Consider the following 576,716-nt stretch of genomic DNA (forward strand, 5'->3'; position numbering starts at 1 on the left):
TTGGGGGTATTGGTTGTAAGCACGAAAACAGATATTGACTGTTGAAGGAAAAATACGAGGTCAGGAGTTCAAGACCAGCTTGGCCAATATGGTGAAACCCTGTCTTACTCAAAATAGAAAAATTAGCTGGGCCTGGTGGCACGCACCTGTAGTCCCAGCTACTTGGGAGGCTGAGGCAGAAGAATCGCTTGAACCCGGGAGGCGGAGGTTGCAGTGAGCCGAGATCGCGCCACTGCACTCCACCCTGGGCAACAGAGCGAGACTCCGTCTCAAAAAAAAAAAAAAAAAAAGTATTTGAAGATAGGGGTGGCTTATAGAATTCCCAGGACACCCGATGGAGTAGGCTTGCAAAATACAACATGTGGCAACTCCAGTGGGAAACGAGGCAGGAAGCACTCGTTTCCTGCAGGAAACAACAATTTGGGCTTCAATACCCTTGCTAGAACACGGGGCAGTGAACCTGAGCAGCATCAGTACCCCACGCTTGGATGAGCCCTGAACCCCCATTTTTATTCACGGACTTCTTCCAAAATTGGTGTCTCTTAAATATATCTGGGAGGCAGCAGCTGGTGTCTCCCCCTTCAGCTTCCATAGTGGCAGTCAGGGTACAACTTACTTTCCAAACAGAACACACTGCCACATTCCCTCCAGGCTCACCGAAGAACTTCAACCGACAAATGTCCCTACTCGACTAGATGATAGTTTTCTTAAAGGCAGGGTTTAATATACCCTTTTATAAATGTTTCAAGGCCCTGTGTAATACCTGAGTTTATTCCAGATGTACCTAAATATATCCAAGATTGTTTTAAAATAAATTGCTGAAAAAACAAATAAATACAGTTAGTGTCTATATCAATTGGCAGTTTTGCAATAATGGCCAATAGTTCATTTTTAGTAACACTATTGACATTGCATTTGGATATTAGGGTTTACTAATCATCCGCATGTATACATTGCGTATTTTTCTAGACTTTATTTAAATCTATTGAGTTTTAAACCTGCAACTTATGTCTAGACACAGGTATACCTTTACAAAAACTACCATTTTTTTTTTTTTTTGGTAACATACTACCTCCAAAATTTCAAGTAAGAAGTTGCTTTTTGTCCATTTTTAAATGGAAAAGTGCTAATCAAAATGCCACAAAATTATACTGCGTATCATTTGACCTATAGAAACCAATATTATTAGAGGAAGAAAGCAGAGCCAATCTTCTACCTGTGGTCAAATAAGTGGAGGCTTTTTCTAGATTCAGTTCTCATGAATTTAAAATACCAAGCATGAGTTCTTCAAATTCCTGAAAAGGAAGCCTTGTGTTGTAGTGCTCAGCCATATTTGTAAGACATAAAAATAAAACTTGAGAAGAAGCTATGATAACTGACTTTCTTCATTCTTCAAAATTTACATAATCTCAACTGATTTTATGTTTTTATGAAAATGCATTCTTAAGATATATCCTTATTTAATCATGTATTCATTACATCCTTTCTGCCAGGTATCCAAAAGTACTTACAGTGACTAAGACCATTATTCTTTGATCAGCTACCTGAGTAAGACTTTGAGCTCTCCAATATACTCTCAGTGGTACTAAGTTTTCTGAGTAACAGCTTTGGATGTGGCTTCAGTTGAGCTGATTTATGCCACACTTTATTTTTATCGTATAATGGTCCTCAAGCAAATTTTGATTTCTTTTTAGCTCACATAAAAAATGTACAAAGAAATGTAATGGCTCAGTAGCTTCCAGAGATATAGATTACTCTTCTAACCTTTCTGTAATTTTGTATGTCTATTTTATAATTCTTTCAATGGCTAATGAATAGCTATCTTTTTCTGAGACGGAGTCTCGCCCTGTCGCCCAGGCTGGAGTGCAGTGGCTGCATCTCAGCTCACTACAAGCTCCGCCTCCTGGGTTCACGCCGTTCTCCTGCCTCACCCTCCGGAGTAGCTGGGACTACAGGCGCCCACCACCACGCCCAGCTAAGTTTTTGTATTTTTGGTAGAGACGGGGTTTCACCGTGTTAGCCAGGATGGTCTCGATCTCCTGACCTCGCGATCCGCCCATCTCGGCCTCCCAAAGTGCTGGGGTTACAGGCATGAGCCACCGCGCCCTGCCTCTTTAGTTTCTTAAGGTGGAAGCCTAGATTATTGATTTTATATGTTGTTTTATTTTCCAATAGTGGCACTTAATGCTATAAATTTCACTTTGTTCCACAAGTCTTGGTAAGCTCTATTTTTATTTTCATTTTAAAATATTTTAAAATTTCTTTCGATATTTCTTCTTTGAGCCATGAATTATTTACAATGTGTTGTTTAATCTCTATATATTTTGGGACTTTTCTACTTTATATCTCTTACAGATTTCTAACTTAATTTCATCATGTTTTTAAAACATTCTTTGTATAATTTCGATTCTTTTAAATTTTTCAGGTTTATTTTCTGGCCCAGAATATGGTCTGTCTCGTAGAATGTTTCATGTGACCTTAAGAAGAACGTTCATTCTGCTGTTGAGTGTAATTTCCTACAAATGTCCGTCCATTGGATCAAATTCATTGATCGCACTGTTCAGATTATCTATATCCTTTCTGATTTTCCCTCTTCTTGGTCTATCACATACTGACAGATCAAGTGATCCGGTCTCGTTAAAGACTGCAAGCATAATAGTGGATTTTTCTATTTCTCCTTGCAGTTTTGTTAGTTTCTGTCTCATGTATCTTGATACTCTTGTTAGTACATATACTTTCAGAATCGTTAGGTTTTCTTGGAGAATTGACCCCTTTACCGCACGTAATGTCCCTTTTATTCTTGATAATATTTCTTGTTCTGTCTTTTTCTGATATTAACATAACTTTCAGTTTTTTAAAAAATTAACAGCATCTCACATCTTTATCCTTTTAATTTTAAATTATCTAAATATTTGTATTTAATGTGCCTTTCTTATAGACAATGTATTGTTGCGTCTATTTATAAATTCACCACTTTTTTACTTAAAAATGTTATTGAAATATAATAGTTGTATATATTTGGGGGGTACATGTGATGTTTTGATACCTGTATACAATATATAATGATCATATTGGGTAATCGTGGTATCTATCACCTCTAACATTCATCTTTTTTGTGTGTTTAAATCCACCACTTCTAATTGGTACATTTAGGTTATTCAAATTTAAGTGATTATTGACATAGTTGGATTAATATTTATTATGTTTGTAAGTTTTCTATTCTTGCACTTGTTTTTTCTTTTTTATCCTCACTTCTTTTTCTGTGTTCTCTGATTTTAACTGGGGTTTTTATATGATTTAATTTTCTCTCTCGGCATATCTTTCACTGGTCAACCTAGGTTTCTCTCCTTTTCCCCTCTTTTTTGGGGGTATTTATTCTATTTAGTGTTATCTGAGCCACCTGAGTTGGTGTCTATCACTAATTTTGGCAAGTTCCCAGACGTTATCACTTCTAACATTCTTTTGCTCCATTCTTTCTTCTTCTTCAATTTTTCCATAGTCTTGAATGTTCTGGGTTTTTCCCACTCTTTGAATTTTAGTTTGAAAAGTTTCTATTGGCCTAGCTTCAAAGTCATTGATTCTTCCTTCAGGGGTTCCAAGTCAACTGATAATTGCATCAAAGATATCCTTCCTTTCTGTTACTATGTTTTTTATTGCTAGCATTTCTTTTTTATTCCTTCTGAGCGTTTCCATCTTTCTTCTTACATTATCCATCTGTTGTCTTTTTTTTTTTTCTTGAGAGCTCCTAACATATTAATGATAAATTCCATGTCCGATAATTCTGACACATGTGTCATGTCTCTATCTGGTCCCAATAATTGCTTTGTCTCTTCAGACCATGACTTTTCTTGCCTTTTGATGTTCTTTGAATTTTTTTTTTTTTGAATTTTTTTGTTGCAAGCCAGATCTGGTGTGTTATGTAATAGGAACTGAGGTAAATAGGTCTTTAGCTTGCAGACTTATCTTAATCTGACTAACTATTAGACCGTGTTTAAAGTCTGTTATAACCGTAGCTGCTAAATTTCTTCAAATTCCTCTAGTGTCTTTGTTTTGTTTGTTTATGTGTTTTTCCCCTTCTTGATTTCAGGCTCCCCTAAGTGCTCCTCTTCAGAGAGACTTTCTGTCCTGCAGCTCTTTCCTCTGCAATTCACTGTTACTGTACTGCAGCCCTGTTGGTGTAGTGCTAAGCTGTGGGAAAGGAGAGTGCTCTATAATCTTACAGTGAAATCTCAGTCTTGTAGTGGGTCTGGTCTGGGACATTCACAGAGCTGCTCCAGTGGTATTGCTTCCTCATCCTCAACTCCCTTTCCTGGCTGCAGCATTCCCAATGTATTTCTTTGAAGGCCTGCCCCCTGTTGACTGTTATTTTCCCTCTTTCCTTAAGTGGGACAGGGACACTTCAGGGGCTGCGACGAGGTTTGGGACTTGTGCTTGGCAGAGTCCTTTCCATCTTTGTTACCAAGAAGGTTCATGGCTTATTTCACAATGGATGTCCCTCTCTATCTGTTGCCAGAGCCACGAGGAAATTTTTCTTGGATCCTCATAATGAGAACCTTGGAGTTTCCTACTGGAAAAGCCCTTGAATGTGTGGAGTGCCTCAAGAGCACAGCCCCCATGGGTTTCTTGCTCACACTAGTCCACAAACAGATGCCAGAAATTCACCCAACTTACCATATAAAGGCTCATATTAGTTTATGGCTCCAGTGCTTTGACTCCAGATAAATGGCTAGTGGTTGCTGTATCTCTCTGGATGTATCTGTATCTCCAGATTTTGGGGTGGCAGTTTGCTCAGGACCTTGGTTCTCTAATAGGTCTAAGAAAAGTCAGTGATTTTCAGCTTTCCAGCTTTGTCTTGTTATAAGCATGGCAGCAACATCTTCCATGCTCTTAACATGATGACACTGAAGGCAGAAGTCAATCTCCATGTATAAACATTTTAACACATATGTTTTGTGTTATCTCGGTTTCTGACCTGTCTCTTTGCCCTGACTTTCTGAGACTGCACTAGGGTTCCTGTTGCTGGACTCCGTTCCACATGACTTGCTCTTGTCTAGGCTGCTCTTCGGCTCACCTTTCTAAATCACGATCCAGCTGACAAAATACTTAAATGAAAATGAAGCACATATTTATTTTTTAAATAAATATGAAATAAAGTATAGACATCAATCTGAAGATGAGTAGGAGATCATACTGAGTTTCACTGTTTATGCTTGGATCAACATCAGGCATTATACAAATATTCAAGTCCAGAGGCAAAAGGTAATAAGAAAAATTGTATCACAAGCCACAAGGAGATAACATGTCAAGTCTACACAATTGGAAACAAACTAAAGATGAACTGCTGGGGATTCTCACTCATCACAGAGCTCAGTCTAAAGCACCAGATGTCATAAGCTTTTTTGGGGGGAAATTCTGTTAAAATAAAATGAAATATGAGCCACACAGTGGTGTTTCACTCATCATATGTGTTCAATATTAATTCATTTTAAGGTTTAGTTGCACAAAAGGTAAATGAGAATTAGAAGACTCCATGGGTAAGAGGAGCCACAGAAGTAAAGCATTGTCAAGGGTTCTATGTCTGTATATTTAAATATTAGGCTTCTGAGAAAAAAACACAACAGGAAGGAAGATGAACACAACAGAGGGCAGAAGGTCTATACGTCCTGAGGCCTTTTATGCAATGTTTGTTAGTGGAATTTTTTTAAGAATATGTGAGAGAGTCATTTTAATGTGAAATAAAGACCTAAGTCTACAGACTTGCCTCATAGTTTGTTCACTCCATATGGTCATATGTAAATAGTGCAAAGCTTTTATAGATAGATCATTTAATAATTTCTTAAAGCTGAACCCCTTTTCTCTCTACACGTTAGTGGAAGTAGTGTTGAATACTTTCTATTAGTATAGATAAACAAATGAACAAAGAAACCCAATACTGCCCAAAACATGTTACTATCTTTTCCAGGTTAAGAAAAAGCTTAAATAATAACTGACCAGTAAGAATCACATGGCATTTAAGCTTCAGGAAGAATATTGTGTCTAGATAGAAACAAAAACAGTCAAATGCGATCTCTTTTACTAAATAGTCAACAGAAATGATCTGAACTACATGAGAGATCATAGTGTTCTTATATATTAAAAATAATGTCCCAAACCCCACCCATAAGCTTAAGTTAAACACATGGTTAAATATACCATGAAAATGTTATCGTTTACAAGGTAAAACACCATAATGTAACATCTCTTGGCGTATAGTGTCTCTTAGATACCTATGTGTTTAACATCTCTATTAAAGAGTTGGACACTACAAATGTCACATGAAGGATGGAGTTATGTTTTGTTCATGAATTTAGAGAACATTTGGTACTACATGTAATGTTGATTTTACCTAACATATCAATTGTCACCCCAAATCAGTCTAAGTTGTGCATAATCTTAAAAGTGCAATGGATATTATCTCCCATTAAATGCCTACTCATCCCATTTACAAATTCTAAACTTAGAACAATTCCATTTTAGTTACATTTCCTAGTCAGATCTCTTGATGATCCATGCATTTTAGAATTTAGAATGCCATCCCTTTTCACTATTGAGGAAAAGGGTCAGATATGAGGAGGGAGAGGAAGAGAGGGAGGAGAGGAGAGCTGAGTAGAACATTTTAAATCTATTTCTTGTAACATTTTTCTTTAGATTATTCTGATGAGAGTAAAGTGACTAGTTACAGTAAGTAAAATGGGTTATTTATGAGTAGTGGTCTTAATTTATTTTTTTGGGGGGAGCATGAATTTCTAGCTCTATATTTGGCTCTCTGAAATGTACTTAGATTTGTTAAAACCTCAAAAACAGCAGGTTACCTAAAAACAGCAGGTTATCTGTAACTTTTAATAGATATTGGAACAAGGAAGGAATTTCTTAAGTCAAATGATACTCAAAGGACAGTCATTAAACAAGATTAGACTGAGTATACCTGCCTCATGGCTTGAGGTATACACTTCTCCGGATGGTGAGCCAAATTTTACAGAAGGGACCAAATCTTACCCATTTTTGAATTCCCAGTAATTAGAACATTCAGCTCATACTTTTAAAATTGAATTTCGGAATAACATTTTCCCCCTTTGGCTTTCTCATAACCAAAGTTTGCAAATATTCAGAGAGTATTGAATATTTAGAACGGATCTCTGTAATTCACACATGAATAGAAAGTAACAATGAGGCCAGGAGTGGTGGCTCATGCCTGTAATCCCAGCACTTTGGGAGGCCGAGGTGGGAGGATCACTTGAGGTCAGGAGTTCGAGACCAGCCCGACAACACGGTGAGACCCCGTCTCTCCTAAAAATACAAAAATATTAGCCGGTTGTGGTGGCCCTTGCCTGTAGTCCTAGCTACTTGGGAGGCTGAGGCAGGAGAATCGCTTGAACCTGGGAGGTGGAAGTTGCAGTAAGCCAAGATTGTGCCCTGCACTCTAGCCTGGGAGACTGCGTCTCAAAAAAAAAAAAATGACAATGAGTGTATATTTGTCTTATATACAAGTTTGTGTCAAGAGAGGAAGAAACAGAGGATTTTTTTAAAATGAGGTTTTTTTTTTTGTTTTTTGTTTTTTCCGAGACGGAGTCTCGCTCTGTTGCCCAGGCTGGAGTGCAGTGGCGCAATCTCGGCTCACTGCAAGCTCCGCCTCCCGGGTTCACGCCATTCTCCTGCCTCAGCCTCTCCGAGTAGCTGGGACTACAGGCGCCCGCCACCACGCCCGGCTAATTTTTTGTATTTTTAGTAGAGACAGGGTTTCACTGTGGTCTCGATCTCCTGACCTCGTGATCCGCCCGCCTCGGCCTCCCAAAGTGCTGGGATTACAAGCGTGAGCCACCGCGCCCGGCCTTAAATGAGGTTTTAAAATGTATAGAACTCAAGTAGCAACAGATACATCTGGAGTTATGTTAGATTATGGTATCTAATAAATTTTTTCTTTTTTTAAAAAAGGAGGCTTTAAAACATACAATTCAAATAACAAGAGACAGTTTTGAGTTAGGTTAGATTGTGTGTCTAATAATTTTTTTGTGATTAAAATGCAGCCTATTTGTGGGGTAGGTGGCCGGCGGGGAAGAGAAAGAGAAGGAGGAGGAGGAAGAAGGAAAGAGAAGTTCAGACATAGCTTTGAGAAGGGAATTTAGGGAGCTAGTGAGGATGGTCTCTCTTGCCTTCCTTCTTTCCTTACTTCTATCCATTTTCATGTCTCCTACAGAAAGCCATGTACATATTTGCTGTCACAGCTCCACACTGTCATTGATGCATATCAAATGGAATTAAAAGGAGGCAAGAACAAAGATCAGGTGATATTGTTTGTCCTCCACTCAGGTTTTGGAGGTAGCAATTACTCAAAAAGTAGTGATTGACTGGCCTTTGAGATCAGATGAAATCAGCAGGCTAATATCCTAAAGATACCTACATATTAGTGTAATTCATACTTCCATGAATGTTTTGATATTCTATCCAGCTCTTACTCAAACATTTATTTTAATAATTCACCATGTGGATGATAAAATTAGATAAATCTTTTAAAAATATATTTCTTGACTAAACTGGAAGGAAAAAGAGTTGATGTTCTTTGTACATTACAAAAATAGCAGCATAATTGCTATTGAGCTGTGCCTCTTGACATATATTTATTAAATACTTCTTTGATGTTAGCTCTAAGCTTATATAAACCTTTACATTATTTCTAAATACATTTTCCCAAGTAAATATAGTCTCCATGATTTTAATAGTGACAAAAAGGGAAAGAAAATTCATCAAGTTCATACAACCAATTTGTTACGAAAATGTGTCACTAAAAATTCATATTCAGAATAAGCTGTATTTCATTCAATATTGACAATGAATGGGTGATTTCATCATCATTGCCACCCCTGAACATTTTTCAAACTTCTATTGGCCGCATAAAATGGAAAGGTCTCATACATTTTTCATTGTTTTCTTCAATTCATGAATTTGGCCCAGACTTACCCATTGAAGGGCATTTTTAACAGTACTGACTGCTTGATTCCTTTTCTCTCACCTAGTTTGATTTCTCTGATATTATTGGAGCTTCATACTCTCTTTAAAAGCATTATTCTCTAAAAGGAAAAATACTCATAACAAATTAATCTAGTAAGCCCATAAGAAATGCCCAGCTAATATTTAAAGGTTAAGTTTGAAAAACAGATTCTGTAAGTGTCTTTCTAGACAGGTCTAAATCTGAGTGACAAAGGCTACTTAATCATGGGCTGAAAAATAAAAGAAGCCATTGATAACATAACAGCATGATAGTCACAGCTGCACGCATTTCACTTTTGAAGTTAAATCTTTATCTACCAAATGATGTTTATTTTCAATTTTTTTTTTTGGCTATTAGAAAGTGAGCAGAGTTCTGTAGGAAAAGCCATTGTCCAGCTGTGCAACATTATGCAAGCCAGTTAAGCTCTCTGGATTTTTTTTTCTTCTTTGAGACCGAGTCCCACTCTGTCACCCAGGCTGGAGTACAGTGGCACGATCTCAGCTCACTGCAACCTCCGCCTCCCAGGTTCAAGTGATTCTCGTGCCTCACCCTCCTGAGTAGCTGGGATTACAGGCGCCTGCCACCATGCCCAGCTAATTTTTGTATTTTTAGTAGAGACGGGGTTTCACCATGTTAGCCAGGCTGGTCTTGAACTCCTGACCTCAAGTGATCCACCTGCCTCAGCCTCCCAAAGTGTTGGGATTACAGGTGTGAGCCACCGCGCCTGGCCTGGGTATCTAAAAGTGTTAATTTCTAGTGTCATTTTCCATATTAAATTCTATAATTCCTTCAAACCAGAGTCAACCTAATAAAAATTCAATTATATTAAAAGATGGAGTTAGGAAAACATTGGAAATACATAATAAATTATCGGTAACCTTTCATTTAATAAAGGGCCTTCTTTCACTTTATTTTCAAAATAGCAAGCTAATAAGTGAAGGAATAAGTAACATTTTAAACATTAGCAGAATATGATTGTCAGAATTTTGTTTAATTACATAGTTACATTTCATCACATGATAACAAAAATATAAGAAAACCAAGTAATATTACAGTGTTAGCTTTATTAAATAACTTGTGGGTAAAACCATCAATTTAGTTGTTCAAAATCTCAGTCATGCAAAGTTGTGATGTAAAGTAGTATTTTTGAACTGCTTTACCTTTAAGTGATGGAGCAAACTTTAATAGTGCACAACCTCATAGCAATATCATTTGTAAATTTTTTAGAATTATGAATAAGATGTTGTTAGCAATAGATTAGGTTTATTTATTGATGGTTAAGATAAAAACTATGACTTCAGAAGAAGGTAATTTTTCAATTATGTATTTCATGTATTTTTACCAAGGGGAAAAATCACACAGACAGATTTAAAAATAATTTAATTTCCTAATTTTATTATTGCCTCATTATTATAATATTTTCTGTTCTGCCAGAAATTCACATTTCAGTTCCAGGGACAGCTGTTGCTTTGCATCTCATCCCAAAACGTAGTTCAGCTAGTTTTTAAGTACAGATGTCCCCAAATTATCATTTATCTAGAATAGATTGTTACTAAAAATGAAGTATGCCAAATCATGTATTTTCCAACAGAAGCAAATTTATAATGGGTGTTTTATTTCTTAACAAGGGCCTAATGTCCAAAGTTATTTCTTATCAAAATGATCATAAACATTATATTGAACCAACCACAGGTGACATCGCTTTATGATGTACAGTATAAGACTTCACAAAGTATATATAAATTAATTAAATAAAGATTTACAAAAAGCAAATATATAACACATTATTTAATATATTTTAGAGATTCATAGGGATAAGGATTTTGCAGGATGGGGTAATTCTGTGTGAATCTAGTAAGGAAAAGATAACTTCAGTGGAACACACAGAGTGGGTCAAAAGCCAAAAATGTGTGTGTGTGTGTATGTGTGAGTGTGTGTGTGTGTATGTGTGAGTGTGTGTGTGTGTGTGTGTGTGTGTGAGCATGCACTAAGGTTGGGGTGGAGGGGGCCTCTGCAGGTCTTGGAAAGTCTCCTGTCATCTGCAGTAAAGATGGAACTGGCTTTTATGTCAGGGAGCAGCCTGAGTTGTTGATGTCATTTATGCACTGCTTGATATAACTAAAGTAATACAGTATCTTATAACTGGAAAGAATCATACTGTTATCAGTTTCACAACAAAGTTGGAGCTGCCCCACTCTACCCACTGATATATATATATACATTTTTTTTTACAAGAGTAAGCATTATTTCTTGAACTATGCACTATACATGTGAATCTGAATTTGATTTCAAATTATTTCATGTTGACTTACATTTTGTTCATTTCTGATAGATATTTAATATCAAGATACTACTATCATTTTGTTCTTTATTTTCCCTGGCTTTCAGTCCCTCTGTAAAATAGTTAATGATCTGGAACTACTTTCTCAACCATTTTCAGATGTTTTCTTTGAGAGAAATCCTGCAGTGACTTAAAAAAATTAAATCATCATCTCAGTTTCCTTATTTGCCTGACTTTGGGTTTCTGAATTTGGGACATCTGATAATAAGCAACTCTTTTGAGGCTGTGGGTCTCTTGAGGGAATTAATATAACAATTCAATCCCAACATTAGCACAGCTACAGGCTGAGAGTGTAGACCTTGCTCCATTCGATGTTCAATTCTGTGCTGACAGAAAGGGTTGATTTTATGCTCACAGTCTAAAATCATCCTAAAAGCAGGAAAGAGTGAGGAACTTAATTGTTTCAACTGCTAACATGGGCCCAAAATAATGATTAGAAAATTTAAATCCGTTCATTCTTCTGACACCTGGAATGTGGAGTTCAGACTAGGGAAACAGGCATGGAAGATAACTTAAAAAAAATAGTTAAACAGAATTGTTGGAGGGAATATTTCTACTACAAATGTATTTTTCCTCTCTCCTTCAAATATTAATATTTACAAGATGTTAAAATCTTAAGGTAGGAGAAAAGTGTCTGAAAATTAGAAGTACAATGTGGTTTTCATATTATTTAGTAATTTTAACATATTTCTTACTTAAACTTCAATTAATTTAAATCATTGTCTACTGAAGGTTATCAGGAAAAACCTAATGTATAAGGTATTATAATGTAAAAAGTCATTTCCCTAATTCTTGTTGATAATGGAAGCTTGAGGCTCACATGAATAAAATGTAGCCCTGATGTTATCAATTATGCAACAAAGTTGTTACAAATGCCATAAATAATGACACCATAAAGTGCTAGAAAGTGATAAAGATTCTAAAAATTATAATCACAATTACTATGTGATTGTGATAAATTAGTAGGACTACTAAACACAAACACCTACTTAATGTTTTTTAGTTTGACTACCACTTTAGGATAAGATTGAATTTCAAAGAACTGGATGACAATGTACAAGTAAATAAAGCTTATACCAACCATTCATGACCTACCAGAAATCTAATGAATCGCCCCATAACGCCTCTCTAGTGATATAGCTGGTGATGAGTTCAGCAAGAGTAGAGGTATCTGAAAATCTTGGAAAACACTTAAATGTACAAGGGTTTATTTATTTTGAGGCCACATGGCATTTCTCAGCTCCCACTATGTCAAACTGGGAGATGCCATGGAGCCAAGGAAACATTCCTAGATCGGGAGCCTGGAACTACGAGAAAGGATTCTTGGCTCTTTCTTTGCCTTTAAACAAATTACAACATCCATGGGTTTCAGTTTTCTCCCGAGGGAAACATAAAGTGGGACCTTGATTCTACGTGACCTTTAAGGGTGCTTCTAGATCTAGCTAGCATTCCACCTGCCTGGGAAATGTGCCCAACTGCCATGAGTCTGTAAACTGTCTAGTGCCTCCTCTGCTGGCATAATTGCACGAATGCTACAAGATTCACATTCTTGAGTAAGAAGGTAAGGATTTGTGGCAGGTCCACAGAGAAAATGTGGGCAATCTTCCAAATGTGTTTATAGAGAATGCACACGAGAGTGTTGATCTTGTCTCACAGATCCAGCCCCGCACACCAGTCTCACCGATAACTTATGTTCATGATAAAATTCAAATGAGGTTGGCTATATAAAAGTGATTCTCATGTTCCTGAAGACACATTTTACTGTGGGGACTTGGTTACACATTCTTTCTTGTTAAATATTTTTCACTAAGCCGAAAGACGCATCTTTGTTGGGAATGTAGTGACTTCCTCTAGTGACCTTAAGACACAAAGCAACAGATGTCCTCTGTAAATTGCATACTTAGTATGAGGCGACAGGGAAGAAAGCCAAGTCCATGACACCGGCCTTGGGTTAGAATGTTAGAAAGGTAGAGACCAAGTGTTACTCCGGACATTTCATTGTATTCTTTATCATTTAACGTAAATTGTCGGGTTCATGACTAGTTGCCATCCTTCCTCTCTATTCTCTCCATGGGAAACTGCACTTCATAAATTTCATAGTCTACAAACACACATTCCATAAATTTCATAAGCTGAATTTGTGTGGCATGTCACCCATTGTTATAGCTATTAATGCATATTCAGTGGCAAATTTTTATCGATTTTGAGAAGGCTGTGTTTGGGAGATCATATGGTTAATGACTGATGAAGTAACTTTAAATTGCAAAGTATTTACAGACACGATCACAGGATTGGAGAAACATGTACAATTTTCACTTTGTGCAGTCTTCAATATAATATTTTAAAATAAAACATGAATTGTTAAAGCCTTAAATCTTAGTTCCATTAGATGTATACTGCCCATTTATCGTGCTGCGTTATAATAATCAAAACTGGAATATAACTTTTTAGGAGAATATCATTTCCTTAGCTTGTTTTCACTGTATCACTAATGGCCAATTTTAGTAAATGGCTCAAATAATCTAGGGAGTAGGGTCCCCATGCTTTTTTACAAAGTTTTCTGAGATACTGGCCAAACAAGGAGGGGCACACATCAATTTTTATGATGTTTTAAATATCTACAATAAAGATACAACATGCAATAAACTGGATCTGTAGAAACTACTACCAACAATGTGAAGTTATTTATCAGTCCACTGTTTCTATACTGAATAGAAGGTACAAGAGGCTTACCATTTTATAGGTGATGAAAGAATTTCAAACATAATTTCCCAATGAAGACAGAGAAGAATTATGCAAGACACTAGGACTAGTTCTCTAGTTACTATTTGGTGAAAAAGGTGAGGTTTATGTTTAATAAATACGTTTCCATCGATTTCACATGCTCTATCAAACAGCATCTTCCCTCATATATAAATATATATTTCGTATTTTATTGATTTCAAATTGTGGCAGTGGCTAGAACCTATTGCTTCATACATATTTGCAACCTGCATAAACAAATTAGTTCTGAGTGCTTACTGTTTGTTCAGTAAGTAAGTGAAAGATGTATTTTCTTTTCCGCCTCTGCCCCCACCCCCCAGAATAGGAAACTATTGGACCAAGGTTGTTTTGTACTTTCCTGCATTTTAAGTGTAATATCATGTGTCAATAATGTGCACATTGATTAATATTATCAGAAGAAAAAATTGGGAACATAAAAAATAAGTCCCCTCGTGTAATCTTTCAGTGAAATGGATACCTCCTCTAGGCTTTGTCTGTTTTCAGAACTGCTGTTCCTTACGTTGGGTTCCTTTATCATTGGTCTCTTCCAACCTGATGCAGAAATGGTGACCATCTATTTATCTGTACAAATCTGAATGGAATTCAAACTGAGTCACTTTCAGAAGGAGCCAAAAGATATCTTTGGTTCGTAGTAATTCCTCCCTCACATTGAAAAATACACATATATTAAAGATATAATACAATTTTTGAAGGGAGAAATGACCTGCAAAGTGTAGACGCATCCCCAGTCCAAAACCTACGAGCTCAAGGGAGTGGTATACATGTCCATGACCCTTCTGGTTGCTCCAGTGAAATTGATTTTATGAAGTTCCAGGACACTGGTACAGCGACTTTCCATCTTTAGCTTTGGTAGAAGAGTTATCTGTTTGTCATTTTTACTACAATGAACACTGCTTCATGTCAAGTGTATGAGTCTAATGTAAGTTCTCCTATCTGTTCATTTAGCAGTCTTGACTCAGCTACAACTGTGAGTGTACTTGGAGGAGTGTGCTAGAATTAAGCTCCAAAAATGTACCATGAGATAGATTATAGCATTCTTCTCATGGTGATGAGATCTGGTTAAAAACTTGGGAAGTAGATTTCTCTCACACATACTCTTTTTACGATATCATTTTCAGAATGAACTGGCCCGAGGTTATGCCTGATCTTTGGTGCTCCTTCAGTTATATTCATTGGTAATGATCAGAACCAAATGGAATTCTTGAAGCAATTACATACAGGTATTTGTCTCCCAAGAAAGAGACACAAGAGCAGACTCATCTAATTAGCAGAATCCCTCCCTGGACTCGCTGTTTGTGCTTCCAGCACATGAATAAAGCTGAGATGTGAACCAGGACCCCTGAGGGCCGTTCCCCATAAGTCCCTTGTAGAAACTTGTGGTGTCTAAGCAACAGCTCAACTGAGTGAGCCGGCGAGAGGCTTGCTCTGAATGTGGCCCCACTAGGAACTGTGCTCAAATGGTCTCAGCTGGGAGTTGCTCTGGTGTATTTGACTAAAGGCATTTCAAAAGCAAATGCCATGGCAAAAGAAATTCACAAGTATTTAACCCCCAAAGCTATGATTTCAAGGAAGGCTGTACAGTTGTAGGAATCAGTCATCTGCTGCTCTGCTGTGTCAGCAAAATTCACAGTGCAGAGAACTTGGGTAATTTTCTTTTTATCCCTGAAAGCTTAGGATAATTATTTTTTGCAGCCACATTAACTCTGATGATTAGTATCTTGATGGGGTTTTCATACCTAGTGGAGTGATTTGGAAAGCCTAGGTAGTTGCTGTTAAGTGCACATTTATCTAGGAGGGACCCGGAACCACTTTTATTCGGTAGTAATTCACTGAAATGAATGGTCAATCTGCACTCAAGCTACAGACAGGGATGAAAAGACAACTCATCAGAGATCAGCAAAAAAGGTACCCTTTCAACAGACTAATTTGGATAGTTTAAAAAATTTTCCTATTAAGAAAAAAAAAAAATGTGGGTTTTCATCTTGCGTGACCTGAGCTCACTGTTCTTTAAACCCACCCTAGAGTATTTGAGACATAACCATCTTGGGCACAAAGCATCAGATGATTCAGGCAGGATAATTTTTATTTTTACTTAACTCCAAAATTAAGGGCAAATATATCTTTGTTGACCTGAATTAGCCAAACTCTTTCAGTTTCCATGGAAATCACTACCTCCCTTTAAACACTGTAGGTTTGTAATCAGTGTCAGGGATGATGAAAATTATCGATCTATTTTATTTCTTATAATCTCAGACAACCTGTGTCCAGTAAAAGAAAAAATAAAGCCCTGCAAGTTCTGGTTACACAGTAAATTACAAGCCCCCAGTGGTTTTCTGAGAACAGCATCTACATTTTAAATATTGATATCCACCTGTGCCCATTTTGTTCTTCTCTTTATTGCAAAACAGCTGAGTTTTTTATAGGTGTATTATTTCTTTCTTAAAGAATTTTTCATTTAGAACCTCTCTTTTCTCTCAAGGTTAAATGGAAGCTGATCAGTGTTCACATGGAATCCTCCTCACGTAGCTCAGACGGATGGCCAAAGGGAGCAACATTGTCAACAACAAGGAAACACTCACCAGAAAGACAGGGTATGACATGACGTGTAGGACAGCTAGACTGGTTCTTTTGCTTCTGAATGTTCCCCTTCTCACATTTTTGCTTACACTTGTTAGGAACAGACTGGATTACATATACTTTTGCTAATAAGAAGCCTTTTTTTTTACAGCACTATTTTAAAAATAGCTATTCAACACAACAATCTTAATTTTAATGCACCAAATTATGGTTTTCAACAATTTAAGTGAGCATATCCTGTCACCCTCAGCACATGTTTGATATATACTTGTTATATATAGATGGATATAGCAATATCCATTTGTCTACACACACACACGCACACACACACACACACACACACAAGTAGAGCTACAGGTCCCTGCTTAATAGTGTGTTCTGAATTTCATGTTCCTTTAATTGTCACTGGGTTTATTTATATGCAGCTATGAAGTCATTTGTAGAGCTTATGGTATTTGTCCCTGTCAAAACTTTAAAAGCCACAGAGCTTGTGGAGGGTCACCATTATGTCTAAGGACAGACCCTGTGCTCAGTTGGGAGGACTGCGCTGTGAGGTCAGTGAGAGGTGCCCACCACCCAGGCATACCCCAGCGTGGGCAACTTTTCCCAGTGCTGAGGTTTCTGTTACTGTCAGACCCAAAGAATTTTGCTTATTTAAATAACTGTTCATACGATTTGGATTCTATTTATGTAAAACATAGATTCCCCCAAAGAAATTCAATAAATAAAGGACTTAGCCACTGAATCAAGGAAGCAGAACTCCAGTTTTTAACCTTCCAATGGGACTGGGGCTAGAGCCGACCCATTTCAATTTGTACTGCAATTGGTCTTCCAGGAGGCAGAGGGTGCAATGACCCCACAGACGGGTCCAGGACAGACTGTCTCTCTAGTCAACAGCGGCTCTCTGTGTGTCATTGGATGAGGCTGGAGCTGTAGCTGAATCCATAGCTGCTGGACCGCGACAATGGCTGCTGGGCCTCTTCACTCTGTTCTGGGGCATAGCTGGGAAATGTCTGTGCACGAGACATCTTTGACGAACCAAACCCATGACCTAGAGAGGAAGAAAGGAGAGCTCCACTGAGAAACAGATTCAGAAGCACAGAAGATAGACTATCTATCTATCTATCTATCTATCTATCTATCTATCTATCTATCATCTATCTATCTATCATCTATCATCTATTTATATTTTTAAGAACAATAAACAAGGCAGCAGCTTTCATATCCTCAATACTGAGCTCAAGTAAGTTGGTAAAAATTGAGCATTTTGTTGTCTTGATCCTTGATGAGTTAAAATGTATTCAGAGCTCAATATTTCCTCCAAATGTACTTTGCCAAAAATTCTGGATGCCAGAGAGCTAGGTAGATTTTCTAGGGAATCTGAAACTTCTACTGTTCTTCAACTTTTGAAATAAAAGCAGAAAAGCTTTTCCCCAGAAAAAGCTGTTTTTGATGGAGAGCCTATAAGCTGCTTTCTTTTCCTTTATGCTCAATTTCAGCATATAAAAGCAAATTACACACTTTCTTGAAATCTCTGGGAACAGGCAAGCTGTGCTTTACCCTAACCAGTAACCATCAATTATCAGGAAAAAAGCTTTTACAATGATAGAGGTAGAGATTCTGACATATCCTAGCCGGTGTGTGAGTCACCGTCACTAAACTCATTTCACGATATGGTTAACCCAAACAATTAAGCTCGATGGTTACCAAAATGGCCTAAAAGTTAAATTCCATACAAAATACATTTAAAGACATTTCTGTCTATGCTTTTGGTTGTTCAGCTGCACCCCTGCCATGAGAAATAGTCTATTGCAAACCAAAGACAGAAGTGATTACCGAAAACTTTTCAGAATGCTAACAATGTACAGAGAAATGCATGCATGCTAAGTAAGGCTTCTGATGAACTTTCCAGTCGTTTGCTCATCTTTGTTTATTTGTTTTTTCCCCCTCATCCTTTTTAAGCCAGCAATTATTCTTCATACTTGAGAATGACTTGTATCTAATGGATGAGCTTAGAGGGAGAAGAAAAATAGATGTAGTAAGTCATGCTCTTTCAGAGCTTCTATTTTACCCAAAGGAGGGGCTGCGCTGAGTCTGATTTGTGTGTTATCTGATCGCTTGGGCGAGGAACACAGAGAAGACAATCTGTTAATGCCGAGCACCGACCATCTCTGTGTCAGGCTCCGCAGGTGGCTCTGTCCTTGGCAATGTCACTCGCTTTCAGCCTGTTTTATTGCCAGGTGTGTTTGGCGACGTGGAAAATACTCTCTCAGTGTGGGAAGCTTGGGATGCAGGGAGGAAACTCAAACGAACTGGGTGGTAAAAGGCTAATTAAAACGGAACCACTTAACCACTTAGTGGTAGAACCACTTAAATGTCAAAATACTGAGAGAAAAATCTTGCATTAAAAAAAAAGTTATTTTAGATTCACTATGTCCTGGATTCTGTTGCTGTCCACGTCAAGGAAAGTGCACTAGGCTCACCAAGAGTGGATCAAAGAGAAGAGGGGCTTCTCCCTCGCACCTCCTGCCCCACGCCCCTGGCTCTGCCGGCACCAGTCCTCTGAGCTTCCAGAACTTTCTGCCCCACGGCGCCTGGAGGCTCTACTAGTCCCTCCCTTCCCTCTCTCCCAGGGTCCTGCCCTGCTCTCCTCGCCCGGCCCGCAGGCCTGAGGGTAGTGATGCTTCCTGCTGTTGCGCATGTCCGCATTTTCTCATCGGTTCCCTCAGCTCTTTAAGCAGCCTCCTCATCAAATTCTTTTCATCTCAGCTGAGTGCATCTTCTTTCCTGCAAGACCCTGATGATATAATGAAGGAAAAATGAAGCAGGGCAGAGGAGGGGAGCAGTTAGGAGAGTTAAAGGATGGGTTAAGGTAGTGATTACCAAAGAAGCTAGGAGAGGAGTTAGGGGCGGGACCAGGGGAGGAGCTAGGGAAGGAGTTAGGGGAGGGGCTAGGGAGAGACTAGGGAAGGAGGTTATGGGATAGACTAGGGGAGGGGCTAGGGGAGGAGTTATGGGAGGAGCTAGGGAGAGACTGGGGCAGGACCAGGGGAAGTGCTAGGGGAGGAGTTAGGGGAGGGGTTAAGGAGGACTAGGGAGGACTAGGGGAGGAGTTGGGGGAGACTAGGGGAGGAGCTAAGGAGATGAGGCTCAGGGGAGAAGCTAGGGGAGGAGTTAGGGAGAGACTGGGGAAGAGCTAGGGAGAGACTAGGCGAGGTACCAGGGGAGAGACACGGGAGGGGATGGGGAGGAGCTAGAGGAGGAGTTAGGGAGAGACTAGGAGTGGAGCTAGGGGAGGAGTTAGGAGAAAATCTAGGGGAGGAGTTAGGGGAGGATCTAGGGGTGAGGCTTAGGGAGGAGTTCGAGGGATTAGGGAGGGAGCTAAGATAGGGGCTAGGGCAAGAGGAGCTAATGGAGGGGCTAGGGAAAGAAGTAGTCATGAAAGGAACTAGGGGAGGGGCTGCAGGAAGAATTAGGGGAGGAACTAGGGGAGGAGCTAGGGAAAGGATTAGGGAAGGGGGAGGAGCTGGGGGAGGCTCTAGGGGAGGGGCTAGGGGAGATTTTAACGGAGTGGTTAGAGGTTAGAAGTAGGATCTCTGGAGTTAGAACACCAGGTATGTATGTTGCCTCTGCTACTTCCTAACTTGTAACCCATCTTAAGAGAATTACTTCATCTCTGGGTTTGTTTCCCTATCTAAAAATTCTGGACGGTATAGTGGCACTTAGCTTATATGATCCTTTTGAGTATTAAATCAATGAGTTAATCCATGCTAAGTGCTGCCACCATGTCATGGTAGTCGCCAAATAGGATTGGTAACTAGGGAGGTCAGCAAAGGCCTCCCTAAGGAGGTAGCATTTTGGCATGATGAAATGACAAAGTTCTGATACACTAAGCTGATATGGGAAAAAGCACTTAAAAGTTTTGATGATTTTGTCTCATCTTACCATTGACTGTAGATGATAATTCATAGTTTCTGTAATTGGGGATACTGGCATTTATCAGCATGAGATAGCTAGAAAGTATAATATTAAGATAATGCTCCTGGCCTTGGTTTTATCCTTTTTTTTTTTTTTAAAGTTTTAGACATATCTGAAAGAGAACAAATGCTGAGGCATCTTTAATTCACACTACTTGTGGGCTGAGAACTGAAGCTTAAGTTATAATAAAAAAATTAAAGAAAATTCAAAATAGACTTTACTAATTAACACGGTTTTTTAAATCCTAGAATCTTAGATGTAAAAAGTCAATCATGCGATTAATGTTAACCATCGTCTATTAAAAATTCAAGGCTCCACAGGAAAGACAAAGTGTGAAAGTATGACTTTTAGAGTCCACATGCTGTTCTGAGTGATAGTCAAAGACAGACAACAGTAAACATCAAATCAAGAGTCCATACAGCCAGTGCTATACAGGGTCATAGAGGAAAGCCAATAGGGCTTAGAAGAGCATGTTATAAAACTGTACATGTCACTTCAATAATCACAAATAACTTCCCCTGCACGGTGTGCAAACCCCTCCACTACCATCGGCTTTTGAAACAGACAGACTTGAGTTCTTCCATGCCTTTTGGAGCCTCATTTTTTCTGCATGGAGAGAATATAGTTTCCCGAGGTATTTTCAGGATTTAAATGAAACAACATACAGGAGACACCTAGTATGATAGATATGCAATAAATGTTAATTTTCTTTTTTCTGCACTAAAGGGGTGATATTCTTGACTTTTTTTTTTTTTTTTTTTTTTTTTTTTTTTTTTTTTTTTTGCTTAACACCTATGCTTTCTCCACCATCTCAATATGCTGTCTCTCACTGGTATGGTTCAAATTTGTCCTCCAAAGTTAATGTGTTGAGAGCTTAATTTTCAATGCAACAGTATTGGGCAGTGGGGCCTAATAAGAGGTAATTAGGTCATGAGGGCTCCGTCATCATGAATAGGTTAATTTCATTGCCACAGAAGTGGGTTAATTATGACAGAAGTGGCTTTGCTATAAAAGTGAATTCCGCTCCTTCTTGCTGTCTCATCCTGTCTTGCCCCTCAGCCTTCCACCATAGGATGATGCAAGAAGAAGGACCTCACTAGATGTGGGCCCCTCAATATTGGACTTCCCGGTCTCGAGAACTGTAATAAATACATTCTTTTCTTATTAATTACCTAGTCTGTGATATTCCGTTATAGCAACACAAAAAAGACTAAGACATTCACTATGACATACTTATTTTCCCCCTCAAGGTCAGCATCGCTTTCTTCACCTCCTCTGTGAAGAATTTCTAGTCTAATTAGAAATTAAATTATGATTTTTCTTACTGCAACCATTTCTTTACAGATAATTCACAAATGATGCTATTTAATACATATTACAAAAATAGCATACCTCAATCGGTACTCTATATATGAAGGTTTTGTAAATGATGTCTGATTTTGGCAACAATGAGTATGAGAATAAAAGAGAAATAATTAAGCATTTTTTCAATGTTCATTTGAATTATGCCCCTAGACAGTGTTGATGGAAGCAAAACAAAATAAAAATCAACTTTGTGGCTTAAATTAAAAACCCGATGCAATAGACTTGCTCATCACACTACACAAGGACTCTAGTTAAATGCTTCCTAAACTTTTCCTCCAGATCACCCACTAAAGACAAATAAGGCAAATACGTACATTTGGAATCTAAGGGATGCTGCAATTTAAAAGCAATAAAATTGTTAATGGTTATTGGTTTATTTTAAAAGTCCTCTTACCTTTTCTAAGCTATTGTGTATTCATGTTTGTTTTAATAGAAAATACTATTTTCTTTTTTTTTTTTTTTTTTTTTTTTGAGATGGAGTCTCGCTCTGTCGCCCAGGCTGGAGTGCAGTGGTGCAATCTCGGCTCACTGCAAGCTCCGCCTCCCGGGTTCACGCCATTCTCCTGCCTCAGCCTCTCTGAGTAGCTGGGACTACAGGCGCCCACCACCACGCCCGGCTAATTTTTTTGTATTTTTAGTAGAGACGGGGTTTCACCGTGGTCTCGATCTCCTGACTTCGTGATCCGCCCGCCTCGGCCTCCCAAAGTGCTGGGATTACAAGCGTGAGCCACCGCGCCCGGCCTATTTTCTACTCATATATCTAGGTAATGTTGACAATCTGGGGGAAAAAAAAAATTATATCACATTTATCTCGTAGTTCAAGTATACTCTGAAATGACACTCATACCACCACTACCTGCCAGCTTCTCACTAGGGTATGTATACATGCCCTAGAAATGTAGTCCCATTCCATAAATAAGAAAATATATTGGCTACAGAGGCATTTTAAACATTTGCTTTATTCTGCCAAAATTATATGACCCTCTCTCTAATTCCAGGAACTCAAGAGTATCACACAATAAAAGCAAAACCACTCTAGCCTTAAAAAGAAGCTTCCCTGCTGTATCATAAAAAATCCAAACCAGTAATGAACTAGAAGGACCACAAATTCAGTAGAAAATAACAATCAAATTGAAATGCAAGACCAGAGATGCACATTATGAATGGAAGAAAAAGTGGAGACTGACAGCACATTGTGAATATCCTCTCTTTCCCGAGGACTTAAGAAATGCATTGTTGCTGACACAGAATGACCAACCAGGGTTCCCTTTTGGCTAGTCTCTGAATTTTTATCTTAATAACACTGATTTTATTCTTGATATACACTATGAAGGAAATTGTTTTTGTAGAAAGTCAGAAAGATCCCAAGGCATAAAACTTGTAGTATTAATTGGTAAAAGACAATGGGCCTGGTAAAGCTATTTAATAGTTTGTATTGATGTGTTTTATTACTTTGTTAGAATCTGGGGGAGATAAAAGGGTATTGTCCCTATAAATAACAAAGAAAACAACAAACAATGTGAAAATAAATAACAAAGTCATCTGATGAAGACACAAGCAGCCCAGAGTCAAAGCATTAACAGTTGGGCCTAGATAGACACAGAGGAGACGCTGTCATCCTTTAACAAGTAGCTTCTAGCCGTTAGAGGAAAACGGAGCAGGCAGGCTGCAGATGTAAGCATGGATGGATGGTGGAGGACAGAATGGAAGGAAGGACCTGCGTACAGAAGAGAGCCCATTTATTTCACAGGCTCTTACTGCAATGAACTGGGGGCCAGAAGCTTTTTTTTTCTATTTTTTTTTTTGAGACGGAGTCTTGCTCTGTTGCCCAGGCTGGAGTGCAGTGGTGCGATTTCGGCTCACTGCAAGCTCTGCCTCCCGGGTTCACGCCATTCTCCTGCCTCAGCCTCCCAGTAGCTGGTACTACAGGCGCCTGCCACCACACCCAGCTAATTTTTTTTGTATTTTTTAATAGAGACGGGGTTTCAGCGTGTTAGCCAGGATGGTCTCCATCTCCTGACCTCGTGATCCACCCGCCTTGGCCTCCCAAAGTGCTGGGATTAAGGTGTGAGCCACCACGTCCCGGCCCAGAAGCTTCTTATGGTGATATGGTTAGGCTTTATGTCCTCACCCAAATCTCATCTTGAATTGTAATCCCCAAGTGTTGAGGGAGAGACCTGATGGGAGGTGACTGGATTATGGGGTTGGTTTCCCCCATGCTGTTCTTGTGATAGTGGGTGAGTTCTCACGAGATCTAATGGTTTTATAAGTGTTTGGCAAGTTCCTGTTTTGCTCATTTGCTCTCTCTTGCCTGTGGCCAAGGAAGATGTGACTCTTCCCCTTCCACCATGATTGTAACTTTCCTGAGGCCTCCCCAGCCATGCAAAACTGTGAGTCAATTAAATGTCTTCTCTCTATAACTTACCCAGTCTTGGGTATGTCTTTATAGCAGTGTGAAAACGGACTACTACATACAGAGTATCTAATAATTGGGCAGTTAAGTAAATGTGAAAACCAGACTGGAAGTAGAAGCAACCCAGGGCTCTCTAGAGTATCTTCTAATAAATAAACTTATTATTTAAATGTATGTTTGTATATTTTTATTAATATCTTACAGTTGCATATATTTTGAGAGAACACATGATGTTCTGGAACATGTATAGAATGCGTAATGATCAAGTCAGGGTAATTGGGATATTCATCATCTCAAGCATTTGTCTCTTTTTGTGTGTTGGACATATTGGAGTTCTTCTTTTCTAGCTAATTTGAAAAATACAATAAATTATTGTTAACTATAATTTATCTACTATACTATGGAATACTGAAACTTATTCCTTCTATCTAACTGTATTTTTGTTTCCATTAACCAACTTCACTTCATCTCCTTCTTCCACTTTCCCTTCCCAGCCTCTGGAAACCACCATTCTACCCTCTATCTCCATGAGATCCACTTTTTCAGCTCTCACATACGAGTGAGAACGTGTAATATTTGTCTTTTTGTGCCTGGCTTATTTCACTTAACATAATGACCCTAGTTCCATCCATGTCACTGCAAATGACAGGATCTCATTCTTTCTTATGGATGAATAGCATTCCATTGTTTATATGTACCACATTTTCTTTATCCATTCATCTGTTTATGGAAATAGGTTGATTCTATATCTTGGCTATTGTAAATGGTGCTGCAATAAACATGGGAATGCAAATATCTCCTTGACAAACTAATTTCCTTTCTTTTGGAGATGTACCTAGAAGTGGGATTGCTAGTTTTTCTGAGAAATCTCCATTTTATTTTCCATAATAGCTGTACTACTTAACATTCCCACCAACACTATGTGAGCATTCCCCTTTTCCACATCCTTGACACCATTTGTTATTGTTTGTCTTTTTGATAACAGTCTAAGTGGGGTGAGATGATATCCCACTGTAGTTGTGATCTGCATTTGTCTAATGATTGCCACTTGTATATCTTATTTTGAGAAATGTCTGTTCAGGAGTTTGCTTACTTTTACATTTTGCTATTTTTTTGCTACTGAGTTGTTTGAGTTATTTATATATTCTGGTTATTAATCCCTAGTCAAATCAATAGTTTAGGAATATCTTCTCCCATTCTTTAGGTCATCTCATTGATTTGTTAGTTTTTTTTCCTTTGCTGTGCAGAAGCTTTTTAGCATGATATAATACTATTTGTCTATTTTGCTTTTGTTTCCTGTGCTTTTGTGGTCTTACTCCCCAAAATCTTTGTCCAGACCAATGTCCTGTAGCATTTCCCCAATATTTTCTTTTAATAGTCTCAAGTTTTAGGTATTACATTTAAATCTTTACTCCATTTTGAGTTTATTTTTATATGTGGTGAAAGATGGGAATTTAGTTTAATTCTGTGTATAAATAACCAGTTTTCTCGGCACCATTTATTAAGCAGACTGTCCTTTCTTTAAGGTATGCTCTCAGCATCTTTGTTAAAAATGAGTTGGCTGTAAGCACATGGATTTATGTCTGGGTCCTCAACTCTTTCCATTGTTCTGTGTTTCTATTTTTTTGCCAGTACCATGCTGTTTTTGTTACTATACCATTGTAGTTTAATTTGAAATTGGATAATGTGATGTCTCCAGCTTTGTTCTTTTTGCTCAGGATAGCTTTAGTTATTTGGGGTCTTTTGTGGTACCATGTGAATTTTAGAATTGTCTTTTCTACTTCTGTGAAGAATGCTACTGGTATTTTGATGGGGATTGCATCGAATCTGTAGATTGCTTTGGGTAGTATGGACATTTTAACAACATTTATTCTTCCAATCCATGAACCTGGAATATCTTTCCATTTGTTTGTATTCTTCAATTTCTTTCATCAGTATTTTATAGTGTTCCTTGTTGTAAAGATGTTTCACTTCTTTGGTTAAATTTATTCTTAGGTATTATATTTGTATTAATAGCTATTATAAATGAAATTGTTTTCTTTATATTTTGTAGCCATTGTAAATGAAATTGCTGTCTTTATTTTTTTTCAGATTGTTTGCTGTTAGCGTATAGAAACACTCCTGACAGGCCATAATGAATAATGAGATTGAAGGAGTAATAAAAGTCTTCCACCAAAGAAAAGCCCAGGACCTAGTGGAATCACTGCTAACCTTTGCCTAACATGTAAAGAAGTAATACCAGTTTTACTCAAACTATTTCAAAAAATTGAAGAGGAGATAATACTTCCAAACCTACTCCATGAGGCAAGTATGACTCTGATACTAAAACCAGAAAAAGATAGAAAAAAAGAGAAAACTACAGGCCAATATCTCTGATGAACATAGATTCAAAAATTCTCAACAAAATAGTAGCAAATAGAATTAACACATTAAAGGGATCATTCACCTTAATCAAGTGGGATTCATCTTCAGGATACACAGATGGTTTAACAATCAATAGACATGATACATTACATCAAGAAAATCAAGGACTAAAACTAAAACTAGATGATCATTTTAATAGATGCTATAGAAGCACTTGATAAAATTCTACATCGCTTCATTATAAAAACCCTCAACGAACGGGGTAATTGTAATTTTATAATATCTCAACCAAATAAGGGCTATTTTTGACAAACCCACAGCCAATATCATACTGAATGGGGAAAAATTGAAAGCCTTTTCACTAAGAACTGGAACAAAACAAGAATGCCCACTTTTACCACTTTTATTCAACATAGTACTAGAAGCCCTAGTCAGAGCAATTACGCAAAAGAAAGAAAGGGCATCCAAGTTGTAAAAGAAGTCAAATTATCCTTGTTTGAAGTCATTATGATATTATATTTAGAAAAATCTGAAGACTACACTAAAAAACTCTTAGAGGTAGTACACAAATTTACTGAAGTTGCAGGATACAAAATCAATATACCATGTATTAATTATGCTTAGCAATATTAGGACTTACTGCCAACATCTTTTCTATAAACTGTATCTGAATTTTACTTAATTTGTTTTAATTATAAGTCAAACCAGACTGGTATGGTTATGATTTGATCATTGTGCTCTCCTAGAGTGCTTCTGGAATTCCTTTGGAGATCTCAGGGTCTCAATAGCTTTGTGATCTTAAGTAGATTTGTTGGGGGTGTCCAGGCTCATGTTCAGCACATTTGAGAAATGGGGAATGAAGATCAATGGCTTCAATCCATAAAGACAGTGATGTGGAAAAGCCATAATATAATAACCACTGTTCGTTGAGCATATATTTCCATGTAGATCCAGTGCTAAGTACCTTAGAAATCATATTTTTAAAAATCCTCATATCAACTCTGTACAGTGAGATTGCATATTGTGATGGCTTTTATGTGTCAACAGGAATGGGTTAAAGAATGCCCAGATAGCTGGTGAAACATTATTTCTGAGTGTGTCTGTGTAGGTATTTGAGGGGAGGTTAGCATCTGAATCAGTAGACTAAGTAAAGAAAATCTGCCCTCACCAATATGGGCGGGCATCATCCAGTCCATTTGGATAGTACAGAAAGAGGAGGAATGGCACATTTTCTCACTGTTTGAGCTGGGACATCCATCTTCTTCTGCCCTCAGACATCAGAGCTCCAGGCCTTTGGACTATGGGACTTACACCATTGGCTTTCCTGGTTCTCAAGCCTTCAGACTTGGACCGTGTCTCACTTCTGGCTCTTTTGGGTCTCCAGCTTGCAGATGGCAGATCATGGAACTTCTTGGCCTCCATAATAAGGTGAGCCAATTCCCATAATAGATCTCCTCTTATACATCTATATGTATCCCACTGGTTCTATTTCTCTGGAAAACCCTTACTCATACACATATCTTCGTTTTACATGTGGAAAAAAAAAATAGAAGCCGAGAGGTATTTAACAACTCGCCAAGCTGGATAGTGCAGAAGTCAGACCTAGGTTTCCTGGAAACAGAAGCCAAAGCATTGCCCTTAACATGCTCTACTTTTCCTTATAGAAGCTCTTTAAACACGTGGGTCACTTTGGGATACAGCATAGCTTCAGAGAAGAAGTAATGTCAATTTTCACAACTCAGTGCCTTAAGACTTGATTCACGTACCTTCAAAATGGTGAAGTGTGTTGCTGAAGAACAAAAAACAATTCAAACAAGTAAAGCTATGTCTTAGTCTGCTGGGGCTGCCATAATAAAATGCTACAGACTGGGTAGCTTCAGCCACATTTATTTTCTTAAAGTTTTATCGGCTGGAAGTTCAAGATCAAGGTGTTGACAGGGTTGCTTTCTTCTGAGGCCTCTTTCCTTGGTTTGCAGATGGCCGTCTTTGTGCTGTGTCCTCACATGGCCTTTCCTCTGTGTGTGAGTATGTCAGTGTCCTAATCTCCTTTTCTTATAAGAATACCAGTTGTATCAGATGAGGTTCTACCCATATGATCTCATTTTACCTTACTTATCTCTTTAAACATCTTATCTTTAAATACAGTTGTATGTGGGTTTGGGGAGTCAACCTATGTATTTTTGGGGGGATAAAGTCAGTCTATAACAAGCTATAAAAATCAAAATGAATCAGGAGACATTAATTCATGACATCTTTTCTTTTTCTAGGGATTTTTTTTCTTCCAGCGTCATTGAGGTATAATTGGTAACAAAAACTGAACATAATTAATGTACATAATTTAGTGGGTATGGACGTTGGAACAATTATTTTCTTGGCCTTTTCTCTGGGAGGTATTTGCACTTGTTTGTGAAATTATATAATTTGGCTTAAAATTACATGCAATGATTAAATATGGCATGTAATTTCTGATTCTTCAAATTGTCAAAAAAATTATTTTTTAATTTAATGGCTGTTATATGTCACTAGGTTTCTGATATAAACTGTCAAATTGCATTGCACTAATTTACATTCCCACCTAACGGATATAAAAGTACTTTCTTTCTTAACATTAGATAGATATGAATATTATTAGATTTTAAAAAATCTTTTTTCCAAGTTGAATACAAAAAATTGCATCTCATTGTTTAGTTAATTTCCTTTTTTTTTCCTACAGGAAGTATTTAATTTTTTGTGGTCAAATCTGTCTTTGTGTTTTCTGGGTTTTGTGTCTTGATAACAAGTCTTTCTTCAATGCAGTAATATTAAAATATTTTCTCCTACTTTCTTCTTAATACTTTCATAAATTTCTTCTAACTTTAGCTCTTTAATTCATTGGGAATTTATCTTGGTTCTCACCCTAAATTAAGGATTCCTATATTGTGTAATGGTTAATAGTATAAACTCTAAAAGAAGACTACTTGGTTTGACTTCCAGCTCCACTACTTACTAGCTGGGTGACATCCAGAAAATTCTTTACTCTTTCCCTCAAGTTCCTCAGCTGTACAATGGCAATCATAATAGTTTCTACTAATAGAATCATGTATTAAATGAGTTAGTACATAATGGTCCAGGATAATATTATATAACAATAGTGTTAGTTTTTGTCCTGTTTAGAATTTTTAGAAACGTCTCTTTGTTTCCAGGGTTTTAAGCTTCAGGATGAAAAGCTGTATTTTTTTTTTTTTAATTAAGGAACCAAAGTCTCTCATTTCCAAGAAATATTTAGAATTATTAAAATAATTTCCTGTTAATTATTTCCTTCCATTTCTCTGTTTTCTCTCCCTCTTTTCCACCTCTGTTCTCTTTTTCTGGATCATTTCTTAATTATATGTTCAAGTGCTGTACTGATCTGGCACTTTTCTAATCTTGTCTATTTTCACTCTCCTTTTTGCCGCTTTACTATGTGGGAGATTTGTGATTTCCTTAACCTCATCTTTGAGATTTACAGAATTAAAAAACATTCTATTACCCAACTGTTAATTTATAAAGGCTTTTATTCCCCTTCTCCCTTCACTCTCTCCCTCTCCTTTCTCTAACGTACATACATTTTATATATATATGTGTGTATATATATATATATAAAATACATAAACGTATTGCTATTAATAATGGGACTTACATCTCAAAGCTGTGGTTCTTTTTTGTTTATCTCATAAGTGGACATGCAACTATTCTTCACTGATATCTTTAAAACTTAGATAGACATATTTGAATGGGAAAACTGCCTGTCATTTAATTTTATGTAGTGCTCAGCCCACAGTTATAAAAAGACTGGCAGGTTAACAACACTAAAATATAGTGAATATAATGTAGTTTATAATAATTTGATTTGTCTTGAAGACGGTTTGATTCAAATAGAATTATATTTTCATAGCTATTTTATAAATTTTCCATAATAAAAATAGTCTTATATCTCTTATTTTAGTCAATGTAGCATTCATTTGTTTCTGTTGCTTGCATTTAATTTCTCTTGTATTTTAATTATTGTAATTACCTAGTGAGATATTAATTTTCTACAACTGCGATCTCTGCAAAGCTTAGAGGAATTCTTTACCATTAGCAAATAGATAATTCATTTGAATAATTATGAAGTTTATAAGCAATCTGTGACAGCCAGTAAAATGGTAAATGTTAAAATGGCATAATCTAAGTGAAAACATTATATAAAGACTGGAGAATACATGAAATAAAAATTCACTAATGTTAATTAACAAGAGGAATGGGAAAATATTTCATAATGAAAAATTCAGGTATTTAATTTTTAAACTATAAATATTTCATTGCTATTTTCAGAGGCTCAGTTATAAAGAATATTATATTAAAGTATCTTTGTTTAAATTTCGGAACATATTATTAGAGAGTTTTAATAATCAAGGAGCTATTCAGGATGATGAGGTACAGTATTCCCCGTTTACATAGAGATCTGAACTATAAAGTGAGCTATTTAAAGAAATTTACTGAAACACCACATTAATGTCCTACAAATCAATAACAAGAATAATACTTATAAGTTTATAGTTCTTAAAATGATATATTAAGAAAAAACTTGAAAATTTTGCTACAATTCTTTTCTAAAAATTTAAATGAATGCAAGAAAACACATTTTCATGAGAATGAGACTTCTCTGAACGATATATTTACAAAAGAAATAGTATAGACAAAATTATTGAATGTTGCGTACATTTACAGAGGAGTCAGTATGCAGAAAGTTCAGGCTACATATGAGAAACATCACGAAATTATTTAAAATTTACTATCTGGCATTCATATAATGTAGCACAATTTTATTCTGTGGTGGATATAAGGTTAAGCTTGCATTTAGTCCAAGGACTTCTGAAATGACTTTGACGATATGTGTTGAAAAAATTTGCTTAACTCGATAAAGATCTGAATTTTCATCTTACTTTCTAGAAGTTTGATATGTAATTATCAAAATGAATTACCAAAGAAGAAGTTTGCCTAGGGCTTTTCTTTCTGATAACTGATTAGATTAATTTTTCAGAGATCTGGGAAGCATTCTGATGATCAGGAACAAAATTTTGACTTTTATATTTGTAAATATTCCCTTCGTCACTCTTTTTTTTTTTTTTTTTTTTTTTTTTGAGACGGAGTCTCACTCTTTCGCCCAGGCCAGACTGCAGTGGCACTATCTCGGCTCACTGCAAGCCCTGTCACTCTTATAAGGCTACAATGTCCAAATGGTCATGGCTTTAAAACTTTTTATGTTTCACCATTATGAATTAGACCCAAATCCAAATGGCAAGTAGTAGCAGATGAGACTGGGAATGGAGAGGGAATCAGTCATGGAAAGTTTGTTATACTCTACCAAACAGATTGGATAATTTTTTCTAATAGGTGATAGGAAGGTTTGAATGATTTTAAGAAAGTGAGTGATTGGATCAGATTTATGGTTCGGAAGCTCATTCAATGGGACTACCAAGTAGCTGTTTTCAACTCTGTTTCCACTATACTATATCTGATGAGTAACAATTTATCCCTAGATCAAACAATTTTTTTTATGCAAGACTAGTACAGAGATTAAAAAGAAGCTTCTGGTTTTATTTGCATTTCTCAGGGTTTGGTAACAATTCCCATTTTCTGCAGCAAATTGTAATCCTCTGGCATCCAATAGGAGAGCTGAGAATTGTGGACATAGATCTATATAAGAATGGAACCAGAAGGGGTGGGTATGATAGGGAATTGAGAAAGTTTATTCTTACTGAGAAAAATCTCTAATTATTTATTACAGTTAAGTTCATGATTCTAACGTCTGAATTATACAATGAATAAACCATGCAATAATTTCAGATCCTAGAAATCTGAAATCTAAATAATTTTCTAGTTAGTAACACCTACTGGACTGGATATTGCAATATGTTTCTACTAGTATTGTAACCATCCCAATAGAAAGTAAGAGATCTGAGATTCATGAAAATGGAGTCAAGATTGTAGGAGAAAGAAGGAATTTTCTTGACATTCCTCATGTTTTAGGAGAACACTTTTCTAGGTGGGTTTAGCAACTCTTATTAGCCATGATGCCACTCTGCCAGCGGGCAGCAATAAAAAGTGTCATCTTAACCCCTTATTATTCTTTAATTTTTAATTAATTGGAAGAACATATTTGAGATATATTTTTATGAATTATTGTTCATATTAAATACTAATGTTTTTGGCTAATCAGAGTAACTGCTACTTTACAATATTCTGGTCCATGTTCTGATGGAACTGAAAACCTGCAGGACAGGGAAAAGGCTGAGAGTACAGATGCCAAGGCCAGTCCTAGCACTTACCAGCTTACTTTGGGTCAAACATAATCACATATCAAGTAGCAGAGTGCTAGGCTCATGATAATACTGAAAGCTTAGTGAGCACTAACAGTGTCAGACATCCCATTTATGTCAATTTACTTAATATACCTGATAGGCCTACAGGAGAGGTGCTCTCATCCTCATTCTTAGATGAGGACACTGAAGTACACAGACAGTAATGGTGGAACTCAGGCTACCAGCTCAAAACTCTTCACTGACCTCCAAAATGTTAACACTGCCATACAGCACAGTGATTGGGGAAAAGGACAATATTTTGCAACTAAAAACATATTTTACAGGCAAAGGTGCAAGGCAAGCGTCATGCTTTTTTTTTTTAATGCCACACAGTTACAAGATTTTCAAAAGAGCACAGCGTAATCTGAATTATTTGTATTTTGTATGTACTTGAGTATGAGAATATTTTTTCCCAAACATTTGTTATCTCTTTATGTTTTACTTTCATTTCATAATTGTGAAAGTCAGAAACATTAGTGTTTCTGTTTTGTTTTATGAGTAATAATCATTTAATAGAATAGAAAGTTAAATCTTGAATAGAAGTTATGATTGATCGAGACCATCCTGGCTAACACGGTGAAACCCTGTCTCTACTAAAAAATACACAAAAGTTAGCTGGGCGTGGTGGTGGGCACCTGTAGTCCCAGCTACTCAGGAGGCTGAGGCAGGAGAATGGCGTGAACCCAGGGGGCAGAGGTTGCAGTGAGCCGAGATTGCGCTACTGCATTCCAGCCTGGGTGACAGAGCAAGACTCCGTCTCAAAAAAAAAAAAAAAAGAAGTTATGATTGATAAACGATTTGCAATGTTCTTGGATTACATTGATGACAATGGGTTGGCTAATGTTCCTAAATTCACTCTGTGCTCTCACTACTGCAGTAGAAGATAAGAGTATTTTAATGTAAACCATTTATGTTTACATAATTAATAACATTGACTTAATGCAAATTGGTAAGTCACATAAATTAAGTTTTTCTAAATCTTACTAAATCAAAGACAGAAACAGTTTATGTTTGTTGGAGTCTTTTTGTCTCTAAGCCTGCACACAAGACTCTGTACCTCTATCAAATCTGAAAAAAACTTCCGGTACTGGGAAATTTGGGTAGCTCTTTGGAGAAACATAATAGTTTATGTTCTCTGTCTACATTATAGATGAAAAGAAATTACAAAGACCTTGAGAAATAAGGAAATAGATAAGCATTAAGTAACACTAGAAAGAAATTTAGAAAAATAGTTTGAATTGTGAGATTTTTCTAAGTACAAAAGCAGCTGAAGTTGAAATGAATGGTCATTTGTAATTTTTCAAGACTAAGACTAAAAGAATCATACCCTGGATATAACTCCTCTCAGTCTTAACTTCATTCAGTCCTGCGGAGCCTCAATTTAAAGTGGCTTTCTCAGGACAGGGCGGTACCAATCTCCTTTAATAACTACCATTTGGGTGTTCATTAACACTTCAGCCTGGATTCGCAAGGGGTCATGACAGTGAATGGGTTTGAAGTGGTTTGTAAACGATTTTTGTTAAAAATTTAAAGGACACTGGGAGCAGTGGCTAACACCTATGATCCTAGCACTTTGGGAGGCCAAGGTGGGAGGATCACTTGAGCTTAGGAGTTTGAAACCAGCCTGGGCAACATGGTGAGACCTCATCTCTACAAAAAAATACAAAAATTAGTTGGCATGGTGGCACGTGCCTTGGTTTCAGCTACTTGGGAAGCTCAGGCAGGAGGGCTGCTTGAGCCCAGGAGGAGGTTGAGGCTGCAGTGAGCTGAGATCACACCACTGCACTCCAGCCTGGGCAACAGAGTGAGACCCTGTCTCAAAAAAAAAATTTTTTTTTTAAAAACCATCATTCTCAGCAAACTACCGCAAGGACAAAAAACCAAACACCACATGTTCTCACTCATAGGTGGGAATTGAACAATGAGAACACATGGACACAGGAAGGGGAACATCACACACTGGGGACTGTTGTGGGGTGGGGAGAGGGGGAGGGATAGCATTAGGAGATACACCTAATGCTAAATGACGAGTTAATGGGTGCAGCACACCAACATGGCACATGTATACATATGTAACAAACCTGCACGCTGTGTACATGTACCCTAAAACTTAAAGTATAATTAAAAAAAAAAAAGAAAAATAACTACTATAACAAGGCTGTTTGATGTAAGTTTCTGTTTGCTTTTTTTGGAACACATACCACACACAGGTCAGCTTGGTAGCACTATCATCTAATGATTATAACTTTTGATCTTCAAACACGTAAGTTTCTGACTTGTGCAAATGAAATACAAATTGTATTTTTAGAGTAAATGCTATTTTTTTTGTAGACAGTTCTTTCTAAATATAAATCCTATGAAATGATCATAGAAGAACCTTGGTAGAGACGAGTGAAGCAACTCAAATGCATCTCAGGGGAGCTAAAAGTACAGAGTCATAGAAGGAAGGCACCAGGAAGATGCTGATATAAGAGAATGGAGAATACCCCTGCTTCACAATTAATTCCTTTGTCTTTAAAATACACACACACACACACACACACACACACACACACACACACACACACACATCTTCTCCTAAGGACTCTTTGTGGTTTGAAATGTGCTTCTCCAGCCTCAGCCTTCCAGTATCATCCTGACACCCTCTGCTCTAATGGGCCTCTTAGAAACTACACATAGTTTCCAGAAAAAGCAGGCTCTCTGAGCTGTGGCATGGGCTTCTTTCTTTACTAGGAATGTTCGCCCTCACACTCATTTGAACTTCAACTCCTACCATGCTAATTACCATTTTTGCTTTAAGAATTTATCTAGGAAGACCTTACACGCTCTTCCCCACCATCCTGCCCAGCCTGAGTTGGAAGCCACTTCACTGTGTCTGTTAGCATCCTCTGCATACCTCTATGTCTTCTCTCATCTCCTTGCTTTTGTGTCTCCTCTATAAGATTATACTGAGTTGAGAAGAGGAAGCTTATTTACTTTTGTGTCTTTGGAGCCTTGTGAAATGCCAGGCACACAGCAGGCACTCAATAAATATTAATGAGTAAAATTATGAAAAATGGATGCAGCAGCTCACTCCTGTGTACACAGATAGAGTGGAACACAAAATGAAGTACAGATGTCTCATCTTGCCCTGCACATTTTTGATTGTTAATCATTACCTGTTGAATTAAAGTACTTTAATTATTTAGCCTGGTCCTGACATGGGGAAATGACAATCCTTTATAAAATAAAAATGTAAAAATACTATAAAGCTAAATGTGATTGTCAATGTATGCTATAGGTATAAGTGTGAGAATAAGGAAATTACCATTTCTTTTTTTAAAAAACTTTTATAACTTCATTGTAACACACTGGTCCCAACAACTATAACAATTTAAAGTATTTTTTAAAAACGTAAACAGATGCAGATGTAGTGAGAAAATGAAGAATGTTTATTGATAGACTGTTCTCCATGAGTCTTTTGAATTTCTGCATGTTTTGTGAGCAAAGGCAATGACTGCCTTGTTCTAGATTATCTTTTTGAGGATATGTCAAGAAACATAGGCCTTCAAAGGTCTTCCTCTGAAGCCAAAGGAAGATTTGTTTATTCCTGTACAAAAAAGATAATGTCTCTTTCCGGGGGAAATGTCAGGCTGGATTATTGCCTATTATAAAACACTGGGGTTCCCCAAACTTGTAGTTTCCCTCCTGTGATACAACCTACTTCATGTGCAGGTGCCACCTGAACCTTTTTACATCATCTTTTGGGAATTGGGATTCAGGAGACCATCAAAAAAGCTAATACCCTCGTTAATGCAATTGCTGTGAGTAATAAACTGCCCATTGTCTCTGACCCAGCAGTCTCATGTCTTCTGCCATCATCCGTGAAACTGTGGCAGGCTAATTTGTTAGCTTACAAGTAGGGTAAAATTTCAGGCCTTTCACAGTTCTTGACAATGTCAATAAGTAGTGATATTTAACAATTCCCACGCTAAAGGTGGAGCCTTCAAAATTTTGCTGGATTTGACATTTACCCATTATTTAGTAAGACTCTGCTAAGTTTCAGTGCCATCATTCCTTGATATGAAATGCATATCAAGTCTTAATGAGATAATTTATGTAATAGTGACCAACTGGATAGTTTCACAGGGAGAGCTGAATAATCTTGTGATATATGAGAAAGAAAGAATGAATACAGACAATGTTTTCTTCACTAGAGAAAAGAAAATTAGGTAAGTGGCCCTCTTTTTTTATTATTATTATTATACTTTAAGTTTTAGGGCACATGTGCACAACGTGCAGGTTTGTTACATATGTATCCATGTGCCATGTTGGTGTGCTGCACCCATTAACTCGTCATTTAGCATTAGGTATATCTCCTCATGCTATTCCTCCCCCCTCCCCCCACCCAACAATAGTCCCCAGTGTGTGATGTTCCCCTTCCTGTGTCCATGTGTTCTTATTGTTCAATTCCCGCCTGTGAGTGAGAACATGTGGTGTTTGGTTTTTGTCCTTGTGATAGTTTGCTGAGAATGATGGTTTGTAGCTTCATCCATGTCCCTACAAAGGACATGAACTCATCATTTTTTATGGCTGCATAGTATTCCACAGTGCATATGTGCCACATTTTCTTAATCCAGTCTAACACTGTTGGACATTTGGGTTGGTTCCAAGTCTTTGCTATTGTGAATAGTGCCGCAATAAACATACCTGTGCATGTGTCTTTATAGCAGCATGATTTATAATCCTTTGGGTATATACCCAGTAATGGGATGGCTGAGTTAAATGGTATTTCTAGTTCTAGATCTCTGAGGAATCGCCACACCGACTTCCACAATGGCTGGACTAGTTTACAGTCCCACCAACAGTGTAAAAGTGTTCCTATTTCTCCACATCCTCTCCAGCACCTGTTGTTTCCTGATTTTTTAATGATGGCCATTCTAATTGGTGTGAGATGGTATCTCACTGTGGTTTTGATTTGCATTTCTCTGATGGCCAGTGATGATGAGCATTTTTTTTCATGTGCCTTTTGGCTGCATAAATGTCTTCTTTTGAGAAGTGTCTGTTCATATCCTTCGCCCACTTGTTGATGGGGCTGTTTGTTTTTTTATTGTAAATTTGTTTGAGTTCATTGTAGATTCTGGATATTAGCCCTTTGCCAGATGAGTAGTTTGCAAAAATTTTCTCCCATTCTGTAGGTTGCTTGTTCACTCTGATGGTGGTTTCTTTTGCTGTGCAGAAGCTCTTTAGTTTAATTAGATCCCATTTGTCAATTTTGGCTTTTGTTGCCATTGCTTTTGGTGTTTTAGACATGAAGTACTTGCCCATGCCTATGTCCTGAATGGTAGTGCCTAGGTTTTCTTCTAGGGTTTTTATGGTTTTAGGTCTAACATTTAAGTCTTTAATGCATCTTGAATTAATTTTTGTATAAGGTGTAAGGAAGGGATCCAATTGCCTTACACCTTATAAGTGGCCCTCTTACCAATAAAATTCACAGGACCGAATTAAACTATTAATCACAATTAATTTCCAGTAAAGATAGTTCAGTTACCTGAGAAGCGTTGTTTAAATTATTTCTCATAAGATACATAGAGTTTTGTTGTTGCTATTGTTTTGATGGCAAGAGTCTTCAAAGGATTTTTTTAAAAAAACCATAGCATGCTATCAACATAAATATGAAATGGAAAAAAATCAGAGCACTCATGTGATTTTCACAGGGGAAAAATTATTTTAGGACAGACACAAAGAAGAGAAAATGAATGACTCCTGTGGTTTTAGAATCAAGCTTTTATCCTGTTAGAGCCATTGTTAAAAAGAGTGAAGCACGTTTTAATTCTGAATATAGAAAATTGTTCTCAAAGATTTGCTGCCCCATAAAATTGCTCTAAGAGACTACTGCTATACCACAATAGGGTACTTTTAGAGATGGAAAATAAAGAGATTACAGGGTAAATAGCCTATAAACTGTGATGGTTAACATTCAGAGGATGATTCACTAGAGAATATATCTCTTATCAGAATTCTTTTGTTAAGAAAGCTTCTTTTTATTCCCTTCACTGCCGCCCCCCAACAGACAGTTGAACTGAACCTAAAAGATGCAGACATAATTTATTTTAGGGAAATCTGTTACTGGCTGTTAGAATGTGCAATAGAAAGCAGAGAAATGTGGGTCCACATAGGAAGTGTGATGCAGGGAGTATGAGCAGCAAGTCGAGACTCAGACATGTATGTCCTATTGGTAACTTTCAATTATTGACTTTTCTCAGGATTCCAGAACATTTTAACCAATATAGATATATAATTATCATAGCATGGTTCACATGATTGTATTAACAAAAATATGATAATGTAATCAATGAATGTCCCATGAATATTTTTTAAAAATTTAATTTTTATTTTAAGTTCAGGGGTTCATGTGCAGGTTTGTTACATAGGTAAACTTTTGTCATGGGGAGGTTTGTTGTACAGATTATTTCGTCACCCAGGTATAAAGCCTAGTACCCATTAGTTATTCTTCCTGATCCCCTCCCTTCTCCCACCCTCTATCCTTCTATAGGCCCCAGTGCCTGTTGTTTCCCTCTATGTGTCCATGTGTTCCCATCATTTAGCTCTCACTTATAAGTGAGAACATGCGGTATTTGGTTTTCTGTTCCTGCCAAAGTTTGCTAAGGATAATGGCCTCCAGCCCCATCCATGTTCCTGCAGAGGATATGATCTCACTCTTTTTGATGGCTGCATAGTATTCCATGGTGTATAGAGTATGTTTTGATATTTAGAAACTGTTGAGTGAATTAGCTTTTTTAGTTTAATAACAATACATTCTGATGATATTTTCTTACTGCTTCTGTATGTTTAAATTTATATGTTAATACTGCTTTAAGTTTCTGGATGAGAAGATACACGATATAAAAATAGCAAGTGTAAGGCCAAATGTCTCTGTTACTTTTCATTCTTAGTATTAATCTACGCACCCTATGGAGATAATCCCATGCACAGAGGCAGCTTGATTCTTGCTTGAAGTCCACTGGTGTGTATTACTAGGAAAAATTTGGGATTCTGCTTTTTGCTTTCTTCTGACAATTGCTGTTTTACAGAGATCAATTAAGTTTGCATGTATAAAAAGCTATGTAGCAGAAAATATAAGCATAATAATTTTTGTTCATTAAAATATTTGTGATTGAGGTATTAGTGTAAGTATTAGTATAGGATACTAGGTAGTGGTAAGATCATGGCCTAAACATTATTCACAATAGCTAAGATATGGAAACAACCTAATTGTCTGTTGACTGATGAATGAATAAAGAAAATATAGTATACACACACACACTATATGTATATATACACAAAATGGAATATTACTCAGCCTTGAAAAAGGAGGAAATCTTGCCATTTGCTAAAACAAGCCTGTCTAACCTGCAGCCCAGGACAGCTACGAATGTGGCCCAACACAAATTCATAAACTTTTTTAAACATTATGGGATTTTTTTTGCAATTTTTGTAACACTCATTAGTTATCGTTAGTGTTAGTGTATTTTATGTGTCACCCAAAACAATTCTTCTTCTTCCAATGTGGCCTAGGGAAGCCAAAATATTGGACACCCCCTGTGGACACAAATGAATCTGGAGGACATTATAATAAGTGAAATAAACCTGACACAGAAGGACAAATACAGCATCATTTCACTTATATGAGGTATCTAAAATCATCCAACTCATAGAAACAGGGTAAAATGATGCTTTTCAAGGTCTACGGGGAGGAGGAAGTGGGAAGTTGCTGTTCGACAGGTCTAAAGTTTCAGTTATGCAAGATGAATAAGTTCTAGAGGTTTGCCGTATAACATTGTCCTTTTAGCACTGTATTGTTCACCTAAAAATTTCTCAAGAAGGCGGATCTCATGTTAAGTGTTCTTACCACAGTTAGAAAGCAAAAAGATGGCCTGAAATCCTATTAAATTTCTGGGATTGTACATGCTGGAATGAAAATGAATCCTGGGCAAGTTGCATGAGTTCCCCCAGGAGAGATCTTCACATATTCTTACAGCCAGGATAGCAGAATTGTGAGGAGCTGCTTGCTTGTTTGATGAGCAGCAAAACATTTTGGGTTTAAAAATGTGCATTAATGACATATTTTACTCTGGATTTTTTTTCTTGATTGTATGCATACTCTTCATCCATTGAGAGAAATACATGCTAAAAGAGATGGCTACTATCCTACGATTAAGATACTGATATGGATTCGATTGAGCGATACTGGTTAAAAGTAAGAAATATATGGAACTCCACAATAGAAAAAGAGTTTACTCTTATGGAGATGATACTGCCTAATACCCTTGTGTACTTGTGAGGATATTCCTAGGTTCTAGATGGAAAGTGAACATTCTCTGATAGCAAAAAATAACAATAGTAAAAACAGCATTCCTTTATATGTATGTAAAACTTTGGTTTTCACCGTATTTTAAAAAATTTCTTCCACTTAACCCTTACAATAGCCTGCTGACAGCAAGCCCAATGGGAAGTATCCTTCAGGTTTTGCTGGTGATGGTGGGAGGCTTGTGTGACTATTGGCGGTTGTGCCAAATCCCAGGGCTATGACTGTGGCTTTCCTCGTTACTTCTCAGGATCTAACTAGGGGGCCTTTATCATCTCTACGTGGCTCCAGTTTTTGGCTTGGGGCCTGGTAGCCTTCAGCAGTGTCACAGGACTGTATACAGGCTGTGGTGGTCTTTGGATGTGTAAATTTAGCTAGGCTACAGCCCCAGTTATTCAATCAAATGCTCATGTAGGTGTTGTCCTGAAGGTATTTTGTAGGTGATTAAGGTCCATTATGAAGACAATTATCCTAGGTCATTTGGGCGAGCCTGATTCTGTCAGTCGAAAGTCCTGAAAAGTAGGCTGAGGATTTCCTGGTGAAGGAGAAATCCTTCAGGTGGACAGCAACTTCAGGCCATATCCTGGAGTCCCAGCTTACGCCTGCTGGAGGCCTGGTCCCTGGACTTCAGATTTGCCTAGTGTTACCCCACAATCACATATGCCAGTTCTTTGAAATAAGCCTCTTAATATTTATCTTCTATTGGTTGTGCTTCTTTGCCTGAACCCTGACTGACGCACAGGGGTGTCCACTGCGAACAAACTCAGCCATCTCAGAGCACATCCCTCTCACCACTCCCTCCTGGTTGAGATGTCCCAAGATGTGAAGGAACCACATTGGAATGGGACGTGCAAAGGAGAATGATTCTGGGAGAGCCCCTGCTGCCAAAATGCCCCCTGCTCGCAGGCCAGGGATGCTTTGTATCTTGGGGAAGTGTCAGGAGTCCGGTGGTTTTATAAGGTACTCAAAGTTCATGGGTTCTAAACTTGAAGGGGGATCCTTCCTTCCATAGGTATTTGTAAGAGAAGGAGGTGTACAGTGTATGTTTTGTTTGGAGTCCCACCGAATCTTCCTGAGTTTCTCAGTTCTCTAAGGAAGTCCAAACCTCAGAATTTTGATTTTTGGCAAGCTTTCTTAGTTTAACTGGACCTTTGCTTTAGTCTAGAAATAAAATCCATAATTGGATTAAGTGTAGCCAGGCAGTTTCTCTGAGATGTTGCAGCTGGTGGTGAACTGGTCTCTGGATGCTCATGTTGCATCTAGCGTGTGACTACTGGCATCTTGGACTACACTCCGTTGTTAGAGGATGACTCTGGACCGAATCACGTTCCTTCCAAAATGCATATGTTGAAGCCTTCACTCACAATGTGACTGTACTTGAAGACAGGACTTTTATGAAGTAATTAAGGTTAAATGAGGTCACAAGGGTGGGACCTAAGGCTATAGAAGCGATGGCTTTATAAGAAGCAGAGAAAGACAGAGAGAGCGAATGCAGTTCTCTCTCTCCTCTCTCCCTCCATGACACACACAAAGGAGTGGCCCTGTAGGACACAGTGAGAATGCGGCTGTCTGCAAGCCAGGAAGAGAGCCCTCAGACTTTCAGCTTTCAGAACTGTGAGAAAATAAATCTCTGTTGTTTACACCACCCAGTCTGTGGTATTTTGTTATGACAACATGAGTAGAGCAAGACAAAGACTGACTTTGGTAAATGTTGGAGATACCTCTTTTAGGGTCAAATAACCTTAAGGATTATTTTTATTATTTTCATTTTTTTTAAGTAAGAAGAAAAATGGACTTCTTTCACTAAATAAAGTTGAAACATATCTGAAATGATCAATGGTACTGATCACAAATGAAGAGTCAGTTCAAGACGTAAACATTTACTGAACAGCTGCCATAGTTGTATAAAATGTTTGATGAAAGAGTATGAACGAAATGGATGAATTGGGCTCCATACCCAAGGAACTAAAGCTTACTCTTCAAGAATAGTCAAAAGATAACACCTCTAGCAGTTTAATTTGCCCATCCTTTGCTGTTTATTGAAGGTATGTGTCTACTTACTACTTATATGGGCAAAAAGAAATGTGTGAGAATGCTGCTCTCCTCTTCACATGAAGCACCAAACACACAATGTTTTCCTTTTGGGGTTTTCTTCAGGTTCCTACTGGTAGATATTGCTGCAATTTTTGCTAAGACCCTGTTGAAGTTTTTGCTATTAAAATTTGCTATGGTTTTGACCTCCTCTTCTCCTCCTATGTCTCATTTGCTTTGCATTCAATGGTCACGAACAGTTCCACCACCAGCGGCTCTGAAGTTAACCTCCAAGTCAAAGTCGAAGATAGAGTACAGGGTTCCCATGCAGACTGATCTGCTTTAAACCCTAATTTGCCTTTAATGAGAAGTCACTGAAAGGCTCCAGGTTTTGTGTTTTTAAAACAGGGGATAATAATACCTACTTCATGGCTTAGGCTAAGTAAAATGTATAGTATTTATTTACTCCCGTAAATGCTCCATACACAATATTTATGTTTATCGTGGAGGAAGATATAATACTCCAAAGTAACAAATCTCCAAACTTTGGTCTGAAAACATAGTCTCTTTACTGCTAATCTGTTTTAAGGCTGTATGGTTAATTCACTAATTTGCTCATAGGGACTGTGGTCTGTGTATAATGAGATGTGTGGTCACAACTGTCATTATGCACAGTTCCTATTATTTCGAAGAGGAACATATTGCACAAGAGACATAAAAGGGTAAAGTCTACTGGCAGAGAAGAATATAGGAGCAGCTGCTGTCGTTTCAATGTCCAGTAGATCAGGAGATTTGGAAAGGGGCCTGGCAATGCTGTAGGCCTTTCGTGTCTGGAATTTGATTCTTCAGTAACCCAAAATAGGAGCAGTGGGAGTGCAGAGGGCCTCCTAATGGATTCATGAGCCTATTTTATGTTTTGAAAATATCACTACATAGAGGATGAATTGCTATGTTTGGTCTTTTTCTAACATCGTCATTATTATCAATATATTTGGCTCTGCTCCATTTCTCCTCTTAAGTCACAGTGTGTTATTTTTGGAAAACATAATCATGTCCACAGAAACTTGTGTTTTCCATAAATCCTAGAAGACATAAAATGTGGATAGAAAGTGCAAGTGGATAAGCATATAACTGGCGGGATTATCTTTACGTAAATATACTTAATGAAACAGAAAGTAGGACCAAAACAATTTTAAGCAAATATTAAAAGCCTCAAATGACACATATATGTTTGTATATATACGTATATATGTGCGTGTATGTTTGTATGTATGTATCTACTATCTATATCTACCCATCAGGCTATCTAGATAAAAAGATAAAATTGAATCCTATGAAATTACAGTAGATCACACCTCTTCTGTAAAATATAAGTAATTTCACACAGTTCAACTTAAAATACATAGATGGAATGAAGAATTAGGTGGTTATTATAAGACTTTCTCTTGTCATTTCATTTGCTTTTATTTAAATTATTTTTTCCTGCAGCTTCATTCTTATGTGAAAGCAGGATCTTAATATAAACAGAGTTGCAGCACTAATCACGTTGACATTGCAGATGTGTCTAACCTTATTCGTAGTCCCAAGTAATTGCCACAATGCAAATTTTAGCACGTATCTCTATCGTGTATTACTGCTTTGTATTTAACATTTTTCCTCTGATGAGTTCCAAATCACAGAAGGAATGCACATTTGTCGCAACAAGTGAGATAATACAATATAAAGGTGAACAAAGGCAAAGTGAATCTTCCCTCCTTGCCCTCCCTTCCTTCTCTGTCACCCCTGAAGTATCTCTACATCTCTATTTAGTTTTCCCTTAGGGGAATCCTATCTCACAGGAGGATGTGTGGCCCGCCTCCCTCCCTTCTTTCTTCCTTGTTCTGTCTTTCATTTCCCATTAACCGTTGCCTTGCTTTTCTCGGTGCAGTGTGTTGACTCCCCTGATTTACTGCATTGCAAGTTATTGTTCTGGGGGTAGGAATTAAGGGGAACAGAGCAGGCAGCTCATTCCCCTTTCATTCCTATGGGTGTCAGATTTGACCACAATGACCTCAGAAAAAAAATATCAGAGAAGAGGGATTACCTTGCCACCTCTCCATCTTACCTTTTTTTTTTTTTTATCTGGACACTCAAACCCTGCTAGTGGCATGACACCTGATATGGTTTGGCTCCGTGTACTCACCCAAATCTCATCTTGAATTGTAATCTCCATGTGTTGGGGGAGGGTCCTGGTGGAAAGTGCCCGAATCATGGGGGTGGGCTTTCCCCTTGCTGTTCTCATAATAGTGAGTTCTCATGAGACCTAGTGGTTTAAAAGTGCGTGACACTTTCCCCTTGCGCTCTGTCTCCTTCCTGCCACCATGAGAAGACATGCCTTGCTTCCTCCCCACCTTCCGCCATGATTGTAAATTTCCCGAGGACTCCCAGTCATGCTTCCTGTTAATCCTGTGGAACTGTGAGTCAACTAAACCTCTTTTCTTCATAAATTATCCAGTCTCGGATAGTTCTTTATAGCAGTGTGAGAATGGACTAAGACAAGCATGAACCCTATTGTGAACTGTGCAGGGGAGGGATCCAGATTGTGTGCTCCTTATGAGAATCTAATGCCTGATGATCTGTCACTGTCTCCCATCACCTCCAGATGGGACCATCTATCCACCTGAAGGGGCCTTTGCCTCAAATGACACAGCAACACACTTTGCCTCCCTCACCTCGCTCAGGGCCAACATAGCCTGAAAACTGCACATACACTTTGGCTGCACTGCAGATTTCTGATCAGGAATATCCGTTCTAGGCTACCTTTTTCATTTCTCTTTCCAGCTGGCTCTTGCTGCTGACTACTGGCCTCTGTATTTTTCCTTGGATTTTCTTTTATTGATTTCTCAAGGTCACACACTCCAGGCCATGGGCTTTCTTTCTGACCTCCTCCCTGGGTGTCTCTCCCATCCCTACTCCGCTACCAGAGCTCTCCCTGGGTCAAACACCTGCCACTCCTGGCCTTCTTCTTCTGCTGGTGGCTCCTCCCTTTGGCACTACATCCTCTTGGTGGCAGGTCACATGCTTAACTGAGGTAGTAACCTGTATGTATATTGCTTTTAAGTGTCATAATATTTTCACATATAATTACTTCATTTAATTCTGAAAATAGCATTGAGAATTGAGAGTAAGACTTGTTCCTACTTAGCACTCGGAAAAACTGAACCTGGAGGAGTTTGCATGATTTTGCTAATGCCTTTGCTAGGATTGTTAGATTACAGTGAGGTCTAAAACCCAGATTGCCCAATTCCTAGTTTGTGTATTTGCTCCTGTGTACCATGCTCTAGATGTCCTCTGTGCTGTGCTTTGTAGCTTCTGAAACACCATGATCCTTTTAAAGACAAGGCTTTCCTTAGGTTCCCCTATCCCATCACTTAACCCCCAAGATGAAACCCAGCTTGCTTATTAAAAAAATGCAATCTCTAGAAATTCTTTAATTTCCACCTAAAGAAAATGCCCATCAAGGTTAGAGGGTTTCCTTTTCTCCTAATTTATTTATTTCTTGTTTTTGGCATAAACCATGCTTCTATTTGGGACTTTCCAATCATACTGCACTGGGTCAGTAAGCATAGAAACATTAGGGGCAACTTTTTTATACTCCCAGGGCACAGCAGGACAACGATCTAGCCTTCTCACAGCCTTTCATTAAATACTATTTTGAACATCCCTATAAGGACATATGTTAAACCTGGAAACTCCCACACAGTGACAACTTTCAATTAATTACATGTATATTTTTCCCTCGGTATGATCCTTTTTCATTACTACATAAAACAATGGCTGATAAGGGCACCTCAAACTTTGGAACTTCACAAGTCACTTAATGTCTCTTGGGCTTGAGTTTCCTCATCTGTAAAATAAAGTAGTGCCCTTGTCAGGTGCAAGTTTGGAGGTCAGGTAGGCATGAAGTAGTCTTGACACTGTCTATCTGCGTTAAGATGAAGCTACTGTGTTCTAGTAATCAGGTGAAACATGCTTGATGCTATACTAGTATCTTGCAATTTATTTTTTTATGTGTCACAGTCATATGGTTAGGCTTTGTGTCCCCACTCAAATCTCATCTTGAATTGTAATCTCCATAATCCCCACCTAGGAGAGACCAGGTGTAGGTAATTGAATCATGGGGGCATTCTCCCCCATGCTGTTCTCATGAAATCTGAAGGTTTTGTCAGGGTCTCCTCCCACTTCGCTCAGCACTTCTCCTTCCTGATGCCCTTGTGAAGAAGGTGCCTTGATTCCCCTTCACCTTCCACCATAATTTTAAGTCTCCTGAGGCCTCTCCAGCCATGCAGAACTGTGGGTCAATTAAACCTCTTTTTTTAAATAAATTACCCAGTCTCAGGTTTTTAGCAGTGTGAGAATGAAGAATGTAGAATGCTTTGACTCATCAAGTCAGGATTATTCAAACCAGGTAGTGTTGTCCTTCAACTGTGCATCCCCTCAAGAGGTAGGTTCTGGTAAGGAGCTGTCCATCACAGGACATCTGCAATTTGCCTTCAGGTCCTCAGGAGCTGACAGCAGCCCATTTGTTGCCACTGACAACTGTCTGATCTAGGAGATGTGACCATTCCTCAGTTTTGCATGACAATTTGTTCTTAAAGATTTTTCAAAAATATACTAAAAATGATATAATTTATCATCACAAAAAAGGGTGTTGGATGGTGGAGACCGTACAGTATTATCACTATATTCCCTATTCACTGGAACACACAGTACAGGGTAAAAGTATCTTGCAATTGAATTGAGTTAACCAAGATACAGGCTGAGAGTATGTAACTCTGGAACAACAAACATGAAATTACCTTTACAGAGAGGGTCTCTCTGACAACGCTAAGTTTCCACCCTCTGTGGTTAATTTTCCCTTCACTCTGCTTTATTTGTCTTTATGGCATGAGCACCCTTTAGCATTCTACTAAATATATTCTTGTGTGTATATATATATATTTATTAAATATATTCGAGTATGTATGTATTTGTTAAATATATGGTAGTCTCCATATTTTTTGTTTGTTGCCTGCCTCCTCTTTGCAAATGTATCTCCATGAAGGCAGACTTTGTATATCATACATATCACATAGAAGATGTTCACTAAACATTTATTTTGTCTTGAAGCATAACAAAGTCAAGGTAACTTAAATGGCAGTGGGATATTCTTAGGGAAATCAGGAGATCTGAGGTTCCTTCTGACTTTGCTGTCCAGTACCTCTGCATTTTTCTCACAAAACTGGAAAAAGTGAATAGTGTTGTCTGGAATTTAAGCATATATCAGAATCACCCAAAGATTTGCAAAACACAGATTCTTGGGGTTTACCCAGAGAACTTCTGGCTCAGGAGGTCTGGGGTGGCACTTACATTTCTTTTTATAAATTAATTTATTTTTAATTAACCAAAATGGTGTATATTGATTGTGTACAACATTGTGTTTTGAAATAGATATATATATATAAAATGGAATGGTTAAATCAAGCTAATTAGTATATGCATTACCTCACATACTTAACATTTTTTTATAGAGACAGAACTTAAAATCCACTCTCTTAGCAATTTTCAAGAATACATTTTTATTAACTATAGTTATCATGTTGTATAATAGATCTCTTGAACTTGTTCCTCCTATGTAACTGAAATTTGGTATATTTTGACTAACCTCTCCCCAGTCCCTCAGCTCCCCACCAGCCTCTAGTAACCACCAGTGGACTCTATGCTTCTGTGGGTTCAACTTTTTAAGATTCCATATGTAAGTGAGATTACATGGTATTTTTTTCTGCTCTGTGTCTGGCTTGTTTCACTTAACATAATATTGTCCAGGTTCATCCATGTTGTAATACATGATGGATTTCCTTCTTTTTAGAGGCTGAATACTACTCTACTCGTTTGTGTGTATGTACCACATTTTCTTTATCCGTTCATCTCTTGATGGACACTTAGGTTGATTCCTTATCTTAGCTACTGTGAATAATGCTACGGTAAGCATGACAGTATAGATATATCTTTGATATACTGATTTCATTTCCTTTGGCTAAATAACCAATACTGGGATTGCTGGACCCTATGGTAGTTTTATTTTTAATTTTTTGAAGGACCTCCATACTGTTTTCTATAATGGTTTTACTAATTTACATTTCCATTAGCAGTTGTGCAAGGGGTTCCTTTTCTACATATCCTCACTAACACTTATTAATTTTTGTCTTTTTGACAATAACCATTGTGATATCTCATTGAGGCTTTTATTTGTTTTTCCTTGATAATTAGTGATGTTGAGCATTTTTCATGTACCTGTTGGCCATTCTTCTTTTGAGAAGTGTCTATTCAGGTCCTTTGACCATTAAAAAAAACAGGTTATTTGTTTTCTTGCTTTTTAGTTGTTTGAGTTCCTTATATACTTTAGATATTAACTCCTTATAAGATGGATGGTTGTAAATATCTTCTACCATTCTGTAGGTTGTCTCTCCACACTGTTGATTGTTTCCTTTGCTGTACAGAAGCTTTTTAGTTTGATGTAATCCCATTTGCCTATTTTCATTTTCATTTCCTGTGGTTTTCAGGTCATATAATATCAGAAGAATCATTGCATAGGCCAATATCATGGAGCTCTTCCTCTATGTGTTCTTGTAGTAGTTTTACAGTTCTAGGTCTTACATTTAATTCTTTAATCCATTGTTAGTTGATTTTTGTATATTATGTGAGATGTGTCTAAATTCATTCTTCTGCATATGGATATACAGTTTTCCCAACACCATTTATTGAAGAAACTGTTCTCGGCACTTTTGTCAAAAATCAATTGACCATAAATGTGTGGATTTATTTCTGAGCTCTCTATTCTATTCCATTGGTCTATGTGTCTGTTTTTACAATAGTGCCATATTGTTTTGATTACTTAGCTTTGTAGTATATTTTGAAGTCAGGTAGTGTGATGCTTCCAGCTTTGTTCCTTTTGTTCAACATTACTTTGGCTATTCAGGATCTTTTGTGATTCCATCAGAATTTTAGAATTGTTTTTTCAATTTTATAAAAAATGTCATTGGAATTTCGATAGATATGGCATTGAGTCTGTAGATAGCTTTGAATGGCACTGACACTTTAATAATATTAATTCCTCCAATCCATAAACACAGGATATCTTTTCATTTATTTGTGTCTTATTCAATTTCTTTCATCAATGTTATGTGGTTTTCTGTGTACAGGTCTTTCACCTCCTTGGTTGAATTTATTTCTAAGTATTTGATTTATTTAATTTTCTGTAGCCCTTATAAATAGGATTATTTGGTTGATTTATTTTTTTGTTAGTGTATGAAAACACTACTGACTTTTGATTTTGTATCCTGCAACTTTACCGAATTCATTAGTTTTAACAGTTTTGTCTGTTTTGTGTGTGTGTGTGTGTGTGAAGTCTTAGGGTTTTCTATATATAAGATCATGTTGTCTGCAAACAGGGACTATTTAACTTCTTCCTTTTCAATTTGATGCCCTTTATTTCTTTTTTGTTCCTGCTTACTTTGGCTAGGCTTTTCCAGTACTATGTTACATAGAAGTGGGGCATCCTTGTCTTGTTCTGTATCTTAGAGAAAAATTTTCAACTTTTCACTCTTGAGTATGCTGTTAACTGTGGGTTTGTCATAGATGGCCTTTCCTGTGTTGAGGTATGTTCTTTCTATACCTAATTTATTGAGGTTTTTCTTATTATGAAAGGATGTTGAATTTTGTCCAATGCTTTTTCTGCATTCTGAGATGATTATATAATTTTTGTCCTTCGTTCTGTTAATGTGGTACGTTACATTTGCATATGTTGTGAGTATAAGATTTGCCTATGTTGAATGACCCTTGAATCCCTAGGATAAATCCCACTTGATCATGGTGAATGATCCTTTTAGTGTCTTGTTGAATTCTGTTTGCTAGTTTTCCGTTGAGGATTTTTGTATCTATGTTTATCAAAGATAAGGGCTTGTAATTTACTTGTAGGTCTTTGGTTTTGATATCATGGTAATGCTGGCCTTGTAAAATAAGTTTGCAAGTATTTTCTCTTCTTCGATGTTTTGGAAGAGTGACGAGAGTTTGGGAATGACTGGTGTTCCCTATTTTTTAAATGTTTGGCTGAGTTCAGTTGTGAAGGCATCAGGTCCTAGGCTTTTCACTGATGGGGGACTTTTATTACTGATTCAATCTTTGTACTTGTTATTGTTGTGTTCACATTTTCTATTTCTTCATGATTCAGTCTGGATAGATTGTATGTGTTTAGGAATTTTGCCATTTCTTCTAGGTTATCCAATTTGTTGGTGTATAATTGTTATAGCAGTGTCTTACGATCCTTTGCATTACTGTGGTGGTAATGTCATCAGTTGTGATGTCTCCTCTTTCAGTTCTCATTTTATTTACTTGAGTCTCTTCTCTGTTTTTCTTAGTCTAGGTAAAAGTTTGTTGATTTTGTTTATCTTTCAAAAAAAACCCAACTTTTAGTTCTGTTGCTCTTTTCTATTGTTTTTCTTGTCTCTAATTCATTTACTTTGAGTCTGATCTTTAATAGTCCTTCCTTCTGCTAACTTTAGGGTTATTTTGTTGTTCTTTTTGTAGTTTTTTGAGGTGTGACATTAGGTCGTTTGAAACATTTCTTCTTTTTTGGTGTAGGCGTTTATTGGTATTAGCTAACCTTTGAACTGCTTTTGCTGCTCCTCATAAATTTTGGTATGCTGTGTCCCTTATTCGTCTCAAGGTATTTTTAAATTTCTCTGTTAATTTCTTCACTGGTCCATTTGTTTTTCAAAAGCATGCTGCTTAATTTCCATGTATTTGTGAATTTTCTAAAATTCCTCTTATTATTAATTTATAGTTTTATACCATTGTGGTCAGAAAAGAGACTTGACAGGATTTCAATCCTCTTAAATTTGTTCATACTTGTATTGTGGCCTAACATGTGATCTAACATGGAATGGTCCATGCGTGCTTAGAAAAATGTATATTCTGCTGCTATTGTATGGAATGCTTTGTATATGTCTGTTAAATCCATTTAGTCTAAGGTATAGTTTAAGTCCAATGTTTCCTTATTGATTTTTTTTTCTCTGGATGATCTATCCATTGCCAAAAGTAAGATATTGAAGTCTCTTATTATTATTGTTTTAGAGTCTATCTCTCCCTTCAAGAATTTATTAATATTTGCTTTATTTTTTTAGGTGCTCCAATTTGGGGTGCACATATGTTTATAATTGTATTCTCTTGATGAATTTACTCCATTGTCATTATATAATGATCTTATTTGTTTCATTTTACAGTTTTAGACTTAAAGTCTATTTTATATGATACATGTATAGCTACCCCTGTTCTCTTTTGGTTTCTATTTGCATGGAATATGTTTTTCTATCATTTTACTTTCAGTCTATGTGTGTCCTTAAAAATGAAGTGAGTCTCTTATACGCAGCTTATAGTTGTGTCTTTAGTTTTAATACCTTCAGCTATTCCATGTTTTTGATTGACAATTTTAGTCTTTTTTCATCCAAAGTAATTATTGATAAGCAAGGATTTACTACTGCTATTTTGCTAATTGTGTTTTGGTTGTTTTGTAGATCATTTGCTTCATTCTTCATCTCTTATGGTCTTCCTTTGTGATGAAACGATTCTCTCCAGTGACATACTTTGATTTCTTACTTTCTGTTTTCTGTGTATCTACTATAGGAGTTTTTGCTTTATGGTTACTGTGAGGCTTATATAAAACATCTTACAGTTATAACAGGTTATTTTAAGCTGATAACAGCTTAACTTTGATTGCATTAAAAAAACCCTCCACAATGAGGACTTGCATTTCTAACAAGGTCCCAGGTGATGCTAATGATGCTAACTTGGGGCCCACACTCTAAGAACTACTGACCTAGAACATTTCTAAATTTCTATAGGCTTTGACATTTTGTGATTGAGAGTAACAAATAGTGGTCACTATCAATAAACTGACAATAAAACTATGTAACTTGACATTTTAGATAATAAGCAACTAAGATATAGTTTGCCCATGATATATTCATCAGCATCTCCTGACAAGGTCTGTATAAAACTTGATATAAGTCCAATATTGATTCTACTTTCCATTTGAATACACGATGTACTTGATTGAATCGTGTTTACATTTTAGAAATTTGTAGACATAACAGTCATTTTGCATGCAATCTGATTGCTAAATGAGCTTGTCATTTAACATAATGATATTATATTATAACCTGCCCAGTGGTGTGAGTCTCTGATTACCTAACCTTCCTTGTAAAATATTGATCCCTAAGGCTGATGACAATGGAACTATAGTGATGAATAAATGAGATTTATACTGTACTTCTGTATCTTAGAAAATTAAATCAAAATGCATTTAATGGACCATCTAGTTTGTTTCTAGTCAGGACAGAAGTTGCAAAATTTATTTTTCTTATCTATTATTCTGCTATGTTCATGAGTTCTGAGGGAAATAATCCTATTTTCCTGCTTAATACATACAGGGTAAGCTCATTAATTACACTGAGATTAATGTGGCATTTAGTGTAGATACTCTAAAATACATTTGCATTGAGTGTTTGACCTTTTACATTATTAAAAGTTAGAAAGTGCCAAAATTTAACATACAGCACAAACCCAAAAATAGAATTAGCATGCTTCTGAACATTTTTATATTTTGTTCAACTATCTTCCAATAAGAATTTCTTGGCAGCAAAACCATCTAAGAAAACATAAGTAAAACTAATTTTCTAAGCTATGTGGATACCATTAATGACATCATTTATTATACTAATTATAATAGAACAAGTAATTCTCTATGGCTGGGGCTCTACAAGGCTAGAAGACTAAAGATGATCCCAGAAAAGAAAGAGATTTAAATGGGTACAATAAAAATTTCAGTTTAAAACTTCAAAATGTGTACAAGAAACTTTGAAGAAAAAACAAGAAAGCAAAAAACCTATACTTTTTCAAGCAGAAATTTAAGTACACACATGTACTTCCCATATGCATACACAATCTTAGTTCCAAAAACCACATAATTAATAATTAAGATAAATTATTATAATAGACTTTACCTTCATAATAAAGTAAAAAACGGATTTGAAACGATAGGCACCATTCATATTACTTTTCTTAAAGGCTTATTTATATACTCATACCCCAAGAAGTTTCAGTTAAGCTTATAAACTTTCAGCCAGTATTTCAGGAAAACGTGTATTGCTTGTTAATTGACAGTTCTCAAACATTATCATATATATGCTTTACATTAGATTAGGATTTTTTGGTGAGAAATCTATTTGGAAATATTATGGTCTATTTGGTTTGTTTGTTTCCCCACATGTGCATGAGAGGGCTCTTAACAGTGTTATGGTTTTATGGAATATCAAGTGAAGAACATCAAACTGTAGAAACAGGTTCAATCAAAATTATAGCACCACCTACTTTGCAGTGTAATTGTTTTATTTTTTGTTACTTTTAACACATCCAGAATACAGAAATATGTATTTTAAGAAGGATTACGTGTATTTTATTTTGCATAGACTATTTAATCAGTATATCTCAGGCCATTATTTCTCATTACTCATTTCTTTCATAAAACCTCACAAGGCCTTCAAGAGCACCTTCACACCCTGTCCCCCATCTCCACCCTCTATAAAAGGACACAACATCTGAAATGAAACCAACCTATACATGCTCATGAACTTTTACCCTTTGAGATAAAAATACTTTCTTCATGATGAGTTTACTGTCTCAACAGTATGTTTGTCTCTGTTAGAGAATAAACCATAAATGCAGGAGCTGTATCTCTTTATGTGCTGTGCAGGTTCCTGATGTATTGATAGCTCTTAATCATAATAATCACTAAGCGAGTGGGTTTCGAATCTCTCCTTCATAAGCCTCTGTTTTAGCCGTGAAATTATTTAAATGTAGCTTTCTGGGAATTACTGCCTTTGCTTCCATGGTACAAGGACTCCACCGTACTCTCTGAGCAGAAATTTATTTTGACCTTTCCCCTGTTCATATTCCTTCATACATTATTTATCCAACAGGGCATATACTCCCTTTGGTAGATACTCATCACCAAAGTCAAAGTCAGAGAAAATTTGACTACACAACACCAGTGCCAATTGGTAGTCTGTGCCAATAACTGAGGCTGCAGAACAAGCATATGTGTTAATATGAAAACATTTGACTTAAGATTTTCTGAGGAAGCTTAAGTAGTTTGGTTGAAGGTTGAACTGGTTTGGTCCTGAATCTCATCCTCTATGGCATAATTCTGGCCATAGATTGAAGATAGAAATAACAATCACAAAAATCATTGTCCCAAATGTGTTAATGTGTTCATCCATAAACACAGATAAATAACAATTTTGTTAGAACATGCCACTGATTTTCTAGCCTACAGACTTAGAAAACATGGAGAGTTCATATAATGTGTATAATTTATCATAGTATCTCCTTAAAAAGTATCTGTTTCTAATTAAAATCAGAGTTAAAAGGCATAATTGACAATTGAATATATGTATATATTCTATTCTTACAGATTATGAAAACTCTGTCATCACATAGTAAATTGAAGAATTAAACCATTTGTCAATATAATTGAAAGGAGATTTTCTAAACCTCAACAGCACACAATGTCTTCGTTTTTCTGAGCAACTGACCTTCTTAGAAATCATAAGCCCACTTTGGGATAATGAATTATAAAGTTAAAAGTCTTGTTTTTTCATTGTCTCAGTGAAAACTTTTCAATGAGACTCCTCAAGTCAACTGAACCTAAATCTTTATTCACCAAGTTAAAACAACAGACAAACAGGGTCTCCCCCAGGTCATTTTTCTCTTTGTATTGCTCTCTTCTGGGAACCCAGACATTAACCGCAAAAATTTTGTTTAGGGAAAATCAATCCTCTTTCTGACATTTCAAGTTTGAATTACCTCTGTTTTCATTTGGCTGAATTGTTTTTGGTTTATATTTAACCAAAACTCATGTGAAATAGAGAAATAAGGTAGAGCTTTTGGTAATTTAAACCAAAGTGACTTTCTATTTCTTCCTTCAACTTTTCTGCACTATACTTCTACAGTGTGGGTCATAGCTATATATATATTTTTCTGAGACGGAGTCTTGCTCTGTGCCCAGGCTGGAGTGCAGTGGCGTGATCTTGGCTCACTGCAACCTCTGCCTCCTGGGTTCAAGTGATTCTCCTGCCTCAGCCTCCCGAGTAGCTGGGACTACAGGCATCCACCACCACATCCGGCTTTTTTGTATTTTTAGTAGAGATGGGGTTTCACCATGTTGGCCGGGATGGTCTCGATCTCTTGACCTCGTGATCCACCCGCCTCGGCCTCCCAAAGTGCTGGAATTATAGGCGTAAGCCACCTGGTCATAGCTATTTTTTAAAAATAAATCTCTGTTTCTCACTAAATCTTCCCTTTGGAATTTCTTTCATTAGATTTATCAAGAGTAAATGAATTCGATAAAACTGTGAGTCATCTTATTTCCTGCTTGGTGTATTTTTATACAGTTTTCTTGCATTTGACATATTAACCTCTTATTGAAGGTGGTTTTGCATCTTATTTAAGAAGAATTTTCTCAATGTTGTACAAAATGGATTTTCCTTTTTTCTTGCCTTACTGTGTAGTGATTGGGAAACCATTATCAAATGTCTGTGATATTGCTAGGAATTATAATATTAACAAAAGAGCATTTCATAAATTGTTATTATAATTACCAGATTAACATAAAAATGTTTAGAAATTTTAATTCAACAACATAATTGCTTTTACATTCAATAATTATTTAATAATATAGTAAAATGCTTCTGCAAAGTGTTAGGTGAAAATGGAGGCTTTATAATCAGATAAATCAATACAAAAATAGTATATGTAACATCATAAAATCAACCAAATTTTTAATAATGGACTTTCAATCTATCCTTCATATATCTTTTAATAGCTACTAATTATCATTTTTTCCTTTTTTAATGTTATTACAAGTAAGAGCTAAAGGAGATAGTTTCTTATATCAATTCCCGCTTTCTTTGGCTTAAATTTTTATAGAAAAATATTGTGATTTATCTTTTGTGTTGGTCAGTTTTCTGTTGCTATAAAGAATACCTAGGACTAGGGTAATTTATTTAAAAAAAAGAAGAGGTTTAGTTGGCTCACATTTCTGCAGGCTGTACAAGCATGGTGTCAGCATCTGTTTGGCTTCTGGTGAGACCTCAGGAAGCTTTTAATCATAGCAGAAGGCCAAGGGAGAGCCAGCATATCACATGGTGAGAAAGAGAGAGCAAGACAGGGAGGCCATGACAGACTCTTTTAAATAACTTGATTTTGTGTGAACTCACAGAGTGAGAACTCACTCATTACGGTGATGACAGCACCAGGACACTCATGAAGGATCCGCCCCCATGATCCAAATATCTCCCACTAGACCCTCCTTCAACACTGGAGCTTGCATTTCAACACGAGATTTGGAGGGGACAAAACATCCAAATCATAATATCTTGCATTTTAATTTTAATAAGAAAGACATAATTCTTTTTAGAAATTTGAGATAAGATTTATTTCCGTAACAAGTACTGATGCTCCATGACTTACTATGGGGTAACTTCTGGAAAAGTCTGAGGATGTAACTCCATCATCAGTCAAGGAGCCTACCGAATGCATGTGGCTTTCTTGCCATCAAGAAGCTGAAAAATCGTTAAGTTGAACCATGGTAAATCGGACACTATGTATATTTATTTGTTGTGGGCACTCTTTACCAGGAGAAAAAAGACACCATTTCTGTTCTCAGGGAGCTTGTGATCTACTGTGGAAAGAGATGATTGCACTGTTAAACATGTATTCATATAAAACATTATGTGCCTTATCATGGGAGGGTGGGGTTCAGATGATATGAAAGAACCCTTGGCATGGGTGGGCCATGGAGTGCATAGGGTGGAGGAAAAAGGGTTCCCAGAACTAGAGCATCATAAAAGGCCTCTGAAAGTGATGGTGTTAAAGAAGAGGAGTGAAATTTGAATTTTTCCTCCTTCCTTTGCCAATGTTATTTATAATATGTATTGACAATAGCTAATAGAAATTGTTTCCTATATAAGCCCTACTTTCTTTTACTCAACACTCTGCAAGAACAATTCTGATTATTTTTACTTAAAGCAGGGATAAGGAGCCTGAGTTAGGTTGCCCAGGCAAGGGAAAAGCACATAAAATGGTTTTAATCTGAGAGAAAGAACAGTAACTTTTGGTAATTAAAACATCAGTATGGCTGACTTGGCGGCCCAGGTGGACTGTGTGAAGAGGTGGGACAAAGGGGATGGAGAAAAAATACAGCCCCCAGTGTAAAGGGCCTTAGAAGTCCTGGAAAGCAGTTTAGACTTTAACACAATGACCAAAGGGAGTCATTACAATGGGACCACAGCAGTCATTTCTACTAAGATCATGCTTGCTGCAAGGCAACGGATGGATTGCAGCAGGCTGTACAGGAGGAGACGAGTTTGGGAAACCACTTATGTGGCTGTTTTAATAGTTTACATAATCTTCTGATATTTGGTGGCCTTGAAATTATCATTTAAAACTAGAACTATTCATTAAAAATTAATTAATGAATTTTAATTTTGGCACTTAATAGCAGAAGCAAGCAAACAAAAGATCAAGAAACAACCTAGATGCCTGACAATGAGTGTTGGTTATATTAATTATGCTACAGACATATGGACTAGAATACTATATAGCCATTATAAATGATGTTGTTTAAGAACATTCATGATTGGGGAAAATGCCCAAGACGTGTTGTTAAGGAAAAGGCTGATTAAAAAGTAGTCTTAAAGCCATGAGTCACTGAAACAAAACAAAACAAAACAAAACAAAAATACCCCATCAAACTGAAGAAAAGGCTGGGCATATGTTTATACCCAAATACCAATACAATTGTCTCTGGGAGATATGAATCAATTTTAAAATAAAAAAATCATTTTATCCTTGGTGCTCTTTTCTTTTTCCAAATTTTCTTTGGTGGCCATGCATCATTTTACTCAGAAGTACATGTACTTTAAAATAAACTTGTTTGTTATAACAAGAAAAATCATTAAAGAAATATTTCAAAAGTCATGTATCACATTATCTGAAAAGAATGTAATGTAAAATCACACACTTCTTGAAGAATAAAATTCATCAAAATGATAGTGATAACATTTCTAATCTGTGCAGTGTCCCAACTGCTCAGTGGTTGATTCAGAGAGACCAGGTTAAATAAGGGCACATGATATGAACCACTGTAAAAATGATGTCCCATGCTTTTCAGAGGTCACTTTCATAAATAAGAAAAACAATCTATCTTTCTGAAACTATTATAGAACTGAAATAGAAAAAGTCTGAAGAAGACAAAATATCACATGAACCTTTTTCCCCCCAAATAACCAATTCTGACAAAATAAACTAACAAAGCTTTTTGTGCTAAAGCAATTGTATTACACCTGTATACAGATAAAGTACATTGGATGAATCATGTTTAATAATAGCACTTAATATCTTTTCCAGAAGCATAATGGGTAATTTCTCTAGCATAAGTGATTTATGAAAAGAAGACTAAAAAGAAACAAAATAAATGCAGGATGATTTAACTTCTTGTTATAAGCAATTTGAAAATATAATGGGGAAGAGAAGAAACTAACTGTAATACAGGAAAATTTTAAAATCCCACTTAATGAGAAGCCATTTGGTAAGCAGAGTATCTAAAGGAAAATATTAAAATGCTCTGAAATTAGGTAAATCCATAGATTAGTGGCTTTATATTTCATTTACTGTTTCAATGCAATAGAAAAATAAGCCAAATTGAATGGCTCCATTTTTGTGTGTGTGTTTTTTTAATGGAACATAGAGAAATAAAGAAAAACTAAAAATAGTAAAAATAACTCCATAAAAATAAGCTGAACTGCAAATGTTTCTTTCCTGCTGATTTCAATTTGTTGCCTTAAAATTGTACATGCTGGGAACCGATTCCCACCCCTTGAAAGACAGCTATTACAATTAATTTTATTTGCTTTTATATTAAAGTCAAATGGCTTGGAGAATCAAGTTGTGTGGTTAAGTTTAGAGGTTGCTCAGCTGATATCTGAGACTGGAGCCACTGAAGTGTGAGATAACCGTCATAAAACGCCTCGGTCATTGAGGGCACCCTAAAACTGATTGATTCTTGGAATAGAACCACACCTCAGATTTATTATGCTGTATCTTCCACAAATGGCTGAAGCAGTCTGATAACTTAAGACATTGATGCTGCATGATAAAGCTATTACATTTATAAGCCATGGCCAAAACTTGTAGTGGGAGTAGTTTTCTTTATAGAGTTTACTGACTTGCTAGGGGCATTTTATGATCTTGAATGCTTGTCAGGAAAATATTGGAGATAGGCAATGCTGAAGAACTACATGCACCTTTCTTTTTATACGGAGTTAATGAAGACACATTTTATGCTTTTTTTCCCTTTTTTCCAAGAATGGACAATTTTAGTGATTTCAGAATGATAGGTGCTTTTCATAGTTGATTCTGTTAGTTTTTAGGTTAAAGACGAGTCAAGATTAATAATCTCATTTACAAAATGAGGTTAGGTGTTCCTAAATTTCAAATATTTAATCTTTTTTAGTAGTCTTCAGCATATTGCTGCTGCTGATAAACTTCTTAAAGAATAGGAATTTCTAATTTTGAAACATCTTAATGGATTATAGAAAATCTGAAAACATTTAAAATGTCAAATGAAGAAGTATTTCCTTTTGGCTCATGACTCCATTTTTTTTTCTTATAGGTCAGTATACTAGTAATAATAGTAATACCTGGTAATAATAATAGCAAAAATGATGACAGTTAACGCTGAATGTAAGTTTACTATGTACTAGGGTCCATGTTTTCAATAATTATATTAAATTCTGTTTACAATCCAGTGACTTGCTAAAATGATTTTTAGTTCTATTTTGTACATTAAGAAACAGAGACAAAATAGTTGTTAAGTGTCCTGCCTGCAGTTGTATTGCTAGTACTTGACAGAGGATTCCAGTGAAGTTGGTCTCATCTCAAAACCATCTTCTCTGCTATGAAGGATAACAATAGGAATAAGTTGAAGCTAAAGAACAGATCATGAAGTGAAACTGCTTGTCTCTATAACATAAAAACTTGTAAATGGTAATATGCAGAACATTTATTTCTAAATATATAATAATAATTTTAAAATAACATATGATACAATTGATTTAATTTATTTAAGAGATTCCAAAATAACATAAAACAGAAAACAAAAACCTTTTTTATTTCTCCCCAAATCTGGTAAGATTAACTTCTGGCATTTCAGATAACCTAAACTTTCACAGAGATTTGAAAACATGATCTAATGCACAAATGCTATACAATAAACACAGCTGATTAAAATTAAAAAAAAATTTAACAGTAGATAAACTGTTGTATGTATACTTTGGTATTACACATACAAGAGTTTAACCATTTTATTTAAAATAAGACACAGATACAGAAAACCACATTAAATGATAGCTTAATGAATTATCTTAAGCGTTTGTAACTCTTACAACCCTTTAGCCTATACAACCATCGTTCACAATAAGTCATGGAACTTTGCCCTCCTACCCAGAAGCCATTCAATAGGTCCATCCTTATCATAGACTTCTTCCCTCCAAAATAACTATTGTGTTGACCTTTATGGTAATCACTTCCTCGCACTTCTCCATTGTTTTACCACCTAAGTGTGCATCCCTAGACCCATTTATATGTCTTATATGTCTCTTTTAATCTACAGGTTCCCTCTTCATCCCTTTATTTTCCTCGCAATTTATCTGTTAAAGATCCCAGACTGACTGACCCGCGGACATGTCCACAGACTAGATTTGCTGTTGCACACTTTTGCTGCCTATATTCCATTCTCCTCTCTATATTCCTGAAAATCAGTAGCAGATGAGAGTTGATTAGATTTGGCTTTGAATCTTTGTCAAGGCTATTGGTAGTTCTAGATTCTTTCACCTGGGACACACAGTCTGGTTTTCACTCCTTTTCTTTGATATTAACAATTGCTATTTAGAGAAAATTACAAAGCAGCAACAATCACTTTTTTTAGTGCACTACTGCCTGCCTTAATATTTGATAAAAGAATGAATAGTAAGAAGAAATGAATACAATATAAGGCTTAGTGTTAGCACTGTGAGGAAGTAAGAAAACATTACAACCTAAGAACTAGGGAGAATAAGCTCTATGCAATGTTATCTGTAACACCAAATAGAAAACAGTAAGTGCCAAATAAGAAAAGAAGGAAAAAAATGTTATGGCAATTCAAAAGAGGAAAAATTACATCTCATTGGGAAAACAGTGATAAAGTCTTAATAAAATAAGAAGACATCTGATTTGCAATAATACTTATGTAAAATTTATTCTGTATATTATTTTAAAAATTAGAGGACTAAAAACTGGGCTATTATTTTTCCTAGTGCTAGCAAAATAGAGGATTACTGCCTCTACTTCTGTTTATATTCTGCCTTAATGTATGAGAGTATTCTGTAAAGGTTAATATAATCTCAAGATGTTAACTTCGTGAGGCAACACTAACAGCTTTACAACTTTATATTTTTCACATTTAATATGCGTTTTCAGTGGGTAAAATTATCCGACTACAGTGATGGTGGCATTTCATTCCCATAAAAGAGATATAACTCTTCTCAAAGAATCTTAGTCGAGTTATATCTGAGCAATGCCAACACATAGTTAAATTTAGAATCATTTATATTCTTCCTTTCAGTTGGTGAGAAGCCCTATCATTTGGGGCAGGTTTTGTGCAGGTGTAAAGTATTGCTTTCTAATTATTTCCTGATAAATACAGGCAATTTCATCTATCAGGAGGTAAGTTAGTAATTGGAAGTAATCGATTAATTTCAAAGAAATTACTAGATTGACAGATACAATTTCCAGAAAGAGTTATCACTATAGTCCAGCTTAGTCAGTTCATCAAATATAAGCTCTTTTCAAGAATCTTACTAAAGAAAAACATTGAGTCAGACTCAGGATTTATTTAATCCAAACTTTACCCTCTTTTCAAGACATCAGCCTTAGGAGGAGTTGTGTAACATCAAATAACTTCCATATTCTAGGCTACTCAAGAAACAAGCATATGAGAATTACAAGCCCATGCCTCACAGAGTGCTGCAGCTGGCTTCACAGTTGTGGAGATTCTGACTGTGCCTCTTTTCTGAACATGTGTACTTTGTCTAGTATTTGTACACATGAGCTAATTTGACAGGTACACTTTCTAAATTCATTCATGTTGGGGAATTGCCAGTGACTTTAATCTTTCCATAAACTTTATTTCATGAGAAAGACTGGTCTTTTTTTGAGATTGATGTGTGCTGTGTTTTGTACACAGCACACTCCATTTTTAAGGATAGGTGTGTTTAATACCTATTAGAACTCTTACTGACAAAGTACCATCAAAGATGGTGTAGTCTTATGTTCTTAGAAGGCTGGCAAACAGGTGAAAGTGAATAGAAATTGCTGTCTTGTGGCCAGCATGTATTAGGCTTATGTATATTAATAAGAAGTTAATTAGAATGGAAGGAATGGGCAAGGAGGGCACTCTGCTATCATCATTGCAGACAGATCCTCGGTAACAGTTTCTCATTATGTGGAATGGCAGAACTGGGGATTAGATCCCAAAGCCTTCCTACAAAAGCAAGCCAGGCTCGTTTGTGAGTTTCCAGGACCCTTCTTTGGAATTTTCATCCTTTCCATCACGCTGTTACTGAGCTCATCTTGAAGCAACAGGAGTTGCTGGGATCCATCTCTGCCTAATCCAGTAATTGGGACTCTGGCCACAGCCAGCTTTCCCTGCACTGCTGCTGCCCAGATAATTGCCGTGACATTTCATTTCTCTCTTCTCTGAAAGAAACACTCAGGCAGAAAACTCATTCTTCTAGAAAGTGCCTCAGGCCCTCTGTTACAGGATGAGCACGGATCACAGTTCAGCGGCTGGCTCTTTCCCCACGTGGTCAAAGCTGCTTCCACAGTTTGATTACTCAGAGGAAAAATAAACCTGAGCAGACACATAGAGTTGTTTCTCTCTTCTTTCCCACTTGTTAGGAGGTGGTTAAAAGCAAATAAAACTTCTCCTTAAAGACCTTTACTTTGAGTGCTGCAAGACATTCCATTTATCCTGCCTGCCAAATGGAGAAAATTCCTGAACAGGCTGTCGTTAAATCAATCAGTGTGTATAATGAATGAACTTTGTTATAAAGAAGGCCTGGCCCTTTGCCTAGCACACAGTTGGTGCTTAGTAAACATTTGTTAAATGAATACAGGCGTTAGAGAACTGGAACCTTGTTCTCACATTAAACAATGTTGTTCCAAGATCTTTGTCTTGATTTCTGCTTTCTCTGGCAACTGGGTTATGCTGTCTTTCAATATATTACTATTAAGTTTTGTAAGATGTTCCTACACACTGTTTCATAATTCAAAATATAAATATATTTTTAGCTCTCTAGAAATAGTCTCATATCCTTCATCACATGTTTTTAAAGACTGAAAGATTTCTATGCCCATTGTAAAACATATTCTGAATGAAAAAAATGGAAGGGCTAAGCATTTTAAAACTTAAACTGCCTTTGCCATCATCTGGTGTGTATCTTATATGAGAACTGTACAGCTCAGAGATGATCATCCACTTGTATTGGTTGTTTAAGAGGTTAGTGACCAAATTGGGTTGAAAACCCAGGTGTCCTAACTCCAAGAATAATGGAGTTACTGTAAATGAAGTTATATCAGACGTCCACAACATTTTAGCACCAGGGACCAGTTTCATGGAAGACAATTTTTCCATGGATCAGGGTGGGGGATGGTTTCAGGATTATTCCAGTGCATTAAATTTATTTTTCACTTTATTTCTATTATTACATTGTAATATATAATGAAATTGTTATACAACTCTCCATATTATGGAATCAGTGGGAGCCCTGAGCTTGTTTTCCTGCAACTAGACAGTTCCATTTGGGGGTGATGGGAGACAGTGACAGATCATCAGGCATTAGATTCTCATAAGGAGCACAGAGCCTAAATCTCTCACATGCGCAGTTCACAACAGGGTTCATGCTCCTTTGAGAATCTCATGCCACTGATCTGACAGGAGGTAGAGCTCCAGTGGGAATGCGAGTGATGGGGAGCGGCTGCAAATACAAATGAAGCTTCACTAGCTTGCCCGCTGCTCACCTGCTCTGTGGCCTGGTTTCTAACAGGCCATAAACCAGTATTGGTCCTTGGCCTGGTGGTTGGGACCCCTGCTTTGCATCCTATCTGGAAGTAGAATATGATGAGTACGGTGATGGAGTGGAATCTTACTCAACTTACTTGGCATATCTGTTCTGAAATCCCATTGTGTGAAATAAGAGACATTGTCAATGTTCCCACTGCCAGTATTCCTAAGGCAAAGTACTACCTCATTTAATGAAACAGAAACAATGGATATTATAGCTGAAAAATCATAATGGTTAAAAAAACATATTTTGGTGGAATTGAAAATAGGCATTCATTTTCCATTTAATTACTTTCTCCTTTCACTAATGACATCAATGCAGACCTCTGGCAGGGTGCTTACCCTAGAACAGTGCAAAAGGCAGATACTTCTGTAGAAAGCTAGCTAAAAGGAATTTGAGTATTTGATAGAATTATGTATAAATGAACAGTACTGGGGATGCTTGGGAGGGAAGACGTGAAGATGGGTTCCTAGTGACATGGAAAGTAGGCAGGATCCAAGTGATGACCACCATAAGACACATAACAGGATTATTTCATAAATTTACTGAGCAAAATGAAAAATTTCCATTCAGGGTGTTGGGAGAGCGGTCTGCCATTTATCACTCTGAGTATTCATCTGAAGCTTCATAATTCTGTCAGGGATGTTAAATAAAAATAAATAGCAAGAGGAGTATTTGGCTAAACTTAATGTCTATGATATCACAGCATCTCAACAAAACAAGAGAGGAGTCCTCAGTTTCATTGAGTGTGGCTTTTACTTTAATATCCCATTGGGCTTTTGTCCTATAATTCTTGGTGTAAGGTTATTTGTCTTCAAGCAACAATGAAAATACCATTTATTTTTTCCCATAGTGCTTATTTCTTTCTCTCCAGATGTGCAAAAGATGTTGGGAAAGTGCTATCTCTTCTAAGAAATCTTTTCTCTCCAGTAGTGAAAAGAACTCTGAAAACTTGGGTTTAAATTCTGGCTCTGTCACGTTCCAGTTATATGATTTAATTCAATGTTTCCTAAAAGTAAGAAAATTTTTACATTGAACCCTTTCCTCAGATCCCTAGGAGTCTTAAGTTCCCCTGTTTAAAAAAGATTGTATTTAAAATAAAACATTATTTTGTGATTGTGATATAGGTGTCAATGCAACCATAATTACACAGGTAAAGAGGCACTGGAGTTGTGTGGAACTAAAGCATTGTCACTTGATGAAACTCTGGTGCAGTGATCAACTAGCTGGCCTTTCTGTCAACACCTTGATCTCACCATTAGCCAACACTTTCTTTATGTTTGGACCATCAGTTGGACACAAATTCCTTGGAGATAGGTAAAAATAGTATATGCCTAGGACAGTGCCTTGTATTTGTAGATAACTATTTGTGGATGCTATTCTAAATTAAATGGATATGTCTGTTTTTGTTACTGTTTCAAAAATTCTATAACCTGAAAATCATGGTCGAAGTCTGAAAACTCATCAGAAAACTATAAGTCAATCTATTGAGTTACTGGTCTCAGCTTTCAGCCTGTGAAGCAGTATACAAAGGATACAGTTTATTGATCCTCTGGTACTATTTATTAAAAGTAGGAAATTTAATACAATAAAAGTAAAATTCTGCTGTAAATAATTGTTTCTAATATGGATATTTATCTATTTCTTAGAAGATGACTGGCTATAAATTTGAATGCATTTTGTCACCAAGTTATTCTTCATTTTCAATGTCAGTCTTTGTTTCAATAGATCATTACTAATTTTCAATGAAGACTATTATTTCTTGTTTTTCTATAATTTGCATCACTTTTTATTATTTCCTGAAGGATGATTTAGCAAATTGATCAAGGACAGCAAAACCTGGAAAAGCATGTAATATGTTGTAATTACAAGGTTCAAAGGACTTATTGTTCTTATTTTTGATGGGTGAGATTCTCTTACATACTGGAATTTGGGTTACAGTAGCAATGCACCTAGTTAGAGCAATCAGACAAGAGAAGGAAATAAAGAGCAGCCAAATTCAAAAGGAATAAGTTAAATTATCCTTGTTTGCAGATGATATAATCTAATATTTGGATAAAACTAAGGACTCCACCAAAAAACTATTAAAATTGATTTAAAAATGTAATAAAGTTGCAGGATACAAAATCAACATATGAAAATCAGTAGCATTTCTATATGTCAGCAGCAAACAATCTGAAAAAGGAATTAAACAAGTAGTGATAAGATCTCTACAAAAAAAACTGTAAAACACTGATGCAAGAAATTGAAGAGGACACCAAAAAATGGAAGGATATTCCATGTTCATGGATCGGAATAATCCATATTGTTAAAATTTCCATATTACCTAGCAATCTACAGATTCAGTGCAATTCCTATCAAAATACCAATAACATTCTTCACAGAAACAGAAAAGACAATTCTATTAAAACTACAAAAGATACAGAATAGCCAAAGCTATCCTGAGCAAAAAGAACAAAACTGGAAGAATCACATTACTCAACTTCACATTATAGTACAGAGCTATAGTAACCAAAACAGCATGGTAATGGCATAAAAACAGACACCTAGACCAATGGGAGAGTATAGGGGACCCATAAATAAATTCATACATCTACAGTGAATTCATTTTTGACAAAGTCACCAGGAACATGCATTGGGGAAAGGACCATCTCTTCAATAAATGGTGCTGGGAAAACCGAATATCTATATGTAGAAGAATGAAACTAGATCCTTATCTCTCACCATATACAAAAACCAAATGAAAATGGATTAAAGACTTAAATCTAAGACCTGAAACTATGCAACTCTTAAAACAAAACATTGGAGACACAATCCAGGACATTGGACTGGGCAAATATTTCTTGAGTAATACCCCACAAACACAGGCAACCCAAGCAAAAATGGACAAATGGGATCACATCAAGTTAAAAAGCTTCTACAGCAAAGGAAACAATCAACAAAGTAAAGAGGCAATTCATAGAACGAGAGAAAATATCTGCAAACTCCCCATCCAATAAGGGATAATAACCAGAATATATAAGGAGCTCAAAGAACTCTATAGGAAAAAATCTAGTAATCTGATTTTAAAATGGGCAAAAGATCCGGATAGACATTTCTTGAAAGAAGACATACAAATGGCAAACAGGTATATGAAAAGCTGCTCAGCATCACTGATTTTCAGAGAAATGCAAATTAAAACTACATTGCGGTATCATCTCACCCCAGTTAAAATGGCTTTTATTCAAAGGACAGACGATAACAAATGCTGGTGAGGATGTGGAGAGAAGGGAATCCTCACACACTGTTGGTGGGAATGTAAGTTAGTATAACCACTATGGAGAATAGTTTGGAGGTTCCTCAAAGAACCAAAAGTAGAGCTACCACATGATCCAGCAATCCCACCACTAGGTATATTCCCAAAAGAAAAGAAATCAGTGTATTGAAGAGATAGCTGAACTTCCATGTTCATTGAAGCGCTATTGACAATAACCCAGATTTAGAAGCAACCTAAGTATCCATTAACAGGCAAATGGATAAAGACATATTCAGCTATGAAAAAGAATGAGATCCTGTCATTGGTAACAACATGGATAGAATTTGAGGTCATGATTTAAACTGAAATAAACCAGGCACAGAAAAACAAACTTTGCATGTTCTCACTTAGTTGTGGGAACTAAAAATTAAAACAATTGACCTCACGGAGATAGAGAGTAGAATGGTGGTTACTAGAGAATGGGAAGGGTGGGGGTGGGGTGGGATGGTTAATGGGTACAGAAAAATAGTTAGATGGAATAAATAAGATCTAGTATTTGATAGCACAACACGATGGCCACAGTCAACAAAAATTTGTTGAACATTTAAAAATAACTAGAAGAGTATATTTGGATTGTTTGTAACATGAAGAAAAGATAAATGTTTCAGATGATAAATACCCCATTTACCCTGATGTGATTGTTATGCATTGTATGCCCATATAAAAATAGCTTATGTATCCCATAAATATATATACCTATGTACCTACAAAAATAAAACAAAATTTCTAAAAAGAAAAAAGCCCAATAGCAATGCAACCCTGCATTACTGCACATATTACTAAATATAGAAAACCAAGATCTTAATATTGTCCATATAGTATTTTAAGAATATAAAAATTCTTATTTAGTGTACGCTTCAGGTTGCATAATTAATTATAAACACATTCTAGACTTTATAATTTAATGGTTCTCAGAAACACAGCAATTTTTTAAAAATTATACTTTAAGTTCTGGGATACATGTGCAGAACCTGCAGGTCTGTTACAAAGGTATACATGTTCCATGATGGTTTGCTGCACCCAACAACCCATCATAGGTTTTAAGCCCTGCATGCATTAGGCATTTCTCCTGATGTTATCCCTGCCCTTGCCCCCCACCCCCCGACAGGCCCCAGTGTGTGATGTTCCCCTCCCTGTGTCCATGTGTTCTTATTGTTCAACTCCCACTTATGAGTGAAACGTGGTGAAACACAGCAATTTTTTAAATTGCACAGGTGCCTGGTGCTTCTCCTGATGGATTAAGAGACATCCTCTCCTTTGACAAAATCTCTGGTCACAGATAATAGAGGACTTGGGGTTTAGTCTGTACCTCTTGTTCAACCCTGAGGACCTTGATCTTTTTACTCCATTTTAGCAACAAAGGGAAGTCAATAATGCCTATTCAATGATATGCTTGTGAAGTCATAGGGGATGAAAAGTGTCTGTGTTTCAGAAATAGTGGAATATCACCACAGACTCACGCTGCAGCCTCCCCTAATGTGCTTACTGTTGTGTGGAGGACTTAGTGGCAGAAAACTTGCTGGATAATCAAGTAAAGAAGAAAAAGTGTTTACAAATTTATTCTGAAGATGATATTCAAACAGTTCCAGCTGATATCTTAATGGTTAGCCATGGACAGGTTTGGAAAAAACTAGGTTTAATATATTTAATCTGTTTGATGTAATTAATAAATTGATACAAATTTTGGCAAAAGAAATACTGCCAAGAATGTTTGTAAAAAGTTTCTGTTTAATGTCATCTTTGGGAACATAAACAATCTCAGGTTCCCAGTTGCTTACCACCCCAATATAAAAAGGAGTGCAGTGAACAGGAGTTTCTTGTGTTATTATAAAATATAGAGATAATAATTTTAGTTTTATTTGTTGAATTTCTTTTTTATTTTACTTACACACACACACACGCACACACACAAACACACATGCATACACACACCTGACCCAATATAATGGGTCATCCACTTTATTTATAGTTGAGTTGGGAACATTTAGGGAGATTTACCAATATAATGCAAGCATTAATTTTTAGTTTGGAAAGAACAAACTGAATGAAATAAGAGTAAAAGGTCCTATAAGAAGTATTTAGTTTACTTGTAAAGCCAGATTTTATATGCATATATACCATATATTATTTTATTTAACAAATATTTAATAATTTCCATTAAGCCTATGAATAAGTACTAATCTGTGGAAGAAGAAATTCAGAATCAGGGAGAGAAAATTGTACTAGCATCATTTTTCACAGTTGTCACTTTGAATCATGGTCATGTTTGTAACTCAAATATATGGTCGTGGTTATTATTATTGGAAAGAATTTCTTAAAAAGTAATAACAAAACATCATTTATCTTTAAAAAACTTCCATAAATGCCCACTAATTTTCTGCTTTAAGGAACTGTTTATTGGGAATACCATCCTTGTTAAAATGAGTTGAAGTCATATACGCTATTGTATTTTAATGAGTTGCATTATTTCTGTTCTTTGGTTATTTACGGGAAAACATTTCCATTATTTCATGAGATAGCGTTGCTGAAAGTGAAAGTACAGGGCAGCTGGACCAATTTTTTATGCTCCTAATTTACAGATTGGGACATAATAAAAAGTAACTGAGATAGCTCTTTCTCACCAAGTAGTCTGTCTTCATTACCTGGTAGCAATTCTGTTACTGACATGGGGACATTTAAGAGGCATTACGATTACAATTTACACATTCTGATTACACTAACGCATATTGTTTTATGCTGAACACTTTTGCCAGTCTTCCAAATGATCAGTTAGGACGCGTTGGATAGCTTTGCTCTCTGTTTGTTAAGTGCCAAGTTTAAATAGATCATATGCTTAACATTACCTTAATGTTGGAATCTCCGCCTACTCCTTAATTTTTATGTGTTACATATCATTGAAAACTTCCATTCTACACAATGAAAATGGAACAGAACCCTGTAATTCTCATTACAAAGAGCCCATTTATGCTTACAAATTGTGGCTGCATTCTGCAGGAAGTTAGTCATCTCTCCGTGTTTGTGAACTATACAGTTGTTTAAGTGAGTGAGAAGACGACTTAGGAGATTTCTAGATTCCTAAAGACATTAACACACACAACTAATAATGTGCCAGTTCTAGTACCTTGTTGGGTGTGTATCCTGCTTTGTGAGGAGAACTTTAGGGCACTCAGTTTAATCCAGAAGAGACCTAGATTACCCCTGGCTATTTAATAATCCTTTAGGCACTTGGGAGTTGACTTCTAGACAAAGTACAGATGTTTGGAGACTTGAGGATTCCACGCAAGAGTTCTCTGCCATTTAAAACCCTTGTCCCCCAAGCGGTTCCAGAAGGGCATTGGAGGATTTCATAATATCTTAGAGCTGCTGGTGACTGAGCAACTTCTGCAGAAATACACTTACAAGTGGTAGCACCTGTTGGGTATGGACACCCTCAAAAGTAAGCTAATTGCCAAGGCTGAATATATTTAGTCTAAAGTGCATGCAGGTAGACCATGGAGGAGAAAGCAGATTAATTACAATCTTTTAAGTATGACAATAGTTTATCTTTTTGGGAACTCATCTGGGTCTTCTCCCAGGCTCTAGAGAAGCACATATTCCTTCCCTTCATGTATCTGTCTTAGCTAAAAAGTTTGAAAACAGGTACTGTATCATACTAGAACCACTTTTCACTTTGAGGTTGTTTAGCAGTGTGCCCTAGATTTCTGTTTCTGGTCATAATGGAATATCTAGGAAAGAGCTGGCTTTACCTTTTGGTTGTAAACAATTAAAACTGTATCAACACATAAAACAATTGATTTCACACACTGGACAACAGGCAGCACAAGACTGTGACTCTTGACAGAAGAAAAACAAATAAAATGACTTTCATGATTCTTCCTTATAATGTATTGATTCCATTTTCTCTTCCACTGTCAGAGAGATGGACCCAAGGTGAGAATCTGAATGGAGGTCCACATGCCACCTGTCTAAATACGTATGTTACAAATAAAGCTAGCACACTGTAAAAGGAAATATGTTATATTGTCCTCTTTTGACAAAGACACATAATTATGACCAAAAAAGTGTACTGGATCTTGATGCTAGTTATAAAAATATTTTCAGTTTGAGAAGATTCATCAAGTTTTGTTTTGTTTTGTTTTTTGAGACCAAGTCTCACTCTGTTGCCCAGGCTGGAATGCAGGGGCGTGATCTCAGCTCACTGCAACCTCTGCCTCCTGGGTTCAAGCGATTCTCCTGCCTCAGCCTCCCAACTAGCTGGGTTTACAGGCATGCACCACCATGCCTGGCTAATTTTTGTATTTTTGATAGAGATGGAGTTTCACCATGTTGGCCAGGCTGGTCTCAAACTCCTGACCTCAAGTGATCCGCCTGCCTCAGCCACCCAAAGTGCTGGGATTACAGGTGTGAGCCACCAAGCCCAGCCATCAAATTGTACACTTGGGATCTGTGCATTTTTGAATTAGGTCAATCTGAAATTGCTGGTATTTAATCACTTTTGACTATTAGGAATCACATGGTTCAACATAATGTACCCATATGTATGAATTTTATATGACAAAATGTCTGCAAAGTGTTAAAGTTTACTGTATTTAATTATTGTGCATGTCTCACTGTTTTACTGATGACAGTGCAAAATGTTCCTTAGGTGCCTTTTGCAACTGTTGCAAGCTTTGTGCTAATGCACTAACTTCTGAGTATTTTTGAAACTATGTGTTGCATGTCAAAGCCAGAAAATGAACACTTGCTACTGGTAGGAAATAACACTTCATTATGCAAGATTCTCTTGTGTTTAAGTTCTGAGGAAAATTAATTGATTTCACCACTCAAAATTTCCCCACCACTTTCTGTAATATAACATTACCGTTATTTCAACTCTACATCAATCTCTTTTTTCCATAAGGCTGACTCTTTATATTAAAGATTATATTCAGAATATGAATTAGGTGAAGCCACAAGTGACTCATTCATTGAAAGCTCAGACTTCTAAAATAAAGGGAAGCAGTCTAACATATGAAATATGCTTGTATCAAAATACAATTTTTAAGATCAACACATATTTCAAAAATCAAATATAAGATTTTTTTTGCTAGATTATCATGTGCTTTGGTTGTTTTCTGAGAATACAGGCCTCAGATTTTATATTAAGCATAAGTCAATGAATTTTTAGATGGTCTCCATGTCAAGTTTTGATTTATTTTTTCAAGCATGTGGAAACCATTAAGAAATAAATATAGGTGTTTTTTCCCCTTCCTCATAAGAGTATTTTAAATATCAAACACATACAACGGGAAAGCATAACTGATAAACAAAACCAAACATGCAAAAGTCTTTTACTTAGTATAACTTCCCCAATTCTATAATCCTGAAGATATTTTAATTGGCATTAAGACTAGCTGAGTACGTATGACTTAATTTGAAGGTCTAACTCTGAGAGAGCATTACCTTTCTAACAAAGAGAGCTAGAAGAGCATTTTAATCATATTTGATTAGCATTCACATTTAATAACTATATACCAAGACTTTCCACAAAGTATTATGGTAACTTATAGCATAAATCATAAGAAAGGAAGCAACTGAGAAATGAATAATGTAATGGACAATGTAATGTCAGGAATGAGGAGAGAAACATCAGAAATATGGCAACAAAGCACATTGAGATAAAAAGGCAGTGACTGAGCTTCAAATCTGGCAACGGAACAAAAAGAATTCTTGAGGTTTCTAGATCTGCATACCCATGGACTAATGGCAAATCTATTCCTAAAAGAAGATTCCCAATAACTGGTACAATTTAGGGGAAAAAAACCTGCTTTGATTTAATGTCTTGATGCTCTTCGATATTTTTCATGTTAATATCCCTTTTTATTGTTAAACCACCATGGCCTTGGCTGCAGAACGAGGGTCACAGGTTTTTATTAGAATTGAAACGGAGGCCACCATAGTTATATAGTTTGAGGAGATAATTATAGATGTCTGGGCAAAACAGGATGAACAGAATTTCAAGACCCATCCAGTATATAAAAATATTTTGCTGAACCAAATGCGTAATTGCAAACCTACATCTTAGAATTAAATTCTAGATTTGATGAATAAGATACTCAGTGAGACATCATCCAAATAATCTTTTTAGTGTCCAGCTCCAAACCGACAATCTTATCTTCTTTACTATATCAACAGAACATTGCTGATGTTGGGCTGTCATTACACACATAAAAGTTCTGAGAAATGGAAGCATTTGCTGAATTATGTGCCCTATATGACAGCAATAATGGGAAAAGCAAGTCACCACAGACCGTCATTTGCCATCCCATCAAAAGGACACCGAGTGTACTTTAATTATAGCCTGTAACATGAGATTATGCTTCTCAGTTTAAAGTGTTGCCTTAGTGTTTATGGAATCAGGTTTTGAATTGCATTTTCAGCACCAGCATGGGTGACAAACAGTCTCTATGACTTTGAGATTTATAATTATAAAAAACATAGTAAAGTCAATTTTACCTGCATTTCTTTAAGGTTAATGATCCATGACCAAGAAAATGGAAAATCTGATGAATCTCTCATTAACTTTTCAAAAACGCAGTGTGAAAATCTTATATAAAAACAAGAATTATCTATCTTGTGGAAATACAGATTTTTTTCTCCCTATGGAATAACTACATTGCCATATTTGATAAGTGCTAAGGAATATCTTAGGAATTAAACGTAACGAATTTTTTTGGATGGAATAAAATGTAGTCCAACATAAAGTGATGATGGATAGCCATTTTCAACTTAATTGTATGCAATTTTTAAAGAAATTAATCACAATTTTACTTGCCTAATAAATTACAAATGCATCATATTTTATATTAAATTATATTATCAGTCCAACATGTTATCAATATAAAAATTATGAGATACATTTATTTCATGCTAAATCTTCAAATCTGGTGTGTATATCTCTCTTACAGTATATCTCAATTTGGACTAATCATATCTCAAGCGTTCAACAGCCACATGTGGCAATGGTTACTGTACTGGATGCACAGTGCTAGTGTTGGCTTCACTGTCGTGTGGCCGCTCTTTTGGAAGGAGGTTGGCCACAGCCACAGTAGGAGCTGTCTGCTCTCTCAGTTAAGCCTGGTGGGTGAGAAGTACTTTTGAACAAAAGGCCCAGATGCAAGTCTCTTTCATTGCCTGGGCCATGTCTATCCCTGAATCAATGGCTGTGATCAAGCAAACAAAATATACCAATTAAGCTCACCAGCGTGGCCACACCTGGAATTGAGGTTCATGGGCTACAGGGCACACACATGCTGGCTACTGAAAGGAGAATCTGGAACCCACAGAGAGGTAAAAAGAGGTCGGATCACACTTCAGAGAGGATAGTAGGAGTGAATAGCAAGCTTGTGTTTTAAATCACATGTGACCTGTTTTGATAATGTTTTTAAAATAGGAATTTTCTTGCAAGTTTTTTATTTTTATTTTTTAAGATGGAGTCTCACTCTGTTGCCCAGGCTGGAGTGCAGTGGTGCGATCTCAGCTCACTACAACCTCCGCTTCCTGGGTTCAAGCGATTCTCCTGCCTCAGCCTCCCAAAGTGCTGGGATTACAGGTGCGAGCCACCGCGCCTGTCTTCCAAGAGTTTAATGAAACACAACTTGCTCTCTTGTCTTTGTGGAGCTAACTTCTAAGATAGTTTCTTCAGGAAGATGCATGAAGCTTTAGAAAATCTTAGAACACGGCCGGGTGCAGTGGCTCACGCCTGTAATCCCAGCACTTTGGGAGGCCGAGGTGGGGGGATCACGAGGTCAGGAGATCGAGACCATCCTGGCTAACACAGTGAAACCCAGTCTCTTCTAAAAATACAAAAAATTGGCCGGGCGTGGTGGCAGGCGCCTGTAGTCCCAGCTACTCTGCTCGGGAGGCTGACGCAGGAGAATGGCGAGAACCTGGGAGGCGGAGCTTGCAGTGAGCCGAGATTGCGCCACTGCACTCCAGCCTGGGTGACAGAGCGAGACACCGTCTCAAAAAAAAAAAAAAAACTTAGAACACATAAGATTTCCAGTTAGTTCTGGATTTAAAAAACTCTGGTCACTGACAGAAAAAAAAGGAACTTACTTTTCAAAACATCTACTCTTTCTGTAGTCTCTATAGCTAATCTTCCTATAATCTTTCCACTTTTTTCACAGTAATTATTTTATTAACCATGGGCTGTAATAGAACTGCTATATTTTTCATTCTTATTTCTTAGTTGCCCTAAGCTAATTCTATATTACAAATGTGAATTATGAACTGCCCAATTCCAGAAGTAATTATTTTTCTTTAATGAAATCTCTCTTTTGCTAGAAAATATAGAATTTTACTTGTTTATAACCATAACAAAGTTTTCTTTCAAAGGTAAATATGAAGTCAAGGTAGTCATCTGGATGAAAAGATCACTTTTACCTTGATAAATTTTTATTTAACAGGAAAAACTTCACAATTTTAGAAATTAAACTTCCAAATGATGTTATTTGCATAAAATGTTAAATGATTTCAATATATGAAAATGTTAATTAAAATAACAAATATTATATAATCCTGCATAACACCATTTTAAATCTACTTTGAAACCTAGCTTTTCCATCTGTAGCTGAGACAATTACTCCTAGAATATACAAATTTCCATGCAGATACGGTAGTAATAGAGTACTTTTCATAAGCTTTACCCACTATAATTTCACTTACTTGGCATATTCATATGTTTAGGTGGTAAGTCATGTCATAAATAAATCATGGTATCACTAACATTTATTTCTGATTACAGATAATGTATTTACAATTAACACTGATGATAAAACTAGAGCTGGTTTATTCCAAGGCATGTACAATTTTGCATGTAGAAGTATCCATGAACAGATGGTGAGTGATGCCATACATAACCAAGGGTGCATTTTCTTCAAGAAATCTAGGAATGTCATGGGAGAAAACATCAGTCAGGCTTACCAACTAGACACTCTTCACTCTTCCTTTGGCAAAACCTTCTTATTTTTATAGCACTATAGAAAAAAATCCTCTTTTATTTAAGAGTGCAGATGAAGTCTAGAAAAAACTGTCTTCTGACAGTTTCCTCTGAAAAACTTAAAGGGAGACAAGCAGATGATCAGTTGAATTTTGGAATCTATTTTCAGAGTGTTTTCTCTTAGTAGCTGAAATTGTTTGTGGGGATTGCAAAGACACAGTGTACACCATAATATTTCCGACAAATGGCCTTCTGTCATCCAGTGAACAGAGAAATCAGTGGAGATCTACAGGCTAAATTAAGAAATCCCATAGCTACTACACATGGCTCTACCATAGACAGCCCATAAATATCCACCTCTTGATGTCCATTGAAAAACAAAGAGAACAGAAACACAGAACTTTCTTCATCCTGTATACCTTCAGACACATATAACATGGTCACATGATTTTCACTTAAAATCTCAGCTCAGTTTTGTAACTTGCCAATACCAAGGTCTCAATTGAACAATGAATATACTCGCATACATAGCAGAAGATATTGATTGTTTAATGTTGTATTCCATATAGAAAGAGAGATTGTGTCCATGAAAGCTTTATATTCTATATTACTGAAACATCATCTTCAATGTTTCAATGTTTCTTTTTGTTTGTTTGGCTTCTGAGACAGAGGCTTGGTCTGTCGCCCAGGCTGGAGTGCAGTGGCACGATCTCTGCTCACTACAACCTCCATCTCCTGGGTTCAAGTGACTCTCCTGCCTCAGCCTCCTGAGTAGCCGGGACTACAGGCACACACCACCACGCACGGCTAATTTTCGTATTTTCAGTACAGACAGGGTTTCGCCATGTTGGCCAGGCTGGTCTTGAACTCCTGACCTCAAGTGATCTTCCCACTTCAGCCTCCCAAAGTGCTGGGATTACAGGCATGAGCCACCGCGCCTAGCCAGTGTTTCAAATAGGAAAATATATGGCTATTTGGGGCAGGTAAATCTTGGGCATCAGATTTACTGAGGGAGACAATGCTGGAAAGAGCCTTTTCAACAGCACAAAAATGAGGTCAGAATAAGAAGCACCAAAAATATGAAGAAAAATCCGAAATTATCTTGATGGCAGTGAGCATCTAATGCTTTTATTCCTTTGTATTTTAGAATTGTTTTTTAAACAATCATATTTTCAGAAATTGTTGTTTTCTCAAATGTGAAGGTAGGACCATATTTTCATGTTCTATTATTTATATAATTATAGTTATTTGTACAATTCTAAATAAAATCTTTTCTTTTTCCAGTAATAACACAATAAATAGGATACTATGATTGAATTTGAGTTATTTTTTCATGAAACTGTGGAAACATGAAAAGTATGGCAAATATTTATTCACAGTATAGAAAAGGGTAAGCCCAGGTTTGAAGGGCATCAGAGGTGTTGCATGATCAATAGTATCTTCTGCCAAGAAAACCAATTAAAAGCCCCCTGCACACGAAGTCAAATGGACTATGATACAGTGGCAGATTAAGAACACACAAATACAAACACACACACACCCACACACACACGGGGCAGGGAGACCTCTCCTATTGTTACAGCTAAATTATCTTTTAAGCACTCATAATATTTTTTAATTTTTCCCTTACAAATCAAAAGAGTAGTAACTTGGGATACATATTCTCTCTATTTACAATTTCTATTACAAGGCAACATAATCACAATAATTTAATAAATAGCAAGCATAACAACACTGACATTTCTTGCCGGAAACATACTGTTTTGTGTGTGTGTCTGTAGACTGTGTGTGTGCCATAAAGCTGTGTAGGCCACTATGCTCAGTAGGTACTGGAGGAGGTGGGGATAGTCTGTGCTTTGATATCTAGTGAGCGTGCAGGGACATATATGCAGTAGGGTAAAATTAATCTGCTGTTATCTGGACATCTAAGTACGTTTAGCCACATCACAAGCAGGGATTGTGAAAAAGGCATTGAGTGAAAGCAATGGTATAAAAGGAGGGTAAAAGTGGGAAAGTACATGACCATTTGGGACAGTTAAGTCCTGGGCAACAAATTTATTGAGGGAGATAGTGCTGGAAAGAGCCCTTTCAACAGCATGAAGATGAGGTCAGAATATGAAGCACCATAAATATCAAGAAAAATCTATAAATTATCTTGATGGCAATAAGCATCTAATGCTCTTTTTGTATTTTGTATATTATAATTGTTTTCTAAATTACAAACGATAACTTGATTTTTGTAAAAGATTCAAATAGAGCAGAAGTGAGCCAGTAAAATTCTTCTAACCACTCTGCTCCTTCCATCCCCATTCCACTCACTAGGGGGCTGGAGTTTGAGTTCCATGTCTAAAAACAAACAAGGCAAACATACTAACAACGGCAGTACTATGCTACATTTTCAGAAGTTAGCAGTCAAAATCCTTTAGGCTATCTCTTCAGATATTGACCTTCATATTCTTAAATGAAAATGGTTTTAAAAGCTCGGTTTTGATTTTTCATTTTTAGACGTTATAGATTTTCTTCCTGCTATGGAATATGATGATTTAGTGGTCTGAACCACTCCCTTCCTTCCTCACACACACTTTCCCTCCTTTCATGCTCAGAATAAGTACATTTCAAAAGCAGTATTTAGCGTTTGCATCAGTATCACCAATCCAATTATGATTTATAAGCCAGCCATGTAGTTTACAGTGGTTTCATGTCTGTTTTTCTCAAACATCTGAGTTAACTTCTGAGTGAATTGTTTATTGCCTTGTTTGTAAGCCTGCTTGTGTGCATGGTTTTATTCTGCTTTCTGCACTGCCTCGGTCTCTTCAAGGTTCCTTTTTACGCAATTTATTTGCTTTGGCCTCTGTTTTTTATTTCACACTTTCCTCAAATATCTGGTGACCCCAACTGGCTAACTCTCGTGCATCTCAACCCATCTCGGCATCTGCTTCTCGGAGGATCTGAGTTAAGCCATAAGTCTTCCTTTATTTCAGCAAAGACTTTTATATACATCCTGTATTTATTCTCTATTTCAGGAAAACCCGTATGTTCAATTCCATTATTTGACTTGTGCACATACCCATATATTTTCCCTCTCTCTGACTGAATTTCTTTCTTTGTTACTTTATTAATGCCTATTATTTTCTGAAGCTACTATAGTCTCTTTTCAGCTACAATTATTGGATTTCTAGGTGCTTATAAAAATTGTTTTATTTGTGTGAAGCATTTATCATTATTTTCAATTTACTTTGATGAGCACTTTAGTCTGCTTTATATCCTTTCCATTGTCTTATCTGTTCTTGGATTTCTTGCAACTCTTTCAGCCTGTTAAATCGGAGTGTCGATTTTCGTGATTTCCTGGATGTATAGAGAAATATTTTTTAAATTTTGTTTCTTCTTCATTTTTCCCTTTGTTGATTTTCTCTTTTAAAATATTTTTTATCATCCACAAACAGATATCATGTTGAATCCTTTCTCCTTTTTTTTTTTTTTCGTCAGTGAAAGGGACAGTCCTGTCTAGACCTAATACTTGTTGTGAAGTGTAGGGGCTGAGGAGAGAGAAGAGGTGGGAGATTGGGAAGGAGGCCATTTTGAATTAAATATATCATCTCAGAACTCTCTGGCCAAACTGGGTAGTCCTTTGTGATAGGTCTGTTAATGTGTATTGATAGAACTGAGGCAATTGTTGGGGTAAGAAAAAAACTAAGGATGGCTGTCATTTTGCAGGCCTGGATAAAAGAGAGGTTGGTGGTGATGTCAGGAACATTGTTAAGGAGTTACAAGTGAAAGTGAAAAAGTTCTTTGCTAAGTACTTTATGTATAAAGCCAAAGGATATTTTTAGCATAAATAATAGGACTTATTGAGAATATCATACCTCTAATATAATTCATCAAAATTTTATTTCTATTAAATAAATCTGAAACTTTAAGAATAATTTATTTAAAGAAAATCTCCATTAATACGGTAAGATATTTTTCTTAATATTAATGAAAATAATTATCTTCAGGAAAATTTGTTTACAAAAAACTCAATATGTAAGTGATGGAATGCTGAGGCTTTGAAGAAGTTAGTTTTAATTTTTTTATCCTGTCTTTTTAAAGAACTATGATAATTAAAGTAGAAGTGAAGGAAGCTGATGTCATGTCTAATACAGATTTCATATGTCTACATTTCCTTAGAATATATTGATACCTCTTGATGAATACTGAATTTTATCAAATATTTTTCTGTACATACAGAGATCATCTCATAATTTTAGCTTCCATTTCCTAATATAAAATCACTGATTGATATTTGTTAAAGTAGCCTTACTTTCTGGACTGTATACAATTAGGTTGTAATGATGTCTTTAGTATTGATGTTTGTGAGATTAGTGGATTTTATCCTATTTTTGTATTGTCCTCATCTAACCTACAAAGTTGAGTGCTTAGCTTATTAATTTTCCATCCCTATTTTCTTCTAAATATGTGTATTTAAGTCTATAAAATTTTCTCTACCAACTTAGCCACATCTCATAAATTTTGATGTAGTGTTTTCATTATCGTGTAGTTCCAATATTTAAGAAGTTCCCTTATTGTGCTGTCTTTTATTAAAGATCTTATAGATGTGTTATTAAATTTAAAAAGTATAGGCTTTTTGGCTTTTATTTGTATTGCATTATGATCTGAAAACATGAGCCCATGTTCTATAGGCTCTTGATTATTTCATACATGTTAAGATGTGTTTGTGGCATCTTATATTGTCAAATTTTGTTAATGTTCCAAGAATGTTTAAAAACAATGTATAGTCTCTGATTTTTGTTTTGGCTTAAGCTTGTTTTATGCTGTTTAATTTTCTATTTCCTTAGAAACTTTTTTCATGCAGTCTAATATTTATAAGATGTACGTTTTTAAAAGTCTCATTATAATTGTCATGTTTTCAATTTTTTTGGTTGAATCATACGAAATGGTTGTTATTTAACAGTACTGACCTACAATTATGGTAGTTTCAATTGGTTCCACCCAATAATTCTGTCCATTTTTATGTATGTGTACAATCTTAAAATATACTCAAGGGAATATTTTATCAAGATTTCAGATATATTGCATCTTGCTGATGAATCATTATTTTATAATGACAAAATGTAATGACCCTCTTTTTCCAAAACTTTGTGTTTTGCCTTGCCTTCAGTTTACTTCCAACATTCCTGTATCTTAAACTTTAGATGTTTTCTGTTAGAAACAGCACAAAGTTGGGCTTTTAAAACTCAATCTAAAGTTTTCTTCCTTCTCTTTTATAACAGACAAATGTAATCATTTTTGTTTCTTTTGATTCCACATATTTATATTTTCTCTCTTATTTTATAGTGTCTGTTATAATATTTATTTACTTTTTTCTTTCTATATTTTCTCTACTTCTAATTACATTAATTTTAAAATTTCCTCTTTTCTCCTATTTACTTGTTTAGATGTATTTATAATCTTTTAGTAGTTTACTTAATGTGCCTGCTTGACCAAAAAGTAAAATCAAATGTAAAATATAAACGTATCCATACTTCTCTTTTTATTACCTTCCATTTCTTGTTACTGCTATCAACTATTTTAATTCTACCTTTTTTTTAAAACATCTAAAACTTACTCTTTATAACCATTACTGTTATTAAAGTTAATGTATATTAGGTTTGGTCACATTTAACAGTATCTTTACTTCTTGTACTCCAGTCCTTCTTTGTGAGTTCAAATTCATTTTCCATTAAGTACATCCATTATTTATTTTCTTTAGGGAATTTTTGTTTGGTAAACTCAGCATTTTCCAAAGATGAATCAATTTAGTCTTTATTCTTGCATATTTCAGTTGGTGATAGAGTTTTTAGTTATTTGAAGACGGTTTTCATTATTTTCTGGCTTTTATTGCATCTGGCCTCATTTCTTGAATGGTTATAAAATTCTTGGCCAACTAGAGATTTCATTTCATCACTTCCTATTCTATCTCATTGCTATTGAGACATCTGATGTCAATCTGGTTTGCTGTTCTTTTGTAGGTTATCTGTCTTATCTCTCTGATTTTAAAACTTCCTTTTGCATTTAGAATTGGGCAATTTTACTCTCGTGTTTCAAAGTATGAATTGCTTTTTATTTTTTTCACGCTGGAACTCAATGTACTTCTTCAATCTGCCAAGTCATACCATTTGTCTAGTCTGTAGAATTACCAGTTATTATATATTTACCTCATCCCCATTTGCTGTATCATCTGCTTTAGGAATGATTATTAAATCTGTGTTCAATATTCATACTCTATTCTGTATGTCTAAAGATATTTTATATTTCCCATCTCCTTAATCTCTCTCTGTTGCATGCTGAATGATTTCCTCCTATCCTACAACTTGCTCATTTTCTCTGCACTTGTGACTAAGTTACCACTTTCACAATTCAGTTTTTAATGTTAAATTAATTTAACTGTGGTAAGAATACTTAACATGAGATCTACCCTCTTAACACATTTTTTTTTAAAAAATTTATTTCCCTAGGTTATTGGGGAACGAGTGTTTGGTTACATGAGTAAGTTCTTTAGTGGTGATCTGTGAGATTTAGGTGCACTCATCACCTGAGCAGTATACACTGAACCCAATTTGTAGTCCTTTATCCCTCACCCCCTTCCCGCCCTTTCCCCCTGAGTCCCCAAAGTCCACTGTGTCATTCTTAGGCCTTTGCATCCTCATAGCTTAGCTCCCACTTATGAGTGAGAACATATGATGTTTGGTTTTCCATTCCTGAGTTACTTCACTTAGAATAGTAGTCTCCAATCTCATCCGGGTTGCTGCAAATGCCATTAATTCATTCCTATTATGGCTGAGTAGTATTACATTATATATATCTCACAATTTCTTTATCTACTCATTGATTGATGGGCATTTGTGTTAGTTCCACATTCAATTGTAAATTGTGCTGCTAAAAACATACATGTGCAAATATCTTTTTTTTTTGTATAATGACTTCTTTTCCTCTGGGTAGGTACCCAGTAGTAGGACTGCCGTATCAAATGGTAGTTCTACTTTTGGTTCTTTAAGGAGTCTCCAGACTGTTTTCCATAGTGGTTGTTTTAGTTTACATTCCCACCAGCAGTCTTAACACATTTTTAAGTGTACAACACAGTACTGTTAACTAAGCACAGATCTGTAAAATGTGTGCATCTTGCATAACTGAAACTTTATACCTGTTGAACAGCAACTCCTCATTTCTCCCTCTTCCAGCCCCTGGAAAGCACATTCTGTTCTCTGCTTCTGTGAATTTGACTATTTCATATACTCCACATAAATTGAATTGTGTAATATTTGTCCTTCTGTGAATGGCATATTTTACTTAGCATAACGTCCTCAAGACTCATCCATGATGTAGCATATGGCAGGATTTCTATCTTTTTTGAGGCTGAATAATATTCAATTATATGTTTATACCACATTTTCTTTCTTCGTTAATCCATCAACGAATGTTTTGTTTCCATATCTTGGCTATTGTGAATACTACTGCAATGAACATGAAAGTGCTAATATCGCTTCGAGATCCTACTTTCATATTTTTTTGATAAATACCCGTAGGTGGAGTTGTGGATTTTATGTATTTCTATTTTTAATTGTTTTGGGAATCTTCATACTGTTTTCCATGGCGGCTGTACCATTTTGCATTCCCATCAGTGGTGTACAAGAGTTCCAATTTCTCCATATCCTCACCAATGCTTTGTTTTTTGTTTTTTAGATAATTAGCCATCCTAACAAGTATGAAGGGATATCTCATTGTGATTTTGATTTGCATTTCCCTGCTGATTAGTGATGCTGAGTATCTTTTCATGTACTTATTGGCCATTTGTATATCTTTGGAGAAATGTTTGTTCAACTCCTTTGCTGTTTTAAAAATTAAGTTATTAGTGTAGGTGTTTTTTTTGCTATTGAGTTGCAGGAGTTCCTTATGTGTTTTAGAAATTAGTTCCTTATCAGATATACAGTTTGCAAATATTTTCTTCCATTCTGTAGGTTGACTGCTTCCTCTGTTTATTGTTTTCTTTACTGTGCAGTTGATTTTTAGTTTGATATAATCCCACTTACCTACTTACGCTTTTGTTGCCTGTGCTTTTGGTGGCAGATTCGTAAAACCATTGCCAGAACCACTGCCTGAAGCTTATTCTTCTAGGCGTTTTATGGTTTCAGGCCTAAACCTTTGTCTTTAAACCGTTTTGAGTTGACTTTTGTGCATGGTGTAAGATAGGGGTCCAATTTCATTCTTTTGCATGTCGATATCCAGTTTTCCCAGCAAGAGACTATCCTTTCCCCATTGTGTATTTCTGGCACTCTTGCTGAAGGTCAGTTGGCTTTATAATGCTGCAATTTGTTTCTGGGCTATTATGTTCCATTACTCTATATGTCTATCTTTATGTTTTATTGTTTTAGGCATATTGCTTTAATTATTGGAGCTTTGTAATATACTTTAAAATCAGTGAGTGTGATCCTTCTAGCGCTGTTCTTTCTCAAGATTGTTGAGGCTATTTGAGGTCTTTTGTGGTGACACATGAATTTGCAAATTGTTTCTATTCCCGTGAAAAATACCTTGGGATTTTGTTAGGGATTGCATTGACTCTATGGATCCTTTAGAGTAGTATAGACATTTTAACAATATTAACTCTTTCAACCCGTGAATACAAGAGATGTCTTTCCACTTATTTGTATCTATTTTACTTTCTTTCCTCAATATTTGTTTTATTTATTTTATTTTTTAGAGATGGGGTCTCATTCTGTCACCCAGAGTCGAGTGCAATGGCACAATCATAGCTCACTGTAGTCTGGAACTCCGGGGCTCAAGTGATCCTCCCACCTCAGCTTCCTGAGTATCTGGGACTACAGGTGTTCACCTAAAAACCATTCTTTTTTTTTTTTACTGAGGTCTTAGTGTGTTGCCTAGAATGTTCTATGTTTTCAGTGTACCAGTCTTTCATATCCTTAAATTTATTCCTAAATGTTCCTTTATCTTTGTCATCATTTTGATATATTTTCTTTATAACATTCATGAAGGTCTGAAATTATCCCATATATTATTTTCTTTACTTAATTTTTTTGGTATTCACTTTCATGTAAAATACCTAATTTCTTTTCTTCATCTGTCTGTCTCCAGCTATCTAGAAATAGCACATAAAGCAATTCAATGCATAGGTGGTAAATGGATAAATAAATGAACAAATTAATAAATCTGCTGTAGTTAGCTATGTGCCTTTTTAAAAAATAAGATTGTAATGTACATAGAGATGGTGACCACAATGGTTTTGTGCTCTGTAAATGAGATACATCCCCAGGATCTGACACAGCCCCATAAATTTTGATTGAAAAAAAAAAATCAATTCTACTCCTAGAAATGTTATTATAAACATTATACACATATAATGTGTATAATGTATAAAAGATTATATACACATGTGCTTATTGAAACATTGTTTATAGTAGTAAAAAGCAAAGGATAAGGTACAGCATGCTAAACAATAGAGCAATGGTTAAATAAGCTAGAGTTTGCAGTAGAATATTGTGCAGCCCTTAATTGCCACTTAGACTTTGTTTCACTTCTACCAGAATGCAAAAACATAGCAAATAAGTGCATATGTGGTATGATCTTAATTTTATAAATACATATATGAATTTTATCTTGACCTATACTTTTATCTATCTATACTCATATTTAAAAATGTTAATATATGGTAGTGATGATTTTTACCTTTTTATTCACATAAAATTTATTCACATTTACCTTTATTCTTCACGTCTTGAGTTTTCTCAACTAGGCTATATTTATTTTGCAATTATAAATTTGACTATTAATTTCAGTTAAATTTAATGTATTTATATCTTGGAATTCCATCAGATTTTCAGAAATCATACTGCCTTAACTTAAAAAGTTACTTTTCAATTGGAAGGTACAGAAATTGTTTACGGGAAATAAAGCTTGTCTAAGAAGACATTTACACTTTTGTTACGGAAGTCACATGAACCAACAACAGAGAATAACAATAGGGAGGCTCCATATGTCAGCATTAATGCCTAAAGAAAAGAAAAGGAAATATTTAGGAGAGTGGAAAGTGTAAGAAATAGAAGGGATTTACAACAGGAAAAGTGATTCTGAAATCTCCAAAATAAGACACTTTTAAAGAAGTTGAAATGAGGGAGGAACACATTTAAATGTGCTATAAAGCTTAGTTAAAAAGCTTAAAAAGCAATAATGAAAAGTAATGGCAACCCTCATGAGTTAAACCCATTAATTTACATATACGGTGTGCTTTAAATTGTTCCACAAAAAGAGCAAGGCTGTTATACGGGATTTTTAAAAGCAGAGCCCAAACTGTATACAAGTCATCTTTGGACACCACGGACTTTACACAAATTGCTTAGATGGCTTCCATCTGGGTTGTCTCATTTAAAGCACATTTGAGAAGAGCTGTTGCTTGCTTTTCAGAAGAATCATTCTCGTAAACCTTGATTATAGTTCAAAGAGAATGTCCCTGGGCAGAAGGGTAGAGATTATACATGTTTTCTTTCTCTCTGCTTAAACTCTATTGCCTCAAGGTAGTTATGTAACTTTCCTATCTGAGTGAAAAATCTAGCTAGAAAGTCAAGACTGCCTGCATTGATAATCCCACACTTTGTCCTTTGGCAAGTTATTTTATCTTTCTGTGCCTCAGTTTTCTTATTTGTAAAATGGGGACAATAATAGCCCCTACCCTGGAGAGTTGTTGGGAAGATTAAATATCATGAGACTGTCAAGTGCTGAGTAAATATGAGCCAAGCTGACAATGACACCACCTCTCTCCATTTATAAAAACGCCACTCCTAACGATCTACCCTTGTGGTTTACATGAAATTATATTTGTGATAACACCTAGCATAATATCTTGTTCATAGAAGGTTGCTCAATAAAATACCCTTCTTCTTCCTACAAAAATTTTCAAACATGTTACACCTCCTCTCTTGCTATTGAGACCATGCAATCTGTTTGAAATCTGGTAAGTGGTTCACTCCCACCCATTTACTGATTGGAAAAGTTAAATGAACATTGAATGGCTGTTAAATTCTGAACCGGGGTGAGATCCCTGGCTTCCTGACTCTTAGTGCCTCATTGCTTTCAGAAGGATGAATTCAGTGCTGAGATCCAGGAAATAAGTAGTAGATTAGGAAATTAACTATTGGGATTTTTAATTTTACATACATCAGTTTATTAGACATGCCTCTAAAGAAGCTGGGACATTAATGTAGAGACATCCTCAAACAGTAAAACTGATTATACTCTACAATTTGCTTTTTTTTGGTGTTTTTGCACAAAATGTGGGTTTTTGGTAAATGTAAGAACAATGCTAAATTATACTATCAAAAGTTTTGTCAATTTTAAAAATCTTCAAAAAGACATTTATAAATGGTAAATCATTCTCAAAGAAAAGTTTCAACTCATCAGGTTGGTGTTTATTAGAGTTACAGATACAAGCACAGGATGTTTCTTAGACAACATCTTTTCTGAGCACATACAGAATCCTAAACTGGAAACGATAGAGCCGTAGACAATGGCTATTCTTCAAATGTATACTAGAGAGAAAACTTTCCATGTTCATCTGGAAGAATGAACTTTCATGATGAATAAAAAACTAAGTACAGCTTTTGTCTTAGAGTTGTAATTGTCAGTAAGAAATTTTGTTCTAAAATAATTTTACATATATGTAAAAGACATTGATAATGTTTATCATTAATCATATATGTAAATGATGTACTATGTCACTGAGAGTTTCATATCAAACTCCTCTTTCTAATATTATGAATAATAAAACAAAAAATAACACAAAAGTTCTAAACTCCTTACCAAACCAACATAATATAGCAATGGCAACCAAAAATTTCTAAGAGCACTCCCAAACTACATTCTTCTTCCTAAATTAAATACAGGCATTCCACACACACACACACACACACGTGCTTCAAATCTCAGCATAAATTCATCTTATATAAACATATAACCATGCTCCTGAGTTTCAAAATATTGGGTGGTTCGAAGTTCGAAGCAACAAATTTCCAATTAGTGTCTATTAATTGTTGGACAGCTGGCAGGTGCTAGAACTTTCAAAGAGGTTCTTCACACCTGCCCACCACTGTGCTAGATGTGAAGGACATATCCAGGCTTAAATCAACATGAACTCTGCAGTTTATTTTCTGGCAAGTATAATTTTAAGGATGTTAATTTCCTGATGTTTCTCATCTTTTATTATCTTTCAATCATTATCAAGTCTCTGCCGTATTCTGCTTGGCAGGCAGAGGAAAATAAAGGAAAACTTGTTTAAAATACATGTATTGAACCTATAATTCAGGATGGGGAACATTTAGTTGAAGGGCCAGAGACAGAGATGACATTAAGAAAAATCAAACAAGAAATAGAGACCAAGGAGAAAAAAGGCAACTGAACATTTTTCCCTCTAGGGTCTTCTTTGTAGTTTACAATTTGTGAAGCTTAACCTAATACATACAGGTTTGAGGGAAACAATATGAGAAGCCATATATGGTGAACCAGATGCTCCTCTCTTTCTCTGTGTATATATGTGTTTGTGTGTGTATATACATATACATAACAAAGACAGCTGGGCATCCATTTGTGTTAAAATCTGTCTGTATTAACATTTGTCTGTATTAATCTGGTTGTATTGACATTTCCCCGAACTAATATTATGTACTGTTTATTCCCTTCTGAATAAAATCGAATATATATATGTATAATTTATTTGACATGCCTTTAATATATATTCCCCACAAAATTTGATTAATATAGAACTCAATATGTTACTTCTTTTATTTAAAAAATTCAGTAGGGGAAGCTTGATGGAGAAAAATATAGAAACTGAACAGATATCTTAATTTCCACCAAATTTGAATGAAAGAGAGTGAAGCAATTCGTTTTAATAAAACCATTGGTGGATTATACTAATCCAGTGTAACATCTGGAAACTCTTAATCTTTTATCTTTTAGTAATTACTTGTACATATCTGGTAAAAAGTGATTAAATGGCTGATTTGGTATATTTTACACTGAATCCTCTTCGGATTTTAATTTGGGTGATGCAGAAGAATTCAATTAGTAATGTAAATCTTGTTGCTCGCCTCTAGTCCAGCCAGCAGAATGCACTGTAAGAGAGAATCAGTGTAGTATTAACTGGCTCGAGAAAGCTAGTCCACATTAGGAAAGAGGCTGGGGCCTCATGGAGGAAGAAAGGTCTCTGAAAGGCTTCTGGGCAGTTAGGGTAAGCTAATTAGTAAGAACTGATTTGGGGCGGGAGGGTAAGTAGTAGGGTGGTTATGGATGAGTATGTTTGGGTAGGGGCATCTCCTCTGCACTGGGCTGAGCTAAATACAGTCCTTCCATGAGTTCTGCAAACCTTGGGTTGGAAAAGAGGCTCTAGTTTGCCTTAGGCTACCTGGACTGAGCAATATAAGGCATGGGAGAAGTGGTTTATCTGTTTAAGGTGGCATGGCTTGTTTACACTCACTGATGAGAAGAAAAAACTTAAATGAAGACTTCAGATTGAATTTTTTTTCCTTGTATTAAAAACTTAGAGTGAGAGTTAAGCCGAGATTTAGTTTTTCTAAAAACTTAAAAACTAGAAACCATTTATTAAAGCTAGATTTTTTTTTTCTTTTGAGATAGACTTTCTCACTCTGTCGCCCAGGCTGGAGTGCAATGGTGCAATCTTGGCTCACTGCAACCTCCGCCTCCCGGGTTCAAACTATTCTTGTGCCTCAGCCTCCTGAGTAGCTGGAATTACAGGTGTGAGCCACCATGCCTGGCTAATTTTTTTTGGTATTTTTAGTAGAGACAGGGTTTTGCCATGTTGGCCAGGCTGGTCTCGAACTCCAGGCCTCAAGTGATCTGCCTGCCTCAGCCTCCCAAAGTGTGGGAATTACAGGAGTGAGCCACCACGCCTGGCCTAAAGCTAGATTTTCATAGTCCTTAGAACCAAACAAATTTCCCCAAGCACAGTAAGAACTCTAATAATATTTCCAAGTCAACACTGGAATAAATAGGAGTAGGACAGCCTATCTGCCTCTGCCAGAAAAAAGAAACTTCATAGTGAGAGTTTGGTTTACAGCAGACTCTTAAACAACACAGTATGGACTGCATGGGTTCATTTATATGTGGATTTTCTTCCATCTCTGCCACTCCTGAGACAGCAAGACCAGCCTCTCCTCTTCCTCCTCCTCCTCAACCTACTCAATTTAATGATTCACCTCCACTTAATGAATAGTAAACATATATTCTCCTCTTTATGATTTTCTTAATAACATTTTCTTTTCTTTAGCTTACTTCTTTATTGTAAGAATACAGTATATAATACGTGTAAACCAAAATATGCATTAATTGATTATATTGTCAGAAAGGTTTCTGGTCAACAGCAGACTATTAGTAGTTAAGTTTGGGGGTGTCAAAAGTTGTACATTGATTTTATTTTTTAAATAAATAATTTCGACTTTTCTTTTAGATCAGTGGGTACATGTGCAGGGTTGTTAGCTGGGTATATTGCATGATGCTGAGGTTATGGTTACGACTGATCCCATCACCCAGGTGGTGAGCATAGTACCCAATAGTTAGTTTTCAACCCTTGCCCTCCTCCTTCTTCAGTGTCTACTATGGCCGTACTTATGTCCATGTGTAACCAATGTTTAGCTCCCACTCATGAGTGAGAATGTGCGGTATTTGGTTTTCTTTTCAATTTGCTTAGGCTAATAGCCTCCAGCTACATCCATGTTGCTACAAAGGACCTGCTTTCATTCTTTTTTTATGGCTATGTAGTATTCCATGGTGTATATGTACCACAATTTCTTTATCCAATCCACTGTTGATGGGCGCCTAGGTTGATTTCATGTCTTTGCTATTGTATACACTGGTTTTAGCTGTGCAGGGGTGGGGTAGGCACCTCAACCCCCATGTTGTTCAAGGGTCAACTGTACTTTAATATATTAATAATAGTTAATAATTATTGAATGTTGACATCTTATGTTGATCTCATTTAATGAGATCATGAGAGGTAATACTATTTTCTTTTAGATATCAAGGAATAAGCTCAGAAAGGTTGAGTAAATTGCTCACAAATCACATCAGTTAGTATTGGTAAAGTTAATATTCAAACTCAGGTCTATTTGACTCCAAAACTCAAGATTTTAACCTCTATGGGTAACATCTTCAAGATAATTGAGCCCCAAAATTTGTTTGATAAAATCTTTCACAAAATTACTGCCTCACAATCCAGTGGAATAAGCAGGTTTGTAAACAAACACATTCATTTAATAAAGTTATACACAAATGTCTCTGGGAGCATGGAAAAGGAGGCAATTAATTAAGACTGCAGGATTTGAGGATCATTTCACAGTGGGAATATTTCGTGCATTTTTATGATGTCTGCTTTAGGGAATAACCGATTCATTTATCTCTAAAAACTGACATCCAGGGATACATTTCCTGCCTTTGACTTACCTTTCTTAAGGTATGGGCATGCAATAAATGTTTATAAATAAGGTTTAATAGAAGTGTTGCTTCTAGAAAGTGGCTCATGTTTTAAGGGCTGTTGCCAAATGGCTACCAGGCTTCATTTTACTTCTGTTGCAAATTTCTGTGTTTTTTAAAACTGGCTATCAGAGGCTTTTATTAGCTTTGAACTTGAAAAACAAAATAGAAAATCTCAATAGAAGCAATTTATATACAATGCAGTTTGAATGGACAGTAGAGAAGGACAGGAGGTCATTGCTGAGCAAAGAGGAAACAAAATCTTTGATTTACCTCCTTAATCTATGGCAGAACTCTATTTACCATTTTCTGAAGGTTATCTCTAATTCTAATTACCTATTTCCATCCTGTCCTTCTGAGAAATTGAAGCCACAGGCACCCTTTCCGTGAGCATCAAATGCCTTCTGGTGATTAGGTATGCTTCTGTGCTGACATTGGTGGTCTGTAGCTTAATTACGGATATATAGGGCCAAAGCTGGCCTGTGGATATTAATCAGTGTTACTGAAAGCAGAACTCCTAAAGCTACCACCTTTACAAATGGTATATCCAATCATTCTTGATTCAAAGAGTGTAGTTGTTCAAACTGTTTAAAAAAAGGAGTCAAAGTATATTCCACATTATTTTGTGTGAAAATAAGGGATTATCATATGTATTAGTCCGTTCTCATGCTGCTATTACGAAATACCTGAAACTGAGTAATTTATAAAGAAAAGAGGTTTAATTGGCTCACAGTTCTGCATGGCTGGGAAGGCCTCAGGAAACTTACAATCCTGGTGGAAGGGGAGGCAAACACGTCCTTCTTCACATGGTGGCAGGAGAGAGAATTGGAGCTGAAGGGGAAAAAGCCCCTTATAAAACCATCAGATCTCATGAGAACTCACTCACTATCACAAGAACAGCATGGGGGAACTGCCCCCATTACCTAATAACCTTCCATGAGGCCCCTCCCCCAACATGTGGGGATTACAATTCAGATTACAATTCAAGATGAGATTTGGGTGGGGACGCAGAGCCAGATCATATCATCATACATCAGAGAACGTTTAGTCATCACGTGCAGTCCCATAAACCTGCTCATTGGGCAGTGTTCAACTCATATTCTTGGCCCTCGTTCTCACTATTAGTTTATAAAGGAAGAACATGAACTAACCTGAAGAAAGCAGCAGGTGTAGAGAGACAGATTTTCAGCCATCATGTTAAAGGGACAGATCTAGCATTTCACAGTCCTCCCTGTGTTCATGAAAATAAAGACTAGTAGTAGCAAGTATCTGTGCTCAGTCAAACTGATCCTAAAGCAAAAAGCAGAAATGCCAACAAACCCCTCACCCTGCGCAAGAAGAGCATGGGGCTCACATGTGGGACTAGACACGATTCCTTGACAGAGAAGAGAATTTTTCTCAGGTCCACCCTCACAGAGGAGGATGTGGTCCTGATGTCACCTATCTCCATGTATGCTTTAGAATGCATTGCTAATTCACTTTAGAATTCAATAGGCTTTACTGGTACCGTCAATGGCTTTTACTGGTTTGATTTGTCATTTTCAATAAATGCTTTTGTCATCTTCACAAATGCTGACTTAAAAACCCTGCTGTATAGCCTGTTATCTAACTATGTCTAATGGTGATGAAAAGTCAAGGTGAGAGCCCTAAAGTAAGAAAAACTCAGTAATCTGATTTCCTTTTTTTTTCTTTTTCTTTCTTTTTACCCTTTCCTGTGCTCCCCTCCTCAACTTCTCTATATTTCTTTCTTTCTCTTTTTTTAATGATTGTTCCTCAGGGCTTTCAAAACATTTCCTACTACCTTTCCCAATGCCATGGAAATACAGTTGTATGAATATTAAAACAAATAGTATGTATTCACTTCAGAGTTGCGAGTTTAAAATCATGTTCTCCCCTTTACGGTTTAGGTTTCCCTCAGTCTAGAGACAACATCTCTAGTATGAGTGTGATATAAACATTTTTCATAAGCACAGAGGAAGTTAGAGAAGTATAAATAAAAAATTACTTTCTAATACAAATCAACCATCCTTATGATAATCTGGCAAAAAAGAAAAGTAATGTCTGTTTACCACTTCTGCAAGAAGAGGTGGCATAACTCAACCTGCTGCAAACCACTTAGGGACAGAGATTTTTAAACAGTAGCTGCCAAGTACTTAGTACAACATGTCTTTGTTAGAAGCGAATTATTCCCTTTTTCACTCTTTTGATTCCAGACTACTAGAATACAATGGGGAAATCATATCCACTTATTCTTTGAGAGCACCCTTCTGGGAGTAGCATGGAAAGATTAGGCAGATTGTATTGGAGATTCTTATTCTCCAAAGATGAAGGCAGATGCAGGATCTCTGTCCTGATGTGTCAATCTTTACGTGTATATCTAGCAATGGATGAGAGAAATGAATACAGCAAAACTAATTCAAAGCTTTGAGGCTGACAGGCAACTGAAGTTATAGGTAAGTCTTACTATAGAATGAATTTGTTTTCACGCCATGCATTTAAAAAAATTTGAGTACATGTGCTGCTTATTAATGAATCTTGATCTCTTAAACTTTAAATATATGAAAGTTTTCTGCTTTTGTTTTCTGAATGAGGTCTGCTAAATTTAATTCATATTGATCTCAGCTTCACCTAAAAAATATTTGAAAATTCTAAAGATATATTTTTATTCCTCAGTGCTACCTGCGGTTTACTTGACAATGATATATTCCCACATTGCCAGACTTTTACTTCGATTTGGTAAAATCAGTGATGACACATGGCTGACGTTATTCTCCTTTTTGTAAAGAAGAGGTGATGCCACTTCAAGGAGCACAGATGAAAAAGTGAGATTCAAAATAACTAGACTTTTTAAAAATTATTTTTTTAAGATAGGGTCTTGCTGTTTAGCCCAGGCTACAGTGCAGTGGTGTGATCATGGCTCACTGCACCCTCAACTTCCCAGGCTCAGTGACCTCCCATCTCATCCTCCAGAGTAGCTAGGACTACAGGTGTGTGCCATCATACCCTGCAATATTTATTTATTTATGCAGAGATGGAATCTCACTATATTGCCCAGACTGGTCTCAACTCCTGGGCTCAAGCAATCCTTCTGCCAAGTTGCCAGCTTGGCCCTCTTCTAAGTTGAACTTTCCTTCTTTTCTTTTCTTCTTTTCCTTACTGTTCTAAAGCTTTTTAATACATGCTCACTTCTGCTCTGAAACTTGCCTAGGTCTCTCTATCTGCCTTATGCCCCTCAGTAGTATTCTTTCTTCGGAGGAGGCAAGAACTGAGGTTGCTGTGGACCTGTATGGATTCACCGCTGGTAACTTGGGTAACTCGGACATCTGCCACTGCTAACATATTTGGTCCACATGACTCAGATACCTTCCTAGTGGCCACTGAGCTCCAGACAATCCTCAATGAGGAAAACCATCCTCACAATATTCAAGAGTCACCCTTGTAGAGAGGATCTCTGCACTGCCCATCAGTGCGACAAGACAGTGGTGAAATCTTGCCCCTGTCTCCCTTGGACCTGGCTGGATACCACTTTCACCAACTGATGCACGCAACTCAGCCCTGACGGGTAGCAAGGAGCCAAGATCCACCCAACCATGACCACCCCTCTGTCAGCAGGAAGCAGTTACAGAAGACAGACGTCATCCATTTTGGATGACAGACCTTCATCCAAAGATTTGAGGTTCTGGACTCTTGAGGTGAGAAATGTTACAGCAGGTAGCTAGTCATGTATAAGCAGGGCAAGAGAGAGAAGCCCCCCCTCCCAACACACACCAGGAGTGTTGGGCAACAATCAGCTGATGGTCAGGCGGTTGTTAACTGTTTTGGTAAAGTAATCATTGGTGGCAGCCGGCCCCAGGGAAAGGCAGGCTCTTAATAGATAGAAAACGCCTGAAACTGATCAGCAGCTTCCCAGTGAGATTTCAGGAGTAGTAATAATTGGTCACAGGCGGCCCCCGGGAAAGGGCGGCTCCTACTAGATAGAAAACACCTGAAACTGATCAGCAGCTTCCCAGTAAGATTTCAGGAGTAGTAATAACCGGTCACAGCCGGCCCCCGGGAAAGGGCGGCTCCTACTAGATAGAAAACACCTGAAACTGATCAGCAGCTTCCCAGTAAGATTTCGGGAGTAGTAATAATTGGTCACAGGCGGCCCCCGGGAAAGGGCGGCTCCTACTAGATAGAAAACACCTGAAACTGATCAGCAGCTTCCCAGTAAGATTTCAGGAGTAGTAATAACCGGTCACAGCCGGCCCTCGGGAAAGGGCGGCTCCTACTAGATAGAAAACACCTGAAATTGATCAGCAGCTGCCCAGTAAGATTTCAGGAGTAGGGAGAAGTAATGCAAGATCCCGGAAGTATGACAACCCGAAGTATAAAACCCGAAGTCAAGAGGTCAAGCTGCGCGTTTGGTTTCTCAAGGCGCCTGCTTTGCTCTCTCTCAAGGTGAACTTTCCTTCTTTTCTTTCCGTTTTCCTTGCTGTTCTAAAGCTTTTTAATAAGCTCTCACTTCTGCTCTGGAAAAAAAAAACTCTCAAAGTGCTGGGATTACAGGGGATAACTAGACTTCTCAGTGTAGTTTTGTGAAAAACGTACGCATTCGTGGAAGGGTGCTGAGGTTCTGAATTTCTTTTTATTTCTTCTTTTCAATAGTTTCTTTCTACCCTGATTCCATTAGGGACTAGCACCTAGTAAAAAAACTACTGAGGCTCCTTGCTCTCTGCTTGTTTTGACTATCACAACAGAACGAAGGAAGAATAAAATACTTGACTATTATCAAAGTATAACTTAACAACTTTATATCTGTTTATTCATCTCTGTTACATGCCTGCCTACTGTCTACTATCAACCATCTCTATCCCCTTATCTGGATACTTAAATTCTTATATCTATATAACACTGAAGGGTATACAGGGTGGTAAAATGTATTGCTCTAAGAAGCACACTACAAAAAGTAAACCCACAGTATAGTGAAATGTAATTTCTGTTGAATATATTTTATAAATATTTGACTTAAGTAATTACCTTAGTCAATGCATATTTTTTAATCACCACCAACCAACCAGAGAGAAGCATGAAATACTGAGATTATGTAAATAAATTGTAATTGAAAAGGCATGTCAAGGCCTTAACTTTGCTGGAAGTTAACATCAGTGAGATAAGTGTTTCAATCAGTTATATCTATACAATATATAAATCAACATCTTCAAGAAGTCTCTGGCAATGTTTTAGGATATTCCAGTGCATTCTAGTTTTTTATCGGATGCAAAGCAAATTATTGCAGAAATTGTGTATCAGTCTAAATCTTAGCTCTGTCCTCAGAAAACGTTTCCTTCATACTACCATGAAAACGAGAGTTCTTATTTTCTGGAATTATAGGCCAAACCCTTGACAAAAACTAGAGTTGACATTATACTACTTCTGACCTGTTCCCACATTTTTTGTATTAAGAGCATTAATCTCACTTTTATTGCTTAGAAATTTGATAGTTTTTTCATTTAAACATTTTATAGTTTGTTTTCAAGTGAATATCAATATTTACACGTTTAAATAAAAATCTTATATTACAAGCATATTTTCAAATTATTTTTCATTCCAGAAATAGGCAAGGTTAATTTTGCATGATCATGACTCAGGCAGTTTGAGTGTGTGGCTGCTGTCATTTGAACAGGGAAATAAAAGCATGAGCTACTCGTCTTCTCTTTCCGATTCTTGAAATTGCCAAACCAGTCCCCACTCCTCGCTTTTCTTAACCCTCTAATTCTTATTATATTAAATATTTTCTCATACAAAGAACAAAGGTAATAACTCTTAAATACAGGCAGTCAAGTTGGTCATAAGAATCCCTTTAAAATGTAAAATGTAATTGCCTTCAGTAATTGACTAAAACCATTCCAACTGCTTTGCCTCGTAGAACATATCTTTAACCATTAATTTCCATGATCTCTAACTCCATTAGTCTAGTTTGGAAACCCTGGCAAGCAAATACTACTATAAAGACACATTACTTCAGTTTGCTTGCAACAGAAATATTTCTTGTCAAAACTTACAGCATTGTGAATAGTGAGCAAAAGCTAACGTGTGAAAGAAAAACAGTCTGAATGCCTAACTGCCAGAGGGTCATAATTGGTCATTCTTTCCCCAGATATTTTTTGGATGCTTATTACATTCAAGCCTGTGGTGCTCAATGTTTGTTGGATGAGTAAATGCTCTCGGCTGTGTGTGTTTCAGCCTTATTTTCTTAGTTTCTTGCTTCCTCCAGTGTTGGCTAGCTGTTGGTCAGTTGCTTGTAGTCAGTCAAATATTTTATTTGAAGGGTAAGATTATTCAGTTTAAAACAAAAGGGAAGGAACAGGAATACGACTGCTGAAGCTGGGTTGTTTGCTGCTGTTAGTCAAAAATCTGCTAGCTATTAATTTGATTCATCTGGCAAGCTATTCCTATGCTAGCTAATTGACCATTTATCATTCGAAAAAGTACAAAGGCAAAGTATCTACACGTGGCCCCTTCTACCCTGCACCCTCTCCAAATGGTTTCTGTATTAAGGCTTTGACTAAACTTTAAGACTTTCATGGGTAGGTTTATGTACCAGTTTATGGCAGAGCCTTAAAGCCTGAAGTCAGCCTCCTGAACTGATATTGAATCCTTTCAAGGACAAAAAGATGGGGAAAAAAGAAATCCTTCATAAAACACAGCATGAAGCAGACCTCAGCATTAGCTTTTAGCTTTTGATAATGTGCTTGGTATAATGTTTTAGTCAAATTCTTGTGCCAAATTGGGTCCTTAGCCCTCACAGTAATTTTTGAAATATTTTTTACCATGAGTGTATGAAATGATAGCTTTTAAAAAAGCCACTGTAAATCTCAGCTCTCACTGCGGCCAGTGACAGCTGATAAATGGGAATGGGAGGAAAAAGCAAGCAATGCAAATACAAAGCAATTTGCATGACTTAGTCCACCTGGAGGAAGCTAATGGAGGCGCTGCTTTCTTACTTTAAAGTGACTTGCCTTGCAAACTGTAGATTTCACCAACGCTGTTCTGACGAGTGATGTGATGCCAGTACGCGCTGCGAGGAAGAGATATTGATTTGGATAATGTCATTGGTTCAGTCAAGCTTGTCTGAAGCTAAAAGAGAAAAGAAAATGTGTTTTAGGCCTTGTTTAAAATATTAAACTGAAATCTGCTCTTTTAAATGTTCAGGGTTAAATGTGAGTGACAGATGATAGAATCTGCTATAAATACCTGCATGATCCCCGGTGTAAGGATAACTCTTAAAAAGGTAAAATCATTACTTAAAAATACGAATGAAAGGAATACTTGTAAACAATTTCATCTAACTCATTAATTAAGAAGAGAACATTAAGATGGTACAAACGATTCCAATGACTGGTAGCAATGGGGAATGCTGGCAAACACTCAGGGCATGATCAGTTGTACTCACTCCACCGACAAAGTTATTTACATTTCTATGGACAAGAATTATTTACATTACTCTCAGCTTTCTACAACTTACGGAGTTGTAAAATAACTCAGAAAATAAAGGTGCCAGCCCCTTCAGCAGCAGAGACCCATGAAAGGTTTACAGAATACCTGTTATTTTTTTTTTTACCCATTTCAATCTCTAAAAATTGTTCCTTACACTTCCTCCCAACCTTACACAATAGATATTTTCTCCAATAGGCCTTTTTCCTTACCCCTGTGATAGAATCTTGTACATATTAAAAAGGGTATTCTCTGAGAAACACTGTGATAAAATTGTGGCATGTTTGTTTATTCGAAACATACATTTTAAGGATTGCTGAGAAGATTCACACAATACACTGATTCTCACAATTACAGTGCATTTTCAAGAAATAGCTTTATTTTTATTAATGCAGAAGTTTCAAGAAACATGCAGAAATGTTTTATTTCGTCTTGCACACGTCTCTGACCCAACCTGAGGAAATGTTTACTTTTTGACAGACAATGAGCAATCCTCTAATGAATAAAATCTCACATTTTCTCTTTATTTAATGCCTGACCCCTGGCAAAACAGAGTTGCAAAGATCATCTCTGTCAAATCTCGGCTTTGCATGCCTTTCTGCTACTGTGGTGTGTACCTCCCATGGTGCACCTGCACACTCCGTGCCCGGCCCTCGATGCTTGGATGGGTCACATACTTCTGCATCCAGCATTGGATTTGACTCTTACCACTCTTCATAGAAGATGCTAACAGGAAAGTAGTACCTGATATGACACACCAGGTCTTTCAAGGCTACATAAAACTAAGGTTCTTACATTTTAATAGAAAGCGGAATTAAAGAGCTTGAACATACTTATTTCATTTTACTTTCTTAGTAGTAAGGCATTTCTGGAGCTGCTATGTCTTGTCACAGAAGTGCCATACTCAGTCTATTTAAGAGTCTGGCACTGTTGAGGTATATTTCTTCTTTTAAAGATGGCTCCAAATGGTAACTTTGCTGCCATTCTTTGTTATTCAAAATTTGGTAGACTTCAAAGTTTTCCTGCTTATTACATAAACAGGTGAACTATCCACATCCACATCCTGTGGTTGGTGTTTATAGGGGTGGGGTTCTAAGGAGACAAGTTTCTGGGTTATCATAGAGCGGTGCTTTCAGAATCTTTGGTTTGGTAACAATAACAGCAGGAGAAGGCCAAATGCCTAGGCAGATAAGAAAGGGTCCCCGGGGAACCTCTGACCCACCCAGGTCATTGTGCATAGGGCACTTGTCTAAACAAAAGCCCACGTAAAAAAAATTCCGTCTCAACACGTTTACAGTAAAGGAAATGAATGAATGTGGGGTGGCTCAGACTAAGGGCCCACATGTGCACTGGAAAAAATGGGGCAGAGCCACCAGGAAATCACACCTGATGCAGGGGAAGAGCCTGGCCCCTTCAGCTCCTGTGCAGTGGCCTTGTGTTCAATCTGTGAAGTGGGAGCTGGCTGGCGGGGGGACCCCTCTCTTTGCTGAGAGCTCCCCTTTCGCTTAATAAACTCCGCTTTCCTCACCCGTCAATGTGTTCGCATGCCCAATTTTTCCTGGTTGTGAGACAAGAACCTGGATTTAGCTGAACTAAGGAGCAAAAAAATCAGCATCAACAATGGAGGTTTCCAGTTTTACCCCGGACCTAACACTGGGGGACTCTGTGGGTAGGGCTATGCACGTTAATTTTATGAAAGCATTATTGGGAGAAAAGATAGGACTTTCATCTTTAAAGCCACTTTCCCATATGGGGCATAAACTTAATTAAACACATAAATCTTCAATTCATGTCAGCAATGCCCATTAATAACATCCATAGATTCAATCTCATATTAATCACGGTTCTGTCTACTGTCTACTCTATGTATTATAATTTTTTTCTAATGTATTATAATTTATTACTCAGCATACAGTAGATCATTGATGGTAAATCTTTCCAAAATGTGATGAAAGTGCTTTTTCTTTTTATTCTGGGAGACATTTTTCTTCCCAAATGGTCAGTTTTAAGCATCAGGGAAAATAGAGTAAGCATTTTTGTTTGCTGGAAATACAACGGGAAGCCACTGGATAATAATTCTTCCACATGATTTCTGAATCACCCTGTATTGTTTCACACCTCATGTTTCTCTACTCTTCCCTCTTCATTGTTTTCATGTTCTAGGATGCTTTTAGTGATATTCTATTTCTTGTTCCTTAGGTTTCTCTTTTCTACTTCCATAATTTATTGCTGAAAAATGGAAAATTTGTATTTAAAAAATCGATCATGGATTTTCTTGGGATCTTTGCCAGGGATACAAATCTAGTCCCCCATTTCTCAGATGTCTAAATGTTCCCTGGACTTTAGAGTCCATTCCCCATGTGTACCTATGTATCGAGTACCTGCTGTGGACTGAACTGTGTTCCCCCACAAATTCATATGTTAAAGCACTATCCCCCAAATGACTATATTTGAAGACGAGGCTTATTAAAGAGGTTAATGAAGGTTAAAGGAAGACATAAGTGTGGGGACCCTAATCAAACAGGACTTGTGCCCTTAGATGAAGACGAAGAGACACAGGGATAAATATTCACAGAGGAGAGGCTATTAAGGACACAGCAAGGAAGCTCCCATCTAAAAGTCAAGAGAGACCTCATGAGAAACCAACCCTGCAGGTATCTTGGTTTTTGCACTTCCAGCCTCCAGAACTGAGAAAATAAATTTCTGTTGTTTAACCCATCCAGTTTGTGGTATTTTGTTATAGCAGGCTGAGCAAACTAATATGAGTACTCTGTCATGGGGAATCTAAGAGGTGTAGAATCTGTCTGATTTAACCAGCAATTTTTAACTTTGTTATGAACTTAAAGCAATGTATTAGAAATTGACCTGTTTGATTTGTGCAGTGACTAAGACAGTATTTCAAGCACTCTTGATAAAACTATTTTTTTTTTTGAGATACGGTCTCACTCTGTTGCCCAGGCTGGAGTGTGGTGCAATCTTGGCTCACTGCAACCTCTGCCTCCCAAGCTCAAGAAATTCTGCCACCTCAGCCTCCCGAGTAGCCTGGATTACAGGTGTAAAACTTCTTTTGATGACAGGCTTCAACAAGAGGACACACATCCTCAACTATTTAATTAAAACTCATCCTTAACTATTTTCCTATTATAATGCTTCAATTAAAAGCATTAAAAAACAAAACTTAAAATGCTATAGTAATTTCTTAATTGAAAAAGCAATGCATCAATTTGACCAGGAGAATTTTTAGGATCATAAAAGTATGTATATCAACAAAATATATGACAACTTATATTGCAAATAAATATTTATATAAAAAATCGTGAGACTATTTCTAAACAATGTATTTTAAGAAATTAAACAAGATGGATACATGTTTGAAGTTCTTTCGTTCCTTCTCTGCAAGGGTCTGCTGTATTGATTCTTTCAGTGGACTTAGTAAAAAAAATTTCTCAAACAGCTATACAAATTCTGCAATCTTTGTGCCAGAATTTCTTTAGTATTTATAAGACTATTTCCTGTAGACGATGCTTCTCCTTCTTGCATAGGATCAGGATTTAGAAAGGATGCTCTAGCATACATGCAGAAATCAACTGGATTAGGAGGCATTGATTCGGTTCTTGATACACTTGCCATCACTTTTTGCCATTTTTGGTTCTAACTCCCTCTTCCTTCTATTCTTTTGAAACAGTAGTCAGTTTTCTAGGATATGAGCAATGAATCAGGAGTTACTTATTTAGCGTCTAGAAAGAGTAGAGATCACAGCTCAAGTAAGCCTGAAGAGTAGTTAAAATATTCGTGCTTTATTTGAGAGGGACAACTGACACATCTCATCACAAAGCCAACAGTCTAAGAAAACTTAATCCCAAAGTGTGCCATATGGAGACTGCATTGGTACCTTTGTTTGAATATAACACAGATGAGAGTTATGCTGCCCTCAAGTTGATGAGAATAGACCCTTCTCCCCAAGCAGAAGAGTTTAGATTTAGAGGGCTGTCGTAAAGACAGAAGGGTGGATTCCTTGTGTTTTTCCCATTTAGGCAATATATAAATAAATACACTTTTATTTGTAAATATTTGAGATTCATAGATATCAAAGAGATTCCAACCCTCATCTCTCTCTCCTCCCCTAAACTTTGGAAGATTCTTTTGAACACATTTCATTGAAAAGGTCACTTTTAGGAAACAATGTGTCCTGTGTCACTCTGGCTTTGCACTTTTGTTACTTACCATCTTTTCAAGTATGTTTGTACAGCAAACAGCCTCAGAAGATAGAAATGTCTTCCTCCAGGCAGAGGGCAGATTTGTTTCCTGACCAGGACAGTACAGATCCTATCTTCCACCAAGGCGAAGGCTCGGCAGGGTTGCTAGCAGCCCCCTGATAAGATGGGGAGTTGCTAACTCAGATCCCTTGGCTGTGGTAATATGCAGCACCATCCACCCTGGCTGCTCCACATGACCCCGTGGGACCGGGGGACCAGGGAAACCTATGGAAGCGTGAAACTCACGATGCTCACTGTGCCTCAGGAATCAAGTCCTCTGTCTCCGACTCGGGAGTTTTTTGTGTTTTCTGCCAACATGCATGAAACTAATAGGCAAGGGAAGCAAGGCTGGTAGCATCTTTCCTGCTTTTGCTAATTTTTGATTGTCTCTACTCTTCCTATCTCTTGAATCTAAATTACTGTATTAAATTTCCTTCATTGAACTATCACAGGCTCCATTTACTTAAGTGGACCCTGAATAATACAAAGGACTACCTTGCTAGGCCCCAACTTTATCACTATATCCACACTGAAAAGGCATTAAGTTATTTCTGCTCTTTTGGAACTAAAACTAAAAAAGCTCAATACTAAAAAATTTTGAGAAAAATTTTAAACATTTAGGTTAGTATGCCATCCAGGGACTTTAGCTTATGTATGTATAAGTAGAATTATGACTGTTCCCCCAAAAGTCATCAATTCTCCTAAGGTTATTTGGTGTTTACATTTTAATACAAAACCATCAAATTCTTGTAGGATTTTTTAAAAGTGCATGTTTTTATAAGTCCTTTCATATGTTGAATTTATATATTTGGGTTTTACTTTGGATAATGTTTCTATATCTTTTAGAGAGACTTGTGTTTTCATTTATGTAAATTTATATTTTTCAGTTTTTCTTATATTTTGTTCTAATTAATTTCCACCTGCTATTTTTCTTAGGTTATCTTTTTGATCTTTTATTTGTTTAATACAACATTTGCTTCTGAAGTAGAATAGAAAGTATTCTCTCCTAAAATTATATAATTGTAAATTGTAGCTTTATTTCCTTTTTTACATAAAGTATTGCTTGTGTATATTTTCTTAAGGTAATGATTTTTTGTGCACTTTTTTTTTTTTCCTTTTTGTAGACAAAGACGAGATCTCATTATGTTGCCCAGGCTGGTCTGGAACCCTGGCCTCAAGTAATTCTCCCACCTCAGTCTCCCAAAGCACTGCCATTAGAGGTGTGAGCCACTGCACCCGGCCGTTTGTGCAAATTTTATTTTTTTATTTAATGTTTTGTAATAGAGAACATGCACTGAGTAGTTTCCGTATATTAAAATTTATTTTTCATTTTTAACGAACATATGGCCAATTTCTGTACATCTTATAAGTACTTGAAAAGATACACACACTGATGTAGAATCTCTCTACCTACACTCAAATATTACATATAATAAACACTATTCACTCTGCATTTTCTGCTCTATATATTTAATTTTTAATCTGTATCAAGATATGAAAGTGTTAATTTCAAATGACTGATTAGCATGTTTCTACCCATTTCCTCATGTGTCTTTAAGTACTTTTTAACTGTACTATAAATTGATAATTTATATATATTTGTGGGGCACACGATATAATTTATGAATACAAGTGAAATAAATCAATCTAACATAACCATTATTCAAATACTTATCTTTTTTGTGATAAGAACACTTGAAATTTACTCTTAGTAATTTTGAAATGTACGATACAGCATTACTAACTACATTTGCCACAATAGAACCCTCAAAATCAAAATAAAACATACTCCTCCTGCCTTAGACTTGTACCCTTTGACCATCATCTCCCTGTTGCCCCCGTGCCCTTAGCCTTTGTAGCCACATTTCTACTTTCTACTTTTATGAGTTGATTTAGATTCCATTTATAGGTGAGAATACATGGTATTTGTCTCTTTGTGTCCAGCTTATTTAACTTAGCATAATGTTCTCCAATTCCATCTATGTTGCTGCAAATAACTTTTTTTTTTTAGGCTATGTTGCTGCAAGTGAGTTTTTCTTTTTAAGGCTCAATACTATTCCAGTGTGTATGTATTCCACATTTTTAATCCATTTGTTGATAAGTTTATGCAATCAGTGTAAGTGTTTACTATTGTGAAACGTGCTGCAGTGAATATAGGAGAATTGAATCTCTTTGACACTGATTCAAATCATTTGGGTAAATACCTAGACATAGAATTGCTGGCCTATGTGGTAGTTTTATTTTTAAATGTTTGAGGAACCTCCATGCTGTTTTCTACAATGGTTGTACTAATTTGCATTCCCAGCAACAGTGTTCAGGGTTCTGTTCCCCTTTTCTCCATGTCCTCACCAGCACTTGTTACCTTTCATCTTTTTATAATAGCCATTCTGACACGTGTGAGAAGATATCTCATTGTGGTTTTATTTGCATTTCCCTAATGAATAGCAATGTACAGCATTTTTTTATGAACCTTTGTAGCCTTTTTTATGAACCTTTGTAGCCATTTTTATGTCTTTTGAAAAATATATACTCGTGTTCTTCACTCATTTTTTAAGTACTATTTTTATACATGAAAATGGTGTTTCATTTAATTCACAAAGCTTTCTGACTGTTCTATGGTTCTATAACTTTCCCCTTCCTTAGCTATTTTATTAAACTCTCCTTTAAAAGTTGGGCCCAGGCCTAATGTTCAACCTCACCTCCATCTTTTAGCCCCTACCCTTCCAAATGAATAAGAATCTCCTCTATTTTCTCCTAGGAAGTCTGGGCTTTCCTTTCAAGAAACAGTGTTGTTCATCATCCATTAATATCTTGTTTCATCTGCACTTGGTCTAGTAGAAATTGAGCATTTTTAACACACACACACACACACACACACACACACACACACACACACACACACGTATATATATAATGCCTTTTCCTTGTTTTCAGCCAAATTCAAGTATTCTACACTTTTATATCCCTTTAGTCATTTTACCTGGCATTTGACCCAGAACTTTTTTTTTTTTTTTTTTGATGCAGTCTTGCTCTGTCGCCAGGCAGGAGTACAGTGGTGCGATCTTGGTGGCTCACTGCAACCTCTGCCTCCCAGGTTCAAGCGATTCTCCTGCCTCAGCCTCCCAAGTAGCTGCACTACAGGTGTGCACCATCACGCCCAGCTAATTTTTTTTGTATTTTTAGAAGAGACAGGGTTTCACCATGTTGGCCAGGATGGTCTCAATCTCTTGACCTCATGATCTACCTGCCTCAGCCTCCCTAAGTGCTGGGATTACAGGCATGAGCCACGACGCCTGGCCAACTCATTGATTTTATCTACTTAAATCCTCATAAAATTTCTGTAAGATAGGAAATGGATGAAGTATCCCTCTTTAAAATGAGAGGATGCTGAAGCTTTGAGATATTGATATTCCTAAGACCATATATCCTGTGGAAGCAAAACTGGAATCATGATTCTGCTCTATGCTTTTGTCCTTTTTTTCACCATCAAGAGATTCTGTATGTGTTTCCTCATACTCTTGCATCATAAATAGTATTAAATATTGCATTATTTTGTGAAAGACTGAAGATGGCTGCAAATTCGTTTAAAAGCTGGCATTCAGAAATAGCCTATGTTCCTTCCTTTTTTTAAATTTTCATTTTTAAGTTCTGGGGGTACAGGTGCAGGATGTGCAGGTTTGTTATATAGGTAAACGTGTGCCATGGTGATTTGCTGCACCTATCAACCCATCACCTAGGTATTAAGCCTAGCTATTTTTCCTAATGCTCTCCCTCTCCCCACCCCAACCCCCAGCAGGCCCCAGTGTGTGTTGTTCCCCTCCCTGTGTCCATGTGTTCTCATTGTTCAGTTCCCACTTGCAAGTGAGAACATGTGGTATTTGGTTTTCTGTTCCTGCATTAGTTTGCTGGGGATATAATGGCTTTCCAGCTCATCCATGTCCATGAAAAGGACATAATCTTGTTCCTTTTTATGGCTGCATAGTATTTCATGGTATGTATGTACCACATTTTCCTTATCCAGTCTATCATTGGGCATTTGGGTTGATTCCATGTATTTGCTATTGTGAACAGTGCTTCAGTGAACATATGCATGCATGTATCTTTGTAATAGAATGATTTCTATTCCTTTGGGGATACATCCAGTATGGGATGACTGGTCAAATGATTTCTGGTTCTAGATCTTTGAGGAATTGCCACACCATCTTCCACAATGGTTGAACTAATTTACATCCCACCAACAGTGTAAAAGTGTTCCTATTACTCCACAACCTTGCCAGCATCTGTTGTTTGATTTCTGCCTTGATTTCATTATTTACCCAGAAATCATTCGGGGGCAGGTTGTTCAATTTCCATGCAGTTGTGTGGTTTTGAGTGAGTTTCTTAATCTTGAGTTCTAATTTGATTGCACTGTGGTCTGAGAGACTGTTAGGATTTCAGTTCTTTTGCATCTGCTGAGGAGTGATTTACTTTTAATTATGGGATAAATTTTAGAGTAAGTGCCATATGGTGCCAAGAAGAATGCATATTCTGTTGTTTTGGGGTGGGTTTATCAGGTCCACTTGATCCAGAGCTGAGTTCAAGTCCTGAATATCTTAAGTTTCTGTCTCAGTGATCTGTCTAATATTGACAGTGGGGTGTTAAATTCTCCCACTATTATTGCGTGAGAATCTAAGTCTCTTTATAGGTCTCTAAGAACTGGTTTTATGAATCTGGGTGCTCTTGTATTGGGTGCGTACATATTTAGAATAGTTAGCTCTTCTTGTTAAATTGACCCCTTTACCATTATGTAATGACCTTCTTTGTCTTTTTTGAACTTTGTTGGTTTAAAGTCTGTTTTGTCAGAAACTAGGATTGCAACCCCTGCTTTTTTGTTTTCAATTTGCTTGGTAAATTTTCCTCCACCCTTTTATTTTGAGTCTATGTGTGTCTTTGCATGTAAGATTGTTCCCTCCCTTTAACTGGGCTTCTTGGTGATTGTTTTGACTAGTATAACACATGGTAGGTGTGACATTATGTCTGCTGTGGACATGACTTCTAAGACCCTTATGACAGCTCCTCTTCCTCTCACTTCTTCTGAGTCACCATGTAAGGCTGCATACATGTAAGACTGCTATGGAGTGAGGAAGCTTCAAGTAACTATGTGGACAAGTCATGCAATTCAAGGTTTAAATCCTTCTTAGAAAACCTAGGAATTTTCTTACGATGGGAAATCAACATGCAGAAAAATTCAAGAATTTGCTCAGGGTAAAGTCTCAACTACAGAGCTCCCAATAGAAAACAGTTCTCTAGTCTCTGAGCCCATTGCTCTTTAGACTTTGATGCTGATATCTTCTGGGGGGAAAAAAGAACTTCCTCCCTAATATATTGCAATGTGGACATTCCACCCTTATCCTTTGAGAAGACCTAAGTTACTGGGAAGGTGGGGCTGACAAATGTTGGGAATTTTATGAAGGTATTGGCAACCCACACCTCTTCATGCTTTTACCAAAAATACGACCTAGGTAATCTTACTGTCTCTGAAATTTTTTCCTTTGTTGATTTGAGGATTTTCTTCCCCCTGTGATGAACACTGATGCTAATTTGTGTTCATTTACATAAAATTCATTTGTATAAAAAAAGTGTTAACTGACTTTCCTTTTGTTCTTTATCTCTCTAGTGATTGCCTAAAAATTAAAAAATTGGATTAGCAGTTGAGACAAATCTATATACAACTGAGAGAGAAGAAATTCAGCATTTATAAATTGACATTTATGAGCCATTCTCTATGTGCCTGGCAATGTGCAAATTGGTTTCATGTTATACTACTGAATATTCACATAAATTGTCAACAAATATGCCATCTGAACTTTACAGACAAGGACAATGAGGTGCAGAGGGATAATATAATTTGTTCATGGTGACACAGCTAATGAGTGATGGCTCTGAGGTTTGAGTCTTGGTATTCTTCCCTCTTCCCCATGACTCACTGTAAAATAAATTACTGGATCTCTCTTCTCCAGGATACAGATAAGATGAGAATTACACCAACTGGGTAAATTTCACAAAACCAGAGCAGGAATGCGAGTGCCTGTTTCTCATGTTCAAGACAGAATACCACAGTATGCATGGCAGAATCAGAAGGTAGTTAAGCACATGAGCTTTGCTTTGCACCAACCTGTTATCAAATATCAACTCCATGACTGCCTCCTAATTGGACCTCAGGAAGGCATATACATATATATTTTTAAGATTCAGTTTTTCCTTATCTCTAAATTGGAGTCAATGTAATCTATCTTAAGTGTTGTTATAAGTATTATATAAGATATACTTTGGGATTGAAAAGCATAGTGTTTGTCACATGTTAAGTGACTGGTAAAGATTGCTGCATTGGAGTTTCTACTCCTGCATGGAAGAAGTGGCATAGACCAGAGGGGTCTACATGTGTATATGTGGTCAAGACACAAAAACTTGTCCAAATTGAGGTATTAAAAGAATGACAAGTAAGACAGACATATATTTTGATCTAAGCCTAATTACCAAATAGAAATAAAACCCCTCAAATGAATATGAGGAATAGCTCAATAATACGAGCAGACGGGGAAAAGTGGAAGAGATGAGACAAGTGAGACAATAGTAGCAGAATGTGTGTTTATGTGTATGCATGTGTGCATTGTATGTGTGTGTGCATTGTAAGCTGGGAAGGGATAGCTGTAGCTTTCTCTGTATGATGAAGAGTTAAAAAATGCCTCTAGGTGCATATGCCAACATGTTCCCTGGTATGACTGACACAAGAGGGACTGGGTGAAAAAATATCTGAAGAAATATTGCAAAGGTACAAGTGGCCAGAAAATATGTGAAGTGACATGTGAAATGTATGTCAATTGTGAAAAGAACTGTTATACTGCTGAATCAGAAAATGCTGCATACAAGTGCTCTTTCAGTTGAGAACATTGAGCTTTATTCTTGGAAAAGACTCATGAAATCTGAAAACCGTATGAGAATAGAGATGCCGGAGACCTTAAGCCAGCCGTGCTTGGCACTCTCTGCACTCGTTAAAACAGTCCTCTGAAGTTTGAAGGTTTATGGGCAATTGGCTTATCACAGACTTGGCTTAATTTTCAATAAGGGATCCCTCACCCTTAATCTTCCATTTTATTCAAGATAAATGGAAAGGAATTAGAAGATACCGTGCTAAGTCTGTACCAGAATGACAAATAAAAGGTAATATTTACATGGTTATTGAATGAAAGTTGATGTCATTGAATTGAACTTTGTAGGATATTGTTTTCATTAAACCTGAAAAAATCAGTGTTACTGTATATTTCAAATCATGTATTGGCCGGGTGCGGTGGCTCATGCCTGTAATCCTAGCACTTTGGAAGGCCGAACTGGGCAGATTGCCTGAGCTCAGGAGTTCGAGACCAGCCTGGGAAACATGGCAAATGCTCTCTCTACTAAAATACAAAAAAATGAGCCGGGCCTGGTGGCATGTGCCTATAATTCCAGCTACTGGGGAGGCTGAGGCACGAGAATCGCTTGAAACCAGGACGTAGAGGTTGCAGTGAGCCAAGATCCTGTCACTGCACTCCACCCTGGGCAACAGAGTGAGACTCAAATGAATGAATAAATAAATAATTAAATAAAACCATGTATTGGACCAAAATACTTTCAGGAAGTCTGAAAATAAGCTGAGTGTGGGAATAACAGCAGAAACTGTCATTCACTTTCAACATCATTTCCGACTGCAATCAGTAATGCATTTAACAACATGTATATTCTTAATCTCTCTATTATCTCTATTTCTGTTTATCTATTTGTAAGATACATTTACAGAGCTGCTCTTTGAATATAAGGAACATGATAAATACACATAAAACGTTAAATTTCTTAGTGATTTAAAATCAAATTTTGGGCTCTTTTTAAATTAAAAAAATGTAAATATCTAGAGGCTATTGTTAAGTTCATAAAATTAATTTCCAATATCTGCACGTAATGAAAGCTGGGATGAATTTTTAGTGATGGTTAAAACAGTTTTTCCCACTTAAAGCTAAATTTTCTTGTTAGCCATTTTATGAATTAGCTCGTAATTGCTGAGCTCTTACTAAAGACCAGGTGGTGTTCTAACACTGTGAGGTACATATTATATCATTGTGCCTCACTCAACGCCTTTTAAGTACAGGTAACTGAAGCACAGAGAATGTAACTTGCCCAAGGTCACATAGCTCTGTTGCAGTCTTTCCCTGGAATCAATCTCCGAAATCCTACTGTGTTCCTTTTACAAACTGCATCTGTGTTCACTGAACATACCCCACAAACTGACACTTCTGCTCACATTCACTGGATGTGGCCTTCATTATCCTCCCAGGCAATGGCAATGCTTATATCAACTCCTTAGATTTTCATGGCCTACATTTAAAAAATACTTCTATTTCATAGCATTGTTCCAAAGAAAAGATAGTCTGAACCATTGGGTTGTATGTGTGTATGTTGTCATAATGTCTGTATGTTGGGTCATTTTGATGAACCTTTTGAAATCTGTTATTTTCATTTAAGAAAACTATCCTTGTGCATCTTGCTTTATATTGTTCAGTTCCAGCAAAGCAAAGAAACAAAATTGTATTTTCTTAAACACAGAAATTGCAATCTTTTGTGTTAGGCAATGATTTTTCTTATACAGAATCAACTCTGATCTATTTGATCACATTTGAGAAGTACAATACATATATATACATACATACATGAAATGCATTTTCTGAAGTGACATCTAAAGTATCGATTTTAAGGAAACAATAAATTTTAGGAGAAAAGAACATGATAGTCTAATTTTTACTCATATCATGCAAGAACACCACTGGTTAGATAAATTACACATTGCTTTCTCACTATCCTCCACCTCCTTTGTGTCCTTATGCAGAGATACATGTTTCTCCTTGGGCGTGTGTATGTGGGTTTTTTTGTTTTGTTTTGTTTTTTTAGATGGAGTTTCACTATTGTTGCCCAGGCTGGAGTACAATGGCGTGATCTCTGCTCACTGCAACCTCTGCCTCCCAGGTTCAAGTGATTCTCCTGCCTCAGCCTCCTGAGTAGCTGGGATTATAGGCACCCATCACCACGCCCAGCTAACTTTCTGTATTTTTAGTAGAGACAGGATTTCACCATGTTGGCCAGGCTGGTCTTGAACTCCTGACCTCAAGTGATCCATCTCGGCCTCCCAAAGTGCAGGGATTACAGGCGTGAGCCACCCCGCCCAGCCAAGTGAGGTTTTTTTTGTTGTTGTTGTTGTTTAGACTAAATTTTCTTTAGTGTTCTGAAACTGAACAATAGTAAGTGAATTGATTGGGATCACAGATCCATTTTCATATTTTCATTATCGACCATAATAATTTGTTCTAATTCAGCTTGTGTTGTTTCATCACAATCCATGACTATCAGTAAAAAAAAAACATATATATATGCAAATGTGATCACTGTCAGCAATCATAAAAGCCCTAATCTTATAATCAATATTTATAATATTGAGTGATAAAATCATGAATAGAACTCTGAATAATAACTTTATTTGCAGTTATTCTTTTTTTTTTGATATGGAGTCCTGTTCTGTTGCCCAGGCTGGAATGCAATGGCACGATCTCGGCTCACTGCAAGCGCCACCTCCCGGGTTCAAGCAATTCTCCTGCCTCAGCCTTCTGAGTAGCTGGGACTACAGGCCCCCACCACCACACCCAGCTAATTCTTGTATTTTTTGTATTTTTAGTAGAGACAGGGTTTCACTATGTTGGCCAGGCTGGTCTTGAACTCCTGACCTCAGGTGATCTGCCCGCCTTGGCCTCCCAATGTTCTTTTTCTGTCCACCAGTGCTTAGGAAAATCACAGGATTGACGGCTTTTGAGGGCAGTCCATTTGACAAGTCCCACTGATGATGTTTTTAAGGCATTAGACAGTCTTGATATCTTCCTGGCGTTTCAACAGCTCTCATGCTATTTGTCCTTACACTGTGTACAGAGCTTTTCTGGTGAGCAGGAGATGAGGACTGCAGAAGAGGAGCATCCTAAATGCTTATTTTTTATACACTGAAATTCTCATTTTGTGAGGGTGTTTGTATACAAATGTTTTTAAATTACTTGCAATGTTAGAAATTACTGACAATCCCCCCCTCCCCCGACTTCTTTTTGCTTACTTATTTTGGATATAGCAGAAAAAATCTGTTTTTTTCTCATTCTTGTCTTCTCAACTGCTCTTTACATGTGAGCATTTTTTAATAAATTGCTTTAGAACATAAAAGGCACATTTTAAAAGAAAGCACCTTTCCTTTAATGTGCGTGTGTGTGTGTGTAAAGCAGATCCATGAAAATCTAAAATTATTTCAATCCAGTTGAGGCCTTGTCCATGATAATTTAAGCATGTACTCAACCTTAACAGGCTAAGTCACATGGATGCATTTGTGATAGTTTCTGATGAGTGGCTTGTATCACAAAGAATGTCAAAACTTTCTTTGATAATGTTGCACATGCATGTCAAACCATCTACAGATACTTTTGGCAATGGAATCCAAAGAACTCTGCTAGCTCTAAGAACAAGAATGATCTCTGTGAAATGGAAACACTTCTAGAGATGAACATATTCTGTTCAAATGTCTAGCTTTAATCATTTTCTCAAATATTTGAAACATATTCCTCAAAAATAGTTCCAGTTTAAAATATGTATTACCCTAGCTTAATTATCCCATGTATCTTAAAACTCTTTTACAATGAGGCTGGTTTGTAGTTTGAAAATGAAGAAGGTATAGAGACTCCTTAAGATTGCTGTCTCCTTTTCTGCCAAGACCACTTTCTGATTCTCACTTGGAGGCAGGAATGAGAAGCTGTTGCTATACATCTGAATGCAAAACGGCAAGCATGTCATCTTCTAATACAGAGATCATTCTATGGAGGGCTGACTACAATAAGTTGATTATCCAAATAATCTGTCGGGTTCTACTGCCATGACAATATGAACAAGCTCAAATGGTGTATCTATTATTGTGTAGCAAAATTCGGTGATGGTGATGTCTTACCCTTACATACATTAAGGTATGGAAAACTTTTGATATTTCAAGGAGTCAAAGGACATGCAGTCCAAGGACATGCAGTAATCTTGTTCTTGGCAGTACAAATTATTTGATTCCACACAATTCTGGGCTACTTGAGAAGGAACTAACTTTCTTGCTCTTTTGTATTTCCCTATACCACTGTGCAGGGTACTTAGCATAGTGCAAGCACTTTATAATCTTGTGAATTAGGTTAATAAACCGATAACCTCTCCTTAATATGTTAATTGTCAGTTAATATTAATTTTTTATTCTTCTCAGTGAGGGAAATCAAGACATTCACTTTTAATTATCTTACCAATTTAGTGGTTCTTTTGTCCAGTTACTGTTGAGTGGCAAATGCAATGTTTTCTCACAATGTTGATAAATTTTTAAAATTTTTCTTTTTCTTTTTTTTTTTTTTTTTGAGATGGAGTTTCACTCTTGTTGCCCAGGCTAGAGTGCAATGGCATGATCTCGGCTCACTGCAACCTCTGCCTCCTGGGTTCAAGCGATTCTCCTGCCTCAGCCTCCCGAGTAGCTAGGATTACAGACATGTGCCACCATGCCTGGCTAATTTTGTATTTTTAGTAGAGACAGGGTTTCTCCATGTTGGTTGGGCTGGTCTCAAACTCCTGACCTCAGGTGATCCGCCTGCCATGGCCTCCCAAAGTGCTGGGATTACAGGCATGAGCCACCGTGCCCGGCCAATGCTGAGAAATTTTTCTAAACATCAAATTCTTCAAGCAAGAATAGAAATGTCCTAATTCAGACTATGGATATATGTCAAATATGTTTATTCATGTGGCCCCCCAAAGAAAGAAGGTTATAAACAAGGGCAAAATAAGGTCTTATATGATGTGAAAAGATCATATTGAATTCTTTTATAGTAAGAAACTGTTGTTGAGACTATTTCTCATTTGAGTTTGTTTATCCAACTTTCAAGTTACAATTTTGTTATTTTAAATAGCTAATGAAGAGTTAAAGAGTATTTAAACATCCTTTCATACTTGTTGGAAATTTTTATAAGAGTTTTCTGTGGCCAGGCATGGTGGTCACATCTGTATTCCTAGCACTTTGAGAGACCAAGGAAGTTGGAGCGCTTGAACCCAGGAGTTCAACACCAGCCTGGGCAGCACAGTAAGACCTCGTCTCCATAAAAAATTCAAAAATTGGCTGGGAATAGTGGTGCAGGCCTGTGGTACCAGCTAGTTGGGGGCTGAGGCTGGAGGATCACTTGAGCCAGGACATTGAGGCTGCAGTGAGCTGTGTTCACACCATTGCACTCTGGATGGGGTGACAGAGCGAGACCCTGTCTCAAAAAACAACAGCAACAAAGAAAAGTTTTGTGCATGTTGAGGTATCTGTAAACAAATTGTATCTGGGAGAACTGGAAAACTTCACATTTGGTTGTAGTATTTTGGAAATTTAGGCATTTATCAACTTGAGGCAGCTTGCGTTTGGAAAAGGATTAGTTCAGTTTACTCTGAAGAACAAATTAGCCATGGAGTAGTTCTTACTAGCATTAACCTGCAGAGAAAAGCATAGTTGTGAAATTATTTCTGAATTAAACCAAATACTCTATTGACATGTATGGGCCAAGTGATGGAGTCTCTGATTTTGTAATTTCTGGAAACATTTTGTTTCTCTGTTGAGCCTTGCTGAGCCTGCTGTTTAAACATTTGTTGCACTCTCTCTGTCTCAGCACTGATATTGGCACCCACGCCTGTGGTGTACACCCTAGTTTTAGACTGCCTGTGGTTACAGTGACTGGATCCATTATCTCATCTCTGAGCCATTAAAAGCAATTACTTGGCTCCATTCCTTTGACTTGCTTCTTAGTGGCACAGGACACGAGAACATGCAACAACATCAACAACAAAAGCGAATTAAGTTTTGTTTAGCAAATATTTTGGCACAACATTGTTAGAAATACTTGAAACATTGTGAAGGATATTATGTAGCCATAATAGCAACTCTTACAACTATTCAACGTCACTCCGACATCACCCTCATCCATAATGAACGCTTTCATGGTACTTCTATGTGCTTGGTCTGATTCTCAGCACTTTATATAGATGAATGCACAGAAACCTCATAACAACCAAATGAGTAGAATTATTACATGCCCTTGTTACAGATAAAGGAAAACCAGAGTTAAATAACTTGCCCAAGATTACACAGCCAGTAAGTGGTGGTGTTGGGATGCAAGCCCAGAGCACCAATGGGGTACTCTTCTTTATGTAAGATAATTGCAGTATGTGAAAGAGCTCTTTGAATTTCCAGCATTCAAACATTTAAATCACTCTATGAGCTTTTGCTTGTTTAAAACAACTATAAGTAAAGAAGTACAGAGGCTAACTAATAGCAAGTGACATCATGGTTAGCCCCATGGTAAATTTTGGTTGAAAACAAGCACCAGCAGATTGAAAATATGGGCTGATGATCAATATGCATGACTCTGAAATAATTTGAAATTTGATAGTTATATTTTTCCACTTGATTTTAATCACTAGAAAAACATCACATTGATTAGAAAATGGTTACAATGGTTTAAAGTTAACCCAAATCTTTCTAGAAGATTAAGTTTTACCAGCCCTCTCTAATTGATGATTCTTCAGTCAATCCCACAGTCTCATCTTAATCATCCTACAACTGCTGAAGCTACTCTTTCATTTCCATGGGGATTCCAATGTCCTGTGTTGCCCTTTCCCTCCTGAGGTTTTAGGAAGGCTCTTTTTTTAACCATACCCCAGATGGAGAGATAAATATAGTATTGAGAAAATTAGAAGTACATTAAGAATAAAATATGATCATTTAAGCTACTTCTGTTTTCTTTCTTTTAAAAATATTTTATACTTCGAAATATTTCATAGAATTTTAGAGATAAAAACTAAAATAGTAATATAAAACTTCATTGTCTTAAACTAGAATAGACTTATTGATGTTTCACAAAGAGAATTACAGATGCTTCCCAAACACCACCTGTCCTTCTATAGATGAACTCTGATGCATCTTTATAAATCCTAGAGAAAAAATAATACTCATCTCTTAAGATTATAATAATAGTCATTTCATTGTTTGCCTTTCAAGCAAATTAGTAATAAAGCTTATTATTTTTCAGCTTGTCATATTAATAAAATTTACTACTTTAGATTCTTTACTAGATTATTTTTTAGCTTGATCCTAAAACTGGACTACAGTTCCAGGACAAGACGATAGACAAATTATTCTATTGTCAACCAGCATAAGCTCCTTCTGCAAACATTTTATTACATATAAAGAAAGAGCTAGAAGTTTTAGAGCACCTAGGATAAACATAAAGATTTAAAAAAAAAAAGTGGAACCCTTTCTGGTGAGAACTTAATTTTCCTAGTTATTTTGAGCCCATATTTAAATCTGATTGTCCAACTGTATGTGGGGACATGCAGACAGCATTGCTTCTTATTTCATGCAATCTATTCTCTCTGACATCCAAGGCAACAGGTCTTACATAGGTAGATGCCAGAAGTGCAGGGCTCACAGTTGGTGGCCACAAATAACTTCTTTTGTGACACATTGAGTAGGATATTAGAGAGATGAGAGGGTAGGGTAAACCCTCAGGATCAGGGCAGGGTGGACACCCAGGTGCTGACATGAATGGCCCCACACATACACGGTGTACGTCAGATCCCAGTGACATTCATTTCCAAGCTGATAGGTTACCAAGGAAGGGGCCTTACCCGGGCCTTCTGCTCCATTTCTAGCATTAATCTTTCATGTTGCTCAGCTATGGCCAGTGTCGCAGAATGAACCTTCTGATAGATCATTTCTCCTTCCCTTGTTTGAAAAGTGAATAGTCCTTCTCCTGTGTCACACATTCTGTGAGAATAGAGATAGGGAAAGAGATGGGTCTCCATGTGTTCAAGTGTGTAACAGTTTTCCACGTAGACAAAGCCCTTGCCCTTGTGCCTCCTCCTGATCTCCACAGGAGTCAGTGAGGCTGATTCAGCTGTAACCAAACCAACCAAAATATGCATCTTTTAATGGTACATGAAAATGGAACTAAAAATAAAAATCCATGTATATTTGGATGTTTAAAAAGGAGGCATTCACAACAGTGTAAAGGAACAGAAAAAAAAAAGGTGACTTAGGCAATGACAGTGGATGCTTTCCAATATTTAAATGAATTACAGTATTTTTAACTGCCATTATGACAGACTATTATGATACAATATTGTGGGCAAACTGTTATGCAGTTATCACTGTCATTTCTGAGGGCATATAATACTAAAATTCTTATGTCAATTCAGGGAAAAATCAGAATGCAAATTCTTTTTTCAACTATCTAATTAGAATTACTTTTTAAAAACATTTTTTATTGGGAAAACTCCACTGACAAATTGTTATTCAATAGGATTATAGGTAAGTGTTATTAACAAAGGCTAACTCTAAAATGGAAAATATTTTAATATTTTAAGCTAGCTTTTAAGAAAGTTTTCAGAAAGACCCACCCAATATCAATATGTTAATATTCAGATATTGGACATTAACTGGATTTCTGTGTTGTTGATTTTTCAGGTTACAATATCAAGCGATTTTCAAGTTATAACATAAAAATATTCACGAGGAAAACTATTTCTTTAAGCACCAAAAAGATTTTAGATTCTTCTCTATGATTCTCCAAGGAGTTTTCAATAGAAAAGAAATATCTCAAGAGGCTTCCAACATTACAGAGGCTGCAACTGTGATCCCTTAGGGCCCTATAGAAACCAGCACTTAGCTTCTCTGAAAGAGATCTTAATAAAATTCACACAGCGTGAAATGGAAAGTCTGGGGGGGGAAATGAAGAGTTTTCACAAAGTGAAACAAATGAGCTTTGTTGATTCAGAGGAGTAAGGAGCAGCAGCAACAAAACCATTGATAAGTAGCGAGTGCATCTTGTTTGAGGTTGAGCTTTGTTCATAGTCATCTGAAAAACAGTGCTTATTAGCCTTTGGAAATGAGATAATGAAGACACAAGTTATTTCACACTCAGTCATTGAGATGTAAAGGTTGAGTGCTTGTCCACTTTCTGGGATTTGACTCTGCCCCGCGCAAGAGCTTGCATGCTTGCAGGAGGGATTTTTGTCTCTGAAGTAAAAACTACTGTAAACTTCATCCTTTGATCAGGAAATAAGGTGTTTAAAACAGCATAAAAAGCAAAGAAACTTTAGGTAGAAGATGCTGTTTCTTCAGTGTTTGTGCCTAAGCCTAGATGAAAGTCATATTTGTGATTTTTGTCAGCCATGTTGGAATAAATGGGCTAGGTGATATGGTTTGGCTCTGTGTCCCCACCCAAATCTCATCCCAAATTGTAATCCCCATTTGTCCAGGGAGGGACCTGTAATCCCCACATGTGGAGGGAGGGAGGTGAGTGGATCAGGGGGCGGTTTCTCCCATGCTGCTCTCCTGATATTGAGTGAGTTCTTGTGAGATGTGATGGTTTTGTAAGTGTTTGGAAGTTCCTCCATTGCTCTTCTCTCTCCTGCCACCATGGGAAGAAGGTCCCTGCTTCCTTTTTGCCTTCTGCCATGATGGTAAGTTTCCTGAGGCCTCCACAGCCATGTGCAACTAAGTCAATTAAACCTCTTTCCTTTGTAAATTACCCAGTCTTGGGTATTTACAGGAGTGTATAAATGCACTAATACTCTAGGTTTCCCTTATTATTGTTTAAAATGTGTTCTTTTGGGGCTATTAGGGAACAGATAGACTGTTTCATATCTGTCTAAACAGTCTTGTGGTAACAAGCCAATACTAGAGAATAGGAGAAAGAGGAAATAATTTAGATGGCATTTGACTTGCTCCTCAAAGCATGGTCCATGGATCAGTAGCATCTGCCTCCCTGGGAGCTTGTCCAGACCGTCAAATCTAAATCTGCATTTAACACACCCCCAGGAGACTCACATGCACATTATATTTGATAATGACTGGACCCCAGAACCTTCTCCACAGGTCACCATTTCATCAAAGAAGAGTGGGAGATGACACATGAGACCCACAGGAGGACATATTAGAAGATGTATTTGCACAACTTTTTAAAGACTGATCTATAAAACTAATATTAGAAATATGTCAAAAAGGGCAAATGAACCCAAAGAATTATTTCCTTAACTTGGGAAAAGCTAAAACAGGTGTTACATTTGAACCCCCAACTCCCTTGCCAACAAAATGCACATTCCTCAATTGCATTTATTTTGTGAAACAGGGAAAATATGGATGATGTGTTTGTCCTGACTTCAAACAAGAATTCTATTGGTATTTGTAGACAATTGCAAATGTAATCTCTTTATATCTAACAATGTCTGTACAAAATGAATGTTTTTTCTTATCTAAAATAGAATGTTGGATAATATAATCTCTAAGGTTTCTTTCAGCTCTGAGGAATATTCTAGGGCCTCATAAAAATTCTAAGAGGTAAAGAGAACTGGTACACTTGTTTCCAGAATATTCTGTTTTTGTTTTTTTTTTGACATTGTGATATAGGGAAATTATAACAATATAGGATTCAAAAGATTTAGGGCACCGATTTCAACCACAATGCTCCAGCCTGTCATATAAATTTATCATACAATTTTCAAGTAGCTACTATAACCTAAGCACTGTTTTGGGCCTGGGAACTGAATAGGAGGGAAAAATATATATGGCCTATTGCTTCTGAGGCTTTTGAGTAGTGGGGAAAGGCCAGCAAGAATCACAAACTTACTGTGGTATGTGCTACCAGGGAGAAGTATAGGGCCATGAGGAGGACAATTGGGGATCATTCTGAGCCAGTTATTTTACCTGTTAACTTCTCATCTATAAAATTGGCAACAAGAATTTATCAGTTTTTTTTAAATGAAGTAATGTATGTGATAGTGGGCAGGAAAGGGTTAATTTAGCAGGTCCCAGTTGGTTATTCAAACCCTGCACATTCTCCATTCCTATTTTTAGGATGGGCCTATGGCTGGCTTCTGGGATATGATTTCTGGGGCCTTTGGAATATTCTGCCTGTTTCTGTAAGTCTGAGACCTTGGGCCATGCTATACCCATTTGACCAGATACATTAATCCCAACAAGGGACAGCCTAGCAGGTATGCCTGTTTCTACTCTGATGCAGCCTGAAGTCTGAGTAGCTGAGTCAGTCCTGGGGGTGCTGCATGCCCACATGACTGATCCCCAATAAAACCCTTGGACATCAAGGCTCAGGGGAGCGTCTCTGGTTTATGGCACTGTGTGTGTTGTCACTTGTCATTTCTGGGAGAATTAAGGGTGTCCCCATGCAACCCGACTGGGAGGGGCCTTGGAAGCTTTTGCCTGGTCTCTCCTGGCCTTTATCCCTTGTGACTTTTCCCTTTGCTGATTTTAATCTTATTTCTTACTGTGGTGATATAAACTGTGAGCAAAATGCTTTCCTGAGTCTTGTGAGTCTTCTAGAGGAGTATTGAGCTGGAGAGTGGCCTTGGGAACCCTTCCATCTGACACTGACAGCATGTGGTAAGGAGTCAATATATTTTAATGCAGTAAGAATGTAAAATTCCCAGTCTTTTCCCTAAATGTCTGTTTGTCAAATTACATTCCTCCGTGGAATCTAAGAGAATATCCTCTTTATCCAGCCTCACCACTCGCATCCAGAATCACTTGAAATAACAGTACTGTCAGACTTCTCTGTTATGTTCTAACAAATAAAAAATAACCAGGGATCATGTGGATGTATATATTTGAAGGAAACCGAACTCCAAAGGAAGTGCTCCACTATTCATGGTTATCTTAGTTGCCTTCAAGGGCAGAATCAGCCCTAACATGGTGCGTGGAGGAATTTTCTGGAGAAAATATTCCTAGCATTGAACTACTAGACCACGCCCTCTTTTTCTTGTCTGTAACTCTCAAACTTGGCTCTCTATGAAGGCGTGACTTTGAAATGCCACTCTTTCTTCCCACATGATGTGTGAAAGAAATTTACCAAGTCAAAAATTATGGAGACATTTTACTTTAAAAAGTGTAGATACTTTAAGATAATTTTTTGTGGGTCTATAGATAAAACTTTGCTACAGATGAATTAGTTGACATCTGGCAATTTTGTCCATCTTCACAGCTGTATAATTTCATTCTCACTAAGTTTTGCAATATTGTGTACATATTTATTAACCAAATATTTAGTTTCTGTGAACACGGAAATTTTAAACTCTCAGTAATGGGGTAGAGTAGGAGCATGTTCCTAAAAACCCAGTGGTATTTCTATTTAGTATTTAAAATTTAATGTTTAATTATAGAACATAATGAAATTCTTCAAAGCACAGCTTTTCCACAGAGCAGTTAAAACCAATTAACACTTTTATTCTGTTAACAGTTTAATCTTTATTGTCATTTAACGATGCTAGAATTTCTTTTTTTTTTTTTTTTTTTTGCTGCTATGAAAAGATTGGTTATTCTGAGTCAGACTTTAATCTAAGAAACTCTAGGCAAAATGGACAGACAGTTTGTGAAAAACAACAGTACGGAAAAGTCAGTAAAGCAATAGTACAGAAAGTCAAGAAATAGACCCAGTTCATATAATAGTTAAGCATATGGTCCAAGTAGAGTCTCAAGTCAGTTAGGGAAAGCTGACCTCTTCAACAAACTGTTGAATGGTAGCCATTTGGAAAAAAAAAATTTGAATCCATGTCTCTTCCTCCATTGATATAAATTTCAGAGAAAGCAAGTGGGGGAAAAAAACGCTACAAGAAAATATTGAAGAATTTCTACATAAACTCAGAAAGGAGAAGGAATTTCAAGCGAGGATTCAAATAAAGTCACAGAAGAAAAGATAAATGAATCTGCATGTGAAAATAGTTTTTAAAAATAATAGATATCATAAGATATCATAAGACAAAAACAAGAAAAAGATTGAAACTCAAAACACCAATTTCTCTTGTTTCATCTAGCAACATATTTTAGAAATTCAACTACTGAAGACTACTACTTTTCAGTAGTCGTCGTAATAATAGTATACAGTGAAGAATGATAAGTTACAGGGTTTTAGGGTTTACACACATTAATTTTTTAATGCTCAAAGAACTATGAAAAAATTATGAAAAGTTACTATTTTTCAGGTGAAAGTAATATGTAGAGCATGCTAATGTTTGTGTAAAAAAGATGTGTGGGACAAAATTTCAGTTAAATAGGAATAAGTTCAAGAGATCTATTGTCCAACATGGTGACTATAGTTAATAAAAATATATACTAAAAAATGTAAAGTGGGTGGATAAGTGTTCTCACCACAGAAAATGGTGACTATGTGAGGTGATGCATATGTTAACTAGCTAGATTTAATCATTCCACATGTTTGTATACTTCAAAATATCAGGTTGTACACAATAAATACAATTTTATGTCACTGTAAAAAATGTGCATGGGAAGAATTTATATGCATCTTTGCATGTATGTACATTAAACTCTGGAAGAATGTACAAAACCTACTGTTATTTATTGGGGGTGAAGTGAAACAGATGGGGTTTAAGGATAGAAGGAACATTTTCACTAATCTTTACATAAATGATAAAATAAGGAAATGTTATAGATTTAAAGTAATTTTTTTTCCATAGAGACAAGGTCTCACTCTCACCCAGGCTGGAGCGCAAAGGCATGATTATAGCTCAATGCAGGCTTCAACTCCTGGGCTCAAGTAATCTGCCCACCTCAGCCTCCTGAGTAGCTGTTGGTACAGGCTTACACTGCCGTGCCTCTCTCTCTCTCTCTCCCCTGCTCCACCATGGTAAGACATGCCTACTTCCCCTTCTGCCACGATTGTAAGCTTCCAGAGGCCTCCCAGCTATGTTTCCTGTTAAGCCTGTTAAAAATTGTGGGTCAAGTAAACCTCTTTTCATAAATTACCCAGTCTCGGATAATTCTTCATAGCGGTGTGAGAACGGACTAATACACATGCCTACAAGGAAATCTTGGTTTTAGTCTGGGCTCTGCTGCCAACTAGCTTTGTGAAATGCCATTTAACTCTCTCTAAAATTCAGCTTTTAAATGAAAGAGTGAACATAAACCATATCTAAGATACACATTTGTACCCAAACTCTACAATTCTTCCACCTGTGTACTCAGTGATGGCACAATTATAGTCACATTAGTTAAAATCTATCTTTTCACATCTTTTCAAAGTTTTCATTTTACCCTATTCATTTTTTCTTTCTTTTTCTTTTATTTTCTTTCTTTTAACTCAATAAGATGACTAATTGAGTCTCCCTGAACACTCTGGAGTTTGGCTTTAGTAAATCTTTGAAAATATATACATATAAGATACTCTTCTATTTATCTTACTTTATGCCTCAAAAATTCAGAATCAAAAAAACCCACCATGTGAAGATGTGATGTAAGTCATAAGACTTGAATTACCTCAATATATGATCACAAATTACCATTATCCTTATTATTATATGGTTACATGTTAATGAGGGTTTAATGGGAAAAAAATTTTAAAAGATTGACAGATGATTTTATATTCGCCCTGTGTACATATCTCCTGGAGATTTTATTGTAAACATATCAGATATTCCCTGACAATTAGGAATTTTAACATTTTTACCTCCCAATGTTAATCACAAAAAGCACCTCGTGTACTCCTTAAATGTTGACCCAAGCGAATGAAAATTATCAATATAATGGCTAAATAAAAAGTATTGATTTTCTAGTTTCTGACAGGAAAAAGAAGCAAAACAAATCATAAAAGAAACATTGTTTTTGAAGAATGGTGCCTTGGTGCTAGTGTGCTCTTCCAAATAGAGTAGATGAAACAGTTAAATACAGAGAAGTGATACGTTCTTATCCTGGGTGGAAGACTTGCTCTACTTTAAACTTGTTTGAGGGCATCTGTGTGTATCACATGGAACAGCTACTGATCTATACTCACACCTATTTTTGTGGTGAAGAGCTAATAACAAAAGAAGACAAGCAGAAACTTGAATTCTGTTATTTATGAAGTATACTTTCCTTTTAACGTGAATTTAACTGCCATGTTACGATTGGGACAGTTTTTAGTTTGTCCCAAATTTTAATAGTATTTAGTCTCTGCATTAGAGAAGAGTTATGCTTTTTTCACCATTTTGAGGAGAACCTCACAATAAGAATATTTCTTCAGTACAAAAAGAGCATGTGTAATCATGTGTAATCCGGGTTTAAAATTATATTCGTATTCCTCTTTTGCTTTAATTGTAGTTAAGATAACTTTTTAATTATGTGAAAGATCCTTTCAGCATTTCAACTGACTATAGAAGAAAGACAAAGTATCATAGCCAAATAGAAAATAAATATAAGACTGGATTTGATTTGACTAAGGATTGACTTTTCTTCTCAGGTTATATTTATTCATTTGTCAACATATTTTTGGGCACTACCCATTTGTCTACTTGTCAGGCACTGTATTAGATTTTAGATTTTCAGAGATAACCATATTTTTTCAGTGGAAGATGTAATATTTTTTAAAATCGGATTTTTAAAAACATAAGTAATTACCATTATTTTATGAATTATATTTGTTCTCATATATGCATTTAACTTTTTATTTAAAAACTCAGTGAGTAAGAACTTCTGAATTTATTACCTCGTGTTAGTTTCCTCTAGAGATTTTCAGTTGACAGATCACTGATAATCCCAACTAAAAAAATATAGTACTTTATCAAAACAAGCTACCCAGTAAAACAACAAAACACAAATCATTCTAAGATACTCAGAGCAAATACTGACTGGTCTTATAAAAGATGTAGGCATATGTTTGATCTACTGAATTTTTTTAATTTTTAAGATTTTATTTTCATATATTTATTTATTGTAGAGCTAGGGTCTTTCTTGCTCAGGCTGGCCTCAAACTCCTGGGCTCAGCAGATTCTCTTGCCTCGGCCTCCCAAAGTGCTGATATTACAGGTGTTAGCCATCACATCTTGCCTAAATCATGAACAAAACGAATCTATGTAAGTTTTAAACATTAAAGAATTTCAAATGCAATCACCTAGATGTTTTATAATTTCAAATATCAAATGTTCATTTCAGCTTAGTGGATTTTCAACCTTATAAATTGTATTTCTTAAAATAATCTTCACTGCAAATGTTAGTGAATAGATAGCTTGAATCACCTTCAATGTAGAAGCTAAGAAGTGGAGTAAATATCTCCCTATCAAAAATAAAAGTATCAATCAGTTTGTATTGTTCCTTGATATCTTTGATCTTCTTAGCTATACAATGTTAGTCTCATCATAGTTCATACGAATGAATTCTAGTTTAGGAATGGACCAATCACGTCTGTTTCTCCTGCTGAATTAAGTATAAATCTGTATTATAGTACTTCTAATACCTCATTATCTTTATTTGTACATGATGTTTTCCCAACTAGACTTATCCCCTGAAAACACAAGTAGATAGGGAGGAAAATAAAACTTAGAATAAAACCTATAGTGGCTGGCAATTCTCAGTCCACGAAAGGGGATGTTTGTGTTTGAGACAGGGTGGTGGGTTTCCACCCGGGATCCTGTAGATGTCAGAGCCGGCTGCTTGGTGGCTGGAAAAACGGGAGCATTCCTAATTGTTGGCTTGACTCCAGTTGTTTTAGCTTTTTCCTTGGCTGTATCTCTTACGTATATCTTCCCTATTGATTATCTTCCCTCTTTTCCTTCCGTATTGATTTATCCTTTCTCTAAGCTTTCTGAAAAACCTTGTCATATTTGTCCTTCCCATCATCTTAATATATGTTTATTTTGTTCTTATTTCTTCCTATGATTTCCTTCTTTGACCTTTAAAGATCTTCTTTTTGAAAGCCTTTATTAGATTTTACAATAAAACTTCTGGAGCCACTCCATATTCTTAAATTTGAGAATGATGTCTTTTTTACCTATCTGATGTGTTTGCTTCCTAAATCCCATTTTTACATTTTTATCTGCCCTCACATTTGGGGGCATATATCCAGATTTGGTATTTGAACAGATTGTGTGTGGGAATTTCCCTCGGCGGGGTGTATTTTCACTTCGGTGACAGCCAATTCCTATTCTTCGGTTGGTTGGAGTCTCAACCAACATGCACAGAGTTGCTCCGAATCCTCGTTTCTTACTGGGGCCCATCTACCTCATTTTGGGAATGGAATTGAGATAGTTCCCTACCTCCTGTTAGACTTCATGATTCTAACTGTGAAAGGAAAAAAAAATAGTAAAGTCTGGTCAAGCTGATTTCAATTAATGTTTTGAAAATAAAACCTTCACTTTTTGCTAAAAAGACAAACATGTTGGTAGAAAAGAACAATTGGGACAGATATAATGAAAGAAAAATAATTTCTTAATTGACGCTAATTCAGGTAATGGTAAAAAAGCAGAAACAATACAAAACTTGAGTCCTTTAATAGAATAAAGAAAAATGAAATAACAGAGCCAGGTTTAACTCACAGAATACAGAATCTTTGGTTGAAGTGAATTGACCTGTATTTAGTATTCGTATGTTGTATGTATGTGTATGTGTGTATCTGTGCATATATGAATGTGTACATGTATATATGTGTTTTATATATGTATATGTGTATGTGTGTATAACATATGTATATGTATATTATTTTGGTCTGTTTCTCTAGAGGCTTCCTAAGTAACACAGCTTGTAGATCTTTGTCTTCTGACTCTTCTCTAGCCCTCTGCTGAGCCCATGGAAATCTGATCCTGACTCTGGGGAGTTCAGGTGAGGGGTGAGTAGGATGAGTGGGATGCACTGCAGGAGCATGTCACAAAAATCATGGTGGTTCTTGAGATATCAAAGAACAAAGAAAAATTGTATTGTAAATGAAGAAGTTTCTCCTGTTTTTGTGTTTGCATCACTATAGACATTGCTCTTCAAGTTATCTTTCTCCTGAGATCCAGGTAGACTTTCACTCTCTGAACCAGCTTGTAGTTGAGAAGGTAAGAAAAATGCTGCCCAGCAGATCCAAGGGGACCTTTTCTCTTCCACAAACAGCTGCAGACACAGCAGAACTTGGGTAAAGGGGAGCAGGAAGTTACTGTAGTGCAATGGCTTTACTTTTTTTTCAGTATACTAAGGACTTTTCTCCACTGAGAAATTACTGTGGACATTTTCCCCTAATCTACCAAGGACTTTTATTTGCCATGGAAAGTATTATTACAGCAAAAGAAATAGGAAGTCAACATTTCACTTCTGAGATTCGGAGTAAGATTTGAGTCACTAGCCAGGCAGACTTTGATGAATTTGTAAAAGCCAAATCGAGATGATTAAGTCAGCTTTGCTATAAATCAGAGCTAGAGGGAGATTAGAACATGATTTAAGAGGAAACTGTGTTCCATCTGGACCTGGGTGACTGAGGAAAAAAGTAAGAAAGCATTGAGTGAGACTTTTATATATCCCGATGTCTCTTATCTGAGTGAAACTTCTAGAGAATGCAGGAATGTGAAATAAATTGGTCTCTAGATAGGTGAGCTAAAGGCTACACTCCTGACTCCCCAGTGCCTACATCTGGCTGCAGGGCATCCAAAAATTCCAGTGTGGAGGACTGGAGTAAAAGAGCAGGGTGTGAGAAATCTAGGATCGAGGAAACTGGTCAGGATCAGGGGTTTCAGTGGAGCGTGACAGTGCATCCCTGCAAAGCCCAAATCAGTTCAGTTCTATTTATTACAGCAGATGCCGGCCTGGAACAGACCAGACCAGACGAGGCTTGAATCTGGGGTTCCTTTTATTCCATAAGGGCATGTAAGATTTTTGTGTGTTTTAAACATCAAACTACATAAAACTGGGAAGAAGGGGCAGAAAATAGTATCATACCAAGGTGAGTCATTTGAAAGGGGTGATTTGAAATGGCAAGCTATAATTATCCCCTTCCCAGTGAGAAGGGGTTCCTGAGAAATATTCAATAAGAAACAAAGAATTTACACTTTCTTAACTGAATGAGGTCGTGTTAAATTCTTGAACCTGCTGCAGTTGTAAAGCATCTGCAATTTCAAATAGCAAAACTTTCACTCCCTTGTCTATGAAAATTAATTGGCAAAGGGTTTCATTTATTGTGGTCTCACGTTTATATAGTCATCAGGCCAGATTTACAGTCTCTCCCTAAATTTGGGGAAAAATATTTTTTCTAAGTTTTCTGTCCACACATCTTTCTAATTCTTCCACTACTTCATTCCTGCCTTCTACAATCACTTGGGGGTATGGAATGAACTGAATACATTTTATTTTGATTCACATTGTCACTAAAGAGGCTCTTTTCATGGTCAAAGCCACACACAAAAAAACGTATTCTTAAATGTTGAGCATGTAGAATGATATGTGCTAGAATGAACTGTTGAGCATGTAGAATGACTTAGATTTCAGCCACTTCACAAAACAGCCTGCTATGGTCTGAATGTTTGTGTTCCCCCAAACTCATGTGTTGAAATCCTATTCTTGATGTGATGGTAGTGAGAGGCGCGGCCTTCGGGAGGTAATCAGGTCATGAGGGCAGAGCTCTCATGAAAGGGATTAGTGTCCTTATAAAAGAGACCCAGGCCTGGTGCAGTGGCTCATGCCTGTTTAACCAAGCACTCTGGGAGGCCAAGGCAGGAGGATTGCTTGAGCCCAGTAGTTTAAGATCAGTCTGGACAATGTAGTAGGACCCTGTTGCTACAAAGAAATAAAAAAAACATAGCCAGGCATGGCAGCATCCACCTATAGCCCCAGTTACTTGGGAGGCTGAAGTGGGAGGATCACTTGAGGCCAAGAGGTCAAGGCTGCAGTGAGCTATGATGGTGCCACTACACTCCAGCCTGGGTGACAGAGTGAGGCTCTGTCTCATTTTTTTTTTTTTAAGGATCACAAAACAAAAAGGCCCAAAGGAGCTTGTTTGCCCGTCCACCATGTGAAGACACAGCTATAGGCCACCCCGTTTATGGTATTTCATTATAGCAGTCCAAATGGACTAAGAGTCCAACAATAAAGCGAGGTCACTAGGGCAAGGCATACTTAGGCACTGGGCTCCTTTCTGCTGTGGTCATTCACACGCGACATTAAGAGAGTTTGAATTTGGAGGCTAACAATATTCTCCCCGGTGAGATTAATGCTTAGCCAGAAACTGGAGGAATGGTATGGGGTGAGAAAGAGAGAGTAGCAAATAAACAAAATATTAAAGAACAAAAAGATGAATGGGAAAGGTCAGTAGTCAAATGGTGATAAAAATCAACAAGGATTGAGTCCAGAGTGATGATTCAAACAAGAGCGTTATTCAGTGAACTAGCTGGTTATAATCTGAAGACAGAAAAAGGCCAAAGAAGCGAGAAAGAGGGGAGTGAAGATCTGAACTAGCAGAGGAAACAAAGTTAAATTTATAAAACTTATTTTCAAAGTCTCATCCTCATGGGATATTCTAGACATCCCTCTCTCCATGCTGCCCACACTTCTGGCTGGGTGTACTGACTTCATTTCCCTGATAACTTAAGCTGCTGGCTGGTGTGACAAACAAATTCTCCCCGCTGAGTGACTTCATCTACAAGACACAGGAGTAACCACCAGTGAGAGAAGTTCAGATGTGAAAGAGAAGCAAAGGAAGATGATGGGTCCTTAGCCGAGGGTACACAGCCCCTTCCTCCATTGTTAGCTCTCCATTCCGTTTTGCCTGATGCAAGGCACACTTTGTTTCACATATTTAGATTCCACAGCTTTCTGATAATGGGGACTGAGTATTTTAAATACACTTCAGGGGTGGGCGGGGTGGCTCATGCCTGTAATCCCGGCACTTTGGGAGGCCAAGGTGGGCGATCACCTGAGGTCAGGAGTTCGAGACCAGCTTGGCCACCATGGTGAAACTCTGTCTCTACTAAAAATACAAAAATTGGCTGGATGTGGTGGCTCACACCTGTAGTCCCACCTACTCGGGAGGCTGAGGCAGGAGAATCGCTTGAACCCGGGAGGCAGAGGCTGCAGTGAGCCGAGATCGTGCCACTGCACTCCAGCCAGGGTGACAGAGCAAGACTGTCTCAATAAATAAATACATATTTAAAAATCAATAAAAAATGAACACACTTTAGGTGATTTCTTCATATTTGTTTCAAACTACTACTTTTAGAGCAAGCCCAGGGTAGTTTCCTGTTCTTTCGAACATGAGGAAAGAACCAAGGGATGCAGAAAGCCTCCTTACAGGACCCGAGTCTCATTAGCTTGTTCTCATTCAACAAACACTTATCCGTCCCTCATTGCATGCAAGGCGCTCTGCCCAGCCAAGTATGTGACTGCAGGCTGACAGGTGGTGATCGGGAAAGCTGCCCGAATGAGTAAGATTCTGATGCTTCTTTGGAGTAGTTTATCCTCTGTCTACCACCTCCAGATCACCACATCTCCATGACTGGACCCAAATAAAGTTATTTCATATTTCCAAAAATACTTTCAGTTATTAACACCTTCAGGAGAATTCAGGGGCTCATGGTAGAAATGAATGAATCATGTACATAACTGAGAAGTATTTATACAGAAAGAGTTTTGATTTTCTGGAAAGGGTAATTTCAGATATTTAGAAGTAAGAGCCATTATAATGTTGGTTTTACAAGGCACTGGGCTTTATAACAACATCAGAGTCCTGGTGGGTCAGGAGAAAAGGAGACAGCACTCGTCAGTAGCAGACAAGAGCAACTTAGCATTCCATATAATCTTGGAGAGAGCTGGTCTAAGTGCCTCGGGTAAGTATTTTAACAACTGGATCCTCTCTGGACTCCAAACACCTGCTTCTTGAGCAGTGATGTAAGACGGGGGAGAAGATGGAATGAGCTGGCTGCCTCGCTCGCTCTCTAGCTGTTGTCCCAGCTTGAGATGAAATTCTGTGGAAGAGTAAAGAAGGTGGGAGCTTACTGGAATCTCTTCTACTTTTCTCAACCCAGCACTAACTGTTATAAAGAACGGGATAAAAATGCTATAAGGAAAGTTGTTGAGAGAAATTTACTCTTTTACCCTTGAGACCTAATGGGAATTCAAGCACTATATATTTTATTTTATTTTCCTTAATGGTCAAAGCCCTTGGCTGCGTATTGTAAATACCTATCATGGATCAAAGCAATCTTAGTGAAAAATACTTCTTTCAGCTTTGTTAGTTGTTAAAGCTCCATGAAATGTTCATTTTCAATGCTATCTTCTCTATGAACAAAAGACTGTCTGCTCCTAAGCAATATCTAAAGTAATATCTGCAGGGTTTCATTTCTCCTTGTATGTAAGGATGAATTATAGAAACTCCATCATATAAAGTTTTGTATTGCTCTGTTTATGATTTTAAGTACTTGAGCTATTAAAATTACATAATTCCCACTATTTTTTCCATCCAGGGATTGATTACACATTTCAGTTCCCAATGATAATCTCTCTTGCTGTTTTCATTAAGCATTCCTACAAATTGAAGGGGAGACGGAATTAGCAAGGTAGAAAATGAGAGAATTAAAAAGCAAATCTCCTGTGTTTCTTTTCAATTAATATGTCAAGAAAAAAGTAAAGGTTTTGAGACCAGGCTTACAAGGTTGCGGTGCACTAGGATGCACAGAGCAATGGCAAGGATACCCTGCAAAGTTCACACGCTGCCTTCTGAAGGCAGCTGACATCCTAGGGAAACACACTGATGAGGAATTGAAGGCCCTGGGCTCAGCTTGGATGCCTTGGAAAAGTCACCTGACCTCCAAGTCTGTGGCTGCCCATCTCTAAAACTACTTGCCTTTCGCACCTTAGAGGGTTGCTATGAGGCTCAAAATATGAACACATTTTGAACACCATCAGGCACTGTTTTGAAATAAAAGATACTATCAGTGTGATTATGAGCAATGGTTTCACAGGAGCACTACACTGCCTAGAGAGCTAAAACGTCCTCCTTTGCAAATATTTTTCTGCTGTGCCTTAGAATATCATTGGCCTCTGCCACCTTCCCCAATGGTGTTGCATTTTCTATGTTTAGAGATGGTGTTTCCTGTTCCTAGACTGTGACCCACAATACCCCTGGACAGGCCCAATCACACCCCAGCGTGTGTTCTATCAAACTAGCAATTGTCCCCATCAGAGAGTTTGCCTGTGAAAAACTGCCTCCCCTGGTAAAGTGGCAGCTTTCCATGGAGGAAATCTGCCTGTGCTTTCACCAACACAGACAACATTGGAGAAGGGAACAAAAAACACTTTGCTATTTCACTAGCTCATGCAAAGGTCATTTCTCAACCTGTTTCTTGTGCAGTGGAAGGTGCTGATTATACAGCTCTAGTAATGTTGCCTTTTTGTATTTATTCTTGTTCTCAGGGGCTGTGCTATCTTCCATCTAGACCAAGTTTCATTACATTTAGTGCAGCAGAGCATGCAGATGATGTAGTGTTAGAATTGCAGGCAAAATAACCCGTTCCTATACCTATTGTCAGCTTTCGGCATATTTAATAGAAATGCAGTATAAAAAATATTTATAGTTGATTAGGATTGGAATAAATAAGGCTTAGTTTCTGATTTTGGATTTGGCTCACTTTATGTATTCTTCCCTGGGGCTCTTTTTGAAACATTAATTTTCCTTAGCACAAAGAGTAAGAAAACATAATTTCTTTTAGAGAATATTTCTAATTTCTCTAGTATTTTTGAATTATTGCAGGGTTCATTTTAAACCAGTCTTACTAGTAGATAAAGGAATGCTATCTATTCCCTCAGGATCCTGGGCGTTATTTTTGATTTTGGTGCTGATTATTTGTTAATATTTTAAATTAACATAAATGTGACTGAATTTAACTTTAGAGATATGAAGTATTTTGCTGTTAATGCAAACACATGACAAAGAAAATCTAATTTACGATTTAAATTTCAGAGTTGAACAAAAGCATACTAGATTCAGTTTCCATAGATAGAGGTTTATATTCAGGGTTGTGTGAATAAGGACTTACATGACCTTGACTGTGCCCTGATATCTATTCTCTGTCCTTCCTTGTCTTCTCTGTCTGGTGCTTTGCCCTGGGAAGCTGACTTCTACAAGCGTCTCTGAGACAGCCACCAAAGCGATGGGCATTTTGAGGAGAGGATATAGTAGCTGTCTCTAAAGCTTGGTCATTAATGTCCTTCTAGTTCTAGATCAAAGGAAAAACATGTCCAGGCTAAAACAGTAGGCTTACACTTAATGAGGATGTCCCCCACACTAATGAGGAGTTGCTAGGCTGTTCGAAAGCACTCATTTGAAGATAAGAGTAATGACTTACTGGGATAATACCCTCTCTTATAAATATGAACTAAAAGTTCAAAGGTGTAAATGTGCATAGTATTAGCATCCTTTTCCTTCCTGAAGAATTTATTAAGAATATCAAAGCTCTTCAAACAGTGATCAAAAGTGACACATAGACCCAAACATATGATTTCATTTTATAATATGGAATTAAGATTTCCATTGAAAACAGTTGGAAATAACACCACATCTTTTTTGAGGGAGGTTTCAGTTTCCCGTGAGTTATCATAATATTCCAAATCCATATGAACTTTGGAAGTGACCCTTTGCAGTCTAAATTTTCTCTTATTAATTAAGGCTTTTCGTTTAAAGACAGATCAAACAGGTTTTATATGGTATATTCACAGTTTGCCTTACAGAGAAGAAACTTTCAATGATCCTTTAGCTTCATTCTATTTAAGAAGACAGCACTGTTTAAATTTTTTTTTTAGATTGTCTTTTGTAACTGGAAGAAAAATAATTCTTTAGTGGTAAGTTTCTATAATTTTTGTTCTCATTAATAAATGTATGAAATATACTTTAAGTAAATTCATAATAGTGCTTCTATTGCATTTTAAAAATTCCTTCCAAGGGAGACAGCTTATGAAAGAACTAATATAATTAGCATTTTTTGATGGATGACTAGTGTCAAGACACAGAGAGGAAAATGCTTATTGCAGTTAAAGAATGCACCTGAATATGTACTGCAAACAATAGCACAATGCGATTGAAGAAAATAAATTAAACTTATATTTTTGTTTTCGACAACCAAAACATGATTGTTCCTATTTTTATAATTTATATTGTCATAAGCATATTTTTATGGAAAATTTGATGTTTATTTTTTGTTAAAGATCTATAGCCAGTTGCCTTGGAACCTCTGCTGAGTACTTCATCAAGCACCTGCTGTTTGAAGAGGGAATAAGCCAGAATAAAGATTCTCACTATTCAGGTGTAAATAGTTAGCTTAGGCTATGCATGTCTTCAAATAATTAGGCAAATATTTCTTGGGGGCCTATTATGTGCCAGGAACACATATGCTAGTAGGAGAAAGGAACTTTTAGAGAAGGACGTTAGGTATATATTCTATAACATTTTATTGCAGGGAGCTCCTGACAATAATACAAAAAGGAAACTTTTAATCTAACATTTGTATATAATCATGGGTATGTGAGGATAGCTACTTCTTTTTTATGAACTGAAGAAAGCAAGACTTGGAATTTTTATGTAATCTTTGTGCTAGTGAACACAAATAACATTAATAATAAAAATGATAAAGTCAAGATTTAACCTACAAATATCCTTTTTGGGTGGGCTGTATATAAGGCATTTTAGTACAAAAGAAAAAACATTCCCTCCATTCTGGTTGTATTTAGTCTTCTGTATAGGAATCCATATATTTCATCTCTTTAGATTTTAAAGTAGCTACATTTGATGAAAATGATCACTTTTGAGCTGCCTTACAGAAAATTTTTTCGTTTTATTTTGATAAAAATAAAACTTGTCTATCTGGCACTGTGCCCTGGGAAGCTGACTTATTAAAAGAAATAAGTATTTTAAGGGGACAAAATTATACAATCACTATGCTAAGCATATTGCAAAACCAAAAAATAACCAAACTTTAGTGACTATTTGATTAAAGGATTGATTCAGCATTATATCCATGTAAATCGTGGCAAAAAGTTTGATGGAAGACTTTCAACTATATGAATTCATATCTGAGTAGCCCTTTAGGAGATCGGTCAACTTTGAAGTTTTGCGACAATAACAACTTAAATTTAAATGATCTGCATTTTGGATTAAGATATTCTATTCATTACCTGAGCAATTTTTTGAAAATTTCTTCATTGTCTTAGGCGTATTTAAATATGGAATTAGCATATAGGATCAAAAGGGGAATGCAAACATGAATGAAAACATACATTCCCTGATGGTGATCACTTGCTATAATTTCATTGCCTAGCATTTTCCTTTTAATTTAGACATTGGGAGGTAAAGGTAATGAGTTGAAAGTTGGCCTAAACATCATCAATGCAAGTCTTGTGTTAGTTAGATTATGGTTTCATGCTTTTTTAAAAAAAGAGTCAGAGCCTCCCTCTGTTGCCCAGGCTGGAGTGCAGTGGCAGAATCTTGGCTCACTGCAACCTCTGCCTCCCAGGTTCAAGCGATTCTCATGCCTCAGCCTCCTGAGTGACTGGGACTACAAGCGTGTGCCACCACACCTGGCTAATTTTTGTATTTTTAGTAGAGACGGGGTTTTACCATGTAGCCCAGACTGGTCTTGAACTCTTGACCTCAGGAGATCTGCCTGCCTCGGCTTCCCAAAGTGCATGATTCATTTTCGATGCCTGTTTTGTTGGTGAGCATTAGTGGTAATATAAATGAATCCTCAACCACATGGGGCCTCGGACTTCTAGGTATTGATTATGAAACTGCCTTTGTAAAATTATGAGTCAGAAAAATCTAACATAGCTGACACCATATTTGCTTCTAACCTCATAAGATAACTGTCCTTGCTCATGCCTGGGAATAGGCCAAACTAACTATGGGAGCAGTTTAGTTTATAGTTTAACTTTAAAGCATGGATGATAACAGTCCCTTCCCCAAACTGACCCCTTCTTTGTTTGAGGACTAAAAGTGCCTTTTTAAAATGAATGAAAGGCCCAAGGTTAGAATTATGGTAGGGGCCTGAAATCTGCTAAGATGCAGGCATAGTTAAGTGATAACCAGCCATTGTTCCCTAGTTTGCTTTTCTATAATTGCTTACTGCTCAGGAGTCATGTAGCCAAAGGTCACAAGATCTGTAACTTCCCTAGTTGTTCCAACAGATAATATCACTATTGTAAAACCTAAGTCTTTGATATATTTTTCAGACTTTGCATTAGGACAGACCAACTGATTCCACTCGACCTGTGACTCATACCAAGGAACTTGCTCAACCAGTCCTGTGACCTCTCACCCAGAAACTGACTCAGTGCATGAAGACAGTTTCAGCACTCCTATGATTTTATCCCCAACCAATCAGCAGCAGCTATTCCCTAGCCCCCTGCCCTCCAAATTTTCTCTAAAAACCCTAACTTCAGAACTCTTGGAGAGGCAGATTTGAGAAACATCTCCCATCCTTGCATTCAGCTGATTTGCAATAATGAAACTTTCTCTGTTGCAACACCACTCTCAGTGTATTGGCATTTCTGTGCCATGCGCAAGAACCCATTGGGCTGTAACAATTACATTTTTTTTCAACAAGTTTAGCTCCATTCTTTCTACTTCTAAGGTCATAGACTTATTGAGATCCAGAATATATTAAACCATTATATTATACTACCAAATTCTTAGCTTTTATTTAGATTTAGAGCACAGATTCCAGTTTTCCTTTTTGTTAGAATCTAGTATACTCATATTAATTTGCATGGTCATCTTGATTCTCTTTTCCAGTATTTATCCAGGTCAGTGGTTTTGTTGGTTCCATTAAAAAAACTAGGGGCAAATAGAGATCCAACAGATTGGGATGAAGTAGGTGTTCATAGTGAATGTTGTTGGCTTATTTTAGTAGTAGAAATCATGACTAGTATAAAACATGAGGCAAGTTCTCTTCTGTTCATGAGAGGTAAAGCTATGAACATAATAGACAGTGATTACTCTTTGAGAATGGCATAATATCCTTTCTTTTTTAAGCTAAATAGGGGCCTCATCATAATGGTAGAGAAACAATTTCTGTTTTATTAACTTGTTATTTCCAACTGCTTCCTCATAATTCCTTTCATGATAAAATGTGCCCTATTTTTATTTTCAACTCACATAAGAGTTTACTGCTTTCTGAATCAAGAATTAAATTTCTCAATGTTACTTCTTGCTGCATGGAAACTGTATGTTTCCCCCATCTTTCAGTCAACTGCTGTGTGTTCTCACCCCAACTCTCAGCTTCTTTTGGGGGGTTGGGGGCTTAGGATCAGAGTTTAGTAGGCAACAGAAAGAGAAAGGAGAATAGCTCTCTCTCCTGTGAGAGAGGGAGGTTCCCGAATGGGTCTTCCCAACTCTCCCCTTCTACCCACTCAAAATTACTTTGGTTGCTTAGGGAATTTCAAATGCAAGAATAGGCGAATCCACCCCTTAACGTCTCTAAGACTCAATGTGGATTCCACAGATTGTCTGTTGCTGTCCTCATCAGCTGCTGGATGTGGGATCCTGCCACAGAAGATTAAACAAGGCAACTTTCTAACTTATATTAAAAGGGTATTAACCCAATTTAAGTAAGAGTTATGCTCCTTAAAGGAACATACTTAGAAAACACATTACTCTATTAATATTTTTTTATTTTCTATATTCCGATTCTTTGACATCTAAGGCCTCGATGCCACTGGAAGGACTGCCCCTACCACAGTTAGCCAAGTCCTAGAGATAGTAAATAACTTGCCTGAAGGTGGGCTTTTCAAATGCAAACCAACCGATAAGGAGCCCACACCCACCACCACCTCCTTCATCAGACTCTAACTCTGAGTGACTGTCACTCTGCCCTGATCACGCCAGGGCCAAGCATCAGCTTCTATGCTCCAGAGCCTGCTGAAATTTCCAAAATAAGGAATCCTAACCTGCTTACTTTGGCTTGCCAGTTACACAGTGAAGGCTCTTAGCCAGTTTCCCTCTTTCTCCGTCTGTGACCAACCCCAGTACTTCTCTTTGTGGTCCCCCGGAGCCATGGCATGCTCCCTCCTCTTGGGAACAGAGTCACAAACTAAATTTTCAAAGAAAATGATGTCCTTATCTATTGACCTCATCATGCCTAAATAATAATAAAACCTATTAAAACAATTACCCATGCACTCTAAGCAACTTTTTGTTTATAAGCACTTATTAGGTGCAATATAAAATATATTTTCTCATTTTCTATCATTTTCATATTTTTAAAAGTTTTTCAAAGATTGTGTTTTACCCACTGAGAGATATAAATAGGCTTAATGAATACTTTTATACATTAATGTTTATACTACAAAAGTTTTTGTCAAAAAATAACATGTATAGAGATTAAAATCCAGAAATATATCTACATTGGGTTTTAGGAGTTTATGGAATAAAACAAGTCAATCTCTCCACCTATGCTGCAGGAAGGGTGTGACAGAATTATTCTTTAGACCGGAGTTCATGAGTTTATATAAAGCAATCAACTAAAATATGTTTAAAATTCTCAACTGGTGAGTGGGTAAAGGAATTATAGTATATTCATATGACAATAAAAAAGAATAAACTCCTATATGTGAAATACCATGGAAGAATCTAAAAAGCATTACACTTGGTGAAAGTGGCCAGACATGCATTTAAATGACATTCTAGTACAAAGCAAGACTATAGGGATAGAAATAAAGTCAGTGTTACTCAGGTGCTGGGTGGAGTGGATGGCTTTGATCACTTGGGTACCCATTTGGAAATTAGAAATAATTAAGAAATTACTTTTAGGAAAAGGGGCAGAATTTGAAACACCACTTCAGGGCACAAGAACAATTTTTTTAAAAAGCCAGTTCCTGGTTATACGTAACTAGGAGACTTTTTTTTTTTTTTTTTTTTTTTAGTCAATTCTGCAGAGAAGGATCTGTTATCTAAAACAACTATGAGCAACTACAGACACAGTCTGAGAATTTTCTTTAAATGGCAATAAGGGTTCTGAAACAAGGGGACATTTTGAGGCAGATTAGCATAGGAAAAGCAGTGTGTACATGGTATAGAATTAAGAGAACCTGTACAAATAAAGACACAAGACAAAATAAAACTCTAGCTATTTCAGGGGTTAAGGTTTTCATCATTTCCAAAGTGAAGAGGAAATGGAAACACTCGTATTAGAACATCATTGCAACATTTTTATAGTTTGCCACTTATAATTATACTTAAAATAGTTGCATATTAAATTGCCTCATAGTTCGCATTGCATGGTGACATTCTCAACTAAATTTTTCCTGTTGATGCCTCAAAGTATGGCTTTACAGAATAACATGGATTAAATGAGCCTCAAATTACAAATTCCCTCAATAATCCAGTAGGTAGAACTGTCTCACTGTGGCCCTGCTTTATCTGGGAGGGTTCGATGCTGCTCTCTGACCTCCACAAGGAGATATGTATCAGTATCTTAGCCTGCTTAGCACGATTGGAGAAAATATCAATGACTTGATTTGAATAGATCGGGGATGCAGCTGCTAAAGTGATGTTGCTAAAGCATTCCTTTTTCTTTTGATTAGACTTTATGTTTACAAAAAAATTAATTCCAGCAGAATAATGAATGGTTTTGTTTTCTAGCTCTCTGCTGAATGAACAGTTTTGCCAATTATCTTAATAGAGTAGTGATATAATAAATGCAACCTCAAATGCAAACCAACCAATCCACAGTCCATACCCCAATCACTTCCTTCATCAGCCTCAAAAATCACTAAGTGCACCAGCAGAATGGTTTCGGAGCAGTAATAGGAAAGCAAATAGAAAGTCAGGGGGGACTTTCAACGCCAACAAGACCAATTCAGATCCTGATCTGACTTGTTTCAAATACAATCTCTTTATAGAGTAATGGAGCATGAGTCTGCCACACAGAACTTTAGAGAGAGTCCTTTATTTCAAAGACTGTAAAGTTGGAAGAATTCATTCATCCGCAAAGTCAAATGTCAAAAGTTGTGCTTCCCACTCCTCATCAGGTCTGTGGTTAACAATGCACTCGACTGACAGCTCTGTCATGCAACAGGGTGCGTGAGATCGCGAGAGCTGATGCCTCTACAGTCTGAAAAGTTGCCAGACCATATGCTACTTAGTTTTTAGCCTGTATGCATCCTCCCTGGGACCTGATTTCTACTTTATCTTTAAAAATATAAAACCCTGGTGCCCTTTATGTTCTGTTACTGTCTTAACGTTTTAAGGAAGACATCAGTGGGTCCAATTAATAATAAATGTGGCTTCCATTTACGGTGTGCTTACGTTTTGCCAGGCATGTCATCATTTCTTTATGTGTGCATCATCTCACTTAATTCTAAAAACAACTGCGTGGCCTGGGCAAAATTAATCTCCAGTTTTTAGATTAGGAAACTAATCCCCAAAGAAATGAAGTATCTCTCAGAATCTAGACCGATTTGGCTTGTAGATTTTATACTCTTGTTCAAAGCACTTCCTTACATGGCCTTAATGTGAGACATGTATAAAGTAATAGTGCCACATTTAGTCATATATAAAGGATTTTTCATTCTAGAGCTTTTCCCTAGGTAATGTCTCATATTGTATTTATTACCAAAAAAAACCACATTAAATAAATATACAAAGAAATTTCTATGGTATGATTTGATTTCTGCATATATGTATTGTTCATACCAAATCTTCCTTGATTCATGTATTATTGGAGTAATTCTATGAGTCAATGAAAGCATAATCCAACTTACCTAAATTTATATAAATACACTCATCACATTTTGCACTGCATAGATGAAAAATACTTATATGAAAATATTGCTAAATATTTAATGATCAAGGTGAATTGCCTTGCAAAATTTCCTTCTCAGTTCTTTTTATTCAACTTCTGCGGTATATTGGTATTTAAAAAAATCTCTTTGCAATGTTTATTAGTTTTTTTTCTTCTGAGGCAGATATATTGCTAAAAAATATTTATTTTTATGGCTTATTCATTTATAAAAGAACATTAACAGAGCATAACTTCTGTTCTAAATTTATTTTACTTATTCCATATAAACCATTTTTGAGCATATTGGTGCATGAGCCAATAAAAAGGATGAAATTATCAAGAGAATTTTCTAAATATCAAGTTACCGATATTTAGAAACAATCTAAATATAGAAACACTGACAGAAACAATCAGAAGGCCCAGGACAAAGCAGGAGAGGTCTGGGTTGTCCAGGCAGCTCCCAAGGCCCCGCTTCTGCCTTCGGGTGTGCACTGTCTGGCTCAGATTACACGAGGTCTACACTAGTGCCCCCAGCAAGGAGTGTGTGAGTTAGGAAATCTCTCTATTTTATATCCCAACTGTTTAGTTTGTCATTCTCCAGAAAGCTCTGCCTCCTAAATCCGGAAGCTATAGGTGTGTTTACCATAGGCAATCCTAAACTAGAAGCGTCCTGCTAAGAGCAGTCTGTGTATAGGGAGTCTCTTTTCAGTAAAGATCAGTAGTCTATTTACCAAAAGTTTACTCACCAGCACGTTTACAAGGAGATGAGACTGCATCACCTCCTGTTCCGCTGGAGGTCCCTTTAGTGGTACTCGAGACAGAAATGACCATAGACGAGGTATGTACCTTCCTCCACCATAGTGGGGACACATCCATGATTCTATAATTTATTTTCACCACTTTGCTGGGAGTACTGATGAGGTTAGAGCCAAGACTGGGAGCTTAATCCTATGTGATTCAGCAGCATCACATTTCATGGTGATATACCATAACACCAATGCAGATCTACCATCCTGGGAATTTCACAGGTTCCACTTGAAAAGGAGGAGGTGTAAAAAAGGTATGATAATAGTTATAGAAATCCAGCACCCCTTTGAGTAAGATAATTAAACAGATATAAGAGAAGGTACAGATGCAAGTTTTGTGAGGCTGAAAGCTTATACAATTTTAGAGGCCATTTTACTTTAAAGAACAGAAAAATAATGGTCATGTACAAAATGACAAAAATACATGATCGCATGTGAACAGGGTGCAAGGTCACCTTTAACAGAGGGGTCCTGAAGCCATAGCTCATTCATATCTCAGCAAATTCTGCCTGTGCATAAGTATATTTGTGTTAAGAGAGTTGCACTCAGTTGTTAGGAACCTCTGGAATACACATAAATAAAAGGGATTTGGTATGCAGGAAGCTTATTCCACATTCCATGCTACCTCCCACGGTATTAGTTCTCTAATGCTATTTTGGTATAATGATGACAGAAATAAACATAACTGACTTTTTAGCTACCTGCATACTTCTAAATCTTTTCTTCCCTAATTCAGCAAAAATCTTCATGAATTTCAGATCTCGTTGAATAATTGTCAAAGGTTCTACCTTTCATTTCTTTGTGCTTTTCCCACAGCTTCTACCTTTCATTTCTTTGTGCTTTTCCCACAACTGGATTAATCGTGATTTTAAAACAATAAATAATAGCTTTCTCACTCAACTGGCTAGGGATAGGCTGTGATCTGGGCATCCTGAATATCTCTCAAATAATAGGAACTCAGTGATCATTTGTGAGAGAGTAACTGATACCGTTTAGATAATCTGGCATGCAAAAAATCTCCGAGTTTCTAAATTGTAGCTGTAATTTCAAGGTCAATCTCGTATATCTTGAAAGCAATATTTTCAAGCATCTTTTCCACCTATGTAATCAAATCAGGAAAGATACAATTTTATATTTAGCACTTCATTTATTGGGGATTTTGGAGAAGTGAGCTTCCAATGCACATTTTCTTGTTGTTGAAACAGTCTCACTCTGTCGCCCAGGCTGGAATGCAGTAGTGTGATCTTGGCTCACTGCAACCTCTGCCTCCCGGCTTCAAGAAATTCTCCTGCCTCAGCCTCCTGAGTAGCTGGGACTACAGGTGCACACCCCCACTCCTGGCTAACTTACATATTTTTAGTAGAGATGGGGGGTTTTGCCATGTTGGCCAGGCTGGTCTCAAATTCCTGGCCTCAAGTGATCTGCCTGCCTCAGCCTCCCAAAGTGCTGGGATTACAGGTATGAGCCACCTCGCCAGGCCCCAGTGTGTATTAATAGAAAGATAATTGGCATGCCCAGAGAGTTTGGTGGATTATATACATTTATACACTATCTGTCTAGGTGTTCTTTCATCTGAAAATCAGTATTTTCCTATTTTATTCTGAGTTGTAAATTGCACCCTTCAAAATAAACACAATAATGTCCATTGCCTCTTTCATAAAAGTGTTCCTTCACAGAATTGATTTTCTACATAAATGTGATTCAGAAAAGGTTCTTTTTTTATGCCAGTAGAGAGAATGATCAATAATCAATTGTCTGGTTATTCTGAGTTTTTTAAGGTGACTATAAGGAAAAAGACAAGTACCTAAAACTAACAGAAAACAAATATGGGGCCTGCCACGAATGGTTTCGCCGACAGAATTCACAAAGTATTAAAAGTCAGGAAAGTTTTTTTCTTCTGATACGAAGTGGTATTGTTTATTTTCCTAACTGACTTGACATCAGCCCTACAAAGTAGGGTAAAATTAATTATTTGGCATTTTTCATGTGTTATACAATTAAATAATTGAAACACATCAGGCGATAGATGAGCAAATAAACATGTGATGCCCTGAGGAGTATTTGGACCAACAAATGTCAAAGGAAAACGGAATGTTCAGAATTTCAAGGAGCAAATATATTTTCATATTAAAGAATAGAGTAGCATTATTTTTTCATATATACTAATTGTAATCCAAGTAGAGGCTGATTTTCCAAAGAAATGATGCAGAGATTGTACCAACTAATTGGTTTGTTTTTAATCAACATGAAAAGTAAAATTTAGTAAAAGTTATACAAGTAACATAATTTTTAACAACGGTATGAAAATTGCTGTGGTTTTTAATCACAGGTTCATTAAGGATGATTTTATTTGAATATCTGCTAACTTGTTCGTCATTAAAAGATTCCACTATCATCGGGATTGTATTTCCAAAGGTAATGAATTCCATAGGTGCTAATTGCCTACTAATTTTACTTGTAAATGAAAATATTTATTTGGAAATAGGTCTGAGGGAAAGCATATCGTGGACTCAGGATCTCTCTGCATTTGTTTTCTTTGCTCCTCTAATGATATGAATTGGAGGTGTCTTATAAAGCCCGTGTTCCAGGTGCCATATATGGAAAACAAATTTGAAAGCTTTTTCTCACCTCTATTTGAAGGGTTGATTAACTCTAATATATTTCTCTGGAACTGTAGACCTAGACTGGAGAGTAACAGCAGACAAACCAAAGCTAGAGGGCAGATCTAAGATCAGCAGCAAATGTTGAGCTTTATGCTCCTATAACCTCTAGTGTCTCTGTATCTTCTATTAAGATACAGCCTTGCTTGGGTCAGGTGAAAGTCGAGCTAGTTTTGAATAAACCAAGCTACCTATTTCATCTAAGTCAACTCTTCATGGTAAAATAAGCGGAACAACAAATACCCAGTTTCACTGTAGTTTAATCGGTTTTTGTTCTCATGGCAGAATATCTTATGATGGACTGCATTATCTTTTAAGACAATTATGAATCCATGATCTACTTAGAAATATTAAGGAAAAAAATCTAGTGTCTGGAAGTTCTACACTTAATACTAATTTTGTTCTACATTAGCACTAATTTGGCTTTTTGTAATCTAATATCTCCTTGGGTCAAAAGATAATATGTTTTCCCATCATCTATTAGTAATTGCTGTTGGAACCTCTACCACACAAATTAAGTTCTTTGACCTCCAAACACAAAACCTGAGACCTATTAGCAAAGCTATGTTATCATGAGAAGAACATGTGTTTTTGCAGCACTGTGAGATTTGGACTGGTTTTACTATGTGTGTGCAAATTGATTTTGATTCTTGAGTTGTATTCCCTTCATTTGTGAGATGCATGAGAATACCTATTTTGTAGGACTTTTGTGCTATAATGTAAGTGAGAATTAGAAAAATGTTTGGAATATATTCAGTGTCCAAAAAGTTAGCTTTTTCCCCTTTAAAGTTTTGTTAAATCTCTTCTGATATGCTTCATTTACAGTAATGAAAATTATTAAAAATAGTAAGTTTATATATATATATTTTTTTCTGAGGCAGGGTCTCACTCTGTTGCCCAGGCTAGAGTGTAGAGGCATGAACATGGCTCAGTGCAGTTTCAAACTCCCGGGTCAGGTGATTCTCCCACCTCAGCCTCCTGAGTAGCTGGGACTAAGGGCACACACCACCATGCCCAGCCAATTTTTTTGTATTTTTAGTAGAGATGGAGTCTCACTATGTTGCCAAGTCTGCTCTTGAACTCCGAGAGCTCAAGCGATCTGGCAGCCTTGGCCTCTGAAAGTGCTGGGAATGTAGGCTTGAGCAATGGTGCCTCGCCAGTAAGTTTATAATTGTTTAAAAAATCAAGTGGCCAAGAAGCTATAATAAGGTGGTGAAAAATCTAAGCAAGTAAAGATATTAGAAGGAAATATAAGAACAAAAAATAGTTTTGAAAGAATAGATTTTATCACAATTTGAATTTTATTTATAACAAGAAAAATATCTTTTTTCTTTACTCTTTTGCTAATGCTAAATAACCCAGATAATTTTAAATTCTTTAATTTTAGTAAAACATAAGACATTGTGAGTTAATTACCATGATCAAGTACATATAGTATGATGTGTGTCTATAAAAGATAATAATGAATTTATAATCTTTGTTTAGAATTTATTCAACACCAAGAAAAAAAATCTTGTAAATACAAGAGCAACTATAATTTTGACCCTCCTCCTAGACTTTTGTTGTGAGAGTTTTAACATTTTCCCAACAAAAGTAGATGACTTGAATCCATATGTATCAACTTATTTTTTAAAAAAGTTATTGCAATAAAAATGGGAAAAAATTAACATTTGTGTCAAGGATAAGTTAATCTATTTGACTAAGAATGAAAAATATTTTCATTTATAAGGAATTTTGACAAGACTTTGGCTATTTAATTTAAAAATAATAATTTCAGGACTCCATTCCTTAGCACTCATTAGAATATTTCAAGCCTTACGAGTTGTGAGGCTAATGCACGTGGTTATCACCACCATTAAAATAAGTGAAGCCAGAGTCATATGATGGATGTTCTTAAAGGGCACATGAACTTGCTTTGAAAAGTCCCCTTAAAGAAGATTTCATGAAATGTTCTAAATAAGGACAAAGCAGTGATATTGACATTGCTCTCCCACAAAGAGGGCCCTGCTGGGAGTTTATACTCGGTTCATTGTTTGTAATCACTCTCCTGCAGCTCAAGCTACAAAATCATGCTCTGGTGTTTTAGCGTTTTTCATGAAAGAATGTTGATTTCTTCAAAGGAAAGGCTCCTTTTTGATTCCCTATATTGCCCTGTCCAGTGCTGTGCATGTAAAAATAGGTGTTTGCCGAATTTAATCATCTCTTATACCTGTGTTACAGCTTTCAAAGCCCTTGTTTCAAAGCACTTTTTTTTTTTTTTTTGAGATGGATTTTTGCCCTGTCACCCAGGCTAGAGTGCAATGGCGTGATCTTGGCTCACTGCAACCTCTGCCTCCTGGGTTCAAATGATTCTCCTGCCTCAGCCTCCTGAGTAGCTGGGACACTGGCATCCGCTACCATGCCCAGCTATTTTTTGTATTTTTAGAGACAGGGTTTCACCATGTTGACCAGGCTGGTCTCGAACTCCTGACCTCATGATCCCCCTGCCTCGGCCTCCCAAAGTGCTGGGATTACAGGCGTGAGCCACCGCACCCGGCCTCAAAGCACATTATTTCATTTGATCCTCATATCAGCACTGAAAGTGGACATAGCAGCATATATTTTTATCAGGTTTTCATGGATGAGGAAATCAAGCCTTGGAAAGGTTAATAGAATATAACTGAAGGCACAGGGAAAGTGCTGGCTCATGCAGCAGTGGAGTCTGAGCGGTCTGATTCATTCTCCCATGTCATTTCAAACCACGACTGCTCAGACGATATTGCCCTACGTACATTGCATATTATAAATTATTAACCTAAAGGATTCATTATTAAAATATCCTCCACAGAGTCACCAGATAGACATATCTAAAATTTAAATCTATGTTTACTTGCTACATTAAAAAACAACTCCTTGCTGCCTATAAGATAAAGTCCAATTTATTTTTTGACACGATATAGAAAACACTCCTGGTTTTGAGCTTTATCTGACTTTCTAACAAACTCTCTGTCCACTTTATTCTTACTCTAATCTCCAGCAGCTAAAATCAGCTAAGAAGGAACCATCCATGCTCTGCCCCTGCTGTGCGTCGTGGAGAGTAACCTGACCCCTCTATCCTCACGCCAACCTCACACTTTACCTTGAAGAAATCCAACTCATATTTTATGATTCGCCGTGCAAATCATCTTCAGGAATTCTTTCCTGAGTCCCTACAATTAAATTTGGTGCCTATTTGCCTAGATAGGACTGTTCTACAAATGTCTCATGCTCCCCTTCATTCCCTGCACCCAGTACAGTCTGGAAACCTTATCACTAGTTCCCAAGAAAGGGCTATGAACAGAAGGGACACCTGCTGAAGCCAAAGCATCTATTTTTTGATGTGAGTGTTGTCCTAATTGCCTAGGATAGTTGCCCAGAATCAGAGTGGACTAGCATGAGTGAGAGATCAGTTCCAGTTGCATAAACCACTGAGACTTCGTTCATCACTTAAGGATAAGTGATGATCCTAATACTTGATCCTAATAGTGGTGCAGTGATAAATGAATAAATAGCCCTAAGATACAGGGCACTGCAGTAGTGGCTGGGCCAGGGATAAAGGAAAGTAGTAAGCAAGCTGGGAGAATGATATTTAGCAGTGAGATATTCGGTAAAGCTCTTGCCTCTTAGTAGAACTTGTGATAACTTGGTAGGCTGATTTCATGTTTTAAGAGTTTCTAGATTGTATGGACAAATGTGAAATTTAAAAATAAGAGGCTCTATTCTCCCTGCTGAAAATGGGCAATTATCCTTCCTGTTTCTTAGGGCATTTAACTTTAGAAAACTTTTGGTTGTAGGCACTTTCTCCTCTTTGAAATGCAAATAATTCTTCTGAAAACCAGATAGGTCTTTTGTCAGCTTTAAGACCCTAAAATGCCTTTCTCAAGGACTCATGAACCATGCCTTTGACATGTAAATCTGAAGGGAGATGCACCCCCATTTCCTAGTTTCTGTGACAGAGAGGGTGCCTAACTTCAGGTGCTACTTCTCTCCAACTTGCAAAACTGTCTCTTGTCATAAAGACACAAGAAGTTTGTTTTTCCTCTGCATAAAGCCAATTAGCCAACACAAATGGTTACCCCAGTTTACAAGGATGAGGCATGTGTGACAAACAGTGCTGTCAAGTTCTTTTGCTTGAGACCAGTAATTGTTTATCTTGAGAATCTGCATGTATTGAGTTGTACCTGGTTGGCTATATCAAAGGGTGGGATTCTCCTTCTGTCTGCAGTTTCTTAGCAGAAATAATGGAGTGTTTTTTTTAATCACCTTTATGGAGAAGATTTCTGCATTGGGAGATTTTGTTTTTAATTTTATTCCTTCAACAACATCTAGGGAAAGCGGTTAGATAACAAAATGTTAACAGTGTTTGTTGACTGATAAGGTACTAAAAAGAAAGAGGCTCTTAGAAAGAAATTGAGAATTTTCAAGCAAAAACGAAAGGCATTTGAAAAATTCAAAACCTTGTAAAATTGGAAAAGAGAACTGAGACAGACACTTAATTATTCTTTAAGTGACAAAAACAAGTTAAAGCAGCCTCAAGGAAAAGAGCAGATTAAATGTAATCTCCACACCTATTGCTAAAACCTTTCAATTAAGGTGTGTCAAGGTCAAAAGCACCTCAAGGGTAGGATACCCATTATAATCTGTTAATTAGATAAAAATGACCCAGGGCAAAGAATTGAGTGCTGCTCCTCCAAAAACCTGACAAAGTCAAGGCACTTTTCAAATCAAAAGACAGAGTTTTAGGGGAAGAAATAAACAATCAGAGCAAATCTGAGAAATAGATCTCAAAAAACAGAAAACAAAAACCAAGAAAACACTTGCTTGGTACAAGTGATTGGCACTAAATATGTAAGAAATCTAGTAATATTTTGACAAAGTTTTACAGGGAAAACAGGCCGTAAGTAAAAAATTTTTATAACTTGTTAAGATTCAGTAACCTTCAGATCTCTACTACAACTTCTCAGGGTAGAATGTGGGCTGAGAAATGTGCAACACTTCAAAGAGAACATTTTCCCAATGTCCAGTTCGAATATGGACAAGCAGGATAATGATAAAGGAAAATCCTCCTGGCGGGCCGAGGGCAGAACAAGTGGAATAGAGGATTGGCACGTTCTTCCCAAAGAGCAGAATGAGGGCCCAGCCACATGTCCTTGTTAATTCTGGATAAAGACCCTGAAGATATCTGGCAAGCAGCAATTCAGAATTACCAGGACCAGTGACTGTTGCCTGCTTGCGTCCCAAACTTTCCCTTGAATGGGAGTGTTTGCAGGGGTAGGCATCCCACTTTCTTAAACCACTGTTCCTTGGGCCAGGGTGGGTAGAGGGGGGAAAAAGCATCTTTTTCTGGATCGTTCTTTTGGAACTATAAGAAGTCATATCGACCAAGCACGGTGGCTCACGCCTGTAATCCCAGCACTTTGGGAGGCCGAGGCGGGCAGATCACGAGGTCAGGAGATGGAGACCATCTTGGCTAACACGGTGAAACCCGTCTCTACTAAAAATACAAAAAAATTAGCCGGGTGTGGTGGTGGGCGCCTGTAGTCCCAGCTACTCAAGAGGCTGAGGCAGGAGAATGGCATGAACCCAGGAGGCGGAGCTTGCAGTGAGCCTAGATTGAGCCACTGCACTCCAGCCTGGGTGACAGTGCAAGACTCCGTCTCCAAAAAAAAAAAAAGTCATATCTGGACCTGATGTACACACTGCTACAAATCGCCTGCAGACTCTGGACTTTGAGCTATGATCAGTGGCTTGCTGGATTGCTTTTTGGGTTGTTTCCCTTAAGGAGCAATTGAATGTGTAGGAAGAAGAGGGAAAAGGGATCTTCACTCATCAGAAGATATGACTGGCAGAGACAATATGCTTACCAAATATTCCACACACTCCCCACTTGTCCCCTCACAGATGTGGGGTAGGGGGACTGTGGGAGGCCACCTTCTGGATGGTGGGCTATTAATAGAAATAACATGCATTGCCACTGTACTAAAGTATTTAAATGTTTTGTATTAGCCCAGGCTGCCATAAGAAAAACATGACACAGAGTGGGTGACTTGAACAACGGAAATTAATTTTCTCACTCTGGAGGCTGGAGTCTGAGATCAGGGTGCCAGCATGGTTGGGTTCTGGTGAGGGCTTTCTTCCTGGTTTGGAAATAGTCACCTTCTTGATGTGTGCCCACATGGTCTTTCCTCCGCATGGCAGAGAAGAGGGGCTGAGAGGTTTCTTTCTCCTTCTTATAAAGCCACCGATCCTATCAGATTAGGACCCCACCCTTATTACTTCATTTAACTTTAATTCCATGTATAAAGGACCTATCATCTCTGGCTCTTGTTATAAAGATACAAGAAGTTTGGGGGTTAGGGCTTCAACATATGAATTTCGGGGAGAAACAATTGAGTCCATAGTATGCTTGTTGGAGAATGTTCCCACCTTCTTCCCCTGCTATGCACGGCAATGAGGTGGGTTAGCGTGAAGATGTCTGATTCACAAGATTGCAGCATCCTAGGTTTCTGAATCCAGGTGCCCTGATGATCTGTCCAAGCCTGCATCAGGCATAGCTTGAGTGAGAAATAAATCTTTGTTGTATTGAGCTATTGAGATTTGGGGTTGACATCATATTCCTAATACATAACCCTCCTGGGATGTATTTTATTACAATTCCTATGTTATATTGAAATCATTAGTTGATCTATCTTACCAAGTACACTACGTGCTCATTAAGGGAAGGGACTATGTGTTACCTATCTATTTCTCTAATTCTTACCATAGTGTTCAATAAATGAAATAAAGTAGCCCAGAGAATAAATGAGGTTTCTGGTGCCACAAAAAGATTTAAATCATAATATCTAATTGAGTTTTAATTATGAAGTATAGAGTAGCAAAGGCCTCCATGAAAAAAATTTGCATCAGGGATGTATTCAATGTTTTAAAATCATAGGTCTATATAAACCCTTGCTTTAATTCCAAAGAAGTAATGCTAAGACAAAGTGGGAACCTAGTGCCTTTTTCTTTCCGTGTGTCTAATTTGGTAAATCTCTTGCTATGATAATACCAGGTCTGATTATTTTTTCCCCTCAGAGAGAGCATTAATTAAATGACTTAAGAAGCTGTTTTTATCGAGAAATGGAAACTCTGATGTTAGTTATTGCTCAATTAACTTTAAAGTTCAATACATTTTTATTGAACCCACACATACTTTAACATGAATTGCTTTTTACTAATTGATCTGTAGGAATCACAATGACAGCTTTGGTCGCCTTTTAGGCTTCTTTTATTCTCATTTGGAAAGTTCCTAAACTTCATTCATAGTCATTAAATTAAGAATGATTTCTGGAATCAAGAAGATAAAGTCAAGAGAGTTGTAAAGTTCTGGTTTGATCTTCTGTTTTGATAAGGGGAAAACCCTTTCACTTGGCTTCATTCTCTTCTCTTGTCTGCTGCCATGTGAGATGTGCCTTTCTCCTTCTGCCATGACTGTGAGGCCTCCTTAGCCACGTGGGACTGTGAGTTCATTAAACCTCTTTCTTTGGTGAATTGCCCAGTCTTGGGTATGTCTTTATCAGCAGTGTGAAAATGGACTCATACACTACCTTTTTAAAGCCAGTAAAAAAAAAAAATAAGGGGCATCATAGATTTTAGGTCAGTGAATCTCTAAAACATGTCAACTCATTTTCTTAGTCATAATTTTTAAAATAGTAAGCATATCTTAAAAATATTCATTTTCTTATTAGAATTTGTATTTCCCAATGGCTATCAGAATGTGATTACACTATTACACTCTCAATATCTAGGTAGACAGAAATAGTTGAACAAGCTCATAACTACTAAGTAAACACAGGATCTAACGCTTTTCAGAGAAATCAGTGCGGTAGAGACTTTAATATTACCGTAGTGCAGAAGGGCCCCAGACTGGTAAAATTACTCCAGCTCAGGTTTGTTTTTTTTTCTCTCCTTAAAATTTTAAGAGACATGGGACCTACCCTAGCTGGCTAGATAGATATTATTAGAATGTGACATTGAGTAAATATTCAGCAGTTTTATAAGAAGAAAGTTATAAACTTAAAAATATTACATCAAACGCAATAAAACCTCACACGCAATAAAACCTCACTATAATTGCCTTATAAGACCATGAATTCATTTTAAGAATGTGATAAATCATGTCCCCTGGGTGAAGACGGAAGCATTAAACATCTCCTTCTCATATAGAATCCCCAAACCTAAGTCATATCTTGGATGTGTGACAATATCACAACGGGGTCATAGCATAAAGACAATGATTTGGTTGGTTGTACTTTATGTCTAAATCTGTGTTTATTAATAATGATTGTGAAGCAAGGATTCATTTCAGACACTTATGGATTCCAACCATATGCTGTGATCAAGAAAGCATATTTGCCTAAAAGCAACATTTAAATTTATTTAAAACTTTAAAAAGTATTGTTTGCTTATTAAAAAACACTCACAAAAACAAGGCAAGCAAGGACATGCTGCCTTTAATTTTATGGAGATCCTTTTGCATACAAGCACACCAAAAATATAGTATTGTAATAATCTTGCAAAAGATATTACATTATTAAAATAATTACAAAACCAGCTCGAGTTTGATGGTAGTGTAAGAGACTGAAATTATTTTGAATGGGGTAATTAGCCTGCCAAAAAATTAACAGAATTGTATTCATGTTATTAAGAATCTGAAGAAATTATGTATTTGGTAACTTTTACCCTGAATGAAAACAGTGCCCACCGGGGGCAATGATGGACAGAACTTTCTTTCAGGAATCTGTTATACAACTCTCGCACTTGGCTACTGCATTAGATCTTACCTTCCTGACTCAAACGTGAACCACGTTGAGTCCCGACCATATCTCCTCAGTGAGCTGAGAGGCCACATCACCAGTTTGACCTTGGCATTGTGGATATCCCAGAGATAGATATTTTCATGAGTGATCTGCATTGTGCATTCACCATAAATATCCAGATTTGGCGTAGGCATAAGATACACGTTGAATCGCTCTGTGAAGAAACGAAGAATGGAGAAGATTAAGTGAAAAGCGGTGTGACTGTCTGTGGCCATATGATATTAATTTGTTTATCTACAGACTGCACAAAACATTACCACGTCCCTTGGTGATATGGATAAACATTGTAGAACATTACGTATTTCCAAATTTGTATGAGAAAAAGGAGTTCATTAAAGTGTTCTGAATCATTAATTCACTCACTCACTCACTTCACAACTTTTCATTGCATGTATTGTCTATGGTGAGGATTAAGTAGTTAAATTGTACAATGGAAAAATAAGGGCAAAAGTGAAGGGAGTCTGCCCAAATTGTGCTTATGGTCTGCTCCTTCACACAATCTAAGTGGATATCACAGATACAATTCCAGCGAGGGATGTCTTATTTGCTCTCCTTAGGCAAGATCTTATTTGATTTTCACCTTTGTTGATGTGAAGTATTTAATACACACTCAGACTGACTCTCTAACTACTTAAGCACTGCAAAAATAATTTAGTTTGTATCTCAAAACAAATTGTAGTCATGGTCAAATTTAGCATATGATAATTGCAGATATTCATTACAGCCTTCCGCAGAACTTAAGACATTGCTTTGGTAAGCAAAATAAAAATACTTAACTTTTTTCATTCTTGGATATCCTATGGTTGAAAATATGATTATTAGGCAATCATTGCAAACTATACTTTGTAACTGTCTGTGTTTCTTAAAGGCTATTGCAAAGTTTTGCTGCCTTTGATTCTCATTTAGATGGATTAAATAGTTTTTTTTTTTTTGAAAAATAAGATTAGCTTGTAAGTTCTAGGAAGTAAAAAACTTGGTATGCCTTACAACATACTCTATAAAGTATCCCTAGTTCCTAGCACCATATCCTTGGTTTACATTAAGTGTCCAATAAATATTTGATAACTGTATGAATAAAATACATCTATGCCATGATGAATTACGAGATGCAAGAATTGAAGAATTACAAAAAAAGTCACGATAACAAAAAGTTTAAGAATTACCGGCAGATATACCTCTGTGGGTTAGGATTTAACTGTGAATAGTGCTTTAAAGTCAGTGCTGTTGAATTAATTATTTTGAGAGATGAAATAGTGCAGCTGCAGATGAAAAATGATTGATATGTTTAGGAATGTACTATTATACATCATAACAACATAATTTTAAATGCTACATGTTTGCTGGTACTGAGTGGAAATTGTATAATAGAAAGATTCTTTTCTCTGGCAGATATTTTACTTAGTAAGGATTCTCTGATGCCAAAAAAGACAATATTTGAATTCCAAATTAACATAACCATGATAGCTTAACATTTACTAGCCATAAAGACAATATTTATACTCATGTGTCTTGATATTTTGGACAATAGCTCATCTAATAATTCAGTCTTTTAGGTTATTGACCCATGAAACTAATATGTATATGGATTTCACATTCATTTCCTAAGAAATGACAAATTGCAATCAATTCTATGGCTGAAAGCTGAAGACAGAACATTGCCTCATTATCTGCAATGAAAAGCCCAAATATATACATATTCCCAATAGCTTAAAATTCTTATGTGCAACCAACTGAAGTATTAACATTTAGCATTAAACACATCACTCACATTCCCATCATAATTCCCACCCCAATGGGATTAGTAGTAAATCAAAAGGGCATGATCTCATATAAAACTATAAATGAAACTTGGACCCAAAGGGTTTACACAGGAATATAGACAATGCCTGAACATCAATCTTCTTTTCTTTGGCCAAGAAGCTTTGGATAAAGTTCAGCTCCTACATTTGGAATTAATCATATGTCAGTGGCACCTGTTGTGCATAGAGAAAATATTGTTATAGAAATGGAAAGTAAAACATTTCTTTACATTCTTTCCTTTCCATCAATTCCAGAGTCTGAATTAGCAACCAAAAAAATAATTGTCAAAATGCCACTAAATAACATTTCTTCCAAAATATTGAAGTAAACATCATTAACCAGTATTATTGTTGCTTATGGCTGTATTGACGCTTGATATTCATGCCCATAGTTTGATAGTTAAAAACATAGAATGTTTAAAAAAAAAAAGGATCTTGACATTGAGTGTCCTTCCAATGGATGGTACATGAAACATGACCTCTAACAGTGGACCCAGAAGGACCATTACATTTTCGCTGAAATGTTCGTGTGCTCAAATGTTAGCAGACAGAGCTTAGGAAAAATAAGCAAGGAGAGAGTACAAGCATCACACTGGACACTGGAGAAAGCCGAAAAAAAGTAAATTTAATAAGATTCACATGATATAGGGCTCTACGTATCTCTCTCTCTGTCACTGTCTCTGTCTCTATGTATATCATCAAGGCCCATTTAAAAAAACGTAATTGGACAACTTCCCCTAAGGGAGTTTTTCCAGGGCCATCTCTAGTCAATACAAGCAGGTGAAATTTACCCGTGGTGCCCCTACCCTCTTGCCTGCCTTCTGCTTTCCCTGTCCTCACATACTTTTTAACCCAGCAACTCAAGTCGACCCTTCTTGTTGTGGTTTAGAACCCTCCAGTCTTCCTTTGGATGCTATTTCTTGCAACTTTAGAAAGAAATTATACTAAGATTATATTTATATTTTCAATTTTCAAATATTCAAAATCTATTCTCTCCTAATGGCTAATTTCTAAGAATTTCGATTCAATTAAAAAGTGAACAAATTTAATCCAGCAGAAAACTAGGCACAAAAAGATGAAGGCAGCACATTATGTTACCTAACTATACTTAACCGAATTCCATTATAATGAGGAAGGAAGCTTTCTGCCTTTTCAATGAATATATCAGTGTATTCTCTTAGTAGCATAATATACTTCGTTTTACTGAAAAACTTGTTAAGGCTTTGCTAGAAAGACCATTTCAAAATGGAGTGGTTAAAATTGGCTCCATTAAAATGATTTTTAAAAAATGTTTTATCTTGGTGAAACAATTCTATCAAGCAGGCATTTAAAATCACTCTCTAATTATGCTGCTTTTTAAATTTAAGAACCCATGTTTGGTTTTTATTTCCTATACCATTGGTTTTTCAGACTTCAGTGTGCTAAAATTACCTGGAGGCTTTGTTGAAACACAGAATGCTGGGCCCCCTCCAATCTTATCATTTCTGATACAATAGGGCTGGGTTGGAGCCAGATAATTTACATTTTCTGTTTATTCCTAAGAGATGTTGACACTGCTGCTCTGCAGACCACACTTTGAGAACTGTTGATTTGTGAAACTCACTTTAAAATATTGCCAGGGAAGTAGCAATATTAGAGAAATCATGAGGAATGACTTTGGAAAATGATGCCATGTACCAGCAGAACAAAAGAGCACTTGTTTTTTTCAAAAGTGTTATCTAATATCTGCCCAAATAAATTAATCCCATCTCAACTGATTCATGTCTGATTTTGTAAGAAAGAGTTCTTATGCTAATTGGAACAAAAGAAGAGACAGGAGCATAGAAAGAAAGATATATGGAAGATGGTTTATATTTTTCAAGATATGTGTATTCCAACTATTTATCAGATGATTGACAACAACAATAAAACATTATTAAAGAAAACTAAACCCATTCCCAAATACCCAAAAGTACTGAAAAGGAAATTAATTTTCTAAATAATGATAATAATATCCTAAAACATAAATATGCTGCTAATCTGTGAAGACTGCTGAATGTATAGAAAAACAAATTTTTGAAAAGGTTATGTAGAAACAAATACCAAATCAAAATGTGTTCATTCATATAAGATTTAAAACTACAGAGTTCAAAGGTCCCAAACGCATTGCCCGTGAATTTGTATGTTGGTAAAATTTAGAGTCCCATATTAGCTAATATGTGAGAAAGTATAATTTTATTTTAAATGGTTAAAACAAAAACCAAGGGTGGAATATTTATTAAATATTATAAATATATAATTATACTATAATAAAGTATATAATTTTATTATAATAATATAAATATTGCATCCAACAAAGATGCTAGTATTGAATCTGCAATTATGTTTACAAGGGCATCTTTTTCACTAGGGCTGAATGATGAGGTCCAAAGGAATAGGCCATGCCCAGAGAAGGCCTGAGATACAGGGGTAAGGCTGCAACTACAAAAAGAATCTAGACGGGGCTACAAAACAAGGCTTAGACGAATTGAATAGATCAAGGTCTGGCAAGACAGGGTGACTGCACTCAAGGAAAAGGGGCAGCAAGGCTCTAGATGGAATGAGAGGGGACTGAATGGGTCATCAGTGCCGAGAAGAATTGAAATCTTCCCTGTCAGCCAGTGAGTTTGTAAATAGATCAATTTTTTTTTTTTTTTTTTGAGACGGAATCTCACTCTGTCACCCAGGCTGGAGTGCAGTGGTGCGATCTCAGCTCACTGCAAGCTCTGCCTCCCAGGTTCACGCCATTCTTCTGCCTCAGCCTCCCCAGCAGCTGGGACTGCAGGCGCCCACCACCACGCCCGGCTAATTTTTTGTATTTTTAGTAGAGACGGGGTTTCACTGCGTTAGCTAGGATGGTCTTGATCTCCTGACCTCGTGGTCCGCCCTCTTCAGCCTCCTAAAGTGCTGAGATTACAGGTGTGAATGACTGCGCCCGACCTAAATAGATCTATTTTATGCAGGAACAAATCCAAGTATAGCTGTGAGTCTGAGACTGGCAGGTGGAGGTAAGTGGATCTTGCAGTTGCTTGGAGAAGCAAAGGATCAGAGACGGGGGTTTCTGAGAAGAAGTAACACACAGAAAACAAACGGGTGACAAGTCCTTCAAACAACCCCTTGATAATTTCCCTTTTGTAAGAATACAGATGGAAAACTACGTTTAATGGAGAACCGTACAGGAAAACAGACATATCTGTTCAGCTAAATTTCCCTTATACCAAGTAGAAATATATATATATATAAAGAGGCTTTTGGAATTTATGTATCAAATAACTGTGCATCTAGCACATGGTGAATATTCAGTGTATTGTGACTGCATACACATGAAATGCATTTTTGTATGTTAGAAGAAATTTGAAAAATGTCTACTGGAAGCCAATAGATTCTTTTTTTTTTTTTTTTTCTTCAAAGAAGACTTTTATCCACTGTATTCTATGTCTTCCTCTGCTTCAGAAGTCATGGGTTTGAAGGTTGGGTCAAAAGAAAACAATGGAACATGGAACAAAGTATTATACCTAAATATTCAGAAACCAAGAGATGTATAAATATTAACTCATTAGGTTTTCCACAGAGAGGAGTTAAATCTAACAATATCTTCAGCTAAGTAAGTAAATGTGAACTCCTTATACTTTTAGCTTGTCTTCCTCTTAAAAGCCCAAAATGGCTCAAAAGAAGAAACTGTACAAAAGGAAAGGCATTCTTGATTTAGATCGTTGGTGACACAATGATTTAGGCTGTAAACAATTCCTTGTGTAAAATTGAACCTTTATCCCTCATGAGGCTTAAATATTTGTTAAAATTTATTAATTAAAATATCTAGGCATTATTAACTAACATAAAATTAATACTTACAAAAATGTATACAGTAGCTGTAAACTGGTTATATAATGATTTAAAATAGCTGTAAGTATTGGATAATTTGTTTACAGATTTTTTTCATTCTGCTGTAGTTTATATCCATCTATTGTTTTTCCCATAAGTGTACATAACTAGAGTCACAGGCAAAACTTGGATGGCCTGGGCCTATCTGAACATAAATGGCAAATGTCAACCCTAAATAGGAGAATTTCACTTCATTGTTTCTATTAACGAGTGATTCCATAAAGTTAAGACTCACTTCTATATACAACCAACTGGTCAAAATAACTTTAAAGATTTAACTGAGATTCTCTGATGGCAGGAGGCTTCAAATTTGTTTCAAAATAACACATGATAAAAAACCCAGTATTTATGGAAGACATTGTTTAGGTTAAATCTGTTACTGTAGCTAATTCATTAAAAGACCCAGATTTAGTAGGGTGCAATTTAGGAAAATGGTTTTTCTTCCAACCCTGCTCTCACACAACTATGAAATTTCCTCTTCTGGCGGTTATCTCAGGCAGAGATTAGTGTTTAATTCACTATTGCCCATAAGGATATTGTCAACTTCATGTCTCAGATGAGATGACTGGTGTAACCGATAATTTTAAAGTCTCAAATAAATGGAAGTTTCTCCTCTTCTTTCAGGTCAAGTCTATTACTGAGAGTCCAGCAATGAGAATGAGAAAGATAGAATATGCCGTTTCCTGCTTGTTCCATCACTGTCTTTCCACAGTGACTCCCCCCGCCCCCCCTTTCTTTTGCTTTTGACTTCTCCAGGGTAAGAATAATGAAAAGAAAAGGGGGTAAATTCCTTCTAAATAGTTGTTACTATTGAAAGTTCTTCTTTATTTTTGAATTCTTAATGACAAGATGTATTCAAATGCTACCTCTCTCTTTGAGGCATATGTTATGTTCCTAAGAACCATCCCAACACCTTAGAACCATCCCAACACCTCAGATATCTCCCCTGTTCCCTGAAGGGGAGGGGCCTTGATTAGGCATGGAGCCTACTACCCTTAGCTTCTATTTTCTGCATTCCACCTTTATCATCCTTCTGCTGGAGCTCCTTCTCACAGGCAAGAGTTGTCCTGGTGTGGGTCTTTTCAAGATCAATCAAGCTCAGCTAACTATAAGGTGTGCACTTGTCCCACCGAATGTGGCAGTGTATCTTGTCCAGTTGCTGACCTATTCTCCTTGTTTGGCTATCATAAACAGCCTCAGACCCATCTTGCCTCCTGATCTCAGGTTCACCATGGTGAAAACTGAAACCACTAGTTCCCCAAACTCAGGTTCTTCCCTAAACTCTCTTGCACACTGCCCAGGTACCAGCTTGGGTAGCACTACTTGATTCTACAGTTCTACCAGCAAGGGTGAGGTGAGAAGCCAGTCTGTCCTCCTGACAAACAACCAAATTCTACAAGTAGTGCTCTTGCCCTTCCTCTTTCATGGGGCTTGAGGGGGTAAATGCCTGCCCCCTCCTCTCTGCGCTTCTCCTATAAAAGACTTTCAATGAATTATCTTTACGTCTCTCTTAACATTTCTTGGTTCTTTTCACCCACTATCCACAGCTCTGTGGCCACAATACAGAGACAACAAGAGAGTCCAATTCTATATTCTTTTTTTTTTTTTTTTTTGAGACAGAGTTTCACTCTTGTCGCCCGGGCTGGAGTGCAATGGTACAATCTCGGCTCACTGCAACCTCCACCTCTTGAGGCAGTGATGCTCCTCCCTCAGACTCCAGAGTAGCTGGGATTACCGTCACCTGTCACTACGCCCAGCTAATTTTTGAATTTTTAGTAGAGACAGGGTGAGTTTCTCCATGTTGGCCAGGCTGGTCTTGAACTCCTGGCCTCAGGTGATCCTCCTGTCTCAGCCTCCCAAAGTGCTGGGATTACAGGTGTGAGCCACCATGCCCAGCCCAATTCTACATTCTTTAACACTTTTTACATACCAATTAAAACATGAAACTTTAGTAAGAATCCAAAACTGCTAAATGGTATTTAGGCAAAAGACCAGAGACATTGGTCTAATATTAAGTGTTGATGAGTAAGTCCTCAATAATCTGGTATTAGAAAAACTGAACTAATGCTTGGGATTTATTATGGAGAGTTTCATATCAATTTGGAATCTAGATTCATCCCATTGTTCAAACAGTCTGCTTTGTTTTTTTCTTAATAGTTACTTGAAGTGCTAAAGGAACTAAATAGAGCCAGATATTACACAGAAGATGAGACATTTCAGGATCATTCTGTTCTTTATAATCTTATCTCCAAAATTTCTATAATAGACGATTATTGCAGTGGTCACTCTTCAATTCTAGCAGCTTTAGAAGCTGAACCACACTGAAAAAGCAGATGTTTGCACATGTAGACCCATCCTTAGATCTGTATAATGCAATTAAACCACGAATAAACAAAACATGATTTATGCTTGTCAAAATTTGTAGAACTCTTCAGAAATTGTGACTCCATCTCCACCACAGAACTAAAATTCATCAAAATTTATTTTATTATTATGTGGAAATAGCAATAGATTTAGCTGCCAGGTGCCATCTGCTTGGTGCTTCAAGATATTTCTTCATGCATACATCTCCTTTATAACAGTACAGTTAGACACAGACAAATTGATCTTTTAGATTTGACATTGTGAGAAGAGAAGCCCTACAAAACATCTTTTGCTTTCCTGAAGCATCTATGGCAAACTATAGGGAGAAATAAATACAGCTTTGACCTTTTTCTGGTGTAGTGTATGTTGAAGACCAAGTGAGAAAAGTGGTGGTTATAATTTGTATTTTTCAAAATTATATGTGGTATCTATATAAATCAAATAATAAAAGTAAAATAATGCAACACAATGGTAGGCAAAATTGCTATGGTCCATTCAAGACTTTGTGTTGCATCCATTAGTGTCATCTTATTTCTTCTAGAGGGGCTGCTTCCATAATCATTGCCTTTCAGCTTTCCCTGTAGATAATAACCTTTGCTGATTATATCAGCATTTGTAAATATGTGTTCCATGGAACACAAGTCCCACGGGATACGAATACATGTTATGTGCAGAAGGAGGCACCTAGGTCACGTGAGTTTGGGAAATGTTGGGTTATACAAAGTTAAACAGATTTATTATGGGACTTCTCAACAGCTTTACTAATGTATATTGTGACTGTCATACAGGGCTGGTGTTTGTTTCTTAGGGCTATCATAACAAAGTACCAACAATTGGTTGGCTTAAAATAACAGAAATATATCCTCTCATAGTTCTGGAGGCTAGAAATTTGTAGTCACAGTGCTGGCAGGGCCATCCTCTCTCTGGCTGCTCAACAGGAGAATCCTTTCTTGCTTTTTCTAGCTTCTGGTGTTAGCGGGCAATGCTTGATGTTCCTTGGCTTGTGGACGCGTCATCACTCCAGCCACATGGCCGCCATCTTGTGCATCTTCACATCATCTTCACTTGTCCATATCTATCTCTGAGTCCAAACCTCCCCACTTTACAGTGACATATTAGCTGTCACTGGATTATGGCCAACCCCAATTACCTCATTTTAACTTGACTGCCTTTACAAAGAAACTATTTCCAAATAAATTCACATTCTAAGTTATAGAGGGTTAGGACTTCAACATATGTTTTTGGAAGGCACACAATTGTGATACAGTATTAAGTTCAACCGATTGATGCCCTCACTGCAGAGAGCAGGTCATCATCATTGTCAGAGTAGTATTTTCAGGAACTCACTTTGGGCAAGGCTAGAGCATATGAGTGGCATTTTAGAAACTCAGACGTGAGTATGCTTGAGTTTTTTTTTTTCCTGATGCAAAAGTTGGTTTTGCTCAGTGTCATCCCATAGACAAAATTATCGCCCTGGAAGACTCTTTTGTTTGGTTATAAAGAATATGTATATAAGTGAATATGGTTTACCCCAGATCCTTATTAAGATTGGGGCAAAATCCTCAAAACAGAGAGAGGCCTATTGTTACTGTTGCCATTGTTTTGTCATTAACTGGTTATTTTCCATATGAGTAAGGTGCTGCTAATATTGGCTTTAATCATTGATGGACATCAAGAGTTTCAGACTTGCCTGATTGAGAAAGCTAATTTAGAGGAATAAAAAATAATTATAAAAAGAAAAGCGCAGGCTACTTTGATTAGAATTAATCTCACCTCTACCACAGTAGTTTCCTTTTGTTTTTATTTTGGCATATATTTTATTATACTTGAGATGGTAGATTGTATCCTTTTTTTTGTATCAGCTGTTCACTTCCTTTCCATATATCATACATTCTAACTCCTATTGTGGCCTCAGAGATGGGGTGTACTGTGCTTCTTGACTTTGGGCTTGGCAATAGGACTTGCCTTGGCCGATGGAATGTTAGTGGACATGAAATATGCAAAGGCTTAAATTGTGTTGCAAATCTGGGCATACTATCATGCATTACTGTTATCTTTTGTTTTGAGAAGTGTGCTTTGGGAAGTTGCAAGTGTAAGCAGGTTGAGAGACAGATGAAATAAACACTGGCATTGTCTGCAGCTTGGAGCCAGTCTCAGCACAACCCAGTCTAACTCAGCACAACTTTAGCCTTTTTACCTGTGCCTGAACAATGAAGATCTACTTATAGGTCTGTACTACTGAGATTTTTGTTGACTGGTAACACAGCATTATTTTACAAAACATTAATTGATACATTTTGTTTATGTTTGTCTCCTTTACTACTTTGTGAGCTTCTAAGAAGTAACCATACTTTGTTCAATTTTACATTTCTTGTTTAGTTCTTACATATCATAGGTCCTCACAATGTTTGATGGGTCAGGAATGAATGAATGACATTCAGGGGTATCTGAGTTGAATGTAGGAAGCATGTTTACCATGGCAATCCAGGTAATAATTTAGAAACAACACTAGCATATTGCTTTGGTTCCGAGACAAGTAATTAGGCTAAAAGAAGAAATGTATGCCGATCCTAGCCCACTCATAAGCAGAGACACTGGGTCCCAGAGAAAGGCAAACCCTTCAATCTGACTCTGAATAAACCAGATGGCAAAGTCTGCGGTTCCACTATTTTTGTTCCAGATGGAGATCTCTCGCATCAGTAGCAAACTGGACCCATCCTTTGTGTCCATTTCCAACTGCATTTGCAGGAATTTCCTACAAGTGAATTGCTTCTTGGTTATGATGTTCACTATTGCTATTCATGATGAATAAGCAACATTTGTTTTCCACAATTGCTATTTTGTGTTGTGAATCCTTTACAAATAACCGTAACGCCATATATTAATATTTTGTACGGTCAGTATAGGCTATCTTAAATACTACTGAAAGACCTGGAGATCCTGGAAATTTTAAGAATTTAAACTTTGAAATGTCTACCAAGTATGCACTTTTCTGTGGCAGTGTCATCTGAAATCAGAACACATTTTCCTCTGTGTGTGTGTGTGTGTTTGTGCACGTGTGCATGTGAACTTGTGTTCATATAACTTTCCCCATACCATGTGGGATTCTGGGTCGATATGAAAACAGCTGACAGCAGTAGATAAAGATGATTACAGCAAAGAATTTAATCAATAACCACTTTTATCTCAGCAACACACATTATCTTTCACCTTTAAAAAGTATTTGCATAAATGTCTCTTCTTAGCTAGTCTCAGGGTAAATAAGACCAGGCTGTCTGAAGAGGCAGGAAAGCACAAGAAGAGAAGTAGCAATTTTGAATGTCAAAAAAAATGCTGCGGTAAAGACTAAGCGGTGTGACTTTATTTAATGATAGGATACTGCAAGATCACCACAAACCACATTAATGTAATCAATTACAGTAATTCTGCACACATACCTATCTCTTAGTAGAAAAAGTTCAAACTAATCCAAGCACATTATTGACAAAATAATAAAATCATGTTTCTGATGAAGATTGTTATATAATTTAATACTAAAATGTCTTAATAAAAAATCTATCATGCTAATTCTTTGATAAAAAATTATTCAATCTCTATATATTAGTGACTTCAACCATGTATTAGGAAGTTAATGATTTTATTTTACAAGGTATTATGCTTGAAGAGTCTGGAAGAGTGATTGAGAGTCAGTGAAATGACAGCTTTAAAAGTCAATGTTATTTTTAAAGACTTTAGTTAGCTAAAGTGCTTTCCCTACACATTTAAGTAAAATAAGCGAGTATATTGTCTAAGAAGTAGCTATCTACTCCAAGACCTGGGTGGGAGGGTCCAAGCTGATGGATGAGATATCTTGGTCTTTACTATGAGGTATTATAGCCTACTGGTAACTTTTTGAGAGAGCATTCTAAATTGGAATTATCATAAGTATGGGGGAAGTCTGTTGATTAGAAAGTGAGAAAATTGGGGTATACATCTAAGAAATTGTGCCATTCTCTGTGTGTGTATAGTTCTCTGTGTATATATGCTAGATTACTGAGCTAGCAAGAGTAGAGTCTGAAATCTTGATATTGCCTCCATGTTTATTCCTTTTATTATTCTCCTAACATGTTAATATCAATTTCAAAAAGTTCTAGCTGGCTCTGAGTGGGCCAAGAGGAACACAGAAAAGGGATATCATCAAAAGTTATGGAAGCTCTTTAAAGAGGGGGTGCAGACTTGACGAACCCTGAGCAATGGCTGTATCCAGGGCCTTGGCAGTCAAATAAGGAACTTCTTTCAAGGGGAAGGAGATTCCCAGGGACAGGAAATCCTCCCCATCCAGGAATTTTCTTTTAATGCTAAACATTGAAGAGTCTTAGTGAGTATGTGTCCGTCGCCCAGCATGTGTACTAAAGTTGCAAATTTCTTTATAGGATATCGTGTATCTTTGTGGGCCATTTAAGTAAACCCAGTATTACCTTTTCCAGCTAAATAATTACTCATAGATTTGTTAACTATATTTTTAAAGCACATATATCCTTTTGTTTGAAGTTAGGATTATTAAACATAATTAAGAAAAGCATTTATAGCATTGGTGATATAATTTCAGGTCCACTGTAAAGTATACACAGGAATTATTTTTTCTCCTCTTTATTTTGACTTGTGTGTGTATGTGTGTTGTGTGTGTGTGTGTGTGTAAATCTCCTGCTTTTTATGTAGCTTTGGCATTTTATTCTGTTTGTCCTATTCTAAAATAAACCTATATTAAAAATTTCTCTTTATGTTCTAGACAAATTACTTTGAACTTATTATCAAATTAGAAATAAAATTATGATAAACCAAAGAAGTACATTATACATTTGGATGGAAACCATATATATCTCCAAATCTTCAAAGTAAAAAGCGTACAGTCCATGCTACAAGAGGCACAGTATTTCTATTTACAAGCTTAATTTATTCACTTTTTTCATATTTCCTTTATGTAGTACTTGACAAATTTTTATCAGTAAGGGGTGTTTCCTTTTCTTAAACTGTGAATGGAGAGCATACATTTTAAGCAGCATGATTATGAACTCTGTGCTTAGCACTGCTCTCAGAAAACAAATCAGAGATGAAATTTGAGATAGTGTGGGAAAGGAACTGGAATATAAACCAGAAGCTAGATAAAGAGCTACAGAAATGATTTGTGACTTTCTAAAAACTCAAATGGAAGCAATATTTGGAACTTATATATGCTCATGATCAATGAGCAGAAAAAAACTTTTTTCATTTTAGCAACAAATAAAAAATAGTGCTACAATGGGCTAGCAATGAGCTAGCAATGGCTGTTGACAGTATTCTTATTAGTAATGATGAGATTATAATCATCATGTGCTATCATGTGCTCTTTTACCTATGCTGTTTAGTTTATGACGCACAGATAATTCAAGAATTTCTTTCCTTTTTCTTTTTTTGGGATATGGCCTCACTCTGTCACCCAGGCTGGATTACAGTGGCCCAATCTTGGCTCATTGCAACCTCCGCCTCCCAGGCTCAAGCGATCCTCCCACCTCAGCCTCCCGAGTAGCTGGAACTATAGGCACACGCCACCATAGCCTGCTAATCTTTGTAATTTGTAGAGACAGGTTTTCACCATGTTGTGCAAGCTGGTCTTGAACTGCTGAGCTCAAGCAATCCACCTACCACTGCCTCCTAAAGTGCTGGGATTACAGGTGTGAGCCACCATGCCTGGCCCAGAATTTCTTCTTAATAAATAGTGTCAAGTTTCCTCAATATCCTTCAACCTTTCAAAACACTGATCATCAAACCTTAGCAACACTAAAAAGTTTCTATTTTCACACTATTCAATCACCTGGTGGTGGTGATAATATTTTTAAAACTGAGCTCACAATCAATGAATATTGACAGGCTGAATAATACTCCAATTCTGTTATTTAGAGTTGCTAGTCAAGAACATGCAGCATAAATCCTTATGAGACATTAGAAATGCTTGTTAAACTAGAGAACAGTGTATTAAGTAAACACCATTAGAAACAAAAACCGCAGTTTTGTGAAACCCTGAGATTTTACTCACTACTTTCCTCCTTGTAATATTAGCCAAATGTCCTAAAAACTACCGATAACCTGATAAGCCAAATCTGTTAATATAGACTCTAAATCTGTAATAAGTCTCAAAGAAGAAACTGGAGGGATGCTAGCCATTCAAAAGCCTCTCTAGAACAAGTTAACCTATTAGTTGTTAGGATAAAACGCAATGTCACCGACAAGAAGCCAGGAGACCTGGGTTGTACCTTAGCATTTTCTCCAGTTGTTACACCACTGTGGGAAAGTTCCTTAATAACTTGAACTGTTCAGTTTATTTTACATGTATGTTTCTGAGACAGGGTCTCACTCTGTTGTCCAGGCTGGAGGGCAGTGGCGTGATCTTGCCTCATTGCAACCTCTGCCTCCCAGGTTCAAGCAATTCTCGTGCTCCACCCTCCCAAGAAGCTGGGACTACAGGCGCGGGCCACCACACCCAGCTAATTTTTGTATTTTTAGTAGAGATGAGGTTTTACCATGTTGCCCAGGCTTGTCTCGAACTCCTAGCCTCAAGGGATGGGTCACCCTCGGGCTCTCAAAATGCAGGGATTACAGGTGTGCGCCACTGCACTCGGCCTCTTTGATGTAAAAAATATGATTGGTCTGAAACATTTCTGAGATCCTTTCCAGTTTCAAAGTTCTACAATTACAAGGGTATTCTGAAGTGATGGAAGGCAATCTTACACCTACCGTTCTGTTCCCGCTGCACTCCTGCCGCCAGAAGGTCAGGCTCCCCAAGGCTGATGTCATTGAGCCTGGTCCCCAGACACTCCATGCAGAGGTGCTTGCACCACTCCTCGGCCTCCAGCTCTGAAAGTAACCACAACATCACCAGTCAAGCAATGCTGCCTAGGAATGATGGAAGAAGAATATTCCCTGAACAGTTTTCCCAGGTGACTGGCAAGAGTTAAAAACCTGCCTTTAAAAAACAACCAAAAACTGTAATTAGGAAGTGAAAATAAGTCCCAAAAATGATTTCCTACTCTTTGACATTATATTTTTAAGTGGTTTATCTTATTTGTAGTACTTTACCTTATTTACAAATAATAGTCTGAGAATATTTGTTTCTTATATAGCATAGTTTAGATTGATTTTATTTAGGGAGGAAAATTTACTTAACATAATAAATTAGCCAGGTTTAGTTACCCCCCCCACACACATATTTAATATATATATACATACATATATATATACTTCAAAACATGCTTTACACGATAAATACGTTTAATTTTATGTCAATGTAAATTAAGTAACTAAATATAAAATAAAAAATATATAAGTAAATAGTTGAAAAAATGTCAGGTTAGATTAAACAAATGAACGTTTCCCTGAAAGTGACTTAGATTTGTATGAGTTGAAGACCTGATCCCCAAGTCATTCTGAATTGTAATGGATCATAAATCAGCTCTAGAATGTGATCATTTTTCTTTGTAAACAATACAAATTAGGCCATTCTTTTTTTAAAAAAAAATTGGGGTAGAATCTTAAAAGTATCTCTTCTCTTTCGAAAATGCCAATTACCTAAGACGTTGATTAGATCATTGCTTTTTTTTTCTATTATCTCCCAATTTCTTTATAATCACATGTTCCTCTTGCTTAAAACATTAGAATGTGTTACATCAACACAAAATCCTGTCATATCTAAAGTTTTCACAGGCTTTCATAAACGTAAGTGAATTTGACTTCGGGGTAAGCCCTGTGCGAGTGAGGTAGCCAAGGGTTAGGATCGTATCTGTGTCTCAAATCATTGGTCCGCGTCAAAACAGAATTGGAAATCAACCAAGTCTTCCAGCTATTTTACTTTGCAGAAATTTGAAAAGGGGTCTCAGATTTAATATTTTAGGCCAAACTCCAATATCACTGTACAGAAATTGGATAAGAACTTTCCATTGACGTCTGCCCAGAGAAGTTTCTGACTTTTCCATATAGTGTAAATCTGTACTAGAACAGTTTAATATGGATTCTCTGTAAATCTCTTGTTCTCTGTGGATGACACCTCACCCTTTGCCTTGGCATTTTAAACGCCCCATGAAAAGTTATCTGTGACAGGTTTTCTTGACTTTAGGGATCTGAATACCAACGCTGGGCTCTCCTTGATGGTCAACACCATCAAATTTGGGTAATGTTTTCTTTCTGAGCTTAGTCACGCTGCCTTTGCGGCAAAAATAAGTTTCATCAATGAGACGTGAAGACAAATTTGTCATTTATTTTTAGTTTTTTCAAGACCATGACATACTTTAAAAAATAACGAAAAAAGAACATGCAGTTCCCCATGGGATCCTGTTCTAATAAAAATAATAGTTCCAATGCTCCCATCACGAAAAGCATTTTTATTTATGAAAGTACAGTTTGCATGTATCAGGGACCATCCCCTCACTGGTGTAAGGCACACTATCAAACTATGTCAAGGATCAGGAAGATTTTCAAGAGGGCCTGGCTCCCTCACTTGGGTGGAGTCAGAGGCCTGGGATTAGCTGCTCAGGCATTTCCTGAAGAACCTAGAAAATAATCCTGTCCAACCACAAGGCTACCAATATAATAAGTGCACCATTTGCTGAGGCTATGGCTTACTAAAAATAACAAAAACAAAAAACAAAAAACCCCAAAAAACCTTTTTTCTTCTAGGAAGCAAATGCCAGACTTCATAGAAAAATTTTATAGGAGCAACAAAAGCATATATTGAACATACTTTTATTTAGATGTATAAGTATTTATAAAATGTATAAAAGATTTAAAATATTTTCTAACAGTCAACCAAAATATTATAGGTTAAACCAATGTACATGCTATGTATCAAGAAATGTTTGAAATTTCTGTCAAGGGAGACACTACGATTATTCTTTTTCTTTAATTTTTTAATTTTTTATTATACTTTAAGTTTTAGGATACATGTGCACAATGTGCAGGTTTGTTACATATGTATACATGTGCCATGTTGGCGTGCTGCACGCATTAATTCATCATTTAACATTAGGTATGTTTTTCTTTTAAATTTTTAATGTTTTAAATTTTTCACAAGACTCCACGATGTAAAAATAATGTAAAGTCACACGCAATTAAAATCTTTTTTGCATTATTCTACGTAATAGTATTTCCAGTTCTCTACAGATAAAGATGAAAATATCTAATGTGCTATTTGGGAGTAAAAATTAGAACGTTAAATATGCCAAAGCACCTTGGTGCCAATATTCTCTTTAAGCAGTAAGTCGGTGCATGCCCAGACATTTAAGAAATATATAATTCACTCCTTCTTTGTGTTAAGTCTTTTGTCCTAGGGTTTAATGAGACAAAGAAAGCAAGCATACAGTAAAAGGCTTCTATGAAACTGGAGTGGACTCTTTCAAGCAGAACTAAATGCAGAATTTCTGTAAGTGCTGGAACAAAGAAGTCTCCCATCACAGCAATGAGAGGTATTCATGGGCTCCTACCAGCAGATAAAGATGTCTTTGGCAGACAGTGCTTCAGCATTTTGGTAGTGTAGTAGCATATAAGACTGGGAGTAGCAAGAATAATAAAAGTAGAGTACATACTGTCACACTAAAGACTGAAATGTAAACTATTTCAAAGAGAGAGAGAGGAAGAGAGATTCTTACAATTCAGGGCTCATTCCTTTAACAAATATTTATTGTGAACTCTCCATATGCCAGGCACTGTGCTAGGAGATTATATGAAAAACACACCATTTCTGCTCTCAATAATCATAGAGTCTAGTGGGATGGGCAGGTGGGTTTAGTGTATGGTGCTCTGGAAGGCTGCTAGCCTAACTAGGCAGAAACTGAGGAACTGTGTCAAAGGCTCAGCAGAGTGAAAGTATCAGGGCAAGCAGAGAGAAAATGATGATGTGTGTGTTAGTGAGTGAGTGTGCATGTGTATCAGTGTGTGCGAGTATGTAGGTGTGAGTGTGCATAGCAGTGTGTTTCTAATGTGTGGGTGTGTGTGCACACAGCAGTTTTGATGAGTGTGTGTGAGTGTGCATTCATACTCATATTTTGTGAGTGTATGAGTGTGTGTTGGAGGAGTCTAGGAGGAGTGAGGGAGATGCCTGGGGCGGAGAGGGAAAGACATCTGCAGGGTAGCAAGTGTGACATCCTGTAACAGCTGGAGATATAGAAAAATGTGAGAAACAGTATCAGTTCATTCTTTTCATGATTTTCTAGTATTTGGCTCAATTAGATCAGTCCTAAAGCTTCACCTCACCTCGAAAGTATTAACCTTTGTAGTCTGTATACTTGGATCTAACAGTTTTGCTGCACATAAGCTGAATTTCTTTGACTTTTAGACAAAGCTTTGGTTTTACAAATCTGTTTTTGACAGTCACCACCCTTCAAGTATTACAACTATGCTTTTTAATTCTTCTTTCTTAGGCAAGCTCTATGTATTGCATGTTAATTTTTTTCTATCACTATTTAATTGCTGTTTTTCTCTAAATTATCTTTCACCTTTCATTTTTATATTTTTTTTACAGAACTGAGATTCAATACAAATGCAATAATCTGAACCCACCCACTGCATTTTAAAATGTGTATTTTCTCATAGACCGAGTGCCTTTTGTAATTTGCTTTATCTTTCAGACTTTTCAGTCTACACATAATGTGTAAATAATTAAATTTCATTATGGGAGAATAAAGACATTAAAGTGTTCTATAAAGTTTTATATTTTTCTCTTCATGATGAAGTGCTTTTTCATTAAGATGCCTTTTTCAGATAGCTTGCAGCTATGTTCAAATTTTTAATTGAGTAAATAACTTTTTCTCTGGACTAGAAACACAAATAATATTTTCATTATATAGAGGATTAGTTAAATGAAGAAATTTGGTAATTTCCAAAAGGAAAATTGAAAGGCATTTGGGAATAATAAGGCAAATGGAGACTAGAGATTAAATTAAATGGTGAATTATGTGACAAATGGGTTGACTGACTGCAGAGAAAATGATGGGAGTCCAAAACCAATTCAGTCAAAGCTGGTGGCCCCATCCCTGTGTTTCGGTGTCTTTCCATTTCTCCACAGAATTCTGGGGAAAGTATGGTGTCTTACAATACAGTGACATGGGACTGATGCAGTGTTACTTTTAATTCTGATAAGAAGGGATCAGAAAAGAGGTATTTAAATAGAAGGCCTTTAATAAATGTCTACCGACTAAATAATTAGATTCAAGCTTTATTGCTTTTACTAAATTTAGTCCTTAAGATAATGACATTAAAGTTAAATGATCCAAAATGAGCTACATTTGAAAACAGAGTGAAAAAGTTTTCATCATATATATATAGATAGATACAGAAAATATGCTATCAGCCCCAAATTACATAGCAGAATTAAAAATAGTACTGCATCAGTTTCATGTTATTTTATTAGAAGATGCAAGTAAGACTTTTTTGTGTGAAAATAAATCATTGTATCTAGTTCCCACTGGAGTTAGCTTTTATTAATAATCTTTGGAAAATGTAGACAAAATAATCCTGTTTTGTCTTCAGCATAAGCAGAAATTCTTAATTCTATCTAATTCTTATGTTCTGTGCAGATTTGCTATGATTTGATGATAAAGGTTGTTTTCATATTTATTAACGTCTTAAATACATGCTTTGCTGTGAAGTGAAGAAAAATGTTTCCCTTACAGGCTATTGCTTAGAGAATATAAAACTCTCCCTTATTGTCATTTAAAATTTATAGAACTATTAAAATATAAGACATTTTGATGATGCTTTCATTCTTGAAAACTGGCGTGACTTTCTACTTAACTGGCCTTGCTGATGTTTTACGGACTTTTGTTTCCCCACCGCACCCCCACTTTTTTTTTTAATAGTAGGAAGACAAGAAACCAGTTAAAACCTAAACACTGCCAGGTACGGTGGCTCACGCCTGTAATCCCAGCACTTTGGGAGGCTGAGGCGGGCAGATTACTTGAGATCAGGAGTTTGAGACCAGGCCGGCCAACATGGCGAAACCCCGTCTCTACTAAAAATACAAAATTAGCTGGGCGTGGTGGTGCGCGCCTGTAATCCCAGCTACTTGGGTGTCTGAGGCAGGAGAATAGCTTGAACATGGGAGGCGGAGCTTGCGGTGAGCTGAAATCATGCCATTGTACTCCAGCCTGGGCAACAAGAGCAAAACTCCATCAAAACAAAACAAAACAAACTAACAAACAAACAAAACCACCTAAACGCTTGCTTCAGCAAAGATCAAAAGCATGGATCTCTGGTTAGCCTACAGGAACAAGCTTTTTCTGTTGAAGTCAGATTTGTAGAGTTGACCAGTGTAGAGATGGCGGTACGATTAGTTTTCTAAGTAAGAAGTGCATTTATTTCCTTTCTGTGCAGTGCCCCTCATTTCCTCCCTTCCACAAAGTTCACTGATACCTAATAGTCCTTTAAAATGTGGTTCAAATATGGCCTTCTCAGTTTAGCTCTTCAGACCCATGTTTAGATGTGACACCTTTCCTCTACATTTCCATAACACTGTAGAGAATTTTATCATAGCCCCTAAATATCAGATGAGATTGGGTGCATTCGGGGTGGTATGGCCGTAGACGCCCCTAAGTATCAATGGGCTATTGTTCTGCCTTTTCCCAGTCAACTTTAAGAAATTGGAGTGCAGGAAACTTACTTGATCTAGTCACCCTGTACCCTAGAACAGCATCTGGTTATGGAAACGAATACATAAATATGGAACAATTGAGTATATATAATTTGCAGTTTATTCCCAGAAATTAAAAACAAATTCTAAAGCCAAATGCAAATGATTTGGTGAGTAGTCTCTTGGAGGATATTTAGAGGTCTCTATTGTCTCCATTTAAGTAGAGCTTATAAGTCTTGCTTAGCTAGAAAAAATAGATCTTTAGAAAGAGAAACAGCACTGCTTGACATGTTCTCTATTGAACTTAGGTAATGATAAAATATCATCTATTCAAAAAAGGTTTCTTATTTTATTGGCTATTTTTTCTTTCTACCCCATTAGGAATATTTATGCAACCCGAAGGTTTTGCATAAACTCTTCTAATTTTATTTGTGATCAGCACTTGATTAAATTTTTATTTTGTATATAGATATGACAGTGGAATCTTAGAAAAAGTCAACTTAGAGCCAAGGAAATGTGTTACCACCTAAATGCATCTTTGATGCAGATAATCATAACTTGTTTTCCTTGATTTAACAGCAGGTTGATACATCAACTTTCTGGACTCAATAGAGAAAACCTTATTCTGCGACTTCTTTTATGAATTGAAGGAGTGAGATTAGGCATTCAAACATGGCCAGAGAGAAAATTGCCCCTACCTATTTTCCAAAGTAACAAATGACAAATAGCAGCAATTGATAGAACAATCAAATGTGCTGCTTTTTTGCCTGACAAGCATTCGTTGTAAAATTCTTAATATGGAGGTTAGTGAATGACACAAGAACTTAAAACAATCCAGAGAAAACAAGAAAGAACAGAAATGGACACCAGTAAATGATCTGAAAAGAACGGTGGAGAGAGAGAGAGAGAGAGAGAGTGTGTGTGTGTGTGTGTGTGTGTGTGTGTTGGGGGGGGCAAAGATGGGAATTGGTTATTTTTTAAAAATTATGAGCTTAAAAAGGATCCTTTCCAACAACTTGGAAGCTCACCTTGAAAATGAATGCATTTCTGTGATGGAAAGCCAGCATTGGGGGAGAATTCTTAATAGATGCCAATAGAAAATTTGATGCACAGGCCGGGCACAGTGGCTCATGCCTGTAATCCCAGCACTTTGGGAGGCCGGGGTGGGAGGATCACGAGGTCAAGAGATTGAGACCATCCTAGCCAACATGGAGAAACCCTGTCTCTACTAAAAATACAAAAATTAGCTGGGCATGGTGGCAGGCGCCTATAATCCCAGCTACTTGGGAGGCTGAGGCAGGAGAATCGCTTGAACCCGGGAGGCGGAGGTTGCAGTGAGCCGAGATCATTTCACTGCACTCTAGCCTGGTGACAGAGTAAGACTCCGTCTCAAAATAATAATAATAATAATAATAATAATTTGATGCACAAGTTTTTTAGGCTTCTCAAGAATACAATAATCAAGCACACAACTTTTTCAGGAAGAGGTGCTATCAAGACCCTTTATCTTAGTCATACTTTCCTAAGACCCCAAAAGCAATTGCTTTCTGTGCAGCTCTCTGAGGTGGTTGGCAGTTGAGAAACAGACAGGAAGAGCTGTGTGCAGGAATATGAAAACATAGCCAACGATATGGTATCCAAACCGGAAGTCTGAAATCATATAGAGCTCTAAAACTGTTTCTCTATGCCAAATTTGTTACAAAAACATTTTGACATTAGTCCCTATTGAACATGGAACTGAATTTGGCCAAAGGACACCAACAAATCTGAAAGTGTGTTTATTCCAGAGCCTCCTGAAAGGAAGGAAAATCAAGTTGATAACAATAAATAAATAAATAAGTTGAAAAAAATGAAATTGATAACAGCTTGATTTTCTTCCGAGGAGGACCAGTGTTGGACTTCTGTCCTTCAGAACTGTAAGATAATAAATTTGTGGTGCTTTCTGCTACTGTGTGTGGCAATTTGTTATGTCAGTAATAAAACACCAAAACAAATATAAAGGCCAAGTATTTTATTCCTTTCTAATAGGAAAGCTTCCAAGCATGCAAATTAATGGGATATGATCTATGAAAACAATTAGAAATATATATAAGGAATATGGTGTGATTAAATCGACCTGAAGCTTAAAAAATTAAATAGGAATTTCCTGATTATTAACGTGAAGGGGGAAAAAAAAATCTCAAGGCAGAGAATGCGGATCTGTCAAAAGCCAACCGAGAAGAAGAGCAGGAGCGTCAGAGGGAGGGTGCGGGAAGGGGTCCGAGGGAGAGTTGGAGCAACCACCAGAAAGATTAGATCCACCAGTAACCTGAAAGTACTGAAAACGTACGAAGGAAGAGATTTCGAAGGACATCTGGTATAAAGGATGGGTGTTATATAAAAGGCCAAGCATGTGATTTAAAAAACACATTGGGTTTAGAGGAGCAAGTCTTCCAGTTGTATAGCTTACATCACGAAAGACTACGCAGCCATAAAAAAGAACAAAATGATGTCCTTTGTAGCAGCATGGATGCAGCTGGAGGCTAATATCCTATTAGAATTAATGCAGAAACAGAGAACCAAATGTTGCATGTTCTCTTTTAAGTGGGAGCTAAACACGAAGTACACATGGACACTGAGGAGGGAACAAGAGACACCAGGGCCTACTTGAGGGTGGAAAGTGGGAGGAGGGAGAGGATCAAAAAATTACCTGTCGGGTACTTTGCTCATTATCTGGGTGACAAAATAATCTGCAATTTACCCATGTAACAAACCTGCACATGCACTCCCCTGAACCTAAAATAAAAGTTGAAGGGAAAAGAATAAAAGCAAAGAGAGGAAGAAACACCCTTTAGCAACTGGGTGGTAGAGGGAAAAGAAGAAAAAGTAGAAGATTTAGGGTCCTGTTAGTAAAATGGTGCCACAGTATCAGGGAACTGATGATCCCTATCACAAAAGGCAAGCAAACAAAACCCTACCATACTTCCTGGGCCTTATGAAAATGGCAGAAAAAGGGCAGTATTAAACTAGGACTTTTTTCATTGACACAGTGCTTTTAATTACAAACTCTGTTAACTATTGAGTAGTCAGATGCTGTGTTTTAAACTTTTTTGTTCAAATATTTAATTTTGTAAAGATTGAGATATAAATTTTATGCATTTATCATGTACAACATGATGCTTTGAGTCACATACATTGCGGAATGATCAAATCCAGCCAAACAACAAACTAGGACTCTTATACATCATCCCGATATCATAAAAATCAGCAAAGAAAATAAAAGTCCATAGAGAACTGCTGCAGAAATTCAAGACAAGAAAATTCACACAAATTCAAATAAATTAAGGAAAATAAACTCCTACCACACCTCAATCCCCAAAAGTAACATGAGGCAGAAGAAAACCATGAGTACACTCCAAAAATAGTTGAATGTGTTCAATCATTGAGGGTGTAAAATATAAACTTGAATCAAAAATTCATAAACTAAGAATGGAAATGAACAAAAACTGTAGGAAAAATGAAAAGAATAGCATGAATTAGAAAAAGAAGTGGAAAAAGACAAAATAAACCTAGGAATGAAAAATAAAGTACAAGGTACGTAAGGTAGAATAGCGTCAAATGAACACTTATTAGGAGGCATTGAGTAAAATACAAAAATAAAGTTGTCACTAAAAAAAGTAAAAAGAGTCGAGGAGAAGCAGTGGAAATGGATAACAGGAGAAGAGGAATGGTAAGTAGGATCAATATAGCAGTGGAGTGGGGAATGGTGGTGATGAGAATCATTCACATTTAGGATATATTCAGGAAAGCCTACAAGATTTGCAAGCAGGGTATGAGGGAAAGAGAAATTAAAGATGAATACAAAATTTTTAGCCTTCACAACTGGAAAAATGGATTTATCATGTAGTGAGATGATGAAGACTATGAGAAAAGCAGATATAGAGGAAAATAACAAGCGCTCAGTTTTAGAAATAATCCTTAGATTCTTAAAATTATTGAAGTAGATGGATGAAAAGGCAGTTCACTATATGAGCTTGGTATTCAGGAGAGAAATTCAGATCGGACTTATAAATGTGGCAGTCAACAGCATATTGATTCCTTTTAAAGTCATGGAACTAAATGAGATCACCAAGAAGTCTGAGTAGGTAGAAAAAAAGACATTTAAGGGCTAAGACCTGAGATACTCCCACAATTCAATATTTGAGAAACAAACAGGGAAGGCAACTAAGACGTAACAGACACTTAAAGAAGAAGAAACCAGAAAAATGTGCAATATGCTGAAAGCCAAGAACAAAAAATGTTTCAAGGAGGAAAGAGTAGCCGACTTTTTCATACCAGCAAAGCTCAAGTCAAATGAGGTCCAAAAATTGATTGTAAGATTTTCCAACCTGGAGAGCATTAGCTACCTTAATAAGGAAAGTTTTGTTAGAAAGTTGCTGTTACCTAGCCGGGCGCGGTGGCTCACGCTTGTAATCCCAGCACTTTGGGAGGCCGAGGCGGGCGGATCACGAGGTCAGGAGATCGAGACCATGGTGAAACCCCGTCTCTACTAAAAATACAAAAAATTAGCCGGGCGTGGTGGCGGGCGCCTGTAGTCCCAGCTACTCGGAGAGGCTGAGGCAGGAGAATGGCGTGAACCCGGGAGGCGGAGCTTGCAGTGAGCCGAGATTGCGCCACTGCACTCCAGCCTGGGCGACAGAGCGAGACTCCGTCTCAAAAAAAAAAAAAAAAAAAAAAAAAAAAAAAGAAAGTTGCTGTTACCTTTCTCTTAAGGTAGCATTAGCTCCCTTAATAAGGAAAGTTTTTGTTAGGCTTCCCTTATTGTCTTTGTTGGAAGACAAATGACAGCTTGAATAGGTGCAAGAGAAAACAGGAGAGAAGAGAAACAGAAGTTGGAGTCAGTGCAGACAGTTAAATATAGAAACTCAATCTAGAAGTTATTTATTTTGTAATTTTTTTTTAGGTCAAGAAGAGAAATACCTGGCACAATAGCTGCAGAGGGAAGCGACATCAAGAATTTTGCTTGATGATGAGTTCTAGTAGCATAAAAAGAGTATCAGGATGTGTGCAGGGGCGTGAGAAGGAGTTGGAAAGACCATTATAAAGCCCAAGATATTAGATTCTAGAGATGAAAGAGGCAGGAGAAAGAGCATGTAGCTGACGTGGACAGAGATAAAGGGCACGTTGAGATTAATTCTGACAGCCCCATGCTGATGCTCTGTGGAAAAGCGTGAGAACTAAAGGGAGGTTGGGATGGGGGGTCCTTCTGAGAGCACAGTGTCCCTGGTGTGGCTCCTACTGACAGAGGTGGGGCCTGCAGATGGGCAGACTTATTTCCTTAAAACGAAGCTATTTCCTCGTTGCTGCAGAGGAAAGCCTCCTTGAGTGGTCTCATGCTGAGTACACAGCTTGTGAATCCCTGCTGATGGTAGCCTGCAGGCAACTTTTGCCAAAGGTGACCCAGGGTTGTCAGCAGGCAGTTATTTCTTATTCAATCCATGTAACAAACCTTGGGGTCATTTTTGACATCTGTCATCTAACTCATTCCATTCCTTCATCTCACATCATCCATTCCATTCAATGAACATGTTTTTGAGTCCCACTATGTGGAAAACACCATAAATGGGCCAATATAATAGCAAATAGCAACACGGTGCCTGCATCAGTCTGAATATGTGATGTCGATGATTCACAGAGCCATTCTGCAGACTCACTGTGTAATTGAGAAAAAAAAATCTGTTGGGTTAAGACACTGAAATTTTGAGATTGTTATAGCTGCATGCCTAACATTTCCTGTCTAATTTGAAAAAAATAAAAGAAATAAGGAATAGAAGTCAGCTGAGAAGGGTGATGCTATGTGTCACCGTCTTGGTGCTCAGTCAGCAAGGGAAAGGAAATGAACTGGGCATTGGATAGAGGCTGATCCATTTTATGCAGTAGGGAAATATTTGGTTCAAACATCACCTGTAGTAACTTGGTGAATGGATTAGAAAATATCCACCCCAGGAAAAGGAGCTGGAAGACAGAATATTAACAAATTTATCAGCATATGTTAGTTGCCATAGGCTGTATTTGGCAGGGTATTAAAAAAAAGAATTGGTCAGTTTGCACACAGGATCAAAAGGAAATAGAGTGTATTTAAAACTTGGAGCTTTTCAACGTTGAAAAAGGCAACTGCTTCTCAACTCCAAGTCAATACCAATAAAATAAAAATGATAAGCCTTTGAGCTACATGCCCTTTCTTAAAGCCCGTGAGTGGTTGAAAGCATCTCAGAGTAAAGGTCTACTCGAAGGTGAAGCCCAATATGCTTGCTTAATAGAGAAATGGTTCAGGGAAAAGACAGCAAAGGGGTGGTTCTCTCACCAAAACCTGAGGGCATAAGGTCTGAGAGAGAAACAGCAGGAGGCTTAGGATTGAAGAGAAGTACTTCTAGAAAAAAAAAAAAATCAAACAAAACTGTGGGTGTAACTACTGGCCCACGGAACCAAGTAAAATCAAATAGATCACAAAACTGCAAAGTTTTAAAGAGTTATACTGCCAAATAAATCCAAAACTTCTCTAAAGTCAATCGCTTTTGGAGCTTATAAGTCATCCTTGAGTTTCTAGGGCAGAAAGCATCTGAAGAAGTTTCTTAGCTCCTAAAGGTGTATACTCCCATGCTCGCTTCAGAGGTCGAGTCAAAAGGCAGACGATAGAAAATTGGAAAACTTCCAGAAAATGACATCACTTCAGATAACAATGGATGGGTGGCCCCCTCCCAGAGTGCAAAATTACTACCTAATCAAATAATTAGGTACCTATAATTAGGTACAAATAATCAAATACCTCATTCCACATAGCAAGGAGGCTCTGAAACTGTTTATCCCATCTCATTTCACAAGTGTGCATTGGGTCATAGGTTTCTACCTCATGAAGAGTCACATCTGGACTGGCTGTAGGGACAACCTTGCATTGCCCAGAATCCTGGAGTCATGACTGGATGAGACATTGAGTTAGTGTGGTTTGGGAAGGAGTGCATGCATTTATTTTTTTCTTTTTTTGAGACGGAGTCTTGCACTGTCACCCAGGCTGGAGTGCAGTGGCACAATCTCGGCTCACTGCAACCTCCATCTCCCAGGTTCAAGCGACTCTTCTGTCTCTGCCTCTGGAGCAGTTGAGACTATAGGCGTGCGCCACCATGCCCGGCTAATTTTTTTTTTTTTGTATTTATAGTAGAGACGGGGGTTTCACCATATTGACCAGGCTCGTCTCAAACTCCTGACCTCGTGATCCACCCACCTTGGCTCCCCAAAGTGCTGGGATTACAGGGGTGAGCCATCGTGCACGGCCACATTTTGTTTTTAGGAAGAAAACAATGATGTTCAGTGAGCAGAAGCATGCTTGGTGGGATCCTTTGCACAGTTTCTTGTTCAGCTGGATTTAGAGCTGCTGCTTTTGGGCACATGGCAAGATGGCATTTTCTCCTCTTTGGATGCAGATGCCTGGCACATTGTGGGTAGTCAGAGAGTGAATGAAAAGCAAGTGAAATATTTTCCATATGTTTCCCTTTAAATGCACACAGTCTGAGAAGCCCTGAGTGCCTACAGGGTGATCTTGCTTGCAGTTAGTACATGGGAGGAATGTGATGAGTATCTTTATCTCCAAGAAGAGCGCCGCTAGTGGTTTTGGCCATTACACCACTAGGAATTACTTTTTTCCTTCTAGTCATACATCCATAAAAGAAGAACGCACAAGGACCACTGATGTTGAAATACAAATAATTACTGAGGAGCATAAAAACTATAATATTCTGATAATTTGCATAAAGATGATCATTAAGATTTACATGTCCCAGTTATACGAAGTATTGTACAGCTCATAAAGATGGCTTTTTAAAAGCCAGTATCAAATGAGAACCTATAATAAATATTACATTCAGATTAATTTTCCATTCATTGGAAAGAAAGATCATATATATTTGCGGAAAAGCACTAACAGGTCTGAAAAATGATTTCTGAGTAATGATGAAATTCGTATGAAAACAACATACAGAAGTATGACAATAAACCAACTGATTACTTTTTAAAACTACAAGAATTTCAAATATTAGATTCTGAAATTAACGCAAACTTTTAATGCATTAGTACATTTAAAATTTCAACCTTTGTTTTATATTAGCTTTGTACCCCAATTCAAACATCACATAGCATTTTATTTAAAAATGTATTTGTTGCCTAGTAACCCTTTAAAAACAACAGCTTATGAAATGAGATAAATTAGGAGTATATTTTTATTATGAATCAGAAATTTTATTAAACTTTATAATATTGTTGAATGAGATTTGTCCTCTTGTGTTTGGAGCCCTCTAAAGCTACCACTTGAGAACAATAGGCACTAAATAGCCGCACATTCCACAGACATTCTAAAGAGAGCCACCAGAGTCACACAGTATCTAAAGTTAGAGATTTGAGGATAGACTTGTTGCCTTCACTGGTTGCCTTCAGTTTGTTCCAAAATATTGTTCAATTTTATTAAAAGCTCCACTGTAATTAATGCCGACACAACACTGTGCCCAGGGTGTGGGGAAAGGGTAACAAAATTCCCTGATTCTTCTTAGAACCATACATCTCCACAATTTCTTAGTTACCATTTTTCCAATTAACAGTGTTCTCCAATGTGCTTGCATTATCATAATCAACCATGGACCATTCAATTATTATCTGTCATTGGGGCCCATTTTCATATTCCAGGTGGAGTTTGGGCTGAAGGGATTTTCTGTGGTCAACTGACTTGTGATTTCTATCTTTCTTTTTTCTACTTTTCTTTGAAGTTCATGGGTACATATGCAGGTTTATTACACAGGTGTCATGGGGGTTTGTTTTACAGATTATTTCACCATCCAGGTCTTAAGCCTAGTGTTCTCTCCCTCCTCCCACCCTTCATCCTCCGATTTCTAATCCCTTTTTAGAATATCTTAAAATAAACCTTAGAAGTCAGGACCCTGAAGCAATGCAGAACTTGCAAAGAGGGGTGCCTGGAAAATTGCTTCAAAGTACAGTGTGGTTTAGGAATTTCTCTGGGACCAGAGGAATTGGCCAGATCCATTCCAGTTTTTAACTATATCCCTAAAGTTGACACATTGTTCAGCAGATTCTGCAGGCAGACTGCCTTTTAACTCCTTGACTTTGTTAATAACTGCACTATGTTTTAAGGGACTTGAGGTTCAAAACATTTTCCATGAGATAAAACAAATAATTTTGGAATGGCTTAGGATAGTTCAAAAAAAGGATCCTTTGGTTTACTTCATTGGCTTTGGAGCTAAGGTGAATACATGTCACCTTGAAGGCTGGATCCATCCTATTGCTTAAAGTCATTTGTCCCTATAACTATTTCTATGAAGGAAACAAGTTTAACTTGGCTTGAAGATCAGTTTCACAGGAGGAGGTTTAGGAAAGCTAAACATCTTTGTGGCGTTGGCAATGGTACAGTGTTGCATTGGCATGGCACAAGAAATTAATCTTCAAATCATTTCCATTTTGATCCTTTATAGATCACAGTTGATTTTTTTCTAAAGTGCAGATTTTAAAACTGACTTTAAAAGTCTCATTGGAAATCTATTACTGCACACTCATGCAAAATTTGCTTTGGTTCATTAAAATAGATCAATGTAAAACTGTGTTCAAATATTTTTATTTGTTCAAAGGCAATATTCATCTACTAACAGAGGTCTTTAGACAAATGTCCAAAGTGAACAAAAGGGAAACAACCCAGGATTTGGGGCAAGTAGTATTAAACTCCTGAGAATATAGTTAGAGTAAGAGAAAAACATTTTCAAAGAGCTTTCTTTACTAAAAATTGAGGTAAAGAGAGTAATAAATTACATCAGCAGCAAGCCTTCCAGAAGTAGCTGTGATAAGTAAACATCCTGATTAAAATGTGAAAGCCTCAAAGCAGAACCACAAGAGAAACAAGACAGAAGAGATAGAAGACTATAAAAAGTCTGGAGGCCGGGTGTGGTGGCTCACGCCTGTAATTCCAGCACTGTGGGAGGCCAGGGCAGGTGGATCACCTGAGGTCAGGAGTTTGAGACCAGCCTGGCTAACATGGCGAAACCCTATCTCTACTAAAAATATAAAAATTATCTGGGCGTGGTGGCAGGCGCCTGTAATCTCAGCTACTCAGGAGGCTAAGGCAGGAGAATCACTTGAACGTGGCAGGGGAAGGTTGCAGTGAGCCAAGATCTGCATCAGTATATTGACGGTGAGATTAAATTCTGAGTTTATTCAGAAGAACCAAGGTGAGAAATAGGTTAGTCACCCCTTCTGATTACTGTTTGTTTCTGTGCTAGCCCAGAAGTACAGCTTTTCAGAGTGGACACACCTGGGTACAATTCAGGGCTCCAACTCAGACAAGTAAGAAAACATCTGTAGCATGTATTTACAGTTAGGGGTGATTGGTGACAGTCCACATTACATATATTATGTAAGCTTTCTACTTTTCCTTCACATTGTAACAGTGTTTTTATTCAGTTTAAAGAATTAGTTCACTAAATTAAAACTATATTTTAATGAAGAATTATTTTAGGTGGAAAGAACAAAATTGACCAGATTGAACCATGTTGCATTTTTGTATTATCTGATAAGAATGATCTAACGTTTAGAGCTGCTATCCCGACAATTACACATAAAGGAACCTTAAATTGTTCCTGCAGAGTATAATAGGAAGGAGGCTCCACATTTCTCACACCTGACTGAGTTACTTATGCTTTCTGAATTTCAATTTCCTATCTAGGAGATGCCCCTAGTCTCTTCTTTTTGCTCCTTAATTGCTTATGCATATGCTATAAACTGAATGTTTGTGTCCTCCTACAATTCATGTGTGGAAACCTAACTCCCAAGATGATGCTATTAAGATGTGAGGGCATTGTTGTTGTCATTAGGTCATGAGGGCTCTGCCAGCAGGAATGGAATTTAGTGTCCTTATAAAAGACCCAGAGAGATCCCTTGCCCTTTGCAGCATGTGAGGACACAGAGAAAAGACAGCCACCTATGAACCAAGAAGTAGGTTGTCAACAGACGCTGCATGTGCTGGTACCTTGATCTTGGACATCCTAGCCTCCAGGACTGGGAGACATACATTTCTGTTGTTTATAAGCATCCAGGGTATGGTATTTTTGTTATAGTAGCCTGAATGAACAAAAACAGGATATACTTTGCTGAGTTTTGATGTGTCACTTCTACTTCTTCAGACTTTCAGCATCTGCTGTCTCCTCAGTGGAATTTGTAATCAAAGCATAGGAAATATCAGGTATAGGCCAGGCGTGGTGGCTCATGCCTGTAATCCCAGCACTTTGGGAGGCCAAGGCGGGTGGATCACGAGGTAAGGAGTTCGAGACCAGCCTGGCCAACATAGTGAAACCCTGTCTCTACTAAAAATACAAAAATTAGCCAGGCGTGGTGGTGGGTGCCTGTAGTCCTAGCTACTTGGGAGGCTGAGGCAGGAGAATTGCTTGAACCTGGGAGGCGGAGGTTGCAGTGAGTTGAGATTGAGCCACTGTACTCCAGCCTGGTGACAGAGCGAGACGCCATCTCAAAAAAAAAAAAAAAAAAAAAAATCAGATATAGATGTCTCATGTCTTCAAAAGAAATAGCAAAAGGAATGTATTGCTCCTTGAGTTCGGTGTGAAAACTCCAAAATCTATCCAGTTTTGGTTATGGAGGTATCCTTATAAGATGTTAATCCTGCTAAATCTGTCATTTCAAGTAGAAAAATGAAATTATTTTAGTAATTGTGCTAAGACCAATCTGAAAAAAAAGTCAGTATCCTGCACTAGCACATACCATAATAAAAGAAACAATGAGAGGAAGTGGTTAGCCTCATTGAGACTTGTAGATTTGAAATTTATAAGTTATTGGAAATTTTTCATTCATTAGGTTTTATTTGAATATACAAAGACACTTTTGCATCCGACTTTTCTTCAAACAAAAGGTAACACATTTAGCAATTGATTGAAGTCAATGTTCGGAGTTATGAACAATCTATGCACATTGCAGGTCTCCATGCAGAGGGTTTGTTTCAGACGTACAGAAACTAGTTTGAAAAGCATGAAAAGTGGCCTTCAGGAAGAAAGTCAGGGCCCTGTTTGCTTATATCATGCATGGAAGCCGCTTCCAAAGAGACCAGATGTTGCCCTGAAACTGAGACAGAGGGTGCAGCAGAGGTCCCTCCTCTTATTGTAAAGCTATGAAGACACCCCCAAATCATTTGCATCAATAGAGTGACCACGTTTGTGATTTTCTTCTCATCATGAAACACCAGGATTTCAGACGGCCATCTAATAATATTTAAAATCTGGCATTTATTCAATGTTCAGAGTGATACTGTCCTAGCAAATAATTACAGGCACACTCAGATTAACGTCCTTTTTAGCCCCTTTCTAAGACATTCCAAAACAAATTAGGGCTGTAAAACACTGGTCAATGTGCCTTCTCTCTGTCCTGATCCTCCACTCCAGTTACCGCTTTTAACGACCTGTTTGCTCATGTTCCTAGTGCCCTTGACTTTATCTCAGCCTGTGTAATTAACTGGATTCAGCTGGAAAATGTGAGCAATGTTCAATTTCTCAGAGGATTAATTCCTAAATACAAACAGAATGAAATATATTGTGCAGAAACACATAACCTATTATATTTGGATATCTTCTTAGTTTTGCAAAACCACAGAATTTAGCCTTCTTGTTACTGCTTCGTCACTTTATCTTTTTCTAATGGACGCCATTGTTTCAATACTTTGAACCGTCTGGAGGCACATGTAGATGTGCACAGCAGTGACTTTTGAAATCATTTTATGTAATACGAAAGGCCAGAATGCTGCTCGTTTCTTCTGAACAGGCCAGAGAGCCAGGACAGCATCCTTTGACCATGAAGGTTAAATGCTGGAGCAGCAGAGAACATGCAGAGCTCAGGGTGCTAGAAGCCCCGTCACCTGAAAGATTCAGTGGCAGCAAAGTCAGATGTAATGATTAAATGTTTACATTATTCTACTATTTGATTTCAGGGTGTTAAGGAATATTTCAATTTGTCTGTATTTGATTTTAATGTGTTTTCAAATATTCAAAGTAGAAAAATAGCCTTCTTAAGGGAACTAGACCAAAAAAATTGTGTTGCAATTCTTAAGGGCCAGTGTTTACCATCTACAGGCTGAGAAGGGATTGTGTTTAATTATTATGTGCAGGCTTACTTTTATAGCTGTGCTAAGCTGCAGCCAGGAATATTGAGAGAAATGAATTATTGGAAAACCAGTTACCAATTAATCTTTTTCCTTATTGAAAAAAGAGAGTTATATATGCAAAAATAAAGCATTTTGAGCCTCTCTATATTAGCTTGTGCTGTATTCTGGAATATTGAGAAAAAGCAGAAAAAGATTCATTTCCATTTATGAAATAAATAGAGAAATACAGCGAGCTGCTACTGGCAGATATAAGTAGCAGAACTAAGGAAGCAGAGAGACCCCTTATTTTTGATCATGAAAATGAGTGAATAAAAGCCAGTTCTTGGCTTTCATGTCTTTCCCATGCTGCTTTCAAATGGAATAAGCTTGTATAATAATAATAGCAATAGTAATAGTAGTAGCAATTATTGCCAACGTACTAAATATTACAACAATACTTATTTTAAAAATATTTACTGTGTGCCAGGTACTAGTGTAAATTTACATTACATATATTAACTTATGTATGACTCCCAACAAGCAATAGACACTATTAATTTCACAATTTTGCAGATGATGTCACCAAGACCAAAGAATTTAAAGTGCATGTGAAGATTCAGGAGTCAAACCCAGCAATCCAGCCCCAGTCTATGCTCTTAACCTTAATAAAAGATTCCAGGCCAGGCGTGGTGGCTAACGCTTGTAATCCCAGCTCTCTGAGAGTCAGAGGTGGGAGGATCTCTTGAGGCCAGAAGTGTAAAACCAGCCTGGTCAATATAGCAAAACCCCATCTCAACAAATGAAGAATTAAAAAATCAGTTGGGCGTGGTGGTGCCTCTAGTCCCAGCTCCTCAGGAGGCTGGGGTGGGAGGATCGCTTGAGCCCAGAAGACGGAGGCTACAGTGAGCCATGATCGTGCCACTGCATTCCAGCCTGGGCAATAGAGGGAGACTCCTCTCAAAAGCAAACAAACAAAAACAACAACAGCAACAACAACAAAAACCCACCCAAAACCAAACAACCAACCAAACAAACAAAAAACCCACCCACTCACCTACACACCAACCAACCAACAGAAAGGTTCCAGTTAATTTGTATCTTAGGTCCGGTAGAATGCAGACCTAATTCCAGAATTTATGAAACAGGTGAAAATCTCCTATCAAGTTCACGAATTTACTATTTCCTTCGTGTGTTGGGCCAGTGTTCCCCTTGTAAAAGTTATCAGCACTTAATTTTTATTTTGAGACTATTTTGTTAGGTGTATAAGGGTGAAGAATTATTAGCCTCTGTTTCTAATACATGATTTAACATCAAAAATCTCATTACATCAACTTTCTTTGGTTAGCTCTTGCCTGTTATATTTTTCTGTATCAATCAACTTTTACTTAGATTATGCTGTAGTAAGAAATAGCCCTGCAATCTCAGGGGATTCCTATAACAAAATGCTTATCTCTTACTCCTGACCTTGTTGGATGTCGGTCAGCTTCAACTCTGCTTAGGTTCTGTCATTCTGGGACCAGGCTGAAGGGGTAGCTTCCATCCCAGTCTCAGGGCAAAGGGGATAAAAGCTAAGGCAGAACCATGTCATGCAGTTAAAATTCGTATGTGGCACATGTCACTGTTCCATGTTCCACTGACGCAAGTTAATGGAAAGGGAGGTTTAATATTCTAACCGAGACAGGCAGGCAGGCATGAGAAACAATAATCCAACCCAACACATCGAAGTCATCCTTCCCATCCTTTTACTTTCTATCACTGTAGATCCTCTATTTTATGTGCATTTATCTTGTACAAAGTATATAACTAGGTTTTCAATTCACTTGGAGATATCTTAGAAAAACCTATGTATTTGCATTTACTTGGATTATTATCGATCATTTCAGTTTGTGTTTTCCGCTTGCCATGAATTTTCTTTTTTTCTGTCCTCCTTTCCTATCTTTTCTAACAGAGCACCTGAGACTTTATTATGCATTAGAAATACATGGAGGGTTGTTAAAGTGGATTCTTGGACTCCAACCCTGGAATTTCTGATTCAGAAGATCTGGGGTGCAACCTGAGAAGTTGCATTCTAACAAGCTCCCAGGTATATTGATGCTGGTGGTCCGGAGCCCACACTCACTCTTCTGCAGTTATCAATTGCATTGTCTTTATTTTCTCCCTTTTTCATGTATAGGAAAAAAATACAATGATCTTAGAATACTTTAATCAAATTTCCTCTTTTTTTTTTTTTTTTTTTTTTTTGAGACGGAGTCTCGCTCTCGCCCAGGCTGGAGTGCAGTGGCGCGATCTCGGCTCACTGCAAGCTCCGCCTGCCGGGTTCACGCCGTTCTCCTGCCTCAGCCTCATGAGTAGCTGGTACTACAGGTGCCCGCAACCTCGTCCGGCTAATTTTTTGTATTTTTAGTAGAGATTGGGTTTCACTGTGTTAGCCAGGATGGTCTCGATCTCCTGACCTCGTGATCCACCCGCCTCAGCCTTCCAAAGTGCTGGGATTACAGGCGTGAAATTTCCTTGTTTTACCATATCACTGTCCAACATTACACTTATATTTTGTTTCAAGTCTATTGTTTTTAAATTCTTAAAATAGTTATCTTAGCATTTTACATCAATATTACATTAAATTTAGCAACTTGTTGACTTATTTTTAATCAACATTTATTGAACTTATACTATGTGCCGGTGACAAACCTATGATGTAAGTGCTACTATTATATTTCCACTGAACATATGTGGAAATGGAGGCACAGAGAGGTGGAGTAATTTACTCTTTGTCACACAGCACGCTGACTAGAACACCTACACTCTAAACCACTTTGTGATATTGTCTCATCATTATGATTTGCATCTTCCTCCTTTCTGTTTTTACTTTCCTCTTCCTAAAGAATATGTTTTTAGTACTCCTTTCTGTAAAGATCTAGGTTAATCAATTTCCTTTGCTTTTATGTTTCTGGAAATATCTTTCTTGCTACCCTTACTATTCAGTGTTAATTTATCTTGACTCTTGCTTTTCTCCAGCATTACAAAAAATTTTTAGGGTATTTTGTCTTATTGTTGCTAACATTGAGTCATCTAGTCATTCTGTCATTCCATTCTAACAGCAGTCTGATTTTTCTCTGGGGTTGCTTTTAAGACTTTTTGTTTTATATTTAATTTTACATATTCACCATTATGTGTCTGCTTGTTGACTTGATGTAACTCTCAACAACACAAGTCTTTCTTCAATTCTGGAATTTTTTTTTCAGCAATTACCATTTTGATTTTTGCCTCTTTCCTATTCACCATTGTTTCTTTCATTGCAAATCCTGTCAGACATATGTTGGATGTATGGTGGACATTCTCACTCTTTCATATCTTATTTTTATCATATGTCATATTTTATTTTTCATATCTTAGATTAAGCTTTTTATATCTTCACATTTTGTACTTTGTTCTTTTTTGTTTTTTTTTTTTGAGGGGTTGGGGAAAGAGTCTCGCTCTGTCACCCAGGCTGCAGTGCAGTGGTGTGATCTCTGCTCACTGCCACCTCCACCTCCTGGGTTCAAGCAATTCTCCTCCCTCAGCCTCCTGAGTAGCTGGGATTACAGGCACCCGCCTCCACACCCTGCTAATTTTTGTAGTTTTAGTAGAGACAGGGTTTCACCATGTTGCCCAGGGTGGTCTCAAACTCCTGAGCACGGGCGATCCACCCACCTCGACCTCCCAACATGCTGGGATGACAGGCATGAGCCACCATGCCCGGCCTTTGTGCTGCATTCTTGATGATTTATCCAGATTCATCTTCTAAGCATCTAGAATCCTCTCGGATAGACTTATTTAATCCTTTCCATTTCAATGCTATTTTAAAATATCTTAAAGTTCTATTTGTTGCTTTTACATATATTCTGTCTTTTATATTATGCCCTTCCAATATAATGTCTATTTTTTCTTATATTTATTTTAAATAAAATTATTTTCTATTCTTGTAAAACTTTTCCCATTATTTGCAGTTCTTAGGATGCTAATTCACTTTTTTGTTTTGTACCTGGTGAATTTCCTCTTTGTGATTTATTTATGTGGTTGGTGCTATTTTATTAAAGTAAGCTCTTCTTCAGAAGGTTTTTCTCTTCTGTAGAGAACTCGTAAACCTGGAATTCTTTTTGTTTTGTTTTGAGACAGTCTCACTCTGTTGTCCAAGCTGGGGTGCAGTGGTGCAGTCATGGCTCACTGTAGCCTCAACCTCCCAGACTTGGGTTATCCTCCTGCCTCAGCCTCCAGAGTAACTGAGACTGCAGGTGCACATCACCATACCCAGCTAATTTTTTGTATCTTTTGTAGAGATGGGGCTTTGCCATGTTGCTCAGACTGGTCTTGAACTCCTGGATTCAAGTGATCCACCCGTCTCCACCTCCCAAAGTACTGGGATTACAGGCATGCACCACTGTGTCCGATGAGCCTAGAATTCTTTAAAGGGTCTCAACAAAACGGTTTACTCTTTTCCTCTGTCAAAGCCCTACAGCAGTCAGCAATTCTAAACAAGTTTGAGTTTAATATTAGCTTGGAATTCTTTTATTATGCAAGTAGTTTATATTGGGATATGATATTCATAAGAAGGGCAAGCCTTCATTTAGATGACAATTCACCATTTTAATTCTGAGAGAGATGTGTCAGCCTTTCTCATTACTTTCTGAGGGTGAGTGAAATTTTGCTATTTCTTTTATAAAGAAGGGAAGAGCCAGATTTTATGCAAAAAATTCAAGTCCAGAGCCCTAACTTCATGCCGACTCAATGTCAATGTCAAATTTCCTGCCCCAGAGAAGTTTACAATTGTGTGTGTGTGTGTGTGTCCCTGTTCAAGTACACAGCAACCCGGATTTGTTTCTTGATGTCTTTTGTCATATTGGAAAAATCCTCTGCCAATTTCCATTCAAATATTTCCTTGACACAATCTCTTTTTCTCTTAAACTTCTGGAACTCCAATTACAAGTATGTTAGACTTTTCCACTGCATCTTATCCATCATTTATATATTTTTTTTGCTCTTTTGTGTTTAGTCTGTATATTTCTAGTGACCCATTTCTGTTTACTAACACATTCCTCAGCTGTTTTTAATCAATATCAAATCTTCATGACATTTTACTTGTAGGATTTCAGAATTTTTGTTTGATTCATTTTTAGAGGTCTCAATTCTCTGTTGAAGTTTTCCATCTTGTCATTCACATTTTGAGCATGTTAATCACAGCTATTTTGACTCTCATATTGGATAATCTGTGGCCCTGTTTCTATTAACCATTTTTTTTTTTCTCCTGGAATGATTGGTGGTATTTAATTGAATGCTGGAATGTATGCTTGAAACATTACGGGGATAATTTGAGGATCTCAGTGATGTTTATCTCTGTCCAGATGACAAAGGTCTGAATGATGTTATCTTTATCAATTTGCTTTACTGCATGTGGTTAGAGATATATCAATTTTATCCAGTCTGGGACTCAGCTGATTCAAATCTGAGTTTCAGTTTTTGTAAAGACTAATTTTTGTTCAGTTTGTCTTCATTCCTGGGGTATAGCCCTTCAGAATCCCACTAGAAATGTGGGATGTCTACAGAAGTCCTTCTTCCTTGGTGGATCCTGAGATCCGAATTTGACTCCCAATATCATGAGTCTATTGGAAGTTCTCTTAGCCACCACTTTCAGCTTGGCTTCTCAGCCCCTTAGTGATTACCTACCAGATGGCAAGTACCTCGGGAAGCAACACAGAGTCAAATGTCAGGCTCAGTTCTCTGTGTTTCCTTTTCTCCAGGACCACAGCTCCCCAAGTCCTGGCTGCCTCGGAAGTTAGCTAAAATCTTCTTCTTTTTTTTTTTTTCGTCCCGGTCTCAGTCTCATAAGACTGCCTAAAACTCTTCTCAGCTATCTTCCATAGCCTCTTTTTTCTGCGTGGGCTTGCAGCCTATGTTACTTATGAATTGGCAAACGCTTCAAGGTATAGATGGTCTTAAAGGCTAGACTCACCTAAACATGTTGGCTTTCTATCTTGAATCTTGGCTTCTCTAAATCCAGTTGCTTTGATGTCTCTTAGATACCTTCAAATAGATGATTTTGAAAAATATCCATTATTTACACGTTTTTAACAAGAGTGTTGGTGTGATAAAAGTGAGTCCCCCATAGCCAGAAGTAGAATTCCATCATGAATCTTTAAAAATACAGACATCATCCCCTTAGGGAATATACGTGGGTGTGAAAATAACATAGACTGTCAGATAATTGTTTGTCCTTACTATTCGAAATTGATTTTCAATTTCTTGCAGCTAGAATAATCTCTATGCTTTTTTCAAGCTTGTCTATGTAGTAAAAATAATATGTTTCTTTGTAGGGTGATGTTTCTCCCACCAGGTTACTTAAGGCTGTATGTCCGCTGCTTGAACCCTAAAAGCTGGGAAATGAGCCAAGGCCGTGGTGCTCAGCTGAGGAGCAGGTGTCCCTGAGAACCCAAACATCCTAGAGTGTATCTGGGAACATACCAAGGAAAACAGTCTCATCACATGCAGCAGCCAAAGAGCCACAAAATCAGCTTAAAAGCAGCTTAGAGGCGTGTGGCGGGTGGATCTTTAGAGTTCTGATGCTGCCCGAAAATGTCCTGTTTGTGAATCCTAATAAACTCATCTACTCCTCAAGCTGGAATTGCCCAAGTCATTCTTTGGTCTCTCAGCTCCTTCCCAGTTTCTGAGGGATGTTCTTCTATACAGTCCTGGGAATTTCCCATCACACTCTTTGTAAAAAGAAGGGAGACTGTGTGAGTCAACATCTCATATTTATATGGAATATTCATCTTTTAAAACCAAGAGTTAAAACAAATGTGAACAAAATTAAAAATGGTTGATTCTAGATTTCAATAAATAGGTACTTTTTATATTATTTTTAGTGTATTGTATAAAAAACAACTCCTCTGAAAGTTATTTAATAATTCACTTATCATCCTAATCCTCTCTGTTTCATGGATTGGCTTGAAAGCAAAATTACTCACACAATTGCTCCTTGGTAATGAAAGAAGAACACGCTTAGTTTTCCACAAGCTGTGTGTAAATGCCTATGGGGAGCCATTGCTGTCATAAGAGAAGCCAGCACACAGCGAGGTGAAAGCAGAGAGAAGCACAAGGACACTAGCTGACCAAAGGCCATTCTCTCATTGCTCTTTTGGTTATCAAATCAATTCAGTTTTAAGGCTAACTTAGTTTCCTTTTTAAATTTTGTATCGAAAGGATTCTGAATAATCAAATGACTTAAAATATTAGTATTATTTAACCAATGGAGGTCAGAGAGATGTTTAATAGCCTGCTTTGCAAGGAGATAGTGCAGAAAAGAGATCAAAGGGGGCCGATGGGGCTGGACGCGGTGGCTGATGCCTGTAATCTCAGCACTTTGGAGGCTGAGGCAGGCAGATCACTTGAGGTCAGGAGTTTGAGATCAGCTTGGCCAACATGGTGAAACGCTGTCCTACTCAAAATACAAAAATTAGCTGGGTGTGGTGGCACATCCCTGTAATCCCAGCTATTCCAGAGGCTGAGGCAGGAGATTCACTTGAACCCAGGAGGCAGAGGTTACAGCGAGCCAAGATCGCGCCACTGCACTCCAGCCTGGATGACAAGGCAAGACTCTGTCTTAAAAAAAAAAAAAACTGAAGCTTTACACCCGTTGAACAGCAAGGGTCACCTCCCTTCATTGGATATGATAGTTTTTAATCCATTTTAACCAAAATAGCTCTGAAAAGTTGGAAAACCAACATAATTAAACTTGAGGAAAAAGTTTCAGTTTTATTTCTTATGAAAGTATGCCAAGCAATATCTAGGCATTTCCTGCATATTCCTTCCTTTTTAGCACCCCGGGTCTGGCATGGCTCATATGTGATAGGGGAGATGTCTAGGGCTTTGCTCACTCTCAGTAGCAGATCCTCTAGAACAGAACCTTATGCCCGACTCAAGGCAGGAGGCATCTAGAACCTTTGGATGACTTCTCCTAGCTCAGAGACTGAAACTCTCACTTAAGATTACTTTATAAAGTCTTCAACCCACAGAGCAGTAGTATTCCCTGTATCCTCTTTACAAATACATAAAATCAACCAATCACTTTTTTTTTAAAGATGATAATTTTGTAGAAAATCCTAAAATTTTCACAAATTCTTGTTAGACATGCCACCTATCATACTGGCCTAAGAACAACAGACAGTAGGCACGAAGTGTTAATCCCACTGGGTGACAAGGCGAGAAGAGTCTTGCCTTGTCCTTTCCTTGGAAAGGAAAGTTGCTCTGTGGTGATTTTTGGCTGTCTAAGCCTTATGTAGAGGACTCTAGGAAGGGACGGGGTCCCGTAAGAGACGCATTTTAGGATCAGTGGGTCAAGTTTTACTTTTTAAAAAATCATAATTATTGCAATTGCATAAGATTATTGCATAAGAGATTGCATAACTATTGAGACTGTAAGATATGACATCTTTTGTATTTCATAAAGATTTATATATCTGTTTTTATTTAGGTCTTGCACATTTCTCAAATATTTTACTATTGAAATCTTAGAATTTTGTCATTAAAAATAACGTTTCTATTGCCTTTCCTAAATATGCAATGTTTCTTTGTCCTTGATTTCCATGCACTGACCTTATATCAGGCCCTTTACTAATCTCATTAATTCGAATCCATTTTTAGTTGATTTTATTTTGCATTTTCCAACTATAAAATCTGTTAGGACTCCACTATCTTTAAGAAGGAGTATGCAGAAAAAGTTCTTCATAGTAATATGAATTCTAGGAATATCTATTGAGGCTGATAAATTACGTTCATTTATCCTAAAAAGAAGCAGCAAATCCCTGGTAGTGAATGGGAAGCAATCCTAGGATCCATCCCAAACTAAAATACCCCAATTTTCATCATTAGCATGGATTTGTGGAAGTCTAGTCCACGCAATGAAGGGTGTCAATTTTTAGATCTCTGACAAGGAGATTTGGTTTACATGGACATGAATTATTTCTTCGAGAAAGGAAGCTTTCGTGATAGAATAAATGGCTTTTGAGAAAAGCTTTATTGTAACCATTTTAAAATATGAATAGAATATAGCCTTCCTCTTTTTCTGTAATTAGATGAGCCTTTTAAATTGCATTAGTGATAGGTATTGGAAAAAATACTAGTGTCCCTTTCCTGCCTCAGGTTTGCGTGTGTTCTTGGGAATGGACATATCCACAGACTCCTCCAGTGGGAAGCTGTGTGGATGGTAAGAGAAGTCGAGAACACTTCTTTGCTACAAAATAATCAGGATGCAAGGATATGCCATATGGATGCTATGCTCTAATAATACCGTATCTAGTGGGATTAAGTGCTTTGTAGTAGAAAACATGTCTCTTTTTTAGTGTAAGATTCAGCTCATGTTCTTGCTCTTAATTTATAGATGTTTAACATAATGCACATCTGAAAATGGCCAGGGATTTGACCTTCTGCATAGGAACTAGGAAATAAAAAAGAATTTACTACTGTTCCCAGTTGCATGAACAGCTATTTTATTGCTGATGGGAACAGGGGGCTGTTCTGATTATTTTCTGCAAATTCCACCTAGGCATAAGCAGAACATGCACTGGCACGTAGCCAAAGCAAACTGGAGTGCTCAGAACTGCTGAGTCCAGGGCAATGATGTTCTACTTATCAATTAACAGAGGATATTTAGTACACTCAGTTTCACATTGCCATGTCCTCTAATTCCTAGTCCTTATGCTAGAGATACTAATAAGCCATTTTATTATGATTTTAAAATTCTCAGTAAAGGTCATTTACATAAACTCTCATTAATAGGATGGTGAATACATCCTTTGCAATGGAAAAGAGAAAGAAAATGGGCTTTAAAAATATTTTAACTTTTATTTCAGGTTCAGAGGTACCTAAAGCTAAAATACGATGTGCACATTTGTTATACAGGTAAATTCGTGACTCAGGGGTTTGGTATACAGATTAGAAAATGGGCTTTGGTTTTGTTTTGTTTTTGTTCAGACACAAATACACTGTAACCTTGGTCTGTACCCAACTTACCAATAATATTCTGAAATTCAGCACAATAACATTTTGAATTGATTTCTTTTTGATAGTCACTTCAACAATTATAGTAAATAACTCTAGGGAGCTAAAATATTAATGAAGACCTGAATGTGGCCGTAGTTTCATTTTCTGCATGTGTAACGTAAAAAACGGAAAGTAAAATTTGAAAGTGTTTTTCAACGAGAAAAGGAGAAACAAGGACGTGCCGGCTTCATGATGATTATATGACAGCTAAACAAGTATTTGATAGGCTCTAGTCACTGTAATCCTGTCCTAAAATAAAGCAGTATATAAACAAATGAATAAAGATAAATTCATTCTGGCTCTCCCTGGGCAGCTAAAACTGCAGCCTTCACTAGCAGGGTCCTGTTTAACATATCCCTGCCTGCGGGCAGAGAAAGGCCTCTCTCTGCTTCTCATCCAAGTTGCTACATCACCACTTCTTCTGTCCTCTGCCCCAGCCTGATGGCATGGAGTTGATCTATGGGATTTTATTTTCAGAAAAGCCTTTAAATAAGTAGGAGACATAAGTTTCCAGATCAACAGCAGACTCTCTAATACCTTTCATTTCTCCTACTCCCACATTCTGCTCTAAAGTTTATGGGGAGTCCAGGGAGTGGGGAGTGCTCGGGCAGAGTTGGGGAGTAGAGTGTTCGAGAAACAAGGGCACAGTACATCACACACGCTTACAACCCAAGGCCTGATCCATCTTTAAGGACTGAGTACCTTGTTTAGCCTGATGAAATCCATTTACTTTCAGATCTCTTGGCTGTTTGTTTGCATCTTCATGGACTTAAGGAGTCACCTACTGGAAGTGACATGCTTTGAACTAGCAGTTTAGAATCTGCGAGCTGTGGGACTTCCAGGGTCCTGTATGATAATGATGACTGCCTTATTTCTCCACATACCCTCCAACATCATACCCTTCAACCAAAAGAGCCAGTGAAACCACCATAACCTGTACTTCTAGCATAACCAAGAAATAACAAACATATAAACTCCACTTTATAAGTACATAAGAAAAAAAAATGAAACTAGAAGACCAGCTTTGGAGTACCTAATGAAGACAGGAGATAGATAGATGATAGATAGATAGATAGATAGATAGATAGATAGATAGATAGATAGACAGGATAGATGGATAGGGTAGATGGATAGGGTAGATGGATAGGGTAGATGGATAGGGTAGATGGATAGGGTAGATGGATAGATAGGATAGACAGATGGATAGATGAGATAGAGTAGATAGATTAGATAGCTAGATAGATTATATAGATAGATGAATAGACTATGAAGAAACGAGAGAGTGGAGGAGCATGCTTAGCAATGTGGGACAATTAATCAAGATATTGATCAGATACAAGGGGCCCTACCCTGAGGGAAGAATAGAGGTGATACTGTTGGGACTTGATGGACAGGTCCTTCTTGACTGGGGAATCAAAAGGAAGAGTCTTGGAAGTGCATAGACCAGGAGGGGCCAGTGTCATGAACACCCTGTCTCTAGAGCAGAGGGATGCATGCTTTAGAGGTTTGGTGGTAAAGGAAAAGGAAGCAAGTGGTGAAAAGTAATGCTCCTAAATGAGTAAACAGAATTAAAATTAGCAGAAGTTTAGCTACCAGCTCTTCTCCACCAAATGGGCACCACGGAAGAAATCCTCAAGAATTAAACCCAGGGAGCTCCTCAAACTCTATACCCCTGAATTTACCTTTAAGATTTTGAAAAACACAGTATTTAAAAATGAATAAAAATCAATGTACTAAGAAGAAATATTTAAAAGAGAATACATAATAACTGGTAATTTTTTTCTCTAAAATAACCAGAAATCAGAGGCAAACTGTAACATCATACTCATGTCTGCATTAAATACTCTCAAACAAGCAACTGCAGACATAATGAAAGCAAACATCTTCTGTCAGAATGTCAAAAACTTAGAAAAGATATGGAAAAAATATACAGATATCCAAATAGGAAAAGTAACTAAAATATGTATAATTGGAATCCCTGAAGAAGAAAAAACAAAACTGTAAAAGAAGACTAGTATTTAAAACAATAACCCAAGAAAACTTGCTCAAAATCAAGGAGCTCAAATCTACATTTTGAAGGGGTCTATTATATACTGGGGAAATTAAAAAATATATCATTAATTCCTAGATATACTCTAGTAAAACTGCAGAGAATAAATACTAGAACAAATACTTATTCCTTCCAGATCCCAGGTAAAACGACTAAGTCACTTATAATGGAAGAAAAGGTTGAAATCAGACTCCTAGATCACAAAATACAAACTAAGACAGTAGTGGAACATTCCAGAAGAATCCACAAAAGAATTATTAAGGGTCTTTAAACTCTAAACATCATAGAAAATACATTTAAAAAAGAAAAACTCAGGAAATCTGTCTTCGTTTATCTTCTTGAGAAGTTTACACACCTTCTGAGGAACAATTTGATTGTTTTAGTTTTAGGATATTACAAGTAAAGCTGCTATGAATAATTATGTACAGGTTTTTTTTGTAGACCTAAGTATTCATTTTTTTTCTGGGATAAAGGCTCAGGCATGTCATTTTTGGGTTATATAGTAAGTATGCATTTTTTTTAATATGAAGAAACTGCCAAGCTCTTTTTCACACTATGTCTACAATTTTACATTCCCACTAGCACGTATTTCGCCCAGTAAGCCAATGTGAAAATCTTTTTCTTTTAATAGATGAGCTTACTCCCTTAAAATCATGGCTATATCTGATAGAATTGGTCCCGACTTTGTCATCTTATTTATGTTTTATTCACTGTGTGTATTACATTGAACATAGATGAATATTCAGAAAATTATGCTGAGTGAAAAAGCTACTCTAAAAAGGACATATGATTCTATTTATATAATATTCCTAATGATGAAATTAGAGAGACGGAAAACAGGTTCGTGGTTGTCAGCAGTTGGGAAGATTGGGGGAGTGTAGTGCGTGCACCTCTCACAGGGTAGCATAAGCCAATCTCTGTCGGGATGGGGCAGTTCTGTATCTAGACTGCAGCAGTGGTTGCACAGATCCATACATGTGATAAATGGCATGGAATTATACACACACATTGTATCATATTAAATTCCTGGTTTTAGTGGTGTTCTACACTTACATAAGAGGCAACCACTGGGGGTTGATGTACAACACAAAGATTGCATATCTCCGAGTATCAAAGGTATACAAGAGCTCTCTCTACTATGTTCGAAATTTGCCTATGAATCTAATTATTTCTAAATAAAAAGTTAAAACATCTATTTTAATATTGGTCCTTCCAAAGCATTCATTTAATATTTTCTAAGAAAAGGAAATATGCAGCAAGAACTGTGAAGGGTCTGAGATTTGCTTTACTTAGAAGCTAACAAGTCCACCTGTTACTCTTTCATAAATCCTGGCAGGTGACAAGACTCCTGGATCAGAGACAAACTTTATTACTCAGGACATAGCAATTAGCATCAGTATCAGCAGGTCTTGAGTAGCTAAAACAATCTTGACAAAAAGTAATAAAGTGGGAGGAATCACTCTACCTAATAAAATGGCTCACAATTTAGCTGCAGTAATCAAAATGGTGTGGTCTCGGCAGGGGACAGATACATAGATTAATTATTAGAATACAGAACCCAGAATAGACCCACACAATTACGTCCTAATGATTTTTGACAAACGTGTCACAGCAGTTCAATGGAGGAATGGTAACCTTTTCATTAAATGGCACTGGTGCAATTGGACATCCCTAGGCAGGATAATCTTGACTTAAACTTCATAACTTATATAGTAATAAACTCAAAATGGATCATAAACTTAAGAGTAAAATGAAAAACTGTAAAACGTATTTAAAAGTGGAAGAAAAACCTTTAGGAATTAAGAGTAGGCAAAGAGTTCTTAGATTTGGCATTAAAAGAATGACTCATAAAAAGAAAAACTAATAAACTGGACCTCATACAAATTAAAAACTTTTGCTCTGTAAAAACCTACGTGAAAAGGATGAAAACAGAAAATACAGGCTATAGACTAGGGGAAAATATTTGCAAACCACATATCTGACAAAGAACAAATATCTAGAATTTATAAAGAACTCTCCAACATCAATAGTAAAAATGAAACCAATATCCACCTAGAAAATGGGCAAAATACATGAACAGACATTTGAATGAAGAGGATATATGGATAGCAAATAAGCACTTGCAAATATGCTCAAAATCACATCATCAAGGAAAGATAAATTAAGTCGAAAATGAAACGTCACTATGCACCTATCCGGATGGTCAAATTAAAAATAATACAATGGTGACAACACTAAATGCTGGCAAGGCTGTGAAAACTGGACTACTAATAAATATCTGGTGGGAATGTCAAATGATACATTTTGGAAAACATTGCGGCACTTTCTTATAAAACTAAATGAGCTTTTACCTTAAGAATCAGCAATTAGCCCCTTGAGCATTTATCTTGGATAAATGAAAACATGTCCACATAAATCCTGCACATGAATATCTATAGCAGTTTTATTTCTAAAGGCCCCCAAATGGCCCCAGATGTCCTTCAGTAGGTGAATGGTTAAATACATTGTGATGTAACCACAACATGAAATGTTTAGCAATTAAATGGAATAAATTACTGACACATGTGTGGATCTGTCCGAAGGGAATCATGCTGAGAGAAAAAAGCCAGTCCCCAAAAGTTACATACTACCTGAGTCAATTTACATAACATTTAAAATGGCAAATTTTGGAAATGGAAGACACAAGCCAAAGATTAGGGATGGGGTGGGATGGCATGAAGGTGAATGCGGTTCTAAAAGGCAGCACAAGGACTCCGTGTGGAGCTGGAATTGTTCAGTATCTTGGCTGTGCTGTTTATACACAAACGGACCAGGTGATAAAAATGTATAGAACGTACACACACACACATACATGAATAAAAGCAAAACTAGGAAAATCTGAATCAGATCAGTGGATTGCATCAATGTCAATATCCTGTTTAGGAGGATATTATACTATAGTTTTGCAAAATGTTACCATTGGGCTCTCTGTTATTTCTTACAACTTCATATGAATGTAAAGCTACTTCGATAAAAACAGCAATAACAAAAGAAGAATAGTAATGGTTTATTACAGTGAATATAAAAAGAGTCCATAGGGCCATAATGATACAAAGATCGGGAAACAAAGTATTAGAGAAGAGCTTTTCCTCAACATGTATGTACTTTTTTCTAAGACCACCTAAAAATAGGATAGTAATGATAGAGTCTCTATTTTGCAATCATCAGTGTGCTATTTGATTTATGCAAGGTTCATTAATAGGTATTTAATCTACTGGGTTTAAGTTTGTGAGGAACAAAATATTAATTACAAAAAGAAAGTTATGTTTACAATAAGGAAATGTGGCAAAAGCTACCATATCCAAGTAGCAAAAACTATCATTGCCCATAAGGGGACAAATTGGCATTGTGTACCTTCTCATGTCAGGCTGTGAGAAACATACATGCAGACATTCTTGGAAAGATGTTTAACTTGAGGAAAAACTACAACAAATTCAGGTTGGAGGATAAGAGACAAGTTTCTAAACTCTTCCAGAATGTCAATATTTTGAAATAAAAAAAGAATAAAAATGAAAAAAGGCAGGTAGATAAATTAATCTAAATCGAAGGAGACTAAAGAGATTATAACCAAATGCAATAAGTGTTTGTTTGTTTTGTTAAGAGATGTTATGTTGCCTAGGTTGGCCTTGAACTTCTGGCCTCAGCCTCCAAAGTAGCTGGGACTACAGGCATGTACCACCACCATGCCTAGCAAACAAGTGGTTCTTGACTGAAATCTGGAGCAAAAAATAAAATAAAATAAAATAAAAATCGCTATAGGTCAGTTGTGGAAGAAGGAAACATCAAATGTGCCTGTATTCTTTTATCAGTATTAAATATGTTGGTTGTGATCATGGTATTGCATTTATGTAAGTGAAGGTTTTTTAATTAGAAGAGATGCTGAAATATATAGGGTAGGTATCATTATGTCTGTGACTCACTTTCAAAGATCCAGTAAAAAAGTACAGTTAGGTAGACAGAGACATGGAGAGAAAAGAGAAATGAGTAAATACTATAAATATTAACTGCTGAGTTAGAGTGTAGATGGGTTTTTACTGCTTCTATTTCTTCGAGTTTTCTGTATTTGTAATTCTTCAAAATTAAAACAAATCCAGTGGTTATGAATGCCCCTAACGAAATAAAAATGCACTGGCATCTTTGCTTTAAACAGTCTAAATGAGGGTGGCTGGAGAGAGAGGAGGAAAGAACATGCAGTTTCACATCTCAGATAATTATTCTGCAGAATCTTTTTTTGTGTTTTCCACGCTGCTGCTTGTGCACAGCAAGATGGCTGTGGTAGCAGTTGGATGTTTGGGAAATTTAGATCCTATGTCACTAGACACTGTTGTCACTAAGGAGCTAGTTGAAAATTCAAGTCAGGAGACCACATTCTAAAATAATAGTAATTTCGAGGCAGCATTCTCATTGCAGAGATTCTCAAGCAATGCAATTAGTATGGGCAGCTGATATCTAGCTCACAAGTCAAATAATGATTATGTTAGGTGCAGGAAGAAACCACAGTGAAAACAAGCTTAAATTATTGTCACAGTTTAAGCATCTGCTTCTTTAAAAATGTAAATTCCTGGGCCCTGTTCCAGATTTAATGAATTAAAAAGTCCGTGGGTGGCTCCAGAGTCTAAATTTTTATCCAATTTTTCCAATAACATTAATTAGCTAAGGTTTTGTAAGCAACTGGCATAAGGTGTTATTGCTATTGTTCAAATACAAAAAATAAATCTGATTAAATTTTCCCATGAAATATTTATGTAATCAGGTTACTCAATGATTAAGTGGAAATTTTTTGTGGAACAGCATTAGCACTACTTCATATTTAGTTTATCATTAGGTTGAGTTATTTTTGTTTGTTTGTTTTGTTTTTTTGAGATGGAGTCTTGCTCTGTCACCAGGCTGGAGTGCAGTAGCGTGATCTCGGCTCACTGCAACCTCCGCCTCCCAGGTTCAAACAATACCTTGCCTCAGCCTCCTGAGTTACTGGGACTACAGGCACGTGTCACCACATCCAGCTAATTTTTTGTATTTTAGTAGAGATGGGGTTTTACCATGTTGGGCTGGAGGGTCTCTATCTCCTGACCTCGTGATCCCGCCCGCCTCAGCCTCCCAAAGTGCTGGGATTACAGGCGTGAGCCACCACGCCTGGCCTGTTTTTTATGACAGTAATCAGAAAGCACGTTTTGAAGCAAGTGGAAAAGCATACTGTTATACTACTTTGTTACTGGGGGATGGTGGCATTGAAGAGTCCACTATTAAGCAATAAATACTCGTATCATTTAATGAAAAACATTCGGAAAGAGAGCTCAGATTGCTAAATAGTTTTATTTCCTTAGATGATCTTGGAAGAAGGAAATATTTTTTAGTGTCTTGCTGGTCATACTGACAAGTAAAGAAGGGATCATGATTGTACAAAAACAGAAGCCCATCTGGATCCAACTGCCCTGTCCCTTACTCTCCTCGGTCCCTGTCTCTCTGTGCCCCCAGGGTTAGATGCTGTTGCTTCTGTCATTCATCACAGGAGTTTAAGTTTCTGCTACAAGCAGGGTAGTTTTTCACTTGTTGCCAGCATTGCAAAAAGGGACTAAGACACTTTTCTGAAGATTTGGAAACACAGACTCCAAATAGCTAAGCAAATTACCTAAGGGCATAGAACCGAATGTGGCAAAGGGTACATCTATCAGGCTTGCAAGCACTTTTTTTATCCAATTGTACCTCTCATGAAATAAGAATGAGAGGAATACCACATATCAGGGAAACAGGACATTTTAAGAGATTTTGAGGACTGTGAGATTCTCTTTGAGATGTATTTTCAGAATGTATTTTGAAAGACAGAATCAACAAAGAGTGAGGAATACCAGATTGAGGCAATATTTTTGCACATGATTGTGAATTGCAAAGGGCTAGTAGGTCAGCTAAAGTATGCAGGCCATCCTGGGCAGTATGGAGACATCACAAGCCTTTGTCTGTTTACTACAACTGTGCTGCAGGTTAATCTGACATTTGTATATGCAATAAAATGAGCAGAAAGGCTGGAGTCAGGGGTACTGGTTAAAATGGTATCTAAGAAAGGGGCCTTAGCTCAAGGTGCTCATGGTTACCTGGGGAAACAGGCAAGTGACCCTCATCATCAATTAATAGGACCCTGATCCAGCTGTAACAATCAGAGGAGGACAAAGGACTTTGGGGAGATAATTCCACTCTTGCTTAGTTTTGGGACAGGAAAGAAATAGGAAAATAATAGGGTAGAGATACTAACTTTGATATTCCTCAGCCAATTAGTAATGCTATGTCTCATGCTCTGTTGACTTTCAAGTTTTCTTTTTCTCTCCTTTCTCTTTCTTTCTTTCTTTCCCCTTATTTCCTCCCCACTCTTTCTTCTTTCCTTCTTGTATTTATCAGTCACCTCTACACAATTCGATGCCACGCTTTTGTTAGGCCCTAACTAGTATGGAATACAACAATACAGAAGGCATTCATAGGATCCTGTAACACCTTACAAGAGGGCAGTGTATGCAAAGTACTAAAATAACCATTAAAAGTCTGCACGAGGACTCAAAGAAGAGTTGACCAGGTTTTCGGAAAGCTATGAAAAGGAAAACTGGGAAAGACTTTATAGAGAAGGCAGGTGAGGACCCAGCTCTGCCAAATCCTCAGGAGCCCCCCCTTCCTCATCGGCCAAGTCCTCCTCTCTACGGAATCCCTCTACGGAATGGCCTTTTCAAATGTGGACTCTTGATTTGGATTTCTCAAGCTGCGGAAGGGTCCTTCAGTGCTGTAAAGCGTTTTCTCTAAAAGAGCAGAGGATCGGAGGACACTTAAGAGATATTTTTTCAAGCTTTGTTTTAAGACAGTGGAGAAGTAACTCTTAAGAGTCTAGGGTTCTGTTGGGATCTGGGATCATTGGAGAGATGGACACTCATAAAAAGCTTTTCCTTGGTTCATCTGTTTTTCCTAACTTCTGCTATTATGCCTCTTTGACTTGTATCTTCTAGACTGCAGGAAAAAGAACACAGAATTTGAGGTTTAAAGTCTTCAGTTTCTGTCCCAATTCCATTTACCAGCTTTGTGATTTGAGCCTGAATTTCTTCAGCTATAAAACAAGAAAGAAAAAAGACCTCCCAGGATTATAAATATCAAATGAGAAAAATATACTTTTTCAACTGTACAACATCATGTTAATATTATTACTTTTAATTGCTTTATAAATGCCCACTTCTAACTAGCCATAATTTCTCTTGTGAGGTTATACTGTATGTACATATAAAAACAAGTATATTATATACAGTGTACATTAACACACATTTTCTTAAACAGGAATAAAATCCTTTAGAGAATGATTCTGGATCTTTCTTCAAGCTATTCCCATTAACCGCAAATGAACCAGGAATAAAACATTTGAGAGTTCATATAAGAACCAGTACCATAAACTAAACCACAAGCACCACAAGCCAATGATTTGATTCAAATTAATCTGTTAAACCAAACTGAAGCCAAATATTCAGTTTCTTTTGACTCAAACTTGATCTGGTACAAATTGGAAAATACTAAATACTTAAACCTGGAAATAAATACATGTGGTTTTCTAATATTACAAAGAAAAGAATAAGTATACCCAAATCAATGTTTGACAAACTTGTTCCTTCAAAAATAAAAATCACCTGATGCATTTGAAAAGGACACAGATTTATGGGCCTTATCCTCAGAATCAGAAAAGAGACAGTGGAATCCATATTTTACTTCATAGGCCAGATAATTTTTATGATCAGGCAAGTGTGTGGCAAAGTGCTCTACAGGAAGGGTTGGCAAACTGTGGCTCGCAGCCTGTGGCCTGTTTCTGTAAATAAAGTTTTATTAGAATACAGTCATACTCACTTGTTACATATTGTCTATTACTGCTTCTGCACTACAACAACAAAGTTGAATGGTTTCAACAGAGACTTTATGACACACATGGACTACAATGTTTACTATCTGACTTTTTACAGAAAAAGTTTGCCAACTTCTGCTCTAAAGAAACATCGAAGGCAATAGGAAGAATATTGATCAGGGAATTAGGAGCTCTGAGTTCTATCAAACAGCAGTGGGCCTAGAGTAAGATGCTCAACTTTTTGAAACCAAGGTATGTTATCAATAAATAGTTGAGGATGGGCATAATATAGATCTCCTATCCTTATGAGATCATAGAAATAAGAAGTCATTAAAAAAAACTTAAAAGTTTGCCAACCGAAATGTCAAGGTCCTTTGATTTTTTTGCTGAAAGTATTATTAAACTGCCAAAATAAATACATAACTCAATGTTAATCAAAGGCTTTGAAAGACAGCTATCTACCCCTTTGCTGGTTTTAAAAAAGAGAGAGAACATTATAATTTTCTAAGTGGTAGAACTTGTCTTTTAAAACTTGTATATATGTGGAGAGATTTAAGTAAACTGGTTTTTGGTGATAAAATGTTTGTGACCCAATAGATTAGATATTCTCTAAGGTCCTTTTCAACTCCAAAATTCTTTGAACACCAATGTACCACATGAATACTTCAAAGTTATTATGATGACTTTTCTTTCTCCCTGAATGATGAGAGAGGGGTGAAACATTTGCAGGGGGAAGGAGTGGAGATGGTATTTAAAACAAAGATAAAATGGAATTATGTAGGCTCATAACGTTTGGTAATCACTGAATTAAATAAGGATAAAAGTATCTTTTTATTGCCTTTTACTCTTTTTAAGGCCTTTAATATGTAAATGTGCCTGACAAATTTTCAAAAAAGGGAGACATGTTACATTGCATTTCCTAAACTCATATGACCGTGAAAATTTATTTTCCTGAACATCTCTTGTGAACTCTTTGTCAATGAAAACACTGCTTTAAATAAGCTTTAGATAATAACCATCAGTGGGTTGTTGTTTAGGTAGGTTTATGACAAGTGGAAGACAAGAGTAACCTGGCTAAGACAGATCACAGGGTGCACAAAGTGGAGGCCAAGCTTGGGGAGCTCCCTGCTGATGGCTCTGGGTAATGACCCAGGGTCCCAGAGTGAGGAGAGGGGTATGGCGGTGGGGAGAGGGTGCTGCCATTCAGAACTACAACAAAGTTCCTTTAAGGCATCTATGTACACAATCATCCTATAGACATACCATCTACTCCACCAAAGTCAACTCACCTCATTTACTTAGACCCTCACTTCCTAGTCTGCATTTTGCCTTTGCATCCTTTTTTTTGGCCTTTCAGCTGATTTTGAACTTCATTGAACCAGACTTCCTTTGCATAAATGCATGTACTCTACAGTACTGGAACCGAAAATGTGACTTATAATCATTGTATCTCTGGTAGCCCTGATCATAAGTTTAAGGCAAATACTGACAGTTGCAAGGAGTGATACAGTAACTGTAAGAAGAGCAGCTAGTAGAAGTGAGAGGGAACATAAGCAGGTGTTTGAAGACAGCAAACCATTGTTGCCCCAGAAAGCAGAGCCCAAGGCAAACAACTCTGGTCACTAAGACAACTCTTCTTTGCTATTGTCCTTCTGGGACATTCATGAGTGGAGTTAAATGCATCAGAAATCAACTTTTGGCTAGCGTAGACTACCTTGTTAACTATTTGTGAGCCATGCCTGGATGTGCCTGGATGGCTTCCTTTTTCTTCAGTAGTTCACAGGGAATCCTCTATGAGGCCATATACATCGACAGAAGAAAGGTGCCAGGGCATTAATTAGGGACATGTGACAAGGGGGTCTATGCCACTTGTCCTCATAATATCTTGTGTCATCTGTACTAGTTAGGGCTTGATCCCAAACATTCCATTATAAAGTGGACTGCTGCTATGTCCACCTCATTTTAAGATTTGGTCAGTTTTTTCAACTTACAAAGGGTGGCTTCTGTCACATAGGCACTTGGTACCCCATGGTCCAATAATCAGTCCCCACTACTGCCAGAATCATGCTACAATTTTACAATGGAGGACAGTTCTCCATAAAAGGCATGAACTCCTTCCAAATCTCTAGGTGTCTGCATTACAGAATTCCTATTGGGGCTTGCTGGAGACCTCTACTCACCATTCTTCCATACCGCAGACATCAGCAGCACTATCATCTCTACTGTGTCACAGGCTTCCAGGGACAGGAAGCTTGCAGCACAGCCAGCACATGCTGAAGAGCCCTTTCTTGCTCTGGACTCCACTGAAAACGGGCAACCTTCTAAGTAAAGCAATAAATGCATTGAAAAAAACATTCTGAAATATTATGACATATGTTGTTTCCAAAGTCCAAAGAAACCCCCAACATTGCACCTCTTTCTTAGGGTTGGAGATGCTGAGTGTAACACTGAGTCCTCTGTCTGGGTAGGGAAGTCTAGGTATGCGGCTACTGAGGATCCCAACACATCTTCTCCCACCTGCACCACATCTCAGTTAACCACAAGAGGAAGTGTTTGTAATTGTGATGCTACCACATGCCTAGAGTTATCACCATGTGTTTACAACCAGAAATCAGATCCTTGTTGCTGTCACATAGGGGAGTAATCCAACTCCTAAAATCTGTCCTGAGGGTGTATTGTCTAAAGCCATTCCTGGTTCCATGGAAGAATGAATAGTTAGAAAATGCAAAGCCTGAAGCAAAGGCATAAGTGGTACTACTTTATTAGATAGGACAATTACGGATGGAGCACTAAGGGACAAGTAAGAAAGGGGAAGCCAATATAATAATGTATTATTAAGCTTATACACATCTCTGAGCAAAACATTTCTCAGTCCTGCACAGTTGTCTTGTAAAATGACACAAAACTGCGTCTCAAGCCAATCCATATGAGGAGAAAAAAAAAAGAAATATTGAATCTCTGGTCTCCACCTTGCATTAGAGAAAGGTTTGTACTATGGCTCGTTAACATCCCTACACTTTCTAGTTGTCCATGCATAAGTACCCATCAGGGTCACATGGAATTCTAAGCCCTGGTGTTAACGGGAAAGCCATGGAGGAGAAGTAAGAGCCACAGAGTGTGTGCACTGCACGTTTGCACCTGGATTGTGTCAACTGGAGCCCACCTGGGGCTGGCAGATGCGGCAGTGAATAGCATAAGAAACAGGTGTGCGTGGCTGTCTGCAGCAGGAAGAAGTCAGTGAACATGGAGAAAATTAAGAAGGGGATTACTTGGGGAGGAAATTAAGCACATAGGTCAAAATAGTTTACTGAGAAGGAAAGACATTTTAAGAAAGGGAAAAAAATTACAAAATACCAAGGATATTTAATTTTACCAGTAATATGGTAAAGGAATCTGCTAACAAAAAAACTCTTACCCTGCCTTGTTTTTGTTCATTGTGCTTATTATTTTCTGAAATTACCTATTTATTTGTTTACTTGTTTGTTGTCTGTCTCCCCATCTAGAAAGTTCTCTCAGGGTCTGGGCTTTATTTCTCTTGTTCATTTCTCTAAGTCCAAACAAAGAGTCAGAAGCCAATAAATAGTTATTGAATAAATAAATACTATCAAATACATTATTTCTGGTGAACAAAAATTTCCTCCTCTCCTTACACAGCATTCAATTCACAGAAAAGGAATGAGTATTAAAGATCATCTTATCTAATTCACTTGTTCAGCTTGCGAACTGGAAAACAAGTGACATGCTGAAGTCACAACTTAGATTCTGAAGTTATTGGGACTAAAATTCAAGTATCTTGACAACTCTTGTTTTCTTAACATGGCAAAAAGCATGATCAGTTTTTAAATGTCTTTGCTGGGGAGTAGGATTACTTTAAAATGGTGTACAAATGTACACCAAAGTTTTAAAGTGTTCTAGAATTGTGCAAAGAGAAAATTTCATATGACCTTCATGATGTGTAAGTGAAGAGGCATTATTATTCCCACACTTAGAGATAATCCTAGGTATCTGACTGGCTTACTCAAGACCATACTACCATTTGTACTAGACATGGTGCTGAACTCAAGTCAATTAATTTCATTTTCAGAGATTTTACGTTTGGACTAATTTTTTAGAGGAGAGGATATGAAACCATTTTGTACTTTTTTTTTTTTTGGTTTGGGAGATAACTGACTTATATTCCTCTAGTTATGATTAGATCAAAGTCACTGCTAAATTAATAGTCTTTTTTCATTTACGTTTTCTTATAAGACTTTCCAATTCTGTGAAGAAAGTCATTGGTAGCTTGATGGGGATGGCATTGAATCTATAATTACTTGGCAGTATGCATTTTCACGATATTGATTCTTCAACCATGAGCATGGAATGTTCTTCCATTTGTTTGTATCCTCTTTTATTTCATTGAGCAGTGGTTTGTAGTTCTCCTTGAAGAGGTCCTTCACATCCCTTGTAAGTTGGATTCCTAGGTATTTTATTCTCTTTGAAGCAATTGTGAATGGGAGTTCACTCATGATTTGGCTCTCTGTTTGTCTGTTATTGGTGTACAAGAATGCTTGTGATTTTTGTACATTAATTTTGTATCCTGAGACTTCGCTGAAGTTGCTAATCAGCTTAAGGAGATTTTGGGCTGAGACAATGGGGTTTTCTAGATATGCAATCATGTCATCTGCAAACAGGGACAATTTGACTTCCTCTTTTCCTAATTGAATACCTTTTATTTCCTTCTCCTGCCTAATTGCTCTTGCCAGAACTTCCAGCACTATGTTGAACAGGAACGGTGAGAGAGGGCATCCCTGTCTTGTGCCAGTTTTCAGAGGGAATGCTTCCAGTTTTTGCCCATTCAGTATGATATTGGCTGTGGGTTTGTTGTAGATAGCTCTTATTATTTTGAGATACGTCCCATCAATACCTAATTTATTGAGAGTTTTTAGCATGAAGGTTGTTGAATTTTGTCGAAGGCCTTTTCTGCATCTATTGAGATAATCATGTGGTTTTTGTCTTTGGTTCTGTTTATATGTTGGATTACATTTATTGATTTGCGTATGTTGAACCAGCCTTGCATCCCAGGGATGAAGCCCACTTGATCATGGTGGATAAGCTTTTTGATGTGCTGCTGGATTCGGTTTGCCAGTATTTTATTGAGGATTTTTGCATCAATGTTCATCAAGGATATTGGTCTGAAATTCTCTTTTTTGGTTATGTCTCTGCCAGGTTTTGGTATCAGGACGATGCTGGCTTCATAAAATGTGTTAGGGAGGATTCCCTCTTTTTCTATCGATTGGAATAGTTTCAGAAGGAATGGTACCAGTTCCTCCTTGTACCTCTGGTAGAATTCAGCTGTGAATCCATCAGGTCCTGGACTCTTTTTGGTTGGTAAGCTATTGATTATTGCCACAATTTCAGAACCTGTTATTGGTCTATTCAGAGATTCAACTTCTTCCTGGTTTAGTCTTGGGAGGGTGTATTTGTCGAGGAATTTATCCATTTCTTCTAGATTTTCTAGTTTATTTGCATACCAAAAAAGAGCCCGCATCGCCAAGTCAATCCTAAGCCAAAAGAACAAAGCTGGAGGCATCACGCTACCTGACTTTAAACTATACTACAAGGCTACAGTAACCAAAACAGCATGGTACTGGTACCACAACAGAGACATAGATCAATGGAACAGAACAGAGCCCTCAGAAATGATGCCGCATAGCTACAACTATCTGATCTTTAACAAACCTGACAAAAACAAGAAATGGGGAAAGGATTCCCTATTTAATAAATGGTGCTGGGAAAACTGGCTAGCCATATGTAGAAAGCTGAAACTGGATCCCTTCCTTACACCTTATACAAAAATTAATTCAAGATGGATTAAAGACTTATATGTTAGACCTAAAACCATTAAAATCCTACAAGAAAACCTAGGCAATACCATTCAGGACATAGGCGTAGGCAAGGACTTCATGTCTAAAACACCAAAAGCAATGGCAACAAAAGCCAAAATCGACAAATGGGATCTCATTAAACTAAAGAGCTTCTGCACAGCAAAAGAAACTATCATCAGAATGAACAGGCAACCTACAAAATGGGAGAAAATTTTTGCAACCTACTCATCTGACAAAGGGCTAATATCCAGAATCTACAATGAACTCAAACAAATTTACAAGAAAAAAACAAACAACCCCATCAAAAAGTGGGCAGAGGACATGAACAGACACTTCTCAAAAGAAGACATTTATGCAGCCAGAAAACACATGAAGAAATGCTCATCATCACTGGCCATCAGAGAAATGCAAATCAAAACCACAGTGAGATACCATTTCACACCAGTTAGAATGGCCATCATTAAAAAATCAGGAAACAACAGGTGCTGGAGAGGATGTGGAGAAATAGGAACACTTTTACACTGTTGGTGGGACTGTAAACTAGTTCAACCATTGTGGAAGTCAGTGTGGCGATTCCTCAGGGATCTCGAACTAGAAATACCATTTGACCCAGCCATCCCATTACTGGGTATATACCCAAAGGACTATAAATCATGCTGCTATAAAGACACATGCACACGTATGTTTATTGCGGCACTATTCACAATAGCAAAGAGTTGGAACCAACCCAAATGTCCAACAACGATAGACTGGATTAAGAAAATGTGGCACATATACACCATGGAATACTATGCAGCCATAAAAAATGATGAGTTCGTGTCCTTTGTAGGGACATGGATGAAACTGGAAAACATCATTCTCAGTAAACTATCGCAAGGACAAAAAACCAAACACCGCATGTTCTCTCTCATAGGTGGGAATTGAACAATGAGAACTCATGGACACAGGAAGGGGAACATCACACTCTGGGGACTGTTGTGGGGTGGGGGGAGGGGAGGGACTGCATTAGAATACCTAATGTAATACGAGTTTGTCAATCACATGGACATATTATACTCCTTTCCTTTGTTTCCTCTAAATCCGAAAACCATTGGTGAGCCAGGGAAAGGTCACTTACTTCAAATTCTGTTTCCCTTATTCAGTACTTAGTACAGGACTTTTTTGTTTTGAGTTGAAATATTTGTTAAATGGTCTCACAATCATTTCTTCAATGTATACTACTTATTGTCTCCACTAAGCATACATTTTGCCAGAATTTGAGAGTGAAAATGGCACCCTGGCCATCACTGAGTAATCAGTTAGATGTTTTCCTCTCATTCAATAAGTAAACTTCTGTTTTATAAGTTAAAATGTATTTAGATAGGTCCTGCTTTGTGTAAAATAGGCTTTAAAGGAAAACAAAATTGGAAATTTTTGATTAGTTTTACTAAATTTGAAATCCCCATTCAATAAAAATATGGTATATAATTTTAAACTATGGCCAAAATAACTCATAAGCTAGACCTTGGTTGTAAGATACGTATACTAAGAAGATACATGGAAACCCATGGCAGAATATGTTCTAAAAGATAAAACCAGCTACATTTTCAGAAAGCTCAGCTTTCTGGTTAACAGTATAGACTTTGCATAGGCGTTTTGACATTTGAATTCTTGCTCTGTCACTAATGAGATGTATGAGCTTTGACAATTTCTTAAACTATCTTAGCATGATTTTCTCATTTGTAAAATGGGTGTGGATAATATTTGCTGCATCTGATTATTGGGAAGAAAAATAAATTAATTCAAGTCTTACAGGCATACTGACAAGTAGAATATACTTAATAATTATTAGCTATTGTTATTCTTATGAGGACATTACACGTACTCCGGGAAGAAAACCATTAATTAAAACAATAGTCCTTGACAAATCAATGAAAGCCATAGATACATCAATGAGAAAAGAAGTCAGGGAATACATGAGTTCCATAAAGTCCATGCATGGACCAGACATGGAGAATCTATGATTTACAGCTGTGAGCTTAGTAACTGCTCTTGAATGGAGGAGAGACTTGGCTGCCATCAGTGTAAACCATGATGTTCCCCATACAAACTGAGGACTCAGGGGAGGCCACAGAGGATGGTATCTGATCACAGTGGTTTCTATGGGTACTTATGTCTTACAAGTGATGATAGCACAAAGTGCCATCAGAAAGAAAATATTAGATTACTGTTGCTTCCTCAATTGGCTGGATCCTAATACTTATTTTGTCTTGCTCCAAATGATGCTTCTTTTTATATTTATTGCATGGGCATTTGTAGGATGTATGCAGATATAAACAGATCAATACATGTTTTTGAACAAAATATTGAAAAGTGGCTTACTGAAATTGTGTATTTCTAAATATAGAAATATACCTCGGGAAACTTTGCTTTCAATCATCTTGCTACCAATCAAGAGGACAGTACCTTCTGCTACAATCATCTTAGTTGTTAAAGGCCACCAGGTGACTTGAATATTTAAAATTTGTACCCATGTGGGGAGGTGGACCCAGGTTCCTTCCGATATACAGTATTCTGATACACCAATGTTATCTTCAAGATAACAGAATCCCTTAATCCTGGAATTTAGAGGTCTGTTCTAATATTTTAGAGGGAAAAAGTACTGGAACTCAAGACTTTTGGAAAATTGTAAATAATAAGTTTCAAATGAAAAACTCAGAACAAAATGGGAGAGCTACATGTATTAAAAACTAGAAAATGCATGAAACTGTTCTTAAGACCCACACAGCAAGAAAACCTAAGTGTTGATTACACTATGTTACACTCAATTTCCCACTGTCAAAGACTCTACTATTTGCTGAGCCAATATGTCTCCTAAGGCAAATGAAGCAAATCTGGTTTGTTAGTGATAAATAAAGTATGTACCAAGTTTTTATACTGTTTTTGCATAGTCATCAAGGGAAATACAAATGCATTTTATTAAATTACCAAATAGTGGTAAATATTTCTTAAATTTTAAGGATAAATAGGGTTTTTGACAATGGCATTTATTCAATAGTCATGTAGTCAAGAAAATATATGAATATTTGAATGCTTAAGGCATACAATGAATCAAAATTTAGTCACATAACCAACATAAAGATTTTCAAACAGTCAATGTGACTCGTGATAAAAAGAATTAGAGATGAAAGTAAGCAGGCTTACATAAACAAATGTATTTTCAGGAAAGAGGTTTGTGAAATCTAGAAGATAATGCTTGGATTTTCAGACACTTTGTCTAACGGATGTACACATGTCCATTTGTTAGCGGTAGTTTTTCAAGTCAGATGGTTTTATACGCGAACAATTTCTTTTTCCTGTGCATGTATCCACGGTATCAAACATCTAATGTTGTGGAAAACATCTGAACAGTCTGTGACATGTTCTAGCTACAGTAACGTGCTCATACTGATCATTCCTTTGGCAGGGTGAGTTTTTCACCCAGTAATGATCAAAGAGCCCTGAAAGAGGGAAGGTTAGATTGATTAGTCTGTTTGCAGGATGATGTACTGTACATGACTCAGCTGACCAAACTGAGGTTGCACAGTGACAAATGGGGAAAGTTGGAGTTTCATGTTAGGTGCCATGAATTACCATGCTATTCACTGAAGGTCTCCTGGGCCCAGCTGGTCACACGTTATCTGATGGTGTTTCAAATTCCACTTTCAAATTACTGTCTGGATTTTGTGGGTTGGCAATACTCTAAGGAATCCAGCAGCCTCAAAAGATACTGGGCTTATATATTATCAATTACATCATCTCCAAATCCCTAATGGAGTTGAGAGAACTTTCCCATACAAAGAGACAATTGGCAAACATGTTTTCTCATATTGTCTACATTTTGTGTCTATTTCCTTGATGTTTGATCCAGGAGGAGTACTGCAAAATATGCTAAAATGCAAAAACGAGAAGTGCTTTTTTTTTTTTTTTAAGAAGACATAGCTAAAAATACCTTATCTCTAGCTATGAATAGGAATAATATCCTGGCAAATAAGTATCTCCTAATTCAACAATAAATATAACATCTTGAATGCAAATTATTTAATAATTTGAGTGAACTCCTTTAGTTTGCCAAGCTATTTCTCAGTTACTTGCATTTCTAAACTTGGCAAGTTACTTGGGGCACCTACTTTTTATAGCCTGAAGTAGCTATCTTAAGAAAATGCCTATAAATTTATACTTTTGAGTAAGACAAAAAATGTTCAGCAATACCAGAAGTATTTTACAGAAGCATTTCATGGGAATTCAGTAACGATTTGTATTATACAGTGCAATATATGCAGTCACAGTATAATTTGACCATTCAACAAAGAACAAATAAATCCAAACTAATGCCTGGGGCTTTGAAAATAGAAATGAATATAATGACTAATGCTTTGTGAAACTTGGCACATTTTTCTCAAGAAGAATTATATATCTATCCCCCATTATTGTTTCGACTTTTTATAGCACTTTATATGGTAACAGCAACCTTCTTACTCTACACTCAGCCCTTTGGCTGTATTCTGACAGTCTATTTGTGTTCTGATTTCATGAATAATGAATGAATGAAAGAGAAGAAATATATAGGTTTCCTCACTCATGCAAAAAAATTTAAAGTGAAACACATTTTAACATAAATGCTACTAAATGTTAAAAAATCCAAGGGAACTAAAATGTGACAAGGTGGGACATTCCTTTTTTTAATTCAAAGGAAGCATAGTATAATAAAAGAAAGAATGGAATCAGAAAACCATAATCAATTTTCCAGTTGGCTTTTGAAACATCACATGTAAAATGGTCAAGTTAGGTCCTTCTGGCCTTTCTTGGTTACTGGCCTTTCTTGGATACGTGCCAGGTGACTATGTGTGCAGGGTAGGCTTATATAACCTAATAGGTTTTCATTATGAATTAATACATTGTTAAAAAAAACTACCATCAAATGCAGAGTCAACTGTATATTACAGTTTCTGCTGGAAGTGTGCTGAAGTGCTGAGGGTTTGTTAAAGACCATAGGCACATTGGGAGGCTGAGGCAGGTGGATCACCTGAGGCCAGGAGTTCCATACCAGCCTGGCCAACATGGTGAAACCCCGTCTCTACTAAAAATTATCACCTGTAATCCCAGATACATGGGAGGCTGAGGCAGGAGAATCGCTTGAACCCAGGAGGCAGAAATTTCAGTGAGCTGAGATCGCATCACTGCACTCCAGCCTGGATAGCCCGACTCTATCTCAAAAAACAAACAAACAAAAACAAACAAACAAGCAAAAACCCATAGGGCTGAAGGAGGGTTTGTGTTGGGAAGCAGAATCCTGATGACCTGCCCACCACTCTTGAAATGGGGGAGGAGTCAGTCCTTCAAGGTGGAAATGATCAGTCTGTTAAGATAAAAACAGTCCTTTGAGTTGTGATTGGAGATATAACATTAATTTCATTTTACTAACTAGTTCCTCAGTGCCGAGTCTCAATAATGTTTTTATTCCACTTCTAAAGAAATTAGCATTAGAAAACATTTATACTGCAAATTTCTCTTTCAATAAAAGTGCCAGATGTAGGAAGAGAGGAAGATGTCGGGGAAAAAGAGCCTGTCAGAATGCCGCTCTTTTAATTAGACACCATATGTGGGATGTGCAACATGTCAGTCGTAAGTATAATTCATGGCCATTGAGTATGATTGAAAAAAATAAGCAGCTATAATATTTGATATCTTATTTGAAACTTCGGCAACTGAACTCTCATATACTAAGCAAATTCCCAAAACACTGCCACTTGCTGTGTCACTAAAGATCACAACAGTCTTCTGGATTGCTCCACGGGTGCCAGACTATCAACACCATACAAATGAACCTCTGCATAGATGTGAAGCTGCCTGAACTGTCTCAGAACAGCTGCCAGGTTAATTTGGCCGCAACTGTGATCCTCAAACTGGCAAACCCCCAACATTCCCTCTGATGGGCTAGGAGACCTTAGAACATTTCAGCCTTTGTGACTAAAATGACACTTTTTGCTACTATATGATCATCTCTCCAGCCAGGGGCCAGGTGCTCTCTGTAACTTGGATAGGCTGGGCTCTTTTGATGAGCACTTACACCTTGATATTTGTGGCTTGCATATTGTTCCATCACCAGCTCCAGCTTACACAGCCTTCAGTTAACTCTTAAATGTACATGCATCCTACTCCAATCCATCCAACAAGTCTTTCCTGCATGAAGGTGTGAATTACTCTCATACTTAGATCTAGTTTTAAGGCATTCCCAAGCTAACAAATGTAATAATTGTTTCTATATGCCTCTACAGAACTCCAGTTTAGAGATATGCTCAGAGATGTTTACAAAGGTATTCATAAATCAAAATATGTTAGGCAAGGACCTGGGAACCATCCCTTTGAAATACAGTAATCCAAGAAGACAGTGCCACTATTTCTCAGTCTCTATGAGAAGGCAAGGGTCTAACTTTGATGAGCATCTCGGTCCAAAGTGTAAAACTACCTCCTGTCATGAAGATATGAGAAAGTTTATTTTTCCTTTGGTTAAGACCAGTTTTTCCTGCCTCGATTTTCTTGGAAGCATTTATCAGGAAGTTATTAAACATTTTACTCATTTGTTGTGCATATTTTAGCCTCTTCCCATTGGGTTATAGGCATTTAGCTTATAGCTTTTTGCCAGCATGGATTTTTCCTTGCTTGTTTGCAGCTGTATTCCTAATGTCTTGAATGAAACCTTTACAAGGTTGACTTTTAGTATGTATTTTTTGACTTGATGAATAAAGAAATGAAGAAAGGTTAATATATTCTTTTCTCTAGTAATCATTAACAGAAGCAAATGTGAATGGACCAAGAGGCAGTTTGAAGTGGTCAGAGGAATGTGGGAATATTCTCATGAAATACATCTCTGGCTTAGCTTTTGTTCAGCTAATTGTATGTCATTTAGAGATCAAATGGGATGGCCAAATCATTAAAGCGACAGATTTTATATTTGTGAAAAATGTCACTAAACAATTTTTAGCAGTGAGACTATAATTATTTTTTCCTTTACCTGATTACAGAAAAATACAATGGATTACTAGCTGGTTTTAAATTACAGGCAGTGTTAAGTTTCTCTGCTGGGGAATTGGCAGTGCTATCAGTCATTGTCTAAAGTCAGGGTGTCAGATGCATCTTGGATATGCATTTTAATAGAGTCCATCTTTACTTTGTCCAGGAATACAGGGATAGGGCCATATTTTTCCTATCTATTCCATATGTCAGAATTCCCCTGGTTCTACTCATGAAAACACAGACTTATCAACTGCCTTTTAGTAACTTTGTTTTCACTGAGATAATATTTATGCATTAAACTGTTGAAACAAACAAACAAACAAACAAACAAACGAAAAACAGGTTTCAGAATGATGAAGCCTGAGTTTATGAACATCTTCTCTTAGTCTTCCAATATTTTATGTGAGTATTGAGTCCTGGGCCTGGCCCAAAGAGTGTATACAATAAATAGTAAGAACATTGCTGCTGCTGACATGGGAAATACTTAAATGATTTGTGTATTTTCTGAAGCAACTAAGATACCTGCTTTTACAAACAGACTTCATAAGACTTGAACACTTCTTGATTTGAACTTACACACATGAACCTTACCATGTGAGCATCTGACCTTATATACCTTCAGAGCAAAGACAAATATTTATTACCAATAATAGACATGATGAATCTGACTGCAATGCTAGCTAGGTATAGGTGGTCCCTTATTATGTGATGGGCTACAGTAAAATATATCTTTGAAAGCAGAAGTCTCAACCAAGGTAATTTCAGGGAAGTTACCCTCCCAAGGTGCATCACCGGAGAACCTAAGCAAACCATAGATTTACTTCCCTGACAAATTATACAACAAAGTTACTCTCTGGCCATAAAACATGCTCCTCTTAGCGTGTTAACTCATGAAAATGTAATAAAACAACTCCAACTTATCACCTTAAATGAATTTTAATTTGGTCTTGACACTAATAAAGAGTTTACAGCATTCTTAGGGCACCTACTGCATTGCTTTATAGCCTTTTAAATGGCATTTTGAACATTTACCTATGTAGTAAGGACATGGAAGATGCTAGAAAAAATTAATAGAACTAGTTTTCAGATCTTTACTAGAGTTGCCAAGTCAAGTTGTTCTAGAATGTGTTTCAACTTTCAATATATTTTAATACTTTCATAGTGATAGTTAATAAAATTTTTTAGGTGATATTTAGTAGAGTGGGATGTACAGGAACTTTAAAACAATGTTAATCTTCAAAATGTTTTGGAAAACATGTAAAGATAAAAAAGACCATATTTAATAGGTTTAGGTGTAACTCCTGCAGCATAAAGTAAAAGAATATACAAAACACTATCCTATACTTACAAATTAGGAAAGAATTGGCTTCTAATGTGTATGATAAAATGATTACAAAGCGAGGATTCATTATAAATTGAATAGTAAATAAAAATGGTATCGTTAACTTAAGAAATAACCCCACACATGTAAGAATTCATTAATTAATTCAAAAATCTGGCTCCTAAAAAGAACCAGTAAGTAACATTCTCATGAAATACATCTCTGGCTTAGCTTTTGTTCAGCTAATTGTATGTCATTTAGGGATCAAATGGGATGGCCAAATGATTAAAGTGACAGATTTTATATTTGTGAAAAATGACACTAAACAATTTTTAGCAGTGAGACTATAATTATTTTTTCCTTTACCTGATTACAGAAAAATACAATGGATTACTAGCTGGTTTTAAATCACAGAGGAACACAATTTGAAACATAAACATACTGCTAGCAGGTTTTATAGAAGTGGCTGCAAAATTTTGCTATATCTTAAAAATACTTTAGATATTTGCCATTTTTAACCAATAGGATAAAAATGATTATGATTTACTAAATCTATTTGGCACAATGAGATGATAAGGTTGATTGATAATGAGCATGATGATGGCGATGATGAAATATTTTAAAACTAATCTCTTTATGGATGGGTTTTGGAAAGAAGAAGATAATTTTAGGGTCCAAAAAATTAAATCATTTCTGAATTATTTTTAGATTTGTTAATCACTAGAACTCTCCAAGTAATGAAATATTGTTCATTGTTCCCTACTCTATGTCAAAAATCAGTAGAAGAGGAAGTCGTGTGGAGTCATAATACTGGCAGTTACCATTCACTAAGGTTTTACTCAGTGCCAAAGGCTTTCTGTCTATCATGTCTAATTGTTACCAGCACTATAAATTACTCCTTTCTGCACAGGAAAACATGAAAGCTGAAATGTATGCAGTATACCAGCTAGAAGTAGAGGTTCTGGGTAATACTCCCTCAATTCACATCCTGGCTCTAGGGCTTACTAATTATGTGATTATAACCTTTCTGTGTGTTTGTTTCATCTCCCCTAAAATGAAAATAATGACATTATAAGAGTGTTGTGGAAATGATTATGAGATTCTAATGAGTTCAAAGTGTAGGACACAAGTGTAGGACACAGTAAGAGAAACACAGTAGCATTCAATAAATATTAGTAACAATCATTAGAGGAATTTAGAAGTTTGCCCAGTGTCATAGAGCTAACAGTTGGCTGGGTTAGATCCCTCTGTTTCCAGTGCCCTACACTGCCTTACTTTCATAGAAGACAAATAATTTTTCTTGAAAAGGTGATTATGCACATTATGAGCCAGTTTCATCCAGATAATATAGATGTTCAATAATTATTTAGACTGAAGTTGAATTTTACCTTCTTTGTTAATTTTTAGGTAGATTTTTATCATTTTTTTCATACACTGGAAAATTTTATTGAATGTAACGGATGAAGTATCCACAAATAACATAGTGTAAAAACAAAGTGTGGTGTATTAGTCTGTTCTTGCCATGCTGTAAAGAACTACCTGAGACTGGGTAATCTGTAAAGAAAAGAGGTTTAATCAGCTCATGGTTCTATGAGCTGTACAGGCTTCTGCTTCTGGGGAGGCCTCATGAAACTTACAATAATGACAGAAGGTGAAAGAGAAGCTGGCATATATTCAGATGGCCGGCAGGAGAAAGAGAGAGACAGAGTAAAGGGGTAAGGCCTACACACTTTCAAACAACCAGATCTGCTGAGAACTCTATCATGAGAACAGTAAGGGGGAAGTCCACCCCCATAATTCAATCACGTCCCACCAGGCCTCCAACACTGAGGATGACAACTCTACATGAGATTTGGGTAGGGACACAGAGCCAAACCATATCATGTGGAAATAGTGAAATGGCAATTCCAACTCAAATGGGTTTATTTCACTTCCATATGATTCAGGAATGGTATTGGTAAACACAAGCAATTTTCTTTTTTTCTTCCTAGTCAGGTACATTCCTATAAATCCTTATCTTTCTGAAATTTTCAAGAGGATCAATAATTGTTTTAAAGTTTCACATTCATATGCCTTAGACAATAATAATATTGTTGCACCTGCCAGTTGTTCAGAGCTCTGAATCTGAATTTTCTTTGTGTCATTCTGCAATTTCCATTCAATACCTTCAAGTTCTTTACCTAAGGAGGCCATGGTGACCTGCATTAAATCTAATTTTCTGCTGACATCTGCCTCACTATTTAGAAACACAGTCAGTACAATTTAGCAAACCACAGCTATGTTCTTAGAAGTAGTACATTTAAAGACAGAAAAATATAGCTTGAAGCAAATGGCAACAGTATACTTAAACAAAAAATCCCATTGCTTATTTCACAGCATTTCTAGTGTCACACTAAGGAAAAATGCTTTTGGCTGCATTGTGACATAAGAGACAGCTTTGTGACAGATTCTGCCCAAGAAATAATAGTTATCAAAACAAATGAATACTGCAGATGTCAATGTGATGTGTTTCCACAATACAAAGCTTGAATTCACAGCAGACAAAGGTTATCGAACTGTGAACTTACATATAATTCTCTAGTTTCTATTTTCTCTGTTTATGGGGCTGGAGAAAGTAATAAAGATAAGGCAGTGAGCTTATAAGCTAATAAGATGTGTGCCTGGAAAACACAATAAACAGAAAGGATTGCTTTGGAAAATTAAACAGGATTTCCTATGTGATCTTTCTTAGCACAGCATCAGATACTTTGGGTATTACATATTTCTGGCATTTGAATCTGTAGAAACTGAAATTCAAAAGGGAAATTAACACAAAACCTGTTACTATATATACAGTATTTGTAAGTCACAAAATTAGATAACTATGTTTCTTTCCAAAAATTAAATTCTCCCAAGAAGCAAGTACAATAAATATATCAGAATGAACTTTTAATTACATTATTTTAAATACACTGTAAGATCATTTTTTCTTTTTCAAAACACTGCGATCAGCAACAATAAATGTGTGTCTTTTATTTGTAAGGCACCGTCTTTCATTATTGAGGAATTAACTATGTTCCAAAAGAAAGATATCCAAACAACCAAAGTTCACATCTCTCATTAAAACTGTTTTCATAAAGTCCTGTTGAAATGCCTCCTGTAATTCCAGTTTACTCCATTGAGTGTCTCAGTTTCAGCATTCTTTTAACTCCATCAAGATCACCAACCATTGTGAATCCCATGATCTTTTCAATTCAGTCACCCCCATGGCCTCACTCCCCTCCTTATCCAGCTTAAACTCCTTAGTCAGCCATTAGAATCACTTCCTTGCAAAGTCAATTCCTCAATCCTCCCTCTTGTTTCCTCATAAACATTTGGCAAAACAAAACAGCAAAATATATACATTCCTACAGGTCCTATATAATTTTAAAAGAGAAGGAGAAGGAAATACGAGTACATGATATCAGTGATGAGATGGGAAAGGGTATACGAATAAAAGGAAATTAAAATAATAAGGTATATAGTAATAATAGCTGACACTGATAGAGCACTTACTCTCAGTCAGTAACAATTTTAGTACATTCTATAATTAACCTTTAAAAAATGTCAAGGCAAAGCCTTATGGAGATAAAGTCACTTTCTCCCAACCTTATCACTAGGACGTGGAGAGCCAGGATTTAAACCCAGGCAGTTGGTGCTAGGTGTATGATCTTGTCCAGTTCACTATCCAAAGGAACCCTAATTTCAGGATGAAACAGTGTTCCAGAAAAATCAGAATGTATTCAACCAGAATACATTCAAGTAGATGCAGAATGCCTGAATGACCATGAACTTTGTAAAAAACCCCCTCAAAAATGCACTAGGATAAGATGATTTCAAAGCAACATGAAAATAATATTTCGTTTGTTATTTAAACTGTAGTGCTTAAAAACAAACACTTTGAAGTTCCTTGTACGTAAAACACAACGTCCTGATGCCGAAACCTGACTAGGAAAGTACACAAGGTTTACAGGCGTGCCTCAATTATGAGTATGATTGTGAAAAACCTATGAGTTTCAGAAATTTGAATTTATAAGTACATTAAGAATAATGCTTAAGATTATTCATTATTGACATATAATCATATTTATTATTAACTCTTGTTTATCAAATGCCAGACATTGTACTTTTGATACTGAATGTTCCTTTCAAACCCATGAGGTGGGATTGTTATGGCCTCATTCACATATGGGGAATCAGAGGTGCAGAGAGGGGTAATTAGAACGCAGTCTGGCTGCAGGGTATGCTCTTACCCATGACCTTTCCTCTCAAATGTTTCAATATCAGGAAATGTGTTCATATTGATATAATTCATCATATTAAATGCTTAAAGGAAAAGAACCATGTAATTATACTGATGGATGCAAGCTTTGAGTGAACTGACATATTTTAGCTATCAAAAATATAGTCTCGTATAATTGTGAAATGATATAAAATAAATGAAGTAGGTGATATTTATCAAAGTGGAAGATGTTCATAAATACAATCTGGAGGAAAAAAATGGCAACTTGCCAAAGAATGGAGTATAATACTTGTTTATACAAATTTCAAAAAATGCAAAGCAATTTAAAAATACATATTAGTATGTGAGTATAATCACAAGTGTCTACTAAAGAAAGTATGCAAAGCATTATAATATAATTTTAGGGATTTATATAATTGTATTAAAAACATACATCACATATTTACATTGTATTATATTAAGGTGGTTGGTAAGTTCACAGGTGTTTGTAATATTATTATTTGTTCATGTATGTTTTAATAATACATAACATCAACACATACTAATTTAACAACTTTTAGAATATAAAAATATAAAGGAAACGTCATTTATTATTACTTGATATTTTCTTACCAAGACACAATCATTAATATAGATTTTCAGTACCTCGTGTTTTATGACAAACATATATACTTGTGTGTATATGTGTACATATGTGTGTGTGTATGTTTACACACATGTTCACAACACCAGGAAAACTTTATGGTGCACACTACCAATTGCATTTTTCACTTAATTTACAATGTACATCTTTCCAAGCCAAGAAATACAATTTACATCATCAGTTTTAATTGATGCAAATTATTTGGTATTTTACACCAATAACAAACTGGCGGACAATTAGTTCATTCATTTTCCTATTTTATATAAAGCACTGCCACGAACTTGTCTGTTTTCTAACTTTTACCCAAGGTGCTTGTTTACTCACAATTTTGGTCATCATTCTGGCAAGTCCACATTTTAGAAGTTGCACATGGGAATTCCGAGAGGCATGTAGTGCCGAAGGTGAATTAACAATCCTGAGTCATTTTAGAGAAATTCCTTAGCATGGTTCTGGACACCCACGATCATGAAGGTGGTGTGATGGCACAAAAATGTCAGCCAGGGCAGGTGTGGGGTTGACCTATTCACAGAAGCTACCTTGGAAATGGCAGTCTAGTTATTTTGCTCTGCTGGCATTTGGATTTGTTTTCTTCAATCAGTTCTTACTGAAAGCTTTCAATTCTGTGTCCTCACGCTACAGAAGCCCCAGGCACTGTCTCCTAGTCCACAGTCACAGCCGTGAAAATGCACGCGTACAGTGTTCCATGTTCTTCTGGGGTGAGCCCAGGCTCCTGGGTCCAACTTACTCCTCTTTGGCTTACTTGCTTTCTCTCCAATCTACTCCTCTTGAAAATGTTCTCTCCATTTAGGTTTTTGCGGCATCTCTTTTCTTTCTTGTTGTTAGGTAACATGGGGTACCTTAAAATGGTGCCGTACCTTAAGACGGGGCCGGTTCCGGGTTCTTCTTGCCTCCTTGACCGGGCACTGTCTGAACCCGCCAAAGGAGGGCCAATCAGAAAGAAGCATCTCCCGCCTTCCCTTGGGCCCGCCCCTAGCCCAATCCACGTCGGCCCAAGGGATATAAAACCCAGCACACCAGCAGCCCTCTCTCTCTTCTCTTCCTTCTCCTTGCGTGGTGCCGCTCCGTACCTCCACCGCTCGATACCTCCAATAAAGATCTCTTGACCGCGACCGGTGTAGTTTGGTCTCCGCCCGGCCCCTTTCACTTGTAGGTGGAACTATGCATTTAAATGTTTGCTGTATTTTACTTAGGACTTGTTTTTAGGCACTTTGTGTTGTGTGATTTTTTTTTTAGTACATAATGTTGACCTTATTTTTGGAGATAGAAGTTCTGTATCACTTTGACAATCAGAAAAAAATCGTTATTTTTATTTAAAAAGAAATAATTTTCATTTGGGCCACTTGTGTTCAAAACAAAGTCCAAAGTTGATAGGGTTTAGCTGTGTCCCCACCCACATCTCATCTTGAATTGTAGCTCCCATAATTCCCATGTATTGTAGGAGGGAGCTGGTGGGAGATAATTGAATCACGAGGGCAGTTTCCCCCACACTGTTGTACTCTTCTTATTGTAGTGAATAAGTCTCATGAGACCTGATGGTTTTATAAGGGGAAACCCCTTTCGCTTGGCCCTCATTCTCTCGTCTGCTGCCATGAAAAATGTGCCTTTCACTGTCTGCCATGATTTTGAGGCCTCTCCAGCCACGTGGAACCGTGAGTCCATTAAACCTCTTTTTCTTTATGATTTACCCAGTCTCAGGTATGTCTTTATCAGCAGCGTGAAAACGGACTAATACAAAACTCTTAAACCCTTCTTAGCTGTTTCCACTCTTCTGCCGCTGCCTCTAAAACTGCTTCTTTAAAAACACAGAGGAATTTCATCATTTCTTGTTTGCCTTAATACACAGCTTGCCTTTTTTCCATGCACCTACCTGTTGGAAGCCATTTAGTCCTCCACAAGGGACAATTGATTCGGAAGAGCGCTGTATTAGTTTCCTAGGACTGACGTAAAAATGATCACAAACTGCGTGATTTAAAGCAACGAAATGTATTCTGTCACAGTTCTCTAGGATGGAATTTCTAAGTGCATGGTTGGCTTCTTCTGCAGGGCTGAGGGAGAATCTTTCCCATGCCTCTCTCCTAGCTCATGGTGGTTGTTGGCAAGGCTTCACATTCCTTGGTCGTAGCTGCCTCTTTGCATCTCCACATGGCTTTCTTCTTTCCGTGTCTCCTGTGTGTTTCTGTATCCAAACCTTTTCCTCTTTTGTCTCAAAGATATCAGTCCTTGTATTTAGGGCCGACACTAAACTGGTATAAACTCATCTTGACTTGATTACATCTAAAACACTTTACTTCTGCATAACGTCACATTCACAGGTACTGGAGGTTAGGATCTGAACATGCGTTTTGTGGGGACACAAATCAACCCACTACAAATTCTTTTTATCCTATCACTCTGTCTTTTCTCTCCCTCCCTTCCTCCCTTCTTTCCTTCCCTTTGCTTTCTTTTCTTTCTTTTCTTTCTTTCTTTCTTTCTTTCTTTCTTTCTTTCTTTCTTTCTTTCTTTCTTTCTTTTTTTCTTTCTTTCTTTCTTTCTTTCTTTCTCTTTCTTTTTTTCTTCTCCTATCGCTCAGTCTTTTCTTTTCCTTTCTTCTTTCTTTCTTTCTTTCTTTCTTTCTTTCTTTCTTTCTTTCTTTCTTTCTTTTTCTCTCTCTCTCTTTCCTTTTCCTTTCTTTGTCTCTGTCAGGCTGGAGTGCAGTGGTACAATCACAGCTCACAGCAGCCTCAACCTCTTGGGCTCACTCTATCCTCCCACCTTGTCCTCCTAAAGTGTTGAAATTACAGCCGTGAGCCACCACTCCCAGCCTAAGGCTCTGTTTTGTGATACCAGAGTACATTGCATTTTAAAAACCTCTTCCTAATCTGTTTGTAGTGAAATTTTTTTTTTTTTTTTTTTTTTTTTTTTTTTTTTTTTACAAATATATGGATACACAAGGGACAAGTTGGCAAAAAGTAAACTCAGTCCTGAGGTCTATTGTACTACTGGATATTAATTGTTTAGAACATTTTCTAGAAAGTTTAAATTTAAAAGTCTTGGATATTCTTGTAAGCTTATTAAGACAGATTGCTACTGTAAGAAAGATATTTTTAAGTCCTCATTCAACACTGGAAATGAAAAATTTTGTTTATATGTGCTTAAAAATATTCAAACCATTTTTTTTGCTACAAAGATTTTTCAAAAAGTCTGGCACCCAATTATCGAGGGTTTAGTTTCTCAAAAAAGTGCAATTCTGTGTAACAGGGTATCATATGGTAAAACTTGGAAGTGAGACAGCAAGGTAATTTGCTTTATGTAAATTCTGCAAATAAAGCAGAAGTATATTTTCTTCATGTACAAAAATAAGGAATGACAATGACAACTCCTCAACAACCATTTTCCAGCTGATACTGTATGCTAATTGCTCATAAAATGTTTTTAAAAAAGTAGTTTCTAAATTCTTGCACATCTAGTAGTTAGTTCTAAAGTTACTTTCTGGAGCTTGGTTGACCTTTGGAAAAATCTATTTGGTTGACTTAGAGAAGGGGCACAGGGCCAGCTAGGGCTTCATTGTGTAAAGTGATGGGAAGGCCAGGCCTGGGCAACCGAGCAAAGAGCATGGCATGGTGGAGGTGAGGGGTGCTGGGATGACACACAGACACCGACGCAGAGCAGACAGTCATGAGTGGTAGCTCTTTCTACTCTTCATCAAGTTCAAAGACAGGAAAACAAAGCAGCACCAGTGTGATAGTAACACTCCACTGAAGCTGGGAACAGGAAGAGAAGCATCTCAGGATATGTACTGGATTTCTGGATTTTATTCTTATGCCATTAATTTCTAGAGTTCATCAGTGTCTAGTGAGTGATGACACCAGGATACATTAGTATTTTGCAAGTCACATTTAACTATATTGTCTATCCTTAAATTAGTTGTTTAGCAGCCAATATGTTTTTCTCCCACTGGGAACTCATTCCTTTCTTATTTTCAATGTCCCAAATCCAAGCACCTCTTTTAGAAAAAATGCATTAGCCACACTCATCCTAAATGAAATCAGTTCACCGTGGTTATGATTTTGGTGTCAAAGAGAAACTACTTTCAACTGAACACACCCATTTCTCTGATACCCCATCCATGGTAGAGGCTGGACACTGCAGGGCAATTTAGTCACATCAAACTTTGCTCAAATCACTTCTGTCTCTGGTTTGTTATGCCAATATGACAACGCCTTACCCAAATTTCACCAAAATATTGTAAACTTTTGGTGGAGGTGTGTGCAGCTTAAGGTTTGGTATTTTTCTTCAATGTGAAATTGTGAAGAGCATTGAAAATTTAAAGTCTCATTACACTGACATTGCTATACAGCATTCCACATTCTCTAAAGAATTAACTTCAAAATCTCAATACATTTCAGATAACATAAGGCCACTATATTCTGTTTTTAATGATATCTTCCACATCTCTTAGCAGGATGGCTGAGAAGCAGATGGTTATAAACCAGCAATTCTATTCCATAGTGACTGAGTCAGCTAGAAATATAAGTTGTTCCAGCTTTATTCAAGTTGTCTTTTGTATTGAGCCATCAGTAAACAGAAATGTTTCCCATTATCCCCAAAGTAATGGAATGTCCATAAAAGTGCTGGACTGACATCACTTGAAACTGAAGTATTATGTTTGCCCACAGACCATATAACTCTAAGCAGCACTAGTGAATAATTTTTCTAATGTCATACCCTAAGTTGGCTTCTTAAATGCAAAAAAGTTGATTTTCTCCTTTGTCCTGGATACATACCAGCTGTTATTTGGAGTTATATATACTATATTTGCAACAACTTAAAGTCATATTTGACTATACCACTGATCTAACATCGATAAAATCTATTAGTCGTTTTACTATCTTACTTTTATTAAATTAGCTTTGTGACCTTAAAGATGAAAAGTTCTATAATCTGGGATGAGTACCTGAACTGTACAACCTTTATATGAGGGACCCTTCCTCTATTCTTAAGCAGAAAGTGAGCCCCTCCAATCTTTCATAATCTACCTGCTTCAAAAGGATTTCCGAATAAGGAAATAGAAATGCTTTCTTAAAAAATCAAGTAAAAATCTTTTTGGTGAAATAACACACACACACGTATGTGTGTGTGTGTATATATATTCTTATAATGTTAATGAATAGTAATTGGACTTTACAGTAGGCCCCATTCACCTGTGTCTAAGTATGGATTATTTGTTTACTGTCTACAGCTGTAACACAGATGCAAGACAAATTAATTTCTATTTACAGGTTCTACGCCACGTATTGAAACCAATACAGGTTTTGTGATAGCATCTATTTGCTAACAGGGTAGATTTTAAGTGTTCTTAACACACACACACGCACACACACACACAAAGAAAAAAAGTGATAATTACATGAAGTGACAGATATTTTAATTAGCTTGATTGTGGTGACCATTTTATTAAGTATACATATATTGAAACAATAAGTTGTATACCTTAAATAAACAGAATTTTTACTTGCTAAAAATGAAAAATGCTAATGAAAATAAAGGTTGAAATGTATGCCTACTCCCTGTCGTTTTGAATTCAAGGATGATTTTTTTTTAATTCAAGGATGATTTTTGACAGCATCTTTTCTAGATGACTTGTGGAAGGAAAGATTATGCCAAGTCTGAGAAGCAGAAAACTACAGAGATTCCTCTGGAAAAAAATTCTTAGAAAAATTAGTGATAATATTGTAAGATACAAATATATTGCCTAACACAAATTGTTATGGGGAAAAGATGTTACTTTAGTAAATAATGTTCTCTTTGAAATAAAGATGTAGAATTTGATAAAATTTGAATAAACTGAAATGTGATAAGCTGATAACTAGGTGTTTCAGGTACGAGGTAATACTCAGAAAACTTAAAAATATTCTAAAACTTAAAGTATAATAATAATAAAATAAAAAGTATTAATTGAGATTTGGGATTTACCCAAATTCATTTTTACAATTTTTCATGTGGAGGAATTTATTCAATTGATACATATTCCATTACATATTTTAGAGGGAAGAACCTATAAAAATATCCTCATTATATTATGGAATACATTCAATGCTTCATGTAATTATTTAGGAAATTAAACAGGTAATTCAGACTTAAAAATTTACTTGTCCAAAATTATTTGAAGATAAGTTTTTAGGTTTCGTATGCTGACACAGTTATACTTTTTTTCCTCTTTTTTTTCTTAATGAAGGTAAGAAGAATCTTTTTATAAGGGAAATTTTTCTTCATCTATTTTTTTGGATCCTCAATAGAACCGCTCATATAGGAAAGGAAGGACAAAGTATTAATTTTATTTCCGTTTATTTCTCTTATTAATTTTAAAAATAATTAGTGGTTTATAAGATTTCTCCAGTGGCAGAATCTATTAATCAAACTTTGGGTTTCTCTACGTCATCTCCTTTTTCATTTACTAGCCATTGCTTTGAGACTGGGACATACTCAATAAAAGAAAGAAGGGCTCTCCTTTTAATGAACAGGCAAAATGTTGAATTTCTCATTGTATACAGCAATGTTTTACTTGCAGAGTTACTGCCACAGGCCTGGTGTGCCATAACCAATTTTACACACACATGCACACACACACACACAGCACGCTGGTCATTCACTCTCACATCACAAGCACAAAGCACATAGTCTTTAAAATTTGTTTTGAAACAAGCAATTGGCAAGACACGGTGGCTCCCGCCTGTAATCCCAGCACTTTGAGAGGCCGAGACGGGTGGATGGCTTGAGCCCGGGAGTTCGAGACCAGCCTGAGCAACATAACGAAACTCCATCTCTACAAAAAATACAGAAATTAGCCAGGCATGGTGGCACATAGCTGTAGTCCCAGCTACAGGTGGGAGGATTGACTGAGCCGGGGAGGTGGAGGCTGCAGTGAGCCTCGATCATGCCACTGCATTTCAGCCTGGGCAACAGAGCAAGACCCTGTCTCAAAAAAAAAAAAAAGAAAAGCAAAAAAGAAAAAAATAATTATTCAAAAAATATAAATATATCATTAAGATAAAACAAGTATAAATTTTACTAATTCGGGTATTAATTAATAATTCAACACACTTTCATTAGCATGTGGTGCTAGGAATACAGGGTAAGCAAGCCAATATGTGCATGTCCTCACTGAGTTAAAATCTGCCAGAGTGGAGAGACCTTGAACAGAGTGTGAAGCCCCGCTTTACGGTGCTATGGGAGTGGGGAGCAAAGGCGCTAAGCAGCGTGAGGGGGCACAAAGCAGGAGAACCTTACGCTGAAAATGGAAGGAAATGTAGGAGTCGGTTGGGTGAGGTGTTGGTGCCAGGCTGGGGTAGGCAGAGGAGCAGCTCATGCAAGTCCTCTATGTCAGAAAAGAGCAAGAAATACATATGCACCCTCGCACACATGCACCCTCGCACACTTGCACCCTCGCACACATGCACCCTCGCACACAAAGTCTCTTCGTGCTCATCAACATGCACAAGCCACACAGGCACAGGTTGAGGATTCTTTTTGGTTTTGTAGTTAGTTTCTTTTTACCATATTAGAATTATGTGAAATAGCAATAGCCAGTTTTCTTGAAAACCTAAGGAAAACAAATTTTTCTGCAACTGTCTTCCCATCCTGGGTTTGTTTTTTTTTAACTTAAATATACACTATAGATGCCCTTAAGATCATAGACTTATATCTAATTTACTTTTTGTTGAAAATTTTACTGAGATGATTATAGACTCATATGTAGTTAAGAGAAATGATACAGAGACATCCTTTGCACACTTTGTCCAGTTTCCCCCAATGGTAACATTTTGCAAAAGAGGAGTATAATATGACAACCAGGGTGTTGACATTGATAGTCCACTGATCTTATTCTGGTTTCCCCAGTTTTACTTATACGTGTGTGTGTGTGTGTGTATGCATGCAAGTTTTATATAATTTATCACTTGTGGAGGTTTGTGTACGCACCACCACAATCAATGCTGCACAGTTCCAATACAAGCTCTGTTACTTTTTAGTGACCATACAGCCCTCCTGTCTGTCCCCACACTTCCAGCCCCTTTCCTAACTTTTGGCAACTATTAATCTGTCCTCCATTTCTAAAATTTGTCATTGAAAAGATATGTAAACAGAATCACATGGTATCTAAAACCATTTGGGATGTGCTTTTTGTCACTTAGTGTAATTCCCTCAAGATTCATCCAGGTTGCTGCATATATTGAATCTGTTCTTTTTTGTACTGGTGAAGAGTATTTATTTCATGGTGTGAAGATACCACAGTTTATTGAAGGACATCTGAGTTCTTTCCAGTTTGGGGCTCTTACAAATAAAGCTAGTATAAACATTCAGGGGTGTGTGTGTGTGTGTGTGTACTTGTTTCTTTTTCCTTTTTTGGGATAAATGCCTAAGGGTGTAATTTCTAGGTTGTAAGGTAATTTCATGTTTAATTTTATGAGAAGCTGCCAAACAATTTTCCAAACTGACTGTACCATTTTACATTTCCCATCAGCAACATATGAGAGATCTAGTTTTTCTGCATCCTCACAAGCACTTGGTGGTGTTGCTAATTTTTAAAAAAATGTTAGTCATGCTGATAGGTGTGTCACTATGCACCTCATTGCGGTTTTAATTTGCATTTCTTGATGATTAACTTACTTAAAAATACTGAACACATTCATGCACAAATTCACATATGCAAAATTTCGTGTGAATGCAATAAATTGTACACTTGATGTTTTCTTTTGCTCATTTTATCTTCTCTTTCCTTTTTGTAATTTTAATTTTTATGGGTACATAATAGTTGTACTACCTTTCTTTTTTTGGTTGCCTTTTTTGTCCCTTTTCCTTTTCCATCCACCTCACCATCATCCTCCCTTACCTCAAGTAGCAGTTGTTGAAACTCTGTCTCTCTCTCTTTGTTTCCTTTAAATATGTGATTACAGTTGCTCCTAAATATCCATACATAGGGGATTGGTTTAAGGACCCCCATCTCTGACCCTCAAATACCAAAATCAATGAATGCTCAAATCTCTTACATAAAATGCTGCAGTGTTTGCATATAACCTCCCCAATACTTTAAAGTACATCCTGATTACTTATAATATGTAATACAATTTAAATGCTATGTTAATCATTGTTATACTGTATTTCCTAATTTGTATGGCTTTTATTGGTGTATTGTCATTTTTCTTCTGAAATATTTTCAATTCACCGTTGGTTGACTCCACAGATGCAGTATCCGCAGATATGGAGGGTGGACTGTGTTTGTTGTATACTTCTTGGTTAGTTGCTTTGCCTGAAGAGCTAAGTTTGATTGAAATCTTCTCAAAGGATTTAAACTAGAATTCTTTCTAGTGATCGCAAAATATTTCATAGAATAAGGATACACCATAAATGCTCAACTGTTTTCTTTATAGGCATATATTTCCAATTTTTTTGCCATTATACATAATGTACTTAATGTTCTTGTACCTGTATCCTCATGTATTAGTGTGTATGCTTATATGAGATATATTCTCAAGGAGGTTCATAGAATCAAGGGTATGCATGTTTATTTAATAGCAATTGCCAGTTGTCTTGAAAACCTAAGGAAAACAATTCATATTCCTATCAGCCATTATGAGAATATACTCTTACCTACATTTTCATGGGAAATAAATGGGAGAACTCATTTTTCCTCTCTCTTAAAATTTTATTTTATTGTGATAAGAACACTTAACATGAGCTCTACCTTCTTAACAGATTTTTAAAAGGGCAATACATTATTGATGAATAGAAGTGCAATGTTGTACAGAAGATCTCTAGAGCTTATTTACTTTGCTTAACTGAAACTTTATGCCCATTGGTTAGCCCCTACCTTCTGGTAACTACTATTCCATTCTTTGGGTTTACAAATTTGACTATTTTAGATACCTGACATAAGTGAAATCATGCAGTGTTTGTTTTTTTGTGACTGGCTTATTTCACTTAGTATAATGCTTTCAAGATTCATCCATGTTGCTGCATATTGCAGAATTTCCTTCTTTTTAAAGATTTAATACTACTGTATTGTATGTATATTCCACATTTTCTTAATCCATTCATCAACTGATCAACATTCAGGTTGTTTCCATATCTTGGCTATTGTGAATAGTGCTGCAATAAACATAGGAGTGTTAACATCTCTTCAAGATCCAAGTTTTAATTCTTTTGGATAAATACTCAGAAATGGGATTGCTGGATCATATGGTAATTCTCCTTTTAATGTTTTGAGGAACTTCCATATTTTCTATAAGAGCTGCATCAATTTGTGTTTCCATTACTAATACACTAGGGTTCCAATTTCTCCACATCTTTGCTGACACTTGTTGTCATTTTATCTTTTATTTATTTATTTATTTTTTGTAATAATCCTAGCAGGGTTGATTTACATTTTCATAATACTCATTGTGATTTTGATCTACATTTTCATAATGATTCGTTATGTTCAGAGCACCTTTCATACACCTGTTGACCATCTGTATGTCTTCTTTGGAAAGATGTTTATTCTGTTTTTGAATTAGATGATTTATTTATTTGCTATTGAGATGTACACATGCCTAATATATTCTGGAAATTAACTGCTGATCAGGTAGATAGTTTACAAGTATTTTTCCCATTCTGTAGACTGTCTTTTCATTCTGTTGATATCTTTCTTCACTGTTTAGAAGCTTTTTAGTTTGACACAATTTCCATTCGCCTACTTTTGCTTTTGTTATCTGAGCTTTCTGTGTTATAGCTATGAAATCATTTTTCTAGACCAAGGACATAAAATTTTTCCCCTATGTTTTCTTCTAGGAGTTTTACAATAGCACCAAAAAGAATAAAATACTTAAGAAATAAACAACTAAAAGTTAAGTGAAAGTTTTTTTTTTTTTTTTTTTTTGAGACAGAGTCTTGCTCTGTTGCTCAGGAAAGAAGGCAGTGGCGCCATCTCAGCTCGCTGCAACCTCCACCTCCCGGGTTCAAGCAATTCACCTGCCTCAGCCTCCTGAGTAGCTGGGATTATAGGCGCCTGCCACCACGCCCACCTAATTTTCGTATTTTTAGTAGAGACGGGGTTTCACTATGTTGGCTAGGCTGGTCTCAAATTCCTGACTTCATGATCCACCCGCCTCAGCCTCCGAAATTTCTATGCTTTAAAATACAAACATTTATGAAAGAAATTCAAAAAGATACAAACAAATGGAAAAACATCTATTGCTCATGGATTTGAAGAATTAATACTGTTAAAATATCATCCTACCCAAAACAATCTACACAATCAATGCAATCCCTATCAAAATTTCAACGACTTTTTTTTTTACAAAAATAAAAAAAATTCTACAATTCATACAGAACCACAAAAGACTATGAATATCCAAATCAATCTTGAGAAACAGGAATAAAGCTGGAGGTATCACACTTCCCGATTTCAAATATACTACAAGGTTACCATAATCAAAACAGTTTACTACTGGCATGAAGGCAGACATATAGACCGATGGAGCAGAATAGAGAGCCCAGAAATGAATCCACACATATATAGTCAACTCATCTTTAACAGGGGTGCCAGGAACACATAGTGGGCAAAGGATAAGCTATTCAACAAATAGTGTTGGAAAATTGGAAATCCACACAGAAAATAATGAAATTGGATCCTTATCTTACACTATATCCAAACATCAAATCCAGATAGATTAAAGGCTTAGTTATAAGATTTTAAATTTATAACTTGAACTGAGGGTTCCTTTTAATCTTGAGTTTATTCTCATTATCATTTTGATTTTTTATCTCTAACCATTTTACAATTTAAGTCTTCTTAAAAAAACAATTTTGCCATTTGTATTTATAAAAATGTGAATTGCCTAGTCATAATCTTTGCATAACTGTAATTGTTAACATTTCCTCCTTGTCACTTTATGAGTTTTTTCACATTATGGTTTTTAACATTTTATCTGTTACCTGCATTTCCAATATTATTCTAAAACTCTAAGTTGTGTAGTGATTCTGCTTGTGAATCCTTTGCTGTAGGAGAGCTGTTTGATTTTTTAGGCTCAGATACATCAGTCGTCGTGTTTTATAGTTTTGGAGCTCTGTCTTTATAAAGAAGGTCTCTCCCTAGATTATGCATACAGTTTTGCAAATTTTCTTTGAAAATTTTTTAGACTTTAACATATTGTCTTTGGATTCATAGATATTATTCCAGATAAATTTTAAATAATTTTCCCTACTCTAAAAGTAAAATTTTGTTGACATCCAAGTAGGAACTATATTAAAACGTACTATTAACATGGGAGAAGTTTATATTTTAATATTGTGTTTTGGGAGAAGTTTATATTTTAATATTGTGTTTTTATATCCAAGGACATGATCTATTTTGTTTATAAATAAGACTTATTTTCCTTTATATAGTAATTAAATCGCTCCTGAATATGTACCTTTTTCCTGCTATGGTATATTGCTGTAGCTTTTTGTTAATTTTTAAATTTAAAGTTAAAAATATATTAAAACAAAATAATATCAGATGTTACTATGCTGGCTTCATAAAATAAATTAGATCATATTCCTTCTTTATGAGTTTTAATGTTTCAAAGGCAACAAAGTAGATCAAGTGCGACTACCAGGAAACTGTTCACTCCCCCTGGGGGTAAGGGGGTTGGCTTGTTTGCTGCAATATGTGCTGGTTGTTCAAAAAGGGCCTAGTTTCTGGTTCTGGGTTCTGCAACTGTGACACACACCCATTGCATGTGCAGGCATCCATCTGCGGTAATCACATTGCCTCTTTGGGACTTGGGGAAAAAAAATTATTTTATCTGACCCAGGAATCTTTTGTCATGTGCTGGGATCCATGAAAGAGTAACACATAAAACCATCTTTGGTTAAATTTGCTTATAAGTATTTTATTATTTTTAACACAATTTAGATAGATAGGCTTAAATTTCCTTGTTGAGGGAGGCTAAGGCAGAGAGTTGCTTGAACCTGGGAGGTCGAAGTTGCAGCGGGCCGAGATTGCGCCGCTGCACTCCAGCAGCCTGGGCGACAGAGGCTCCGTCTCAAAACAAACAAACAAACAAAAATTCTTTTTGAATCATTTGTTGTCAGTGTAAATAAATGCTACTGATTTTTGTGTGTTGCTCTCATATCCTGCATCTTCACTGAATTCGTTTATTTGTCCTAACAGTTTTTAAATGGGGTCTTTAGGGTTTCTACATATAGGATCATGTCATCTGCAAACAGAGGTAATTCTAATTTGGACGTCTTTCGTTTCTTTTCTTGTCTAATTTCTCTGGGTAGGACTTACAGTGCTATGTTCAATAGAAGTGGCAAGGGAGAGCATCCTTGCCTTGTATCAGATCTTTGAGAAAAAGCTTTCAGTTTTTCTTCATGGATTATGATGTTAGCTGTGGGCTTTTCATAAGTGGCCATTATTCTGTTGAAGTGTGTTCCTTTTATATGTATTTTATTGAGAGTTGTCTTTCTTTCCATATAATTTTAGAATTCCTTGGGAATTTTATTTATTTTTATTTTTTGAGATGGAGTTTCACTCTTATTGCCCAGGCTAGAGTGCAGTGGCGTGATCTCAGCTCACTGCAACCTCTGCCTCCCGAGTTCAAGCAATTATCCTGCCTCAGCCTCCCAAGTAGCTGGGACTACAGGCGTGCACCACCACGCCCAGTTAATTTTTTGTATTTTAGTAGAGTTGGGGTTTCACCGGGTTGCCGGCGATGATCCTGAACTCCTGACCTCAGGTAATTTGCCTGCCTCGGCCTCCCAAAGTGCTGGGATTACAGGTGTGAGCCACCGCACCTGGCCAGGATTTTTAAAATATAGACAATTATGTCGCCTTCAAAAAATGGGCAGTTATATTCATTGCTTTCCAATCTGTGTGTCTTGTATTTCTCTTTCTTGCTTTACTGTGATAGCAGAGCTTCCCGAACTGTCTTGCACGGCACGGAGGAGAGCAGGAAAGCTTTCCGTCTTTCCAGTCTATGGAGAAAGCATCAGTTTTTATCTTAAGTGTGATGTAGCCATAGGTTTCTGCAGATGTTCTTTATCAAATTGAGGAAGTTTCCATCTATTTTTTATTTTCTCGTAGTTTTTATCATGAATGTCTTTGAATATTGTCAAATACTTTTTTCTGTGACCATATAATATAATTTTTATTCTTTAGATTATGAGTGGGATCATTTTCTGAATATTGGAAATTATACTATCTTTTATTGTTGTTACATTTCATTTTTCAAGTCATCCACCAGAAAAAAAGTGATGTTTTCACTTTTATCCTAGACTTAGTAATAATTTGTGCTTAAGGAGAGACCTCAAGGAAAAGACAGCATATGACTGTCATCTATGTTAAGTGAATATACGTTCAGTAATTAGCATCAGGACTTAGGTGAAAACTTGTACAGGTGACCTAGTTGTTAAGAGCATGTGCTGAGGTTCAAAGTACCTCTGTTTCTTCTTTGGTTAAACGGACAGGCAGTTCACATGGGGCTGCAGGGAGGATATTTTGCATTAATACATTTCCTACTCTTATTGCAGAACCATAGAAAGGTTTCAGTAAAACTACTGTTACTTTTTATCATTTTGTATGTTTAAGCTTTTAAAAATGACAAATACTTCCTGAATGCTGCAAAATGACTTGTTCTCAGCTGATTCTGAAACACACACACACACACACACACACACACGTATCTCTCCCAACAGGGGTCTCAAAAAACTACAAGGATTTTTCAAAATTTTCTATCCTGAGGCCATGGTGCAGACACTCTCTCTGACAAGGAGAAGCGAAACTCTTATTAAACTTTAGAAAGTGGGTTTCTTCAGACTTCACCACTGCACAATGTCCCCATATAACAAAATTGCACTTGTACCCTCAAATTTATACAAATAAAATGAAAGTGGATTTCTTGTTATCACTTGGCAATTCCTTTGAGTATTTAATAATCTATACAATATCTACTTGACACAGCATTTTCTTGGAGAATAAAATTTTATTAACAGATATAAACTACTGTAGCTTAACATTTATCTACAATAATTTGCATTACAAAGTAATAAAATTTCTTGTTTATGATTTTCAAGTTCTTTTTTATCCTGATCAGCATGTGTCATGAAGTTGAGACAATTTAAAAAAATCTTGCCATTATTTCTCAAACACTTTAAGTACTAGCTTCAAGCAGACTTAGATCTATACATAAAAAGTAGTTTTAAAAAGAAATAATACTTTCAAGTAGGTCATATTTAAAGTAGTTGAAAACCATTTGCTAGAAATTCAAACAAAAGCATTCTTCTATATTAACATTTGTATCTAACTTCAGTCATGTTGTCAGGAAATTCTTCTCTGGGAAGTTAAGACCATTTTATCCCAATGAAGAGCCCTTCATTTCCCAATAATCTTACACGAACCATAAAACCAACATTAAGAAACCTTCACATTTCAGACTTGTGTCTGTGAAATTCAGATATGAGAAGAAACAGTCTTTGTTAGCAAGAGGATTGTGTGTGTTCAAAAATTTTTAAAAAACAGAATAGAACCTTGTTTTTTGTGATGTACTAATCCTAGTTCCTTAAGTACTAAATAAGCCATTTTTCCCCACTGGTAATTGATAATGGGAAAGTTCAAAGTCAGAGATACAGAAATTGTCTGTTTATATTAAAAATAATTACAGTGTTCAGTTTAAATTATGGATTCAAATTATCACTGTGATTTATTGAGACCACTACTTGTCATTTTCAATTAAGAATGCTATTAATGACCCTAATTTGATGCTTATATTTTGAAATCCTAGTTAAAATAAAATTATGATCCTATTTCTTTATAAATTTTTTCACTGAGAATAAATCATATAATAACTTAATATCCAAAATAGTTTCCCTAAAGTTATGCTTCACAAATACATGCATTTTAGTTTCAACTTTTTGGCTCAACAAGAACTGAGTAAAGTTTTCCACAGATGTCTATATTTTAGGGTATCTAGAAATCTATGGAAGAGACTATCCTGGTAGCAATAGCTGTGATGAGCAGATTCTGGTATAGGTTTTACATGATGTATAGACTGGTAACAAATGTCCACAGGGCACTCTGTAAGGTAGGCCGGCTGAACTGTAGGATTAGGGGCTACAAGGGTAGGTTTTTGCACTCTGCAATCAGTGTCAAAAGGTAAGCCATCTTATAACCTTTCCATCTGTCCTACAGATGTGTGGTAAACTCACACAGCAGCATTTCAGATTAAACCAAGCAGGGCCTCGATAATTATTTCAAAGTTAGCAATAAAACAGTATTTTAAAAGGACCCTGAAGGGAGTGCTCAGTTCACTAAAAGAACATGTGGTAGGCTCAGGCTTCTGCTGAATCACCTACACTGAAAAATGGGACTCTCACAATACAACTTTAAGTCTGGTTCTTCATTATTGTTCATGACACTAGGTAAATATCTAACATTTCCTATCAAGCCACTGAACAGTGGCAATGATTTTAGTGTCATTTCCATTGTTGAGAAATAATGAATATCACTTTATCATTCTGAAAGCATTCTATAATAGGATGGTGTAAGAATTTTTCAAACACCAGTTATTGTAAGATATAATTTTTCTTTACTAATTTTAATATATCCCTGATAATGCACTAGATTTCTATTATACTTGAGTCTACTCTAGTTCATTGATATATTTTTATTCACTTCCACATTTTTTTTAAAAAAACATCTCATTTTGGTATAGTTTTAGATTTAAAGAATTATTGCAAAAATAATACTGAGTTCCTATATGGCCTATATCTATCTTCTCCTATTAGTAACATCTTACATTAGTATGGTACATTTGTTAAAATTAATGAACTAGTATTGAAAAATTTTTACTAACTAATCACCACATTTCATTAAGTTTTCCTCAGTTTTTATTTAGTGTCCTTTTTTGGTTTCAAGATCCCATCAAGATACCACATTACATTTATTCATCATGCCTTCTTAGCTCCCTCTCAGTTGGGACAGTTTTCCAGGCTTTCCTTGTTTGTAATGACCTTGAAAGTTTTGAGGAATACTGGGCAGGTATTTGTAGAATGTTCCTTCATTGGGATGTGTCTGATGTTATTCTCATGGGTTTATAGGTTGTTAGGATGAAGACCACAGAGGTAAAGTGCTATTTTTGATCACATCATATCAAGGGTAGATTCTATCAACATGATTTATCATTGTTGATCTTCACCTTGGTCACCTGGCTGAGGCAGTGTCTGTCAGTTTTCTCCACCACAAAGTTGTCTTCTTCCATCCCTTTCTATCCTATTCTCCTAGGGAGGAAGTCACTATGAACAGCCCCCACTTAAGGCACAGGGAGTCATGCTCCATCTCCTCTGGACAGAGCATCTACATAAATTATTTGTAATTTCTGCATGGGATATTTTTCTATACTCTCCTATGTATTTATTCATCAAGCATTGTGAAAGCATGGACTCATTCATTTATAATTTGGGTTATAATCCTATGCTACTTTATTTTAGTATTCAAATTGTTCCATCTTTGGCCATTGGGAACTCCTGTGTCCCTCTGACATACAGAAGCATTTGTGTGGTACTTCCATACTTTCTGGCACTACAAGATGCTCTGGGCTCGTCTTGTATATTTCATGCCCCAGTCCTAGAATCTACCATTTCTCCAAGAAGCCCTGGTTCCTCTTACTAAAAACCAAGAAAGATCTGGATGCTAGGTGTACTTGGGAGTTTTATTTTAAAATTCTAAATCTTGATGGCCTTTAAATTAAAATTTAAATGCTTTTGTTACGCCAACCCAGTGGGCTGGCTTGTGTAACAATGGGGTGCTCTGACTTTAGCCCCTGATTGGGAGTGGGGCACTGCTCTTTTATCACACTTACTGTCTTGAACACCCTGGTCCTCTGTTGTGCACAGACCAACAAAATTCAACTAATCATACTTAGAATTTCCAGATAGTATATAAACACAAGTACTGCTGAATTTCAACTATGTTTATATGAGTTTCTGAATTAATATATCAATATCGATATATTATAGAGACTGACATTTATAAACTAAGAACTTGAGATGATGGGAATACAGAACTCAAATGTACTATTCAAATAATACACCTTTTCTATTAAAATGCTCTAAGTATCAGGATGTACATCAGAGCTTTGCTTTCAATTGGGCCATTGGTATGTATTCTGTGATCTATTAGGGCGAGGACATTCAGGTGATACCAGGATAAATGAGGTAGAAAAGAGTCATGAAGCAGTAAAGATATTTAGACAAAATTTTAGAAATATATATTTTCTCTAACTTGCAAGAATATAGAAATTTGAATTTCTGTATTCTACAAGGTAGAATCTAGAAATTCTACAAGGTAGAATCTTGTAAGCTTTATAATATTCTCAAGCCTAGTTTATTCTAAAACCAATAGAAAGTTAAATGGAGAGTAGATTATAATGATGTAAATCAGAAAAAACATCTGTATAAATGCATAAAATTGCATTAAATGATTTTCTACTGTAATATGGGATTCAAGATTGTAATCAGATTGAAAGGAGCAATATATTGAATGATTACGTTATTAACTAAACATGAATTTTAGGTCAATAGCTTTCCAAACACAACATAAATAAGATTTTCACATAAAGAAATATAACCAAATATCATTCTTTAACAAATTAATAGGCTCCAGTATTTCCTATACATTCACAATATTGCTCACTACAATTTGCAAATGTACAGTAATTGGGAAAATTAGAAATTTAAATATTAAACATTACCTTTTAGTTTTTTTTAAATACTAGTTTTAATATGAGAGATTAAGAGCCCAGAGAAAAATAAAGTGGTTTACCAGTTTTAAGACAGTTGACAGGAAGGCAGAAAAATCACTGGATGATATTATATTACACCAGCAAGGTTGGGACAGGGGTATTAAAAAATGGGAATTTATATCAATTAACAGGCTTCTGTGCAACTCCAAAATGTCGATTTTAAATGATGAAATGAGGTCAGATGGCAAGTGAAGAGAAATATGCCAGGACAGATAGATAAAGGCACACAAGAAAAGAGGAACACGGAGATAAATTCCAGTTCAGTTTAGCCATACTAAGATAAGGTCGGTGAGAGGTGTGAGCAATTTGTTAGGCAAAGGGACATTATCAGTTTTAGAATAATATAACCGGATATTAATGACATCCATAAACAAAGTATACAAAACTAGAAGGACCATTTTACTTTTTTAAAATGCCGAATAAAATTTCTCCTAAAGACCTAATCATTAGTTTAAGTTCACATCTTGTAAACCCTTGGTACTTTCTAACATCCATTATAAAACGAATGCACCATTGCATTGAGCAAAATCTTTAAAAAGTGATAAGCCAGCTAATATATTACACACCACGGGGATTCCAACATGAAAAATACTGCAAGTTCAAACCATAAACTGCCTTGTGTCTCAATAATGTCAGAGTGCTTTATGAACTGAGATGCTAAAATTCAATCTGAAATGTATTTACTTGTAGTACCGAGAATCCATGAAAGCAACCAATTGCTCAAAGTTCTATTCTGCGGTGTCTGGGGACTGGGGCTGTGCTCTGCCAATGCTTTTGCACAGACCCCGATTCCTGCCCTACAAAATGGCTAGAGACTCAATGAGCAAGAACCAGAGTATTGGTCATGCACTCACCCAAACAACACCTGCCAGGTATTGTTTACTTAATTCTCAAAGCTGGAATGGAAACCCCAACAGGCAGACCACCTGGGGGCCAAATACAGACACAGACATGTAACAACAGGCACCAAAACATCTGTAGAAATCAATACGCTGAGCTTCTGAATGAAGTCTTCTACAGCACATTCTCATTACAGTAGGCCATCCTGTTCAATAGCGTACCTTCATCCGCCTGGGCCATTGTCTCACAAGCAGCTCAATTTCCTCAAGGGGTAGATGGCCAATCATAGCTTACCTGACTCACAGGCAAATGTCTTCGACGTTTCATCGTGAAAGATGATTGCCACCGCATGCTTCTTTGTCTCTCGGGGCAGTCTGGTTATATTTTTGATATTGTGCAGTTCAGTTACCTTGAAAGAAAAAATATTTTTAACTTAGTGTACAGTATGTATGCTGTACGTTGGAGTGCTGAAACAAAATGATAAGTTATCACAGTCTTACATGAATTTCCACTAGATAGTTGTACTCATTTTGAATTGACGTTAGCCAAAAACAGTAAAGAACAAAACAAAATGTCTTCTGTTATGCCCTTAACTTTGGTCACAGACTATATTGTTTGCTGCATTTTGAAATGACCTACACATTATGTAGAAGGGTTCTATGGACTTTGTGCTTTTATTAAAAGCATATACCTGGCAAATAATAGCAGTATCTGGTATACAGAGGATTCTCATTAAATATCTGCTGAATATTGGTTGCATTTAATATCTCCCCTCTCTTAATTCTCACCTGTCATGTAAATTTCCTGTAGGCCTATGGTCCTGAGGCAACTGAAACATGTCTGTCAGCAAAGTGACTGGAGAGCAAGTCCATTGCTCCAAAAGTTATATTTTAGAGCAACAGACTTGCTCTCCAGAAAAATGCTCATAGTGTTCACAGACCCATATACCACTTCTGCCACCAAAGCCCATCCAAGATTTATGCACCCCGGTTAACAACACTTTATTTATTGGGCAATTAATAAATATCTAGTAGCCTTATGTATTTTGGATATTGACTCCTTATTGGTACAAGATCTTCTGCTAGAACTTGTGCATCTTTAATTTCCCCCACAGTCAACAGAAACAAACAAATGTGTATTTCCTCAATAACTCTGCAAACACAACATTGCAATAATAATATTCAATGAGTTAATTTTTTAAAATCTTCTTATCAAGGTGCTGAATTTTTTCTTCTAATTCATAAGATTTCTCATTTCTAGATCCATACCATTAACAGAAAGAAGACAGGATTAACTAGCATAGTAAACAGCAAATATCCTCTTTTATGACAACCTATGATATTATATCTGTAATTATATGATCTTATAATAAATTCATTACCTTTTGACTATGCTTTAATTTCTCTTCTGCAAATGTAGAATTTTCACAGGATATAACTAGCTTTTTCAAGGCTATTTTGCTGATTAATATTTTTATAAACACAATAATTAAACACATGCATATTTATATACACATTTGCATATTATAGTTATATAATCTAATATATAATACAAATATAATCAATATTTAATATTCCTTAGGATCTATTTTCCTAAGGAAATAATATTTTATTATCTTTAACATTAAGTGTGGTTAGTACTTAGCAAGCATTTATATCTGTATTTAACATTACACTACGTAAACTAGACTAGGATCCCCAGTAAAAACACAAAAAAACCTAAACATCACAGGCAAGTAATCTATAATGTGGATAGAAATGAGCAAGTGAGTATGTTGGAATGGAGACTACAGAGAGTGGCTGAAAGTTACTTGTCAAGGAAAATCACCCAAGTCATCAGGTATTTTTTAAAGTTACAGTTGATCATCTTTATTTGTGGCTTCTGTATCTGTGAATTCACCTACCTGCAAAAATGTATTTACAAACCCAACATAAATACGCATGGCACATCTGTGGTCATTTGTAGACATGTGCATGTGCAAAGAGGTGAAAACTTTTGAGTCTCCAGATGTGCACGCTTCCAGCTGAGGTTGAGCAGGCGTTTCTGTCTCCAGATGTGCACGCTTCCAGCTGAGGTTGAGCAGGCGATGCTGTGTCTTATTGTGTTTGTGGTCATACTGTAGACACATGTCCTTTTCATGCTCTGCTTAGAGCCATGGCTTTTGCATTTTTGTGACTTTTCTTGTTGACTACACTTTTAAAAATGGCTCCCCAAGTGCAGTGCTAAACTGCTGTCTAGTGTTCCTAAGTTAAAGAGGACTGTGATAGCCCTTATGGAGAAAATACATGTGTTAGATAAGCTTTATTCGGCATGAGGTACAGTGCTGTTTGCTCTAAGTTCATTATTAGTAATCAGATATCTTTAAAGAGCAACAATAAAACGAGGTAATATAATGATCAGTTAACAAAAGTGTTGTGATCAGAGGTCATTAATTAATTCATTCATGATTTGCAACTCAATGTCTGCAGAGGTTTTATAGACCATAACTACAATGAATAATGAAAATCAACTATATGCCTTACAGATTGTTCTAGGGTTTACCATAAATATTTTAATGTACTAGAATTAGCTTTAGATTGATATTAATTTTATTCCAGTGAAATATAGAAATCTCATATCTACATAGCTTTTTCCCTTACTGTGATATTATTTTTATACTTATTACATCTATTAATATAAATGTTACAAACCCAACATTACATCATATTTATAATTTTAATTATTAATTTATATAATTTTGTATATTTTAAAGAAGCCGAGAGAAGAAAGCAGATCAAGTGTATATTTATTGCTTTTTTACATTAACATTTTCTTTATAATTTCTGGATCTTTTCTTTTGTTCCTATTGACTTGAGTTACTATCCAAAGTCATTTCCATAGTCCAATACAACTTTGCTCCCACCACCTCCTTTTTGTTGTTATTGGTAAATGTATTAGAACTCTATATGTTATAGGCCTAAAAGTACATTATATACATATTGTTTTATGTAATTGCCTTTTAAGTCAGTTCAGAGGAAAAAAATAAATATGCATTTATACTGTCTTTTATAATTACCTTACTGATACTGTTTTTTGGTATGGTTGAACTGGGATCACTTACTATTTCTTGTAAGGCATGTCTGTGAGTTTTCGTCTGTCTCACGATGCCTTTATTTCATCTTATTTTTTGAAGAATACAAGATTCTTTGTGGACGTGTTTTTCTTTTTTTTTCCCCTTTAAGCACTTTGAATATACTTTCCACTGCCTTCCAGTCTACAGCAGTGTTTTTAGTGAGAAGTCAGATGTTAATCTTATTGGGGTTCCTTTGTAAGTGAAGAGCAGTTTTTCTTTTGCTGCTTTCAAGATATTCCATTTGTCTTTGCCTTTCAGTATTTTTACTATGACATGCCTGATGGTATATCACTTTGCATTTATCCTACTTTGAGTTAATTGAGCTTCTGGATGTGGAATGACAGTGGTTTAATCAGGACTCCCTTTCACTCTTTCTTTCCATGACCACACCCAATTATTTAGCTCCACTACTTGCAGGCTGATTTCTTTATTTTTTTAAAAAATATCCTGGGGGCATATATCACTTCACATATGGGGCCAATCCAATTTGGGATCTTTTAAAGTGATAGTTCCTGAGGTCATTGTTTTACATTGGTTCTAAATCCAGATGGGCTCCTCCCAGCTGTCTATGTTCCAGGTCCTGTCCAGGAAACTTGCTGACCTACAGTTTAGCTTATATCTCTCATATACCTATCATTTCCTTTCAGTTGCTTTTCATCACAGCCTCTGTGCTTTTGTATAGTGTCCTTATGCTTAAACTTTTCCACACCCTGTTGATAATGAAGTCAGCTGTTTTTGGAAAGAGACTGAGAACTCTGTTTTATAGTCAGCTTTATTCTTCTAGGGCAAAAATCTCTAAGCCATGTGTCTTAGTTAGGCTTCTCTGGAGAAACAGAATGAGTAGTATATATGAGGGGTCTTTGAAAGGTTCATAGAAAATGCATATTGTGAAAAAACTATGCATGGATTAAAGATTTTTTGCACCAAAATAAATTAATAATCTCATAACTCATAAATTCACATAAGCTCATCAACTTTTGTTGTAACATATCTAAATAGACTCTAGTTTGAGGCTAAGAAGGATAAGACATCAGTTTGAAAAGAACTCTTATCAGAGCAACATGAATTCTGCTAAAATTGAAGCAAAGACAAACATCAAACGTAGGGCAAAGCTTGGGTGGAAGAACGATGAAATTATTGATGCTTCACAAAAAGTTTATGGGAAACAATGTCCAAAGAAATCAGCAGCTTACAAATAAATAAGTCAATTTAAGAAGAGACAAGATAATGTTGAAGATGAAGCCCTCAGTGGCAGATCATCCACATCAATTTGTGAAGGAAAACAATCTTGTTCTTGCCTTAATTAAGAATGACCAACAATTAATGGCAGAACAATAGCCCCAAACACAGACATCTCAATTGGTTCAGCTTATACAAGTCTGACAGAAAAATTAAAATTGAACAAATTTTCCACTCAATGGGTGCCAACACTGTTATGCTTAGATTAGCTGCACAATTGTTTTTCTAATTCTGTAAAAAAAAGACATTGGTAATTTGGTAGGGATTGTACTGAATCTGCTTTGAGTAGTATGGTCATTTTAACAATTAAGTTTTCCAGTCCATTAACATGGCGTGTCTTCACATTTGTTCAATTCTTTCATCAGTGTTTTGCAGTTTTCCTTGTTAGAGGTCTTTCACCTCCTTGGTTAAATTTGTTCCTAGATATTTTATTTTATTTTTTGAGGTATTGTAAATGAGACTGCCTTCTTGATCTCTTTTTTAACTAGTTCATTATTGGTGTATAGAAATGCCACTTCTTTTTGTATGTTGATTTTGTATCCTGCAACTTTACTGAATTTATCATATCTAAATTCACTTTGGTAGAGTCTTTAGGTGTTCCTTTTTCTTTTTTCTTTCTTTTCTTTTTTTTTTTCATATAAGAGACAGAGTATCACTATATTATCCAGGCTGTTCTTGAACTTCTGGCGTCAAGTGATCCTCCTGCCTCCACCTCCCAAAGTGTTAGCATTGCAGATGTGATCCACTGTGTGAGGCCAAAATATACATTTTTCAAAATATAAGATCATCTCATCTGCAAAGAGGGACAATTTGACTTCTTCTTTTCCAATCTGGATGCCTTTTCTTTCTTTTTTTTTTTTTTTTTTTTTTTTTGCCTGTTTGCTCTGGCTAGGACTTCTAGTGCTGTGTAGAATAGGAGGGGTGAAAGTAGGTTTTCTTTTGCTTTGTATCAGTTCCTAGAGGAAAGGCTTTAGCTTAGAAAATTAGTTTTAATATATCTGTTATTTATATTTGTTTTCTCCCTACTTGTAATTATCTCATTTAAAATTATCTTGAAAAATTAAAATATGTAATATGGGTGATTTTATGTAAAATAAACTTAAAGAGGTTTGCTTATATATAAAAATACATATATTGTATATGCATGTATCTGTATGTACGTGTGTGTGTATATATGTGCATGTGTGTGTATGTGTGTACATGTATGTGTATACAATTTGCTATCTATCTGTCCATCTATCCAAAAATACTCATTTTCCCTTTCAGTAAAAAAAAAAAAATCAATGTCTTACGGTTTCTAAGAATTAATACTCTGGAGAGAAATATAAGTTTTTTAGGAAGAGTGATTCACATATTGTATTTTAAGCACATTAAAGCACGTTCTGAAATAAAGCTTAACTTTTTAATTTTTAAATGATTAATGGAATCAAGCGACATTTAAAACAAACTTTATTACAACAAAATAAATTGAAGTTATGTTTGAAAAGATATACCATTTTCAAATGCTACTAATTTTACCTGAACAAAGGATCTTAATGAAAATTATGTGTGCCTTAAGAATTTATATAAAAAGGTAAACACAAGAATGATATACGGTTAAACTACATTACATATAATAGCTAGCTGTACCATATTATGAAAACATTTATAAATCTGTTTGAGAACCTTTTCCAAAGGTTTTTACTTGCAAATATAAAAGTATATTAGAACAGATATTATGATTTCTATTTTTTTGTCCTCTTATAATAAAAATTGACAAAATAAGCTAATGGGTAGCCTAGCAAAATGCAGCAAACCCCAGGGATTTTCTAACTTCAGTGCCTTAGGCAATCTGACAGATGATGTAGTTCAAACGAAGTGTTTGCTCTTCTGTAAAATTTACATTTAGAAATGCAGACAGCTTTTTCAAGCCCACATTGTTACAGTAGTTTTTGGAATAATGCAAGCTTTTTCATTGTTGATCAACAGTGTGATGTTATCCACTTCAGTATGTACCCTAAGAAATTAAACAGATACCAGAAAAGAAAAACATAATGAAGAGTATCAAATTCTACTTTTCTCTTTCTTTTTTTTTGTTTTTTCTTTTAAGAGACAGGGCCTTGTTCTGTGGCCCAGGCTGGCGTGAGATGGTGAGATCACAGCTCACTGCAGCCTCAAACTCCTGGGTTCAAGCAATCCTCTTGCTTCAGCCTTCCAAGTAGCTGGGACTACAGGTGTGTGCCACCATGCCCAACTAATTTTTTTAATTTAAATTTTTTGTAGAAATGGGGTCTCTCTATGTTACACAGTCTGGTCTTAATTAAACTCTTGGCCTCAAGCTATCTTCTAGCCTTGGCCTCTCAGAGTGCTGGGATTACAGGCATGAAATCCATGATGCCACTGTGCCTAACCAAATTCTACTTAAAAAAAAAATTTGGACCATGAAAATTGAGGACAAGATCTAATGTATTTGAATATCTTATCTTCATTTCTTTTTTTACTGTCAATACTATATGGATTGACTATCATGGGAAACTCTGTATTTACTTACATAAAGAAAGCTTTTAAAATAATTTCTAAAATGTTTTAAAATTATGTTGTTATTAGTCTAAAACCTGTCAACATAACATAAAAAAATTATCATTTATTAAAATTGTGAAATCCTTGAGCTTTTCAATATCAGTAAATTATTGCATCATTAAAAAATATGTACTTTTAAATTATTGATTTTTCACATGGCTGTAAAAGCATAAAGTACTGATTAAAGTTTAATAAAAGCATTAAACTTAATTATTTTAAATAAATATGAAGTTGACTGAATTGAATTGAAGGAAAAATTACTTGAAAATAATTCAGGTTGTTCACATCCAAATCAATACATTCCATGATGAAAAATTTAAAATATTAAGGTCTGATAAATGACAAGACTAATGCCTAAGTATAAAATTACCTAAATGACAACACTGCTAACAGATGTTATTTAATTTTCATTTTAAAGAGAAATCCCTAAGCAATTCACGGTTCTAGTAGAGACAAAGATGAAATACATGACCTTGTTTTTGTAGGATTTCATAATTTATTTGAAGTAGGAAAATAAAAAGTAACTCTAGTAAACCCTATGAAAGAAGGAAAAATCAGAATTAAGGGAGCAGAGAGGAAGAAAGATCTTTATTTTAATTTGTGGGTTCTGCCTCTTCTTTGTAGACATGACACTTGGATTTTAAAGGGTTAAGTTTTAAAAAAAAAGAAAAAAGAAAAACAAAAGCCACCAACTCCCAAACCTTACTCTTACCCAACTTTATTCATGTGGGTTATATCTGTTAGTGATTTCCATAAGACATATGAGAACTTATACATTCTTAAATATTTTTTATTATGTGTTTAAAGAAATAATAAACAAATTAATACCAACACAAATAGCATTTTAAAATGAAAATAATTCCCAAATAGTATGAAAAGTGGCAGCGTTTTTGCATTTTTCCAAAACTCAAATATCTGGCTTAATACAACACAGCTTAATACTCATATCTGCTTCTGAATTTAATCTGTTTAATATGTTTTGATTAAGAACATATGAAGAAAATAAGGCCTTATGCAGACATGAACTTGTCAACTAACCTATATTAGTCTCCTTTGATTCTCTCTCCAAGCTCAGCAAATGTTTTATTGAAGGTTATTGCAACAGGGAGTCTGATACCTTGTCACATGCCCTTCCTACTACTAAAATTCATAGGTCTAGTTTCAACTTTTAATGAGTCTTTTATCCATTGTGGTTTTGTATCATCTTGGACTGATCACTGGGGAAATATTGATTTACTCAGTTATGCAAACCTTCCAAATATTGACATTATTTTATTATACATATTTTAAAAAAATATTTAATGTCAACCTTAGTCTCTTCAGAAAAGTCCAGTTTTGAGAAGTTGTCAAGTTCAAAAATGCAGATAAAAGATTCCCAAATTTTAATTTTTACTTGCAAGCTTAAATTTTCAAATTTTCAGTAAGCACTCAGTTGTTTTCCTTGATGAGACTCCCTTAGTTCATTTTTGAGAACATATGTGACAAACACCAAAGTCTGAATGACCGCAGTTTGTCTGTCAGTCATTCTTTCATTAAAATAGCTGTTTTTTTCTTTAAGTAATTATTAGGCTTGTAACTTCAACCATCACACATGTGCTCTCCTCAAGACAGCCATCACACATCAGTACACAGCAGAAGTGACCTATGAGTTCTATTTATTTTGTCAAGTAGAATATTAAAAAGACACACTTGGAAGTCTAGACTTAAAATTAGTATTTCTTACTACTTCATCAAGGACATACTTAAGTAAAATGAAGATAAAATTGGCATGTTTATTTGTGTGTTTACTTATTTAGGTAACTGCATGATTGTAAAAAATGTAACTGCTACTATTGTTTGGAGCCTCTGCCTTGATGAATGTTATAGTTTTAATTACTACAGCAAATGCACCAAAACAGAGTGAAAATGAAAACAGTAGAAAAGACAAGTAACACAGAAGCATTATGATGAAAGGGTGTTGTTTACACGGACCACTCTGAGATCCACTCTTCCATATATAACCTCCTCCTGGACCCACAACATCTGTTCTGTCATGAAATTTTGTCAGTTCTACTTCTTGAACATTCTCCTACCTATTCCTTCCTCTTCACATTAGTGACTCATTTAAACCCTCACTCTTCCTCTTCCGAAATATTTTCATCATGTTCCCATCAGCCTCCATGCTCCTCACCTTTCATTTTCTTGATCACACTGTTTTCAGACTAGTATTTCTTAACCGTACATTTAATCACGCCCCTCAAGGACTTAAGCCTATTTAATAACATCTTAAAAATGAAATTTTCAGTCTTTAGCAAGAACTAGAAGGCTTTCCATGATTTAGTTGCTACCTGCACATCTAATCTCATCTTTTTCCAACTCTCAGTACAAGCTAAGTTCCAGCCGTATACGACGTCTTTCAATTTTCCTGAATAAAAAGCATGCTATTTAAAGGTTAGGAAGCTTTTCACAAAATAATCCGCTTGGAGTATGCTGATCTCGCATATTTCTATCAAACTAACAATCATTCTTCAAGACCAATGGGCAGGTCTTCCCTGAGTGACTCATGCAGAGTTCATAATTCACTCCTGGACAGACCTTTTCTCTAGAACTTGGCAATTTGATCTAAACTCAGATGCCTCTGGCTCATTATGAAATCTGTTTGTGTTCTTATGCAGGACACAGTAAGTAAAGATAGTTAATTTTCATTCATTAATGTCATTTACTTAGTTCTTTGCATACCTAGACTTCAACGTAGGATTTATTTACTTATTCATTTGTGAGTTTTGACAGTGTGCTGTTTACTGTGAAGACCACTAGGCATTTATTAAGTGATTATTCCTTTCACAGCCTATGGGAGAAGACAAGACTGAAGAATAGGATTTATTCTCTTGGGGTATATGCTGTGAGAGGGAGGGCATATTTAGATATTTTAGGACTTATAAATAGAAGAACAAACATCAGAGAGAAACTTTGCTTCAATTTTAGTTCAAAAAGGTTAATAAGATTTTACTTGTTCCACCATTACTAGCATTTAAGTGGAGGTATATGATACGGGCTTAAGGACATAGCGATATTTTCTCCAGTTAAGCCCAAGTTTTTCAGTTATTTTATTTACATGCTCGGTAACATTTGGAATATATAAATTATATTTTACTGCGCGTTTTAAAAACATCATGCTATTTATTTTATGCATCTTTTCTTTTAGCCTAACTGTGCAAATTAAGTGGAATATTACCACTCAATGCAGATCTTACTCACTACAATAGCATTTACACTATTTACTACATACATAAATAGGCAAAACCCCATATTTACTATAATTATTAGTTTTAATGTGCCTCTTTTCAGCTTGCATCATGATAATTGAGATTAGATTATCTGCCCATTAAAGCACTAACATTCTTCTTCTTTAAAACTATCTTTTGAAAAGTGAAATTACTTTCTAGACTTTTTAAAGTAGAGTCAAATGAATTAGAACATAAACTTTACTATTCTTTCATACTAATCTTACTAATAATTCTTATTAATCTGAGTATTTTACTAATCTCCTACAGTTGTTTTAATTAAGTCAAAGATTTTACTTTTGAGAGTAAAATAGTACCTTTTAGGAGCAAGTTTAATACAACTTCGCTTTATTAGGATGGAAAAATATTTATTTTCTACTAAGAAAAGAAAATGAAAATTTTACTGCATTTTCATTATTACAATAAATATAGGTTAATCTCTCTATGCTTGAATCCTAAGCTTTCATAACAATAATTTAAATATTTGTATTACCTCATACATTATATGCTTCAATATCTGGATCATGAAATTTGCATAGAAATTTTACTATTCCTTTTTTCCAACTAAATTTATATCAATTTTCCAGTAGCTGCTTCCTTATATTTGCCTCCTGTTGCTGATAAAAATGAATGTGTACAACAAAAGAAACCAATTTAATTCATTCTTAAAGCTACCTGTGACAGACATGTGCTCTGACACAATTCTCCCATGGCTCACCACTTGACTATCCCAATATGTTTATTATTAATAATTACAAGCTTAATCTTTTACATCTTTGACATAAACCACATTATGAAATGCCTCATCTAAAAATGAATTATATCAATATAATTATATCCATAATTATATTAGAATTAAAATTAACTGTAATACTCCACTGGCTGTCTACTCAACCTCCAGCTCCAATTCCTTCATTCTTACCAGAACCTGATTTTGTTCAGTTATCTGCCCCTCCAACAAGCAGCCAGTGTGTGTCCTGGTGGGAATCTCTCAGCACTAGTATCTTGGTACAACTCATTATTCCAAGGGTAAAGTTTCCTTGCTTGTGATTAGTTTAGAAAAGGGAATATGAGCCACATATGGCTAATGTGATGTGAATAGAAGTCTCCTAGTGGTAGCTTCATGATAAAACCAGCCTTCCTCTCTAGTGCTGCTGTCCTATCTGAATGTCATAACTAAGAAACGCTACAGCTGCCACTCTACTAAACAGGATGAGGCAATCCTAAGGATGGAAGAACACAGACAGAGGAAAAACATACATGTTTTAATTGTTTAGCAAGAGTTACTGAATCAAGCAACCTTGAAGGCAGTTTCTTTTTTCTGTTATAATATGTAATAATGTACATTTGAAACTTGCTTGCATTGGGTTTCTGCTATTCGCAGTCCCTAAAACTTCTAACTGATAAAGCAAGCTTAGAGTGGAGCTTGCCTCATTTTACAAATGGCAAAATGGCTAATGTGATTTTGGTCTCTATCATACAGTTAGTTAAAGTCATAGAGAGAATAAGGGCCAAATTTCTTAGTTCTCAGGCTAGTACACTTTTTCCACCAATTCATGCAATAGCCATTATTCTGAAAGTCATGTGATTTATCATTGGTAAATATCAGCTAAACAAGAAGTTATTACAGAGAAGATTTCAACTATAAAAGAGACTCAAATTGCAGGGATGATGAAAAGAAGCCCAGAAAAAGCTAATTACCTTATTATGCATACATTATTATGAGATTGTCTATTATAAAACAGAAAGACAATCTATATTCAAGTCTGGGAAATATAGAAAATCAGTATATAGAAATAGAGGCACTGAGGTAGAAAATCTTTGCACTTACTTCTCCTCTGTGTGTGTCTGTGTGCGTGTGTGTTTAAATTTACCACGTCTAATAATATGCTCCACTGACTCCAAAAACAAAAATTCACAAAACAACTCAGTCAGTTACGACATCGCTCTTACTTTGAGAGCTGCAATTTTACTACACAGATATTATCAGATATTATACAGCTACTATGGCTTTACCTAGTAGATGGACAAACTTATATCTCTTCATTATTGTAATGGGTTGCACAGGGGCCCCTGGGAAGATATGTCCAAGTCCTAGTCCCCTAGAACCTGTGTATGTGCCCTTATTTGGAAAAAGGGTCTTTGTAGATGTAATTAAGTTAAGGACCTTGGGAGGACATGATTCTAAATTTAGTGTAGGCCTTAAATCTAATGACAAGTGTCTTCACAAGAGATGAGCAGAGGGAGATTTGAGACAAAGACACAGGGAGATGGCCCTGAGAAAGTGGAGGCAGAGATGGAAGTTACGCTGCACTAACCAAGGAAGACCTGGAACCACCGGATGCTGAAAAATGCAAGCAAGGAGACTCCCTTGGAAGCTTTGGGAGAGTGTGGCCCTGCAGACACCTTGATTTCTGACTTTTTGGCATCCAGAACTGTAAGAGAATAAATTTCTGTGTTTTTAAGCCACCAAGTTTTTGGTAATTTGTGAGGCCAGTCCCAATTACTACAATGACACAGATTATGAGAAGATAAGCAGTGCCGTCTGTATTAGAGTTAGTTATTACATGAACGTAAAATAGAAGGACAAACATGAAAATTTTCTATGTAGCCCCATTTCTCCAGTAAGATATTTGTTTCTTTAAATGCAAGGGATACAGCCCTGCTTATTTAGTGTCACATGAAGGCATTAAATATGCTTTTCTTTGTTATTCTTTATTTATTATTTATTTTTGATTACTAAGAAGTCCACACAGCTCTCTAATGTGCCTCCCCCAGAGGCTGGGCAGGTGATTGATGGGTAGCCTGTGGGTGGTGAAGTTCCATTCGGGCAAGAGCTCCTTGTCAACGAGCCTTGTCAGCATCGGGGCCCCAGGAGGAAATGCAGGGAAAAGGCAGCTAAGCACAAAGCCTCTCTTTGGAAAAATAATTTATTGCTATCTGATGGGGGCCACAGCAAGCAGCACAGCTGACCCGTTACTGAGCTGGTGAGCTCTTCATCTGCCCTCTGGGGCTACCTCCTCTCCACTGGGAAACTAGCCAGTAGGGTCTGAGGACATCCACCTGCAGAAGAGGTCATTCAAACGTTCAGATGGGAAGTCCTGAATGTTTCAGAGGGTATGGCTTGCTCTGTTCTTCGTAACCAATCATAGTTTATTTTATTTATTTACTTTTTTCTGGTTTAAGCACATTAACAGGGAAGAAAAGAGTAGCACGGCAGAGGGCCTGCTGTCAACCTGAAATGCTCGGCTGAATGACCCTGGAGAAGACAGCCAGTGGGTCCACTCTTGCCTGTAATAAAATTATGAAGAGTCTCCAGGTCACCCTCTTCAAACAGATAAAACATTTCTTTGTCAAAAAGCTCCTTTATACTCCTGTGGTCTATCATCATGAACTTGGGATTTTCACAAAGATCTTGAGAAAATACGTGGCTAATATTTAAGCAAGTCATTATGCTAGTTGTGGTTTTCTGTAACTGCTTCTCATTGGCATTTCTGGAATCAAAACAGGGTTGTTTACTCGTTTAATAAAGAAGTTCGCTGTTTACTGCACACATCTGACAGCTGGGAAGAACTACCATGAGTTGGCCAGGATTGCTGACCTACCATTATATATAAGACAGAAAATATAGAAAGATCAAGTTCTGGTGGCATGAAAAAAACTGACAACAGCTTGAGAGATCATTGCCTTAAAAACGTTGTTGCAGCTGTTCAAAAGATACAAGGCTATGATTAGGGACAGATTGCTGACATACATCAACTTTTAAAAGTGTCACAAGCTGGGTTCTAAGTGGAAATAAAAATGGAAAAGCTTAGGAGAAACTGCTTGCCTGTGATGACATTGTATCAGTCTATGAATATTATTCAAGTTCAAATCATGGACAACCCATTCAACTTAGTTCTCAGGCAAGATTACATGGACACTAAAAGCAGTACAGTGTATCCCTACACACAACCCTAACTGGTTTTGGAAGCACATGACTTTTGTCCAGTAAATTATATTGTCCAGTGAAGGAAAAAAACACATTAAATTTAATCACAGGTGACAAAATTATCCGACAAGGAAGTTAAGCAGTAAACCTATCACTCTCATAAGCAAAGATATGGAAGCTACATGAAATTAAAAAATGGTTAAGCTATTTTATGTTATCTGTGTGGCCCTATATACACACATCCACTATCAACAGCAAACAAAATAGACACCTTCCTTCTAGCACATTTGGAATATTTGTGAAAACTGAAAAGATGGTGATAAAAAAAGTCTTAGTAAATTCAAAAGAACAAAATTATACAAATTATATCCTATCGCCATAATGCAATATAATTAAAATTTATAAGATAATTATTCTACATATATAAAAATAAATAGCAAATTTCTAAAAAAACATGACTTAAAAGGAAATTATAAGTTCAATTACAAAACATGTAGATTTTAACAAAAATTGAACAGTATGTATTACGATTTAAGAAAACATGTAGCTTTAAAAATATTTTTAATGAACAAAACAGGTTGACAGCAAAGAATTTAGACATTCAACTGAAAATGTGATTTAAAATAAAGCAACAGAGCATTTCCATAAAGAAAGACATAATAATGATAAGGGCAGAAATCAATGAAATGAAAAAAAAAATCTAAACAAAAGCTCCATTTGAAATGATTAATAAGAGACCTCTGGCAAGCTAGATGAAAGAAGGTAGGAATAAATCAAGTACAGGATGAAAAGGGGAAAACTGAACAAAGAAAAATCCAAATAGTAATAAACAGCTTCTAAACAACTATATATTAATTAACTTAAAAAAATCAATTAAAAGGCTGTATATCTAGGAAAATACAAAATATCAAAATTGTCAGCAGAAATAAAATAGAAAACTTGAGTAAAACAATATATTCATTTTCCAAGAGTCCATTTCCAGATGGCTTCATAACTGAATTTACCAAACATTTAAGGGACAGTGAATTAATCTCTTCTCTAAGATAGTCCAGAAAAAAAAAAGCAAAAACTGCTTAGCTATTTGAGTCGGGTTTAAATTGATGCAAAAACCAGATATGGTCTGGGCGCAGTGGCTCACTCCTGTAATCCCAGCACTTTGGGAGGCCGAAGTGAGCGGACTGCTTGAGGTCAGGAGTTCAAGACCAGCCTGGCCAACATGGTGAAAACCCGTCTCTACTGAAAAATACAAAAATTAGCCGGGCTGGTGGCCACAGCTGTAATCTCAGCTACTCGAGTGGCTGAGGCAGGAGAATTGGGAATCGCTTGAACCCAGAGGTGGAGGTTGCAGTGGGTGGAGGTTGTGCCACTGCACTCCAGCTTGGGTGACAGTGTGAGACTCTATCTCAAATGAAAAAACAACAGCAACAACAAAAAACCCTGATTTTAAAAAAGTGAAAAGAAAAGAAAAAAACCCAGATATGAAAAGTGTTTAAAAATTATATGGTGATAACTTTACTAAATTCATTTGATACTGTTTTAACAGTATTTTGACGGAGTCTCTAGAATTTTCTTTTCTTTTTTTTGAGACGGAGTCTTGCCCTGTTGCCCAGGCTAGAGCGTGGCGTGATCCCAGCTCACTGCAAGACCTGCCTCCCGGGTTCACGCCATTCTCCTGCCTCAGCCTCCCGAGTAACTGGGACTACAGGCGCCTGCCACCACGCCTGGCTAATTTTTTTGTATTTTAGTAGAGACGGGGTTTCACCGTGTTAGCCAGGATGGTCTTGATCTCCTGACTTCATGATCCTCATGCCTCGGTCTCCCAAAGTGCTGGGATTACAGGCATGAGCCATCGCGCCTGGCCCAAATATTAAAGGCAAAACTTTAAGGTCAATTGAATAATATTTAAGATAACACTTTTTTTTTTCTTTTCTTTTTTTTTTTTTGTATGGATGGAATCTCACTATCTTGCCTGGCTGGTCTTGATTTCCTGGCCTCAAGTGATCCTGCTGCCTCAGCCTCTTACAGGGCTGGGATTACAGATGTGCTTCACCATGCCTGGCCTATGATGATATCTTTGTGGTGTATGGGATGGGGAAGTATTTCTCAAAGTAAACTACGGCAGCTCAACCCATGAAAAATTTGAGTATATCAAATTTTCAGATTTCTGTTTAATGCAGGACTCCATACACAAAGTTAATGACAGATAATACAGGTGAGACGTTATTTCCAATGTGTAAAACTAAAGTGAGTCTAGTGCTTAAAACAGACAAGTAAACCTTATAAAGCAGCAAGGAAAATGTAGAAACTCCAGTAAAAAAACAAAACAGATGATTATCAGGCAATTAATTCCTGGATTAATAAAACCTGAAAGCAACCATGCACCTGAAGAATATCTCAAACTCATTAAGAATTACAAATGTGTGTTAAAACACTGTTGACCATGACTTTACACCCATCAGATTTGGAAAAGTTAATGAATGAGGGTAAGCATCAATGAGAATGTGCGAATACAGAGATCCTCATGTACCAGGTGAATATGTAGAATGAGATGCCGTCTGGAAAGCCATCTGTAGTACATATGTAAGTATCTACATATATTTCACAGAATTATCTCATTCCTTATATATATTCCCCAAAGTTTCTCACACTGGGTCACAGGGAGGGGATACAAAATCTTACTTACAGCACTGTTTGAAATAATGAGAAGTTGCTAACAATCTAGTTTCTATCACTAGGAAAAATGAAAAAGTAAAATATAGTGAAGGCAAACCATGGAATATCATGTAACAGTTAGAAGCAACTGGCAAAATGGACACATAGAAATGCCAATGGATCTTAAAAGCCATAATGCAAGCTGAGTAAAAATAAGAAACAGAATAAGGGTTATAACATAATAGCAGGTACATGAGTTAACAATGCAGTAAGTGTACAAGAAATCAATAGTACAAATGTATAAGAATTATATAAATACAAAGTTTCCATCAAATTGACTGTAATGATTGTAGAGATAGATGAATGGGATTAAGGAATAGGAATAAAATAGATTAATCAAATATTAGAGAAACCACTGATGATAGCATCCATTAACTAAGTAATATGATTAACTCAACCTGTGCAGCTGAGCTTTCCTACACTAGAAAAAGAATGGAAGAGAGATGGAAGGAAGGAAGGAAGGAAGATGAAAAAGAGTATTTGTACAGTCATATATCAAATCTTTGTTACAAAAAGGCTAGGAAATTTTACTTTCCTAAACTTATGAGACCAACCCTAGGTGAGATCTACAAGTTAACTGCCAATCATGTTTAGCTGATGTTCACCTATACACTTATTGCATCTAGGCATATTTCATAATATTCAGGTTTATTTATACTTTCACAAATTCAGCTAGAAATGTATATAGCTTTAAATCATAGAAAGCCCAAGCAAACTATAGCCTATGGACCAATTTGGTCTACTTTCTGTTCCTGTAAATAAAGTTATATCAGAACACAGCCAGGCGCATTTCTTTACATGTTGTCTGTGGCTGCTTCATGCATTACAAAGGCAGAGTTTAAGCTCCATCGAAGACCTATGGTCTGCAAAGCATAAATTTTTTACTAGCTGACCCTTTACTTTAAAAAACAAAGTGTCCTCCGAGGACTAATTTCAACAAACAGGACCTTTTTTGTTCCACATTAGAACTTTGAAATAGGTAGTTACTGGTGTTGGTTCAGCAGTTTGATGCTGTTAAGAGGCAGTGTGTCAGGCCCATCTGGCTGTCCTTTTCTTAGCATTTCACACAGGCTTGTTTCCTCGTGGCCACAAAATGACTGCTGCATGTCCAGCCATCGTGATTTCAATTTAGAAAAAAGAATAAGGGGCATTATTCGCCATATCAGAAAACATAAAGCCCTATTGATAGCTTCTATCAGACTTTAATTTATATCTCATTTGCCAGAAATGTATCTCCATATCTGTAGGAAGTATAGAAAAGTGATCATTCTGCTTTTTCAGTCCCTTTAGTAGACATGGGAGAGGAAGTAATGTGTCACAAATGGGAGTTGAGTTAGCAACTAATTAAATTATATCCCATGCCTGAATTGCCAAAGTCGTATCATGTTTCACTTCAAATATGATGCCTATAGGTGTGGATCTCTTAATTTTGTCAGCCTAAAAAATTCCCTCCCATATGAAAGCTAAAGTAAAACTGTAATGGTAGCCACTAGAGTTAGATCACAATGCAGAACTTTAAAGGTATACTCCCTGCTTCCTTTAACAAATAGCCTAAAATGATAGTGTAAGCATATCCATCTGTTTTGAGTTTTTTTGAGTAGAGTTGTACTGTTACCAGTACCTTTCCATAAATTAGAGAAAGTATTGTCACAAGGCTAGGAAGGCATCAGTGATGAGCCACAGCAAACAAGTTATCAACCACTGGGCCCTGCAAGGATGTCAAATGGGTATTGGTGGTGGGCAGAATTCTAAAACATCCTCCAAGATGCCCCAATCCCCGCTATGCATGCCCTAAGTTAGGTTATGTCATATGACACTGTTTACTTTAAGAAAGAGCGCTTCCCAGGTCCATCAATAAATGAATGGATAAAGAAAATGTGCTGTATATACAGGATGGAATACTATTCAGTCATAAACAAGAAATTAAGAAAATTCTTAATTTATTAAGAATGAACATCTGTCGTGTGGCAACATGGATGAGTTTGGAGCAGATTAAGTGAAATAAGTTAGGTACAGAAAGATTAATACCACACGTTCTCACTGCATGTAGAAACTAAAACGTTGACCTCATAACGAAGACTAGCATTGTGGTTATGAGAGGCTGGGAAGGGTTGAGGGGAGGGGGAATATTGAGAAGTTGCTTTTTAAACGGTATAAGATTACAGCCAGATAGGAGGAATAAGTTCTAGTGTTCTGGCACCATAAGGTGACTGTAATTAACAACAATATATTATATATTTTCAAATAGCTAGAAGGTCAGATATTAACATTCTCAACACAAAGAAAAATTAATGTTTGAGGTGATGAATATGTGAATTACCCTGATTTGAACATTATACTTTGTACACATGTATCAAAATATCACATTGTATCCCATAAATATGTACAATTATTATGTGTCAATTGAAAATAATAATAAAACCGAAAACAGACAAAGGAAATGAAAATGAAAGAAAGATTCCCCAGGCATGCCTGGCTTCACCATGGAAGCTTTCTAAAAGCAAGCAGAGTTTTCTCCAGTTGGTCACTGAAACGGAAGTCAGAGATCCAAAGCAGGAGAAGGATTTGATGTGCCCTGCTGGCTTGGAGAGGGAGAGAATTACAGATTGCAACAGCCTCTAGTTGCTGAGAGCAGCTTGTTGTTGACAGCCAGCAAGGAAACGGGAAGTCAGCTCTACAGCTACGAGGAACTGAATCCTGTCAACAACAGAAGGGGCTTTGAAGCAGATTTTTCTCTATAGCCACTAGATGAAAACCCAGTCCACCTGACACCTTGACATCTGCCTTCTGAAACCCTGAAACAGTCTGAATCAGGCTTGAATTGTGAACTAAAAAATGGGTATTTTTGAGCCCCTGAGTTTGTGATGATTTATTACGTAGTAAAAGAAAACTAAAACTACAATTTTGTTAGTATTTGAACTGCATAAAAAATTCAATTATTTGGGATAATGGTGAGACTGACCAGATCAATTTGCTTGGAAGATGGAACTGGAATGAAACATTTAAAAAAATTGACTTCTGGCCGGGCAGAGTGGTTCACGCCTGTAATCCCAGCAATTTGAGAGGTCGAGGCGGGTGGATCACGAGGTTAGGAGATCGAGACCATTCTGGCCAACATGCTGAAAACCCCGTCTCCACTTAAAAAAAAAAAACAAAAAAACAAAAACTAGCTGGGCGTGGTGGTGGGTGCCTGTAATCCCAGCTACTCGGGAGGCTGAGGCAGGAGAATCATTTGAACCAGGGAGCTGGAGGTTGCAGTGAGCCAACATCGCGCCACTACACTCCAGCCTGGCGACAGAGCGAGATGCCGTCTCAAAAAAAAAAAAAAAAAAAAAAAATGTTGGCTTCTTTTGGCCCACCTTCAGAGAGTTGGACAAACCAGCTTTAGGACTAGGAGATTAATGTGATAGCTTCCAGCATGAGAGAATATCAAATAGGAAGACAGTTTCCATTATACCCAGGACAACCTTTTATGAAATAATAAAAACAATTAGAGAATTCCAGGCTTTTGAAAATCCAGTTACATTTTAATATTATAGTATGCTTGATATCTAAATATGATTAACTTGATTTTAAAAAGTAGAAAAGGAGAACTATGAGGAAATAGTGGCATTTAAAAGCAAAAATTTATAAGCTTTCTTTCTCTTCCTCTCTCTACTTCCAAATAAGTGAGGCAACAAAAACTTGTTTGCCTTCATATTGTGTGGGAGAAATTGAACCATTTCTTCAGGAGATCAGTTTATGTGTGACAATATTCTGAGTACAGAAATTAAACAGTTATGATCAAAACAAGTAATTTCATTGTCTCAAAACCCCTAGTTCCCGAGGTTAAGGACCTGCTCTCAAATAAATTTAGTTTAGTGTTTTTTCTCAGTCTACAAATACAAAGGTCAATTAAAAGTGTACTGTTGTTTTGTACTGAAGTAAATAAAGAGCTTTAAAAATATTAAAATACTATATAAATTTGAAATAAATATAAAGCAACATTATTATTTATTTCAAAGGACGCTAGATAGATATTTATAGTGAAGTGCAAAGTATTATTCAGGAATAATTTCTCACTGAAATATTGTTGAAATTGTAAGTTCTAAATAAATATGCATTTATAACTTAAAGTGTAATATATAACTTTCCATTAATAGTAGGAAAAATTTATTCTCATTGGACATTATGCAGTAAGCATTTCTCCTGTTGCATCTGTCATATATTATGCAGTTAGGCAGAATTTGTTGATAGATTAAAAAGGGAGAGTTTTAAAATTCAAAAATGCACTGATGATACTCTGAAATAATGAAAAGCATTGGCTCAAAATCTGTGAATTAAATGCAAAAATGCTCCAGAAATGATGGAAATAATGTCATAACAGTGTTGCAGTACCGAACATTCTTTCACACTATCTGATTTCCCATGTAAAATGACTTGTTTGAAATTATCATCCGAATTTCTCTCAAAAACTTTCTAAAGTTGATATGAATTATTTTCTTAATTTCAAAAATGCAAACTCTAAAGCAGAAATGACTATTACACAACAATTATTTTACATTTTACATATCTTACTCGCAATCACCTCTTCACTTTGTGTGTCATGATGTTATATTACTTGCATTTTACAAATAGGGAAATATGTTGTTTAAATTATACTATGATTTTTCCTATATAGTACCATTATAGACGGTTGCTTTACAAAAGAAAAAATGAATAAATTTAAAAAGTGGAATAAGGACAGTAATTTTAAAAAGTGGAATAAGGACAGCATAAATCATGCTGCTATATACTGTAAGTCAATCTCAGATCAGTGATACAGGTATTTTTCTTTATAAATAATTTATTTATTTATTTTACTTCACTTTCTGGGATACAGGTGCAGAACGTACGGCTTTGTTACATAGGTATACATGTGCCTTGGTGGTTTCCTAAGAGTCTGAATCATAACTGCTGTAGAGAAATGGGTAATAAACAGAAATCGAATTACTGAGTGATCTGCTTTCCATGGCATTATTAAGCCACATAGAATAATTCGTATTGGCGATAGATATCTAAGATTTTGTAAAATTTTAATTAACTTTAATTCAACTATTAGAAAAATCAAGTTTAGCTCTGGAAGTTTCCTAGAATTTAGACATCACAACGTTACAGATCCCCTCCACCTGAAAGTCTTAACACCTCGTGCCTCTCGCTAATCTCTGGTTTCGAGTTTTCCATTCATAACCAGACCATCCCTCTAGAGACCCTCTACACAGATGGTGCTCAGTCCGTGGGCATATTCCCCGCTCTTCATCCAAAATAAAAATGAACTTTTCATTTTCCATTTCTTTGAGTCTTCCCTGAGACACCTGCATGTGATAATATAAGTAAATCAATCAGTAAATGATTGTGAATTAAGGTGTCACTGTCCTAGAAACCGATGTGTATATTAGTAAGTGCTTAATGTTCTAGAAACTGAGACCTCTTCTGGATAAGAGATTGAAGATGGATGAATACATTAATGAATAGATAAGATACCTTAGTCTAAACAAATCATGATCACTTTGGGAACTTCCAGCAGGTATTTCAAGAGACACCAAGCCTTTTGACAGCTTTCACATTGCATCACATATGTGCTTATCCAAGCATAGGGACATTTCTTCGTGGAATCAAAATGAGGGTGGAGTGTCCAACAGAACATTATGCCCATGTGCCATTTCTGCATTTACCAATACTTTTTCTTCTAGTTTTGAAGAAGTGGTATATTTACAGGTGGCTGTTTTTCACAAGGATGCCTTTCTTTTCCCCAACTTACTGAGATGTTTGCTTTACCTAAAGATAAATACTGCCAACGCCAAACAAAGAGAATAAAATGATGTTTTCAGTGTTGGGTTACAGGGAATTTAGAAGTGAGACTGGTCCCAATACAAGCATCGCTTTTCTGGCATCATGTAGTTTTCATGGAACTTCACGTTGTTCTATCTTCATTCATCCTTCTAAGGGATTTTATTTATATTTTCCTCCCTGTAGACAGAACTCATATTTATTTTATTAAAATGTCTATAAACTGCTTCTTTTTCATCTGCTTAGAAAATTAAGGAAAATTTATTAGCTGATTCTATGTAAATTGCTCTAGTTCAGTTTTCATTGAGGATAAATTTGTTTTGAATATCTGTTATGACAATTATATACAGCTACATTTTCAACCCTAATGCATTTTTAATAACTTCCTTCACAGCTAGTGATTTGAATTTCAAATTTCTCTCTGCCAAGAAGTTTCTAAAAAGTATATACCATTTTATAGCAGTTTCATATAAAAATTGATTAATGCTGCAAGATCTCTCTCACAGTAAACATATCAAATGTCTAAATGAGACCATTAATACTCATAAGCTTATAATATGTATGTTCCAGATAGAGCATAACACAGAGTTAAAGTTGGTAAAGAAATAATTGTATCCTTGGCTTATTTTTTCAGAAACCTCTCATTTAGGTTGCAAACATTTCATTCATTTGATTGATTATTTTAATTTATTGCTATTGAGTGTTATGGCAGATTTTAGGGTATATCAAAGTAACTGGTTACAAGTTTAAGATATTTAAACACACACAAATAGAACAGTTTGAGAAATCCACACTAGTCTATTTCTCTAAGCCATCTTGATAATGAATATTTTTTCCCAATTCTGAAGATCCAGTATTTGGACTGGCCATTAATTATCTAAGAGAAAACAAAGATTTCACATCTCGCCTTTCTCTTAAAAGGAGCTTCCTTTATTTACCTGACCCTCAGAGGCAACTATGACCAAATTTACAACTTGGCCAACGTACACTTCTGAAGAAAAAGGATTAATGATTCTAGAAATGGAGCAAGCCATGAGGAATTATGGTTTAGTCCATGATTTTGTAAGAGCAAGAGTATATTTGAGCATAAAAATATTTAAAAACTTCTGTGATTTTTTTTTTTGCCTTGATGGCTGATTTTCTAGGCCTTGGACAAAGTAACACCATCTGATCCCTATGGTGACATTGAAGTCACCCACAGCCACCTGTCCTGTCCCAAGGAAACACCCATGGCCTCCAATAACGTGCTTTCTCCTTCTCTTTTGTAAATATCAAAATTTTTAAACAATTTTCTCTTTGTTAAAATAAATATATTCTCTCTTTAGAATTATTACTATTTCCTTAGGAGTATAGTTACATAGTATTGATAATTACTATAACTTTTGCTGTTCAGTCTTTTAACATTTATTCCACTAACAGCTACACATTTAAGTGGCACTCTTTGCAATTTTTAAAAGCATTTCTTAAATTAGGTTTTTTCCTGTCAGGGCTCAACTTTTTTTTTATTTGTAGCTCTCAATAATCTTAGAATTGAAATACCTGTGAAATACCACGGATATTACTCTAAGGCTGATACCAAACTCCATGTCATTTAGAGAAAAGGGCTTATTATAAAGTTTAATTTTGCATGGATCTGCTTTTACAGATGGGCTTTGATATACACCCACCTTAACTTTAATTCTATTCAGTAGGTTTCCTGGGAAATTTCACTACAATCTGCTGTACTTCTAATTGCTTAATGAAAATATATACCTGAATATACCATAGATGCCTCATACTATGCCAAGGATGACATTTTTCTTCACCAGTGAAAACTGCTCCTCCTCATATGGTAACTGTTTCTGTGAATGCAAAATCATTCATCCACCACCCTGTCTTGAAAAGATCAGAACTTTCATTCCTCTCTCTTCCATTTCCCCTATAGACAGTCAGGTACAAAGTCTTTTAAAAAAAGTTGTATTTGTATAAATTTAGGAAATACCTGTGCAGTTTTGCTACATGAATATGCTGTGCAGTGGGGAAGCCTAGGCTTTTCACCATGGTCTGAAGGGTGTACACTGTATCCATTAAGTAATTCTACTTGACTGTGCCTGGAGTTCTCCTCCTTTCTCACCTAAATCTATCTCCTCCTTTCCATTCATGTACCTTTCTCCATTCAGGACACTGACATCTATTTTTGGGAAGTGGGAATATTATAATATTTAATTAACTAGTTTCTCTGTTACGTAGTGTATTACCCTATCCATTGGCTGTGACACCATAAAAATGGATTTTTTTCTGAAATACCTATTTGAGAATATGACAAAGCATTTTAACCCTTTCACAACTCCCCTATTGCCTAAAGATAAAAACCAAACTCATAGTAAGGTATTTATACTTCATTATTGCCCCATGCACTTCTTTTGGGCTCATCTTTCCCACTCCAGGCCTCCTTTCAGAGCCTGCCAACACTAGATGACTCAAATTCTCTTCAAATCATCATGCAATGTAGCTTTTCAGTACTTGTAGTCACATTTTTCTTCATGTAATGCATTCCCTCCATTATTTTACTTTGTCAAAACTAAGTAAACCTAAGAAGTCCCTTAAGTGTCACGTCCTTGGTAAAGTCCTAGTTGCCAGAAGCAGAATGAACTGTTCCTATGTACTTTTAACATTGCACTGTACATTTAATCGTATTTCATTATAGTTAGCTATTTATAAACCTTACTTCATCAGACTGTAAAATTTCAAAACAATAATGATAATAACTCTTAGTGTTGGTTGACTCCTCCAAACACTCTTAAAATTTTTATATGTAGAACCTTATTCAAGTCTCCTCCTGGTCCTAGAAAATTAGGACAATTACTGTCCCTAGTGTACAAACAAGAAGAATATCTTCTTCATTTTCTGAAACTTGGGGTCTGCGTTGTCACTACACATAGTAGTCTCACAAAGATTTATATTACATTATATGATTACATTCATAATCATACTGCATTCATCATATATGAATTGGGCTTAATAGCAATTCCCCAATAAAAAGGGTAGATCTCTTTTCCTTTGTAGCACAGAGGCAACAACTTCTAGAGATGGATGTGCCCATATGTTACTTATCTCACTCAACAAGTGCATATATTCATATTGATGGCTTTTACCTTAATTTGAGCAATTCAGAGTTGCTTAATAGTAATATAATTTTGATGACTAGGAAGAATAGATCACATTTGAATGATAAAGAGTGGCATTATAGAATAACGAAAGGATGGTAAAAGAGAATTTGAAGAAAACCAGATGTACATCCTAAGGGAAAAAAAGAAACAGAAATCAGAATAATGAACTAGTTAAGATAGTGGAAAGAAGAGACATAGTAAGGTTGATACAAGACACAAGCCTTAGATAATATTTACTAAAATAAAATCAAAATCAGAAAAGGGGCCTTGTATACACTCTTAAAAAAAACCTTAAAATTTTTACTACTGATGAATCATGCCTATGTTGTTTTTCCATATCAGGATTGGTTGAACTTTGCTGTTTCAGTTCATGATCCATCACAGAAAAAAGAAATAATAAAATTCCTGAAGGGAAACTTAAGTCACTGGGAAAGTGAATTACCTTTCCAATGCTACGAAAGGAAAGTTGTAATAATAAAAACTTTCACCTTCATAGCATTGCCACAAAAAGGTAAATTTTAGCTGTCATATATACTGAACATAGTTACAAAAGAGCTTCAGGGAGCTTTAATTTTAAAAGTCTTGTAGTTTTTAATCACAAGATGCTTCCCTTAACTGTTCCTGTTCTCATTGGGCTCTTCATGCTGTTTTGCTGCTTCATTTTCACACATGGGAGGGAAAAATCACACACACACAGCATGTGTGTTTCTGAAATGTTGATCCCAGTTTTCCAATATTAATTTTTATCCAACCTACTGATATCAATACTCATATTCTCTTCCAGCTTTTTTGTTAGAATGAATGAAGTATCCCGGGTTCTGTCAAAGACAAAACCTTATAATTACGCACATAAACTTTCTCCTCATCACATTTCCTGCTTACTAGATCATTCCCATAGGCCTACAGGTATGTTACCTGTAGGTAACATATATGTCATATTTGAAAACATACCTGCTGCATGTCGGGGCTCAAAACTTCTTGAAAACGTATTCTAAGTAGCTGTCTCTTTCTCATCTATTGTTCTCTTATAGGCTCCTTCAAGTAAACTTAGTCCCCATATTTGAATGAAACAGCTTTTGTCAAAGTCATCAAGGACCTCTGTGTCGTAAATGCAATGGTCTCTTTGCTTTCCTGTTACTTAATCTCTTGTTGGTGTTAGCCATAATACCGTTTGCTCATCTTTACAAATAGTTTTCTGTTGGTTTCCAATGATCTACTCTTAATGTTATTTTTCACCTTTTACTGTTTTTTTTCCCCTAGACTTCTATTCTGTTCCTTTTTCCTTCACTAGTCTTCTAAACGTTGGATTGCTAATTATCTTCTTTTTCTTCTCTGTCTTTCCCAAGGACATTTTATCCAGAACTAAGGTAAGGTACTATCAATATGCCAAAGATAACCAAAGATACAAAGGTTAACCAAAGATAACCAAAGGAACAACTTTAGCAGTGACATTTCCCTCACCTCAGCCCATAGCTATTTATCTAATTGACTACTTGACATTTCAGTTTGAATGCCTAATAGACATTTGAAATTTAACATATATAAAGTAAAAGCTTATGATTCTTACCCAAAGCCAGATCTTCTAGGCTTCCTCATCTCCATGAACTGCATCATCCTTGACATTGTGGCTCAAGCCCAAACCCATGGATCATGCATGAGTTCTACCTTTCATTCACACCCGACACTTAATTCATAAGTAAGTCCTGTCCATTTTTACACACCATATCCAAAATGTGTCCTTTTACTCAAAAACAATGAAATAAGGTTTATTGCAATCTATTTTTGTTATCTTTCAGTTTAGAATATTTGCCTTTGTGATATCTATTTAGCCCTTTTGCATATTGCTCCTTGGCATATGCTAATTTTCAAATATTTAGAGCTTTCTAGATAATACATTGTTATTGGTTTCTCATTTAAAACATCTGTGGTCAAAGAACACAATACTTTTCAATTTATTAGAACTTGTTAATATTCTTGAACATGGTCTACTTTGTTGACCATGTCATGTGCACTTGAAAGTAACCTGTATTCTATAGTTGTTTTGTGTATTGGTATAAAAGTATCAAGTCAAAGTGGTTGATTGTGTTAAGTCTGATCTCATGTCCTTGCTGATATATATATTTTTTCTAGCTAGTCTATCATTTGGTGAGAAAGGGAGGGGGTTAAAATCTTCAATATAGATTGTGAAATTGTTTCTTTCTCCCTTTAAATCTGTCAAATTTGCTTCATGTATTTTTAAGTTCTGTAATTAGTTCCATAAAATTTGTGATTTTTATTTGTCCTGATGAATTGATACTGTTGTCATCATGAAATAACCTGTTTATCTTTGGTAATACTCTTTGTCCAGAAGTCTATTTCATCTGATTTAATACAGCCACTCCAAATTTCTTATGATTACTATTTTCATGGCCAATCATTTTTTCCATCCATTTGCATTCAGCCTATCTGTATATTTAATGTTCATCTTTTGTAGACAGCCTATTGTTAGGACTTGATTTATTTCCATTCAAATAATTTTTCCTTTTTAACTGGAATGTTTACTAACACAATGTAATTATTCATGTGATTGGCTTTAAACTATTTTCTTCGTTGTTTACATTTTTGCATATTTTTGTTGTTGTTGTTTTACCTCTTTTCTCTTTTCCTATTTTCTTCTGGAATTTTTGAATATTATTTAAAATCCAATTTTAGTTTATTCACTTTTGAGCTATATATTTTTACATTAATTTAAAAATATTATTCTGGGGATTACAATAAACTCCTTAATTTTTCCAAGTCTACTTATACTTAATACTGTACCACTTTATGTAAGCCATGAAAATCTTACAATGGTATGAGTCCGTTTTATTCACCACCAACATCTTTACACTATCTTTATCACATATATTACATATTCATACATTATAAATCATGTATACATATATAATGACAAAGTTAGTTTTTTATATTTACCTATATATTTATAATTCTTGATTCCCTTCATCTATTCCTGAAGATTCAAGTCCTCTGCTATAATCTACCTGAAGAACTCGCTTTCAACACTTTTGGAGTATAGATCTGAAGGAAATAAATACCTTTAGGTGTTTTTTCTTTTTAATCTGAAAGTGACTTCATCTCACCTTCATTTTGAAGGATATTTTTCACAGACATAGAATTTTTGGTTGAAGATACTTTTTTTGTTGTTGTTGTTATCCTAAAGACGTCCCATAGCCTCTTCCGGTTTCCAAGATCACTGCCCTCCAAATCACTGGCCCCTAGTATGTCATGTCATTTTTCTCTGGCTGCTTTGAAGATTTTCTTTCTCTTTTATGAAAGACCTGGTAGGCATGATTCTTTTTCCAAACATCCTGCTTCAAATTCACTGAATTTATTAAATCTGTAAATTCACGTCTTTCAACAAATTTGGGAATTTTTCAGCCATTATCTTTTCCAATTTTTTTTCTGCCTCATTCTCTTCTTTCTTTGCAACGGGAATACTAACTAGGAAATTGTCCCTTATGTCCCAGAAGAGGTTTTACTTCTTTGTTTTTTAAAAATTCTCTTTCTCATAGCCAGTGATTTTTTGTTGTTGTTGTTGTTCTATCTTCAAGTTCACTATTTCTTCTATTATTTTCTTCCTGCTATTAATCCTACCCAGTGAAATTTAAATTTTGGAGGTCTTACTTGTAGTTCTAAAGTTTCCATTTAGGATTTCTCTTTTTTCTCCTTTTTGCAGGTGAGTTTTGTTTTTGCTTTTTTAAAAAATATATTGTTTAACTTTTATTTTAGGTTAGGGGTGTATGTGCAGGTTTGTTATATAGGTAAACTTGTGACCGGGGGTTTGATGTACAGATTATTTCATTACCCAGGTACTAAGCATAGTACTCAACAGTTGTTTTTCCTGAAACCTCCTTCCATCCATCCTCCTCCCTCAAGTAGATCCCAGTGTCTGTTGTTCCTCTCATTCTGTCTAGATATTCTCATTATTTAGCTCTCACTTATAAGTGAGAACAGGTGGTATATGGTTTTACTGTTCCTGCATTAGTTTGCTAAGGATAATGGCCTCCAGTTCCATCCATGTTATATATGTTCTTGTTTTTTTTTCATGGCCACATAGTATCCGTATGTACCATATGGTGTATATCTACGACATTTTCTTAGGCTGGTTCCACGTCTTTGGTACTGTGAATAGTGTTGCGACATACGTACGTGTGCATGTGCCTTTATGGTAGAATGATTTATATTAGGATTTCTTAAAAAATAATTTTTGTTTTTCTGCCAAAAATACTTTTTTTTTATTGAAAGAGTAATGATATTTTCATTCACCTCATCAAGCATAGGCATAATAGCTGGTTTTAAATCCCATTCTAATAATTCAGAATCTGAATCATATCAGGTTGAACATTTGCTGATTTTCTTTTCCTTTTAGATTGGACTCCATTTTCATAGTATTTTTTATCTTGAGGAATTTTGGATTTTATATTGGACATTGTAATTGTCATGCATAGCCTCTGGATTCTGTTACATTTCTCTGAGATGGTTAGTGTTTTGTTTCAGCAAGCAATTACCTTGCTTAGACTGAATTGCCAAATGCTACAACTGTGGTGGGGTGTGGCTCAAACTTCAGTCAGATACTTAAGCTTTAGTTGTGAGTTGCTTTCAATTTGCCACTTCATAGCTGGTTCAAGTGTCAGCCACACTCTCGTTCTGAGTTTATGTACATATTTAAGAGCTCCCCTTCTCTAGTATTCTCTTTGGTGGAGTTTCTTCCTCCCTTTCTGGCAGCCTAGATTTCTCCTGGTTTCTGAACAATGATGCCAAGTCTTCCTGTGGTTGTTTTAGTCAGCGGTTCCCAACCTGTTTGGCACCAGGAACAGGTTTCCTGGAAGACAGTTTTTCCACGGACCAGGGGGTTGGTGGGGGCTGGGGACAGTTTCGGGATGATTCAAGCATATTACATTTATTGTGCACTTTATTTCTACTATTATTACATTGTAGTACATAATGAAATAATTACACAACTCACCATAACGTAGAATCAGTGGGAGCCCTGAGGTTGTTTTACAGCAACTAGATGGTCCCATCTGGGGGTGATGGGAGACAGTGACAGATCATCATGCATTAGATTCTCATAAGGAGTACACAGCCTGGATGCCTTTCATGCATAGTTCACAATAGCGTTTGTGCTCCTATGAGAATGTAATGCTGCCACCGATCTGAGAGGAGATGGAGCTCAGGTGGTAATGCCAGCCATGGGGAGCAGCTATAAATAAACATAGATGAAGCTTTGCTCCCTTGCCCACTGCTGCTCACCTCCTGCTATGCAGCCTGGTTTCTAACAGGGCACAGACCAGCACTGGTTCATGTCTTGGTAGTTGGGAACTGCAGGTTTTAGTCATCCCATTGCCATGGCCAATATTGCTTTGGTGGGACTACATCTGCCCCCAGCCTAAAGCTGCACCCAGAGAAAGGGAGAAGCTGTCATTCCCTTGTTTCCAGATCTGACTTTCCCCCACAAACGACTTGCTTTTTTCAGAGACCCAGGGACTTGTTTGTTTTTGTATTTTGTCCAGTTTAAGGTAAATGGATGTGCTTAGGTCAAGAACAGGCCGAGGTAAACATCCTGCATGACTCAGCAGGATTGGAGTGCAGGTGCATAATTCCATGCATTATGTAAACACAGCTATGTAGCCATAACACGGGAAGGCTCATCACCTGGCTTGGAGCCACTATTGTTTGTAAAAGGTCTGACTGCCCTGCTGATGCTGTGCATATGGCATGCCCAGAGAAAGAAAGAGAGCCAGAGTGGTCTCTGCAAATGTGTTCGTTTTGCAGTCGAACACAGGGGAGCCAGGACACAGGTTGGGCTTGTGCCCAGAGAGACAGTGAAGTTGCTGACTCTGTAAGGGAGAGCCGGTTGCCTGAAGGCAGGCAGTGGGGAGCCAGAACCAGCTTGGGCTGAGAGGGAGAGAGTGAAGCTGCTGACCCCATAAGGGAGAGCTGGCCATGCAGCTGTGAGTGGGAGTGGCAGGAGCCACAGAGGCTGCTGAGAAGGGCACAGCTGGAGCAAGCAGCCGAGATAAAGGTGGACAATATAAGTAAGCTGCTGATGAGACAGACAGTGTGAGAGAGCTGCTGAATAAAGCCATGTGTCATCTACCTGTCATTTCTTGAGTGTTCTTCCAGCTCCCTACCCCCAACCACTCACTCCCCGCAGACCTCAGCTGGGGCTTGAACCTGACATCCAGAGTTTCTATATGTCATCTGTGGGAGAGTTATACTGTCAGAGGATCACTGTTGTGTACTGGAAATGAAAACACTAAGTGGTATTTTAAGACTATAACGTCAGACCCAGGCTTAAAACCCTGTCATTGACTCTCATCACTTGTCGTTTAATTCAGTTTTTATTACTTCTTTTCCTACACTCTAGTCACAACAGATCTCTTTCAGATCCTTGATCACACTGAATTGTTCCTGCCTCTTTTTTTTTTTTTTTAGTAATGGTTTTTAAAAATTTTTCTTTCTTCTTAGAATGATCTTTCTTTATATCACTGGATTTGTTAAGGATTGAGTCTTTTTCTTTTCAGTTGAGTCTTAGCCTACTCATATCTATAGCTGTTATCCATTAATTCTGTATTATATTATCCTATTTTTTAAATAAAGACATTTATTACATAGTTACATTGTTTTATGTTATCAAGAAGTGAAGATCAATGATAGAGTAGAGCACCATCTTTCCAATACTGCATCCCCAGTGCATGGTCCAGTGCCACATTCATGGTAAGGGCTCCGTAAACATGTCTGATGATGTTAATGATGGAGTTCCATACCAGGCTAACGGATAGACCATGTTTTGACAATTCACAGAATAACTCAAGGAATGAAGTTTGCCTTGAAATTCACAGCTCACAGTGGAAGCCAAGTGATTTTCAAAGAGGCAATCTGTAAGATAAATAGGAGTTAGCATTTTCTTTAGCTCTGAGCACTGCCGTGGAGTGCCTGTGATTGCCTCTGTGGGATAAGAAGTGGGCAAGGTAGTAAAAATCAAGAGAATATAAAATAAGGAGGAAGGGCTGTTCCACATGCCTCCTAGAGATGACCCTTTCTCTTCATTTTGCTGACACATTACCACCACTAGTTTGGCCATTCAAATATCATCTTTGCAAAGAAGTTTTACCTGAGTTCCAAATTAGGTAAAATGCTCTTTCTTCAGCAATCTATGAATACTTCTCCATCTGTACTTGCTATATTGAATTGAAGTTATTTGTGCATTTGTGTCTTTTCCACTAGAATGCAAGCTTTTTCGGGGCAAGACTGTGTCTCACGCATCTTTCAATTTCCAACCAGGAGTGGAATGCCTAGCATAGAGCAGACACTCCACGCCCATCTGTGTCCAAATTACCAATCCTTATAGTGGGGTTAGAGTACTAGAGTGTGTCTATTTTTTTCAAATAAAAGATAGCTGAGTCCAGAGATAACATAATAACGTTTCTTGACAATTTTTCCTGTTTCATTTGTAAGTAAAAATAAACTGGGCCGGGTGCGGTGGTTCACGCCTGTAATCCCAGCACTTTGGGAGGCCGAGGCGGGTGCATGATGAGGTCAGGAGATAGAGACCATCCTGGCTAACACGGTGAAACCCCGTCTTTACTAAAAATACAAAAAATTAGCTGGGTGCAGTGGCAGGCGCCTGTAGTCCCAGCTACTCGGGAGGCTGAGGCAGGAGAATGGCGTGAACCCGGGAGGCGGAGCTTGCAGTGAGCCGAGATGGCGCCACTGCACTCCATCCAGCCTGGGCGACAGAGCCAGACTCCGTCTATAAATAAACAAATAAATCAACCGAGCTGTACAGGCTAGAGAGCTCCAACTAGTGTATGTCACTCACCAGCAGGCAGGAACTCTGACCAGGCATCCAAATAAGATATAATGTAATATGTTCAGCCCATCAAAATTTTACTCACAAACTAAATATCAGGGACTCACATTTTTACAACCCAGCAGCTCCTCATTAAGTTAGGTTTAACATTATTGCCAAGGTCATAATCATAGTTATAACACAAACATATCAGTAAGACTTTAGAATTCAAATAATTGCCTATAATGAGATTAAGAAGTATTATGCTGGCTGTTTTATGATATCATATATCAAATAATCTTTAGAGATATATAACAATTTTAAAATTCGTCTACTCATGAGAAAACCAAACATCCACGAGCTAGTAAGTGACTGGACAGAAACTTGTATTCTCTGGCAGTAAATCTATATCAATGTATGGAATACTTGGCTGGGTATGGTAGCTTATGCCTGTAATCCCAGCACTTTGGGAAATCAAGGCAGGAGGATTGTTTGGGATCAGGAGTTTGAGACCAGCAACAGAGCAAGACCAATGTCTATTTATATTTAAAATATTTTTTAAATTATATATATATATATACACACATAGAGAAAATGGTTCCTAGACAGTTTTATAAGCTCAAATTTTAAATGATTACTAGTTAATATTCATAACTAATAATAATAAATACTAGTTATTGTCAAATAATCTATTTTTAAAAAAGAAATTAGAACAATGTATTACATAAAATAAAATTCCACAAATTCATTACATTATCCAGGAAACCTTACTCCATGTACGACCAATGAGAAATTAAAATCTTTACTGAGCATTCTACCAATTAAGCAACACTGTTCTACAACTCTGAGTTTTGATCATGAATCCTTTGTATTACTATAAAATACCTACCTGTGTTTTGATGTTATCATGAAAGATATTTAGCATCATTTTGGGGTTATGTTTTACATTCTTTCAATTCTTAGAAATTGATATTTTATTCCTAGTATCTATGCCTTATCTCTACACATCAGCATATTCGATGATCATTTTCTTGTTAAGGAGCTTACAAAACAGCAAATGCCATATACATTAACAATATCATTAACACTGTTAAAGGCAGCCCCCTAATTTTTATCTAGTAAATATTGTTCGCAGTTTACACCAAGGAACAAATGCATAATTAACCTCAATAGTGAGAAAATACCTACTCAGCACCTTAGAAAAGGATTTGGTTGAGTTATGAGTCATCTCATTTTGCAAAGTAGCAATAAAAATGAGTCTTTGGTTTTGCAGAGGTACCACTGGCATTTACAACAGATAATTAAAGGAGAAGAATAACTTGTGCATTTTATCAGAAAAGGGCATTTTTCCCAAGCCATTAATTTTTGCCACTGCAGATTTCATCTATCATAGAAATATCTCCACAAGTCTTCAAGGGCCCAGTTATTCCCCAGGGACTCCCAGGACCGTGACTTACCTTATGAAAGTTTCTGAAATAAGCTGCCTTTTCATCTGGAAATTTTTCTAACCTTCTGGGTCCTTTGCTAGAAGCCTTCTTGAAAACCAACCAGCATCGTCTGAAAATCTGAAAGCAAATAAAGAAATCCCATTATCCATATTTTTACATGAGTTTACGACATCAGGAGTTTATTCAATTGATCAATTTTTTAAGTGCACTTCACAGAGAGGAACTGTTTTTGATTGACAAGCATGTTCTTAATTAAGATTACAGTTTTTCTTAAAATATGGTATTTCATGTAAAATAATTTTTTGTGAAAAGATTTTGTTTTGAGGTTTTCACTGTGCTGGCTGATTTTAGTAGTCTTTAATATAACTAAATCATCTGGATGTCAATACCATATAAATTATTATCACCATCCTAGGGACAGACAATTCTCCATCTTCCATGCTAGTGCAATGGCAGGTTAATAAAGTTAAGTGAAGCACTTACATAATACTCAATTTTCTATCTTTGAAAAAAATCACATTTGAAAATTTACTTGTAGAATTTTAGATTTTTAAAAATAGATGTTCATTAATAATTTTGAAAGCAGCAAGAAATATATTTTTATTATGAACATATCTCTCTCACACTTTTTAACTTTTGTAATAGGAAGTATTTATTAAATACTTATGTGCAATAAATTAAAATTTATATACATATTTAATCCTCATAATGAAATGAGATATGTATAAAATAGGCATTACTTTCATTTCAAGATAAAGTTTGTGCCAATGTCAGGATTTGAACACACACGTCTGAATCTTTTTTTTTTTTTTTATACTTTAAGTTTTAGGGTACATGTGCACAATGTGCAGGTTTGTTACATATATATACATGTGCCATGTTGGTGTGCTGCACCTATTAACTCGTCATTTAACATTAGGTATATCTTCTAATGCTATCCCTCCCCCCTCCCCCCTCCTCCCACCCCACAACAGGCCCTGGTGTGTGATGTTCCCCTTCCTGTGTCCATGTGTTCTCATTGTTCAATTCCCACCTATGAGTGAGAACATGTGGTGTTTGGTTTTTTGTCCTTGTGATAGTTTGCTGAGAATGATGGTTTCCAGCTTCATCCATGTCCCTACAAAGGACATGAACTCATCCTTTTTATGGCTGCATAGTATTCCATGGTGTATATGTGCCACATTTTCTTAATCCAGTCTATCATTGTTGGACATTTGGCTTGGTTCCAAGTCTTTGCTGTTGTGAATAGTACCACAATAAACATACGTGTGCATGTGTCTTTATAGCAGCATGATTTATAATCCTTTGGGTATATACCCAGTAATGGGATGGCTGGGTCAAATGGTATTTCTAGTTCTAGATCCCTGAGGAATCGCCACACTGAGTTCCACAATGGTTGAACTAGTTTACAGTCCCACCAACAGTGTAAAAGTGTTCCTATTTCTCCACATCCTCTCCAGCACCTGTTGTTTCCTGGCTTTTTAATGATCGCCATTCTAACTGGTGTGGATGGTATCTCATTGTGATTTTGATTTGCATTTCTCTGATGGCCAGTGATGATGAGCATTTTTTCATGTGTCTTTTGGCTGCATAAATGTCTTCTTTTGAGAAGTGTCTGTTCATATCCTTTGCCCACTTTTTGATGGGGTTGTTTTTTTCTTGTAAATTTGTTTGAGTTCATTGTAGATTCTGGATATTAGCCCTTTGTCAGATGAATAGATTGCAAAAATTTTCTCCCATTCTGTAGGTTGCCTGTTCACTCTCATGGTAGTTTCTTTTGCTGTGCAGAAGCTCTTTAGTTTAATTAGATCCCATTTGTCAATTTTGGCTTTTGTTGCCATTGCTTTTGGTGTTTTAGACATGAAGTCCTTGCCCATGCCTATGTCCTGAATGGTATTGCCTAAGTTTTCTTCTAGGGTTTTTATGGCTTTAGGTCTGACATGTAAGTCTTTAATCCATCTCGAATTAATTTTTGTATAAGGTGTAAGGAAGGGATCCAGTTTCAGCTTTCTACATAAGGCTAGCCAGTTTTCCCAGTACCATTTATTAAATATGGAATCCTTTCCTCATTTCTTGTTTTTGTCAGGTAAAAAGAGCCCGCATTGCCAAGTCAATCCTAAGCCAAAAGAACAAAGTTGGAGGCATCATGCTACCTGACTTCAAACTATACTGCAAGGCTACAGTAACCAAAACAGCATGGTACTGGCACCAAAACAGAGATATAGACCAATGGAACCGAACAGAGTCCTCAGAAATAATGCCACATATCTACAACTATCTGATCTTTGACAAACCTGACACGTCTGAATCTTAAGCTTTGATTGAAAAAAACCAAGACTACTAATTACACTAACACAAACCATAATTTCTGAACCTTGCCTTTATTTTGTAGGACTGATTAATATTAGACCTGTAGATTGTTCATTATCTATTTTCCACCATATCACACTCCCTCAACAGGTATGTTTGAAGACAAGGTAATAAAATGAATCTTTCTTTCCAATAATTGAAGAAGTCTAAAAATGCAAATTGGCCACAACTTTTAAATTTCAAAATTTAGTGTATTCTTTGCTGGTGGATAATTTCTTTATGCCCATGAGGAAATCAATAGAAGGAAACTTCTGAAATCTATATCACAATATTTCTCTTCTATGTCTTCATTTAAATTGCAAAGTTGTCATATTATGTTTTTTTTTTACAAATATAGCCTAGATAATATAATTCCTTTGAAGTGTGCATTGCTTATTATTCACTAGAAGACAGTCTTTTCCATGTTAAAAGGCATTCTTGCAACAATCACATGAAGGCCTCTCATTATAAAAGTAGAACAACCAAGCATATACATAATTTGATTTTACCCTTTCTTTCTTACATCCTCTTCAGGAGCCTTGAAAAGCATGTGCAGGATAACCCTGAACTTCCTGCACACATGAACATGCCTCTCCTCTGCCTGGATCAGATGCCCCTTCCCTAACAAATGCTTCCTAACCATGAACCTGAAAATCATGAACTAAATTACTCCTTTAGAGCTCCTGGTGTTCTTTCCACATACAGCTCCTGTATTTCACACATAATGTTGTAGTTATGTGCTTGTTTGGCCCTTACTGATCCACACTCCCACAGTGAAATGTATTTAAAAAAACAGATGATTAAAATATGATCAGCATATGGTTTGTTTACCTTTAATTAACTTAATTCTACATAGATTTATTTAGTGCTGTAGAATTCTGCTTTTGAACTTAAAGGAAGTAATTACATTTCAAGTGGTAACAGATTTTGCAAATGTAAACATCAAGAAGAGACAGTTTGATATAGTGGAAACTTAATAGAGCTCTGGAATCAGACAGACATAGGTTTACATTGTGGCTATGCCACTTACTAGCTGTGCAACCTTACACAAATTACTTAGTGTCTTAGCTAATAAAAAGGGTACCTCATGAAACAGAGGGAGGATTTACCAAGATGGGCTTATGTTCTAGTACACAGAATACTCTCCACAAGGCTCAGCCATTTCTCAAGCTCCTTTTTCTTACAGAGTAGGTACAATTTTCTGCACATGACAAAGCCATATGAAGGGACACTTTTTTCCCAATGATGTAAAATTCTAATAAATATTCAGCTCCAGAATATTCAGATGCAAATATTTTGCAACCAGAAAAATTAGAGCACCATATAATTTTTAAAATAGCATATTAATGATCTCCCAAGTACAGACTGTGAAACTACAAATATTGGACTTGGAATTCCAGCTCAGCCTTTGCTGGAGCAACATAACTTTGGGCAAGGCATTTATCTCTCTGAGCTTGTGTCCTTAAATTAGCTGAGGACAATTAAGTGTTAAGTGTTAAAAAATTAAGTATATAAAGCTCATGATGCAGTGCATAGAAGGTAGTCAATATACACAGGGTATTTTAATTCAAAATGGATAAAATGCTCTTAGCAACAGACCTTGTTCAGCACATCTATAACCATTATCGGTATTTACATGTACTGTAAAAATTATTGCTTGCATCAATATAGTTTTAAAGTTTTCAAATGATTTTCATAATTATGAGAATTATGTTATATATAATATCAATAAACAAAACTGTTTATTCCATTGAATACACATATGAGTTCCTACTATATTTCACAGTAGTTTGGAATATTTGTTAAGCAATACAACTATTTATATTGACATTCACTAATACACGACTGAAAAGAAAAGAAAAAATCGGCATCTAATTTGGTTTTCCTAAAATTACTCTCTTCACCATATAGCATGAAATAATTTTTGGACAGCATAAATCATTTCACTCAGTCTTTAGTACAATTCACATTTTTGTATTAGAATTCAGGGTATTATATTGTAATGCCTAAAAACATAGTTTTTTGGTCACAATAATTTAATTTTTAGTGCAGGTTCTGCTATTCTTTAAACACCTTCATTTGTAGAAGTTAAGATCAATATACCTCATGAAGATGCTCTTTGAGGATTACAAGACATAGCCTGAAGAAAGCATCTAGCATGTGAATTTGAAAAGTAATCCATAAGCTCTTATCTGAAACTCTTGGGTTTCTGATACTGCCATGACTGAACTGCATCCCCACAGAATTCATCTACTGATGCCCTAACTCCCAAGGTGCTAGTATTCGGAGATGGGGCCTTTGGGAAGAAAGTAGGGTTAGATGAGGTCATGAGGGTTGGGCCTTGATAATGGTATTAGTGCTCTTACAAGAAGACAGAGGAGAGAACTTGCTTTCTCTCTCTCTCTCTGCTTACTCACAAGGAAGAGGTCACATGAATGCACAGTGAGAATGTGGCCATGTGCAAGCCAGGAAGAAAGCCTTCAGCAGAACCCAACGGGGCTGGCACCCTCATCTCAAACTTGCAACCTCCAGAACTGTGAAAAAATAAATTTCTGTGGTTCAAGCCACCAGGTATATGAAATTTTGTTACAGAAGCTGGAACTGAGGTAATTTTAGATATCCTTTTTTAAAACTAGCAGTGACGGTAGGATAGTGCTGGTTGTGGTAGTTGTCAGAGTAATAATATTGGGGAAGTAAAAAACAGTTACACGAATCTATTGAGAGACTGCTAACAGAAAGAGATATTATCTGCAAAGTGGGATGTATAGAGATTATCAATGTTGTATCTTTTAGCTATTCATTAATGGATTTGAAGTCTTAATTGAGGAGTAAAATTGAGACTCAAATCCCTAGTAATATAGTTGTTGTCTTTTTGTACAGAGCAATGCTTTCCCCTGTACTCTCTGTCATTTTGTTACTCATAGCTTGGGAACAATCATGATGTTAAATGAAACCTTATAATATTCGTGGAAATATGTATACACATACTTGCTGACTGTAATTCCCCATCTGATGTTACTGTAGTTATTTTCCATTAAAGAGTGAGTTAAACATGAGCTGGAAGGTGTATTTCTATGTAGGCACTCAATATTGTTTTAAAATAAACCTAATAATAGATAATAAGAAAAAAATAGATTTAATATTTTTGACAGTGTCTTATCTCTTTGCTGTTACATTAAGAAAGGCAATCACACAGAGATAAGACTGATTTTTAAAGATTCTATGTAGTAGACTGTTTACCAAGTTGAGGCCCTTAAGTTATTATTATTATTTTTATCTTGGAATAAGTTTAGATTTATAAACACTTGCAAAAATGGTGGAGTTCCTGTGTACTCTATACAGCTTCCTCTAATAGCATCCTTATAACAATGGTACATTTTCAAAATGAATGCACTAATATTGGTCAAATACTATTAACTAAACTAAAGATTCTGCTCAGATTTTGCCAGATTTTTCTTGTCCTGTTCTGTTTCAAGATTTAACACAGGATATCAAGTTGCATGTAGTTGTTCTGTCTCGTTAGTCTCCTCTGATAGGTGACACTTTGTTTTTCGTGACCTAAACAGTTTGGAAGTCTAATGGTTAGGTATGTTGTACAATGTCCTTCATTTCTGTTTGTCTTAATTAAGTTATGTTTGATATTTTAAAAGTCTAATAAAAATCTCATCAAATAATGAAAACATATGATTTATTAGGAAATATGAATTCACCATGGCTATGGACCAGTTATATTTTGATCAGATCTCTGGCTGAATTTTAAACTTAAAGTAGCAAAAAAAATCATTTAATAAATGCAGACTTCCATCTTCTACCCCTCTTTGGAGACAGTTTTTCAAAGTATTTTGCTTTTTCATAGGAGTAAAATAAAAAAGGCGCTGGTGTGGAGAATTTGCAAGTGTCATTCTGTGTCAGTGTAAAATCAAATTAAGCATGAGTCAGCACACTAAAAGCCACCTCTGTACCAGAAGTATAAAATAAGCAGAAGTACAAGGAGATCACCTTTTTGTACTCTTCGTCAAACCAGATTTTATTAGTGCATTAGGATCTGCTTTAGGCCCTATAACTGATGCCTTATGTGAGAGTGTTGGAGAAATTCCAGGACTGAACAGCAGAAATGACTGCCTGAGACCAGGAAATCACTCCTTGGAGAAAAAAGAATAATAAAGGAATAGGTTTTATTTTGCTTGTAAATGAAAGATACAAATTCTTTGAGTACATGAAAGAGTACCACATAAATGAAATGCAGTACCTTATTTTTATTTGTATCCCATGAGAATGGGACATAAACTAATGACCTCCATTAGCAGTAGGTGGGAGGAGATGGGGCAGTCGCTTCAGGTACTACTTGGCTCTTCAAGGGCATCTCAAGGTACAGAGACCATTTGGCTGGTTAGCAACAGAACCTATTGCTTACAAGAAAATGTACCTTCCCAGTGTCTGTCTTACAGCAGATGACATTCCTGCCTTCCCCATCATTTCAGGATGCTGTACCACTGTTAATCCCTGGGGGATTAACTGATTTCACTTTCTCATTCAAAACTGTCTCCTAAACATGCCAGCTATTTCATCAAACAGGCTCCTAGGTGCCCCTCCGATTCTCATATAGAAAATTCCATGTTGTTGCTAGGACTCCAGGAATTCCCAGGATCACAGCTGGTCCACACCCTCAGCTTTCCACCGTGTTAACCAGCCAGCAGGCATGCCATAATTAAATACCTTCTTAATCCCCTTCCATCTGATGAAAACCATTTTACCGCATAGCAATCTCTTTTCCTTAGTTCTTTCTCCTTTTCAAGGTGATTTTACACAAAGGATATCCTGTTTCCATTTAAGACTCACTGTGAAGTAGGTGGCAGATTTCTTGGCTTCAGTTCATAGCCATAATTACGTTATTTAGCTAGGACTCATTCACAAGCTCTGCCTTAACCAGAAGTTGGATTTAATGGGCCTGTTTTATCACAAGCTGTTGATCTAATGAGCCCTGCGCTTCAAGTAGGATTTTGGTTAGAAACTTGGAAGAATTTTCAATTATAGAAGTTGTCAAACCTGAGAGTCCATTGCTCTAAAGGAGGTGTTAGAAAGTTTGTTCCTTGAGATTTAAAAAATTATAGAAGGAAGTGTCATAGCTGGAGTGGCTAAGTTTGTGTGCCCTTCTGAAAGCAAGATACCATATGAATGACATCTTGGGGAATAAGATTTAATTATTAATTTATAACTGTGTATCAGACGAACCATCAAGACAACAAATGAATAAACAAATCAGCAAAGCCCATCCAGAAGAGTTATTTACAGGTTTATGCTATGAGTAATTTCAGTTACTTTGTCTTAAGTGTTCGCCCTTTGACAAAACGTGTGTAGTACTATTGAAAGACACACTTGGTTTGTGTAAAAAAAGTAGTCAATGCAGAGGATTAACTTTAGTGCACTGATGAGTTTAGCTTTAGCTATCTTTCCAACAGAGAAATGAGTTTTGCTCTATCTTAATACTATCTTATATTTAATGGCTGTTAAATAGATAGACAGATCCATAGATAGATACACAGATAAATATAATGCTACAATCCCTCTTATTCATTCATTCATTTATTCAAAAAGTACTTGAGAGTTCTACATTCTCTAGATAGAGTAATAAAAAAGAATTTAAACAAATAAAATAATAACAACAAAAACCAAGTTTCTGCCCTTATGGAAACAAAGTTCCGGCTGCATGAAACTACCATTTCAATATGGTAGATGGGTGGACAGCAAATAAATAAGCACATTTGTAAATAGATTTTTTTTTTTTTTGGCTGTGTGCTATGGAGAGAATTATGCACAAGGATGGAGAAGGGAACATTGGGTGTGGTGAGGAAAGGCTCAACCCCCAGGGAGACTTTTAGGAGCAGCATTAGAGAACATGAAAGAATGAGTGATGCAGACATCTGAGGAAAGAGCATTTCAGCCAGAGAGAATTGCAAACGTAAATACCCTGATGTGGAAGATTCTGAACTGCTTCAGGAGCTGCAAGGGGCCAGTGTGGAGGGCAGAGAATCGGAACAAGGTGGCTGGAGTTCAGAGACACAGGGACAAGCCAGGTCAGGAAGGGATCTTGGCTTTTACTCCCTGATGCCATTAAAAGCTCTAAGCAGTGAGAGAACATAATAGAACTTAAATCTTAACAAAAAGAAACTGATGTAACTATATTAATATCAAAGTCTACTTTAAAGCAAAATGTATTATTAGAGATGGAGACACTTTGGAATGATCAGAGGTTGATTCAGCAGAATGTGTAAACTCTTCTGAATTTATATGCATTCATGAATGTAGCCTCAGAATTGTAAATCAGAATGGACAAAAACCGACAAGGCCACAATAACGTGTTTGTTTGTTTGTTTAAAATGTCAGTATCTGCTAGAATGATCATATACAAATCAGGAAGGATACACAGTATCTGAGCAACAATGTTTATCAAATTGATTAAATAGACCTCTGCAGAATGCAGTACCCAATGATTGCATAATATGAATTATTTTCAAGCTCACACGGAACATGAGAGAAACTGATTATGTATTTGGTTACAAACCAGAAAATTCAAAGGATTCAGATAAGATTGAGTAACAAGATGGGAAGACTTGCTATATAGAATACCAAGACCAATTAGAAGTCACAGTAATTAAGACACTGTAGAATCAGACAGATACAAATAGATCAGTGGAACAGAACCATCAATAAACACATATATAGATATTTGATTTATGACAAATGGAACCCTTCAAAGCAATGGAAAAAGACTTTTTAATAAATAGCTCCAGGATAGTTGGATAAATATATTGAAAAAAAAGTGAAAATTGACCTTTTCCTGACATGATATCCCAAAATCAGTGTTAGAAGGATTCTTTTTTTCTTAATGTAAAAAAAGACTACACCTGTTTAAAAAAACTACTACAATGCCCACTCAACAGGACTTTTGCTCTTTAAAGCACGTTACTCTTCTCCAAAATGGCGACACTTACATTTTCAGTCTTAGGAATCAGGTGGATCCTTAATATTTGTGTAAAAGGTCCAGTAATTAAAGCTTTTTGAAGAAAATATAGTATGTTAATTAGTATGTCAGTGATTTCAAAGTAGGGAAAAATAAGACACAAAACATTATTGTAAGAGAAAATAAGCAGAAATAAATAAGAACATAAATTTTTGTATATTAGGAAAGAATTATCAGAGAATCAGAAACCAAGGAATTGATTAGAAGATACTTGCCATACACATAACTGTTAAATGGGTACGTATCCAGAATACGTAAAGAATCCAAAAGAAGAAGACAGACAATCCAGTTTTAAAAAGGACAAGACACTTGAGCAGGTACTTATAAAAAGGAGCTGTATAAATGGCCAATAGGCTTATATAAAATGCTCAATCTTATTTGTACTCAGGGAAACTTGAAGTAAAACCACAATGAGATATCAATTCATTTGCAACAAAATGGAGAAAAAAATAAAAATACTGATAATACCAAGTGTTGGTAAGGATATGGAGCAATGGAAGTCTCACACTCTAATGGAGAGAGTGTGCACCAGATGACTTTGGGAGATACATATCTAGAATCTAGCAATTCTGCTAACAATTTACACAGGCTCTAGCAATTCTACTCCTGGTTATGTACTCAACAGAAATATCTGTACATTGCACAAGAAGAATGGCCATTATAGCATTATTCACATAAGTCTTAAATGCAGAAGTTGTGATTGATGTATATAGTTGAACACTAGGCAGCAATCAAAGAAATACATGAAATATGGTTACATACAACCTCACAGGCAAATCTCAAAAACATTATGTTGAATAAAATAATCCAGACGCAAAAGAAAGCATGATACAAGGCTTATTTCTATAAATTCCTCAAATTGCCAAAACTCAGCTACACTGTTCAAAGATGCATGCTTAGGTGACAAGTGTGTATAAAGAGTGAGAAAGTGGCTTCCATTGTAATCGGCACAGTGGTTCCTTTAGTGGGAGGTCCTGGTGTGAATGGGAAGGAATGCATTGGGATTGGGGTTTCTTTTTGGCTACTAACAAAGTTCTATTTCTTGATGTGATTTGCATGTACACTAGTATTTGCTTTAAACTCTCCATTTAGTCATTTTAGTCTTCATTTGTGTCATTTTCTCTATGGGTGCCTTAATTACAATTTTTTTTATTTTTTTATTTTTATTTTATTATTATACTTTAGGTTTTAGGGTACATGTGCACAATGTGCAGGTTTGTTACATATGTATCCATGTGCCATGTTGGTTTGCTGCACCCATTAACTCGTCATTTAGCATTAGGTATATCTCCTAATGCTGTCCCTCCCCCCTCCCCCCACCCCACAACAGTCCTCGGAGTGTGATGTTCCCCTTCCTGTGTCCATGAGTTCTTATTGTTCAATTCCCACCTATGAGTGAGAACATGTGGTGTTTGGTTTTCTGTCCCTGCGATAGTTTACTGAGAATGATGTTTTCCAGTTTCATCCATGTCCCTACAAAGGACATGAACTCATCATTTTTTATGGCTGCATAGTATTCCATGGTGTATATGTGCCATATTTTCTTAATCCAGTCTATCGTTGTTGGACATTTGGGTTCGTTCCAAGTCTTTGCTATTGTGAGTAGTGCTGCAATAAACATACGCGTGCATGTGTCTTTATAGCAGCATGATTTATAGTCTTTTGGGTATACAATTTTTTTAAGTTTAAAAATATAACATGTTGAAGTTTATGCAGATGTTATGAGACCCATTTTGGTTTTCTCCTTATTTTTGCTCCCTATTTGTAAGAAAAAGGGATATAGGAACAGACAGAGACAGAGGAATTGATCCTTTGCTAGGATTTTCAAGGATAGCAGAAGGCAGTCCCTGCTACATGTGCTACAAAAGGTGTTATGACAAACCACTCATGAGACTGAACTTTGTAAAGGAGCAGGTGGACATCAAACAGCTTTTGGTTAAGATGCAGGCATCCCAGAAGTACTGACATCTAAGGCACTCAAGTTTCTAAGGAGCCCCAACATCTTTAGTTTATCTGTTAAAAGAAATAAGTAAATGACTGGATTTTCCAGTGGAGTCTGGAGTGAATATGAAAGTGGTTGTTCTGGGGCTTCTGAAGGGAGACAAGCTGGGATTCTACCTACCAAAGGGTGTTAAATCCACACTTACTGAGCAGGGAGCCACTGTGCTGGGGGCTTCACACACAAGGTCAGGCAATCCTGGCCACAGCCCAGAAGGATAAGTAGGTCTAATCCATTTAAGTCAAGTAATTTGGCAAAGATCACAAAACCAAGTGGTGCTACGAAAACTCTAATGCATTTGTTTGTCTCCAAAGCCTCTGTTCTCAGCCCATATCTGTGGCCCGCCCTATTTCCACATCATAATATCTCTAATTTAAACTGTGTTGTACCAGAGGTGCTAATTAAGCATACACTTCAACAATGGATGTATGCACAGAAGGCCATGACTTATGTCTCTTTATTCTTGTGTGAAATAATGAACTTATTTTCAATACTTAGTCTTTAGAATAGACTTACACTCTACACAACTGTTATGGATTTCATTTCAATTTGATTTTGTTCTCCAGTCAATGGTTTATTATCTTTCCTGGTAAGCTATTAATTGACTTATGAGCAGGAACAGCAATTATTTTCCCACCTGCAGCAACATAGGCATTCAAAATATGTTTGGGATGAATAGAGATGAAGAAATTGATATTTTAAAATCACAATGTTAAATCTTAACATATTATGGTTTCTAATCTTAATTTTTATCTCCTGTTTTTATTAAAATGACATATAATACCAAAAAGCCAATTAAAGAATATTTTAAAATTCCACCACCATCCAGAGAAAAATATTGCTAGCATTTTGATAGACAGCCTTCAAAATTAGCACACTGTATCTTTGTGCACGCACGCGTGTGCACACACACACATGCACATTTTCTATATGAATACAGCTTTTCAAAGAGTTCCAATTCCATAATTCATTCATTCAGCAGACATCTTATGAATATTTGCTATTTTTCCAGGTACATTTCCAGTTGCTTAGTGTCAAGTAGTGAATGAAACAAAAAAGAACACCTGCCATCCTTTCTTCATGGAGTTCACCTCTCATTACAGACACAAAGACAAAAAATAACTGAATAACATGCAGATTATAATAAAGAACAACCAGTATGAAGAAAATTAAAAGAGAATGGGAAGTGGAAGTCCTGGAGGAATTAATCCTCTTATTCACATAGCAAATGTTCTGAACTTCATGCCTTATCAATAAATACACGTGTATAATATCATTTTAATGGTAACTTATGGATGTATTTATGTATTAAATATTTCCAAACAGGTTCCTATGGAAAAACATATACAAATTTTATTGATATTGTCACTACAAAATACAGAGCAAACATAGATAATATAAATTTAATAAGGAATATTTAGTATAATGCTTGCTATATTAAAATTCATCTTTAATATATGATTATATATTTAAGATGTTTATCTACTTATTAATATATTTCCAAATATCCTAAACCAAGTTCTTAAAACATAGAGATTTATTTTTCCAAAACACTCTAAGCTCTGACATCTTGATTAATATATAAAAATCCCTAAGTATTTTTCTGCTTTATTTGTCCACAAGACAATGAGCTTCTAAAGTGTAGAAATGGTGTCCTTTCAATTTTTGTCCAGTAAGTCCTCACTATGTTCCAGGAAAGTGATTTTTTAAAATCCTCTCCTAATTTATATAACAATCATCCAAAATATAATTTGCTCAGCGAAATGTAGGTGAAACCTACTTGGCTTTCTTGAGCATGACTGGCCTTGCCTGAATAGCCAAGCATGTGAACTGGGGTAATGCATTTTGCAATTATTTTTTATTTATGGAGATTTCAATACATTTTAGAAGTGATTTTCTAAACATAGGAACATTAATAATCAATTTGGAAAATTCAAAATGTAAATACATCTTTGGAAAGAATGAAACATTAAAAACAATACACATATATTAAAATCAGACAGTTTTGCTAAGAGTGAAATTTTGACGTTTGTTTCAGTATATGAATTTCCTAAAAGCCACTGGCATAAGATGAAAAATAACAGTGGTTTTCTTTATATAGCCACTGAAGACTTTCCATTACTTTGTGTAGTGCTTCCAATCTATGTACATGTTTTACCTTTTTTATTGATCTGTCCTCCTGGATTTCCTAAGCAGAAGAACCTTAGTATTTTACACTGTATGGGTCCATTCTTTTTCTAATTATTGTTTGTATTTCAAATATCTGATAGACAGTATAAATATTACCTGCCCTACTTTTAAGTCAATGATTTATGACTACATGATAATCAAGATATTTATTGAATAAAAGGTAGTTGTTGAAAATTAAAACCCCTATATCTTGTTGATTGCAGAACACCGCATTTCAAAAATACACAGCACTGTTTTCTTCAAACTGTGGAATTCTAATACAAAAATATTAAGCCAGTGATTATTAGATAGCCCAGGCACAAGCTTCACGATGCCTAAAAAGTACTTGAAATGTTACACATATTTTTTAATGTACCTGTGTTATTTTCTCGGACAAATGAATTTATGATTTCAACTCATTCTCAAAGGAATCATTTGCTATCCATACACTTATCACTATATCTTTACAATAGAAGAAAAGCATTCTTCAAAAATTCAACTTCATCCTTTCACTAATGTTTTTCTCCTTTCTACTGCTTTGATTAAATTAGTATATTTTTAAAAGTACAGTAAATGTTACTTCCTGTAAATAAGTTAAGATTTTAAAAAACTCCAGCCTGGGCAACATGGTGAAACCCTGTCTCTACTAAAAACACAAAAATTAGCCGGGCATGGTGGCGCATGCCCATAATCCCAGCGACTCAGGAGGCTGAGGCAGAAGAATCGCTTGAACCCCAGAGGCAGCAGTTTTAGTGAGCCAAGATCATGCCTCTGCACTCCAGACTGGGTGAGGGAGTGAAACTCTGTCTCAAAAAAAAAAAAAAAAGAACAACAACAAAACAAACAAATAAAAAACTTAAGAAACTGTCAATGTATATTAGGGAAAACAAAATGATGTAACTTGTTCTCATATATATGAAGTAAAATAACACTTAGCTCTCCATATACTTCATAATTTTCTTCATATTTTTCTAAAGAAGCTTTCTCAAACTGTGATTAACACCATTCAATACTGATGTATATGCTGAGTAAAGAAGCCAAGGTTCCATGTGTAAATGATTCTGCAAAATGCTGGATTAAACAGTTAAATTGTTGTTTACTCAGAGAATCTCAAAGCATTTAAAATGCATTGAGAGGGAGAAAAAATATATATCGTTTCTCAAATTAATTAATACAGCATCTTTGTTTTTATTCTATGTTTTGTTTTATTTTTTCCCATGGGTGGTTTTACCTTATCCAGAGTTGTTTGGTATTGGAAAGAATCAGAAAATTTCACCAGTGCTGCTTTCCAGGAACATTTTCATACAGGCATTTTTTTGTGCCTGAAAATGTATGGAAGGTTGTTGTTTAGATATACCTAAAAATGATGACTTTGCTTCTTAGTAATAGAATTTTGTAGATGCAGAGGAGGTTGAATTTTAAAACTTTATGTATTATTAAAGAAATAAGTAATCTTAGGTAATCCGTGATTATTTTTTGTCAAAAATGTTTGTAAAATTTTGGATTGGCTATGTTCTAATATTCTGAAAATGCAAGATGATTACACTTTATAAACTTAATAAAATTAACATTTCCAAAGTATCTTGGCATGTAGGAAGTATATTAAAACTGGATATAGCTATTGTTGTACTCATTAATATATCTTTATCTAAGAAATAGTAGCTATTAGCATTAATTTCCTATCCTAGATACGCAAAAAAAATTAAAAACTCTTCTCCACGTTTTCTTAGATAAATCTAATAAATTCTTTCAAATAAAAAATGTACTTTGTTTCATTAAGCTCTACAGACTATAAGTGCTTCCAGATCTGATTCCCTGAGGGTAAAATGAGTGTCTATCTTTCATAGGCATCAATTTTCCTTAAGGATCCTCAAGTAAAGATCTTTCACAAACTCTCACTTCATTAACAAACCACTTGATGAGTTGAGATACAAACTGCTTTATGGAAATAGTCACCAAAAAGTGTGTATACAACTACTATGCCCAAATTAAGCCACTCAATTTTTTAAAATTAAATGCCTAATTAAGAACTAGGAAAGGACTGGACAAATGGGGTAATGGATTACGAACTTTAAAATGTAAGTTTCATGATAAGAATTTGTAGAGGGAGCAGAGAATCTGCAACAACCCACCTCATGCATTTTCTCACTCTCTGATTATATCATTATGGTAGTAAGAATGCCTCATCCTACAACTACTAATTTAATAAAAAAAGCATGTCTAATTTGCACAGGCCTATCATACAACTTCCTTTAAATATGGCAGCTCCTATAAGAAGTACTGTGGCTACAATAATGATATTCCACATTATACAGCATTTTTTTCTAAAAAAAAGTTTCATGCATTTTGGCAAATAGCTAAATACATCTAAGAAGCAAGTCATTCACTAACATTTAAATCAGATTCAGAACTCCAAGCAGCATCAACTTAACCTAAGGCACGTTAAGGTAGAAATTCTTAAGTAAACTGAAGCTTTTACAATTAAAAATTCTTAAACAAAATGCTTAAGGTCATAAATAAAATCAAATTTTAAAAGCAGCCATATAGGTCCAGGAATATACCAGACTGGTTAAGTGACCATGTATTTCAGGTCGACTTGTATTCAATGTCTCGGTTTTTCAAGCTACAAGTCTCTAAGCTGTAAGATCTGCAGCTGTCATTAAAATATCTACAGTTCTGTGGCTTTTATATGCTTAGCCAAACAGACTGTATGCTGCTATAATATACACATCCATTATAGGTCGTCCTTTGTACAAAATTGTAAGTCAGGATATGGTTCACAGCCTGCTGAATTCTCTGAAATAAATGCAGTGGCTCTATGATAATGTAAAGCCCAAAATGTTTTTCTCCACCTGTGAGTTTATTAGAAATACCTAAGAATATAAGAACAACTGAAAAAGACAAGTCAACTATAAAAAAGTGCCCCCTGTTCACAAGAGCAAGATACAGAATCAACCTAAGTGTCCGTCAATGGACAACTGGATTAAAAAAATATATATATGAGGGCAGGCGCGGTGGTTCACGCCTGTAATCCCAGCACTTTAGGAAGCCAAGACGGGCGGATCATGAGGTCAGGAGATCAAGACCATCCTGGCTAACACCATGAAACCCTATCTCTACTGAAAATACAAAAAATTAGCCGGGTGTGGTGGCAGGTGCCTGTAGTCCCAGCTACTTGGGAAGCTGAGGTAGGAGAATGGCGTGAACCTGGGAGGTGGAGCTTGCAGTGACCCGAGATTGTGCCACTGCACTCCAGCCTGGGTGACAGCAAGACTCTGCCTCAAAAAAAAAAAAAAAAAATCTATCATCTATCTATCTATCTATCTATCTATCTATCTATCTATCTATCTCTCTATCTATCATTTATCTATCTATCTATCTATCTGTCTATCATCTATCTAGCTAGATACAATGGGATATTATTTAGCCATAAAAAAAAATGTCATTTACAGCAACACGGATGCAACTGGAGGTTATCCTATTGAGTGAAATAAGCCGGGAACAGAAAGACAAATATTGCACATTCTCACTTCTGTATGGGAGCTAGAAAAGTGGATCTCACGGAGAGACAGTAGAATGATGGTTACCAGAGGCTAAGAAGGGTGTATGGATGAGGGGGGATGAAGAGAGGTTGGTCGTAATGGGTACAAACATACAGTTAGATAGAAGGAATAAGTTCTAATGTTAGATAGCAGAGTAGGGTGACTATAGTTAATAGCAATTAATACAGTTGGGATAATTGTCCACTCCAAATCTCATGTTAAAATGTAATCCGCACTGTTGGAGGTGAGGCCTGCTGGGAGATGATTGGATCATGGGGGTAGATTTGTCATGAATGGTTTAGTAACATCCTCTTGGTGCTAGCCTTATGATAGTGAATGAATTCTCCTGAGATCCTCTGGTTTAAAAGTGTGTGCCCAGCAGGGTGCGGTGACTCATGCCTGTAATCCCAGCACCTTGGGAGGCTGAGATGAACAGATCACGAAGTCAGGAGTTCGAGACCAGTCTGGCCAACATGGTGAAACCCCGTCTCTACTAAAAATACAAAAATTAGCTGGGCGTGGTGGTGTGCACCTGTAATCTCAGCTACTTGGGAGGCTGAGGAAAGAGAACTGCTTGAACACGGGAGGCGGAGGTTGCCATGAGTCAAGATCATGCCACTGCACTCCAGCCTGGCAACAGAATGAGACTCCGTCTCAAAAAACTAACAAACAAACAACAAAAAAAAGGGTGTGCCCCTTGACCCAACTGTCTCTCTTGTTCCTGCTTTTTCCACGTGAAAACGTGCCTGCTCCCACTTCACCTTCCACCATGAATCAAAGCTCCCTTACACCTCCCGAGAAGCAGATGCTGTCATGCTTTCTGTACAGCCTGAGGAACCGTAAGTGAATTAAACCTCTTTCTTATGAATTACCCAGTCTTGGGTATTTCTTTGTAGTAACGTAAGAACAGCCTAACACAGCAACGTATGATATAGTTCAAAACAGCTAGAAGAGAGGACTTAAAATGTTCCCAACAAATAGGAATGATAAATACTCAAGGTGATGGCTGCTCCAAATACCCTGACTTGATCATTACTTATGCCATGCATGTAACAAAATATCACAGGTACCCCATGAATATGCAAAATATTATGTATCAATAAAAAAGCGTCTCTGTTTTAAGAGGCACCAAGCGGTCCACAGTGATAAAAGGCAAAGAGCATATAACTTGGACTGTGAAATATGAGTATATTTTCTTAAATATTTACAAATCTAAATATATTTATTTTATAGGTAGTACCCCACAAACTGTAAGAACTCATATCTCTGCTCGAAGGGTTGGTTTTATTTAAGTGTTTTATAAAGTTATGTTGGCCATTCCTGGTTATGAAATCTATGACTGAAAACAGCAGAGGTAGAAAGTGAGAGGTTCAGGAAGAGAGGACGCAGACACATGCTATCATTGTATGTATATGGCGCTAGCCATTTATATTTATACATACATGTTTATGTATGTATATTTATTTTTCTCAATTTTAGTTTACACATTTTTTTTTTTTTTTGAGATGGAGTTTTGCTCTTGTTGTCCAAGCTGGAGTGCAATGGTGCAATCTCGGCTCACTGCAACCTCAACCTCCCAGGTTCAAGTGATTCTTCACCTCAGCCTCCCAAGTAGCTGGGATTACAAGCATGCGCCACCATGCCTGGCTAATCTTGTATTTTTATTAGAGACAGGGTTTATCGATGTTGGTCAGGCTGGTCTTGAACTCCCGACCTCAAGTGATCCGCCTGCCTTGGCCTCCCAAAGTGTTAGGATTACAGGCATAAGCCACCATGTAGTTTACATATTCATATAAATAATATACATGAATATATGCATCTATCCAGGTATAAACACCTAGCTCTTTAAATATAAATCATAGGACCAACACGTTTTAAAATTCTAGGTTTAGTTTCTTTTAGAGCATAAGCTCATTTTTATAAGAGAATGTACTTAACAACTTTGTAGCTTAAAATATTTCTTCATTTGCAATTATATAATCAAAATGTGAATACTGCCACCTATTTACAGTATACTGAAATACTGGAAAAAAATGCTTAAGGAACAATATGTATATTTCAATTTATCTTATTTCCTATAGTGGAAAAGACCAAAACGAATGTAGTAGTCTTTTCCAGTTCCATTATCCAGCTTTCTCTTCTTATTAATAATCCAGGAAAACAACTGTAAAATTCATAATGGGCAAATGATGATTCTAAAATTCTAACTAGTGGCAATTTTTGAGGAGGTCAAGTGTTTTTTCTTTTCTTTTCTTTTTTTTTTTTGGTATTTTGCTGAAGAGAAATAGTGATCTCTGCTTATTTTGTTACCAGATCATCAGTGAAATACCAGGAGAAAATACACACATGGCTTAAATTTACAGACAGAGATGAAATGCTTCACCACAGTAGCAAGTTTTAGGTCAACAGTGTGAAACTGTCATCATTACAATAAGCATGAAAACTAGTTGTGGAGTACACCTGCCCAGCAGTACCCCAAGCAGAAGGAAATTTTTGGAAACAATCACAACACTGGAAGGATACTTAAAATTACACGCTTTAAGTTCCCAGCTTTCAGAGAGCTCAAAGCTGAAATGATGCAGAATAAATAGTCCTTTCTTTTTGCTCAAGAACTCTAGGAAAAAGCCATGTTTTCTGATATCACGGGTTGTAATTTTTTTTTTTTTTTTTTTTTACGGAGTCTCGCTCTGTCACCCAGGCTGGAGTACAGTGGCGCGATCTCGGCTCACTGCAACCTCCACCTCCCGGGTTCAAGTGATTCTCCTGCCTCAGCCTCCTGAGTAGCTGGGATTTACAGGTGTGCACCACTACACCCAGCTAATTTTTTGTATAGATGGGGTTTCACCGTGTTAACCAGGATGGTCTTGATCTCCTGACTTCGTGATCCACCCGCCTCGGCCTCCCAAAGTGCTGGGATTACAGGCGTGTGCCATCACGCCTGGCACGTTGTAAATTTTTTTCAATCAGAATATTTTTGCCTCTATATAAAGTTATGCTTTTGAAATTCATGTTTTATTTTAATCAATCTGCCATAGAGGTGAAATTCAGTAATATATAAAAACCGTATTTCTATGTACGAGCAGTTCAGTTTGTTTTTATTTTATGGATCCAGTTAGCATAGAGTTTGATCATGCCAAGACCCAGTTCCTGAAGATTCTAACTGTATGGTTTGAAATTGTGGCCTGAGCACAACTATATTCTCTTTAAAACTTCTCAATGTTTCTCATAGGCACTTCCTGCTAATTTTGGAACTTCTGAAATTCATGACCACAGTATTTTTGTTTTGCATTTGTTAAGTGTTTTCACTGTGTAGTTCTCCTCCTTTACTGACTGCTCTCCCACTATTTTCTTCATTCACTCCTCTTTTTAACTTCGTTTTCCTAAATTTGATCATTTCTCATTACCTCCTGTTCCTTGTGTACAGTTTCTCCCTTGAAAAATGTATGAAAGCATCGCTAACGCTTGGATAATATGACATTGATATCTACAGCACTGAGTTTCTGGACAAGTTTTTTTTGTTTTGTTTTTTGTTTTTCTGAGATGGAGTCTTGCCCTGTCACCCAGGCTGGAGTGCAGTGGCTCGATCTCGGCTCACTGCAACCTTTGCCTCCAGGGTTCAAGTGATTCTCCTGCCTCAGCCTCCCACGTAGCTGTGATTACAGATGCACGCCACCACACCTGGCTGGTTTTTTTTTTTTTTTTTTTAGTAGAGACAGGGTTTCACTATGTTCGCCAGGCTGGTCTCAAACTCCTGACCTCCTGATCTGCCCACCTCAGCCCCGCAACAACTGTGATGAACTAACCCCAAAGTCATGTGGAACATTTGAGCCTTTCTCTATTAAATCCTCTCCTCAAATTGGACTGGTTTAGTCATCATTACCCCTTGAATCTATTTGCTTCCATTTCTTTGCTTGCATTATTTCTTACCTGAAATTCCCTTATTTTAAAAATGTACATGCTTTATAATGTTTTCCCTTATCATTTGTTCTTTGTTGTCTTTGAAATTAATGTTATCCACAAAACAACATAATTAGGCTACATTATTATCATTTTGTTTCCCATGAAGAAATCAAGGTACAGAAATATTTTTTAAAAAGGTAGTAATGGAGATACAAGAATCAAGCCCTGAAAGTCTAGCTTCAGGGCTCGGATTTAGAATTACAAAATTATACTTCTCGTACATTATACACTTGAGCCTTAAGCAAGATATTAACGTATTAGTTTAAAAGTTGGGAAAACTTACACCACCAAGGAAAACAGGTTGGCTTTCTTCAAGAATGAGAACTTGGACTTGCGGAAAAAAAAGAATGGAAAAAACAGAGATGTAGTTGAAATGAGAGGTTGTATATGTTTGTCTGTTTCTTTCACCCTTGTTTCTTTGTGAAGTCACCTTTGTATGGGAAAGGTCTTCTCTCTTTATCTTTCCTCATACTTACCGCTTCTCACTTGTTCTCTGTTCACCTGCCTGAGCATGAAGTGTATCCAAACTCCCTAAAAGAAAGTCCTTGTTCTCAAATTGGAAAACAGTCATGAAGGAGAATCACCCATTTATTCTGGCACACTGAAAATTTCAGCACAATTGCACCTTTTCATGTCTGAAAGCCCAAGTGACAGCCGAAAATAAAAGTAAATCGAAAGGAGTGTAAAGAAAGAAAAAGGGTTTACAACTTACTTTCCTCCTTCTAAGACCTAGGGAATCTAAGGCCATTACGGGGTCTGCTTGGGATTAAACCAATGAAGAACTCTCTACTTCATGTACTTAGTTATCAATAGATTTTTGTCCTAAAGCAGACTCCTTTGAAAATGCCCCTTTGGACAAACTTTCTATCCTTTCATTTGGAGAATTCAAGTCGACTGCAATAAGAAGTATGTTTTAAAATCAAGAGTAAAAGAAATGTCAAGATCTCAACTAAATGATGTTTGAGACCATGGCACCTTGCAGCCTTAGGAACTAATCCACGCTGGGTGTATGAACAGAAGCTTTTCACCTCATTGCATGAACGAGTCATGAAAGCTTCAGAGGCTCGAAAGCCCATGGAAGAAATAGCTTCAGGAATGACTGATTTCAAATGTACAAAACTCCCTTGAAATGAAACGTCTTAAGCAAGCGTTTTTACTCAGAAAACAAAAAAAATCAATCTCTGAAACTGCAAAAAGTACACGATGTTTCTTTCCTACTTTATATTTTCATTTTTATTGTTCTCCCAAATTTAATTTTAGCTGCTGTGTAAAATGTACCAGCTTTTTGTGTAGTGCTACATAACTGGACTTGGAGGGGTTCTACATTTGTTTTAATATTATTTTAATTTTATGGTTTAACCTAACTTTTTCTCTTGGGTCAACATTTTGGTCATCACTTTCATAGGGTAGCAGCAACAATCTTGACTTTCAGTAATAATAACTAACAGCTTAATTTCTTCTGTTTCCCACCATTGTAAAGTGACTTACAAACATTAACATAGTTTAAGCCACACCCAAATCCATCAAGGCAGGCAATATCATTATTCCTGCTTACAAAATGGGACAGTCAGACAGAAAAGTGAAGTAGCTTGAAGTTTGGCATAATACTAAATTATCGTTATGTTTGCTAAGTCGGGTTCCTATTTAAGCTTTCTCTTCTTCTCCAAACTGTTCTGTAAACCACAATAAAAATAATCATACTAATGCTTTTGTAATTTCATGGCACCTTTGAGAGTGTCCAGTTGTCTAGCAGGTAAATTCTAACTGCCTAAATCCCACACCATCTCCATTCTGCCTTTTCGGACTAACTTCCACTTCTTTTTACTCAAACTAAGCTCTAGGCACTCACAACTACTTGTCAACTCCCTTTCTTTTTAAAATTATTTATTTATTTATTTATGAGACAGAGTCTGTCACAGATAGCTCCCTTTCTTTGTGCTTTCCAGGTATCCTGACATCTGGCCAAATTGATTACTTTTTCCTATCAATACAGAGTTTTCAAGGAAGGAATTGTTTGGCAAATCAAGCTTTCCTGTTCATTGTAATGCCTACAGGTTCCATTTTCCTATGCTCTATTTGCCACAAACATGACCATTATCATACTCTTCTGTTTTTGTAAATCAGCATATAGAAGTTTCATTCCTGGCGCATGGTTGTTGAAGGTAAAACTTTGTATGTCAAACAGCTTCTGGCACAATGTATTCCCTTCATTGCTCAGCATATATTCATGGGAGGCATAAACTCATGCCTAAGATTCATAAAGGACCAGTATCAATTATTTCAAACCTAGATACATGCATTTATATACATTAATAACACTTTCAGACCTATCTCTAATAAAATATCTCTCATAAATGATTGGAAATGGTTGGGTTTTTAAAATATATAATAATGCACTCAGTCTTTGTGGATAATATATATACATCATCAATGCACAGATCCCACTGACTGCTGCTTCCTTGCTTTAAGGCTTATATATTAAGCCATTATGAAAGGCTTCAATTTCCCCATTACAAGCAAGTACATATTTCTACTTAGGAATTATTCCAGAGCATGAGAGCAAATTACAGTAGTCTGCAATTTTAGTGGCTTCACTTACAATTCAAATTATACAGTAAATACATGTTGACAATGGGGGGACATCATATTTATATTTGGGTAAAATAAAACTCATAATTGCCTTCAAGGAGCAAACAGTTTGGGGAAACAAAGGAACAGATAAACATACTAGTAAGTAAGTTCAGAAAAGTGTTATGATATGCATTTTATATATTATAATATATGCTAGTAGGATAACATACACAGTCTTTTCTTCCTCCCCAACTCAAATTAGTGCAAGAATTAGCATTAAACTTAATGGCGAATTTCTGCCAGTGAGGAAAACAACAAAGATTCTCTAACAGAACTATGATTTGTGTAGTAGTAGAAATGTTAACCAATGCAATTACAAAAGAGAAAGAAATGAGAGAGAGAAATATTGGAACGTAAGAGCTAAAATAACTTTAGGTGAAATGCCTATATATTTACAAGCCCAATGGAATCAACCCCAATCTATAACAAAGCATAAGGTAATTAATTTCACTAAGATAAGTGTTAATAAAATTAATTATCAAAAGTCTATAATTTTGAATATACACACCATAATCATTGAAGAACTATGATGGAAGAAAAAAAATCATTTATAAATGTGAAGAAGTCGAGAAATACACTTAAGAGAATGTTAAAACCCACCAAAGGATCATTAGAAGACATTTATGGAGGAAATAGATTATGATTTAATCGACCAAGATTGTGGACAAAAGGTAAATTCTCCCATATTAGTTAAATTTTGATTGCAATGAAGAGTAAATCAGTCCCTGGGAACTAGACACATTATTTAACTTTGGTAAAATAAGAAATAGCCAGTAAAACTCAGAAAAATAAATACAATGGTGGGGGAGACCAAATATATATTAAAACATAATGCCTCAATAATTAAAACAGTATGGCAATGGCAGATGAATAATCATAATAGAAAAGCAAAGAAAATCTAGAAAGAGGATATGATGACAAAGGTGGCATCTCTAATCAATGCAGGAAGTATAACAAGCATTGGTATGGTTAGGTTCTGTGTCCCCACCCAAATCTCATCTTGAACTGTAATCCCCATAATCCCCACATGTTGATGGCAGGCCCTGGTGGGAGATGATTGGATCTTGGGGACAGTTTCCCCCATGCTGTTCTCAGGAGACATGATGGTTTTATAAGCATTTGACAGTTCCTCCAACACGTGCATTCTTTCTCCCTCCTGCTGCCTTGTGAAAGATGGTGCCTGCTTCCCCTTCACCTTCTGCCATGATTGTAAATTCCCTGAGGTCTCCCCAGCCATGCAGAATTGTGTCAATTATACCTCTTTCCTTTATAAATTACCCAGTCCCAGGTATTTATTTATAGTACTGAGAGAACAAACTAATACATATTTCATTCGAAAAATATATATCAAAATTGCATACATGTGACTTTGAACCATCATTCCCACATTCTAAAATGTACATCTTAGATACATCTGCATTCATAACAATGTTATGTGCGTAAGTTATGTATTATAGAATTGTTCATATAGCAAAACCTGCAAAATAAAATTAGCCATTAATAATGAATTTATTAAATAAACAATGGTACATGTACTTACTGGAATAAGAAAGCTTTCTATATGCTGACATGACAATCTATCCAGGATACATATGTATCTCCTGGAGGATATATATGTATATCCTGGAGTCCCTGTGCCTGTAGTTCCAGCTACTTGGGAGGCTAAGGCAGGAGGATCACTATATGTGAAAAAAAAAAGCTGTTTTTGTATGAGAAAGAAAAATAATTAAAAATGTATAGTCACTTTTTTTTATCTTCACAAAGAAACTCTAGAACTACAAAAAAAGAACTTAAAAAAAAGTAAGTTTCCACTACAGAATTCAGGGGGCAGAATCTACCAAAATGAAAGAAGGAGACAAACTTCTCAATTCACAAATTATGTGCTAGTGATTTGCCTATCTGGTAATAAATACTAAATTTGATGAATGACAGATTAAATGCTTGACAGAGGTATTTGGGGTGATTTTTTTAAATTAATATTGACAACCACTGAATTCACGATCATGTTTGTATTTCAGGATGGTTAATTCTGGTGGTGTAGTGTAGTTTGATAAGAAAAAGCCTAAGGCAGGGATATCTCTTAGTTGACCTTACTTCTATTATAATAACAGCTGATACTCATTACACGATTTCTGTTTATGTTTGAGAGAGCATATCCAAGCACTCTGTCCCTCAATTCTCACATCTGCTCTGTGTGAAAGCTACTCCTATCATTTCCACGTTACAGATGAAGAAACAGAGAGCAACTGAGACTTAGATAAACCATCCAATAGCCTAGGAGGATCAAGGGCAGTATTTGCAGGGGAGGCTGGAGAGGAAAAAGGGATCCAGGAAGAAGGGAGGAGGAGGAAGGTTGACATTTAAAGGGAAACGAAGGGATGGGATTCTGAGGAAGACAATCAGAGAGGTGACCAGAGTAACTAGGGAGGAAATATCCTGGTGATCAAGGCAGTAGGAATAGAAAGGTTGGTGTAGGAAAGAGAAATGGAGGCCAAGGATAGTAGTTCACACCTGTGATAGTGGCTCACACCTGTGATAGTAGCACTTTGGGAGGCCTAGATGGTCAGATCGCTTGAGCCTAGGAGTTGGAGGCCAGCATGGGCAATATAGTGAGACTCATCTCTACCAAAAATACAAAAGTTAGCTGGGCGTGGTGGTGGACGCCTGTAGTCCCAGCTACTTTGGAGGCTGAGGTGGAGGATCATGTGAGCCCAGGAGGTCAAGGCTGCAGGGAGCTGTGTTCACATCACTGCATTCCAGCCTGGGTAACAGAGCAAGACCCTGTCTCAGAGGGGAAAAAAAAGGAGAAATGGGTCATCTCAGGCACCCAAACTTTTTAATTATTTTTATTGGGAAAAACATATTAACAATGAATAGCATGCTTTAAAAAAAGACACTAAAATTTAGACCTCAAGCGGTCTCCCTAGTATTCAAAATACTACAGGGCTTGCTCTAAGACTTATTTTTCTTCTCACTCTTTTCATATTTATCTTTCATGTAAGTTCTCATATTTCAGAATAACATTTCTATTCTCAAAATGCAGTTGTTCTGAACAAGAAGATAGATACATGAGAAAAGAGCCTATTTACCTTAGATTTCAATAAAATAATGATAGCCCTGTAACTTTACAATATTTTTTTGCATGTCACAATCATAAAGCATCAAATTGAACATGACAGTTTTATTCTAAATCTCTGCTTGGATACAAGTCCTTTTTAAAAATCCTTCAATCATTCTTCTAGAAAAAAACAGCAATACTAAAAGCTTTCTAAGGAGCTTATTTTTACTGGAAACCATATTTCTGATACATCTTGGGCATGTTGGACTGTTATGTCGATATACTTTTAAGACATAGTGTTATAAAAATCATATAAAAACAGAAAGAATGTCCTCTGAAAAAGAGATTTTACTGGAATTTTGGCCAGGTACCTACTGATGATACCTTTGAAATATGTTTGCTAGGCAAAGATCATAAATGATTCCTTATTCAAAACCTTAAAATTGGAACTGAAGTAGAAGTTTGCATATTTGCGTAAAATTCACCGACTCGCCTAGAAACAAAGGAATAATCCAGCTCTTCTCAATATGTCTTTCTCATAATAAGTGCTCATAATTAGTTGAGTGTATAGATTGCTAAATGCAATTCAATCAGTTAAATAAATGTACATATGAAACAATGTTTTCCATTGTGCTAGGCACTGGCGAATATGATAATGAAAGGATTCCAGCTTGAAGGAACTGGCAGTCTGGTGGGGCAGACCAGCATACAAATAAATAAATCCAACTCACTGGATTTATTTAAAGGGCCATGATAATGATATTCTCAGTGTGCACTGAGACAAAGAGAAGCACCTGACATAGCCCACAGAAAAAAGCCTGAATGAAGGAACTCTACTTAAGGGAAGAGAAGACATGAACGAGACTGAGTTAACCAGGCAATATCATAGCCAGAAGGCAGAAGTGAGCCCAAGGTTCAAAAGTCTTTATAAAATCAAAGTGGAATATTCTTTGTGAATAATTTTATGTCTTACTTGAATAGGGTTTAAAACTTCTTTATTGGCCGGATGAGCTGGCTCACGCCTATAATCCCAGCACCTTGGGAGGCGGAGGTGGGAGGACTGCTTGAGGCCAGGAGTTTCAGACAGACCTGGTCAACATAGCAAGGCCTTGTGTCTATTTTATAAAATAATAATAATAATAAATCTTCTGTCGTGTATGGTAATGTGAACATTCTTGTGTCTGTATGATAATTTTGATTAATTTAATTCAAGATAATATTCAATTGAGCCTTTGTTCTTTCAGTCACTAACCAGCTACATGATATTGGCCAGTTTACTAAACAACCTGGACTTTCTAATTCTCTCTTGTAAAATGAAGCAAGTGAACTAAATTGCTGTTAAAAGTCCCTTTAAAACAAAAAATCTTGTGATCTATTGTGGATATATCAATACATGTGACTACACAGGGTGTATCTATATCTTTCATTGTTTAAACCTAATAATTGAAAATATGTAACAATTTTTATTAAAGTGATGATGTTTAGACCAAGAATAAAAATTCAAACATATAGAAGTTTAGAAAAGATAGAAAGACATTCACAAACATTTTGCCAACCAGAAATAACTATGATTATTAAAATAACCAAAATTATTTATATATTATTTGTTTATATACATGGGTAAATGCATAATCAGAATTAATTTCATAAAGATAAGATATACCTAATAAAAACTATACTTGATAAGTAAAAAACATTCCCTTTTGCTTTTCAGTTTCAACAATATATGTTTAGCAGTTTATGTTTTCTTAGTCACGTTTTTACAGAGCAAATTCTACAGTATTTACCTTGCATTCTACTCATACTAGACTAAATTATCTGAATATTACTGGATTTAATATTCGCCAAGTCATTTTTACCACAGATTCTGCATTTCTGAGGTAATTATACATGTGTCAGTGGAACCTGATTTTACTGCCACCTTAATTGTTTCAAGAAGAGCTTGTAGGTGTAATCCTTTGAGTTCTTTCGTATATCCTTGAAGAACAAGACCATATGCTTTCTTTATACTCAGGGACTATTTGGCTGGATTAAATTTCTTGGTAAATGCCTGATTATACGAGGCCTTGTAGACAGTGTGCTAATTGTGTGGACACTGAATCTGGCACTAGTCTTTTCTCTATGTCTCTCCATTTACTTTTTTGGCAGAATTCTGGATTTCATAATTGGTTTTCAAGAGCTCTTTTTAGCTGTTAGAATTACAAAGACCATTCATTTTTAGGAAGTTATACCTGTTACATTGGTATTTGGCTGATAATTTGGCCGAGTATGATATTTTTTGCATTACATCTCCTGTGACTCAGAACTCTGTAGATATTTTTTTTATTTTCTGAAATCCACAGTTTCATAGTGAAATTTGGGACTCCTATAAATCATCCTGCTCTAAGTCATTTTCTTTTCTGTTTGGAAACCTGAAAACTTTAGATATTTATATTTTTATAGCCTAAGTAAAGACACTTAATAATAAAATATTAGAAGTAATACTCTTAAAAATCAGAAACATGATGATAGTGTCCACTATCATATATATACATGAATCACATATATATATGAATCACATATATATATATATATATATTCAACTGAGTAGTGAAAATTCATAGCAAGTTCATTAACCTAGAAAAAAAATTTAAAAAAACTAGGGGTTGAAAAGGTTTTTTAAAACACCCCAAACCATAATTATTTATGGAAATTATATTGTCTACATAAAAAGTGAATCCCTAGAAAATTATTAAAATTACAGAGATTTCAGGAAGTTAGCCAACCATAACATGAATATGCAGAAAACAATTGCTTTCCTGTCCACCAGCAACAAAGATATAGAAAAGTAAGAGGAAATTATAAGTTTTACAATGACAATGAAAGTGATAATATAAAGCTTGGAAATAAATATAAGAAAAACTATTAAGGCTATTACGAAGAAAATATAAATTTTTTGAAAGACCTAAGGAAATGAAGAGATATAGGCACAACATACAGTGATTCACATTCATTCCCCTCATACTAATCTATAAATGCAATTTTAACCAAAACACTTATAAGATCTCTTGTGCAACTTTACAAAGCTAAAATCACAGCAAGTGCTAAAGAATGAGGGTGCACTGAGACACCGGAAAGCACATTGATATAGCCTGAGGAGGAAAGCCTAAATGGAGGAACCTTGCTTAAGGGAAGAGAAGACGTGAGTGAGACTGAGTTAACCAGGCAATATCACAGCCAGAAAGCAGAAGTGAGCCTAAGGTTCAAAAGTCTTTCGAAAATCAAAGTGGAATATTCCTTATGAATAATTTTATGTCATATAATTTATCCAAGATGACCATAGCAGATGCTAAAGAAGAATGAGGAAGTTTTGCCTATGGTATGAAGACTTATAATAAAAGTATTGGAATTAAGAATATGTTGTTTGGATGCAAGGATAGAGAAAGGAACAAGTGGAAACTGTTACGGAGCTCATCTGCTGGCATGCTCCTATGTGGAGTGCTTATACATGACCGAGCTGGGATTTTAAATGGAGTGAGGGACCACTGAGAATACTGGCTATTCATATGGAAAAAAACAAGGAATAAGTTTTACTCCAAACTCACACCACACAAAGAATCAATTCCCATTTATAAATATTGTATATATGAATAAGAAAATTTAAAAAAATTAGAAGCAAATATAGAATAATAAGTGTATTACATTGGGCTTGAGAAGGAATTCTTAGATGGAAAACAATTATATATCTAAAACATATACATGTATATACAGAAGACACACATGTAGCAAATGCATAGATAATTGTGAAGTTGTCAGCTTCTAAAATACTCAATTATCATTTTCATGCAATTGCAATTGCAATTTCGTAACTCTGAATTCCTGTATAAGATGAACTATAGTATTTTTGTTAAATTACAGAAAAATGTTATTTTACAGAATAGAACCCATATCTATGAGACACATATAGCATAGTCAAAGAGACCCGCCTTAAAACTGCCACTTAATAGCAGTGGGACTACAGGCAAGTTACTAGCCTTCCATTTAGCAGACTAAAAAATGGATTTTAAAAAAGAGCTTCTAAGAGTTGTTGCAATGATTTAATGAGGTAATACATGTAATGTACTTTTGTGCCAGTGTCTGAGACAAAATTAGCAGTCCAAAAAGGTTTATGTTACTGTCTGAAAGTACTGGAGGTCATGTAGGCATATCTACCTTTTACCTATCTTTATTTATTGATCTATCTCTATATAAAGAGAATGAATTGGAAAAGCTTTTCTTTAGAGAAAAAAATATAAAATTAAACAAGTAGAACAAATGACATAAATGATATTTAAAGTCCAATGTAACGATTCTATCAAAGAATAAAAACCAAATCATTTAGAAATTATAAAGAGGGGGATGATTTCCTGAATTTTCAAATCAAGGAGGAAATAATAAAAAAAGGAAAATAAGACAGTCTACTAAAACTCTAAACTTACAACATTTAGAATTCATTATATCATAAGTTTAAGTACATAAGTTTTCTATTGGATACTGAAATAAAAATAATAACTCCATATTTTAAAGATTATAATCTGAGTTTCCCATATTAGTCATTTAAATAAAACAATTACTAAAGTTCCTTTCCTGAAGTTGTCAGATTAATACTTATATTTGCATAATATGAATCATTTCATTTTTGTACTTTTCAGTGAGATAATGCCTAGTACCTTCTTTTTATTTAATTTGACTGAAGAGAAAAATCTGTTGGCATAACATTAGACATGACTTATTCTGTATTATAGAGGACATGACAAGCCACACTAAAAATAGTTTTTTGGGGGATAATGAGAACACAATTAAAATGGCTGAAAAAGGAGAAAAATTGTCAGAACTAATTTTGAATTAATACTGGAGTTATGCTATTAGTGAGCAATACTATACATGAATTCAGCTTGAACATATGTAGTTTACGACTTAAAATAAATTTGAAGCAGTCTCCATATAATGAAAAGAACTGTTTTGTTTCAGTAGTTAATCATTTTTCTTTTCTGGAGGTGCAAAGGATGTTGGGTTAGCACATCAAAATGTGATATTTTTTAAGAAGATAATTCACTGATATTCCTTCTTATTTCTTTTAGAGTATCACAAATTGTCATTTTCCAAAATGACTGTTTGTTCCCAAAAGAACAGACATTGAAATTGATGGTTTTCCATAAAGCAGTTTTCTGAGAAAACAATGTTTACTTTGACAAAAATTTATCCACCACTAAAATTTCATTTCTAAAGCAGTTTTATTTCCATAAATATCTTTTTTTGTTTTCAAACAGGGTCTCACTTTGTCACCCAGGCTGGAGTGCAGTGGCTCACTGCAGCCTCAACCTTCCAGGCTCAAGCAATTCTCCCACATTAGCCTCTTGAGGAGCTGGGGTCACAGGTGAGGACCACCATCTCCAGCTAATTTTTAAAATTTTTTATAGGGACAGAGTCTCCCTATGTTGTCCAGGCTGGTCTCTAACTCCTGGCCTCAAGTGATCCTCCTGTTTTGGCCTCCCAAAATGCTGGGATTACAGGCAAGGGCCACCACGCCTGCCTTCTGTAAACATCTTAATGCTATTGGCAGTTAATATTGACTGAAAGAAAAATATTACCCAAGTTATTTAGAAAACCATTACCTAACTTGTTCAATTAGATTTTTGACTGGGTAAGTACACTCTGACTTACAAATTGGCAGGGAAAATTTCTACTTTCACTTTTTTATAAAATAAGAAAATACCCCTTCTTTTATTAACAGATATTATCGCATGCAGAATCATAAAAGTAGAAAGTCTTACTGTGTAGACTAAAAACGACACTGAGAGCTCTGCAAATGTTTGTTGATAAATGCTCTTCTTCCCCAGAATACTGACAGTAAAACCGGGAGAAGGGACCAGAGCTCTGTTCAGATAGGCAAGAGGGCTTATCTTAGCTCAGGCTGCCGTAACAGAACACCACAGACTGTGCGGCTTAAACAACAACATTTATTTCTCACAGTTCTGGAAGCCACCAAGTCCAAGGTCAAAGTGCGAGCAGACTCAGTTCTTAGTGAGGGCCTTTTTTCTGGCTTGCAGAAAGATGCCCTCTCACTGTGTCCTCACATGGTGGAGAGAAGAGACTTTGGTGTTTTTTCCTATACTTATAAGAACACTAACCCTACCATGGAGGCCCCACCCTCATGACCTCATCTAAACAAAATCACCTCCCAAAGACCCCATCTCCTAATACCATCACATTGGGGATTAGGGCTTCAACAAATGGCTGTGGGGAATACACTCAGTCCATAACAGGGCTCTTCAGCATTTTAAAATTTTAATGAAAATGTAGGAGACATCCTTTAAAAAGGAATATCTAAATGTTTCAAGGTAATGGCAATATTTCATTGAGAATGAAAATATTACGGCCTCAGTAAAAAGAGGGCAAAAAGATACAAGTGGGTCATGTCCAGTGCTTAAAATCTGAAATGGTGGAGTGATCTCATGAGAACAAAAGGAATGAACGTACAATCAGGAGGAAGGGAAATAATTTGTGAACTACAGGTTCTGTATGTCTGGACTTCATGAGAGGTGCCTTTGGCTCTTAATGGCTGTTCACGTCCTTCATTTAAGGAATTCTCAAACCAGAAAAAAAAAAAACAGTGGCAGTGGACTTGCCCAGTTATTTGTAAAATATCTCTTGGTAGTGGACTTATTTTTGTTTCATAAAGACTAGACAGTTATAATTATTGTTCAACTAGATTTTTGACTGGGTAATTATCGTTCAACTAGATTCTGTCCAGCAAATCGGCAGGGAAAATTTCTACTTTCACTTTTTTATAAAATAAGAAAATACCCCTTCTTTCATTAAAATATATATAATATATAACATATTATATGTTATATATTATATGAAATTTATTATATTATATAAAAATAGTTAATTGTTTCATCAACTTAGAGCTATATATAAGAACCCATCAAGAATGTTATAGTATTTTTACTTTTTATTATTTTCCACTGAAAATATTCAAAATGTACTTGAACAATTAATTTTTTAGTTAACTTTGAATAATCAGTGAGGCCTAATAGTCTAGCCTGAAATTGTCGGAAACTGCTAATGATGAAGGGAAGCTAGTGACCAGTTATATGACACACAATTTTCTAGGGCAGTGGTGCTATAAGTGTAGCCCACAGATCAGAAGTTTCAGGATCACATAAGAACATGTTAACAAAAATTATATAAATCAGAATTTCTAGGGGTAAGATTCAGCAACATGTGTTTTTTAATTTTTATTTTTGATTATTTTTTGCAATTTTTGTGGGTACAAAATAGGTCTATATATTTATGGAGTACATGAAATGTTTTGATACAGGTATGCAATGTGAAATAATCACATCATGCAGAACGGAGTGTCCATCCCCTCAAGCATTTATCCTTTGTGTTAAAAACAATCCAGTTATACTCTTTTAGTTATTATTGACTATAGTCATCCTGTTGTGCTACCAAATAGTAGGTCTTATTCATTCTATTTTTTTGTGTATACCTATTAACCATTCCCACCCCCTCCACCAAGCCCAAAAATCAAGTTTAATATCAACATGCTTTATCAAGCCCTCCAGGTGATTCTGGTGCACATGGAATACACTGATTGAAGGATAGGTTTTGGACTAGGATGACTCTGAACAAGAATGGCATTAACATTCCCTTCAGCTTGACCAAGCTTCAGACTCCTTCCTGACTACAGGCTCCTAACCTCTCTTCTCTAGAGAATTTACTTTGGAAACCTTTCCACTGTAAATTATTTCCCTGCCTTTTTGAGATGTAGATCTTCTTTCAGCCTCTGGACAGTTTTACAACACAAGAATGTCTTTCTCAAAGACCTGGGAATCATTCATTTGACATGCAATCATCAAGGAAGATAGCTCCCCTATCTCCCAGTCTCTGTGAGAAGGTAGGAGTCTAACTTCTTAAGTACCAATTAGCAAACACAGATGGCTTAATGACACTGACAACCTTGCCCTTAATGTCCTCCAGGATTTTTCTATTACCTCGCTTAAAAAACTTCTCAAAGTCCTTTTCAAGAAGACTATGAGAAACTGGTGTTGAATCCAGTCTTTTTTTCTCATTGATACTTCTCATCTTTCTTGGTTTTCTTTGATACTTCTCATCTTTCTTGGTTAATTATTCTTTGATACTTCTCATCTTTCTTGGTTCTCCAACCTTTGGTGAATCACTGAAAGCATATCTGCTATCCAGGCCCTGCTGACAACCACACTTTACCTGTTCAAAGTCAAAACTACTTGATTCAGATAGATGTGGATGCCATTTTTGGGTGTGCAATAGTACACAAACCAAAGCATACAGGGCATACAAAGTGTTTTTGCTTTAAGATGCAGCTAATGTCTGCCCAGTGCCTGCAATATGAAGTTCTACCAACAAACCTTTAGTTAATAATAAAAAAAATGTGTCCGGTAGTCAACACAGTGTGGTATTTAAAAGCAGTGTGCCTTGGAATCAGAGACCTGAATCTACTGTTTATTATTGGTATGATCTTGTTCAGTTCACTGCACCTTTTGGGCATCAGTTTAGTACTAAGATGGTAATAATATTAATAATAATAATCATAATAATTTTGAGTGCTTTTTATAGGATCATGCATAAATTCGTTTGTCCTCAAAACAACATTATGAGGAACCATAAGTGTAATTTGATAGATGAGTAATGATTAATGGACTTGCCAGAAACAAGATATAGACTAAAGCCTTTCTGATTCCATATTTGTTATACTGAAGCTACAAAAATGGGATAATATATGTAAAATGCCTAACATATGATTATTATACATTTAATACAATTTTGAAGAATTGCGAAATATGAAATATAGGGGTATCAAAATTAAGTAATATTGAAGTTTAAGAGTACTGTTCTGATTTGGATTGTCACTGAAGATTGCATGGAATAGGGCAACATGCATAGTTAACTTTAAAGGATGGCTGTGTTGGATTTTAATAAGCTAAGTAGGAAAAGAGGTCTTTTCAATTTAATAATAATAACTTGAGCAAAGATTTAAAGGAAGAAAATATAGGAGGCATTCAGTGCAGGGAGTATATTTATTATGTTATGGAGTGCCCATTATGCTATCTCGCAATTACTGTTTTACATAGCAGAAGCTGAGACTCAGCAAACATTTGTATACCTTTCCAAGTGGATGGCACAGTGCATTAAATAAACATTAAATGCATAAATAAATAAAGATTGCAGAGGTTGCAGACAGGAAAACCCTTGTTGGAGAGCCCAGTTTGGATTCCATTGAACAATGAGTCAAAAATATTGAGATGAAGATATAAAATAGTGCTGACTATGGGAATTTGAAAGAAGTAGCCAGAACAAAACCTCACAAAGCAATGAAAAGAATTCTTGGTTTGGTGGATAAGAGGGTGAGGGAAAAAAGACATGTAAGAGGAGTTTCCATTTTTAAATAAAGACTGGAATAAAAATTATGATGCTTTCAATAATTCCTGGTATATCACTCCTATTCCGGTTACGCAGTAAATTACCTAATTAACTAAATAATTTCCTTTCATTGCAGGTAGTGAGGAGGACAGTCGTGTGCACACACATATATGCACAAAGCACACACACACAAAGAGAGAGGGAGAATAAGAGTACTAAACCAAGAAACCATATTCCTTGCAATGTCTGCCTACAAAAGGGCTGGAATTCTAGAAATGCAGTTGACTTCCTTCAGGTGATTTACGCAGTTCTTGATCCCTCTTAACACTGCTAGAGCCATATTATTTTGCCCTGTGGACCTGTCAGGGCAAGGAAAATTCACTTCTGTTTTCACCTTGTTTAGCAAAAGGTGAGATTGAGTAACAACATAAGCACAGCCAGTTGCTCTAAAGTGATGCTGTTTAAATAGTTTCCAACCAAGATAGATGTTGAGTAATATTACATATGACATGATTATTCTAAAGATTAATTAATGAGGCCCAGATAGAGCTACATCATGGACGATGGATACAGTCTATGGAGATACATTTTATTAAACCTTACATTTAAATAGAAAGCCTAAATAAGTACATGCTGAAATGCAGGACTATTTAGAGTTCCCTGGCACCATACAAATTGGCAAGATTAGAGCTTTCCTTAGGAGAAGTATTCTTACCAGCAATGAGTCAGGCTATACTTCAGGGAATCTCCTGGATAAATGCCAAACACAGAAATCAAAGTTCTCCCTGCACTAATTCACCCTTATTCTAAAGTGAAATACACTATTAAAACCTACTGGGGAGTTACGTACTTGCTTATTTCAAAGTTGTTTTCCTCCTTTTACTAACTTTAAGTACTTAGAATATTTTAAGTCCTGAAGGCAATATGATTAGAGAATAGAACTGTTATATTTATGACAATAATTGCATCTGATAGAACATGGGAAAGAATGGAGGAAAGAATATTCTTTCTAGAGACGTGGATAATTTATGCATCTTAGTTTCTGCATCTGTAAGGTGAAGCACTTTTACTGGGAAGTAACCTTTATGATTATAACTAGGTTTAAAGTTCACCAACGGTGACTGTTATTTAGCTATAAAAAGCAATCAAAATCAGTCATTTTTATAAATACGAAGTTAAATCAACAAAAGCTCAGGATTTGCCTTTTCTAAGTAGGCTCCCTTTTCGTACAAATCAGTAGTCGCCAAATGAATTTCAGTGGAAAGTATGTATATTTAAGATGGAATGCAGAATGCGAGCAAATAATCTAATTGCATTATGATATGGTTTGATTGTGTCCCCACCCAAATCTCATCTTGAATTGTAGTTCCAATAATCCCCACATGTCCTGGGAGCGACCCAGTGGGAGGTGGTTGAATCACAGGGGCAGTTACCCCATGCTGTTCTGATGAAAGTGAGTAAGTTCTCAGGAGAGCTGATGGTTTTAGAAGAGGCTTTTCCCCCTTTGCTTGGCACTTCCCTCTCCTGCTGCCATGTGAAGAGGAACATGTTTACTTCCCCTTCTGCTATGATTGTAAGTTTCCTGAGGCCTCCCTAGCCAATTAGAACTGTGAGCCAATTAAACCTCTTTCCTTTATGAATTACCCAGTCTCAGGTGTTTCTTCATAGCAGCGTGATAATGGACTAATACACATTGCACATAAATGAAACAACCTCAGTGAAGTGGGTGGAGGGTTGGGTGCTGAATTAAGTAAATTTGCAAATGAATGGAGACTGTAAGACTAAAGACAGAAGTAACAATGCATATATGCTGAATCTAATTAATAAAGTTGTTTTATACAAGAGTACATTAACAATGCTAAACCACTGTACATGTGTACTGGAATTAAGCAATTAAGCAATGGGTGGTGGATGGTGGGGGGTGGATTTCCCATTGTTCTGAGCAGAAGGTTACAGATAAGCAAGGGAAGGGGATCGAATGATCCATGTGATAATAAATGATCTATGGAAACAGAAGCAGGAACTCACATTTAGCTTAACATAGATACAGATGGTTCCATGTAAAAATATTTGTGGATATATGTATATACATGTGTTAGTGAACACAGATATATTCCCTTGGTCTCTCAGCACTTACTGTTCTTCTCAAGTTCACATGGAACATTCTCCAGAATACAACCATATGGTGGACCATAAAACAAATCTCAGTATGTTTAAAATAACTGAAATCACACTAATTATGTTCTAAGAGCACAATGGGATGAAATTAGAAATCACTAAGAAAAGAAATGTGGCATATTTCTGTATGACCCAGAAATTTTACTCTCAGGGATATATCTAAGAGAAATGAAAACATATGTACACACAAAAACTTGTACATGAATGTTTATAGTGGCATCATTCATTCTAGTCAAAAAGTAGAAACAATTCACATGTCCATAATCTGATGAATGAATAATTAAAATGTAGGCTATTCATACAATGGAATATTATTTAGCAATATAATGAAATGCAATACTGATACGTGCCACAATACTGATTAACTGAAAGCATAATTGATAGCATTATGCTATGTGAAAGAAGTCAGTTATAAAAGCTGACATTTTGTATATTCCATTTATATGAAATGTCTGTAATAGACAAACAGAAACCAGTAACCAGTGGTTGCCTAGGGTTAGGGGAGCATGAGGAGAAATGGAGAATGACTGTTCATGGTTATGGGATTTCTTTTTATGGTGATGAAAATGTTCTAAGATTGATTGTAGTGATGGATGCACAATTCTGTGAATCCACTAAAAACAACAGAATTGTATATATTAAATGGGTGAATTCTATAATATGTGAATTATATTTTAATAAAGCCAGAATAAAAATTTAATGAGGGATGTAGGAGTATGTATAGTTGTATTTTAAAATAATATATTTATATACATACTGGCTTAATAATGAATAATTTTTAAATTGTATAGATCACTGCTTGTCAAACTTTACTGTGTGTGTTTCATGAGCCATAGGAATACAGGTCACAGACCAGATTCACACATGACTCAAAAGCTAAGAATAGTTGTAGCATTTTTAAATGGTTGGAAAAATTAAAGGATAGAATATTTCATGGCAGATGAAAGTTTCAATGTGCATAAAAAAATTTTTATTGGAGCACATTCACTTATGTATTGTCTGTGGCTGCTTTTATGCTACAGTGGCAGAGGTGAGTAGCTGTAAAAGAGACTTTATGATCCACAAAGTCTAAAATATTCACTCTCTGGCCTTCTACAGAGAAGAAATTGCCAAATTTCCCATTCACAGGGAGTATTTTAAAGCAGGGAGATGGCAAGTGTAGTAGTACATGTCTCAACCAAGGCAAGTGTACTAAAGATGAAAGGAGATGTTGGATTTAAGACAAATAGGAGAAGAAGATAATTACTCATTGATCTTTCCTCAGTCCTCTTATCATTGAGAGAATCATTTCTCTATAACAATTACCACCTTCAATTTCTTTATCGATTTCTCAAACCTTCAATATAAAATAGAAACCTCCAAGAATTGTGCAAAATTATTCATGACACACTTCAAAAATATTTACATAGATTTTTAGATTAAAAATTTAAAATATAAAGAAAAAATACAAGTTAAATTGAAATAAAGAAAATCTAAATGTTTAGAACAATTTGACATTTGAGGATAATGGTAACAATCAAAATTGCATTTTATTATGCATAATAAAGAAAAAATCTGAAGTATAATTACCTCTAAAACTATAAACAAAGATTACTTAGCAAAATCAAGTCATTTTCCATTTCTTACATAGTTTTAAAGAGGTACAAGATTTAGTCATTTCTACCTATCCATCTAAAATGAATTAGAAATATAATATTGATTGGATTAAATTCAGAAAATATTTTTATATTCTAGTTTATATACTAATACAAGATAAAAATTAATATTTCTTTTTCCACTGAAAATCTTCATTTAATATCCATTTATTAAAAGAAAAAGCATTTCTCATCTCTCCAGTGAATTTGCAAGCATAGCAATTAAAGTCGACTGGTCCAGTAATTGGAAGGAATACACGACTGGAAAGAGAAAAAACTCTCCCTATTTCTTTTCTATAAACAAACGAATCAAAATAATTGAATTAATTTAAATTTTCAAAAACTTGTTTAATAATTATAGGCTACTGGACAATTACTTTGTTTTAAAAATTAGGTTGAAATTCTTCATAATCCACATAATATTAATAAAAATCATTATTTATTGTGGCTTCGAAATTAATGGGTTTTCATTACATTTCTATTTCAAATGAACATTTTTAGTTGTTCATAAAATAAAGAACTAATGTTCGGAATGGTCTGAATAGGTCTGACATAGATTTATTTCGTATATTTGCGATTATTGTAATTGTCTAAACTAAACTCTAATTAGAACCTACTTAGCCAACTAAAAGTCACTACATGCTATTGTCCACACTCCTCTAGTCTATTAAGCCACTGTACGTACTACTGTATTTAGGGAGTATAAGTACAATGAAAGTGACACTCTAATTTCACACAGAGGCTCAGTGTGAAATTTAAATTGCATAAATCATATGAAAGTTGAAGAATGTTTAATAAGACACACTTTAACTACACTATAAAACATTTAGGAAGTATTGCCCATTTTATTTTTATGTTTGGGTTGTGTAATTGAATAGAATGTTCAGTTTTTAAATTTTCAATGATTAATTCACCTCGTAACTTTAATTCTTATGCGAAATTGTCCAAATTGTCTAAAACAGTGACAGAGCTACACAATTAACATGTTTCTCAAACACAAAATAAACACAAAGCATCTCATCCACTCCAGAATACAAAAGTCATTGAATAAAGCCCACAGGCTTGGATAAAAATCTCCTGTAATAGAATTAGTTCTGCACCTGTACAGTTTTAGACATAACTCTTCAGTATCCAATTGCTGAAAACCTGAGATGGAAGTTGAAAGAAAATTTGAGACTATAAAAATACGAACTCGGAAAAGCTTTATATCTATTTCCAAGTCAATATTTAGCTTTTAGATCATGCTCTGAGAATGCATTTGTAGATGATGTTCATGCATTCTCTGTAGGTCAAATCGTCGTAACCATTACTTTAAGTAAAAGAGATTCCATGGGGTTATCAGCATGACACACATTATTGGTGCTGACAAAGCAATATTTTCTTGGATCACTGCTACTTGAGCTAGACCTAAACAGTTACAAAAACACAACATAAACAAAATAAATAACACGAAAGAGACAAGAAAAAAACTTCCAAGAGAAAAAAAAATTGTTTCTTTGGTGGGAGATCAATATCTACAGTATTTGATAAAACTATTAAAGTGAAAATGTTTTTAGCCATTGAATAAACATTTGTTTTCAAGTAAAAAGGAAAATTAAAAGAGTTCCATAATTATTAGAAACATATAATACAATCCATCTGGAAAAATATACTTGAATGTTTTAAAGAGCTTCTTTGGAGTGGAGACTAAAACACATTATTTTATCAGTTTTACTTTTCTGAATCTTCAGTAATGACATTATATTACTTTTGGAATTAAAGAAATTTTCTCTCAAAGTGTTTGAAATAATGAGTGGTAAGTCATGTATGAAATATGGCATGAGAACATGACTATAAAGAAAAACAATGGTATTAATACTCATAACTGTATTATGCTGGCATTGTCAATAAACCCTTAAATAGAAAAGTCAGATACATTTTAGCCAACATCTAAGTCTCTTGTCTTCATGTTCAATATTTTATGATTCTGTATAATTTATTTAGATATTTTCATATTTGTGGCATTTCCGTTTTTTCTTCTTATATGTGTGAATAACAAAAATAAAGCAGTGATGAACATTCTTGTATCTGAATTATTGTCTTCTGCTGCTGCATTCTGATTATGGTAGTCTGACTAGTAAGTGGCTATGAGTATAATTTGGTTACTGAGGTTTGTGTTTTTTTCTTCACTATAAATTACTAAATTACCCTCCAAAAGTCTGCATCAATATACACTCTGTCAAAATTTGTGATTATGTTCGAAACAATTTTCTATTCTAGTGATTCGTGGCATAAATATTTGTGCAATAGTTGTCTCTGGTGCTCAATATAAAATCTGTGCAGTGGAGCCAAAAAATGAGTAATATTCCCATTCTTATACTCATTAATCTTATTTTTAATATTTTCTTAGGAAAATTTTTGAAAGCCAACTACAATATGCTGTTGGTAATTTTCTTCATTTCCTCTGGCAATTGACATGAAACACAGATAGCATAAGGAAGATTTTCCACGTCAAATACAGAGTGACTAAGAAAGATGCTACCAGTAGAAGATAACTTTATGTACCTGACAATTTTTAAAACCACCATCAGGTTTGTCAATGGTAAGATTACCTGCCAACATATATTCCATTATATCCAGTGAAACGTCAATACATAATTTAAAGAGACTACACCAGGTCAATGACTTCTATTGGATTCCTTCCATCATATGTTCCTTTTACATAGCATGATTTTAACTTTGATACACATTTTTTAGAAATGTTTTTGAAGATTTTTCTTTCTGTCTTTGTTTTCTCTTTAGCCAAAGAAATAATGCCATGGAAAGATTATCCACATATTATTCACCTTGCCAAATATTTTTGCATATCCCACAGTTACCATCTCATGTAATGTTGATATAACAATTCTAAACTCAGACATTGACCTCAACTGTGACAACCTACTGATGTCTTCAGGCAAACATTTGTGGTTATTAAATAATACATAAAAATATTTAAATTGCAATGCAATATTTTTTGTAAGTAACCAAGGTGTTTCCTTATAACTGACCATAAGAAGGGGGCTGTTGAGGAAGCAAGATCCGAATAATAAGTAGAGAAGAGAGGCAGACAAAAGAGGAGTTCAGCCCACACTAAGGGCACAGCACATTATAAAAAGAAAAGGAAAGAGCAGAAGAAGGAAAAAGAAGAGAAGGAAGAGGAGGAAGAAGGAAAGGGAATAATTAGTAGGAGAGAATTTTAGAAATGTTGGTATTCAGGTCTTTACAATTTTACCAGTAGATTCCTTTAAAATTGTAATATTATGGAAACAAATTTTCAATTTATCAGACCGGCAATGCTTTCCCAAAATTAAAGAGTTCTGAAAAGCATCCTAAGTAAATCTTGTAGTATTTATGACATGTAATAGTGATACTCTAAATTATTAAGAGAGAAATGCATAAATGGAAATTTGCCAGCGGCCAGCAGGCAAGCCACCAAGGGAAGTTAAAAGCTATGCCTTTCCAGCTCTTGTAGAAAGATGTAATTTGCCTAGGGGAGGCAGCTCTAGTGCTGCTAACATTTAATGTGTGAAAGTTGATGTAGAGAAAATCTAGACTACAAGGTAAACAGCACCTGCAAAGATTAAATTGGGACAGAGGACAGCCCAATTCCTTATAATAAATGCTATTCCATGATTGATATCTGCACATCCATGTCATTTGCTGCTTGGAACACAGTATCTCTAAGAAAAGGTTATGGGAAATTGAAAAAAAAAAAAAAACCCAAGCTGTATAGCAAACTCTTGAATATAGATTGTATACAATTCAAAGGCATCTCAAATGAAGTGCCCTAAGAATTAGGGACAGGGTCTTTGAATACTAAGTTAAAACTGAAAGTAATAATGAACGAAAACATATAAAAGCAACACAGCTCGACTTCTAGCTACAATCGGTCAATGCATACATACATAGAAGAAATGATTCATCTAGAGGAACGGATTATAGAAGAGACTCTCATGGCTCTATATAGTTCAATCAACCATTCAAAGAGAGCCTAGAATGTCTCAAGTTTAATGACCAATGTCAATAATTTTCCTTATAAATTTGAAAAAATAGTTGCCAATTGAAGAGCTCGTAATATGAATAAAATCTAAAACAATGCATAAGCAAAACAATGTTTTTCTCCCCCTATGCAGAGGTCAGGTGGTCTCACATGGTCATATGGAGATCTAATTCACTCAGCCATTATATCTATACAGTGAATATAAATGCATCCATCTACTGAAGCTTAATAAGACCACTTGTTAATCTTGGCTTTGACTCTATTCTGACTTAGGGGTCTTCAGAGAGTATTTTAACATCTCACTTATTGACCAAGAATCTCCTATGAGTTCATATCCACAAATGGAACTGTGAGAAATAGAATGATTCAAAAATTACAATCTCAATATTCAAACTTTTGCTATTTAAAACAATACAACCTCAAAATTCTTGTAGACAAATAGAGGAGATAAGAAGCATAGTATTTTTAGGCCTGGGATGGTGGTTCAGGCCTGTAATCCCAGCACTTTGGGAAACCAAAGCAAGCTGATCACTTAAGACTAGGAGTTTAAGACTAGCCTGGCAAATATGGTGAAACAGCCGTCTCTACTAAAAAAAAAAAAAAAAAAATTAGCCCTGCGTGGTGGTGCATGCCTGTAATCCCAGCTGCTCCAGAGGCTGAGGTAGGGGAATCACTTTAACAAGGGAGGCAGAGGTTGCAATGAGCCAAGATCGCGCCACTGCACTCCAGCCTGAGTGACAGAGTGAGATTCTGTCTCAAAAGAAAAGAAAAGAAAAAAAAAAGTATAGCACTTTTAAATGTGACAATGCAGATTATCTAGTGCAGCCAAAACAACATTAAAGAAGAGAATATGATAGAATATTGTCCCATAATAAAAAGTCAATATACAAATCTCTTTGCCTTTAGATAAATGTTTGCCTAGTACATTTTAATGACCATCTCATTGTTTCTTGCAAATGAAGTGCTTCGTTTACGTCTCTATGTCTTTGCATACACCCTCTTCCATAACACTTCCTTCTTGTCTTCACCTGGTGAAAGTTAAGACTCAGTTCACTCACTGTACAATGCTCTCCTGTTCCCTCAGGCAGAGTTGGTTGTTCTCTCATTTTGTAATCGGATTTTATTCAAATCCAATTTGTACCACTAATTATTTGTATCATAATTATGTGTTTGTGTTTCTGCTATTCTCACTAGATAAGGTATAATTTTAAATTCTAAAAAAGGATTTTCTTAACTCCCAGAATATAGTACAATACCTAGAATGTGAAACATTCTCGGAGATAGCATACTTTGTGAAACAACCTGGGCCATTATAGGCACTCCAGGGTGCACCAGACACACCAGGGTTACCAGACAAGGTCCCTGCTTTCAGTATGCTTGCAAACTTATTACAAACTTCTCTGAAATAGAAACTTAAATAATGTTGGAATTTACAAAGTTACAGAAAATTAAGAACTGATGAGCATTTTCTAAATAGTGAAATCAAAACAGTGTGAATATTGGTGGAAATTAATCTGTGGTCTCAAGAGTTTAAAAATGCATGATCATAAATCTGAGAAATTCAGAAGACCTGTTTGCATGCTTGAAAATGCTGAAACATCCTCCAATTGTAACATTTACCAAACTTATTTGATCATAGACTGTGTGTACATGTATGTGTGTATTGTTATTCTATGAAGTTAGTGTTACCCAACTTATTTTTCCCCCTCAAATATATTGGCATAAAATAGTTACTCAACTAAAATAAGTGAGAGTGGAAAGATTAGGAACCATATATCTTTCACTTTCAAGTTACTTCTTCATAGTTTTCTTTAATTCGTTTCCTGTTGTCTCTTTTTAGAAAGCTGTTTACTTTTTCAAGTCTATTCTATTTTTATTTCTTCTGAGCTGTAGCAGAAAGAAATAATATTAAAAATAGCTTTTATGTTTGTTAGTTCATGCCTGAATCCCTCATTTATTCAGTATGCCACTGGCTTTATGGCAATGACCCTCTCAGGTGGCCCAGAAACAAAGGAAAACAAAGACAGATGACCGACCAAGCAACAGTAAAAAGCAGGTTATCTAGTGAATATTGGAAAACACTGAAGCACACAGGCTGCTGAATTTATTATCATGTTCACCTTAGAACCAGGAAAAAATATTTATAATTCCTTTCATATGCATCAGAAAGGTTATCTCCCACAAACATATGGAAAATTTTTCTTCGCTATAAATATTTACATGATGCCTCATTTAATCCTTCTGTGGTCTAAAAGAAGCCTAGGAAGAAATCATAGAACTCAATAAACTACACAATTAAGCACTCTGGATAAATCATTCTGATATAAAAAGTTTGTCTCATCTCATGTGTTTTAAATATTATCGTGGAGATAGGTTAAACACATAAAACAAATGGAAAGCTGTCATCATCTTAACATTAGCCAAGAGCTGATACATATGAATAGCTGATATAACTCATAGAAGATTCACCATCAATAATTTAAAAAAATTGTCCACCGTGTCATCTGATTAACTGAGCAGAGCCTCTAATCAGTCTGAGGCTATGAACGGAAGACAACACTGAGTGAGCTGAATGGCGATGCCTGCAAAGCCCATAGCAAGCATCTGTTTCTTCAAAAAAAAAAAAAAAAAAAAATTACGGAGAGCTCTAGTCATGAAGTGGTCTACAAGGTAGGAGGTGGCATGTTGTATAATAATATAGGCAAAGACAACAGCCTAACTTTAAAATAAAATAAAAATAGATTCTTAAGAAACCTACCCAAATTTTTTCAGATGAAAGATGTGGGATAAATTAATATGCTTGCTGGTTAAATGACATTAATCATGATTTTGTTCCCAATATAAATTAATAAAACAACTACCTACTTGTTTATTGTTAACAAAGCTGTCTATATGAATTACATGTACTCTATGTTTTTCATTTTAAAGTTCCCATATGAATCAGATGATTATTTATTACAATTCAGGATTCATTCAACTAGTTTGACTTTTAAACAATTTTTTACAACACAATATCCTATTAAAATTTTCAAGAATGTTACTTTCTTCTACTTGGAAATTTGGCACAAAAAGGAGATTTGAAAATTGATATAGTACGTAAGGCAAGTCTTGTTAATTTTTCAAGAGGATGGCAAAGGAGAAAAGTGTTCTTAAATGTCGTCTTCATGTCTTCTTCCCTCCTTTTTTCTTGTTTTCCTTTCCTTTTTTTTCTCATTTACATTTTTATCTTATATTTGGTTGAATATTTTGACCTCAAAGTGATCAGTAAAAAGTACTTGGAGAAATCAAAATGCATACTTAAGGCTTCAAGTATTTACACAAACAGGTAATCAAATAATTTCAAGAAAAATTCAAGAGAAAAAATAAATGAAAAAGGATCTTATATTGTTCATTTTGCATATATTGATTTTTGAATTATTCTTAACATAATATTTTAAAATATAAAATCAGTAAGTTACATGCATTGACAAGGAGCTAAAATAAAACCTAACTAAAGGTAATATGTATTTTAAACCTTAAGAGATACCTAACATTTTATTAAATTTTAATCTGACAAATACTAACTTGAAATGCAAATTATAGTAATATTTTAATTATAAATTGTATTTTCACTTATCTTTTCTTTGATAAAATTATACTGTTGCGGTTTTATAACACCAACCGAGCACACTCATCCTTTGGCAAATACAGATGCATTGATTCACTGCTAAGCAATTTAGCTTAACTGAAATTTTTTTTATAATTACTGTCACACCACCTGTATATCGCTTTGTTGCTGAAGAATTTTACCATAATGCACAATTTTCCAAAAATCTCTCCATTATGCAAGATTTTCAGATAATAGAAAGGCTCCTTTGTATTTTATCAGACAGTGAAATCTAGTTTTAAACCCAACAGGTAAATACAATTCACTAGCAATGTCAGGTTGGTTAGAAAACAAAGGGGTTATCTTTTTCTTTGGAAACCATTTATTGCTGGAAATCCTCATTATCTGGAGTGACTGGAAGCTTCTCATAAGCAAAGCATGGCAAGATGTATTAGGGTAGATTGTACTGAGAGAGAGAGAGAGAGGGTGTGTGTGTGTGAGTATATGTGTGTGTGCACCCACGCACATGCTCAAAGGCATGTGTCTGAGTTCAGTATTAGCAGTCAGGCTAGAAATTTAATTAGCTTAAGCTTTTGACCAAAGGATAGAAGCATAGTTTCTATCTAAAACATGGCAATAATCATAAACCTTAAGAGTTAATTCCTCTTCTTTCTTATTTTTAATAACAATATGTGAACAGAAATGAGTACATTTATTGGTAAAATATGAAGTATTGAACTAACATGCATTACATTTAGTGAATGAGCTTTTATTGTTATTTTAATTATAGATATAAAAATGAAAAATAATCTCAAGATTAAATTCAATCTTCTATACTATTTTACCTCATATATTTAATAAATCACCTAATTGTGGTGTATAATAAAATAAAGTTAAAAATTTAGCTAACATTCATCTCCAGTGATACATATTCACACTAATGAAATGTGACATCTGAAATACCAGATTTTAAAGGAAATTTGAATAGCTGCAATCCACATACAAGTTTTTGTTGTTGTTAAAAGTTATAACCATTTTTTAAGGGAGAATAATCATAGAAAGCATTGATTTAAACCAATTCTCAATTATCTAAACGGGCACTAAGTCACAGAGATATTGATTGACTTCTCAACAATGATATCCATGCTTAATACTGTAGGAAAGGCTAATACTCAGGATTCCTTCCCCCACCCGCACTGTTAAAAACGAACTATTTCTTGCTGGATTAAAAAGCAAAGCCTGGCTAGGCGCGGTGGCTCACGCCTGTAATCCCAGCACTTTTGGAGGCCGAGGCAGACGAATCAACTGAGGTTAGGAGTTCAAGACCAACCTGGCCAACATGGCAAAACACTGTCTCTACTAAAATCACAAAAATTAGCTTGGCGTGGTGGTGGGCGCCTGTAGTCCCAACTATTCAGGAGGCTAAGGTAGGACAATTGCATGAACCCGGAAGGGGGAGGCTGCAGTGAGCCAAGATCGTGCCATTGCATTCCAGCCTGGGTGACAGAGTGAGACTCTACCTCAAAAAAAAAAAAAAGAAGAAGAAGAAAGCAAAGACGAAGGGGTTGGCTTGACCTAAATGCCCACATTTGAATAAAGTATGATGCTCAAGATAGCATTGATTGCATTGATGGACAAGGCTTGAGTATAGTTTCTTGCCCTTTTTTTGTAACAGAAAGGTTGGGGGGAGTACCGAGACAAGGAGACCCATCTGCAAATATAGAATATAATTTCCACAAAAATAAAATGTATTTTAAACCTAAAGATTGTGGGGTGTGTGTGTGTGAAGGGGGGGGTGGGGAGATGATGAACAGGAAAAGACAACTGAAATCCACTAGAAACACCATTATTGTGATCGTCAGGATCAACCCAAGCATCTGCCCAAACATAATCCAACTGATATTATCAGTCCAATCTCCTTTACATAGCACATTCATACTTACCAACCCAGCATATTTCTCATGCTTACCTAACAGTCTGATATGTGTTATTTTATGTGGTTTTAGTCTAATGAATACTTAATTTGGAATGAAAATTAAATGAGCCAGATTCTAGAAGAGATTTAGTGAAAGAACTATAGTTTCAATGGTGATAGTAAGGTATTCATATTTTACAATTAACAAGGCAAATGGTTTAATATTTTGCAGGACACATTGCTAACTATAAATTTACATATGGGATGAGATTGGTCTGTAATAACCATTAAGGAGATCAATAATGAAAAATCTTTAATATATTAATAATGACAGTATGGACTTAATCCTACTCATTGCTACTATCTCCTGTGGTATAAAATAATCATAGTATATTGGGAAAATGACAAAGTGCTTATGTGTAAAACAGGCTTCATCTCTTTTAATATCTGCATATGAATGATAACATTGAAGTAAAGTTTTATAGATTTTGAAGATGTCTTACTCCTTGTTTTACGAGTCCTTCAAATATTTACCCTTATTTCCTAGGCAAGTATTATAATTATTAGATCTTATCTCTCAAGTGAAGTTCAGTTTTAGAGAGTTGACTACAGCTCTCTCTCTAAAATAATAACAATGTTATGAATCTGTACCTTGTGCCTCATCTTACATACTGCATTCCAAAAAAAGGAATATTATAATATGTGAGAGCAATGTGCCAAGATACAAAAACAACAGATGATATGGGAGAAAGATGGTTCAAGGTCTTGAAGAGCTATATAACTGTCAACAGATAATGCTGTAATAACAAAGTGCATAGGATATGAGGGAAGTAATTTTTAATGTAAAGAAAACAACAGTAGCAACAGGAATCAATGTGTTTGCTCCAATCACCTCTCTTCAAAATTCATTGCTTCTGTTAACAAGTTTCATTTTGTTTAATTTTATTTTCTTATAAATAAGACAGTGTTGCCAGAATTATTTGTATTCTTCCTCAGTTCAACCGCTTAACTTCATCTATGACTTGGTAACATTTATAATTTCCTCCATGTAATTATAATTTAGCCAAAAAGAAAGAAAAAGGGGAAAGGAGGTCAAAGATGAAGACAAAGATGATGAGGAAATGAGCAAAAATAAATTTACACTAAAATACAAATTTTAAATTACTAAAGTTAGAAATGGCTATGAAGCACATTTTTCCAAATGATTGACTAAACTGAATCTGACTTCCCTTTTCACAGCAGTTCAGAGTCATACCATGTTTCATACATTTTAGTAAAGACAATTTCACCGTTGCTCATGCTTTGTACTTCGGCCAATATACAGATATATAGACCATTTTGGACATGACACAATGTATTCACATTGCTAATGGCCATTCAGAAAATCATAGAAAAAATTAAAAACAATTGGCTGTTTGGTATTTAAATGTAATAAGCTAAACAACAAAACTCCAATTCATCTCATTTGGGCTTTTAAAAAATACTTGGCATGAGTGTTTTAAAAGCAATTAGTAAAGAAGTTAATAAAATCAGTAGTCCATATTTACAAAAGCAAATTTATGGCATGAACAGTGAGTATTAAGATACCCTGGTAAGTGATTGAAGATGTTTTCATTACTTAATGGTTAATATTAACTAAAAGCAATATTGTATGATTCCAATAGCACCAAAAAGAATATACAAGTAATGAAGAATTAAACGCAATATCCAGCAGCTCCAATTCAGTGTAATAAACTTGTATTTCATTGCTCTCTGTGCTTAATAAGAATGTTAGGATTCGTTTGTTTCAAGAATATTCAAACTTTAGCCAAAATGATTTTAAAATAATAGCAAGTTTCTGAAACACAAATTAGAGCATTAGTCTCCCAGAAAAGTAGTCTCAGGGTAAAAGCTACATCTAATTGCCATTCTTCCATTAGTCTTGTATGCTGCAACATTGATTTAATAAAACAGGACAGTTTGATCAAGTTGAACATTACTAGCAAAAAAACGCAGCTGTCACTGCTGTTTCTGCATTGAAGTTTGAAATAATGAAAGCATTTCACATCCATTTGCTCTTGCATAAATACATAGCACCCTGAGAATCTCAACAACAGCACAATTACAATTTAGTTGTGCTCACCCTAGAATCAAAATATGTAGAGACAGTTTTATTTAAATGAGAGCTGTCAAATGTGCAGCTTAAATACTAAGTGAACAATTTATTTGGGAAAGTGTTATTGGGGGTAAGGAGAAATAAAAGTCTGACACAGAAAGTACAAATATTCTGACTTGTGTTTTATTATTTTATTTTATTTTATTTTATTTTATTTTATTTTTTTGTTTGAGACGGAACCTAGCTCTGTCGCCCAGCTCTGTCGCCCAGGCTGGAGTGCAGTGGCGCGATCCCGGCTCACTGCAAGCTCCGCCTCCCGGGTCCACGCCATTCTCCTGACTCGGCCTCCTGAGTAGCGGGGACTAAAGGCGCCCGCCACCACGCCCGGCTAATTTTTTCTATTTTTTAGTAGAGACGGGGTTTCACCATGTTAGCCAGGATGGTCTCGATCTCCTGACCTCGCGATCCGCCCGCCTCAGCCTCCCAAAGTGCTGGGATTACAGGCGTGAGCCACTGCTCCCGGCCATATCCTGGCTTTAAAATTAATTTTGTGATTATCGGCGTAACACTTTGTTGAGACTTTGAAAGGTGGTTGAATTTCATATATAAATGAGGTTGAAGAAACATACAGAAAGAATAAAAAGAATTAAGATTGTAAATTATTCCGGGAACCAGGACTTGGTAATTTTCAGGAGTAGAAAAAGAGGGTTCTCTGATGAAGGAAAGAATACTTGGGACTCATAAGCACAATCAGGTGGACAGGGTGTGTCTTACCACTGGTGATGGTTATACTTGAGTAAATGTTGGAAATGTAATAGGATTGTTAAAATACGTAATATTAGCTACACAAACATGGAATACGCATCATTGTTCTATCTATACCTTAGCAATATAAATAAGATTTTTATCAAAATGTATAGTTTGTTTTTAAAAGCAACAAAGATGCCATGACTAGTTTAATCATGGCAAAAGTGTTTCCTTTTCCTCCACAGTGGTCAAATAGCGCCTATAGCTTTCCCCCAGACTCTGTCTATATCACTCATTCTCATTTCTTTTTTCCTAACCATATCTGGAGCTTCCAGTTTGCAGTCATGAATTCCTGAGACAGACTGCATAAGCATTGTCATGATCTTATGAAAGAAAAAATATCTCTGCTATAGTATGCAATGGCGCTGTAGATCTATAAATACACTTAGTGCCAAACTTGACCCATCACGCCAATTTTAATAACCCTGTCTTTACATCACTGCCTAGAACTGTGTAACCCAAACGCTATCAATCTCCACCTCCATCCTCACACTCACTACCTAATTGTTTCCATAATGTGACCTTTACATCTCCACTGAAGTCTGTGACTTTAAACAAAACTGAATTCTAGTTAAAAACTTTCCAACAAAATTAGAAACGTACAAATGATTTCGCTGGAAAATTCCACTAAGTTGCAAGGAATAATATAAATTCTATACTAACTACTGCACAAAACAGAGAGGAGGGGATATTTCTCAAGTGATTCCTTGAGGATAGCAGTTGCTGAGATTAGAGAAAAGATATCACAAGAGGAAAAAAATAAAGCTACAGACCAATGTACCTTATTAATATAGATGCAAAAAACTCAATAAAATAGCAGCAAAGATTACCAACAATATACAAAATGCACAACCCATCATAACCAAGTGGAATTTCTTCCAATAACCAAGGCTGGTTCAACATTGAAGGCTATGCAATTAAATTTACCATATCAAAAGATTATATAATGGAAAAACCCACAACTAATCATTGAAATAATATTTGAAAATAATCAACATCCATTCATGAAAAAAAGACACTACAAAGCTAAGACTAGAAGGAAAATCCCTCAATCTGACATATCGCCTCTATAAAAAACCTACAATTAACATCATACATAAAGGTGAAAGACTGAACGCTTTTCCCCTAAGACTGGGAAAAAGTCAAAATTGTCTTCTCTTCCCTCTCCTCTTCAACATCATGCTTGAGTTGTACTGACTGCATCCAGTCAGTGCAACAAGGCTACAAAAGAAACAAGAGGCATAATGACTGGAAAGACTGAAAAGGAAGACATAGCATTTTATCTATTCATGAAATTCCAAACAATATGCATGAAGTTTCTAGAACTAACAAGTGAGTTTAGCACTGTCATACAAGGGTTAAAAAAGCAACTTATTTATATATATTAACAGTGAAGATTAGAAACTTTAAAAAGTTCCTTTTACAACAGCACCATGAAAGGTGAACTACTTAGGCATTAAATCTTACCAAATATGTGCAGAATAAGTATGCTGAAATCTACAAAATGTTGATGAAAGAAATAAAAGATTTAAATAAATTAAGGTATATATAGTCTTTATATTTTAGAAGACTCAACAGCAGTAAGATGTAAATTCTCTCCAAAATAATACATTTTTGTAAAAATCAATGAGCTGATTCTGAAATATATGAGAAGACAAAGGAATTAGAGAGGCAAAATAATTTTTAAAAACAACTATATTGAGAAACTTGAGAAACTTGGACTACTAGATATTAAGACTTATTTTAAAACTGTAATTACCGGCTGGGCACGGTGGCTCACGCCTGTAATCCCAGCACTTTGGGAGGCTGAACTGGGCGGATCACGAGGTCAGGAGATCAAGACCATTCTGGCTAACACAGTGAAACCCCGTCTCTACTAAAAATACAAAAAATTAGCAAGCCATGGTGGCACGCACCTGTAGTCCCAGCTACTTGGGAGGCTGAGGCAGGGTAATCGCTTGAACCCAGAAGGTGGAGGTTGCAGTGAGCCGAGAATGTACCACTGCACTCCAGCCTGGGCGACAGAGCAAGACTCCATCTCAAACAAACAAACAAACCTATAATTACCAAGAAAGTAAATATTGACAAAAGAATGGATATATAGATCAATGAAATACAATATAATCCAAAAATCTATATATTTAAATATACGTATGTGTGTGTGTATATATATATATATTTATGCATTTTCAACAAGGTGCAAGGCAATGCAAATTCAAAATGTTGCCATCATTTTGGAAACCTTTAGCAGTTTTTATAATACTGAATGTACACACACCATACAACCCAGCAACCCCACTTCTAGATATTTATCAAGAAAATTAAAACACGTTCGCACACAATTTATGTATGTATATGAAATGTTTACTCACAATTCTAAACGTGGAAATGGCTCACATATACTTCAACAGGTAAGTAGATAAACAAACTGTGATAGGTCCATTTAAAGAAATAGTATTTGTCGATGAAAAAGAAGTGACCCACTGATAAATGTAAATGCATAGATAAATCCCAAATGCATTATATTAAATATAAGAAGCCAAACTGGAAAGGTTATGTTGTGCCTGATTTCATTTCTTCAATACTTACAAAGGCAGAACTATAGAGACAGTTAACAAATCATAGGTTGTCAGGGGTTAGGGATAAATGGTGGGTTCATGACAAAAAGACATGAGGAAATTTGTGGGAGTGATTAAATTGTTGTGTATTTTGATTCTTGTGGTGGTTAAATAACTGTACCTATTTCTAAGGCCTTACAAAATTTTACATTAAAAGTGCAAATTATACTGGATGTAAGCATACCTTAATTTCTTTATAGAAAAATGTCCTGTCCCTGAGTGATGGTGCTACTTTATATACTTTTTTAAAAAACAGTCTTTATAACTTCCATCTATTTGTCCATTAGAAGATAAATTGGAGAAAATAAATGTCAAAGATTGCTGAACCCAAAGAGTATTATGTTATTATCTTAACATAATAGCTACATTCATTTGTTGCTAGAATTTACCAAGCACCTTGCTAAGATCTTTACACTCATTATTTCACGGAACTGTCATACTGATCCCATCAGTTATCTATAATTGCTTTTATCTTAATGTGAGGAAAAAGAAAAGCATATGGGTAAGTGTCCAGCATTTTTTTTTGAGGAAGTTTTAATATTTTGTGTTTAATTTTGCTAGTATTTTGGTGAACTTATGTTGTTAGAAATAGGATTTTGTTTTGTTTTCTTTGCTTGCATGCTGCTGAATAAAGAATGGGAGTACGGGCCTGGCATGGTGGCTCACGCCTGTAATCCCAGCACTTTGGGAGTCTGAGGCGGGTGGATCCCTGAGGTCAGGAGTTCAAGACCAGCCTGGCGAACATGGTGAAACCCCATGTCTACTAAAAATACAAAAATTAGCTTGGCGTGGTGGTGGGCGCTTGTAGTCCCAGCTACTCAGGAGGCTGAGGCAGGAGAATCACTTGAACCTGGGAGGTGGAGGTTGCAGTGAGCCAAGATCACACCATTGCACTCCAGCCAGGATGACAGAGCAAGACTCTGTTTCAAAAAAAAAAAAAAAAAAAAAAAAAGGAGTATGACAAGACTAGAATCCAGTTCTACATTTAATTCTGAAGCCATGATTTGTAACCACTCCACCATAGGTTTTTTCCCACAGCATTAGAAACTTTTAAGGCTTCTACAGTACAGAGCTTCACACAGGAAACAAGTCAATGGAATTAGACAGTAGTTACTGCAGTGGACTTAGTCAATTATATAAAAAGACTGATAGGTAAGGGAAGATAAAACTCCACTTTTGCTTAACCACAGTCCCTTCAACATCATTATCTCCACCTCCAAGTTTAAGGTGACAAAAGAAGTTAGTTCTTGCCTGACAAAAGGAAAACCCTATCATCCTTACTTTTCACTTAATATTTTAGTAGCATTTATTTTCATATGCATGATGGGATGTGACTGTGGACTGTGGGAACTAGAAAAGAGAATTTTCTTCATTCCTCCAATGCAGTAGGAAGTCACAAGTTACAAACAATTATATGGATAAATGCAATCATAAACATTACGTGAAAGTAGGTAGAGAGAACTCTAAGTAAAGAAGGAGAAGAATGGAGAGCTTCCAGTAGGAGCTTTTAATTAGAGAAAAAGACACAGACAATCTCATCTTTAAAGTCTTCAACATCTTTCCTGTAACAAAACTGAGATATTGGTGGAAATAGGGAAAAATATTTAAATAGCTGTCGTGGAATCACAAAAGCCCCAGATCACAAGATTTCTGAATAATCTTTATAATTTCTCTTAATTATTCCTGTGTTTTTCTGATAGCATGTGGCAGGCTTAAGCCATTACAAAGTGGTATTTCACATGTTAAACAAATGGAAAAAATGTCACTTTTATTGAAGAAAAAAGATTTCTTTTTGCATAGACTGCTAAAAACTATAAAGATAGATTTTTATATTTGAATATTGCTCATCATATCCTTTTTCCGTTTGTAATATTCATTGGATGCAAAATGTTACCAGTACGTATAATTCCCCAGCTAACTATATAATGGCACACATTATATTTGCCTTAACCAGAGAAGCAGACTCAGAAAAACATCAGGTATATGTTCTAATATTAATTTACTTACTTTCTATTTCCTTGTTAAGTTACTTCCATTAAAAATTGTGATTGTGTGGAAAGTGCTGGTGCTTTTTTTTTGAGGAACTGTGGTGTTATTTTCTTGCTCATAGTTTGTCAGAATAGGGGTAGTTGGGACAGTTTCGATTAAGACTTAGAGATTTAAACTTAATAGATCTTTGTTGACCTCACTTATTTCTAAAATGACTTATCTTTTATTTTAAATTACCTACTCATCTAGCTGCCTAGACAAAATTACAGTTCTCTGTCTTAAACTTCTCCCATTAACTCTCAGACTAGACAACTAGATTGGTAATTAGCTTAATATTTGACATGGAAACCTACAATATTATAATTTTCCATCATGAATCCATAAGAAGATACAGCTGAGGATGCTCTTATAAAAAATTATCTGAGTCATTCAGAATTCTCAATAGTTCTTTAGTTTGCAAAAGGTACTCCTTTTCTGAAACAATGTTTTAGACCTATGAATATAATATTTTCTTCTGTTGTTCCAGAGAATAATGACTCTATTCATTTGTTTTTCTGTCCTTGAATAAGAACTATATTGGTTTAAAATATTATTCAATATCAAATGACACATATGTCAAACAATATATTAAAATTATTTTTGTAACTGGAATTAAAATTTTTCTTCATGCTCTAAATTATTACATTTAGATCAGGATGAGGATATATTAGCTAAAGCAAAATATCTTATTTTTAAAGATAGCATATATTGAACTGAAAAACAAGTATTTATATTATTTTAAGACATTGTTTAGCAATTTAACTGTTTTAAAGTCTATGATTTTAAATATTTTTCCCTTCTTTAATCTTACAATGAAGGAAAATTCAACCATACTTACTATTTACCAAAATAGAAGAATATACCAGGCAACCAGAATAAGAACTTTATTAATTTAGATGTTTTCTGCACTTTCTTACTTATTTCCTCCTCAGTCTCTTTCAGATAGATTTACACTTTCACAGTAGCAGTGAACTGCCACAAAGAAACAACAGCTTCCACGTTGAAAATTCACTAGTCAATTATCTGCCTTAGTTCGTGGGTCTCTGTGTCAACTGGAAAACATTTTGGTTATGCACAACACTTGGTTCCTGTTTAGAAGATAATTATCTCTGCTTTAAGGTTTGATATTATTCCCACAACTATATTTTTAGGTCTAATAAAAGAATGTCTCAGACTGAAATCTGTCACACATGTAGCTATTTATTATACAAATATTTTTAGCATGCATACACACAATAAAATCATACAACCTATTTTGAAAATGCAAGGATATTTCAGCTATCTGGTAACTGTAGTTTGCATGAAAGGTTCATTTAAGAAAAAAATGTGAAATACTCTTAGGTCAAGATTTACTTAAGGCTAACACCAAGCAGAATCCTTTAAATTCACAGCCAGTCACAGGGCAATTAAGAGATAAACGTACCGGCTCCATCCATAAGAGCGCACACTACAGAACTTTCTATATCCTTATCCTATTAAGAGTATTTTTAAATAGTGCAGTCAGTCTAACATCTCTTGAAGACCACTAGTTTCAGTAATGAAAACTTATTTGTAATATTATTCATAGTACTTTATAAAGAAGCGTTGCTGTTTGACTGATACACATATAGGGCCAGGTCAAGCACATGTGAATGCTCTTTTGAAGTGTGGGGTTCCTGATTGCACACTAAATAACGTGGGATTTGAGGTCATGATAAGACAACTGACCCACTCCTTAGATTGTAGCTTAAAGTAACCACCTCAGAATTTCACATGGTTGATACTTTACTAGTTTCTAACAAATTAAAGATACTAGAACAGCTTCTCTGCCTTCAGCACTGCTGAGCACTTATTAATTGAAGCTCTGTTCCCGTGGGACTCTTGACTGTAACCTCTTCTGAGAGTCTCTGTATTTCCTTGACCATTTTATCTTTGTTTTTTGAATTATTTCTTCTTTCTCAACTTTTAATATATTAGCAGCCACCCTCATTCTGTTCTTGGCCCACAGTGTCTCTCTCCACAGTATTTCCTTGAATTACCCTCTCCTGTTTCATGGTTTTCTTGGTTTCAGAGTCCTGAGCCTTATCTGTTGAATATATTCCGCTAAATTTTTCAAAGACATTCAAATTCATCATTCTTCCAACAACAATAATTATCAAACTTCTACGATAAATGATATTATCATGCTTTTCAAGAAGTTAGCCAATTATGTAGCCTTTTACTTAGTGTCTTACCAATGGTATTGCAACCACAATTTACCACTTTTAAAAAGTCAATCTAACCACTTTGTTTAATTTTAGTAAAACAAACTATTCTATATGTTAAACAAAAGCAACTCTTCTGAAATAATAGCTCTCTTGGCTCTTCTGAAGACATTAAGGAAGAAATACTATTCCACTGTTACAGATCATTGTTCTGGGTTTCCTGTCTCTGTTTCCCACACAATCAATACAATAAGAATGTGATCATAAAAACAATGAAAGCTATGTTCTGTATTTTTTGCATTTATTAATCCCTAGATTGAAGTTCTAATATTCTAACCTTTATAAAGATATATTTAAGGATCCAATATAAGTATAAATCACCCCTGTGTCTCAGTGGGAAATTTAAAAAATTAATCATTATATGAACTGACATAAGTGTTTCATTTTAATCTTATGATGATGTTCATGGTTACAGACTTATCAGAAAAGCTAAAGAGGTTCCAAGTGTCCCAACTGTAATTAGGCATTTTGCAACAATTGTTATATATTAGGCAAAAGTAAGAATGCGGAGACTACTAAACACCATTCCCCTGACCCACAAGTACGTGGAAATCTAAGATCACATTGCAAGAGCACAAACTCTCAGTACATGCTCTTCCTTGAGAAGAAAAGATATTGAACTGATGTTGGCTGTGGTGCTGGATTGATTAGACAACTCAAGCTGAGATTACACACTTACATGGAAAATAAATTATTTGAGGATATTGGGTTCCAACATATAGTACTTGTTTTGGCAATAATATAACTTTTGAAAACTGTACTCTTTTATTTGGAGCTTGATTACCTAGTAAGCAACATACACAAACTAATTCACAATTCACTAATCAGTTGTCGGTGGAGTCAAGTTAGCACAGACTCAGTATTGTTTGAGATCATCTGACAATGATAAATTTGAACATCCAAAACTCTACCATAAAATAAGTTAAAAAAAATAGTGTTCCAAGTGTAAAGTACTTTCTTTTGGTAGAAAATATGACATTTTAGGTATTATATGAGAATGCTATTAACCATGATTATTTCAACTTATTTTTCCGTCTTTTGTGTTGGTTCAGTACCCCATTTTCTAGAGTTGTTTTTCTCTCAAGGATCTCTTTCCAGAAAAGTAGAAGGGAATGCAACATTAACATACCCTAACACACACTCCAAAACCAAATGTTTGTTGGCATTTCAGATTTTACACATCAATTCCAAAATATACATGTTTATAAATCACATTAGCTGTCTTCTTAATGGTGGCAGTTAGATTTATAAACAAAGTGGTTTGATCACTCACCTTAAACAAACTCTAAAATACTAAATGATGATTTATTATATTTGTCAAACTATGTTGACTGAAATTAATTTACATTTCAGGGTGATTATAAGATTACATATTATTAATAAAGGTGAACACATCTATCTAGCTATTTATCTGTATCCACTAGTTGTTACTTATATTGCCAGTAACATATATTAATATTTAGTTAAGTGATTGAACTCTCAGCAAAGTATTCATTCAATAAATATTTACTAATTGCCTTCTCTGTATCAGGCACTATGTCAGGTGCTGGGGCTACAGGCAGTGAGCCCAGGAGGCAGTGTCCTTGTTTTCATGGAGATTATATTCTAGAGGAGTTGAACATCCAATAGTGGCTACAGCTAAAAGGACATGGAAGGTAAAGTTAGGAAGCTGAGAGCCAGTATAATGGAGAGGTGGCCAGGGGAGACCTCATTGAGAAGGTGACATATGAAAGAGAACGGCAAGAATAAAGGAAACAAGTCAAGTCCTTTGTCCATGGGGAAGAATGGGAAGAATGGGAAGGCTGAGGAGGGAGCAAGTACAAAATCTGAAATGTGGATATTTATTTGATGTGTCCAAGTAACTATAAAAGCAGAGGTGGAGAATACTAGAAGGTAACATCAATGCCTTGAAGCCCACGGTATGTATGTTGGTGGAAAATAGTAGATTGACAGCAATTATGGGAAACCATTGGAGAGCCATGAAGAAGGGCTTACACAATCTCATGTACTGGTATCAAGCATCGTTCTGGCTGTTATATGGAGGAAACTGAGGTTGAAGTCAATGGGGTGATGTAAAGGGAAGCAAGGAAGTCACATGGGTACTAATATTATCCATTTAGATATTCTACGTACACCACAATGATGCAGAAGTCCAATAGTGGCTTGGGCAAGTGTTTGTCATGAAAAATGTTAGCACTCAAGATGTGTTGCACTGTACTTTCTTATGTCTAAGAATTTAAACGTGAGGGAAAGTTAGAAATTAGGAATGACTCTAAGCCTTTCATCAAGAAAACCTAGAAGAATATAACTACAACTAATAAAAATGAAAGAGTGCAGAAAAAGCAGGTTTAGTGAAATGAAGCAAATGTTGGAAATTGAACTTGTTAAGTTTGAGCGCCTGTTGGGCTTCCCAGTGGAGATGCACAGCAGGCTAGGACCAAAGAATCTTGGAGTAGGAAGCCGAAGTCTGGGCTGCAGATATAAACGTCAGAATCATCAGCCATTAGAAACTGATGACAGTAGGGAATTATGTTTACATGAAATAGGGATAAAATCTACCTGCCAAATTACTGTTTTTAGAAGTCCTTAGCTTGTGTTTTGGGGAGTAAAATTTTAAAACAGAGAAAAATCTGCCCTTTGTTTAGGTTAATCATATTTGCGTAAATTACTCATTCTACAAAGGAAAAGTAGATTTGATTAATTCTATCACACTAATTCTAGCCTATTTTCCACAGTAAGAAATATTGTTTTCAGTCCACATCTGTTGATTGATTGACTCAAGAGTTAAAAACAATTTTCTATTTTTCAGGATAAAAATTATTTTAAAAACTAAACAAATAATCTTCTTAGCCCATCATATTTTTTTGTCCAATATTCATTATCTCACACATATATCTATATGTATACATATGTGTATATATATATATATATATATCTCCTTAAGCATAAATTATGGAGAGAAATGTATTTCATTGTTTATCATATTCTTGTTACATTTCTGTCTCTGAAAATTGTGTTTAGCATAATGGCATTTACACACAGCATATACCATTGTGAAATGTAATATTCAAAATTATTATAAAATAATAAACACATGAATCTATTATTTCAAAGTGACTCAGTTGAGAACCTCTATAGTTACAGAGCCTTTAAAACAAAGGAAGATTTTTCAAACAGTTACTTAGGCATTCTTGCATAATAATTTAAATATTTTCTCTTTTATTTGTAAAATCAATGTAATAACTCACCCTGATACATGGGAAAATTTGTTTTCGGGCAGGCAACACAGGTTTATTCAACAGCTAGTATGTACCGGGCACTATGTTTCCCACTGGAGTTGCATCTTTGTACAAGAGAGTGCCCCTGCCCTGTTCCATGCCTGGAAGAATTAACCATGAAGTACAAAATGCTTTGACTGTGAAAATAGTTATAAAAATCACCTTAAACCAATTCACCCCAAAATTATAATTTACCCCCCAATATAGGCTAACTGTGACCTTTTAATTGTGGTGTAACTTATACACTAAGATATCAATTAAAACTCACTGAGAACACTCATATTTTCCAAAAGCCACTGTCATCATATCTAATTATATGTGAGCATATATAATTGAATTTTCCAAAATAAAGAATTATAGTCTTTAAAATATCATTTGGTATTCCTTATCATATCAAACTATTTGCATAAAAAATAAGAATGGCCCTGTCTGGGACTCATCCCAGCTCTGTTCTTCAAAGAAAATCTTCTGTGTTTATAATGATTTGTCTTTAGGCATTATTAAAATAAACCTTTGTGGTTTCAAAGAAGAATGGTTCTATTTTGTTTCAATAGTACAAAGTAAATTAAAACTTTACAAACTTGTTATTATACTTTATTTTCATTAATTAAAATTAAAATTTTATTGTATTTCATTAATTAGAATGAAATCAAATAATTAATTACATTTTACTATATCTCATTTTCCGAAAGTGAATTTTCTAAGTATTCCGACCTCCTATGCACATAGTAAAATTAATATTCTTTCTTTAAGAGTCACACAAGTATTCATTTTTTGTGGGTCTGTGTGTGTGCGTATTTGTGTGTGCGTGGAAAGAGAGATAAGCTTAATATTATTTTTCTTCATTTTTTTTTCTTTTTTTTGGAGACAAGGTCTAGCTCTGTTGCCCTTGCTGGAGTGCAGTGGTGCAATCATAGCTCACTGCAGCCTCAAATTCCTAGCTTCAAGTGATCCTCCAAAGTCACCTTCCCAACGTAGTGAGATTACAAGCATGAGCAACTATACCTGTCCAATATTCTTTTTTTAAGGCATAGAATAAAGTAACACATCCCAAGTTTTAATTTTAATACTGTTATATATTTTAAAAAGCTTTTAAAATAAAGTTGATGCGCAACCTAAATTTCCCTAGAATCTGCGGATCAAGCAAGTAAAGTGAATATCCATTCACTGATTTTGCAATTCAACAAATACGTATTTAGTATCTTCTATTTCCAATAGGTGTTAAGCCCACGCAGGGGAATAAGATGGACATGATGACTGTCAACTTGGAGTTCATAAATTAGTAACCGTCCTTTCAGAGGACAACCTGTGAGCAGGAGAATAACCGTGCTTGAGACATCACCGTTCCACAGACCATGTCGGCCCCTATAACCCAGTAACACTCCATTTCCAGCCACCTGAAGGATTCTCCCTTTTCAAGGATCGTGCTTGTGAAACGTGGCATTGGGGTGGTGTGGGAGGGGGATGTTTCCAGAAACTGGGGCTGGACACAGCATGTGTGTCATCAGACAACATTTGGTTCTTTCTCTAGCCTGACCCTTTAGCTTGTCTATCAGAGTAATAGGGACCACTTAAAACTGCTTTTCTAATGACTTTGCTAAAGTTTAAGAAATGTGTATTTCAGACAAATGCTGTTTAGAAGGTTTGATAATATTCTTATACATAGCTCTCCAGGCTATATTTTAGAAGGATTACATATTTACCCTAATCTGCATTTTTTTTGTACTTACTGTCTTTGTGGCATGGATGGTCAACACTAACTCAAACCTGTTTAATATAAAATGAGACTGACAGTAATACCGACCTCATAAGGCTGTTTTAATAATTAATATTTGACTATTAGTAATATGCTTAGAACAACGCCTAGTACATTCTAATGCAACAGTGTTAACTCATGTTTTTGCCTGTATAAGCACTTGCTACTAAACATATCATTCCTGACTCCATATTATTTACAACCTGTATATTGCATCCAACAAATTTTCAATAAATGTTCTGTGCCACAGAATGAGTTCTGGAAGCCTGAAAATTACTAATAAAATTCATGTTTTAAGATTCTCACATTCTATGGGCAAGCAGAGATTTAAAGTAACTACAATGTGATATGGTATGTGCTATGATGGATGGATTCAGAGAATACCATGAGAAAATATGAAAAAAATCACCCTACCCATTATGGAGAGGATTATGAAGAATTTTCTGGTAATAATGTCATATGAAATGGGCTTAGAGAAATGAATGGAGATTAGTCAAGAAAAAAGAAAAGACACTGTGTCCAAAAACATGGGTGTTAGCATCGTCCATTTGGGGAACTGCGTGAAATTTAAGTGTATAGGTCCACTGAAAATAGCTGAACGAGATAGCACTGATGGCAGTGGCGTGCATCTGGGGCCACTGCTGCCATCACATCAGCTGCAGCCGGGAAGCCCCACTGGGGCTGCACCCTCCACAGACCTGGTAGTAGCCGGGACAAGTGGGAGCCCCGCCCCGAGTTGGTGGGGTGGGAACTGCCGGGATGCAGCTGCAGCTGCCCAAGTCATGGATGTGGACCCGGGCATCCCACTCCACAAAGCAGGCAGGATCCCTGTCCTCCTGGTCACAGCTACAGACACTCAGGTTGTGCCTGTGAACCCAGGCCTCCCTCGTCGACGGTGACATCTCAAAGTGGGGGGCCTGGGAGCAGGCAGGAGACCTGCCCTCCTGGGGCAGTGGCAGATGCCCAAGTCACGGCGGCGGATCTGGGCCTCCTAGCCCACAGAGCAGGCAGGAGCCCCACACTCCCGGATGCAGCTACAGCCATACAAGCCACAATGTCCTGCAGAGTCAGGCATGTCCCCCCGCAAGTTTCAGAAGTGTCTGCTTGCGCTGCCTTCCCTCTCTCCATTCCCAGCACCCGCTCCAATCTCAGAGCAAAGTTGGGGCTGAGCCCAGGTGCTGTCACAGTCTGGCTGGGTGTGCGCACACTTGGGGCAGTGCTGACACACCAGCCCCTGCCCACATGGCCCCCTCTGGACTTTGGGTGCTGATGAGCATAGAAGGGAAGTTGAGGGGGTATTGCAGGTAGTTCAGTGCTGGCCTGCAGACTCCTCTTGGCATGAACAGCCTGGGTGCCATGAATGGCAGCAGAGACAGACAGGCTCCTGGGCAGAACGGGATGCCCAAGCCTACTTTCAGGCTAGGAAGGGCCTGAAGGCTGCAGGCTGGGCTGCCAGTCCCACTGACAGGAGTGGGAACTTGTGGTGCCTTTTCTGGGCCCGACTATAGCCACCCATGGACCAATCAGTGTGCACTTCCTCCCCTTTGAATGCCCATAGAAGCCCCAGGCTCAGCCAGAGCTGAACAGTCACTGGGACAACCAGCTGCAGAGAGGAGCTACCCACTCCAGGGCCTCCTCTGAGGTATTCTGTCACTCAGTAAAGCTCCTCTTCACCTTGCTTACCCTCCACTTATCTGCATACCTCATTCTTCCCGGACACAGGAAAAGAACTCGAGAAATGCGGAATGGCGGGGCTGAAAGAGCTGTAACACAAACTGGGCCGAAACATGCCCCTTGCTGGCCACATTGAAGGTGAAGGGGAGAGGAGAGCTGTGGCCCTCTCCAGACCTGGGAGCTCCCCAAGCCAAGGTTGTGACTCCCTCTTTGGGGCTTTGCATTTCCTGGAGTCTCCAAGCTTCCACTGTGTCCCCTGGGGGCAGTTGTTGAAGCTGCTTGTGGTGAACCTGGTCCAGCCACAGCCTTGCAGAGAGCAGGCACCTGTTCCGGCACCTGGAGGTGCCCATCCCGCTGCATCAGCCCGCATGCCTGACTGTGCAGTTGCTGGACCCAATGCTTGCTCCCTCACACACCCCTTGCTATTCTACACCTGGCCCGCACTTGGCAGGTGTGGGATCCAGGCCAGTAGTGTGAGCCGAGTAGAGCCTGCCAAGCTGAGTGGGTGCAATGAGCCCATTGGGCCCAAGCAAAACTCACACAAAGGTGCCACTGGCCACAGAGCTTTCTGCCCAGAAAAGCGTCACCCCAAGTATCCTGCAACAGCATGATTAAAAAATAAGTGCATCAATGGCTATGTAAGAAGATAAGGGTAATTATATCATTTAAGTTTTTGAGAAAAATGAGAAGGTAATAAGACTGTGATTATACATTGCCCAATACCAATATATTTAACCATGTCATTTAATTAATGAGTAGAGGAAGATAAGACAACATGATCAAGAAGAAATCATGGGAGGGAAGAATGTGAAGAAATAATTTATCAGTAATTCCAGAAAGTAAAATGTCCTATTCTCCCTTGTACCTAACTATAGAGAGTAATTGTTTAAAAACATAAGCTATTATGCAGTAAAACTTTTTTTTTTTGAGACAGAGTCTCACTCTTATCACCCAGGCTGGAGTGTAGTGGCATGATCTTGGCTCACTGCAACCTCTGTCTCCTGGGTTCAAGCAATTCTTGTGCCTCAGCCTTCCAAATAGCTGGGATTACAGGTGTGTGCTATCACATCTGGCTAATTTTTGTATTTTTAGTAGAGATGGAGTTTCACCATGTTGACCAGACTGGTCTTGAACTCCTGACCTCAGATGATCTGCCTGCCTTGGCCTCCCAAAGTTCTAGGATTACAGGCATGAGCCACCAAGCCTGGCCTACCGAATCTTTTTTAAAAATCTTAAGCGCGTTTAACTTGAGGTTAAGAAAGAAGCACTAATCTGAAAATTGTGCAAGACAAAAAATACTTTTATATTTGCCAAATTTGTTGATATTAGAAGACAAAATATCTCATGTAGATTTTAGGCTTCAGTCATTTTATGTAGAACTTTAACATTCCTGAAACAGACCCCAGGTTACTCTCCTTTGAAGTAAAATGGCATGTGTGAATATAATTGCTATCTGAATGCATGATTATGTGTTCATTTGCTTGATTATGGTAATCATTTCACAATGTATATGCATATTATATCATCACATTGCACATCTTAAATATATACAATGTTATTTGTCAATGATTGCTCAATAAAACTGGAATAAAATAAAATAAAACCATTATGAGTGTGGCATGAAAAAAGCCACAAAAAATTATTTCCTAACTATTTGTTGCTTGTAATTTTCTATTATTTGTAAATATATTCACCAATTTTGGAGATATCAAAATGCTTACATATAGCTGGTTTCTAAAAGATGGGCATACTAATTTTATATATGTATCTCTATGATTTTGAAAAAAATGATAATTAGTGTTGCTCATATTTCAGGTATTATTCTTAGTTGCCTTGTCTAGTGCAATGATTCTCAAATTTTAGCATGTATTAATATCCCCTAGAGTGGCTACAAAATCAGATTATGGTGTTCCACTCCCAGAGTTTGTGATTTAGCAGGTCTGTTTGAGGCTGAATATCTGAATTTCTAACAAGTTTCCAGGCAATGCTAGTGCTCTTGGTCTGGGGACCACACTACGAGAATGCCTTGTAATGCATGGATGTCCATGTCTTGGCCACTAAACACTGTGCATTGTTGGACAGGCTGTGCTTACTGCCTGTTTGAACCTCCCTTACTTCTTAGAAAAAACTATACAATTAGCCATGCCAAATGTGTAAGTTTACAAAAGGGATTAAATAAGGTAATGTCTTTTAAAATATTTTATAATCTTTTAAAGTGCTACTCAAAGATGAATATGAATATTGTGCTTCTATGTTGATATAGAGAGATTATAAACTTCACCTTGGAGGTTTTGGAAAGATCTTAATATTGTTGGTGACTGTCATACAATGACATCATCATGATGTTTATATAGATATGATAGCTAATATTTCGAGGGCATTTGCTGTGACAATAAGTTTATATTTTCATTTAAGATTCTGAAATATAAGGCAGGTAGTATTACTATTCTCATTTGAAAAGGAAAAAGCACAGGTAGTAAATGACAGAGCTGGGTTTGAAGCTAAATAATCAAGAAAAGAAAACATTCCTTTTGAGTATTTCTGACACCATCCTTAAAAATCCAAAGCTGTAACAAAGCCCACCAGTGGTGGAGTGGGGTAAGAAAATTTGGTACATATACACCATGGAATACTATGCAGCCATAAAAAAAGAATGAAACCATGTCCTTTGCAGCAACATGAATGCAGTTGGAGGCCATTAGCCTAAGTGAATTAATGCACAAACAGAAAACCAAATCTGCACGTTCTAAGTTGGAGCTAAACATTTATTACACATGGACACGAAGAAGGGAACAATGACATCAGGGCCCATGTGAGGATGGAGGGTGAGGACTGAAAAACTACCTATCAGGTGCTATGCTTATTATCTGAATAACAAAGTAATCTGTACATCAAACCCCCGTGAGAGGCAATTTACTCATATAACAAACCTGCACATCTATGCCCTGAACCTAAAGTGAAAGTTAGAAAAATAAAATAGAATAAAATAAAAGAAATGTTTAAAAGAAATAAGGGGTTTATTAGAATTGGAGCTTGCAGATACAGATTGTACAGTCTCTGCAGAAGCAATATTGTTCTTTGCTCTCTAAGAAGGTGACATCTCACATTATTTTACATTGCGTATGATATCCATAAATTTAAAATTAACAATTGTATGACACTTTGTTTTCATATAAATAGCATTGTGACTTTTATGGTTCCTATTGTATATTTTCAATGAGTCGATACAGTACATTAGTCTTTTTACATGCGTTGTTTATCTGCAAATAAGGTAACAATTAGAATTGTCGATTCACACTACTCATTTCTTCAGTTTTCTATCTGCTGCTGGCATACAATTAGCTTTGCAAAGAGACAGATTTGGGAATGAACACTTTATAACAGATATAGCCATAATAAAACTATCTGAGTTCTCAATTGGAAATACTCATATTTAATATTCTTTTGGTTCTCTGCACATTGATTGCCACTTACTCAGTGGTAATGTCTAGCCAGTTGGCAAAAAAGATGATTTATATATTTAGATAGCATAGTTCAGAAAAAAAGATGATTTATATATTTAGATAGCATAGTTAAGAAAAAAGATGATTTATATATTTATAGACAGCATGTTCAGAAACACTCCTGGGCAACCTATTCTAAACAAATTCCAAGTCAGCAGATACAATAAACAATCTCCAAGGCCATAGTCTTGTGTCAAATAACAGCCTGCTAAATGACTACTGCAATTTGGAAAACCCTCAGTCATGCCTGGAATTAATATTCAGCACAGATTCGTGTTTCTTCCTTAGGAAACGCACTGCTTACAAGCTAAACATTTTGCAAATTTATGATGAGACTCATATCATACATAGGACATATAATACAAATGTGACGAGACAACATTTCAGAATCTCAAATTTAGCCATAAGTACTTTTACTGATTTTTTGGAAAACATTATTTCAGTGCCTAGAACTATGTTCCCTAGAAGGAATACAATGATGCATAAAAGAAACTATTTTATTATATACACAAACATGTATTTATTATATCAGAAAATGACAGGCAATATCATTCTTCAATAGTTAGCTTTGTGCTGTGAAGGTCATTTTAACCAATTGAGATGGAAACGTGCAAAAATGACACATTTCCTCTAGATAAGACAGTAAAAGTATTTATTAATCATCTAAGCAAACTCCATAGATGTTCTGCACTGATAACATTGGTTGGTTAATTTAAACTAATTTCCTTTCATTGTGTTTATTATTACTATTAATAGATAACACTTACTGAATGTTTAGTATATACCATGCCATTGTAGTTAATGTAGATAACGCTTACTGAATGTTTAGTATATACCATGCCATTGGTTAATGTTAATTAACTCCATCTGCTCCTCCACTGCCAGCAGCAAACGCTCAGGGACTGTGGCCTTCTGAGGGCATTTCACAATGAGACATGAGTCACTCTTGTAAAATTCATGACAGAAATAAGCACACACACATATTACCCATATGCAAAATTCAACCCACTTGGAAATTAGCAGATCAAATTCGCTAAAGTTGAATATAAAACCCAATACAAGGCCTTAAATAAAAACACTTCACAATTTTATTACATTGATCTCAAAATGTTTTTATTCAATTAAAAAAACCAAAACTAAATAGAATTGGTTATATTTTTATTTTTACTTTTTGCTTGTTTTAGTTGCACATAATGGAGGTAATTCAAATACTTGGGAAATTATTATGCTAGTATGTAGATGGTCATAACTTTTGTCTTTGATTTTAAGATTTTTTTAAGTGAATAGTTTGTATTATGTAATAAAAAAGTATTTTCTAGCTTAAGTATATGCTAACAGGCATCTATTAATGAATCAAATTTCCCTAAAAGGCATGTCATTTTACAAATTTATTAAAACCCCTTCTTAACTTGAAACATTTTTTCATAATTATTATCTTCAGCTTTCCACAGTCCAGTGTTAAAGCTTTTTCTTTCTAAATTTCGAATATCCTATCCAACATACATTTATATAACAGTTCAAATTTAGCCAAATTGCTGCTTGCCTTTGTGAGGAATTGAGTTTGCCAGTTAAAACAATGTGGACTAGAGTTCCTCCTGATGGTGGCATGAGCTGTGACTGCTGTCTAATGATATCCTTGTGAGGTCTGGCGTTTCACCACTGACAAGAAGTCATAATCAATACAAACAGAGCATTCACCCATTACAGCAAGAAGTTTGTTTTGCTTTTTTTTTTTCTTCAGACATTCTTAAACTCTTAAAATAGAAAATATATTAGGACAATTCTTTTGCAAAATCTGATTCTCAAGCAATCTCAGCTTATGAACAATTGGCATGTCTTGTGAATATGTAAAACTATGACATGGCAGCCTACAATATTGCATTGAATATGGCAGAATTTGTCTAAAAGCTGTATTTATGTAAAGATAGGGTTTTTTTTTTTTTAGAATTTTTGTCTCCAAAAACTATTCACCACTTCAAAACTGTTCCTTCTTCCTAATGTATTTTAGAGGAAATATATTGGAAAAAATACTGCTCTTTTTTTCCATCACCTTCTAAAGAAATATTAACTTGTGTCAGCTAATAAAATATCAACCTAAGACATACCAAATCGTGTATGGCCAAAATTATAAAATTCATGAAAATCTGAACAGGGCTTTCCATATGCATTAGAAAGGGAAGGATAAGGAAAAACCTACAAATGTAAATTTTATTCTGTAATTAACAAAAGAAACAGGACGCTAAATGAAGTAAAATCGTAACACCAATGGGAAGGGGGAAGCCAGGCAAATTTCTGAGGTAACCTATAATCAATCATGGTGATAATACTGGTATTTTGGACTCCTTCCCCTCAAAAAAGCTTAGATTTGTAGTATTGTCAATTTCCATGGTGTACACACTCCCCCCCACCATGGCTGATTTCAAGCTATTAATTTGAAATCACTGCAAGTACACAGCACTATGGAAATGGGCTTACCCTCCCTGCCCTGGCCCATGGCCCATCGCTGGTGGGAAGATGATGGACCTTCACTATTTGGAAGTGGACCGTTTATCCCTATGTGAGCAAATAGAAAAAGAGCTGATGAACCTTCAGTATTTGTACTGACAATTTCTTCAGAGTCTGAAAAGTTTTCTGGAAGAGATTTTGAAAAGTTGGGATTCAGAACTATCTAAGTATTTAAGCCAGAAAAGGTGGGTAGGGCATCAACGTATGGCCAAATCACCAAATACGCTGTGATCGTTTTAGAAGCAATCTAACTAGTGAACTTGTGTTTCTGAATTCAGCAGTGGTTCTTTATGGAACCTCTCTCAAGGTGCCCAGCTATTTTCCATTTAGTAGAAAAGCTCTATGTGTATAAAACTTAAGCTACAGCTCTTTGAACCCTACAGACTCCATCAATAAGAGCTGAGCCAATCAGAAACCTGAGCCTATTTCTCTATTAATATGGTCACAGATCAATAAACAGGAGTTCTGGCTGTAGTAGTACAGGTAGCAGTGACATTCACATAAAAGGAAGTGACACAAAGAGAATAACATAAGTGAATCATGATGATATGGTATGGCTGTGTCCCCACCCAGATCTCATCTTGAAATGTAGTTCCCACAATCCCCACATGTTGTGGGAGGGACCCGGTAGGAGGTCATTGAATCATGGAGGCGGGTTTTTCCCTTGCTGTTCTTCTGATAGTGAATAAGTCTTACGAGATCTGATGGTTTTATAAAGGGCAGTTCCCTGCACTGCTCTATTGCCTGCTGCCATGTAAGATGGAACTTTGCTCCTCCTTCACCCTCCCCCACGATTGTGAGGCCTCCTCAGCCACATGGAACTGTGAGTCCGTTGGCCCTCTTTTTCTTTATAAATTACCCAGTCTTGGGTATTTCTTCATAGCAGTATGAAAATGGACTAAAACACATGACAAGAACGTTGAGGTGGCAACACTGTGGCCTAATGAGCTGGTGGCACCAGTGGGGAGCAGGAAGCATTGACGGTGGGTAGCAGCCCAAACAGAGGGAGGGAGACACAGTGTTAAGACTGAATGTTTGTGTCCCACTCGACCACAGTTTCATATGTTGAAACCTCAATTCCCAATGTGATGGTATCTGGAGACTGGGTCTTTAAGAAGCAATTAGGGTTAGATAAGGTCATGAGGTTGGGGCCCTCATTATGGGATTAGTGCCCTTCTAAGAAGAGACACAAGACAGCCCACCCCCTTTCTCTTCCCTTGAGCACAAGAAGAGGTCATAGAAACACACTATGAGACTGTGGTCATGTACAAGCCAAGGGACTAGGCTAGAGAAGGAAACCTACTTGGCCAGCACCTTGATCTTGGACAGCCTAGCTCCCATTACTGTGAGAAAGAAATTTCTGTTGTTTAAGCTGCCCAGTTCATGGCATTTTACTGTGGTTCTGAGAAGACTCAGACATGTGGGCTCTACATGAGTGGAACATCAAGGCTGTTTGTGACCCTCAGGGAACCTAGACTGTGCCAAGGCTAATTGTAGACAGAAATTATTGAATCAGAGATGAAGACAGCAACTGACACCGTACAGGTGCGTCTTCCCTTCACTCTCCTCCTTTCTCCGTCTTTCTATCCCAACAGGCCCTGACAGGAAAGGCAGGGTTAGGAAACTTACAACCCTAAAGTGGAGCAGAAAGTAGATCATTATTAACATACAATAGAAAGAAAGGGGGTGAAAAGGAATGAAGAAAAATATAAAACGTCAAACAGGAAAATAGGTGTATATAAACTGCAGATGGTATTTCCATAGCAAACACTCATAGAAATGTAAACTTTAAAATGAAACCAACGCTATTTTTAAAGTAAATTTCCTTAACATTGTTAGTTAAAAAGAAAAGTATGCTGTGGTAGGTTTAAGATTTACTAAATAAAAATTCCTTCATTGAATCAAAAACTAGCCCGGAGAGACCTAACCACCACATTCGTTGAGTGAAAAATTAGTATTTCCAGACTTCTCTGTGTAAAGTTTCATTTGATAGATTTGAATAAAATAAAACCTTCAACAAAATGTGGGTGCAGCCACTGGCATTAGAATTTGATCAAAAGCACTAAATTTCAAGTTTGAGAAAGTACACAGTGTAAGTTTACAGAATACATTTTAGATCTCCATTCTGGACGGCAGATTTATGGCCTAGGTTGAAATAGTGAACTTCTGTGAATATCACCGCACACAGAAGAAATAGGAAAAACTAAAAAATAAAAAACAAAAACCCACACTACTGTTTTAATTGGTCCTATTATCATTCTTACTAAGACTTTTCATGAATTGTAAAACTGTTTCTCCTAAGGTTTTCTAAAGTACCTTCAGATTAAACAAAAACTAAACATGTATAATTTTTCAACAGCTTCATCAGTTTATATGTGTTAATTTACTCTTAATTATAAATATGTTCTTAGTAAAGCTAATGTTTAAAGATATCAATAAAGGAACAAGAAGTGTCTATACTCTGCAAAAGAAGAATGTAAACATTATTACTTATAATAATAATGACTATAATAATGTTACATTATATATTAAAAAAACTTAAACCTTTTTACCTATGAAATATCCTATTGTCCCTGCTTCATATGTGTTATTCATCCAAGAAGTGGCATTTATAGACCAAAAGGGAATGAGTAAATAATACTTATGGGAAGATCAGGTCTATTTCAATAAATGAAACATATATTAATAAAAAAGCTTAGTTTTAGGGGATACTGGGAGATATATATATATATATACACACAAACACATATATATGTATACATATATATGGATATATACACACATACATATATAAGCCTTAAATGTCTGAAGTCTGCAATGAGACAGAAAATTCTATTCAGAATGATTTGTCTAAATTTTCTTCTTACTAGAATGGACAGGATATGTCTGTGTTAAAATTCTTTCTAGAAAACATTCTCTCAAAATTTCCTACCAATTTGTATTGCATTCCAGAGTCCCTTAGACATAAACATCATCTCTTCTCAAACTGAGTTGAATGTTTGAATGTTTACCCTTCATTTCCTAATCTTAAAGTTTCTCACTGGAATTTCTGAATTTCTACTGATAAGCGAATTTCTTTAAGGATGTGTTAATTGAAAAATGAATGTGGTAGATGGAATTTTATTACAGGGTTTTATTGGTTAATTGCTTTTTTGCTTACCAATAGATTATTATTTGACATATCAATATAAAGAATATCCATCTCTAAAATATTTATTTTTTCAGATTAGGAATTGTGGTAGGTTTTATTTTACATCAGCTGCAGAAATCTCTCCCATCATATGTTCTGCAATGTGGCCCTGCCCCCTCTCGTTAAGGGAGGAGTCTATTTCTCCACCTCCTTGAATCTGCACAGCCCCTCTGAATTGCTGAGGCCAACAGCATATGACTGAATGAAGTGATCTCAGTCCCCGGCACAATAATTAACTGGATGCAGGGCTTCTGTTTCATGTTTCTGAAGAGCCAACGGGCATATAAAAAGTGGCCTAAGACACAGGGAGAGGGCCTGCGGCTGGAGCCTTCTCCATGAGACAGGGAGAGGGATAAACCCTGTTCTCTGTGAGTGGAGAAACCCACCATCTTGGACATAGCTCCTTCAAGCTCAGTCCCTTTTGCTAACACCCCATAGATCCATAAATCTGGGGTGAGACACCAGCAGAGTGCTTTCCAGTCCTGGCAACAGTTGAATAAAATGAAATGTTTCCAGCCACTAACTTTTGGGGTTGACACATTAAAGCACAGATAAGCAAAACAAGCATTAAAGTGTCTGTCTTTATTTCTAATGACTGTCTATTATTTGAGGCTAACTTTATTTTCAGAGGCTATCCAGGGACGAAACTCTCATAAACGATGCCTTATGGGTTAATTTTTCAAGGCACATTGCTCTGCTGCTCCATGCCTCTTTCCTAGTTGCCAAAAAGATTGTCACTAGGATTAAAGGAGCTTGTTAAGGTATGAAAAGGTCTTGGCCAGTTGTTTATTAGCCAACATGCTGAAGGGAAAATGCAAAAAAAATTTAAATCTGAATCTTTATCTAGTTGCCTAAATGATTAATTCTACCTCCTTACACACAATTTTTATCTATAATAATAGTTTGAGTTTACTTCTAAACATCTTTGTGATTGAATGTATTAAAATCGCACCTGAGAAAAATAAGAAAATTCTAATAGATACCGAATAGAAAACTGTTTTCCTCAAAGGCCAGAGGCAGTATTATTTATTTATCGATTGTTTTTCTTCCATATTTAGAATTTTTATCCAGTGTAAGTTAAATTTTAAATAATGGAAACAAATGTGTTTCACAAGGGAAATAAATATCAACGACTCCAACAACTCTATAGTCATTTCTGTCAATGATTTAGACTTCACTGTCAAATATTTATGTAACATAGTTTAAATGAAAGTAAAAGCCTTGCATTTAGTATGAATGAAGTGGCATTTTTCCAAAGGGTAATTCTCTTTAAGAGCTCATTCAAATCTATTATAAATGCTTTAATAAGATTTCACTATTTCAACTCTTTTGAGCCATGTTGCTGTAAGGCATTTTTACTTCCTGACACACATATTATTCCGCCTAAGAGTTTATAATTTTTGTGATTTCTTTATTTACTATGATATATACACAGTCATATACCACATAACAATGTTTTGGTCAATGATGGATTACACACATAATGCTGTATGTAATGGTGGTCCCATGAGATTATAATGCTGTATTTTTACTGTACGTTTTCTATGTGTAGATACCCAAATACCTATCACTGTGTTACAACTGCCTACAGTTTTCAGTACAGTAACATGCTGTACAGGTTGGTAGTGTAGGAGCAATAGGCTATATCATATAGTCTATGTGTGTAGTAGGCTCTACCATCTAGGTTTTTGTAAGTGCACTCTGTTATGTCTGCACAGTGATGAAATCACATTTCTTAGAATGTATCCCCATTGTTAAGCAACCCAGGATTGTGTATGTTAAATTTTATAATATCTGTATTTACTATGATAATATATATTACTATGAGATTATTAACTTAGGAATATGCTTTCAGTGGTTAATATTTTGATTTGGTATTATTGATTTATTCAGAAAAATCCAACTTTCACGTATAAATATATAAAATAAAAAGTAACAAATTAATTTTAAAACTAGAATTAGATGGTTAAATACTCCAATATCAAGTAAATAAGATTCTTTTAATATTATGAAGCAGATATGTGGTCAAAATTTATCTTTATTTATTTATTTTTATTGTGTATATTTAAGTTGTACAACAATATGTTTTGATATACATACACATAGTGAAATAATTACTACAGTCTAGCATTTGACCTATCCATCACTTCAGTTATTTTGTGTGTGTGTGTGTGTGTGTGTGTGTGTGTGTGGTAAAAGCACCTAACAACTATTCTCTTGTCAAACTTTCAGTACACCATACAATATTTTTAACTATAGTAGTCCTTAAGCTGTACATTAGATCTCTAGATTTATTTATCATACATAATGATATTTATCACAAGTGGATTCAATTGTGAAGAAGAACCTTTCAAAGACATGCGTTCTTAAATTGTATTGACATTTCAAATAAGCTGGTTGTCAAGAACATCAAATTTCATCTTTTTACACTATAGACCTTAAAGTCAATTCAGTGATAAATCAAAGCAGTTTCCTGTAAAATATAATTGGTTTTCAAATGATTCTTCAGTAGGATAAACTTTTTAAATTTGTAACAAAACCTTCCTCATAACTGCAATGAATAAAGCAGGTGACGATGTCACGTTTTTAGGGAACCAGAAGTTGAGATTGGCCATATTCCTGCCCACTTGATCTCTCCCTTTCCTGCATAGAGAGTTCCTGAAGTACCTCTGTAGATGTTTAGGTTTCTAAGCACATCATTCTGAAAACACAGCACTAGGTCTATAAAGATCACTGTCATAAATCAAAGTATTTTATGGAGTGAACAATGGGTTCAATAAAAAAGTCATATCCACAAAAGAAGTAATCCATACTTGCCCAATGCCTGAAAGAAAGTCATTGAGGACACACAGTGACTTAAGTACTAGTTGCAAAACGTTTTCAGTTCATAAGCAGAATCCAATCCCCTGCACTACTCATTTGGTGTGGTAGAGACAGTGCACCACACATTACATCTGCCCTCCATATTTTCTAGCCCCCTGCATTTAGGAAGGGCCACATTGTGACTAATCTGTAACAGCAACCTAGTGTCACCATTAGCTCCGTTAGCAGAAGGCCAGGTAAAATCATTAGCACAGTTAGTAGAAGGTCAGGTAAAATCCTGCAGTCTCTCACTCTTCTGTGATGGCAAACAAGAGCCTTCAAATGGTTTGGTCTCAACATGGTGGGACTTTGACCAGCTGGGTCTCAGGTAAACAAAAGGGAAAGGACCCCCAGCCAACTCAAGATGTTCATGTTACAAAGTTCCTTTAACTCTTCAAACAGAGGAGTGGTCTTCTCGTCTAACTACATTTTTCTATTCTTTGACCACTTGTGGACAATATGACACATAGATTGATAATCACCCATCTACCTTGTATAACTTTTCAAGCATGTACTGATGTACTAATTTATTTGAATCATTTATCTCTTCCTGCAAGTGCTGCACAAATTCTCTACCATTTAGATAGATAAATGGATGACAGCTAGATAGATGATTGATAGATTTAGATAGATACATAATGACGATAGCCCTTGATAGAAAGTGAATAATTAAAAAAATTATAAAGCAGCTTTGAACAATCATTGATCAACAAAATCATTATGGAGATACTTATTGAACCATGTCTAAAACATGGAATGTGGTCACTAAATGTTTACTGTAAATTAATGAGTAATAGTACTTGTGAGATGATCTTGAGCTTGTGGAAATATGTTTATATATATATATATATATGCACACACATACACATATACTTTTCATTTTTGTCATCATTTCACTCTAGAGATTAAGAAAAAAGCAAGTTGGAGACTGTTCATTAAAATATTTCCAAAGGTTATATTATTAAATTTATTTTACTTTATAGTGGTAGAGGAGGTGAAGAAAGAGAAAAATTTAATGGATCTCATCCTCACTATGTTGAAGGCAAGATATGTTGTATATTTTACTTTAAAATTTTCAGTGAAGCCAGAGAACATCTTGTCTAGTCATTTAAATCTGACCAGATAATTTTTTTCATTCCTAGAACATTACCAATTTCTGTCTTCCTAAGATAGACAAAGCAAATGAGCCAATAGTCAACCAGGACTTTCTTCACTCCTCTGAAGAATCTTAGGACAAAATGGCACAAAAAAGGATTAAACCTTCATTTCTCAGACACAGACTTGGGATCAGGGAACAATTAGGGGATTCAAATGCAGGATATCCTATGCCCTCTTGCCTTTATTCTGCATCCATGGGACAGAGTGAAATGGCCAACTGAATGAGGCAATGCCTTCAATAGTCTGGGGTAAAGGATATTTTCTTCTTTTTTAGTCTCCGATCTGTTAAGAGACTTCACAAAGCACATTAAAATAGATTTCTAAGAAAAATACATATATATGAAATAGCACTAAAAATATATAATTAGATCCAACAGATCTAAAATCACGACAAATTTCTGGCAAGGCTTTCAGCATGTCCTCTCACTTGCTGCCCTTGCTCATCATGGAACCACTGGGAATCCAGGAGCATTGCTGTTGCATCATCTGCTGAACAGTTGATTCCTCAAATCCCAAACCAAATCCCAAAGGGATGTGCAAACGATCTACTGTGAAGAGACAAGTGACCCTCACTATTAGTGGACTCTGTATTTGCAAATTCTCCTACTCATTACAATGCACTTGTAACCCCCCAATCAATATTCACTGCACTTTCTCGGAAAGAGAAAGGGAGAAATCTGAGTCACCCAACGCACAAGTTTCCCAGCTGAAGCCCAAGCCCAGTAGGTGACACTCTTCCTTCCTGTTCCAGCTCTCCTAACTATAAACAAGTGTCTTTTCCAGAGGTCTATTTATTAGTCACGATTTCCACATTTTTGCCCTTTTTGTTGGCAATGTCACCATTTAAATAACTCCTAAGCACAGTGCTGAAGTGCGGTCCAGGGCTCCTAAGCAGAAGGCTGTGGTGCATCTGAAGGAGAAAATATGATTGGATAAGCTTAGCTCAGGCATTAGTTACAGTGCTGCTGGCCGTGAGTTCAATGTTAATGAATCAAGAATATGTATTACATGAGATGTTTTTCAATAGAAACACAATCAAAACAAGTTTCTGTATTGATCCGTGGGTAAAAATGTTGTGACCTGAGGCTCTGAGAACCCAACTCTGTATTTCCTCTAGGAGCAATGGTTCAGTATTACTTGATGATAGACAAAGCTTAAAACCCTTCTAGATTTTGCCATATTAGTTATTTGATTCATTGAACAAATACAAAATATAAAACTCGAAAACATCTGAAAGTATTTTAGGACAGGGTTATAAAAGAAAGATAGCTTCTAAATTTAGGCTTTGTTCCCATCAGCAAAAATAAATCAACTGAGTATCTCTATGCAGGCATATGAAGCTGAAACATTTATTTGGATTCCTTCTATAAAATAAATATCTCAGTTACTTAAAGCAAAGAAAGCATTGAGTCTTTTAAAGACATATACATACTACATAGAAACCAGTTGATCAAAATGCTTTATAAGAATAACATTTCAGCCAGTCTCAGATTTTTACAGACCTATTGAACATTTAATTTATTTTTTGGAAAGGCTCAGGCCTTAGGATTTATAAATTAAGTGAACAATAATTCAATATGTATTAGGGTCACAATGATATCCACTAAGAGCAGGATCCCTCAACTTCTTGCTTTCTAACACAACAGATAAATAAAACACTAGGATTAATTGTTAAACTGTTAAACATCTTTGCTAATTTAAAAAATAAAAACATGTAGATATTTAAGTTAATCAAGCGAACAAACCCAGTTTGGCATATAGACTAATGGATGGAAAAATTATATTAATCACTAAAGGAAAGCAATTAACAGCGGAGATGCCACAACCGGTATGAAAAAACCACAAAGACTGATGCATCTCTAACCCTTTTCATTTCTAAATTTTGTTTAGGCAAGCATGAGGAAAGCCTGCATGCCTGCTAAGGCACTGTTGTAATTAAGCAAGTCTATCCTGCAAACTTACTATCACAATCTGGAGGGAAGACTTTCTTGAGCTTTGAATGGCACCTGCAGTTCACTAAGCAGAATGGAGTTGCAAGGACTCCAGTGTTACAAGGGATCAGAAGAAAGCAGCAGCCAAGAAAAGCAAAGACTAGAGAGGAAATCGGCAGACAAGTGAGTACTTCACAGTCTGTCTCAATGCTATGGAAAGATAGATACCTATTCCTTCCAAAGAGGCTGAAACAGCTTTCAAGAGAGTAAAGAGAATGAGTCTTCTAAGATAGATGGGGCCTCAAAACTCTTTCATCAAATAACATCACTGTATCATTAAAGAACAGCAATGATTCCTTTTATGGCAATTGTGAATGAGAGTTCATTCCTGATTTGGCTCTCAGCTTGACTGTTGTTGGTGTATAGGAATACTAGTAATTTTTGCACAGTGATTTTTTGTATCCGGAGACTTTGCTGAAGTTTATTAGCTTAAGAAGCTTTTGGGCTGAGACTATGGGGGTTTTCCAGATATAGGTTCATGCAGGGGCACGGGTGGAGCTGGAGGCCATTATCCTTAGCAAACTAACACAGGAACAGAAAACAAAATAGTAAATTTTCTCACTTATAAGTAGGAGCTAAATGATGAGAACGCATGAACACACAAAGAACAATACACACTGGGGCCTGTCGGAGGGTGGAAGGCGGGAGGAGGGAGAGTATCAGAAAACATACCTAATGGCTACTAGGCTTAATACCTGGGTGATGAAATAATCTGTGTATCGCAAACCCCCGTGACACGAGTTTACCTATGTAGCAAACCTGCATTTGTACCCTTGAACTTAAAAGTTAAAAAAATAAAAAGAATAATAAATAATTTTTAAAAGAACAGCATTTAGTAAATTACTGTAGAGGTTCTTTTAAATTACAGAACTCATATTTCTTATATCACGTTTTTTATTTCATCCTTTTTCATATAGTTTCTTATTTTGTAGAATAATTTTTATAACAGAAGCTCCTAGCTAGCAGAGATATACAAAAGGAGGCATAGCAGAGATATACATAAGATACACAAACTAAAACTTCTAAAATGGATCATATTTATGCTGCTATGAAATATTAATTTGTTTTGTCATTTCCAATTTTACTATATATTCTCACTTTAAATGGGCAGCTTCAGCCTAGAACAGAATTGTTTCTCCAGCATATATGTCATGAGGGCACTTAATGTTCTAAATTCCATGGGATACAAACATACATGAAGTTAATTTTTCTTCACTTCTTTCCCCAAAATGTGCTGTAAGAAAATTGTCAGTCTCGTTCTATTTATAACACTTGGATGAACCCCTCTCTAGTTTTCTGATAATTTTCCATTTGGAAGACTCGTGCCAAGCCCAGTTTAAAATCCCCATCACTGCACGTGCAATACCATTCAGGACATAGGCATGGGCAAGGACTTCATGTCTAAAACACCAAAAGCAATGGCAACAAAAGCCAAAATTGACAAATGGGATCTAATTAAACTAAAGAGCTTCTGCAAAGCAAAAGAAACTACCATCAGAGTGAACGGGCAACCTACAGAATGGGAGAAAATCTTTGCAATCTACTCATGTGACAAAGGGCTAATATCCAGAATGTATAATGAACACAAACAAACTTACAAGAATAAAACAAACAACCCCATCACAAAGTGGGTGAAGGATATGAACAGACACTTCTCAAAAGAAGACATTTATGCAGCCAACAGACACATGAAAAAATGCTCAGCATCACTGGCCATCAGAGAAATGCGAATCAAAACCACAATGAGATACCATCTCACACCAGTTAGAATGGCCATCATTAAAAAGTCAGGAAACAACAGGTGCTGGAGAGGATGTGGAGAAATAGGAACACTTTTACACTGTTGGTGGGACTGTAAACTAGTTCAACCACTGTGGAAGACAGTGTGGCGATTCCTCAAGGATCTAGATCTAGAAATGCCATTTGACCCAGCCATCCCATTGCTGGGTATATACCCAAAGGATTATAAATCATGCTGCTATAAAGACACATGCACACGTATGTTTACTGTGGCACTATTCACAATAGCAAAGACTTGGAACCAACCCAAATGTCCACCAATGATGGACTGGATTAAGAAAATGTGGCACATATACACCATGGAATACTATGCAGCCATAAAAAAGGATGAGTTCATGTCCTTTGTAGGGACATGGATGAAGCTGGAAACCATCATTCACAGCAAACTATCGCAAGGACAAAAAACCAAACAACGCATGTTCTCATTCATAGGTGGGAATTGAACAATGAGAACACTTGGACGCAGGAAGGGGAACATCACACACAGGGGCCTGTTGTGGGGTGGGGGGAGGGGGGAGAGATAGCATTAGGAGATATACCTAATGTAAATGACGAGTTAATGGGTGCAGCACACCAACATGGCACATGTATACATATGTAACAAACCTGCACGTTGTGCACATGTACCCTAGAACAAAGTATAATAATAAAAAATAAAATAAAATCCCCATCACACATGTGACTGATATCTCAGCTCCTCTCCACCCTCAGATATGAACGTCAAGGGATGTGAACGAGAAAAGGCCTGGCCATTTCTGTCCTTCTCTTCCAAGTGCCTGATGGCAGAATGTGTGTGCTGGTTTTGGATGGGTCCCCCAATCCTCTACCAAAGCTTTACTCCTCTGGCGCTGACTTTAAAGAGAATGTGGGAGAAGGGCCAACATCTCTTTCCTTCACTTCTCACTTTGGAGGTAGATGTATTGGGCTTCCCCGGCCATCCAGTCATCTCAGGACCATGTGTGAGTTCTTCACAGGGTCCTCCAGAGCCTTTCTCATGTACAGTTCCCTGACTTGGGACATCCACCAATCTCCATTGCCTGAAAAGTAAAACCTGCCCTAACCAATATCACATACGTGGATTATTGTTGTCCCTCAGCCTATAATTCTGTGCCTATTTTAAAATCGTCACACTGTATTGTGACCTCAGTCATATCAAAGTCATATCTCCATATCTCCTTCCCCACATGTGTAAGACATTTCTCACTACACCAAGATGCCTTCGAATAGCAGAATGCAGAGGGATTATGCAATATCATTTTGTTCAACTGACAAATAGATCTTAATTCAAAGAGATTAGATGCGTCACTAGGGGTAGGTAGTTTTATGTAAATTCAGAGAATATTAATTACAGAAGAGACTACAGAAATATTTTAAAAGATCTTAAAATATTTTAGAAATATTTTAGATACATTAGACACCTCATTTCTATAGATTAATTTACTCACAGATATGTAACTAGCAAATAAAAAATCTGTTTGGTTCTTGTCAATATTATAGTCAAGATTCATATCTTTGACACTCATTTTAACCTATCAAAATGAGTGGTAAACTTTTCATCTCAAAAGTTAGATGACATTTGGGAAATAAAAAGAAACAGTTTCCCACATGTATCATTTATTAGCTTTAATCTTTTAAATTATATACCAATAAGGATATTTAAAATGATACAGAGTCCATAAGATATTTTTTAAAAACTAAAATTCATCATTCATCTTAAACTTATTTTGAGTTATCCTGCTACTAACTTGTATTTATTTTACCATTTCAAGGAGTGCGTATTTGATTAATAAAAAGGCATTCAGTTTTATTAATATGTCAACAAATAGACTGTAACACCTCATTAGTTTAGATGCTGGAGAGATAAATGAGTTTTGAGTGTCCCAATTTACTAATAAGTTTTGAAATTGTCTTGTTCCCTCTTGATTTGTGTCTAAATGTATCAATGCCTCTGATAATTAAATTAAAATCGTCCCTACCACACACTCACAAGAGACTAAACAGATGCAAAAGAAATGTTTAATCATATTAGTGGCATCCTTCATTCAAAGCCCTTCATGAAATTCTAAGCAATTTGCTCAATTATTTTTATATCTCAACTTAAGAGTGTTAAATACCTTTTTTCTGCTCATAGTAAGAAATTATAATTCCATTCCAACTGATACCACAGGTGATAAGGAGTATTTCTTTTCTTGTGTGAAAATTTGCCAAAGTTAATGATTACTTGGAGAAGAATATTTTAAGTTACATAATATTAACTTCTATTAATGAATTGGTTCCTTCCAAGAGCTCAGAATTAATTCTATAAAAGTGTATTATTATGACCATATTACCGAAAACGCATCTGCAGCAAAGTAAAAGCTGAGGAAAAGGTTGTATTCCTGTAATCCCAGAACCCTGCAAAACATGCTTCTACATTTCATCTCATATATTAACTGACTCAACATCCCTTTTATACTGAGGGCTAGGTATGGGAATCACATTCTTCCCTCACTCTAGCCCATACTGTGAAATGTATCACATGTTGCTAGCTTGTATACCAACTCATGTTACTGTATCACCTAAGAGTCTCTGAGTCACCTAAGAACTCTTCCTTGATTTTTATTCTCATATTTTTAACTTTTCACTGGAATCCTTCAGGACTAAACTTGTTTACTACAAACTTAATATCTCCATTCCTCTCCTCCCTCTGGCAAATACCCTATTTCCTGGTTTATTCTATTTTAGTTTATAATAACCACTGGTTCCCGAGAACAGGCAACATGCATTTATCTCTTAATTACATGCTTCCTTACCTCCCAATGCAAGCATCCTTCAGTGTGGTGAGCACTCAAGAAACAGTTTAGCAAAAATGAAACTGACAAAATATCTAAATTGGATGTATACTGAAAATGTCTTAATTTATGTCTTAATTTATCTTAATTGAAATCTATACTATAATCCGGTAGTCTTTTTTCTATAACTGAAAACCTGTACTAAATTTAAGAACTATTAAGTGCAATTTTGTATCATAAATTGGATCCTGGTACAGAGAAAAAAACATCAGTGGCAAAGCCCATGATATCCAAATAAATTGTGGGGTTTAGTTAATAGTAATGTACCAATATTGGTTTCTTAGTTTTAATAAATGTATCATGGTGATGGAAGATGTTAACTTTAGAGGATACTGGATAAATAGTAAACTCTCTGTACAATCTTTGTGAATTTTCTGTAAATTAAAATTATTCCAATAAAAAATCATGAAATAAATGTGTATTATCAGAATCAGAAAACAACACTAATCTTACAATGGCATATATTGAATTTGTTCTCAAAGAAAATGATCAAATTGACTGAGGAAGTTGTAGTTAGGGAACTAGAGCGTTAATTATTTTTTTCCCATTTTTTTTAGAATAGGAAATAAAACAGTAAGTTTAAAGTGACTACTTTCTAATAGTGATTTAAAGAAAACAAAGGAGAAGAGGGAGGAGAAGGAAGGGGAGGGGAGGAAGAACCAAATCAGATAGGTGTCAGGTTAGAAATTCAAGCCCTAAAACATGGATTTATGTTCAACGTGCAAGAAAATTCCTTAGAATAAATGATGGCTGATATAATTTAACAAGCAAATGCCCTATGCTAAAATAAGACTGCTAATCTGATTTTTAAACTATGCACAAAATACTAAGTCTAGTGCCCAAAAGAGCATGATTCAGAAATCCTCTTTTCTCTTCCACCACACTGAGCTAATGGGAGTATAGAATAAACACACACATATTCAAGTATTTTCTGAAGTATAGATTAATTTATCAATGCAATGAACATTAATACTTGAACACTCAATTTACAGTAATATTAGTGTAATTTTCTGTAGCTTAAAAGAAAGACAATATAAGTTTTCCTTACCATTTGTTAATGATAATACCTTTTTAAATTTCATTCACCACTGAAAAATTTTGTGACAGATTCGGCCTAAATGAGATCAAAGCTAAAGGCTCAAATACTACAGTAGTGTTCTTTTCACAGTTAGGTTTAAATAAACCAAATGTAGAAGGAAGTTAACAGATAAGAAAACCTCATTTTAAGTCAAATTCATGCTAATATGTAAGGTTATCTTCTTGGCTGTTGAACTGATAAATGAATATTGATCATGGAGGAAATCACTTTAAAAGTTATCAATGTTCAAAAATTTTTCTTTGACATTTCTATACAGTCACAGTATACCTAACCAAAAACAAGAATTGGGTCATCTTTGAATTTTAAAACATGCATAGAGTAGCCTGTACTAAATATACATTAGCTTCTATTCAAATATAAAATGAATAATGTTTTAGAGAAATGGAGGAATAAATACTGTTTATTTGCATCTTCAGGACTTCATATTTTTGGGGGTATAGAAGCTCAAGTCATAGCTGCTAAAAAAAATGAATGGTACAGTTAGACTACCTCTTGCTTCAAGCTTTCCATTGCTATGGCAAACAAAGAAATACAATTAGAGACATAGCTTTATTTGATCAAAAATATAAAACATACACTTTTTGATCTTGATGAAAGTCAAGGACCACTTGCTCCCAGGTACACCCTACTACCTACCACTGTAGCCTCCAATGGGACAAACTCGTCTCAACAATCTGTGGAACTGATGCTTTGGGCTTAGAATGGATCTCGAAACCTGCTTCCACACTTGTAGGCTGATAGGATCCCCCAAAAGATAAATGTTGTTCTAAAGTTTATTTCAAACTTCAAATACATATTTCAAACAGCATTGTCACCATGGGATTGTCATATAAAGCACACAACAATACATAGTCATCCATATACCAAATCTATCTTTAAAAGTAATACTATTTTTATGCTACAAGTAGCCTGTTTTATAAATAAATTCAGTGATGGGGTTGTGCACAGCACTCACAGAATTAAGACTTCAGGTAAAGCATGTATCACCTGACTAATCCAAGTAACCTTTTCCTGTGTACCTAACCATGGAAACTATAAGTTCCACTGACCCTTTTAGATTCCTTCAGTCTCGTTGTTCTCTGTCCTGCTGTCCTGAAGGCTGGTCTTCATGGATTGCATGAGAATGTTCCATGCTTCCAATGGGGTTCTGACAAAGGAAAGATCCAGCAAGAGATGGGAGGAAGCAAGGAGGAGCACTGCTTGTTCTCTCACTCCCTCTCTGCCGGCCGCAGTCGGCCCTGCTACCTGCTTCCTGCTTCCTGCTACCTCTTCTCCTGAAGCCCAATTCCTGATGGGTGGCCCCTTTCTCAAGGTCAACTCCAATGAGGGTCACCAATCCCTTCTCTCCTCCTGTGGGCCTGGGGGTGGCAGAGGCCACCGCCTGCTTTCTCTTCTTTTTGGTTTCCCTAACCTGTCTATTAACTGCCTTGTCCAGAATAAGGCTTCTCTAATCCTTCCTTCTGAGAGTGCCATCGATTTCCTCCGGGAACTCTGACTGACGAAGTGACGATTACGCCTGCCTTTCAAGAATTCCTCTGATTTCTCTTCTGCTCTTGAGAAAACAGAAACAAAATTCCTGAGTTCTCAGGTACTTACATTCAATATTAGACAAAGAGTTTAGGAATACCTAGAAAATGTTTCACTCTTATGTATATTCTTCAGGTAGAAAAAATTCACATATATCCATATTTCCAGAAAACAAAACCCATTCTTATATCCTAGGGAAAAATAATATATGATAAACTCACAAAAAAACTGCCTGTGAAGACTTGCATTTAAAATGTTGGGCAGCAAGTGAATTAATGCAGAAACAGAAAACCAAATACCCCATGTTCTTACTTGGAAGTAAGTGGAACCTCCACCACCCCCAGGCCTCATGTATGTAAAGATGGCAACAGTAGACACTGGGGACTACTGGAGGTAAGAGGGGTGGGAAGGAGAGCGGCAAGGGTTGAAAAATGATTGGGTACTATGCTTACTGCCTGGGTGACGGGACCAACGATACTCCAAACTTCAGCATCACACAGTATACCCAGGTAACAAACTTACACATGTACCCCTTAAATCTAAAATAAAAGTTAAAACAATAAAAGAATAAAAAATAAACATTAGATAGCTATGATAAGTGGCTCACATTGTTTAATGTGTGTTCAGTAAAACTGGAAAGTTAACTTGTGTCTAATAGAATGAAATTTTTTTTTCTAGTGAAAGCAAGTAGGAATAGTTGTTGCATATTTACTAGAAAAGCTGATAATATCTAAAGTGAACAATGACTTTTCAAGATATCTATGAACAAGATATAAAGTGAACAATGAAATTTTCAAGATACATAGCTTGGGATGATGGTAGTAAAAATAGAGCTTTCTTATTTCCAGGAACACAATTCGAGGTAAAGGCAGGGCCATCTAAATGAGGATTCACATAGGAAAGTATGGTCAGCAATGTTTGGCAGCACAGAAAATGCTGAATTTCTCTCTGCAAAAGTTAAACTATTTGCCAATTCTGTGATAATGCTTTCCTATTTTTTCTTTGTTTCATACTTCTAATGTCAAATTATTTGATTTTTTGCAGTCTCATTAGGGGAACATTTCTAAACACTAAGTGGGAATTTGTAATTAATATTAGTGCATTTCCACTGGGTCTAATCCTAATGCTCAGTGTTACTGCATGCCCTTGGAAACTACTTATTCCTGATAAGATCAATACTTTTGTTTTTCCAACTTTACTCTGTGAAAGTAAGATTCCCACATTCTCCTCTACCTAACCACATTTTCTTTTTTCCAATATGGTGGAATATGTTATACGAATGCTTATTCTGTTGTGCTAAAGTTGATTAAATTCCTAAAATATATAACTGGTATTTATTAGCTACATCATCCCTTCAGGAGTGATTTAGTGAGTTTTTTTCTTGATATGTTAAAGTCTATGCAAAATGTACCCTTCTGGAACTTGGAAGTGAAATAATTATTTGGTTCAGGTTTTATATTTTTGTGATATAAGAACATAAATTTTTAATATGAATCATTTTTAAGTATGTAGAATGCATACATTGTTGTTAAAACATTACATTCTGTTACATTGTTTAATTTAGTGCAAGTTTTTGCTATAGATAATTAAAATCACAGGCTGTAGGATTTCTAAAGGGGTTATATCCATTTGTTAACAAGAATTACAAAACTGAATTCATTTCTGTTTTGAAAAGAATTATTCTAGCTCTGAATACACTGATTGTTAAATTTTGCACTGGGAAAGCTTTTGAACTATTTTAGTTATCCTATGGCCAAAGATTTTCTTGCCAAAGAAGGCACTGGCAATTCCCCAAGGAGTGCTATGTAAGTTGGTTCAAAATCGAAAAATGGTTCAAAATCGAAAAATGGCATTATAAGAAGTTTCAACACATTTTCCAATGAATGGGCCTTTGGAATACATTAAACCATGTACAAACCATATCAAAAGTCAAATGCAAATTGCTTATAGGTAAAATTTTTATTTTAAAGATCTAAGCACATATTTTCTGATGAGTCTAAAATGAACAATTCTTATTGATATTAGAATAAATGAGGCGAGAGTTTGCCTTATAACTGAAAAATTCAGCATCAGAGTCATTCAATCTTTCAAAGCTTTTCTGATTCTCCAATATTTAGGGGGCCATGTTGCTTTTATAATTGTTCATACATGATTTCAAGAAAGAAAGTAAAAAAGGAAAATGAAAGAGAGAAAGGAAGAATGGAAGGGAGATGGAGAAGAAGGGAGGAGAAAGGAGAGGAAAGAAGACAGAGCAAACACCAGAGAGAGGGTGTGTGAGAGGAGGGGAGAGGGAGGAAAGAAGGAAAGGAGGCTCCCCCTCACCAAGGACACATATAATAAAATCTCTATTAACATATGAGGGATTTAAAACTATTTTGCAACATATTTTCATTTCCTAAAAATTCTATTTTAATGAAGCTTCTTTCCATGACTTTTGGCTTCCACAGAAGGAAATAAACGTGTGATTGAGTCTGAAAGCTGACTTTTCTTGAATTTTCACTGAGTCTTAAAAGCCTGGGTGCATGGGGGAAACGTGTGCACTTCCAGTAGGGCTGCGATAGAAAAACCCAGACAGGGTGGATGGGAAGCTAAAAGCAAGAGGGACAGCACAGAAGGAACGTATCCTGCTTCTATTTGTAATCGTAGGAGACAGTGGATTCCACAGCAAGACACGGGGTCAAAGCCATTTAAAATCATTACATAGATTATTTGGTTGAGAAAGAACATGAAATAGTGGTTTAGAGTCTCTTTCCTTCAGCAACATTGTGACATGGAAGGGATTCAAAAATCCCTGCATATGACCTAGAAGGACATGGGACTGGTCTGCCAGCGAGCCACTATGGTGAGGGTCTAGTTGTCCCCAGAGCATAGACTGACAGACTCCAGATAAAAAATACAGCTGATATGTAGCGATCTTCAATGGCTGAAAGAAATCAGGTGAGTCTGAGTAAACAGGGACCACTAAGCCTCAACCACGACAGGAACCACTCTAGCTACTGGGGGAATATGAGGGAACGTGATGTCACCATTGTGATTATATAAGTTGATGGGGCCTTTTAACATCTTTTTGATATTTAAGTTTTCACTTAAAATTGTTGAAAAATTAGGGTTGCCATATTTAACAAATAAAAATACAAATAACTTTTATTTGTATTTTTCAATATTTTCAAAAATTATTCATTGGACATATTTTCAAAAATTACTCATTGTTTACCTGACATTCAAATTTAACAGTATTCCTATATTTTACTTGGTAAGCCTATTTATAATGAAACAGCAAGTATGAACTTCTCTCTCATCTTTGGAAAGCAGGGTTATATCAGTTACATAAAGTAAAAAAAATATTAATTTTTTTCCCAACCAAGTTGATACTTGTAACATCTGTATTTTATCATATGAGCTAAACATAAAATATGTTTTTCTCGCTAACTTACATATTAGCACTGCTATGAAACAAGGGAAGCAAATGCCAGCAATTGTCTTTGAAGAGGTTTCAAATAGTATGAGATTTTTCAACATGGATAAGAACGAAACATACAACAACATGATACGAATGACCTACGTTTGAAATTCTTTGTTTCTTATAAAGAAGTTTTTGAATTGAATACCTTGTCTGCCTCTAGACCAGAGTTTGTGACTGAGGTCAAATGAAAAGAAAAATAAGTGTTTCTTTAAAGAAATAATGAGATCCCGTGTGTGTGTGTCTACCCGTACATGTATGTGTATATGTGTGTGTGTGTGTGTGTGTGTTTTCAATCCTCCTGATGAGGGATTGGGAAAAAAGGCAAAGAAAAAGATTCTAGAAATAGTTGGAGAACTTCCTTTCCTGTGGGCATCAGTGAGCACTAGGGGAGACCTGGCAGGAGGAGGAAGCCACCTTTTGTTTATTGCGACAATGAACAGATAACAATTCCAGGGCACATGCAATCTAGGAGAGCCCAGGTAGTGGCCTTAGCACAGAAATCTGAGACCCTAAGGCAAGAATATGATGTGCCACCTTTTCTTCTAAGGTCTGCAGGTCCCTGGGGGTATTCTCATTACAAAGACACTCAGGAGAGTGGTACAGTGCAAGGAAGAAGGGAACCTCATCGTATGCTCAGAAACCTTACCTTGCCCGGGCGCTCACATTCAGAATCCGGCCTGAAATACATTAGTAGGCCCACCTGTTTCTATTATATCTCTTTAGCCTCAACTGAAACAGGTATTTTAAGTAGTTTTCTGGCTTTTTATAAATAAGAATCAAAGGAACTATTTCCTAGGTGAGGTTATGTCTCAGTTTTCTCATTAAGTAAAATGGGAATATTTATGTTACCTAACTAAAGAGTTGCTGGGGAAAATCATAAGAGATAATGCATGTAAAGCCCTGACCACAATCCGTGCTGAGGAAATAAATGTAAACTAGAACAGTAATGCTACTACTTATAATTATTCCATAGCCAACACTGTAAAGTAAGTAACTGTGCTAGGGGATAAGAAACCAGATTGCTTGAAACTTGAAATAAAAAATAGGGCAAAACAGAATTCATCATTGAGAGTAGAGGCAAATTGTATCAGGTGATTTGAAAGTTTCTCTATATTTCAGGCTCAACCGAGAACAATTCTCTATTTGAACAGAGCAAGTGACAGTTTTCCTGAAGCAAATGGCAATGCACTCACTCGCTCATTCGATATTTATTGATTAGACGTCTCTTTCAGCTGTAATATCACCAGAGCATCTTAAATGGTCTCCCTGATCCTTTTCTCTCTTCTCCCTGCAACCCCCCACCCAGTTGTAACACAGCAGCCAGTGTTCTCTAAAAACAAACAAACAAACAAACAAACAAAAAACCCTCATAAATCAGAGAAGGACAAATCCCTGCTTAAAACTTTCCAGTGTCTTCTCAGAGAACTGCAGGTAAAATCCAAGCAGCGTGCCACGGCTTACAACGCCCTACTCAGTTAAGTCTCCCACTGACCTTTCCAAACATGTTATTCAATTCTACCACCATATTCACCTCATTTTTGTTCCTCAGGTGCACCAAGCGTTTCCCTAACCTCCGAAAGGCACTTCCCTGATCCACCGGTGGCCTCTCGCCTGGAGCCAGCAGGCGGCCTCCTTGCTGCCCTTCATCTCTGAAATCACCCTTTTATTTATTTTTTTTTTGAGATGGGAGTTTTGCTTTTGTTGCCCAGGCTGGAGTGCAATGGCGCGATCTCAGTTCACCGCAACCTCTGCCTCCCAGGTTCAAGCGATTCTCCTGCCTCCAGCTTCCCAAGTAGCTGGGATTACAGGCATGTGCCACCACGCCTGGCTAATTTTGTATTTTTAGTAGAGTCAGGGTTTCTCTATGTTGGTCAGGCTGGTCTCAAACTCCCGACCTCAGGTGATCCGCCAAGCCACCGAGCCCGGCTGCATCACACTTTAAAAAATCCTTCTACAGCATTTATCTTCATCTATTTTTTGTTTACTGTTAAGTATTTACTCCGAGCCCCCTCCTCTAAAATGAAAACTTTAACAGGACCTGACTGCGTTATCCCCAGCACCTAAGTCAAAGTCAAAGACCACATGTTGAGCGAATGAAAATTTCTTACGCTTTGTTCTCTGCTCGTTTACCAGCATCTTTTCCACACAACTTTCTGGAGAAAGCTATATATACATATGTATGTATTCCCCCCACCCCACCATTCACGCCCCATGTTATTGCTTTCTCTCACAGTCCTGGATACTAAGCAGAGAGTCTCCAGGCTGGGAAAGAAAGGGGCAGGGTGGGGAAGAAAGGGGCAGGGTGGGGAAGAAAGGGGCAGGATGGGGAAGAAAGGGGCATGGTGGGAAGGAAAGGGGCAGGGTGGGGAAGAAAGGGGCAGGGTGGGGAAGAAAGGGGCAGGGTGGGGAAGAAAGGGGCAGGGTGGGGAAGAAAGGGGCAGGGTGGGGAAGAAAGGGGCATGGTGGGAAGGAAAGGGGCAGGGTGGGGAAGGGGCAGGGTGGGGAAGAAAGGGGCATGGTGGGAAGGAAAGGGGCAGGGTGGGGAAGAAAGGGGCAGGGTGGGGAAGAAAGGGGCAGGGTGGGGAAGAAAGGGGCAGGGTGGGGAAGAAAGGGGCAGGGTGGGGAAGAAAGGGGCAGGGTGGGGTGGGATCCGCAATGAGTGAGTCTCATGGGGTGGGATGGGCAGTGCTGGACCAACAAGACCTAGAAGAAATGACTGAAGGAGGGCCAGGGCATCCGCAGCTCTAAACAGGTGCGCCTGGGGGCCACCCGCACTGAAGGTGTTTCGTTCCCACTCACTCCAGCAGGGCCAGGCCAGAGAAGGAGAGGGTTTCCTGGCTCCAGCCTCCCTATGTGCAAGTTCTGCAAAGGGGTCTCCTGTTTGGCTATGAGATGAACAAAGATAGCTCAGAAGCTCCCAGCTTCCAGAGTCACGTGGGGCTGGGCCTGAGAAAAGCTGGGAGGTCAGCAAGGGTGAATGAAGGGCAGTCCTTGCTTTCTGGAAGACTAGCACCTCAGAGCCTGCTTGAACCGTTTTCCCTCCTGCTGACCCCTGGACTGGGGCCAGACCTACACACGCCAAGGAACGGGCACACACCATTCCTCTTGTGAAGTTCACAAAATACAGACTGGTCAGCAGTGGGAAAGGATCATAATGCTGTGGTGGCAGCAGCCTGTTTTTTCAAAATCAATTTCCCCTGGAGATGGGTGGAAAGTTGAAGTTGTAGTCGGTGCGCGCTAAGGCTGGATACCCAGCGGGTAGGGGAGATCGGACACTCGGTTCAAGTAGGCCACGATGAGATAAGGTTGCAGCCCAGGCTGAAGAGCACCCGAGCGACCCAGAAGCAGATGCCGTCACTTCCTGGGGAGGGTCGGCACAAACAGTCCTTAAAGGGGCAGCTGCAGGAGCCAGTGGCACGGGAGACAGTGAGGGCGCCTCTGCCACGCTCTACCCGCCTCTGGCTCCATGCCTGTCGGGTCCTGGCGTCCTGGCCTCTCGTGTGCTGCCGTCTTGTGTTCTCGGCCACGAAGTTCACGGCATCCCCACAGCAGCGGATCTCCGGGGCGGCAGCGCCCAGGCTCTGGCGAGGCAGCCGGCAGGAAGTAGGCTAGCAGCACCAAGCCCGAGATGAGCACGCAGGGAACCATGATGTTTGTGATTTCCGGCGGATGATGAGCAAGTAGATGACGTTAGTCTCCCCTGGGCTATCTGCTGCGACACCCTAGTGGCGGCGGATCATCCCCGGCGAAGGTTATAGATTATACGAGTTTTCAAATAAAACCCACCACCAAAAAAAAAACCGTAATTATCATCTCTATGAATTTTTAAATTACCTTTCCCTATCCTGCAAAGCAAACACACAAAGTTAAAATGACTTGCATTTGATATAGTTTATTATTTAAGTGGAGAGTGAGAATAAAAAGCATTCTTATTTAAACTTGTATAAATCTAATAATTACTAGTAATAAATAAAATAAGGTAAAATCTCCTTATTTTATGAAATTATCAGTACTCAGCACACACTAAATATTTAAAACTCTGTATTTCTAGTTCTGACTCCTTGGGCCCTTGCCCCACAATTGCTGGTTGCCATTCCGTGTCACTCTTCCTCTTTATGTTACTTTGAAGTCACTATCTGCAATATCAAAGTCATTCACTTCCTAAGCAAACCCGCAGTTCCTTCAGTAGCACCATCTTCATCCTCTCCCCTGACCTATCAGATAGAGAGGATATCATTTTCCAAAGTAATTCCTCGCACACCTCCTTTGTCCCAAATATCTAAGTAGTCAGAAAATCCGGCTGCAGCTTACTCTGAAGTGTGTCACAGTTTCCTCCTTTGCTTTAATTTTTAAAAATCTCAATTTTTATCCAGAGCTGTATCTCTCTAATAGTATTCAAGTTTGTGTCTTTATATTCTAAATTCTTTCTGCTCTAGTCTGTCTTGCATGCAGCCACAATAAATTTTTCAAATCTATGACTATTACCACATCTAATCTAAGTTTGAAATCTAAAATTGCCCTACATTGTATATGTCTTATGAGACTGTATATCATATGAGATTGTGTATCATATGAGATATGAAATATTTTTAAGATCTTTCAACTTCTATTTCTCTATGCAGCCACATCCCTGCTTCTCAGATCTCAGAAAATAGAGCACAGATAAACTGACAGACTATGTGGGAAATCTATATACCAAGCCATACACTCCTCAAGGGTACAGACACTGCCAATTACCTCACAGAGGACCTGGTGTATAGTAGGCAGTTGAATTTATAGTGTGTGTTATTGCGTTAAGCTTAACTGAATTTTACTTTTAATTTATAGGGGTACATAATAGTTACACATATTTATGGGGCATATATGACATTTTGATACAGGCATATAACATGTAATGATCAAATTAAGGTAACTGGGCTACTTCCAAGTGTTTCAAATTGTAAGTGTGGTAGAATTTAATGGCAAAATCTGCTCAGTGACATGTTTCTATTGGTTAAATAAGTATTCATTATTTGTTTCCTGAAATACAGGAACCTCCTTTACAATAAACAAAGAAAATAATTCCATTATGAGAAATATCAAATTGTCACCATATATAATGTAGCTATGTATATTATATAAGCCAAAGAATGATACATGAACCATGATAATCACCTAAGGAGGATAAATGATGAATTAATAATGAGAAACACAGTAAGAAACAGGGGAATTTGCATTTCATTTGAAAATATAATAACTTCAAAATTAAATCATTGCCTATTGCATGGCATAGTGCTTTTCAAAACTGCAAACTGTCTCTCCATGCTATTATTTACAATACAATTCAGGGGCTATCATAATCCCTTCAAGTCCCTTTGGCAACTGTGTTGTCTGTCACTTCTAATACAGATATCACAACAATAATAATAATTATAAATAGCAAGACTAACAGCTAATGCATACTTCATAGTAATAAATGATACAAGAAACTGCATATTTACACAAACTCCTCAGGTAATTATGTTAACAGTAAGTAACTATCTGGTGGCACACAAAAGGATAGGTTTTCTAAAAAGCACCGATTTTTTTTTATTACACAAGAGATAAGAAATCATGATTGGATAATATCTAGATGATTTTTAGAAAACATATGCTAAATTATTATTTTTTGCAACATTATGAGCCAAATATAAATTAGTCAAATACAGATGAGGAAAGTAAGTTGTATTTCCTTGGATGACTATGAAATGAACCACATAAACTATGTTTCACATAAACCTAAAGCCACTCATATTTTCATATATTATACTTCCTATAGTATAGGACTATATTCCTGATTCAAAATAATTCAAAATGAATCACCTCATATTCCTGATTCAAAATAAATTCTTATTTAGTTCACTGTTGAATTTTTTATTTGTGTTACAGGAAGCACTTGTTTTTTATTCCATTCATCTTTATCATTTAGAAATGGTCTATGATCTTATATATGAATTGTCAATAACTCCAGGAAGTACTGTGTTTGCCATATGAACTTTTCTCTTTAGGCAGCTATAATAGAATATGGTGTGTTTTCATAACTTATTCAGTCATTTCTTAATCTTATCCTCCTCTTTACTTTATAACATTATTAAATAAGGCAGTGGCTAATAGTTTGCCTGTATCATATTATGCAGACAGAATTGATCCTTACAAAAATTTTGCTAAGGTTAAAATGCATCATTCTGATCTCTTTGACGTTGCTACTTATTTATTACTTCCTAGGCGCTGAATGCCTTCATGGTCTTTCCTCTTTCTTATTTAAGAAAAAAAGAAAAGTGAAAACAAAAAATGAAAGAAAGTTACTATTTCTCCCAGTATCAATATAAAAGTAACTTGGATAATTCACCAGAAAAGAATATTTCATTACAGACACAGAAGAGGGGGCCTTCTCTCCTTCTTTCCTCTCTTTTTTCCTTCCTTCTTTCCTCCCTCCCACCTTCCCTCCCTCTTACTTTTCCTTCTTTATTTTCCCTTAAGTCTTTGGGATTTTTTCAGATTATATCACACACATCGTTAACTGATCATTGAATAAGTTAGAGATTCTCCCTTATGATCTCATACAGCTTTCTTTTTTGTCTTTGAAAAATTTTTCAAAGACAAAAAACATGTAGAATTTTACAGTAAGTTTAATAGTTTGGATGTTCCTCAAAAAATTAAGACTAGAACTACCATAAGATCCAGCAATCGCAATTCTAGATATATATTCAGAGGAAATACAAACACTATCTGGGGGATGACTCTGCACTCCCATGTGCACTGCAGCATTATTGACAATAGCCAAGATATACAATCAATTTTTGTGTTCATCGATGAAAGAACGGATAATGAAAATGCAGTATAGATGTACAGTGGAATATTATCGAGCCTTAAAAAAGGAAGGAAATCCTGACATTTGTGACATCATGAATGAATCTGGAAAACGTTATGTTAAGTGAAATAAGTCAGGCACAGAAGGACAAATGCTGCATGATCTCACTCATATGTGGAATCTACAAAAATCAAACTCATAAATTCTCAGCGTAGGATGGTGGTTGCCAAGGGCTGGAGGGAGAGGTGGAGGAATGGAATAATGTTTGTCAAAGGGTTCAAAATTTCAGCTAGACAGGATGAATAAGTTCACGAAATCTCCTGTACAGCATGGTAACTATAGTTAATAATAATGTATACTTACCAAATGCTAAGAGTGTGGATCTTAGATGTCTCACAACAAAAAATGATAAGTATGTCGGGTGATAGTTTAGTAAGCTTAATTTAACTATTTCACAACGTATAAAGCATCATGCCATACACCATATATAATTTTTATTTATCAACTATAAATGTCTAAGGTATCAAGTATACCTTTAAAAATTTAAGACAATAGAATAATTTTATTAGAAATTTTATTTTATATAGTTCTATCACATAAGTACAAAAAGAATTCAATATCTTCTTATGTAAATGAAAATGCAAGTTTATCCGTATCTGATTTCCATTATTTTATATTCTAAGAAAACTAAAGCTCCTTCAATTATGGATAGAAATCAAACATGCCATACAAGAAAATTAGTGAACTGACTTCCAGTTGTGTATGTAGGTACAATCTTTCCCCCTATTATTGGGTTAAACAAACTTTAGGTGTGAAGAATATGGAACTAAATTGAATGAAGGTCTAACTTCTTTTGTTTATTAGTACTAAATAACCAATTACAATATGTAAAGATGCTACAAGGAGAGATAAATAATTTTAAATAAAAGTTAATCTGGATTACATTTAAAGAGCATTTACTTTGAAAAGTGTGATCTGAAATTTTAAAATAGAGGTTTTGTCTTTATCGTTGTTCTCGGAAACAGCTCCTCCAAGCATTTCAACTGACAATACTTTCCTAGACTAATTTGAAGTGCCCTGATTAATTTTATGTAATAATATTCTAGATCTTTAAATACATTCTGTAGTTTACATTGTTCACAATTAAGACTTTCTTCACAATTAGTGCAAATTGCAAACATTTTATTGAAAAATACAGAATATCCACAGTGTTTTAGCTACAGAACTTTATAGATGATGTCAACACAATATTTTATAGATTATTTTCCCTTATTAATTTTGCAGGGCAAAAATCTTCACTGAACAACTCTGTCCTAGACTGAAGATAGTGAAATAAAAATGCCATTGTGTATAGCTTCCTCTTCTCAAAATCTAATATAAAGTCCAATTAAATAAATATCAAACTGCTGTCACCAAATTTTCAGTATATCTGAAGCTGAAGATACAAAGAACATTGGGAATAGGCCACTACCTAGAGAAGAGGAAAGTGGTCCCTAATAACTGAAATTTAAACAGAAAAACAAACATACCCACTCCATTGTTTACAATCTCCCGAGACAAGCTTTTGCCAAGAAAGGTTTTTAGAAAATCTCACATCAGAGTGTCAATCCCACATCAGGGTATGTGACAAATAACTGGAATTCACATTGATTAGATGATTTCTTCTTAGAAGTGAGTCTATCATTACGCAGACATGTCTATGAAAACAACACTCATGCTGTTAGGTGATTATACTCATTAAGTGTGCTACAATTATGTTTAAAGCCCAGGATAAACTGTGCACTTTAAAAACTACCAAATCTTTAGACGGTCCAGATCTTTATTCTGTCAGATCCAGAGTTCAGAATGCTGGAAACACAGGAGGGAGCAATTTAAGTAACAAAATATTGACAAAAGTCAATAGTAAATATCATTTTCAAATAAAAGTAGCAGTAATTACAGTGATTACAGTTTAACTTTATTTGGTGTCAATGGAATGCTAAGCATTAGCCTGACAAACAGACATAGTGCCATAAAATCTAAATAATAGGACGCAATTGAGATTAACACACACACACAGGGACACACATGCACACACACATTTGCACAGACACACATGCACAGAGACACACACATACAAACATGCATTTACATACATATGCATATACATACACATACAGACACACACACACACATAGACACCCACACATGCACACATATTTACATGCAGATACACATATGCACACACATACACACAACAAAAGTCAGTGACACAGTCTTGTAGCCAATAGAACTCGAAGTGCTCTGTGGAGTTCTCTCTCGAGTGTCTTACTCAGAAATGAGTTAGCTTAATGTTTCAGTTAGTTTAATGGCAAAACTAGTGTTTTACATAAAAGAAAACATTCCTAAGGGGAGGTGATATGGAAGAGGGAGCAGGAGAAGCCAACAGTAAACAGCAATATAACAGATGTTGCTGTTCATCTCCAAATGCCAAGGGCTGCTGACGAGCACTCCCAAGGGCTCCCTCTGAAGGGAGAGGGAGAAACTGCTATGGTAGAATTTTGGTGTTCTCCCAAGATTTGATGTGTGGAAATCCTGATCGCCACGGTGATGCTGGGGAGAGGAGAGGCCCTGGGGAGGTTATTAGGTACAGAGGGCAGAACCTTCATGATTAGGCTTGGTGCCCTTATAGGAGAGGCCTGAGAGAGACCCCTCATCCCTTCCACCATGGCGAGGACACAGCTAAGGTGCCATCTATGAACCGGGAAGCAGGCCCTCACTAGACACCAGTCTTGTACATCCCAGCCTCCAGCACCATGAGAAACACATTTCTGTTGTACATAAGCAACCCAATTGATGTGATTTTGTTACAGCCATCCAAATGGACTAAGACAGTCACTGAATATATTTCAAAATGCTTAGCCATAGACTACATTCCAATTTCCTTTTAGTCTGTTAATACAGGCTGATCTGATGAAGGGTAATGAAAAGCAGGCAAAGTTGTCAGTCATCTCTTTGGGCTCAAAGAATTTAAAAGGCAGGACATTTCTTAATGGCTTGAGTTACTTGGGTACAGAGTTTAAAATAATTGCCCAAGCTCCCAAGAGAAGCTACCTTTCCAATGCTTAAATGCTTAATCTGGATTTGTTGAATTCTGTTCAGATTTGAGAGTTTCATAATCTTCTAGCAGAAGGATTAATCAGTTAATACCGTACATGAATGCTGTATAAAAACATTTTTTAAAGCCAAAGCAATTCACTGAAGCTTTTAATAAAAATAAAGACCAAAATCTAGCACAAACAGGAAAGGGGCTTTCTATCATTTACAACAATGTGCTGAATAAATATGCCTTTAAATACCCATGACATTTAGAATTTTTAATACCAAAATTGAAAGAAGCAATAATGTAATCAAAATATTCATGAAAAGCTGATGTCTGAGGATACTTTTGTAAATATTCTTAACCTTCATAGCACAAGGAATAGTTTGAAGACACATACACACAGACACACACATACACACAGAAATATACTACACTTAATAGCCTGTGCAAGAAGGCCAATAGCTAAGATTTCATTTAGTCAGTGGTTAGTGAATAGCTTCCATCTGACAGGCCTCCTACAAGATTTTGAAAGCACATGGTTAAAAAAATACACAGGGCGCTTGGTTTCATAAACCTTATGATAGAGGGAAATACAGACAAATAAATAGACAATTATTGTATGATCTAATCAATGGCATGAAAGCACATGGGGAAATGTAACACATTTTGGAATTTCAAGGAAGATATCCAAAAAGAGATACCCTATATACTTGAAAAATTATTAGCAACTAACCAGACAAGAGGATGAGAAATTTCAAGGGAATTTGTCTTCCTTTTGAAAATGCAAAGGAAAGTAGTCTGGACAAAAGGAAGAACAGGCGTAAGCACCAAGAAAGATCCTATAGGCCACAACAAAGATTAAGGCTTTTGAGCTGTGTGGGAAGTTTTAAGAGACAAGACAAACTGGAGTTTTACAAGATGACTTAATCCACAAGATGGTCAGAGAGGATCAAAGAAGATGATGAACTGCACCTCCATTTCTATTTCAAATTCTTAAGACACATGTACACATACACAGGGACATATGAAGTCATTTCAAAAATTTTCTTAGCAAACAACAATAGGACTATGACTGGAGGGGGATATGAGATCAAAAATGCTTTTAATTTTAGGTTTAAAGAGGGTTTTGCAAAGATGTTTATAACAGCCGGAATAAAAGTGGGGTGAAATAAATAATATAAAGATTGGAGGAAAGCAAAACATTAATAGATTAAATAGGGTCCCCAAGAGGGGTTATGATTCAGAGAAAAGCTGGGAGGAATTTAGACCAAATAGGGATCTGTGCTCCACTGTAATCGGATGAGATGAATAAAGGGGAGTTTATTTAATAGATGCCAGTAAGACTGCCAGGCGTTTATCAGGAACTGAGGAGCCCCCGCCAGCTGTTCTCATGGTGGAGTGGGAGGTGAGGTGATTTGCTTTGAGTGATGAGGAATACGGCAGGTCAGAAACTAAAGGAAATAGAAGAGGCTTTAAAATAAGCAAAAATAAACTCATAAAACATAAAAGTAATTCTGGGAAGCATTTCTGAGTTCCAGATAAGATTGCAAGTGCTTCTAATAAAATACATTTATAAATTTGTGAGTGTGTTTCTGAGAGAGAGACAATGTGTGTGTGTTTCTGAAGTATATGTGTTCATCAGAACCAAAAAAGAATGTGCTTGCTTTACAATACCACTACTACTATTAAAAATAACTAATAATAATGACAAAGATGTCAGTGCCATTCCACAAATATTCAGAACTGCCTAAGAGCAAGGCTATGGGAAAGGCACTTTGGGAAATGTAACTCAGTTTAAGGCTTTTCTGTGCTCTCCTCAAACATAGTACTATATTATTTTGCACGTGCACACACACACACACAGAGAAACAAGACAGGTTCAAAAGACCAAGTATGAAGCAGAAAGTGTTGCTGCTCTGACAGTTAAAAAGTGGGCATGATCTAAGTTGAGATGAGACTGCAGGAAAGGCAGAGGTGGGCTTTTAAATGACGCTTATGAAAAATGAAAGAGGGCAATACAATCATAAGGCAAGAAGCCACCATTTTAACACGGCTTTATGAGTTGAAAAGTAGTAGATTCAGTGGTTTAGTTGCAAAATAATAAAACACATAAGTGATTATATAAATTTATCATACCAATGAGTTTGCCAGATATCAACAATTTTCTTCAGTGTTCATGAAGGGTATGCATGACTTACTATTTAATTACTGTTTTGGGATGTTATATAGATATAGAAACATTAATATATTCATGTACGAATACATCGAGTTCATCTAACAGTTTTATATAAAGCATAAACTGACTATTTTGCTACACCTGCGTAAAACTTATTGATATTAATATACCTCAATATATGTATAATATTTTATTGATATATGATTAATGTATTAACATATATATCTCCTTGTTATTGCATCACGTCAGTGTACAATAATTACATCTGGCCTATCATTGGTGATAAGTTTTATTACTTAAGTTGTGAATATCCTGTTTTCTGTTTTTCACCCAATGACTGATGACGTTTGAGTGATTCAATGACTGCTTTAGTAATTGTGAAAAATATGTCTTTTTATTTATATCAATCATTTTGCATTTTCACTTGTCATTCCTTAGTAATGAGGAATTTTCTCCTCTCCCTTATATCCCTTATATATTGTGCCAGAAAGTACAGAAGTGCTTAAAAACTGACAAGGAAATGGCAAAAGGGCCCAGAAGTCAGCTTAAATAAGCTCTCATTGGCTACATTTGAAACAATTTAAGTATTAAAAGGACTAATGAGATAAACTGGTTATGAATTAAATTTTGTAAAAGAGTTCCTAAATGCTATTAAGGAAATAGGAAAAGTAATATTTAAACACAAATAACATAGTAAGAAGGTAGTTTCTCCAACAACTTTTACCCACACATATAACACCAAAATTGGGTTGTGTTATTTAGCAAATATCATCTGAAATGTGTATTTTTTTATAAACTCTGCATATTCAAGACAAGCACCAAATGTAACCAATATATTGCTTTCACATTTCTTTTGAGTTTTTCCTTAAGTGAGAATTATGAAATATTATTTATTGTGCTAAAAATAGTAAAGTTCTGAGTACAGTGACGAAAGCTTAGTGATGGTGAATATAAATACAGAAACAGAAGGCAGTACTTTCTACAACAATGACCATGACAGTGAGTTTCATCGTTCTGAGCACAAGTCCTGGAAACAATGCTGATTGGGATTTGCTCTTGCTTTAAAATGTGATATTCCTCAATTGTAATAACAAGTGAACATTGAATTATTTTAAAATTTAAATGCCAAGAACACTGACACAGTTTAAAAACTTGATAAAGATTGGTCGATAATTATTACTGATGTTATCAACTCCATAACATGAGGACCAACAAATAGGGCCAGAAAAACTTGGAGAATAGATTTTAAATAAGAAACAAGCACATAATATTAACAGAAATGTATGAGCCCTAGAAAGCATAAAAGGCTAATTTTAGGGGTTACTAAAATTTAATTTATTGAGTTTGGAATACAATACATTACATGGCACCTTCACACACACACACACACACACACACAATACTTTTTTGAGATTTCTCACCTCCTTGGTTAGGTATTTCTAAGTATTTCTCCTTCCTTCCTTCCTTCATCCATCCTTCCTTCCTTCCTTCTTTTTTTCTGGGGGGTTGTGGGGGGGAGTCTCGCTCTGTCACCCAGGCAGGAGTGCAGTGGCATGATCTCAGCTCACTGCAACCTCCATCTGCCAGGTTCAAGCACTTCTCCTGCCTCAGCCTCCCAGGTAGCTGGGATTGCAGGCACCTGCCACCACACTCAGCTAATTTTTTTGTATTTTTAGTAAAGACTGGGTTTCACCATGTTGGACAAGCTGTTCTTGAACTCCTGACCTCAGGTTATCCACCCTCCCTGGCCACCCAAAGTGCTGGGATTACAGGCATGAGCCATAGCTTCCAGCCAGTATTTCATTTCTTTTTGGCTGCTGTAAGTGGGATTGTGTTCTTGATTTGATTCTCAGTCTGGGCATTATTGGTGTATAGAAATGCTACTGATTTTTGTACACTGATTTTGTATCCTGAAACTTTGCTAAAATTGCTTATCAGATTTAGTAGCATTTTGACAGAATCTTTAGGGTTTTCTAAGTGCAGATATTGATAGGGAAGAGAAATAAATAGTTTGACTTCATTCCATATTTGGATTCCTTTTATTCCTTTCCCTTGCCTGACTGCTCTGGCTAGGACTTCCAGTACTATGTTGAGTAGGAGTGGCGAGAGTGGGCACCTTACTTTGTATCCTCGAAGAGAATACTTCTAGCTTTTACCCATTCAGTATGATATTGGCTTTGGGTTTGTCATACAAGGCTGTTATTATTTTGAGGTATGTTCATTTGATGCCTAGTCTTTCGAGGACTATTATCATGAAAGGATGCTGGATTTTATCAAATGCTTTTTCTGTGTCTGTTGCGATGATATATGTTTTTGCTTTTAATTCTTTTTATGTGGTGAATCACATTTGTTGATTTGCATATGTTGAACCAGCCTTGCATCCCAGGAATAAAGCCTACTTGATTGTGGTGAAAAAGTTTTTTTTTTTTTTTTTTTTGTAACATGGAGGTTTGCTCTCGTTGCCCAGGCTGGAGTGCAATGGCATGATCTTGGCTTGCTGTAACTTCTGCCTTATGGGTTCAAGCGATTCTTCTGCCTCAGCCTCCCAAGTAGCTGGGATTACAGGCATGCGCCACCATGCCCAGCAAATTCTTGTATTTTTAGTAGAGACAGCTTTCACCATGTTGGCCAGGCTGGTCTCAAACTCCTGACCTCAGGTGATCTACCTGCCCTGGCCTCCAAAAGTGCTGAAATTACAGGTGTGAGCCACCATGCCTGGCATGTGAATTAACTTTTTGATGTGCTGTTGGAGACCTACCAAATGCTGTTCAAATAAATCTGAGATGACACAAACAAATTGAAAAACATTCCATGCTCATGGACTGAAAGAATCAATATCATTAAAATGGCCATACTATCCAAATAAATTTACAGATTCAACACTATTCCTATCAAACTACCAATGACTTTCTTCACAGAATTAGGAATAAACTATTCTAAAATGCATAATGAATGAAAAGAGAGCCCAAATAGGCAAAGCAACCCTAAGCAAAAAAGAACCAGACTTGAGGCATCACATCACCTGACTTCAAACTATACTATAGGACTACAGTAACCAAAACAGCATACCACTGGTACAAAAACAGACACATCGACCAGTGGACCGTAATAGAAAACTCAGAAATAAAGCTGCACAGCTATAGCAAGGCCAACAAAAACAAGCAATGGAGAAAGGACTCTCTATTCAATTAATTGTGCTGGGATAACTGGCTAGCCATATGCAGAAGAATGAAACTAGAACCTTATCTTTCACAATATACAAAAATTAACTCAAAATAAGTTAGAGATTTAAATGTAGCATCTGAATGTCTAAAAATCCTAGAAGAAAACATAGCAAATAGCCTTCTTAATGTTGGGCTTGGCAAAGAATTTTTGGCTAAGTCCCCAAAAGCAATTGCAAGAAAACCAAAAATTGGTAAGTAGGACCTAATTAAAATAAAGAACATTCACACAGTGAAAGAAACTATCAACATAGTAAACAGAAAACCTACAGAATGGGAGAAAATTATTCACATACTATGCATCCAACAAAGGTCTAATATCCAGAATCCGTAAGGAACTTAAACAAATCAACAAGCAAAAATCAAATAACCCCGTTAAAAATGGGCAAAGGACATGAACAGACACTTCTCAAAACAAGACATATGAGTGGCCAACAGACATGAAAAATGCTCATCATCATTAATCATCAGAGAAATGCAAATCAAAACCACAGTGAGATATCATTTCACACCAGTCAGAATGGCTATTATCAAGAAGTCAAAAAACAACGGATACTGGCAAGACTTCAAAGAAAAGGGAACACTTATACACTTTTCATGGGAAAGAAAATTAGTTCTGCCACTGTGGAAAGCAGTTTGGAGATTTCTCAAAGAACTTAAAACGGAGCTACCATTTTATCCAGCAATCCCATTCATGGGTATATACCCAAAAGAATATAAATCATTCTACCATAAAGACACATGTACTCGTATGTTCACAGCAGCACTATTCATGATAGCAAAGACATGGACTCAATCTAGGTATCCATCAGCAGTAAGGTGGATAAAGAAAATATGATACATACACACCATGGAATACCGCATAGCCATAAAAAAGAATGAAATCATGTCCTTTGCAGCAACGTGGATGCAACTGGAGGCCATTATCCTAAGAGAATTAATGGAGGCACAGGAAGCCAAATACCACAAGTTCTCACTTATAAGTAGGAGCTAAACATTGACCACATATGAACATAAATATGGAAACAACAGACACTGCAGACTACTAGAGGGGAAAGGGAGTGAGGCATGGGTTGAAAAATTATCTATTGGGTACTATGCTCACTACCGGGATGCAATATACTCATGTAACAAATCTGCCCAGGTACCCCTTGTATAAAAAATAGAACTTGAAATTTAGAAAAAAAGGCTTAATTTTTGACATAATTCCTAGGATAAAAATGATGTTTTGATATCATGAAAAAAGAGGGGTGTTTTGAGGTAGTAGATATGGTTCTTGACTACAATGGGTGAATGCTAAATGTTTATTTTTATATGGCAGAAACAGATTTGTAATCTCATATCATGTATATTTCAAACAAATTTGAAGTCTTTAATCCCTCTTTTAAATTATGATTTTTTAATTTGGATACACTATAGTCAGTGTAAGTCTTTTTAGAGAATTGGCATTTCAAACTAGTTTATACTTTTTGGGGGGAAATAAGATTAATGTTGTCATTATTTGTATGGATTTTAAAAAGATAAATGAGTCCAAATTGCCCATCATTTAGCTTTTTGAATATAAATGACAAGCTATTTGCCAATACAGCTGTAGGTAATTTTACTGAAGGAGAAGGACTGCCAATATTTTACATTTTATGCTGTGGCATTTACCCCTAAAATGTTAGATTCTTCTCATCTGCCATCAGTTAAAATCCTAAGCCTCTATGTATCTTACTTCCCATCACTATGTAAAAACAAACTGATACATGGATAAAATATCTCCCAATATACAATTGTGAATCCACACAATTCCAATGCATATGCCACATGTAATATCAGAGAGAAAGACAGAGAAACAAAAAAATGAGGTATTTTACAGAATGAATTATTCACATATATTTCTGTTAAAAATAGTTGAGTCAATGTTCACTTTATGTGTTAAAAACAAACACACACATGCAAAATAAACTTACAGACTCTCCGTGTATCAAAAGCTTTCTTCAGACTTAAAAAATAAAGTAGGTCAAGTGGCTTTTGACCTTGCAAGAATGCCTTTCAGTGTTATTCTGCAATCCTGTGTGGCACTACAATTACTGCTAGAAGCATACCTACTAGTTACTATTCTTTCTTTCATGACGTTCTGTGCCTTTACACGTTAATGAATTTCAGCTTGGCTTTTCTTTTTTTTTTTTTTGCTATAGCTATTCAGCAAAAGTACCTAAAGGCGAATTCTAAAGAAAGTTGAAAATGTTCCACAGCTATTTTCATACATGGTTATATATTATTTAAGACCCAATAAAGGTTTGAGGGAAAGGTTTCATGGGAAAGACAATTAGTTCAGCCACTGTGGAAAGCAGTTTGGAGATTTCTCAAAGAACTTAAAACGGAGCTACCATTTGACCCAGCAATCCCATTCATGGGTATATACCCAAAGAATATAAATCATTCTACCATAAAGACACATGTACTCGTATGTTCACAGCAGCACTATTCATGATAGCAAAGACATGGACTCAATCTAGGTACCCATTAAATTAGTAGTTAATGAAAAATTCCTTACTTCAAATGCTAAGGTATTTTGATAATGTATGCTATTAAGATATTAACTTCTTATCTAGCTATTTTCTTTCTTTGGTCTTATTTACAGATTTATGTCAAGTTTATAACTAAGAGAAAAGCTCTTAATTCCTCAATTCTGCATATTAGATCACATTTCTACAACACTGAAGCGAAAGTTTCTCATGTTGTATCTGCCATAAAATTAATTATTCTTAAGTGATAATGGGAACTACTGTTCATATATGTATTATATCAAAAGTAGACTTATCTTGCACCCAACTTTTTAGCAATAAACTCTTTGCATAAATATACAAGAATTACAAAAACTAGTAATTAAAGACCACAACTAACTAGACCAGAAGTCAGGATTATCAATTACTAAAGAGAGCGAAAGATCTCTAGAATGAACCTATGTACAAATTAGTCTAATACAGTCCTGGTTATACCTTAACCCTAGTTTCCTGTCTTTTCAGCTCTTCTTTGTACTTTCAAAGTATCCAGATTTGGGTGACAAGTTATTTGGCGGCTCTCTATATAATATGCATTTTGATATATTCTACTTCTGAAAAATGTGGCAATTGAAATATGTTGCCACATTTGAAATAGAAAATTGCCATATTTTTCAAATCTATACATGGCACTTAGTATTGGTAGAATGCATACTAAATATGTCATTTTTATTGGAACTAACATTTATTTAAAAATATAACAATATTTCTTATTATTCAATGCTCCAAAAATTAACAATCTCTCATTAAGGACCAAGCATGGTATAATTAACCATTAAAAATCAATTCGGGGCTGGGCACAGTGGTTCACACCTGTAATCCCAGCATTTTGGGAGGCTGAGGCAGGTGGATCACCTGAGGTTAGGAGTTTGAGACCAGCCTGACCAACATGGTAAAACCCCATCTCTACTAAAAATACAAAAACATTAGCCGGGCATGATGGCGCACACCTGTAATCTCAGCTACTCAGAAGGCTGAGGCAGGAGAATCATTTGAACCTGAGACGCAGAGGTTGCAGTGAGCTGAGAATGCGCCATTGGACTCCAGCCTGGGCAACAAGAGTGAAACTCTGTCTCAAAAATAAAACTAAAAATAAAAATAAAAAAAATCAATTTGGGATGGCATCACCCAAATGGCAGAGTAAGAAATGCCAGCCCAATCCTCCTTGCACAAAAGCAACTACAACGCCAGCAAAAAGTCTCAGAGTCAACTTTTTCAGAATTCTAAAATCTAGTTAAACACTTAAAACAATCTGGTGAAAGTTTAATGAAGAAAGAATTTGCTGCATCAGTGTAAGAAATCACTGTGGCATTTTAAGCTGTCTGCCTACCATCTCCCACTTTCCAGATGAGTGATGGCGATGAAGACAGCAGCAGACCACATTCCTTGTTCAGGCTGCTAGTGCCAAAATGAGCAATGCAATTGGTATTATCAAAGAATTGTGGCTGTGTTTTGACCTGTCTTTCAAAGCTCCCTGAATGACTAGCATGAGGGCTACAGTTAATTTGTCTGAACCAGTACACTCTCGGGGCTGGGATAACATTTGCCAAAAGTATTTAAAGGTCACTGGAAGCCTGAGATCAGGAATATAACAAGCAGTATAACAAAACTCCAGGGAAGAAGAGGTTAGGAAAAGAGATATGCTGACTTTTAAAAGATCTGTTTACACCAGAATATCAAGAAGACTAATTATGTGCCCAGGGCCATACACATACTCTGATAAAAGCAGAAAATAACCTCAGCTTTCATCACTGGCTCACCTTCTGACTCCATGAAAATAGGAGGTGAAAGCTAAGGCAGGGCTGTAAATGGCCTGGCTGAGCACTGAAGGAATATAGAAGAAAGAAACTTATGAAGATTACAGTGGAGATGAATGAAATAAAGAATAGAGAGAATCAACAAAACCTAAAGTTGGCTCTTTGAAGCCACATTGCCAAGACAATCCTAAGCCAAAAGAACAAAGCTGGAGGCATCTCACTACCTGACTTCAAACTACACTACAAGGCTACAGTAACCCAAACAGCATGGTACTGGTACCACAACAGAGATATAGACCAACAGAACAGAACAGAGCCCTCAGAAATAATACCACACATCTACAACCATCTGTTCTTTGACAAACCTGACAAAAACAAGAAATGGGGAAAGGATTCCCTATTTAATAAATGGTACTGGGAAAACTGGCTAGCCATATGTAGAAAGCTGAAACTGGATCCCTTCCTTACATCTTATACAAAAATTAATTCAAGATGGATTAAAGACTTAAACATTAGACCTAAAACCATAAAAACCCTAGAAGAAAACCTAGGCAATACCATTCAGGACATAGGCATGGGCAAGGACTTCATGTCTAAAACACCAAAAGCAATGGCAACAAAAGCCAAAATTGACAAATGGGATCTAATTAAACTAAAGAGCTTCTGCACAGCAAAAGAAACTACCATCAGAGTGAACAGGCAACCTACAGAATAGGAGAAAATTTTTGCAATCTACCCATCTGACAAACGGCTAATATCCAGAATCTACAAAGAACTTAAACAAATTTACAAGAAAAAAACATACAACCCCATCAAAAAGTGGGTGAAGGATATGAACAGACACTTTTCAAAAGAAGACATTTATGCAGCCAACAGACACATGCAAAAATGCTCATCATCACTGGCCATCAGAGAAATGCAAATCAAAACCACAATGAGATACCATCTCACACCAGTTAGAATGGTGATCATTAAAAAGTCAGGACACAACAGGTGCTGGAGAGGATGTGGAGAAACAGGAACACTTTTACACTGTTGGTGGGACTGTAAACCAGTTCAACCATTGTGGAAGACAGTGTGGCGATTTCTTAAGGATCTAGAACTAGAAATACCATTTGACCCAGCCATCTCATTACTGGGTATATACCCAAAGGATTATAAATCATGCTGCTATAAAGACACATGCACACGTATGTTTATTGTGGCACTATTCACAATAGCAAAGACTTGGAGCCAACCCAAATGTCCATCAATGATAGACTGGATTAAGAAAATGTGGCACATATACACCATGGAATACTATGCAGCCATAAAAAAGGATGAGTTCATGTTCTTTGTAGGGACATGGATGAATCTGGAAACCATCATTCTCAGCAAACTATCGCAGGGACAAAATACCAAACACCGCATGTTCTCATTCATAGGTGGGAATTGAACAATGAGAACACATGGACACAGGAAGGGGAATATCACACACCGGGGCCTGTTGTGGGGTGGGGGGAGTGGGGAGGGGTAGCATTAGGAGATATACCTAAGGTAAATGACGAGTTAATGAGTGCAGCACACCAACATGGCACATGTATACATACGTAACAAACCTGCAGGATGTGCACATGTACCCTAGAACTTAAAGTATAATAAATAAATAAATAGGAAATAAAAAAAGAAAGAAATATAAATAATATCAACAAACTTTCAGATAGACCACGAGAAAAAGAGAGGACTCAAATTACTAAAATCAGGAATGAAAGTAGAGACATTACTACAGATCTTATATAAATAAGGAATAGAAAAGATATTACCAAAAACATTTCCTAAGAGACATGACCTTGCTGTGTCACCAAGGCTAGAGTGCAGTGACGCAGTCATAGCTCACTGTAACCTTGGACTACTCGGCTCAAGTGATCCTCCCATGTCAGCCTCTCAGAGCACTGGGATTACAGACATGAGCCACTATGCCTGGCCAAGAAAACAGATTTTCGATATTCTCCAAAAAATACTACTAAGCTGTATCTAGCAGCATATTTAAAAAAAATATATACACAATAACCAAGTGAGATTTATTTTAGAAATGAAAGAGTGGGTCAACATATTAAAGTCAATTAAAGTAATATGCCACAATAGACTGAAGGAAAAAAATCTATATGATGACCTCGATTAATGCCAAAAAAAAAGCATCTGACAAAGTCACAAATAAACCGTTTCATGATAAGAACACTTAATAATCTGAGAAGAGAAGGGAATTTCCTCAACCTGATAAAAGGCATTTATGAAAAGTTCATAACTAGCGTTATACAAAACAGTGAAAGACTGAAAACCTTCCCTCTAAGACTAGGAACAAGATAAGGATAAACACTTTAGCCAGGACTATTCAATGTTGTACTAGTAGTACTGGTCAAGAAAAAATAAATCAATGGTACTCAAACTGGTTATATCTATAGGTAAACCTAATAATATACATCGGTAATCTTTAAAAACGCACACACATACACACAAATCTATTAAACTAAAAAGCAAATTTATCAAAGTGGCAGAATACAAGATCAACACACAAAAAATCAGTTGCATTTCCATGCAGTAGCAATTAATAATATGAAAATGAAATAAGAAAATAATGGATCAAAAAGAATATAATACTTAGCAATACACTTAACCAAGAATATGCAAGACTTGTATACTGAAACTAAAAAACGTTGCCAAAATAAATTAAAGCAGGCAGAAATAAATAGAAAGGCATTATATGTTCAACTCAAAGACTTCATAGTGTTTAGATGACAACACCCCACTGCCACAAGTGATCTACAGAATCAATGTAATTTCCATTAAAAAGGGAAAACCTGATCCAAAATTCATATGGAATTGTAAGTAGCCATAATAGTAAAAAATAAATTAAAGCAAACTTGGAGGACTCATATTTCTCAATTTCAAGAGCTACTTGGGAGGCTGAGGCAGGAGAATTTCTTGAATCCAGGAGGCGGAGGTTGCACTGAGCTGAGATCGTGCCATTGTACTCCAGCCTGGGGGACAGAGCAAGACTCTGTCTCAAAAAAAAAAAGGTTGATTTTATATTATGTTAACTTTGCCTCAATAATAACTTATATAAATTAAAAATAAAAATAAAAATCAATATGGTATTCGGCACTAAGGAGACAGCAATAAAGACGGCAAATTCTTCCCACTAAAGTTTTCATCCAAGTAAACCTCAGAGGAACATTTACAAAACAGGCATAGCTCATGTGTGGGATTTGGTGGTTGGGAAATGCATTCTTTTTTTTTTTTGAGACGGAGTCTTGCTCTGTGCCCCAGGCTGGAGTGCAGTGGCGCGATCTCGGCTCACTGCAAGCTCCGCCTCCCGGGTTCACGCCATTCTCCTGCCTCAGCCTCCCGAGTAGCTGGGACTACAGGCGCCCGCCAACACACCCGGCTAATTTTTTGTATTTTTAGTAGAGACGGGGTTTCACTGTGTTAGCCAGGATGGTCTCGATCTCCTGACCTCGTGATCCGCCCGCCTCGGCCTCCCAAAGTGCTGGGATTACAGGCTTGAGCCACCGCGCCCGGCCGGGAAATGCATTCTTGGAGAACCACCACAAATTGAATCAACTCCATATGGTGCCCTTTTTGTGCAGTCACTAAGGCAATGAGTTCCTGGAGTTATACATCCACAACTTTTCTGTAGTTCTCTTCAAATATTCAGCCACCATGAGACAATGCTACAATAGTTTCTTTAGCTACATTGCAAGTGAACCAGCCTAGGCTGCAATGATGAGTGCCGTGCTCTCCAAAACATCAAAGGGTTTTAAACATTCTAAACTGCCTACTGCACTTGATCCTCCATGAGCTCAGCCATTTCCTTGAAGTCATTTAAAGCCATCTTAAAACTTACATATTTTAATATCCTGTCTTATAACCTTCCCTGATTGCTTTAAAAGTAGAGACAAATTATATATAATGTACATGCATATACATATATATACACACATGCATATATCTGTATATGTATTAATGTATGTATATGTGTATTGTGTGTATATATATAATTATGTGTGTGTACATATGTTTATATTTATGGAATGGGGTAAGTACAAGTATAGAGTGTACACAGCAGGTGAAGGGAGCACACAGACTTGACCTCCACTCTGAACCCGAGGACTATGATGACTACAGGAGGTGGTATCTGAGGATCTATCCTAACAAAATTCAGGAGCGAGAATACTATAGGTCTATGTCTAAATACTACTATCAGCAACTCCTTCAAACAAGCCAGAGTCAAGGGCATGTAATTCCTTGTGGAAAGAGCATTTAGTACAAGGGATAGAAAGTAACACAGGAAAATGCTGGAGATACAAGTAAGAAACGGCTCCTGAATGGTCTTGAAGTCACGCTAAGGAGTTTAGACTGTCTCAAGCACAATCATATCAGAAAACAGAATTTGGAAACAAACAGAACAAAGATGACAGTTTGCTACTCTCTTACAGGCTACAAGAAAAAGATATGGGTTCAGGTTTTCCCATGTAAGTTATTTACATGATTTAACTCATTGAATCATCACCTAGTAGCACTTTGCAGAACAGAAAACTGCAGAACAAAGAGAAGATAAATTTGCTGAGGTCACATTGCCAGAAGTGCTGGAGCTGGGTTTCAACCTGAGATGGTCTTGCTCCACACACGTGACCACTGTGCTCTGGTGTTCTCGCAAGTTCTCTTGAATCTGCCTCTAGTTTTTTGCTGAGAGAGGAGCTATGTCTTCATCAGGTAGTCAAATGTCATATTCAAACACTAAAATCGTTGTACTCACACAGAGCTATTTTCAAATTAACAACCTGGAACATCATGTTCAGAAATCTATAGATCCTATGTAAATGTAACTTTTTACTCTGAAAGAAATTAATTCAAGCTCTGAGTCTACTGATGCATTTGTTGTAAGGTAAATAGGCGTATTTGTATCTTTGGTATACCAAATGAAAAAAAATGAGTGATCTTCATTATTTTAGATAAAATGAGTGTGAAGCAACATTCGTTTCCCTCCATTATTTGTAAAGAAATTAAACAAACATTTATTGAGCATCTGCTAAGGGTCTGCTTTGTGCTATTAGTATGCAGTGAGGAATAAATGATTCCTAATCTTACGCACCTCCCAGTAAGGTAGAGAAACACTAACAAAATATTCACACAGACATACAATGAAAGATGTGCAATGAAGTGTCTTCAAGACAATAAGCAACATGTATAAGTATAGTATAAGACAATAAACAACATGTATAAAGTAGCAAGCAGAAATTCCATGTCTATTGTTGAAAAATAATTTGCAAAATAATCTGGTTTGGCTCTGTGTCCCCACCCAAATCTCATCTTGAATTGTAATCCAAATTGTAATCCCCACATGTTGGGGGAGGGGCCTCGTGGGAGGTGATTAGATCATGCCGGCAGTTCCCCCATGCTGTTTTCCCGATAGTGAGTGAGTTCTCACCATGTCTGATGGTTTTATAAGGCGCTTTTTCCCCTTTGCTCTGCATTTCTCTTTCCTGCTGCCATGTGGAGAAGGATGTGTTTGCTTCCCCTTCCACCATGATTGTAAGTTACCTGAAGCCTCCCCAGCCATGCAGAACTGTGAGACAATTAAACCTCTTTCCTTTATAAATTTCTCAGTCTTGGGTATGTCCTTATAGCAGCGTGAGATGGACTAATACACAAAGCATATTAAGAGTCTTTGAAGATCTTTAAAAATAAAAAGAACATAAGATATGCTTTCAAATACTGTTAATATTCATAAAATGAATAAATTGATCCTATTTTTAGAAGAGAGAATTAAGCAAGTCAAAAACAACATTATGGTGAATTTAAAAAAACACAAGGTAAAAGACAGACTGATTAATTATGCAGGATTGGTACACAATTTAGAATTATCCAAATCCTCTGACTACCTTGTTCTCTTACCTCTATCTCTGCATGTTCTGGGGTAACCACATTTTAATCCCCAGCTTAAATGTTATCTCCTTTCTTAAAGTATATTTCTGAACTCTGCCTGCCTTCCAGCCTGAACAATTTTTTCTTTTCTGTCAATATCCAAAATGCCTTACTGTCTCCTCCTTAAGGCATTCATCACATTCTGTGTAACATTATGCACACCGGTGTTCTACCTGTACCACTGGGCCATCTCTTTATATCATAAAACACCTATTGTGCTTCTCACAATGCAACAGCTGTTGAATGAACAGTTATTCTGTGCATCCCCTGGCTGTTGATATTTATATTATAAAAAAGAAGAATACATTTTCAGCTACGTTTATTGCTATATTATCCAGTGCATGTTCTGGTGGGCTCAAAGAACATAATTATCTAATTCAGAAATACCTTGTAAATGTAAATTATTTATGCCATTCATGTTTGAATGAATCATTGGAGGTAGGTCCAGTATAGACTTGAAAGTTCTTCTTTACAAAAAATATACTTCAAAATAAGTAATTCATATTAAGTTGAGTAACAACAGATGTTATGTACAAAGTTTATTGTATTAAATTTATCTTCTCTAGTCTCCTAATGTTTTAAATTGCAAAAATATTTCAGAAAGTATAAAATAATTGAGATCCTCAAAGGAAAGTGCCTAGCTAAAAATATACACAACCTTTGTAAGAAAGATGGACAGAAAAGAAACAAATAATTATTGAATTTCAAAAATTAAGTACTCATAATATTTATCATACTTTCATACTATTTTTGACAGTAACAGTATAATGATAAAAACTGTAATAAAATGTTACTTTAACTTCATCTGGTATTCATGTAAGGAGTATTTTTGTGGTTGTTGGCTGTAAGGACAGATTTAATCTGAATACAAAACCATACACACACACACACACACACACACAATTTACTGGAAATTAAGTGGTATAGGGAATAGAGAATTAATTTGAAAAGTTTAATTTTAATATCTTTCTGCCTTTGTAATTTCAAACGCTTAAAATAGTCAACTAATTTTTTTAAATTAGTCTATTGAAAATCAAATAGTAGGATTTGAAATACTTCAAGAAGCTGATGAAATCACTACCTACTCACTCAGTACTTGTATTAAACCTTCAACCAGACAATGTCAAGTTGTTTTTCTCTCCCAGGATCACAGTTCTACATAAATCAACCGTTATTTTTTTGTTTCACGTTCAATGTATCTCATAGTCAAAGAAATGTGTGTGTGTGTGTGTTTGTGTGTGTATAAAAGAACAAAAATCAGAGAAGAAAAAGCAATTTGTGTAGAAAAGTGAGATACTGGAGAGACTGAAATTGTTCACAGACACAGTAAATGCTAGAGGACAGTGGAAAAAATCTACAAGGGTCTCAGTGTAAATGACTATAACCCAAGAAATATACTTGAGCTCAAGTTATTCTGCAAGTAATAAAGCACCAGGCCGACATTCCCAAATATATGGTAAAACAGAGAACAGACTCATGGCTACTCTGAATGCCTTCTTGAAAACAACTACAGACATAACTTGTTTCATTGTAGTGAAATTTATTGTGCTTTGCAGATATTGCATTTTTTACAAATTGAAATTCTGTGACAACCCTGTGTTAAGCAAGTCTATCACCTCCATTTTTCCAACAGCGTGTGCTCACTTCCTGTCTCTTTGTCACATTTTGGTAATTCTCATAATATTTGAAACCATTTCATTATTATTATATCTGCCATGGTGATCGGTGATCAATGATCTTTGATATCACTATTGTAATTGTTTTTGGCACCATAAACCATGCCCATATAAGATGCTAAACTTAATTGACAAATATGTTGTGTGTGTTCTGATGTCACTGACCAGCCATTTCCCACTTCTCTCCCTCTTCTCAGACCTCCAGCTTCCCTGAGACAACAATATTGAAATTAGGCCAATGAATACCCCTACAATGGCCTCTAAGTGTTCAAGTGAAACAAATAGTGGCACATCTCTTGCATCAAATCAAAAGCTACAAATGATTAAAAAATCCTTAAGCTAAAAATAAACTCAGTGAGGAAGGCATGCTGAAAGTAGAGATAGCCCAAAAGCAAGAGCTCTTGTGCCAAACAGTTATCCAAATTGAGAATGCAAAAGGAAAGTTTTTGAAGGAAATGAAAAGTGCTACTACAGTGAACATATGAATCATAAGAAAGTGAAATAGCCTGGGTTGCTGATATGGAGAAAGTTTGAGTGGTCTGGATAAAAGATCAAACCGGCCATAACATTCCCTTAAGCCAAAGCCTAATCCAGAACAAGGCCCTCACTCTAATTTCATGAAGGCTGAGAGAGATGAGGAAGCTACAGAAGAGAAGTTTGAAACTAGCATAGGTTGGTTCATGAGGTTTGAGGAAAGAAGCCATCTCCATAACATAAAAGTGAAAGGTGAAGCAGCAAGTGCTGATGTAGGAGCTGCAGCAAGTTATCCGGAAGATCTAGCTAAGATCATTGATGAAGGTGGCTGTAGTAAAAACATATTTTCAATTTAGATAAAACAGCCTTCTGTTGGAAGAAGATGCCATTCAGGACTTTCATAGCTAGAAAGGAGAAGTCAATGCCTGGCTTCAAAGCTTCAAAGGATTGGCTGGCTCTCCTGTTAGAGGTTAATGCAACTGGTGACTTTAAGTTGCAGCCGATGCTCATTTACCATTCCAAAAATCATAGGGCCCTTAAAGATTATGCTAAATCTACTCTGCTAGTACGCTATAAAGAGGAAAACAAAGCCTGGATGACAGCATATCTGTTTACAGCATGGTTTACAGAATATTTTAAGCCTAATGTTGAGACCAACTGCTTAGAAAAAGAGATTCCTTTTGAAATATTACAGATCATTGACAATATGCCTGGTTACCCAAGAGCTCTGATGGAAATGTGCAAGGAGGTGATTGTTATTTTTGTTTTGTTTTTTTGAGACCAGGTCTCACTCTTTGCCCAGGCTGGAGTGCAGTGGTATGATCATAGCTCACTGCAGCCTCCATCTCCCAGGCTCCAGAAATTCTCCCACCTCAGCCTCCCGAGTAGCTGGAACTATAGGCGTGTGCTACAACACCCAGCTATTTCTTTGTAGTTTTTGTAGAAACAAGGTTTCACCATGTTGCCCAGGCTGGTCTTGAATACCTGGGCTCATGTGATCCACCCACCTTGGCCTCCCAAAGTGCTGGCATTATAGGCGTGACCATTATACCTGGTGATAATTGTCATTTTTATGCCTGCTAACACAACATCCATTCTGCCACCCATGAGTCAAGGAGTCATTTAGACTTTCAAATCTTATTATTTAAGAAATACATTTCATAAGTTTGTAGCTGCCACAAATGGTGATTCCTCTGATGGAACTGGGCAAAGTAAGTTGAGAACCTTCTGGAAAGGATTCAGCATTTTAGATGAAGAACATTTCTGATTCACTGGAGGAGGTCAAAATATCCACATTAACAGGGAGTTCGAAAGAAGTTGATTTCAACTCTTATGGATGACTTCAAGGAGTTCAAGACTTCAGCAGAGGAAGGAATTGCAGACATGGTAGAAATAGCAAGATAACTAGAATTAGAAGTGGAACCTAAAGATGTGACTGAATTGCTGAAATCTCAAGATAAAACTTTAACAAATAACAAATAAGAAGTTCCTTTTTATGCATAAGCAAATAAAGTGGTTTCTTAACACGGAATCTACTCATGATGAAGATGCTGCGAACATGGCATGACAACAAAGGATTTATAATATTACGTAAACTTTGTTTATTCCAATTGTGAGCAAAGTTCTACTATGGATAAAATGCTATCAAATAGCATCACTTGCTACAGAGAACTCTTTCATGAAAGGAAGACTCAATAGATGTGGCAAACTCACTGTTGTGTTGTTTTTAAAAGTTGCCACACCCACCCCAACTTTCAGCAACCACCACCTTGATCTGTCAGCAGCCATCAACATTGAGGCAAGACCCTTCAGCAGCAGAATATTACTACACACTGAAGTCTCAGATGATCACTGGCATTTTTAGCATTAAATTACTTTTTAATGAAGGAATTACATTGTTTTTCAGACACAATGATATTGACACTTAATAGACTACAGTAGAGTGTGAACATGACTTTTATATGCACCAGAAAACCTCCAAATTTGTTTGATTCTTTTTATTTTGATATTTGCTTTACTGTGGTGGTCTAGAACTGAACCAATAACATGTTTAAGATATGCCTGAATGAACAGTATTTCCAAGATATGATAAAATCCAGATAATTCCTTTGGATTATCCCCATCAAGCTACCATTGACTTTCTTCACAGAATTAGAAAAAACTACTTTAAATTTTGTATGGAACATAAAAAGAGCCTGTATAGCCAAGACGATCCTAAGCAAAAAGAACAAAGCTGAAGGCATCACACTACCTGACTTCAAACTATACTACAAGGCTACAGTAACCAAAACAGCCTGGTACTGGTACTGGTACCAAAACAGATACAGAGACCAACTGAACACAACAGAGGACTCACAAATAAGGCTGCACATTTACACCATCTGATCTTTGGAAAACCTGACAAAAAACCAGCAATGGGCCAGGCGCGGTGGCTCACGCTTGTAATCCCAGCACTTTGGGAGGCCGAGGCGGGCGGATCATGAGGTCAGGAGATTGAGACCACGGTGAAACCCCGTTTCTACTAAAAATACAAAAAAATTAGCCGGGTGTGGTGGTGGGTGCCTGTAGTCCCAGCCAGTCCCCGGCTGAGGCAGGAGAATGGCGTGAACCTGGGAGGCGGAGCTTGCAGTGAGCCGAGATTGCGCCACTGCACTGCAGCCTGGGCGACAAAGCGAGACTCCGTCTCAAAAAAAAAACAAAAACCCAGCAATGGTGAAAGGATTCCCTATTTAATAAATGGTGTTGGGAAAACTGGCTAGCCATATGCAGAAGACTGAAACTGTACCCCTTTCTTACATCTTATACAAAAATTAACTTAAAATGGATTAAAAACTTAAACATAAGACCTAAAACCATAAATACCCTAGAAGAAAACCTAGGCAATACCATTCAGGACATAGGCATGGGCAAAGATGTCATGACTGTAACACCAAAAGCAATGACAACAAAAACCAAAGTTGACAAATGGGACCTAATTAAACTAAAGAGCTTCTGCACAGCAAAAGAAACTATCATCAGAGTGAACAGGCAACCTACAGAATGGGAGAAAATTATTGCAATCTATCCATATGACAAAGGGCTAATATCCAGAATCTACAAAGAACTTGAAAAAATTTACAAGAAAAAACATACAACCCCATCAAAAAGTGGGTGAAGGATATGAATAGACACTTCTCAAAAGAAGACATTTATGCAGGCAACAAACAGAAAAAAAGCTCATCATCACTGGTCATTAGAGAAATGCAAAGCAAAACCACAATGAGATACCATCTCACACCAGTTAGAATGGTGATAATTAAAAAGTTAGGAAACAACAGATGCTGGAGAGGATGTGGAGAAATAGGAACGCTTTTACACTGTTGGTGGGAGTGTAAATTAGTTCAACCATTGTGGAAGACAGTGTGGCAATTGCTCAAGGATCTAGAACCAGAAATACCATTTGACCCAGCAATTCCATTACTGGGTATATACCCGAGGTATTATAAATCATTCTACTATAAAGACACATGCATACATATGTTTATTGCAGCACTGTTCACAATAGCAAAGACTTGGAAACAACCCAAATGCCCATCAGTGATAGACTGGAGAAAGAAAATGTGCATATATGCACCATGGAATACTCTGCAGCCATAAAAAAGGATGAGTTCATGTCCTTTGCAGGGACATGGATGAAGCTGGAAACCATCATTCTCAGCAACAGGAACAGAAAAGCAAACACCGCATGTTCTCACTCATAAATGGGAGTTGAACAATGAACCCATGGACACAGGGAGGGGAACATAATACACTGGGGCCTGTCAGGGGCTAGGGGGCTAGGGGAGGGATAGCATTAGGAGAAATACCTAACGTAGATGACGGGTTGATGGGTGCAGCAAACCACCATGGCACATGTATACCTGGTAACAAACCTGCATGTTCTGTACATGTATCCCAGAATTTAAAGTAAAAAAAAAAAAAAAACAATCCAGATAATTCGTATATGTATCAAGATAAAGAACTCAAGAATAGAGAGGCTGCAGTGATGAATCACATAGATTTTAATATAGAACTAAGGTTTTAAATAGAGAACTAAGGTGTAAGAACTGTAATTATAAAACAGGACATAAATATTAAAAACCTTCAGTTAAAATAGTACACAAAAATTAGAAAGAAAAGAAGGATTAAAAGTATATTAACTTTATCAGTTTTTATATCAGGGAATAAGGGGATATTATCTTAAATTATATTAAATAGTATCTTTATATATCTAAAGCAAAGCACATATGAGCCAAGAGAAACACTGGATACATTTTAAAGAGATAAAAACGAAAGAGGGAGGGGGAAATATCACTGAAATATATATTTATGTATTTTCCTTGTAGCAGGTAAATGGATTATTTGAAAATAAAAACAATAATAAATTGGAAATACTTTAGGCCAAAAAAGTAAGCAAATAAAAAGATTTTAAAAATATATTCCATTAAGGTGAAAAATGATATTTAATGCTATTCTGCAACAGGAACTTCTTACCACTTCAGTATCCATCCTGACTTTATTGTTCCAAAGTTCTACTTCAAGATCCACATAATTAAGAAACGTTTAAGGAATCCTTTCCCACTTTGTGTCGACAATCTAATGAAAAGGCCGCTTTCTGTCTCCCCTCAGAAGCACAGCATTTATCTCTATTTTTATTATGGCTCTACAAGATTCCACACATTTGCCCGTTTACTAAATCAACCCACCAGTTCAATGCATTCTTAATGGAAAGACCCATATTTTATCTGTATTTACATTTCCAGTAGAGTACACAGCTTAAATAAATATGTGATAAAGGGATGATTTTTTTTTTTTTTTTTTTTTTTTTTGAGACGGAGTCTCGCTCTGTCACCCAGGCTGGAGTGCAGTGGCGCGATCTCGGCTCACTGCAAGCTCCGCCTCCCGGGTTCACGCCATTCTCCTGCCTCAGCCTCTCTGAGTAGCTGGGACTACAGGCGCCCGCCACCAAGCCCGGCTAATTTTTTTGTATTTTTAGTAGAGACGGGGTTTCACCGCGGTCTCGATCTCCTGACCTTGTGATCCGCCCGCCTCGGCCTCCCAAAGTGCTGGGATTACAAGCGTGAGCCACCGCGCCCGGCCAAAGGGATGCTTAATAAACTTAAAAGTTGGGATATTGAGAGGAGAGGGAGAAAACCTGAGCCTAGTGACTGGCCAATGTGCAAGCACAAAGACTATTTCATTGGCCTCAATCTGTGACAACTCTCAAGGTCCATCCCAGTTCCAGAGGTCAACTGTGGAGCAGGCTAAGACAGCAGCTGCAACCTCATTGTGGATCAGGATTCCCTACACTAATCTTACCTTTTTACCTTTTCCATTTTCTTTCTTTCTTTTTTTTTTCCTTTTTATTTTTTTTGAGACAGAATCTCACTCTGTTGCCAGACTGGAGTGTAGTGGCGTGATCTTGGCTCACTGCAACCTCCGCCTCCCTGGTTCAAGCGATTCTCCTGCCTCAGCCTCCCGAGTAGCTGGGATTACAGGTGTGTGCCACAACGCCTAGTTAATTTTTGTATTTTTAGTAGAGACAGGGTTTCACCATGTCGGCCAGGATGGTCTCGATGCTCTGACCTCGTGATCCGCCCGCCTCGGCCTCCCAAAGCGCTGGGATTACAGGCGTGAGCCACTGTGCCTGGCCACCTTTTCCATTTGCTTATGTCTATATCTCCCAGGGACAATCCGGTACACAGGCCACATGCAAATCTCCATGAGCAGCCTGTATGTAAGGCACATGTTACTTCTTTCATTTATTTTTTGAGACTCATCGCAGTCTGAAGGAGAAGAATTATTTTCCCCATTTTTTTCCATGAGAATTTTAAAGTGCAAAGTGTTTAATTAACTTGTCCAAGATCACATGGAGAGCATGTGGCAGAAACATTAATCAAGAAAAATGCCATCAGAGCCAGAAATCAATAGGTATTTGTGGAATGATAGAAAAATTGAAAACCACGTCTCAAACATCACTCTGACTGTCAGCCTTGCTTCTACTGGCTCCACGAGGATTCTCAGACCCTTTTACTGCTTCCACACCAAACTGAACCTGACCTGACATAAGCATGCTTGGAAGAGAAGTTAAAAATCAGTAAGAAACAGTTACAATGTATTATAACAGATGGAACTGATTATTTCTAGTGGAAAAAATCATGTGTGATCAGGAAATTTTGCTGTAGTTGGGGCTATAAAGTTAGTACATATAGTTTTCTTTTTACATTAGCCATGCATTGGGAAAACTTTATATAGTATATAGAAAATCTGTAGTGAAAAAGTACATAGGAATATATGTGACAAAATTCAAAACCTGAAATGCATATTGTTCTTTCTAGATTTGTGCTATTGAACTTCATGTCATAAAGAGTGACTATATATTTAACCAGTTTCTCAGAGGAAACAGTCCACATTTCTTTCCAAACTACTTATATCCAGGTTTTTAGAAGGGAAGAATAACTGTTTTTTTTTCTTTTTTGCAATATAAACAGATGACACAGAGCAAAGCCTCTAAAACTGTGTGCACACTGAGTCTCACTGTCCTGAATTCTTCCCTGCAATGTGGCTCAATGGATTACATTTTCAAGTACAGCATGAGACTTAGATGTATATGAGCTTTATCTCTATCTGGAATAATTTTTGGCTGCTATTTTGGTTAAATGCATTTTTATTACATTATAGTTTACTCACAAAATTTGATACAATTTTTAAAAATGTAGCTCACTTAAAAGAAATCCTTAATTTTCCTGCCATTTCTATTGTAATGTGTAATCAAAACTATTATGCTTTTGCCATTCAACTTAACAATTGGATATTTTAACATATTACACTGATTCTCAGAAAAAAAATTCAGGAAGAAAATTGAAACTTGCTTTCTAGGAGTGTTTTACTACAGCAAAAGCAGTGTTCAATTAGCACTAATAAATAAAATGCTAACAGATCTCCTAAAAATTGTGGATGTGTTCTAGTTCAATTTAAAATTTAATTATAACTTTATTAATATATAGACAAACTAGATTCAAAGGCATTAGAACACACAGAATCAAGCTTTTTAAATAAGATTAAATAAGGTAGAAGAGAGCTTCTGTTTTTAGCTATACCACAGTTTTCACAAACTGCCACTTCTATGACTTTGCAGTAATCAAAACCATCAAAACAAATAAATCACTGTGCTTTGAGGTCAAGCAGACATGTCCATAACCTCAAAGTCTTGATTTATTAACATGGAATGTGACAGAAAATATAATGCACACACACTTTATCTTTAATAATGAAATCCTAGGGGGCAACTCCTTAGCTTAATTCATTAATTTTATATCAAGCACAACACAAATAAATGATTCCTAATGAAATCTTTCTAAAAATTGTATGAATTTATATTTTAAATAAAATTTTCTTTCATTAATCACTTTTTCTTTTTTTTGAAGGGGAGAATTTAAACTTGGAAACTTGGGAAACAAATTCCTATGCGGTAACACCACCAAATGTTTCACTGTTGCCAGTAGTCATTATATAATTACTCAAACTGTGAAAAAGATTAATTTTACATATTGAAACCTTGTTGAAATACAGAAATATGCATATTCACTCCCTCTCTTCTCTCAAAATAGCATTCTGTTATTAGCAATCAGATTAAAGTTTCACTCTTCACTCAGTTTATGGCTTTCACATTTTTTACACATTTCAAAATAATTAGAATGGCAAACTTTTTTCTTTTTTTTTTTTTTGAGACAGGGTCTCTCTCTGTTTCCCAGCCTGGAATGCAATGGCATGATCTCAGCTCACTGCAGCCTTGACCTCCTGGGTTCAAGCAATCCTCCCACCTCAGCCTCCCAAGTAGCTGGGACTACAGATGCATACCACTACTCCTGGCTAAGGTTTTTAATTTTTTGTCAAGACACGTTCTTGCCATGTTGCCCAGGCTGGTCTCAAACCCATGGGCTCAAGTAATCCTCATGCATTGGTCTTTTAAAGTGCTGGGAATACAGGTATGGGCCACCATGCCCAGCCAAAATGATAAACTTCTTTAGTTTAATAATTTTTAGGGGAAAAAACTCACTAATTGTATACTATATTGTGAAATATCAATGTTTAATTGTAATTTCTTTTAAAGTTTTCTTTTTATTTTTGGTTATTAAAACTTAACATCAGTTCCTATGGTTAAGTTGCAGGTTTTTAAAGTATAATGTTTAAATGTAGGATGCTATTTTTAATACCTGCAAAACAAAAAATTAAGATAGATAATTATTCTGTGCTTATGTAAGATATTAACATAAGGGAATGCCAGATGAAGGGTATGTAGAATTCTCTGTACTATCTTTGTAACTTTTATATAAGCCTTAAACTATCTCAAATTAAAAAGTTACAAAATATATAACTTTGACCCAACAATTCTACTTATAAGACTTTATCCATGGGGGTGGGGAGATTTCAACAGTAGGCAGTAATTACACAAATTATGCATTATCTGTAAATCATACTCATTGAAAATTGTGTACACCTGTATTTATGGTGAGAAATTAAAAATTAATTGGGACTGTAAAAATCAGCCCTGCCATTCTTGGGCTGGAATGAGACAGGTAGCGCCAGATGCAAAGTTAACAGGAGTCACCCTTTCTCCCAAAGATAAGCTATTATAAAACCAAGGGCAGCGTAAGGATACTCTTTTATGAATGAGTGCTGTTTTTCTACTCACTGAGAAACCTTGTTTGCTGTCAGAAACTTTGATGTTTGAAGTTATGTAAATAAGAATGAAACCTCCCACTATTGCCTAGAGTTGCTAAGTTACTTTGACTCAGAGAAGCTACAGCACCTGACAACTCAGGTGCAGAGATTCAAATAAGGGGTATCTGGACACAGCTCTCTGTAATTATCTCAACTCTGTAGTTTCCCAGGAAAAAGGACTCTCAGTTTACACTGCAGTCCGGAACTGATGTTGATCCCTTTAAATAGTCCTGCTTTGTGCCTGCTGAAAGTACTGTTTTATTTGCATTTCCCCTAAGCTCCATCACTCCCTAGACACTGCAATAACTATCTCTCTTCCTTAGTTTGGTGAGAACTCCTAAAGTTTCTCTGCTGTGCAGTCTCCTTCATTAAACTGAGGTAACAAACCTGATTTTGTCACAGTACAGGCTGTCAATGGTGGTCTTATGTTGACCGAGCTAGGAAAATTGATACGGGAAAACATTAGTAATCTTCTTGTATTTTGAGACGGAGTCTCAGTCTGTCGCCAGGCTAGAGTGCAGTGGCGCAATCTCGGCTCACTGCAACCTCCGTCTCCCGGGTTCAAGTGATCCTCCTGCCTCAGCCTCCCTAGTAGCTGGGACTACAGGCGCCCGCCACCATGCCTGGCTAATTTTGTATTTTTAGTAGAGACGGGGTTTCACCATGTTAATCAGGCTGGTCTCACACTCTTGACCTCAGGTGATCCACCAGCCTCGGCCTTCCAAAGTGCTGGGATTATAGGCATGAGCCACTGCACCTGGCCAATAATCTCTCTTCAAGCGGGGAAAAAAAATTCCTATAAAGCATTGCATATACTCTCTGCTATTTTTGCAAAATAAAATTATGTATGTATTCCACTTAGGGAAAGAAAAAAATCTAGGAAGATTCATTCAAAGAATGAATAACGATACTAATCCTAATGAGGAAGCGGGGGAGATTTTGGGTAAGTCCAACTAACTTCTTTATCGTTTTCTATGTTGTGTGATTGCTATTTTAATAATGAGCAATTCATTTTTATGATGAAAGACTTTTTTATATTTTGAAGAGAATAGTCCCTTGCTCTCAAAAGAATAATAAAAATCGAAAGTAAAAAGAACCTGTACCTTAAATCTGAATAAGCCAAAAATGACCTACTTTCCTTGTCATTAACTACAGTCCCTTTCTGAATGCTTAGACTGAAGATAAAGGCATAATAAATATTCTAAAATTGGATGTTAAAAAGATGACAGTATTGATTTAGACAACCTAAGACTTTTTGGAAATGATGGCTTTTTCTTCTCCTTTGTAATCAGTCAATCCTAGACCTTCCAACACAGGTAGATCTAATAGTTATAATTGTCCCTCTACAGATTAAAAGCTTTTTGATAATTAAGAGTTTTGAAGATCAGTGATGTAAAATGCCCACTTAGAAATTTATTTCAGAAGCAGCTGCATAACCCTCTATGCACTGAGATTGTTTTTATGGTTCACTTTCATAAAAAGGAAATTTCATTAGATAAAAACAGCTAATTTATCAGCATTTCATAATCAATAATAATCAATGTTTCATAATGGTAATGAATAGTTTAACTAATTTATCTTTGGAAAAATTCCAGAGATAAGAGCAATGAATCTTATACTTTGCATCTAAATGAAAACAATAGTTTCTCTCTTTTTAACAGGTTTAAATTGTTATACTAGGCTTAGAAATTACAACTGTGAGAATGCAAAAATCATCACAAATTACAGACACTTCATTAGAGGTGGTATGGAAGAAAAGGAAGACCTTGAGTTGTATTAATAAGATATATATATATATATATATATATCCGTCAATGTTTTCCTTATAGAAAAATCAACATAGATATAGATGTTGTTTGTATTAAATGTAACTTTGATTGCATACACGGTGGTTTTCAACAAATATTTAAGCATAAAGTCTCAAGTACAAACAGGAATCTAAGAAACTATTTCCAATACATTTTTGATAGAAATATAAAATATCCATGTGTAGTAAATAAGGAAAAGCCAATCATTTTTAAATTTTGGAATTTTAGATCATCTTAAAATTTAGTAAATTAAATCATTTTAGTGTGCAGTTAAACAGGGCAGAACCACATGTTCTCCAAAGAATAAAGATTCTTAAATTAGAAGTTTTCATCACATCTTCAATTCACAAGAATAGGTCCATGCTACTAAAATTCTCTTATAATTTCCTTATATACATAAGGAAATCATCAGAGTCACAGGGGTAAATTTAAGCATATATTACCACAAAATTTTTGAAGCAAATGGATAGAACAACTAATTAAATCATTTCCTATAAAACACTGATTCCAAAGCCCTCAATTAATTACTTTTCCTGTGGCTGTTCTGAACAGGCAATATTTCTTCCTATTCCAGATTGAAGTAGTTCAAGCAATGTTAGACCTTTCATCATGAGTACATTCATTTGTGAAAAGCAACAGACACTAAAGCTACACTTTGATTTTGCAGATTTCTTTTCTACGTATCACTGTAGCTGTCTATAAGGAAACACTAATAAACATGAATGATGATTCCACAATTAAAGGCAATGATTCTGAAGATTATTCATCATTGATGTAAAATATAGCACCACACTGACACTCTAGGAGTTTGAGCAAGTCCTTTTATTTTTACTTTTTAAAAATTTATTAGAGTTTATAAAAGGAGAATAGAGAGGTTGTTGGAAAAAGCTGATTTGTTTTTGACCATGTTAGACAATCCTAGGCAAGCTATTTGGATTTTATTATTTTTGGTATTTTATCCAGCAAGTGAGCTATCAGAGGCTTATATTCTAAATCACTTTCTCTTTGACCTACATAACCCAATAATTTTTCATGAGGAAGCTCTAGAGTTATCCTCTTAAGGATTAAGAATTAATCCTTATTGGGGCCCAAAATTTATGTTTTTATATGAATTATTTAATTTCTGTTTGAAACTCAAATTTCAGATAATAAAGAAGAAATCTTTCTTGAAAGGGCAACTGTAGTAAAAATTTAAATATCTGAGAATGGTTAGAATCATATCTGGCACCAAGTAAATGCTAAATCTGTATCATGGAATGAATGAATGAAGACATAAACTGTGGGATTTTAAATACACTTCCTTTAATTTATCAAATTTGTATACAGAGCCCACGTTGTGTGGGCACAAAACAAAGAAGTACAGATTACTATAGAAATAATCTATATGCTCTATATTTTATAATCTATTTTCTCTATATATAAAAACCATATTCTCTATATTTTATAATTTAATTATTAGTACAGTACAATAAAGACAAAGTAAACATCATGAGGAACTACAAAGAAAGTAAAGTCGCTTTAAAAGTAGGGTATTCCAGGCCAGGTGGGGTGGCTCACGCCTGTAATCCCAACACTTTGGGAGGCTGAGGCAGGCGGATCACCTGGGGACAGGAGTTCGAGACCAGCCTGGCCAACATATTAAAACCCCATCTTTACTAAAAATACAAAAATTAGCTGGGTGTGGTGGTGGGCATTTGTAATCCCAGCTACTCAGGAGGCTGAGGCAGGAGAATTGCTTGAACCCAGGAGGCTGAGGTTGCAGTGAGCCAAGATCACGCCATTGCACTCCAGCCTGGGTGACAAGAGTGAAATTCCATCTCAAAAAAAAAAAGGTAGGGTATTCCATGGTATATATGTACCACATTTCCTTTATTTTCTTTAATCAGTCTATCATTGATGGGCATTTAGGCTGATTCCATGTTTTTGCTGTTGTGAATAGTGCTGCAACGAACATATGTGTGCATGTGTCTTCAAGATAGAATGATTTATATTCCTTTGGGCATATACCCAGTAATGGGATTGCTGGGTCGAATAGTATTTCTGTCTTTAGGTCTTTGAGGAATCACCACACTGTCTTCCACATGGCTGGAATAATTTACACTCCCACTAATGGTGATAAGCTTTCCTTTTTCTCCACCACTTTGCCAGCATCTGTAGCCAGTCTGACTGGTGTCAGATGGCATTTCATTGTGGTTTTGATTTGCATTTCTCTAATGATCAGTGATGTTATGCTTTTTTTCATAGGATTGTTGGCACATGTATGTCTTCTTTTGAGAAGTATCTGTTCCTGTCCTTTGCCCACGTTTTTATGGGGTAGTTTGTTTTTTCCTTGTAATTTTGTTTAAGTTCCTTATAGACGCTGGATATTAGACCTTTGTTGGAGTGCTATGCAGCCATAAAAAGGGAGGGGGGAGGAGAGAGAGAACACATGTCTTTTGCAGGGATGTGGATGAAGCTGGAGGCCATTATCCTTAGCAAACTAACACAGGAGCATATAACCAAATACCACATGTTCTTGCTTATAAACTGGAGGTAAATAACAAGAACACATTGACACATAGAGGGAAACGACACACACTAGCACCTTTTGGAGGGTGGAGGATGGAAGGAGAGAGAGGATCAGGAAAAATAACTGATGGACACTAGGCTTAATACTTGGGTGAGGAAATTAGCTGTACAAGAAACCCCCATTACACAGGTTTACCTATGTTACAAAACTGCCCTTTTACCCCTGAACTTAAAATAAAAGTTAGAAAGAAATAAAGGAGAGTACCAAAAATCAAACAACCGGATAAAAGGTAGCATAACATCAGACTAGTAGGGATCAAGAATGACTAGCTGGAGAAAACAGTCAAAATGTGACACATCATATTCTACAAAGTGAAAAAATGGGTATGAATGTGTATTAAAACAATCATTTTTGACACTTTTAAAATCACTTCACCGTATTGATTGAACATCTAATTTTATAGATTTTCTTGTGTTTCTCAATTTATTATTTTTAATGGCATACTCATGATCTACAGTGTTTAGTAATATGGCCCAAAGTTTAGTCATTTATATCTTCCCCTGGAAAATTAGAACCAAAATGACTTTCACACGTGATCTGAGTTTACCGTTTTGAGATCCCATTTCAACATTTGTAAATTAAGTTGAACCATGTAATGCCTGAAATGCATTTATAATTACATTTCTAATTTTAAAAGTCAATGAATTTTTTATTCAAATCTTAGCAAAGTATTTGATGCAAGTTAATAAACAAATCCTACAATGCAAATGACAACGTAAAGGATTAGGAAGATCCTGGACAGCTTTGGAGAGGAAGGAAAATGTGTTTGGATATGGGGAGGAATAGCAGTGTTCGTTATACATAAATGAACAAGTCGGGCAGAATAAGGGCGCCCATCTATTACCTACACATATGCAGAAACGTGGTATATGAAGAAGTAGCATTGAACATGAATGGAAAAGGACAGATTATTTAACAAATAGTGATAAGAAAATCAGCTAAACATATGAAAAAATTAACCTGATCATAATCTCTCACCAACCAATAACAATCCAGGTGAATGGATCACTTACATGTAAAAATTAAAATGTAAAACAATTAGAATAAAATGTAAGAGAATATCTTTATGATTTTAGGGCAGTGAAAAATTTCTCCAGAAATAAAAATAATATGAATACGTATATCTAGCTCTATTATGCTAATGTTAAAATAATCTTTAAGACAGTTTTGCCCACTCCTTCATATTTAGAGAAATATTTCAACTCAATATACAGATAGTGAAATAAACTCAAGCAATATAAGCAATCAGGAGATTAAGTATATGTTTACCAGTTTATATGATTTTTTTAATTTTAATGCAACATTTTTTCAACACTTTAAATCAGAATATTCTGATTTAAAATTGCAAATATCTGATTAAAGATTGTTTTAAACTTGTATTTTTATTTTAAATTATTTTCTAAAAATTAAAAACATGAATAAAATAAAATATTTTATAATACCTTCAAATTTCCAGTTAATACATTTTAGTGAGATCTTAAAAAGTAAATATATCATTGTGGGATAATTGAGAACAAATTAATTTCATGAACATGTAAATATAATGAAAAGCAGGGAAAAAGGGCATATTAAGGGCACAAGCGGAGCGCCATAAATAATTGAAAGGGGGAGGAGCAGAAACCACATAGTGTTTAGGACATCAAGAAAAAGCTTGTAAACAAGGTGGCTTTTTAAATGATCTTAAGTGGCAGGTAGCACTGTGACAAGCTGTGATAGTGGGAAAAGAAAAAATTATTATATAAACATAAATATATAATCAAAAAACTGGAAGTGGGCAAATTATCGGTCCATATTTACATAATGATAAAATGCACATAAGGCTCTACTCTGACTATGACAGCAAAATTCTTCTCTATTTTTGCTGCTCACGCCGACCCTTCCTTGCACTTTTTGCCTGGCATCTATATAGTACTCCTGCTTCCAGTCCTGCTCACAATAATCTAGACTGCACATGTACAAATATTACTGTGTTACTCTGACCTAGCTAATTTGACCTAATCTGGCACACTTTACACGCAAGTGGCACTGAAGCATGATGGCAAGTATTCTGAGACCCCTACGCCTTTGTCCTGCCCATGTTGCTCTATTTGCCTGAGTAAATCCAGCACAATATTGAAAATACATGTATGAAAACATGAAAAGTTGTGCATGTTTAACAAGCTCAGGCACAAGAATTGTAATAAATGGAGGAGAAAAACAGACTACCTATATGGGAACAAATAAATCCCAAACTCAAACCCTGAAATAAGGATTAATTAGACATTGATTAAAGATCTACATGTGGTTTAATTAGAACAGAACATTCTGTCATTAGACTAGAAGAGAGTAGCTTTATGTTGGTGTAAAGAGAGCCTTCTTGAGTAAGACAAAAAATTACAAGTCACAAAGAGAATAAATTTGATTTTATTAAAATGTAAAATGTTAGTAAGACATAAAAGACTATAAGCAAGTTTAAAGGCAAGCTATAACATAAGACAATTGTATTGTGTATAACTGTAAATAACTAATATTTAAAATATAGATGGCATTCTTGGATACCATTAAGAAAAGATGTCACATAGAAAACTAATCAATAGACGTGAAGAAATAATTCAAAACTAAGAAAATCAGTTGGTGAATAAACGTATGAAAACATGTTCAAAGTGCAGAGAAATGCAACTTTTACCCACTCATTTATCCAAGGGGCAAAAGTCTCACACTGTCATGGGTTGCTGAGAAGGTAGAGCAAAAGGTTCTGGAATTTACTTGGCTGCATTTAGATACACCATCTGGCAAACTTGCAGTAGATGGTAGGTATGTGGCCAACCTATGACCAGCAAATCCACCTCTAAGCGTATAACCTAACCAAACTCTTGCACATTTGCATTAAAATACAAATTGTAGGTATTTACACAAAGCAATAGTATACAGAAGTAAAAATGAATGAGCCACAATTCTATATATCAAAACTATTACATTTCAAAAGCATAATCTTGAGCAAAAACAGGAAATCGCATTCTGTACGATTCTGATTATATAAAGTTGATGCTATGTAATTCAATAGCAAATATTATTTAAAGAAACACAGAAATCTAATAAATGTAGAAAAACTGTACATAGAATTATAAACATGAGTTTTATTCTGAAATAACTATATTGGGATATACACCAGGCTTCAATTATATTCATTTTATTTCTTTTTTAAAATCTGAAACACACACAGCAAATTATGTTTTAAGAAAAGTTTATGCTCTTTGTATGTTTGAAATATTTCATAACTGAAAAAAATCTGGCAATAGTAGTTGTTGCTCAGGATAAAAGAAGTTTTCATTTCACTGGTTCTAGGCTTATAAATTAAAACAATTATGAACAATCTGAAAACATCTAGTAAAGTGAACATATACACATTTTAAAAACCAGTATTTCTACTTCTATCCACATACCCTGGAGAAATATGTATATATATGCAATCAAGGATAATTATATGTTTGCTGAAGCATGGTTTGTAATAGCAAAATCAGCAATACCTGATATTGTCCATTAATAGAGGAAGAGTGATTAATTTATGCCGTAGAGGACAATACAATGGTTGAAGTGCACAGACTAGTCTTAGTTAGTAACACAGATAAATACCAAAGGCAACTCTTCAGTGTGAAAATGGCAAGATAGCAAAAGGTTCAAATGGGTCTTCAACTCCCAACATTTTTTGTTGTTGTTGTTTGTTTGTTTGTTCAGACAGGGTCTCACTCTGTTGTCCATGCTGGAGTGCAGTGGCATGATCTCAGTTCACTACAGCTTAGATCTCCCAGACTCAAGTGATCCTTGCACCCCAGCCTCGCGAGTGGCTGGGCTACAGGTGTTCACCACCACGCCTGGCTAATTTTTGTAGTCTTAGTAGAGATGGGGTTTCACCATGTACCCAAGCTGGTCTCAAACTCCTGGGATCAAGCGGTCTTCCCACTTCAGTCTCCCAAAGTCCTGGGATTACATCCGTGAGCCACTGCGCCTGGCCACATTTTTCTATGTCAAAAATTTTAAAGGAGAAAAAAGAACTTTCTAAAATATAGTAGTGTGCGCTTGGAGGTTTGTAATGTGACTCTGCAATTTCCATCATGCTTGAAATATTATATCTAAAAAATCTAAATGTAACAATGGTACATGTTGCAAATAGTTCTGAATTGCAAGTTTAAGTTTCAATTATTAGTCTAGGTAATGAAAAAGCATGGTGAATTTTAAGAGGAATAATTATGTTTCAAACCAAAACTCTGAAAAATTAATCTAGCAGGAAGTACAAGGATAATTGAGCGAGCAGTAAAAAGAACCATGAGAAAGTCACACCAACACTTGTGCCTTAAGTTAGACAAACAGAATCTATCAACTGGAAAGAGACCACAGAAGGCAGAGACATTCTGAGGCAGCACCAATAAGATACAGCACTCAGTTGGATGTTCTCATTGAGATAAAGACAAGACAGTTTTACCTTTGAGGTCTAATATTGAATAACTTCGAAAAGAGTGGCAGCGTAAATAGAAATATCTACTTAATATATGTTTCTACATGACAGAGTAGCTGGTTCAGGAAGGAACAGAATATATTCTATTTAGACTCATTGGCCTGGAGTAAAATATGAGTAGGAAGCAGAAAATATTTTATAAAAATTTGAGTATGCCAATCTGGACACTGAAAGTGAGATTAAAGTATAAAAATGTGTATTTCAGAGAAGTCTTTTGAGAAGCAGTAATAAAACTGTAGGGCCTAGGACTTGAGGAATTCTTTGGGAAAGAAGATAAGATTTTTTTAAAAGCAGAACTCTCGTAGTGGTGGGTGAAGAGAGGGCATGAGGAGGAGGAGAAGACAGGGAAGGCGGTCCAGTGGGCCAGGCAGCAGGAGACACACGTGTGTGGATCCCTGGCCTTCCAGACAGATGGGACAGTCAGGAATTGAACAATGAGAACTCATGGACACAGGAAGGGGAACATCACACTCCGGGGACTGTTGTGGGGTGGGGGGAGGGGGGAGGGACAGCATTAGGAGATACACCTAATGCTAAATGACGAGTTAATGGGTGCAGGAAATCAACATGGCACATGTATACATATGTAACAAACCTGCACATTGTGCACATGTACCCTAAAAGCCTAAAGTATAAAAAAAATAAAAAATAAAAAAATAAATTAAAAAAAAAAAAAAAAAAAAAAAAAAAAAAAAAGAAGCAGAGGAAGGGCTGGAAACTGTTAGGGTACACATGATGGATGGTTCAGAAATTGAGGGCTTTCTAAGTGATTCTAGCCGGACTTCTGGTGGATGATAAAAACTTAAGGGAAACTGGAAGTTGTTTTTGTTTTGTTTTGCTTTGTTTTAATGGCAGGGAAGAGCTAGTCAGGTGAAGGTGAGGAAGCCCAGTTCTCCAGGTGAGGAAGCTGGGATGCCTCAACGCAGAGTGTGGTCAAGACACCATCAGCCTGGTAACCCCACACCAGTTTCTTTATCTTTCCCATGCATCAATCCATGCACACAATTTTGTCCAATGAATGTGTTTAAAACCACATGTAATCAAGTAATTTCTCTGGATTAAAACATCATGCCTTTCCACTTTGACTGTATCAAATATAAAACTGTTTTCCTTGTGGCAAAAAAGAAGTTGTCCCCAAAGAGGTGAAATCAAATGTAAAGATACTCCTTCATTGTGGCAAGTCAAATCCATATTTCTTGTTTAGAGATACCAATATCAATAGGTAAAACGGTATGGGGCTTACCGTGCACCTGGCATTTTACAAATTTTGTCTTATTTATACCTTGCAATAACCCTATGAGAGTTGGCCATTTGACACTTCATGCCCACCTTACAGATGAGGTATGGAGATGGGAAGTCAACAGCCTCAACCAAATGTCTCTATTTCCAAAGTTCTTTGTCTGCATTACACTCTGGTGATATTCAGAACTTGGTACTCTCGAGCTGGGGCTTAAATAATGTTAATAATTTGAAGTACTGGGTTTTCCTGAAGTAGAAGTCTGTGGAGAGTTGTTTCAGAGGCAAAAACAATGTAGTCTTTGATAAGCTCCAGCTAAGTCAAAAAATCATGTTATAAAAACCAACATCAATGAGATGGAAGAAAAGCCATTTCAGAATCATACTGCTGCATATAGAAGGTCTTTGTAAAGGTTTTTCAAATAACTTTTTAAAATAAGTACAATTGAGAACCGGTCTTAATCTTTTGAGTACATTTAAAGTGATGCATGCATCTTAGGGTTTCAAAGATGGTAGACTGCACACATAACAGGGAAAGTGATAAAGAGATCTGAGGAATCATCAGTGACATTATCTTTGAGATTAGTTGAGGCACTTATCAGGGACTGTGAATTGAAACAGACACAGCTAGTAGTTCCAATTAAATTGGGGGAAAACTATATAAAATAGGAGCCTTAGAATTACTGTAGATGATATAGAAAAAGGATATCATGTCCTAGACTAGGGTGGCACACCAATTGGTATCCTCAGAGATACGCCAACCTCCCCTGGGGTGAGGGTGGAATACACTGTCATGAAATTGTGTGCGGTGGTTGAAACAGGTGTTCTGAGAAGGCGCTAGAAATCAGTGTAACAGATCTGAGCCTTCTTGTATTTATCTCAGCTTCCTTAACTTCATGGTCTTCCTGTATAAAATGAAACTGATATCTGACCTGCCCGCTGAACAGTATAGCTGTGTTAAAGGTGAACTATGTGTAAAAAACAGTAAGAATTCATGTTGTTGGGATGATTCCTAATAGAACATTTCACTTGCTGTAAAATTGCTGCACAATTTTATTGTATATACTACTTGAAATTTCGCATTAAATATTAAAGACAAATATATACATAAAGAATAGTCAAAATAGTAACTGAAAAAAATCACAATATAACAATACATCTAAAGACAATGCAGGACTATTTTTTTTATTTAGATAGCCTTTAAAACAAAATCTCTTCCCTCCAAAACAGCAGTGTACTTTGCTGTGTTTTTTGTATGTTTTATTGGTTAAAAAGCTAAATTTTAGTATGTTCACAAAAAGTGGTCAAAAATAAATTTAGTTGAAGTTATAAAATGTAGTTTGTAAAAATTAAACATCGAATAACACCTCTTAGGTAAGATATAAAATATACTATCGATGGCATATTTCCAATTACAGGCTTTACATTGCAATCGATTGATATTGCTGAAGCTAATTACAAAGGTGGATATTACAAAGTGCCTCTATGAAGGTGGTGCCAATATTCTTGTACATATCAATCAAAACCATAATGGTGCAGTTCTGAATGTAAACTTATTTAATAATTTAACTAATGTTTATTGACTGCCCTCTTTTGTGCCAGAAAGGGTCTTACATATCAGTGTATCCTCCTGTGTATAGTAAATGCTGGGGAAGTTATTAATGCCATCTTTTTACTTCTTCATCCTTGGTGTATTTCCTATTAGCATATCCTTAATTAACACATATTAAACATATACTAATACATCCTTAATATTTGTAATTGAAGAAAAACCTACCAGATACATTACAGATTCTAACTGCAGAGCAAAACAATGATTTACTTCACCTTTGATCCTGAATCCTCGGTAAATCATGAATATCCAAATGCGTTAGGTGCTATTTCTTTAGGTGCTATTACTTTTCTTTTGAAAAGTAATTTTACTGTTTCCCCTTTACATTCTAGTCAGATACTGACATTAAGCTGTCAGCAGAAAGCATAATGACTTAAACTTCTTGTATGCTTTATTTGGGACTTTATTTATTTTGTATTCTGCACACTTTTATTGTCATTTAAAAGGGAGTTGTGACTAGTTAAAATCATGAGTATCAAGATAGCTATGTGCGAGTTTTGGATGGGAATGCAGCTCAGTGATCTCTCTTTTACTGCAGTTACAAAATAGAATTTCATTGAAAAGGCATTGAACTTTATCTTCTAAGTAATGAAGGCTTCTAAAATTTAGTCAAGATGGCTCTAGAGCTCAACATCAAAGACACAGAAGTTTTGCACGGCTGTTTGTTTTTAAAGTCAATGGAGTATTCAAACCACTTGGGTCCTAGTAATTAAGGTATTCTATGGGCAAATGTAGCTTATATAAACCTCATTTCACAGAGAACACTAAAATGCAAATGCAAAATGATTAACATTTATATTTTCCCCAATTCAAAAGCGAGAACCATAAAATGAAAAAGTCCCAGCTAATAATTGACATATATGTACTTAGGCAAAAAAAGTTTTTTCCTCACTATTATTTCTTAGTTTACTATTAATCTTATATGAAATTTAAGAAGCAGCCATTTCTTAACTGGCATTAAATAAATATTCCCTTTATGTTTATTTTAAAGCTCTCAGGCTAGGCATAATGGCTTATGCTTGTAATCCCAGCACTTTGGGAGGCTGATGCAGGAGGATTGCTTAAGGCTAGGAGTTCAAGACCAACATGGGCAACACAGCAAGACCCCATCTCCACAAAAAAAAAAAAAAAGAAATGAAATTAGCTGGGCAAAGTGGCACGTGCCTGTAGTCCCAGCTACTGGGGAGGCTGAGTCAGGAGGGTCACCTGAGCCCAGGAATTCAACGTTACAGTGAACCATGATCCCTCTCACTGCACTCCAGCCTGGATGACACAGCAAGGCCCTGTCTCTAAAAAAGGAAAGCTGTTTAATATTTAAATATAAATTCCACTTTACATATTTCTCAGAATTCACTGAGAAAGGCTGTTATTCAGCAGGCTTAGATGAAAATATCAAATTTATCAGATATTATAATAAAAGATCATCCATTTGCATTTGACATAAAATGAAGTGAAATAATCCCAAAAGTCCCAAAAACTATCTAGACTATATGCGGAAGAATGAAACTGGACCCCTGTCTTTCAATATATACATAAATGAAATCAAAATGGATTGCAACTTAAATAAGACCTAAAATCATGAAACTACTAAAAGAAAACATGAGGGAAATGCTCCAGGACACTGGCTTGAGCAAAGGTTTCTTGAGTAAGGCCTCAAAAGCAGACAACCAAAGCAAAAATGGGCAAATGGGATCACATCAAGTTTAAAAGCTTCTGCACAGCAAAGGAAACCAAAGCCAAGTGAAGAGAAAACCTACACAATAGGAAAAATTATACGTGAAACTATTCAACTGACAAGGGGTTAATAACCGGGATACATAAATAACCCGAAGAACTCAACAGCAATATAAACAATCTGATTAAAAATGGGCAAAAGTTCTAAATAGACATTTCTCAAAAGAAGCCAAATAGTCAAAGGTATACAAAAAAAATGTTCAACATCACTAATCATTTGGGAAATGCAAATAGAAACCACAATGAGATATTATCTCACCCCAGTTAGAATGGCTACTATTAAGAAGACAGAAAATAATAAATGCTGGCGAGGATGCAAAGGAAAGAGAATATTTGCACACTGTTGATGGAAATAAAAATTATTTCCATCTAAAATACAGTACGGAGGTTCTCAAAATTTGAACATAGAATTGCCATATGATCCAGCAATCCCATCTCTGGGTATATATACAAAAGAAAGGAAATCAGTATATCAAAAAGATACATGACTGCCATATTTATTGCAGCGGTATTCACAATAACCAAGATATGGTATCAACCTAAATAGTCATCAATGGATGAATGAAAAAGAAAATGTGGTATATATACACAATGCAATGTTCTTCCTCCATAAAAAGAATGAACTCCTGTCATTTGCAGCAACACAGGTGAAAATGGAGGTCATTATGTTAAATGAAATAAGCCAGGCACAGGAAGACAAACGTCACGTGTCTCACAATATGTGGGAGCTAAAAGTATTGATCTCATGGACATAGTGGATAGAATGGTGGGTACCAGAGGCTAGGAAAAGTAGTAGGGAGGGGAGGTTGGTTAATGGGCACAAAAATACAGTTAGATAGAAGGATAAGATCTAGTGTTTGATAGTTCAATAGGGTGACTATAGTAAAGTTAATAATTTATTGTGTATTTCAAAAGAACTAGAAGAGTAGAGTTGGATGTTCTCAACACAAATAAATGAAAACTGTTTGAGGTGATGAATATCCCAGTAATCAAGATTTGATCATTATACATTGCATTATTGTATCAAAATATTACATGTATTCCATAAATATAGACAACTATTATGTATCCATAAACATAAAAAAATTAAAAATTAAAAATAGCATAATTGCCATAACATTCCAACAACCTAAAATGGTTTAGGAGACCAAAGACAAACATGCAAGAATGAAAACAGTACATTCAAACAGTGCCAGGATTATATGTACAACTCCAAAGTGATCATATCATAGTCTATATAAATGCAGTCCCTTGGATTTGTGCTGAGCACAGCCCTTGCAGCCCTATGAGGTGGGCCTAGGTTACAAATAATAACTCCATCAGCTCAGAGCCAGTAGAAAACTTCCAGGTTGAGGATGATAGGTGATACAATCTAGAGGGAGTAGGATTTGAGCATGTTCTTAAATAGGTGAAATTTCTAAATGGGGCATACTGGGGTCTATAAATTATCAAGAACAGAAGGCAGATGTTTCTCCCATTTTCTGCTGCATTTCTAGGAAGAACAGTGGGTGAGGATGTAAAGTCCTCACTTTGAAGGGAATAATTCTCACTGTCTCCAAAAGAAAAGACATTTTTATGTTTTCACAGGTGACAGTGTGGAGAGTTATTCCATTAAATCATACCTGTGTATTCATATATTTATACAGTTGGTTAAACTGTATGCAAAAACACAAATTTAGCTTTTCTATGCCATGGTGGCTTGAGTTTCAGAATAACTGTTATCCTATTAAGACTGTTCAGCAAAAACACATTCATTCATTTTAAGGACATGTTTGTTCCTCACTCCCACCCTTTGTTTCCTTCCTCCCTTCCTCCCTCCCTCCCTTCCTTCCCTCCCTCCCTCCCTTCCTCTGTCCCTCCCTCCCTTCCTCCGTCCCTCCCTCTCTCCCTTCCTCCCTCCTTTCCTTCCTTCCTTCCTTCCTTCCTTCCTTCCTTCCTTCCTTCCTTCCTTTCCTTCCTTCCTTCCTTCCAAAAAATTTGTCTAGAGATCTGGAAAGCAGAAGAAAATGGAGTAGCTACAGAAGACGGTATTGTTAAATGTGCCTTTAATTATGAGTTAAATAAGCTAACGATATGATGGGTTTGTAAATGATTGAGTGTATTCACTGGAAATGTTTATATGAATATACAGTCAACCTAAAATCCCTTAAAATTCTGTAAGCCATAAATTAATCTTTTACATGTTTAGTAACCTTGGGATTTAATATATGAATCATAAGGTTTAGGTAAATATTTTTGACCTCTCTTTTGTGACCCTCAAAATATGGCTTTCTTTTTTAAGATTTTTCTTCCAAAATCAGAATTTATCTCATGAATGCATTGACCTTTAGGTGCTGAAAATGACATAATGCATCCTTGTACAGATGTTTGCAAAAAGTAAGCCAAAATGTTACATAATATATCAATACAGCTATCTACATGAACTCACTGTATCAGACTTTGAGTTTAGCTACTATGGTAAAACTGTGGTAAAATAAATATCTGGTGCCTATCTTTAAGAAAGTAATAATCATTTAAAATTCATATTGGAAGGTTGGGGGGGGGGTCTCATGATTCAAACCATCACAGAATGACACCTTTCCCCTTTATCTGTTTTCTTGATGATATGCAGAAATTGACAGCCCATCGATCAAAATTTGGCCTTTCTCAACCTGAGTTTCATGAGAGAATTAAGACTTACAAAAAATGATTTGAGTCATTATTTTCCTCAATTCACAAGTATTGAACAGTTGCTACCATTTTCCATACAGGAAGGAAGTTAACTCATTACATACATTGGAAGACTCAAGGAATTAAGAGTTTCTTCTCCTATGGAACCTCAGTTCAGAAGGGCTGCCAAGAAATAGGTTCCTTTTCAAAGGTCTGTCCCAGGAGGCTTTTGGTATCTGTCAATCAATTCTACCATTCAGTCGTTGAAGCATCATAGACTAAGCACTGTTTTAGATCTTGTAAAGTATTATTTTACTCAACAATGAGGTTGATGTTCTTCTACCCAATTCATAATTAAGAAAAGTGAGACTTGAAGATATTTGAAACTTACTATAGGTTACACAATTCATAATTAACAAGTTATTAATTAAATCCCTCAATTGATTCTAAAAGAGTATACTCTTTCCATTTTTCTTTTTTTTTTTTTTCTTGGTAGATTTTTTTTTATTATTATTATACTTTAGGTTTTAGGGTACACGTGCACAATGTGCAGGTTTGTTACATATGTATCCATGTGCCATGTTGATTTCCTGCACCCATTAACTCGTCATTTAGCATTAGGTATATCTCCTAATGCTGTCCCTCCCCCCTCCCCCCACCCCACAACAGTCCCCAGAGGGTGATGTTCCCCTTCCTGTGTCCGTGAGTTCTCATTGTTCAATTCCCGCCTATGAGTGAGAACATGCGGTGTTTGGTTTTTTGTCCTTGCGATAGTTTACTGAGAATGATGTTTTCCAGTTTCATCCATGTCCCTACAAAGGACATGAACTCATCATTTTTTATGGCTGCATAGTATTCCATGGTGTATATGTGCCACATTTTCTTAATCCAGTCTATTGTTGTTGGACATTTGGGTTGGTTCCAACTCTTTGCTATTGTGAATAGTGCCACAATAAACATACGTGTGCATGTGTCTTTATAGCAGCATGATTTATAGTCCTTTGGGTATATACCCAGTAATGGGATGGCTGGGTCAAATGGTATTTCTAGTTCTAGATCCCTGAGGAATTGCCACACTGACTTCCACAATGGTTGAACTAGTTTACAGTCCCACCAACAGTGTAAAAGTGTTCCTATTTCTCCACATCCTCTCCAGCACCTGTTGTTTTCTGACTTTTTAATGATGGCCATTCTAACTGGTGTGAGATGGTATCTCACTGTGGTTTTGATTTGCATTTCTCTGATGGCTAGTGATGATGAGCATTTCTTCATGTGTTTTTTGGCTGCATAAATGTCTTCTTTTGAGAAGTGTCTGTTCATGTCCTTTGCCCACTTTTTGATGCGGTTGTTTGTTTTTTTCTTGTAAATTTGTTTGAGTTCATTGTAGATTCTGGATATTAGCCCTTTGTCAGATGAGTAGGTTGTGAAAATTTTCTCCCATTTTGTAGGTTGCCTGTTCACTCTGATGGTAGTTTCTTTTGCTGTGCAGAAGCTCTTTAGTTTAATTAGATCCCATTTGTCAATTTTGGCTTTTGTTGCCATTGCTTTTGGTGTTTTAGACATGAAGTCCTTGCCCACGCCTATGTCCTGAGTGGCATTGCCTAGGTTTTCTTGTAGGATTTTAATGGTTTCTAAGCTACTTCCACTATAATTGTGCCCCACCGGATGGCTTATCATGTTTGTAAAATGAGGCTTGGTTTTGATGCTCCCTCTTACATTTTCTAATTAGACTTTTAATTTTAAGATAACTGTTGTTAGACATGCAGTTGTGAGAAACAGTACAGAACAACCCCACATGCTCTTTATCCAATTTTCCCCATAGTAACTTCTTGTAAAATTACCATCTCATTTCATAACCAAAATACTGACATTACTACAGTCAAGATACAGAACATTTCAACCATTAAAAGGATTCCCCATTCTGTGCTTTTGTAACCACTTCTACCTCACACACAAACCCCATTCCCTCTTTCCTGTCCATAGCCTCTGGGTACTACTAACCTGTTCTTACTTTCTATAATTTATTATTTTAAGAATGTTAATAGAATGAAATTGCACAGTATGTAACATTTGATGATTGGCGTTTTTACAGACACCCACCATAATTTTCTAAGATTTATTATTAGTTTGGTCCTTTGTTACTGCTGTGTAGTATTGCATAATTTGGTGAACTACAGCCTGTTTAATCATTCACCTAATGATGGACATCTGGTTTATCTTCAGTTTATTGCTATTTCAAATGAAGCAGCCATGAACATTCATGAATAGGTTTGTATGTGAGAAGTTTTCATTCCTCTGACATGAATGTCCAGGAGTGCAATTGCCAGGTCTCATTTTTGCATATGTAGGTTGTTAAGAAATTGACAAATTGTTTTCCAGAGTGTCTGAACCATTTCATATTCCCGCCAGTAATGAGTGATCCCGCTATCCAGCTTCTCTGGATTCGTGTCAGCATTTAGTGTTGTCACTTTTTCTTAGCCTTTCCAATAGGTGTGTAATTATATCTCTTGGTAGTTTTAATTTGCATCTTCCCAATGGTTAATGATGGCAGACACCTGTTTATGTGCTTATTTGTATATATGTCAACTTTGGTGAAATGTATGTTAGTGTCCTTTGCCCATCTTCTGGTTGAATTATGTTTTTTTAAAAATTTACCGTACAGTTTTTAGAGAGTTTTATACTAGTTTTTTGTCAGAGATTTATAGTCCTTAAGTATTTTCTGCCAGTAAATAGCTTGTCTTTTCATCCTCTTAATAGGGTCTTTCACAGAGCAAAAGCTTTTAATTTCAATAAAATGAAATTGTCAATCTTTCCTTTTATGGATCATGATTTTGTTGTCAAGTCTAAGAATTCTGCCTAGTCCTAGATCTTCTTCTAATGTTTTTCCAAAAAATTTTTATAGCTTTATGTTTTACATTTAAGTCTGTGATCTGTTTTGATTTACAAGGTGTGAAGTTTATGTGAAGTTTGCTCATGGATGTTCAATTACTCCAGTAACATTTGCTGAAAAGGCATTCCTCTTTATCAAATTAGTTTTCCACCTTTGCCTAAAATATGTTATGTGTATTTGTGTGGGTCCCTATTTAAAACAAACTTTTTTCTTAATTATATGATCTGGATGTATCCTTATATCAAAGCTCCTACAAATCCCCATGTTTGAACAGAATAAATCACTAATGATGCTCTAATGTCCAAGCTAGGAGTAAATAAAAGAGAAATTAATTCTATCTCCTTGTGGCTAAAGACAACTATTTAATATTCACTACTCTAAAACATTGATGATTTTAAGATATTTTAAAACTTAATTGAGTCACTTCCAATAATGCTGTTTTATCAATTATAAGTATTACTTGCAAGCAACAGAAGCTGACACTTGCTGATTTTGACAGAAAGGAATTTATTAAAGTTTTTATTATTTCAAAATAGGAATAGAGGACTGGAGAACCAGGTTCAAGACTAAGCAACCATAAATATTCTCTAAAGTTATTAAAGTGGCTTAATGAGTGTATTCACTTGAGACGATAGATGCAGCAATTTGCATTGTTTCTACTTTTGTGTCATTACATTGATCCAGTAGAAATGACTACTCTCTCCTCCCCTGTGAAGATTCCTCCACTGAATTGCCTCTTTTGTCCCTAACTCAAAGTGGGTCCTAGGTTCCTGGAATTTGTAAAAGCCAGCTCATGTTCTTGTGCTCTAGCTGCAAGGGAGATAAGCATTTTGGGCATTTCATCTTTTATAATGCAAGACCTTATTTGCTACCTTCAGCATTCATAATGTGGGAGTACTCTCCAAATATGGGAAAGAGACTCAAATTCTGGCTGAAATAAAGAAATGCCAAATGGCCGATACAGGAGATAAAAAACTCCTGAAAACCAAAGATAAAGAACATGTTAAAAGCAGACAGAAGAAAAGAGACTAATCATTTTCAAACGGCAAAAATAAGACTGCTAGATGGATTCTCAATGCAAACAATAGTAGGTGAAAGACTCATTTTTCCCAAGAGCTAGAAAAACAAAATACTTCTGTGGCAATGGTTCTCCCTCCTGGCTAGCCTGTACAATCACCCAGTACCTTTCCTAGATACTGAAACTCACTTCTTACTGGCTCCTTGCCAACAGTCCTATTTCACTACAATGTATTCTACACCCCAGGCTCAGGACTTTTGTTAATTTGACAATGAACATTTAACCCCTCTTGTAAAACACATCAGTAACTTCCTAGCTTCTTAGAACACTACAGGCACCCTTATTCCGGATCTTTTCTCATTACTCCACACTTATCTCGACACATACTGTTACCTGGATATGTTGTATCTTATGCATAGAACTTTTTAACCCTTCTTAATTCACAACTTGTCAGCTTGATGGTCACTTCCTCTAAAAACCACAAGGGTGCCTACTATCTGCATGAACTCGAGAGGTATGTGCTATATATTGCTTCAATTCTCTCTCCCCCCATCCATCCATCTATGCCCTATCTCTTCAAGTAGGAAACAAAGAACAAAGAAAAGAACATAAAACACAAACCTCATAGATATCAGGAGCAAGGTGTTGCAGGGTAGCAACTGTTGTCACAGCCATGAGCCCAGGTTTATGAAGAATGCAAAACTGACTCTGAGCTACTGTTTATTTAAAATATAGTCTCATGCAGTGAATCTCCCATTGGGAAAATCATGATTGCATTGTTCAGAACTCAGTGAGTCAATTTAAATTAAGTGCAATTTAAATAGCCGTGGTATCTTAATTACTTAGATGAGAATACACAAATTAGACAATTGAAATCTTTCAAGAGCATCCACATTGCTGGTAGAAGCATCAGTCATGTATCAAGAGAGCCTGGGAAGTCCTCAGAAAGGATTTACTCACGTTCATTACATTGTTTAGGAAGTTAATTTCTGTACGTTGAAGAAATTTTTTGTTGTATTCCTTCTGTGTTCACATTATAAAGCATTATAGACTGTCAGGAAATTAGCGTTACATAAAGGATTTAATGGATAATTAACTTTATATTTCAGAGGCCTTCACACTAAACTAACAACAGTGTAATTAGCCGTTTAGAGGAGTCTAACATGTTACATATTTTCTCTGTTTCCTAAAAAAATTATCATTTTATGGAAACAATTGTCAACTCTGGTGTCACATTAAAAACACTTGAGGGAGCTTTAAAGCAAACCCACACTCAACTCCAGGCAGGTCAATTCAGTGAGGAAAGCCCAGGCCGAAGGATCAAGTTCTGCAGGTCCCTCCTATATGCAGACGTGGTTGAGAGTGATTGTTTTTTAATAAAGGGATAGGTAATATAGATAATTATTCAAAATATCAGAAAACAACAGAATGTGTTGAGTGGCCTTCACAGTGCTAAATAATCGTCTGGTTTTAAATGTCTAGAATAGTATATTTCATACTTATACATAAAATTGGTAGCTTCTAAGTAAATTCAGTATCATGACTTGCTACTTACTAGATGCACTTTGGTTTAGAAGACTTATATAGCTAAAACCTAAAGATTCCAAATATGTGGTGAAGTCTGTGAAAGCATCAGTAAAATGACATGGATGCTTTCTACAGAACTACCCTAGGGTCTTTAAAACACTCTGGAAAATGTATTCCTATTTGCTAGTAAGTTTAAACAAAAAGGAATATTTCTCAAAGCAAGGAGAAATATGTGAGAAGTATGATTTTATTCTTATTTTTGCATAGCATGTGAGAAAATTTACTAGAATTACGTAAACAAAAATAAATATAAAATTTACTGGTTGCCATGGTGTTAAAGTTATAGTTTTTATAGTTTTGGGGAAAAAATACTAACTTTCCAATTTTAGACAAATATTGCATCTATTTTTCCAAGTAAAGACTAATGTAGACATAAAATGGTTTATACAATTAAAACCTTTCCTTGTATTCTACAAAAGCATTTTATGAACATCTTCTTCTGGTGCAGAGATGGGGAGTGCATTCTGCTATCCACTCAGGAAAGACAGCAATTCCATGTGTATGGGTAGTAACATGCCATTTGGAAATACATACATATTCTATTGAATATATACATATTCAATATATAACACATTATATATGTATATATGTGTGTACACGTATATACATACACATATAAACACGCTAAAGGGTAGTGAGTAATCAGAAAAAAAGCAATTCCATATTTACAATGGAAAAATCATTAGGAAAAAATTACTACACACGTTTCTACATGTGTATTAGTCCATTCTCATGCTGCTGTAAGAACATACCAGAGACTGGGTAATTTATGAAGGAAAGAGGTTTAATTGACTCACAGTTCTGCATGGCTAGGGAGGCCTCAGGGAACTTACAATCATGGTGGAAGGCACCTCTTCACAGGGTGGCAGGAGAGAGAATGAGTACCCAGTGAAGGGGGAAGCCCCTTATAAAATCATCAGATCTTGGAGAACTCACTATCTGGAGAACAGCACGGGAGAAACCACTCCCATGATTCAATTACCTCCCACCAGGTCCCTCCCATGGCACGTGGGGATTATGGGAGCTACAATTCAAATGAGATTTCGGTGGGGACACGGCCAAACCACATCAACATGTAATATATTTTATGTATAAATGTACACATTTGAACAAGAGATTGGCATACAGGCAACTTAAAAAATTAATAGTTTTTTAATAAAGGAACATAATTTAAATACATTTATTTTGATTTAAGCCCCTTTAAAGCAGCAAGCAACAAAAATAAGAAACAAACAAAAGAATCCAGCCTCTTGAGTTGAGATCATGCTGTGGTTGAGTACTGTCAATGCTTGGGCATTTAGCTAACACTGTCACACTATGTGGGCATGACTATGTCACCACATACTGCCTTTTGATTTGTCGGATCCCCATTAATCTGTATAGTTTTTATATTTAGGTTTTCTTTAAATGAACTCACCTTCATTAAGTTGATTTAAACATAATCTTTTATAAAGCCATGTTAAATAAAATATCATCTTCCATAAATAAAGGTAATGCTAAACTAAAGATATTTAACTATTTAAATAACTTGTAAAATTCTACCCAGACACTGTCATGTAAATTTTGAAAGGTGCTCTATTTTTTTTTTTTTTTGAAAGGAGAGGTTAGTGAATTTGTGTTTGGTATCAATGAAAATGAAATTGTGTCAATTCAGTGTGGCCTGGACGAGTATCTGCATAGTACTTCCTTATTGTGACATAAATTCTTTCACTAAGTAGCATTTTTGTCTGCAATCTAAATAACTTAGCATTGAGTAAAGTGAATGATTGTATCAGCTTTACACCAAGATCCCAAAGAAAGCACCTTGACTTTGAAGGGTACACATGACTGTGCTGAACTTGTCTATATATACTCCAAAGTGGTAGCTGTTCTACAGTAGCTATTACACTGAACTTGAAGTTATAAACCTAGGTTTGTAGACACAAACACACAAACCCAAGCTGTGTCTCAATAACTCCAGCTGATTTGCCGTACTTCTTTTGGATTCTAGTTTATGTACAGAATGGGGGTTAAAAATTGAATATAATGTTTAAAATCCTACCATAAAACTTATATAATATGTGTGATAAGTCTTTACAAGCTGTGAGATGCAAGATACACACAAAATGTAGTGAGACTATGTTACCATTATGATGTCTCAAACTAAGCATTAATAGGTCTTTGTTCCCAGTAATTTTACTGTTAAGCCAAAAGTAAAAATTAACCAAGAATTGTTGCAAATAATTCAGGAAAATGGCAGACAAAATATTTTGCACATGTTGAAAGGTTACAACCATCACCAATCATTGCAAGTACCATGTAAACAATAGTTTTCTTTATTAATTTCTGCTCTTGCTTACAGCAAAATATCATTTCTTATTCTATCCACTTTGACTGACAGGTGCAATATTCTCATTGAGTAATAGTGTAACAATATAAAAATGAATTACTTAGAGGATAATACTGCTCTGTATCTTAAAGTAAGTCTAAAGAGGATTTATACAGAAAGTTAATGAAAATGTTCCCTATCTAGAATTTGTGGGCTCTGTGGACACAGTTACAAGACCTTGAAGAAAAACAGAAAATACTGTGACTAAAGTGAGGCACAAGTAATAAAACTGAGGCTAAAGAAATTATAGTTTGCTCCCCTTTAATTATTTTATCTTATTTGATAGAAATTATGTCTTCCTCAAAACCAGCACTGCATTTCAAAATATGTGAATCTAGAGATTATCTTTAAATGCTGGGACTGCAGATAATTTCCATTTTGTTTGTATTGCATGCCTTTTATCTTCTACAGCTTCTGAAATTGATGTAAATAGAAACAGTCCAAAGATACAAATACTTAATTGTCCTACTCAACAGTTTCTACATGGTTTATGATCCAAAGAGGGCAATGCTAACTAATAAAAATACTTCAAAAAGATGACATTTATGTCAAATATATATGCTTCATAGTAAACATTTTTTTTGTTTTTTTTTTAGATGGAGTTTCGCTCTTGTTGCCCAGACTGGAGTGCAGTGGCACGATCTCAGTGCACTGCAACCTCCACCTCTGGAGTTCAAGCGATTCTCCTGCCTCAGCCTCCTGAGTAGCTGGAATTACAGGCGCTGGCCTCTGCACCCCGCTAATTTTTGTATTTTTAGTAGAGACGAGGTTTCACAATGTTGGCCAGGCTGCTGTCGAACTCTTGACCTCAGGTGATCCGCCAGCCTCAGCCTCCCAAAATGTTGAGATTACAGGCGTCAGCCACCGCACCCAGCCTAAACTAATTTTTTATTCCGTATTCTATTTTATACTGATCCAAAATATTCACCATTACTGTGTGTGTTTGAAAGACATTTAAGGAAACTGGGAATGTAGATCGTACAAAGATATTTGACCACTGTAGCACTTCCCTGCTCACTATCTATTAATTTCAGTCATTTGAAAGATCTCAAGTACTGAGTATTATCTTTGTTTTCTAAGAAAAGGAATGCCATTTTTAAAGTTCACCTTACCAGCAGTCATCTGTAAATCTATCAAGATAAAAACTGAGATGTGAATCTTGATAACTCTCTCTGATTTACCAGCCTCTCCCAGGTCTTACATACACATAATAATTTAATAGCAAAATCCAGCCACAATGTCTGTATTTAGTTTTTACTGTAAAAATTACCTTAATTTTCATTGTCTTTGGCTTAATTTTTGAAATTCAAAGAACATCAGACATGTTCATATGCAGACAGAGGGATGTTTTTAAAAGGAAAAAAATTGCCAATAGAGATAGAGTTTCTAAGCATACATCAGATGTCATATACACGAAAATGCAGTTGAAGATAATGCAAAATATAGGGATTGGGTAGAAGATATATAAGATTTTTGCTTACTGGAAATTCTAAGAACTAGCATTATTTGCAGGAATATGTGTAGATACAGAAGTAAGTGGCAAATGTACACACAGCATAAAGAATATGCATAATTGTCACCATGAGTAAAAATCTAGAATCAAATAGAGAGTTCAAAAAACTGAAATTGTCATCTGCTAAATTAGTATTTAATGAGAAATGATAAATATACAAATGATAAATAAACATAGATACCACAGATTCATTTCAGAAAACAATGTCCAGGATTCACAATATTCTAGACAAGTAAAGACTGAAACACACTCATTATAACTTCTGCACCATAAATCCATATATTGGAAATTCATAAACAAAGTAATGATCCTGAAATTTCTTTAGAACTTTTAAATGGTCAGAATGACTAAGTTATTTATATGTTTTATCTTAAATATATTTATTGCATCTAATTCTTGGCAAATTGGTAATGCATGCCATGCAAGATATAATCTCTCTTTACAAACTAGTTTTTACAGACTTGGAGACCAAAGAAATTATAAAATGGTCTAAAGGACAAAATATACAAAATATACATATGCACATTTCTATTTTTATTTTATTTAATTTTAATTTTATTTGTTATTTTGAGACACAGTTTCGCTTTGTCACCCAGGCTAGAATGCAGAGGCATGATCTCGGCTCACAGCAACTTCCACCTCCCGAGTTCAAGCAATTCTCGCACCTCAGCCTCCTGAGTAGCTAGGACTACAAGCACACACGACCAGACCCCCCTGACTTTTTGTAATTTTTAGTAGAGATGGGGTTTCACCATGTTGCCTCAGCCTCCCAAAATGCTAGGATTACAGGCGTGAGCCACCGTAATCTTTCTCTTTATTTTAATCAGTGAGCTTCTATAAAAGGGTAAATTTTCATAAATATCTCTCATGAACAAATACTCCGAGGAAAGCTGTTGCGAGAGGAAAGGAAAACTCACAGTGTTTACAGAAAGGAGATCAATTATCCTTAAGCCAGGAATGGAGGTGTCTTAAGGTTTTAATCAAGAAGGGAGAAAGGGCAAGAGGTAGGTGAATCCACAATAAGTTGTTAAAACAAAAATATGCAAAAAGTGAAATTCTCAATAGCTGTTCAGCTCATAAAGTTAGTGCTCTTCAAAACTCCAAATCTGTCCCTTCACATTTCCCTGTTTCCCCTACAGCAAAGTTGGTGCAAAGTGACAATGACTGGCCCGATGTACTCTGAGTAGCAATGATGCAGGGGTTCTTTATTATACATAATTCAGGCTTAACACAATATGATTCTGTAATACACACACAAACACCAGTGTACACTGCCTCTTAAACTGTGGGTGCTCCAAGATAATTGGATCACTTGTTGAGTGTGTACCTGAATACACACACACACACACACACACCACCCTATCCTGAGATATACCTTCAGAACCCACACATATCAATACCAATCTCTCACCTGAGTTTGAGTAAGAAATATAAAATGTCTGCAGAAGACACTATTTTGTCTGCATACAATGTGTCTGTGAATAGTCATGTTGATGTATTTGAATGAATTCCTTGAAAAAAATGATGTGAGGTCTGTGTCTAGAATAAGTCAAGGTACAGCAGTCTAAAATTTGTACAGTGATGTTGATGGCAATGACTGTGATGATAGCGATGATGATGATAAGATCACTCCACAATGCTGCATCTATTTTTGATAAATTTAGGGTCAATACACAAAGTGTTACATTATTAATGCTTTCTGTGATCGAGTTCTTAGTTTGGCTGCAAACCAAAAACTGACTGGATATTTTGCTATATATGCCTTGCTTACTAAATTTTACTTCTTTGCCCAAACAGTGGGTAAGGGACTGTACTCAACAGGTTGTTGGCTTCCCCAGTGAGACACAGGGCAAGGGCCTTTTTGACCTCTTAAACCTGGAAGCCCCTCTGAAAGGGCTGACTTGCTACCTAGAGAACAAGAAATGCCTTCCTGCCCTCATTCAAAATTGCACTTACCTGTGAAGAGCAAAGGGCACATTAGAACATTTCATCATAAATTATGTTTCATGTCAATAATTATCTCTGATGCAATCGGCCTCATATCCAGGCCTTTTTTTCTCCATTAGAATATCACAGACTTTGGTTTTTGAAAGCATGAGTACTGTCCATAATAAATCAACTATCTATGCACGTTCAATTATAATTATTTATATTTTGAAATTTAGTTTTGGACGTAAATCATACAAAACTCATCCTGTCCTTGGAGTTAAAGAATACGTTATTTGGAAAAGTTCATAGTTTTGAGTCCATAAAATTAGGAATATGTATTATTAACTATGCAAAGGAAATATTAATGTTCGGATAATTTCAATTTTTATGATTTGGGGTGTGACTCTTTCAGGCACACAATATTTGCTTAGAGTTTTAATATGTTATGGGACTCACTTAACTTAGTAAGCTTCACAGAATCAGCTGTGTGAAGTTTTGCCATTTAAATTCACTCTTCTGCATATTAGAATATTCTGAATAGAAAAGTATCTGACTTAAAAAAAAAGTTCCCAAAATAGTCAAGGTGAATTTAATATTTTGATTCAATTTAAAACAAAACTGTTTCAATATCTAACTTTGAAGTTTACATTTCTCAGGTAGAAATGGAGGACAAAAGCAATTAACTTTTATATGAACACAATTTTATTGTTTTCTGTGAAGGCTGCACTTTACAAAGGCAAAGCTCTAAACAGTGAACATAGCAAAAGAGTCTTTGTAAGTGTAAATATACATTTGCACACATCGTTAGGCAGAAATGGTGTTCAAGATGGCATTGCAAACGCTGCGAATGCCATAGTTACCCAAGAAGCATTCAATGCACTTTCCTTGGGCCCTATGTTATAATTGGGTTACATACTCAGTTTTTATTGTGTGAAATCCTGGAATGCTTGGATGGGGTGGAGGGGAATCGTAGAGACTCCAGGGCCAAGTGCACAGGAAGGGGATGCTCAGGCTACATTCTTCAGTCTCATTTTCATATGCAGGTGACTCTGTGAACGCAGACATACATCTTGTCTGGGACTTAACTCATCCATTAGTTTATATAGTCTGAAGCATCAGATACAATTGTGATTTCCAGAAGATCAAAGGCCGAGAAAAATGATCAAGCATCCAGTCGTAAAGCCAAGGGCTTCAAAGGTCATGCTAAGAAGACGACTCCCTTCCACCTCCAGCTCTGCACCTCCCTTGGCTGACAGCTGTGTGGTGACAGACTTGAGCATTGCGTCCCGGCTGCGAGGAACAACCAGACTCCTGGAGAACCGCAGCTTTTCCGGTGGGTTCGTCCTTATATCCCTGGAAAAGAATGAGGCGCTTTCTTCTACCCAAGAAAAGCCCTTGAAACCTGGCCGAGGATCTGACTCTGGCGCCTGCTCTCTCTCGCCTTGGTGGGGCTCACGGCAGCGCACGTTAGCTCCAGGCTGGAGGAATGGGGGCGTTGCTGTCACCCAGCTCCGCACTCGCTCTTGGAGCCTTCCAGCCTACTACAGAGCTGCTGAAGTTCCAGAATGGGCCCCTGTTGTCCTGTCTGCACCTTTAATGCGAAACCCAGCAGAGGCAGCACCAAGAGTCAAGTCTGCCTTTCCCGTCCTCCTGTCCCTAACACCTGGCGCCGCCAACTCCCGACAAAGCGACTCCTGGTGCTTGGTGATCTGCCCTCTTTCGGGGATTCTACCGTACCTTTCTTCTACCCTCTAACACTACCCTTCTTTTGCTTTCTTTTTGACACAAAAATTAGCAAAGTCCTCCCCTCTTTTTCCCCTTCTCCAAGTCGGAGGATTCATCCAGTCATCAGGGAACACAGGAAAGGTTCTAGCTCAAGGACCCTTTGCCCCGGGATGCAGGAGGCTGGTACAACTGGAACTTGGAGAACAGTGAGGTAGACACAACCAGAGTCTGGAACAGGGGCCCTTTCTTTCCCAGATGAGTTTCCCCTCGCTTTTCTGGACCAGCCAGCCCGGGTCAGCCTCCCAGCCCACCCTACATCGCGCGCCCCCCAGGGACCTCCTGCCCGTCCCTCCATCCTCCCCCTCGGGTCCCAAGTCCAGGCTGCTCCCGCCCAGGTGACCGCCCCTCCTGTCCCGCTGCCTCCCGTGAGTCCCTCCTACCGCCTCGTCTGGTCACTAGAATAGTTTTGAACCCTTGAGTTCTACACTGTTTCCCTCCCAAGCCAGGCAGCGCATCTCTCAAGAAGTAGGGAAAGGTCTCCATCAACTTTGCCGTCCCGGAGCAGTGTCCGCGGGCGGGCGCGGGGCACACACCTGCATGCACGCGGGCGCGGGTCCCCGGGTCGGGGAGCACTTGCGGGGCGCGGGAGCCGCCCTCGGCCACTGCGAAGGCGCCCTAAACTACAGCCAGCAGGGACGTGCGGCGCTAGGAGGGCATCAAACGGGAATTTCGAATTGAGCTTGGGAAGCGGAGACCAGAAAATGGTGATTCTAAACACACGCGAGCGTCGCCACACAGAGCAGTTCCACCCGAAAGGCGCACACTTTGGAGAACAGACCATCGTGGACAGCACCGCAAAGAAACCTCCTCCAAGGCACGTTCCTCGTTAGAACTGACAACCCCTTTCGTCTACTGACTTCCCCGCACGGTCGAAGGCAGCCCGGTGCACTCGAGGATGGGGACTCAGGCGCTCCTGGAACCCCCAGGTCCGTCTGCAGAGGCCCCCGGCAGGTGTGGGCCCCCACCTGGCCAAGCAACAAGCGGGCCATCCGCCTAAGGGCCGGGTCCCTCTCTGCCCTGTACCCGCACGGGTCACCTCTCCCTGCCCCCCCAGGCAGCCAGCCGGGCCGAACGAGCGCCGGGGAAGGAGCAAGCCGAGCGAGCCACTCACCCCAAGCTTCCTGCTGCGGATTTTCACGTAGCCCTGCTTGACTATGTCGTTAAAGTTGGAGGCCATGGCCAGCGCGATCGGGCTCCTGCGCCCCGCGATCCGCTCTCCGGAGTCGAGAGCCGCCGTCCGCCGCCGGGTCTGCGCGGGTCTCGCATCCAGCCGGCCGCCGCCAGCAGCAGCGCCGCCGCCCGCTCCTCCCCGAGCTCCCGCCGGTGGGGACGCGGGGTTGCCTGCAGGGCCGCCGCGGACGGGGAACGGGGCCCGGCGCCGCGAGCCGCGCCAGCCCTCCGCGTTCCGGCGCTCACCTTCGCTCCCCGCCGCGAGCCCCGCGCCGCGGCCCGCGCCGCCGCCAGCTGCGGGCGCCCCCACCGCGCCGCCGCCCCCGGCAGCACCCACGGGCTGGCGCCTCGCTCGGCGGCGCACAGCTGGCCGGAGCGCACCACCGCGGCTTCCCGGCGCGGGGGGAGGGGGCGGGCCGGGGGGGCGGGCTGATGCGCCGGCCCCGCTCCCTCCCCCTGGCCCGTGGGGTGGCTGGGCTCGGAGCCGCTCGCAAGACGCGCTCCATCCCTCTCCGCGCGGGCGGGAGCGCCTCCGCCGCCGCGCGCCCCGAGGCCCGCTCCCCACCCGGCTCCCCGGTCCCGCAGCGCTCCCCGGGCGCGAGATTCCTAAGGACACGGCGCCTCATTCCAGGGCTCTAAATCTCCACTCGCAAGCTGGGCACCGGGGAAAGGGCGGTGGGGACACTTCCAACGCGGAAGGCCAGCGGGAGCGAGACACTTGTTTATTTCATTGGCCTTGTTTACAGTACATTTTTATTCCCAAGCACACGCGGCCGTTCCAGGTCTTTGGCCCGTTAGGAAGTGTAAATCGACGCCAAACCCTGCCTGGTGCACACAAAGAGACCAATCGTGCGCATGTGTCTAATCCTCCCGCAGCCTAGAGACAGGCAGGCGGGCGAGGCAGCCGGGCGCCGACGTCCTCTGCTGAAGGAGTGGAGAAGACCGACCCGAGTGGTTGATTTATGCATGCGTTTTCCTTAACTAGGACTAAAAGTGGCTCCTGGCTCTTCTGGGAAAATGGAGAACGTGGTTGTTATCAACGGATACCAATGACTTCTTGAAATGCTCAACTTGTACAAATAAAAAAGAAGAACTTTCTCCCCTTAATGTAGAAACACGTGGTATTTTAAAAGTAGGATTTTCATTATTGTAAAGACATTTTAATTTTTATGATTATATTTTTGTGAAACATTCGAGGAAAAAGAGGGACATTGAGTTTGGGCCCGAGGCAATATATGGGTTTTTACTATAGGCTAGGACATTTAGTACTTACTTCTAAGGATGTTTCTAATTAGTAAAATGTATAAAGATTGACAATTTTTAAGGTGACTCCTGCAAGAGTTATATTTAATAAAAGTTAAAAAGATGATGTTTGTTTATTACAGTGAGCAGTATTTTTCCAAGTTCTCATTTAAAATTTCCTACCCCTGTTTGAAACACAATAATAGAAAGAAAGGAAACTGAACTTGAATGGGGTTGGGGGGGAGGAAATGTAAAAACTTGAAGAACAAGGTAGCATGTCCCTCACTCCAACCAGATGAGTATCCAAGGGAGATTTTTGTCTCATCCTTAGCAGAAATCTCCATCTAGAGCCCATGTAAATCAATGGAAATTCTTACTTGCTGTAACAGCACACTATTCCTATTCATTCATTAATGTGGGCTAGCTTTTTTTTTTTTTTAAATAAAAAAACCTTCCACCGTGCAAAGTACCAGATGCTGGGGCAGATCAGATACTAAAAATAACATGGTAAAATCCTTTCCGCTGTCATTCTGGAATGGGCCCAAACTCTGACCTTCCCAGAAAATTTGCATCAACTCCCTGGAATGGGCTCAAGCTCTGACCTTCTCAGAAAATTTGCATAAACTCTCTGATAACTCCTTGTAATTCTTTTCTCTAAATACCTGGCACAGCTTGTCTATTCCACCCACTTTTTACTATTTCATACACTGCATGGCCATATTTTTTAGAAATGTAAAGACTGCTTTAGGTTTGTAAATGCTTTAAATAAGTGATTTCATTCAGCCCTCTTTGCAACCACATATGTTAAATGTGGTTGCCAGTTACTAGATGAAATTGAGGCTCAGAGACGTTCAGCTGCAGAGCCACACGTTTCAAGATTGATTTGAGGTCTACAGTGATTTATATGACCACTGACTCCTTCTCCTATTTATATAATCATCTGTTTCACAAGTCAATTATCAGTTCGTTGAAGTCAGGGATTAGTTTGGTCTCAGCAGCAATCTTAGTGCTTACATAAATAACAGTCAGGTGTGATCAACAATCGTAGCTTTTAATGATTATGTATGTGATTACTGTGCCTACATTCATGTTTATCAATGTCATTGTATCACCCTAGCATGATTTCAATAGTCTCATTTATCTTTTATTTTTAAATTTGTGATGCAGCAATTTTTATATATGTGTGTCCCTCTTTTTATGATCTTTATTTGCTTCTTGAAAGCACTAGGTTATCTGTCATGTAAATTTTCCCAATTCTGGATTTGGTTACATAGCATCAATTAAATATGTTCACCCAAGTCCTACATTTCCTACTAATGTGACTTAGAAACTTAACCTGCATTCTCCTTTTTTCAAAATAATTAGTAAAAGATGCTGTGTATATTCTACTGAATCATACCAAAGGAAAAAAATATCTAGCTGTCCAATTGATTAGAAGGTTAAAGTGTTGTCAACACTCATCTGTACATTATAAAATTATAAAATATAAATTATATGAAATTGTAGAATTATAAAATTCTCCACCAACCTTCCAGCTAGTGGTTTTTGCAGCCACTGATGATCATTGAGTAGATACATTATTTCATTAGGGATTGCAAAGTTGTGATTTTCTAATTTATCTTTATTCTTGAGTTTATGAGTATATACCCTCTTCTAAAAAAGAAACAAATAAACAAAAGTTCTTTCCCTCACAAATTAGAGAATTCCCCTGAAATAGACACCCTATAAGAAAGGCAGGCTTGATTCTTAACCATTATCATCCATGTTTTAGAAATCTTGAATGAGTTCTAGCAAACTCAAAATGAATCCCTGCTCCCTTTGGAATATCATTTTCAAAGATGTAGTTTTGTATATTTGATGTATTTCAGGGCATCACAGTCATTATTCTTTTTGATGTCTGAACTACTCCATCTTAGGTGAGAACGAGCTGCTTCCATAGACATTTTTGCATTTTGAACAGGTAGCCATGAACTTTACTGGCCTGGCTGTGATCAATAACAAGGTATCCCATGCTTATCTAATACATTTCCAACTGCACACCTGGAATTCATTATTTCTTTTGGAACCTTCATTTATTTTAATGAGAAATGAAATTCATTTACCATAATTTGGTTGCTAGTGGTGTTTTTTGCTACTAGTTTTATGCTTTTCAGTTATAAAGCAAGGGACCTTTTTTTTTTAATTTCAGAAATATATATTAAAAGAAAAAATTCTCACTTTCAAAGGATATTTTCAATTCAAATTAATGTTGACATATTCCATATTTAAGGATCGCTTCTTTTCCTTTGAGATACTATGTGAAATATTTACAAGTTTCCAAAGTCAGACATATCAAATAAGGCACATTGAGAGAGATATAGCTCTCATTTCTTTCCCTTCCTCTCTTTGTAAGAAACAATTTTTATTAGTTTTTGGTTTGCCCTTTCACTGTTTTTTTTTGTTTTTTGTTTTTTTTGACAATATAAGGAAAGACATATATGGGTACCTATTTTTGTCTTTCTTACAAAAAAAAAGAAAAGCATACTATTCAACATTTTATTACTCCAGTAGGCAGCCCCTAAATTGGGCCCTAAGACTTGATATTGGGCCCTGTGTAATTCCTCCTTCTCAGTGTGGGATGGACTTTCCCGTCCCCCACCCCCACCCCCCCACAACTTCTAATGAATACAGCAGAAGTGATGGAGTGTTCTTCCTGAATTAAGTTATAAAAAGACTGTGGCTTCTTATGTGCTGAGTCATCTCTATTGGATTGCTTGCCCTGGAGGAAGCCAGCTACCACAATGTGAGCAATCCTATGGAGAGGCCCTTGCAAATGAGCCTGTAGGGTGACCATCTGAGGCTTTCCAAAAGCCATGCGAGTAAACTCAGAAATAGATCCGCCTAGTGGCTTTTGGTGACCACACCCTGGCAGTCACTGAGAAAGCCTGAGCCAAGACCAGCCAGCTATGCTGCTCCTAGTTGTTTTTAAACAAAGGAAACTTTAGTTATTTGTAAATTAATAACTAAAATAGACTTTGGTATGTGGAAGTAGGGTGTTGTCTTAACAACAACAACAAAAAACCCTAAAATTTGAGAATGATTTTGGAACTTATGAAGAACTTGAGAAGAGTATTAGTAAAGGCTGAAAGTATCTTCAATGTGTTGTTTGTAGCATTTTGGACTTTGAGGGCACTGAGTAAGCTCACACAACAAAGTGAAGAAAATATGATTGAAAATTGGAAGGAGGAGTATTCTGGTTATTTAGTGGCAGGAAATTTAGTAGCAATGTTCCTTGCAGCTATGTGGAAACTAGAAAATGTATGTAATAAACTCCCTGATCTAGACAAGAAAATCTCCAACCAAAGTATTTGAAGTGCAACTGTTTCTTCTTTCCATTTAGTAAATTTTTGTTTGTTTGTTTGTTTCGGACGGAATCTCACTCTGTCATCCAGGCTGGAGAGTGCAGTGGCAAGGTCCTGGCTCGATGCAACCTCCACTTCACAGGCTCAAGTGATTCTCCTGTCTCAGCCTGCCGAGTAGCTGGGACTACAGGCATGCGCCACCAAACCCGGCTAATTTTTGTATTTTTAGTAGAGACAGAGTTTCACCACATTGGCCAGGCTGTCCTGGAACTCCTGGCCTCAGGTGATCTGTCCATGTCAGCCTCCCCAGCCTCCCAAAGTGCTGAGATTACAGGCATGAGCCACTGTGCCTGGCCCCACTTAGTACAATTTGAGAGGACAGAGATACACTGAGGGAAGGACTGTTAAACAGAAGAGAGCCAAGAACTGATGGTTTCCAATATTCTCACCTTCTCCAGACTAGGATGCTCAAATAAATAAATGACAGCTGGACAAAGATTTCATCCTGGGCACTGACTGCCATGACTATTTAGTGTTAAAATAATGTCAAAGGAATGACAACAAAATATATTTTTTAAGATTTCAGAAAATCAATGATTTTATGGTCACACTCTTGGCTTTATCTTTACACCACATTGTCATGGCACTGCTCTTGATTTGATCTAATGAAGAGATTCACAGGAAACCCACAACATTCTTGAAAGATTTATATGTGCTGAAGCATTGCCAGACAAAGATAGTCTACAATGAGGAGAGGCACGTGGATTCCCAATATTCTACTGACAGGAAGTAGGCAGAGAGAACAGGTCAGGTGCAGAAACATGCTACATTAAATAAATAAATAAATATTACTCAGAGGGAGGAACCACAAGCCTAGAAGGGAGAGCAAAGAACCTTGGAGGATTATACCCTCACCCTGAGAACTAGTCCAGGAACTTCCAACATTTTCCCACCTGGATTTCGGAATTATCATGGACCAGTAATTGCTTGCCTTCTGTTTTCTCGCTTTTCAAATAGGAATGTGTATAGTGGTTGTATTATGCTTGTCCCACCATTGTTGGATATATGGTAGGCAGATAACTTGTCTCTTTAGTTTCAAAGGTTTGAAAGAAAAGATCTACAGTTGAAAAACTGTGCCCAAGGCATTACACTTGAGAAGCCTCATTTCTGTTTCATATAACAAAATTTTGTACTTTGAGTTCAGACTGTAGTGAGTGAGAATTTGAAGGTCTTAAAAGGGGTTGGCATATTTTGCACACGAGGGACATGAAGCATGGAGGGTCGGGGGCAGCCTGTGGGAGGCAGCTTTTAAGATGGGTCTACAACCTCCCACCTCCTTACAATCCCCTCTTTGTGTGTGGCTTGGACTACTGAATAAATTCTCAGTCTGGCAGAAGTGATAGAATGTCATTTTCAAGAATAGGTTATCAAAAGAATGCGGGTGTATTTCCTAGGTATCTCTCGCGCTCTCCTTTTTTCCTTTCATTTGCAAAATGAATATACTCCTTCTTTATGAATGTCATCTAAAAGTATTATTTAGTTCATGTTTCTAATTCAAAATATTGGAAATCTAAAAATACACTCTAGATCTGTCCTGGCACTCATTTTTAGGGAATTATGTTTTTGAAAATGTATTTTAAGGATGTTTAGTTTACTGGGCGAGAGACTGAGTTAGGATACCCTTGGCATCCGTTTTCACTTGTACCATGAGATAGCGAAAGATATGGCTTCTGAGTATACCTTTTGAGACTCCCTGAGATGAACCTACTCAGGTCACTCACCCACAGATATCTCGATCTTCTTCTCATAATGACAGATTCCTGTTCAGGTTCATTTTTATTCTAATGTCTAATAGTTTCCTCCTCAATGTGGGACTTCATATTTCAAAGTGCTAATCCTCAAGCAACTCCCATACACTTGCACCTCTATCTATAGTCTCCACACAACCACTGGAAGTCTGGGACATCTGACGCCCAATCTTTTAAACTTTTTTTTTAGTTAATTGTTCTCAGATTGGTCTACTTACTCCTTTAGTCTAAGTAGGAAATCTTCCTCTAGAAAGTGTATCCTTGGAGATATAGATACATATTTTATTCTTAGGTCAGTAATAGATTGTTCTTTTCCTCTTGCTTCTCCTATACAACTACTTTTCCCCCGACATCCTTGTTGCTGTTGGTGATTAGCCATACCCACCCTGATTTTAGCTTCTGTGGTATGTTGTCACTTAGTTAAATTAAGTTCTATCAATGTTTTTCCTTTTCTATCCCAGTTGCTGTCTTTGTTTATTTGACAGGATTTAAGATATTCAAATTATTTTTCTACCCATACCAACACCATCTTACAGAGCACCCACTTCTATCTTTACAAGATACTGTGTTTACGATTGAAGATTTTTACATAAATATTTAATCCACTTATTTAAACTTATTTGAGGGAAAACCGACATGACTACATTTCTGTTAATGTTTAATATACATTTCTTGAATAGATCTTTATTTAATATGAATAGCCCATATATTATCTGCTAAAAATAAATATGTATTTGCTTTTGTTTTCGTACCTTCTATTCAGCTGAATAGAATAGTCCGTTTTTATTATAGAACCACTTATTTTAGTCATTTATAATAATTACATTGTGGATTTCATATGCTTATAATGGTGGTTAACATCTGTCAATGCAAGTTCATTTCCCATCCCAATGTATGTATTATAATTGTTCTTTTCAAAACTTGTGATACTGAAGTTTTATTCTATAAATCCCTCTCATACCCTCCCCACACTCCCTCCATTTCTCATTGGATTTGCTTGCAATTATATGATTATTTTTCATTAAAGTTTGAGTAAATGCATATATTTCAAATTTTGAATTTTCCTATTTAGATTATGAGTCTGCTTCCTCTTTCCATAAATCATACTATTTGACAACATATTGCAGTATTTTAAAATATACACCATGTTTACATATTTCTTTTAAACTTATTCTTTGGCACATTTTTTGCTGTCATAAATAATATTGTTTCCTTCGTTAAATTTTATCACTGATGATAATATTAGATTATTGGAAATGCTTTTATAGAAGTCTCATGGAAAGCTCCTACTATTTAGAATTGATTTTAAATTGATTTTCTTGCATTTTTTGTTCAAATAAAAATAAAATTATCTCCTGTTCAGTATTTTTACTGTAATACTTTTTATTTGCAATAGGTATAACTTCTGGAACAATGTGAAGTAACAACTGCTAATGCCGTCATTCAATAACATTTTTGCTAAATAAGAATTTGAGGAGGGATTAAGGATTAAAATGTTAACTATTCAGATAAAATACGTCTTCTCAAATCTTATTTTATAAAGTACTTGTTAACCAAAATATTTATTAAATTTTACTAAATGTGGGCGAGGCGTGGTGGCTCACGCCTGTAATCCCAGCACTTTGGGAAGCTGAGGCAGGCGGATCACAAGGTCAGGAGATCAAGACCATCCTGGTTAACACAGTGTAACCCCATCTCTACTAAAAAAATACAAAAAAATTAGCCAGGCCTGGTGGTGGGCACCTGTAGTCCCAGCTACTCGGGAGGCTGAGGCAGGAGAATGGCTTGAACCCAGGAGGCAAAGCTTGCAGTGAGCTGACATCGCGCCACTGCACTCCAGCCTGGGTGACAGAGCAAGACTCCATCTCCAAAAAAAAAAAAAAAAAATTTTACTAGATGTGTCTTTTGTATCTGTGAAAATCATACTATAATTCGTATCTTAAGTTTGATAAACCAAGTACATTAGTGTATTTATTTGTGTTGACCATCTTCAATTTCCTAAAGTACAGTTTGGTTAATCAAGATTAATAATCTAATGTATTCAATTTGATAAGTTACCTGTGATTAATGTAATTATTTTATAGTTGCCATGCAGTGTTCTGTGTATTTTTTAAAAAAGAAAATAGCAAATTATATTCCTTTTTCTCTATTCAGAAACATTTTAAATAAAAAATGATTTGGTCTATAGAAGTTTGGCAAAATTTTTGGCCCCATATATTTGACAAGTTAATTCTTTTATTGCTTTAAACTCATCTGAATTCAATGAGTCTTCCAGGTGTACAAAAATTTTTCTCTGCTAATTTTAGTGATTTACGTAATACAGAATCACAAGTATCTTTAGGATTTTAAAATTAATATTTCATGTTGTATACAGAATTTTAAAAATCTCTGATGTTTACAGTAGTAGTCTCTTGTTTCTAAAATTTTGTATTCCTTTTCTTTTTTTTTTTTGAGACGGAGTCTTGCTCTGTCACCCAGGCTGGAGTGCAGTGGCGTGATCTCGGCTCACTGCAAGCTCTGCCTCCCGGGTTCACGCCATTCTCCTGCCTCAGCCTCTCCGAGTAGCTGGGACTACAGGCGCCCACCACCACGCCCGGATAATTTTTTGTATTTTTAGTAGAGACGGGGTTTCACCGTGGTCTCGATCTCCTGACCTCGGGATCCGCCCGCCTCGGCCTCCCAAAGTGCTGGGATTACAAGCGTGAGCCACCGTGCCCGGCCTTCCTTTTCTTCTTTCTTTCTTTCTTTTGATTATGTTTACCAGGAGTAGGTTTACTTTTTCTCATTAATCAACTCATATTTTTATTATTTAATTGCATTTTTCATTTCTCTTTTACATATACACATAGCTGTCCAAAATCTTTTATAAAATGTGTAACTAGTTTCCTGCTATGTCTTTACTTAGATACAGCTCCACTTCCTAGAGTCAAACACATTTTAACACGGAGGTCCCCAACCCCTGGGTCATGGACATCACACACAGAACATCTCTCTCCTACCTCCTTCAAATATTATTTCTTTCACTCTCTTTATTTCTACTATTGTTTCACTGCATATTATAGCCTTAATTGTGTTTACCCAAAATTTATATATTGAAGCCCTAATTCATGGTACCATAAAATGTGAATGTATTTAAACAGGCAGTCAAGTTAAAATTAGGTTATTGGTGGGGAGAGGGGATCTAATTGAATATGTCTGCTGTCCTCAGAAGAAGAGGAAGTTTGGAGATAGACAGGTAGAGGGAGAAGATGATGAGAAGATACGGGGAGAAGATGTCCATCTACCAGCTGTGGAGAGAGGCCTCAGAAAAACCCAACCCTGCTGATCCTTTGCTCCCAAGACTTCTAGTGTTTAGCGTGTGAGAAAATAAATTTCTGTTGTGTGAGCCACCCAGTCGTTGGTACTTTTATCTGGTGGCCCTAGCAGACTACTACACTATGCTACCTTAAATATTTTATGGCTGCAGAGGCCTTCACATATTTCTTTAAATTTATTTCTTGATATTTAAATGTGATGTTTTACTGCCAATATAAGTAATGTTTTTGAAATACCATTTTCATTTTACTATATAGAAATACAGTTGATTTTATATATTGACCTTGCTACATTCACCTATTAGATCTAGTAGTAGATTTGCAAATTATTTTGAGTTTTCTACATGTACAATGATGTCATCTCTGAATAAAAATAGTTTTACTTCTTTCTGCTCTGGTTAGGGTCTATTTAAAGTTTAATGGAATTGGTAAGATTGGATGTCCTCGCCTGTTCACTTACTTTGGGGAAATCTAATATTATATTAATTAAGATATTAACTTCATAAATAGCTTTTGTTATGCAGAAATTTCTATTGCTGTTTTCTGGTAGGTTTTATATGAATAGAGGTTGAATTTTATTAAATGGCAAATGTTTTGAGGAGGAGACTGTTCAAAGCACTTGCAAGTCTCCAGTTGGTTACTGAGGCCCCATGTCATTCCAGAAATTCCACTTGGTTTCTCGTTTCCGTACCTATGGGCCACCAGTGGGAGCAACCTAAAAACTCTCAGTCTCCAGTTAGAGCAATATAGCCAAATGTTCTTAGAATAGAAATGACTGCTTACACATGATGTCACCACTTTCTCTATGGCTTTAAATACTTACTCATCTGTTGTGTTTTCAAAGGCCCAATGGATCTTTGACTCCTAAAAAACAATAAGACTATGAGGAAGTTGCATGCTACTTTTCAGAAATTTTTGACTTCACCTTTTAAACCATACTGCATAACTTCAGAATTCAACACATTTCTTTAGAGGGGAAATTGTTTGAGACCCTTCACATGTCCAATTTTGTCAGTATCTGAGAATCTTTCTTATGATTTATTTTACGTGTTTTTTAGAAATACGTTACTGTAGGCCGGGTGTGGTGGCTCACGCCTATATTCCAGCAGTTTGGGAGGCCAAGGCAGGTGGATGGCCGGAGCACAGAAGTTCAAGACCAGCCTAGGCAACATGGTGAAATCCAGTCTCCACAAAAATGTACAAAATTAGCTAGGCATAGTGGCATGCGCCTGTAATCTCAGCTACTCAGGAGGCTGAGGTGGGAAAATCTCTTGAGCCCATGAAGTCGAGGCTGCAGTGAGCCAGGATCCCAGCCCTGCACTCCAGCCTAGGTGACAGAGATCCTGTCTCAAAAAGAAAAGGAATATATATATATAGTATAAAAGAGTCTTCCTTTCCATTGTTTTCTAGAGATGTTATGATTTTCCTGGAACTTAACCTATACTACAGTAATTGGTAAATTCACAATAGATTTTTTGGCTTATACTGTGAAAATGCAACCAATAAAAATCTCTATTTTTGAAAAATAAAGTTTTTGTATGTGGACAAGTACTTAAGTGGTGAAGGTTCAACAATTAATTTTTTAAATTGAGTTTATATTTTTCTTATGTCTGTCTTGTTACAAGAAAGTTAAATTGTACTCTTTAAAACTTAATTTCTGTTTATTTTTCTTAGATTTCAATAGATTTTGCATATGTATTTAACTGCATTGTTGTTTAGTGCATCCAGATTTATGAATGTTATAGCTTCATCACATATTACGCCTTTTAAAGTCATTTAATATCCTTTATACCTTTTAGTACTCTTACCCTTCAAATAAGTACTCTTCCTGCTCCTTTATTATGTTTGTCATGTCTCTTTTCCAAACATTTTATTTTCATTATTTTAATTTAAGTGTGTTTCTTTCAAACAAGTTTTACACTTTAACCCAACTTGACATTTTTTGACTTATAATGAGATAGTTTATTTAATTCACATAATTTATTTAATTCACACTTATAATAATGGCTATGCTAGATTTTATTCCTTTCCTATATATTTTTTAGTATTGATTGAACTGTTTTTCACTTTTTTCTGTGTTTGTTGCATTGACATGTTTTTTAGTTATTCATTTTTCTTCATTAATTTAGAACGTCAAATGTAATTTTCTGTTCTAGAAATGAATCTTTTTTCTTGCCTCTTAGGCAAACATATATGATTAATCTACTGGATGCACTAATTAACTCCCCAAGCAAAACTATTTCCCCCACCAAGATATTCTATTTTTCCTTAAGTCCCAAAGAAACAATTTTAGAATAGTTTTATTTTCACCTTCTCCTTTTTCCTACCCCCAATAGAGATTTAGAATGTGGTTATTTCTCTGCTCTATTCCTTTCCTCCAACTATGTTATTTTTTTCCGAGATGAATTTTTCATAATTTGTCCCTTAACTAACACTGTATGACAAATTTCCAAGTGCTTTTCCTACATCTTAATATGATATATATATCATATTAAATATTATATATTAATATATACACATATATATACACACACGCACGCACATACACATATACATACATATCTTAAAGTACTCAACACATTTTTCTCTAAGTTTTATATTCCTCTATTGTAGGTATTTGGGTGTTTCTTGTGGTCTTCTGTCTCTACTTTTGAACACAGTCTGTCCTGAAGTGGGTATGTGATTGACAGACTTTGGATTTTTGCATCCTCTTTAAACATCTTTCTCCCTGAAAATTGAATAACTTGTTAATTACAGTGTACATTCCTGGGTTTCAGTCCTGTATCTCGGTGATTTGTATATGTTATTTCATTGTCCTCAATCTACAGTGTGCAGGTAAAAAATGCAATGTTGACTGACTTTTCTTTAGTATGTAACTTATTTCTTTCTGCTTTGTATCTTGTAAATTTTTCCTTCATCCTTTAACTTCAGAAATATACCAACAGAGCCCTGTGTGCTTTCTAATTAAGACACTCTGGAACTTAACACTTGTTCTATTACTAAGATTATAGAAATATTTTCTATTGTTTGTATTATTTCTTCAATTTTTGCTGCTCATACATATATTATCCTATTTCTTTTTCTGGATTTTTTTATTATATCCAGAACACTTTTTGTTGTTTCCCCTTATTATTTTTTCTGTCTCCTTATGCTTTTGTCTCTCTTCCCTGAGACATTTCTTGCACTTGATCTTTCAGATCATACACTCAGATGTCAACAGTAATTCTGCTCCCTTAACTCATATTCTAAACATATAATTGGGAAATTATGTATATGTATCTTGAAAGTCTTTTATCTCCATTAAGTTGTCATTTTGATGTTCTCAGGTGTTCTTTGTATTATTTTATTGATACTCATTCATCTCCTCCATCAGTTGTGCTTCATGTGGTTTATTCTGATTGCTCTGCCATATTTCACTGGCTTCCAGACTCTTCTTATTTTGACTGGCTCCTGTCTAGATGTTGCAGATTAATAAATTGTCAGAATCTTGCCTTTCCCTTTGAGGTCTGTAGATCTCTCTGCACCACAACCTTTCTTGATCAGTGGCTTTCCAGTCTTACCTTTTTGCTGTTTTTCAGACCTCAGAGGAGAGTGTGACAACCAGTTAATCTTTTTAGACTATAATAGGAGAAAATTTCCCCACTTGCACCCGGCTCTTAGCTCTTAGCCATTTGACTCAGAAAATATGAGGTGGGGCAGTAAGCAGCAAAAGAGAGCCCCAATCCTCTAGTTTTTCCTTTTGTTTTCCCCATTTTTCTCTACAGGAACTTTAGAGCACATTGAATTTGAAGACCAGAATCTCTGCAACCTTGAGAAATTTTCTTCTGTTATCTTAGTATTTTTTTTTAATTCCTGCTACTCAGAAGTTATACTTTTTGATTCAATTTTGTCTCTTTTTTTAATCTATTGCTTTTTGCTTTCTAATTTGGGATATTTTCTGGACTGTTATATTCAATCCATTCCATTGTGTAATAATTTTACTTTTACTTTGGCCATGATACTTCTTATCAATCAGAGCTTTTGTTATTCTGATTTTTCCTCCAAGAAGCAGTCTGCCTAGTCTTTTAGATGCAACTTTTTCCTTATTCTCTGGGGACGTTCACTACATTTTAAAGTTCTCTTCTGCTGTTTGCATTATCTGCTTCATCTGATTCTGATTTTTGTTGTTGTTTAAATTTTGTCTTTCTAGTTCGTGATTCATATAATTTTCAGCGAATTAGTCACAATTTTAAATATATATATTATTGCATTTTTGTCAGAGAATGAATGAATATATATATATATATATATATATATATATATATGGAATAGGAAGGCAGACTGGTAGATGTGCATGTGTGAGCAGCACTTACCTTTAAGATGAGTATGGGGAGCCATCCTTTATGTTGGCAACATTCCCAGTGAGAAATGAGGAGAGCTTTACTCAGTCAGGAGCACTCACACTGGTTGGCTTTGTTCCTCTGAGTTAGTTCAATTTCTTTAGAGATGAGCCCTCTGCATTTTTGCCCCTGAGAAAAACGCCAGATTGCCATAGCTCAGTGGAATAGGTCAGTAGGTGGGTGAGGTGATGACTGCCCTATGTAATCTTTCAATTATTTTCTATTCTATTTCCTTTTTCTACTATAGATTCTGCTCTAGCCTCTAACTCGAACCTCTTAGGAATGGTGCCAAGCTGACGGACTTTTTTCTCCAATGCAATGACGTCCTTATTTATTTAATTTTTTTTTTTTTTTTACTGCAACTTTCTCTGCACTCCTTCACTCATCAGCTCTTTTCCATCCACTTTCTTTATTCTAGAGGTGCTCAAATAACATCTCTTGATGGCTCCCCTCCAGCTCTCTTCACTATTGTGAATATCTACCTCTAAAATGTTTTTCTTTATTCTCATTTTAGAAGAAAAAGGATGGAGATGACACAATAGCTCATCATTTCAAAAAGGAGTGTTTTTTCTATTTGTCTTTCCTAAATTTCTTTAAATTTATTGTTTTTACTATTGTTGCCTTTTAAATTAGATGCTTAAATAACACGTTTATTTATTTATTTAACTACCTATTTTTATTTTTTAGTTTATGTTTTGAAACATGGTCTCACTGTCATCCAGGCTGCTGTGCAGTATTGTGAGCATGGCTCACTGCAGCCTCCACTTCCCAGGCTCAAGTGATCCTCTCACCTCAGCCTTCCCAGTATCTGGGACTATAGCCTCTCATCACCACACCTGGCTAATTGTTGTATTATTTGTAGCAATGGGGTTTTGCCATTTAGCCTAGTCTGGTCTCGAACTCCTGGGCTCAAGCGATCCACCCACCTCGGCCTCCTAAATTGTGGGAATTACAAGCATGAGCTACCTTGCTTGGCATGTTTGTTTGTTTTTACATGATGAAACCATTTAAAGCTATGCACTTTCTTCTAAGATCAATTTAGTGCATATTTGCTGTATTGTACTGTTCTCATGATTACAGTCATTGAGAAACAGATGTTAAGATTTTGATTCATTTTTTGATTTGAGAGCCATTTAATAAACCTAAAAACTTCAGTCTTAGATGACACTTTGCTGTTAATTTCAATTTTTATTGCATTTTTGTCAGAGAATGAATTCTATTTAATTAAGCTAAACTATATTGTTATAATCCTATAAAACGAATACTGATTGATATTTTCTCTTAGGAAAATATAATTAACTTTTCAAAATATTCCCATGGGTTTATTTATTTTGAGAAAACAAATTCTCAATATGTGCACATGCTGCAAATTGATCTTAATTACATTATTCAACCCTTTATATCATCAAATATTGTCTACCTTGGCAAAAAAAGTTGAATGTATTAACTTCAACTATTGTTTCTGACAATTTTTTTGTGTGTATTGCCACACAAATTTATCTCTAAGATTTTTCATGAGGAAGAGGACACAAACATTGGCGTCTGAGATTATATAACTTTGTTGAGCCTCACATATTTGTATTTAATATAAGTAGTATTAATATTTCACAGTTGTCTATGAGTACTATATGATATTTCCAAGACCATCATATATAATATTTACTCAATAAATGCCAGATATATTTTTATGTTTTTAAAATTTTGTTTTGTCATATACATTTTGATGCAATGAAATTCAGTGCATAAAATTGGGTCTGTTTTATCCTTTAAAATAGACACTTGTTAACAAAGTGACTGTGGTAACATATTTTGCCTTGAGTTCTCCTTTGCTTGATTTTTTTAAAGACTTTTTTCCCATTCATACTTATAAAGAGGTCTAAATTAATCTATTCTGTTTTATGTTTATGTTTGTGGATCACGCTGTTTTTGGTGCACTTGTGAAATTTGTTTTTTTGCATTGTTGGGTTTTTCTTATTAATTTAATCCTAGAATCCTTTGTTTTTATGACTAATATAACTATTTTTACTCCTATTTTCTGCATCAATATTTTGTTTTCTTACTTGCATATTATTTTCATGGTTATTTTTAATGCTTTGTTAGATGGTTAGGTACGTGTTCCTTTTATCTTCATCAGTATTTTAGAAAATACAGCATCTTCCAAAATATTGAGGAATATTATATCTATAAAGATGTATAAGATATATAATATATAAAGATATATAATATATAATGTATATAAAGATATATATTATGTATATAAGATATACATAATATATATTATGTATATAAAGATATACATAATATATATTATGTATATAAAGATATATAATATATTATGTATATAAAGATATATAATATATAATGTATATAAAGATATATATTATATATTATGTATATAAAGATATATTATATATTATGTATATAAAGATATATATTATATATTATGCATATAAAGATATATATAATATTATATATAAAGATATATAATATATAGAAATATATAAATATACACAATACATAAAGATATATGTATCTTCCAAAGATATAAATATATATAAATATTATAACTTATTGTTTCAAATATTTCAAAAGCATTTTGGTGTGTGTTTTAATAATTGAAGGAGATAAACTGAAACACTATTTTCGATTTTTCTGCTACTTAAGATAGTGTTTAGCAAACTTTTCCTTGCCCTCTCCATCTAAATAAGGTTTAAAATATAACTTGTGGTAAATTGGTTATTTCCAACATATTTTTTCCTGTCAAAGATATATTTGACATTTTATTCAAATTTATGATCTGATTTATTATTATTATTTAAATATAATAATTTTTTTCTTTACTTATCAGGGAAGAAAATATTTGTATCTCTTATTTCTATTTCCCATTAAAGCAAGCAAATAGGTTCATGGTATTAAAAAGTGATGTTTAATTATTAAAAAATAATTTGGAATTAAAAATCTATGTTAATAAATTGGCATCCTTATTGATATGTAATATGTAATATTGATTGACATACTTATAAGACATGTAATTTAAGAGAAATAGAATTAGTCAAATGGGATTGCAGAAATTTCTTTCTTTTTAGCTAGAGATATCTAATTTCATAAAACCAGTAGTTCGTGTTCAACCCTCTAGTAGTTTTTATTTTAATCCAGTGATTTGTCCATGTGAGATGATATTTTGAGGTATAGCAGATATAAGAGAACCAAAATAAGGGAAAGTTCTTTTTCAGTTAGAAAGCAGATGCACAGGATCTCTTAGAACAGAAAACATGGACAGAGAATGATAGATGGGGGAAGCTTCTATCTTGGAGTCCCACAACCCCTGAGGGCTGACTTCACATTAGGACTTTGTACATTTGTACATCTGTCTTGTCCATGATACAATTTTTAACACTCCTGTTCTGTCTCTAACAGCTTCTCAAATATATATACATATATATATATATTTGGTGCTAGTGGAATAAATGCAGCTTTTAATATCATAGCTCATTATGGAGCTCCATTATGCTTAAAATGACCATGTATACAATTAGGAATCAGCTTGAAACTGAATAAAGGCTCTAGGATTTGCAATCACATGCTCTCATTTAGAATTTTGTTTCTGGAACCTACAAGCTCTGTAAACTGGGAAGATTTGGAAAGTCATTTATCTTTTTTAATCTTTGGTTTCTTTGGTAAAATTGAAGTTGGTATTCAATACAAATAAAATGTTCCGTATAATTGGTATGAGGATCAAATGCCAGTTGAATGAAATCAGTATAACCCTAAAGCACATTATAAATATAAAATGCATTACCTATAACCTCAATTATTACAAAGGATTTTAAAAATGTTTAGAAGATACAGAAAAAGAACATTCACTTTGCCGAACTCTGCACTTAACTCTCTAACAACAGACTCAGATACATATCACTGATATCTTCTCATTCATGTGGAGAAACATTTTAACACATCCAGTATGGAGTCCTGAACACAGAGAGCTGTATAAAGAAATGAAAATAGTTATTGGATAGAAGTATGCAAAAGCACCTTTGTCTTTAAAATGAAAGGAATATTGATTTTAAAGAAAGAAGAGCTATGGGAAGTTTATACTTGAGCTTTAAAAAGACACTGGTAGGATCTTTGTTTTCCTCTAAGGATAACCCAAAATACACTAAGGCTCGCTGACAGGCTGGCTGGCTTAACGCATCAGAGAAGATTTTTAGGCAATTCCATGGTGTCCAGAGAAGACCCTGGGTCTGCCATGACTCAAGGAAGAAATTTCTCACTAAGTTTTCACAAACCCCAGTGATTCAGCAGTGTTTTCCTTCTTCAATCCTCTCTCAATACCACAGCAATTCAAATAACTAAAAAGAGAGCCAGAAAAGTTGTCAGAGGTTATCTTGCTCATGTTTTCTAAATTTAAATATCAGTTGGAACAGATTTTTATCAGAAGCCAGGGAAATATCAGGTGTTTAACATGTAATTTAGGCAAGGAAAGGAAAATAGAATAATTGGAAAATGTTTAAGAAAGTGTCTGATCATTTAGGAATATTCTTCATTTATGCCGTAATATATTAAATCTAAGGCACATAATTAGGGAAAGAGCATTTTGCTTATTCCTATAGGTTCATGAAATACTTTCTTTTGTGATGGCTGAAGAATCATTATTGAAGATATGGAAAGTAGCTGTGTATTAACACGATACAATCCAAAGATATTCATTCTTTCCAGATGGCAAATCTATACAATATTACAAAAAAATCTAACTATCATCTCTTCTTGGGATCTCAACTAAAATGACATATATACTTCAGGCTGTTTTTGACATCGCTATGTCTTCAGACAAAAATCAGCAATTTCTTATTTTGTATAATTAAATAATTGTTATGATTGCATAGATGTATTTCTAACATAATCACTGACTTACATATACAATGCAGTATACTGGGCACCCTATTAGAATAATCACAGTGTTTTATTTGCCTTTTCACATACAATTTACCATAGTGACTTGAATATGATAAGTACTTAACAAAATTTATAGAAAAAATCAATGCGGCAACATTTTATAGAAAGGAGAATAAGCAATAAAAAAGTATCAAATATGTCTATGAAATCCTGATAACAGCCAAAATGTTCTCAGGTTAAATATTAAACTTTATTATTTTCATGTGAAGCTGGGATTTGACAAAGTTTGAAGTATAATGTGAATAGCAGGATTTGGCTTTCTGGTATATAGTTTAATGTAAAACACATGGATTCTACTTTGAGACCAGATGACTGTTATGAAGATTTTAATAAATATATCTATTTTCCTTGAGTTTTATTGATTTCATGACAAGAAATATAAGTTTAAAAGGAGGGAGAGAAAAACAGATCTGATATATCTGTAATATTGGTAGAATCCAGGACATCTTGCCTGTTAAGAGACAAAGAAAATCAATAGAAGGAAGTTTCAGCAATTTCTGGGAGAAACTAATGTAAAGTGTATTAGATATCATGTTCATGACTTTGGATCGTACAATATTTAGGTCAGGGATAATGTGAACTTGAGATTCAAATCTAAGTATAAAAACACAATCATAGACATTACTAAATCCTGAGATCTAAAATATTGGCATGTAGATATGCACATTGTTCAAAAGGAACAGGCCTGACCAAAAATGTGGTCGTTACTGATTCCCCTATGAAGAAAAGCATCTAACTATACACACGTTCACATACTTAAAAATATAGGTATTGGAGAATGCACTAGAAGAAGAAGAGAGAAATGAAGAGACAGATGAGGAGTCAGAACGAGATACAGACACAGAGAGACGGGGAGAGGGAAAGGGGGAGTAGGAGGGAGAGAGAGACTCTAAAGCTATTCCAGTCCAGTGGAAAACAATAGATGACATGAACAGATGATGCGTCTCTGTTAACAGATTGGATGTGGCAGGCTATATTTTAAAAGATATGTTTGGATGAGTTTCTTTACCAAAGTAAGAATTATAATTATCTTCAAGTAAGTCAAGTATTTGGAGTGAATATCTGAAAAACAGATGAGTTAGTTTGCTGAGAATGATGGTTTCCAGCTTCATCCATGTCCCTGCAAAGGACGTGAACTCATCCTTTTTTATGGCTGCAGAGTATTCCATGGTGTGTATGTGCCACATTTTCTTTATCCAGTCTATCATTGAAGGGCATTTGGGTTGGTTCCAAGTCTTTGCTATTGGGGATAGTGCTGCAAAACATATGTGTGCATGTGTCTTCATGTAGAAAGATTTATAATTTTTGTGGTCTCAGAGGATTAAATTGAGATAGATCGATAGAAGTAAAATGGGAGGATTTTTTCCCAATTTACTAGTGTACAGTTTGAGCTACTCAGAAACAGCCAGTAATATCTCATAAGATGGTATTTCTCTACCTCTAAAAGTTTCAGGAGAAAACTTTCTGACTCCTTCTGCTGAATGTTGAGGAAGAAATGCATACATTTGTCAGGAGGTTATTTTAGATGCCTTTAAGATGCTTTCAGACCCATACATTTATGAATAACCTTACAAGAATCAAAGACATTTCACACAGGTTTCTCAAATCTCTTTGATGATCTTGTATCTTCATTTGTCTTATCCCTCATGTACCCTCATGAGCAAAGGTGCTTTCTTCTCATAAGAGCTTTCTTTTCTCTCTGTAACCTCTTCATCCCCTTCATCCCCCTGCTGTTCTTCAACTGATTCCTATCAACTCCACCTAATTCACCTCAAGATGCACTAGCTTTCACTGCCTTGGAAGATATATCCTGTGATTGGTTGCTATCTTCATTAGCATGTCATGTCTCTCTCCTACTTCATCAGCGACCTTCACTTCCTCCCAAACCCACACCTCTCTCTCACTCCAGTCCTTTGCAATTTGATTTCTGACCCAGGAGTTCAATGAAATCTGTTTTTCCTAAGTCATAAATGACCTATAGCTTTCAGTATTATAATCTGTTACTGATAAAGATGTGGCAGGGAAGAAGATTCAGTATAATATTGAGAAGAGATTTTTTAAAAATTAGTTAAATCCAGACATAGAAGTGGTTGCATCATGAAGCAGTGACTTTTTAGTCACTGGTTTTCCCGGTCATGTGCACAAGTGCTGTTCCTCAACCTGTCTGCTTCCAGGAAGGGTTCTCCCCACCGTCCGTGCTGCAGGATGCATCACATGAGGAACACTAAAGGCAAGCATCATGAACTCTTTCTTGGTAACTCAAGAATAATATAGTCTACTGGAAAAATCTGGGGAGCTCATGGAATGCTGGGGGTCCTGGTGTTGGTTAGAAACCGAGGTGTGCAGGGAGTATGAAGAACAGCACCGTTCTAGCACTCATAAGCCTCTGCTCCTCAGAGGAAAGGTATTCACCTTTCCTGTGGTTTGAGCAACATTATTTCAAGAGTCGATGTTTTGCTAGACATTGAGATAGCTATTATGCTACAGCCTGTTTTGCCCAGTTTTAAGATTTGACCCCTCCAACATCTATGAAGAGAAGCACTTTGATCTGCATACGATAGGAGGCAGTTAATTCCATCACTAAAAACTGGCTTGCTATTATAAACGGCATGAATGGTGATCAGGAAAAACTGAAAAATATCCACTTTGGAAACAAAAAAGGTAATTTATAATCCTTTCCCAGTTAAATTTTAAGCTGAGTAAAAGCTAAGTGTCACAAAAGTGGCTTTTAAATGACTTCTAATAGCCTTGGATCTTCCTGTAAGCCTCATTAAATAGGTTAAAGATTGAAACCCTGTTTGTCAACTGCAGTGGTTTGGGGAACCACTGTGCCATCACATCTGGTCTTTTGGAGAAAGCGTACCACAAATAATATTCATCACTGCTGTCAGGACCCCTAGGACAGTAAGACTAGTAGTGATAGTGGTTATGGTGAAGGGGAGTATACATACTTTCTTATTATAGTTTTCATGTTCTTTCTTGAATTTTAATATTTTTAAATGAATTATATGCCTTTTAATTGGCACCTGGAATACTCTGTCACATAATAAGGATTCCATAAACATTTATTTAATTGAACTTTATTCAATGACTAATGTAGAGGTACTCAACATTTAAACATTTGTATATGGATAATTCTTATAGTAGGGACATTAAATTATAGTGGAAAAAAACAGAGTGCTTTAATGTTGCTAAATATTTAAGTGTGCTCTGAAGGTTGTTTCTGAAAGCTCATTACTGCTTTCTTTAAGAGAGCAGTAAATTGGGAATACATTTAGCCTTGTTGTTCTTCCAAAAGAAAACATGATAAAAAGGAGGAAGGCATTCCAGCTTTTGGTATTATAATGAAAATCAATATATGTCTTTTGGCTAGAGTCAATATAAAAAATAAATACTAAATGCCACCTTGATTTAAAGAAAGTTTCCACAATATACTTTCTTATGCAACTCTGGCTCCATAATAAATGGAAGATTTCTGTTAAGATAAATAATACCACTTTGGGAGGCTGAGGTGGGCAGTGTGCCTGAGATCAGGAGTTCGAGAACAGCCTGGGTAACACAGTAAAATCCCATCTCTACTAATATATAGAAATTAGCTGGGCATGGTGGCACACGCCTGTAATCCCAGCTACTCAGGAGGCTGAGGCAGGAGAATTGCTTGAACCCTGGAGGCAGAGGTTGCAGTGAGCCAAGATGGCACCACTGCACTCCGGCCTGGTGACAGAGTGAGACTCCATCTGTAAAAAAAAAAAAAAAAAAAAAAAAAAAAAAAAAGGAGAGAGAGAATGACTATAGGTATCAGTATGAGGGGATGGAGTGGTGGGATGATACAGTTATTGAGCTGAGGATTCAGGAAAGATCATGAAAAAAAGGTCAGATCTTTCAGCAAAATGATGAAGTAGGTGTTCATACTCGCAACAGTATTCAAATTATGTGTCCTTTCCTAATCATATTTCCAATTGTCCCTGAAGCCATCCCAAATTTATCTAAAGCTTCTCACACCAAGAATCCACCAGAGAAAATGCCCCACCTCTTCACTAGAGGCAGTGGACCAAAGCCAAGGCATTCACCATGGGAAAATATGTAGGTATAGGAAATTCCTCATAAATAGCCTTTAGATTATGGGGTTGACATATTGAATGGCAAGCATTATTTCCTAAATGTATTCATTTATGTTTACTATAAGCACATATAAAAACATTTGTTTTCAAAGAGTAGGCATGTGTGTTAAAGTCCTGAGACCAAGATTCAAGGGGAAAACTGAACTAACTCTGCATTCCACATCATCTTGAGCCTTTGAGATGTATATTATCAACCAAAGAATTTATGTTTTTAGAATAAGCTATTTTGAGTGCTTTCAAAGACTAAAGGAGAAAATTAAGCTGAAGAAAATCTGGAAATATTATAAAAGAGAAGTACAGGCAAATAAAGCATAATTGTAAATTTATTATAAAAATAATTAATGGCAAGAGAGGGAAGGGTATTATAGCACCACATTACTAGATACACCTGTAGAGCTACGAAAGGTCGAAGTATTAGAAATAAGAAATGGAATCTAGGGAAGACAAGACCTGAGGCATTCTGGAGGGAGAGATGAGCTGATACAGGAGTCTTGGAATTGGAACTGAGCATAGAAACAGGGCAACCGAAGAGATACAGTTTGAAAGTGCTGCACTTGTTGCATTTGGAAATTTATAATCATAATGCTTTTAAGTATTTTGGGTGAGATTTTATGTAATACTTGAAAATGTAAAGGTTCATTCAAGAATAATCTCTTGTAGTTGTATGAGTATAAATACATAGAAAATCTGAATTAATTTTGAAACATTATATTAGCATGTAAAAACATGCAGAATGTATTTTGAATGGAACATTATTTTCCATTGTTAAAAGCAAATGGCACTCTGATTGTGTAATACAAATACGATTATGTTAAACACAGGGTCACTTCAAGCATCCTATTATCTAACAGCCACTGCCTCTCTTTCCGGTTTATTCCAATAATCTCTTAGCCCTACCAGGACCCACATTTTGTATGTAGGGACCCACATTTTGTATCTATCGCCCTGTCAGTGTCCCTCACCCCACCCTCCTAATCCCACTCATATTCTCATCTCCCCTTTGGACACGCACCTTCTGTCCACGTTGACCCATTCTCTACCTTTTCCTCTTCCGCTTTTGCCAGGGAGGTCAATCTCTACAGGGAGGTTAACCTCTACCACTCTCTAGCTTATGGTTGGGCTTAGCCAATGGTAATCCCAGCAGAACACAAGAGAGTAGAGTGAAGTCAGGTATTTATCTCCCAGTTCACTTCCTGGGATGTCATGCTCAACTGTTTAGACCCCTTGGGCAAAGGTCCCTGTTTCTCTCAAGGGCTCCAACTCTACTGGAACATAGATTCTGCTAATCTTTTCTTCTTCATTTTCCAGGGTTAGAGGTAGAATTATTCTACTGCCACCAGTTACAGCATACTTTGAGGTTTTTTTCTCTGTACCTACATATTTTCAAATAGCCCCTTCAATAATAAAGCTTTCCCAGAAAACGCTGAACATATCTATTTTCTGTCAGGACTCATTCTGCTTGCCACACACCTACCCAGCAGTAATCTGAACGTAAATCATTGTATACAATCCTACCTTTGCAGGCTCTACTGCTGCAGATGAATGCAGCTTGCAAAAACATACAGTTATCTTGACTGGATGTGGCAGACTAAATAATTGGCCCTCAGAGATGTTCGTTCCTAGTTGTAGGAATCTGTGAATATGAGCCATGGCAAAGGTAATTTGTAGGTGTAATTAAAGTTAGGGACCTTGAGATGGAGAGATTATTCTGGTTTATCTGGGTGGGCCTAATCTAGCCATGTGAATGTATAAAAGCAGAGAACCCTCCCAGTTGTGGCTAGGGAGATGCAAGGATGTAAATAGGACTTGACCATTTGCTTGTTTTGAAGATGGAGGAAAGAGGTACAAGCCGAAGATGGTCAACTTGTAGAAACTGGGAATGGTTGTCAAATTGCAGCCAGCAAGAAAACAAGGAGCTCAGTCCTACAGCTGCGACTAACTGAATTCTGCCAACAATTTCACTAATTAGGAAACAGATACTCCCCTAGAGCTTATAGAATGAAGTACAGTCCTGCTGACACCTAGAATTTGATCAGACTTTATTCTTCTGACCTACAGAATTGGAAAATAATAAATTTATGTTACATTAAATCACTACAATCGTGCTAATTTGTTATGGCAGCAATAGGAATCTGGATTGACTGTAAATTTATAACTAATAATTGAGTTTTAAGTGATGTCCCAGGAATCCTACTATATTATCCTACTCAAATTACTTTAACACTCACCAGAGGCAATTTGTTGGATTCTCTCTTCTCAAAATTCCACAGATTCTCTCTCATCTTCATATTTATCCCATAATCTCATTTTCTATAACACTGTGAAAAGAGAAGCATTCAGAAGAGAACTGGGAAAAGCTCCCTCTTACAGCACCGACCTTTCTGAAATCCAGCTAATTGGCTCCACCCTCCTTCCTTTAACTGAGAAGGAGCTGTCCTTCTTCCCATCTGAGACCAAACTACTCTTTTGGGCAATAGGTCTCATTCTCTTTCACTTAGGGAAGTAATTCCTAACAATGGAACTCTCTCCTAGCATTGTTACTTTTTTCCCTTTATGTTATATAATTTTGATCAACACAAAAACTGACAGAAATATACTTCATCTTTCAAACACCTTTTCTTGAACTCATATCCCCCTCAAGCTGCCATTTTCTTTCTCTGCTCTTGAAACTGAGCTCCACATTCTGCTTTTACTATCTTTCTTCACAATCTCTTCTAAGCTCATTCTTTATCACCCCGCCGCCTTTATTTATTTATTTTAAGAAAATGCTTGCGTCAAATCACTAGTGACTCCCCTTGGCTAATTTAATGCTCAGGTCTCATCATCGCTCGGTTGATCCATCAGCAACTTTTGACCTACCCAATCCCTCCTTCCCCCAGCAGACATGCGTGTGGCTTCCATGACCCCACTTTCTCTTGCTTTTTCTCTGTCTTCATGGAAGGTTCTTTCCTAGAAATCTTGCCCAGCGTTTTCTCATAAAGAGATGATAGGTTACCATAGCTATCATAAGAGTTGATAGGGTACCATGAAGAGATTAGAGGGTACTATCTACCATAGATGATAGTGTACCATGAGTTTTTTTCATCAATATATAAATGTATCAGGATGACAATAATACCCATTGTAAGACTGGTGTGTGTGTGTGTGTGTCTGTGTGTGTAACCAGGAACACTGGAACTGTTTGTTATTTCTAGAAATGTTTTCAGTTGTTACTATCTCCCCAACTTTTCAATGGTTGGAGGCCCTAGGGCTTGGATTTCGGAACTCTTGTTTATGTAAATGCAGTTCCCTGGTTATCTTATTTTATGACATTGAGTATTTCCCAAACAACTCCAGACTGGAAATTCTAAACTTTACTTAAGTGTCTAATAACCATCTCAAAGTTAATCACTGAGCTCCTCATACCTGTTTTTCCCAGGTTTCTCAAAAAAATTAAATTAAATGGCAAACTCACTCTTCCCATTGTTCAGACAAAAAAAATTCTGCCTCCTCTCTATCCCTTGCACTTCAAATGCAAGCCAAAATCTTATTTTGTTATGTATACCCTCAATTTTTATCAAGGAAATGGTATTTTCTCACCTCCTTGATAGCCAACACCCTGATCTAATTCACCATAATTTTATGCTTGGAAGTGGGCTACCGTTAGTACAATCAGTGTATAGACATTTGGGGTATTTGAGTGTAAACCGCGGAATTTAAAGTGGATATGTATGCATCCTATCATCACAATTAAAAAATAAGGAAAGGTTTAAAACAAATGTATTGCTAACTAATAAGACAACTTTAAAAACCTTTTAAATATTTTAATCAACATATAAAATGCAACGATGGAAATTTTTTAGAACTTTCATGAGATGTAATTGAGATATATTAAACAGACATACATTTTTAGTATTATTTGAGTAGGTTTGACATATGTATACCCCCAGGAAATTATCACTGCAATGAAGAAAGCAAACATCTTGATCACTCACAAAGATTTCCATACACACCTTTGGAATCAGTTTCTCCCTTTATCCTCATCCCCAGACAATGACCAATCTACTGTCAGGCAAATAAAACTTGTGCCCATGAAAAGAATGTGTATTCTGCAATTGTTAGGTATAAATCTTTTATACATTTCTATGAAGATTAAGGTACTCAATAGCTGTGGTCAGTTCTTCTTTGTCTTTTCTGATTTTCTTAATCTGATTGTTCTATCAACTATTGAGAGAGGGGCGTTAAAACTTCCTGTTTTCTTCCTTTCAAAATTCTGTTGTTTTTTGCTTAATCTATTCTGCAGTTCTATTAGTAGGTGCACATATATTTATAAATAGTTATAATACTTTAGTAACGTGTCCATTCTGTCATTATGAAATTCTTTATCTCAGGTAATACACTTTATCTTGAAGTCCATTTTATGTGATATGAATATAGCTCCTCCAACCACTCTGGCCTTCTTACACTTACGGTTTGCATAAGACACTTTTTTTTCCAGATATTTGCTTTCAATCTGTCTGTCTCATTTTATTCAAGTTTGTTTTGTAGGCAGCATATACCAGGCTCTTTTTATTCATTGTATCATTAACATTTCTGTAAGTACTAATACGGTTGGATTTAGTTTTACCATTTTCTTAACCACTTTCTGTTTTTCAAAACTTATTCTGCCTTTCCTGCCTTCCTTTACATTATTTGAATTTTTTTAGTGATTCATCCTGATTTATTTGTTGTTTCATTTGTTGAGAACTCTTCATGTTATATTTGTCCAGTTGCTTTAGGGATTCCAGCTTGCATAGTAACCTTTCACAGTTAAATTTAGAATTAATAATTTATCAGTTTATTAAAATGTAACAAATTATAACCATATGGTCTCTTATCACCCCTCCCACTGACCTCTACATATAGCTTTTATGAATATCACATCTACACACATGAGAAGCCCCCATGGACAATGCTATAATTTTTGTTATCAAAGCTCATGTATTTTTAAGGACTTACAAGAAAAAAGTAGGCTTCCTTACTTGAGCAGATATTTATCAATGCTGTTCCTTTTCCTCCATTGCTAAAGATCTCCTTAGACCTCTGGTATAGCTTCCCTTCAGTCTGCAGGTCTTTAGAATTTCTTGTGAGTGGGTCAGTTGGTTTCAAATTCTTTTTGTTTACCTTCATCTAAAAATGTCTTTATTTTGCCTTAATTCCTGAAGTATATTTTCATGAGATCCAGAAATCTGGGTTAAAAGTGTTTCTCCCCTCCTTCCCTTAAAGCTACTGTCTCCTGGCCTCCGTGCTTTTTATGAAAAATTTGTGATCATTCTTACTGCGGTCACTCAGTTTAGAAAGTCCCATTTTTCTGTGGCTGCTTTCAATATTTTTTCCCTTTATTTTTAGTTTTGGGAAATGTGATTATAACGTATGCAGGGTTTTTTAACTTTTGTTTTTTGAGATTCACTGAGCTACTTGGATCAGTAAATGTATATGTTTCACTACATTTGTTAAACTTTGGCTATTATTTCTTTAAATAAGATTTTTGCCCCAATTTCTTTCTATTTTGCTTCTTTGTTAATGATGACACATTTACATCTTTTGATATTGTCCAACAGGTCCCTGAGTCTCTTCATTTTCTGTGTCATGCAGTTTGCATAATTTCTACTGCTCTGTCTTCAAGTTCATTGATTATTTTCTCTGCTAGTTCTGTTGTCCTATTGAGATCTACTAGAGACTTAAAAAATTTTCAGTATTGTATTTTTTAGTTTTTAAATTATTTTGTTTGTTGTAGTTTCAATTTTTCTGCTGAAAAGTCTTATTTTATTTTTAATTTTAAATGTGACAGTTTTAGGGGGTTCTCTGTCACCTAGGCTGCAGTTCAGTGGTGCAATCACAGCTCACTGAAACCTCCACTGCCTAGGCTCAAGAAATCTTCCTGCCTCAGCCTCCCAAGTAACTGGGACTACAGGCACATGCCACCATGCTTGGCTATTTTTTTTTTTTTATTTTTTATTTTTTGTAGACATGGAGTTTTGCCATGTTGCCCAGGCTGGTCTTGAACTTCTGGGCTCACACGATTTTCCCACCTCAGCCTCCCAAAGTGCTGGGATTACAGGGTTGAGCCACCATGCCCAGCCAAATGTGGCATAGTTTGATAAGCTCTTTAATCTTGCTGTTACAATTTCAACATCTTTATTATTCATGTTTGAAATCTGTTGATTGTCTTTTTCCTTGGGATTTGGTTGTGTTTTTCTGGTTTTTGGTACGTTCTGTAATTTTGGGTTGTATCCTACACATTTGAATATTATGTTAAGATGCTGCATCCTGTTAGACTCCTCTGGGAATGTTGATATTTCAGTTTTAGCCAGAAACCAATCTGGTCAGATTTAGACCATAATTTCTGTCTTGCATTTTGTGGGTGGTAGTTGAAATCTCTGGTCAGTTCTCAAAATGTTTGCTGTTTAGCACATTCAAAAAAAAAACGTGAGACCTTATGAGTGGTTTAAATCTCACTTCTACTAACTTTTGCTATTTTGGCTCGTGCTGTTCTGTACATGCATAATTCATGTGTTAGTTTAATACTTGCCCTGAGGTTCAAGTAATCATCACTTCTCAAAGCCTTTGTTGCGTTGATTTGTGTCTGTCTTACATATGTGTAGCTTAAGGGTGAGACTGAGACTGGAGAATGTTCATATTCAAAATTCGAGTTGCCCTTCTTTGTTTCTCTGTGCTCTGGATTCTCCCATACTCTCTAGAAGGCAAGGTCTTTCTTTGGCTTCTCTGACCAGACATCAGACTTCTCCTGAAGTTCTAGACATCACTACCAGCCTGCCACTATGTTAATGGGACCCACCTCTGGAGAAAACTGTTGGGTAAAAACAAAAACAAAACCAAAAAAAAAACTAACAAGAAAGTTAACAGTCATGCAGTCGGTTCTCCAAATTCTGACTCCTCATCACAATCGGGCTTTGCTCACTTTTCAGACTCTATAGTTAGTTGGAATTTTTCATATTTTGTTCATTGCATTTAGTTCTCATCAGTAGGAAACATGAACTCTAAGAGTTTTATACCAGTGTGTCAGAACTGAACAGGGCCTTGGTTACATGATGATGGAATAGGAACAAGCACACATCTTTTTAGAAAAAGGAAGAATGAGAAAGAGTGCACAATCTCTGGCAGTTAGCGAACACTGCCTCCTTGTTGAATTTCCCCTAGCTTCCTCTTTTTTTGCTGTGTATGAATAACTCACTTGTCTGTTGTCTTCCTTAGACTCTGAGAGCCTCTTCCTTATCCATGATCCTCAGTGGTCTAATCTGAAGTTCATGACAGAGATGCTGCATGGGTGCTCATACAGAAATAGGGCAGAGGGTAATGTTAATAATTGAACAATCAATATTTATAAAAGTTTGTAATTTTGTGGCAATAAAATTTTAAGTTTTTGCAGGCCAACGTCTATTTTATTTTAGCAAAATCTACATCAAGTTAATCATATATGTAGTTCTTAAACCTGATGAATCCCATCTCTTATTTACTGGGTTTTGTGTTTGCCCACCCTCTTCCTCTCGATTTAATGGTATGCATCTTGAGGTCATATGAAATAAGAGGCTAGGGCAAGAAGGAGACACTTTTAATTAGATTGGTACAATTGGGATGGCTTTTAGAATCATATCTCCTGTTCCTTGGGTTAAACATACAGTTGGTTTTTCCAATTTTGTGACGCTGCAAATTACTGGCTTCTCAGTCACTTTAAATGGCTTCTTAGAAAAGAGAGAGCCTTTTTTAGCAAAAGTATTTCCTTTCATCTTTCTCGGTAACTGGCCAAGTCTCTCCTCAGCTCATCTCATGGTGTCTCATTAAAAGCATCAGGAAGCAGCCAACAGACATGAATATTCTAACTTTTCCGACATTTTAGCAAAAGACTTATTAGGCAAAGTATTTACTCCCCAGTTCTCTATTTTAATTTTAACTATATCAGAAATTCATTGGAACTCTTCCCTTGTCCTCATATTCAATCATATATATGTCCAACATATTTTAATTTCTATTTACTTCTCAAAGGCGATAATAATTTCCTGTCTCCCTATAACCATTTGGACAAGCTGTTTAGAAGAATGCTGACTGGAGGCAAAAGTCGTTTACAAAATAAATTATTTTTTGATAGACAAACTATAGTCAAATAATAACAAGGGAATGACTATATACCATAAACATGTTGTCAGCTTAAAATAGATCTGCATTAGCCATTTTCCCAGGCTGATATATTAGCTTATAGATAGAAGAATGATGCATTCATTTCCCTAAAATATATTTCTAAATCAATGGATTCTGTAATTTCTTTCATTTATATCTGAAAAGGGTCCACCAATGTCTTTCTCTAAGAGCTATGGAAATGAAGACAAATAGGATTTTCTCTTTAATCTCTTAGATACCAATATTGATTTATTAATTTAACAAATGCTTAGCTGTGTGTATTGTGCATCCTGCACTCACACTGGGCTCTATCCTGTGTATACGCTGGGAACAGACAGCCTTGGAGGTTGGGTCTGACAGGAGGACGGACCCAGAAATGACTGAAAAGAAAATATAAAGACAAAGGAAAATCAGAGAAGTGCCATGATGTAAAATAAAAACAGGATGCTTGACACGAGAACATAACAGAGAAAGATTTATTTCAGACTGAGTTATCATGAACCGATTCCTCCAGGAAAGCCCTGGTAAATGCATTTCATTTTGTTTGTTTAGTGTAACTTAACATTTTATATTTTATAGACATTTATTTTGTAATCCATTTATTAAAAACAAACATATGGTATATTATGCAGGTAAAATCAGCAGTTTTGGTGTATCTACTTTAAATAAAAATGTCAGAGGACTCTTGTAATATTATGAACTCATTTCAAAATATTTTCATGATCCAGATGACTGACGAAACTTATATTATCCTGCTGCTACCTTTGCCTTCCCAAAACCATCCCCTACAATTTACGTCAGAGTGCTTTTGTAATATTTTTAAAATTATCTCACTCCTCGGTTTAAAATCTTTCAATGCTTTTATATTGAACATATAATCCACCTGAATTCCTCTTGTGGGCCTACAAAATCTCTTACATGATTTGGGTTTATCTCCCTCTAATTATACCTCCCCTCCCCTGTTTCCTCTGATACCCTGCCAGAGGAAATGAGATTAACTCTAACACTTGAAGAGAACAATCTGGCTGCATGTGACAAAACTGAAAACACACAGTCACTTTGACCCATTATTTTATGTAGGAAAATGAAGAAATAACAGAACTGGTAATAAAGGCTATGTGCAAAGATGTTTAATGCTAAAGTTCTTTGTTGTAGTGAAAATAAATTAATATAACAGAAGAAATCCTGAAAACAATAAAATGTTCATTAGTTTGTGGAAGATGGTAGAGAATTATTCTAAGAAGACCATTATTACCAGCTATTACAACATATTGGATATTGATTTCAGAATGCATTTGTATAGGTATCTGGGAATGTACTTGTCCAGTCAAAGGTCTAACGCTGAGCAGCATACTGGGACTGTCACACTGGAGGTGAGAGAATGTCTTTCCAGCTGATCTGCATCAACTAGAAACATAGTTTTCTCCCCATTTCCTGTGGGCTTTCCTGCTAGCCAACCTGAGTTTGAGCAAGTTGAGACAGTAGTATTCATACTACTCCACTAAAATGTCAGTGAGCATACTCTAGATTCTTTATGGATAAAGCAATGCTAGCTGCTACTGAGGTCCAAGACCAGAAGGGAAAAGGAAGCAAAGAAGAAGAAAAGACGTGGAGAGGAAGAAGGGTAAAAGAAGAGAGAAATCATAAGAAAAAACTTGAGTCAGCAAAACAATGTCCATTGAGTAAAAAAGACATGCTTATGAGGAACAAAGTAGTTTTAAAATATACTGCTTATTAAGAAGCTCAAAAAGAGAAGAAAATAAGATATGGCTTACAATTCTTTATGTGGTAATTCACATACAACCAAATGAAGCAGGATTATAGTTCAGAGCAAGCTTGTCAAACCTGTGGCCCATGGGCCACGTGCGGCCCAGGATAGTTTTGAATACAGCTCAACACAAATTCATAAACTTTCTTAAAACATTATGAGACTTTTTGCCATTTTTCTTTAGTTCATCAGCTATCATTAGCGGTAGTGAATTTTATGTCTGGCCCAAGACAATTCTTCTTCCAATATGGCCCAAGGAAGCCAAAAGACTGGGTACTCCTGGTTTGGAGGAAGTGTGGATGGGAGTAGATTGTGTACAGGTCTGTAGTTAGCCCAGATATTAACTGTGTTACCAGTAGACTTGCTCATTTCTTCAAAAAATTTGAATATCTGTTACAAACTTTCATTTTGGGCATCCAGCTAGTGATTCTGATTGAAGGATTTACAGCTTCAAATTTGATAATGTATATAATGACAGTCTATGTACTAGGATTAAAATTAGAGTTTGGAAGATTGCCATAGCAACTCTGAAGAAAAATAAAGGGTGTGGGGGCGTGTGGTAGAGCCTTATTTTTTGTGGGTTCAATATAGGAAGTCAGATCAGAATTGTGACTCAGATATCGACTTCTGCGAGAGAATTCTCCATCAGCTTGCTGTGGAGGCTACAGGAAGCCTCTGGCAATATTTGTTCTGGCAATTTTCTAAGGCTGCAGCTGGTTTTTAAGCTGAAAAGTTCAACTCTCTCTAGACTTTTCAAACGTCATCCTCATCTCTGCTTACAGTTCTACCTCTATATTCTATAAGTGGGTTCGATGCAATTGTAAAGAAATAGCCATTCTGTCCAGGGCTGTTTTCCAGAACTTCAAGATGAGGGATCACAAGTTTCTTTTTAATAAAAAATATAGCATACACTAATAAGTTTTAAACAATGAATTCTAGGCACATAATAAAATAACCCAACCATAATGGTGTCCCCATTTTTTTTACGGCAAGCACTAACTTCCATTCTGAAATGAGCTTTTTTTCACTCAGTATTTTGATTTAGGAATTATGCTTCTTAAAGTGGAAATACTTGGAAGACAATTGCATTGATATGGTGAAAACAAAGCAATAATAAATATAATACATTTTAGAGAATTCCAACCAGTTGAGACTTCCTTTCACTAAATAGGAGCAGCAAAGTGTGTCTGGGGGCACCACTGATATAAAAGTATATTCACTCCAGGCTGTTACACCATTTCATAGCTGCTGAGTGATCTTGGGAGGTACATAGCTGCCTGTGGACTTTGCCTCTGGCTTTGTCTGTGTCTGTCTCCAAGGCTAGTTAATGGGGGGACTGCATTTTTCTTTTTCAATCCAAGCTAATCTTCAATCTTTTAGTTTTGGACTGGTTTTCACTCTTTCAACATAAATTATAAAATGAGAGTACATTGTTTTATAAATTGCTATGTGATAGAAGCAATACATAGAGGAAAATAGATTGCATTAATTGTAAACTTTTAGAAAACAAAATACAAATGAGAATTTAGTTCAATAAGTTTGAAATAGAATAACAAAATAAATACATAAAGAAGTCAAATGGGGAAATTAATAGAGATAAGCACAGATATCAATTTTAAAAAAGTAAAATTAACAACAGAAAAACAAAATTGATAGACCAAAGGCAAATTCTTGTAAAGTTCCTCCCCACAAGGAATGTCAAGCCTCTGAAAGTCTAAGTATAGTACAATGTAGTTAATTGTCTAAGAAACTACTAATTTGCTCCAAGAAAAGACATAATCTTGTTCTGTTATTTTGTCTCTTAGCAGCATTATTGAGGTATAATTGACATACCAAAAAAAAGTGCACATGTTTAATGTATATAATTTGATGAGTTTGGACATGTGCATGTACCCATAAAATCCAACCACAATCTACTTAATAAACATATCCATTACCTCCAAAAGTTTCTTTGTGTCCCTCTGTGTGTGTGTTTGTGTGTATGGTGAGAACACTTAACATGAGATCTGCCCTCTTAACAAAATTTTAAGTGCACCATCTCTTATTGTTAACTAGAGGCCGTATGTTTTACAGCAGATCTTTCGAACTCATTCATTTTGCATAACTGAAACTTTATACCTATTGAGCAACTCACCATTTCCTTTTGCCCCATCCCTTGGCAACAATGATGCTATTCTCTGCGTGCATGAGTGTGGCTATTTTAGATACTTCGCATAAGTGGGATCATGCAGTATTTGTTCTTCTGTGACTGACTTATTTCATTCAGTGTAGTATCTTCCGGGTCACCCAAATTGTCACAAATGGTAGGATTTCCTTCTTGCATAAGGCTAAAAAGACAAAATTTCAAAGAGGCCATATCTGTTAATGGAATTAAAAGGTAATCAAAGATAGACCTGAAAGCTACAGCAAGCCAAAGCATTTTAACATTGACTTTATCATTTCAAGAAGCGGTAGTTTCTATCTAATGCTGCAGAACATAGAAACAAACACAAGTAACGGTTTGATTTTATACAGTGCCTATTATTTGTCTGGAACTTGCCTAAATATATCTACTGTAACTTTTAATCCATTTGCTCCTCACATCTGAGGTGGAGTCAGATGGAGAGCAGGCTTCCAGGAGCAGGAGCTTCTCCCTAGACACAGAGGGCTTCTCTCTGCCCTCTTACTCACCTGATCATTAACAGAGGGAGAGAACTTGAATGCGGATTTGGGGCAGCAGCCTCCTTCTCCTCCGCCAAGAGCTGCTTGCTGTGCTCCCGAGAAGTCTGCAAGTGAGAGACCGTGCAACCTGATTCGTACTCTCAGACAACCTTCTTTGACTTAGCGTCTTTTAGGAAAAAAATGAGATTTTCTTTTATATTTATGTCATTTTTAAGTTTGTTCAGGATAGGGATAAAGAAGAAGGGTGTTCTTTTGGAGGAGCATTTTGGAGACTCCCCGCATTACTCACATTGGCTAGAATATTGCAAAATTCTAAACATCTAGAGGGCCATGGTGGTCATGTGGGTGGCTTTGGGTATGGCCAGGAGTTGAGCTCTGAGGTTGCAATCTTGAATTTCAGAGTAAGGCAGGGTATTTTGACCCAAATAATCTGTAGAGGTTTATATTAGGTCAAGTGAGTATTTGGCATTGAGAAGTGGTCTTTCAACTGCTGTGTCCTAGATGAAATGGTCTGAGTCAGCCATTTGCTTCTTGACCTGGACCTGTGATTGCAGTTTACCATGTTGTTTTGCTTTGTTTTGTTTTCCATGGGGTGAGGGGTGGCCTCCTTTTCAGGAAAACACACTATGTCCTCCCAAAGGGGACAGGCCACTGGAGAGGTGCTAGGGTTGGGCTTCCCAGCAGTCTTGTCAGTACCTGTCAGAAGCTTGGTGTCTGCTGGCCCAACCAGCAAACACTGTCCACATGTCAGAATATTATTAGCAAAGCAATGACCCCAGAGCAGAGCCCATTACATCCTGTTTTGATCTATGCTCAGTGTTTTTTATGTGGTAGCCACCCCTGCACAACACAGACACACAGGCATACATACCACAGTGAAGTGTCTGGGGATTTGTTAATTACAGCAGTTCCAATCCCTCAGGTTTTCAAGATTTCAACTATGATCACTGATACAAAGATAAGAGATTTTATTAATACATAAATAGAAAGGAATAAGGGCCCTTGCAATATTTCATTGTGGTATTACAGAAATAATCTGCAAAAATTATGCAAATTGTGGGTACAAGTTGTTTGAGAAATATGCTTACTATCAGAACAAGTGGAGGGACATAATGTGAGCAATAGAAACAATGGAAAATACATTTAAGAGAGAGAAATTCCAGTGCAAATAGGTAGAGATCCTAAAATAAAGACAGCAGATTTGAAGAGAAAAATCTGATGTGATATCGAAGGCCAGAGGAGATGATATAAATATGGGGAAAAAGCCCCCATAACCAATCACTCTTTCAGAGAAATTTAGTAAAATATGTGTTTTATTTATTAGAAGACAAAAACTTTACCTATGACCCACATAAACCTAAGGCTTATTTGCCCTCAAAGAAGATACATGGGAGTGGCTCTTCCCCAAATAATTCAGGACATCATTGAAAAGGGGCTTTACAACAGGGATTCCATAAGAAAACCAAACAAGGAATTGCCCCTCAAAGATTGTGACAGCTTTACCAAGTGATGACCAAAAATTATCTGTGCAGGTATGAGCGAAAAGTCTAGAAATATCAGTGAAAAAGAGTCAAGGTCTTCTTAGCTAATTTCAAGAGAGTATAGCCACTGAACGTAGGCACATAGTTCTGCCCTCAGCAAATTGCCTAATATGCTTATGGAACTAATACTCTAAAGTACCCACAAGGTGAAAAGGGGAGAAGGCAGGCAATGGCAAATTGTGTTCTGACGTGGATAGATGATGGCACGAGGGCATTACCTAGCCCAGAGAAATGATGAAAACAAGATTGGTTTGAACAAGGGTTCACCACCCACAAGCATTAGAAAGCTCTGGAACCATTTTACTATCTGGACAAAATATGACAGAATATTTTGAGAAAACAAACTTATGGGGCACAAAATACACAAAAAGTTAAAGGAAAAAAAAGTCTCCATTCTGCAATAACAAATCGTCCCACAATGTATTAATAAATCACATTGCATCCCACAGACATATACAATTAAAATTTAAAACAATCTGCATTTATTAGAGAGGGAAGGTTACTCAGTTAGAAATGTTTGCATTCATGGGAATCCAGCTGAACCCTCCTGAAAAGAATAAGGAAATGGCAGAGAAATTAAACATGAGAAGCACATTTCAGGACTGTAGAGGGAAAAAAGTAGCAATGTAAAATAATGTGCTTTAAGGCTTGGAATATTGAAAAAGTGGATGAAAAGAGCCATGTCTTAAAGGAAACAAGCAGGGGTATCAGTTCCTGTTAGGTTCGTTTTGGCCCAGGTTTCAAAAGCATCAAATAGCAGCTCCAGATCAGAAGTCTGAAGGAGATTTTCCAACTGAAACAAGTAAAGGGATGAAAGAGAGCCAATTACTAACAGGCAGGTTTCACAGGCTTTAATTTATCCCATAATAAGAGGCAGTAGAATGAGCCACTGTAGCCCAGGAATGAAAAAGGCTGCTCGGGAAAATAGTGGATGCTGTCTCAGATAGATGATAACCTTGGTATAACATTTGGGCAGAAATAGGGGAGTTGGGATAAATAGCAATTACCACTTTTGATTATAAAATAAAAAGCAACACAAATATTACCTGTTGACTGATGCCCATTTCTTTGGAATTTCCTTGACTTCCAAGAAACGAGAAGCATTTCAATGCCAGTGTATAAGACAGGGTATAGATGCATAAAATGAACCTTCCTTCAGATTTAATGATTGCATAGTGGGAAAAATACTGCTTTGCAGGGTTATTGCTTCCAAACAAATGCAAATTTATAGGGCATGGATTCTGAGTAACAGGAATGAACTGATTGTCATTTTGGTCAGGATAACTCCATGAAGATTATCTCTGCAGACCCCCCTTTCCTTCAGTTTCTGCTATGGACTTTGGCAAAACTAAATACTAGGTTATAGGAATATTGTTATCAAAGCTAATGATATGTTTTTTAAAAATGTATAGTAATTGATATGGTAAATTAATAATTTTATGTGCTTTGTGGATGCTTTTTAAGTCAATAAACGTGAAACTTGGCCAGGCACAGTGGTTCACACCTGTAACCCCAGTACTTTGGGAGGCCGAGGTGGGAGGAATGCTTGAGGCCAGGAGTTCGAGACCAGCTTAAGCAATATAGTAAGACCCCATCTCTACAAAAATCAATCAATCAATCAATCAAGTAAAAAACAAAACAAGAAAATTTAAACTCTTGAGAGGTTTGTTGTATCTCTAATGGGTATGCTCTCAGGCCTTGAAGGATGCATACCCATTAGCATGAGAGATGCGAAAGCTATCTCTAGCTGCTGCAAGAAACATACTTTTAGGCAGTCATCAAGAATGCCTGTTAGTGAGATGAAATTGAGTAAGAAATTTGGGAGGATAATATTGTGACTTAATTATGACAGAAGAATTTTAAATTGTAAATTTTAAACTTCTAAAAACAAGATAATTGATTTTAATTGCTTCAAACTTTCTATCTTTAGATTTTAACTTGAAAAAGATTTAAATATTTAACCTTTAATTTCTTCCAGGAAATTTGAAAATTGCCTGGGATTAAAACTGGAGAAATATCTCAGCCGACATTATTTATTAGAATTTATGTATTGTGTTTATGCATCTTATCTTACTGCTTACTTGTAAGCTCACAGTACTTTGTGGCCGGACGTGAGTTTTAATACGAGAAGGAATAGAATGGAAATGAGATGCCTGAGGAGTTGATTTTCAGAATGTATTTTTCTGATTCACAGTAAAGACCTGAGAGGGGCTGTATCAGTCCATTTTTAAGCTGCCAATAAATACATACCTGAGACTGGAAAAAAAAAGTGGTTTAATGGACTTACAGTTCCACATGGTTGGGGAGGCCTCACAATCATGGCAGAAGGCAACGAAAAGCAAGTCACATCTTATGTGGATGACAGCAGGCAAAGAGAGAGCTTGTGTAGGAAAACTCCCGTTTTTAAAACCATCATATCTCATGAGACTCATTCACTATCATGGGAACCGGGCAGGAAAGACTCATCTCCATAATTCAATCACCTCTCATCAGGTTCCTCCCACAGCACATGGGAATTGTGGGAGTTACAATTCAAGATGAAATTTGGGTGGGGACACAGCCAAACCATATCATTCCACCCCTGACCCCCCCCAAAATTTCATGTTTTCACATTTCAAAACCAATCATGATTTCCCAAGAATCCCCCAAAGTCTTAACTCATTTCAGCATTAAATCAAAAGTCCACAATCCAATGTCTTATCTAAAATAAGGCAAGTTCATTCTGCCTATGAACCTGTGAAATCAAAAGTAAGTTAGTTACTTCCTAGATACAATGGGGGTACAGGCATTGGGGAAATACATCCATTCCAAATGGGAGAAATTGGCCAAAACGAATGGGCTATAGGCCCCATGCAAGTCTGAAATCCAGCAGGGCAGTCAATTTTTTTTTTTTTTTTTGAGATGGAGTCTTGCTCTGTTACCAGGCTGGAGTGCAGTGGCGTGATCTCAGCTCACTATAACCTCCACCTCCTGGCTTCAAGCAATTCTCTTGCCTCAGCTTCCTGAGTACCTGGGACTACAGGTGTGTACCACCACGCCCAGCTAATTTTTGTATTCTTGGTAAAGACAGAGTTTCACAACGTTGGTCAGGATGGTCTTGATCTCTTGACCTCATGATCAGGGCAGTCAAATCTTAAAAGCTCCAAAATGATCTCCTTTGACTCCATGTCTTGCATCTGGGTCACACTGTTGCAAGATATGTGTTTCCATGGTATTGGGCAGCTCTGCCCCTGTGGCTCTGCAGAGTAGAGCCTCCCTGGCTGCTTTCGTGGGCTGGCATTGAGTGTCTGCAGCTTTTCCAGGTCCACAGTGCAAGCTGTAGGTGGATCTACCATTCTGGGGTCTGGAGGATGATGGTCTTTTTTCACAGCTCCACTAGGCAGTGTCCCAGTAGGGACTCTGTGTGGGGACTCCAACCTCCCATTTCCCTTCGATACTGCTCTAGCAGAGGTTCTTCCATGAGAGCCCTGCCCCTGCAGCAAACTTCTGCCTGGGCATCCAGGCATTTCTATACATCCTCTGAAATCTAGGCGGAGGTTCCCAAACCTCAATTCTTTTCTTCCGTGTACCCACAGGCTCAACACCACATGGCAGCTGCCAAGGCATGGGGCTTGCACCCTTTGAAACCACAGCCCAGCCTGTACCTTGGCCCCTTTTAGCCATGGGTGGAGCTTCTGGGATGCAGGGCACCAAGTCCCTAGACTGCACACAGCACGGGGATGCTGGGCTTGGCCCAGGAGACTACGTTTTCCTCCTAGGCCTCTGGGCCTGTGATGGGAGGACTTGCTGTGAAGATCTCTAACATGCCCTGGAGACATTTTCCCCACTGTCTTTGAGACTGACATTCAGCTCCTCATTACTTACACAAATTTCTGTGGCCAGCTTAAATTTCTCCTCAGAAAATGGGATTTTCTTTTCTATGGCATTGTCAGGCTACAAATTTTCTAACCTTTTATGCTCTGCTTCCCTCATAAAACTGAATGCCTTTAACAACATCCAAGTCACATCTTGAATACTTTGCTGCTTAGAAATTTCTTCCGCCAAATACCCTAATTCACCCTTCTCAAGTTCAAAACAAATCTCTAGGGCAGGGGCAAAATGCTGCCAGTCTCTTTGTTAAAACATAACAAAAGTCGTATTTGCCCCAATTCCCAATAAGTTCTTCATTTCCATCTGAGACCACCGCGGCCTGGATTTTATTGTCCATTTCGCTATTAGCATTTTGGTCAAAGCCATTCAACAAGTCTCTAGGGTATTCCAAACTTTCCTACATTTTCCTGTCTCCTTCTGAGCCCTCCAAACTGTTCCAACTTCTGCCTGTTACGCAGTTCCAAAGTGGCTTCCACATTTTTGGGTATCTTTTCAGCAACACTTCACTCTTAGTACCAATTTACTATATTAGTTGTTTTCAAGCTGCTGATAATGACATACCTGAGAATGGGAAGAAAAAGTGGTTTAATGGACTTACAGTTCCATATGGCTGGGGAGGTCTCACAATCATGGCAGAAGGCAAGGAGGAGCAAATCACATCTTACATGGATGGCGGCAGGCAAAGAGAGAGCTTGTGTAGAAAAACTCCCATTTTTACAACCATCAGATCTTGTAAGACTCATTTACTATCACAAGAACAGTGCAGGACTCACCTCCATAATTCAGTCACCTCCCATCGGATTCCTCCCATGACATGTGGGAATTGTGGGGGTTATAATTCAAGATGAGATGTAGATGGGGACACAGCCAAACCATATCAGGGGCTAAATCTAATCTCCCCAGAACAAGTCCCAAAAAGGCATCCACAGGACCAGGGCTGAGTTTAACTTAGTGAATGGAAGATGGAGGCCATGCTCTCTTCCAACCTCAGGAAGAGCCACGCCACTTTTCACAACAGGGATATGATTAGGCACAAAGAATTTCCAGAACAGAAATAGTCTCAGATATATGCTAACCTCAGTGTAACAGCAGAAACGCTTTTTCTTGCTTTCTCTTGTGGTCATGAGGAGAGGTTTTCACTAAATGACTTAAAGCTACTGCATATATTCTTTCCACCCACAGAGAGGTGGAGAAAATTAACTGGGAAACTTGGGAAACATAATTAGGTGTGCATCATTCAATACCACCCTTTTGTCCTTTAGAGCATCAGCTGCCCACAGTGATGCCATATTTTCTTTTGCTGGAAAATGGCTGTTTAATGTGTTTAATTCTGAGGTTTACTTGACATCTGTTTCTTACCAAGATACACACTTCAATTGACCTTCAGTTATAAGTTGATGTTTTGACATACATAGTGGTAATTTATTCTCAAACTGTTTAGAATCTGCTACAGAGGTGTGATCTTTATTCTAGGATCTTTTATGGAAGGCTGTGAGCAGTGAGTTTTGCTATTCACATTTTAAAGAAGAAACAGAAACACAGAGTTTAAATTATGAAGTGTAGATCTCACAGATGGTAAGTAGATGAACTGTGACTTGAATCCATGTAATCCTACTCTAGAGACTGAATTCTTAACAACTATGTTCTATTGCCCTGGTGGAAAGTTTGCTTTGTGATAATGTTGCCAAAAACAAACAAAAAAGGAATAAAAGCCCAGTGTCCTCAAGGGGGGCACGATGGAACTATGTTGAACTGACTGAGGCTTCCTTCCCTTTCATGACAACTCTGATCTCTCTCATCTTCTGGCTAATCTTTGGTCAAGGCTTAGGGGTTGCTAAGTGGAAGTGAAGCTTTGAGATCCTTTCTGTGGTTTGCTTGGAAAAAGCCAGTACCATCCTTTTGTTCCTCTCTCTGCAGGATAAACAAATCTCTGGAGACTAGTATTGGAAGACACTGGGAAGGGAATAGGAAGTTAGAAATCTTGGGAAGAGTTTTATCCACAGTGATCTGTGTCATCAAAAAAAGGAAGGTCGAGTTCAAGCCACCGTATGTGTGTCTGATCGTTCTGGTCATGAGGACACTGAGAAGACGGAGCTTGTGGGAACTGAGCCTGGGAAAATATAAACAGCCTGAGAATAAGAAGGGCTTCAAAATTTGGATAGTCTGATAACCCCTAGCTTACAGCCCCTGCCCAGAATCTTGTGTGGACTCCTACCACTGAGGAACTATCACACTTAGGGTACTCTCTGGACTTCATCATTAATGGATTTCCACAGAAATATAAATTCTCTCAGATAGCCTGAGGGTGGAACACAAGGAAACCACACAGAGCAGATTAAAGCTGCTGGAAGAAGTAAGCAGCGTGAGAAAAATAGTGAGAATGCCTAAAGAGATTTAAAAGGAACCCACATACACACAAACATAATTTCTAGAGAGTAAAAAACAAATAATTTCTAACTAAATAAGTGGCTGATAAGTTCAAGTATGGTCACTGTTTTCTTATGTGGAAAGTGTTTGGTAGATTAAACGCAAACATTATTTAAAGCAGAGGCAAGGTCAGGCTCAGTGGCACATGCTTGAAATCCCAGCACTTTGGGAGGCTGAGGTGGGAGGATTGCTTGAGCTCAGGAGTTCGAGACTGGCCCGAGAAACATGGCAAAACCCCATCTCCACTATAAATAGAAAAAGTAGCTGGGCATGGTGGTGCACGCCTGTAACACCAACTGCTTGGGAAGCTGAGGCATGAAAATCACTTGAACCCGGGAGGCAGAGGTTTCAGTGAGCCGAGATGGCACCAACACACTCCAGCCTGGGTGACAGAGCAAGGCTTTGTCTCAAACAAGAACAACAAAAATCCTAAAGCACAGGCAAAAATATTGAAGAGATTGAAACACACACAAATATGTATGTATACAAATATACATATCTATATCTATGTCTACCTATCCATCTATCTATCTATATATACACACACATTTAAAATCAATAGAACAAGGAAACCCACAGAAAAAAAGAGTTAGGTAATCTAGCATGTACTCTCTGGCAAAAAATAAAAAGTTTTATCTCAAGCATTGAGGTTTTCTTACCTCAGGCACTCTTTAAGTTGACCTCAGTCAAAGACTTAGGGTTAGGCAGTTTACTTGGGAGGTGATCCCAGGAAGCTCAGGTGTGGGAGGAGAGAATGTGAGAAGAGGGCGGGGAGTCTAGGGAACCAACCAAGAGTATGTTATGGAGATGGTTACTCTTGTGGGCAATTTGAATGCAATCCTGGGGAACTCTCTTAAGAACCATGGAAAATGGGCCTCAGAATTATTCCTCCTGGACCAAAGAATCTGGGGCCTATGTGTTACATCTCACTGGTGAAGGGTTACTCTTGAGGAGACAGCAAATTCCCTGTAGTTCTGGGACTCCCTGAGCTTGGGCTGATTAAGCTCAAGAGAAGCATAAGGATGCTGGTAACTGGGGTGGGAACTTGTGAGTTTCCCATGGCTATAGGCAAACTCTGTGGGAGATTTCTGGGATACATAACAGGACATTAACTGTGTCTGGGGAAATATTGATGGTAACACTGAAGGTGCTTAAAACAAACTCAGATTTGAGATAAAAGTTATTATCTGGCCGGGCACGGTGGCTCATGCCTGTAATCCCAGCAGTTTGGGAGGCCGAGGCAGGCAGATCAAGAGGTCAAAAGATCAAGAGCATCCTGGCTAACACGGTGAAATCCTGTATCTACTAAAAATACAAAAAATTAGCCAGCGTGGTTGCACGCATCTGTGGTCCCAGCTACTCGGGAGGCTGAGGCAGGAGAATCGCTTGGACCTGGGAGGCGGAGGTTGCAGTGAGCTGGGATCACACCACTGCACTCCACGCTGGGCAACAGAGCGAGACTCTGTCTCAAAAAAAAAAAAAAAAAGTTATTATCTTTTCACATTGAACAGAAATAAATCATAAAAAAGAAGTCTGACATTTGGGTCCAAAATGATGACAATGATGTCGATAGTAACGATAATGATGACCATTACAGTAGTGAAATACTTATATGGCATTTTTGTTGTGTCATGTACTCTTCTGAGCATTTTACATATACACTGATATAGCTCCTTCAACAATCGTATAAAATAGTAGTTGTATTATCCTCATTTTACAGATGAGCAAACTGGGGTAGAAGGAAGACAAGTAAGTATGTGTACCTTGCCCAAGGTCACACCCCAAGAGTCGGAGGATCATAATCACGGCCCCAGGCAGCTGGCTTCCGGAGTCCACACTAACACTACACTGCCCAATATGTTTGAGTCTTGCTGGTGTGAAAGAGAAAGCATTCAGTGATACTTGTTAATGCACAGTAAGGAAGACTTTACTCAGGACCATACTATAGGTTCAAGGGCCACTGCAATGGGATCTTTCAGTGGGACAGAGATTGGGATCAACTTCATTCATATATAGGCAGGTGGGAATTTACAGCCTAGAAGCAGTGTGGGGGTCAATGGATAGGAAATGAAGAGAAAACTCATCGGAGAGAGGGGGATTGCAGTTACAGACAGGCCAGGCTTATAAGACATCACGAAGTCAGGAGATCGAGACCACGGTGAAAGCCTGTCTCTACCAAAAATACAAAAAATTAGCCGGGCGTGGTGGCGGGCGCCTGTAGTCCCAGCTCCTCGGAGAGGCTGAGGCAGGAGAATGGCGTGAACTCAGGAGGCGGAGCTTGCAGTGAGCCGAGATTGCGCCACTGCACTCCAGCCTGGGCGACAGAGCGAGACTCCGTCTCAAAAAAAAAATAAAAATAAAAAAAAATAAGACATCATGTGGGGAATACTGGAGGATGGGGAACTTGATCAGATATGGAGAATAATTAGGGGTCAAAAATGGAGGTGTTCTTGCTAAATTGACTTAGCAAGGATCTTTGCTAAAACGGAATTTTACGAGGAAATGCACAGATGGGCCTAGGAGAAGGTTCAGAAACATGACCAAAGTTTGGCCAAGCTTTGTCACGTGGACTTGCTTCAACCTTACTAATCAGCTACATGACAATCTGTTTGCCTTTAGATTGAGTATTTACTCAAATTTGATTCTGGCAACTTCATTGAAATTAAATATATGGATATCTTTCAACACTGCAATCCCACTATTAGGGTTCTATCCCTTAGAAATACTATAATCAATACAGGAGTAGGTATAAATAAAATACATTGTATCTGATTTGTTCATACTAATCCCTAGCAAGAAACCAAGTAAATACCCATCAATCCTACGATGTTCATATTAATTACAATACACTCAAGAGTATAAAGGCATTAAATATAATTAAAGCTAAACCAGCTAAAAAGAGGTATTTCCACGAAGTAGTATTGAGAAAGGAAAGTGATATAAAAATAAGTTTTCTAAAGACTATTTTGTCTGAAAAATAAAAATGGTACAACCATTAGTGAGTTGATGTTAAATATACACAGAACTGACTGTTTCTGATTATATAACTTGGATAAAAACATTAAAATATACAAAAAAACAAAATAAAGGGACACACAGCTTGACTTAGCTGAATATGGTGCCTTGTTTTCTGTGTATGCAGTGGTTAAAGTTTAAAATCAATGAGTGAAAGAAGCTAAAACAATGAAAAGAAAAATATTATTCAGCCCTCCTCAAGTTATATATGTGGCATAATTATACTATTGAATTGATATAAAATAATTTATGTGAACCCATGCAAAGAATTATCTCTCTATAGCATAAAAGTCCTTTAAATATAAAATTAATTTAATAACATTTAAAAAGTGCCTTGCTGAGTACTTGGCTTACAATAAGTACTTAATAAATTGTAATATTGTATCAGTTTCATTTATAATAAATTACTATAATGTTACTCTAATAGAGGACAAAGAAAATATAGCTCTATGTTTCAAAATGTGGGAATGGATGAAAGGAGAAGATGAGAGTAAGGAGGAGTGTTCCAGATCAAATCGATGCCTCTCCAGGGTCTAGCTGTAGATACAGCTTTGTCTTCAAACGTGATTTTCTCAGCTCCCCAAGGGCTTAGGGGCTGTGCTCAGCACAGTCTCTCACAAGCCTCATCAGGGAATCTGGGGCAGGTCCATTGACCCGGTCACTTCCAAATGAATCCAGAGAGGCTCTGACTTACCCACCGGCTGGAACATTGGGAAGTAGGTACACAGGCTTAGAGGACAAATCCTCCCCCTTCCCCCTCTCCAGCTCTTTGCAGTTGAATGTTTCCATAAAGCTTCTAGAGAGATGTCCAAAATGATCAAGTGACTAGCTTGTTTCTTTTGAGGTTGTAGCTGGTTCTGTAACACACACACACACACACATTTTTTTTTCTCTTTTGCCCGCTTCACTTGTCTTTATTCCTCAGTGTGCTTGCACAGGTATTTTATTCATCCAAAAAGTATTAATATGTATACTTTGCCCCAAGTTTCCTTTTTCTATGGTATCAAAGCTAAGACAGGAATGGAAGAGAGAAGGACAGTGTTGAATAGAGTGGAATCAAAGCTATGTAAAATGGGTTTAGACAAAGATTATTTATTTTGATAAAGCATATCTAACAGAAAAACCATAATTGGTTTTTGTTTGTTTGCTTGTTTGTTTGTTTTCTTTTCTTTCTTTCTTTCTTTTTTTTTTGAGACAGAGTTTCGCTCTTGTTTCCCAGGCTGGAGTGCAGTGGCATGGTCTTGGCTCACTGCAACCTCCGCCTCCCGGGTTGCAGTGATTCTCCTGCCTCAGCCTCCTGAGTAGCTGGGATTATAGGCACCCGCCATCATGCCCAGCTAATTTTTGTATTTTTAGTAGAGATGGGGTTTCACCATGTTGGTCAGGCTGGTCTCAAACTCCCGACCTCAGGTGATCCTCCCACCTTGGCCTGCCAAAGTGCTGGGATTACTGACATGAGCCACCATGCCCGGCCATAATTGTTAATCATTAGAATAATTTCTGAAACACAGAAAAAGGAAAGGATCCTGATGTGTTTTGGCTGTTTCCCCACCCAAATCTCATCTTGAATTGTAGCTCCCATAATTCCTGCATATTGTGGGAGGACCTGGCGGGAATGATTGAATCATGTGGGTGGTTTCCCCCATACTGTTTGGCTTAATTCCACTGGGGAGCTTTGGGATGCAGCATAGCACGTGCATCTCACAGTTATTGTAACAAAATAGCAAGTCAACTAACTCATTAAATTACTCACCAACTTTGATCAGTTATTCTTTGAGAGCCTGTCCTGGGAGCATGAATTCCCTTAACGTCTGTTTTGCTGAAGCAGAACAGAAGCCATTTGCCAGAGAAAGCCCTCAGACGAAGAGACAGAATTGGTTGTAGTAGAACCAGCACTAATGGAAATGGTTAGTGTTGAGAACATTTGACTGGACAATGACGGCATTTGCTCTAGCAATGCAACCCTAGTGGAAGTCCTGTGTATCCCTTCTGGGTTAAATAATTAACAGACAGTGCACAGTTCATTACATTGTCCTTTTGCCTGTGTAACTATGTTAGTCAGCTTGGGTTCCTATAACAAAATACCATAGTCTGGGTGGCTTACACAACAGAAATTTATTTTGTAAAGTTCTGGATGCTGGGAAGTCAAGGATTAAGGTACTAGTAGGCTTGGTGTCTGGTGAGGGCCTGCTTTCTAGCTGGCAGTCAGTGGCCTCTTCACCGTGTCCTCCCACAGTTGTTCCTCGGTGTATGCTCGTGGTGACAGCGAGCTCTCCTGCCTTTTCTACAATCCCACATGAGGACACCGCCCTTGTGACCTCATCCAAACCTACTTATCTCCCAAAGACCCTGCCTCCAAATACCGTAACATTGGGGGTTAGGACATCGACATATGGATTCTGGAGGGACACAAACATCCAGTCCATCACAGTAACTATCAACATTCTGATGGCGTTATGAATTGAATTGTGTTTCCCAAAAAAGATATGCTGAAGTTTTGGCAAAGCGTGGTGGCACACGCCTGTAATCCTAACACTTTGGGAGGCCAAGGCAGGGGGATTGCATGAGCCCAGGAGTTGGATTACTGCATGGGCGAGATGTTAAAAATTAATTTAAAAAATTAGCTAGACATGTTGGTGCATGCCTGTAGTCCCAGCTACTTGGGAGGCTGAGGTGAGAGGATCATTTGAGCCTAGGAGTTTGAGGCTGCAGTGAGTATTGATCATGCCAATGCACTTCAGCCTGGGTGACAGAAAGAGACCCTTTCTCTATTAAGAAGAAAAATATATTGAAATGTGAACCTCCAGCACCTCATAATGTGACCTGATATTGAAGTAGGGTAGTCATAGATGTAATTAGTTAAGATGAGGTTATAGTGGAGTAAAGACGGCCCCTAACCCTCTATGACTGATGTCCTCATAAGAAGAGAAGAGAGACACATCAGGGAGAACATATGGTGACAAGGGAGACATTATTGGGAGCAATGCTGCCACAAGCCAGAGAACATCAAACACTGCCAGCAAACCCCGGAAACTAAAAGAGGCAAAGACGCATTCTCTTCTACAGGTTTTGGAGGGTGCATGACCCTGCTGGCACCTTGGTTTAAGATTTGTAGCCTCCAGAACTGTGATAGAATAAATTTCTGTTGTTTTGAGCCACCCAGGTTGTGCTACTTGGTTACAGCAGTCCTAGCAAAGGAATGCAGACAGGGTTTGCCCCATCAGCCCTGGTTCTAGTGGAGATTTATTGGACTGTGATTCGGTTTGGCTGTGTCCCCACCTGAATGTCATTTTGAATTGTAGCTCCCATAATTCCCACCTGTTGTGGGAGGGACCTGCTGGGAGGTAATTGAATCCTGGGGGCGGTTTTCCTCCATACTGTTCTCATTGGTAGTGACTACGTTTCATGAAATCTGATGGTTTTATAAGGCGTTTCCCCTTTCACTTGGTTCACTCTCTCGTCTGCTGCCACGTAAGATGTGCCTGTTGCCTTCCACCATGATCGTGAGGCCGCCTTAGTCATGTGGAACTGTGAGTCAATTAAACCTATTTTTCTTTATAAAATTACCCAGTCTCGGGTATGTCTTTATCAGCAGCATGAAAATGGACTCATACAGAGCAGATTCCTCAGATAACTAGTGTTGGACAGGAGTAGTGAATGAAAAATAAGCCACAATTGTTTCAAGCTGTTGACATTTGGGATTGATTTTTTTTCGAGACAGGGTCTTACTCTGATGTCCAGGCTGGAATACAGTGGTGAAATCATGCTGGGCTCAAGCAATCCTCCTTCCTCAGCCTCCCGAGTAGTTGAGCCCACAGGTATACGTCAGCACACTCAGATAATTTTTTAATATTTTTGTAGAGACGGGGTCTGGTAATGTTGCCGAGGTTGGTCTTGAACTCCCGAGCTCAAGCAATACTCCTGGAATTACAGGCATGAGCCACTGAGCCCAGCCTTATTTTTTTCAATTTTTTTTAAACCACACATAACATAGCCTGTTCTGATATAGAACAAGTAATGGATCTGATGAAAACACATTTCTAACAATTACATTTTGTACAGTCATTGGCTGAAGGGGATTTTTTCTTTTTTTGCCTGATGGAGAGAATCCTGCTTCTTGAGTGTCATTGTGTCTGCCTCGAGTAAATCATTCATAATACCTTCAATTCAATATATTCAATTACAGCCAATAAATGTTTTTGAGCACCCACTACTTTCCAGGGACATAAAACATTAAAAAATAATCATAATTATAGTCACTGTCTTACGAAGTTTATAGTTTGTTAGGGGACACTGACGCTATCAACAAATAAATATGTTATTTGTGTTATTGTTAGAAATTATGGCAAATGTGACAGGAGTGTTGTTTTCAAACAATAGTATTGATCAATTCAACATTGTCTCCAGGGTGGGATTTAGGGCCCAGGTGTTTTACAAAACAATATGTCGTCAGGGTGGCAAACGTCCATGCTGTTGGCAGCTAAGAGGTACATACCATGTTATCCCCAACTGGGTTTTAGTTTTGATAATTGCTCCATGTTTCAATCCCCTAGGAAGTTTGGATAAAATATGAGTTGGTAGAGATGTGTTATGTAAGAATGGAAGCCCAGGTTGAGAAAGGCTGTAGCAGGGTTGCATGTGAACTCAATTTCAAAAACCCTTCTTCGATATCTCCTTCATACGTTTCCTGCCTCCGACACTTACTAAATGTGTGGTCTTGTTCAGGTTACTTAACCTGTCCATGTCCTCTCTGTGAAAATAAGGATGAAAGTTGCACATATTTCCCAGGGCTATTATGAGGATTCAATGAGATATATAAAGTACTCTGCACAGTACCTAAGATTAAATAAGTAAGCAATAAATGCGAGCTTTGATTAATGCTAGTAACAATAGCAGTGGCAATATTATCTTCATTTTGCAGAGGTAGAAGAAATTGAGTCAGAGATTGACAATCATTCTCACATGCGTTCACACAGCTGTAAGTGACTGAGCTGGGATTTAAACCTTGGCTGGCTCTGGAAGCTGTGTGTGTGTGTGGTGTGGGTGTGTGTGTGTGTGTGTATGTTTAACCACTGCAGTATTATCGTCTCTGCAGTAATAATATTAGTTGTTTCTGTCTTCAGTTGTGTGAAAGCAGGATCTTCAAGAGGTGTTGAAAGAAAGCTTATGCAACTTTATGTAAACAATTTACTCATGTATTTTACAGCTGTCATTCATTGCATTATGTTTATCAAGGGTAAAGTAAGTGTGTGTGTGTGCATTTACTCTTCAGCAAATAATTCACCTGTGATCCATTACTATAATCCCTAACTTGTCCCAAATATACGGATTTTGAACTCTTCATTGTTTAAATTCTTAGTGATTAATTATGAGATGAGGTTGAGAAAAGCCACTTCTGTCTAGCCCAGTATATGATCACAGTGAAAGGAATAACTATAAAGTCACATTGCAAGTATCATGTAGACTGTTGTAATTAATTTAAAGAAATAGAATATTTTACAGAGAATATGCATTGACAATATGTCATTTTATAAATAAAATGGCCTGATTTCACAATAAAATTTTCATGAGCAGAATATTTTAAAATAATTTCAAATTCTGAAGGGTGCTTGATTATTCCATTATACTTCTAATTACAGCTGTGAAACAAAACCTTTCTGTGAATTTGCATAGAAATTGATTTGTTTCTAAGTAAATTATTTCTACTACTATCTGAAATTCAGGGTCAAATCACTAAATTCTCATGAATCAAAATGATTTTTATATATGCACGTACTTTTTTTCTTTTCACTGCGTATATTATTTGCATTTTAAATACCAAAAGGAAACAAATGAAACGCTCTTCTATTTGATGCTTGAAATGAAATAGCTTCATTTACAGAGCAGTAATATATAGCTGTTTTTCCCAATTGCTCCAAGAATTTACATAAAAAATACAAGATGGTTTACATAATATTTTTCTTGCAAGTTTCTTTTATCTCTTTAGTCCTAGAGAAAATGACAAGTTGTAGGGTAACGTGGTCAGTAAGCATCAAAAAGGAATATAATTTGACAAAATAAGAAAAGATTAATGGTAATGTTTAACATTTACCACCCCACCAAAATCACTACATACCTGTTAATTTTCTAAATACTTTATATAATTTTAAATGACTCTCCCCTACATTCAAATTATAATGATCACAAATAATGCCAATATATTAATTTACAAAGCCTGTTCACAATTTAAAAAATACTATTTCCCTATGATCAGTCTACTTCACAAGACAAGTTACAGTAAAAACTGTTATGTTGACATATAGATTCAAACAGATTTAAATGTTATTACAGTAATTTCTGAGGAATCGAGACATTGAGACATGCTTTCACTGGTTTGGAAAATGCAACTGAAATACTTGAAATCTTTTTAAAATTATACCTTAAGTTCTGGGATACATGTACAGAACATGCAGGTTCGTTACACAGGTATACATGTGACATGGTGGTTTGCTGCACCCATCAACCTGTCATTTACATTATGTATTTCTCCTAATGCTCTCCCTCCCCTTGCCCCCCATCCCCTGACAGGCCCAGGTGTGTGATGTTCCCTTCCCTGTGTCCATGTGTTCTCATTGTTCAGCTCCCACTTATGAGTGAGAATATGTGGTGTTTGGTTTTCTGTTCCTGTGTTAATTTGCTGAGAATGATAGTTTCCAGCTTCATCCATGTCCCTGCAAAGGACATGAACTTGTTCTTTTTTTATGGCTGCATAGTATTCCATGGCGTATACATGCCACATTTTCTTTATGGATAAAGAAAATCCATCTATCATTGATGAGCATTTGGGTTGGTTCCAAGTCTTTGCTATTGTGAATAGTGCTGCAATAAACATACATATGCATATGTCTTTATAGTAGAATGATTTATAATCCTTTGGGTATATACCCAGTAATGGGATGGCTGGGTCAAATGGTATTTCTGGTTTAGATCCTTGAGGAATTGCCACACTGTCTTCCACAATGGTTGAACTAATTTACACTCTCACCAACAGTGTAAAAGCATTCCTATTTCTCCACATCCTCTCCAGCATCTGTTGTTTCCTGACTTTTTAATGATCGCCATTCTAACTGGCATGAGATGGTATCTCATAGTGGTTTTGATTTTCATTTCTGTAACAACAAGTGATGATGAGCTTTTTTCATATGTTTGTTGGTCGCACAAATGTCTTCTTTTGAGAAGTGTCTATTCATATCCTTCACCCACTTTTCGATGGGGTTGTTTTATTAACCAAACTTTTCTCATTTCTGCTCTGTGTTTGACATATGCAGAATAATGCCTTTCACTGGTCCCTGTGTTTGTAAAGGTTGTGCTGCTAGTCTCAGTGTCTACTGGTTTTAAAGTTCATAAAGAAGATAACGTTGCCTTGATGTCAGTAAGAAAGTTAAATGACTCCGTGGGCCACTATTTTATATTTATCCAAGTTTTTCTTCTCTTACATTTTATTTATTTTCTAATTTAACACCTACAAGACAACTTACTTATTTCCAAGATCTTAAAAACTATGGGATGTCATGAAAATATCAAAGCCCCGAGTACTGGTAGCATGTTATAAATGTTTCTGAATTACCTCATAATACTCTTAAAGACTATACTTTACATCAGTCATGTTTTTAGCTTCTTGAGGTCTAACAAAATTCTCTAAATTTGCACTTTGGCTTCTAATTCAACATGTCTTTATATCATTATGAATCTCTATTTCCATAATTCCATTAAAATATAAAATGAAATAAAAACAAGAAAGCCAGGAGAATGCCAAAAGTGGACTTATAAATGAGAACATTTGGATCCACGTAAAGCATAAAGAATCAGATGGGCATCATGTAACAGAAAGGAAATAGCTCACAATCCTACATGCAGCTCACCTTGGGATAATCGCAAAATCAGAGCCAGTAGGCAATAGACAGAATCATCCTAAAAATAGCCAGTATAGCTACTTGTGAAAGGGCTAATAAAAAAAGGCACCAATTGTTTTGTCACCCCTAGAAAACTAATGGCTTGATAACTGAGCTGTTTCTGACAAGCTTTATAAGTGATTGGAAGCCTCAAGCTTCATTCCCCAACTCTCAGTAAAGATTGCTGTGGACTTTACAGGAAATCTTCATGTGAAACCCAGTTATAAGTCCACGGACCCTTTCAACCAAAACCTCATCAATAGAGAAGAGACAATAACCATAAGAATTTGGAGGAATCCAGATGCACAAAGGAGAGGCATCTATTTTTTTAACTAAAATTACACCAGTGGAAATATAGTTAATTTTTAGAAAAAGGAGAAAGTTTCTAAGTAAGTATAGTAAATACCTTTCAAAGCAGCTGAGAGAACATGATCTTGGAGAAAACAATATGGGTTGTGAAAAATATCCTGCATTCTTATAAATTAGAAGCATGATTGATGAAAAAAATATTCCATAGAATGGGCTTGATAAGCACAGCAAACACACCTGCACTGAATGAGCTGAGGGAATCTCTTAAAAATATAGCGAAAAAGGACACATCTTATTTCTAAAAATGTAAGACAGTTTGATGATTGTGTAGATAGGCCAACACCCCTGATACTATCACCACAACAAACCTGTTAAAAATAAAAGGTAATACTTGCTGATAATCATTAATAAAAGAGCGGAATAAATTTAGACAGGGAGATCTACGTTTCCCACATGCATAACAGATTTCTGAAAAAATCTAGGGGAGGAAATCAGAAGAGAAACGCATTCCCTGAGCAAAAGGAAGATGGACACCTAGATATATATGTATTCAAGTAAGAAAAGAATCAAAGTGAACATGCAGGTTGCTACTAGGAAATAAGAGTTAGCTAAATATCATTGATACTCTTAGTAATACAGAATTCTAGACGAAAATAGTGGAATTCTGAGAGATGATAATGTGTGATCTAACATTCTGTGGCCATCCAAGTAAGCATTTGATGATGAGGGAAAAAGAGTTATTCACATGTGTAAAGCCAAGTCGTTTTTCATCACGTACTATTTCTGGAGAAAAACAACAACAGAGAATGTATTCCATTAACATGGAAAATTAAATCCAAGAATGAGGAAGTTACAGGATGTAAACAAAAATTGGAAAAATATATTATTAAACCCAAATTATTGTTGAAAATCAGCATTTTAACTTAAAACAAAGAAGCTTTAAATAAGAAACAAGGTATTATTCATAAAACATTAAAAATAATTGACCATTTACTAGAACACATAAAAAAACCATGATGAAGTCTAAAGCTAAGAAATCACACAGCTCTTACTCTTTGAATATGATATAACATTTATGAAAAATTAATAGTACAAGCTGCCCTCCAATCTTTAAATCTTGGAGTTAAATAAAATTTTCTAAATATTTCAAGTTACATTTTAAAAAATCAAGTTAACTTCTATTAAAAGTAAATGAAATGAAAGTATTAAATATCATAACTATGAGGCCTAGAGGAGAATTAAAAACCTAAATATCATAACTAGGTGTTCTATTGCACAGTAGAGTGACTGTGGTTAACAACATTGTATATTTCAAAATAGCCAGAAGAGAGGATTTTGAATATTCTCACCATAAAGAAATGATAAATGTATGAGGTGATGGACATACCAAATGCCCTGACTTGATTTTTATACAATGTATACACGTATCAAAACATCACACTGTATTTCACACATATGTACAATCATGTGTCAATTAAAAATAGAAACAAAAACCAAACTCAAGGTAACCAAAAAGACTTTCACATTAAGGTATTAGAAGACCAATAACAAAATAATTTAAAAATACACAATAATGAAGAATTAATACAAAATAGAAGTTAAATAAAAATAAAATAACAGATATGATAAAACTGTAGCATGCGATTACAAAGAGTCCTGGGAAAAGACTGATTTTAGCAGGTGTTAACTAGGGGGAAATTCAAGTGAAAAACATGAGCAAATCAGAGGAATAAAAAGGACAACAAAACTGTAGAAACAAATAAGACCAAAAATAAATCTATGGATCACTTTGAACAAATTTATATAAAATCAATTGAAATTATAGATGAAAGAGGATGATTAACTCGGAAAAGTAAAGATTAGTAAACAGATTAAGGAGAAGGCAACTTATTGGAGCAATAGGACAGCAATAAAGATAAATTTGAAAAGATAAGGAAAGTTCTATTCTCCAAGGAGCAGCAGACCAATAGTTTTAACAGGTTAAATTCATACACATCTTCAAGAACATTATACTTATTTAAATAGTTGCAAAGTGTAGAAAAAGACAGAAAGCCTTCTAAGGTGTTCTGTGAAGCTGCTAACCTTGACAAGAATTGCATAGGTTATTCCTATCCACATATTTCCTGGATCCCTTTCCTTTTCTGTTTATCACTCTTAAGACTTCATGGTTTATGATTGTTAGTATTCCTTGCGGAAAACCGCAACTCCCTTGCCTTCTGTACTTAGATGGCAAATCTCTCTAACACTGTTAACTCAAATATCTGTATTCTTTGCAACAGAACCCAAATAGATGAATACTTCTGGAGAACACAAAACAAACCGAAATGACAATTTATAGTTTAAATGAATAAATAATACAAACACTGTTATTACTGCTAGTGTTTCTAAACATGGTTTCACAAACCTCAGTTATTTGTGTACTTCCTGTATTATTTTTCCCCAAACAAGTATGTATTGTACTTATATTTATTAATATAGTTCTTCAAAATCAAAAACCTATTTCCATAAATGAAAAATAAAACTTTTTATTTAAAAGGAAAATTTATTTTACACCACAAATTGAAAATCATACTGACTTGCCAAAATTGTGTAGTGATCATGAAGATAAATACAACAAAACAAAACAAATAAACAAAGTGATGCTTGATGAGAGACTTTTCTCATTCAAGGAATAAGAAATTGCTAAGAGAATCTTTAGAATATATATAATCTATAATCTATAAGATAAGGAAAGTTCTATTCTCCAAGGAGCAGCAGACCAATAGTTTTAATGCTCTAAGAATTCGTTCAACAAACATTGATGGTGCGGTGCTATATATGAAGCATTGTCCTATGTAGTACGGAGGATAGTATATTAACAAAACAACCCAAAACAACTCCCCTCCACCCAAAATGAACATAAATAAATGGAAAATAAACCCTTGACACAGTGGGTGTGTCAACTCTATTGTAGGTTATTAAAAATTTGTCACTCCTTATACTTCAGGCCACTTTAGTTCATCCTTGTACTCTGTATACATCACTCCCTACAGTTTACACCCTCACTTCTAATCTTTTCCTCTCATTCACTAAAATGCAAGCTCCATGAAGCCTGAGATTGTCTGATTCATGGCAAAGCATCCCCAGCAACCCAATCAACAGTCTCTGATCATCGATGTGCACTCAACAGATATATATATATATTTAATTTTAATTTTAATTTTTTTTTTCTGAGAGAATGAATGATCCATTCATGGGAAAATGGGCTGATATGACTAAGCCTGGTTAGGCTTATGACATCTCACTTCAACTTTCTTTCAAGTTTTTTATGGTAATTATTAGATCTTTCTCTTAAATTCACTACTAGGGTAATTTAAAATAAAGGATGAATTTACTAATCGCCTCTCTAGCCAACATAGTGACTCACTAAATTGTCCCAATAGAAGGGTAGTTAGTACAAAGTGGAAGAAAAAAAAATACTGCTTCGTTAAATGCCTCACCTTTGAAATGAGTCCCTCATTTCACTTATTGTTCTCCAAGACAGAAGTCTCAAAAGAAGATGCAAATTTATTTTTATTTATTTTACTTCACTAGTCCCTAACGTTACTAGATACTGAGCTATATTTCTGGATTTTCTCAGCAACGAACTTAAAAACATATTATTCAGAGATGTTGCAGTAGTGTATGAATCTTCAAGCTCCTGTTACTGAAATGGAAATGTTTTTGGACACCTGAGTAGCTGAGTGTGACATATTGTTATTTCTTGCTAGAACAGTAAAGCAAATGCATATAAAGTGCCTTATGTATTCAATATCATCGAAGACTCACTATGTCTCTGACTTTTCTTCTCTTATTTGATTTTTTTTTTCTGATAAAGGGGGAATATCTCCTTTCATACAGAAAACCCTTAAAAAACAATACTATCAGCGATAGCTAATATTCATCGAGTACTTCCTAAGTGCCAGGCATCGTGTTCAGCAAGTTGCATGTTGCTTTCCACTTAATAATAAAAATATTTGCATAGAGTCCCTTTATTTCCATGTGAAAGACAAGAAAACAGATATATATCTAGGCTAAGTAAATTGCCCACACTTGCATAGCTAGTGAGGAAAAAAAAAAGTTGAAGTAGTTGGCTTGGGATCCCTTTCTCTCCTGATTACCAGGGCTTGGAGTGCTCCTAGGGAAGGAAAGACATCAGTTAACTCAATCTTATTTTTTTGTGAATCCAGTGGTAGTGAAATGTCCTTGAAAATCAGAAGGAAAGCCCGTGGTTTGGTCATGCTTCTATCAAGCCTCTAGTTGGGTAATCCTTTATCAGGATGTCTCCAGTGTAGGTTTGATCATGACAAACAATACTATAAATTATAGATTCATGAGGCATGGTTCCCTGGAAAATGTCACATCACTTAAACATCAATCTGTGTATAACAAATGTGCTTAATATCCCAAATGCGAAATGTGTCCTGGTGCAAGAGGTAACATCTCTCTTAAAGGTCTCATCTTCTAATCTGGGCTAAAGATTCTTGTCAAATGTGAGAAAAAAATGACCAGGAAAAATACCTTGACGTCCCAGAACCCTCCATTTCATGCATGTGTCTTGATTATTTGTATCTTTGAATTTATTAGAAGAGCTTAATAGTGGGTAAAATCTCTTGCATGTGTGAGTCTGATTGGGCAATTTGAACTTTTGTGCTAACTTAGCTAGTAAGTGGTGGAATTAGATTCCATGCTCTTAAAGGCAGCCTAACAGGACCGTTCTTTCTCTGGCTTTTAGGATAAATTTTGTTTTCAGTCTGATTAATCCTTTTACTATGGGACAGCAAAGCTATCAGAAAGCACCGTTCTACTAAGATTTTAAAGAGAATTCACACTTTTAATTTCTCTATGTTTATAAAAGTTTACATTTTACAACATTCATTGCGACAGAAATTCTACTTTCTAGTGCAGATATTCAAAAAATTACATTTAAATATAATTTTAAAAATTACTATGTGGAATAGCACTATAGTAAACCCAAATCTCCTAAGTTTATAGATGATGGTGTGGGCACTACTTTCAGAAAACATAATCTATATCCAGGATGCGTGTCTTTTCCAGGGGTGTAATATTTTACCCTCCATAATAGAAGCCTATGTCATCATTAACATTATTCTCATCTTTAATAAAATACAGATGTTTTACAGCAGATTTGCAAAACTTATACATAAGACCTTATAGGATCTGGCTCCATAGTATCCCAGTGACCTTGCTTCTAATAATCTTTTACACTGTCCTTGGCCTAATCCAGTCACACTTTGGTCTTAATTTCATTAAAAAAAATAATGAAGCAACATAGTAATAAAGAGAATAGAAATTGCAAAATAGCATAAAAATAGTAAAATATCTTAGAGAAGCTGGTTTGAAGCAGATAATGATAACTCCCTAAGTGGCATGGTGCACTTGTGGCTGTTAAGCACCCCTACACCCTTCTACACACATGTGAACCCTGTATCTAAAGATCTCACATCTAAGACAAGAAAAACATTTCTGTGTTTGTATCCAACAATATGAAACAAACTTTTGTGCAAATTAAGATGTTCTCTTTCTCTTATTGAAATGAGTAGATGCAAATAACTATCATCATTTCATACATCTCTGAAACAGAGTTGCACTATCTTTTCTGAGTTATCTTTATTACCTTAAAATTCACTCACAGTCCCAGTTTAATATTCTGTTCACTAAAAAAAAAAGCCAAATTGTTTTAGGTCACATTCAACAAGATTAGTATAAGACAATAACAGGAAGGAAGAGAGAGAAGGAAATAGTTGACCCACACATACATAATGATGTAGGGAGAATAAGCATAGCTGCTGTAGCACTCATTTCTGTAACTTATGATGAGACTGTAATGGGTATTTTTAGCTTGTTTATTCCCACTACACTTCCACATTTTCTTTGCTTTAAGCCAAGACATTACCGGTAGAGCGACCCAAATCTTCATTCCTGAAAGGTTTCTGCCTTCAGCTATTGGTTGTGGTAGTTTTGGATTCACTTTCATAACAGACCTACTCTTTCCTCTCCCCATTAATTTCTACTTAGTAATTGGTATTAATCACCCCATCTAGTAGACTACTTTCTTTGCTTGTTCGTTTGTTTGACATGAGGAATCTAAAATAGCCAGCAGAAAGTCTTAGCTTTCAATTCAATAAAATCATTGTTAACGTAGGTGAAAACATTTCTTCTTTGGGAACCAAGATCTCTGAATCAATAGAATTCAAAGTTAGAGAAAGTAGAAGAAAAAAAGGTATTTGGGTGGATTATGCTGTACAATACCGAGATGATCTAGCTCCACATTGACTCCTTGGTCCTCAGACATGTGTATTTTGATTTTGGGAAGAATATACCATAACTTGCTTACTGATTCAAAACACATATTTACCTTTTAAGATGTAACATCATATTTCCCCTGACAACTGGCACTGTAACTCAGTCTTTAGTTAACCCTTACTCCATTTTTATGGGTCTAGTTCTTTCTCTGTTATGAGGTATATGGTAAAACCAGTGATATCCACTGTAATTCTTCTTTTGCTATGAGATGAGTTTTTTCTTCAGAAGCAATGCTATGTGGAATACCATTATGGTAAATAAAAAGCTCCTAAGTTTAGAGATGATGGCATGGGCATTACTTACAGAAAAGATAATCCATATCCAGGGTACATGTCTTATCCTGGGGTGTAATTTTTTACCTCTCCATAATAGGAGAAGCCCCATGTAATCACATTGTCACCAAATGGCTGCTTTTCCTGCAGAGAATAATGTTATAACAGCATTTCAGTTCTGGTTTCTGCCAAGTCAAATGCATATCAGTAGCAGTAGTAACACAAAACCTTAATTACTGTCGTAACAGCCGCTTTACATCTGATGTAAAGTGCAGGATGACTTTGTTATTAGGGGCATGTAAATGTAGATTTATTTTCCTGTTTGATTGGTTCTTTTATTATTATGAACTTATTGCTCAGTATGATTTATTCTGAAGTTAGTATAGCTTCTCTAGCTTTCTTTTGTGAATGTTTGCATGATATTACATTTTATTCCTTTTAGTTTCTACCTTTCTACCTTTTGTGTCATTATATTTAATGTCTGTCTTTTGTAAGCAATATGTAATGTGGTTTGATGACCTTAGTGTTTTAAATCAATTATTTAGTCCTTTTACATTTAATATAATTTCTGATATGTGTGTTTTTAATTTATAATGGTTACATCTTCACCTTACAGTGTATATCAGAAAAAAAGGAAATCTGTCCTCTTTCTTTGATTAGTGCTTTTTAATCATATATTTCACTTACAAGATAATAACATTATCATTTCTGCTTCATTTTTGTTTACAGTTGCTTTATATCCCCTTACCCTTTTCTTTACTATCAACTCTTTTTATAACCTTAAGTGTGTTTGTTGTAAACTGTATATAACTGAGTGTTGCTTCCTTAATACACATATTCTAATTGGAAAATTCAATCCATTCACATTCATGCAATGATTGACATACTGTCTACATTTCATTCATATTATTAAATGATTATTAGTATTTTAGGTTCTAGGCCATTATTCAAATGTGCTTTGCAGTATTTCTCTTGTTCTTGTGCCATTGTGTAAGAATAATGCTGTATGCTGTCATTATCCATTTGTACCTAATAATTCATATTAATTACAATCATATCTTTATTTTTCTCAATTATTGTATTGATATTTTTATTATGATTTTTAGTATTAAGTTTGACATTTTCCAAGATTGTCCTCATTTGAATTACATGAATGTAATAATATCTTTATTATCTATAACTCTAAATTATCTCTTTTCCTCCTGGAGAAATAATATCTTCTCTAAATATAGAACTATTGAGTTTCATTTTTCCCTCTTCCTTCAGTAGCCTGTAGGTAGTATTCCATTATCTTCCAATTATCAGTGTCAGATGAGAGGGGTAATGCTATGCTGATTTCTTTTTTTTATGAGTATAGGCTAGCCTGTGTTTTTTTCCATTTTCCCAGCCAGAATTTGGGAAATCCTTTTAATTTGCAGGCTTTGTTTATCTCAAACAATTGTTTTTGTTTATTTACATTCTGTCTTTCATCAATTTCCATTTTTTAATTTTTTAACTTTTATTTTTTGGGATAATGTATTTCCAACGTTTATTCAACATGTATATTTTTCATCCCCAAATTTTTACTCTCATTATAGTTTTACTTGGTATATTCAGATGTTTCCTTCAATAATTTTGGGGTCAAAAAGGACATTTCTCTTCTTGTATTCAGCATGGTATATGCTCAATTCTTGGCTCAGTAAGTTATGTTTTACTTTCTAAAAATTTATCTTTGTGTGTGTATGTGTGTGTGTGTGTGTGTGTGCACATGTGTATGGATGCAGGCTAAACATATATAGTGCTATAGATAATTTTCTAATTTAACTCCTTTTTACAATCAACCAGTATGTCTATTTTGGGTGGTATATGTTCTACTTCTTTCTGACTGACCTTCCTTTCTATGACTACAGGTCATTATTTTTCTTAGCTTTATCCTGATAATTAGGTGTCATTATTCAAATATCCTGTCTTGTTACCATTATCAGAGTTTTTAGAATAAGCAGCAGATTTTCACCAATGCCCCTTCAAGGCCAGCTGGGTGATCAAGAGTCCCTAGCATGGGTGAGGAGACACAAGATAAAACTGTATTATTTCACAAATTGTTCCCATACTTTCTTAAGTCCAGAAGTGGAATGTAGTCTGCCCACACTTAAGAAGCTTCTTTGTCTTTTGGGTGCCATGTTGGACATCCATTGATATATTTTTGTCTGTATTTTGAATAAAAATTTTAAATACTGCCTCGTATTAGGCTAACACTATGTAACACTTGCAAGTACATTCTACTTTAACTCCTGTTCTTTTCTTACATTAAGGACATTAAGTGACAAGCCAGCTTCAGGAATCTGAGATAGGGTGAGTGCAGTGGCTCATGTCTATAATCTCGGCACTTTGGGGAGCTGAGGCAGGAGGATCCCTAGAGCCTGGAAGGTTGAGGTTTCAGTGAGCCATGACTGCACCATTGCATTACAGCCTGGGTGACAGAGCAAGACCCTGTGTCAAAAAAAAAAAAAAATTCTTAACGAATGGAGGAGAGAGAGAGACACTCTTTGTCAATAGGGTGATGAAAGAAAAAAATTAAAAGAGGAAAATTTGTGTGTTGTAAGACAAATGGCACCATAAAATTGAAGGACACTTCAGCAAGATTTTCAGATATGACTCTAAAAGCAAGGTAAAACTACATAAAGTTTCACCTTTTCAAAATTTCAATTTCTTTTTGCATCAAATGTCATTTGTCAGCAAGTGAAAAGACAACCTGCAGAATAGAAGAAAATATTTGAGAATTATGTATCTGATAACAGATCTAAGATCCAGAATATAAAAATAACTTTTACAACTCAGGAACAAAAAACCTATCTAAATACATAATGAATAAATAACATGAATAAGTATTTCTACAAAGAAGATATACAACAGCCAATAAACACATAAAAAGTACTCAAAATCATTGGTAAGCAGGTAATGCAAATGCAAATTAAAACCACAATGAATGATCACCATTTAGGATGGCTAAATGTTGGCCAGAATTCAGAGAAATTGGAACACTCCAACACTGTAAATGGAAATGCAAAACGGATCGGCCGCTGTGGAAAAAAGTTAAGCACATCTTCAAAAGGGGAAACATGAAGTTTCCATATGATCTTTAAATTCCACTTTTAGATATATACCCCAAAGAATTGAAAACAGTTACTCAAACTGGTACATGTACATGCATGTTTACAGCAGCACCATTCACAGTAACCAAACACCAACCTAATTTATGATCTATAAATGAATGTGTAAAGAAATTGTGGTACAGGTGGAGCATTTCTAATCTGAAAATTTGAAATGTAAAATGTTCCAAAATCCAAAACTTTTGGAGCACTAACCTGATACCATAAGTAGAAAATTTCACATCTGACCTCATGTGATTATGTATATGCAGACGTTCTAAAATCTGACAAAACCCCCAAATTTGCAACACTTCTGGTCCCAAGCCTTTTCAGTAAGGAATACTCAGCCTTCATACAAGTATAATGCAATCTGACTAAAACCAGTCCTGATGGGATTGGGACAAGCAACATATTTGTGTTCTACATCTTCTCCTCCATGAAACAGCAGATTAAGAAAAACTAGAAAAAATATTATGATCCAACCATACTTTCAAAGCACTTTCTGAGGACTCATGGCCAAAACAAATCAGAAAACCAGGTATCAACTTTCCCTAGCATGAAAACTATATCCCAAATATGTGAGCATACATAAAAGAATTACTAGGCTTGCATCCTAAAAAGAGAACACCTGTCTTTCTGACAACCTGTCACAAACAAACAAACAAACAACTTACTACAAGCCACAGCAATCAGGACAGCATGATACTGGCAAAAGGATAAACATACAGATATATAGAATAATACAGAGAATCCAGAAATTACCTCCTACCTTTATCATCAATTGATTCAACATGAGTACCAAGAAAATTAATTGTCAAGTAGTCTTTTTAACAAATGGTGATGAGACAACTGCATATTCATCTACAAAAAATGAATTTGGAGCCCTTCCTCACCCCATACACAAAACTCAGCTTGAACTGGATCAAAGTTCTTAATGTAAAATATATAACTTTTTGGAGAAAACAGAGGAATAATTATTGGCCTGTGACTTTTTAGATATAATCCCAACAACACATGCATCTAAAGGAAAAAGAGATAAATCATAAAAGTTACTTTTACTTCTAAGGACCATCAAGAAAGTAGAAAAATGACAGAAAGCAAGGAGATATTTGTAAATCATATATTTGATAAAAAGCCTTGTACCCAGAATATCCAAAGAACTCATTTTTTAACTGAACAATTTTTCTTTTTATTTTCTTTGAGACAGGGTCTTCTTGCTCTGTCATCCGGGTTGGAGTTTAGTGGCACAATCACAGCTCACTGTAACCTCTACCTCCTGGGCTCAAGCAATTCTCCTGCCTCAGCCTCCCGAGTAGCTAGGACTACAGGTGCATACCACCACACCTGGCTAATTTTTAAAACGTTTTGTAGAGACAGGGTCTCACTGGTACATTATTCATGGGGTCAAGCAAGAATGCATGATGTATGTTCCTTGCCTAAGCTGGTCTCAGACTCCTGGGTTCAAGCAGTCCTTCTGCCTCAGCCTCCCAAAGTGCTGGGATTACAGGCATGAGCCACTGTGCCTGGCCTGAGCAATTTTTATTTTTAAAATTAATTAATTCATTCATTTACTTATTTATTTTTGCAGATAAAATTGTATATAGTTATCATGTACAACATGATGCTTTAAAGTACCTATATAGTGTGGAGTAGTTAAATCTAGCTAATTAACAAATGTATTACCTCACATATTTATCATTTTTGTGCTGAGAACACTTAAGATTCACTATCTTTGCATTTTTTATGAATTCATAAACTCAATAACAAATGGACAAATAACAGGAGCAAGTGATTTAAATAAATGTTTATTTAGAAACATGAGGATATGCAAATGGACGATAAGCACATTTAAAGATGTTGAACATCATTAATTGTTGTGATAATGCAAATCAAGCCTACAATAAAATACTACTTCAGACACCCCAGGATGGCTAACATGAAAAAGACAGACAGTAACAAGTATTGATGAGGATAAGGGGAAAGTGGAGTCCCCAAAAGTTGCTGGGAGGATTATAAAATGGTACACTTACTTTTGAAAATATTTTGGCAGTTCCATAAACAAGCAATTTCATTAAGGCCCCCAAATTCCCTTTCTGGTTATATATTCAAAAGAATTCAAAGCATTTGTTCATAAAAACCTATAAAAATGTTCATAGCAGCTTTATTCATAACAGCAAAAAAGTGGAAATAACCCAAGTGTTCATCAACTGATGAACAAATAAGTAAAAAGTGGTATACCCATTCAAATGAATATTATTCTGTAACGGAAATGAAGGAAGTGCTGATATATGCTACAAGGATAGACCCTTGAAACATTATGCTAAATGAAATAAACTATTCATAAAGGTCACACACACTGTCCATTTATATGAAATATTCAGTATGGGCAAATTACAGAAAAGGGAAGTGTGCTTTTTCTTGTCAGAGGTCTGGGGGAAGCATGGGGAATGGTAAGTGGCTGGTAATTGGTACAGGGTTTCTATTTGAGGGTGACAAAAATCTTCTAAGATAAAATAGTGGTGATGGTTGCACAATTGTGTAAATATAAACAAAACCACTGGATTATAGACTCTAAAGGGGTAAATTATATTTTAACAAAACTGTTATTTAAAATATAAAATGTGAAAGAACAAGTTGAAATATTTTAGAAGATACAGGAACGGGACAAATATAGGAAAAAGTAAGAAAAATGATATTATACAGACACAAAAGAAAATTACGTATAAGAATGATGGAAGCAATAGCAGCTGAAAGCAAGGATACAATTTACATTGTAAGACATTTTGCTAAGATTAAAAATATATAAAAACGTAGTTCAAAAAGGTTTTCTAATATCCAGAAAAAAAAAATAACGCTAAAAGACTGCAATTAGAAATACATAGCAATGTTATAATTAAATGTATAACTGTCCAAGAGTCATCTGCACTGCGCATGTTTTTTATATTTACATAAATTAATGAGGAGAAAGATGCCTGATTAACTTAACCCAGCAGGATATCAGAGGGATGCAATCAATAAGCTTATAGTGTGATGACTCTCACTGAAATCCGTGCATGAGCGGCAGTGTAGACTTACTCTTGGGTACTAGGAGAGAGAAAGGCTATAAATAAACATACATACATATATATTCTGGTTGGCATGGTTAAATCATCCTGAAACATGTGATAATTTCAAGCAAGCATCTTTACTTCCTCCATAAACAAATAGACATGGAAGGAAAAAGCAAAAAGCTGGCTCTAAGGTCATTACTCCAATTTGAGGTGTATCCGAGGATTTGCTGAGGAACAGATTTGCATTCCAGCATTAACTCAAGGAATCGTTAAGGATTTACTATACCAGATCCATGATAAATCAGTATCTAGACCAGCAGCTGTTGTCAGTTAGTGAGTAGCCAGTTTTGATAAGACGCCCCTGCCTTGGAGAATGAGGGCTAGTCACAGAGGTCTGAGCAGGCTGTGTATACTTTACATACTAGCTGAGTTTAAAAAGTGAGGGTACCCCAGAATGGATGGCCTCACTGAGCTGAGCCTAATTTCTTGTGACCATGAATTTTCATGGCAAGTCGTATAAAATAATTACTCATGAAACAGCTGTTCAAGTAGCTGAGGATTTGACAGTGAAATAAAGAGACAGTCTTTGTTTTTAAGGAGCTTCCAGTTGTTGAGATAAAAAGAAGCAAATAAATAACAAATGCATGATCTTTCAGTCTGTGCTATTTTGTAACGATGATCAAGTAAGGCCTTGCTAATTCAGGGATATCTTAGCAGACATCTGAGGGAAGGAAGGGAGTGTACCAGGTTGTACCTGGGAGAGGAATGTTACATGCATAGGAAGTATCAAGCACAAAGTCACTGAGGTGGGAGCAATCTAAGTGAGTTGAAGGAGCTTCAGGAGGTCAGTGTTTCAAGAGCCAAAGTATCCCATGAATAAGTAGTAGGGGAGCAGGTAATGGAGGAAGCAGGCGATCATATCAAGTACATCCTGTAGGACATGATGCCTGAATAGATCCCGGGATTATTCTGACTGAACTGGGAAGCTATGGGGGGATCTGAACCTAAGCGAAAAAAGATATGATGGCCGCTGTGTGCAGAATACCTTACTGGGGGTGGGAAACCGAAGGGAGATGAGGTAGAAAGCAACCTCAATGCTTCAAACTAGATAATTCGAGAACTTACCTTACATAGTGATTGAATTCTGGACTTCAAAATTTTTGCACAAGCAAGGGATAAATGAAATGGGCATTTATTGAAATGAGAAAGACTCTAATAAGACCTGTTCTCAAATATAATATTCTTTTTAAATGCTAAATTGAGCGAGGCCATTAGATAGTTAAATGAATTAGGCAATTGATTCTGTAGTTCCATGAAGGTGTTTGAGCTGAAAAATAATTTTGGGAATGATACACAAGCACCAAATGTTAAAGTCAGACTCAGAAAATTCATATAAATTGCCCAATATCAAACTTAACTATGTAAATGTGTGTGTGTGTTTATAGCCTTTCTCTCTCCCAGAAGCCAGCCCATTAAAAGTAATGGCAAAAACCGCAATTACTTTTGCACCAACCTAATATTAAAAGGATCACAGCAGAACACCAGGCAAAAGTTAACATTTTACTTGGAGAAGTCTAAAAGCATCTGACACCAGTTCTAGTAAAATAATTTTCTTTTCAATTATTATTAGTTTATTTTTAAAGTTTTATTTAGGTTCAGGGGTACATGTGCAGGTTTGTTACTTAGGTAAACTTGTGTCATTGGAGTTTGTTATACAGATTATTTTGTCAGATAGGTACTAAGCCTAGTACCCAATAATTATTTTTTCTGATCCTCTCCCACCTCCCATCTTCCACCCTCAGGTGGGCCCTGGTGTCTGTTGTTCCCCTCTTTGTGTCCATGTGTTCCCATCATTTAGCTCCTTCTTATAGGTGAGAAGATGCTCCATTTGGTTTTCTGTCCCTGCATTAGTTTGCTAACGATAATAGCCTCCAGATTCATCCACGTTCCTGCAAGGGACATGATCTCATTCTTTTTTATGGCTGCATAGTATTCCACAGTGTATAAGTACTACATTTTCTTTGTTGAATCTGTCATTAGTAGGCATTTCGGTGGATTCCATGTCTTTGCATTGGGGGAAGTTCTCATGGATGATATCCTGAAACATGTTTTCCAGGTTGCTTCCATTCTTCTCACCTCCTCAGAGATGCCAATGAGTCATACATTTGGTCTCTTTACATGAATTCCATATTTCTACATGATTCCATATTTCTTGGTGGTTTCGTTCTTTCCTTTTCATTTTTATTTTTTTATTCTTGTCCGACTGTCTTATTTCAGAAAGCCAGTCTTCAAGCTCTGGGATTCTTTTCTCGGCTTGGTCTATTCTGTTGTTAATACTTGCGATTGATTATGAAATTCACATAGTGTATTTTAAGCTACATCAAGTCAGTTATGTTTTCTATATGTTGGGCGCAGGGGCAGGGTGCTGGAGGAGGTTGAGCAGGCGAGATCAGTGCCCACCAATGCTCCAACGGCAATGATCCTGCACTGCGGGTAGTGAGGAGGGGTGGACTCACACCTGCAGCAGTGGCACGGCAGAGGGCATGCACACCTGCGTGTGGTGGGGAAGGGGAGGCAAAGTCCTCCCAGGCACACATGCGCCAGCAGAGTGATGTGCGGCATGGCTGTGGGCAAGTGCCTGCAGGCAAAGTGGCATGCGAGAGGCTGCAGTGGGGGGAGAATGCCAGGGGGCTGATGTGTGTCTGTAGGTGCCACTCCACTCCTCTCCACTCTCCACTGTCTGCCAGCACAGGAGCTATGATATTCGCCCCCAGGAGTTACCTGGGGTGGGGGTGAGGGGCTGCACTCCAAGCAGGCACAGCCAGGCTGGGGTGCTAAGAGAGGCCAGTAGACCGAGGAGTGCTCAGGTCGGACCTACCTCGTCTCATAGGGAAAACTGCCTTGCAAAGTTCAGATCCCATAGCTCCTATAGGGCTAAAGTCTCCTATGGGAACAAGTCAAGGCTAGGGTTATGGACTTTATGTCCATACTGTGTTCCACTACTGTGTTCCACTACTGACAGTCGAACACCAAACCCTCTGGGCTCCACACTGGCTGGAATTCTGCACCTACCATTTCCCCAAGCAGCTCTCCCTGCCAATTCAAGTGTCCATGGTGGTCGTGGAGTCTCCTCCCGCTGGGATTCCAGAGGACCATGGCGAGAGTAAGTTGCTCCTTGCCTATTCAACTCATCCCCTTCCCCAGGAGCCCTTTGGGCCCAGGAATGAGTCCTGGAGCCTAGTAGCCTTGTGCAGGGTTCCGAGATTCCTCTCCCTTCAGCCCAGCATCTTCCATTTGTCTGTTCTCAATGCCTTTCCTCTGAAGATCTGCTTGGAGTACACCAGTCTTCTCTATGGTCCAGTCCCTTAGTGACAGATGATCCTCCTGGCTGTATCTAGTTGACCGTCTTGCCAACTCCTAGGTACTTTTTTTTTTTTTTATAGGTCTTCTTGTTTTTAGCAAAACAGTAAGCATCAGTTTTATCACACTGACACGGTTGGCTTCTGCCGGAACCTTCATAAGATCATTTTCTAAGTTTTCTGTATTAGGATGCAATTTAACTTCAAGTTAATAGACAAGGTGTTTGAGCAATGGCTATAAAGTTATCTTTCATAGACAAAGCAATTATCATGGATATTTTCATCTTAAACTCGTCATCTTGCACCTGTTAATTATATCATTTACTTGCCATTCTTCATCCAGGAATTTTACTACAAATGCACATAGTCCAACTTTTTAATACAATAAGCAACATTTTCAGACCAGTTATATCATGCAAAAATTTTCTTGCAGATAGCGACTTACCGTTATTGCTCCTCTAGTGAATACCATTACTATATTTACTTGCCAAGAGCTCTTTTTTAGTAGATTTAGAAAGATTTTTTATTGAGTTCTTATTGTTTCTCAGATTTCTAAGTAGTGAAGGAATAGGTTATAGCCTTGCTGAAAATCCTTTCATTCCCATGGCGTATTCAGTATATATTTCATTTATATCTGAAATGTAAGGTGAGGGGTTACATGATATTATCTATTAAGAGAACAGACAGAGAAAAGGACTAGTACAAAGACAGAGCTCTAAGGCGCCCCAGCATTTAGAGGTCCACAAGACGAGAATTCATCAAAGAAGACTGAAAAGTAAAGGCCAGTATGGTCAGAGGATAATCAAGAGATAGTGTTTCTGGGAGGCCAAATGAAGAAAGTGTTTTAATAAGGATAGCGTGACCTGTGTTCTTCATTGCTGATAGGTGGAGTGAGATAAAGTCTGACTTGGATTTGGTGATGTGGAAATCATTTGAGACCTTCACAAGAGCAATTGTAATCAATTGTCTGGGATAAAAGCCTGATTGCAGTGTGCAAAAGAGAAAAAGGGCAGCAGGAAGTGCATTCGGCGGTAAAGAATTGAGATTTGGAGTGGTAACTGAGAGGAGGTGTGAGTTCAGTGAACAGGTTTTTCTTTTTTTGTTTTTTTTTTTAGATGGGAGCAATTTCAGTATGTTCAAGAGGTAATGGGAATAGTTTAATTAAAAAGGAAAACAAGGATTATGCAAGAGAGAGAGGGCAATTTATAGGTTAGGCAAGGTTGGAAAAGATCCAGTTGACAAGTAAATAAGTAGTCTTAGGGGAAAATGCTTCGATAATTCACCCAACTACAAGTCAGCTCCATAGACATGGAATTTCTGTAAAAGATGGCTACAATAATAAAATAGAGGCAGGTCCTTGGCTGACAGAGCAAGTTTAATTGTACCCATTTCAGTATGAGGACTGTTAAGAGAAACTTCTTAAGGTTTCAGCTAGAGTAGGGCATCCCCAGAAAGCAAGAGGAGGAATGTTCTTTGTTTTAAACTCTTCTTACATAAGGGTCTTACTGATATAAAAGCTAAGTTAAGTTATGTCTACGTGTGGGTGGGCTCACAGTGTGTCCAAATTAATTACTTTGTTGATTTACAGAAAGTTATCCTTGGCATTTGGGTGCCTAAGTACATCGAAGCAGGACTGTAATTATCTTTAAAGTATGTATTGTTATTCCATATCAGGGCATTTGAACACTTGGTTATTCAGGAGTTTGTCTTTGCAGGCGTTACTAAGCTGCTTCCTTAGCCATAGACATCTTATGACCATGTGACTGGCAAAGAATGTGCCTTGCTAGTTTTAAGATGGAGCTGATTTTTAAAATGGTGCCTCTCTGGCTCTATGCTCCTATTTCCCTAACAAAGGTGCAGTAATCTTGGGGACCATCTTAGAATTGTGCTATTACAAGTTCCAGTTGCTACAAGAGGAAATAACCAGCATGAGGGTTGCTGGGAACAGCCAACATGGTCATAGGCAGAGAGACTGCAGCGAAAAGAGTTTGGGTATTTGTTTAATGTGTACATTTACATATTTCACTCTTTAATTCACCTATAAGATAAACTCAATTGATTTTTTTCCTATATAACAACCAAATTACTTGTGTAACCATAATTAAATAACCTCTCTTTTCCAATTAATTTGAAACGACTTATTTTTAATATATTAAATTTCCCTGTGTAACAAATGCCATTTTTAAGTTTGTTGTATTACTGACGGGTAAATTGGCTATTTTTGTTGTATAATATTTTATAATCTCTGCTTGGTCTAACCCCTACCACATACCCTTAATTTTATATCTTCCTATTTGTTTTGGCTTTTCTTTTTCTTTGCCTCTTATTATTATTTCAGACAATCTTTAAAATAGTATGTTGTCAAGTTTCCTCAAAAAGTGACATTGGTTCTATTACATAACAAAGTTAACTAGAAAAACTCTGATACATTTGTAATGCAAATATACACCTTCTTATGTCTATTTCTAAGCCTTTGTAAGAAGATTTTTTGCATATTTTCCACAGATATTTTATTGCTGATTCTTGTTAGTATAATTTACAACAATCTTCATTCCAACAATCTCGGGAAGGTGGGAATATTGGGAAACGCTGTCGCAAAGTCAAGCATTTGAACCAGATGTCCTGAGAATGAAAAATTATTTAACAAAACTTTTATCCATGCAGAATTGGTGACGATTATATTACTAGCTTGTTACTGTTGAGGGTTAAACCTGGAAAGAAGGTATCTTCCATAACAAGGAATGGCAGCTAAGGGCAAGGACCTTGTTCCGTCTTCTCCTCCTCAGTGTAGCCCAGTCATAAGGCTTAGCGTGGAATGGATTCGTAGGAAGAAAAAAATTATTCCCCTGCCTATAGCAATGATACATGACTACTGTTGCCACTTCCCTGGCCATTACTGGGCTGAGGAAAGAGAATATAATCCAATTCTCTTCTGCATTCCATCTCCAGATGACTAGTTTGACTTCTTGTCTTTCCTACTGATTATTTAAACCACAATGACAATTGGACTACTGGTAGTTACATATAGTGCACTGAGGGGTCCTTAAAAGTATCTGCTGAAATTAAGTTCATATATAAAAATTCAAAACCCAATTTTTATACTTAACTTTCTGCAGGCTAAAGAATACTCCCTTTCTAATATATTGAGGAACTGGATATTTTAAAACGGTTTTGATGAATGCATATTTCCTAGCTTATTGTTACTTAGTACTAAATTTAGAACCTGGAGTTAAGGCCTAAGAAATAGGCATTAAAATGCAATATTAATTTGGAATTATTTATCAGCAAATCTTGGTCATATCAATGATTATATATCATAGCATATTGAGCCTAATAAAAGCTTGAAAAATAATTCATATTGTTTAAAAACCATGAAAGTAAAAAAAACTTAATATATTACAACTGAAAAGTTTTCTATATCATTCATAAAAGAGCATCGTCATCAATCTACTCAATTAGCATTAACAAATTTACATTGATTATGATTAATAATCACTAACATTAAACTTAAAACTGAAATTTCAATGCTAGTGTAATTAAAATTGCTTTTATCAGTGATGTGAAAATTAATACTGTCACCTTTGTATTCCAAAAAATTACTAAATTGATGACTAAATTCTTTTAAGCTTGTAGAAATAATGATTAATTTTTAATAGTGACTATAGTTTAATCTGTAAATTGATAATGAAAAGTTATTTCAATGTGACTTTTAATTGATATGCAGATTTAATAGCTTCAGATTAGATTGCTATGTTCCACAGTTTGTAGAGTTTTACTTCCAATTTCAAGACTCAAATCTATATTAGAGAATAAGAATGTTTATTTAATAATAATACATTTTCTTTAAATTTCTTTAAGTTCTAGAGAAATATAGTAATAGCAATTTTACTGTTTTTGTTGCCCTGAAAATTCATTAAATTTATTAGAATATAAAAATATTCTAAAGCCTTATTCATAGTAGATTTACAACTAATATAAAAAGGGAGATTTCATTGTATTTTCTCTTAATGAAGGTAAAATTTACATATGGTAAATGAATAATTCATAAGCACACAATTCAATGGGATTTTACAAACGTATACTGTCTTAGTCTGTTCCGTGCGGCTATAACAGAATGTTTGAGACTGGGTAATGTGTAAATAATAGAAATGTATTTCTCACAGTTCTGGTGGCTGGTAAGTCCAAAATCAGGGCATTGGTATCTATCTTGTGAGGTTCTTCTTGCTGTGTTTTTACGTGGAAGAAAGGCAAGAGAGTACACACCCAATCCTGAAAGCCTTTTTTATAGCAGCATTAATGCACTCATGAAGGCAGAACCTTTATGACCTAAACATCTCCCAAAGACCCCACCTTCAAACACCATTGAAATTTGGATTAAGTTTTCAAAACATAAATTTTGGTGGACACATTGAGACCATAGCATATATATTTGCATAACAACCACTCACTTAGGATATAGAATATTTCCATCCCTCCAGAAGGTTCCCTCATGGTCCCTTGCAGTTAATTCCCACCTTTTCACAGGTATCTACTGTTTTGATTTCTATCTTGATAGATTAGTTTTATCTGGCCTTGAATTAGAAAGAAAAACAATAAAATTATATTGTATGTCTTTTATGTGTTCTTTCACTCAGCATAGCATGTCACGATTTGTCAATATTGTGTGTGCCAGTAGTTCGTTCTTTTTATTTACATTATTGTATAAATATACAAGCATTTGTTTATTTATGGCCATGTTAATGAACATTTTGGTCATTTACAGAATTAAGATATGATGTACAAGTCTTTTTTGTGAGGTCATGGGAATATATATTTAAATTTGTAAGTGATTAATCTTTTTATATTCCTATGAGAAATGTACAAAACTTCAAGATACTTCACATCTAGCCAATGCCTGGGGTTGTCAGGCTTTTTAATTTCAGCCTTCTAGTGGTTGTAAAGTGGTATTTTATTTTGATTTTAATTTGTATTTCTCTAAATTCTAATGATGTTGAGCAGCATTCTATGTGTCTTAGGTTATTCATGTATCTTATTTTTAAAATTATGTGTTTGTATATTTCCCCCTTTGTTGTTTTGTCTTTTTATTTGAAAAAAAATTACACATTCTAGATACAAGGCCTTCTGTCAGATATAAATATTTATAGAGAGCTAGCACATACTTTCGGCCATTATATTTACTTCTATGAACAACAAAAGATACAACTTTAAATATTATGTCATAATACCTCCAATTTTAGTCTACTGTCAGGGCCAGATTTAGTGGAGTTGGACACAGTGGCTCACGCTTGTAATCCCAGCACTTTGGGAAGCCACGGCAGACAGATCACTTGAGTCCAGGAGTTTGAGTGCAGTCTTGGCAAGGTGTCAAAACCCCATCTCAAAAAAAAAAGAAAAAAAAAGCTGGGTGTGATGGCATGTCCCTGTAGCCCCAGATACTTGGGCCGAGGAAAGACTGCTTCAGCCCAGGAGGTAGAGGCTGTAGTGAGCCATGACTGTGCCACCGCACTCCAGCCTGCGTAAAAGAGCAAGACCTCATCTAAAGAAAAAGAAAAAAAAAAGATCCTAAAAAAGCACGAGAAAAGACACAAATAGCATACAAAGGGGTTCCAATATATCTGGCAGCAACCTTCACAGTGGAAAACTCTCACAGGCCAGTAGAGATTGGCATGAGATATTTAAAGTGCTGAAGAAAAAAAAAAAAAAAAAAAACCTTTTATCCTAGAATAGTATATCTGGCAAAAAATATCCTTTACACATGAAGGAGAAATAAGGACTTTCCCAGCCAAACAAAAGCTGAAGGATTTAATCAATACCTGACCTGTCCTACAAGAAATGCTAAAGGGAGTTCTTCAGTCTGAAAGCAAAAGATGTTGATGAGCAATAAGAACTCATGTGAAGGTACAATACTCACTGGTAATTCTAAGTCCACAGAGAAACACAGAATATTGTAACACTGTAACTGTGGTACGTAAACTACTCATATCTTGAATAGAAAGACTAAAAGATAAATCTATCAAAAATACTAACTACAACAACTTTTCAAAACATAGTATAATAAGGTATAAATAGACAAAACAAAAAGTTTAAAAATTGGGGGAATAAAGCTGAAGTGCAGAGTTTCTATTAGTTTTCTCTTGGCTTTTTTATTTGTTTTTTAAGCTAGTGTTAACCTGTCATCACTTTAAAATAATGAGTTATAAGATGTAATTTACACACCTCATGGTCACCTCAAATAATAATTTTAAAAAAAACTACAACAGATACAGAAAAGATAATAAACAAGAAATTAAAGCATACCACCAGAGAAAATCACCTTCCCTGAAAGGAATATAGGAAGGAAGGAAAGAAAGAAGAGAAGACTACTAGACAATCAGAAAACAAATAACAAAATGTTTGGAGTAAGTTCTTACTTATCAATAATAACATGGAATGTAAATTGACTAAACTCTCCAAACAAAAGACATAGAATGACTGAATGTATTTTTTAAAAGATCCCAGATGCACACATCTGTTATAAAGATACATCTAAAGGGATGAAGAAATATATTCCATGCCAATAAAACCCAAAAAAGAGCAGGAGTCACTATACTTGTATCTGACAAAATAGATTTCAAGACAAAAACTATAGGAAGAGACAAAGTAGGTCACTATATAATGATAAAGGAGTCAATTCAGCAAGAGAATATAACAATTATAAATATATATGCACCTAACCCTGGGGCACCTAGATATATATAAGGCAGATACTATTAGAGCTAAAGGGAGAGATAGACCCCAATATAATAATAGCTGGAGACATCAACACACCACTTTCAGTATTGGATAGATGTTCCAGACAGAAAATTAACAAAGAAACATTGGATTTAATCTACACTATAGATCAAATAGATCTAATACATATATACAAAACATTTCATGCAAAGGCTTCAGAACACAAGTTCTTCTTTTCAGCACATGGATTATTATCAAGAATATACCATGTGTTAGTTCACAAAACAAGACTTTAAAGTTTTTTTAAAAAAGAAATCATATCAAGTATCTTCTCTGAACACAATGGAATAAAACTAGAAATCAATAACAAGAGGAAACTTGGAAGCTATACAAACACATACAAATTGAACAATATATTCGTAAATGACCAGCGGGTCAATGAAGAAATTAAGAAAGAAAATTTAAAAATTCTTTAAACACATAAAAATCAAAATACAACATAACAAAATATATGGGATACAGCAAAAGAAATACCAAGAGGAAAGTTTGTAGCAACGGTGCTTACATTTAAAAAAAAATACAAAAGAAAACATCAAAGAAGCAACCTATTGATGCGTTTTAAAGGACTAGAAAAGCAACAGCAGACCAAATCCAAATTAGCAGAAAAAAAGAGAGATCAGAGCAGAAATAAAAGAAATTAAAATAAAAAAATAAAAGATCAATGAAACAAAATGTTGGTGTTTGAAAAGATAAATTTGTTATGAGCCTTCAGCCAGATCAACTAAGAAAAAAAGAGCAAAGACCCAAATAAATAAAATCTGAGAAGAAAAAGGACAAATTCCCATGGATACTGAAGAAATTTGAAGGATCATTAGAGACTATTATGAACAACTATACGACAATAAATTGGAAAACCTAGAAGAAATGGAAAAGTTCCTAGACACATGCAACCTACCAATATTGAACCATAAAGCAATCCAAACATGAATAGACCAATAAAAAGTAATGGGCTACAAGCTGTAATAAAAACTCTCCCACCAAAGAAAAGCTCAGGACCCAAATGGCTCCACTGACGAATTTTACCAAACATTTAAAAAGAACTAATGCCAATCCTACTCAAACTATTTGAAAAAATAGAGGAGGAAGGAGTATTTTCAAAACCATTCCACAAGTCCAGTATTACTCTGATACCAAAACCAGACAAAGACACATTAAAAAGAGAAAGAAAGAAAGAGAGAGAGAGAGAGGGAGATGAGAGAAAGAGAGACAGAGAAAGAGAGAGAGAGAGAAAGAGAAAGAAAAGAAAACTACAGGCACACATCCCTGACGAACATTGATGCAAAAATCCTCAACAAAATACTAGCAAACCAAATTTACTAAAATATTAAATGGTTTATCATAACCAAGTGGGATTTATCATAATTAAATTTTTATTTAAAAAATGATTTATCTTTTTTTATTAAAAATGGTTTATCAATTTTTATTTAAAAAATGGTTTATCAATTTTTATTTAAAAAATGGTTTATCATAACCAAGTGGGATGGTTCAACATATGCAAATAAATGATGTAATACATTATAGCAACAGAATGAAGGACAAAAGTTATGTGATCATTTTAATTGAGGCTGAAAAAGCATTTGATAAAATTCAGCATTCCTTCCAAAAAAAAGCCCTCAAAAAACTGGGTATAGAAGGTGTATACCTCAATACAACAAAAGCCATATATGATAGACCCACATCTAGTATCATACTGAATGAGGAAAAACTGAACGCTTTACCTGTAAGATCTTGACCATGACAAGGACGACAACTTTCACTGCTGTTATTCAACATATTACTGGTAGTCTTAGCTAGAACAGTCAGACTATAGAAAGATATAAAGACATCCAAATTAAAAAAGAAGAAGCCAAATTATCCTTGTTTGCAGATGATACGATCTTATATTTGAAAAAAACCTAAAGACTCCACCAAAAAAACTATTAAAATGAATTACCAAATTCAGTAAAGTGGCAGGATACAAAATCAACACACAAAATCACTAGCATTTCTATATGCCAACAGTGAACAATCTGAAACAGAAAACAAGAAACAATCTCATTTACAATAACAACACAAAAATGTAAATATCTATGAATTAACTTAAAGAGGTGAAAGATCTCTATTGTAAAAATTGTAAATCACTGATAAAAGAAATTGAAGAGGACACCAATAAATGAAAAGATATTCCACGTTCATGGATTGGAAGAATCAATATTGTGAAAATGTCTGTATACCCAAAGCAATCTACAGTTTCAATGCAATCTCTATCAAAATATCAATGACATTCTTTATAGAAATAGAACAAACAATCCTAAAATTTATATGGAAGCACCAAAGAACCAGAATAGCCAAACCTATCCTGAAAAAAAAGAACAAAACTGGTGAATCACATTACCTTAATTCTGATTATATTATAGAGCTATAGTAACCAAAACAGCATAGTACTGCCATAAAAACAGACACACCGATTAATGGAACAGAATAGAGAACACAGAGGCCAATGCACACACCCACAGTGAACTCATTTTTCACAAATGTGCCGAGAACATACACTGGGGAAATGACAGTCTCCTCAATAAATGGTGCTGGGAAAACTGGATATCCATGTACAAAAGAACAAAACTAGACCTCTATCTATTGCCATATAACAAAATGAAATCAAATGGGTTAAAGACTTAAATCTAAGATCTAAATCTATGAAACTACTTCAAGAAAACACTGGGGAAGCTCTCCAGGGCATTGGCAAAATTTTTTTGAGTAATACCCCATGAGCACAGACAACCAAAGGAAAAATGGAGAAACGGGATCACATCAAGTTAGAAAGCTTCTGCAGAGCAAAGGAAACAAGCAATGAAGTGAAGAGACAACCCACAGAATGGGAGAAAATAAGTGCAAACTATCGATCTGACAAGAGATTAATACAGAGTATATAAGGAGCACAAACAACTCTATAGGAAAAATCCTATAGGGTGACAGGGTGATTACACTCTACAATAATTTATTGTACATTTTTAAATAACTGAAAGATTATAATAGAATATTTATAACACAAAGATATGATAAATGCTTGAGGTGAAGGATACCTCTGTTTAACCTGACATGATTATTAAGCATTGTATGCCACTCTCAAAATGTCTTAATGTGCCCCATATATACATATACCTAATATGTACCTATCAACATTTTTAATTGATAAAAAATAATTATTTTTGTTATTAGAGAGTTAGTCAATTATTATTTTCCATAATATGCATGTAAAGTTTCCATTTTTATTTCATTATATCCTCACATTGAGTATTTTGGTGTTCAGAAATATTTATCTTAAAGGATTCTAAAGGGAGTAGGGAACCAAGAAGAAATTATTGAAATTAGTTCAAAGTAAATTTGGTGCTGGGAATTATGACTAGTGCCTGTAATCCCTGCACTTTGGCAGGCCAAGGTGGGTGGATCATTTTAGATCAGGAGTTTGAGACCAGCCTTTCCAACATAGTGAAACCCCGTCTGTACTAAAATTACAAAAAGTTAGCCAGGTGTGGTGGCAGACGACTATAATCCCAGCTACTCAGGAGGCTGAGACAGGAGAAATCCTTGAAACTGGGAGGCGGAGATTGCAGTGAGCAGAGATGATGCCACTGCACTCCTGAATGGGTGACAGAGTGAGACTCTATCTCAAAAAAGAAAAAAGAAAAGTTATATTTGCCTTTAATATACATTTTTTGAAAGATACTCTGTTGGAACATATTATTAAAAATTCTCAATAAAAACATATTAGATGATTTAGTTTAATCAAACCTAGGAAAAGCCAAATTATATAACAACAATAGGGAATATTGTATGTAACTACAGAGTATGAAATTTAAAAATAAAAATCTCCATTGTGCTTGCCATGAAGACTTATGACTAAAAAGTAACAGCAAAATTTTCCAACATTTCTTTGCAACTTATTCTGTTTTCAGCATCAGGTTATGGAAAATATATACAGAAAAACAGTTATGGGTTCTGTTTTCAAAAAGAATTCAGATTGTAAAATGGTGTAAGCTGTAAGGTAATAAAGTTCACGAAAGGAATATTAAGAATATTAGAAAAAAGAAAGTACTATAAAATTGGAAAAGTAAGTAAGGTCCAATGGTGAGTAAGTAAGGACGACTTTAGGGAGATGCTTACATTTCTTCACGATGGTAATGAGGCAGTATGCTAGATTGTAGAAACATGCTCTAAGAACGATGTCAAAATGGGAAAAGTAAAAAATAAGCCAAGAAATACGTAGATACCAGCCAGTGGATTATTTAATACCTACCCCCAAAATGCATTAAAAGGAATAAAGACTATAGCTTTGGAAATCTAGGCAGGAGCCAGATTGTGGAAGTACTTGATCTTATAGGTTTCCTAGAGACTTGAACTTGACTCAAGAAGGAACAGAGTATCAGCTGGCTTTTGAGCTGGAAAGTGATATGTGTGCTTTAGAAAATAGTAAAACCACTGTAGGGGATACAGTCTAAAAGATGGCAACGCCTTGGACTAATGTCACATACATTCATATTACTCTACAACATATTTTATAAAGGGTGCGTGTGTGTGTGTGTGTGTGTGTGTACCTTACTTGGTTTAAACGCCATTAGAACACAAGTTAATAGCTAATCATCAAACTACTGTTTTTTTCTAGATTACTTATTTTAAAAAAGAAAACCCATGCAATTTATAGTCATAGCATTGCTTTATTTTTCTAACAGGAGAGTAAATCATATGCAAGATACCAAAAAAGTTCCAAAAGATTTCACTTTACCACCCCACCTGACCGTGGAACATAGTAGAACCCCACATTAACAGCAAGCAGTTCCTTAAGAACATCAAGATATGGGAGGCACTGGATGAAAATATGAGCCCTATAATCATAGCAAATTCCAAGTCACCTCAGTAACCTGGAATACACGTCCCTTGTTGCAGCTGGCCATAGGACTACTCTTGCTGTCAAGATAACAAATGATCCTCCATGTTCCACATATCTATCCTATCCAGACTCCACTATTATAATGGGCTCTATCTGAACATAGCATGAAACATAGCATGTTTCATAAACATGAACATAGCATGCAAATAAAACTGAAGCAAGCACAAAATAGATTGGCTCATCCACTGGCAGAAGCAAATCCCGCATAAACATAAAGGCACATATTCACTACCACCACCACTGTAATCACCACACAACCGCATCATAGAAGAGTTTTATATGTACAAGGGCCCCTGATAATTTATTCATGAGTGAATGGTGCCCTCAAGTTTATGACCTTTCTTCTCATAATGAATCAAATTTGATTAAGTGCAGACTTATGTACCCCAACCCATTCTTAATTAGACTATTATGTGAAATTGTGATAATCTTGGAAAAGAAAAAAGCCATCTTAATCTTAAAACAATTATTACATGGCAAGAATTAAATAAACATCTGAAGAAGATTCCCATTTAAGAAAATTAGTCTAAATTATTCTCTATTATGTATGCCATTAAAAATATTCTTTTAAAAGTGAGCAATATTTCTTCCCCATTATAAATCATGCACATAAAATTTAGAAGTCAATTTTTTTTTTTTTTTTTGAGATGGAGTCTTGCTCTGTCACCCAGCCTGGAGTGCAGTGGCATGATCTCGGCTCACTGCAATCTCCACTTCCCAGGTTCAAGTGATTCTTCTGCCTCAGCCTCCCAAGTAGCTGGGACTACAGGCGTGCACCACCATATGTGGCTAATTTTTATATTTTTAGTAGAGATCGGGTTCCACCATATTGGCCAGGCTGGTCTCGAACTCCTGACCTCGTGATCCACACATCTCGGCCTCCCAAAGTGCTGGAATTACAGGTGTGAGCCACCTCGCCCAGCTAGAAGTCCAATTTCTTCCATGAATAAAGACATTAGCCAACCTATAAATTTAAAAAGGTTTGTTTTTTTTTTCTGGGCAAAGTGATGCTGAACTTCAGATTAGACATTTAGGTTCACCAAAGTCTTCAATGGGTATACTCCTAAATATTTTTTAAATCATAAATTTTAAAATATTTAACCTCATTCTTTGAGTGATGACAGAACAGGTTATCAGACACCTCAAGGTTTTGTGGTGCATGTTCCTACACATCAGGAGGCTGGGTGGGAATGTATTCAGTATACAGGAGTCTATGATGAGGGAAGAGCCATATTTGGTCTTCTACAAAATATGCTAGTACCTCCTCACACCAAAAATTACCTGGTAGATATGAGGAAAGTTCTAAATTTTAGACTGTCATATTGTATATCTCTGAGATATATGAGCTGAGGCCTAGTGAAAACTAGATTAAATAATGTTTTCCCCACAGGTGTTCCCTAATACAGACAAGTTGGTACCTGAAACTAACCATCACATTCATGACCCTGTATTTATTATAGCAATTGCATAAGTAAAAGCCTTTCCACAGAGAAACCTCCAGATCCACATTCCATAACAGAGATGGGAAGATCAAAATGGAATATTTTGAGTTAATGGAAATAGTCTATAACTTGATTGAGGTAATGGTTTCTTGGGGATATACATTTATTAAAACATCATATTGTTTAGTTTAAGTGGGTACATGCGTGTAAATTCTACCTTATAACGTTGATAGGAAGATTAAATGTTATAAACTAGTTAGTTTTGTCAACTGATTTAATTATCTGGGTTTATATACTTACCAGCAGATTGTAAAATACCCACTGATATTACTGGACATACATATTAAAATGAAATTTTATTACATAAAAATAATAATGAATTGCTTCAGAATTTAGTAATATAATTAATACATAATGTTAAGGTAAATAATAAAATGACTATTAGTCATTTGTTTTTAAGTATCAGAAAACTCATATACCAGAAAACTATATGGAACTAGAAATCTGTGGAATCAATGTGTAACATGCTATTAATGTGGCAAGCAAATTTACCTATTTTCCAAATCTATACTGTCTGCTGTTTAAAGGTATGTATCATTTGTAAGACTTTATGGAAGTGAAAATGAATTTCCACAAATCAGCTTCTTCCATTTCTCTCATCACTACCAAAATGACATTTCATAGCACATACTAAAGCCATACCAAAAACACAATTTTCAGACAAATTTTTCAGATTATTGAGTTTTTTGTTGTTTTATTTTTTATTATTGTTTTGTCTTTGTTTTTCTTCCTTTGTGCAATCTTTTGAGAATCAACCTTCACCTGCCATTGTTTATAGATTTCATTAATGGTAAGATCTGCTATTTTCTTTTTTTTAGAGATGAGGTCTCTCTTTGTCATCCAGACTGGAGTGCAGTGGCACAATCATAGCTCACTGTAACCTCAAACTCCTAGGCTCAAGCAATCTTCCTGTTTCAGCATCCTAAGTAGCTAGGAATATGGACACTAGCCACTATGCTGGTTAATTTTTTTTTTTTAACTGATGGGATCTCATTGTGTTGTCCTGGCTTGTCGTAAACTCCCGGCCTCAAGAGCTCCTCCTGCCTCAGTCTCCCAAAGTGTTGAGATTACAAGAGTGAGCCATGGTGCCTGGCCATGGTGAGACATGTTTTTATCTGATCTCAACCCTTTGGCGAGGTTAATAGGTACATGGATGTCACTTGACTCAAGTAGTAGCAATGTGGCATTCATTGACATTTATGAACTTGAAATACATAGATGCAGATCTGATTTGCAGAATATTGGCAAACCAGATTATATGAAGATGAATGCCTATGAGAACATCTTTCCTTGTATCTTTTTCTTCCTGTATAACAGTAGATATGGCTTGGATTCTAAGTAAGTGACTGCTGAAATCATTTCTCCCTTATCAAACAGGTATTATTTTTCATTACATACTCTCTTTATTTTATTGATATGAGGGATAATGAAATATATTATTTGATCTACTATATTTGTATCTAGCAGACCTGAGTTAAGGGAATAATAGAGGCTGGGCATGGCCCCATTTCCACAAAAAAATAAAAATAAAAATCAGCTGGTAGTCATAGCTGTGGACCCAGGGAGGCTGAGGCAGGAGGATCACGTAAGCCCAGGAACTGGAGGCTGCCGTCAGCTAGGATCATGCCACTGCATTCCAGTCTGGGTGACAGAGCAAGACTCCGTCTCTTCAAAAATTAAAAATAAATAAATGAATAAATAAAGGAAGATTAGGTCTTATCTACCCAGAAAGTCTAAAATTTGAGCACAATAACCATTATTATACCTCTAGTGGCAGTAGCTGGACATAATTTTGAATTTTACTTAATTAGAAATGGGATGGGTACATTTTTGTGTCAAAGTGATCACCTGTGTAAACCTTGTCTGTAATATTAGTTAACAACAATATATTCTATATTTTTTCCTGTCTTGCATTGGCTTAAATATACTTTTCTAGTTGCTTATCATTTGTTTCCATCTAGAGTCTAATTACCTCTTCCAAGAAGCATTAATCTCCTTAATCCTATTTCACATTACTCACACTATTTTTTTTAAACTTACATTCCTAGTAGCTTACAGAGGTAAGGTAGTCATTCAAGAATAAAAACCCTACTTAAATAATCTTTCTTTAATCAGTTACTTTAACATATGCATATTTAAATTTATATTTACTAAAATTTACGTCGTTTCATTTATTTTACAGCCAAAATCTTTTTTTAAAACATTTTTTAAAAAACCATCTCACATGAAACTGTGGTATATATTAAAATTTAAAAATAGAATTGAATTTACTGAAGAGACCAGAAGGCCTATTTCTCTTTTCACATGCTCTATGGCAGCTGGAACCAGAACTCTAGCAAATGAAGTCAGAAAATTGTAACAAGGTGAATTTATCCTAGTATATTTAGCCACACTGTAAAATTTTGGTGGCATGCATTGTTTATATATTCTTTCTGTAGAATATTCCAAGTTATGTTGTGCAATTTAATTATGTAACATTTACTTGAAATACATACATTATATGGTTTGGACTATGTCCATGTTATTACCATGAGGATTTGAACGAGGCTTAACACTTGGTCAGTATGAATCTGGTCTGTATTGTCCTACAAATGCAGCCTACTTTGTTATTTATTTTTCATCTGAGTTCTTATAATAAATTATGATTACTTGGGCATTCTGATTTAAGTAAATGATTAAAAAATCTTTTTGAAATGATTGGGGTGCTCTATAATGATAGTCCTTTATCATCATGATTTATCTCATCTTTACATCAATATACTTTACCTAAAAATACATAACTTTCGGACAAAAAGTATATGTTGTCATCATTTTCAAAGGAAGAAAGAATCATTTTAAAATTAAGTACACATTGTGGGCTACAAAAAATGACCATGTTGTTTCTTCGGTGGAATTATCATCCATTGAACCATCCCATTTTTCTTCTCTTTTACAGAGATATAACAGGTATACTTAGCTTTAGATCTCAGTAAGAAATAAAAAGTGTTTATTAACTAGTTTTCCGCATATATACAGGAATTCTTACTGTAAAATTATTGGTGTACTCCTTTTTATTTTACATAAAATGTCTTTTAAAATTAGAATAGAGATCCTACACTTACCCTTTTTTTTTTTTTTTTTTTTTTTGGTGACAGGGTCTCATTCTGTCTCCCAGGCTGGAGTGCAGTGGCCCCATCACAGGTCACTGCAACCTCTGCCTCCCGGGTTCAAGCTATTCTCCTGACTCAGGCTCCCGAGTAGCTGGCTTACAGGCATGCGCCAACACGCCCAGCTAATTTTTGTATTTTTAGTAGAGATGGGGTTTCACCATGTTGGCCAGGCTATTCTTGAACTCCTGAACTGATCCACCTGCCTCGGCCTCCCAAAGTGCTGGGATTACAGGCGTGAGCCACCATGCGCGGCTGAGATCCTATACTTATTCTAATAGGTGAATTACCTCATGATTTAACATTTTGAAGATAATTTTTAACTTACATGAACTATATGTGATGTTCTTTTTGGGTGTCTTTGATAGGACAAAAGGAAAAAAAATAATTTAAAAATGGTGTGAGCTGCATTTGCCCCAGTACCTATACCTCTTTTAAATTTTAATTCTATCTATCGGGAAACATTTCACATTTTCTTGGGCTATTGGGGCACTATATATTATTGATGTGTATCCCAAAGTACCTGACTTCCTAAAAAAAAAAATGCTGAAAGAGTAATTCACTGAACATTATTTTAATACCCTGGGTATGTTAATGTTTGTTCTTATACAACTACCATTTATGGAGGTCGACTCAAGGATGAGAGAAAAATGGTATCATCAGAAATGTCTTGATGACTTTAGGTTCCAGCCATGGTGAAGTAACTAACACCACAGGAACCTTCCCATAATTGACAATTTAAGAATTAGATAAAATATGTGGGAGAATATTTTCAGGTAATGAACAATAGACAATACAGGGCTGTTATTCCTGGAGGAAGGAAAACATACAGAGTGAGCCTCTCATCATTGAAAATACTGCCGAGTGGGCACGTTCTCCACAATTGCCTGCAAAGGTGGAGCACAATTAAGCACAAAATCCTCACTGAAATTAGAATGTGGAGTCCAAGTTAAGAGATGATAACTTAAGAGTCGGAATTTGCAGGAAAGAAAAACAGAGAGAAAGAAAATACAGCCACAATTTTTAAGAAACTTTCATTGAGTCCCCAGTGATCTGTTTGCACAGAACCTGACACCTAGCATCGAATAGCTTCTCGGAAGTTATGAGGTGAATGAAGATGTTGGAGGTCACACAATACCTAAAATGTAGGAGTTCCAACAAGCCAGCCACAGGAACTCAATTAACTCAGATAGAAAACACCATCTAGAATAATGACTACTTGAGTTCAGCCCTGAAAATCTTTAAAATGAAAATTGAAGGGATAAATCTGACATAACAATAAACTAACTGCCTGCCAAAAGCAACAAGTAAAATACAGTACTAATATAAAAAAAGACAACAAAATCTAAATCCCCCCAAATGTAGTATCTACGATGTCTACAATGCAATAGAAATTTCTAAACTTGGCCAGGTGCGGTGGCTCACACCTATAATCCCAGCACTTTGGGAGGCCAAGGTGAGCAGATCACGAGGTCAGCAGTTCAAGACCAGCCTGACCAACATGGTGAAACCCTGCCTCTACTAAAAATACAAAAGTTAGCCAGGCATGGTGGTGGGTGCCTGTAATCCCAGCTACTCAGGAGGCTGAGGCAGGAGAATTGCTTGAACCCAGGAGGCAGAGGTTGCACTGAGCCAAGATCATGCCACTGCACTCCAGCCTGAGCAATGAAGTGAGACTTCATAAAAAAAAAAAAAATTACTAGACTTATACAGAAGTGTAACTTCTTTTCATACGGATATAACAGTTATATCTTCAAAACTTTTAACTTATAAGGGGAAGTACTTATACTAATTAGTGAATAAGTACTTATAATTGTTGGGGAAGGGATGACTAATAGAAACCAACAACAAGATAATCTAGATATTGGAATTAGCAGTAAAAGATTATAAATAACTTATAAGTAGATTTAAGACATAAAAGAAAATATGACTATACATAATAAAGAATGAAGATTTCAGAAGACCGACAAAACCTACAAAAAAAGATTCAAATGGAAAATTTCAGTATCTGAAATGCAAATTATGTCAGTTGCCTAATCCAGAAGATTACAGATGGAAAATGAAAGGCCTGGTGAATTTAAAGATAGATCACTAGATACTAGTGAACTAGAACGAAGACTAACAGATGAACAGAGACTTGGTAACTAAGTTACAGAATGACAAGCTGTCTGAGGCATGTCAAGGCCTATGAGAACACGGGAGAGAGAAAGAATGAAGTAAAAAATATGGATGTGAAGAAATGTTGTCTGAAAATATTATGAATTTGGTGAAAAGCATAAATTTACAGATCCAAGACCCTCAGTAAATGCAAAGGTGGATGATTTATAAAGACAACCACACCTAAGCACAGCGTAAGTGCTGAAAAGCATAGATTAAAAAAAAGTCTTAAAAACAGTCAGAGGGGAGAAATATATCATATATATGGAAGCAATGATACAAATAATTGCTGACTTATCATCTTACATCTTATACAAGGCCAAAGACAATGAATCAACTTTAAAGTGCTGAAACTAAAAACAGTCAGCCCAGAATTCTTTACTCAGCAAAACTATTGTACAAAATAGTAAATGAGGTTTTTAGACAAATAAATGAGATTCACACCAGGTGGGAAAATAATAATCTAAAAATGAGATTTTTAGACAAAGACATTTTAAGACAAATAATTGACAGAATTCATCAGTGCAGAACTGAAATACAAGAAACACTGAAGACATTTATCCTTTACTGAAGTGAATAGACACCAAAAGAAAATTCAGATTTACAAAAATGAATGAAAAGTGCCTAAAATAAACATAACTCTGTGTGCATATATGTGTACACATACATGTGCCGTTTTTATACATATATAACTATTCATAAATAAGTACATATATGTTTTTCCTCTCAACTTTCTTAATAAGGTATTATTATTTAAGGCTAAAATTATAACAATATATTGTGCATTTATAATATATGCAAATGTAAAATTTTATGAAGTATAGTGGCTTCTCTACAAGAACATCATACGTGGTAGGAATTTAATTATTATCCTCTATTTGTGTCTTTGTGTGTTTTTTTTTTCTTGTGCTTTTTTGCAACCAGGTGCAAATTTGCAAAATTACCATAATTTGGTATAAATTTATTATTTTCAATACACTTTAAAAATATAAATTGAGAAGATAGAGTGAGGCAAGTAAGAGTTTAGTTTTCATTCACATACAACATTTTGAAAATATTAGGTAGTATTAAAAGCATTAAAAATAAATGGAAACAAGCGAGTTAGATGTGAATTATTTTCCCACCTGGTGCAAATCTGGGTGAGAGAGGTGTGATGTAGTTTATCACAGACAGAATACATAATCCCAGATTAATCTTAAAACTCTCACTGAAAACTACTCCATGAAATCTATCTCCATAAAAAGGATAAATTTGAAAATGTTTCCTATCTGCAACAAAAAGTATTTATTAAAGTCTTCTATCACATTATCTAACTAGTAATCAATAAGACACATATTAGTAGTTTTAATAAATATGTTACATATATAAGATTTATGTTATTTCACCATAAGAATATATATATGCGATTATTTTTTTTTTTGAGACTGAGTCTCACACTGTTGCACAGGCTGGAGTGCAGTGGCACAGTCTCAGCTCACTGCAACCTCCGCCTCCCGGGTTCAAGCAATTCTCCTGCCTTGGCCTCCCGAGTAGCTGAGATTACAGGTGCCCGCCACCACGCCTGGCTAAGTTTTTTTCGTAGAGACGGGGTTTCACTATGTTCATCAGGCTGGTCTTGAACTCCTGACCTCATGATCCACCCACCTCAGCTTTCCAAAGTGCTGGGATTACAGGTATGAGCCACCGTGACTGGTCTCATCATAAGAATTTAGAAGCTTTTTTTCCGGAGTTGTGACTCATAAGGATAAGTCAGCATCTGCCATGGAATATTTTTGAAGTAGATGCACTTAACTTTTATGCAAAAAGAATGCCAGTCTATGGAGGTAGCTGAACATTTTACTGTTCCTCTCCCAACATCAAATCTGGTATACCTCCTTGGGGTAGATTTAAAATACGTCTGCAAATTCTTTGGCACTCTTTCTTTTTTTTTTAAATTGTACTTTAAGTTCAGGGGTACACATGCAGAACGTGCAGGTTTGTTACACAGGTATACATGTGCCGTGATTGTTTGCTGCACCTATCAACCCATCATCTAGGTTTTAAGCCCAGCATTCATTAGGTATTTGTCCTAATGCTCTCCCTCCCCATGCCCCCCACTTCCAGACAGGCCTTTGTGTGTGATGTTCCCCTCCCTGTGTCCATGTGTTCTCATTGTTCTACTCCCACTTGTCAGTGAGAACACGCAATGTTTGGTTTTCTGAGAATGATGGCTTCCAGCTTCATCCATGTCCCTGCAAAAGACATGAACTCATTCTTTTTAATGGCTGCATAGTAGTCCATGGTGTATATGTGCCACATTTTTATTAATCCAGTCTATCATTGATGGACACTCTTTCTTTTAAAAAGTGGAATGTAATCCTCCTTCCCTTCAATATGGAACAGATTTAGTGAATCACTTCTAACCAGTAGAATGCAGCCAGTGTTGCCGAGCTGGTCAAAGGTTTTGCTGTAGCTACCTTGCTCACTTGCAGTGCCTCCTCTGGGGAAAGCGAGCCACCATGTCATGAGGACAGGAACAAAACCCATGGAGAGGCCTATCTTGGGAGAAGCTGAAGCCAGGCAACAACTAGCACTGTCTGTTACTCATGTGAGCGAGCCTCCTTGGAAGCAGAATCTTCAGCCACAGTTAAACGTTCAGATGACTGATGTCCCCGACAACATCTTAACTGCAACCTCATGGAAAACCCTGGGCCAGAATGGCACAGTGGAACTGATCCAGGGTTTCAAATGTACCGAAACTGTGAGGACAACGTATCTTTATGTTTTAAGCCACTAAGTTGTAGGGTAAATTTGTTATAAAGGTTAGATGCCCAATACATTCTCTTCAAATTTTTCTTTTTAAAATTAGATACCATGGAAAACATAGCATATGAATAAACTTCTAAGTGCAGTACAACAATCTTTATACATCGCACCCTTAACCACACAGCTTAAGAAATACAACATGGTCAGTACTTTCAAGTCCCCTTCCTAACCATGTGTCTCTTCCTAGTCACATTACCTTCCCTCCACCCTATAGGTAACCATTTTCTTGTCTTTTTTTGGCAATCATTTTCTTTCTTTTCTTCACGTTTTATTTTTATTGCTTGGTAATAAGCACGTAACTTAAGAATTATGTATATTAATCAACATTTATCGAGTCTTTCCTTGAATTCTACAGAAACGTAATTATAATCTATCTTTCTTTGATTTTTTTTTTTCTTCTCCACATAATCCTTACAAGATTCTTTGATTCTGGCCGGGTGCGGTGGCTCACGCCTGTAATCCCAGCACTTTGGGAGGCCAAGGCCGGTGGATCACTTGATGTCAGGAGTGCGAGACCAGCCTGGCCAAAATGGAGAAACCCCTTTTCTAGAAAAAAACACAAAAATTAGCCCAGTGTCGTGGTGCACACCTGTAGTCCCAGCTACTCAGAAAGTTGAGGCAGGAGAATCACTTGAACCTGAGAGGCGGAAGTTGCAGTGAGCTGAGATTGCAACACTGCATTCCAGCCTGGGCGACAGAGTGAGTCTCTATCTCAAAAAAAAAAAAAAAAAAAAAAAAAAAAAAAAAGGATTATTTGATACTGAACGTACATGTAGTTTAATCATTTTAATTGATGTAGAGTAAGCCATTTTATAATTCTTCCAGAAATTATCAAATCTGTTATTGATGGATATTTGCTGTGTTTCCTGTCTGCTTGTTGTTTTGAGCACTGCTGTTATTTACATCCTGTTATTTACATGTCTCTTGTTGCACTTGCACAAGAATGTTTCTAATAAGCTTTTATTCCATCTAATTTTCTTATGCCGTTCCTTGTCTTTATCATTCAGTTCAAAGTATTCCTGGTCTGCCCAAAACGAGCTGCACCTTTGACCAAGTCTTTCATCTTTTCTGGCTCCTGTTGCCTTGACTGCAAAGTGAGGAGGGAACCCCAAAGATCCCACTTTGGGGTCTTATGAGGGTTAAATATAAAGGGCTTAGGACAAATCCTTTAAAAAAAAAAAGTCTTATAAAGCAGGAAGTTTTGATTTTTTGGTTCATCATCCTCCATGCTAATTACAGTGCCCAGCATAAAGTAAGGATATGTTGGTATCTGCATGGCTATTATTTTTTCTTTCATATATTAGTAATTCAGAATTGTGTTTCTTGCATTGCATTTCAAACATAAATGTTTTTTCCCAAGTTTTGTTGGTTCACGTGTGATTTTTCCTATTGATTGCCAACTTAATTGAATTATAATTATATGTATATTCTCTGTACTTTAAATACTTCCAAATTTGTTGATTATTTTTGGCCCATCTTACCATCTCCAATTTTGATTTTAAAAAATATTACTTGCAGCTATTCATTATTTATAGGTTCTAATTTATGCTCATATTTTAAGGTTGGCATTTTATTTATCTTATATATTAAATACAGTGTATAGTTATCATATAATCTGTCTGGTAATGCCAACATATAGAAATAACTATGATTTTACTCATACTATCACATATGAAAATACAAATAAATAAATATTTGAGGGCTTTTGTTTCACTTTTGCCTTAAAAGTAGATTCATATGAACTGGTTCATATCTGCCTTATTCATTGACTAATATCCACAAAATCCCTTTTAAGTCCATTAGTGAAACTATATAAATCATTATTTTTACTGGTTGTATAACATTCCACCAAATTAGAGCAATAACTATCCAATAATTTTCAGATTTTCCCACTACAGACAATGTTGTACTAAATATAATTTTATGTATAAGATAAATACATTATATACATATATTTTATATATCATATACATATTATATGATATATTTATATTACATATGATATATAAATGTGGCATATACATACTTATATATGATATCCTTATGTCATTTAGATTTATATATGATATATTTATGTGTATTTATATATACATAGCATACAATCCAATTTTTTTCTCTATGGAACCAATTTTAAATAGTAAAATTTCTGTGTTAAAGTATGAGATATATATATATTTTTAAATTAACAAAAGCCTTCTAATTGCTTATTTATATACTTTGTCCATGGATTTATTAAGGTATTGATATTTTTACATTAATTTGATCAAATAGTATGTAAATAATAACCACATTTTTTGATCATGTGAGTTGAAAATAAAGTTTTCTTATTTTCTCAAATTACTTTTGTAGACAGTATTAGATATATGTGATATATATCTTCTTGCATATAATTTATAAGTTTTATTAAGAGTAAAGATGATCTTCTCCACACCTAATTAAATCGTTCAACCATCTGGAATTTATTTTTAATAATGTGTGAGACAGAGTTCAAATTATACTTATCCAGATGGATATCTAATTGTGCCAACATATTTTCTTAAATGCCTCATGCTTTTCACACTTGCAATACCACATTTGTCATACGATAAATTTTCATATATCATGAGTGTTATTTTTGGACTCTATTATGATTCATCGGCCTATTTGTCTACTGGCATGCTGGTGTAACGTTTATTTTACAATATTAATATTTCAATAGGTTCTGATATCTAGGTTGGCAAAAAATGTCCCCACAACATCTTTGAATTCATTTTTCTCCTGGATATTCCTTGATTTTCACACCTTTCAGTACAACGTACGATGATCGAGTTGCTCAGTTTATAAAAACCAAACAACACAAAACATAGTCATCCCTGACTTCTCCCTTTTGCTTACAATCAACATACCTTCCATAAACTGCACCTGTTGGCTTTACCCTGAAAATATCTTCTTAAACTACTCTCACTATTACCAAAACTCTAAGTCACAATCATCTCTTGCTTGAATTGTTCAAGGACCTTCTCACTGCTTCTCTCCTTTCACTGTTGCCCTTCAGCCGTTCATTCCCAACTCTAAAACATAATATGGCTTAATATGTATAACACACCAAGCCAGTCTCTTGCCCCTGCCCTCGCCATCAAATTCCTTCCTATCACATGTGGAATAAAAGTCAAAGTCCTCCTCAGTTTACACAGGCCTTGCAAAGTGTGGCATCTGGCTGTATTTCGGACCTCTGTTCCTGACATTCTTCTCCTCATTTCGCTTTGCTGTTTTTCAAACACACTACCTTTTTAACTCGGGCATTGGTGCTTACTGGGTATAATTCTTTTCCTCCATGTATTTACAGAGATTAATAGCTTAACACACCGCATTCACCTTTCAATTTAAATGTACTTCTTAGGAAAGTGGTTTCCTGACTACCATATCTGAAACAAAATCTCTTTAATTCATTTAGCAAATGTTCTTGCTTTTTCCTCATAGCACTTTTCCCAACCCGACATTATGCTATGCAATTTTGAAATGAATTTCTCCCTGGTATACTATAAATAGCATGAGGGAAGAATCATGCCTATTTCGTTTGTGTTTGCGTCCTCAATGACACAAATAATGCCACGCATGGTGTTGACTTTCAACAAATACTTATAGAAAAAAATGAATATTATTTTATATTGAAAAAGGCTACCAGAATTGTAACTGAAATTACATTGGATTTAATTATAGAGTTTTGGGATAATTTACATTGATATGATTTTAGGTTTCTGCATCCGTGGGATGTTTTTCATTTGTTTATATCTTTTTTGTTAATAGTAGTTTTAACTTTTATACAGGTACGGGACTCTGTTAATGGTATTATTAAGTATGTCATAACTGACATTGTCACTGTGTTGAAGTACATTTTTCTCTTTTCTATTTTAAAACCAGTCATTTGACAAAATATTTAAGTCCAATAAATTTTTATCTCTTGAATTTTAAGTAGAAATCATATAAGATAAACTAATTTATATCTATAGTTGTTATTTTATTTTCTTATCTTATTTTTTTTACAATCTCCCAAATATTTTGATAATGATGCTAAGCAGATCATGCCTGTCTATTTCTAGGTGTATTTATTTCCTCTTCTACTTTACCTTTACATTTTTCCTATGATTTGAGGCATTTCACCACTTACTACTCTAAGCTTTGTTTTAGCTTAGTCACCATCCTGTACTCCAACATACCTAATGGAGTTTTAAAGTTTTGTGATGTTTAAAAAATTCTAAAGGTCAAAATATTTTATCGTAGTTGCTGCTTTGCTCCTCTTTTATCTCTGCCTTGTGAAAGACTTGATTTAAGTATTCACCTTGTATTCTCTTAGGATAGGCCCATAAATGGGTTATTTTCCTCTCTATGCTCCTTGGGGCTGTGGTCCAGCTGCAAGAATACCTTGTGTAGAGTCAGAACTACACATAGGACTAGGATGTGGTCTTCCCTGAGCTACTCAAGGTTGGAACACCATGAGGAAGTTTTTGTGCTGCTCAGGAGCAGGGGAGAGGCAGGTCTTGACTCCCACCAGCAGACGGAGGCCAAAAAGACTAGGCAATGTCAGACTCCTCCCAGGGTTGAGATGGTCATGGTGTCTATGGATCCCTGGGGACCAATCTCACCAAGCTTCACAGTTCATTTCTTTCCACAAATGCCACTTCCTAGATTCTCAGATGATCTAAAGATCTGCAAGTGTCCTCTCAGAGGTAGCTGGAGTGTTATTCATCTTGCCCTGTCTGCTTAGTAGCTCCAATAGCCTGACTTGAGAAAAGTAAATAAATTCCAGGTTCTCTTGAAGGGCAGTCTTGGCCAGACTTGTAGCTAACATGTGTAATCCAGCACTTCGGGAGGTCGAGGTAGGAGGATTGCTTGAGCTCAGGAGTTTGAGACCAACCTGAGCAAAATAGGGAGACTTCTCATCTCACTATTAGCTGGGCATGGTGGTACATGCCTGCAGTCCTAGCTACTCCTAGGTAGGCTGAGGTGGAAGGATCGCTTGAGCCTAGGAGTTTGAGGCTATAGTAAACCATGATTGTGCCACTGCACTCCAGCCTGGGCAACAGAACAAGACCCTGTCTCTTAAAAAAGAAAGAAAGGCAGTCTTTCTTTCCTCTATTGTTATTTTAAGGCATGTTAGACTGTATACAATTTTTAAGCTTGTATGAAACTAAAAATAAGACATTTAGATTTAAGTTTATTTACAGTTACATTACTTGATAGAAGATGATACTGTAGTATTCCAAATGCCCTTATCTGCACACTTTAGATGCATGATTTCCTTATGTTTAGCCTAATAGTGATTTAATAAATGTTATGTACAGTACTAATAGTAGTACTTGATATTAACAGAAACAGACAAATTATTATTTTTATACAAGAACAACTAATTTGTACTATTTTAAAAGATTAAAAAAACTATATTTTTTATTTCCAAATGCTGAATTATCAAAATACTGTAAAAAATTTCAAAAATCAGCCAATCTCCAATAAGTTTTAAGATTCAGCTGTAACCAAGCTACCAGATGGCACGATTACAAGAAGTAATCAAAATTTTATGAGCATGTAGTTGGGACTTTAGGAGCTCTTGTATTGCTATAATGGTGCTGGAGATTTTAGTGAACTGTTAATTATAGTTTGGAAAATAAATTAATTTTAGAGAATTACGGAATTTATCCCTTAGGGTTACAGCCTAATCTCATAGTAGAGTGCAACTTTAAAATATCATTCTGCATGATATCAGTAATGTCTTTATTTAAGAAAAAGGAATAATATAAAGAAATTAATGTCTCCATAAGAACTAAGAAACCATCTCTCTTTATAATAGTGCTCTGGTCCCTAGATGCTTGTTGTATCATGATATATGATAGTCTTGCTGTTAATTACTAAGTCATTTAAGAGATATGGGACTGGAGAAATGAGTCATGTCTTATGCGAGGACTCACCGTCCCCAGGCTGTCCTTTGTCTTCAGGAGCCCTATTATTTTACCCAGTTATATGCATGGCTTCCGGCTGTTCAGCAGGGTGCTTTGAGCTTATAGAAAAGGTTAAGCATCTTCACTTTTTCCTGCAACTGGCATCAGCTGGCTTGGTCAACCAATTAGTTAATTTTATACTTATTTATTGCCTCATTTTGGAATAAAATCCTTATATGTGATTTAATTACAGTAAAAGCCTTTTGGTCTTTATCAGAGACAAGATTTAGCAAATGTAGCAAGTCAGAGGAAAGGCCTTGCATCAACTTGCAGCTCTCTGGACTGGTGCACTGTTTGTATGAGTATATTCACCAGAACTTTTCTGTTTCATGATTTCTATACCTATCCCATTGTGAAATCCTTTCATTAAGGTTAACTGAGGGGACTGTTGAAAATCAAATTCTAAAGACCATTCCTCAAGCATTATAGATATTAATAGCTCAATTTAGAGAATATTGCAAACTTCATTAAAACTTTCCCTCTAGAGACTGTGAAAACAATGAAAAAAAGTAAGGAAGAAAGGTAAAATATCACATCAAACTAAAAATCTTCTGCACAGAAAAGGAAATCATCAACAGAGTGAATAGACAACCAACAGAATGGGAGGAAATATTTGCAAACTGTACATCTGACAAGGAGTTAATATCCAGAATACACAAGAAACTCAAAAAAACTCCATAGAAAAACAAACAAAAAACAAAACAAACAAAAAACAAATAATCTGATTTAAGAATTGGCAAGAACCTGGTTAGACACTTCTCAAAATAAGACATACAAATGGTCAACAGGTATATAAAAATGCTCAACATCACTAACCATCAGGAAAATACAAATCATAGCCATAATGAGATACTACCTCACTCCAGTTAGAATAGCGATATCAGAAAGTTAAAAGATAACAAGTGTTGGTGAGGATGTGGAGAAAAGGGAACCCTTACATGCTTTTGGTGGGGATATAGATTAGTACAGTCATTATGGAAAACATTATAGAGTTTCTTCAAAAAATTAAAATGTTAACGAAACTACCATATGATCCAGCAATTCCACCACTGGGTATATATTCAAATACAATGAAGTCACTATGTCAAAGAGATATCTGCACTTCTGTTACAGGACAGATGAGTCCCTAAATTGGGCCTTAGCCCAGGAAAAATTGTGGCTTTACTCAGGAAAGAATTCAAGAGCCAGCAGTGGGAGAAGAAAGCAGGTTTATTGAGGTGACAGTGTTACAGCCCCATGACTGCTCCTGCAGAGCAGGCTACCCCATAGGCAGTGTGCCCAGAGTAGCAGCTCAGGGGCACTTCTGTAGTGCTTTTAATTACATGCAAATAGCCGCTTTTAATTACATGCAAATTAATGGACGAGTTATTCAGAAATTTCTGGAACAGGGGTGGTAATTTCTGGGTCTTTGCCATGGAAACGGGAGTAACTTCCAGGCGTTGTCATGACAATGGTAAACTGTCACGATGTTGGTGATGTTGGTGGGTGTGTCTTATGAAGAGGTGCTTTTTTTTTTTTTTTTTTCCTTTCTTGAGACCCAGTCTACCTCTGTCACCCAGGCCGGAGTGCAGTGGCATGATCTCTGCTCACTGCAACCTCTGCCTCCTGGGTTCAAGTGATTCTCCTGCCTCAGCCCCCTGAGTAGCTGGGATTACAGGCGCCCACCACCATGCCTAGCTAATTTTTGTATTTTTAGTAGAGATGGGTTTTCACCATGTTGGTCAGGCTGATCTTGAACTCTTGACCTCAAGCAATTCACCTGCCTCAGCCTCCCAAAGTTCTGGGATTATAAGCGTGAGCCACCGTGTGCCACTGCGCTGGGGTGAGAAGTGCTTTTGATACCTCTTCCCTATTTCTGCCAGTTTTAAATCTATTCCAGAGTCCAGTCGTGCCTCCTACCCTGCTTCCACGTTTATTGCAGCACTATTCACAACAGCAAAGATACGGAGTCAACCTAGTGTCCATCAGTGGGTGAATAGATAAAGAAAATATGGTATATATACACAATGGAATGTTACTCCTACATAAAAAAGAATGAAATCCTTTCATTTGCAACAAATGCTTGGAACTGGAGGTCATTATGTTAAGTGAGATGAGCCAGACCCAGAAAGACAAATGCCAAGTGATGTTACTCGTATGTGAAATCTAAAGAAGTTGATCTCATAGAAATAGTGAATAAAATAGTAGTTTCTAGAGATGGGGAAGGGGAGAGATGGGGAAAGGGAGAGGGAAAGGAAGAATAGGGGAGGCTTGTCAAAGGATATAAAGTTACAATTAGAAAGGAAGAATAAGTTCTGGAGTTCTGCTGCACAGTAAACTCAACAATACATTATATTTCAAAATAGCTAGAAGAGAGGATTTTGAATATTCCCACCATAAAGATATGATAAATGCTTGAGGCGACAGATGTGCTAATTACCCTAATTTAGTCATTAGACAATGAATGTATGTATTACATCCCATTGTACCCCATAAATATGTACAATTATTATTTGTCAACTAAAAATAAAAAATAATGAAGAAAAAAAGGAAGGAAGGAAGAAAACAAAAGCATGAATGAAAGGAAGACACATGCATGTTCTCGCAGACACACAGATGTGGGGAATGGCAGCTTCTTGTTTTTTTTTTTAACTTTTGAACTTCTGACCATATTTTCTCTACCAAGATTTCAGGCCTACTCCCAAGGTCATATCTTTTACTTGGCCTTTAATAATAATTATACCAGTTCCATTTAAAAAATATTAATTATCACACTGGCTGATTCTTTCTTATCTCTACTCCTAGAACTGATCATTTTCAAAACTCTTACACATTAGGGTCTCTAATCTACCATGTTAGTGCCCATTATTGCCCATGTATTTTCATGTCCTATTGCATAGGCGAGGTATAATTGTTCATGGTGATAAACATTCTTCTGTATACATCCTCAAGTGCCTTGTTTCTCCCCTTGCTCACGTGGTTAACCCAAATATCCATCTACAAGATACTAACATATGAAATCCAACGGAGAAAATATACAACTATGTTGAATAGTCATCTTAAAGTTAAAGTAAGATTTAAAAAGTCTAATACTAGCTTAGTTAATTCATTCTCCCATATGCCAAAATACTGATTCTTCCTTTCAGCAAACTTCAAATATTTATTCTTCCTAATTCAATGATAAATCACAGGCAGTAAACTGAGAACTACATTTCCTCAGCAATACATTTACCATCTTATCTATGTTTGTAATATCTTCCTTCCTGTTTAGATAATAAATGAATGGAATAGTCAGAATAATTGCCCTCAGGAATATCCAGGAATATACTTCGTTACATGGTAAAATGGACTTTGTGGATGTGATTAAATCATGGAATCTGAGATGGGGCGATTACCTAAGATTATCTCACTGGGGCCAAAGTAACAACAATAGTTCTTAGAAGTGGAAGGCGGAGGCAGCAGAGTCAGAGGGCAACGTGACTATGGCAACATGACCAGTGCCATGTGATGTGTTGCTCAATTTAAAAAGAGAGGAAGAATGCCACAGCCAAAGAATGTGAGTGGTCTCTAAACGTTGGTAAGGTCATGGAAACAGACTCCCTCCAGAGCTTCCAGCAAGGAAAGGCACCTGGCTGACACCTTCATTTTAACTCAGTGAGATGGTTGTCAGACTTCTGACCAACAGACTTGTAAGGTAAATATGTGTGGTTTTAAGTCACAAAATTTGTAGCAATTTGTAGATATTTGTAGCAGCAATACAAAATTGATGATTACTAGAGGAGGGGATGTGGATGGGGAATGGAGATAGATTGATCTAAGAGCACGAAGTTTTGGTTAGACAAAAGATAGAAGATTCAATAATGTATTGGAGGGTGGTGACTATAATAAGTAACGCATTGGATAATTCAACATTGCAAAACTAGTGTATTTTAAATGTTCCACCACAGAAACGCTAATTATATGGGGTGATGAATTTATTTAGCGTGATTTAATCATTTTACATTGTAAACATAAATCAGAACATCACATTGTATCCATAAATATATTCAATTATTATTTGTCAATTTAAATTTAGAGATATTAGAATTGTGGAAGGGTAGTGGGGATGGGGGGGAAGTGGGGATGGTTAATAGGTACAAATTTATGGTTTGAATGAGATCTAGTATTTGATAGCATAACAGGTGACTACATCAACAATAATTTATTGCACATTTAAAAATAACTAAAAGAATTATAATTGGATTATCTGTAACATAAAGAAAGGACAAATGCTTGAGGTGATGGAAATAAAATAAACCATAAATAAATATTTTAAAGGAAAATTAATAAAATACACTTTACCTATTCCCATGTAAGACCAAGATCTCCACTACATCCTCTCCCTTCTTGCTTAATTAATATATTTACTTTTAAGATTTTCCTTATTTTTCCTATATTATCAGCTTCTCTCTTTATCTTCCATGTATAATTATAAAAATAAATATTGACAAATATAGATAGATTTATGTGTGGTATAGATATGTCATGCTGTATATCATACTGTAATATAACTGTGGAGACCTCATTACCCCCACTAACTGCCATCTCTTCTCTCTTGTTGTCTTTCCAACACAATTCAAAATAGTTTTGCATACTTGGCACATTAATTTCACGTTCTGTTTTTGAACTACTTTCTCAGTTTTTCATTGAACAGGAATCTGTAAAAATCTTCAGAACTTCCATATAGTCAGAACCACAATCTTTTCTCAATCCTCACCTTTCTTCATTTCTCAGCAGTGTTTAGTATACTTGCAATCTTTTTCATTCTGCTGCTGGGGACAACACATGCCTACCTCACTAAATGTTTCTTCTTCATCTGTTTTCCTTGCTACTTCTCTTCTTTCTGATTTTAAAGATAGACATAACCAGGGATCAATCATTGCAACTTCTCTATACGTATTTTCTAAATACAGTCTCTTTGCTGATGATTCCCAAGTAGATATCCAAGTCCCTACCTTGTCTGTGAGTTTCAGACCAATATGTTCAATTCTATCTAATATCCCTTTTAGGGTGGTTTTAGAAACTTCTATATTAAGAAGTTGCTAACATTCTGAATACTTGTGTTGTCTTAAAATTCATATGTTGAAATTCTTACTCCAAAGGTGACATTATGAAGTCTTATGGCTTTTTGGGAGGTGAGTAGGTCAAGAGGAAAGACCTCTCAGGAGTGGGGTTAGTAAACTAGGCCCAGGGGGCTTGTTCACCCCTTCCAATATGTGAGGACACAGCCAAAAAATGCCATCTATGAGCCAGAAAGATGGCCTTCAGTTGACTCCAATTTTGCTGGCATACCGATCTTGGATTTCCCAGCTCCTCATCTGTGGTGTTGTAACAGCCTGAATGGACTAAGTCCAATATGGAACTCCTTATTCTCCCCTTGTCTGAATCCTGCTCCTGACCATGGTTCCCATTTTAGGAAGTAGCACTAACATTTATCAAACTTCTGAGATCAAAAACCTTGTCATCCTTAGCTGCTTTGTTTTCTTTATACTGAACATACACATGTACGTGAGGTCCTGTGAGTTTTGCTTTCAAAATATATCCTAATTCACACTGCTTCCAAATACTATCATACTTCTGCTACCACCCTAATCCAAACCGCCACGCTGATGTGTCTTGACTTTGTAGTAGCCTCCTACATACTGTCCAGGCTATGCCCTTGGATTTCTGTGGTTAACTCTATACTGACCAGCCAGTAAGTGCTTCTTGTATTGCTGATACAAAAACTATGAGGGAAGCCACCTCTCCAGCATGGTTTATGTTTACATCTTTGATCATGCTACTTGCCTATGGAAACTTTCCTAAAATTAAGCATTTCTTCTTATTTCTGTCATGACAGGGGAGGGTTAAAATGAACATTTTCAAGGATTTCTACTTGGCCCTTCGTACCATAATGGCATTAAAGGTCAAGAAACCAATGGGGAAGTTCTTCTATCAGCTAATAGGTTTGTAGTGATTATGTATTTGGAGATGAATGAGTAAACACATGATCCTATGGACTTACTGGACCCACTTGAGGGCTGTTCTCCATTTATCCTCTGGTCTCCATAAGCCTCGACACTAACCTTGTGGCATTTCATTCCCCTGAAGGTGAGAGCTGCTGTAGCATTTGCCCATGCTAGCCTAGGCTGGGATCTTAGATATCCATTACCCATCTCCCTAGGTATACACCACCAGGGCTTCCAAGGTAGGCAAAGGGAGCAGAGTGCCAGTCCCTCTTATGTGAGGAAAGGAATCACACAAGGAGGAAGAGCACAACCAGCGCCATGTTTTGCTTCCTTTATAACATCCTCACTCAGAAAATCTCCTTCACAGCATCTTCCCTCAGAAAACCTAGACTAAACCTCTTAATGAGCCAACAGAAATCAAGAAAAATAATTTTATTCAAATAATTTCTGTTTTTGGCCCTGTAACTGAAATGACCCTCTCGTAAGGAACTGCCAAAGATTGGATACTGACTCAATGGGGGAGATAAATACTTAATTAGAATAACAGACACATTAATGTCTCAAAAAATTGTCCTAACAAAATAATTTGACAAAGATTATAGAATTAAGAACTTCAGTCTATTTTTCAATATGATACAATTCGTTTGTAATTTTACACAATAAAGATAATTTAAATGTTTTAGTTTTAATTAATAAAATATTATTTTGATTCCTATAATAGAAAGTATTTTTTTTTACAAAATAAGGATTTAAATACATTTTGAGTAAAGACTCAAACTGGAGAAAGAGTTTAAAAATAAAATGTAGCAGGACAAATAAAAATAAGAGATTTTGATTCTCCTTTTTGAAATTAAGAGAAGAGACTTATTCCCCCTCCTTTTTTCTTAGGACATTACTTTAGAAAAGTTGTAATTGTAGGTGCTTCTTTCTCTGTTTGAAGTGTATATAAAAATGCTTTTGAAAACTAGAGAGGCTTTTTGTCAGCTTTATGGCCCGAAAATATATTTCTCAAGGACCTGGGAGCCATCTTTTTGAAATGTAAACAGCAGAAAGATAGTGCCCCTATATCCCAGTTTCTATGATAAGTTAAGACTCGAACTTCAGCGAATCCTTTTATCCAAACTGCAAAATCGCTTCATGGAATAAGGATATGACAAGTTTTTTTTTCTCCTTTGGCTAAAGCCAATTAGCTAACACTAATTGGACTCTGGTAAGTTTAGGATGAACTATATTTGGCTAGTGGTGCTGTCAAGTCCTCTTATTTGAGGACTACTTATTCTGTACCTTGAAAATATCTATGTAATGGGTCATATTTGCTTGGCTATATAAAAGGATGAGATTTCCTTCTGTCTTTCCCATCTCTTAGTGGATTGTCTGTGATGGGCATCAAATTCTAATTTAATGCTTATTCAATAATACAAACGTTTCTGCCTCTACTTACCTTTGTGGAGAGGATTTCCGGGTTGGGAGATTTCATTTTAATTATGTTTCTCCAACAATTGACAATGTGTTTACATGTAAAACATGAGCCTATTGCAGGTGGGATTAAGAACATAAAGAGGGTGTTAGCTTTAGAATAATAATGAATACGGTGATAGGTGTTTTGATTACATAACTATGACAGTTATTTAACTTATATGTGGTCCGTGTTTCATATTTTAACCCCAAGAGTGTATATATTGGAACCCAGCCTTAGAACATGTGTGTATCCTTAATTCAATCAGAAAATTAAAAAAAGATTAATGTATATATGCATCCTCTTGGATGAGTACCTTCATCTTTATTTATAATTGTTGACTTATTGAGTGGTAATATATTAAATTTTTGTTACTTAATATTTATTTCTATAATAATTATATCTGAAACATATGACTCAAATTCCAAATAAGGGCATTTTTCTGAGTAACTGAAGTTAGAATTTCAACATATCTTTTTTGGGAGTATATATTCTATCCACAACACATTCTAAGTACACAGTTTTCTCAGAAACATAGCCTATAATATAGGCTGTAAGATACAAGATAATTTTTCCACCAAATGGAAAATACAGTTGACCCTTAAACAGCATGGTTTTGAACTGTGTTGGTTCACTTATACGTGAATTGTTTTCAATAAATACACACAGACCATACATGAAACCATACACATTCGCAGAGCAATGTAAACAAGCATAAAACTGCAGGATTAAATTATAACTGCATGAAATTAACTGTAGTGGACACTGTACTACTGTAATAATTTAATAGCCACCACTTATTGCTCTGGGCGAACTCAAATGTTGCTAGTATCTGCTTAAAACGCTACGTGACACTAGTCATCTCCTTGTGATCATTTCATCTGACTAGCAAATTGTATCACAGCAAAAAGTTACCTCTCATGGTCAGTACAAAGTGATTGTTCATGGTTCTCAGCTATTTTTAATTGTGTTTAGGGCAATACTGTAAACTTTGAATAACACCATGGGGCTCATAGGAAGTACCACCAGTGATGCTGGAAGTGCTCCCGAAAAGCAAAGAAAAGTCGTGACATTACAAGAAAAAGGTGAATTGCTTGATATGTACTGCAGATTGAGGCTGCGGCTGTGGCTGCTCACCACTTCAGACAGATGATTTATCTTGGAAACAGATGGTGAAAAATTTCCATATCGATAAATACAGCACAATACTTTAAATATATTTCTATTCCTTATGATTTAGTAATAGAGATTTTGGAAATCAAAAATTATATGGGGGATTTTTGACTGGACAGGGATCAGTGACCCTAACCTCTACATCGTTCAAGTGCCAACTGTATAATAATTTTATAATCCTAAATGTTAACTCTAGTGCACAACCTTTATCGAATATGACCCTCTGCTTAATATTATATTAGTGGCTCAAACAACAACAACAACAACAAAATTCCCTAAGACCGTGAGTTCAGTAGGATAAACGTCTATCAAATATGTAAAATTATAAAGATATAAAAATGCATTATGCAAGCATAGCTCATGAGGCCCTACCCTGTCTTGGGGCTAGGGTGAGGCAGTCATAACACTTAAAAGACTCATTCTTAGTAATTGAATAAAACATGAGCAAAGATAGAGACACAGGAACTAGCGGTACTATAAACACTTTTTATTTCTATTAGTGAGGAATTGGGGGTAATATGTGAGAGAGTTTGGTGAATAGACAGAGGGGTGATCACACAGCAACTTACGAGGTGGCTGGATTTGTTTCTACTGGCCAACCAGTGAGGTGTTTTTGTTAGATGATCAGCTTGATAATATTTCAGAAAATTGACTCGCCCTAGGTAGGAATTTGGTGTCTGGTGGCTTAGGGAGCAACCAGGAGGCATTTCAATGATGTAAAGATTATGAGAATCAGAAGAACTATAGAGGTATTAAGGGGGAAGAAGACAAGACAGAGCTGAATAGCTCTTCATATCTCATAAAAATCATTACATAGTATTTGACTCTAACAGAAGCACTGGGGTATACATAGAACATAGTATCACCATCAAGTTTTAGGTGACAAGAGAATGACTGAGAGATAGAAGTCACAGGCATAGGTCACACAGTTAATAAGTGAAAGTGACCAATTCAAATCCTCAGCCTTGTGAATGCTGGTTGATTAAATTACACCATCTTTTTTTTTTATTGTTCACATTTTGGTCCTGTTTGAACGCATATTTTTAAAAGTTTTATAACTACCACTGAATATTATATATAGAATTAGATCATGTGAAATTGACAAATGTAGATGATTTTTTTTTCTATATTTAGCAAAATTCACATAATGAAGATGCCATTTGTAAAAGTAAGCAAAATTTCTAATGCATTCTAAGAAATCAAGACATCCAGTTTCAAGAAATCATTTGTGTTCTTGTGTTGTACTCTTTACTAGCACACTTTTTAAATTTATAACCATGGCACTAGAATCAGTCACAGATGTTACTGGGCAGAATATTAAGATAACTTTTGCTAAAGTGTCACAGATAAGGGGATCACTATTTACTTCTTCTGACTTCTCTCCATTTATTCAGGTTACCTTACTAAAATGCATTTGCTATGTTCTGTTTTTGATATATGTCCATACTCAGAGTTGGTCTCACAACTTGCTGGAAAACATGAGGCAATTACTCAAACATTGTCGAGAAGCCAACGAGCAATGCATTTTCCATGACAACGGCAGATGTGATTCTGAAAATATACCTATTGATAAAAGCAATAAGAAGATGAAGAAATAATAGGGAAGGCTACTTTTTTCTGCTCTTCCAAAACTATGAAATACAAACAATTTCAGACAAGTTTTTAAAGAAATGTTAGTCAAGGAGACATTTCAGAGCACTATTTCCCTCATAAATGTCAAAGAATAAAACATGTCTTAAAAAACACATTTCTCTCTAGAGAAAATATTGCTACTCCAATCAAAAGGGCTAAATGCTTTTAAGCATAATTAAAATTTATTTTAGAGTAAATTTAGATTTACAAAGTTGCAAAAATACTACAGAGACTCCCAGTATACCCCATAACCCAAGTGTTCTTTACTGGTAACGCATTCTATTACGGATGGTACATTTACCACAATTAAAGAGCCAACATTGGTACATTACTTTTAACCATATTTGATACTGTATTCAGATTTCCTCAAGTTTGTACCTAAAGTCTATTTTCTGTTCAGAATCCCTTCCAAGGACCACACTTCATTTAGTTGTCACGTCTCCTTGCTCTCCAGTCTGTGAGAGTTTCTCAGATTTTTCTTGCTTTTGTTAGCCTTAGCAATTTTGACAAGTAGTGGTCAGGAATTTTGTACAATGACGCTCAATTTGGGTTTGTTTAGTGTTTTTCTCATGGTCAAATACAGGTTATGTGTTTTGGGGGGAAAAAAGAGCACAAGGGGTAAAGGGCCATTCTCTTCACATAATAACGTGGGTTCATATTATAAATAAGATTTATCATTAATCTTGATCACCTGGCTGAGGCAGTTTGTAGTGGTCTTCATTGTAAAGTTACCTTTTTCCCTCTCTTTCCTTCCTTCTCTACTATTTGGAAGCAGAGAAACCTTTTTTTTTTTTTTTTTTTTTTTTTACGTTCTTTGTTATGAATTGATGAAAGGTGTGAGAGTGTCACAGGATACAAAGGACACCCATATAAGCACTAGGACCAAGTTTTCAGTGCATTGCATGTACTTGAGACGGCTTCCTTGGATGTAGCTGTTGAGAAATAAAAATAAAATCCTAAGCCCCTCAACTGACTGAACGGACCCATCTTGGCCAAAGGGACTCCAGGGTAACCTTAGAAACTGAGATCCCAGCCATGACGAGACGGGAGATCACACATGCTTCTTTATACATCCTCCCTCACTAACCACCATTAGACTTTCTTTCCTAAGGGTTAAGCAGAAACCAGCCCCTTCTGAAAGACTTGCTGGACTTTCCTCCCTTTTGGCATTTTCCACACAGCACCTGACCAGCATTTCTTCCTGATAATTGACAGCTGACCATGGACTATCTCTGGCTGGTTTACAGAGGCTGCATACAAGATGCCTCTGTGTTCTCCATTTCATTTTTTGACACGTAGGGTCTAATTTTAATGCATTTAAGTGTTAAGTCTCTACCTTCACATGAACATGGGACATATGTAACACGCATGTTTGCAAATTTACAGTTGACTCTTTTTCTTTCTTTTCCTCCCCTGTCCTGTCTCCCCTTTTGCTCCTCTTTCCATCTCTACTCCACCCTCTTCTACAGCCCCTGGGGCACCCTCCATTCTCCTCCCAAATACCCAGATCCCTCTCAACTGCCCCTTTAACCTCTGACTCTGCAGATGTATCCCCTCAACCCCCTTCAGGATTATGCAAGGCAGTGGTAATGGTACTAGGTTATAGTTTATTCTCTGGGAAAAACCTGAGCTCCTGGCTCCCCCAAAGGACTCTCCCAATCCCAGATTAAGCCTTTTAGACTTTGCTAGCCGATCTAACCTGCCAAATACTACCTACTGGTCTGGATGTCCAGATCGCTATTATTCAGGATTACATAGAGCCATTGATGTCCAATTGAGGATCAAAAAAATTTAAACAACAAATTTAAAATTCATTCTTCATGACATTCTACCTATAATTGTCAGAACCAAAACATGAACTAAATGTGGCTTTTGGAGTTTCAAACAGCTAATTTTTCTTACGGCTAATAAATCAAATATCCTTTCTAATTCTCCGTTTTTAGTTTTCAGTTTAGAGCTTATTTTACTACTGCATTTTTTAATATAAAGGGATGAGACATCACAAAAAATTTATGTACACTGGTGACTTACAGAAAGTCTTGCAAAATTTAATTATACTCACTGAAAAATGCTAGTAATTTCTTGGATTTCTTTATAACTACTAAGAAGCCTAATATTTATTTTTAACCATTCTTCTTTTTGATAAATATTTATTTAAAGGTATTTTCTCCAAAACGTTGTTTCAACCGCACAATGTGAGTTGTGATATACTGTGTTTTCATCATTGATCTGTTAAGGATATTTCTCATTGTTACTTTTGTGTAGCCATGTGTTATTAGAAATGTGGTGTTTATTTTTCAAATATTTGAGGATATTGTCATTGCCTGTCTTTTGGTAACTCTTTAGGGTACACTGAAAGTAAGAGTATCTCAAAGTAAGAGAGTATCTGAAAGTAAGAGAGTATTCTATAGTTGTTGCTGCAATGTTCTATATATGCCAATTAGGTCAAGTTTTTAAATGTAATATTCAAATCTTCTATATACTTGTTAATTACGTTGTCTTCTTGTTTCGTTATGTTTAAGGAGCTATGTTAAAATGTCCAACTATTATTGTGGATTTTTCTACTTTACTTTTTAGTTCTCTACTTAATACACACACACACACACACACACACACACACACACACACACACACGTTTTAAATGCACACAAATTTAAGATTGCAACATACCCTATCTGAATTAAGCATTTTATTATTATAAAACATCCCTCTTTACCTCTTGTAAAAATTCTTGTCTTAGGTTTTATTTTGTCTGATATTAATATAACAATATCAGCTTTCTTTTAGTGCTTACACAGTATGTCATTTTCATCTTTTAACTTTCAACTTACTTCTTTCCATTTATTTAATGTGTGTTTCTTGTAAACAACATATAATTGACACTAAAAACTCGGTATAAAATATTTGCATTGCAGTTGGAGATTTTAGCACATTTACATCTAATGTAATTATTGATAGAGTGGGTTGTATCTTGCTATTTGCTTTCTTTTAAGATTTGTTCTATGTGCTTCCTTTTGGCCTTTATTTCAACTTTCCTACCTGATTTTGTATTTATCATCTTTTTTATTATTCCATTTTATCATCCTTAGTAGCCTTTCATTTTACTTATATACTGTTAAATGCTTTTCTCAATAATTTAACTTAAGGATTCAAATAAACATTGCTGTGGTTTGCTTTGTTCTGGCCAAAACTTGTGTTAAAATTTCATCTCCAATATGGCAGTGCTGGGAGGCGGAGCCTTGTGGGAAGTATTTGGGTCATAGGGGTGGATCCGTCATTAATAAATTAATGCCCTCTAGAGGGTTGAATGAGCTCTCCCTCTCATAGGAATGGGTTAGTTCCTGAAAGAGTGGGTTGTTAAAAAGAATCCAGCTTCCCTGGTTTCTCTTCTTCCTTCCTTTATACCCCTTTGATATCTTTGCACATGCTGGCTACGCTTCTGCTTTCCATCACGAGTTAAGCAGCTTTAGGCCCTCACCAGATGCCTATGGCCAATATTACACTTTTCAACCACCAGAACTGTAAGCCAAATACGTATCTTTTCTTTATAAATTACACAGTCTTATCTGTTATAGCAACACAAAATGGACTAAGACAATTATATATTTGAACTCTAATCCTCTTTTTGCTGTCGTTATAAAATAATTTACATGTTTTAAAGTCGGTAGATATGTATCTTTATTTTTATAATTACTATTCTTACCTCAAATAGACACTGTTCTTGTGGATTTGTCATCAGTATTTATACACTCACTCTTCTGGTGATCTTCCTTTCTCTCTTCAACTTTGTTCTTACATCTAGTATCATTTTCCTGTAGCCTAAACATCCTACTTTTAGTGTTAGCTATTTATTTTTTCTTGTTGGTTTTCAAATGAAGAATTACCTCAGCTTTTATTTGACTTTAAATCACTTTTATTTTTCTTTCATATTTTAATATGTTCAACACATTTAAAAATATAGTTTTTTTCTTCAGACATTTTAAAGATGTCTTTTTGTTGACTCGTCATGACTTTCCAGGATTTCTGTTCAAGAGTCAGCTACCGATTTCTACGTATCTGTTTTTCCCCATTGGAATCCCTCTGCAAAATCAGTTTTCTCAGCTCCAGTTATGTATAACAGCCCTTATTCTATTTTTTCTTAAACTAACTTATGTTACATGAAACTGTTGAGGAGAAATTTTGTTTTACATGTAAAGAAGTCCTTTGTGGGGAATAAAAAAAGGTTATTTAATTATTTACACATTGAGAAATTTAAAATGTGGAAAACATAACTGATTCAGGGAGCTCGAATGAATGAAACCTACTACACTTTTTGAAAAATTACTCGACACCACCCAATTTGTAAGATCTTAATTTAGTGCAGGTTCTCTACACTATTCATGACGGAAATAAAAGGCAAAAAGCAAGAATCACAGAAATGACCAAGCATAGTTGAAGACACTGTACATAAATATTTTAATTAAACTAAGAAAAATGACATATGTGACCATAATTTTATATCATGAAAATAAATAGATATGCTCTAAATTACTATTTTAAAAATAAGGATCATGAAATAAAATTTCTTGAAAATTATTTGAATCATTTTATCTTTTAGTAGGTAATTTTAGCCTTCCATGTTTTAGAGAATAAAGTATTCTCTGTGTATATTAGAATAAATGAAATATTATATATTTTTGTGTTTAAAAACAGTAAAAATAAAAACATACATTTTCTTTGATAAACACACATAAATGTTGAAAGACTAAACATATCTTTACAAAATATAATTTTAAAAATAATTTTATCCATTATAAATTATTTTATATAAAATAGATATAAACATAAAAAAAGTTAAGACTTGTTTTGTCAATAATTTCTTAGCTGCAGAAAACATTTTAAAATAATTTTAAGTATATTCTTACCTGCGCTTTTACAAAGGATAACTATAAAAATGGAAAATGTTACTGCTTTTTTTAGTGAAAAAATAACAAAAAATATTAGTCAAATCAATGAAATATTTTATACAAAACTACTTCCTAAGATTTAGAATTATGTGACTCTTAAAAAGATTAGTTAATACTATTTTGGTATCTAGCATATTTATACTCATTCTAACTAAAAATATGACTGAAACCTGTATTTCATTAAAAATTCTGCCCTAAAATGCAGTTATTTGATTATCTATTCTTGCAAAGAGCTCAGTAGCTTTTTTCTTTGTTTTATAATTCTGTGTCTGATAGGATCGTAAAAACTTTCACTTACATATACTATATACACTTTTTATCATAATTTTGCTGAAATAACTTTGGCCAAAATTTTATTTCCTGGTTTCTTAACAGCAGTAGCAGTGATATACGACTTATAAGAATACAATAGACAGATGGGGTTTTATTTCCTATATCATGATTTTGACTGGAAGAAAAGTAGAGTTTTACTAATCAAGAAAAAATCACACGTGAATGTGCACACGCACAAACACACACACATTCAATATCACTGCTGGTTCTTGATCAATGAATTTCTTCCAAATATATAAATGCTATAAAATTCTATTTTTCTTTTTTCTTCAGCCTCTATGTCCAAAGTAAATATTCACAATACTCTGGCTTCGTGTGTTATAAATGTGCTATTCATATTTGTACTCCATTGATTTTGGCCTTAATTCAGCCTTCAAATTTTCTGTCAATTAAATATAGAACAAATGTTTATTAACTAATTTAATTTCACTAGAATGTTTCAGCTCAGAGATTAGTTTATTATATTTCAAATTTTGAAAGGTTAACGTAATGGATCATAAAGACTGATTTTAGATATATTCTCATTCCTTACTCACTCAAATAAAACTTATGATTTTGAATACATTTCTGAGACATGATGTTTAAATATCTTAACTTTAGCTGTTGCTGAAAACTCAGTTCTATAAACATAAGAAAGATTATTAGCAGGTGTTATGTTAACTTGGAAAGCAGTTTGGGGGAAGTGGGAAAATAAAGAAATTGTTTCAGAGTATAGGGTTTCCCTTCTTTTGCCTTAGGGATAATTCAAGGTTATTTTTTTTTTCAGGGATAGCTGGCAGAGAAGAAATCCAAGTCATTTCTCAGGATTAAGGCCATATTAATAATTTGATGAGGAAAATGAGGACATGACATAATTGCTGAAATGTGCATTTATGAGTAGACATTTTCACTCTATCACTTGCAGGGATCATCATAAAACATAAATCTAGTTGAAACTAGATCTCTTAAATTCTGCTAAATATACTCGTATTTTAGTATCCTCTCCTCCAAACATACTGGACTTCTAATACTGTCAGTAATGTAGCTACCAACAGCATAGCTATTCATGGCCATTATCATTAATTTTCACTAAATTCATGTTTATCAATTATCATTTCAGTGATCAATTATCAATATTTATCCTCTCCCCTTTACAAATGATAAAAGCTGAGTTTCGGAAAGTCCAATTGACCAAATTAAAATAATGCTCAACATCTTTGCAAAGCCAGCTGATGTTCTCTTCTTTATGCCACCAGATCATGACATGCTGTCAAACCTTCATGTCTTTGTGCATGACTTTTACACCAGATGACATCTTTTCTTCTTTCTTTTTACCTACTGAATTCATGTAATTTCTTTAAGATTCATTATGAACATCCCATGCAGCTCAAGTACCTTTTCCTTAGTGAAGTCCTACTCAAGTAAATGCTGCCCTCGTTCCTCTTATCTATTAGGATATATTATATTTCATAGTAGTTTTGACATAATTGAATCTTATATAAAGATTATAAAATCCTTATAACCAGTGTTTTGTGTTGTTTGACTTCATTTCCATAACATCTAATATGAACTTTACACATATATAATAGCTGCACAATAGGAAAGTTTTAATTCCTAAATATTGAAATGATAATCTACGATGTCTGAGTAGTTTATTCAGGTGAAAATCAGAATAAAAATTATACATGAATATTACAAAATATTTTCAATGTTATGTGAGTGGGATGCTGCACTCAAACAAAAGTTAAGATACAGGAAGTGATTATTGCCCCCCAAAGCATAAGCTGTGGGCAGTATATGCCCAGTGCCTTAAAAACTATAAAGGGAAAATGAGTTCTCACCTTTTGCTCAGGTGATAAAAAATCATCCCAGGGACTCTTTCTTAAATCAATGAATATAAATTTTCAAGGTAAGGCTGTCACAATGCATGGATGTCAACTTTACAAGAGCCAGGCCTATGAATTACTAATGTAAGATACAGCCCCTGGTATTATGGGAGCAGATCCCTGCACCAAATGGATTGCCTTTCACTGGGAGCTCTTAGCACAATCACTAGCTGTAGAGACATCTTCAGTTGCACCTACAGATAAGAATGGGTGTGGTCTGCGGCCTCAAAAGGAATAGTATTCCCTTGGTAGAGTTTGCGGCTGCTTGGATTAAAGAAGGAATGTTCCTGCTAAGATCAAGGCAATGGCCCTCTAAGGATCCGGCTGACCCTGCTGGGATAAGGAAGCTGCTGGGGGAGGCTCTGAGATTCCTGATATACACATGCCCTGTTCATCTGAGAACACAGATAAAGTGTACCAGAATATACTCTCATTCTTTAATTGTCATATCTGGCTCAAAACAAGAGTTTTTATTAACTCAAAATTATCTTTTTCTAGATGGGTTTTGGAGCTGAATTTCATTACTCTGTAGTAATCTCTGATAAGTATGACAGCTCATGCACATAAAGGCCCCTTGAATTAAGGCAAATATTTTATTTCACATCTCTTCAAAATATTGAGGATTTTGTGAGATGAAATGATGTACAGTCCCTTTAATATCACTGTCACATTTTGAATCAGGGTATTATACTAGATTTTTAGTTTTTCTCCCCACTTGGATTCGTTCTTCAACAAAGAATGCATCTTACAATGAATAGCTTAAAAATGTTTTAAGTGACAGGAGACCCCAAATGCTTAGGTACTGATGTGAATTTCATTTCACCAGAATGATGAAACTTTTTATGCTGTTTTGGAAATGCATTTACTAGGCATGTTCATCATATTTTGTGCCATGTGCAAATGTGTGTTTAATGTTTCTCCTTTAAAGAGCTCAAAAATCTATTAATTTTTATCTATAAACAAATTCTATGTTTTCCAAAGAAGTGTCAGTAAAGAACTCATAATGTTCTTAAAACATTATAGACAATATTATAATGAGGAAAAAAATTAAAAAACATTTATTGAAAATAGTTTACTCCTGTTATTTAAAATTGACAAATTAATGACTCTTTGAGAGATCTTTAGGCACGAGTTCCACTAATAATTATGTTCCTTTGTCCATATTTATTGAGGATGTAAAGTCAATACTGTCATAGATTCTTCATGGTTTCAAACCTCTATAGTTTTCAATGGGAAAAAAATAATAATTCTCAGAAAGGAGAAAAATAAAGTTTAATTTGAAAAACTTAGAGAAGAAAGAGTCAAGAAAGCTTCAGCAATAGAAGACTTTCTATTCAAAATACACTGGTGAATTTTTTTTTTTTTTTTTGTCACAGCACAGAGAGAAACATTATGAGAACTGAGGGAAAAAATCTAATAATTTTTCCATACCAGCAGGATAAAAGCAAAAGGAAACAAAATGATAGAATCTATACTGAAATTGTCCCGTTGTAAATTGTACTTAAATTTTTCAGCCCTCATATATTTTCATGTAGTTGACCCATAATCATCATGTAATTGAAGCCGGAAGTTGCAAAGAAACAATAAAGATAACGAATTTCAAATTAATTTAACATTTCCATAATGTATTTATGAGCAATGTCATATGCCAGCTATCAGAGATCTTCTAATCCCCAAATACAGAAAATCAAGTAAATAAATGTTCTATAATAATTTGCAAATGTTGCCATCAGAGCAATGACAGGATGGCATGGCAGGGAGGGACATACATATTATTAGGAGAGTCAGGAAACTGCACAGAAAGGTGACAGCTTATACATTTAGAATAACATACAGAGGTCAGACAAGGGCAGGAAAGAATTGGTAGAACAGAAAAGGGTAGAGAACAATATGTAGAAAAGGTTGTCACATCATAGAAACAGCGAATTGTTTGGTGTGTCTAGAACAGCAGAAAGGGTGAGCACTATATCTACAAAGGTCTTCTTGTCATGCTAAGAAGTTTGTGGTTAGTCACTAAAGAAAATAAATAGCTGAAAATAACCTTATAAAAGCACCCTGACACAAAGTGCAAGGAGATTAGAAGAAGGGAGACATACAGGCAGCTGTGTAATAATTTAGTTAGTAAAGAATGATTGCTGGCTGGGCACAGTGGCTTATGCCTGTAATCCCAGAACTTTGGGAGGCAGAGTTGGGAGGACTGCATGAAGCCAGTTATCTGAGACCAGGCTGAGCAACATAGTAAGATTCTGTCTCTACAAAAACAAAAATAAAAATAAGCAAAATAATCCTAAAGAATGAAAGCTTGAATTAAATGTGGTTGGCAATACAGCAAATGAAGATACTGCCTGGTTGTAAATTTCTATTTATATGTACAGTTTTAAACACATCTATATACACAAACATTTTTGTGTAGAATACTGGTAGATAAAACTTAAATTAGAATATTTCTCTTCCTCAATTAAAACCCACATTCACCTAATCATAGTAACAAAAAAGCATAAAGTAACTATCTGTTTTTCACAAAATTGTATGCTGTAAGCTCTACATCTGGCTATAGAATTTAGTTCACAAATACTTTAGATTATTTCAATACTTATCAGTAGCCTTTCTGAAGTACGTAGATATTGGTCTTTTATTTCCTTTATAACATTTACATTAAAATCTTACACACAATCTTATTTAGCTTTTCAGTTTGATTCAGACTTACCTGGGTATGAAACATGTTTAATACAATCATGGGGCTGAGGAGCCTTGGGCAAAATGGCGGATACTAGAGCCTCTTTAGGCCATCTCTGGGCATCTGAGGTGATGCTGTTGCAGCAGGGTTCACATAGTAGAGGCAGAATTAGGTGTCAATACCTGCCTTGTCTGGCAGGTCACATACAGCCAGCTGTGAGGGACTGGATGACAGGTCACACACCCTCTGGACTAGCAGTAGAAATGGATGGAAAGTGTCAGATTTGATGTTGAAGTGACAGCATTCACCAGCAGCAAATGGGTTTGTAACCACCAACAGGGATCCCATGAATATGGTGAAAGTGCATATGTGTTTAGTGGGGGTGGAAGGATGGGAACTGGTGAAGGGGTACAAAACCACAGGGACTGTAATTTTGAGTGAATGACACCTTATATACCAGGAACTGATTAGCTTGGAGAAATGGTTACTTCTATAACAAGAAAAGCATTCTCTCTGTTTTTTGGTTCTTAGCCTTATAATTGTTCTGAAAGATTATATTGTATCTACTGTTTGCTTTCAGATTGTTCAGTGATCTTTGCCCAATACCAATAAAATTCTTACTTGCCTAAGAATTGTTAAACACTGGAATAGGTCATCGAGAAGTAGTGAGCAATCTCTTTGAAGGGAACACTTCAATATTCTCCATGTCTTTTGAAAAGATTAACTGAAGCCATAAGCATTCCTAATTGAAAGTAATGAGATAAACTAAATGTCCTATTTGATTTGCTCTCTAACTTATTCAATGTAAAAATTTATACTGCTGAGCTAGCCTTAAATTTCATGGAAATACTTTCTTTTAATTAATCTTATCACCTATTGGATTTGGGCTTTGAATCAGGCTGTTAAAAATATCAAGATTTTTGCCCACTTGATGTACATTTTTGTATTTCCAGTGGCATTTTCCTCCAACTCATTTCCATCGCTCTAGTTGACCTTTGCAGAGGGGCAGGCAGCAAGTACATACGTGCCATTTCATAAAATTGGTGTTAGATTTTCACAATATGGGTTTTGTCAGACCTCAATTTGCTTCTGTTTTGAATAAACTGTTCATGAAAATTCTATTTTACTTGTACAAAGATGTGACATAAAAATTAATTTAACATTTCAATCTTAAATGTTAAGTTTGCAATTGTGGGGAGGATATGAAGAGTACAGAAATCAAGCCACTTTCATATTATTGGAGGTCACATAAGGCCAATATCTTGGTTTGTTTTCTGTTACTATAACTGAATGCCAGAGATTGAGTAATTTATATAGAATAGAGATTGATTTATCTCACAGTAATGGGGGCTGGGAAATCCAAGATCATGGTACAGGCATTTAGTGAGGATCTTCTTGCTGCATCATAACATGGCTGAGGGCATCACGTGATGAGACAAAGCAAGCCAGAGAGCTAAACTCTCTGTCTCTTCTTATAAAGTCACTAATGCCATCATGGGAGAGGGCCCACCCATATAACCTCATTTAATCGTAATTATCTTTCAAAGGCCCCACCTCCAAATACCATAAACATATGAGTTTGGAGACCAAGTTTCTAACACAATAACTTATGAGAGACATGCTTGGTCAAACCATAGCAGCCAGGGTTCCCATTCCCTGAATTTGAAGGTGAATGTTAAATCTGTTGAATTGTTAGCAAAAAATGTCTGTCATGCAAAAGGATTGCTTGCAGAATTTCTTTGTAGTCTAATGTTGGAGAAAAGGCCTGAAATCAACTAACAGATGGAAAGTAGCTAAAGTAATTAAGCATTGAGAATTTAATCCCTCTTTACACAGCTGTACTGAATGTTAAATCATATATTTGACCAATGAGATAAGGCAAAGAGAGAAATGCATTCCTGCTAACGATAACCAATGTATGTAGATACTGAAACTATTCCTGCTAACGATAACCCATGTATGTATATACTGAAACTATTCCTGCTAACGATAACCCATGTATGTATATACTGAAACTATTCCTGAACAAGGTCATAGACCCTGGATATCACCTTGGTAAGAATAATTTCATTTTATATCATTCGAATCCTGCAAAATATGCCTACAGAGAATTTTGAGTTCTAAAAGCAATTATTTTATTATTGCTGTTATTATTTGTTCACTATTCTTTGTTTTAGTTTAAATATAAGAATGCTCCTTTAGTTAAATCAATTTAGCTGTCAAATTATAAGGGATATATAGAAATCAATATGTTATTACTCACATAGGTGACTCTGAAGAAATATTCCATCAATGCCATTGTTTGGGAAGTGCATTTTTCTATGACTTTAAAATAGTACATTTGTCATTATAAATAATATGATTATAACTAAAGATGGGCTTATACCTCCAGAATATCTAATTTAATTTCTCTAATTAAAATAATTTTATATAACACCTGACTCTCACAGATGTAGCTTTGTATCACATCATTACTGATAATTTAGTTAAAATATGTTAAATAATATTATCCCCTTCTAATGAAAGTTATTTGAACAGTTGGAGTGACAAAATAAAATATTATTAGCTTATACCATGAAATACAAAATATGTATCCATAAGCCATATTAATATAAACTGTTGAATACATAAATTAAAAAAGGAGGTTATTAATTTCCCATTTAGAAGAATTTCAAATACTTTATGTAGATAGTCTAATCCCTTAAGAAGGAGCATGACTTCTCATTTCTTAAGCACGCGCTGGGAATAGTGACTTCCTTCCAAAGAGTTCAGCAAGGCAGGGCCAGGGGAAGAGTAACTTTACAGTGCAGAAATCTGACAAATGCTGCCTCAACCATGTGGTCAAGATCAACATCAACAATGATAAATCAGGAGAATAGTATGTACGATATGATGTGATGAAAATGGCATTTTATCCATGTGGTTTTCCTCCCGAAATAGATAACCCTTGCCTAATCCTGAGCAAAATCTCAGACAAGTTCCAATAAAAGGGCATCCTACACAACACCTGATCAGTACTCCTCATAGCTATCAAAATGATCACAACCAAGGAAACCTGAGAAACTGTCACAGCCGAGAGGAGCCTAAGGAGCCAAGAGGACTAAATGTAATGCAAACTGGATGAAATACTGGAACAGAAGAAGATCATTGGGTAAAAATGAAAGACATCTGAATAAAACATGGACTTTAGTTAAGAAAAATGCATCAGTATTACTTGGTTAATTGTAACAGATGTACCATACTAACCAAGAAGATGTTAATAATAAGAAACTGAATGCACTATCCATTTGATTTTTCTGTAAATCTCAAACTGATATACAATTAAAGACAATTTAAAATATATATATTTTTAAAATTTCATACACATCAAATTTTTAAAAGTCATTTGAACACTTGACTTGGCACAAATTAAGATATTAATGGACTAAGTAAACATTTTCAAAACTCTGATGAAGAAACTAATGAATTCATGAAACTGCTAATCAAATCAAGTTAACCAAAACTTATGTGAGATTTAATAGCTGATAATGTTTATATAACTTTTATGGTAACATTAATGGTTCTTAAATGTTTTGTTTTTCAGATTTACAAAAAAATTTTTATCTTAAGCTGTAAGTTCAATAAGAATTTGTTCTCTTTATAGTAGGATACAATTGGAAACATTAGTCGTATTACCAAGGCTTTGAATGGGATGCCATATTTTAAATTGTTTATAGGTACTGCCCACAAAGTCTGAAGTCTACCTTGATTTGGATTTCTTGCCCTGCAGATTTTTGAAAGTTCAATCTGAGATTCTTATGTGGTCAGTTACTAGTCTCACTGCACTTATGTAAATGATCAGGTCATTTCTAATAAAACTCTATTTACTTTGCAAAAAATCTGTCTTTCTTTGATTATCTCTGGTAGAAATCAGGCTGACTGTGGAGAAAAAAAAAATGATGTTTCTAAGGAAAAGCCATAAAAGAGCTGTTATTAGATTGTAACCTTGTGTATTGTTTCTGGTTTTTACTATCTGCCTGTAGACTGGACTAGATCATGAATTATCGTAGTTTCCTCCACTGTCTGGCTGCAACTCTCCAACTAAGAAAAATAACTGCTCTCTTCCTGAGACCTCATAAGCAGAAACAGAGTGAATTTTAAGGAACACATCTTGTGTCTGATGTAGGGGCCACACAGAAAGTTCAACAGATCACCTGATACCACATCCAGGGACTTTTTGACTGCAAACCAGGACAAGGCGTTCAGAACTTCATGCTGTGGGCAACGTTCTCCAAGATGTTGGAACAAGACTGCATATCATGAATAAGCCAATCATAACAAAGTGGATAAAGAAAATTTGGTGTATATACACCATGGAATACTATGCAGCCATAGAAAAGAATGAGATCATGTCTTTTGCGGGAACATGGATGGAGCTGGAGGCTATCATTCTTAACAAACTAATGCAGAAACAGAAAACCAAATACCACATAGTCTTACTTATAAGTGGGAGCTAAATGGTAAGAACATATGAACACAACGAAGGAAACAACAGACACTGGGGTCTACTTGAGGGTGGAGGGTGGGAGAAGGGAGAGAAGCAGAAAAGAACTATTAGGTACTGAGCTTAATACCTAGGTGATGAAGAAATTTGTAAACAAACACCCTTGACACATGTTTATCTATGTAACAAACCTTCACATGTACCCCTGAACCTAAAATGAGTTAAAAAAGAAAAACATAAAAACAGACTCCATATTCTAATAAAACTATTACCTTTCTTAATGCCTACATTTTCACTTGACAAAAGGTAGTAGTAAAATTTCACAGATGTAGATGTAGGTATAGTAAAATTTCACAGTCAGCAGCTACTGTGGATAACTTGACAACACCTGATTTTAATAAATCCTTTAGTACAACTAGTGGGTAACTTTGGCAGGCAACACCTCCAATGCAACTTTCTGTTCAAATTGTAGTAATAATCTCTTTGTATAAAACTATCTGCTTTAATTTAACCCAGTTATGGAATACTAAATGATAAGATTGCTAATGCAGCTGCATTACAGAACAGGCTCAATGACCACAAGTCTCAATCAGTTCCCCATGGCCTTCTAATTTGTTTAGTTGGTTGCCTTTAGGCTTGGGCTCTTGATGCAGAACCGTTGTGCAAATTGGATTTGTTACGATCCTGTTGGTTTTCTTTTACGTTATTCTCTTGAAACTTTGTACCAGTTGCCTGTACAATCTCTGCAAAAACAATGCTCCTTACAGAATAATGTTAGCTTAGGACTTCGAGATGCTAGTCAACACCTGCAGTACAAACAAAATTGAACTTAATGGACTCCAGGCAGACTTAGCATGAAAGCCACTCCTTCCAAACCTCCTTATTGCTCCAATGTGGCTAAAGGGATTTTGACACTGACTGCTAGTCTCCAAGCACTTCCCTCTAACCAACAGCTGGGACAGGTCCATCTTGGCACTGAGGTACGATTACAACCTAACTGCAGGATGACTGATCAGCGATACTTTTGGAAAAAGACCCTGATGAAAAGAGGGGGAAATGTGAAAGTTGTCAGAAGCAAAACGGAATCACTTGTGTTAGACCCCAAAATAATAAATAAATAAATAAATAAATAAATAAATAAATCCAGAAGGTTAAGAAGGGAGGGCTGTCACACACATGCCTGTGGTAGACTCTCTGAAGAGCTCTTACGCCTATGTGCCTGTGACAACAACTTGTGCCAAGCACTTTTCAAACTGTAGCTTGCTTCAGGAGTCACAAGGACAGCTAGCTGGATGCTTAAGAGCCATTGCTTGACATTGTCTCTACTAACGAACTGGCATCACCTCCTGTGATAAGCCCTCGTAACCCACGTTCTTTTTGTCACAAAACAACTTATGTGCACTTCTCCTTTGGCTTTTTTAATTTTAATTTAATTTTATTTTTAGAGGCAGTCTTGCTGTGTCACCCAGGCTGCAGTGGAGGGGCGAGATCATCTTTTCCCTTTCTGCAACCTTTTTGAATATGTGTGTGGTCCCCCTATAGCCTACATACCCCAGATTTGCTAACCCTTGTGACTCCCAAATAAATTCAATACCTTTGGAAAATGTATCTCTATTATTGAGATTGATACCACTAAAATATCTAAAGAAAAATCACATAATTCATGAAATCAAACTTTCAGTGTCATGTATTTGTTTTTTGTTTTCAACTGATAATAATTTTGAGCTTCCTGATTTCTCAGGGATGAAAACACTAATTCAAACATCCATGAATTACAAAATAAAGAGAAAACTTTACTTACTGACAAGTTGCTACAAAACATCCCACAAGGTTTCAGATTTGTGTTATGTGCTTCTTGTTCAATTTAAATATGTTTTTTAAACTCAGAAGAATTTGTCTTCAGATTATTTTTTAGCTTTCTCATTGGTAAGTAATAAACATTTTCTGCCTTGTATAGCCTGGAGAGTTGAAAGAACGTGTGTAGATTTACTTTCAGGGAGGGCACGTCCATTGCAATACATTGCTGTTTCATCACATCAACATATTAATATGCTGGTTGATCTCTTCCTCTTCAGAACACCCATAGAACTTTGTTCCTAATCATATTTCAGGAATAATCAATGTGAACCTTTTTACAAGCACTTCTTCTGTCTCTACTTTCTCCTTTGCAATTGTAGTAGGTAAGAAGTTAGCCATCTGTTTGTGACAGCCACTTGCCCAAATAGTCTGGGAATTGCTGACAGTAGAGATCGGTTTAACTCACTCATTTTCATCTCTTCTGCAGCATGTACTATATAGAGATTTACTTATTTATTGCTCAAAAAATAGCTACATATTGAAATTTAGTTAAATGTAGTAGGGATGGGTTTAGACAAAGAAGAGGTAATCAAGGAGAAAAATAGTGTCATTGTTATCCTAAATATCACTTTTAAAATTCTCATTTCTGGGATTACTCTAGGAATATTGTTCATTTTTTGTCCTTAGTGTCCCTAATGCCATTCATGGCACCTCCTAACAGATGGATAAATGCTTTATAATAACACTGATGATGATAATGACATAATTCTATGAATTGTCTAACTTCTACAAGTAAGAATATATGTTTGTGCTTGACTTACCATACCCACTACTGCCATTAATAGTCTCTGTGGTCTAATGTCCCATCTCCATATCATGCTTTTAGCCATTCTTCAATCACTTACGACAACAGAAAGGAAAGTTCCACTACAAATATGCAAAATATCCCAGATCATTACCCCAGAGTCTCTTTCTGAATTATTTTACTTTACTATGAAAACTCCATTTTCTATCAAAGTGTTCAGGATGCTCATGCTCTCACTGGCTTCTTCCTGTGCTGAAATCTGAACCAAAGAAAAAATGCAATACCACTTCTTTAAACTACCCGAGTTACCTGCCGTTTAAGATTTTCAATTAACTCTGGGATGAAAGGATTTAGCTATGTTGGAAAGAATTTCAGCGATCGTTGAGCAAGTCAGGAAGGCATATTTTAGAAGCATGGATCTAATTTTCTGAAATCCCATCACCTAGGCAGCAGCATATTCTGTGCCCTTCTGAGTCCAGCTCTGTTGTTCCTATTACTCAGCACATCATTTTCAGGACTTGAAATGTCCTTGACCCTGGGAAAACAAGCAGTTTCAAAGTATCATACCTTTGCAAAAATATGAAGTTTATAATGAAATTCCTTGTTGTAGCAGTTCAATATCTATGTTACTGTAAGATTTAATCAGTGTATTTTTAGAGCATGTTGAGGTATTTTTAAAATGGCACTCAACCAATAAAAAAGTTTTCCGTTACTTGTCACCTTCTATCGTATTATAAACTAGAAAAATATACCTTTTGATATTTGAAGGGAAAAGTACATGGGGGGGGAATGCTAAGTGCTTTATGATAGAATGATGCAAATATTCAAAATTAATTCATGAAAGCAAGCAGTTTTACAATGCAAGTCGTAAAAACTGCACTTGACGAACAGTACTTGTTCAGAATTAATGTTCACATTTTTGCAAAGTTGTGTCTGTCATTTAGATTGAGGTGATTTCACTTTAGATTTGCCAGTTCACTTAACCTCATGATTCTCTTCTATAATGTTTTGCCATTTTTCAAATTTTCAATTTCTATAGTGCTCGTTGGCAGCAATGATTCACTGCCTAGAAAAAGTGCTGGAATATGTGATATTATATCCCTAAATCCTTATATTACTTAATATTTCTCTTTGTTATTTTCCATTGTCTACAAACTTTAATATAAACTTACTTTTGGGGTCTTTTATAAATTAACTGTTATATTAGAGGTTATTTCTATTTAATATTAATTGCAGTTTCCACTATGCAAAAAAAAAAAATCTATGCACTATCTGAAGTAAAGTTGTGAAAACTGATTCTAAAAGCCAAAAGAGTCATTTATAGCCTTGAGACTGTAGAGAGAGAAGGAAAAAGTTGTTTACAATTTAGTTATGTCCAAGTGCTTCATTAATTATAGTTGGCTAGTATGAGTTATAAAGATTAAACAAATCGTCATCCTTTTAGGACAGAAATAGAAAACTTTACAATATTTGACGTTTTTAGCTACCATATTTTCTTACAGAATTTCAATGATAGGGTCAATTTTTGCCTGATCACTTACCTTTACAAATTCTACAACACAGGATATAGTCTCTTTCTTCAATTTGTTAGTTTCAGGGTACTCAAATGCTCAAGAAACATTGCCAGAGGAGGAAAAAAAAAATTCTTAATATATAACTTAAATATATTTTCATCTGGAAAGCAATTAAAACTGAAGTTATTTTAGTCTTCATTTTCAAATGAAACCCAGAATATAGATTCTACATTTCAAAGGGAGATTCAAGACCTCTTGTAAGTCTTAGTAAAACTTACAAATGTGTCAACTTACCAAAGAGGATGGAAAGGCTAACCATGGAAGGAGCTTCGATAGGACAACCTACATAGTTTGTTTCCTAGAGTTTCCAAAACGTAATCAACCAATATTCAACTCACACCTGAGAAACAAACACATATGTTGGCTAACTAATGTGATCACAGGAAAAGGAGAGACATTAGAGGTGTGCAGTTTCTGACTGTGTCAAGTCAAAGGTCCTATGAGTGCCTCCCATGGGCGTTGAGGGAGGGGAAGCCAGCGTGGAGCTGCCATAGATCCTGTCTAGGATGGTGTCTGAGAGACCGATGAGAGATGCAATAGACATGAGAAAGAGAAGGGGAAGCAGCAGCACCTGAACATGTACTGCCAGAAGCTTCCATCCTCCACCACAGAGGAGTGACAGAGGGAAGAAGTGTGCAGATTTCCAGGCCCCCAGCAAACAGGCTCAGCAGAGAAAGGGGCAGCTGTAAAGAACTGCCAAGCACAAGAAGGGAATAAGCAAGAGTACTGCTCTCATTCCTTACAACCTGAAATCCAGAGGGTTCAGAAACCACAGTCAGCGAGGCAGAATGGAAGCATCAGGTGGGGAAAGAGAGAGGAGAACAGCCTCAGGCCTTTACCATGATTGGCTCATAGCAAAACAGGACTGGAGTGTGGTTAACTTTGAATGGAGTTGGAAGATTTATGAATAACTGGAATCGGAAATATTTACCTGAGTCGGTTTCTGTGACTAGAAACAACTGAAGGCCTTCTTATCTGAAAGTGTTACTGGGAGGGAGTCCAGGTTCTTGGCATTTTGAAGAACAAATAAGACAAAACACACAAACAAAGCAACAAAAGAAAAGCACAGATTTATTGAAACGAAAGTACACTCCACGGAGTGGGTGCCAGCTTGAGCAAGAGGCTCAAGAGTGCTGGTTACAGAATTTTCTGGGGTTTAAATACACCCCTAGAGGTTTCCCATTGGTTACTTGGTGTATACCCTATGTAAATGAAGTAGTGGCCTGCGATCAGTCTGATTGGTTGTGGAAAGTTACCACTCAGAGGCTGAAGTGAAGTTACAAAGTTATACCCCTATGCAAATGAAGACTTGGCCCACGACCAGCCTGATTGGTTGTGGGAGGGGACCAATCAGAGGATCTTTCAATTTTTCATCTGCCACAGCAGAAAAAGTCATGGGGGATTGCAAATGAAGTAGCCTCTGATCCTTTTATTACCTGGGCATGGGAAGTTGAGGTTTTCCTTCTGATTTAGTTCTAGGAAGTTAGCCTGAATTGGCCTTAGGTTCCCTGTCTCCAGGGCCTATTCTCCTGCCTCAAAAGGAGCTTGAGGAATCACGGAGAACTATTTTACTCTATGAGGACTTTTTCTTTAACCTAATGAAGCACATTCAGAGGTGAACAAAATGAAAGAATTAGCACATTAACAGAAAATGAGTAAGTCAATAAAACAAACAAAAAGCACTTTTTCTGCATTTAGGACACCAATAGACACGTTAGTTGTATAGTTTCCCTTTATCCTAGACTCTCTACGTCTTCATAGTTACCTCTCAATTATAACCCATTTTCCAAAATTATTACTTTACATGTCATTCTACTGAAAATGTCTTGACTCTGGGGACTGTTTCTTATTTTAGTAAAAAAAAATGCATCTAAATACTATCAAATTCTGTATTTAGAAGAAACTTATGAAGATTAAAATGTCTATAGTTTCATACGGCTTTTCATCCATTCAGTTGCCCATCCTCAATATAAGGTTGTCATGACCGTCATTTATGCCTCTAAAGTTTCTTTATTATGAGACATATAAACTATTTATAGTTATAGATAAAATGTACGTGACACAAAATTCTGTGAGAAATCACATGTTGAAAATTGTTTTACTAAAAATCACTTGAATTTTATCTGATTATATTACTCAAATTTATATTTACTTTATATGACAACGAAGTTTTAAAGTACACACACACACACACACACACACACACACACAGCTAAATTGAGTGTCACCTCCATACAAGTAAACAAAATATGTGTGAAGTAAATAAAATTTCTCACAATAGTAGACAGATAATTCTGCGAAGTCAGTCATACGCTGTACACATTTTCCATTGGGATCACCAGTTTCCTTTTATTTCCTGTCTGGAAATGTTTCTCTTTATACATTTGTATATTTTTAATTGGCAAATTAAAATTGTACATATTTATTGTGTACAACGTGATATTTTGAAATGTATACTTCATGGAATGGCTAAATTAACCTAATTAACAGATGCATCACCTCACATACTTATCATTTTTTGTGGTGAAAAGACTTAAAATCTGTTCACTTAGCAACTTAGCAATGTTCAAGAATATAATACATTTCTCTTGAATTATTCCTCTTATAGAATTAAAATTTTGTATAATTTGACCAATATCTCCCTCCTCACACCTTCCAGATCCTGGTACGGTTATATTATCTACTTCTATGATTTCATCTTTTTTAGATTGCACATATAAGTGAGATCAAATGGTATTTGTCTTTCCGTGTGGGGCCTATTTCACATAACATAATGTCCTCCAGATTCATACATCTTGCCACAAATAACAAGATTTCATTCTTTTTCCATAGTTTTATAAAAATTATTTTTAAAAAATGTGTGGGTACATGGTAGGTGTATATATTTATGGTGTACATGAGATGTTTTGATACAGGCATGCAATGTAAAATAGAGCATGTCATGGAGAATGGGGTATCTATCCCCTCAAGCATTTATCCTTTGAGTTACAAACAACCCAGTTACATTATTTATTTTAAAATACATGATTGTGTTGTTATTCTTTTACAAGTTGAAGAGTATTCTGTTGTTTATATATACCACATTTTTAAAAATTCATTTTCTGTTGGCAGACACTTAGGTTTATTCTATATCTTGGCTATTGTAAATAATGCAGCAGTGAAGATAGGAGTGCAGATATTAATATCTCTTTAACATACTAATTTCCTTTTCCTTTAATATATACCCAGTAGTGGGATTGCTGGATCACACAGCAGTCCAATTTTTAACTTTTTTTGTAACCTCCATACTGTTTTCCATAACGTCTGTACTAACGTACATTCCCAACAACTGTGAGCAAGGGTTCCCTCTTCTCCATATCTCTCCAACACTTGCTGTTTTGTCTTTTGGATAGTAAACATTCTAGTAGGTTTGAGGTGATATCTCAATGTGGTTTTTATTTGCATTTCTCTGATATTAATGTATATTAAGCATTTTTTCTCCTCTTGCTTATTTGTATCACTTTTTGTGAAAAATGTCTATTCAGTTCCTTTGCCTGTTTTTAATCAGGTTATTTGCATTCTTACTATTGAGTTGTTTAAATTTCTAATATATTTCAGATACTAACTTCAGATATACAGTTTGTAAATATTTTCTCCTATTCTTTAGGTTGCCTATACACCCTGTTGGTTATTTTCTTGGCTGCGCATAAGCTTTTTAGGTTGATATAATCCCATTTATCTTTCTTTTTCTGCGTGTGCTTTTGTTATTATGTCAAAAAATTCATTGCCCAGACCAATGCTGTAGAGCTTTGTTTCCTGTATTCTTAGAGTAGTTTTTACAGTTTCAGGTCATACATTTAAGTCTTTAATCCATTATGGGTTGATTTTTGTATATGGTGTGAAATAAGGTATAATTTTATTTTTCTGTATGTGGAAATTCGGTTGTGTCAACACTGTTTATTAGAGACACCGTCCTTTCCCCATTGTATGTTCTTGGCACCTTTGTCAAAAATCAATTGACTGTAAATGTGTGGCTTTATCTCTGGGCTCTCTATTCTGTTCCATTGATCTATATGTCTGGTTTTATGCTAGTACCATACTGTTTTGATTACTGTAGATTTGCAGTATATTTAGATGTCAGATAATCTGATACATCCAGCTTAGTTCTTTTTGCTTAAGATTGTTTTGGATATTCAGGGTCTTTTCTGGTTCTATGCCAATTTTAGGATTTTTTTTCCATTTCTGTGAAAAATGTCATTGGTATTTTGATAGGGATTATATTGAATCTGTAGATTGCATTGGGAAGTCTGAACATTTAAATAACTTTTTTCAATTGATGATCATAGAATATTTTGCATATTCAATTTATTTCATCAATATTTTATTGTTTCAGAGTTCATGTCTTTCACCTCCTTATTTGTATTTATTCCTATGTATTTTTTGTAGCTATTGTAAATGGTATTATTTTCTTGATTTTTTTTGGGTGGGAGGGCATGTACTTTGTTGTTATTTTATAAAAATGCTACTAATTGTTTTTATGTTGATTTTGTATCCTACAACTTTGCTGAAATTGTTTATTAGTTCTAACAGTATTTTGGTGGTGTCTTTAAAGTTTTCTCTATATTAGGTTATACTGTCTACAAACAAGGACAACTTAACTTCTTCCTTTCCAATTTGGATGCCTTTTATTTCTCTTGCCTACTTGGTGTGGCTAGGACTTCAGTACCATGTTGAATAAAAGTGGTAAGAGTAGGCATTCTTGTCTTGTTCCTGATCACAGAGAGAGAGAGAGAGAGAGAAATATATAACTTTTATACACTGACTATAACATTAACTGTAGATTTGTCATATATAGCCTTTATTGTGTTAAATTCCTCCTATATTTAATTTGTTGGGAGTTTTTATCATAAAAGGACATGGAATTTTTACAAGTGCTTTTTCCACATCTACGAAATGATTATACGGTTTTTGTCCTGAATTCAGTTAATGTGGTATATCACATTTTAAAATTTGTTTGTATTGAACAATCAACACATCTTTGGAATAAATTCTACTTGATAATGGTGAATGATTCTTTAATGTGCTATTGAACGTGGTTTGCTAGTATTTTGTGTAGGACTTTTCCATCTGTGTTAATCAGGGATATTGGCCCATAATTTTCCTTTCTTATATATACTTTCCTGGCTTTGGTATCAGGGTAATGCCAGCCTCATAAAATAAGTTTGGAAGTGTTGCCTCTTCAATTTTTGGATCAGGAATAGTTCTTCCTTTTTTAAATTTTTATTTATTCATTTTTTCTTAGATGGAGTCTCGCTCTGTCACCCAGGCTAGAGTGCGGTGGCGTGATCTCAGCTCACTGAAACCTCCACCTCCCATGTTCAAGCAATTCTTTGCCTTGGCCTCCTGAGTAGCCAGGATTACAGGTGCCCGCCACCAGGCCCGGCTAATTATTTTATATTTTTAATAAAGACGAGATTTCACCATCTTGGCCAGGCTGGTCTTGAACTCTTGGCCTTGTGATCCACCGCCTCAGCCTCCTAAAGTGCTGGGATTACATGCATGAGCCACTGCGCCTGGCCTAGTTCTTCTTTAATGCTTGGTATAGTGTCACAGTGAAGGGATCAGGTCCCAGGCTTTTCTTTGTTGGGAGACTTTTTATTATATATTCAATCTCCTTACTTGTTATTAGTGTGTTCAGATTCTCTATTTCTTCATAATTTAATTTGATAGGTTGTATGTTTCTAGAAATTTTTCTATTTCTTCTAGATTATCCAATTTGTTGTTGCGTAATTCTTCATAGTAGTCTCTAACGATCCTTTGTATTTCTGCAGTGTCATTTGCGATGTCTCCTCTTTCATTTCTGATTCTATTTATTTGAGTCTTCTATGTTTTTTGCTTAGTCTAGCTTAAGGTTTGTCAATCTTGATTATCTTTTCAGAAACCCTATTCTAATTCTGCTGATCTTTTCTATTTTTGTTCTAGTCTCTATTAATTTATTTCTGCTCTGATCTTTATTTACTTTTTTTCTATGACATTTGGGTTTACTTTTTTTTCTAATTTCTTGAGGTATAATACTAGGTTATTTGAGATTTTCTTACTTTTTTGATGTAGCTGTTTCTTGCTATAAAATTCCCTTTTATAATTGCTTTTGCTGCATCCCAGAGGTTTTTTGTATGTTGTGTGTCCATTTTCATTTGTCTCAATGTATTTTTAAATTTCCCTTTGAATTTCCTGTTTTGAACCACTGGTTGCTTAGGAGAATGCAGTTAAATTTGCATGTATTTTTGAATTCTCTAAAATTCTAGTTTATTGATTTCTAATTTCATACCACTGTGGTCAGAAAAGGTACTTGAGCTAAAGGCCAATGCCTGTCCTAGACATCCAGCAATTTACTATCCAGGTATTGTTGCTTCTAGGCATTTCAGTAGAGTAAGCAAGGAAATATGTGAGTGTGAGCTAATTTACATGTGTGTGTATTATATATCTATCAATCTATCCATTCTATTAATATCTATCTATCTATCTGTCATCTATTACTATGAATTCATATTGATGCATCTTATTTCAGTGTAATATCACAGATATCTTTTTGGTTTTCCTCTTTGCTTATTTGTAACTTCTTTCTCCCACCAATAAATTATATTTTGAATCCTTATATACACATAAAATATACTTACTAATTAGCTTTCAGCATTTATGCAAAGCTCCTGTTGTCTTTAGCCTTACAGTATCTAGTCAAGGTCCTGTTTCAAAACGTTAAATAGGTCATTTCTTTCCTTATTTGTCCCTTTCAGCATTTTTATTTAATACCTTTTCAATAGAGTTACGTTTACTTTTTAGAGATTGTATTCATTTTTGGGGGTAGTCTCTGGAAAGTCCTGTTTGGT

The 576,716-nt window shown here is 36.2% G+C and overlaps 1 protein-coding gene and 1 long non-coding RNA gene across 2 annotated transcripts; both read right to left on the reverse strand.

Moving 5' to 3' along the window:
• Positions 1 to 9,904: 9,904 nt before the first annotated feature.
• Positions 9,905 to 443,492, reverse strand: DOK6 (docking protein 6). The gene is made up of 8 exons (XM_003264328.3): positions 442,817 to 443,492; positions 284,138 to 284,245; positions 249,368 to 249,482; positions 171,222 to 171,341; positions 156,373 to 156,562; positions 120,184 to 120,322; positions 100,687 to 100,804; positions 9,905 to 17,778 (listed from the first exon to the last, which is right to left on the reverse strand). Exons 1-8 carry the CDS (start codon positions 442,880 to 442,882, stop codon positions 17,639 to 17,641), a joined length of 996 nt encoding a protein of 331 aa, XP_003264376.1. The 5' UTR covers positions 442,883 to 443,492; the 3' UTR covers positions 9,905 to 17,638.
• Positions 377,242 to 379,415, reverse strand: LOC105739633. Its single transcript, XR_001115577.2, has 2 exons — positions 379,143 to 379,415; positions 377,242 to 377,375 (listed from the first exon to the last, which is right to left on the reverse strand). It is a non-coding gene; the product is annotated as an uncharacterized LOC105739633 (long non-coding RNA).
• Positions 443,493 to 576,716: the final 133,224 nt, after the last annotated feature.

Source organism: Nomascus leucogenys, chromosome 4 (assembly GCF_006542625.1).
Source record: "Nomascus leucogenys isolate Asia chromosome 4, Asia_NLE_v1, whole genome shotgun sequence".
Taxonomy (NCBI): domain Eukaryota; kingdom Metazoa; phylum Chordata; class Mammalia; order Primates; family Hylobatidae; genus Nomascus; species Nomascus leucogenys.

Coding starts and splice junctions, on each gene's coding strand:
- DOK6 (XM_003264328.3), bottom strand. CDS start 442,882: ATGGCCTCCAACTTTAACGACATAGTCAAGCAGGGCTACGTGAAAATC. Junction 156,563..171,221: donor AGTGCAGCGGGAACAGAACG/GTAGGTGTAAGA, acceptor GTTTCTTCACAG/AGCGATTCAACGTGTATCTT. Junction 120,323..156,372: donor TTCACGTTTGAGTCAGGAAG/GTAAGATCTAAT, acceptor CTATTCTCACAG/AATGTGTGACACAGGAGAAG.